Raw genomic sequence first — 467890 nt, forward strand, 5'->3', positions numbered from 1 at the left:
ACAATTACTCGTTGAGTGAATGAACAAATGAATTGCTGGCTTTTTTTTATTTGTGCTAGGTCTACTGAGAAAGGAGAATCGGCGTTTCAAATAAGTTCTCAGGTGATATTGATGCTTGTCTAAGGACCACACTTTGAAGTGCAAGGTTAAAGAGGTCTTTTAAATAAGTCAAATTATGGGGAGATTGTTACCGGTAAACAAGGCACAATAATCTACCCCTAACTTTGGGGATTCCTGTACATAGCAAATAAAGATACTCAAGTCTAAGGACATGAACATAATGGAGCTCTGTTGTCTTGGGCCAATCAGGTAACATTGCAGCAGTGAAACCACACCAGGAGCACTGGAAGCAGCTGTATTTAAGAATTCTGCCGAAGAAGAAGCTTTTGTTCCAAGAGTTGAGGCCTCTGTCTCCATGGTACAAGAACTCACCCAGGAGTATACTCCATGAGCCTAGTAGTCCCTAAAGGGCAGATTGGCAAAGTTGGGATGGGGTCAAGCTGGGTGAGGAGAAGTTGGCAACATTTCAGAGTCATCATTCCAGCGGAGTACACAAACTACTGAGATACCCAGGGAGAGGTTCTCTGGGTACCTTGGGAATCTGGGATCCTGCCCTCTGAGACTATGATGCTACAGACTATGCTAGGACAACTATGCTATGATGTGGCGCGTGCACACACACATACACACACACACACACACACACACACACACACACACACTCTTGAAACCCCAAAGATACAGATGAAATTAGAACTGACCTAAATGGACAATAACGTAGGAGCGCTTAGATTATTTATGGCATGATATGGTAGGCTGGACAAGCCATAAAAATGATGATACAGAGATATATTTATCAACATGGAAGACATAAGTCAAGCAAAAAAATTAAAGAATGTGAGAATTACCCAATTATTAAAATATTTGAGTGGCTATGTAGAGAAAAATACTCAGAAAAATATATACCAAAAGATTGATGATCTAAATCATGAGATTATGGATGATATTTTTATTTTCTTCATCATGTTATTCTATCTTTTTCAGGTTCCCTACCATAAATAGAGTAGATTGGGTGGATGTGTGAATGGATAAGAAACACTTGAGTTGAACAGTTTTTTGATTTGGTAACAAGGCTGCTTGAGTTGGCCAACATCTTGGAAAGTATGTCTTTAACAATGAGAATTTTCTATACCTTCAGTAAACAAAGGATTCTCTTTTTGCCTATAGAGATCCTTGATAGCATTATTATGCTATAGAACATTGGAAGATATGTTTGTTTTACTTTAAAGAAAATCTAATAAAAATATTGGAGGCTTGAGTCAAGTTAAATAATGTCAATATTTGGTCCAGCTCCCAACCCTAATTGGTACAGTACAAAAAAATTGAGTAGATACAAAGCAAGCAAGCCAGTAATGCAGGCCATGCAGATATTCTCTATCTCTGGTTCTGTCTCATGTGTCAAATGGGGCTAAATCATACCTATGCCTGGCTGCTCGGCTTTCAAGTCTCCTGATTGTGCCCCACAGGAAGAGTGCTACTATGGGTAAGTCTCAAGCAGAAACAATTATTTGAACACAAATGGTACTAGGTAAGTGCTTTCTTTGACATTCATTTTTCTGGAAGTCTCTTTGTGACTGTTCTTGCTTGACAACAGCTGTACCCTGAGAATATCTAGAAAGGGCCCAATAAACAAGCTATCTGCTCTAGACTTCAAAGTGAAACTTACTTTTGCTTCCTTTGAATTTTTTCCCTTGGCAAACACCTTTCCTAGAGAGAAAGTAGGCCAAGAGGATAAGGAAAAAGGTACATGCTCAGGTGTCCCTGCTTTGGGCCTCTAGGCAGAGAGAGACCTCCATACATACTAGTTTCGCTTATATGCTGTGTGGGGCAAACATCTTATGGTAATGAAGAGTATTCATTTGGCTAAATCTGTCCTCATCTTTATCCATGCTCTGCCAAATAACTTTGATTTATAATTAATTTTATGCATCTATCTTTTACATCATGTAGGAAATAAAAAGTGGTATTACAAGCAAAAATATAATTATGTTTCATTTTCACCCAAGTGATTATATTGCGATTCAATGCTGACACTAACTACCCAGAATTAACACAGACCCCACAGGTTAAGGTCAGGGTCCTCCACAAGATTCCCCCCACTTCAAGTGCCAGTCACAAGTCTCAGGTGTGACGCACATTTCTGACTGGCTATAAATTCAGGAATTCCCACTACACCTTCAGGTTTTGTTAGAACAACTCACAGAATTCACTGAAAGCATTACACTTGCTATAACAGCTTTATTATAAAGGATGCAGATCAGAAACAGCAAAATGAAGATATATACAGGGCAAGGTCTGGGGAAGTAGGGGTAGAACACAGAGCTTTCATACCCACTCTTTGTTGAATCTGGGCAAGCCACCATCTGCACATCACTGTGTTTACGAACCAGAAAGCCTGTGTCCAGAGATTTTATTGGGATTGCATTATGTAGGCATAATTGATTAAATCAATTGAAGTCAATCTGCAGACCCCCCTCTCCTTCTCGGAGGTCAGGCTGGCCCAAATTTCCAACCATCTAATCACTGGGTTCTTATTTCTGTTGACCAGCCCCCATCCTGAAGCAGTCTAGAGACCCGCAATGAGTTACTTTATTAGTGATAGGCATAAAAAACCACTCCTATCACTTAGGAAATTCCAAGGATTTTTAAAGCTCTATTCCAGGAGCCAGAGACAAAAGCCAGATATTTTCTCCATTATACTACATGATAATACTCAATTTTATATTTGCCCGAGTACTTTTAATGGCGACCTTTATTTCTTCATACAGTATTGTTACTGTCTAGTGTCCTTTCATCTCAACTTAAGAACTTCTTTTAGCATTTCTTGCAGGGCAAGTCTATTGGTAATAAATGCCTCAAGATTTTATCTGGGAATGTCTTAATTTTCTCTCATTTTCGAAGGACACTTTTACCAGATGTAGAATTCTTGGTTGATAGGTTTTTTTCTTTCAGCTCTTTAAATAGGTCATCCCACTGCTTCTGGCTTCCATGGTTTCTAAGGAAGAAAATGACTGTTAATCTTACTGAAGCTTCCCTATACATCATAGTCCCTTCTCTCTTGCTTCTGTCAAGATTTTCTCTTAAGTCTTTATCTTTCGACAGTTAGATTACAATGTGTCTCAATATGCATCTCACTGAGTTTATCCTACTTGAAGTTTGTTGAGCTTCATGAACGTGTAGAAACAAACTCCACAGATGATTTTGCAAAATCAGAATATCACTGCAATACTCCAGACAAGAGAAATAATGATAGTTTAGCCTAAGGGAAGAAAGTGGTCAAATTCTCAAATCTTGAGAGTAGAACCACAAGATTTTGTTTATGGATTGGATGTGTGTTAGAGAAAGAGAAGAAATAAAAAGGATACCACAATTTGGGAGCCCAAATAACTGGGAGAAAGGAGTTACATTACTGAGCTATAAAAGACAGGAGAGTAAGTTTTGGATGGGAAGAATTTCAGAAGCTCAGAGCTGGACATAATATATTTGAGATGACTTTAGACATCCAAGTGGAAAGAGGGAATAGGTGTTAGAAATCTAGGCCTACAATTCAGGAGGGAAGTCTAGACAGAGCTTTAAATCTCGGCATCATCAGCATAGAGATGATAAAGGGGACCCAAAAGGAGTGGTCAGAAACTTAGGAAGAATATCAGGAGCTGCGGTGTCCTGGATGCCAAATGATGAAAGTGCTTCAAGGTGGACCAACTGTGCTCAATGCAGCTGATAGGTAAGGAAAGCCAAGAACAAGGAATTGACACATTACATGTATAAATTAACTCAAACACATTTGAAGACTCTCTTTGCTATTCATAATTTCTGTTTTTAATAAAATTTGAAGGAACACTGAGTAGAAATTCATTTCCTATTCCTCTCAGGGCCTTGGGGGAATTGTTGTGCAGCATAATAACCCACAGGGTTGACTCTGAATCCCATCTCCATACTCCCTGAGGCCAGCTCCCTTCCTTCATTCCCACTTAGGGACATCAACCCACAAAGATGACACTGACAACTTATGTATTGTGATTGGCACAATAACTTGATAATGACCCTATTGACTCTTCAAAATGGCACTTTTTAATGAATATGGTATACTAATTGTTATTTTTGGAAAAGGAGCCTTTCTTTTATTGATGTTAGAATGTCATTTGCCTCAGTTATATTTCAGAGGAAGAAAGAGAAAAATAAAACTCTCCCCAGCTCTCTGGATATGTGAAAATAAAGTTTAAAAAACATCTCTCCCATCATATGGCAACGTGTGTTTGTTTGCCATTATCTATTGGTTGCTTTGAAAGCTAAATTTAAGGAAACAATACATGTAAAGCACCTAGCAACGTTCCTGAACATGAAGGAAGCTCACCTTATGTCAGTTCCTTTTCTTTTCTCCCCTGTGAAGTTTACGATCCTCATTCATAAAATGGGAGCACTAGTTTCGTTTTCAGAAAACTCACGCAAAAATAAATTTAACTTAAAAACAAATATAAGGAAATCTATTCAACCCCATTAACAATGAAAGACTAGAAATTAAAATATGGTTATACAGGGAGATTTAGTGATCCTATAACCACTAAAATCTGAGACCCTCCAGCCAGCTTTCCCCACTAGCACACAGAACTGGGGCAGCTGAGCATTTACTATTGAGATAAAAGATGAAAAAGTACTCTTCGGGGAATCTGACTAACACCTGCCTCCCCACACCCCACACACCACATCCCTAACTCCTACCCCCCCCCCCAAAAAAAAGCCCTAAAAATATTGGCATGGGGCCAAACAGAGCACCCTACAGAAAAGCTCAGATGTTAAGACTACCAATCAACTATTTATACCCCTACTCTTACATATGAGCAGATGACCAAAGATAACCACACATTTGAGAAAAGCTTTTAACATGAGTGATAGAGACCAAATCAAAGAGAAAAAATAGCACCTTAGAGGAACTATGCCCAGGATATGGTAACACTGGCCGCTAAAACAAATCAAACCCATATAGAATAATGGCTGTGTAGAGCATAAAGTCCAAAAGAGAAATTCCTGATAAGTAGGCTCTTCTCTAAACAATGATTTAGAGATCCGGGCTCCTTCCACCTTTTGAAAATTTGTAATTTGTATTGTTTCACAGTGGGTTCCCAAAATTGTATAATGTTTATGCCAACAAAACCTGGACCTATTCCTGCTTGTACCTAGAAAGAATTAAAAGGAAAAACAAGAAAATCATTAATAACCAAGTTAAGAAAAGAAAAAGTGATCATAGTACACCATATAGCTCAGCTTTGAGTCTCACCTCCAAATAGCATACATAAAACAATAATATAAGTACAGAGTACTATTCAACCAAAACCACACATATATCTATATTGGAAGCTAGGCAATGGGTTGTCAACATATACAGGGTAGAGGAGGAGCGCTAACTTCTCATCTTCCAAAATGAGGAATCCATAGATTATTGCCTAAAACTTTTTTTAAAAGACATGGATGTGGTGACGTCTTGCTCTCCCCTGCGGGGCCTATGCCACGCCAAAGGAGGAACAGATATTCATGGTAAATGGGACCGCTCTTCTGCTCTGCCCCTGGTCCCCTCGCCTCTCCTCCCCATTGGGTGGCAGTAGGTGGAAGGCAGGGGCGCAGAATCCCGCACACCTGGATCTCCGGCCTGGTCCTCACGGAGTCGGCGGGTGAGAGTCTTCTGACCGTGGAAACTCTCGCCCGCCTGTTTGTGTCTCGCGAGAGGCGCTCCCAGCGCGGGGGCTGCCGTCCCAGTGCACGCGCCCCAGCCCTGGGTGCACGAGCTTTGTCGGTATGCCGTCTGCGGTGCCCTTGGAGCGCTCCCGGCGCTCCCCCGAGGTGCCCGAAGGCCAGCGGCGACGTCGTTTCCCAGTCCCAGCGACTCCGTGGTGGTGTGTCCGAGGGGCAGAAGTGCAGTCGGTAAGAGAGGCGCCCCGGTTGAGGGAGAGGGTGCCTCGGCGTCCTTCTGGGGGCCCGGTAGGGGGACTGACGACTGACTGCAGGCGCAGGCCCTACGTTGCCCTTGACGGAATGTGTTTGCGGTTTGCGTTATGTCGGATGAGCCCAGTGAGGCAATCGGAGGAGCCTGAGGCCGCACAGGCCTTTATGGCCCCGACCGCCAACGCTCAGTTCTCTCCGTGCTCACCCCAGTCCTGGCCACTCAAAACTCCTTTGCAGGCCCATGGAGGAGTGGTGGGAACCTCGTGCCCTCGGTGAGAAAGCCTGCTCTAGCGAACCTAGAGGGTTCCAGCCACTGCACCATCTACCTGGGTAGTAGCCACCGATGCGACAACCATTCCATGTCGGCAGATCCCCTCTCTGCGTTGAGGGGTCTGCAGGAGGTAGGGCTGAGCACCAGCCTTTGCAAAATAATAAAAATTATAATAATAATAAGTAAAATAAAAACAAGATATGCAAAGATGTTATTTACTGGTAAATACTAAATGAATAAACTAAAACAGTAGTTGTTTCCGAGAAAGGGAATTTAGGGAAAGTAATTTATTTTAGATTGTGTGAGCATTCTGATTTTTAAAAAGAAAAATGGTAGAACATGTGTTACTAGGAATTGTCTTTGGATGATGGGTTTGGGGATATATTTTTAAAATATTCTTTCTTCCATTTGTATTTTATACATAATCTAAAATTAATATGAATTATTTGTATGATTGAAATATTAGATAAAGTTTTGGAATTTTATGTTTTTTCTGCCTCAAAAGTTATAAGAAGTGGATGTGAAATTTTAAAATAACTGGCATTTTTAATTATTTAGCTATTTTTAAGTAATAGAAAAAATGTTTTAATTATTTAGCTATTTTTTTACTTTAACAGGAGATGAGTTTTCATGAGATTAAATTACTCTTCTCATTGATAGAAAACTGGCATATTTTTGATCCTTTTGAAAAAACATACCAGATATGGCCTTACTCCACTCATTTTCTTACTTTATTTTTTTCTTAACAACAAAATAAATGTCTCTCTAGAAAAAAATATAATTTTTAGGGCCACTTCAAGGCATGCTTAACTAGTAATTAAAATATTCAGCTAGGCCTTAACTACATGTGTGAAGTTCCTCTTTTTCCAGTACCATTTCAGGTCATTTGTTCTGCTTCTCAATCACAAACTTATAAGCATCTCAAGATCAAAAATGCATAACCCTCCCCTTTCTTTTCCTCCTCTTCCCCTTCTTCCCTTTTTCTTTTCTTTCCTCCAAAAATCCAAATATTGGGGGAAAAAAATTAACATTTGGGTAATCCTTTACAACTTTCACAAAACCTACTTGATTTACATTTAATCCTCATAATACCCATTTTAGGAGTACTTAGTCATCCAGAAGTATAACATAGGAAATTGTTTTGTTGGAAAAAAAAAAAAAAAAATCCGCAGACAAGGCTGAAATGGGAAGAAGACCAAACATGCCATCAAACAAGAAACAGAAGAGAAAACACAAGAAATTTCCCACTTCTGAGAAGATGGTATGCTTCTGGGAGGAGTTTCAGGAAGCAAGTTTCTCCCTTTATCCAGGGCTAAGTGAACTCCAACATACCCTTCTAGGTATGGAATCAGCCAGCAATAAGATCCATCCAAAGAGTTGTGCTCAGTTTCTTGGCTTCGGTTTAATTCTTGCTGCTGTTTTCTAGTCACCCTAGCAACACATATTAAACTTTGAGAATTTTTTGTTTTACACATTATTTGAGCTAGTAAAGGAGAACTGGGAGGCTATGGAAAGGTAAAAAGAGATTTCCAGGACCAATTTTTTTCTTAGACATCAGACCCTGAAGCAAGGCTTTGATGTACACCAAGAAGAACCTACTGCTCAAAACATTCCCCTCAGACTTCATTGGCATAAATCAGGAGTAATGGGGCAGGTCTGGTTGTAGAACATGAGAGAAGCCAAGGGTAAGAACCTGTTCCCTGGTTCATAGCCGATTTGGGAACAACAATCCTGTGAAGACAAAATCCAATTTATTGCTTTTTTTAAAAGCTGCCTTTGAGTGGTTAGTATATAAAAAGATAAATATTTCCCCTCTATTGCAAAGAGATCCAAGAAGCCTTCTTGATGAAGAGAGATTCAAATATTATAACAATAAGATTATAATTTCACTAGAAAACCTAAACCAAGGCCAAGAAAAGATACTGAAAACTTTGTAAAACTTAGCTTCCTGGCTCTCACTGTTCCTTACGAACAAGCATACTTAATCAACAGCAGAAACATGTTTTTCCAGCTATTGTGAAGATCTCTGTCTTATGAGCATTGAGTGTTTTAAAGGACAATCTGTAATTTTTTTTTTCTAAGAAAGCACCAAGTCATTCTTCTTATGACCATTTAGCGTAATGCTAAATTACAAGTCTGCGATGGCGATTAATGTTAAGCTAACAGGGTTTATTCCAGTACTGTCGCTTTGTTTTGGCTGAGCCTGATAAAGGGACAAAGCTTTATAAATAATTGTATGTTTACTTATCTGCCTTACCAGAGTAAAAGCCCATGGTGAGTAGGGGTTGCCCTTATTTAGAACGTCGCCTAACCCAATGCCTGGTGCAAAGTGGTTGAGCAATAATTATAGAAGAAATGAAGGAGGACACACCATTCTTCAGACTACTCTTCTAAATATCAGTAGTCGCAGCCAGTATTTTTAATCAAATAGATGAAGCTTTGGAATAGATGAAAGTCTATTTGGAATAGACTCCACTAAGCACTGGAAGTGGGAGGTTGAGGAGGCCACCATGTCCTCCAAAGCTAGGTGGAAGTGAAGCTTGTTTTAACCAGTGGAGACACTGATTTTGTATTCTAACCTCCCGACTGCAAAAACACCTGATAACAGAACCAGCACTTTTCTCAAAAAGTGATTCAGGAGGTTGCCTGAGACTTACCCAGTTTTAGCACTGAAAGCCCAGAGTCCTGGGAAATGCCCCAATCCTGATAAAATCACCGTGGTTGGTCACCCCAAAAGGCAAGCAAAGATACCCACAAGCACTCAGGCAAGTAACACATCTCAGGTGAATTCTGCATCATAAAGCAAGGAAGATATTACTCTAGTGTGGAACATTTGGAGAACAGAAAACGTTTATTCTACTATGAATGTATCTTTTAAAACAGAAGTTTAACTTTTATTAGTACCATATTCTGATGTCCTGCCAGTATGATATTAGCTGCAGAATTCACTTTGGCTAGTATCTAAAATGAGATAACCTGTGCACAAGAATTGTTTAAACATCCAGATACTAGAGAGACTGCAAAAAATCAAGTTGAATTTTGGCATTGCTGACATTGAGCTTTTTAAAAACAAAATAGTGATTAACTATGAGAATTTATTCTTGAAGCTACCTCAGAAATTTGACTAGACCATTAACTTGTTTTCACATTTCTTTGAAGAGAGGACATCATTCAGTTCATCTAAGAGTAGAATCAAATTCTTTGGATATGAGTTCAGAGAGAGGGAGCTAAGATTCAGGCCTATATTACCACTTCATTGTTCTGTCCAGCGCCCTTTCTTATCCACTATAATCTCCATGGGGTGTTTGTTGGACAGACTCTGGAAGGAAACATGTAAGCTTGGACTCTCTTAAGGGAACATACAACCTGTCCCTTAGAGATTTTTTTTATTTATTGAATCAGATACATTCTGTAAAGGCTTGTGTTCTCAATTAAGCAAAAAATAGTACCACCTAGATATTTCTGAAATAACTGCTATGTTATAGTGGGATGTATATATGACATTATAGAATGCCTCATCCTGTAATTTCTGGAGAAAACTTGTTCTAACACTTTATTTTCAATTTTCTAAATAATTTGAGGTTTGAAATACATAATAAGCAAATTCTGATAACCCAGCAAAACTGTAGAACACACCACAGATTACCTAAAAGTTCTTTAAGACTTCCTAGGTAAGATGCTTCAGCAGTCACCTAAAGAATTCACTTTTGAATAAACTTTCATCCCTTCCTGTAGTTGATTACTCATTCAGTTCAATAGTAACTGTCAATAAAGAAATTTTTGGCCGAAGATTTAGACAGGTATAAATCAGTCTTAACATTAGTTTTACTCAGTTTTATGTTCCAAATAGGGTGTATTCCTTGAATACAAAAGTAAATAAATAGTCTTAATATTTTATATTAGAGGCAATATTTTCCTGATACATATCTCAATGCATACCCATTTATTATAGTAAAAAAGGCCATTGTAATCACACTGCTGACAGGACACCCACAGTTTTTCTTGTTTATAAGTCATCAACAAACAGCCTTTTGGAGTTTTCTGTTTTAATTCTACTTTTTCTGGCTAAAAGGTAATTTACAAATACAAGCAGGAGGGCTTGTTTATATTTGGACACTAGCTATTAGAAAATATTACTAGGATCTGTAAATTACACACAAATTGTCACAGGAACTTTTGCATTGGGAAGGAGGGCAAATATGTGATACCTTCTCCCTGTCTATAAGTATTTAAGAAAGTTTGAATTGAAACATGAGAAATGCTGAGAGAAAGGAAAAACTATTTTGGAATAATGTTTATTTTCTCTAAAGAGGTACATGCACCCCTGGTGAATTGTTTGTAGCTGTAACTAAATCTTTATATTTCCCACAAGTCAGCATTTACCAAACAAATGTAAGAGTATAAATGATTACCATTCCCTCTCTAGGAACATCTGTTTCCAAAGGAATTTTGGCAGAGTTTACAAGTGATGTCAGACTGCCAGGCACAAAGATTACAATCTGGTTAATTCTTGCCCTGGCATTGCTGCCTCCAGGGTCTGAATCCATACAAGCCAGAGTTTGAAATGGATTACTGTACTTTCACATTGGAAAACAAACAAAAGGAAATGCTCGGAACTAGGGTTTTATTGAGTCTCTTAAACATTCATATTCAACATTCCACAAAATGTACCATTGTAAAGATATTTGAGAAAATAAAATAAAATTCAAAGAGAAACATTTCCAGTCATATTATTCACCATCAACAAATATTTATTGAATAGCTAACTCCTTCGAGATGTAAGCAGCCACCAGGCCCTTTACTGACTAAGGCAGGTCCATATTATTCACAGAACAGTTATACTTCAGACATCTAGTTGGCTAATTGGAATTGCACAGGATCCTATAGTTATTTTCTGTTCATTAGCTTTCATTGGGTCATCATAAATTTGATTAAGAAAGGATTTTGAGTGGGTTACCTTGCTAGGCACTCCAACAACCACTTTTAATTGAGATGATTCTTTATTGTGAACATTTTTAATATAGATCGAAGGAGATGGCATTCGGGTTTGGTTATAACCTATGAAACAATGGTTCAAGGAAAGGCAACATCTTTGAAATTTAAGAGTTGATGGATAAGAGAGATTTTGCCTTAAATTAATTCAAAACACAATTAAGTGAAAGGCTTCAGTGAAGTCAAGTGAAAATCAGTTTTAATGCCAAAAAAAGCAGGGCACCCAGGGGCTAGGGTTAGGGGGAGAGGCAGGATAGAGAGGAATGTACCGTGTGTCATTGCTTGAGCCCACAGGAAGCAGTAATGACTCCCCATCGTTAGTTCTTCCAGGTCAGAACTGGGTGAATTGAAAAACCAGGATGTACCTTAGAGATTTTTTTTTATGGGATCACATGTAATTATTTTATTATATTTCAGCTGTTAAATTATTATGTATCGGCTATTGGTCAACATTTCCTGAAGTCAGATGATACACTGAAAAATAACATGGCTCTAGGAATCAAGAGACCTGGTTTATTTGACCGTAGGCAAATCAGTTAACTTCTTATTCTCAACAGACTTCTAAGAGTATGAATGCCTATTTTAAATTCTTTACAGATTTATTATGATGATCAAAAAAGTGATATCATGAAATATAAATATAGTCATATAATAATTTATAGTCATATGAATAAAAAGCATATGAAGATATCCATCTTTCAAATATAAAGTATTGTTATCACACATATTCTAGCAATTTATCTTAATTAATTTTATGTTCAGACAATTTACTGTGATCAGTTTTCACCATGTCTTCTAAGAAATCAAGGGCATTGGTTCATTTCAATGAATAACAATATTCTTAAATTGATTCCCATAGAAAAATGGGTCTGTTCTGCAGATACCAATTAACATGGTAGTGACCCTTGCTTATTACCAAGTGACCAGCACCACTCCATCACCCTCCCAGTTCTCATTCAATCAAACAATTAGGGTAAAAGTTACATAATTGCAGAAGTTTCCTCTTAACATTCAAGAGTTGGTTAGCTTTGTTTTCCATAAACCAGAGGCCCAATATAACTGTTAACCAAGAAGTTGAAACATACTGCACAATGATCACATTTCCCCTCCTCCTGCTATTAGACAGGTACTGCCCAACTAAAACCACACACATACACACACACATGCACACGCACACACGCACAATGTGATAGCAAAGAAAATCTGACTCAATTGCGAAAGAATGTTGTCCCCTCCTCCAAGTAAATGCAAATGTGTCTCTCATTATAAAAGAACTGTCCAGGAGGGTTAGTAGGCTCTGTTGTTAAGGAGCCTGCTGACCTGTCATTCACTGCCCCAAAGATTTAGATAGGAACTCAAAGGACATGTGAGTAGAAATGATAGAGGGTTTTTGTTTTTGTTTTTTAAAGAGAGATATTGAGAGCTGGCTTCCATTCCATGGCTCTGGACCTTCTTTAAATATAAACAACGACAAGAGCTGAGTATGACTACCATACTTGAATGCCAAATAAACACAAAATGACAAGCACAGATTTTTGGCTTTCTTTTAAAGCTTGGTTTTTCAACAACCCCTTTTGTTGCCTCTAAAGACAATGGTCTCAGTGTTTCTGAGCCAGATCCCCAGGACTCAGGGCCTTCCTTGCCACACCCCACCCCAGTTCACTCTCCAAGCGAGACTAGTATCCTCTTTGGGTTTTAGAGAAAGCCATCCCTCCCTTCCTGGCCCACTGCTATAGAAGCATTTGTTTATTGAAACTAAAGAGTAGTGACATATGAAACTTGCAATTTGCTGACCAAGCTCCGGGGTAGTTTCATGAGGGATGTGCTCAGTGGTGTCTACTTGGTTGGGAAACAGTAGCTTAATCATGAGGTCTGCAGTGGCCTCAGTTGGAGTGAGAATTTACCCATTTCATTAGTTCCTTGTAGATTTCATTTTTTTTAATTGGTCTTTATCATTTCGGCTTCATGTCACTTAGGGATAGCAATAATTGACTAGATGGAATGAATGGACTTTTTACCCTCCTTCCTGTCTAGCAGTTAAAACAGCTCCCAAATTCTCTTTCATGGCTTAGTAAATATCTTAGGTATTTCTAAACCTAAGTATCTTAGTACAGCCATATGAGCCACCCAAATAAGAAACTGTCTGGTCGTGGATATCACTTTTTCCCCAGACATTGCCTTTTTTGAGATTCCACATCAGGGTTGCAAAGTTCTATTGCAGAAGCAATTTAAATACTCAGGGTAATTATTTCTTACTCTTTCCTTATAATTACACAGAAGATGTCTTTGCTGATTTTTTAACCTCAAGGAGGAGAATTGTATTCAAAATTATACACTAATATTTTAATTATTATTTCTATAACATAATTTTTAAGTTTAATTATTTGTTAGATAAGTATAGTAAGTTATTAAGAGAAATGAGTTGAGCATAAATACAGTGGCATTCATTACCAGGTTTCTATCACTTCCAAATTAGTGACAGTGATAACCTAATGGACTTAATGCCACTCAGTGGCACCTTTGCATTTTGTCTGTGTAAAAAAAAGTGATGGTTACAACACCAGACAATTCCTCTTTTTTCTATAGCTCTTTGCAGTTCACAGTGTACGTTAGTAACCATTGTTAGGCTTGATCACCGAAACCATCTTTATGAACATATTATTATCATCTCGGTTTTATAAATGAGAACAGAGTCTTAGAAAAATGGGGCAATTTATTAATGGTCATGCTAATTGGAAAAATTGTGATTAAAGTCCAAATCTTATCTTGAATCTAATGTTTATTTGGGTGAAGTATGCTATAAGAGTAACAGGAAAAATAATATGTTTGTAAACCACCTGGTGGAGATGAACATAGTATTGCCTTATTGAGGCTTAAAAAAGAACACATTTATTCAAGTTTAAACAGCTATCTTGTGCCAAAGAATAGCTCCTTACACATTCACAGTATGAGGATTTGGTCACTGTGAGAATTATTGAAGAGGTCATTCACAGCCTACAGGCTATTTCTTCATTCATTCATTCACTCAGTTTCCTATTTGCTTACTTATTCACTTATTTATATTAGGAACAATTTTTCTCTCTTATTTGCACTGTCATCCCTGGTAAACTTGATAAAATAGTCTGATATTTAAAATATAAGAAACAATAATGCCAACCATTTCTCAAGTGTGTCTTGAAGGCTAACAAACAAAAATTAACATGACACTTAGCAACTACATTGTCCTAAGCAATTTTACAGACATTAGTAGCTGGTTTCAACAGAATATTTTTGTCCTTTTTGTATTACTATTTCCAACTCAAATTTCACTACCTGTAAAGAAGCCAGATGCACTCTAAAGAAGACATTTTTTATAATTCTACCACTTACTTCAGCATTCATGGTAGAATGATAATTCATTTTACAAATGTAAAGCATCAAAATTACATTGAAATTTTAAAAAAGCCAGCATTTCTAATGAAATAAAAAATTTTAAAAAGCCAGCATTGGTTCACTATATCCTCAAATGGAGGATTTCGTTATTACCACCACTGGGGTGATGTGAAATCCGTTGTCGCCCCAGTGGCGTGGGGAGGAGGAGGTGGAGTACAGTGGACGGTGGTGGTGTGTGTGGTTCCTAGGTTCCCTCCCTCTGCCCCCGCCCCATGCAGTAAAGAATTATAGGTTGGCAAGATTGAAGAGAAGTAAGATTTATTGAAAGTACTGTTTAGAAGGAGACCGGCTGCACTAAGGAAGGCTGCAGCCCTGTGGAATTTGGGAGGTTAAGAGATAAGATAGCACACCCCAAAGGGAGGGGCAGGTTTCCAGCCAGGTGCTGTAACACTGCAGAGATGGGAAGGGCTGTTTATATTTGAGCCATGATGGGAGGGCCTAGATACTCCACACATGCAGTCGTCTTGACTGAGGGCTGCTATATAACACTTTGCCTAGTGTTCCTGTGCTTACCCAGAATTTAGTCTGTGACAGATTCATGAAGTTCTAGGCATAGTCATGATATTATAATGATGGTATAATGAGGATGAAGTTATGGGCAGTACTTTCTGCGCATGTATTTGTAGCTGGTTTAGCCAGCAGCTTTTATGGCCTTTGTGCTCTAGGATTTGGGCTAATTTATAACCCTAAAAGCGAGGTATTTCTGGGAGCTTCTTACGGAAGGTCTTCAAGGGAAGTTTCTATGGTTACAGAGCTGGGCCTTTGCTCCTGTTGTTCGTGCCTGACTAGCTACCTAACATCATGGAAGATCATTTACTATCAGAAGTTTTTAATATCCATACTTAAAACTTATGAAGAAAAAGAGAGAAAATAAAAGCTGATGGTATTAAAATATACAGATTCTCTGCTTATACATTCTCTACAATTGCTGTGCAAACTCAAACTAAACTCTGAATCTGTTGGAATTAAAGAGAAGCTGAAGTTTCTACATAAATCCAATGAACTGTGGACCAGAAGCTTCAACAGCCAAATTCTTCTGTGTACATTTTTAAAGTTCTCCATTTATTGTTCCCCAGCCAGTATTTTCTGAACAAAAGAAAACAGCTGGAGCAGGCCCAAACCATAGCCTTGAGCTAGGATTCCTCAGATTAATTGTATTTAAAGGCCTGAACAAGGGCAAGTGAGCACTTGAAGGTAAACTTCACATTGGATAAAGCTTCAGTTTGAAAAACAAAATGTCAAGAGGATAAAAGGGAAAAAATCTGAATGTTTGCTATACTTGTCATCATTGGTGATATAGGTTTAATACATCTTGGGGCCTAGTAAACTTTAATAAGGCAACAAAATTTTTCTCAGGTGTGGCCTATAATTAACGGGGTGGGGTGACAACTCACAATTCAGGCAATGACATCAATAACCTGAAGAAGGAGGAAACTGATGAGATTCTCACTTTCTTTTTTTTATTAGATTTCTTCTTCTAAATACTGTCTTTCAGACTCAGCCTCATTTTGTTCACTTCTGAGACTATGAATTTTGCCCTTACTAAAGAAAATATAAAAGTATAAGCAAAGACTAAAGGGTAAATCTTGAGAACAACATTCACTTAGGAGATGCTAGGAGTATCATTTTGAAGTTAAAAAGGTACCCTAGAGAATTAACATGTACCTTTTCTAAAATTCTTCTCACAGATTTACTGTTTAAATCCAGGTTACTTGTGTTGTTTGTATTAATAATGTTCACTCAGAAAAGTAAAACCAGAGTCCTATACATCTAACCTTTTTTTCCCTAAAGTAAAATTGAATTAAACTTGACTGAATAGTTTAAAAAAAAAAAAAAAACCAAGGGAGGGGAAGGTGATTAGATAGGAACTCAAATTACCCAAGTTCCCTACAGGGCTCTTGTATTTGATCCTTTGCCTCCAGCAGTTTCCTATTAATCTCTCTTTTCTTAGAAATTCTCTTCAGAAATTCCTGCATATCCCATCCCCCTTCCTTCGCTTATGAGCCCAACCTGTCATGTCAGTATCATCATCTTCAAAGTCGGCCTATGTTTATGCTCTGAGCTGCTCTTTCAAGTAATTGATTAATGAAATTTTAGGCAAAAAAAAAAAAAAACTAGAAGAAACTGACAGATTTTGTGTGGGGGGATGGGGGTGCAGTTCTTTTAGTTAAATAAAATAAAATTTTTCTCTCTTGGTATCCATATAGGGATGAGAATTAAACTGATTAAGACTGTGATCCTTTAATTGAATTTCCTTTCCTAGACACCACCCCCAGCAAAGCAATCTCAGATCTTAATCTCAAAATCTCTTATGTTACCTGACCTAGTATGTATTCTTTCTATTGTAGAGGGCTTCTTCCACCCATTTCCTAGGGCTTCTTTGACTGCAAAAAGCATTCCTTTGATTAGGATTTCAGGTCAGCTACCAGCTGGATCCACATTCCAAAATCCCTGGTGGTTGCTTTACAGCTAGTTGCCCAAGTTGATCCCACTCAAGAAGCAAGGATGTTAGAGCAAATCCTGACCCTGCTAGCCACAGAGCGGGCTTTCTGGTATCTCAGTCTGGAACCTGAAAGAGCCCCCTGTGGGGGAGGAAAAAATAATTTTCCTTCAATCTTTCTAAATTCTTCTGGCTGGTCTAATAATCAAATTGAAATAAGACAGATTAACAGGGGAAAATAAGCCAAATTTACTACGTATATACATCGTGGGGATTGTTTGACAATATGGGACTTGAGGACAAATTGAAGTTTATGTGCCATCTTGAGGTAAGGAGCGGGGGTGGGTAGGTAGTGTTTTGGAACTTCAAAGGGCAGGAAGGCAGTTCACATGGGGATGACAAAACAAAAGTTTGGTAAATAAATGTTTTCTGGGCCATCTTTAACAATGGGACACAGAGAGGACTTTGATCACATGGGCCTTGGTAGGTTCCTCCTTGTCTACCACACACAAGTTCATATTAAATTATAGTTATGATGATCGCTCCCTTCCTGGGACAGGTCTTCTATCACCCATACACACCAGGGTCCAATAGGTTCTGCCTCAGTCTCCCCTGCCCCTTGGCAGGGGGCAGTAAATACATATTGCTCATCACCATGACCCTTCTGGATGCAAAGGGAAGACTTTGCCTCATACAACCAAGAGAAGATGTAATTTTGCACTTCAAAGATTCTATAACCACAGAGGAGCAAGGAGTCTAGGAGGAACCACCAGCATGTCTCTGTGTAGGAGTGGACAAGAGCACATCTGGAAGTTGTCCCAAGGCACTATATTTGCTTTTCTGCTGCACTTTATGCACGCAGCCATTCTCTGTGTTTTGTGGAGAGCTCCCCAAGTCACCAAGTTAAAAGGAAAAGTTTTTCAGATTAAAAGGAATATCTCCAACTTCATTTCCTGGGATCAGATTCAAGATAGCAATAGTTTTCTGCTATGTACAAGAGAGAGAGAGCTGCAAACTGTTGATATAGACAGAGAGTAGCCAACAGGGAAAGTATTTTTCAAAATGACAAGCCACTTGTGGAAGTTTTGGCATCATTTCCTTCAATGACTGATAATTATTTAAAAAGAAAATATTAGAAATTGCACTAACCAAAATAGTACTAACCAAAAGCCTGGTAACAATAAATTCTTGATCATTATCCATGAATAAGATCATCAGCCTTGAATAATGAAATCTAATGCTTTTGTTAGAATGGAGACTTTTTTTTTAGACAAGGCTCATTTATCTTTAATCTAGAATGATCCTAGCCTTATAATACAGCTCTCTTCTCAGAGAAAAACACATGAGTGTTTTGTTATGAGAGGAGAACTTTGACCTGGGAAGAGTATTTAGGCATTCTTTCAGACAAGCTGTTGATTTCCACATAAAATTGGCAAAAGAGAGAGCCATCTGGGATAAAATGTTATGCACATTGTTGATGTCTCACTGTTAGAAGTGCATTTCAGTTTTGTACCACAAAAAAACACATGATATTATGCAGCTAATAGAAACTATTTCTCAATAAAATCACAGATGTATAAGAAACCCAGGAATGATGTATTAATTTTACCCATTTTAAAAATCTAGAACATTATTTTTTAAATGAACATTTGGTGCAACTATTTACTTACTTTTAGACTTTTTTATAAAATGAGTCCCCTGTTCCCAGATTCCCTGGTACCTTATGCAGTGGAGACCATCAGAACACTTAAGAAGGAGTTAAGGGGTTTGGGTTCTAGTCGTCACTCTACCATTAACTTACTATGGGATATTGTGCAAGACATTTAATATTCCCAGATATATTAGTCAAGATAACAAACACCAAAATTTCATTGGTGATAATAGATTGTTTCTTGCTCATAGGACAGTTCAATGCAGGTATTCCTGGTCAGCAGATTGCTTTCTTCCCCATTCTGTCACCTTCCTATTTTAAAACCCCTCTATTCACGTTGGCATTAAGTCCTCTACTTCTTCCTAGTGGAAATGGAAAGAGAATATAGAAAAGTCCCAGCCACTTTGTAATAGTCTGGCCTACAATTTACACATCTCACTTCCACCCTCACTGCAATGTCAAGAACTAGACATATGCCCATGCCTGATTGCAAGGATAGGAGCTAGATACTAAAAAATATGGTCCAGCCAGGGAGAGCATGAATTTTGAGTTCACAGCTATAAACATTTCTGCCACACCAAACCTCTACTTATTCACCTGTGCAATAGGAATAATACCTGGCCTGCCACTCCACAGAGACATTGTGGAGAAAACAATAAATAAATGTGCTTTGAAAATGGTTCCAGAGAAGCACAGCCGCACAAGATAGTATTTTCCCTACTATCTGCCAACTTACTTATGCTTTCCAGTATTTCAAGATTCAAATCCACCCACAACTGATAGAGTTGTAAGAGCACACATCTCCAAGTCTCTGTGTCCATCATCCATACCCTCCAGCATCTTTCGACAAAATCCACCCCTGAATCCGTGAAGCAGTCTGCTTTCTTAGCTTCCACATCATGGCTTTCTCCTGGTCTCCCCACTTACACTCCTCCTCAGCCCACTTTGCTGAGGATCTGCCCACATGTTTTTTAGTACAACACCTTAGCACTATTCTGGGTCTTATCTCTCACCCACTTATTCTCTAAATAATTTTGTCTTTTTCTGATGGCTGTATGCTGAGAATCCTCAAATTGTATTTTGAGTCCAAGCTGCTCTTCTGAGCTCCAGACTCCCATATACCACAGCCTCAATGACAGCTTCATCTAGAGACTTCCTAGGGAGCTCAAATTTCACATGGCCAAAACAGAACTCCTGATTTTCCCTCCTGAACCTGTTTCTTTGCTAATCTTCCCAGATATAATCTTGCCCATCTCAGCAAATGGCATCCGTTTCTCAAATCCAAAAACTTGGAATCATTTTTCACTCCTCTCTTTTACTTCCTATTGGAAAATCCTACCATCTCTACCAAGCCTCCCCTTGAAAGTCTTCTCTCTGTCCACTTCTATCTATCTGCTCTCTCCCTAATACCAACCACTGTTTCATCTCATTCAGATTGCTACAGAAGTTTTTAACTAGTTTAGCTAATTCCACACTTGTCCCTTATAACCCATATCCCCAGATCAGCAAGAGTTAGCTACAGATCTCTAAAGTCCTCACTTATAAAATACAACTGATATACAAAAGGAAAAAAAAAATACCATTTAGACTGACACAATGCTTTCTCATTAAATCAATTTTAAAATACGTCTTAATATCAGAGATGTTAAAATTTGAGAAAAATAGCTAATAGTGACTGGCTGATTCTGAGTCTACCCACTCAACCTCCACCCCTGGGGAAAAAAACATAAAGCCAACAAAGAGAGCAAATAAAATCATACATAATCAACTTTTTTAATAGTACTATGAGACAAAGTGTCATGACACTTAAATTACCTGTAAGTTGAGAAAATTCCAGCTGAGCTGCTGCTGCCACCCCCACACTGCAAGCCTGTGGATGCTGAGTAGAGGAGGGGGTCTTCAGAGACTCCATGAAAATATTAAAGGGGTACAGAAGACATACAGATATATACAAAATCATCCCCAGAAAGAGAAAATCTAACAGAAACCACTGACCATTAGAACATGGTAGTTAGTAGCACTAGCTACAGGGAAGGAGTTTGGGGATGGTGGGACCAGAATCAGCAGTCTCTTAAAAGCGTTACTCAGGAAAATATCAGTTGTACAGAGAAGGAGATACAACCCTTGAGAACAGAGCAGTGGAGGAAAATAAGGAAATAAACAAAAAACATAATTAAGGAAACAATAGATAAACAAAACACACCCACCTTGCTGACATCATCAATACCACCAGCAATAAAGCAGCACAAAAAAAGGCAGAACTGTCAGAACAGAGAATTATCAGGAGCGATAACCACAAAATGAATAGAACAGAAATAGCAGACCACATCCACGCAAAACGATTACAAAAATTCAGAAATTAAATGTCTAAGCTGATAAAAAAAACTCTAATCCCCCAACCAACCACGAAGCTGAAGAATTGTGATACAGCCCTCCAAACTGAAATAAATATTTTCACACAACCATTTGTAAATATGAAACGTCTTGAATCAGAAATACAAAAGCTAAGGTCAGAAATGAAGGGGAAGAGGATGAAATAAATGAGAATTGATTGAACTCAGGAAAGAAAAAGAAGAAAAAACAAAATCATATCGGAAATGAAGACTAAATCACAAGTTCTGAAAGATTATGTTCCATAGAAAATTTAAAAAGAAAAGTAGTTTCCATTTTTTGCAATTACAAATATTGCTACGATAAATAACCTCTTATGCACATGTATTTCCATATTATTGGTCGTTAGAGTCAATCCCTAGATGCAGAATTGCCGGATAAATGGGTAAATGCATATGTAGTTTTATTAGATATTTCCAGTTATTTTTACTTTGAGTTAGCATTCTCAAATGTCCCATACCCTCTGCCTAGAATGCTCCTCCCCTCTCTATAACACTAACTCCTTTCACCCCCTAGGTCTCAGTTTAAATGTCAAGTCCTCTGAGATGGCTTTCCTGAACATCCTACTTAAAGGTTTCCTGTTCAAATCTGTTTTTTGACTCATTACACTTAACACTTGCATTATTTCATTTATATTTACATTTACTTATTTTTAAATTATTTCCCCATTTGAGTAAAGGCAATGGATAAGGTGGTCTCAGGCTCCATTGCACCCACAGGGCCTGGGATGTTGCTGATCACATAGTAGCTACCTACTATTTATTAAATAAATGAATACATCTTTTTTCATAGTTACACTAAGACTTTGAATACTGAATAATCTATATTGCTTAAGAGAGGAAAAATATCAGTTTGCATATAATTTTGAGACCTGGAAACTATTTTAGTAGTTTAAAAACTTCTTAAGAAATGTTTCATTGCAGTTTCATTTTCTGCTCACCCCAAGTATCCTGCATACCCTACCCATAACATGTGTATAATAATGTGACTTTTTTCCTCCCAATTATAATGCCAATAAGTCAGCAAAGGAGCCAGGCAATACCAAACTGACAATACTATATCTGAAGCTGTAATTCCTTCTTTCATAATTTACTCTGAGAATCTAAATGGGGCCAGGTTGGCATTGGGGGAAGAAAATTTTCCAGGCAAGTGGATTGGAGAACTGTAAATATTTACTGAATGAATCATAAGTCTCTGTTACTAAACAAATTCCACAAAGTAAGAGTCAGAAAGAGAGAGAAAATCTAAAACCCTCAATCTGAGCCAGATGAGTAGAACTAGTCAACAACCATACCGTAAACTGTGATGTCAGTTCTGCCTCTGGCTCTTGAATGTTTCCAGGTCCCATGAGTTAACTATCAATTATTTATGAAAACATTACTTAGTCGCCTTCTCTTTTTCCCATTCTCCTCCATCTTCTAATGAAGCTGACCACAGAGCTGGGTCACATGGGGGCAGGAAGGTCAATTGCTAAAATGCTGCAACTATAAGATTTAAGTCAGAGTGTAAAATATGACACCCCAGCTGTCTTGGTCAAGTCATGTTCTAATGAGAGTATGTTTCCTCATCCATAATGTAAGAATAAGAACACCTACTCTATGTACCTCAAAAACTGTTTCTAGAAATCAAATAACATACTTTAAAAGTACTTTAGAAATTGTATAAATATCAAAATTCAGTTACAAAACAATCTTATTTTTTTTATTGATACAGATTTGTACTCGGATAGTTTATAAAGCTCTCTAATTACTTACATTTACCACAAAGATGAAATCTCTATAATTACATAGTTCTTTATAAACACCTAAGAGCTGTTGAAAAAAAAATATATGATCCAACCATATGTGATGAAAGCACTTTTGGAATAGTTCCAGATATTCACTAAACCTAAATAGAAATCCAGATTCTGGCTATTCCTCTCTCTCTCTCTCTCTCTCTCTCTCTCTCTCTCTCTCTCTCTCTCTCTCTCTCTCTCTTTCTCTGTCCTCCCTCCTCCCTTCCTCCCTCCCTCTCTTTCTCTCTTTCTTTTTCATGTTAACTTCAAAACATGGTCTCTTTAAAATGCGATCACACAAAGAATCATGAAAAAAACTGATGTATGAGATATCTGGCAATGCAGCTCAACTTCTCCCTTTGACTGTTAGGGAGATTATGTAGTTTGTGTGAAGTCCCCACTTCCCAGTCTTAGGCCACAACACAAATTGGAGTTGTGGTTGTAAAAGATTCTCAGAAAAAGGTATACTCTCCGACCTCTTGACCTATCATAGTAGATTAAGGAGAAAAAAATTTTTGGAGGAAAAATGCTAAAAGGAATCAGCCCTGCACCAATGCAGCTTGACTTCTAACCTCAGAAACAGTGAGAAAAACTAGAAGGACCACGTTTCCATCCATGAGGAGCCTGTGCAGTGTACAGGTTAAATAATGGGCTTTATGGTCAATAACTGTGCATGTGCACTTGGCAATTGACTTAACCACACTGTGCCTTAGTTTCCTCACCTGTAAAATGGAGGTGATGGAAAAACTCTCAAAAGAATGCTGGAAGGAGTTAAAAAATTAAAGTGTATACTGAGTTAGCTTACCTGCCACATGGCAGGGACTCAGTAAATGCCTGTTACAACTAATATTACTAAACATAGCAATAAAAAATTGTTTTTTATTTTCCTTTTAGGCCTTAGGGTCACAAAGCTTTACTACTGCTCAAGTTAACAAGACAGTAAGAGATGTTCAAGAGTTGTTTTCCTGAGATATTCCTTTTACCTAAAAGTCTGCATACCCATTAATGACCCTGAATTTGACCGGTTGCAGTAAAAATTAAGTCAAAGTTCCAGTGGACTCATTTATTGGAATGCTTTAACATTCTTTCTTTTTTCATTAAGTTTATTGGGGTAACATTGGTTAATATTATATATTACATTATATTAAATTATATAATTTTCAGGTGTACATTATCATTTGACATCTGTATATGTTATTGTATATTTACCACCCAAAGTCCAGATTCCTTCAGCTGCCATATATTTGATCCCCTTTACCCTCTTCACCCTCCACCTTCCCCCCTATATTTGACCCCCTTTAACTCGTCTACCTCTGCACTCCTTCCCCACCCCACTAATAACCACTACTCTATAGTCCTCCGGTAACCACTAGTCTATAGTCCATGTCCATGAGTCTCTGTTTGTCCTGCTCATTTGTTGCTTTTAGGTTTATATCCCACATATAAGTGATACCATATGATTTTCAACTTTTTCTGTCTGGCTTATTTCACTTAGCATGATTATTTCAAGGTCCGCCCGTGTTGTCACAAATGGCAGTATTTCATCTGTTCTAATGGCTGAGTATATTCCATTGTACATATGCACCACAGCTTCTTTAGCCAGTCATCTATTGTAGGACATTTCGGTTGCTCCCATGTCCTGGCCACTGTGAATAATGCTGCTATGAACATCGGTGTGCAAATATCTTTTCGGATATAGGGTTTCAAGTCTTTGGAGTAAATACCCGGTAGAGAGATTGCTGGATCAAATGATAGATCAATTCTTTGTTTTTTGAGGAACCTCCATACTGTTTTCCATAGTGGCTATACTAATTTGCAGTCCCACCAGCAGTGGATGAGGGTTCCTTTTCCTCCGCATCCTCTCCAACATTTGTTATTATTTGTCCTGTTGATTATAGCTATTCTAACAGTTGTGAGATGGTTTTGATTTGCATTCCCCTAATAGCTAGCAATGTTGAGCATCTTTTCATATGGTCGTTGGCCATTTGTATGTCCTCTAAGGAGAAGTGTCTGTTCAGGTCCTCTGCCCATTTCTTGATTGGATCATTTGTTTTTTTGTTGTTATTCTGTTGTATGAGTTCTTTGTATTTTTTGGATATTAAGCCTTTATTGGAGGTGTTGCTTGCAAACGTATTTTCTCATTCAGATGGTTCTCTCTTTACCTTGTTGACGATTTCTTTTGCCAAGCAGAAGCTTTTTAGTTTGATGTGGTCTCATTCATTTATTTTTGCTTTTACTTCCTTTGCTTTTGAAGCCAAATTCACAAAATTTCCTTTAAGTCCAAGGTCCTTGAGGTTAGTTCCTGTGTTTTCTTCTATGCATTTTATTGTTTCAGGTCTTATATTTAGGTCCTTAATCCATTTTGAGATAATTTTGATGTCTGGTGATAGACAACAGTTTAGTTTCATTCTTTTGCAGGCGGCTTTCCAGTTTTCCCAGTTTGAGGAGGCTTTCCTTTCTCCATTGTATGTTTTTGGCTTTTTTGTCAAAAATTATTTACCCATACAGATATGAGTTTACTTCTGGACTCTTAATTCTGTTCCATTGGTTGTGTGTCTGTTTTGCTGCCAATACCATGCTGTTTTGATTACTGCTGCTTTGTAGTATAATTTGAGGTTGGGCAGAATGATGCCACCAGCCTCGTTCTTTTTTTCTCGGGATGGCCTTGGCAATTTGGTGTCTTTTGTGCTTCCATACAAATCTGATGATTTTTTGTTCTTCTTTAAAAAATGCTGATAGGATTTTGATGGGGATTGCATTAAATATGTATAATGCTTTAGGTAATCAAGTCATTTTAAATATGTTGATTCTTCCAATCCAAGAACGTGGAATATCTTTCCATTTCTTTGTATCTTCTCCGATTTCATTTAATAGGGTCTTATAGTTTTCATTATATAGGTCTTTCATACGTTTTATTAAATTTATTCCTAGGTATTTCATTCTTTTTGTTGCAATTGCAAAAGGAATTATTTTTTCCACTTCTTTTTCTGAACGCTTCATTATTAGAGTATAGGAAAGCTATGAATTTTTAAATGTTGATTTTGTATCCAGAAACTTTACTGTATTTGCTTATTATTTCTAGTAGTATTCTTGTTGAGTCTTTAGGGTTTTCTATATAGAGAATCACGTCATCTTCAAATAGTGACAGTTTGACTTCTTTGTTTCCTATTTGGATGCCTTTTATATCTTTCTCTTGTCTGATTGCACTCACTTCCAATGTTTTATTGAATAACAGTGGCGATAGTGGACAGCCTTGCCTTGTTCCTGATCTTGGAAGGTTTTTAGTTTTTCACTATTAAGTATAATGTTGGCTGAGAGTTTGTCATAGATGGCCTTTATTCTGTTAAAGTACTCTCCTTCTATACCAATTTTGTTAAGTGTTTTCATCATAAATCGATGCTGTATCTTGTTGAAGGCTTTTTCTGCATCTATTGATATGATCATATGATTCTTATTTTTTTGTTGTTTATGTGGTGTATCACATTAATCGATTTGCATATGTAGAACCATCCCCGTGTCTCTGGAATGAAGCCCACTTGATTGTGGTGTATAATCTTTTTAATATTGCTGTATTCGGTTCGCTAGTATCTTATTTAGGATTTTTGCATCTGTTTTCATGAGAGATATTGGTCTGTGGTTTTCTTTTTTTGTGTTATCTTTCCTAGGTTTTGGTATCAGTAATATTGGCCTCATAAAATGAGTTGGGAAGTATTGCCTCCTCTTCGATTTTTTGAAAGAGTTTGAGGAGAATAGGTTTTAAATCTTCTTTGAATGTTTGATAGAATTCACTGGTGAAGCCATCTGGTCCTGGACTTTTCCTTTTTTGGTAGATTTTTGATGATCGATTCAATTTCCATACTGCTGATCGATCTATGTAGATTTTCCAGATCTTCTTGATTCAGTCTGGGAAGGCAGTATCTTTCTAAGTACTGGTCAATTTCTTCTAGGTTATTAAATTTGCTATTATATACTTTTTCATAGTATTTTTGTATGATTCTTTATATTTCTATGATATCAGTCTTAATTTCCCCTCTTTCATCCCTGATTTTATTTGTGTCCTTTCTCATTTTTCTTTAGTGAGTCTAGCCAGGGGTTTGTCAATTTTATTAACCTTCTCAAAGAACAAGCCCTTTGAGAAGGTTATAATAAATCCAAAGAGCTCTTTGCATTAATTTTTTTCTATCATCTTTTTTGTTTTCAATTTCATTTATTGCTGCTCTAATTTTGATGATTTCTTTCCTTATGCTGACTTTGGGCTTCATTTGTTCTTCCTTTTCTTGTTTTTTAAGATGAAGTGTTAGGTTATTTGGGCTTGTCTTTGTTTTTGGAAATAGGCCTGTAATGTTATGAACTTTCCTCTTATGACTGCTTTTGCCATGTCCCAAAAATTTTGATATGTTGTACTATCCTTATTATTCATTTCTACGTGTCTCTTGATCTCTCTTTTTATGTCTTCTCTGACCCAGTTATTCTTCAGTAGCATGTTGTTTAATCTCCATGTATTTGTGGTTCTTGCTGATTTTTTTTTGCAGTTGATCTCTAGTTTTAAAGCATTATGATCAGAGAATATGGTTGGTATGATTTCAACCCTCTTATATTTGTTGAGACTATCTCTGTGTCCCAGTATGTGGTCGATTCTTGAGAATGTTCCATGTGCACTAGAGAAGAATGTGTCAGCAGCTGTTTTGGAATGGAAGGCTCTGTATATATCAATTATGTCCTGTTGGATAATTTAAGGATGTTACTTCCTTATCGATTTTCTGTTTGGATGATCTGTCCATATCCAACAGTGGGGTATTTACTACAATAGTGTTTTGGTCTGTTTCTCCCTTTAGTTCTGTTAGTAATTGCTTGACATATTTTGGGGCTCCCTGATTGGGAGCATAGATATTAATAAGTGTTATATCTTCTTGATGCATGATTCCCTTTATCATTATGAAGTGTTTCTCAGTATCTATCTTTACTTTTTTTATTTCGAAGTCTGTTTCATCTGATATTATTACTGCTCTTCTCACTTTTCTCTGAATGCCATTTGCTCGAAATATCGTTGTCCACCCTTTCACTTTGAGTCTATATTTATCTTTGGAGCGGAGATGTGTCTCCTGAAGGCAGTATATAGTTGGGTTTTGTTTTGGGATCCATTCTGCAACTCTGTGCCTCTTTATCGGTGAGTTCGGTCCATTTACATTTAGGGTGATTACTGAAATATGAGGTCTTCTTATAGCCATTTTATCCTTTGCTTTCTGGTATCTCAGTGTTTGCTTTCTTGTCCTTGTGTTTCCGATTTCTTTATTGTGGTTAGCTTTTGTAGGTTTTGTCTCTGGTTCTTCTTGTTTTATGTTATATACTTCAATTCTGATTCTTTGGTATGTGGTTACCATTATGAATATGAAAAGGATAGTTATATATATACAGTCATCCATTTTCTTCTGCATGTGCTTTATCTCCAACCCCCTTTGCAAATTTGGATCTTTAATCCCCCCCCTTTTCAGTCATTGTTGTTTCAATTTGTTCCTATGTATGCTAAATGTTCATTATTATCTTGTTATAACAATTCTCTTCTTATTATTTAATCTTATAATGCCCTGTTCTTCATAAGGGTTGTACTCATCTGCTTCTGTTTGCCTGATAGTCACTTTACTCCTAATTATGTATTTTTTGTTGTTGTTATTTTGTTTTAGGTGAACTGACCCCTTTCAGTATTTCCTTTAGTGCAGGCCTTATAGTGGAGAATTCCCTCAGATTTTGTATGTCTAGAAAAGTCTTAATTTCTCCTTCATAGCTAAAGGAGAGCTTAGCTGGATACATTATTCTAGGCTAGTAGTTCCTTTCACTTTGTAATTTAAATATTTGATTCCATTCCTTTCTGGCTTGTAAAGTTTGCTCTGAGAAGTCCAAGGATAATCTAAAGGGTTTACCTTTATAAGTTACTGTTATTTTCAACCCTGGCTCCCTTGAGAATTCTATCTTTGTCGTTGATTTTTATAACTTTAATACAATGTGTCTTGGTGAAGGCCTTTTTGGGTTGAGATAATTGGGTGATCTGTTGACTAGTTGAATTCCAAGCTCCAGCTCATTTCTTAGATTTGAGAAATTCTCATTCACTATTTGTCTGAAAATGCTTTCTAGTCCCTGTTCCTTTTCTTCACCTTTGATAATACACATTATTATGTTTCCTCTCCTGATGGTATCAGCTAGTTCTTGAATTTCTCTTTCATTATTTTTCATTCTTCAGTTTCTTTCTTCTTCCTTCTGATTTATTTCTGTATTTCTGTCTTCGATATCACTGGTCCTTTCCTCCATTTGGTCGACTCTATTTCCCAAGCTTTCTTTTTCATTTTTCAACTCCTGCAGTGTGTTTTTTATCTCCAGAAGATCTATTCTGTTCTTTTTGAGGGTTTCAATCTCCATGCTCTGCTCATCTAGTCGTTTGTTTTTTTAAATTGTTGATATAACTCGTTTCGGAACTCATTGAGTTTTTTTCAGAAGTACCATCCTGAAGTCTCTGTCATTTAAGTTGTATATCTCTATGTCTGTAAACTTATTTTCTGGAGATTTTTCTCTTTCTTTCTGAGATGCCTTGTCACTTTGGTTGTTTATGGTGTTTAATGGACTGTTTCTCTGCTTAGGCATTAATAAAAGTGTATTCTGCTGTTTTTCCAGAGAGAAGATTTATTATATAGAGGTCTCTCTTTAGCCTGTTGCAAAGAAGGCGCTTTTCTTTTGGTTTCCAGTAGGTGGCATCTAAGCCTCTTGGATCCCTGCTTTATATAAAGCCTTAAAATGCCTTTTTAAAAATTTTTCTTGCAGATATTTTATCACGCTCGCTACCCTCAGTTTTAGTCCCTGTCAGTGTCAGTGACAGTCTCGGCAGTGTTTGCTAAGATTCCCCTGGGGCTCCACAGTGATCGGTCTCAGAGGGTATGCGGGGAGGGGCCCTCTGAGTTGGGAGTTGGGGGCTGCCACTCAGCCTTGGTTTTGAAACTGGGGCTGGTAAAAATCAACTGTTGTTTCTCTGCAGTCCCATCCCGCTTCTGTGTCTTCTGCCCTGATGACTGGGCCCTTCCGCCCAGCACAGGTTGCTCACAGCACTCTCAGGTAGGGCTATTCAGGGAAGTTCCCGCACCTTCACCCCTCTCCCTCCTGCAGGGAGCTCCAGCAGCTGTGAGAGGCAGCTTCTTTGTTTCTCTCAGTCCACCGCCTGACACCCAGGGTTCTGACTTGTGGTAGCTCTTATGCTCAGATCCCATACTCAGATGTGCTGGTGTGCAGTTTGAGTGTTTTATGTTGCATTTTGGATGTTCAGCTTATTGTTTCAAGGGGAAAGATCTGGGGATGTCTCTCACTCCACCATGTTTCCACCAAGTTAACTTTCAAAGAAAACCTTCAGTTGCGTTGTTTCTCTCTGATTAAATAATAAATAATAATAATGTCCCTCAGAGTCTGAAATAGCACTTTCTAGGCACAAAGGGGAATCAGCCTTGAAAATAAATCCTTCTAAATGTCCTTGTTTCACTGGTCCCCTTGTGTCACATCTGTATATCCAGGCCAAAGAAGACAATTGATAAAAGTTGCTTTGAAGATGAAACCTAGAATTATTATTTTTTTTAATTTCAGGGTTATTCTAAAGCTGTAAAAATCTTTTATGTTTTAACTGTAAAAAATTTTTCTAGTTTCTTATTCAGCAGTTCTCTCTTGATCATAAGATACAAAAATTTCATGCAATTTCAATCATTTATTTACTCATTTGGTCATTTATTTGGTTATTCATCATACATTTATTGATGATACAATGTACAAGCTTTGGGATTATAAAATTAAATAAGAAACAGCCCTTATGAAGTATACGATGATCCAGATACATCAACAAGTAATTGCAATATAATGTTATAAGTGCTTTAATAAAGATATATACCAAGTGGTAAGGGAGCTCAAAAGAAGGAGCTACAATTTTTAAAGGAGTCGGGAAAGGTTTCACAAAGTAGTGAATGAAGGAGATAGTCACAAGTAGAAGATAAGTAGAAATTAGAAAATTATTAATTATAAATTAGATAATTAAGTGAGTAAATATATAGAAAAGATTCAGACCATTGATTGGTACACAGTAAGTACCATAGATATATGTTAGCTGACTTTAGCAGTACCATCACCATCATCATCATCTAGACAATAAGAGTTATCAAAGTGCTTATCAGCTCTGGCATCTCTTAGATGGTGATTGCCTATGCTGACATTACCATTAGCTTTAAGTTTCAAAGGTTCTATTAAATAAAAATCCAGCAACACCAAGGTAAAGCATGAATAATGACCACCAGCTTACTCCAGCTAGCACACTTTCTTTATCCAGCTAAAATATTGGGCCATAAAGAAAAACTTTGTAGTAAGAGAAGGATATAGATAGATGAGACATAGGTTAAAACCCTGTATTTAATTTATAAGCTAAAGAATTGAAGAATGGAGGGCAAAAGTTAGGGCACTGTTTTCCTAGAACAAAGTCAACATGTTTTGGAGTTTTGTCCCAGGATATCTGAAGGCAATGGCAATGAAATGTCAGACATTGGCTCTTTATAAATCAGCATAGGGTAAACTATGCTTCAAAACCAACAATGATGATTTCTCAGTGGATTAATACATAGCAAATCTGCTTGAGTCTAGATGCTCTTCAGGCAGCTCCCTTCAAAAGGGCAGTTTGGGGACATAGCCTAATTCCCCCTTATAACTATGCCATCTAGAACACATGGCTTCTGGGTCACCACAATAGAAAAGAGAGAACTAGAGAGTCACTTTTAATAAATGCTTTGGCCTAGAAGTGACCCACATCAATTCTACTTCTGCTTACAACTCATTGACCACAATTAGTCATATGACCTTATTTCACTATCTGGGTATTTGGGAATTTGTGGAAGTACGTGGCTATTTGGAGAGCACAGTGTCTCTGCACAACTAGTCACATAGATTCAGCTATATTATATTCATATATCTATATCTTTACACACACACAGTTTTAATTTTAAAATTTTTTGCAGGGGCAAAAATCGGGGAGAATGCTATTGCTATTTTTTTTCTTTCTGAATGGTTTCTACTAGTTATATTCACTCTTCTTAAACTGAAAAATCTTTTGAGTTTTTAAATTGTGCTCCCTATAACTTAATACCACTGCTGATAATAATGACTTGAATACCTAAATAAGTGTGTGAATGGACTCTTTATATAGAAACAGATTATCTACATTGTTGCAAGACAAGTCAGAAGTTGCAACCAGAACTTTATTATGGTGATTACATTGATTTTATTCTTAGAAAAACAGATGCATTTATTTTATTATTTGAAGTATTACCTGAGGGTACAGTAATCGAATTGACTCGATTTTTTCATTGTTTACAAAAATGAGTCACTACTGCATGTCCCTACATGGTACACTAAACTACCTAACATATGACTTACCATTTTATCTACAAAGGGTTTTCCTCTATGATTTTTAGTGCCTCACTAAAAAAGTCTTTTTTACTAAATATGTTTATAAGAAAAAAAAAGAAAGCTCACATTATTTTTTTCACATATTATTACCTTGGTTTGTTGTTCTCTGCTTCTGTAAAATTTTAATTCATATTATAGGAAAATATTTAATTCAACTCTCCTTAAGAAAAAAATAACATTCATTCACTTTTAATTATTTTTTGTCAAAAAAATTCTTTAAATGATTTTTGTTTTTTAATTTCTTATTTCTTCCCTGGAAAAAAAAACTTGAGAGCCACTGTTCTCTATGTCTTTACCTTCCCCATTTTGCAGATCTTGTAATTCATGGTAGTGCATGTAATTAAATTACACCTTTACAACCTTTAAACAGCATATTAGTTGCCAAAGAAAAACAGTCCTTCTCTTTTTTCTAACAAAAAACGTACATAGCCTGCCCAAGCACAATACCTGGCATATGGTATTTATTCAAATATGTCCAGGTTCTAATTCTCCAAACTCTCCAGAAAGGATAGCCAACCAGAGATTCTGAAAAATCCTAAATAATATAAATGAAGTCCATTTATTATTCTTATCCATAATTCATCAAATTATATGCCCAGATGGGTTATCATAACCTCCATAAAAATGACAAATGATTTAAACTCCTAATGGAAATAGATGTATTGATTTCAAAATTTCATCATACATAGCATTTCTCTTGAAAATATAATCAATAGTACTGTTGGTGAACAGCTCACTTCAATAAAATTAGTATGTTGCAATTAATTCAGGTCCTTAATTTCACTTCCCAACAGTAATAGTGAAATCTTGATAACTCATAATGCTTGGGTGTTCTCCATAGCCAGGATTCTGTAGGCTAGCAGTCATCAAACATACTGTCAGAACAGACTAGTGTGCAACAATCAAGCATGAGGCATGCTATAGTGTATTTGCTGCAAACAATAAGATATCAACATTTTTTCAATATGATATACTTGGTCTCTCATTCATTTACTTTGAATATATGACAACTATGTATAAACACAGCTTATCCTGAATAGCAGTTCACAGTTTGCCACGATGCCAGTAAACATTAATTGCTGTACAAATTATATACTATGATGTGTGATAAAATACTGAGGGTTTCTTCGACATCTGGTTATTTCCATGGGACTCAATCACACATGTGAATACCATAGATAGCACAACAGAGAAAACATTGGAAATCATGGCTCTGGGTAAGCTGTGGAGAACATTCCTTAAACTCATTTTCTGCTACATTTGGTCTAAAGCAAATATAATTTTTCTCTTTGCTATAATTCTGTGCTATAAACTTTCCATATTCAGCCACTTAATAATTCACATCTGAAATATACAGTTAATAATTTGGTAGTTTTTCTTTCTCCTCTACTGAAACCATTTTTTAAAAAATAATTTAAGTTCTTTCACTAATAGTACATTTCCATTCACCCCCTTTAAACTAAGTAACCTAATGCCTTCTACCAACAATTCAAACATTTGCAGCCACTTCAAATAGTAAACAGAAAAAGAGACAGCATTTCAGTTCAAATATATCAATTGAATGACTTCAAGAAATATTTTCCCAGGTGCTCACTTATAACTGTTGTATCATTTAATTGAAACCACAGCGGCATTGTGAAAATACACTGACATAAATAACGCATTTCTCATGAAGTATGATACTTTTATACAGAAGTTCTAAGAATTCAAAGAGCTTATCTTTTTTATAAAATAAAAACTCAACGAAGATATTCCTTAAATCAACAATATTATGTAATTAATTGATTCCTTAGCAGATTCATGTAACTGGCAAATGAAGTTTAACTATATATTTAAAATACTGTTCTCCATTTGTTTACAGAAACACACTTCCAGGCCACAGGTTAGGCAAAATGGCTAATGTAATATGAAATATATGACCATGTAACTCATGTGTGTTTCTCTAGAAAGCTTCAGCTGCTCTCAGAAAAATGTCTGTGTGTAAAAAGAAACACTCAGGCAGTTTTAAATTGTCCTAAAGCAAAAAAAAAAAAAAAAAGACTGTAGTTGCAAATAAGTGTTCTATAGAGATGATATATAAGTAAAAGTCAGCTGAAGAATAAAAAGATCCCAACACATCTGAAACCACCTGTATCTCCTATTCTAGAGACAGAAGACAGCTAAACCAATGTACAATTTATGTAAGTTAAAATGAAGAACACTTCTAAGATGGGTATTCATCTAGAGTGTATATTTATTGAAAGGCTCTGTTCAAAAAGTAATATGTTTATAATATCAAACTTTGCCAGAATCCTTAAGTTTAAGGCTATTACATGAGAGTTTTCTAAGAATTTTGCTTGGGAGAAAAGTATTGACTTATAAAAAAAATGCCAAAGAATTATTAAAAACCACTTTAGAAACGCTAGTAAAGATGTTAAATGAAAAATTTACTACAAATCCTTTCCCTCTGACAAAATATGTTCTTAAGTTACCTTTTTGAGATTTCTCAAATATTTTAATAATAGATGAATTTTAATGACAATTATGCTAATTGTGCCATAAAACTTTACACAGGATAAATAGAAAAGCAGTCATCCCAACCACTGATCTTAAAAGCAACATAGAATAGAATAGATATTTCTATATTAATTTTAGCAAGCAATTTTATGTAATTTGTATCTATGGGCCTTTCTACCACCAAGAAGCCCCTTCCCTGCCAGCTGCTAGGTTGATGCAGCCAAGTTCTCTTATCCATGAAACCACCAGGGTTGGATGTGAGGCTTCCTGACTGCTCTCGAGCGGCTTGTGCTTATCCCATTGCAGCATTCATCACACTAAAACAATATCTGCTTCACTTGTCACTATATTCCACTAGCTGAAAGATTCTTCATGTCAGTGCCCATGTTTCATTTACTATGTTTTTCATGCTCCTATCACCTAATAGGAGCTCCATAAATAATTGTCAGTTGAGGGGCTGAGTTAAAAAGGTAAAGGGATGAAGAAGTACAAATTAGTAGTTATAAAACAGTCACGTGGACATGGAGTACAACATAGGGAATATAGTCAATATTATTGTAATGGCTATGTATAGAGCCAGATGGATGCTAGAGTAATCAGTAATCAGGGGAATCACTTCATAAATTATATAAATGTCTAACCATTGTACTGTAAACCTGAAACTAATATAAAATTTTAAAAATATTTTTTAAATTGTCAATTACTGCTAAGGGGATGATTCTAAAAATACAGTATAAGGACTGGTACTTGAAATTATAAAAAAAAAACAATTTGTTTTAGTATAAAGAACACATTTTCTCGAAAATAATAGTTCTGCCAGTATACATTTAATTTAGATGCTGGGCTAAGGGCTTGGGGAAACTTATTTTGAGACTATTCGGCCTTTCTAAATAAGCCGTATAATAGTACCAATGAAATATGCTTATAAGCCCCCCTTTTCTATGTTACCTTAGTTAAAAAACTAAAATTATTGGGCCTGTTCTTCCACTGTAAATACCATTTTGTTTTTCAGCTTGAGTTCCTCTCAGTAGCTTTCTAAAGCTCTGTCACTCTTCTTGAGTTCTCTTCTAAACCCCCACATCATCATGAGTGATGACCTCAACTCCTTCTTGGATTTGGTCTTTGTCAACTCTGCCCATCCCCATCCTCCTCCCACATTTCCTCATCTGATGACTCCCTTATTGTCTATAGGCATACTACCCTGAATGTGCCTGTTCTCATCTCATTACTACCTTATATCCTTTCCTCCATTCTAAGATGAAAAGACATCCCATCTCTTATATTTGTTTCAGGATACCAGGTTAATATACAAAAGTCAATGTCTTTCCTATATACCAGCAATGAATATATAAAATTAAAAACAGTACCACTTATATTATCACCTCCAAAATTTAAATACTTAGGTATAAATTTAACAAAATATACTCAAGATATATATGAGGAAAACTATGACACTGATGTAAAAAAACCAAAGAACTTAGTAAATGGACGATGTTCCATGTTCATTGACATGAAGGCTAAATATTGTCAAGATGTCAGTTCTTTCTAACTTGATCTATAGATTCAATGAAATCCCAGTCAAAATTCTGGTACATTATTTTGTGAACATCAGCAAACTGATTCTAAAGTTTATATGGAGAAGCAAAAGACACTGAATAGCCAACACAATATTGAAGAAGAGCAAAGTTGGAGGACTAACACTACTTGACTTCAAAACTTACTGTAATACTACAGTTATCAAGTCAGGGTGGTATTTGTGGAAGAATAGACAAATAGATCAATGGTATAGAATTGAGAGCCCAAATAAAGTCAGCTGATCTTTGACAAAGGAATAAAGGTAATACAGTCTTTCCAGTTGGTGAAACAACTGGATATCCGCATGCAAAAAAAAAAAATAAGGATCTAGACACAGTCCTTGCATCCTTCATAAAAATTAACTCAAAATATATTGTAGACATAAATGTAAAGTGCAAAACTATAAAACAACTAGGAGAAAACGTAGATGACCTTGGGTATAGTGATGACTTTTTAGATACAACACCAATGACATAATCTATGAAAGAAATCATTGATAGGCTAGAGTCCATTAAAATTAAAAACTTCCACTCTGTAAAAGACAATATCTAGAAAATGAGAAGACAGGCCACAGAATGGAAGAAAATATTTGAAAAATACACATATGATAGAGGACTGTTATCCAAAATATACATAGAACTCTTAAAACTCAACAATAAAAAACCTAACAACCCAATTAAAAATTGGGTGAAAGACCTTGATGCCTTACCCAAAAAATGTATACAGATGACAAGCATATGAAAAGATGCTCTACATCATATGTCATCAGGGAAATGCAAGTTAAAACAGATTTTACTACATACCTATTCAAATGGCCAAAATCTGGAACACTGGCAACACCAAATCCTAGAGAAGATGTGCAGCGATGGGAATGTTTATTTCATTGCTGGTGGGAATGCAAAATGGCACAGCCACCAGTTTGATATTTTCTTACAAAACTAAACATACTATTACCATATGATCCAGCAATTGCACTCCTCAATATTTACTCAAAGAAGTTGAAAATTTACGTGCACACAAAAACCTCCACATGGACATTTATAGCAGTTTTATTCATAATTGCTAAAACTTGGAAGCAACCAAGATGTCCTTCAGTTGGTAAATAGTACATCCAGACAATGGACCAGTATTCAGTACTAAAAAGAAATGGGCTGTCAAGCCATGAAAAGACATAAAGGATACTTCAATGCATATTACTAACTGAAAGAAGCCAATCTGAAAAGGCTACATAGTGTATATAATTCAACTATATGACATTCTAGAAAAGGCAAAATTATGCAGTTAGTAAAAAGATCAGTGGTAGCAGGGTTGGGTGTAAAGAAGAGGGAGGGATAAATAGGCAGCACACAGGATTTTTAGAGCAGTGACAATAGTCTGTATGATACTATAATGTTGGATATATGTTATTGTACATTTGTCCAAACCCGTAGAATGTGTAACACCAAGAGTGAACCCTAATGTAAACTGTGGTCTCTGGGCGATTATGTTGTGTCAGTGTAGGCTCATCAATTTTAACAAATATACCACTCTGGTGAGGGATGTTGATAATGGGGGAGACTGCATGTGTGGAGGCAGGGGGTTTATGGGAAATCTCTGTACATTCCCCTCGATTTTGCTGTGAACTTAACTGCTCTAAGGAAAAAAAAAATCTTTATTTAAAAAAAGGGAGGTGTAGGGGGTCTTGTCAGGGTTCTTATTAAAAGCACAAAAATAAAAGGTAGCTTAAAGTTCATGAAGTCCAAATCCTACATTTTAGAGACAATGAAAGGGAGACCCAGAGAAAAAGAGTCTTGTCCAAGGTGATAAAAATTCCAACTTTAGGAAAAGTTTCCAAGCAAAAGTATTGTTCTCATTTTTACAAAGGGAATAAAAGCATATGTGTGTAAGTGTGTGTTAGGTTACAGATAAACAAGTCCAGTTTGACATAATCTGCTTATGTCTGTGCAAAATGAAATAACTATATGAATATTTTATATCAAAAATAGATCTTCCCTGGACTGTCTAGGTAATTGGAGCCTTGTAAAAAATATTTTATTGAATCATTTAAATTATTGCCCTAATTCTGTGTTACACTTTAATACATGGACACCAATATAAAGTACAAATTTAAAATGCTATACCGTTTAGACAGACCCTCTATCTTTAGAGCCTATTAATATTTATACTTCAATATTAAGTCTACAGAGCCTAATTAGGTAACAGGGGCTAACATATCTGGGAAAGGAACATATTAAATATAACTGACCCATCAGCAAACTAAACCTAGAAAACTTTCTATAAAATTTGTGACTTGACTCTGAAGGGCAATTCTGACCTGCTGAGCTAATAGCTTCCTGTCAGTTCACTTGCCTGCTCTTATTATCTTAACACACTGGGAAATTTTCCACAATTGCCATACAGGTCATTTATTCTTTCTGTCACATGTAACAAGGAATAGCATGCCTATAAAGAGACCTAGGGAAAATATTGCTCATCTCCCATCCATCACCTCCCCCAAACATTCAGGATAGATTATACTCTCTCCTATTTTTTATGTCATTTAAAAGCACTGGTGCATTTTAAACAGCAAAGAGCATCATTCGGCCATCTCTGGGATGGTGGGAACATTCTGCCTCTGACTGCCCAGTTCAGTATAATTTAATAATAAAGATTATAAATGTTTAGTGTCTTTTCATCTGAAAGTAAATGCATTGAGGGCTTTTATTAATTTCCATTTTATTTTTGAAACATTTCCAACCTACAGATCAAAACAGAAAAAATACAGACTCCCATGTCCTTACCACCAAGATTAAACATGTTAACTGTTTACCATATTTGCTTCAACTTCTATATCCATCTATCTATCTATCCAAGCCACTCTCTCATGTTCCCCCTTTTTCCTCGTAAGTAGACCATCATTGTAAAATCTATGTATATCATTCCCATGAACAAAGAGAAGGTGCAAGAGAAGGAGACAATGCAAGGGGAGAATAAGAAAATGCAGATGTTTTAGTATTTTCCAAATTTATTATGATGAACATATATTACTTTTGTAATAAAAAAAGCCATTTTTAAAATAAAAAATTTAAACTATAATATTATCTTCTTATTACAAGGAGTGCAGATGGAAAATATTCTTGAAAGATTCTTTTCTGTCACAGTTTGGAATAGGCAAAAAGATAAAAAGGACTTTGACCTAAACTTCGCACCTTAATAAAAATTTAACTTAAAATAGCTCATGGAGGAGTATCCCTTTGTAAGTTACATAAATGTCTAACCACTATGTGTACACCTAAAACTAATGTAATATTGAATGTCTACTGTAATTGAGAAAAATTAAATTAAAAAAATTAATATCAAAAAATAGCTCATAGATCTAATAAAATGCAAAACATAAAAGAAAAACTTCATGTCCTGGAGTTGGCTAAGAGTTCTTAGACATGACACCAAAGACATTATTTCTAAAAGAAAAAAAAAATGATAAATTGGACTTCATTAAATTAAAAACTTTTTCTCTGAGTCTCAGGAGGATGAAAAGACAAACCACAGACTGGGCGAAAATACTTGTAAATCATATGTCTGAGAAAAGACTTATATCCAAAATATATAAAGAAGCCTCTAAACTCAGCAGTAAATAAACAGTCCAATTAGAAATTAGACAAATGACTTAAATAGATATTTTATCAGACAGTATATGAATGGCAAGCAAGCACATAAAAAGATCCTCAATATCTTTAGTCATAAGGGAAATGTAATGAAAACAACAAGGAGATACCATTACATACCTGTTAGGGTGGCTAAAATAAAAATACTGATAATATCAAGTGCTGAGGAAGATATAAAGCAGCTCTGTCTTACTGTTGCTACTTCTTGCAAGTCTTAAACTATTTCAAAATAAAAAAGTTATTTTATAAAAAGTGGTGAGAGCAGAAGCCCAATTGTAGGATTGATCAGGGAAGGGGAGAAGAGAAAGTGAAGTCAACGAGTAAAAATTGCTCTGGAAAATTACCTGAATAGTTATTTTCATAGAACACAGCCCTCAACAGTGGAACATGGTCAGGCAAACCCCAAGAGAGGGAGCAGCAGCGTGTGCCAGCATAGCCAAGTGCCAAAGAACATGAACTCCAATTTCTTAAGTTTGACACTAACTCAAAGACTTAAAAGTTGTATGCTTCAGTTTCCTGATCTGAAAATGGGAGAACCATAACATCCACTTCAAGGGGTCATTTTGAGGACTAAATAGAAAACATTGCTCATATAATATTATAAACATGCAATCCATTTTAACTTTTTAATTGTTATTATAGTTCACCTGGATTTTGCCTAGAATTTAAAGTATCAAAGTATCTTAATTTCTACTACTCATTTTCAAAACCTTTCTCTCATTATATATTGATCCCCACTCCCATCTGCCTTTTCTGTGTAGACTGCTATTCTATATATTTTATACTTTTTAATGAATTTTGTTTTTTACTGTAAATTTAAATATTTTTAATTTTTTCAAATGTACTTATCTAAAACTGATCTTTAAGAAATAAGTACATTTTAAAATAAAATTTAAACATTATATTATTTATTATATATCTGTGGATGAATCCACATAAAATTGGTTCAATTAAAAACACCAAACAGAACATCACTAGCTATTAAGGAAGTGCAAATCAAAACCACAATGAGATACCATCTCACACCTATTAGAATTAGCTATAATTAACAGGACAAGTAATAAAAAATATTGGAGAGGATATGGAAAAAAAGGAACCCTCATACACTGCTGGTGGGACTGCAAATTGGTACAGCCACTATGGAAAACAGTATAGAGGTTCCTCAAAAAACTAAGACGTGATCTACCATATGATCCAGCAATCCCTCCACTGGGTATTTACCCTAAAGACCTGAAAACCCATATCCGAAAAGATATTTGCACACCGATGTTCATAGCAGCATTATTCACAGTGGCCAGGACATGGAAGCAACCTAAATGTCCTATGATAGATAATTGGATAAAGAAGCTGTGGTTCATATATACAATGGAATATTACTCAGCCATAAGAAGAGATGAAATACTGCCATTTGCGACAACATGGGTGGACCTAGAAATAATCATACTAAGCGAAATAAACCAGAGAGAAAAAGTTGAAAATCACATGATATCACTTATATGTGGGATATAAACCTAAAAGCAACAAATGAACAGGACAAACAAACAGAGACTCATGGACATGGGCTATAGACTAGTGGATACCAGAGTGTAGGGGAGAGGGGGACGGGGGAGGTAGACAGGGTAAAGGGGGTCAAATATGTGGTGACAGAAAGAAATCTAAGTATGGGAGGTAAACACACAGTGTAAATATATAAAAATACAAAACATTGAAAGAGGAAATGTTTACCCCAAATAATTAAACCATAAGATAATAGATTAGATGATCATGTGCTTATTTTTTTCTGTAGCAGGTGAAATTATTTTCTCGGTCCTTTGAGGAGTCGTTCTTCTTATTAACAAAGAGCATACCTGTTTTCCCCTAAAGCTCCATACTCTTAGGAACTAGTAAGCATGATTTAAGTTGTTAGTGGATTAATTCAGACTTTTCACCAATAAATTATTCACATTTTTTCCTGCAGTAATGACTAATGGAATATGTTGGAAGTTTGGAGTGTATTCACATTTTGACAGTCATTTTTATCAGAATAGCAAAAGCACATGTTCTTAAATATTTATCACTGGATTACATTAAAGTTGGTAGCAGACAAAAGAAACAAGAGGAGAATCATTATTTAAAATCCCAAAGTATAGAATGATGTGATTATGACCTTCAATTAATATACTGCTTTATACACAGGAACGTGCAATACACATGCTTGATATTGTGCAAATGCAGTTATGTGTTTATTAGATCAACATTAAAAGCCTAAGTACATAATAACGTGGTAAGTCACACATATTTAAATATTTGATCTTTGACCTGGGGAAGACCACATTCCGAATGACAGATGCGCTGAAATATGCGTAGAATACGAAAAGGCAGCAGTATTTTACTCTTCCTCATACTTCATTGAGGCTATGAGCACATTCTTCTAAGAGGTAAATGAACGGTTAATTACAGCAATGTGGCAGTGCAGCCATAGGAATATGTACATTGTGAGTGAGAAGAAGGTGATACCTGTCCAGCATGGCCTAGAAACTGCCAGTGGTAGACCACATAGTGTCTATCTAGCCCAATGTGTACCAGCTTGAGGCAAATGCACATGATGCAGAAGACTATTTGGAGACCACCCATATCAAACTTGTGGACCCACATCAGTTGATTTGAAGATGTAAATGGGGCCCAGGGTTTCATTCTAAGTGAAAATTAAAATATATTGGTGCTACTTTTTCAATAAGACACTCATCGATGTCATGGTTTGGCTCTCTCCTGCCCTGAATGTGCTAACCAACTGGCCCATTTTCATCTAACAGTCAATGCACAAATACTGATTATGGTGTGCATTTTGTTTTGCCTTTAAAAAAATTACAGCCAGAAAGGGAACTAACTGAAAGAAGTGTTAGCTTTTCCTTAGAATCAGATTGAGCTTTGTTTATTGCTCTTTTGAAAGCCTGTTAAACAGGACTCATTTGATCTGTGCTTTCTGAGCATTCTATGGGGGATAACAGAGAGAGTAAGCCTCAGACCTGGATTCCATTCAGGAGTGGGTTTCTAGGAGGCTGTGATGACCATACAAAGAAATTCCTCCAGGCTTACTGCCCACCTAATTAACACCATGACACACACAGCTGGAGCGGGAATACTGACTCCCCAATAATTTTATTGATCTGAGAAAGAGGATAAGGAGGCAGACCGGTTCACTTATGACCATACAACTGAGTTGAAACAATCAACTGTAACTAATGGCTCATATAAATTGGCTTCATGCAAACCAAAGATCTAGCAGAGACTGCACTCATTTCACAGAGTTTATATTTGCAAAAATATACTTAGTGTTACAGAGTATTCTTAGGGATTTCCATCCTACATCCGCAGCCAATTCAAGATGCTGCATAGGGCGTCTTTCTAAATTAGAAGCATTGACTGCCCAAGAAGATTCCATTTGGGATATAGCTATCTTTCAGCCTTCATATTTTACAAGACCACCTGGAAACTCTTCTCAGGGGTTCCCATTCACTTTTCTAACCATACATGGCCAATTGTTTCTTTTAGCAGCCAGTAAAGTTTTGTTCAGCACCTGATTTTATGGTGGCGTCACTAGCTCCATCTTTGAAGACAGACAACATTTCTCCTCTATAAAAGTCTGAAGAGTCCTCATTGTGTTGTAACTCACTGAGTTGGAGTGTTCTTTCATACTGGCCCATAAGCAATCTGTAGGCAGCAACTGTGGAACCTGACTTGTATTATCCATAGTGCCCAATAGAACGCTTTACACATAATGGATTCCAAATGACAGCATAAATTTCAGTAAATGGAAAACCTAATGCTTGACATACATGTGATAATGAAAATTGCCACGTGAGTTTGGCAATCAGAAGAACTGATTCGGCTTTTTCTGTAAATACAAAGAAGTATTTATCTTGTTACTGCTATTTATTTAGATTACCTTATCACAATTAATTGTGCTTCCTTAGTGTGTCTTCAGAATATATATGTAATTAGAAAGTAACTCAGACATAAAATTTTGTATTAAGAAGTTTTATTGACAACTGATATCATGTTCCTCACTTTAGACTTTGGTGTTTACAAAATTGTAGATAGGCAGAAGTTGTAATATGGTCATCATATTTACACAAGACTGTGGTTCATGTATTACCAGTGATAATTTCCTTAACTCTCTAGCAAATGTATTCTTTAAAAAAAATTCATCATGTTAAATATTAAAATAAAACTTTTCTATTTTCATTATTACTATTTCATGGTACCAGAAGGGTCCCAACCCTCAATGCCAGATCATTTACTTACGCTAAAATAGGCATATTAATGCCCACAGTGCTAATTTCTCTAAACAAATCCCCATCTAACTATATGCACATGACTCATATTCTTTTCTTTCTCTAGTGATTCAAGAAACATGTTTATTCTATTCCATCACATCTACATCTTGGAGATTAAAAATGAATAATTTTAGCTTAAATAGCTCAGTTTAGCAAATCTGTCTTACCCTGCAAATTCACACTTATTATCCAGCACTCTGAAAATGCCTTGTACTTAGTTAAAAGGCTTTGGCAATTTTGAAAATTTTAATATTCTTATTTTATATAACACCAGAAATTTATAGCCTAATAAAGAGGAGGGTGTGGGAAAAAATTAATTAAAATAAAACATAGTAAATGCAGTTGAATGAGATGAGACCATAATTCACAAGGTGAGTGGAGCTTTTATTGAAGCAAGTGTAAGCAAAAGATGTAGTTGCCTGGGGCCTATCCCCTGTCCATTGTCTTAACTTTCTACCTAATACAATTTAGGAAAATGTAAATGTGGGATACATTCCAAACCATTTTAAAATTCAGAACAAGCTAAGAAATTATAGTCCTTAAGTTCTCAGTGCCTGGGTAGTTCATTGTTGAATTATTTACAGCATAATGTGAGATAGCACAAAATAAATAAGACTCTTTAAAAACTAGTTTATCACAATGGCTTCAGTTTACCAATGACCATTTTTAGTGACAGGAATACATATGTGAAGAGAAAAATGGTATTGAATAGATGACCATAGCCTTGAACCAGGGTTCAAAAATTCTATCTTTGCTAATGACACAGATTATAGCTTCATGCAATAAAACTTCATTTATCAGCCCTTTCTTTCTAGTCCACTGGAAATTCCACCTCTACCACTAACCACTCCATGACAGCAAGCAAGTCTTTTGAACACTAAATCATCATAATTTGCTTAATTCACATAAATAGGAGAATAAAATCACATAATAAATCTAAAAATATATTGGAAAGTTTTTAAAAATTCTTTATATAGACAAAATATATTGTTAATATATTATTAATGTAATACTCGTGGGTGCAAGAGCCTTTAATAGCATAATTGGAGGAGTTGGTTTTGAAGCCATTTGAAACTAAAAGTAATACAACATTATAGGAATCCAAGAAAAAGAAAGTAGACATTGAAAACTCATCAATTGCTAAGCCATTATAAGTAGTGATCTACAGATTCTTTAAAAAGAAAAATTTGCTCCCATTTCCAACATGGAGAACTAAGTGTACTATATCAGTCTAGTTTATATCAGTTTTAAATAGTACAGCAAAGCCAAGTTCTAGATTATTGATTTCTTCTTGGACCATTCCAAAAACATAGGAGCATCCAAGTCATATGGTCCTAGGAGTATATGCCACATCCTTCCAAGGGTCCTGGGCATTAATATTACATCTTTCTTAAAATTAACTTTGATAAAAACTAAGACATCATGTTTTTCATCAAGTCTAAATGTTATTGAATATAAGATACACCATTTTTATATACACTGCAAAAGAAAGTTCTGTTAAACTATGACATGCCATGACACATCCCGATTTCAGAGATTTTAAAATGCAGTAAAAAAAGTTTGTCTTAGAATCATAAATACAATAATTGCTTTCTTATAAAAGTAATCCCTACTTGTCGAAAAACTGGAAAAGACTTATTAGAAGAAACATGGTTATAAAATAGAGTGCGTAACCGCAAATCCAGGGGAAGGACAGAAGTTAAGGTTGATTAATTTGAGGACTGAAGGCTATCTCAACGGCATTTTTTCCCCATCTGTCTGTTCTACCTTCCATGATGTCGGCCTTCCTGAGACAAGCTTCTTTCACGATTTCTGTTCCAGGTTTCCCATCTGTACCACACTCTACACTGGAGATAGCACTTCTATCCTAGCACTCTGGGCAAGAATTCTAAAATTCACCTCCACTACTAAGGTCATCTAGGTCATCTCACCTCACCTGAGCTGTCACTGTTGCTGAGAAAAAGAAAATATACCTGAAAAATTACATGGACTGCACAGAAAAGGGAGTAATAATACCCAACTGTAAAATCTGCCTTTTACTAGAAATAAAAGGAAGGAAGGGGAATTGCTTGAAAGCTGTAATGGTTAATTTTTGTGTCGATTTGTCTAGGCTATGATGCCCAGTTGCTTGGTTAAACACTAGTCTACATGTTGCTCTGAGGGTATTTTTTAGATGTGATTAAAGTAGATTACCCTCCATAATGTATGTGGGCCTCATCCAATGAGTTGAAGGCTTTAAGAGAAATGACTGAAGTTTCCAAAAGAAGAGGGAATTCTCAAGACTGCAACAGCAGCTCTTCAGCCTTCAATCTTTTGGCTTGCCCTTTAGACTTCAGACTTGTCAGCCCCTACAATCATCCTACAATAGTGAGGTTCAACTCCTTAAAATTGCGCTCGCTCTCGCGCGCGCGCGCACGCGCTCTCTCTCTCTCTCTCTCTCTCTTTCTCTCTTCCTACCCTCTCCCTCGCTCTCATTCTCTCTGTCTCTATCTCTATCTCTCTCAATCTCTCCTAGTATAGAGATTGAGGTAGAGGTAGAGACAGAGACAGAAATATATATTACAAACTGAAAAGTATAAAAGAGAATAGGAATTCCCTATAGTCCAAGAGTACCACCATTTTAAAATATTTTCTCCAAAGTTATTTATTTATTTACTTATTTTTCTATGTATAGAAACATATGGAAACATTTTGCTCAAATGACATCATCCTGGATCTATAAGATTCAAAACTTTTTAATTTCTTCTTTGTCCTTTAATATATTATGATCATTTTTCCATAGCCCTAAATATTTTTAAGTGATTTTTTTTTAGCAGTTACCAAAATTTCATCACATAACTGAACCATAATCTGTTTAACTATTTGGCTATTTCCGGTCTTTTTAATGATTGCATTTTTTTTTTTTTTTTTAATACACAGCCCTCTCCCTTAATGTGAAAAGCCAGTAAATCGCTGCCTCTGGAATCTCAGGTCTCTATAGCACAGGGTCAAAAGTGTGACACTTGGCAGATGTACACTTATCTCCAAACTCAACAAGTCGTGTACATTAAACATGTACAGTTTTTTGTAAATTTCACTTAGTTCCACATGATGTAGCCTAGCAATCATCATGAATAAACAGCATGTTGCCAATTCAGCCTTTAGCCAAAGTGAGTCTGATCTGGCATCAAAAAATATCCCTGTTCTGAAGAGAACCACGAAGATCTGTATCCACCATAAAGGTCTTTGTGGCAGTGATGGGGACTCCTGACCCTTCTCCTAGATCATCATCACTGTTGAGAGCACGCATTTGTTTTCAAGTAACTTGAAATATTTGTGCCTTGTCCAAATTTGTTTAATCTTATAAGATCCTCCTAAGGCGGGGGAGGGGGAGAACAGCAAAGAAAATGAAAGGAAAGAGAAGCTTTATGAAGGGGTCTGTGTGGAATCTTAATAGGAAAATATTCTGCATTTTATATTTATTCATTTACTCTCCTAATTATGAGAAAAAAAACTAAATGTTCACTCATGAGTGGTGAACAGAATGGATGTTCTTGGAGAACAAAGAAACACATGGCAGCATGGCAAACCGTGTTAGCATTTCTCCAAAGCACAATTGACTGGAGAGTTTCGAGGCCTGACTCTTCCACCACTGCAGAGTTCACTCTCCATCCATTATCTTCATTTAAGGTCTGATCCAAGTCCCCAGAGCCAGCATATGCTCCCAGCAGCTGGATTTCTCTGAGATGGTTAAGGGACATTTTTCCCAGTTACCCTTCTTAGATTTTAAATGAGGTTGGGGGAAATATATTGTAAAATGGTGATAATAATGGCAAGAATTAATATGTAGATTTGGTTAATGCTATTTGTGCAAAGCTTTGAAATGTAGCATATAATTAGTGCTTCAAGAAATTGATTTTTAGGTCTCCTGTTCTATTATTTTAACATTTTATATTTTTTAATTTATTTACCTATTTGCCATATTCTGGAGAGAACTTTTGCTTAGCAATGCTAGGTTTTATTTTTTAAGACTGAACTTAATCTTCCTACCTAAATATTGCTGGAGATTCACATAAGGTATGTTTGTAGTCTTTATCTGTAAGCTAAAAGAAAATTGAAAGGACTTTTTCTACTAGATGCAGAAAGATTAAAACTTATTATATATATGAAAATAACTGTTGTACAATAAACTTATATTAAACTGAGTCTTTAAAAATAGAGTTGTTAAATTATAGAGAAATAATACAATATGGTAAAGAAGATTTAGATTTTAAAAATAGGAAAGGAGATAATTCAAATCAAGACATTTGTGAGTCTGTTCTGTTACTTTATATATTCATTCAGAGATATTTTTTTGTCATCCACAATGGAGCTAGAACAGTAAACAAAATGAACAAAAGTTCTTTCCCTCATGAGGATTCCATTCTAGTGCAGAAGGAGACATCTCTGCACTAAAATTAATTCTGTTTTAATAAAGAAGACAGTGAACAAGTGCTTGAGATATTAAATAATAAAGTGCCACAAAACCATGATATAAGAAATTTCAAATTTTAAATAAATATCTGTTTGGCATTATTTAATTGCAAACTCTTACTTATGAGACAAGTAGTTAGAAATAGAATTGTATGAAACCTGAAAATTAACTGGTAAATTATCTGCAAATTCTTAGTAAGTATAAGGTAAGGAATTGGGGGAAATGGCACAGTGCGAAAGGCATCCTAACTTAGCAAGAACATGCTTTGGCAGGTTGTTCAATAAACAGCATGGAGAGGATGGAGGACATCACATTGTGATTTTACAATGCCCATGATTCCTAAAGAAGGGACATGTGTACAGCAGAATTAGAAACCATTCACAATTTCTAGAGTATAATAAAAGAAAATAAATGGCTGGCTCAAACGACATGGTTTTAGGTGTGAAAAGACAGCGTATAGTATGAGAGAGTGACTATCTTACAATAATGATAGCCTAGATAACACTTGAGAAATAACAAAATAGTAAATACAGAAAACCAGCAAAAGGACAATATATTTTTTAAGAGGTCAAGTAGAAGGCAAAACTAGCCTAAATGTCCAATTAAAATTCTAAGATTGTCTGTTTAGTGATGATGTCTTACCATTATGCAATAGTAAGCTGATTCTTAATCATTTTTATTAAATCGTAAATAATTATAAATGTTAAACTATTGTGTTAATCTGTCTTTAAATGAAGAGATATTTTTTAAGACCAGCAGTTGTAAAAAGAGCTGCAGATTGAGAAATAAACTACTATAAAATCTGTATCTCCAAGCTCTCCTGAGCTTCAGATTTATATTTAACACACTCACTAGTCATCTCCCAGGAATCTCCTGGGCACCTCCGCCTTAATGTGTCCTAAACTGAACTCTGTATCTTGTTCAGTATCCTGTGTCCTCATCTCAAGTAACAATTCCACCATCCACTCAGACTGGCAAGCTCTGAACTTGAGACCCACCCACTCCCTTCTCCCTCTCCCCCTCCCGTCCTTTTTCCCCTCTCCTCCCCTCTCCTTCTCCCCCCCCCCCCCAACTTCCCTCTCCCTCTTTCTAAACCACATGTTTTGGTGATCTCTCCATCACCGGTCCTCATCAGCTTTCCTCTGAATCAGGATAGTAGCCTCCTGGATGATTTCTGGTCTCACACCTTCCACTCCACACGGTGTTGTTTAAATCATCTTCTAAAAACACCTTTGTTCTAATACCCTTTTTGGCTTTCTTCTGCTTACATTCCTGTAAGTAAAATATTTCTTATCTCATACATATACATTCATTTATAAATAATATAGATATATACCTACCACATTAATATATTGTATACATAAAAACATGCCATAAAATTGAAATTTTAAAGAGTGAGATAAAGATGAAATAAACTATTTTATGTTCTGTTTCTTAATGATAGACAAAATCCTTTGCTATCACTAAAATGCTATTTAGTGAGAATAATGTGGTTTAATATGCTTTATAATTTTTGGAAACTGTTTGCCTTGTGATGAAGCAATTTAAAATCTGATTCTAAGTGCAGTTTATTTCGATGTTTGGTTTGATGGCTGTCAGAACTACAGAACACATCTCGCAGAGAACCACATATACAAACAGGAAGGCTATTACTGGATAAGCTTATGAAATTATGATATTCATTTTTCAAAGTTATCTATGAATTTTACAAGGACTTTGTGAAAATTCATAATGTTTGTATTACTCATGTTATCTCCAATATTTTTAAGTTATTTATTTATTTTATGAAGCTTAGATTAGTCAACCTAGATAATATACATAAATTCATTTAACCAGGTATGCATAAGCTAGTAAGTGGTAGTTTGCTTTAAGAATGAGTAAGGGGGTTAGGGACATGCTCTCTTGTGGATCTCAGCCCTTGCATGAGAATTTGATGCACCTGGCAAGTCCCTCTGTCTGTCTGACATACAGACCAAGTAAAAGCACCAATATCAGTCCATATGTTACTTATTAGTCTAGCCTAAATATTTTATCGTCTTTTCAGATTGATATCCAAGCTTTCATACTTTCCTCCCACACCCTAATGTATCATCACATAAAACACTAGAGTGTTCTCACGCCACTTGCCAATGTATTACATCCAAATGTCTGAGCTGGACACACCAGGCCTTTCTTAGTCTACTCCCACTGACCTCTCCATTCCACATACCCTGTCCTTCAGCCACATTGAACTTTTCTTCATTCTCAAATGCCTGATCATATCTTTGCTTTTGCATTCCCTCTGAGGAACACTCTGCCCACACACTCTGCCTCACCCCGAACCATGCTTACCTGGTACATGCTTCTTCACAAAAGAGAGCCCTTCTCTGATGTTCTCCCTTACTGTACAATGTTCTCTTAGCATTTTGCTCATACCTTTTAATACCTCTCAAACCACACTGTGCACACATTCACCTTTCCCTGTGCTGTAAGCCCCTTGAGACCAAACACCATTTGGGTAACTGCAGCATGTAACAAAGTGACTGTCCAGTAGAAGGAATCACAAAACTGTTTGTGGAATAAATTAAAACTTAGAAAGACTGAAGCAATTTTAAAATTAGAAATACCAAAGAAGAACAAATTTCTGTTGAAGAATCAGACCATTAGAAGATTCTGAAGAGTTGCAAGGAATTGATTAACTATTATTCTCACATTGGTTGACCAACTCAGGGACAGGATATAGGAGAACTACAAAGAAAATGCAAGGTAATGTTTAAGAAATCAAGAATACCTTTCGATTCAACAAAAATTGGCTGCATTGTCTCCCAGGAGACCCAAGGTGAGATGATAGTGATCCCATAGCTTTTTGGTCCCTAAAAAGCTATTTGAGCTTTGGGCTCCATGGAGTTGAACTAGAAAACCTTAACGGAGTTTATTGCTTTGCCTCAGACAGAGACTGAGGAGGTAAACTTGGAGATAGCTTCATCCTTTAAGAAATAATTACTAATCAACAATATATTTAATTAAGTAAATCTGTTGCCTTCAAAATTTACTGTGATAAAAATACTGAAAACAGAAAGGATTGATTCTTCTATGACTGTTCTATATCTGTTCTAAGCAGCATATATAATAATATACATGTCTAACTTATTTCATTGTATGTGAGTTTTTTTCCAACATGGTATAAAATCATGGACACTTAGACCCCCACAGTGGCTTTGCATGAGCCACAATAACATTTTGCTGCTTTTTACCATAAGTAAGCACAGCCTATGATGTACTATATTATATAGTAAGTATATTCTTGTCCTGCTATTGTTTCTTTACAGAGGAAGCAGTTTTTGCTAGTGGACATAGCTAGAAAATAGGACTTGGGTGAGTCATTTAAGCTCTTCATCTATAAAAAAAAAAAAAAATTGTACTTTCTAGCTAAATCACAAATATTTACTCAGAACTCAAACAATGCTTTGAAGGCAGTATTGTTTTTTATTTCAGCACTTATTCCATAACAAGACACTTGAGTCATACAAGGCAGTGATCCCTGTGAAGTTGTCGTCTTATGCCACCATTAATATTTATCTTAATAAATGCTATCATACCTTGGTAATGAACATTTTCATCTCAGTCTTACATGGTATTACCAATACGTTTATAAGTGGTTCACTGTACCATACCTCTTGAGGTTATGATTTATACTTAAGCAGCATTACAGCTTAGCAAGGACTCAGAGCTAAAAATAAATCAGATAAAATGAAAAGTATTTGAGCAATGGTTTACATATTAATTGATAAACTCCCTCTCCTTTTTAATCCCTCATATTAGATATTTGTGGAAATGTGTGATTGAAGCTCTCAGAATATTAGCTTTAGAAAGATGCTGATGTTATGTAAAAATACTTATTTATAAGAGGTAAATGTTTTGAAAAGGATGTCAATGATGGAAGTGGACAGAGATAACATAAAATTGTTGTGATCAAAAGCACTGCTCAGTGGCTGGCAATACATTACAATATCCTATATGTAGCATTTTAGAGGAAATAGCATTCATTAATCTTTATCTCTTTAAAGTACATGATGTGTAGAAGCAAGTTTAATTGGCAGACTCTTTGCTCTTTGGAGAAAGAAGCCAAAAAGCTTATTAAAAACCATGATTTTACTTTTTTTCACATTAATATTAGTGATTTTTTTCTTCTTGTTTATGGAATGAGTTTTCCCCTTGTTCATGGACTGATTTTTACTCATTAGGCTACATTTCAACATTCCCTTGAACACAAGAAAATTCTTTGTCAAAAGCATAATTCGGACAATTGTAGGGGAAAACATGGGACGATTTGATCCCACTATTTTATTCTTCATAGATACACATTCACTCAAGTGCAGAATGACCATCAATGTCAGCAAAACTGGCAAATTTTCTTGTGTTGATGAACCTTATTTATTAATGGTTGGTGTAAAGTTATAATCAAGATGGAAGATATTTCCTGGCTTCTGTGTCACAGAAGAGTTTAAATAATCAATGCCTGGAGTAGCCGACCTGGCTAGATCATAAAGTGAGCCTGACCGGCAGAGAAACAGGATTTTTCACTTAGAAATGTCTATCTACATGATAACATTGTAAAATAACAACAATAATGCTTCTCCAAAAAGTCTACATGTAGCTGGCACCTTCCTCCATCTAGTAATCTATGCTCACTCCCTACTATAACTAGACTTTTCAGTTTTTATCCATTGCCCCACCCCCTCAAATGGATCCTTATGGTAGATAGATATTACTCCAGGAGTTCTACATTTCCATTCCTTCTGAGTACTTACCCCTTAAAGTTAGGTAATGACCATGTGACTTTCTTTGACCAGTACAATGTCAGAATTGATCTCTGTCACTTCTGGGGAAAGCATATAAGTTTTGGTGTGCAGTTTTTCTTACTCTCCCTTGCCATGACGCTCATGGAGAGGTCACAGGCATGAAGCAGACTAGCATGGTGAGTCACCATGAATGCTGCCCTGGAGACTTGGAGATTTTGTATGAGCAGAAAATTAGCTTCTGTTGTATTTAGCCACTGAGATTTTGGTGGTGTTTGTTACAGCAGCACCATCTAGCTTACCCTAACACAGTCTCTCACAAGCTCAGTTCACACTGTTCACCATTTGTGCAGCAGCCCACAGCTGCATATGTGTGTGCTATACCAGTAAGTTGTGTTTACACTTGAGTTGGCCTCAGTCACCATTGAGGCAAAGTCTCACAGAAATATCTGGGAACAGCAGAAAGGTAGCTAGGATAATCATAATGTGTTTCTCATATCCTTTCTAGGTCCCTGAATTAGCACTGAAGACTGCTCCATGCAAATAACTATCTTGATTTATTACCAAGAGGTTTCAGTTTTATAGGAGGAGGGAGGAGTTTAATTTAGAGCACACTGAAACTCCTAAACTAGGGAAATTCAGTGGAAATGCCTAGTAATTGGTAATGCAGGGCTCGGAAACAGGTTAAGAATATAGGTGTAGATTTAGAGGTAATCTTCGGACATGTGAAAATGAAATATAAGACATGAAAAAGATTTCCAAAGAAAATGGCAGAAAGTAAGAAAAATAAAAAACCAAGAAACATATTTAGAGGGCAGAGAGAGGAAAAGCAAGGAAGAGAGATGTGAGAACTGTAATGACAATACCCATTCATTTTGAGAGCTAAGAATACCACATCTTCATTAATAAATTCATTGAAATTTCAATTTCAAGGTTTTTAATGAGGATAAAAAATGTATTACTCCTTAACAATCCATTTGCACTCTCAGATATTAAAATAGATTATCCATCCAACAGGCAGCTGGACATTATCTGTAATAAAAAGCAAAATGATTTTTTAATTCACTGCCCCAGAACTAATTTATCAAGATTTAAAGTTTTGCAGAAGAAACAGAACTTTTTTTTAGATATTTCAAATCTCCATTAAACGTATTTTGGGACTTATTTTCTTTGCAGTTTGTTTTGTAGGATTTTCTGGTTAAACTTGAAAATTACCTGTAGTTGTTTTACAGATCCAGTGCTATATGCTGACAGGACAACTGACAAAAAGAATAGATAAAAAAAAATTCTAAAAAATGTTCAAATGAAAATAGCTTTTACATGGCTCTGAGAAAGAAAACATAGGTACTTCTGTTTCAGGAAGTTTTCACATTTTGATCACGGATTGCTTTTTCAAGCCACTTTCACTACTGGAAATTCCCTGATGGTATAAACTATCTAGTTCACTGGAAACAGTGTTCTCACAAACATCGTTTGGTGCATTAATCTTTTTTTCATAAAATTGTCTCCACTGATGCAGAGATCAAGTTCTCCTAGTATTGAGAGCAGTCAGAGCAGCCCTCTGCCTATTAACACTTCTGAATGCAGATCCACAATCTTCCATCAAGCAAAGTTCCTGCTCAAAACAGAACTGTTAAACATGCATGATTCGCTCTGCATTAGTCGTTCAATTGTTCAACAAACTTTTTCTACGTATCTGTCCCAGGCTAGGCACAATGAGGGTGCAGTTGTCATTCTTGGGCTGTCTGCATTAACCCCTGTGCCCATTTCACACACTACTCCCCCTGCGGGTATGTTGGACTTTGTGCCAGCTTTCTTCCTGCAAGGATGACCCGAAAATTAATTCGTTAATATTTTCTAAACCCTGCATATATGTGCTAGGAACCACACTAGGTGCTTCAGATGGGTTTTCCAATTTAATTTTCAAGATTGAGGTTGGGAGGCTTAAATGTTAAACTTGCTTAGAAAGATCCTCTATGGCAGAAGGAAAAGAGCTCTGAAGACTTTCACATGGGTGAAGATGACATTTCACTTCCGTTCATAACTCACGGACCAGAAACAGTCATATGGTTTTACCCAATGCCAAGATTGCCAAAAATGCATGCCAACCTTATACCTGGAAAGGGGGAGATGGGAAATATTTGGTGAACTGTATCATTGATTTTTTTACAATACATTTTAACCTTTATTGAATGGCACATACCAAATTTGAAATAAAAGTATGTATGACCTTTTTGTAGGTTTAAAAAATAAATAAATAAATAAATAAATAAATAAATAAATAAATAAATAAATATTCTCAAATAAAAAAAGAAACTTGCTTAGGATCATTAAGTGGTGCAGTCAGGACTCAAAATATGTTAGCCAATGCAAAATTGGGTATTCTATGACTGGGTGCTCTACGCCTAGCTGCTCAAAATGTGGTCCTCAGACCATTAGCACTGACATCATATGGGATTTTGCTAGACATACAGAATCTCAGGTCCAATCCCTGAAGCACTCAATCACAATTTGGTTTTAACAAGGCCTTCTGATGATCCCTCTGCACATTAAAGTTTTGGAAGCACTGTGCTAAATCACTCTGATACGCAGACTTCACTTAAATGGGGAGATGGAAACAGTCTTTCTTCTGAATTACAATATGGGGACAGGTCAAGAGAGGGTGGGTATGTATGTATGTGTTCTTCCAGTGCAAAAGGAAGAGTTCAGACTATAGGTTCTTGCAGTTTCCAGCACTGGTGATCAGCAAGGTTTGGGACCACTTCCAAAAGGAGCAGAGATTAAGCAGCATCTTGTAGCCAGAACATTTTCTCAATTCATTTCATTCAAAATAGGTTCTGTTCCAAGTGGACACATGCCCACATCAATACTCTGGAGTTAGCTTATCCAGCCTGGATTCCATTTTCCAAATAGAATCCAAATATCAACAGCACCAAAAAGCAGATTTGAAACCTCAATAAAACTTGCTATCATAACCCTGTTAATCGTTGTTCGGTTTAGAATTGCCCAGTTTAATAATGTTCATGACAAAACTAGTTTGCCTCTCCATTATCAATTGTTCCCCGGTATGAGTACAAACAATCGGTGTAAAAAGCAGACGCGCGTCGCTTGATGTGCAGGCCTCCCAGTAACAGGTATTTAATTCATTGTGCGGCGTCTCCTTTACGAGACCCTTCTCCAAGCCGCGCCGGCCACCTCCCTCTCGGACGGGGCCTAACAGCCCAGCTCATTTACCGAGCTAGCACTTCATCCCATGTTACAAACTCACCCTGGCTTCCTAGGGTCCTAAACAACGAGCCACCTTCCAACTGACCCGCTGGTGGGTCACCCCTGGCCTGCCCGGGCTTCCCCTCGGCTGGGGTGCCCACCCCGCATCCCTGGAAAGGGGTGGTGGCGCTGGCCCGACTCTCTTGGGTGGACTAGCCCAGCCGCGGTTGTGGCAGACGGCGAGTCACGTGTGGCAGTGGGGGCGGAGCACAACCCGCCGGGTGGGTGGAGAAAACAAAGCCCCCAGCTGTCAGTAGAGGAAGGAGGCGACAGCGCCGGAGCAGGTGAGTCAAGTGCATTTAAAGCGGTACCGCCCTGGCGCACCCCGACACCCCCAGCCTTGGCGTGGCCCCTTCTAGGCCAGGCTCTGGCCTCGCCTCCTCTTGCCGCTGTGTGGCCGCAGTCCGCTGGTGGCGGAGCCTGCGGGACCGGGGGTCTCCAAGCCCGGCAAGAAGTTGTGCAAGGGTCGGCACCACGGCCCCTGGTGTGCACCCGCCGCTCCCCCGCGGCCCGCAGCTCTCCTTGGGACCCCAAAGCTGCGCACCTCGGGAAAGGGGAGGGAGTCGGGGCTGCCACGCTGGCAGAAGCAAAGTGGCCCGGCTCTGGTGAGGGCCGGAGCTGTCCAGGTCAGGGACACTTGGCGCTGGTGAAGAAGAGGGTCTTGCGGGTGCGCGTCCGCAGCACACGGACCTAAAGGCGTCAAAGTTGGGGCGCCGGGACTGAGAACGGGTGGGCACTAGCCAGAGCTGCGCGCTTCGGGGCAGACCAGGAAGTGCAGCACAGCACACTGGCGCCAGCCAGAGGGGGAGCAAATCCTGAACCCCCAGCCCTGCTGACACCCCCGGCGTTTCCCCTCGGGCGGAGACCAGCCCTGCCACTGCCCACTGACTCCAGCTCCCTCTCGTGCTCCAGGCTCCTGAGACTCGGGAGCTGGGCTGGTGGGAAAGAGAGGGAGTTATTATTTTGAGCCTAAGTGGTTCTTCTGCAAGGAGCACCCTGCGCGCAGAGCGAGGGCCACTCAGCGACTCCCGACTCTGCTTTGGTAGGAAACTCTTCAGTCCACGCTTAGAAATACTGTACCGGGGCCAGAAATCCCACAAAGGGCTGAAGGAGGAGTGGGCACAGAAGGGCCCTCCCCTTTGAACCCGGAGCGCTCAGAAATTCAGACTTTCAAACCCCCAAAAAGCCAGTTGAATTGGTCATCCCTTGAGTCATTTTGCCAGTCCTGTGCCAAAGGCCGCCCAGCGCAGAGGGCAGGGCTTTAAACTCGGAGGAAGGGGCGCTGCAGCCATTTGATCAGGAGGAGCCTTTGTCTTAACCCCCAGTCCCCTTCTGCTAGTCCTCGCCAGGTCAGTAGCGCGTGGAGTAATTAATATTCCGAATATTAGCTGTCCCTTCATCTCTGCACCAGCCAACACTGCTGTCCCCTCCTTGTGGGTATTCTCCATCACTTGCTCACGTCCTCTTTTCAAAAAACAAAACAAACAAACAAAAAGGAACATGGTCCAGACCCGCTAGGCCAGAGGTCACTAAACGCACTATAGTGCAGTCATGTAAAATCAAGGGTTAAGTATTCAAACCTGCACCCGCCCGCCCCGAGAAGTCGGAAGAACTTTCTGGATTAGCATAGTATCTGCCCTGGGGCTGCGCTGCGAGGCGGCGGTTGCGTCCCAGCCGAAGTGAAGCGTGCAGTCTCGTCTTGAGTTTTGGACGCAGCACCTGCTTTTAATCTGAGAGGACCCAAGGTTTACCACTTTGCGGAACAAGACACTGTGGAATGAAACAGAACAGAGATCAAAAGGTAATCAAAAGAACAGCAACGTTTAAGATGTTTCTCTGGAACGCTAAATCTAGCTATGTTTTTAGCAAGCAAAAGGGGACGGGTCCTTGTCTAGCCAGTGTCCCTACTGCAAACGTCCCATTGCTTTACTAATTAAGATAACGGGCTATGGGTCAGTAGCTCTCCAAGACAAGAGGTCTGGGAGCCCACCAGTTTAGGTTAAGCTTAACCGGAAGGTTTCCCTTGCGTGGGAAGAGCGTTGCTTCTCCAAAGCACAGGTTCCCAAACTCTGCTGCCTAGTAGAATCACCTGAGGAGCTTTGACAATTCCTGATGTCCATCTCTCATCCCCATCCACTTAAATCAGCCTGTTTGGAGATAAGAGCCAGGCAGCAGTATATATTTTTTAAATCTCTGAGTGATTCCACTGTGCAGCAGCGTTTGAGAATCACTGACTCAAAGGAAGAGCTCAGTGGCCAGCAGCCGCAAGCGTTGCAAGACAAGATGCCACTTTAACTACTTGGATGGGTGGGGGTAAAGACGCTGAAGCTGGGGTGCCGCTGAAGAACGCCCTATTGCGGGAGACCGTCTTCCCGAAGCTTGGCTGGTAATGGTATCTGCCACGTCGTTTTTCACCCTCTCTGCCTAGAGTCTGGTTCTTAGTGGAAAGATCAAAGTTCACTGTCAGTGGCTCGTTGCTGCACGATGGTTAAGGAGACAGGTAGAAACTTTCATTCCCGTGATGACTCACGTGTAGCAGGCAGTGGGGAGACCCGGCAGAAACTAACTCGCCGGAGTCTGGTGAGTCAGCAGCAGGCTGCACTCCAAGGCGGAGCCCAGGAATAGGAAGTAATTATAAGGAGTAGCTTATTGACACGCACAGACGCCACTCCTTTGAAAACATTTGAATATCTATCTGATCGGGATCTCTTTGCTCGTAGGAGTCGCTTGCTCCCTTTTCCAGCTCCCATTTTACCTTCGAATAATGCTCTCCTGTTAAAGGGGGAAATATAAAGCCAACTAGGCATCGTGTAATTTCCTTGATGTTGAGGCATATAAAAAAAAACTTCGAAAGTGTGAACTAGTTTGGGCTCTTTCAATTATGTGAAGTAGAGAGGATAAATTTGCAATATATAAATTTTGAATACAAAAAGTCAAATGCTGTTTGATTACACATTCAAGGGTGGATTAAAGGATCTGTTTAAATAGAAATGATTACAGCTAACATTTTATATGAAATTTTATGTTTGCTATTAACCAAAGGTTTCCTGTTTAAAAAAAAAAATTATTCGCATGGGATGAACCTAAATAAGATGATCTGTTTAAAAATGTACACAAAATTTATTAAATAAACTTAATTTTCTTATTTTTATTGCTTTTCCCTTTAGTTGTTAGACCTTTCCTTTCTTCATTATTCTTTATATCAGCATGACTCTCTCTGCCATTGCCTAAATGCTTTCTTCCCCATTTTCAGTTTCTTTAAGAAGCAACAGTGACTGACACATAGCAAACTTTCAATATTGTCAGCTACTGAACTTTGACCCTCTCATAGCACTTATTTACCCTGCTTGATACTCCATTCTCTCTTAGGGGCCTGTGTGTCTGCAGCTCCGTAGCACAGAGCACAGGGCCTTTCATGTTATCAACGTTGCTTGTTTGTGCTGAACATTATCAGGCGGTGGGGTGACCATTTGTAAGCAAAGCTTCCTGAGTACAGTTTTGTTATTTTCACAGACAGATATTCTGAATGTGTAGGAGCCAAAGTCTGTTACAATTCTTAAGGGCTGTAAAATGGCAGCTCCTTTGTTCACTTACATTTTTACACAAAACAATGTAGCATTCTGCGCATAACCAACAATTGTTATAGTACTTTAACCACACTCTCCATGGACCAAAGATTCACATAAGGAAAGTTTACTCCCTCTACCCATTATTATGGAAAACAACACATATCTAACTATGTAGATGTCTAAAGGAATTTATTAAGCTAGGAGAGTTATTTCAGAGCAGGACAAACAGCAAGTTAATAATTAAACAGCTTTTATTGTCATCTGTCTACTGCTTTCATTAAGATAGCACAAATACATTTAATAGCCATCATATTTAGGAGTGAAAAGTTGGATGTATTCTTTGACAGACAATACCAAAAATATATATATTAATAAGAATGTCCAGAGGCCAAAATTTCTGTGTAGCTTAGGAGAGGGACAGGGCGTGCACTTCTGAAATTCCAATCACTTTTTTGGGAGGTATAAGATACCGAAAGGCTGAAATGTAGACTGGAAGAATAGAATCAGAAACTATTCCTCTGAGAATGGTATGTACTTAGCTCTGTAATGTTTACAAGTAGGACAAAAGGGTAAGGTGGAAAGAAATGGTGTCATCTCAATTTTAGGAGCTCTGAAGTTTTTGAGAACAGATGAGAACCACCCAGTCTTATTACCTTAAATTTATACAACCCTTTGGTTTTATGAACATATCAGGGCCTAAACATAATTCCCATGTGTCAAAGAGCACAAGAAAGCCCCCAAATTCTGTGATCTTCTAAAGTGGCAATGCCAAGGCAAGGAACCTGGGGTTGTGACTCTTTTTCCAGTGTCTATTATTTCATACTACTTGTTTCTTGAATAGGTTGTGATGTAATCTTGCCTGGAGGCATGAGCAAGACAAGCTCAGGTCTAATTATCTCCTCCCTCCTTAACATAGGAGAAACTATTCACATACATCATGCTCTCACTGACTTTATTCTTAAATAACCTTTGGACTAGGCCGACCGCAAACATTCTGAACCACGGTTAGCTTCTTATTTAGATAAGTAAAAAGTTCCTAAATCTTTGCCCAAGTCATAGATGTATAAGCTCTCTTGCTTTAAGGGCCCTTAAAGGTTAATGCCACCAGCCAACAAAAGCTTAAACACCTTGTCCAGCATCTCTACTAAATATTCCTCTGAGTTATGCCTCCCCGTCTCTCTCACAGTACATTCCATCCATCAGAGGCTTTCTGTGGCAGCCACCCGCTAGAGACCACAAAGATTAAATTCAACTCTTTCACATATTCACCTGCAACCATCCTAAACATTTAAAGTGAATCTATTCTCAGTTGGAAAAAAAAATCTGGCTATAGTCTTTCAGATCTGTTCATTGCACAAAATTTTTTTCTGAACTTGCACCCATAAATTTCCAGAAAGGTATTCAAAATTGTGGTTTGTTACACCAGAGCTTTCTATAATAGAATCACTGGGAAATTTGCTTCCAAAAGACCTAATCCAATAATCTTTACACTTCAAAACTGACTGCTGACAAACTTTGTACAATGACATTCAGCTCAGGATGAGTGGAAACCCACAGCTCCAAGTATTTCGGGGATCAGCAAACAATGGCCTCCCCTCTGTTTTTGTATGGCCCACGAAATAAGATTGGTTTTTATATATTTTTAATGGTTGAAAGCATTAAAAGAAAAAAAACTATTTGGGGACACTTAAAAATTACATAAAATTTAAATTTCACTGTACAAAATAAAGTTAATTGAACACACATACTTATTTTCTTACTTCTTGTCTAGGGCTACCTTTGCGCTACCTACCTCAGCGAGGTGGAATAGTTGTACCAAAGACCAAATGGGCCACAAAGCCTAAAATACCGACTTACTGTTTACAGACAAGGTTTGCAGACCCTTGATCTATACCAATTTGACATGTTTCAGTTTGTTTCTATCTATCTGGCTGGCTGTTTGTTTGTTTGCTTCTTTGTTTATTTTAGGTAAGGCAACCCTTGGTTGACCTCAGAGATTGCAAGGACCTTGTCAGTTTACAATCCTTTATTTTTTATTTTTTACGCCTGTAGCACCTGGTCTTCCTAGGTGGTCTCCCATCCAAGTATTAACCAGGCCTGACCCTGTTTAGCTTCTGAGATCAGACGGGATCCAGTTTGTCTGGGGTGACATGACCATAGACCATATTTCAGTTTTAAATGAAAATTTGTTCACTTAAAGCCTTAGTCTTTTTTCAGTTTTTTTTTCCCCTTTAGACAAGGGGGGAATAAATTGTTTCTGAACTAATCACTAAGGATAATTTAGTCTCATAGTCCCCTTTTGTGTGTATTTACTTTGCGAAAGCAGTACCTTTCTAAATAATATATGAATTTTAGTGATACGGTTGACCGTAAAACTTCTGTACCTGAACAAGCCCAAACAGTGCAATACTTACATTGAGCTATGTCACTGTTTCCAGAGCTTTAGAAAATGGGGTAACACACCCTTGACAGCAAGCCCAGGATGACACTCGCCTTAACTCTTTAGCAATAGCAACTTCCTTTTTCTCCAACCTGTGAGGGCATTTGCATGCTTCTTTGTTTCATATATGAAGGCATGATTTGAAAATTCATTCAGATTTAGGAAATTTTCACTGACTGTCACTTCATACTGCTGCTTTCAGAAATACCGTTACTCTTCTAAAGTATATATTTAAGGTAGATTGCTGACTACTACTTAAAAAGGCAGTGGTCATTAAATAATAAGCAGATATACATATAATCAGTTATATCACTAAAGTCTGACATTATGCCATGGACAATTCGTTTGAAATTTCCGAATTCAAAAATAGATCAGATTATGATCCAGAAATTCAAATTCTTTGCCTTCTGCCCAAGGCTGGACAGATTATTTTTAAGAGTTTAGAACAAATATTTGAAAGAACAGTAACTTCATTGATAGGAACTGGTCTTAATTTTTTCTTGTGAGAGTTGCCTCTTAAAATTTCCTTCGGTTAAGAGAACTTCCTCTTTTTGATGATGTGTTAATGCCACAGAATATTTGCAAATGAGTTTCACTTAGATTTACGGAGCAACTTTAAAGGTTATATTTAACTGGTGTCCTCTGCATCCCTTCCAGAATCAGCGCACCTGCAATTTAGAGAGCCTCCCACCAAAAAGAGTTCCTTTTTCACTAAATCAAACAATGCACTAAAAAAAAAATGCAACGCTTGAGGTATGAGAGAGCAACTAAATGATTTCAAGAAACAAACAAACAAAAAGTATTTGAGCCCTTCCTAGTACTGTTGGTAGTAATGGCATGTGGATAACTAACTCCCAAGGTAACTTAACCCTCTAGTGTTCCTGATGGAGTAAGTGGGGGACAAGGAGGAAGCAGAACAACTAGGACTGGACTGTATAACCCTGTACCGACCGGGTCAGGAACCAGTTCAAGTGAAATTAACTTTCCTCCCTTGTCATAATTTCGAGTTCACATTTTAACTAAATACATTTTTATTTGATATACCTTTTGTCATATATACGAATATCATTTGTAGTTCTCTCCAAAGTAGTTCCTAAATTAGGAACTAAGTGGATTTACTATATTTTTAATTGAGTAGGAAATTCATAATTGTCAATTGCTGAAACAGGGGCAAAACACTTAAAAGAATTTTACTAACAGGCACATTTGGGTTCTAAATTAGAATTAATTATAAACACCAGAATAGGAATGACTTGGTATTTGAAATTGGTAGAAGGAAAAATAAGCAAAAAAAGGCAGCTGGAAAATAAGGCAGTTTCTTTTAGCTTTACTAAAGTATCTGAAATGTTTTTATTGGATGTATACATAAAAGTTAAATCAGAGGACTAGATTACCTTCTTTAAAGTCTGGTAAAGTCTGTTTTCAACTGATAAGCAAGAGATAGAGAAGCTGGCAATCACCTTACACTTTCCTTCCTTCTTTCAAAGATAATCTTAAATCCAATCAACTTGCCAAAATTTAATATATTAAGAACCTTTCATGATTCTACCCAAGAATCCACTATCTGCATTTCCCCACTAAGCTTCTTCAGCCCTCCAAAGGTGGAAAAGAGAGGGAACTCAAAGAAACACCTTCCTGCTTTGCCCAATCCCGTCCTTCCCAGCAAAGGAAACTATCCATGTAACACTTTTGTTAGCCTAACTTCCAGGTTGGCCTCTATCATGATTCTTTTTAACGTGTGGTCTTTGGGTACAAATCTCCCAAAAGGAGTTTCCACAAATCAAGAGCAGTAATAACTGAGTGCTCTATGTGCTACTGGCAAGTCAAGAAAGCAATTTTCTGTGCAGCTGGAATATTTAAACAAGATTACTATTGAGTCTGTTAATTTTCTCCCCAAGCAAGCACACCTCCATCTCTCAGCACAAGATCAGTTAGAATTTGAAATGTGCTTTTATCTAGGGTTACTAGGTAAAATACAGGACACCAGTTAAATCTAAATTTCAAAAAACATTGATTTTTTTTTACTGTAAGTATGATAATTTTTTTTTAGTATAAGTATGTCCCATATATTGCATAGGCTAGACTAATACCGAAAATTTTAATCTTTTAATCTGAATTTAATCTGATTTAATCTTTAAATCTGAATTTCAGATAAACAACGATTTTTTAAGTATAAGTATATCCCATATATTGAATGGGATATACTTATAATAAAAAATTTAATCTTTTTTCAAATTTAACTGGGCATCCCATTTTTGGTGGTTGTTAGTCTGGAGTTTTGTTTTTGTTTTCTCTTTTTATTCTTGCTAAATTCTGTAACCCTACACTTATCCCATAATAAATTTCAAAATAACTAGCTTTCCTCATTTATAAAATATCTAGGCTGAGACTATTTCTGGGATAATAAATTAAAATGTCTGAGATGCCTTCATCTATTAGAGAAAAAAATCAAGGCACTATCTGAAATTTTCTGCACAATTTGCTTAGTTAAGAGGAAAAATAAAAGGCTAGAACTAGAAAATTAGCAATCTTTTTACTTTGTAAGATATTTTAAGGTATTTTCTATTCTTTTGATAGATGTGTCAACAGGTAAGTTGTTAACTCAAGTGGAGCAGCTTGAGACATCCATCAACCACGTGGAGGTTGCTAGTCGAAGTTCACCTAATCTTAGGTGATTCCACTGACGTTAATTCCCAAAATAGTTCTGATGATGACTCATTAGTCAAGTGTGGTCACAGGACCTGCAGCATCAGCACCGCCTTTGAGTGCCTTAAAATCAGAATTTCATACTGCACCCCAGAACCTCTCAGTCAGAATTTTCACTTTAACAAGATCCATAGGTGATTCATATGCACATTAAAGTTTGAGAAACCCTGAACTAGAAAATTCAGTTTCTCACACTGAAATCAGTCTTTTTGATTAATACTGTGTTGAAATAATCTTTAACAAATTCTTTTAATACCTAAGAAGGAATAGTTTCTTTTAATCAAATATCTTCAGGATATGCAGCTATTGTATTTCTATTTTATTCATATGAAAATCCTAAGCGACCATTTCTAATATTGTTTTACAATGAGCATATATAACAAGACAAATGTAAGTTTGAAAAAAGCTCTCATATGGACTAATGACAGTCTCTTATCAATAAGAGTTTGGGTTGTCCTTGATTAATAACCTATAAATTAAGGTGGCACACATCTCCTGTCTCTCAGATCACCAGCAAAATCTCCTTCATACTTCTTCATTTCATGTATTATAACTTACATGAGAATATTCATATGCCAACACCACACATTCATATATTTGTATCTGTAGGGTCCTCTTAAACTGAATAGAAGGCATGCAGATTGAGCTTATGGCAAATTCCAAACTACTTTTGTGAAATTCTAGGTTTTAAAAAGTTATTTAAAAGGTTCCATAGATTTTAATTCCTTTTGAGTTCACAAACCTCACTTCTTTATGCCAGCCTGCCTGTGTTTTAGAGGTTATGATGTTGTATCATGGAAAGAATTCTGGAATTGGAGCAAGAACATCAAAAGGCCTAATGTTTAAAATGTTTTGCTGCTGACTGGCTGGGTGACTTTGTAGATGTTACTTAACATCATCCATCAACATCCCTCAAAACAAGTTTGCTCATCTGTCAGATGGAGACAATGGAGGCTGGCATTGTCTTACCAGATTCTTGTAGAGATCAAATTGGATAATGTGTCTGGCGGAGTCTTCCTGATGACTATTACATACAGTGATGATTTGTTTCGTGATCTGCTTCAGATAGTGCTGGCAGTTGACTAATTATATGGCATGGTTTCCTGCGACATGATCAATTTGGAAGAAAGGTGATGTTAATTTTAACAGTTCCATCTATGTACTGGGAATGCAACCAGCGGGCCCATATCTTATCTACATACAGTTCGTGTCTACATGTCCCCATGTCCCTGGCAACCACAACTCCCCCTTCTGCTCCTTAGAAATGTAAAGTTTTTTCCTGGCTGTTGGAACAATGACTTGCTCCAGGACACCAAGCAACATATTCCTCATCAGGGTTGCCACTTATTGCTCTGCGAAGCCAAAAGACACAAGAGTTGTTTTTTCCTGCCAGTATTCTACACAATTCCTCCTGCATTTTTCCCCCAAGAAAAAATTATTAACAGATTATAAAACATGCTTCAATATTTTTAATTACTCAACTCTTCTAATAAAATTATTCCAGTGATGCCTTGGAATAATATTTCTTCAGTTATTCCGTTAATAACACATGCTTTCATGTAGCCATCATAACTACATCATTACATAATTATAATAAGTTAGCAAGTAGCCTTGTATTTTATCCAATCACATAATTCCAAATTGGATGAAGCTGCATGGTCATTTTGTTAAAAGACACCTTAGCACAAATTCCCCCCATTGGAACATGGAGAAGAAACTTACTCACCTTTTGGTTATTGTTTTAATAAATAAAACAAATTCATTCGTGATAATCTGAAAAAGATGAGGGTGGGGCATGAGGGGACACACTCCTAAACCTACCACTTCCATGCAACAGTTACAAAAACTGTTTTCGTGTAGAGCTCTTACTGTCTGTATTCATGTTCAATGATTCACACAAAACTTCTCCTTAGCATGTTGAAAATTGTTTCCCACATCCAACAATGTTTCTAGCTTCATTGTCTTTGTACATTCTTCCGCCTAGGATATCTGGTTATCAAGCTCAACCACAATTTTATCTCAGGTGTTAGTTCCTCTATGTCCTTGCTGCTCAAAGTAGGCTCCGTGGACTGGTGGCATTAGCATCACCTGGGAACATCTTACAAATGGTGAGGCTCCAGCCCCACCTCAGACATTCCCAATCAATCTGTAGTTTAATGAGATCCACAGGTGTCACTGTTATAGGGTAACACTTGAGACACACTGTTCTGGAAAGCCTTTTCTAGCCCTCTAACCATTCCCTCCACCTACCTCCCGTTGGCCCACGCATCCAGGAGAGGTCAGGTGGTTCATTGTGATTTGCCTTTAATTCCCCACACATGGGCCTTCCCAGCACATAAATTGGTTGGAGACCTGGATGGACTCAGTTGTCTTCACATCTCTCAATCCTAGCATAGCGCTTGACCTGGAAGAGTTTGCTTTTTGTAGGATTGTTTCATCATTTTCTGACACCACTGCTTTATAGATGAAGAAATACAGATGATGGTTTTCTACCGTGCTGGGAAATGGGGTCCTCAGGTAGGGCTCTCTTTGTCGTTGGTCTGCAGTTGCCTTTTGTTGCTGTCCTTATTGCAAAATATCCCAGCGGTGGAGTGAGTATGCTTCTCTCTCTGCAAATAATTTCTGAAAGTCCAGTGCCAGAATTTTGTCCCTTTTGCTTAAAATGTTAATATCTGTTAAACATCAATAACCCTTGGAAGAATTGCACTCAATACGTGATGTGAAGGTTGAGCAGCTGGCAGGTTTTGGTAAGTATTTGGGGAGACAGAGATAATGGTTGTTTGACAAGAGAAGAAAAGGAATATAAATATGTTTCCAAAAAAAAAAGTGGAATGTTGCAGAACAACTTCTAATTCTGATGATGTTACAATATTGTTTATTTTGACTCGTACAACAGATCACTTTTTTATTTGAAAAAATCACCTCTTATTATCTATGAAATCTCAGGGTGGGAATTTTTCCCCTATTCTACCTTTCATCTTGCTTTCAAAACAAACCACTGATACCCTGGGTTTTTGTTTTTTGTTTTCTGACATTTGTTTTAAAGATGTAGACAAAGTTCAGGTATTTACACTCGTGTTTCTAAACTGATATTACAACTACACTGACAACTGTGGGGAGCTTTCATTGTATTCAGGAACCACTTGGTCTTTTCATCGTGCAAGGAATGTTTTGAGAGCTTGGAGTCGGACAAGCTGGTGGGGGTAGGGGGAGGCTCAGCCCTGAGTCTGCTATTTTGAAGTAGCAGGAGACTGGTGAGGGCTTTGGAATCAAATTGTACCCAGAAACAAGACACGTCTGTCCTGCAGGGCTATTGTTTGTCTTATGCGAGAGGAACCAGAGGCTCCTGGTACTGCTTACCAACAACTCGCACAATTAGCCACACAGATCACAAGGAATATAATTATATTCAAGAATGTGTGGCTTTTTTCCCCATTTCAAGTCTTCTGCTGTACTTAACCATCACCATGGACACCAACTTCTGTGGAATTGTGATTGAGTTAGTCAGGTTGATCTCTTGTGGAAGCGTGTATTAGGTTGTCTTTCTGTCCTGAACTGTTTACCTGAGTGTCTGTGATGATGCTATTCATGGTAATTTGCCCAGACCTGGGACCTTGGGTGCGGTTTTGTAAGAGTGAGTTGACATCTTCAGAGTGTGCTTTGTTGAGCAATCTGATGGAGGTGAGCAGTGCGGGATGGGTAGAACGATTGTTGTGTTCTCCACAATGTAACATCAAGCCTAAGTCTATTGAGTCATTTTCCCATGGGGCTTGTGGCCCATCCCAATGGAAAGAGATTTTTAACAACATATTCTTGTGAGGCTTAGTGGCGTTTTAAGGGTTGCACTTAGAATCTGAAAGCCATGTGCATTTTTTTTCTCATTTGTGGGGTTTGTTTTAAAATGTTACTTACTCATCTTGGGCTTTCTTACTATTTTATATGACTATAGTCAAGAGAGTTTTATATTTTCGATTTCTCTGAAAAACTATGCAGATATTTGTTACCAATGATCATTAATAGAAGCTATAGAGATTAAAAAATTAAAGGAGCAAGTTAAAATTATTCCAGATACTAAGAGTTAGAGAAATGATAGTCAAAAAGGAAGCAGTAACTTTTACCAAAATATTCAAAAGAAAAATAAGCATGAGTAAAGACAAAGAACGGTTGTCTCTAACTAGCCCCCTTATTCAAACAACCATCTTCTCTTAAAATTTTTGCAAATTAGGCAAACATTCTTATTTTTATTATCTTCTTATTCTCAATATTAACAGTAAGTCAATTTAAACGGATTGTCAAGGGACCTGGTTCTCATCTCGGTTCTGCTTAAAGCACAATCCAAAACACCTCAATTCACCTGTGGCCTCTAGCCTCATTAATAAAGAAGGTATCTTATCTTTACCTATCCTTTCCCCACAGGATATCCCAGCACTCTGAAAGGTGGTGGTTAACCCCTATTTCTTAGAATAAAATATAAAAGAAAATGCAGTGGGAACTATATTTTTTCTTTGGAGAATCCATAAATTTTCAAAAAATGAGAAAAATAAAATTTCAATACTCCATTAGCACATGGAGTTATTTAGTTAAATTGGAATAGGCATTGGTGATAAAATTCAAACTTCCATTTAACATGTGGACTGTGCCACTGTAACTCCTCAAAATATAAAAGCAGTGTGATTTCCAGCAGAATTTTTTTAAAGCATTTACTCAGAAACCCTCCTGAGTTCGCTTCTCTCTGTGCATGTGGTTGTTAGTGTTGGGTCATCTCTCCATCAGGTGGCCTGGGCTGAGACATAAAGAGGTATCTTATCCTGTTTGGCATAAAAAAAGACATGGAAAAAGCAGAACTGCTAACACAGTCTAGCGGTAAGTTATATTGTGCTGCTCCAAAAACAAAAACAAGAAGGCCTGCATCCCGTGGTTTCATGTAGCTACACCATTATTGGACACTAGTATGAAGGAAAATAGATTTAAAACTCAGGGATTGGACAGTGGTTATCCATCTTTTGAGGCAGGTCAGAGCAACCCTCCCTACCCAGTGTCCTAGCAATCCTCTGACCACTGTCAGTCATACTCAGATCTCACATGTTACCCTTTCGACATTTTTAATATGTTACTGCATCACTCTGGATGGTCAAGGGAATAACACTGTAAAGACAGAAGGCATGTAAAGCATGGTTTTCACTACAGCTCAAATGCTAAATCTGAACCCCGGGCGTTCAAGGTGAATCTGATAGCACTTTCTCTACTGCTTTCCTGTTTCAGGAACATTCTGCTACATTTCATTATCAATCACTTATGAGGAAAGGAGTCATTCTGTTCCAACTACTTTATTTTCAAGGATATCTGATTAAAAATGGATAAAAGCATCAGTGAAAATAATTATCAAAAACTTAAAGAATTAAAATGCATGTGGTATTTCTCATGTATGTAATTTGTCTCATGTTTTTTTTCTTTTTTTTTTTTAAGAATTTTACTTTTGTACATTTAGCATTATGAATATTCTATTTTAGAATAGAAAGGGCAGTCTACGCCTGCTATGGGAAGTAGCAGATGGATAAAGGAGGATTCTAAGATGGGAGGGTTAGCCTCAATTTGTATGAGAAGAACTGCCTTTCTATTTTATTATAGCTATCACATTAGATAGTTTCTGGGGATTATCTCTTTATAGAAGTCCAAATCACGTGACCATAAGAAGTTTATAACATTACTGTTCTTAACATATACCACCAAAATCCCATTATTAGCCAGCTATGATTTTTCAAAAGCCCTTAAACACGCAATATGGTTCATTTGGTCATTCGCCTTTCTTAAGGAGACAAATGTTTTGTACCATAATACCCAAGATTCGGTGTAATTGGACCGTTACTTGCCAGATAATGTCATTTGGTTTTGGTTTCCCTGGCGTGTGCTTCCCAGCAGGCGTGCCTCTAGTCCCCTGGGGGAGTGGAACTGGGCAGGCTCTTGGCCCCCCTCTGCTCCCCCCGGGAAGGTCCTGAGACCACTAATTGAGGAGGAGCTGGTGAAGGCGGAGCTCTCTGGAAGGCTGTTATCAAGTCGTATCAGCCTAAGGATTAATAGCCTGTGACCTTCTGTTAATGCTTACAAGCTGCTTTATTCCTAGAAAGCTGTGGACCTCCCACACTAAAGAATGTGATATACAACTGGAGTGATTCAATCAATACCTCTTAGTAGCCAAGGGGAATTCGGAATTTAAGCTGTAGCTCATTCTGAACATCTAGAGATAGCTTAGTCAGCTCCTAAGAGGAAAACCTGGGTTCAGGTCCCAGTGGTGTTGTCTTCTTGGAAACGCTGGCTGGGAGCAGCTGGGGAGGCAGTAATTCCTGTCTCTTTGTGGGGAGAATGTTTTAACCTTGCGTTGATCAGAAGCCTCATTGGCTAAATACATAGCACTAATGAAAGAGAGCACTTTTTCAATGGCATGGCATGACTAAATATTTTTACAGCCCTTTTTTTCATTCTGATATCTCTCTCGTGCCTGTGGCTCTCTGGTCAGACAAGAAAGCAGTCTCTGGTGCGGGGTGGGGGTGTATTATCTAGCTAGCCCTGACGTTCTCCTGTGCCTCACACACGAGATGCTAGAATCCCAAGCTCGTTTAAAGAAAGAGGATTTGAAATTTCTAGAGAATGAGGGAAAATGGACTTTTGTAGAAGCAGAGAATGTGCTTTGTTAAAGAGTTTAACCACGTCATGATTCTTGTCCTAATAAAGATATTCGGTCTTTTCAATGAAAACAAAACCAACAACCCCAAGGAAAGCATCTGGCTTACAGCTGCTTATTTCTGAGAAGCTGCCTCGTGCTCAGAGTGAGAACAGTCAAGGTCAATATGGTGTCTTCTAGCATGAAGGGAGATGCTACAAGCCCCTCTTTATGTGGGGGTGATTCAAGTTATGCCTGTACTCAGCATGTGGCCCAGGTTGGAATACAGAACACCCGCCTTGTCATCCAAAAATTCCAAGGATGAAACTCTGTTCTGGTATAAATAAGATGTGGGAATTTTGGAAATTCGTGGCTAGCATGAATTGGAAGTTATGAGAGGTCATTTCCAAAATGCAGAGGTATCAAACTAGTACTTAGAAGTCACTTTTGTTTTTGAGTGTGTGTATTTGTATCAATATTTTGAATTTTAATCAAGGGTTGAAAAGGTAAATCTAGGAGAAAGAGGGGATAACAGCAGAAAAAATTCCAAGATAGGCAAGCTCAAACAGCAGAATATTGGCGGTGGTTTCTGAAAGCTAAAGTCATGCTTAGGATTTTTCCCTTGGGCCTGTGCAGTGTGGAGCAAATTCCCCACCCTGTCTTGGCCACTGCTTTGGGGCTTTGTTCTTCTCTGGAGAAGTAAGAAAATAGAAGGGAGTAATCTTGTTCAATCCTAGTTGCTGTTCCATCTCATGGTTTTTTAAATTAAACTCTTTATTTTGAGACAATTGTACATTGGCATGTAGTTATAAGAAACGATACAGAGATGTCACATGTATCCTTTACTCAGCTTCCTCCTCAAGGGTAACATCTTGAAAATTTATAGGACAGCGTCACAACCGGGATATTGACACTGATATATGTTCAAGATACAGAACATTTCATCACCACGAGGACCTCTTACATTGCCCTTTCAATACCAAACCACTTTCCTCCAGCCCTCACTCCCTCCTTGACCCCTGGCAAACCCTAATCTGTCCCATTTCTACAGTTTGCTCATTTCAAGAATGTTAGATAAATGGAATCATACAGTATATAACCTATCGGATTGGCTCTTTTCACTTAGCATAATTCTCTGGAAATTCACTTAGGTTTTGCATATATCGATAATTGATTCTTTAATTGCTGAGTAGTATTCCATGGTATATGGATGTACCACAGTTGTTGACCATTAACCTTAGGTTACCTGGGTTGTCTCCAATTTTTGGCCACTGTGAATAAATCTGATATAAACATGTTTTTTCTCCTTTGGAAAAATACCTGAGAGTATAATTGGTAAGTTGTGTGGTAGTTGTATGTTTAGTTTAAAAAAAAAAAAAAAAAGGCCAAATGTTTTCTGGGGTAGCTGAGCCATTGTACATTCTCACAAGCAATATATGAATGATTTGGTTTTTCATCAGCATTTCATGTTGTCACCGTTAATTTTAGCCATTCTGATAAGTGTGTAGTGATACCTCACATGGCTCTTAATTTTCACTTACATAGTGGCTAATGATGTTGAATATCATTATCAGGTGCTTATTTGCTAACTGTATATCCTCAGTTACATGTCTGCTTGTGTCTTTTGCCCATTTTCTAATCGTTTGGTTTTTTTACTGTTGATTTTTGAGATTTCCAAATTCTAGATACTAGTCTTTTGGCAGATAGGTGGTTTGAAAATATTTTCTCCTAGTTTATGCCTTATATTTATATCCACTTCATATGGGCAAAAGTTCTTAATTTTAGTGAAGTCCAGTTTATCAGTATCTTCTTTTGTGGATTGTGTTTTTCATATTAAGGCTAAGAAGCCTTTGCCAGGCCTTAGATTCCAAAGATTTTCTACTTTTTTTTACTAAATGTTTCATAATTTTACATTTTACATTTATGTAGCAATCCATTTGAGTTAATCTTTCTGTAGTGTGAAACTCATAGACAATAACTGCTCTACATCTGCCAAACACCACAGAAAAGTATTGCCTCTCCTGCCACTCCCACTAAGGGGAGCCTACACCGCCCCCTCGCAAGACTGTCTTATTGAGCACCTTCTCTGTCCCAGAGCAAGAGCTGTCCAGGTGTCCAAATCAACGGCAAAGGCCTGGCTTTCAAGGTTGCATGATATGGATGAGATCAAGATGATAGTCTGTCAGACTCAATTAGAATCTAGATGCGTGATATTGGGCACACTGCTCCACTACTCTAAGCCTTGTTTTTTTCATTTGTACGGAGATGGTTTTGAGGATTAACTTAGATAAAATATGTGAAATAACTTGTGCAGGGGTGTTCAATAAATGATCTCATTCTTCTCCAAACGGATCCATAACAGCTGCCAAAAAATTAGCAATAGTTTTCTGTCTGAGATCAGAAAAAGGCCAATTGTGTAAAGCCATTCCCACATTTTCTAAGGGCTAATTATCTGGTTTATAGATAAACTAGGAACCTTATGCTCTTGCTTCCCAGCTTGGTGGCCATTGCTTTGGTACCGAGTAGCTATGTTACTAGGCAAAGAGCAAATGAAAATGTTATTCTGATTCAGTTACTATTTCTAGAAGGTTGGAAAACTTAGGAAAAGAAGCCGATATGCATGGGAACAGATTTTCTTTAAACCTGATTTTTTAGTTTTATCAACTTGTTTAAATTATAGAAAAATGTGAAATACCCATAAAATTGAATTCTGCTATAAAACAGGTAAAGAAATCCTACTTGTTCTATCTGAAGAAAAAATTGTCAGGTTACCTGAATGCAGTTCTTGAAACCATGTTAAATTTTCTGATTTTTTAAAACAAACCAAATTTTACAAATTACTTTTGCACTTCCTTATAAAAGAGTGTTACATTGAAAAATCAGCTATCACCTTCACTTTTATTCTCTCATCACTTAGCATTTTCCTTTTTCTTTAACTATCTCCTCTTTCCCCTATAGGAAAAATATAAAATGCCTCCTCCTTTCTTAAAATCCTTCTCCCAGTGACATCTCCAGACTATGTCTGGGATTAATTATAGTGTTGGCGCTGCCACAGATATTTTATTTCTATACAATTGATTTTAAGCTAAATAATTTCGTGTTTTCTGTGTATATGGCCATTTCAGGCATTCCTGAAATGGCCATATACACAGAAAACACGAAAGAGCCATGTGCAGGGGGAGAGCTGAGGTAGAAGTTGGGAAGGGATCATTTCGAATTCGTTTCTCAGGGTGGTGGGAATTCCAATAAGACTCATGCGCATCTTATGTCCATTTTCACAGCATCTGCCCCAGCTGCCATCCTCCCCACTCCTCACACTGAACCCTCAAAAATCTGAAGCTCAGATGCATTTCTCAGCCTCTAGAATTGGATCTGTCCTTCATCAGTTTACTCATCACTTAGCCAATGCATGTTGTGAAGAGAAATAGTTAATTCACATAAAGAAAGTAAATGATTGCTTGTTGGTGTATATATTTTTAAGTTTGATCCTGGAATTGCTTCTAATACTTAACCTGTTAAAATTAAACACCAGTCTTCCGACTAGAAGACCAAGCCTATGATGATACTAGATATAAAGCATGCAAATTAATCTGAGTTTGGGGAAGTCTATATTTTAATTGATGGCATTTGATATCCCGGGGTTATCTGCTGACACATGCTTCTCATCACATCAAACTATCAGGGAAAAAAAATTTTTTTTAATCTCTTTATAGGACTGATATTATACTAAATATTCACAAACTGTAATAAATCAAAGGAACAAATAGATTGAGAACTCTTTTGTTTGGCTGACTTAATCTCTCATAGTAAAATCGACTGGATTTTATGTGCATGTTTTAATTTCCTTTTCCATTGCTGGCCATACCCGATAAACGGAATTATAATTCTTTGCTCCTATGTGTTTATTGTATTAAGTGCTCTCTCTTTATTTATTTTTTTCATTTTTACTATTCCAGCTTCCCATTTCTCAGAGAAACAGTTCATCTCGACAGCCAGGGAGAGAGCCTGGATGCCCAAGGTAAGATTTAAATGTAAATTATATTGTGTGACTTATAGATTAAATTGTTTACAGATTAAATTGGAGTATTATTAATGCCTTTATAATATATTTTGTTTTCAAAATTTCCTTATACAATGAGAGTAAATATCTGCATAAATATACTTCGTTAAAACTATCTTTCAAACTACATTTTATTTCCCACATACGCTTAGCGCTAATTAACTGCTATAAGCAATTCTTCTAAAAATGGTCAAGCTGATTAAAGTTTAATTTTGGAGATCTTATTAATAATAAGTGAAGGGAGAGAATATCTAGATACAATCAAAGACCTCATGACATTTCTAATTGAATTAGTGATTGATCTTGTTAAAAATCAAGGCAACTGCTCAGTTGAATTTACTATAAAGAGAGCTGGGTATCTTGAAAGGAGATGAAGATCCAGAAATCCTCATTTTTTCGTTTGGGATTTGTGTTGAAACACAACCATTTGACCTTCAGTTATTTCCCTCTGGTACTCCGAGCTGTCTAATAATGCCTCCAAGGTTCACTTCTAAGGAGCTCCCTAGAACAAAGAAACAATTAACTAAAGTTCCACCAGATGGCAATATTTGGAAAGCCATCCAGAGGTTTCAAAGCTATGAGCTACTGTTGTTCAGTGAGATTAGCCTCACAAAGTGTAACATTTTAGATTTCATCAAAGGTACTCTAAACATCTTTTGTTTTACTTCTTTTTTTCTCCATAGAATCAAAAATTTTTACTAGGGGGAAATAAAAGGTGTGTGTCGGGGCAGGGGGGGTATGTATTGTTTTCTCTTGTTTTTCATTCTGGAATGATAAAATTAGAGCTTTATTCTTATATAATTCTCCGAACTGTAGTGCTGAGTATTAAAAACTCAAAACAATGCCATATTTGCCTTGGGGTTTTTTTGGTAATAAATGCTATGGTTGATCATTTTTAAATGATTTATTTTAGAAGAGAAACCTAAAATTCTTAAGAATAGAATTTTAAGGAGTTGCCTTCATATTAAACCAAATGAAATTTGTAGGTACAAAAGTATTTGTATTGTATTGAAATAATTAAGGTTTATTTAAATGGGATGGGTAAACTTTTCCCCTTTCGTTCTAATGAAAGTGGAGATACTGCCCCCTGAGTTGTGTGCGAATAGCTGGACTTCAAGGACCAGAGCTGCCTCTAAGGCAGAGCTGGGACAGAGGGAGTAGAAAGGTGTCTGAGGGTAATTGAAATAGGAAGCACCAAAAAGTAGTTCCTGAATAGATGTTGAGAGCCTTTTGCAACCTGTTTATGTGCTGCCAGCCCTTTCCGTATGGGGCCCATATGTCTAGTGTCTGGGACAGTCGTGGTTTACTTCTGTTGTCATAGAATATAGTCTATTTAGCACCCCCTTTACCTTCAAAAGTGTCTTAATTTAGATGATAAGCTCTACAATCACCCTATCTTCCAGGTTGGCATGTTTGAAGAAAAAGTAATAGAAAAAGGGGGCTCAATATCTAAATCGAGTGTCAGTTTATAAACTTCCTTATATATCTGAAGCTATAGGACAAATGCTTCTTTTTCTGTAAAGAGCCACATAGTAAATATTTTCTACTTCATGGACCATATAGTCTCTGTGACAACTGTTCAACTCATTGTCGTGTGAAAACAGCCATAGACAATACAAAAGTGAATGAGCTTGGCTGTGTTCCAATAAAACTTTATTAGCAAAAACAAGCCATAGTTTCCAGACCCTTGAGAGACAATAGATGGTAAGGGGATATGAGATGATGGAGAACCAAGACAGCCATCCTAATTCCTCTTCTCTTCATATCCCTTCCAGTTGCAGCCTCCTTATTTAACTCTCTCAGGAACTAGTATTAATTTCTTTGAAGGAGCAAACTGATCATTAGTCATATATGGTTTCCTGAGATTCCTTTGCTGGGTCTAGCTGCTGGCTTCTCACTCAAATCTGTTTCTGCACCAGGTACAATATGCCTGTGCTTCATACGCCATGGCATAGACTAGCATTCCTATCAGGCATCACCTGAGTTCTGGAATTAAGTACTGGAGCAATAGCTTTTTAGTAGACAACTTAATTTTATGTTTTGGTCCTTGCTAAATAACTGTCATGGGAAATAGAGCCACATTAAAGAAAGGTTAATGTTGACCATATTTTTTATTATAAAAACAATACATTTAAAGGAAACTTTAGAAAGAAGAAATCTTTCATAACACCATCCCAAATAACTATTTTTCTATTTTTGCATATTTGCTTTTCCCATGAGTATTCCTATTTTCTAACAGTGGACATTATAGTGCATGTGAACCTCGTATTTTACTTAGCAATAGTCACAGGCATCCTTCCCGTGTCCCCAGAACTATCACTCAAATGGAATAGCATTATGTTATATAAATGTGCCATAATACTTTCCAGTTTTATAGCACTTTAAAAATGCTATACTAATTTTTTTTTTGCAGATATTGTAGTTGATTTGGTTGTTTTGGTTTGGTTCAGCTTAACTTGTATTTTTGGTTTTGTTGTCCATCTATTTCCGTAGGACAAAATCCCAGAAATGGGATTATTATTCAAGAATATGGCCATTTTTATGACTTTTAATCCAGTTTACCATTTTTTCCCAAGAGGTTTGGAGTACTTTGCAGACATTTACAGCACAACTTTATCAGAAATAACATTTCAATAATATTTACCAAATGTATGTAAAGAACTGTACTAGTTGCTTAGGTATATAAAGATGAATAATGTGCTTTTTCCACAAATATGTATTGAGAGCCTACTACGAAGTAGGTATTGCAGGGTTTCAGTGGTGAGCCAGAGAGATCTCTTAGTTTGACCTTATCAGGGAGTAAAGATACATATATAAATAACTATCATCAGATATATGAAAAGATGTGCTGCAGGAGAAATACAGTTAAAATATTATGAAAGTTTGAGAGGGGCAGGGAAGCCAAGCCTTGAGGGTAAGTTGGATTAGGATGTTCAGAGGTGATGAAATTTCCCATTCATTCCATAAACATTCATTAATTGCCAAATATATGCCAGGTTCTACACTAAAATCTAGGGCTATGAAGGTGAACAAGACAGAGCTCTTTCTATCTAGTGGAGTAGAGAACCTTCAGAAATTGTTATAAGTGTGATAAGTAGGATCGCTTCTCCAGCACAGGGTGCATGGGGATAGGGATGAAACGGGGGTTTCCTTTGAGGAGGTTTTCATGGCTCTTTTGACACGGTCTTCATCAGTTACTGTCAAAACCTGTGGGCAATCTGCTTCTGGAACTTTGAAGGTTATTCTAGTTGTATTGACCAACATTCCAATTAAAATTGGCCTACATTTACAGGTAGTTTCCCCAGTAAATACATTTACTGAGAATACACAGAGCAGAGGGCCAGGATCAGCAAGACCCCTAGCCTGACCGTCACTAGCTAATGATTGAAACAAATCACTAAGAACTATGGGGTTTTATTTGTTTTGTTTTTTAAAATGGCTGGAAGGAAACTCAGTAATCGTCTAATCCAACTCACTCATTTTACAGATGAGCATTCTTGTGTGAGGAGAGTTGACGACTAACCTGTCATCAATTTGGTGACAAAGCCATGACACCAGAACCGTGGCTTCTGATTGTCACATGCTCATTGTTCTATACTTCCCTTATTTTTCCCAACCTGAGCTATATTTAGGGGTAAAAAGAACTAAAGAGAGAATTAGCCTAAGCATTCCTTGTGCACATATAAACAGTAATATGTTAAAATAAAAAAAAAAACTTTTAAATTTTTTAGTAATGAATAGATGAGTGGAAGGAAAAGAAAACTTGGAATAAATTCCTACATCTGCCACTTACTTCCTTTAGGATCCTGGCAAATAAGTTGACCTGACTGAGTTTTTACATCTTGAGTTTGTCGTGAGAATAATTTGAGGTAACGTAAGTGTTGGGTACATCACGGGCGCTCAGCAAATGTTTATTTTCTTTCTCCTTCCCGCCTCGAGCGACAGGTTTTTCACAGGTTTCCCTTTGTTGAATGAGGTTACCTTGCAGGGGATGGCGTGAGAGTACATTTATAAAAGTATCTGGTGCAGAGCTTAATGTTCTCATTTCTGAATTTCACTTAACTATGCTGAAGCAGAAGTTTAGAGGTTTTTATTCCTGGTTCTTATTTTCTTCAGCACAACTTGTTTTGCATGGTCTGTGGACACGTCGGTGGGACTTAAGAATGTATTTTATCTGTGATTTACTTTAAAGTGACTTGTCAAATATAGAAAGATGATAAAAAATATGGCTAGAGAAACTATGGTAAAATGTAATTACTGAATATAGCTGGTGAGTATGAGTGTATCTTATACTGTTATACTATTTTTTATACATTACTGGGTGTTTGAAATATCACAGTACAAACTTCTTTCTGAAGAATTATGTATTAAATATTAAGCCTCTACCATGGCCCCATCACTGTGTAAGGTGCAAAGGATACATTTTGGGCAGCAAATTCAAGATCTCACCCCGATGGACCTAAGAGCCACTGCAGGGATGTTAATGAAACAGGCAGTTCTACTACAGGATGCTGTGAGGCCCCAGGCAGTGACAGCGAAGGCAGAAGTAGTGCGGAGGTCAGACGAGGCTTCCGAGAGGTGGTGATACATGATCGGAGACCTGAAGGAAAAGGAGAAGCTAGCAGGTATTTGGTTTGGGGGTAGGGCTATAGAGAAGGAGGGATTATTTGGGTAGAAGAAGTATTATCTTCAAGGACCTGGAGAGAAAAATAAGAAGTATATGGCATCTTAGTGCAACTGAAAGAAATTCAGTAGTGAGCTCCAGCATCAAGGGAGTAGTGAAAGACAGGGCTGGAGAGACAGACAGGTCTGGAAGGGCCTTATGAAGCCGGTGAAGAACTTTGGGTTGTATCCTGTAAGTGGTGGTTAAAGTGTTTTAAGTAGAGAAGTAAAACATGTTTTATACTGTCTTGGAATGGTCACTCTGGCAGCTGCCTGGAAAACGATCAGGAGTGGATAAGTAGAGAGACAAAGCAAAAGATGATGAGAATCTGACTAAGGCGGTAACAGCTGGCGTAGAGATAAGTAGGTGGATTTGAGGAGACTAGAAGACAAAATAGGCTTGGGTAAGGAAGAAGTCAAGGATTAATTCATTCCTTTGACACATGCACTGAGTGTTTGCTCTGTGGTGAGTATTATGTGAGGGCTGAGAAGAAGAAGAAGGTAAGGTAAGGGCTACAGGGAATGCAGGGCAAGGTGTTGCTATTTTATGTAGAGGGGAGTAATGGACAGGGGTCTTTCACGGGAGCACACATCGATCCTTAAGGATGCCTGTCAGGGATGCCAAAGTGAGAACTAGTCACCTTGTGACCGTGGAGTCCATTGGGCTTCCTAGGAGCGCTGCCATGCTGTGATTGGCAGAGGATGATGCACAGGTTCCTGGTAGAGGGGATTCAGGATTTTGGTGGCGTTGACTGAGATAGGAAACATACGGTGAGGGAACATCGCAAGTGGGAGGGTAACAATCGGAAGCTCGATGTCGTACACATTGAGTGAGGGAGCCGGCGACGTCCTGGAGGATAATATGTAGAGGGACTTGGGATCTGAACCCCAAAAGAGAAGACATGAGCCACAAGTATAGTTTTGGGAGTCACTGGCAAGTAAGCAGGAAGCGTACTGCTCATATAGGTAAAATGGTCCGAGGAGAATGAGAAAGGGAGTCCAGAGCAGAACCTTGAAGCTTGCCAATATTTAAGAGAGATTAAGAAAGAGTACGCCGATGTTCATAGCGGCAGCGTTCATAATAGCCAAAAGGGGGAAGCAACCCAGGTGCCCAGATGAATAAACAAAATATGGTATATATACACACAATAGAATATTCAGCTTTAAAAAGAAAGGAAATTCTGTTACATGCTACAACGTGGGTGAACCATGAGGGCATTATGTTAATGAAATGTCAGTCACAAACAAATATTGTATGATTCCACTTAGGTACCTAGAGCACTGAAAATTCATAGAGACAAAGCGAGGTCATGGTTGTCAAACCTGGAAAGGGGGAGATATGGAAAGTTATTGTGTTATATAAGGTGAAGAGTTCTGGAGATGGATGCTGATGATAGTTGCACAACAATTTGAAATGTGAATGTAGTTAATACCACTGAACTGTACACCTCAGTAGTTAAAATGATAAATTTTATGTAATGTGTATTTTACTAAGGGAGGTAGTTCAGAATCTTGATGGATAATTTCAATGGCATGGTCAAGGTGGAACCCATCATGCAAGAAGTTAAGTGAGGGAGAAATGGAGAAGTGGAAAAGGTAGGTGTAGATAAACCTTAATATATTTGGGTATAAAGATAAGAAGAAAAAGAAGGACCTGAGGAGAAGAACTGACTTAAAGTGGAAAAGACTTGATCCATTCAAATGGTACTGGGAAGGAGCCGGCAGAAGGGGTGTGTAAAGTTCTGGTTGAAAGTTACGGGGCAGATCTTTGAGAAGGCAAGAGGCAACTGGCCAGGGTATACCTCTTCATTGCAACAAGCAAGAAGCAGAATAGGATGGCTAGCTACCTTTCAGGTAAATGTGAAGATTAGGGGCAGGAAACTTAAATTCTTGTTTAATGGCTTCAATAACCTTCTTCTGTGAAGTAAGAGGCAAGGCTTTTTGCTAAATGGGAGCTGAAAGCAGAAGGGTCAGATAAAAAAAAAATGGAGAAAGTATTAAAATGTCTGCTTTATAAATAATGACAGCGTGCTGACTAGGGACACAGAAAGATGCTCTGGGGGCATTGACACCCACTTGGGTTCGGAAGCCATGACTTTATAGCCATGCTGGTCTTCTAGATAGAATGCCTTTTTTTCCAAGCAGAGCTCTGCAGAAACACAAGTGCCTGGGAACATCTTTACAAGAGTTCCTTTTTGGGGAAACATGAAAATTAATTACGAGGACAATACCTTTATTTTAAAGTGGGCTAATGATTTATTCCTTCTAAAATGTTGTAGGAGCCACGTGACTGAGTTAAGAGCGGCTGACTGGCTTATAATGAGTTTGAGGTTTGTACAGGGATTATAACTAACTCAGGAAGGCTCCCTGTTGACAGAACAGATTATTGGGAACCAGCCTTAATTAGTTAATTCAATTGATTCACAGTGAAACTAAATGGCTTATTGAGTAGTTCAGTGTCACATCCCCCATTCACAAACCTGGATTGCCTGGGTATTTGTGGCATCTATTTGAGGCAACTGCTTCGTGGCATCCTGAAATAAGACTGCCAACTGCTCAGCAAAGCTAAGTATGTTCCTATAGGAGATTTCTGCCTCTTGCGTAGATACCAGGATCTGGTTTAGTAGTTTCATTTTTGCCAGTAAAAAATTTCACTTAAATTACTCTGAGGTTGGCATACCTTATCAAAGTTTTCTTTGCAAGTGGGCCGTGGTATGCGGAAAGAATGCTATTGATGTCTCCAAGGCTGGTTCCTGGAATGCTTGTATATATTGAGGCTCCCTAATCAAGAAATGTGTTTGTTCTACACCCTTCACTATCTGAGCTTATTTTTTCCCATCTGAACATCATTAAAAATAAAAGAATTAATGAACAAAGATGATGGGCACTAACTGTATGACATTACTTATCCCACTGATAGCCCCAGAACTTTAGAGCTGACCCCTAAATGTTTTGCAGCATGCTCTCTACCTGTGCCACCTAATTTGGTAGCCACTAGCCACACGTACCCATTGAGTATTTGAAATGTAGCTATGTGATTGAGGAATATTTATATGCATTTTAAATTTAACTTTAATTAATTCAGTGTAGCCACATGTTACCAGTAGCTATTGTGTTGGACAGCTAGCTCCACAAGCCAGATTAGACAGAACTGAAGTTCTAAATAACAGCTTACAAATAGAGCCACCCCAGGAAACTCAATCTGGTTTTTGATGTCCAAACAAGTCTGGCCTGGCCTCATCCTGCCATCAAGTTGATCATAGCCTAGAGTTTCTGGTCTGATCATAGCCTAAGGTTAAGCATGGGGGAGGAAGCAAGATCTGAAAACCTGCAGCCAAGCTGGATTCACCTTCATCTATCTCTTCCTAAACCATCTCTCCAGTACCTGAACACAAGAGTCCTGTGTACAAGGGGAAAAAATGTGGGGAAGAGAAGAAACTCTGTACAAGGACTCTGCTAGCAACTTCATATCCCTATCTCAGTCTTTTTATGTCTTATGTGAAACTTGTTTATGCTTTTTACAAATGAGGAAATTGAGTTTTAGAGAGATTACTAACTTGTTGAAGGCACATAGCTAGTAAGTGGTAGTGGCAAGATCAGAACCCAAGCAGGACTCACAGCTGGGTATACATGTTTGGAACTACCCATGAGGAAGAAAACCTTCAGGGTAAGACTGGTGGTAGAGTTGGGGCAATAGGGGACAAGTGACTTTAATTCTGTGTGTGTGTGTGTGTGTGTGTGTGTGTGTGTGTGCGTGTGTGTGTGCGTGCGTGCGCGTGCGCACGCATGTGCGTTGTGTATGTGTTTAATCCTGATTACCTTAGATATTGTACCTGAATTCCCTCCTCCCCGCTCCCCTCCCCCCACCCGCCCTCCCCACTTCAGTTATGTTGATTATAGGTTACCCCTTCATGGAAATACTACTATTAGTGTCATATAAGATGTATAGTTGCTCATCTGGCCTAAAACTACTCAAGAAACAAAGACATATTTCAGCCTCTTAGTTACCATCTAGGTAAAATTCTTAAGCCACTTGGCACTTAGGTATACTTACGATTTATGTTAGATTATCAACAATCACTTAAGCAAACATCACGTGGAGTTCAGCTGCTGCCTACCTTCCTTTTCAAGAATCTCTTACATGTATATTTTCTTCTATTTCTCTAGTAGTTCCTAAATTTTCACTATTGAAAATAACAGTGGAAATCATAAAAGCAAATCACCTATGTCACCCCAATCAATCATAAGTATTTTTTTCTAGTCCTCCAAATAATTTTACGTAGTTGTGACCATACCCTGTGTATACTGCTTTATAACTTTGCGCAGCAGTTTTCCTTGCTGCCACATGTATTCATGATTGTAGTGTTAGTCTGTAGAATAGTCTACAGAGTTGGCATATTATTATTCCAACCTCCATTGTTTGATGCGTGGAGTTTTTTTTCCACGCTCACTTTGGTAGGCTTTTAAACTGATAGGTTGTAACTGGTTAAACAGTACCCTGGTTAAACTGGCTGGCAGTCTTACACCTGTGTGTTCCCACAATCCCTGTGGTTGCAGTTGTTATACTATGGAATTTCCAATTGGATATCACCTTGGATTTCAATTTTTTCCACATATATAATTTTTAACTCCCAAAACATAATATTCTCAAGAGCAATATTTGGTGATACATTCTATTTTAATTCTCAACCTCCCCCAGACATTAGGCACTTAATATATGCTTTTTGAGTTCTGTGTAAGTCTATAAAACTGGCTTGGCTTCAGGTTGCCTAGCAACTAGTACTGTGGATGACACAGATCTTCAGCATCCCTTACCTCAAATATCATTCTGCTTAAAATGCATGCACTGACGTGTTTGTCTCTGTTCTAAAGTTAGTCATGTTTCAGTCTTCAAGAAAGCAATTCAAATGAACCAGATTATCAGGTTAATATCAAACTACATTAGGAAATATGAACAGTAAAGGTCAAGATATGCCTCAGTGCCTCCCTAGTGGACTGAATTTTAGGCCATCAGGTTTTTGTATTTGCCAATATTTCATACTCCTGCTTTGGAGTATGGTATTAAGCCTTTACTGCACCATGATGTTTCAAAAGACTGATGTGTTATTCTGTTATGTTTCAAGGCAATGACCAGGCTATATAATATGTGCTATGTAGAGTTTCTCCCACAGGATTCTAGTCTCTAACTTTATTTTTGCTCTTGGGGAGTGATATGTTTCAGACCTGTGTGAGGTAATGCCGCTCATGCAATATTACTTTGGCTTATGAGCTGGACTGAACCATTAGGATCCTTTTCTGGTGACTGGCTTAGAGAAAAAACTGGGTTTTGTTTGTCAAAAATACAAATCGAGTGCTTGGAATGTTGCGTAATGACATCATTGCCGCCAACCAGGGATAACAATTCTATAGTGCTGTCTCGAAATAAGAATATCCAACTGCTCTTGACTCCTGCTCAAGAAAATGTATAACAATAATTGCCTAACTCAGGCACACTACTTAATTTTTTTAAAGCTGCATCTTATTAAAACTTTGATATTTTTATTATATGCTAAGATAATAAAATGTGAAGCAATTGGTTTTCAGGGTGAAAGGGTAAAGGAGAAAATTTTGGTTAGAAAATCGACATCGCTGGCACAAAGAACAGAATTGTTTACCTGGATGGGACTCAAATGTTTTTAAATAATACAGAATTTTGGCTATCCTAAGATTGTCATCAGAGTTTCAGAAGAGATGGACTTTGAGCTAAGCCTACTTTTGAAAATATGGGTAGGTGAAAAGGAGGAAAAAAGACATTCCAGGTGCCAGTCAGAAGGTACACAGAACAGAGTATAAACTATCTTAAGGGGGCCGGGGAGTGTGTGTGTTACTGATTTTTTTTTAATGTGAATCATGGAGGATTAGAGGGGGAAGATAAGCTGGGTCAAACTATGCAGTCCCAAATACCAGACTAAGTAATGTAAACTTTATATTTTAGGTAGTAGGAAGTACTGAACATGATGCGAATACTCTAGGAAAATGAGTTTTATTTTAAGATGGTAATTAAACAGTTTTGCTTCCCTTCTCTCCTGAACTTAAATTGAAATAGTAAGTATTTAATAAGAAAAAAATAAATGCAAATCTGGAAACATGAATGGGACTAGAAACTGATAAACTTCAAGAAGAAGGAAAGAGGGCAGGATTGTATTTCTAGCTAAAGACAAAGAAAAAAAAATGAAGTAATTCAAAGAACAGAAGAAAACCAAAAAAATCTAATTATTATCCTTAGATAGTACAAAAAAGTGTTGACATCCATTAAATTCCACTACCCCTTCCCCCCCCCAAAAAAAAGTTGCTATACCTAAGAAGCAAATAGAAAACACAAGAATTCTTACAAATTAAAATTTTAATTATCAAATTACAAGTCAAGATAAGTCTTTACTGAGTGTGGCTTGGGTATTTCAGAATAAAGCAAAAGATAAGATGGAAAACATGAGAAAAATGTTAGAGATATGAAAAGATAGCCTAGAACAGGGGTCCCCAACCCCTGGGCTGGGACCGTACAGGTCAGAGGCCAGTTAGGAGTGGGGGGGGTGAGGGGTGCGCACAGCAGGAGGTGAGCAGCAGGCAAGTGAGCAAAGCTTCATCTGTATTTACAGCCAGCCACCACTCAGTGCTAGCATCAATGCCTCAGCTCCACCTCAGATCATCAGGCATTAGACCTTCATAGGAGCCCTGGTCCCTGGTGCCAAAATATTGGGGACTGCTGAGAAAGTCTAACATTAAGAGTATCTTGAAAGGGGGGTAAAAAAGACATTGAAGAAAAACAAAGTCAAAAAGATTCAAACTAAATGAGGCCACTTTCAGGATAAAAGAGGTCTTAGAGGTTCTGGGGTAAAAAGACGGAAGACTTTCCGCAGAAGAGATCACCTGAGTGTCATAAGCTTTGATAAGCAATACTGGAGACTGAGACACAGTGCAAACATGCTTTCAAAGTTCTGAGAGAAGTGATTTTGGAGCTATAGAAGTGAGTTTGGAGCTATAGTTCTCAACCTAACTATCAACGTATGAGAGCAAACAGGCATTTTTTGACATGTAAAGCTTTAAAAAAAAATTTACCCCTCTTCTTAAAAACTTAAGACGTAGTCCAGAACAGTGTAAATGAGAAACATATAAAGGTAACATAGCACCTAAAATTCTGTGGAGTTAATGGAAGAGTCCAATTATTAGAAATATAAGAAACACAAGGAGGCTAGGAGTAATATCAAAGTTATTGGTCCAAATTAGGTAATGGGTTCCCTGAAGAATGTCTCGAAAAAAGTCAGATTCTGTTATATAAATTTAGACCTGGTATCTGAGTAGTCTTATCACAATGGTGGTATCTTTCTTCTGCCCCCCTCCCCAAAAGTAGTAAAAAGCTCTAGGAAAAAACAAAACAAAACTATATAGATATAGAGGTAGATACAGATATGTCAAATATATAGATATGTTAAGATTCAAGTTTAATCTTAAAACAGGGCATGCTTTTGAACAACTAATGCCATGTGAAAAAAGAATTCATTTGACCTCGGTGCTTTTATTAGTCTATTCTGATTGCAAGGTTTAGAGAAGGTATTTCCTTCTCTATGGAAACTAAAGCACTTGATTTTGCAGAGAACAAGAAATTATAAATGCTGTTTACTAGACTTCAGGTTTAGAAGCAATCTATAGGCAAAACAAGGAAGATTTAACTCAGGAATATAATGTAAATATAAAGGATAAAGGAGACATAATGGGAAAACCATGCAAATTTAAAGCTGAGAAGGTTGAGAAGAAACATAATGGAAAGTCAATAGATAATGTTCTTTGGAATGAGCCAAGAATTATAATTTTAAGAATGTTAAAGTTATAAAGGTAAGTACTAGAATAATTTAAAAATATTACCAATAATTGAGAGGGAAGGTAAAAAGTAATTAAAGTATGTTGCATTTCTTAGTAGAAAATAGATGTTACTTCTATCTAGATTTTCATATTATGTGGATAAATCAGTAGAATATATCTGAATCTCTAGAGATACAATCGTAACCCCAGAAGAACTAAAAACAAATAGTTAAATATATATATTAATTATTGAAAATGGGACTAGGGTAAAGAAAAGTAGTAAGGTGATGTTTGCTCTTGCTATTAAACATTTTGTAGTCCTCAAATTCTTAACACATGCATTTTCTATAAATTACAAACAAATTATTCACATATATAGAATAAATTGGAAGGAAAGGAGAGCAGGAAAGACAGGCTCTTGGAAGTTACTGCATTTGTCTACACTTTAGGTCATATGAATTTGGTGGAAACAAAGAAAAATTGAGGGAGGCAACTGGAAAGTAATTGATAGGATTTGGTGGTTGGGTAGATATTTGAGCAGGACAGGTTTTAAAGGCTGCATAAAGATGTATATTGTTTCAGATTCATTGATTAGGGAGTCTAAACTGAAGCTACTGACAAAATGATACCCAGGATAATGCACTCGTTCTTAAATTTACTGATGCCTTTATATATCTTACCCAGTAGTATTTCTCCGGGCTGGTTGAAAAGTGAAAATACAGCCATTTATTGGATGATGTTTGTAATCCGATCAAATATTTGTCATCATAAAAATGTGATCATTTAAATATTCATTTAATCATAAGGGTCGAATATATTACAGTAAGGAACAACTAAAGACCACAGTAAAGAATAAGTTAAGTTTTTTTTGGTCAAAACCTTTATATAAAAATGAAGAGCTGATGCTTCAGATTAACAGTGTGTGCTGGCTCTATCAGACATCTTCCAATGATGTGATTTATGGCGAGGCAAGTGCCCAGGTTTTATTGCATTAGAAGCACTCAGAGTTCCAGGGCTATGAATATTTGTTAAGTTTTCAGTGAGCTTCTACTCCTGCTCTGTTATTATGAGCTGGGATTTTAGCAAATTTCCCCATCCTCTTTAGTAAAGGTTTTTAAATTTCTAACTTGAACCTAGGAAGAATAGAGATTTTTTTTCAAACCTTTTTGCAAATTATGAATTCCCTGGGTTCCTCTTTCTTTTATTCACGCACTGACACCATCCCTCACTCATGGAGTATCTATTGCAATTATTTGCTGAAAGCCTTTTGACTGCAAATGCTACTCTTTTTCAGACTGCAGTAGGACGAAGCATTTTGTATAAATAAACATATTTCGATTCTACTGATAACTATAAAGCGTGCTTTTCTTTAGCAAATAGAAACAAGCATGCCAAGATTAATAAAATTTATCAAGATCTGTGGAACAGGATCCAAAAGTTCACTTAACTTCCATATCCCATTTTGGAGAGAATTATAATCATGCAGAAATCATGCAGAAAGCTTGGCTCTCACATTTGCCTGACTGATATTTGAGGAGAATCAGAAAGAGATCTTTTCAGTATTTAGTATCTTCCTTTCTACAACAGACAAGGTTATGGATAGCGACATCTCTCATCACTCTAGGGCATTGGGCATTGTCTTTTGCCAGGTAAAATTAGTGTGAAGAAGCTGTGAAATGTTGGACAGATGTTTTGTTTTGGTCTGTGGTTGGCTTTCTCCCTCCATGTTGTGAATGGCTAGAGTGATGAATATAAGGAATGGAGATAAATGATACTTTTGCTTGAAGGAAGGCAGGTGGAGAAAATAAAATAGAAGTAACACAGGTTAATTATACATTTTAGAATTGTATCATTCAGAAACATAAGTGGGTTATTCTTAAGTTTCTTTAGTGAAATCTAACTTCTCACCTTGATTAGCACTGCTAACAAAGCCATATTTCTTCTCTTGATCTGAATGTGGCCTTTATATAGTATTTGTATAGTGCGTGTCATAAGCATGGATTTGCAGCTGTTTCCTAACTGCTGCAAAGTTCCTTGGCTCTGCTCCACAGCCCTGTGTCCAAACTTCAGGAACTCTTCTCAAGTATTATGCACGTGGGAGGAAGCCACTTGTGGAATGATTTACTTTACCCAGAGACCAGTGTTTTGCGTGCAGAATGTGAGGCTGCTGTGCAGCAGGTTGTGTTCAAGAGTAAGTGACCACCAGCCAGAGAAGCTTTTGGGGGAGAGGGGGTTGTCATCCGGCCTCACAACTTAACCCTTCAAGGAACTGTGTTCTAACTAGCCACGGGAAATTACAGCAACCCTGTGATTCTTTATTTATTCCAAGCAGTAATCATCTATGAATTTTCAATCTGATAATTTAGTTAACTGAAAACATACCAATTCTGACTTTAATGATGTAATCTGATCGGTCAGATTGCAGTTGTGAAGATGAGGTGGCAGTGGCTGAATGTCCCTGGCTCTCTCTCCTGGTCCTGGATGGACAGGGATCCTAAGGAGAGGATAACTCAGATGCTGTTACATTTATATCATAATTCATTTGAGTAAGTTGCTATCTTCTTCCTAGCTTTATAATGAGGCCAGCTGAAGATGTTGTCAAATGGTAGCTTAGAGGTCTAGCAATCCCACTAAACATAATACTGTACAATAACCAGATAAAAGAATCTCTTTCTACAAGAGCACATGTGAAGGATTCAAAATAGGAACACTTTCAGGCTCTTTTTTTCTGCTTATTACACATGTAGAAGTCTTTCTTTGTGTTGGTACCAGGGGACAGAACTAGCATTCCAGGTTAAGAGGTAACTGGGTTAAATCTCATCTTTACTATCTGTGGTGGGAGATGTGTTTCTGAAAGTAGTTAGATTGTATAAGGCTTTAAATGCCAAAAGAAGAACTTGAAATTTATATACCAAATCTGATAGGGAACCACTGAAGACTTTTTAAAAAGAAGGGAGGAGAGATCAATTTCATGGTGATATGTCATAAGCATTGAGAAGTAAGTCAGGAAGCAAGAAAACCTCTCCAGAGAGTCGCACAGGGGGTGTGAGGCAGGTGTTAGGAGTGAGAGAGGAAAGGGAAGGACCTACATGTTGTATTGTGAAATGAACAGGTATGATGACCAAACTGGAGAGATAGGAGAGGGCAGGCAACAATTCCAAAGATTCAAAACTGAGCGCTGAATGTGCGTGGGTCTAGTTCAAGCAGGAGATGTAGAAAGTGGGGGAGCCTTAGAAGAGAAGAGACTTCCTTAGCAAGTGCATTTTGTATCGTCCCAACCAATAGTGCTAACCTAATTTCCACTACTGCCTCTGGTCTGCTTTTACTTAGAAAAATGAGAGAATGCAGTGATGTCTATAGTCATCATACCACAGTTTTACAAGGTGCTTCTAGAAACAATGGAGATGTGATTTTGTGAGTTGCTCTCATGGCAATTCTCCCTCAGGAAAATCAACTGGGTCGCCAAAAGAGTCCTTCTTTCTGCTGATGTTTCTGTTACTACCACGTGGGGTCAAGTGTGCCCCCCCCAGCTCCCAGAAATATTTGGCAGCTCTGCAGAAAAATCGGTGTCACACTAAACCCTCCACCTGTACCTGGCCCCTCCTGTCCCTGTGCTGCGATGAGTTGGGAACCTTTGTGAATCTTTGCCAGCCCTCAAGATTCCAGATATAAAGTGAAGGACAGGTTCCTTCTACTCAAATTCCCAAGCCTGCATGTGATGTGGCTAGGGATAGGGGAGAGGGCAGGATCCCTTCTCAGGGACCCTCACCAGCCCCCTGCCTCAACAGTCTCCAACTAGTCACATAGTTTTATGGCTCACAGAATGACATTTAAGTTCTGAGTCACTCAACCATCGTGAGCTTTCGATACTTGAAAATCACATAAGCTTTTGCGACTTGAAAATCAGAATTTTTAGGCACACAAACTTTTCTTTAGGTTATTCTCTCTGCCATGTGCTTAAAAGTCTATTTCAAAATTTAATACCTGAGCACTGGTTCATTTCTTCTCTCAAATTCCTGCTTTAACAACTACATGCTAAGGAAATAGGGAGTAAGAAGGTAATGCAAGGTATGTATAACAGAATTTATTTTCCAAAGATGGCTACCACACTAGCATATCACATGTCTCTTCCATTTGATGTTGACATTCTTCCATTTAGCATATCAAAGGAGTCAATATTTCTTCCTCTCTAGCATCTGGGGGACTTTTGCAGGTGCCTTGACCAGCAAAGTATGACAGAAGTTATGATCTGTGACTTCAAAGGCTAGACTTTAAAACCGCCATGCCCTTTAGGGAAGTTAATGCCGGGAGCCTAGCAGCCATGCTGTGAGGGAGCCCAGGCCACATAGAGAGGTCCACGGAGGTGTTCTACCAGAGCCCCAGCTGAGGTCCCAACCAAAAGGCAACATCGACCACCAGTTATGAGCCTGAGGAAGCCATTAAGATGACTTCGGTAGTCAGCCACCTTCCGATTACAACAGCATAAGAGTTCATAAGTAACAATCATCTAGCTGAGCCTAGTTAACCTCCAGAATAATCAGAAGTAATAAAATGATTGCTGTAGTTTTAGCCCATTAAGTTTTGGGGTGACACATTATGCAGCAATGGAGAAGTAACAGGGTGCTGCTCTTATCGATTACTAACAGACTACTCCAAAACTTATTAACTTAAAATAACCATTTTATTATAGCTAATGGTTTCATGGATCAGGAATTCAGGAAGGTTTTGGCTAGGCAATTTGTCTCTGATCCGCCTAACAGATCACCATCAGCTGTGATGGCTGGGTCCATAGGATGCTTCTTCAGTCACATGTTTGGAGCCTCAGAACTCTGTGGGTTCACTGTCTCTGTCACCCCCTCTCTTCCCCTCCTCCCTACAGCAGCATCTTCCAGGGCCTCTCCACATGGCTTCTGCTTCCCACAGCATTACAGTCCCAGAATAGTTGAGCTTCTTACAAGGTACCTGGCTTCCACGAGATTGAGGCAGAAGCTGCCAGTCATTGTAAGGTCTAGACGAGGAAATGGTTGGCATGACTTTTACCAAAATCTGTTGTTCAAAGCTACCACAGGCCTGTGCAGATTCAAGGTGGGAAGAAATAGATCCAACCCCTAGAATGTCAAAAATTAGTGTCAAAAATTATTGCCCCAGTGGACAAAGCAGGAACCTAGCTTTATATCTCAAAATCTTACCTTGTAAGTCCTGGATGAAGAAGCTGAGGCTAGGAGAAGTAATTGGCCAACATTACTCAAATCGTAAATACCAGCATCTGGCTTCAAATCTATTAGTCCAGACCATGATCTCTTTCTAATTCTCTTCTGTGCAAAATACAGTAAATATACAATTTATACTGTATTTTCTTTTTTAATTGAGATGTAATTGACCTTAGTTTCAGGTATACGGCATAATGATTCAATATTTTTATATATTGGAACAAGATGACCACAGTACATGCATCACCACACATAGGTATAATTTTTTTCTTGTGATGAGAACTTTTAATATCTATACTTACAGCAACTTTCAAATACACAGTACAGTATTAACTATAGGTACCATGCCGTACATTACATCCCCAGGACTTATTTATTTTCTAACTGGAAGTTTGTACCTTTTGGCTCCCTTCACCAATTTCTCCCATCCCTCACCTCTGGCAACCACCAGTCTGTTCTCTGTATCTATGAGTTCAAGATTCTACACATAAATAAGATCATAAGGCATTTGTCTTTCTCTGTCTGACTTATTTCACTTAATATAAGGTCCATCTCTGTTGTTGCAAAAGGCAAGATTTCATTTTATGGCTGAATAATATTCCATTGTGTGTGTGTGTATCACATTTTTTTTATCCATTTATCTGTCAATGGACACTTAGATTGCTTCTATGTCTTGGCTATTGTAAATAATCCTACAATGAACATAGGGGTATGTATATTTTTTCATGTTAGCATTTTTCTTTCCTTCATATAAATACACAGAAGTGGAATTGCTGAATCATATGGTAGTTCTATTTTTTATTTTTAAAGAAAACTTCACACTGTTTTCCATAGTGGCTGCACCAATTTACATTTTCACTAACAGTACACAAGTGTTCCCTTTTCTCCACATTTCACCAACACTTCTTGTTTTTTTGATGATAGCCATTCCGACAGATGTGAGGTGATCTCTCATATATCACTGTGGTTTTGATTGCATTTTCCTGATGATTAGTGATGTTGAACATCTTTTCATGTACCTGTTGGCCATTTGTATGGCTTCTTCAGAGAGATGTCTGTTCAGATCCTCTGCCTATTTTTAATTCAAATTGTCGGGGTTTTTTGCTGTTGAGTTGTATGAGTTCTTTATATATTTTGGATATTAACCATTTATCAGATAAACGATTTGCAAATATTTTCTCTCATTTGGTATGTTGCCTTTTCACTTCGGTGATGGTTTCCTTTGCTGTGCAGAAGCTTTATAGTTTGATGCAGTCTCACTTGTTTATTTGTGCTTTTGGTGCCTTTACTTTTGATGTCAGATCCAAAAAATCATCGCTAAGACTGATGTTAAGGAGCTTACCACCTATGGTTCCTTCTAGGAGTTTTATGATTTCGAGTCTTACATTCAATCCATTTAATCCATTTTGAATTAATTTTTGTGTATAGATATGGCAGTGATCCACTTTTGTTATTTTCCATGTGACCGTCCAGTTTTCTCAGCACCATTTATTGAAGAGACTGAGCCTTCTCCATTGTATATTCTTGGCTCCTTCGACATAAATTAATTGACCATATATGTGTGGGTTTATTTCTGGATGCTCTATTCTGTTCATTGATCTATGAGTTTGTTTTGATGCCAATACCATATTGTCTTGATTACTACAGTTTCATAGAATAATTCGAAATTGAAAAATGTGTGATGCCTCCAGCTTTGTTGTTCTTTCTCAAGATTGCTTTGGTAATTCAGGGTCTTTTGCAGTTCCATACAAATTTTAAGATTATTTTATTTATGCCATTGGAATTTTTATAAGAATTGTATTGAATCTATAGACTACTTTGAGTAGTATAGACATTTTAACAATATTCTTCTAATCCATGAGCATGGAATGTACTTCCATTTATTTGTGTCTTCAGATTTTTTCATCAATGTCTCATAGTTTTTAATGTACACATCGTTCACTTCTTTGGCTAAATTTATTACTAGGTATTTTATGCTTTTTGATTTGATTGTAGTGGAATTGTATTCTTGTTTCTGATAGTTCCTTATTAGTGTATAGAAATGCACCAGATTTTTGTATCCTGCAACTCTACTGAATTTATTAGTTCTAACACTTTTTGGGTGGAGTCTTAGGGTTTTCTATACACAATATCATGTCATCTGCAAACAGTGGTAGTTTTACTTATTCCTTTCTGATCTGGATGCTTTTTATTTCTTTTTCTTGCCTAGGAATTTGTACTATATTTTCTTCTAAAGTGCTATCTTTAATAAGGAAAATACCACCTCCCTCCCCACCCCCCCCCCACACACACGTTGCAGCTCTAATTTTTAAAAATCCTAGAGAAATATTCTAAGTGGCTTGGCTTGGATCACAGGCCTAACTCTAAGGCAGTCTCTAGTGCCAGGAGAGTGGAATATTATAATTGGCAAGCTCTGCTTGAACCACATGGTTTGAAGGAATAGTTTCCAGAAGAAGGAGGGGAAAACAAAAAATAATAAAAATTCACTAGACATGCCCTTTGCACTACATGCCATTCATTACTTCTCAATGATCCCATTGAATCCTTGAAGGCTGATAGCATCCTCCTTGAAGAGACTAGAATTGGGGATTTGGAGGAGGGTATGAAAGGCAGGCTTGGGGAGTTAATCCCAAGAATTGATTTAGCTCTATCAGCTGACTATTAACTCATTGCAGCTCCGTAAATGTTGTTAAGACTAAGATCCCGTTGATTTCCTAAAGGTCTGATTCTTTCATATAGAAATTAAATGGGAGCTGCTTTAAGGTGACCCTTTATGTTTTCATGCTCTATTGTCGATCTCTTACATTTTATAGATAGTCAATGAATGTGAACTGAGATCATGAAGATACTTGACATTATAAGCTCTTGAGTAAACAAGATATAAGCACTAATTAAAGCATTTCTAATGGAAACTTAGTCCTTATGATTTCCATTTGTATTCTTTTTCTTTTTTAATGAAGTAAGCTTCTTTAATTTTCTTTTTAAAAATTTTATTTGGATGAGGTCAGAAATTGGGGGATTTCTCTTCCATTACTCACACTGCTTTCCAGATGCCGGCCTCATGTTCCCTTGACACGCTGTGGAGGAGCCGTCCCTGGTCCCTGAGCCCTGAGCCGTAGCTCTGCTGTCGTGCACACCAGACTCGACAGAGAAGCTCCAGGCTTAGGAAGACCCTCCCCCTCAATGTCCCTGGTTGCCATTGGTGGCCTGGGTTCCGAGGGGCTTTGAACTCTGGAGGCCACTGATAACTTAGAACTATTGCCCTCCATCTCCACCCCCACTGACTTTGCATTTATATCCAGAAATCTCTTCTCTCAGTTTAGACATTTTAATATCAAAGTCAGAAATAAAGCCCTGTGGATTAGCTGACTTTTGAGAGCCCTAAGGAAATCATCGCATGGAAGTTTTTGAGCCTTCTGGAAGATTATTTATTTGTTAATGGTACCTAGGGTCTCCTTGCCACCAACTGAGCCCGAGGCTTTATTTATCCTTTTTCAATTGTCCTATCCAGTCATTTCAACACGATGTGTTTTATTTAAACACGGAAATAAAATAGGGAGAAGAAATAAAGAATTTAATGAACTCAGACATGGATACATTTCAATGAGAGCCTTCAAATAGGCATGTCTGGAGCTGGATGGTTGAATTATAACAGTCTTGGCATAGTGAAAATGAAAGCAGATTTTAGCTTTGAAAACAAATACCAAAAAAAATGTCTGTGGCCTCCTCTCCCCTCCAAAAAATATCAAAGAAATGGACACTGATAGTCGAGGATTACTCAGAAAAAAAAAAATCACTATAAAGATAAAAAAATTATTTTTCTCTATTAATCACAGATACTGCTAACCCCAAATCCTGGTATCTCTTCCTCGTTCCCCCTTCTTTTTCTTAACCATAATTTACAACTCTTATCCTTCTATTTATTCTAATCTCTTACTCCCACAAATCCTGCTCTCCTGTCCAGTCTCCTGTCCCCTCTTCATTCTCTCGGCCTCCAGCCCTTCTGGCTTTCCCTCCTTGCTCCCTAGACTGAATTGCCTTCAGCACAGCAACCTACATTATCTTGCTTTTATGTCCTTCTGCTCTTTCATCCCTGCTAGTCCCCAACCCTAGATTCTGCCTATTTACACCCAGTTTTCATCAGACTCTAGTGAATAAGAATGATGGCTTTGATACCTGGTAGGTATGTTCACACCCAGCTTTGCCACTTCCTGACCTGTGATCAGGTGAAGTTATTCAATTGGTTACCTCCTCTGACAAAAAGGATTCAAAATTGCCCCTTCCTCATAAGTTTCCGTGAGGATTAGAATAACTACTCAGTTAAAGCATAATACTTGGCCCATAAAAAGTACTCAATAAATATTTGGTATTGCTATTATTGTCATTGTTATTAGAATTCCACATCTATGCTAACAGACACTGTTAACACTGCTACAGATTAATGGTTTCTAACTTTGGTTTTAAGCCAAATTCTTTACAATGGCTGTTCAAAGCCCTGTGCATTCTATTGCCTCTGTGATCTTTCTGACCTCATCTCCATGACTAACCCTCCTAGCTCCTAACACCCACACATACACTCAAGTATAAGTTCCACAGGGGAAAGGAATTTTATATATTTTATTAATTTCTGTATTTTCAGCACCTAGAATTATTCCTAGAACATAGTAGATGCTCAATAAATATTTGTTGAATGAATGATTGAGCCCTAATACAAATAAATATTACTGCCTTGGTGAAGCTTTTCCTACTTTCCCAAACATGGTTATTTTCTTTTTTGTATTCCTATGATACTTAATACATTCTTCAATTATAACATTTATCACGTTGTATTTTTATGGAAAACATATTTAAAGCTCTTAAATTTAACCAGATGGTATAATTCAAAAGCACATTTTTATTTAATAGACTGAAACCTCACATTGCATACATTGCATAGATTTGATTGAATGATTACAGAAATCATAATATTCTGTGAGTGTTTTTAAATTACATTCCCATCATGTTCTATGAATTATTCCACAAAATTAAGTCCAAGCTTGAGAAAATCCAAAAAAAAAAAGCAAATTAGAAAATAAATTCCAACACTGAGAAATCTTATACTATGGTGCATTCTGTGTTTTGACATTACAGAAAACTTGCTATTTTACTAGCAAATAGAGAGGAGGCTTGCAAGATGCTACCTTGTGAACATATCAGCATAGCTATAAATGTGGCTGATAAGTAATCTGCAAAGACAGGTAATCTCAAAAGTCAATCTTGGAGGAACATACCCGTTAAAGTTGGCTTTCAAGAGAGTTTCTTCATCTGGGGGAAAATATAATTCACCAGCGTTTCTCAAGGAAAATTCTATTACTAAAAGCCGGGAGGCATATTACATATCATAGAATTCTCCTCTAAAGGAAGAATTAATAAAATCTTCTATGCTTCAGGGTTTAGGTAGTGAGAAAGGACCAATCTCAGATACATTTCTGTGATGTAAGGTGATTTCAAGGCCAGTGCTCCTGGCTGGCCAATCACATATTTATTCATTGCTATCATTTTGGGTGTGAAGCATATTTTAAGTCATTGATTGCAAAGCTGTTCTTACCATTTCCTACTGGAAAATATCCTGCGACATACACATGGGAGAAATTATTTGTCCCAGGACAGCAATAGTGACCGCTAAGTGAAATCTTTTGCCTGCATTCGGAAGGAGGTGATAATAATCTGAGGAAGCCCCCATCTAAGGTGGTGTGACAGCTGTGAATGCCTTTGACTGTAGCATTTATCAGCTCCACTCAACACATTTTAACCTAGAAAAGGCACTTGTGATGAATAGATCCTTCTGGGATGGAATCAGGATTAACATCCATTTTGGCTAATGATTTCATATCAGTGGCTTCATGTCTTCTCTGCTATTGTATTTTGGATTTTTCATATCCAAGACATTGTGAAATCCCTGTTTTAGATGAACCTCACATGTTGGAAAAGTACAGAGACAATGACTTTTGCTAATACACAATTATCAGTGCTCACTGGCCCAAATCTCAAAAGAAATGGGATTGTGCTATAACCTAGGAACTCTGAAAATTAAAATCTGGGTTGGCGTTCAGTTCTGTCTTCTCGATTGGATCTGTGCTGCTGGCTTCCTTTTATGCTTGTTCTCATGGCTCTGGCTCTGTATCCTCTGGGTCCACCTTAGTTATCTTGTTCCCCAAACATGTTTTTTAAATATCTGTTTAATTTTTTTTTGGGGGGGGAGGGGTGGGTAGTGCAGGTGGTTCTCAATTCCTCTAGAATGAGGGCTCAGGTAGGATCAGTTTGTCTGGTGCCTAATGGGTTCCTGTTATTTAACATATTGGTCCCTCTGGTATTGTTGGGAGCTTTTTAGTGTAAATACTTGATTTTAGTTAGTTGCTGATATTATATGTATGACCCTTGATTGAATATCTCCTCCTTCAGTATTTTTGCTAGGTCAGAATATTAGTAACTTTGCAAAGAACTGTAGCTTTCCCTATGATCTGAAATCCAACCTTTTAAAAATATCTTTGAGAGCAAAGATATCAAATGTAGTGAATACTTCTCTGCCTTATCTAATTCAAACTTTCTGTGACATTTGGCCCTAGAGACTTCTCCCTACTCCTTCCTCCCCTGAGCCCAGTGAAACCACTCCCTCTTGTGATTTGCTCCACCACAAAAAAATCCTTGGCAGTCTCTTTCTGCAGGCTTCCCTTTTATCACTCAGCTTCTAAAGAGTTCCATCCCAGGCCTTCTCTTTCTCCCTGAGTGAGGGTGTCAACACCCACAGCTTCAATTATCACCTATGAGATAATTTCCTCCAAATCTCCAAGTCAAACATGTCTCATAAGTTCAAAAACCCACATATTCCCTTATTCAACAAATACTTAATGAACACCCACTATGTGTGAACTCAGGTGACCACTCATTGTTCCTACTAGGAAGTTTATAGGTACTTCTCTAAATATCCGAAACATTGTGAGAACCTTTCTTCCAGAAGGGCGATTCAATCTGTATTTCCTAGCTTGAGAAGTGAGACCATTATCCACTTGGTCACCCAATCCATGATCTTGGGATTCATTTGAAATGTCCCCTTCTCCTTCACTACATACATTTAAACTCCATTCAGTGTCCATGCCCACATCCAGTTAGATAGCAAATCCCAACAGTTTTACCCTCTGAAAACCTCTAATCTGTGCTTTCTTCTTCAACCTCCTGTGCTTCTGTTTTAGTTTAGATCTTTATCACTGTTTGACTCATTTTAATCTTCTTCGATATATCCTCCACACTACTGCCAGCATCAGACCTTCTTGGTGTGAATTTCCCCATTAACTTCCTTCCCTAAAGCACTTCAAGTTCCAAAACACCTTCAGAATTACAGTCGACCCCTTAGCTTGGCCCTCCCACCTTTCTGGTCCTGGTCCTTGCCTACCCTCTGCCATCATGTACTCTGTTCTGGATCCATGCTAAACAACTTGCTGTCTCTCAGAGACATCACATTTTTTCCTACCTTCGTACCTAAGTGTATCTGCTTGAGAAACCCTGTATCTTCCTACTACACTAACCATTCCTCTTATAAATGGCACTACAGCCTCGTGGATGAGCTTGTGAACTTTGGGGCTGAGAAAACCTGATATTCAATCCCAGACGACTTACTTTTCCTCTTTGAGCCTCAATGTTGTCATTAGAGTTGGTTTGAAAATCAGATCAGGTATTTGTTGAATAAATTACATATTTATTTAGTGCCTACTTCCTGCCAGGCCCTGTTCTGGGAACTGCAGACATATCAATGAACAAAACAGTCGAAGCCCCTGCTCTGAGGGGCTTACAGTCTGGCTGGCGCATAGGAAGTCGACAAAAAAGTTATTATTCATCCTAGGCTTAGGTGATAGTTCCTTGGGGAAACTTTTTCACACCTACTTCCCAATTTTCATTCTGAATTAGGTGCTCATCCTCTACGGTCCCATATCGTCTATGTGGTACAATTATTACAGCATTATGTCGTATCATAATTGCCAAATAATTTTATCTTAACCCACAATGAGTTCTTCAAGGACAGATGCTGGGAATTTTGTCTTGTTTTGCCAGCTTTCAGTACACAAGAGATCCAGTTATAAGTGTCAAGTGAATGAATGAACATTTTAGGATATGCCTAACATTGTTTAAAAATAACAACACATACCACTAAGAATTTGCTGTATGCCAGACGCTGTGTTGACTGTTTAAATATATTATGTAATTTAATCTTCACAGCAACACCGTGAAACCAGTATTATTACATCTACTTCATAAATGAGGAAACTAAATCTTAGAGATGCAAAGTAACTTGCTGGAGTTACACAGCCATCAGGTGGTAAAACCAAGTCAGGGACCCAGGTTGGTCCAACCCCAGAGACCCAACTTTAATCATGATGTTTGATGAGAGCAGCCATTTCTCCATTGGGCACTTGAAGATATAGGACTATGGTCTACATGTACTTTGTTTTCGATACGCCTATCTACATAAGACAACTTTAATCTACAGTCGATTTATACAGACATTTTAGCTTAGTTATATTTTTCTGTAACGTTCTATGTGATTCTGCTTACCCTGCTGAGGGATAGGGAAACGGAAACAGTTTTAAACTTGCCAGTTCACAGTATTAGAGCCTCTTCCAGTTTAGACTGTCTTTGACTAACTCTATTTCTTAAGGGAATGTTTAGTCTTTAGATGTCATTCCTCCTCCCCTAGCTCCTCTGTCTAATGATACCAAGCCACTGATTTTCATCTTTATTGTGATGAGGCTGTACCTGTTTAGGGAGTAAGACATCAGGGTAATATTCTTTAAGGCGGACTTTTCCTAGAGTGTCAAATGGGAAATGAGACAAAAGAAAGTCCTTTAGGGTGAGCACGAAGCCAATACCACTCTATTGCCTATCTCCCTTTGAGGACCTGGAGATGGGCGAGCCTGCCTTTTCTACTTTCATCCCCTTCTTTCTACACTCAGTTGGGGTTGGGAAGGGAGGCTCTCCCCTTCCTCTTCCTGCCCTTTGTCCATTTTCCCTATATCCTACCATCCTCCTTTCTGAAGTAGAATTTGTCCTCCCCTTCTTCCTAGGGTTAAACTGAGGAATGGCTGCCAGGTCACCTGATTTATGGGAGGAGGAATGAAAACATCTGTTCAATACTTTCGGATTATTACCTTTGTTACCCCTGCATCTCAGAGGGTATTCTCGGGTCTCCCAAGCTCTCTGGATCCCTTTATAGTAATGTGGCTCAGAGCAGTTCTAGAGGAAGATTTACAAGGGCTCTTAGACACCTCCTTTACCTGATTCACTACCTTCCCCCTTTCAGCCCATATTCTCCATTGGGCACTTGAAGATATAGGACTATGGTCTATATGTACTTTGTTTTCGATACGCCCAAATTCTTGGCCTTAGTCTTGTCCTTTACAAGTAGCCTAGAAACAGTGGGAGTATTCCCTCCACAAAATTAGTCTATATAATCAAGGAGCTATACATTCAAATTCTGACAATTTCATCCCTATGACAACACCAATGATGTCTAACCTATTACTTAAATATGGGATCATGGAAAAGTAAGCTGCACTAAAGAACCCAAAATGAGAGGGCATACTCTGAAAACATTAAATATTTGATTTGTAGACTATCTCTCTCAGCTTCAGACTGTCCCTAAAGAAAGGGGAAGCGTTTGTGAAAGGGAACAAATTAGTAAGGAAATTGACAACCGTGGTGGGTCTAGTGACAGAAATAGCAAGAGGAAGCATAGATCCTTGTAGCAATGACTATACTCTCAAGCCTCTTCAGCTCATTATACAATGTGAGGCTTGGTGCGTATCTCTTAGATATAACTATATACCTTGTAAGTTTTAGGTCAGAATTGGAGCTTTACTGTATGAGAAAAAATTCTCATGGAAGCCGAAATATGGATGAAATCAACTTGAACACTGTGAATTCACTGGAGAAGCAGAAAATAAGATTATTAAAATATAGCCTAAAATATATAAGAAAAAAATGCCCCTTGTTTGAGAATATCATTACCATCTGGGTTGTAAACCATTTGATTCTAATTCTAGTAGCTTGTTGCCAGAAATAACTTATTACCAGGGAGATATGCTGGAGAATTGTCAGGAATGACAACGTTTTTACTTGTTTTTAATATCTGTATCATAAAATGATAAAGCTAATGAACCATACAATGATGTGACAGGATGAGCCATATAGCCTAATATTTTCTGCTGCATATATTAATGTTGTTTTTATATCCCAATCCTTCCCTTCCCATCCCACAATAGGTCAGAAAGCACTTTTGATAAACAGAGAATCCTTCAAACTCTCTTCCCTCTGGAGGAAAGCATTGGACACATCTGGGGTCTGTTAAGACTTTATAATCTAATCCATAGACTGCACAATAATAGCAATTTATATTCACAGCTTTCTTTTCAGTGGTCATGTTGAGAGTGTACATAAAATACTTGATTCTTACCTGATCTACAATATTCGAGTTCACAGTAAATACAGTTCACTACTGTCCAATCACATTGATGTCATTTTGAAGGTCCAGTTCACACTTTTCTAGCCATGTGACCTTGAGCAAGTTACTTAATCTTACTAGTTCACTCATCATTGAAGTTGGGATAATAATAGTTCTTGTTCATAGCCAGTGTATTTGAAAACTGCTTTGCAATGAAATAGAACAGCTTAAATGTTGAGAGCTTCCAAATCCTAACTTGGGTGTTCGCTTTAATTAAAATGAAAATGAAATAAATGACAAGGAGTTAATTATTTGTATCATGAGGCAGTATAAGAATTTGAATTAGGGGGTCTTGAATAACCATGATGTTCTAAAAATGGTAGTTTTCTTTTTCACAAACCTTCTTTGGGGATTCTTTTGTGCAGAAGATCTCTTAATTTGCAAGCCTTAATCGTTATTAAAGTCTACATTGGTTAGAAGGATATGCAGCTCCTCTTAGGTTTTCAGGTCTGGGGCTTCTTTGGAAGAGAAGGCTGATGCTGTTTGGAGAATGGAGCAGGAAGCTGGAAATTTGAAACCCTTGTCTGATACATTTTCTAGAAGCAGGCCACCGGGTCTTACTACATTTTTCTGAAACCAGACTGCGTTTAAATTTAATGGTATAAGGACTTGGTATTGAAGGAGTTAAAGGGTCTCCCACACCCCTCTGCCTGAATCGTTCTTTTGTGTACACAGCTGCAGTTGGAGCACGGGTTGGAAAGGAAATGGTTAGAGGAAGAGTTGGTTTTCAGACCAGGCGAGTCTGCGAGGGGGGCAGGGGGTGGCCTGGGGTTTTACATGCCAGATGTAGGCCTGCCCCGGTGCCTCCCTGGAGCTGCTGGCGTGGTCACGTCGCGGCCCTGTGCGAATTGAACCGAGGTGATGAGTTAGCGAGTTGCTATGGTGACGAGCCTGGCCACGTGACCAGGCTGCTGCTGCCGGCGCTTTGACGTCAGCAGCCGGGAGGGCGGGACCCAGGAGGGCGGGGCGGGGCGGGAGCCTGAGCTTGGAGAAGCCAGCAGGCACGGTCTGCGCGAGGAGCAGGCGAGCGGGAAGGAGAGACACAGCCACCTTCCTCACCAGCCGGCCCGCAGCTGTTTGTTCCCTATCTCGGGAGTGCGCCAATGCCTGGTCCGACCCAAACCCTGTCCCCAAATGGCGAGAACAACAACGACATCATCCAGGATAACGGGACCATCATTCCTTTCCGGAAGCACACCGTGCGCGGGGAGCGTTCCTACAGGTAATGGGGCTGGCACCGGGAGCGGCGCCGGGCGGGGAACCTCCGCGGGGGCGCGCGGAAATCCGGCCCGTTATATAATGGAGCAGACGCTGCCCCTGGACTGGGCTGCAGACGTGCGTTTTTAAAGGCGATTGTGATTCTTTGCTATCCGTTTCCATGTGTCATGTTGGGTATGCCTTGAGGCTTCACGATTGCAGATGGAAAGCATTTTGTGAATAGGTTTGCTGCCTGCAAGGGATCTCCCTCCATCTCTTTCCTTCCACATTGATAAAAATGCAAGCAATTTTCCCCTCTCTGCAAAGAGAGACAGGCTGTAGCACTTCCTTTTCTCCTTTTCTTTTAGATTTTAAAGGAGCCATTAGGTACGCTGAGCCTAAAGACAGGAGGATGGCTAGAAAAAATGTTTGCGTCTGCCCTGATGTGTGTGTGTGTGTGTGTGTGTGCAAGAAAGATGGAATCCTCTAGATTAGGCTGCAGTCTGTGATGTTAAACCGCCAGATTGATGGAGCTTTGTAAGAATTCTGCTCGCTGATTGGTGCAGGGATTGACAGCAGAGGTCATGGTGTCAGGCATTCACCAAAATTTTCTCCATAGATTCCAAGGTTTATTAGAAAGCGACTAGACTGCAATGAACTTGAAGAAAACTAGGTGCAGTTATGCCTATTCTTAGGAGTTTATGGCCTCCGCATGGGTGGGGGAGCCCGCCCTCCTTATATTTACAATAGGAAGGTAATTCCTGGTATCTTGCTGAGGTCTGATTTGAGGATGGAGCTGATCTTGGTCATTGTATTGTGAGCCTTTTGATTAATGAGTCGGCCTGTAAGGTTGGCATCATTTTTACATTAGCATATCTGGCAATATGTTCTTGTAGATAAGCTCATTAAAATTGTTTGCATTGTTTGATAAGGATAACAATGTAATGGAGAATGCAGCTAGAGCCTAATGCAGCTCAAGGCCAGACTTGAAGGGAGACTGATAGCTTCACTCATATTTCCTCTGGAGTTCTTTTGTACCAAGTAGTTATTTTTAAATGTTACCTTGATAACCACTAACAATGCTTTTGCTTTGAGGGAGAGCACACATACCTCTAAAGCGCATCCTCTCAGCTAGTGAGCAACAGGAAATAACTTTTTTTTTTAATGCTTTCATCTAAACATTCAGATGGCATTATGGGTAGAATATTCATTGTATATAAATGTAGCATGTTTATAAAATGGTAGTAAAAGTACCCCACTTCCTCTCTCTTTGACTGAAGAAACACTGTTGACTCAAAAAAAAAAAAAATGATAAGCAGCATTTGCCCCATCATCTCTGGCAGTTATGTAAATACTTGGAGTTAATTTTGGCTGTGCCCCTGAGGTCACCAAAATCTCATGCCTTATGGTTCCAAGTAATATGTTGACATGGCATCCTTACAGATTCCAAGTGCTTGTTATTCTCTTAATATAAACCAAAATTGGTCCACAACCTCTGAGAATCCTTTTGGAGACCCCTGTGATTGGAAGGTTGGGTTCCTTCTCTCCTTCACCCTTCACCTTTCTCTGTGAACATTCTGAAACCTAAAATTAACAAAAACAAAAACCCCGAGTTGCTTTTAAACCTCACTTATTCAAACTGTTCTTACAGGTAATACATTTAAAGCCCTCATTTCTTAAATGATTTATTCTCTGCTATGTAGGTAGTAGTTGCTTTTAAGATGGAGTTCAGATTTTATCACACGGGCCAAAGGATGTGGCCCAGTTGGGTTTTATTAGTCATATAAACTAACTTAAAATGGCAATGGAAAAATCACTTGGCGGAAAGCTCAAATGCTACCTTTTGGTGATACATTATTGCTTTAAAATAAAATTTTACCTTTTTAATTCAAGTTATTTCCAATTCCTATAGTATTTCCAGTTTGCTTTCTGAATCCCTTTAATGGTACCCGGAATTATGTGAAGAACAACCGAATTTGAATAAAGATCTGTCTGAGCGAATTCTTAAGTCACTATGAGCATTATTGCATTTGTATGTTACGTAATAGGATTACTGAACACTGTAGTGAGACATGTCATAGGTTAAATGAAGAGGGAAGCCTCCAAAACTGCATTTGTGTTGTATTATGTGAAGGGCGCGCATGGAGACAGACACAGCTGATGTTGTCCTTGGTCTGCTTTTCTTCCAAAGTAGATGACCAGTGTGTCATAACTACCACTTATTTTTTGGTAGGAACATAGGGGAAGGAAAAATGTGACACATTTTTCTATGCAGGAACTATTCTGTAATTATTTTGGCATCCTAGGCCGGAATAATATTGCAGTTTAATTGCTAAGAAAACTTGGAAGGCAGTTTGAAAGCCAGAATAGAGGTGTAACCACATAAGTTTTACTTTGTAAGTTCAGTATAGCCCCCACGAATGAGATATTCTTGAGAGTTCTGTTTGAGCCCCTACGGAGGGCCTGTGTAAGCCCAGAGCCCCGGGATGATCAAAGGCAGTTCCCTTTCTGGTTCCTTACTGACTTCTAGATAGGCCCCTGCAGGTCCTTTATCTTTTTAGAAGTACCTGCATTTGCTCATTACATATATCTCACTGCATTCTTATAAAGTTTTTGTGAGAATAACTTCACACATTTAAGACAAAGACTTACTTAAAAGAAAAAAATCTACATGAATATAAGAAGAATGCTGTGCTTAAGAAAGGGGACTCTTAGGAACTCCAGGACAAGAACACCCCTCACCTGGTGAGAGGTGGAGGAGACAGCTAGAGAACAAGACAAGTGCTTCTCAGCGCTGTCAGTGAGCAAGTGGTCACTCTTCCCAACAGGAGACATTATTACCATAACATTTGCACTAGAGCGTTTATAAATAAGGGTCAAATATGGTTCATGGCCCAGACACATTGACCCAGGTATCTCTTAGTGTAAACAGAGCCCGTTTTTCCAGCCTGGACGAGAGTGGGTAGTAAATCATTATTGAAACCTGTATGCACTTTGGTGAGAAGAGCAATGTTCCTTTAGAAGATTACCCTCCCATTAGTCACATCAGTTGAAAGAGCAAATGCAAAAGTGGCTCAGCAGAGCCCTGCGGACTCGTTTCCATGGCCCATGTCCAGTAATGTGCGATGGCCTCCTCGGCCCCACCTTCCTCATTGCAGGTATGGACGGACACTAGAAATGCATGTGTGTTAAGAGGTGCTTCAAATGATATGAATGTGGTGTGGGGCATATGAGGTGACACTTTAATTCACAGGGCGAGTCCTGCTCTGGCTCTCCCTAGAGAGGCCACTCCGTATAGCTGTTTCTTGCAGATGCTAGTAGGAAATGAGATTTATTAGCTGGCCCTCTGCCCACCAAATCTTTGTTTGCATACTCCAAACTTTTAAGAATGAATGTATAAGTCCAGAGGACTATTTCCACGTGGGTGTTTGAACATGCAACTACAGTAGCGTATGTTCCTGAATACTTAAAAAAAATTACTTGGCCCCAGGAAATGGACTATAAAGAAAAACAAAATGAAAACTTAAGCCTAAAACATTGACTCTGACATCCAACTTTGCCAACTTTGAAAAATGAACTCATGTTAAGAAAAACAAAAAGAAAAATCGTGTGTGTGTGTATAAAAAATAGAGTTGTGAAAGCATGTTCCATTTAATAGAAGCTGTTGTAACATGGCTCACTTCAACCAGAATGTACATTTCAGATCATACTCCCCCAAAGGGCACAGCTGCAGACAGCAAAAGTATAGTTTTATTCACCTCCATTACATATGTATTAGTATCGTCTGGGTTTACTACCGTCGTAGGAGGTTTTTGAAAATAATGATTTTTGTCCTTAATTTTTCTTAGTATTTGTAAAAATCACAGGATTACTTGATGCTTTGATTACTAGGTGCCCAATTTTTTAACTTTTTTTCAGGGTTCTTTGTCAGAGTTTCTGTTACAGGACTGGCCTTCTGGGTGCCCTTGGTGACAGCTCACCCCTGCTCAGCGGTGGTTGTTACCACTGGTATCTGTTTACAGTACATTATCTTAGCAGAACAGTGGTTTGAGATGGTCCTCTGAATTTAGGATGTTGAGTTCCATATGCAATATCTTTTCTGTATTTACAGGGTCCTCTTGAAGCTGCAGTGATATTCCCGTAGATTAAAGGAGGGGGAAACATTGAGACTAATCCAAAGATCTGTTTTGGAGAACTAATTCGACAAAAACTTAAGGATCTCCTCTGGGCAAGCTCTCTGCTAGATACCTAGAGTTCTAGCAAAATCAATGGCCTAGAGTTCTAGCAAAATCAGAGGTGTGAGCAGCTCATTTTGTAATAGATTTATTTACCTTTTGAATATTTGGCTTGATTACAAAAGTTTCCTGAGCCCACAGTGACAAAGTAGAAAACGGTACCCTCCAGGACAGTATGCTGTGAGAAGTTAAATGACGCTGTGGGAGACCAAACATTTGGGTGAAAAGAGTGTGGGCTTTAGAATTAGAATTTTCTTTGGCCTGGCAAGGTGCACATTAGGCAGTAATGGAATATAAGGCAGGAACATTGAAAGCCAGGCAGGGTGGCCAGAACTTGAACATGGAAAGCCACGGAAAACTCATTCATTGAAAAACAGCATAATGTAAACGGGAGTGTGCATGCCGGAATTGATCTCCTGTTTTGAAATGAGAGTTAAAAGGAAAATGAAGTTCCAACAGTGCCCCGTGGAGCAGAGTCCAGAAGCACTAGGAATCCTTAATTCTCCATGAGAGCACTCTCTCAACCCTCAGTGTAGCAGTCAGGACAAGGTGGACTGGCTCAAAGCATCTTCTCCCAAGTAGGAGTGGTACTTGGGTCTGGCAGTGGCTTCTGTACTTGCTGAAGCCCACTTCCTAGTTAGCAACCTGACTTTAAGAGGTGGCTAATCTACATTTATACTGTTGTCCCAAACTCAAAAGCAGGGTGTCTGGTACTTCACTGCAAAGGATTCTCCTGAGTCATTTAATGCCATAAATGTTGCAGACATGACTCTGATGAAACCGTTGAGGGTGCTCCATGCAGCCCCCATGCCAGTTCCTCTGACAGCTGGAAGGTGGTCGCCCCGATGGCAGGCTCCAGTAGACTGAGAGTTTAACTTGGTTTGTGCAGATTTGTTTACTTTTGAATTTTGTTAGTTTCACTTTAAAGGAAAAATTGATTTGTTCCTCTCCTGAGAAAAGTATCCTTTCCCACAATGAAATATGTTGGAATAGTTTCATTTTCCTGACTTTAGGTTGTCTTTCAGCTATCACCTCTGTAATACCAAACCAGATATGTCACACTTATCTAGTCCCGTAAACACTATGCCAGCAGCCTTTTTTCCACACACATCCCGTTTGTATCATATGAACATTGTTTTAGTTCATTTTAAAATTCCGATTGTTTATCTTGGTCTTTTTGGCCCTCAGAATTTATATTATGTTCAGAGAATTCTTTCAAAATGGAAACTTAACAGTTTACATAGGCCAAAACCGAAATTATAAAACTTTTGCCTTCTAGCATGAATCAATTTCTCCTAAATACATTTTTGTTAAATGCGTTCCCAAATGCTCATTTATTTTAATGAAAATAAATCAACAGTGATGTAAAGATTAAACAGTTTTATAGGTCACCAAGAAATTTCTTAGTAGGTTACTAAAAAAATTCTTGTGCATTTTCAGTGTTAACTCTCCCCAGGCTAATTAGGATATTACTCCCCTAAACCAGGACAAACTTTCTTACTTAAAGCACTATTTTGTTTTTTTTCTGAAGGAACAGAAAGAAGATGGTGCTGTATCTGTAGGATGGTCAGCTGTTTAAGTGATGGTGTCCTTTTGTGTAGTTTATCTAGTAAAGAAAATATGGTTAGAGCTCAGTCTTCCTGTTTATAGACCTCATTTGGTTTATGCAGGTAAAATGTGCCAAAAGGACCAGATTTGGGCCATGACGTGCAAGAGAAGAAGACTAGGGCAAGAGCTCTGAAAGCACGTGTCAAATAACACAGCTTGCACTGGTGGGAGTCCATAAAATGGTGATCTCGCATACAGAATTGGTCCTGAGGATTATGGCCAGTGTTTGTCATTGCATAATCCTAAAAGGACAGTGCTCTTCGGATGAGGGACACCTTAGATTTTTGTGATCCTGTTTTACTTTTCCTAGAAGTAGCATTTGGTTTTAAGACATTATTAATTCCTTTTTCTTTACAGTCAGCCTACCTGGCAAGGTCCTGAGAGGTAATTTATCCAAAATGCCAGAGGCATTGACATCTCAGGGAGGTGTTCTTCTGTTCAGTTGTACTTCGATTGTAAACAGTAAATCCCTTCATTTACGAGCCCTCCATCATTCCCTGCAAGGTTTGCGTTTGATGCTTAACAAACCAGGAGAAATTGAAGCTACTAAAATGGGCTCCTCTCCCTCACCTAGTCTACTTCCTTTTTATCATTTTGGAATGCCAAAACATGTTTTCAGGCTGCTAACAACAAAAAATTTTAATTCCTACTCTTTAAAAAATCACACAATTGTTATATTCAAATGATAAGTCAAAATTCTGACAGTCTCTTAAGAATCTAGTCTTTCATCAAACTTAGTTCCTTCTGTATGCTAAATTCCATGCTGGGCACATAGAATATAAATAAAAATAACACACAGCCTTTCCTTGAAAAGCATTTAGTATCAGGGACAATAGGCAGAGAGGAGGCAGTGCTTGATGGGAGGAACCTGAGATGGAAAGGTATCCACATCTGACTCCAGTAAAGTAATTGTGTGATTATTGTGCTGATACCTGGCAGAGGCAAAATTATTGTTTCTGTAATTTTAAAAAGCTTTCAGAAAATTAGCACGTAAATAAAAACCATTTGAATGTGTGTGTCCTCTACTGTGATCACTGTGTGTAAGTTTTCATACAGCCTGGAGGCACAAGTTTGAGCCTTGTCGAGTGACTGACATAGTGGGAAGGTTACTTCTTTCATACAAAAAACCACTTGAGAAAAAGTAAAAAGCTCCTCTCTTTTGATCCCCCAATTTTTGGATATTTATATTGGCCATCACTAGGCTAAAATAATACAGTATACTTTTATGTAAAAAGCAAAGAAAATGAGAGTATATATTCGTATTTACTTGATGTGCCTGGAGAAACTGAAAGTGTATAAACTAATAACGGTAGGAACTGTACAGATAATTCCCCATGTACCTTTTTTATAGTCTTAATTTTAATGAGTTTTACATGCTGAGATATACTGGGAAGCATCTCAAGATATTCATGAACTTAACTGAAGTCACATGAATGATATTAAAACTTTGCCTGATGCAAGTACCACACTTACATTAAAACATCACAGATCACAAATGAAATGTGCTCCTGCAGCATCTGCCCATTGAGGTTTCACACATCACAGTCCGTGGTCCATATTTTGTTTCATTTTTCTCTAGAGTACATGGAAGCTGCCTCCTGTGGGTTTTCGTTTTGTTTTGTTTTTGTGATGTGTGTAGCCTGCTTAGTATGCACCATGAATCTTGCACTAACTGCGAAATAATCCTCTGTGAGGATTCTTATTCAGTAAACTCTGAATTTTTGTTATTTTTTGAGTTCTGTCTGTGTGTCAGGTACTGTGTGGGGCCCTAAAACAGTGAGATTACACGTTATTGCTTTTTTTGAGCCATGTTCCTGCAGTCCTCTGACCTCCCCCAACTCTTAGTCTAACCTCCACTTTATGGAAATTATTGAGCAATATCTGGCCTTCATGTGACCCCTTCAGATAGTGGTAGTGCAGCCCTGGCCAGGAAACAAGCCATCTGCATTCACCATACCCTCCTGCTCCAGCCCCTGACCTATTGGTCTGGGTGAAGGCTGAGTGAATCCCCGTGGAGACTGACCAATTAAGAATTAACAAAAGGAGACCGTTGAATTCATCATCCCAGCTGTAGAGACCTGCTCACCATCAGTAACCATGAAATAGAAAGCTTGTGGAGCTTGTGAGCTGACAAGCTCTGCTAGAAAAGTAGGGAGCCGAAGAGGGGGTATTTGGTGGGTGCAGGACAGAGGTGGGTGAGGGCTTCTTGTGTGGATGTGCGGGGCCTCTGCTTCTCCCTCCTCTTTCCCTTTCTGTTTCTGGGGTCAGGGTAAATCTGCCCCAACTACACTTGTTCTCCAGGGGAAAGGAGGAAGAAATGAGTCATCAGCCACCTGGGGGCGGGGAGTGCCGATGACAGGGAATGGGGACCTGTAAGTCTTTCCACAATCCCTTAGTGAGGCTAGCAACACACAATAAATTGAAAAGCAGATTTGGTGTTTGAGAAGCCAATTTTTCTCTCCCTGGAATTTCTGACAAGCAGCATTGTCGTACCACTGACTTTAAGATGTCAACATGAATAACAGTGAAAATGTTTCTACCCGTGTGATGAGTATGTCACTGCTACCTCAACTCCAGTTCGAAACTTGGCCTGGGCCAAAAAGATGGCCTGAAACCCTCTGTCCCTACCCCACATTGAGGCCCACTGGGGTTCTTCAGCTTGCTACTTGGAGAGGGAGTGAGGGGTAGTGGCAAAGCTCAGGCTCTGGCGTGAGACTTCTCTGTCCCAGTTCCGCCCCTTTCTAACTGTATGTTCTGGAACAAATTTGTTAGCCTCTTTAAGTATCATTTTCCTAATTTGCAAATGAGGATAATAACAGCATCAACCTCACAGAGTTCTTAATGAAGATTTAAATGAGACAGACGATAAAGTATACCTGTCACATAGTTGATATTCATTAAAAGTCCAAATTAAATGTGGAAAAAAATTCAAACAAATTGTACTTTAGTCTTTAACCCCATTATCAACTTTAATAAAAATTCGTGTATGGTAAACTACATCCATTTAAAGTGTATGATTCAGTGAAGTTTGGCAGTGTATGTGCCCTTGAAGCCATCACTCCCAGAAGATTCTTGGTACCCTTTGGAGTTCGTATGTCCTCTGTCTACAGCCCCAGGCAGCCACTGCTCTGTTTCTGTCACTGTCGTCTGGGTTACATTTGTTGTAAGTAGAATCATACAGATTATACTCTTTAGTGTCTAACTCCTTTGACTCGGTGTTATGGTTTTGAGATTCATAGGGTTTATTGACAGTTCAGTACTCTTCTGAGTAGTAGTCCACTGTGTGGCTTTACAGTATTTTGTCATTCACCAGTTGATGAACATTTGGGTTATTTCAAGTTCCCAGCAATTATGAATGAAGTCTGTGAGTAGCAATGTACAAGTCTTTGTGGGAACATGTTTTCATTTTTCTGGGGTAAATACCCAGGAATGGAATGATTGGGTCATATAGTTCGTATCTGTTTATTTTTGAATTTTAAAAAATTAAAAGAGAAACTTAGGAAACTGCAGATAATCGTCCAAGCTGGCTGTACCATTTTACGTTCCTACCAGCGGAATATCAGAGTCCCGGCTGTTTCGCATCCTCGGCAACACTTGGTATTGTCGGTCTTTTAAATTTTGGTTATCCTTACAGATGTGTAACAGTATCTCATTTAGATTTTAATTTATGTTTCCCTGATGATTAGTAATGTTGGGTATCTTTTCTTGTGCTTTTGGTCCTTTGTGTATCTTTAGTGACGTGTATTCAAATTTTTGGCCCATTTTTTTAAAATTAGGTGTTTTATTGTTATAAAATGATTGTAAAAATATATTCTGAATACTATAAGATGGTCTTGACTTAGATTTTATTGGATATGAGTCTTATGTTCTTAACCTATATAAACTTTTTAAGAAAAAAAAAAATAGTTGTTTCTCCCTTGTCTTTGTCCGCAATGCCTCTGACAATTAGGTCCAGCTCTCAGCAAGTACAAATGATTATATTCAAAGAGACTGCAAAGTAATAACAGGATTATTATTTTAGCTTTGGAGGGGGGGACACTAAACCCACTCTAAAAGTCTAATGTGAAACAGTTAAATTTAGCAGCTAGGTTTTCTTTAGGGTCTTGATAGATAGTAGATGGATGTTCTTTTGATTCTGTGGAGAATAGTCCTGTAATCGTGTAGATATTGTTTTCTTTGTGTTGTGTCCCCTCAACACTAGATCAGATTTTCCACTATTAAATTTAAGACAAAAATGTGCATAGAAATGCTTTATTTTTTCAAAGACAACAAGGAACCATTCTCGTATTTTTAAAATTTTGCCCATGATAATTAAAGCATTGGATGCCTTTCCCTTTTTTAAAAAAAAATTTTAAAATTCTTAGTCAGACTCTTCCCTACTCTTCCTTGCTCCGTTTTCATTCTTTCTATTTGGCAGTTTTGTTATTGCCAGTTTGACTCCTGACAATTTCTCCCTTAGAGAAATAAAAGAAATTGCCTTAAATAGAATTTAGAAACTGGGAAGCAAAAACCAGGTACTATCTTGGGTTTTATCTTAAAGCAGGGGTCCCCAACCCCCAGGCCTCAGGCTGGTACCAGTCTAGGGCATATTAGGAACCGGACCACACAGCAATAGGTGAGCAGTGTGGTTGAGTGAGCGAAGCTTCATCTGTATTTGCAGCTGCTCCCCAGAGCTAGCATCACCACCTCAGCCTCACCTCAGATCATCAGGCATTAGAATCTCATAGGAGCACCATTCGGTCCCTAGTGCCAGAAAGGTTGGGGACCACTGCCTTAAAGGATCTACTGAGAGACTCTGTGATTTTTTGAGATGGTGGGGATGCTCGGCTTCCAGAACCTTTGCAGCTAATAGCCAAATTTCTTAGCCATATGTTTCAAAATCCATAGATATTATAAAATATAAGGTCACTTATGATTTTACAAATGCCCTAGGCCTACTAGTAGATTTTTATTATTTTTTGCATTCTGATTGGGACTGAGCAGATCACAGCCACCCAATTATCAGTTGAGAGTTGAGAGTGTTCTTTTTGCATTAATTGAAGTTGTTCCATGAAAGGAAGCCAAATACCATTAGACAGGACATCCTGTGATTCCCTTAGTTTACCATGGCCAAGGACGTGGCTTTTTTTTTAATAAGATGATTGCTTGCTTCCTTTACTGTTAACAGGAGAGCCCAGAACTGACGATGTCCATTTGGCTTCAATGACTCCAACTAGCAAACAGCTAACTTCCTCCCTTCCCCAACTCCGCCCCCGAAAAATCACCTAAAGAATAATAAGAAACTTCTAGTCTTTACTCTTTCCCAAACTCCAAGGGTCTTACCATGTATCTACCTCTCTGTTATTTGTGTACCTGATTAAATTTGAGCAGGGCTCAATTCTTACCCACTTTTTACTCAAATGCTCAGTTTCTGCACTTCCTTTTGAAAATTACAGTGTTATTGCACCGATAGTAATGTTTTAACTTTTGATATATAACAAGGCAGTAGATAAGAGACCAGAGAGGTACTACAAATTGTGTGTGTGTATGAATGTGCACATACTGGTTTTGGTCAAGGGTTGTTGAGTACTTCTGATGCAAAAGTCTGTCCCTTCTTTATTCTTCATTCCAGTAAATAAATGGTAGGTGAGGCTGTAGGTTTAAAAAAGAAAAGAACTCTTCTTCCAATCCAATATACAAGGTTGCCCAGATAAGAGTAGTAGAAAATTAGGGAAGGGGAAGAAGGATGAACTCCACTGTGGGGTGGAATTATAGAAAGATAGAGGGAAATTCATTTGCTGGCCAAAATGAATCATTTCAGCTGGGAAAGGAAGTTTTGGGGACAATGGCCTGGAGAACTGGTGATGAAATAGTGCTCCAAGTTTGCATAGCATTTCCCTAGTTTGGAGAGCTACACCAATTTGGCTGAACGTTACTAATCTTAGTTCAGCTACAGCAACAACCGAAATTTCCATTTCCTGTTCTCATAATGTGCAGCCATCTTGTATGTAATTTGCAGTATGTTCTCTGGGGTTGGGGTATGGGTTTATGTGGAAGCTGATCAGTACCTTGTCCTAATATTTAAGAAGTTTAATGTTACAATTACACTGTTACATTTTGAAATTGGCCATTTTGTGTTTTGTGGCAGAGTCCATTATGGAAAGAATTAAGAGCAAATGGCACCAAGAAGTAGAGTCAAATTAACAAATTTTAACACTAACCTGCACTTCACTCATCCTTTAGGCTTAATTTTATTTTCATTTCCATTTCAAAATGTTCTCATGAGTTTAAAAATGAATTTTGCCATAGTGAAAATACCTTTAGATAGGCAGCAGTCTCTAAGAGTGAGATACCAGGAGATTTATTTTTAAAGTAATATCAATCTGAAGTCTTTTATTAGTGTTGAAAAAAGTTATAAGAGTAATTAACTTGATCTCTTTTCATTTTGACTAAACTACCACAAAAGCAAACTGAGTAACTTAGTAGTAACTGGAAGTGTAAAATATGGTGATTCCTAAAATATTAGCATGGCTTATATGTTACAGCTGGCAGGTTTTTGAGCCAAAAATCATTCCCAGTAGTAAACTGAGTTTACAAGTCACCCAAATCTCTACATTTCAGGCTCTTCTTCAGAGAGAATGCTAGCAATGACCAAATCATCTTGGTTAAAGTGAAAATGTAAAATGAGGCCTTGGTAGAACTAAAAAAGGAAAAGGATTTTACCAAGACCACAGTTGTGTCCTCTATTGGAGTTCCTTTCTCTTCCTACTTACTGTTATCACATAATAAAGACCGAGAACAGAAGGGGACTTGATTGAGAGCAACAATCCTCGAATCAGCCCTAGGTCAAAATCTCAGCTCTTCCACTTAATAATTGTGACTGGGCAGGTGTCTTTGTCCTTTCCCACATAATGGCATAAAAGCAGTAACCATCACATAGCTTTGTTGTGAAGACCAAATGAGAAAAATGCATGTTAACTACTTTTTCCCATGAAGTAAAGGAGATGCAGAGAGGCGAGTCACATGTGCCCAGGTTTATCTAGTGGGTTGATGGTAACTGTGGAAGCCATCGCCCCTAACTCCTACATCAGTGCTCTCGTGAAGCTGAAATACAGCTGGTGAGCTTTTCCTACAGTGTTGGAGACATGGCGAATGGCACATGTTCCTACCTCTGGTTTTTAGACGTAAAGCACAAAGTTCTTTAATTCACTCAACCCTAACTTATCCCCTCCTAACCATCTCACATAGCACTAAAGACACACATCAGCAATTGCTTACAGGGTATAATTTCAGAGACCCTGTGAATTTCCCTCCCCACAAAATTCTCCCACATATGCATTCATTTGGCCTTTATTTACTGTGCACCCACTAATGTGCCGAGCACCATGGTCGACCCAGGAGGTACAGCAGTAAACAAAATATATTCTGTAAAGTACCTGCTCCCATACAGCTGATGTTAGAGGGACAGGAGGTAGTAGACAGACAATAAACAAATGAGATAATTCCAGACCGTGTTAGTATCACCAGCGGTGCGACGTGTGAGTAACTGGAGGAGACCACTTCAGAGGGTGGTCAGGGAGCACTTGCTGAGGACTTGACATTTGAGCCCATCCTGAAGCATGAGAGGCAGTCAGCAGTGCCAAGTGCCTAGTGCTGGGAACAACCTCTTCCTTTGCATGAGGCTTTGAGCCCCGATTATCCCTAAGAATTAACCTTGAAATTGTCATCCTTCTTCTTCTTCTTCTTCTTCTTCTTCTTTTTTTTTTTTTTATTATGAGAAGGTTTTTTTCCCCTCCAACGGATTTCTTTTTGGAAAGGAATGGATTTTCAGGAGAAAAAAAAAATGGGGCAGAGAGGTACAGAATAGAAAATAAATACAAATGTAAGCTGTTTTGCTAATTATTTTATAACCACAACAAACGAATACAGAGAATGCCCCATACAAAACAACACAAGGGTTTAAGATCAGAGTGTTCCTTTAGGCAAGGCTGAAGATTTCAGTCTCTGGTATTAGGAATTTAGGCTGCAGTCCTTGTTTTTGGATGGATCACTCGGTGTGTAGCATAGTCCGTGCTTTTAACCAGATTTGAACAGAAAAATGGCCACTTGGCCCAGGAGGAAGTAGACGAAGTGTTTGGTTTCATGTGTCACATAAATACCAAAGTCCCTCCCCACAGTGCAGTGCCGGGTGGGGTTGTACTTCTTGTCAAACTCCTTAATATGGGACGCAGTGTCCTTCTCTGTTATATTTCTCCAATGCCCGAGTAGCACGTCCACTGAGTCCTGGTGCATTTCCTCCAATATATCGGCATTTTTGATCACCGCCTTTCAGTCACACGTGGTTGCAGTGGGGCAGCGGGTGGCCACTACAACCGTCTCCTAGGGGAGGGGCTGTTGCTACTGAAGCCGTGGTGCATCTCATGGGAAGGTTCAGAGAACGTAAACAACCGAAGATGCTAAGTTCCTAAGGAACCAGCACCACCAAGAGCACAAGATAACCCAGAATCAGGAGGTGGGGAGCGCTCCCAACAAAATTTGCCCACCACAGAACTTCGCCTACTGGTGGCATGTGCATTCAGTTGCTACACTTATGCTATATTTTATGCACACCCAGTTTTATGCAGGGTGGACTAACAACTGAGCATGACCACTCTTCATGGTGGCAGCAGCACTCAGGCCCTGAAAGGTTGACCTGGGGTCTTGTGGGTCCAGGGGCAGGGTTAGGGCCTCACTAGAAATGAGTTGGGATCATGGGAGAGAGCTAAGGTCAGGGTGAGAGGGACCAGGGCCAAGTAGGGCTGGGAAAGTAAACAGAAGGCATATGGTCAAGAAAGAGCCAAGTCGTGGGGGGGCACGTGGTGCCCAAGGAGACCAGCCAAGCCCTGTGGCATGGGAATGAGCTCTGGGTCATTGAAATTATTTTCAGAGCATGGATACCAAGCCACTCACTGTTTGAAACAGATGGACATTTAGGCAAATATAATCAACTATAATCAGCTGCATTTCTGACCATATGAAAAAACGTATGCCCTTTGTGTGTGTGTGTGTTTGTGTTTATGACCTTAGCCTTTTACTCTTTCATTATATGCAGCAAAGTTTTAGTCAAATTAGTGAATATTATGAATGCCACAAAGAACTTTTTTAGAATTCCAAAATTTCTTCATTTCTTGGACAAGAGCCAAGTTTCCAAGTCATTTCAGGACCATCATTACATCGTTGTTAATTTTAAATTTTAAAAAACCAAAACCTCTATGCTGTTTTGAAAGTTGCGTTTCTGTTGCATTTACTCACAATGTTCTGGGTAGTCCAGTTAAGCCACCTACTGATAATACCTGATGGGGTTAATACAGATAATGACAAAGCTATTAAAATGGAAGTAGATTTTCAAGCCTACTTATGGAATCTCCTTTTGCAGGCAGTTGAAGAAATTTGTATTTTAGTCATATTCTATTTTTTTTTAAGTAGTTCTTGGAATACTTGGTGATATGTCAAAAAAAAATGTGCCATATTTCTGTTTTAAAGAGTAAGTTAATGGTAAAATTGACGGGCACTCTGAAAAAGAGTAGTATCTTCTGTTCATTGTTTCTGAGAGGTAGCAGTTAGTTATTAGCTGGATTTGAGACTTCTGGTTGTCACATTTAAATAGAACTTTGTGCTCATATTAAAAGCATGATCATTAAGCAGTGAATGACAATGAAGAGCACATTAATAATTGCAATGTAGGCTGCCTAGAAAACGCCTGGAATAAAGAGCAGGCAACTCTGCCCTCTGATGAAACTCATGTTTTATCCAATGTTTGTTTAACCAGCTTGGTATTAAAGTTCTTTACACTGGTTTTCTTCACTAGCTCTAACCTGTGAATAACCTAATTTTGAGAAAATAAGTTATAGTAGTTCAATATCTGTGCCTTAAAATATATGTATTTCATAATTGTGGACATGTCTTGCTGTTTCTGCACCATCCTTGTCTAAGTCAGTACTGCATTCAGACCCCTAGGAGGGCCTTCAACTCATTCTTGGCAGCTCTCCAGGGAGGGTCATGCCTGGAGGAGTTAAGTCAGTCTTGATTGTCTGTCTAATCCCATAACAGGGTCATAGAGCCCTACAAAAGTAAAACAGATGCACATCTACCCACGGAGGCTCAAGTGCATTGTTATTAACTAAAAACAATAAATGACTTCTTAAATTCCCATCACAGCCAAAAATCCATGCATGCATCAGTTTTTTCCACAAATTCAATGGAAGCTTTAAAACCCAATTTTAAATGAAACTCAGTATAGCTTCTGTAATGTCTCTCTAGAGAGATTTCATCTCGTCAAGGTTTGTCTTTCAAAGATACCCTCTCTGACTCCCACTTCACTCCATCCTGGTCCTTCTCCTCAGACAAATACAGTCTCCCTGCCCCCACATTTCAGGTCACCAATAAAGAGAAAGTGATGAACCAAGAATTATCTGGTGATATTCTTTCCTTGGTGAAATGTTTAAATGCTACCCTTTGAGGTATTGAATCTAGAGAATGAATTATGCACAGCTGAAAAGCGGGGAAGTTTCTGGTTCAGGGGGCACATTGACACTTGATGCCCAGTTCATTATTAGGGTCTGCCACAGCAGACTGCACATCAGCTTTTTGTTAGGAGGGAGACCAGACTGGGCGGCACTCAGGCAGAATCTATTGGCGGTGGTGTGAGGTTTTTCAGAGGAAAACACAGTTAAATGAATGTCTGCTGTGGGACGGAACCTCTTCATCCCTCCTCAAGTTGATGACATATGTTCTAGTGCAGAAATGGTCTTTGAAAACAACTTTTGAGATTTCTTCCTTTGGCTCCGTATTTGAGATGTGGGATGTAAATGTAAAAATATTTTTCTTCAAAATATTTACAGGTGATTTCAGAAAGATGTTGCTTATAAGAGGACATATTGTTATATCAGTGATTGGCTAAATCTGTTTTTAAACTCTATCATAATGTTTTTGGATACTTAGAAATATTTGCAAAATGGCTATTTCCGATAAAATGACAAAATTCTTCTGACTAAAAAGCCATGTTTACAACTGTGTTTTAAACAATGCATCTCCCTTTACCTGGTATGTAGGAACAGGCCAACCTTGAGAATCCTGAAAACTTGAACCAAAGATCACCCTATGAGATGGGGGTTAAAGGTGAGGCCTTGACCGGAACCAAGCGTACATCCAATGATTGGTAAACGGAGGTGCTCTTGTGGCTCACAGGCATTGCTCCCACCTTGGCCTGTGTGGAGACGTGATAGCTTGAAAGGAACTAACACCTAGTCAGTGAGACAGGGCTTCCTATGAAGCACTGATATCTTTAAACATTACTTTAAAAACCACTCGGGCTATAGCGTATTCTTAAAAGGATTTCAGAAATTTGTATGTGCCAAAGTTCAAAGAAATAAGTTCCTGAGGTAAAAAGAAAAATACCATATTCTTTGTACCTCTTTTCTAGTCTGTTCTTTGTTTTCGTCCATGTGAAACTGTATGAAGGATGGATTGCATGTATTTATCTATCTTAGACTACTGGAAATGGAGTACTTCTCCCAGTAATGGGGGAACATGTCGAATATAGAAATTGTTACAAGAGAGAAGAAAAACAGTCGTCATCACTCTAGGTATAGTTGTTAGTTGTCAGTGCAAAATGTGTGAATGAGTATATTTGCATGGGGCAGGTAGAATTTTAAGAATATTTTATACTGCAAGTGAAATTTCCAGTTGCATATGACTCCTTAGGGAGTGTTAAAGCAGGTAACAAATCAGAAGGGGCTTTTAAAGGTTCCACTTCAAAATGGGTTTGAGGTGAATGTAAGCCAAATGAAGCCTCCTTACAGAGCTGCAGACAATAGTCAGCCACTCACAGAGAGCTGTTCTTCTGCAGATGGTCGTATCTAAACTTGGGAAGCCTGGCAAACTCAGACGTTAGTTGCGAAAAAATCAAAATCAAAATAGGTTCCACATGCCTCATTCCCAAAATTAAGTTCTCAAACCCCGCTCACATCCACACACCCAAAACAAGACCAGAGACAGTATCCTAGGACACCTGGCCTGTCGTGAGCCTTGCCAGGAAGGGAGAAAAACACTGCATTTTCCTTCAAAAGGAGTGATCAAAGTGTAAAGGGAGAAAGTAAGGAAAAGTGGCCTCCTCACCCACGCCAAACACACACACTTTCTCTCTCTCCTTCCCTTCCTCCCCCTCCCCCCCTCTCTGTGAGTCTCTGTCTCTGTCTGTCTCTGTCTCTGTCTCTCTCTTTCCCTCTGTCTCTGTCTCTCTGTCTCTCGCCTGTGATCTATTTGTAAAGGTTAAAGTGGAGCAGACAGACAAAATTAATTACATAAATAATTTCATTTAATGGCCACACATAATGCTAGCTATGACATTTTATATATTTGTCTAATTTTGAAGAGACACTTTTCTGGAATAATTCACACAACTTGCCAAATCTGTTCTTAGGGAAAATTGTAGAATATTTTGTAATTGGTTTTGGAGCTAGTAAGGTGATAGAATTCGTGTTTTCGTTTCCACAATTCAGGACTTACCAAGCCTTTCACATTGCCTTGCTCAGTAGGCTAACTCAGGGTCTCACATAGTCACATAAAATTCCTTTTGTTTCAGTAAGCAGGCATGCAGTTTCTAATCTTTATGGCTGAGTCACTGCTGCAAAGCCTAAACTTGCCAGACCTCTCTCCTTACCACTACCACCAAATGTTGAAGACAGGGTGAAATGGGGGCAAAATCAACACGTTGGCCCTCAGGCCGAGGCCGTCCTTTTTGTGAAGTCATGTGTGTCAGTGGTCACTATCCACCGACAAGCCAGAAACGTGACTTTGCCTGTGGGAGGTATGAAGGGATTTTTGTTTGTGTCTTTTTCTTTCTCCTGTTTGCAAAAAGTGTATTGCCAGCTTCCCGGAAAGGCGTTCAGACATTCACAAAAACAGTGTGTAAATATATTGTGATTATTGCTTTATTTTCAAATAGAAGTAATGAATACAAATGCATTTCAAAGTAAATTTGAAATGCCATATCACAGTATGGTAACCCAGAGACTCTAATACTAGGTTTTAGTGCCTTGCTTATCTACTGCTGTCAGAGCAGTTTTTCTTACCAGGCTTTAAACACGTGGCGATCTGGTTAAGATGCTGACTGAAAGCCACAAATTGAGGGACAGTGCTTCGGCTTCCTTATTTTGCAAGAATGGCGCAGAGAGAAAAGCTTATGTCCCAGGGACCAGATGGCAGGTCATGTAAGAATAAACTGTTGTTTCCGTGTGAAAGACATGCTGAAAATCTAAACAGGAGCATAAACGCTGCACACTACACTGGCTCATCACTCTGTAGCATATGATGTTACTTTACCTTTCTTAACCATTTATTTTTCTTAACTGAATCTTGGGAAATTATTCAAATTAAATCCTTCAAAAGGACAAGAAATTCACATTTGTCAGGGAAGAATATAATCCCCGCCATGCTTCCTTCACAAGATTCTTTCAAGGATCAAAATGGGAGTATGAAATCACTTCAAAATGATAGAGAATTTCCTTGATACACACACAGCATTTCTGAAGAATAGGCAGGAGCAGGTACTTTTGCTTTTATACTGCAAGATAAGTTGACATTCAAGAAAATAGAATGAAATCTTAGGATTTTAGTGGGTGTCCACAGAAGAGCTAAGACTATTAAATACTGTCTTATCAGCTCTGAGTGTAATATTTGGACAAATATAAAGTTTCTCCTGTAACCGTTTAGCCACCTGGATAACTTAAGTTTGAATATATTGGAGTTGCACCTGTAGAAAAAGTGGAAGCTGAAGAAATTGGGAAGAGAACAATGGCTGGCAGAGCAGGAACAGAATTGTTTTTTCCACTTTGGCTGCCCCCTGATTCCTAGAGGTTAGGAAGAACACTATCCTTCTGCAGAGAGGGAATCTGGACCCAGAGCGCTCTCACCTAAAATCCGAAGGCATCATCAACAAAAGGGGTAAAAGACAACCACAGGTGATGTGAATTTATGGTATCTCGGCGAAATTTGGAGTTGGAAGATAGCGTGGTGAGCCTAGTAACTAACTGGAATTTTTCCAAAGCAAAAATCAGGTGCTATTTTACTGTTCAACACGGTCATCTCATTGAGCTCCTTGAAGACAGATAGTGAGCTACAGGCCCATTCAGATATGGAAAGATTGCTGTCCTTAGGCAAACATTTTCAGTAAAGACCCGGAGGAGAGTGATTCATTGACAGAACCTGCAGCAAATGACTTGCTTCCTTGTACTCTTGGATTTTTAAAAGCTATCACAGCTCTTCTACCTGTCCTTTTTTTGTTCCCTTCTTTCTATTATGTAACCAGAGAATATTTTTACTCACTTAGAGATGATTTATCTTTTTAAAGCACATATCTGATTGTGTCTCCTGCATTATGTTTAGTTTTCTTTTTAAATCATCTGGAGCAAAAATTTTATCCCAATTTGGTTTGGTGCCATCTAGCATAATTCTGGCTTCACACCTCATCCTTCATTGATTGGTTGCCTGGTGAAGCTTTTCTGTACTGCCTGAAAAAGAAACCGTTAGAAAAGTGTATCAGCTGCTGTAGGTTATGCCTGTATATGAAAATTACATCAGTCCACAATATTTTAAATGTTGAATTACTTATCTTTTAAGATTTTATATAATTTGTATGGTTGATTTAAAAATTTGGGCATTAAAAGTCAATGGTTTTGTTTAATAAATGCTAGACTAAAGACAACAGAAGTTAGCAACTGAAATGTCCATCAACAGATGATTGGATAAAGAAGTTATGGTTCATATATACAATGGAATGTAACTCGGCCATAAGAAAAAATGAATGAAAAATCCTACCATTTGCAACATTATGGATGGACCTAGAGGTTATAGTGCTGAGCTAAATAAGTCAGAGAAAGATAAATACCACATGATTTCACTTATATGTGGAATCTACGGAACAAACTATACAGAGGATAGTAATGGTGTCTGCAAGAGGGGAGGAGGGTTGGGAGACTGGGAGAAAAAGGTGAAGGGATGAAGCATAAATTAGTAGTTACAAAATAGTACAGCATAGGGAATATATAGTCAATAGTATTGTAATGGCTATGTGTAGAGCCAATATGGGTGCTAGGGTAATCGAGGGAATCACTTCATAAACTATATAAATGTCTAACCAATGTACTATATACCTGAAACTAACAATAAATTTAAAAAAATAAAAAATAATAAAAATAAATAAATAATTAAAGTTAATAAGTCATAAAATGACAGTATGTCATTTAGATTGATGGAGGTAACATCTAAGAAAAAGAGGAAAAGTTCTTAAAAAGGCAAGGACAAAGGATTTATTTATTATAATTTTTTTCTGTTCTTTTTTTACTATTTTATATTAATAAAATAAAAATTGATGTAAAAAAAAAAAACAGAAGTCATTAACCAACAAATAAACAGCCTGCGATAATGTAGAAAAGCAGTAATTATGGTCACATTATGAGATGCCAGTACAGTGACTTTTTTCAGATCTTCCGTGAAGATAATTTAGAGATGAGGGTGTTTTCAAGGATAGATTAATGGATAGTTATAAATAAATAAAATTTTCTTTTAACACTATAAGTAGAAAGCCGATTTTTGTTGCCTTCTTTAGACTTAATAGGGACCCTAAATACAGCTATTCCAGAAATACATAGATGTTTGTGTAAAACCTGTAAATCTATGAAACCTGTAAATCTATGAAACCATAGACTTTTTTCTGTCATATATAGTCATGCTTAAAAATATTATCTCTAAATATCATTTGCCACCAAAAGGATTAAAGAACGCTTGGAGAAATAAATGACTAGTTTTAGGTCTAAAGCAGAAAATGTACAAGCTGAGCCTGGAACACATTGTCATACCAGAAAGCAAGGGCGTTGTTGAAGACCAGGACCTTGTCAAAAGAACTCAGAGCCCATCTTAAGTGAGCTCTCTGCAACCTTATATCAATAAGGATATAAATTGCAATGGATTCAGTTCATAATTATACTTCAAAAATAAAACTCTGTTGGTCATGTTTGGAAAATATTAGAGAACTACCTCTTATTTTGAAAACTGGTAAAAGGGAAAGAGTCAAGCATCTATCCTGCCTTTCTTATATGATTGGTGCCTCAGAAGGGGAAATTTCTCTTTAAAGACTTATCCCAGCTAACAAATCAAGAACAAATAATAGAATATCACTTTGAAGTCTCTAAAGAATTGTTAGATCTAGGCAAATACCACCAAGGACTAACAAACGGCAAAGGGAGTCAATCAAATATATCGTGCCTCGTGATGGATGCTCAAACACCACATGAAGTGGCCTTGCCTGCCACCCGCAATTAGAACTTGATTGGATCAAGCCTCTAGCTCGAATTACCAGTGTGAATACAAGGGACAGAGGAATATGTCAGATCACACCAGTGGGATGCAGTGAGCAAAATCCAGACTGTGGAAACTCTACAAGATAACCCAGTTCCTTTAACAGTAATACAAAAATTGCAAGGGAAATTTTAGAAATGGAGAAGGAACAAAGATGAAATAACTTAAAAGTACATACCAAAGAATCAACGCACATGAACCTTATTTGAATCCAGATTCAAACAAACAAACAAAATTATAAAATGTTATATATTTGATGATATTAAGAAGTTTTTATTTTTAGGTATGGTAATATTTTTATAGTTTTTTTTTCTGTCCTTTTAGAAACATACGGAAATATAGGTGAAATGATGTGATGCCTGGCATTTATTTCAAAATAAAATGGCTTGGGGGGAGGGAGTGTTCATGAGTGTATAAAAATGAAACAAGATTGGCCAAGTATTGATAAGCGTTGAAGCCAAGGAGTAAACACAACCAATTTGTTGCTTTCTTCTCTCTCATTTTGCATGTATCAGAAAATTTCCAAAAAGAAAGTGTGTGTGTGTGTGTGTACACATACATACACACACATGCATATATCCATACATATACACAGTGATGTATATATCATGTACATGATAAATGGAATGATATATATACACCATACATAGCAATGATAGAGTGGAGTGAAGGGGGCGGGGTAGTAGAAGAAGATGTCAAGGAGTGGAATACATGAGGCTTTTCTCATGGAGCTTGGTGAGGTGAACAGCCTTTGGGGGGTTTTGAACTAAGGAGGAAAGGGTCCGATTTGTGCCAATAGGATCACTGTTCCTCTTGTGTTGAGACCAGGGGTTGGGGGTGAAGATGCAAGATGGGAGAGCATGAAGAGACCAGGTGAGAACCGATGGAAGTTTGGATCAGAGTAGCAGCCTCTGAAAATATTTTGTGAAGGTAAAGCAAATAAGATTTGCTGATGGATTGGATATAGTGGTGAGGGAAATTAAAGAGACAAGAATAATAGTGTTTTAGCCTGAGTAACTGGATACAGTGGAGCTGCCATTTACATATCCAAAGCTGAACAAATTGCTACTTACAAGTAATGAAAGTTCTGTGAAATCATGTATAAAGCTAAAAGATTACTCTAGTGTGACTGTTAGAGACCCGATAATGTGTTAAAACGACACATAGACTTAAAGACAAAAGTGAGAGTAAATTGCAGGATAAATTAGGAATTCAGAAACTGAAGAACATTTGAGCCCATTTGAGGGAGGTGTGAAATGATACTGCATGAACAATATATGAAATTTAATCATATCATGGCAAATGTGTAGAACAGAAAGAGAAAAAAAAGGAAGAGGGCTTACACAAGAGGACTTTTGAAAAAATCCTGAATTCTGCCTGGGATCCTGACCTTGAATAGGTATCTTTTGTTTCTGAGTTATTTTTTTCCCTGTTGGTAAATAAACCTGTTTGTTTGTTTTCTAGCTGGGGAATGGCAGTCAATGTGTATTCTACCTCGATAACCCAAGAGACTATGAGCAGACATGACATCATTGCATGGGTTAATGACATAGTATCTTTAAACTACACAAAAGTGGAACAGCTTTGTTCAGGTAAGAGATTATCTTTTAAGTATTTACCTAAATGTTTGCTGTCTACAGTGTGGAATGTGATTTTATGAAGCACAGATGGTATATTTGGGGTAGGAAAAAATATGTATCAGTATCAATATATAATTAAAGGGGGAAAGCTCAGGTATAACTGAAGAATTGTGGGGGGAGTCCTTATGAGCATCTAAGAGCATAGAGCCATCTCGACATGTATTATGAACAGCCTCGCTTGAGCTCTCGAGCTCTGCAATGCCTCCTAACAGGTCTTCCAGCCTCTACTCTATCATCCTGTCAGCCACCATACTTCTCTTGCTAAAATACAGATCGAGTCTTTCAACTCTTATCCTTAAACCTTCAGGGCTCCACGTTGTTCTTCCTATAGGATAAAATTCAAACTCTTCTACATCTCTAGTAAGGTCGTTTCTGTTCTAGCTCCAACCCATCCCCTCAAATTCATTGTCCTCATCACTCTCCCCTGTATCTCAGCCCCATAAAACACTCTTTTTCCTTCCCTTTTGCATCCCATAGCTTTTTCCGTGCCCTCTTTGTTGAGCAGGACTTTCCTTTTCATTTATGGTAAAGCCCCATTGACTTCAAAATCTGACTCAGTTGTTGCTCCCTCTGTGAAGAGTTCCCCAGCCTCCCAGGATCCTTTTTCCCCAAAACAATGTCCCCACCCTTGCAGAATAAGTTGCAACACTGCGTTACAAGGTCTAACTTCCCTGAAATCACCAAGCGTCCTTGAAGATAGGACTGTATTTTTTTTTAATGCCCACAATGACACCATGCCTGGTACAAAGTAGGTCTGTAAGGAATGCATATTGAGTTAAACTTGTTTAAAAAGTAGAAAGTTTCGACTTCTATAATAGAGACATGTTATAAAAATGTGCCACTAGTAAAGTAATTCATTCATAGGTTAGTGTATTTATCAAAGAAATAAATAGTCTTCCTTTGAAACCATGAAGTGTTTTCTTCTTGTGAACAAATAGGTAAGGGATTTTTTTTCTGGCTCTCACATGAAAATGTGTTAGAAAATAGAAAATATTACTGAAATGTATTCATGTGAATTTCCATGAGGCGTAATAGATACAAAGGAGTCATCAGGCTTCTCCGGTGCCGTGGTTTTAGGTGTTCTGCTGTCTTTCCCAGTGAGTTACGTGTAAGAAGATTTCAGGAGTGCACTCGGAATTTGGAAGGCCCCCAGCAGTCACTCGGATATGCCTGACTGCAGTGCCCACCAGTGAATGAATATGCTCTCCCTTTGCCAGGTCTGGATTTTATCAGAGCAGACTCGAGAACTAACTTACAATACTACTGACCCCTCTTCTCTCATGATCATTTTTCCCAGGAGGAAAGACAGTGAGGTTGGCCAGAACCTAGGCATTGCTTCACCCACCCTCTCTGTGCCCAGGCCTCAAACATGAAATCCTCTGGTTTGTGAGGTCAGCAGTGGGTGCTGACTAACCAGTTCTTTGCTCTTCACTACAGGCTAGAGAAAAGCTGATAAACTATGATAATATAAACTGCGAGGTCTACATTGTTAACCTATAGGAATGGCTTTAACAGTTAGTGTCAGAAACAACCCTTGTTGCAGCTTATTCAACTTCAAATCTCCACTCGATCAAATTTTAATTGTGCTGTCCTTGCTGTGTGTTCTGGAGCTTTCTAATATTTTACTTTTAATTTGCTCCCACCAAAACCCTAAAAACAAGTTTCTCTGTTAATTAGCAATCCCTTTATTAATAGCACATGCCACTTTGTATTGTAGTTAATGTATATCTTACCCACAAAGTGGATGTATGCACATGTGGATAAGGAGGATGGATTTGGTTATCAAGAAAAAGAGACACAGGATGGAAGAGGCTAAGGAAAAGAGTCATAGGAAAAATTCCCAGTCACGGTTCTTAAAAGCAAAAGGAATCTGTGGAGATTCCTATGTAATACACTTGAAGAGTTTTTGCTAGCAAATAATATGAGAGCAAATCAGAGCTCTTTTAGATGCAGTAATAAATTTTTATGAATCATATACATAATTCCTTTGCATATCTTTTATATTTCTCACAAAATTTTAAGCAGCATTTGTAAAAGATTCTTGTGCAGTTGTCTTAAAGAAAGCATTGGTGTGCATGTTACAACCATTCATAGCTGCCTCACTCTCAGTGTGGCTTGATGACACCTGTGGAAACAGTTTTGCTCACTGCCAAACAGATCGTTTCCATCAGGATAATTAACTGACTATCATCTAAGGTTATGAGGTTCAGGAGAATAAAGGTAAAATTCCTTCCTTTCTGCTCTAAAACACGTGTTTTTGCTGGGATAAAAAACATGTTAATCTCCATAGTAGAAAGGGGGTCTTTTGTTTTAGGCAAAGGTTTCTTCAAAGTATGAACTGTGGACCATATGTATTTATAATCTCCCAGAGAGCTGCTTGAAAATGCAGATTCTAAGGCTCCTTGACCTTTTAAATCAATATCTGGGGGTATAAAGCCCAAAATCTGCATAACAAGCACCCCAACTGTTTTTTTTGTTGTTGCTGTTTTTTTGTTTTTGCTGCTGCCAGGTTTGCAGTCCATTTTCAGGAAACCCCAAACCACTGAAAGTATAGTTAAATTATCCAAAAACCTTTCTGGAACAGTTTCCTTACTCATAATTTAGTCTGTGACTTTTCTCTTGTCTTTAGCAGTGGCATTTAGCCGGGGAATGCTATCTTTCTGTTTGTTTATTTATGAATTTATTTATTTATACCTTTCATTGTTCCAGAAGGCATTTAAGGCAGCCAGGACAGTGCCGTTAGAATAAGAACAGAACTGAACATTGTTGTCCTAAGTGAATTACCCTCATTATACTTATAAACAGTCAAATTTCTTGGATATTTTCAACTTTCATTTTAATCCTTTTAGATTAAAATGTGTATAATTTTATTTTAGTAGTATGCTGTGGAAACCCATACACAAAATATCTTCATATAATTAAACTTATTTTCTTGTTCAGTAAAATTATTTCTTACCCTCTTTCCTAAAGACTTATGCTCTATTCTGGCATTCTCCTTTTGGTGTTTCTTCTCCCCCCCCCCCCCCCATTTGCATTATGTCCTTTTTTTTTTATTTCCAGCTAAGGGATCTCCCTCCAGTTAATATAAAAACTAATTCAGCTTTTATTTAGCTCATAAAAGGCTGAAATACGGTTTGACATTTGTGTTCCATTTTCTTCAGGATTTTTTGCCTTTAAATAACATCTCATTTGTTTTTATGTGAGCATTTTAAAAGCTCTTTAAAGCAAAAATGGTGTGAGAAGGTATAACACTTGGAAATACATTGCAGTAAATTATAAAACAACGAAGTGACTCACTCTTAACTCCTTTGATTTTATTCCAAGGATGTAACCTTATGAAAATTTTCTTTGAATAGTAAATGTGGGTCATGTAATCATGTGTGTATTTGGTTTGCGTTCATTTCATTTCTTGTGAAAAGCAAATTCAAGCAAGAAAAAAATGGGCTGTATAAATGCAGAGTGGGTTATCAGTCGATCTGAATACTATCTTATAATATGACAGTATATTGCTTACCTAAATCTCTCTTGAAAATGAATAATATTTGTAGATTTCCCATAGTGGAATGGGGAGATTGAACCACATGAAATATCAGATTGGTTCTGCTTAAAAATGTTTTATATTTTAGTTCAATTGTTTATAAAATTTTCAGGACTTTTTGCAGAGTGAGGAGATGTTTTGTGTTTACTTTAGTACCAGCTCAAACCAGTTTCCTAGGTATTTTATAAGATATTCAAGAGGGGGAATGGGCAGCTAGGTGGCAAAAATTCCTAAATTCAGGTTAAGCAACTTGAAATACTGTTTTGGAGATGATAGAAAAGAGTGGGTTAGATGAAGATAAAGAACAAAAAGAAATAGAGTAAGAGAAGTTTGATGGGAGTAGAAGAAAAGTATCAACTCCCTTTTCTTCTTCACCCCTCATCCCTGCCCCAACATAGCAAATCTCCTTTGAAACTTTTCCTGATTTCCATTTTTCTGAGTCCCAGCACTCTCTCTTAGGCTGGGATCTAAACAGCAAAGCCATTGGGCCCACTGCTAGGTCACTGCAAGCACTTGGCCAGCTGAGCACCTAACCTTCATACCTCAAAAGGCAACTGCAGCCTCTCTCCTCCTCACTCACTCCACAGGCCAAGCAAACAGCTGACTTCTTACAGATGCTGAGATAAAATCTATGTCAGGTGCTCACTATGCTGATCAACAGCTCAGTTGTTTTCCTGAGCATTTTAGTATTTTAATGGAATGTCATTCAAATGAAGCCATTTTTTTGGATGGGAAGTTTAGATATTTTGTTGACTCTCTTTAAAAAAAAAAAAAAAGACAAAATGATCAGGATTTGATTCCATTTCAATTTGTGCTTTTCAAAATTGTTTCAAGCTTTGTGTTAGATCAAGTTTCTGGTATTTTCTTCTTCCAGGAAAACTTCTGAATCCCCCTGATCATATGGTAGTCACTGTAGTCACAGTTACAATTGCGGGTCCTTGATGGCTCCCTGAAAGTGTCTAGGCCTTACAGTAATTAAGGTCCACAAAGGTGTGGCTGTCAGCCTTACTGGGGACCTGTAGTTAGTTACAAGGGCACCGAGCCCAGCAGCGCCGTCTCGTCACCATTTTTTATTGCAATTTGGGCCTGTTAAATAGGCCACTCCCATCCTAGTGTGGTGTCCTTATCCCTTCTTTCTTCTGTCTGCAGAGACCTCTGTCAGGAGGGCAGGTTAGTGATGAAATCAGCTCAGTCTAAATTTAGTAGACCTTCTCTTGTTGGCTCTCTTGAACTGAAACCAAGTAAGGATATTTCATCAGTATCTGTGAGCTCAAGAGCTTACATACTTAGCTTTATGAAATCGTAGACTATTATTTGCTATAAAAAAAAAATTCGGTCATCTTGGATTGTGTTACTGTTGTTAGAGATGTAATTGTATTATAATAGAATATTTGTGATGTATTATGGAGAGAGTGTTTTTGTGTTTCTTGCTGACAGTTTTTCTAATTTTGAAATCAGTTTACGTGATCTCAGCATACCAACTAATTGCAGAACAAGGAGACAGAAAATGAGTTGGATAATGGGGGAAGGAAGGGGTCCAGCCTCAAGTTCAGTTGGCTGTAGTGGGCAATATACTTCTGATGTTTCAACTAATGTGCTAATTGAAGGGGAGTTTGTTTTTTGAGCAGAATATAGAATACAGTCATTTTTCCTTCTAAATGTATTTATTTACATATATTTTGATACTTTGTTGCTGAAAATAAATGTAAATTGGTGTTTTTGTTTTTACCGCATTTTGTAATGCTAAATACCATTGAGAAAAAGTGTGTATGCATTCGCCCTCATTTATCAACGTATATCGATGATATATCTTTGAAAGCAGTCAGTCACATCATCTATCTCATTACTGTAGTCAGTTCTGATAATCAATTTAGTTTTTTTTTAACATACATGTTTTGAGGTCTTCTTTGAGCTAGGTCCTGAGGACCCAGATAAATAAGACTTGTCATTGTCTTCTAAGAGCTCAATACAGCAGAGTACTGTCCTACAAAAGACTAGAGACCCCACTGTGGTTAGTGCTATTTAGCAAAAACTTTGAGCATACAAAGGAGGGAGGGGGTGGGGCATGGGGAGCTTGTGGAGAAAGACCTTCATTCATATTCCTTGGGAGTGGCTGAGTACTGGCTGGATTACTTAGAATTGCCATAGTTTGGAAAACACCCCAGAATGCTCCCTCTTGATCAAAGATCTGAATATAAGACTTGAAACAATGAATTGCATAGAAAAAACATAAGTACTAAACTCAGTGACCTTGGACTTAGAGAGGATATTATGAATTTGACTTCAAAGGCAAGGGAAGTAAAAGCAAAAATAAATGTATGGGGACTATATCAAATTAAAAAGTTCTGCACAGCAAAAAACGCCATCAACTAGACAAAGAGGCAGCCATCTGAATGGGAGAAGATATTTGCAAACAACACCTCTGATAAGGCCTAATATCCAAAATATACAAAGAACTCATACAACTCAACAACAACAAAAATAATAATCCAATTAATAAATGGGCAGAAGACCTGAACAGACCCTTCTTCCAAGAAGACATACAAATGGCCAACAGACATGAAAAAATGCTCAACCTCACTAGCTATTAGGGAAATGCAAATCAAAACCACCATGAGATACCACCTCACACCTGTTAGAATGGCTATCATCAATAAGACAATAACAAGTGTTAGAGAGGAACCCTTATACACTGGAATGTAAATTTGTACCGCCACTATGGAAAAGAGTATGGAGGTTCCTCAAAAAATTAAAAATAGAAATACTATATGACCCAGCAATCCCTCTTCTGAGTATCTACCCAAAAAACTTAAAAACATTTATCTGCAAAGATATGTGCACCCCGATGTTCATAGCAATGTTATTCACAGTGGCCAAGACATGGAAATAACCCAAGTGTCCTTTGATAATGAGATAAAGCAGCAATTCCTTATACAATGGAATATTACTCGGCCATGAGAAAAGATGAAATACTATCATTTGCAACAATGGGGATGGATCTTGAGATGATTGTGCTAAGCGAAATAAGTCAGACAGAAAAAATTGAAAGCCATGTGATTTCACTCATAAGTGAGATATAAAACTGAGAGCAACATCATATGACAGGCAGAGACTTGTGGACATGGACAATAATTTAGTGGTTACCAGGGGGAAGGAGAACGGGAAGTAGATAGAGGAGTTACATATACGGTGATGGAAGGAAATGTAACTTTAGGCAGTGAATACGCAATGCAATACACATATGATGTATTATTGAATTGCACATTTGAAACCTATATGCTTTTGTTAACCAATGTCACCCCTATAAATTTAATTTTTTAAATGTCAAAATGTAGAAAAAAAATTCTCACTCTTGAGTCAGATGGGATGACATGTTTTATTAGATATAGCCCTTAAATATATGAAGCTTGTTGTCTTCTCTAAGAAAAATGTAAAGAGTTTTTCCTGGTGATCTCATCATACAAGTATGTGAAAATCGTTTTTACTCTTTGAAGCAACTATATACATGTAAGGTATTCTTTGGAATCTATAGAATTGTTCATTTCTTTGGGAGAAATGCAACAGATGATGACATATTATTAGAAACTTAAACTAATGATTGTCTTTGAGAATTTTCAAAAAGATGCCCAAAATTTAGAAATGGTAGGAATTTGTACAAAGCAATGCCCTTAGTTAAATCCTATACTTTCATCTATTGTTATTTTCCCTTGGCTGGGACAATTCCAGTCTTCAGGGTTCTTAGTAAGTATATCATATCACTAATTCACAAACTCTGTCACACAATTTCCCCTTGGGTTCAGGTTCTTTTTCTTTTAATCTACTATAGTAAGACCCTGCTGAGTTTTATATACTCAAACACCATGAACGGGTTTGTGGTTGTGAATCTGTGAGAACTGTTTGGTACCATGGGTAGGTCATCAGAACAAGTACAGGTGGGTCTAAGGGATGAGGGTGATACTGAGGAGAGTATAGGGCTTAGGCCAATGAATGAACCTCTGAAGCCCCAGCATTGAGACTTGATTAGCTTTACTGCCTGGATCCATGACTCCTTGTCCCCAGGAATCTTAATGAAGGGTGTAGGAAACAGGGCTGGAGCCCAAGGATGCAGTGGATTTAAGACTCATTTGTAATTCATAATTCTAATTTCAGAAACCTTTAGAGCCCCCTCTCCTGATTTTGTCTTTGTTTTATAATAAGATGCTTCCTTTTAAAGCATATGATATGTTTATTTCCAAGTCATTCACCACGTCCAAGAAAAAAACAGTATCTTAACCAGAAAAAAAAGTATGTTGCAACATATTGTAAGTTATTTTTATTTTTCTAAAGATGTCAGTTACTTTATATGATGAATATGTTTTTGTGTTCTTGTTGCTGTTTTTTTCTTTTCTCCTTATCAGTTTTAATCATCTGAAGACTTTAACAGGAAGACTATAAAATTGGGGAGAAATAGTCATTTCCTTTTATAAATGAATTTATGATTACTTAAGCACCTCGTATATTTATCTGGGGAAAGACTTAAGGACTGGAAAAACCCTCAAATGTTTTTCAACAGATAAACTGGAGGATCTTAGGAATGTGTTCCTACCCCCTTTTTTTGCTGGTGGGAGGCCAAGGACCTCATTTTGTTCTTTGGTTCTTTGTCATTTGAATCTAAAACGCACATTTTGGAAATTCATATTTTATATCTGAAACAATCCAATTAAATCCAGTTCATTTTTATAGCTCTGATTATTTTAACCAAGCAAATAATACATAGTTTTATACTTTAGAGGCATAGTGATGTCATAATGCCTCAACTTTTATTTATCTCTCCTTACTGTTTTCAGTGTGCTTTTATATATGTTATTTATTTTAATTCTTATGACAACCCTGTGTGGAAGAATCGGATTTTTTAATTCCTATTTTATATAAGAGGATAAAAGCTCAGAGACGCAAGTGTTCGTAGCTGTTTCTAGGTTGGGGTCTCCTTGTACATCCTTGTGCTCCCCTTGCTATATGTATGGTAGCCGTGGATGTGATAGAGGAGACACTGTGTGTGTACGTCTGTTTCTTTTTTTTCCGACATTTATCAGGAATCCAATTGAACATCTCTTCTAGAAATGGGCATTAGAAAAGAAATCCATATCACCATCCTATAAATTACATTCTATAAAAAAATGGGACACACCTGATAATTATTCTGTGCATGACAAGGGCACAACTCAATGGTACCATCAAGAACTTTCTTAACAAAGATAATGAGACACTAGTAGAAACACACAGGCATTCGTTTCCAGTCTTGTAAAATTCTTCCTTGTTCTACCTACCCAGGGTGGGCTGGGAGAGCCTCATCTCTCTGCCTGTTCCCCTTGTTCCCTCCCTTCTCTGAACTTTTTCCCTCTAAGCAAGATGAGGTGGTTCTGAGATTTCACCACCTCCCTTGGAAGAGTGATTCAATTTATCAGAGTAATTTCTGGTGAGTGAAACAATAACTAGGATAATGATTCCTTATAATAGACACACACCTGTACATGTGTGCGTGATCCACCATTTGAAGCCCAAGAATGCGGCCCTTTTCTTTACGTTGAAACAAGGCCTACTTTAAAACACTTGAACCTGGCAGGATTTCACATTCTCATTTCCTTCTTCCTGTGCTATTGTGAAAAATAGAACAACTTCTAGGATAGTTTTGTTATAAGCCTGGTCCCACAAAAGATTTATACCTCAAGGTATTAACTGTTTTCCATGTATTTAAATGAGTTCAGTGAACCTGTACTGCAGTAGCTATGCTAAAAACCTCCATCAGTACTCCTCCAGCTCCTTTAATATGAGAAGTTGATGTTTTCTTAATCACACGACAGGACTAAATGCTAATGCAACAGTTGAGAATAGTCATCCATTTCCCATCCACTTCTATCCCCTTATTCCCGTATGTTTCCCAACTCCAGCCAGGTGGCAGTTCCTGAACCTTTTCCACGTAGAAATTCTAGAGCACCAATGCTTCACAGCCATAAGCTGGGCTAGCACAGTAGAAAGATGACTTGGTCACCAACCCCAGTCTTGAAGAGTTACTCACCGATCAACTAAGAGGGATAACTAATTAAAATGCAAGTCATACTGCTTTGGGGGCTCCCATAGACATTGCAGTGAAACAGTTAATTCTGCACTAGGAACCAAAAAACTTCTTAGAGGTGTTGATGTTTAGGCTAACCTTTGAAGAGTGAGAAATTTCTATTCATGTGTAAAAGGTGACGAAAGGACATTTTTAGCAGAAAATGTTTGAGCAGAGCAGGGAGAGGGTGCAGTGTTTTATAGGTGTACATGCATGCATAAGACTCAAACATTAAGATGCAAGACAGCAGGACAGTAATGTTTCATCTAATAACTACTGTAGCATTCAAAGAAAGGAAAGATTATTTTAGTCAAGAAAAGCTTCTTATGTTAGCCTTGTTTGGGTCTTTGGCCAAGAAGCCATGCATGGGCAATAAATTTTACTAATGAAATGGAATTCAATTAAAATGTTCAAACTAGAATAGGATTGGAGCCAAGAAAAGGAAGATGGAGATTTTGAGTAAAGTTACCATTTAGATATCGATTTGATGTTCTATCTAGCATATTGTTTTATATATTCCTGAAGTCAGCGGATATTGACTGAGTGCCTACTATATGTCAGGCAATAGGCTAGGATCTGGGGATATAGCTATATACAAAAAAATAATACAGATTATACCCAGTTAGGACCCATTCTTTTACTACCAAAGTTCTCCTTGACATTTGTATCCAAAGCATTCAGGTTTTTTTTTTTTTTCTCTCAGCTTCCCCAAGTACAAAAAAAAGGTGGAACGAGGTCCCTAGACAAAAGTAGATGTGTAACTAGTATCACCATCAGACAGCATATAACTAATAGGTGGCCATGCGTGGGACTATCTGAAACATTAGTAGGCCATCCAGTTCCTGCACAACTAAGAGGGTCAAGTTCTGCTGTTCTTTAAGGGAAAACATTTTTTCTAGCCTACTTTTTTTCTGAATTGGTTTTTTTTTTTTGAAATTTACAGTTTATCAGCCATGTAGACACCATTAAAAAAAAAAAAGAGTGTCAAAAGTCATTGTCAAATGTTTGGGCATGTTAGAATTGCATACCTAGAAATAATAATTGAATTGCTTGGCAATTCTTAAAATAACCATCCCTCTGCAGATTGGTTTTTTTCTACCCTGTCACCATTACGTAATTCTGGCAGATGGCAAGTTACCTCTTTTTATTCTTTCTCTTCCCAGGGTTTGTTATTACCCAAGTGTTAACACTCATAAGCGTTTATGATCAAGTTATTTGACAATAAGAACTGTGTAAATGTGAAACTCACGCCATCACAATACCCTGCAGCATTCTCCTTAAGGAGGGTCATTCTCCACTTTCATTTCTTCTGGATTATATTTGTATGGCAATTCATGGAAGAACTTTAGAAAACTGAAGAAAGAGCCAAATTTTAATGAAAATGAGTATGTCAGTTTCAAAAGTACACATAATTGTGTTTAAGTCCACTTTTAAAAAAGAAAACCAATTCCTGTCCTTCTTTTTCTTTTTAACTAAAATTAAATTTCATTCTCCTTTTATTTCTCTTGCACTCATATGATTGAATCCCTGAGAGAAATACTTGTACATTTCTCATACTAATTTGGCTTCCTCCTAATACTAGAACTGTGCTTAGAAAAGCAAAGTGTTCTGGGATTAACCTGTGAAATATAAAGAAGGCAATTATTTATAGAAAAATACTCTTAGGTTTCACAGTCTGCATGATGTTGTTATGTGGTGTTTCTCTGTAATAGCACGAAGCTTCCTTTGGTACTACCCCTGGCCTTCTGGGCTTTCTCTGGCCAGTAGGCCTCTTCTCCGAGAGCTGTGGGCAGAGAGTACTTACTTTTGGAAAGTAGAGGATGTTATTGGTATTGTAAGTGCTGGTGGACTGGATTTAGGTAGAGAGTGGCAGTAAGTAAGGAGCCCTCACCTGCAGGCCTTGGAGAGCAGGTGAGGTAGCTTAGATCTGGGAAGAACTCTGGAACTTCCAGTCCCAGAGACAGTGACCTCTGCCACAAAAAAAGAGCAAGCTGAAAAAGTGGTTCATTGTGTAGAAATGGACTACAGGTTTGTGCTGGTCAAACTATGCTATTACATCTTACGTTATACTAAAAGCCTCTTCATCAGCTATGACGCTTGGAGTTTACTTAATGGCCTAGCATATAGAACTGTTGATAGAATGATATAGGCAGTGATTCAGTAGAAATTCCCTGAAAAACTGGAACAAGTATGAGCTTTAGGTGTCTTACCTTTAATCACATTTGTCCTTAAAATAGATATGTTCTTAAAATTGGAGCATTAAAGGGTCATATTTTAGGCACTCTCTCTCTAAAGACAGTGTGCCCAGAAATAACCTTTGGTTTCTTACTACCTATCAAATTAAATAAAACTTTTTTCCTGGTTTTTTAAGTCATTAGCAATCTCATGTTAACGCACCTTTCCAACATCTCTCCCCATTACCCCATCACCACCCACAGCCTACATTTGCTCAAACTCATCTTTCACCAGATGTTCTAAGTCTCTATCTTTGCGTGGAATGCCGCCTCTGAGGGCCATCTCCAGGGCCACCTTCCAGCCTGTTCTCCCTCATCACCTTCAACAAGATGTGAGCTCTCCCTCTTTTCAGTTTTCGGAGCTCTGCAAAGTCTTAGGATCATTGAATACCTGTAACCTTAACAGTAAAGGTTAAGCTCCTCAAAAACCGGACGTAACAATACAAGTTTGACTTGACTTTATCTGTTTGATAATATTGATTACTCTTTTTTGGGTTTTTAATTGGGCAAAATTTTTGAACCGACTCCATTAGTAAATGCTATGTGTCTTTGCCATAGAGTTTGTCACCGATAGTTGTTTTTCTCTCTCGTTGGTTTTCCCATGTGTCTTTCTTGTTTCTCATAACTAAATTCCTGGGTTCTTTAAGAGTAAAATTATATTCCTCAGTAAGTATTTGCATATTGGTTTTTCAATGATTAATATGCAAAATGATGTCCCTCTATAACACCTACAGATGGGCATTTCGTAGCAGTGACCCGTAAACACAAAAATTACATAGCCAATCTCCCGTCTTTTCAGATTCTTCTGTCCTCCTCAAGTTTTTCTTAAATCTTCCCTTTTTACAAAGTCAATCATGTAATTTCAACACTTCAAAAAAATATTTATCCATTAAAGTAGAGGAAGGTAATACAAACAACTGTGTGAAAATATGAGTGTACACAGAGAATCTTTATCTCCTGATATTACAATTTTCCAGAACTTTTTATTTTGATGACCCTAATAAGAAAACTGACCCTTCAGAATGGGTTTCATATGTACCTTTCTAACTTGTTTTTCATTTGTAATAAGGGCTTTTTGTGCCTCCCTTTTCTCCCCTATCTGGAATGCCAAATTCTAACCTGAGCCCTATTCTCGAACTTCAGCCTTTGGGACGTCTTGCTGCCAGTTCCAGCATCAGACACCCTGGAAGCCAGTGACATTTTGTCCTGCACACTATTCCTACCTGTGTGCCAAGAGCCTCTCCCAAGTCCTTTATTCTCAATTCCCATGTAGAAACCAAATCTTATACAAAGCTGGGCATATCAGACAGCTGGTTTTGGTAAAATTTGATGAGCACATTACCCTAAAGGAAATCACTGTCGTTAGAAACTAGAAGTGAAACCGAGCACCCAACTCTTCGTCATCAATTAGTAGATGAAACCTTCCAAACTAACAAGATAATTCTTCACCTGCCATTTCTTTATTCTTTCAGTTGGCTGAATCTTTTTCTGTATTAACAGGCAGATTTGAGGTTTTGTTTTTCTTCCTAAAGTATTAAAATGCAAGATGACAAGTTGCAGGGTAATTATGATTTAGTTGAATAAAACAACTGTAAATAGTTTATTTATACTTTGGTGTTCTTTATGTCCTAGGTTTCAACTCAGTTATACTTAATTTCTATGTCAATTATCTTCACAAATACAACTCTTAATATATCAGCCCGCCTGAGAATTATGCATTTTTATCATAATCTAGTTATTTCTCTAAAATTTACTTTTTAATAAGCATTAATACCTAAAACTTAATCGAGGGCTATTTGTATGCAGATTTTTACTATGTTGGAATTTCCTTTAGAAAGATAGAGGAAAATAGTCTTCATTCTTTCATGATCTTTTGAAGAAGAAGCATGTTTAAATCAAGTCAGTACACTGATCTTACAATCTGATCATTTTTCTCTACAGCAGTTCTCACTTTTAACATTGTTCTGCAAGTTTCTTAATAAAAATGTTTAAAGGCAACATTACTTTATAAAAAGTATTCTTGGTTCTTGAAAGCAGGTTGTAAACAGAGACTGTTGGTACCTTTAACTGCAATTTACTGCAGCCTTCTAAGATTCTTAAAAAGGTTTTATATCATATGAATTAGTAAGAACTTGAGCACATATCAGATGAAAGCCCAACCACATGGTATGACAAGGCCTTTTAATATTTCTGCTGATACTCTTAAAAATCTGTCTGCTTGAATAATGATTGCTGGCTTATTTCTTTTTCTATAAAGGAAAGGAGATGAAAATGTTTTTTGACAGCTCACTCTAGGGCAAGGATGGGGTGCTTTTCAGCACTGCACAATTCACATCAGCCTTCTCCGTCTGTGTCTGCGGGAGCTAAAATCTTCCTGCTGGTTATTACTCCTTTTGCTCCTCATGGAATCAGTTTGAAAGCTACTTGTCTTTGGGTCTTATTTAAAATCTGAATTAAAAGTTTCTGACATAACTCCAAGCTCAGTTGAGGACCGTGGGAATTGCCTAGAACAAGCTCATTCGAAACCAGATTTCTGAAATCTAGATCTTTCGTTTTGCTTTTGTGACTCGGGACAGGTGAAGTAGACAGTGTCCTAAGTCCACTTTAACGGAGTTAAATAATACTGTGGTAACCGAAGCTATCAAGCTGCTCTTCATGCCAGGGATGTGAAAGATGCCTATAAAAACAACATACAGCTACTACCGTTTCATCATATTTTTGTTGGATTAGAAAAATGCAGTCAAAGTTTAGGATTTTAAATTCCTTTAAAATATTGCTGTTTCAAAGCATTACTTCCCAATTGCTTTTAAGCCGTTCGAGCCTTCTGTCTCTGTAGATGGGGAGATTTCTGCTGATGTATTAGCAATAGGTAACCCAGTGTTTTGCCGTCTCACTTTCCTTGTTAGGAAGCCCTGATTTCCCAAAGGGGAATGCTGCCTTCAGCGTGAGGTTTGGGCCTTGGTAACAGATGCATTTCTGCAGTGAGATCAGTTCAAGGAAAGACAGGGCTGAAAGCAAAAATAGAGCTGGAATGCTTTTGTGATTAATTTGAAAGCTATTTAATATTCAGTTAAATTCTAATTCTAATATGAAAGGAATTTCTAATATGAAAGTTAATATTCAACTACTGAAGATGACAGAAAATATGGTTATATTGCTGAGTATATAAATATTAAGAGCTCCAAGAGGCATATATGGAAGATAGGATCACCAGATCTGTAATCTGGAAAGGGCGTGGAGTCACACTTCAGGTACTGCCATGTTCTTGAGTCTCTGATAGCAAGTAGGATAAAAGATGGTCAAGGCTAGAAGCAAGAGCACTGGCAAAAAGTTCTAGTCATATGAGGCTGAAGCATTATCTTCTCATTAGCAGAAATATCAAGTATCCCTTAAAAGAGAAGTTGGTGACAGACTGAGAATTAGAGAATCATCTAATTTTAGCTCAGAGATCTCTCCAAACCTGATGTTTTGCAGATAGGAATACTGCTGGCTTAGAAGGGTCTGATAACATGGCACAGTTCATTCAAGATGATTAAGGCTGAGATCCAAAGGACCAACAGTCTGGCTCTCCTTCCCCACCCCTCTTTCTGGTCTACATTGATATTAGTCGAGAGAACAGCTTTTTTACAAATCATTTACCTGTAATGAGATTCCTGTAATGAAAGTAATAATTGCATAGATGTGTCCAGTAAATTAAGTTTGTCTTCCCTTTTTTCTGACCCTTCATCAGTACCAGATAAGGTTGTGGAAAGTTGTAACTAAGTCCTTCAATGATATAGGCAGATCTGTATAATAACTCCTTAGCCTGTGAAAAATTCAGATGGGCAGTTTGAGTAACTGGCAGAACCCAGTGTAGTTTCATGTCTTTCTCCACAGGTTATGTCACTTTTCTGGGAAAATACTGTGAGATTTTGACAGCAATAATATCTATCTATCTATCTATCTATCTATCTATCTATCTATCTATCTATCTATAGAGAGAGAGAGAGAGAGAGAGAGAGAGAGAGAGAGAGAGAGAGAGTGTGTGTGTGTGTGTGTGTGTGTGTGTGTGTGTGTGTGTGGAGAGAGAAGGGGGAGGGGAAATAAAATGCATATTTTATATATATACATCATATACATGTGTAAAATGAAATTCTCATAAGTATATATACTAAAATATAAAATCATGACTTTGGAGCAGATCAACTATCTATCTATTCCAAGATTCTACTGTGAGTAGGAAAGGTAAAGCCAATGCCTCTGACATCAGTTTGCAAGATTTATATGTTCTCTTGCAGTTTCCTTTGTAACTCCTTATAATCTAGAAAATTTTCTCACCTTTCTTTGAAACTTTGACTTTTCAACTCATTATCTCCTAGAAGCAGCATACAGGAAAGGAAAATTTTTAAAAAATTGAAGTTCATATCTGAGTTTAAATTTCGCTTCTGCTACGTGTTTAGCTGAGGCTTGTTCCCAAATCTGTAAAATAGGGTGATGATAATAAAAATACTTAACTCTGTGAAGTTCAGAATTTAAAAACATATGAAAGCTTTCACAGATCTTACACAAATGTGTCTTCATTTCTTATATCTTTTGGTATAATATATTCTGTAAATTTGTTATTACTAGTATTTCCTTTTTGTTACATGAAAATTTCCTTTTAAAAATGTCCATTTATCCTGATATTATTCTGTTGCATTCCTGAGATCTGGTAAAAAATGAGATTGTCTTATCCTTCTCATGATTTCATAGACTTAAATCATAAATCCCTGAATAGTTTGAGTATGGATATTCATTTTAGAGTTCCGCCTTCATACAGTGCCCTACCTATTTGGTTTAGATTTCTTTCCCCCAGACTTTTCAGTTCCATTATGTCACTTTTGACGTATAACAACTGCAGGCATTCTTGGGGCAGTAAATGTGCACATAGCATGGCACTGTGCACAGACAGAATATTTTCCTTTCTTATACTTATTGCCTGATCATGTCCAGAATTCTGTTGACCTTCATAACTGCAGTAGCACCTGGAATTGATGAGCTCAGAGCATAGCCCATCGTAATTAATCTCTTGGTGGCACAGCATTGTACATTTGGATTGCTGTTATTTAAGTGTGTTATATTTAGCCTTTTGAAGCTTATCTGTTTTCTGCAGACTTGGTTTCTGGAGTGGTTCTTGTTTTCATTAGGGTGTGTATGTGTGTGTGTGTGAGAATTTATTTATACTCCATCAATTCTTAAAAGAATATATAGCAACTCTTTAATACCTATTATCTGGGACTTTGATAACATTAGAATTTTATTATTTACTACCCTTTGTTGTGGTTCAGCTGCTCCACCCTACAGGGCTTCATTCATTATAGCAGATATTTATTGAAGCCCACGCTTTGCCAGGTTCAAAGCTTGGATACAGAGGGGGGACCAAGACAGATAAGTTAAAGCTTTCTTAAAATCTACATTCCACTGAGGGAAGCTAAACCACAAATCAGCATAAGAATTAACAATAAAATACCAGACATAAAACAGGATGAGGTGATGAAGAGTGACTATAGAACCACTTCAGATGGCATGGTAAGGGAGGGCCAGTGGAGGTGACATCCAGGCTTTGATCTGAATGGCAAGAAGAATGTGAAGCCTGAGAGGAAACAGCCTGTGTGAATGTCCTAAGGCAGGAACAAACCTAAAGTGTTCTAGGAACAACAAGGAAGCCAGTGTGAAGGGAGCTTCCCAAAGTGAAGTTAGGCAAGGGAGAGGTGGACGGAGGACTGAGGGCCAGGGAAAGAGTTTAGACTTTGTGCTCTTTTCGTAGGAAACCACTGCAGTATCTTTAGCAAGGGGTGGTCCATGATCTGAAAAATGGCAACCTTGGCATAATCTGATGAAAGTGGGATTGGTATAAACTATTGGCCACATTCTTGCAAGGTTAATGAAATGACACAAAATTCTGCATACCTATCAGTGAGGAACATTCTTATTTTTGGCTGTCTAGAAATCCAGGACAATGGCAGTGATTTCTGAACTTTCCAGTTGGTGCCCAGTTTATCTGAGTACAGAAGAAAATATAGATTTTAAAGGAGGAAGTGAGTAAAGGAGCTAAAAACTATTCAGAGGTTGAGTTGGATAAAGAAAGAAAAGTGACTGTTAGATTCTGTAACAGAGAACTATCGATGGCTTGACCAGAACATCGTAAGGTTGGAAGACAGTTGAATTGGTTTGAATTGTAGATGAAACAATGAAAATAGGGACAGTTTTCTCAAGTTTTGCTGTGTATAGGAGGAGTTAAATAGTCAGTAGCTAAAGGATGAAATGGAATTAAGGAAGGTTTTTTCCTTTCATCAAAGCCAGATTATACTAGAGCATGTTTGCATGCTTTCAGAATAACCAATTCAGAGAAAAATTGGCATTGCAGAAGTGAACGAGGATAGTTGCAGGAGTGAACGAGGATAGTTGCAGGAGTGACATTGATGAGAAGGTGAGAGGAGACGTGACCCCTAGTACAAACATAAGGTTGACCTTTGATAGGAATCGGAAGACAACAGCCTTGTTCTGGCGATGCCTTAGTATGGTTTCCTGCCCCAACAAGAATCCTCGATGATGTTCTGAGTAGCAGAAATTAATTTCAGGTTACCCTTTTCATGATGTCTCTCAATTACTAGAGATTAGAGAAGCAGAGTTGAAAATGCTCAAATGGGCATGCCCCAGGGGCAAGAGTAATAAGTGTTCAGCAAAGTCAATAAGGTATTTCTTAAAAATTCTCAAGGATTCCTTTGACTCTAGAAAATATGACATATGATATTATATCTAAAGGACCATGTAAGATACCATTTATTGGAAAATGCTAATATGATCTACCCTTTCTACCTTGTTTATTGAAAAAGAATACTTTCTTTCTTATATGATGTTCATTTGATTCTGAAATGTATAGAGAAGGTGTGAAAAGCCCAGAGTTTATAGGTAGTAAATTATGCAGTTAGAATTTTATACAAAAAAAAAAAAAAGCTTGCTTACTTTAGTGTAAAAGCTTTTAGACCCTTAAAAAATATGGAAAGTATCCCAATTTATTTTTTAAACTTAACCATGATAAGAAAATAAGACAAACAGTTGTGGACAATCTCAAAAGTATAGGTGCAAAAATCACCAACTATTTGTGAATCTAAACCAGTACCATAGTGAAAACTTAGTAAACATCACCAAGTAGGACTTACTTCAGGAATGCAAAGATGATACAACATTAGGAAATCAGTGAGCATGATTGATCATATTAATAGCTCGAAGAAAGAAACTTTTTTAAATCTCCAAGGTGGTTGAAAAGGTAGTTGATAAAACTCAGTGTCCCTTCCTGATAAAAACTCCTGATAAACCTTAAAATACAAGAGTATTTTCTTAGTATCATAAATCAGTGGCCAATAACAGACTTAGAGGACAAACATATTAAAAATATATATAGATATATATAAATATATATACATATATAGTACAAATATATCATTTTATGCATTATGTTTCTAGGAAACCAAAAAAAACTGAAAATTTGTTATAACTCATGAGCTATGAAATCAGTGTTTAAAAATCAATAATTTTCAACAACCTAGATGAAATGGATAACCACCTAGAAAGACATAAAATACTGAAATTTAAGAAAAGGTAGAAATTCCGAATAGACCTATATAACAAGAGATTGAATTAGTAGTTTTTTTTTTTAATTCCCACAAGAAAAGCCCAGGCCCAGATGATTTCAATGGTGAAATCTACCAAATGCTTAAATTTGGTAGATTAACGCTAGTCCTTCATATACTTTTCCAAAATATAAAAGGAGAGAATACTTGCAGCTCTTTCTGAGGCCAGTATTTCCTAGATACCAAAACCAAATAAAAATATATGAAAACTACAGACTAATATCTCTTCTGATATTTTCACACCTTCTCTATACATTTCAGAATCAAATGAACATCATCCTCAACAAAATACAGCAGAATAAATCTGGCAACATAGAAGGATTATATATCATGATCAAATGGAATTAATGCAATGTTGGTTTAACATATGAAGAGCAATCAAGATAATACACCATAATAACAGAATAAAGGACAAAAGCCATATGTTAATCTCAGTAGATGCAGAGAAAGCATTTGATAAAATTCAGTACGCTTTCATGATAACACTAAACAAACTAGAAAGAGAAGGAAACCTCCTCAATCTGATAATGCTGTCTGAAAAATCCACAGCTAACATCATCCTAGGCAGTGAAAAAGTAGATCCCCCTAAGACCTGGAATGAGGCATGAATGTCCACTCTAAGCACTTATTTCAACATTGTACTAGAGGTTCTAGCCAAAACTATTAGACAAGAGGAAGAAATTAGAGGCATTCAATTTGGAAAGGAAGATGTAAAACTATTTGTCATGATCTTGTATGTGGAAAATCTTAGGAACCCTCCCAAAAAAACCATTATAACTAGTAAATGAAAAATGAAATGAGGTTGCAGGATATAAGATGAATATCTAAAAATCAATCATATTTCTGTGCTTTCACAGTAAACAATCCAAAAATAAAATTAGGAATACAATTCCACTTACGTTAGTATTAAAGAGAATAATATAGTAATAAATTAGAAGAAATGCGAGACATATGTACTGAAAACTTTAAAACATCATTGAAAGAAATAAGTCGAAAGAGAACCCATGGATTGGAAGATTTAATATTGATAAGATGACAACACTCCCCTAAAAAAAACTGCCTTTTTGATATAAATTGACAATCTAATCCTAATATTAATGTTGAAATGCAAGAGACCTAAGATAGCTGAAACAATCATGAAAAGGAAGGACAAACTGGAAGACTTCTACTTTTGAATTCAAAACTGGCTCCAGAGTAATCAAGACAGTATGCTACTAGCATAAGGATAGACATATAGATGGAATAGAATTAATGAACCCATACATTTGTAGTTAATCGATTTTCAACAACAAGACAATTAATAGTGGAAAGAGTTGTCTTTTTAACATTGTGCTGGGACAAATGAATAGTCAAATGCAAAATAATGAAGTTGGACCCAAACCTCATGCCATTTATAAAAATTAATTTAAAATGGATTATGACCTAAATTAAGAACTAAAACTACAACTTTTAGAAGAAAATGTAGCTGTAAATCCTAACCTTGGATTAGGCAATGGCTTTTTAGATGTGACAAAAGAAAAAATTGATAAATTTTACTTCATCAAAATTTAAAACTTTTGTGCTTCACAGGATAAAGAAGTAAAAAGACAATCTACAAAACAGAAGAAAATACTTGCAAATCACATATCTGATAAGAGGCATATCTAGAATGTAGAAAGGATTCTTACAACTTACCAAGAAAATGATAACCCAATTTAAAACTGGGTGAGGGATTTACATAAACATTTCTCCAAAGAGCATACACAATGGCTAAAAAACATATGAAAAGGATATTAAATATTATTAGTCACTAGGGATGTCAAATCAAAACCAAATTGGTACCACTTTATGCTTGCTAGGATGACTAGAGTCGAAGAGCTAGACGGTAAATGTTAGTGGAGATATGGAGAAATTGGAACCCTCATGTACTGCTGGTGGGCATATAAAATGGTGCCTAACCTTTGGAAAACAATTTGGCGGTTCCTCAAAATAGAATTGCTATACTCCTAGGTATGTCCCATGAGAATTAAAAACTTATGTTCATGCAAAACTTTGTACACAAATGTTCACAGAAGTATTGTTCACCATAGCCCAAAAGTGAAAACAACCCGGTATCTGTCACCTGATGAATGGATCAATAAAATGTGATATAGTCGTACAATGGAATATTATTCAACCATAAAAAGGATTATGAAGTTCTGATACACACCACAACATAGGTGAAATTTGAAAGATTTTGCTAAGTGAAAGAAAACAGACACAGGCCACATACTTCATAAGTCCATTTACCTTAAATGTCCAGAGTGGGCAAATACAGAGAGAGAGAAAATAGATTAGTGATTACCAGGTCCTGCAGGGAGGAGAGAATAGAGAATGGCTGCTAATAGGTCTGGAGTTTCTCTTGCGGGTAATTAAAATCCTCTGGGATTAGATACTGGTGATGCATGCACAATTCTGTGACTATATTAAAAACCACTAACTATACTTTAAAAGATTGAACTTTGTGATATGTGAATTACCTTAATAAAGTTCTTTTATTAAATAGTAAATGACTAATTTTTAAAGAAAATCTATTTTCTATATGCCATGAATGACAAATTTAAAAAAAAAATACAACGGGAAGAATAAATGCAGAATAAAATTTAAGGAATTTTTGAGAAAAAGGAGAGGGAAAATTATTCTACAGATAGTAATACATATTAATTGTATTTAAATAATGAGACAGACAAAAAAAATAAAGTCTAGAAAGAGACCTTAAAGCATGTATTAGGAAGGTAGTACATAGTAAAGATACTGCTTCTCAGTGGTAAAAGTATAGATCATTGGTGAAATATGGTGTTCAACCTCTAGCCAACTTTATCAGTTGGTATTTCAAGTTAAAAATAGCAGAAAATAATCCTGGAAAGCTTGGTAGAAGATGAATTTTAAGGAAGGATATTGGGTTACCCAGCATCAATGGGAAACCAAACTCAGAAGATGACAGCAACCAAAAGATGCTAAGGAGATGGGAACAGAGCCTGCCTTATGCCACTGAGCTAAGATGGTTAGGATGCCACTTTGTTACTATCACTGCTTCAGGATTCCAGACCTTACCACCGCCACCATGACTAAATTCTTATGGTCCCTCCATGTTTCTGTCACTCCCTCAAGACTCTGAGACCAAGGCAGGAACATCCAAATGCAGAGCCTCGGTCACAAGGCAGCATTTTACTACTGGGGATAAGGAAAGGGGTGTCTGCCCACTTTCACTCCTGTGGTGGAAGGCAGGGAACTGTAGCATCAACTCAGATAGGAGGGTGTCCAAATGCGAGGGAGCCAAAAATGACAGATTTCCGCTAACATTTGGAATAACTAAAATTAGAACCATCCTGTATGTCATAGACCAAAATAAATTCCACATGGATTCAGAATATAAATGTAAAACTTGAAACCATAAAAGTATTTGAAGAAAATACACGTGAATATTTATGTAATCTTGGTTGGGGAAAGTTGCTAAGCATGATATAGAAATCAGGAAGCCATCAAAAATGTCAGTAAAGAAAAGTACATGACTCAGAAAGGGAATCATGGTCCATTAAATTAAAAAAAAAAAAAACATACCAGAACATAAACAGTGGTTTTCTCTGGATGGTGACTAGAGACGAGCCAGCCTGCCTTCTTTCCTTGTTCCCTCCTTGCCATCCTCCCTCCATTGAAGTTTGGTGGGTTTCTTTTTTTTTTCCCCAAAAGCTGTTATTTTTAAATTCAGAAAGTAAGTGATTTGGTTGGTTGCTTTGTAAGAATGCATGGATATCTGGGCCTCCATAGGTAAATTTTATGCTAAACTCTACAAAAGTGAAAGTAACTCTTGAAAGAGCAAATAATGAGACAGTTGTATTTAGACATCCCCATTTCTGTAAAAATAATATTAAAATGGCTATTAGAATTTACTCCATCTGTTGGTACTTCAGAAGGAAGAACTGAGTAATCGGACAGTGACCATAAGAACGCGCCCCCAAGATCATGATGTTTCTTTTACCTCCTCTGATAGCTTTTTGCGGGGGAAGTCGGGGGGAGGTCCTCATTTTTAAGAGAACCCTTCTGCTTGACTAGAGACTGGCTAGTTAGCATTCAAGGTACTCACATCTAAGGGGAAGCATCGCAGATGTAAAGATTCTGCAAGACATACTTATCGTGGCCTGTGTTTCATCAGTTTATGCTCTTGCCTATAAGTAAGTTGCCCCGCCATGTCCTGTTCTAGCAGAGCTTAGATCCCTGATACTTGGTTCCCTCTTATCTTGGATTCCCATCTCAGTAAAGGGTGTTCGGCGTCTATCTGACATGAGACCAAGTGGGTTCTTCCCATGTAAAGTCAAGTCGCCTGAGTGGAATGAAAGGTTTCTCACAGAAACCTTGATACCACAGGGTGAAAGGAGCCCATCGTGTTCCAGAAGGCCTGTCATTGGTGAATTATAGACACAGACCACGAGATCTTTAGGGGCTAAAAAGGAAAAGAGAACACAGAAATGGCCACATATTCCCCTTCTTGGCACCCAATTGCTTTTCCTCTGGCTTTCCTCTGGCTTTGAATTTCTTCTTCTGAATGCCTTTAGCCTTTAAAGATACGAATCAGTGAAGGATCTGGCTAGGATTTTCTAGTTGAAATTGTCATGACTAAGAGTTCTTCATTAAAATAATTGAAGACTTGCTAATAAACTCTTTTCTATGACCATTTCCTCAGGGGACTCGTTGAACATTTCTGTTATTTTTATTTCTCGGCCATAAACAGCATGACTCTAAACTTCTATAAGTTTCAGAGTCTCCATGTCTTCATCCTTCATGTTAATATAGGAACCCCATTGCTCTGGACTAGAATAAAATTGGTTTACAACTGTTTTTTGGAATTAGATGGCTTAGTTAGAGTTTCACCTAAACCATTTTATAAGACGGGGGAAAATAGCATATGTGCATTTTTTGAGCTACACATTTCATGAGAACTTTAGTAGCTTCCTCATGTATAAATTTTCTGCTATTTTTGTCTTACGTTTGATGACTTGGAGCAAGTAGCAGCTAAATGGAAGGCAAAAAAAAATACATTCTTTTTTTTTTTTTTCCTGATAGAACCTAAGAAGAGTTGGTTTACCCTAATTTCCATGTCATTAAAATGTAAGGTTGTGTTCATTGTTCGTGGAACCTGGCGATGCTCTTGTGCACACATCAGTAGCACAAAGGTGAGGAAGGGGCAGTGGGAGAAGCTGCTGCCTTGAGGCTCTGCCCCTTCCCTCCCACACCAGCCCCGGTGGGCAAGGAGGTTGTGAGGAGCGGGGCACACGTGGCCATGGGGGCTCGGAGTGATGACGGCTGCTTCCTGCCTAGCAGTCCTCCTTCGTACCTGAGGACAGACTCACGCTCGTACTTTTCTTGTCTCTTTCCAGGAGCAGCCTATTGTCAGTTCATGGACATGCTCTTTCCAGGCTGCATTAGTTTGAAGAAAGTAAAATTTCAAGCAAAATTGGAGCATGAGTATATTCACAATTTTAAACTTCTGCAAGCATCATTTAAGCGAATGAATGTCGATAAGGTAGGACACTAACTTATACCTCCATAAAATGCATTTTCTTTCTTTAAAATTGTTTTTGTGCAGGAATGCAAAAATCCAAAAGAATAATGTCAATGGGATATGTCTTGGTATCTCAACAGTAGGTTGGGGTCTGCACATAGCATAAGGCATCAAGCTAAACTTCCCGTATTTGTGTGAGGTTTTTATTTAAGGAGATTCCTAACTGTAACCATTAGACTAAAAACCCTGTAAGAAGAATTACAAATGTTAAAACATTATTCTGTTTTAGCATTGCAAATGACAAATTTTTATGTTTGCCAGATGCCACTTTGGTTCTTTGTATACTTCGTTCTCTTAGAGGAACAGCATGTTACAGTGAAAGTACAATGGGTTTGAATCTCAGTAAGTTATTTAAATTCTTTGAGTCCGAGTTTTCCCATCTGTAAAATAGAACTAAAACCCCCTTCCCTGTGGTTATGAAGTTAAAGTGAGAAATGCATGTAAAAATAAATGTCCAGCACAGTCCATACACTCAGATTCTGTCAGTGTCTATCAATTGTCCTTTTTATCCCTTTGAATTTTATAATTTTGTCTTAGAGTGATACAAGTGGAATTAGACTGGAGTCCTTTCCATCCCCCTCCTCCATAAAGTACTGTTGCTAAAGTCCATTCAATTTTCATGTTTCCTGCTGTTCAAATACATATTTAATTCATATTATTTCTTTAGGATCTATCTCTTATAGGGAGTAGGTTTGGAAAAAAATATTTTGAATAAAGGGAAGAAATAAACTAGAAGGGGAGAAATGGAAAACTTTTCTTTGCATGAATAGCAATAAACAGGCTATGGAAATAAATCTTGGGTTATTAAGAGTGAGGGGTTAAAGAAAAAAAATTGGTAAGCTGTATATGTTTTTAATGCAATTAATATCTTCCTAAGTCAAAATGTTCTTATCAAAATAGTATTAAATTCTTGGTTTCTTGTTTTCTCAGAATTTTTTTTTGAAAACATATTCTATTTACCATCATAAACTTTCAAATTATTTTCAACTTTATGTCCTTTGCTGTAGTGACTTTCCAGTTAGCCACTTCAAAACCAGAGCTGTACAAGTTCTCCTTGCTTATTAGCAGCCTCGCTTATGTCTTTTTCATTCATTTCTCAATGCATGCTTCTGGACTGAAAAGAAACGCCCATTCATATGTTTATTGATGGAATTTTGCTTCTATAACAAAACAGGGGGCTCCATATCTCTCCAGAAGTATCCATACACACAGTGGATGAGCCTTTGTGAAGAATATTGCAGATAAAATTCTTGTAGTGGAGGGAGATGGGCCTTGATGACCTTTGTTGGCCTCTCTCACTTAATATGCTATGGTCCTACCCAAAGGTCTTTGGATAGAGACAGTGGTCCCTGTTCATGTTTATCACGGCCTGACAGCACGTGGGAAGCTTCTGTACGAAGACTTGCTTGCCACCTCACATTTTGAATTTATGCCCTTAGAACTTTCATTTTGATAGGAATGCAAAATTAAATCAGAAGACATGAAAATATTTAAGTAGTACAGTGAAGAGTCGGGTAAGTGCACATGCGGAAGGAATTCAGTTGGCCAGCCTTCCCTGAAGCTCGGGAGGAGCAAGAGGAGAAGAGGTTTCAGCACCCCAGTCTCCACTGCTGGCAGAGTCTTCACGAAAGATGTGGTCTCCTCCAAAAGTTTGCTTCTCTTTTATTTTGTTCCGTACTTGACTTAGTTTCAATTGTAGCTGCATAAAAAACATTTTAGGAATTGTACTGCTAATGTTATGTTTTCATGGATGACCTAAAATGCTTTGGTTGCTTTTTTTCTTTCGAGTTGTCATTGGTATTTGAGGTCTGTCTTCTTTTTTTAAGTGGTCCCAATGACCCATTTTAGGATATCAATGGTACGTAGCGCGTGAAGTGGCAACACCTTGATGAAAATTTAATTTATAGTTTCCATTTATATCATTATATAGTGAAGCCACAGTTTTTGAGCACTGAGTTTCTGTCTGAATCTCACGCTCATACACACATATACACACTCGCATACACGTGATCTGACTGACTGACTCCCTCACGATAGCTCTCGTGGCTCACATTCGTGTAAGCATTCCAACCCAAAGATGAAGAGGTAAGGATCTGATGATGGTGCTTTTTGGGTAGCTAGGTACCATTCCATTTTCCTTCCAAAATAGCTGCCCACTAAATTAAAGCTAAGCAGTCACACCACATATTTTTCTGTCCTAATTCTGAAGAGTCCTGTAAGACTTCTAAAAGGAATACTGACTGGCCCTTTAGGTTGCCAATACAAAAGAAAAAGCTGAGGTTCATCTCAGAAGTTGAGGTGAACACCGTGTACCTCCTCCTCCAGAGTACCTCCCGTGACTCCCCTAATCAGCCTCCATTTCTCTTCCTCTCCCCACCCCAGCACATTAGCTGTGCTTCTGTGTAGCCCATGAGTTACTGGGCCCTGTATTGTGGTTAGTTGTTTTGGTTCTCTCTACATTGTACATAAGCTCTATGAAAGCTCATTTTGTTTCATAAGAACCATTGGGTTGGTACATGTTTTCATTGATTTGAGTCATTCATTCTCACTTTGTGGTAGCAAGTGTTACAAAGAAATAAGGAAAACCCAGCAATCTTGAAACAGACAACCCAGGCCCATGTTTTTTGGGAAGATGCTTTGGTAATAAACATACAATAGAGAGGTTCAGCCCTCTATTGACAGCTAAGGGTATTCCTTGTTTTGTCTGGCTTGTTCAGAAGTATCAAATATTTTAAAAGAACCAGCTACATTTTCATTCTTATTTAATATAATGAAAAATTATATGAATTCTAGAATACAGCTGGCTAAGAACCTGGGGGAGAGACCAGTAGTCATGAATTGCAGACATGCAGGAAATAGTTATATTTAGGGAACACTTCAGTTGTATTAAATCCAAACAAACCTGAGGTTCGTGACTCTCACGGCAACTTTATATTGCAGGTAATTCCAGTGGAGAAGCTAGTGAAAGGGCGTTTCCAGGACAACCTGGATTTTATTCAGTGGTTTAAGAAGTTCTATGATGCTAACTACGATGGAAAGGAGTATGATCCTGTAGAAGCACGACAAGGGCAAGATGCAATCCCTCCCCCCGACCCCGGCGAACAGATCTTCAACCTGCCCAAAAAGTCGCACCATGCAAACTCTCCCACAGCAGGTATTGTAACAGTGAAATCAGAGTCACTTTCATTTCAGAAGATGACTCAGGCCTTCCTGTGCTTAATCGATTCTTCCCAGCAGTCAGCATTTTAATGCCTCTGGATGATTTTTATTCTTTGACCACAGTTATCTTCCTAGCAATGACCTTTCTATGATAAGTCTAACAATCCTTATTTAACTATTTAATAAAACAGGGCTATTCACTTTAAGTAAGTCACAGAAGCAATATGTTAAAATAATACTTCAAGGGCATATTTCGTTTTCCTTGTATTTTTTCCTGAGAAATTTAAAGTATGTTTAGATTTTGACTAAAATATTTTTACTGCTTAATTGCTGGCAGTAAAGAATGCATTTACATGTGGATCATCATCTATAAACCTTCAAAGGAAACTCATGAACTCTATATTCTCTCTCTTACAAGAAGCAGTGCCAATTTTTGTGATGATATTCAGTAAGACTTCATTTATTCAGCTTTGTCCAAAAGAGAAGTCATAGAGGATAAAGTTGTCTAAACTTTCATAGATAAAAACCTTTCTAAAATATACTATGAATATCTTTGCCATAAAAAAAAAACAGACTTCACCAAATAGAGGGTATTCTTATAAAATTAAGGTCACTATTATAAACAGCAGTTGTAGTACTGGACAGTTAAAAAAGGAAATCCTCAGAAACCATTTGTTTCTATCCCAAAAACCAGTGTTCACACTTGTTAAATCAGCAACCTTAAATTTGTAAATAATACAAATTCCTTATTTATGCCCAACCTCCAATAAGAATGGCTAGAAATGGTTATGAGAGTACTAATATTAAACAATGCATGCACATGTTCAGAATCCAAAGAAATGTAGCCTAGAGGTAGACATTGTGGGTCTTCCATATACCCATGTAATTGAAGCTGGAGGTGAGTCCCGAGTGAGAAGGGGAGAGAGAGTGCCTGGAGGAACTCCGAACACTAATATTTGGGTAGAAGAGGCAGGGCTTGCATAGGAGCAGGGAAGATGCCAGAAAGATGGAAGAAAATGAGGGAATGACGAGTCAGGGAAGCGGAAGGGAGCAGAATGGTCAACAGCATCTAAATCTACCAAGGAATCAAGTAAAAGGAGGACTGGGAGAGTCTGTTGGGGTGCTCATTCTGGGGGTCACTCAGTGGAATGATGATGGGATCAGGAGTGGGTTGAGGAATTGGAGGAAGGAAATGGAGACAGCATAAAAATCCAACTTTGAAGCAATAGTGTGAATGAACTTTTGTAAAATAAACTAAGTACAGATCTTTGAGAATATATACAATTAAGGGGCAAGAGGACAAAGAGGAAGCAGAGAAAAAAATGAACATCGGGGGAAAACCAGGAAAGCTCAGCATCAGCGAACAAACAGTAGGAAATTTCTAGAGCGAGGAATCACCAACAGTGCTGAATATTAATTGTGTAGAGATCAAAGAGGATGAGGCTTGAAAATAGGCCAAAGAAATATGACTCCTAGGAGGTGATTAATAATCCTTCAGAGAATTGGTCTGTTAAAATGCTGAGTGTATACACCAATATTGCAGTGACTTAACAAGGACATGACATGACAAGTGTGAAAATGATTTGGTAATAATAGATTCCTCCTTCACCATACATGTCAGGAACATTGAGAAAAATAAAAAAGTTTTGTTGATATTGGAAAAGAGCTGACTACTAGTAGCTTTAGGAAGTAAGAGTGGAAGGAGAATGGTATTGTCCTTGATCTGTTTTTGTTTGCTTTTAGGACAAGGCACAACAGGCAGGTCTGTAAGATGAGAGAAAGGTCCATGGAGAAGGAATAATAGATAATAGGAAAAGGTGGGAAAATTGGTGGTGCATGACCCTGAAGCTATAAGGGAAAAATAAGGTAAATGGAAGAGATGCATAGAGGAGAGGGAATATTTACCTTTTCAGAACAGAAGCACTGGAGAGAGGTTGGGTAAAAATTAAGCCACAAGGAGTTGGGGGAACAGAAATTTATGGTGATTCAAATTGGCCTTCAACTTTTGTTAGAAACTTTTATTAGTCTAGGAGCTCGGAAAGAGAAAATCCCCAGAGTTGGGGATTTGGCAGACAGCCGGGAGTGGGAGGACAAGCAGGTGAGAAAACCAAGGCTGCCTAGTGTTTCTCATCCTCAGATTCTTTTTCTATAGCTGTTAATGATGTAGAGGTTCATCTTAAGACTCAGCTGCCACTTTTTCAGGTTTTTAATAGTGGAATTGGACAGGCCTCAGAATATTTTTCTTCCCCAATCATAATGTGTCCTTAAATTGGCACCAACCCTTCCACTCCCTCAAACAGAGCTGTCATTACACTGCCTTGGCCTCGTTTTCTAGGAGTTCCCTCATCTGTCTCTCACAAAAGCTACGGAGAAACTTGTACCATTTTAATAGGAAGAATGTCCAAGAACCTGAAAGAGAAACTCTCGGGTGACAAAGCTCAGAAAACACAGTAAAGTCAACAGATGATAAATTTAGTTTTTAATGTTCCAGAAGGTAGTAATTCCTGAGATGTTTGTTTCCAGTACTTTGACCATGTTTACCTAATTGGTCTTAATCAGGGAGAAAGGATATTTTCAGAAGTCAAGCCAGTCGTACCTTTTTACAAAAAATATGTTCTGACTCTTGGACATTCTGGAGTAGACAAACTACAATGTGGAAAAAATTACAGCAAGTATACATAACATGCAGAACATTGTTTTAAAAACTATAATGGGAGAGAGGCTTCTTTAAGTTTAGTAAGATCTCATTTTTCTAGAGGTTATATATATCCAACTCTTGGGAATACAGTCAAGAAAATGCAAGCCAGAATGTCTCCTCAGTCAGAATAGGTGTTGTAAAACCTGAGCTATAAATTCATATACTTTACGTGTGAGAGTTCCTAGGATATCATCCAAAGGGTCTCTTTGCTCTTCTTAATTTAAACATAATTATAACAAACATGGGGATAAAGTACATTATGTTTTGGAGAAAGGAGTACACTAATATCAATAGAAAGTACAAGCATCAGTAAAAGAAGAGCCAAAAAACTTAACCAAAACCTTACTGAACAGCCCGGACGCCTGAGACTTTTATTACAGAATCTAATAGCTCCACCCTGCTCAGTAGCCCTCACAGTCTGTATGACACCAGCATGCGCTCATTGATACCCTCAGGAGTTTCCTTCCAATTCTTAAGCTTCTGTTTAATTTTCTATATTATCATCTCCCCCATGAACTTCCTTATATCCTCTAAATGATGCTCCCTTCCTCTGCTCTGAAAGCATTCAAGGCCATCCTCTTCATACCAAGTCTGACTTTGTCCATCCAAAATTTAAGAGAAATGAAAGTGTTTGGTGAGGTGAGGGTCAGCTGACTGGGAAGTTCACTTCTCTACATCGCAGTTATCTCACAGTGATGCCGAGTCAGTAGCATTCAGGGTTGATTTCTGTTCCCACCTCTAGGCTCGGTTATTTCTTCATCTGCATTAGTGGAAATAAGCAATGTCTGGTGTAATCAAAAACAGGAAATGAGATGGTCTTTGTTTTTCGCTTTAGCTTTGGAATACTTGATTCATTTTGCAGTGGATTTTTCTCTTCCCAAATATTTCCTTAGACTAATATTAAAATTAACTTGCATGTCCAGACAACAATAAGAGGAGTAAGTAGACGCTCCAGAGCATCTTGTGGCAAAGGGGCCATGTTAGAGTGGGAAAACTGACCACGGAATGGATTATCCATATGTTGATAATTAAGAAAGGACTGTCTGGCAAGAAAAAAATTGTTTGCTTGTGAATAAAATGGATGCACTTCACATATTTGGTGCATTCCTTTTTTGTGAGAATGTGCTGGATTTTTTTTTTTTTTTGCCATTTCAGTACAAACACAAAATGTTTTCCTGTGGATTCAGAGAAACTGTAGAGCCCATTGGAGTCTGTGTGTAGTTGGGTGACTTACCTGGACTATAGCAGGCTTCACCATTAGCAGAGGTTGTCACCTAAGGGTGGATGGCTGTCTGGCAAGTCATCTTATCTTCTCTCTACATTTTGAAGAATTATATCTTGAGTTACTTTTGATCTACTAATGAGGAGTGTGTATTAAAATACACATTTTCATAATGATAGATATCTATTAAGTGCATATATCATCATGAGTCATGATGTTTGTAAATTTATTGCTATGAGCCATATCTGCAATTCGAGATAGCTGTTTTGTATGTATGAGCACTTTCTAAACTTAAAAGGAAATTTGAAGTTGAAGTTCCTATAGCAACCACAGCTTAGATACATTATGAATTCACATATATTAATGTATTTAAATCAAACTCCCATATACAAATATAGTGTGATGAATTTAGAGTTGCTATGGAAATTGAGTCTAAGCGTTCTCTTTTCCTTAGAGACTTCAGTGTTCTAGACTTAAAATCAAATTAATAGAAATACCAGAAAAATGGTTACAAAAAAGCAATCAAAGGAATATAATAGATTAAGGTATTTGAACAATCATAATTAAATCCCTAAATGTAAATTTAAAGAATCCTAAAAGTGTTTTTCAAAAACAATATTGAATGTGTGAATACTCTCTCTCGCTCGATTATCTTTAATTTGGGGTACTCTAAGGCTGTTCTTACAATCTTAATGAAGTGACTTTATCGATTTATTCGTTTAGCAGTATGCAATTTGTTGAGCTCCTGTAATCAAAGTAAGCATCGCCTGTCACCTGCTATGGGGAAAGAAGTGTTGCTTTTACTTCCCCAAAACAATTGTTTTACTTCTTAGGAGAGGCAGTGAAATGTTACAGTTTATAGTGGTTTTTATCCTTGTTCTGATCTTGATAGTTATGACCCAGAATATGGTCTTTCTTGATCGATGTACTACATGTTCTTGAAAACAATATGTATTCTGCAATTGTTGGTTATATAGTGTTTTAGTAATTTCAATTAAATCTAGGTAATGGATAGTGTCATTCATGTCCTCTGTGTTTTTACTAATTTTTTTGTTCTGACAATTGCTGCGAAAAAGGTATTAGATTGTGGAATTGTCTGTTTCTTCCATAATTCTCTCAATTTTCATTTCCTGCATTTAGGGCTCTCTTATTAGGTTTATATGTATTTGTAATTGTTATGTCATCTTGATGAAACAACCTTTGTATTTGATGATGTTTTTCTCTTTATCATTGGTAATACTCTTTGTCTTGAAATTTATTTTATCTGATTTAATATAGCCACTCCAACTTTCTTATGCTCACTGCTATGATAGGTTAAATTTTCACCTATCTTTGTCTTTATATTTCAAGTATGTCTCTTATACACAGCATATAATTGAGTCTTGCATTTTTATTCATTCTGATAATCTCTGAACACTGGAATATCTAGTCCATTACAACTTAGCATAATTATTGATTTGGTTGGATTTAGATCAACGATATTATCATTTGTTTTCTGCTTATCCCTTCTTATTTTTTTGTTTCTCCGTTTCTCCTTTCCTGTTGTCTTTTGAATTTAAAAATATTTTTAGCACTCCATATTAATTTATCTGTTGCCTTTTTAAGTGTACCTCTGCATTAATTTTTTTAGTGGCCGCTATAAGGATTACAATATATTTTTTAACTTTTCACAGTGTACTTAAAAGTAATATGTTGCTTCATATAAAATGTAGGACCCTGGCAGCCATTCCCCCATCCTTTGTTATAGTTGGCATATATATTACATCTACATACATTATAAACTCCACAAGAAAATGTTAAAACTTTTGTTTTAAACCGATACTGTCCAATACAATGGCTCTTGAGCACTTGAAATGTGCTTATTCTACATTAAAATGTCTGTATATATAATGTATGTTGACTTTAGAAGACTTGGTGTGAAAAAAGAACATAAAACAATAATTTTTATATTGATTATATGTAGAAAATATGCTTTGTGTATATTTTGCATATATTAAAGTTAATGTCTTAAAAAAAATTTTTCATGTTGCTACTAGAAAATTTTAAATTCCATGGTTTACATTATGTTTCTACTAGGCAGTGCTGCTTTAAACAGTCATAAGTATTTTTTACAGAAAGAGAAAAAATGATTTTTCATATTTCTATCATTTCCAGTGTTCTTTATTCATTCCTGAACATCTGCGTTCCCTGCTGGTTTCATTTGTCTTCAGACTGAAGAATATTGTTTAGCATTTCTTGTAGAGCAGGTTCAATGGCAACAAATTCTTTGAGTTTTTTTCCCCCACTGTAAATGTCTTTATTTCACCTTCATTCGTAAAGAATATTTCCCCAGATAAAGAATTCAAGCTGATCTTTTCTTTCTTTCTTTAAGCACTTTGAAAATGTTATTCCACTGTCTGTGGCCTCCAAAAATAAGAAGTGTGTGTTCATTCTAACCATTCTTCCCCTGTATGTAATATATTGTTTTTCTCTGGGAGCAGTCAAGGTTCTCTCTTTATCTTTTGTTTTTAGCAGAGTAGCTATGATATGCCTAATCATGGTTCTTTCTCTTCAAATGTATCTTGTTTTGGAGTTTATTGAATGTCTTAAATCTGTAGTTTATGTCACTTACCATATTTAGGAGGTTTTCAGCCATTATCTTTTCAAATATTTTTTCACTTCCATTCTCTATTTTATCCTTCTGGGACTCCATTTATCCATATGTTAGAGCTTTTGAAATTATCCCATAGTCCCCTGAGGTACTTTTCTAGTATTCTCTCTCTTCTTTAGATTAATATATTTATTAATATATCTTCAAGTTTACCCTCCTTTTCCTCCATCATCTCCATGCTACTATTGAGCTTTTTTTAAAACTTCAACTATCGTATTTTTTTCAGTATAAAATTTCCATTTTTTTGTCTGCCGAGAGTGCCGACCTTTTCATTTATTATGAGCATACTTTACTTCACTGAACATAGTTATGATAGCTGCTTTAAAATTGTCTGCTAATTCTACCATTCTGACCATCTCAGAGTTGTCATCTGTTGATTATCTTTTCCTTTGAGAGTATATCACATTTTCTTGGCGCTTCATATGTTGAGTAATTTTGGATTGTATCCCAGACATTGTGATGTCATGTTGTGGAGACTGGATTTTGTTATATTGCTCTTAAGAGTGTTGACGTTCATGATTTAACAGGCACTTAACTCAATTAGGGTCCAAGTAAAAAGTATGAAAGAAGTTAAATTCCACTCATGGGGCCCTAATCTTGGCCTCAGGCCTGTGTCTTTATGTAGGACTTCCTTTTCCTTGTTATTGTCAAGATGTAAGTTTTCATTCGCTTTTCAAGAAACTCTACTCTTTAAACACAAATGTTAGTCTCACCCCAAAGTCATTATTTATTCTAAGAAATGCATTTTCCCACATCTTCTCTTTAGAATAGTACAGTCCGTAATGGCGTCTGACTTCCTAGAGCCCTGTTGTCCCCCTTCATGGTCTCCCTATCAAGATGTGTCATGCCTGTTTATTCTTAAAACTTTCCAGTGTGTACCTGCTTGATACTGCTATCTCACAGTCCCCAGCCACCTAACCACATCCTGCACTATCCTCATGCCTACTTAGTTCAAGGACCAAATGTTAATTTTAAGAGATCATGCAGTATCAACTCAAAACAAGAAAGAGATGCATTTTTCTTATCAGTCCCAAAGTTAGTAAGACTTCTTTTCAAATAGATGTTAGCACTTCTCATTATTATGTGAACAGTGGTATGTATCTTTTACCCAATTCCTGCCCTATATCTACATTGCATCCCCTTGGTCTGTTTATATTAAGAAATCACCTCATTGCTAAGGTGCATACACCAGTTAATGGCTGCTCTCTTAGCTACATTTAGAACTGCAAAAAATAGAGAGAAACACTTATAATGTCACAATTAAATCCTTAGAGGACATCCTCTACTTCCTGGAAGGAGAGGGATATTGGTGGTTTTGTTCCTCCAGTTACATTGCTAGATATTGGGATACTTTTCTCCTTAAAGAATGATTAAAGCTGCATTTCTCTACTTTTAATAAAAAAAAAATAAAAAAAAAAAAAAACAGCATGAAATACGAGAAGTGCTCCACCTTGCCAGGATGCTGAATATCTTCGAGTCTGGAATATTGGTCACAGACAGAAGCACCGAGTCATGGAGAATTCAGAGGCTTCAGCAGGACTCTGTTGGCAATGTCTGTGGACGAGCCCTGCATTTTTCATTTCCATCCTAATTCGTTCGCTTATTGAGACAGCATCCTTGACAAATTATTTACTAATTCAATTTGTAATTTTTAATGATTTTGCCTTTTTAAAATGAAGTATGTCATAGTTTTCTTTAAAACTAGGATGTTTTCAAAGCTTAAGAGAGTAAAACCTCAAAACTGTTGTGGCGCTAGGACCATTTAACTCTTTAAATCTAGTATGAATAGAATTTTTCATGAACGTTAAGGAAAAGGAAAACATTTAAAATGTAGGACTCATCAAATATAGAGGGAGTTAGCAAATATTTACTGAGAACATACTAAGTGCCAGCTGTCATTCTGAGCACTAATATGTGCGACTGCAGTTTAGCCTCACAGCAATCCTAAATGGTAGATAGTATCATTACCCCTATTTTAGACTTGAGGAAACTGAGGCACAGAGAGGTTCAGTAACTTGCCAGGGTCACACCTTAGAAGTAGGGGACACAAGATTTGAAGCTGTGATTCCAGAGTTCATACTCTTTCGAACTCTACCCTTAACCATGGTATTAGATTGCCTCTCTCAAATATCATGGAAATGGTCTTGTTTTACATTCTTATCTCCTCCCCACACTATACTGAACCACAGTAAATTTTCACAAACCAAATTCAAATTGCATAGTGTACGGGGGACATAAAAGGCTCTGCAGTGTATAAAGGCTTAAAACAGAACACATGCTGTTCTCTTTGGATAGCATTTATTTTTTTTAAATAGTAATAATTTTCAAGAGTTCAAAAACATCCCCATTCATCCTTGCAACAGGCTCTTGGGTGAGAGTTACTGTTTTATCCACATTCATAAATGCAGGAACTGTAAAGCCACTGGTACCAGGCCTCTTATCAGCTCCAGAGCAGAAATGTGTATAAAGCCCAGAATACTGAGCCCTAGGTTAGCAGGGTTACTAATCTTTAATTTCCTAATCCTTCAATTAAAATAATTCTCTGAGTAGATGGTCTTCAGAGTGAAGAATAAGCCCCTCTGACAAAACTGGCAAGTATTCAAGCTTGCCTTCCTCTGTCCCCTCACACAGGACTTTGCGGAAGAGGGTCGGTGGCCTTCACCATTGTCCCACCTGCACCTGGGAAGCAAACCATTCTTGCCCTTGTTTAAACAGTATTGGGTCCTTTCATAACCAGCACTTGGTCATTCTTATACAGCTGCTCCCTTTATATGTTGAAATATTAATTAGCTAAATCCCACATGTTGTTCTGATGAATGATTGTTTCTCTTTCCATAGGTACAATAATTTGGTGTTTGACTTCTCAGCCTCACAATAAAACTTGTCTCCCTCAAAGGCAGTGACTTAGCATGTATTCTGTTTCCATAAGCAGAATATCACAGATCACCAGTGAACCTATTTTTCTTTATTGTTAGTGACTTTCTTGTCACTTGGTATGCTGGGTGGGAATAGAAAACAGTTTTGACTTGAATTTTCTAGACTCCCTTTGAATTGGGTGAACTGAACTATCAACCAGTTCTGTCTTGTTCAGTCAGTCATTGTTTCCCCATTGCCTGATACATAGGCATTTCCTGTTTAGTATTTGTTGAATTGATTTAAATTGAATCACCGTGGTGTCCATTTGGATCAAGGGAAATGTAGTACTTTAGCCAACACATGGCTGGTTTTGAAGTTCTCACCAATCATCTCCATCACCTGAGGAGCCGCTTATACTGTAACTTAGAAAATAGCATGGTGCACTACAGGATCTCAGAAAGTATTTTTTAAACGATTCCTATTTATTAGATTCCTTACCCTTTTTGTGAGAGCTTTACTTGAATTCTCATTTAGTCTTTCAACAAATGTTTTTAAGGTTTTATAGAAACAGGGTGATTCAAGAAAGTTACAGCCTAGTGAGGAAACCCAAAAATAAATTAGACAATAACAATAAAGTGAGGTGAGGGCTGTCAGAGTGTGTAGGAAGACCACCTGAGTTGATCTCGTGTCTTCTAGAAAGGTTTCTTGGGGAAAAAAATGAGGTGTGACCAAGACATAAAGAATGAGTAGAAGTTAGCCAGGCAAAGGGTATGGAAAAGAGCACTGCAAGAAGAAAGAACAGAGTGTGGAAGTCGGGAGAGAATGTGCTGTATTAAGTGAAGTGCATTTTGTTCTGCACGAACAATGGTAAGAGTGGCTGCAGAGGTGAGCAGGGCCCTCGCATAACGGGTTAAGAGGTTGTATTCACGTTCTGTTGCTGCAAAAACAATTACTACAAATTTAGCAGCTTAAAACATCACAGATGTATTGTCGACAGCTTCTAAAGTCCAGGCACAGCTTAGCTATTTTCTCACCGGGATGCAATCCAGGTATCTGCTGGAGCTGCGGTCTAATCAGAGGCTCACCTAGGGAAAGCTCCCTTGGGTTGTTGGCAGTTTTCTTGAGGCTGCAGGATTGAGGCTTCCGTTTCTTACTGGCAGCTGCTCTCTGTTTCTAGAAGCTGCCTGCAGTTCTTTGCCATGTGCATTTTTCCAGCATGGGGGCTTACTACACGGGAGCTTCTTCAAGGCTAGTAGGGGAGAGTCCCTCCAGTGTGTCTGCAAGCAAAACAGCCATATTTATAGTACCGTAATTATAGATGTGCCATCCCATCACCTTTGTCATATTCTGTTGGTCGAAAGCAAGTCACAGGTCCCACCCACACTCTTGGGGAGGGGACCACACAAATATGGGAGCACCAGGAGGTAGAGATCATTATATGTGTGTGGGGACACACTGGATCTGTCAGTCACAGAGGTTGACACTTTAAAATGGGGGGACTATGGGAAGTCATTGAAAGGTGTTAAGCACAGGTCTGTTCTGTGGTGCAGTGAACACGTAGAAGGGGTACAGTTATAATCCAGAGGACTAGCTAAGAAGCTGCTGCAGCAAACCATGTGGGAGAGGAGGGTGGCCTAAACAAAGATCGTGGCCATGTGGGATTTTAGAGACTTTAAGGAGACACAATCAACAGAATGTGATGATTGGATATGAGAAGTGAAGGAGAGAGTGGAAGCTTAGGATAAATGATTAATAAACAGATTTCTGGCTTGGTGGTTGGTCAGTGGAAGCAGAGAACTCTGAAGCAGGAGCCAAATCAAGTAGGGCAGAGTGGATGATTCCAGTGGGGCTTTGCTCCGGTTCTCACTTGCCTCAGGTCCAACCTGCTCTGTGGCCTCAGACCAGGTCTCTCTGCAGAGGAGTCTGGGTAAGAGAGTGTTAATGGGAGACAACAGACTTACGCCATCAGAAAAACAACCTAAAGCACTAAGCTTGCCAGTGGTAAGTCAATAGGGACTTTGACTGAACATTGTAAAGTAATTAAGTACTTGTGTTCCCCCAAAATGGCCATCAAAGCTTATAAGCTCTGGGCCTGGATGACTGCTTATGCTAGGAGTGGCACCCACCTTGCCACTGTCACGGTTCTCTCTCCCTGTCTTTATTATCATTGCTCTGGCTCAGTTTGTTGGGTTCATCCAACCACCAACTTTCTTCATTGCTGCAGTAAACAGACAAGGGGGTCCACCCTGAATTATTGTTGGGATTCTGCTGGTGCGTATTGTTTTCATGGGGGTGAGGGGTCCTCACCATTCCTAGAGAGAACAATTGCTCTGAGAACAATTTAAAAACAGGAATTTTGAACTAAGATGGTGATTAGTTGGCACCTAATGTGTTTCAGACACACTTAATTTTCTAACAAGACATGAGACATATGAAAAGTCAGAAGTTTATTGAAAGATATATATACCATGTTCAAATAACTATTTAAAAGTTGGAATTTTTAATACTTGAGCCATTTAAAGATGAAAAGTTCTTTCCTGCATTTTTTTTCCCCCTAAGAAAAATTCTCTGAAACCAGAGTGACTCAAGCAGAGCTTGGAAAATACTGGAGAATCACATGATGGCTAAAAATAAGCACATCATCTCTAGCAGGGACAGTAACCAGGGCAGAAGTAACTCAGTCTGTGAATGCTCACACTGGCCAGGCATGCTCAGTGGAGTCCGGCCCCCGTGCCCATGGCAGGGGCAGGCTTTGCGACGCTGGTCAGGAAGGGGCGCCCTCAGGTACCACTAGCTCTCAGTGCAGCAGCAGCCGCACCCTCGCTAGGCCCCTGACTTCCGGTGTAGCTCATTGCCTTGCCCTCCCGGGCAGAGCAGTTATCATACTGTGTAATAACCCTTCAGCAGTGGATTGGGTGGGACATCAGCTGACTCATCACTCTTGTCACTGCCTACTTTTCCTTCAGCACTCTCCTTAGGATCAGCAGCTGATGCCATGGATCACAGAATGCCTTTGTTGCTGTTAATGTTACAAAAGGTAGCTTGTGTAAAATGGCTGGACTTGTGTAAAATGCCTGCTCTATGGGGTATATAACAGGGTTTTCTAAACTATACCGTTGCATATGCTTTGCCAACAACAAGCCAGAACTCATCTTCAGCATTCAGTACTCATCCCCAGGGGAATAACTGCAATAGCTTCCCAACTGGCCGTTGTGCATCTGTCCTCACCCTCCCTACAGTCTGTTCTGCACACAGCCGCAGAGTGAGCCTTTTAAAACCGAAGTGAGGTCCTGTCACTCCTCTGGTCAATTTCCTGTTTCCCTCAGAATGAAAGCCGACTTCCTGACAGTAGCCTGTGTGGTCCGACGTGACCTGCCTCCTCCAGTACCTCTCACACCTCTGTCCTTCTGCAGTGCCAGGCTCACTCTGCCCAGCTCTGGCCTGGTTCCCGAGCAGGCAAGGCAGGGCCTTCGCACTGGCAGTAGGCCTCTCCTCTGCTTGGAATACTCTGCTCCTGCTGTCCCTGAAGGCCAGCTTCCTCACCTCCCTCGGGTGTTTGCTCAGATCTTTCTCAGTGAGGCCTTGAAGAGGTAAGGGTTACTCCTGCAACTGGCTTGTCCCTCGTGGAGATCCTGAAAGTTGTAGCTATGGAGTTGTTGCAAGAGACGTTGGCTTCTGGGAGGAATGAGCCTTCTGAGCCAGGGAGGCGGCCCCCGCCATGTATCTGGTGTGGATCTTGCTCCTTGCATCTGTGCTGGACTCCTACCAAGAGAACTTAATGTTCCTAACCCTGTCTCTCCGAGTGGCCTCAGGCTACATGTGGCCCCTATGGGTCTGAGTGAAGAAGTAAGACTGGAGAAGACCCGTGGTGGGCACTCAGGCCTTCCCCGAAGTTCTATTAAAAACTGCCGCCTACTCCCCCACCACCCCCCCCCAGCTGGCACGCCTTACCCCTGCCTACTCTTCTCTATTCCACAGCATGTATCTTCTAGTTTACTAGGCCACTTACTAATGTATTACGTTATTTCTTATTATTTAATGTCCCCCATTAGAACAAATTCCACAAGGACAGGCATGTTCTGTGTTTCATTCACTGTTTTATCCAAGTGCCTGTAGCTTGCAAGGTATACAGCAGGGGTTCAATAAATATGTGCTGTATGAGTGAATGAATCAGAGTAATTTTAGAAGCAGCACAGAGACTTGAGCTACAGCCGACTGAATTTCAAGAGAGTACATGGAATGGGGCGAACCTTGTGGGAGGAAGACATAGTATAGAGTTGCATATCCTTCACTTTGACCCTAAGGAAGCAGTGGTTAAGAGTGAGGGCCCATTAATAGGTTGTTAATAAATTTTCGTAGAGATTTTCATTAAGTGAGTCTCATTTCCTTATTTTGGCAGTTTTTTACGTTGCTGGTGTTTAGGAATGGGAAACCTGTGTATGTTTTCATCATCAGTTGAGTCCGGTCTCATTTGCTGAGTAGCAATAATGGAAGCTAATATTTATTGAGCACTTACTATGCGTAAGAGCTTTTCATCTATTCATCTATTTGTCTCAACTCTGGGAAGCGGGCACTGCCATTCCTATCTAAAACATAAGAAAATCCCGGTAGCAGCAGAAATCGCACCACCCAACAGGTAGCAGAGTCGGGATTCCTATGAAGGCCACCTAGCTGCAGGTCCCCCACCCAAACCGCTGCCTTCCTAGGGGCAAGGTGAAGGATCCTCAACTTCATTCCAGGTCTTCCTTCCCACAAGATTAATATGCTTCATGCTTGGCTCTACGGAGTGCCCCAAGCTGCTCGAAAGAGGAGCCCGCCTGCTTTTATGAGCTGACACTGAAGTAGCAAAAGGGAAGACCCAGACTTTGCCACTGGCTGCACTAGCTGGACAGAACCCTAAGGGCTATGAACTAATTTCAGAATAAAAGAACCAACCTCTTGATGTTCTCATGAATCAGGGCATCCTGGACCCCTGTTACACGTTTCATTTGGGCTGAACTCTGACCACCAAGGCGCTTTTTTTTTTTTTTTTCCCTCAGAACAGATTGTAAAGTATATACAATAAAGGAATGGAGCCACTCTTGATGGAAAGAATTGGATCTTGAACTCGCAGTGATAAGAATTGTGTGGGAGAAGTCATGTTGCAGCGTGATAGCTCTCGTGTCAGTGTAGTCACTTAGAAGACCCTCTTTCTGTGGGAGTTCTCTCTGCTCATCAGTCCAGCCCCATTCTCTTTCCCCCAGCACTGGCCCTACTTACTTAACAGAGCTCATTACCTCAGTTAAAAATTAAAGTCTATTTGCCAGGTAAAGGGGACAAGGAAGTAATGTCAGATCCATCCACAAATAACTAATCAAAGTAGATGAGATGTATCTTCTGCCATGTTTCAGTCATTCTGTGGGATTTTGTTTTGTTTTTATTGAGCTATAATTGACATATAAATATATTTAGGTGTATAGCTCTGGGAGGAATGAGCCTTCTGAGCCAGGGTGACACCCCCCTCCATGTGTCTGGTATGGATCTAACCACACATAGTTAAACAGTTTTTTCTTGTGATGAGAACTTTTAAGATCTCTCTTTACAATTTTCAAATATACAATACAGTATCATTAACTATAATCACCATGCTGTACAATACATCCCAGGACATTCATTTTATAACTGGAAGTTTGTACCTTTGGCCACCTTTCACCCATTTTGCCCACGCCCCACCTCTGCAGGATTTTTAACTGAGTGAGGCCCAGGGGTAAAGGGAATATTCTCTCAGAGCAGGGGATGATCAGAAGAGTGGTTGCTTCCTGAGCATGTGTGTGTGTGTGCGTGCATGCATGTGCGTGTGTGCATGCACATGTTTTTAATGTCTCTGTGGTTCTTGTCAACAGCATTAATGTCATATTTTTAGCTCTTCTGTTTATGATTTTGGCACACAGAATACGGCAGATTATGTGAGAAGAATTTCTAAATTCCATCAGAGCCCTGGCCATGAAGGATAAGCCAAGTACAATGCTTTTATTTGCTACATCATTCTGAATTCATTGGGCCTCATATGCCCAGAATGTTGCATTTTCCATAGACTTTACACAAGCTAGTAATTATTGACATTAGATACAGTGATGCTTGGGCTTCGCTAAGGCAATGAATCAAGCCACTCTTTGTTTTTTACAAGTATGGTTCAAATGTCTGAGAATCATATTTATACCCCAAATCTTTAAGGCATTAAGACCCAACTGCTCAAAGACTAGCATTATAAATTATGTCCGTATCTAGTGGGTAAAGTCAGAGAATTACAGGGACTTGTACAAAATTTATGTCTATTTTCCTCTGCTTCTGTAACTCCTTTTTATTTTGAAAGGGAAAATTAGGGAGGGAGAGAAAAGCTTGAGGGAAAATGATTCTTGTAAAACAGTGCTACTGCTAATTATGTTTTCAGGACATCATCAAATGCAGCTTGAAAAAAAACTTGAAATGTTTGATAGCTGCAAGAAAAAAAATCTGTATTTATATTATAGCCAAAGTCGATGCTCTTTGAAAGCCATTATGTAAATGTTTTTCACATAAGTATCATTGAGCCAGGAGTCATGGGAAGGCAGAGCACTATCACCAGTGGACTTGCAGGGGGGTCTAGGAAGCAGGAAGGCAGTTGTTGAAGACCTCACTGTCCAACACCAGGATTGGATGCTGTCAAGGACATTATTGAGTCAGTTTACAAAATTGGAATAAAAATGGTAGCTTACATCAAGTATCATATCAATGTTAAATTTACCGACATTGATAACTATACAGTTTTCTGATAACATCCTTATTATAGCAACCCAGGCAAGTGGGAAAAGAGTATTAGGCACCCCCAAAGGCTGGGTACACTTTAGAGAATGGTTTTTTGAAGGAGACAGTAAGACTTTTTAAAGCAAAAAAAATATAGTTCTTAACTGTCTAATGAGGGTGATATACTGTAGGATATTGTCTACTATTACTTATTCTAAAAAGTAAACCATGAAATCATTAAACATAATGAACAAACGATTTCATTTTCATTTTAGTATTTGGCATTTTTTGGTGTCTATTAATCAGGTGATAGCTGTGAGAGGTAAATTACTTCCATATCAAATTACAGCTTGTGATGATTTGAAGAGCTCACTTTACATTCTTTTGAAAATAAGCGTTTTAGTTTAACCCTTAATTGCATGTTTTTTCAAACCCTAAACTTCTAAAGATGCTAAGAACTACCTCCTGCTTTTCCTGTTGTTCTCTTTGCATTCATTCATTAGAAGGTGTAAGAGTACAGTTAACTAGTGCTCATCTCTCATATCATCATTCATCAGATATTTATTTCCATTATGTTCCTTTCGAAACAATCAAAGTTTCAAAACCCCTAGTATTTAAATTTCAAATACTAGTTACTTATGGATCTATTACTAAAATTCGCAGATTCGTTTTCCATTCTTTCCATTCTCCAGCCTGCACTGCACTCCCAGTTAGGGGCTGCCAAGGCCAAGACAGAAGCTGTTCTGTCCTCCCTCCTGTAGCAAGCACTGGTTACGGTGTGGACCAAACCGCCTCTCCACCATCCCCAGAGGATGCCCAGCCTGATTTCAATGCCTTCATCTTTCTCACCTCAAATTAACCCACACGCTCCCTGCATGCGTGCCAAGGTGAAAGGCCTGGGGCTCTGAGCCCCAGCTGACCTTCACATTATCCGTGAAACACACATGCCACTTTAAGGCTGAGACTGACCGCAGTTTGGTGAGACAGACTCCCACAAGTATATTTAAGTAGCAAGGGATGTGTTTTCTCAAGGAAAAAAACAGGTTTTCCTGTGAGGCTCTGCGCAGCTGGAAATGGGACAGCAGCAACTGCTGTCAGCAGCGACTGCAGCAGTTCTGGCCTCGGCCATGAGCCACATAGAGCGTGTCTCCCTCCCAGCCAGCTTCCTCCGCTCATTTCTAGTTTTCTTCCCCTGATAACTTGGCCTCACATCGGGCTTTGGTTTGCCGTGCGACCTTTTCTACTTTTACTTTGTACTGAACATTTCAGGTCTTTTTGCAGCTGCGTTTGTTGATGTCCTGAAAATATAATTAGTGGAAGCCCTGTTTTACAAGCAATCAGCTTCTGTTTCTTTCATGTTTTTCTTTTACAAGTTACATGAGACTGGATGACGCAGAACGTATTAGAACGTTGAGTGTATGTGATGAACCTCCTCAGTTGTTATACCCCGCCGCGTCATAGTTGCTGTCCTGCTTAGGGAGGACTGCCTGGAGTTGGGGTGAGGGTGGGTCACACGTTCCCCAGGGAAGTCTCTTCTGCAGGGCTGTCTCTTTCAGAGGAGACCAGTGAACCTGGCAGAGACTTGGACAGCCCAGGCACAAACGACCTTCCTCCTCCCTACTCAGAGTTAACCGTTTACTGACTGAATTTACCCACTGTGATTGGTGTGGGAACATAAAGTGGTAAACGAAACAGAAGCACTGCTACCTGTGGAGTTTGTCTAACAGGAGAAGTAGGCATTAATAACTACAGCGGTCCCTTAAATCCACAGGGGATACTTCCAAGACCCCTAGCGGATGCCTGAAACCCTGGATATACTGAATCTTATATATACTATGTTTTTTCCTATACATACAGACATAAGATAGTTTAATTTATAAATCAGGCACAGTAAGGGTTTAACAACAATAATAAAATAGGACAGTGATAACAGTATACTGTAATAAAGTTATGTGAATGTGGCATTATTAAGTAAAATAAGGGCTACTTGAACACAAACACTGTGATACTTTGATAGTCAATCAGATAACCAAGGTGGCTACTTAGTGACTAACGGGCTGGCAGCATATACAGTATGAATACGCTGGACAAAGGAATGGTACCAATCCCGGTGGGACAGAGCAGGATGGCACAAGGTTTCATCATGCTACTCAGTCCTTATGCAGTTTCAAACTTACGAATTGTTCATTTCTTGAATTTTCCATTTAATATTTCAGACAGCGGCTGACCACAGGTTGAAACTGCAATGAGCAAAACCATGGATCGGTTAAGGGGGAGAGTACTGTGCACCATTACAGCTGGTGGGTGCTATGCTATGGCTTCTCAGAGCAGTTAACATCCAAGCTGAGACCTGGAGGATGGTAGACTTAGTCACTCAGAGGAGGAGGAGTGTTTTAGGTAGAGGGAATACAGCCCAAATCATACTCTGTGGTCATGTAGTCTAGAATACTGTGAATGCTGGATGTGGCCATGCCTGGGGATTCTTAGATGACTGTCACTCCCACGAGACCGTCAGCTCCCAGAGAGAAGGGATTACTACCTGGCTCATCGTAGGCACTCTGTTAATATGTTTTTAGTAAAGAAGACGTTGACCATAGACAGTCTTTGATCTGCTTTCTGTTAGGCTTTGTTTATATTGAAGTATGATGTATCACTTATTAAAAGGTCCAGAGTAACTTAATTTTTCAAGAGCTGCTTCCCCAGCCAGGCTGACTGGTGACTGCCCTTAGAGAAGGCTCTTTGCCAGGTCAGCATATTCTCACCCTTCCTCTCCTGCTGTTCTCCCTGTTGGTGTGGCCTTTAATTAGGGAACCTGGCCAATGGGACATGGACATAGTGTTCCAGGAGTGTTTCGCATGGGCTTCTACAGAGACGAAGGATCACAAATAAAGCAGACTGTCAGCTCTCTAGAATCTTTGGGAAGTTCTACAGAGATGCGATTTCTGGGTCACTGAAGAGTTACCCTTTGAATAAGAGAAATGCCTAATATATTTTAAGTCGATCAATTTCATTTCAATATTTTAGGCATTTCTCTTATTTTAAGGGTATGATGGTGTCAGTGCCTCTCAAGGATATATATGACTTTGCATCTAAAACTAATGACTTCAGGCACCTCAAACATATAAGTCTAAATTTTATAGTCCTCCTGTTTGTTACTTTATAATTAGGAGAGTGTTTGAAATTTGTAACTGCTGTCAGCACACTTAGCCTTCATAACCCCTTGCCTCTTCTTTCTAATCTGTCGGTACTGATAAACTGTAAAGTTAGAAATAACTGTAAAATTGAACGAATTGTTCTTTCAGGTTTTATTTGCTTGTTCATGTATTTATTTAAACATTTTTTCCTTTAATACATATATATTCAGTCAAGCACTGTGCTAAGCACTGGTGTTGCAAAGCGAAATGTAACATGCTCCTTGCCCTCCGAGAGCCTTGTAGAGGAGCGGAGTATGGGGCATTTTGGTGGAGAATGGGGCCAATAGGAGCACACAGGAGGAGCATCTACACCGGACTGAGCTGCCGTAATCAGAACCACATTCAGAGTAAAAAGGAATGGGTGGGCCCCAGTAACAACCCTGAATTTCTTAATCCGTGAAGTGTATAAACTTCATTGCATATACCTTGTACCTTCTGTTTTGGCTGCTGAGGCCATTTCCTATATCTGTGCCATGTTCTAGACAGTGAGAGAGCCTATCATGAGCCAAGCTCCTTGTAGGTGAGGTCTTACCAGAAATCACTGGTTTTTTTTTTTTTAATTTATATCCTTATTAGTGATGCCGTTGAATCATTTGGTTAAGGTGCTGATCCCCAGACCTCTCCATTATGTAAAAGTTTATCTTTTCCCTGTGTAATAAGTAATTATAGGGTAATACATTGACACATGTGAATTTCTTATTTCCCAAAAACCTTATTTAATGTTTTAGTCTATAAATGAACCTTTCCTGAACTAGTTCAGAGTGTTGCTAAGGTGTGATTTTTCTAGTTCTAACATGTCTTCTACCATCAGTGTTCTAGAAAGATTTTTATATTCCTCCCTTCCACCCCACCCCCAGTAGTATGGACTAGACTTTTATTTAACCGATGCATTACAGTGCACTGCTGCCTGTATTTTTTGGCGCGCACTGTCTCCCAAGTGTGGCTAGTTGGGCGCCCCATCGAGCTGGCCCCTGTAGCCTTCAACACTGACCCTTGAGCACAGCCTTCCTTTTGACACAAGGTGTTCCAGCTCGCCTTGCACTCTCCCTGCCCCCACTACTGGAGTCAGACGTTTCTCCAGTAGCCCTTTAATTGCAGAATAAAAATTTAAAACCAGCACTTGGGCACCAGGAAGGTTCACTGCTGTGCAGATGTCACTGTGCCCAGGCTCTTTCAGTAGCTAAGGCCAGGAAATATATTTAAAGAGGAAAAAAAATACATTTGTATTGATATTTCTTCTAAAATATTAATCTCCGATAAGGTCTTTTTCTTTTTAGAAATGCAGCTTGTAGGGATGCTTTGGGTTTAAGAACCTTTCCTCTTAAAAAAAAAAAAAAAAAAAAAAAAAAAACTTAAACCCTCTTCTGTAACTCTTATCTCTCTGGAAGGAGAAAGGACAAATGCATTAATCTCATGTTGCTTGAGGAAAAAAAAAAAACAGGAATTTAAATTAATTGCCCAAAATGACACTGTCATTTTATCTCGTGTGCTCTTTCTATGTGTATTTGTGCTACTTCTGTTTGGGAGGGGATCACTGGCAGTATCTCTTATACATTTTAATAAATGTTTTTATATCATACATTTGCTATATTTCTAAAAAGCATTTTTAATGTTGCCAATATTTATAATTTATTCCGGCTACTTTCAGGTGCAGCTAGATCAAGTCCAGCATCTAAACCAGGATCCACACCTTCTCGTCCCTCATCAGCCAAAAGGGCTTCATCCAGCGGCTCAGCATCCAAATCTGATAAAGATTTGGAAACACAGGTCATACAGCTTAATGAACAGGTAAGTCATCATCCCTGACCCTGTCTCTGGGCACAGTGACAGGTGTAAGGGGAGAGGAAGCAAACACTCTAGGCCTGGGATAAGGCGGGGAAGGTGAGGCAAAATCAGTGATTGCAAGTAAGAATAAAAGGAATTGTTCGGGCAGATAAAATCAGTGGCCCATTATGAATAAAAGATGCTAGTCACAAACCTCAAAGCTGTACATTGAGACAGAAGGACAGATGACTCAGCCCCAGGTAAATGCAGACTTGCAGGCCAACCTCCCCCTCCCCATAGCTCAGTGCTGGTCATGAGCTCCAGGCTAGCCATAGCCTACCTCTACTTCTTGCCCATCTAGGTGGAGTTAAAGGCTTTAGGTTGGTCCCCCTTCCTCCTTTCTTCCCTTCAGCAACTATTTGCTAAGCCTGTTCTATGTGACACACTGTGCTTGATGCTAATAATATATAATGGTAGCAAGATAGAGCCCTTCCCTCCCCTCGTAGAATTTACAGTGATTGTGCAGGTTAATCAGTTACACACGCCAAACCTGACACTTCCCACAACAGCCAAAGCTTCTTGTTACCACAGAAACATTGAACCCAATTTTGAGGTGATCAGAAAGTTGTATTTTAAGTAGAACTTTTTATCTAATATTTTTCATGATTATAATAAACCTGTTGCCTTTGAGATTTTCTATATATAAAAGCTTAGGTATGCTTTCTAGCTAAAGATTTTGCAAAAGATTATACATAGTTTTCAAAGTAATAAACCAAGTGATAGGGAAGGGCTCCTAGCAAAAGCCACCTACCCTGGCCCTGAGTTAGGAAGGGAGGGTCTTTTATCCTAGCTCCTCCCATCACGGGGAGAGGAGTCTTTATGTGAGGTCCCCAGGTCCTTGCTGGACTGGCTGGGCCATTCCCCGTGATTAATCTGATCTTGATGAGCCAGCAAGAGTGTGGAAACCATTTTTGAAATAATTGTATATTTGCAGTCAAGAACCTAGTTTAAAAGCAGGCAGTTGTTTAGTGAGGGTGTTTCTTTATAATTCTGATCACTTTAATGAAAAAGGTAAAATGTTAAGTCATCCAGTGGGTGGGACTTTGATTTAGAAACTGTGGAATGTTCTCATTACCTGCTGAGTCTCAGTGTGAGCCCATACAGCATTTCTAGTAATGAGTTCTCAAATGAAAGGCAGTTAGACAGCCTTAACAAGCCTTGAGCCACATGCCTCAGGCTGCAAGCAAATGGGGTCAACATAAAAAGCATCAGGCATGGGTCCCTGATACTTTAGATTTATAACTCTTTTCTCTTTAGGTATTCTGATTCTGCTACCTTTATTATCTCATGTTTCTTCACGATTTGGCTCTTCCCTGTCATCCTCCTCTACCACACCCAGGTTTCCGACCCTTCAGCCCAAAGTGTGACCACATGGGGACCCCGAGGTGCTTCCTGCCCCTCTCTCCCTTACAGCCTTAACCAGCCAGCCCCACTTTTCCTTGAGGTGGGCTCTAGCTTCCATTAGCTCTGCAGTCACACAAAGAACCCCATGCCCTCAAGGCACTCAGACCTTGTCCTACCATCCAGATGCCACTTTGGAGAGGAGAGAGTGAGAAGCGAGGAACATTCCGTGTTCCAGTGGTCTTCCGCCTCCTTGTTATAATTCCCTCATTACTTCGAAAAGGCTTCACTTCCCTGCCTGCCCCCTGAGGCATTCACTTAGAGCAGTGCGCCTGCCCCCTGCCTCCCTTTGGTCGGAGGGAAGGTCATACACACCCTAAATTGCGAGCCTCCATTCAACTAACTAGGGAGCTCTTACTCCAGATCCATTTCCATGGTTCTCTGTTACTGCTCCCTCCATTTTCTGTCCTTGAATCCTGCAGTGCAGGGTGTCCCCTGAAGCTGACAGGGAGCCACACAGGCATCACTATGTTAGATCTGAGGACAGTAATACAAGGAATGGCTGACTGAAAGTGCCTAGGCTGAAGAGTGACTTACAGTAGCAATAGAGAAAGTGACAAGTGCCATAAATTTTAAGAATCTCATTTACTCGGCCTCGTGCCTTTATTCAGGCAGTCTCCCATGACGTACTATGGAAGTACCACTGTGCCAGATGATTCCAATGAGAAAAATGAATCGAAAGACAGGGAGAAAAAGACATCACTAAAATTAGGGACAGTTTCGAGAAAGCAGGTTAGCAAACAGGCAGTGGGGTGGAGTCACAGCTGTGCTCAGGGACCCGGGGGCGGGGGTGGGCAGGCGGCGTGCAGAGAATGGGCATAGGTTAGCCCAGGCAGACACTGTGACTCGGACTGTGAGGCTGGGAGGACCTGCAGTGTGCACACTGAGAGCGGAGAATTGGGAACGTGTCCCTTACCCAGCATCCCCTCCAGTGCGTAGGCTCCCGCTGTGACTTAGGAGGGGGCAGGGAGGCATTGGGCTTTATGAGGGGGACTATGAAGATGGAATTGCAGTTGCCAGTTGATCTTTCATCATATAATTTAGCTCCTGTTGGTTTTTACTAGGGAATGTTTATAGCTGTGCATCTATTACCTAATGCATCTGGAATACCACCAAAGGCTGACTTGGGCTGGGTATTTCTACGAAGGCTCAGCTCTCTGCTCATCATGCAGACCAAAGCACTCTTTAGAGGCAGACAGATCTAGTTTTTGTGACTCAAATGTGTCCAGAGACCCTCCTTGCCTGTGCAGGGGGAGCTGGCAGACACGTAAACTGACACAGATCCATCAGCTGGCACCAATTCAGGCTTTGGATGGACTCTGTGGTCAAGCCTGGGGAGGGCCTTGATCTGTGTCAAAGCAGTGTAGGCTTTCTAGATTAAAGGGAGTTCTCTTTTTCCTGGAATTCAGGCTGCTGGTTCCTTTGGGTTTTACCAATGTCCAAGCAATTATATTATCAGAAATAAAAGTTAAATGTTAGCTAATGAATGTTCTACTGCTTGGTGAGCAGCCACGTGAGGTCTTCAGTGAGGTGAACTCTGAGGAAACAGCATCTCTGAGTCTGACAGGATGGATTCAAGTCTGCCAGGTGCACAGGAAGGCCTGGACACTACACGTGCTTAGTACATTTGAATAAATCACTGATTCCACACAGATAAATAGTGTGTACAAAAGCCCAGAGTTATTAGAGAAAGAAGAAAAATTTCCATTCCAAAAGTAATTCTTAGAAATTCTGTTAAGAGCGATTTTAACATAAAGATTTCACCGGAAGAGAACCATTAAAGACCTAATTTACCTTCTAAAGAATATTGTCTGCATAAATAAAAAATGCATAAAGGATAAAAAAAGTTGAGGGACTTTCAGAGAGCTAGAATGGGTGATAGTTTCAGCTGCCTGGGGTTTGAGCCCCCGTCTGTTTACACCCCCTTCATTGTTTCTGCAGCTTGGGTGACAGCTCTCTGGGGCTCTGCCTCACCGTTGCCTCCTGCCCTTCACTGGCACTATCTCTGTTGCCACTGTGAGAGGCTGCACGACCCTGGATGGTCCTTGAATCAGCATCGAGGGGGAGAAGAAAGGGAATAAGGGCTGCGTTGCTAGAAGATGGAGCTCCCATTTCTCCCCACTTTTCCAGTGAAAATCTTCCGCAAAGCCAGACCTAGAGAAATTAAGACAGATTCAGCCAGGTTCTTAGTCTCCCCGTTTTCCTTGTGTAGCCAGGACCCAATTTCTTAGTAGAGAAAATATGTCTAGTTGGGCTCAGGAATGTTTATGAAGGGTCCAGAACTAAGGGTGACCATTAATGCAAGTGATGCGAAGCCAGGAGTGTCCTGAGAATACATCTAAAGTGGTCACAATGACAGCCTCTCCTTTCCCTCTTCCCCCTCCTCCTGTTCTCTCATCTCCCCTCCCTGCAGAGGATGGGCAAGTTAGGAGTAAGATGTGCTCTGGCCCAGGTTAGCAAGAGAGGAAAGCTTAGAGCCTGGATAGAACCGTATCAAACGGAACAGTCCTTCTCACCCGGGCTAATGAACACCGAGCTGACTGAGGGGAATGACAAGTGTGCTGTTGAGGCTGGACATTTTGGCCCATGCTCAAGCCGCAAACAGCAGCTCCCTTGTTTCTCCCTCAAACTTGCACATTGGTTATTTTTGTGTCTGGTTTTTCATGTTTTGGGTCTTTCTACATAGGCAGAGTTCATCACTTATTTCTTACACTGTATTTGGGGCTTTTTCTTCTCCACCCTCACCCCCTTGCAGGTACATTCATTAAAACTTGCCCTTGAAGGTGTGGAAAAGGAAAGGGATTTCTACTTTGGAAAGTTGAGAGAGATTGAGCTACTCTGCCAAGAACACGGGCAGGAAAACGACAACCTCGTGCAGCGACTAATGGAAGTCCTCTATGCTTCAGACGAGCACGTAAGTGTGACGGGCCCTGGACACTTGTGTTCTAAGTGACACTTGTGGTCACAGTGCCATCATCCTTGTGCCTTAGGATACTGCCTTGGGACCTCAGTGAGAATTACAAATCAGCCAGAGCATGTAAGATTCCCGAAGGAATAGACAGCACTGTCATCTGGTCCACTGACCCATGTCTATGGGACATGCATCCACAAATTCATCTGGGAAGAGATGGGTGGATGTAGGGTGGGGGGATGCAGGGGGACATTGAGAAAAATAGGCTTATGCAGCCAAATCTCAAGTGATTTTCAGCTGTCTGAGCAAATGAACAGTAACTATGTAAGGATTTTTTTTTCTCTTCGTGAAAGATCAGAGTATGGTTAAAGGAGAAATTGATCTAGATGCTTTCTTCATACTCGTAAGCCCCACGACTGTTTTTATTTCATAGCTGGTTGTCTTGGTTACCCACTGCCAGTATAGACCATCACTGTAGGACAACCCTTTGTTGAAAAAAATACTTCTAGAAAGCCTCCTCTGTGGGGAGGACTTGCCCAGCAGGGTTGCTATTCATGAGTGACTGTGCAGGAGACCCAGAGTGTGGCTCCAGCCAGTGATGGAAAGCAGATGTGAGGAGCAGTGGAGGAACAAGAGAAGCAAGGAGGGGCTGGGATGGATAAATGGCAGACACCAAGGCAGGTCACTCCCAGCCTACCCATGCCGGGAGGGAAAGGCCCCAGCAGCTGGCAGCAGGAACGGCAGCCTGATGGGGCTTTACCTTCCTCAGGGCCCTGCTGTGGAAGGCGAGAGAGGACGGACTGGGGCTTCGAGCTTCTCGTGCCAGGTTGAAGCTGGGAGAAGTGTTTGTGACTGTTTGTCCAGGCAGCCTGCGGATGCTCTGAGGGCTCTGTGGCTGAGTTGTATGGATGTTAGTATTTCCACAGGATGTAACAAGCCACTAGTAAGTTTACTTTGTCTTATTCCAGCTGAATACCAGGCAAATGTTTATTCCGTGTAAGATTAAAATCCTGGCTATAAAAGTTTCCTGAAATATAAGAACCTGTCTGGGGTTTGGGGACACTCCACTACTTTTTCATTTTCCCTAGTTTTTAAGCTTCTTTCTTGGTTCTCATTAGGTCAAACTGTAGATTTTGAAGCCCTAAGAATCTTCCTGATCGGGTCTTAGAGACAGTGATGGCCTCACAAAATACGGTTTGTAATGTGTCCGCACCACCCAAAGTGGAATGGACGTAATATTTTGTATGTAGAGAGTGCTTTGCAGTCTGTCAAGCACTGGATAAATTATGGTTATTCTCTCCACAAGCATATTTGAGGCTAAATCCAATGAGGTCTATGCACCACTGTGAGCCTGAGTGAACAGTGCTGGTGTTTATCCGTGATTGTGTCCGTTAACTGGGTGGGAGAAAGGCGGCATGCAGGATTAAATATTCCCAGCCCTGCACTTCCAATGAGAGGAAGAGCCTTAGTCTAACTTTGAGCTAGATCTTATCCTAGAGAAAGTCCTTGTGTAGGAATGCTATCAGGTGAACTCCAAATTAAGGGTTGACATGCGCCACTGAATTCCTGGCTAATGACAGGCAGGACCAGACTTAGGCATGAGCGCTTGCCTCCTTAGTGTGATTTCAAGGGAGTCTGCCTCGATCACTGCACTCAGTTTCCCTTCTTATCACCACCACCCCATACACATACCCCCAGCTGGCTGCAGTCTGGATCCAGAGAGCCATTCTTTCAATGTCTGGGCAATGAAGGCAGACACCCCAAGCAGAAGTAATACTTTAAAGCATCATGGGTTTAGCAAGTCCATTCCTCAAACTCTTGGTTAGTATCCTCTCCATACCTTACCACTCTGACAAGTTGCTCCTCCAGCATGGAAACCTGTACCAGAGAAGTAATAGATTATAACAAAGGGTCTGCTTCAGGCAGACATGCTGCCAGGTGAGAAGAATGACAGTAGAGCAGGAAACAGGAAGCAGGTCCACATCATGGGCTGTTAGTGTCAGGGTAACCATCTGACGCCCTGGAGGGGCCTGGGGCTCTGTCACAGCAGATTCACTCGATGTTCTTCAGTCGTTGTGTTTGGTTTACTATTTCACAGTAGGAAAATATGAAATAGGTTCTGTGACAATTTCCCTCGGAAACAAAAAGTCTGGTAAAGCCTGATGCCCGCGCTAGGGCGATCTGTTCTTTGATGGAGAACAGCAGAGGCATCCGTGTGTGTCCACTCGCTCCTGACAGTAGGGCGGTACTTGCCTGGCGTGTCGTTTCTAAGCTGGTATTTGCCACGGCCTGTGCTGAGCAGTGGGGATGGGGCTGGGGACAGTGCGGCCGCTGACACAATAAGTTGTTTCAGCTAGAGCTTCTCCCCCTGCCCCACAGGAGGGCCACCCAGAAGAACCGGAGGCAGAGGAGCAGGTCCACGAACAGCAGCCCCAGCAGCAGGAAGAGTACTGAACCGTCTTGGCAGCTCTCGACGCTTCCATTTTGCGTGGGAACTTTTCTTCTGGAAAATTGGAACACGTGTGGCCTCAAGCTCAACAGAAACCAGTTGTTCCCAGTCTGCCGGTAACATCAACGCACTGTCGCATATGCCAGCCACCGCGCTCAGTTCCCGTTTCCTTTGCCAAGACACGTTAGCAGCCAGTCATTTGGCGGCCTACCTGAGAGATCATGGGGTCACATACCTTCAACTTCACCACTTGGCTGCGTGAAATTGGTTCTGCTCTTTTCATTTCTTTCCAGAACAACTCTCCCCACCCCACTACCACCACCAACACCCTCTTTTTATCCTGGTGTGAAACAATGGTAATTTGATATGGTATTTATATTGGCATTTCTCAACCCAGTGTCACTAGATGTCACACACATTTGTGGTGCTTTGATGTTTGCAAGTCTAACCTCTGAACGTAAATTTGGTTAAATAATAAATTGGAACAAAGGGAAAGAGATACTTGATATGAAAGCCATAATGACAGTGACTCGTTTCATAGGGAAAAACAGTTTCTCCCTCAACTCACAACACTAAAGGGAAAAAAAAAAATGGAATGAAAACTAGGACTGCAGGGCCCAGCAGTGTTCATACAGCAAGCAGCACGTTAGGCAGCCACACCGTGTGTTGTTAGTTTCTAAAGACATTCACTCAAGGAAAACACCATCTCAACTTGGCCCTCTAACCGCTTGCCCCGCCCCCCCCCACCCCCCAGGTTCTCATGCTGTTTTCTCTCTCAGGGTCCTCTTTGGTGGGCAGCCACTCTCCCCAAGCAGCTATCATCCGTTATCTGCAGTCCAGAGGGGGTCTGCATAGGTACAGGTCCTCCTGCTCCTGCCTCTTGGTGTGGGTTTCAGCACTAATCCTGTCACCCACGCTAGGGGACTCCAATGCAAGAATGACTTCAGGGTGTGCAGCCCACTGCACGCTTGCTAGAGGTGAAGGCCTGCTTAGGAGGAGAACAATTGCAAGGGAGAATCATGGTTCTGAAGTCTAGTGTTGACACTGGAATGACAGCACACAATAATCTATGACTCCCCGGTACCTTCTGAAATCAGGAATTTCCCCTCTTTAATACTGCAGCCCTCTTTGTCATTGACCTTTGCTATACCGTGGCAATTCACAAATTGAGGAAACAATTAAAAGCATTCCTTATTTTTTAACTAATATTTGCACATTTTCTTAGTATCTTTCCAAATCTTTGCCTCTATTTTTTTTCTTTGACAGATGGTATTCCTTCCTGGATCATTCATTTCATTTGGTCTCTAACTTTACCTTCGCTTGTTATTGGACTTAGCAGGTGCAACAAAGCAAACAATGTGCCCACCCCACTTTTCCTCTTAACTGAAAAGCTTAAAATAAATTTCTGAATTATGTATCATAAAGCTTTGACATTTCTTTATTGGTAAAATACTAAATTCTAGCATTGAAGCTTTCCAGCAAAAGAAGTCTTCTCAATAAATCTTTTGCAGCAAAGTGGTATTTATTGAGTTATATGTGAAAAAGATTGCTTGTATTTTTGAGGTTATTACAACATGCTGTGCAGAATTGGACAGATGTTCTGTGGTGTTTGGTTTCCCTTTCTTCTCTCTCCTGCTTTCTCTGCACTACAGTGGCAGCTCATTTCTCTCAGGCTGAAAAGCCTGGCTCTCAGCAGTGACATCCTCCCACACCTGGTTACAGGTAGTGGTTGTGCTATACGCAGCATCCTGCTTAACGGTGTTCCACCCCCCCCATCCCCCACCCCAGGCTGTTGCAGAGTTGCCTTTTTAAAAGTTTCTATAAAGAGGCACAATAGATACATACAGATTATACTTCAGTGGTTCCTACACAGCTTTTTGCCTGCCCTGGACAGCTCAGCAATACCACTGCCAGTTGCGCATTATTTCTGTGCCATTTGCATAAGCCTTACCAATGCCATCCACTCAGCCACTCCATTTCGTCCCAGTTTCTCCACCTTCTCAGCTATAAACATACTGGCCAGATAGCTTGCAAAGATAACTTTCCCCAGTCATCATACTTCGTTCTCCTTCCCAGAGTCTTGGGGCAATCCCTTTATTCAGAGACCTATAAATTCCTCTTTCTGTCCCCATCTGAAACATCCTCCATTGCTGCATCACGTGTGACAGCACTGATACCTTGGGGAATCTTTAACAACCAAGTTTCTCGGTCCTCTTTGGCTGCACCCCTTCCGTGCAGACCGCCTCTCATTTGCCAGGCCTGCTCCTTCCTCCCTGATGGCCGTGTGCCATCATCCCCTCCCTCATCTCGGCATCCAGAGCACGCCTTCCTCAATGCCCTCCCCGCATCATCATGCTGGGCCAAGAAGTTGTCCCTTGGTGTGTGCCCTGCTCCGCCCTCTCAGAAGCCGGACTTCATTCTTAGTCTCCCGTCACACCCACTGTGGCTGGTTATAGCACTTCCACTGCTCGTGTCAGATAGGAAGTGATCGAAGCAGGGGGCAAAGGCAGCCCGCCTTCTAAGCAGAAAAGCAGAAAAAGAAAAGACAGACACCCTGTTGACCCGAGAGAAGTAAACTCCAGAAGGAAACCAAGAACTTCTCCCTTCCCTGGTGAGTATTTCCATTATTCCGTTAAGGTTTAATACGCATTCAAATTACTTTTACTAAATAGTACACCATAAAGCTTTTGTTATATATTAAATGTAAACTGAAAGGAATGTAAACATGTATTGTTAATTATAAATATAGATAAGTAATGACATAATAGATGAAAAGGTCTTATCCAGAATGTATCACATTCATTTCACATTACCCGCCTATTGTCGCATGGTAGAATAGCTTTTTGTCTCTGAATATGTGAATAACTTGACTTGCGGTTATCTTTTTACATATTTAATAAAAAAAAAAAGTATATGTTAAAATCGGCTTGGATCTATAGATTCTTAAATTTTTAAACTAAAGGTTTCCTTTTGAGTGAGCAAATATAGATGAGTAGGCTACTCATGCAGATTCACACACCTACCCACATTTTGATTTACACTGGGGAGGGGCAGTTTTGTGGGGGTTTTTTTAATGGCAAATGTTTTAACAGGAATTATAGATTAGTATTTGGTAGCAAATGTAGCAGCTGTGATACCTTTTTTAAAATTTTTACCAAAAATAAAGATAAACCATTCCCTTTGGAAACAGTCTACTTGCAAGCAAAGCAAAGCCAAGCTCCCGCGGGTGTGGCCTGCTCCATCTGGATGAGACAAGACTGGGCAAATAGGAAACAGGAGAAGCAGACAAATGTTTTGAAGTAAAGCTTTGTGGCAAAATGACCTATGATTAGCAAAAGCTCTTTGATTAAGTGTATTTCTCTCCTCTGGCTTATTGACTTTAAATAATTTAGGAAGAATTTACAGACATGAACAGAATACAGAATTTAAACAAAAGTTCCCATAAATGTATTCGGAATTTTAATCTGATCCAAGTTCACAGCTTACTACGAGGACACTCTTCCAATCTGATATATTGCATGGATAAAATGAGATCTCTTACCAATGAAACATTATTTTTTACTAGCTTGAAAGTTTTTTCAAGGCAGAGGAATAGGTGAAAAAAAGAAATGCTTTAGAACTGGCACAGTGGGCCACCTACAGAGACTGTAGAACCAGTGACAACAGTCCGTTGAAGACTCCCCGGGGGCCTGCAGGTTGCAGAGGTTCAGCCAATACCCCTTTCACCCCAAAGGATGTCGGCCTTCCCTAAACTGCTTTCAAGCTCCACCTAGAGGCCAGTGTTGTTTCTGTACTATCCTTTGGCACCTTTTCTCCACTCACTTCCCTTAGGCCCTCTTCTTTTAAGAGAAGTGGGAAAATAACAAGACAAATATTACCACTGTTCTCCACCTACACTCGTTTCTCCACAGGGTGCACTTGTGACAGATTCTGTGAGCCATTACCTGCCTGTGAAATCGCATGGCCAAAGCACACATGTTTGCATTTAATTCACCAAGCCTGGGATTTTGAACACTGGACTTTCCACTTAGACATTTGTGTGTGCTCAAGAATACATGCGATTCATTTCACTTAAAAGGCTCACTGGCAGACTCTCGTAAACACATTGCTAATGGTTCAAAAGTGGTGAAATACCATGTTTGCTTCAATTTATTAAATCTGAGATCATCTCTAAAAATTGAATGTGTTCCTACTGGTATTATGGGTAGGCCCATGACTTGGGAATGGGAGGAGAATGTGATTCCATTAAATTTGGATTATAAAATGACATTTCTCTAAAACTGAAACACTACTTCATTTCTGACCTTTCTTATTTTCTTTCTCTTAACTGCTAGAACACAGCTACTGCGATCGTTACGGCCGCTTTCACTAGGTAAACTTTCACTGACTCAGCTTGCCAAACAGCACAAGTGTGAGCAGAGCATCTTCCAGGGTGTCTTAAAACTCCTGTTTTGCTGAACTGGGAACTCAGACATTCTCCATTCATTGGAAAAGCTCTGGCTTTGTTGCCTAATGAATGGCAAAGCTTAAAATCCATTGAGCCCTAGAGAATCCTCAGATAACACCAGGACATGGGATCACAAGACTGCCCCACGGCAGACCCCCCTCTCCCAAGCTCCCACCTGGACCCCACGCCTGATGTGCTTAAGGTTTATGTAGTAAGTGTACTTGCTAAAGCCTTGCCTCCTCCTGTGTTGGGTTTAGGATTGTAACAGGGAAGGCCCAACTAAAACTAACTTGTTGAATGCCTTTTTCTCTTTCCACTGACAGAAAATGTTGAACCTTTTTAGCTCCCAATTTCTTAAACAGGCTTCTTGTAGTATTTTATAACTATTTTGTCAAGACTGGGTATAAATTATTTTTAAAGGATTATAATATATTAAATAACATACATTTGAATTTATGATATTCAGTAGGAACTAGCCCAGTACCTAAAGGTGTTCTTTTTTCAAAGAATAAAAGTTAAGTACACATTTCCTTCTGTGCAGCAAACATCTCTCATTTTTTTTACACTGGCATTTCTTTAGATCTTGACAGTTATCTGTATAACTTTTTTTAAGTTGTTTTAAGTTATATTTATCTTATTCACAAAAATATTTTAGTCAAATCTGGCTGTTCTAACATCTTAATTTCTAACCTTTAGAAGTCATAAGTAATGAAAAGTTCTCATAAATGTCTCCAGAACTTTGATCCAAATCCACAGCTTACTGCTAGGACATTCTCTATAACTTTTTTAATTTTTTTAAACCAGCTTGAAAGTTTCTTCAGAGAAGGATCACAGAAAATCACTTTAAATGTTAGTCTCTTATAGGCTAAGCTGTCTCAAAAATAGGTTCAGGGACCTTCCTGTCGTTAGACACCAACACTGTCCAGTCATCTGAGCTTAAAAGAAATAAAGGGGTATAGAGCAGAGAACCAAAGTGTGAATTTTACCCTAGAACATTTTCATTTTTTCTTTAGAGAATGGTTTTGAATTTAATATCACAAGATGCTGACGAGTCATAGCTTATCTAATTCTCCTTTTTTAAAATTTGGTACCATTTACTTAGGGATGGAAAATATATTCCTTTTAAAGATTTAATAGGCACAGAGTGAATGGTTGTGTGTGTCACACCTACAGTAGATCGAAAAGGGCTTGAATGTAATGCTTTTCCTCTTCTTAGAATATAACGTCAGAAATTGACAGACATGGTTGTATCTCTACCATTTTTCCTAAGCAAATACAGTATAACTAGTCCCTAGTTAGAACACACAGTTGTGTTCACCACTGAATATTTAAAAGAAGCCCCAAACATCTCTGATTTGAAAACATTCATAATAGCCACTTTCCATACACCTTAAAAATGGTACCTTGGACAATCACAGCTATACGCTCATTACATAACACTATGAAATACCCTCATTTACTCCTTAACAATCTACCTGAGAGTAATTCGCATAACCTAGCAAACTTCCCCATGATATTCTGGTTTCCAGGCTGCTATGAAATGCCTCCCCTATTTTCTTATGTGACTATGCTAAATTCAACAAAGAAAAAACAAGTGGTGAATTTATGTGTAGAAATGACCCCAAACCTAATACAGGCGTGCTTTTGAGCTAAACATAATGTAGGTTTTTGAAAGCCTAAAAGGAAGGCTCCTGAACAGTTGTACCTGTCAAAACTGTGCCCAGAGGGTTTTCAGCTCCCTCACAGCACCCCTAGTTCTTCCTCCTCTGTGGGAGTCCCCTTATATCATCTTCCTACTGAAGGTCCAAGGGAACACTAGAAAAGGGAGCAATGGTATAAGAAGTGATGTGAGCCCTCTTGCTTTCTAAGACATCTTAAGAAGAATCCTGTGTTCTTCAAGTCACTTGTTCCTGTTTTGAAAATAGCATGGTAGAGGACTTGATCATGTCATCAGCCCAGAAGTGACCCAAAAAGAACAGATTAGCTGGAGGCAGGAGCTGTGTGCTTGGTTCACAGGACAAGTAAGCTAAGACTCCAGGCCCTGGGGTGGAAAGAGGAGTGGGGCCAGCAGAGGGGGCAAGAGGATTCTACCTAGGCCGCAGCTTCAGTGCAAGAGAGGCGCCAAGTATCTTGCCCAGGGGAGGGCTTTGGTCATCTGGCCCATTAATGTTGCCCCACTGGAGGAACCATGGCCTAGAAATCAGAGAAGGAACTGGCTGCTGCTTCACAGAAAGTGTGTTTATTCCTGGTCATGTTTCTTTACTTAAAAAAAAAAAAAATGTGTGTGTGCAAGTGTCTACTCAGCTGCCCCCAAGAAGAAATGGAAATGACCAAATGTAGCTGCTCCTGAAATTTAAAACATATAACCAAGAAAGCTGCTAATACTTAGACCCAAAAGAAATGTTTAAGTTAAAAAAAAAAAAAAAAAGGCAGTGGGAAGGGGAGAATGTTTTTGTTTTCTCCTCTTAATTATTTTCGAAAGCTAGGCACCAACCATGGGCAAAACACAATAGTCAAGAGTGACATTTTACTCCTAAAATATCATGTCACTATCCCTCAGTTATTTTAATGGAATGCTAAAGAAAGACATTTTGAATCCATACCTGCCACGGCCCCCCAAAAGTAAAGCAGTTTGCATATTTTTGAAGATGTATATTACATACAAGTGAAGAAATCAGAGTGAAGGGAAAGTAAGAAAGTGGGGGAGGGAAATGAAGCCAGAAGTAGGGTCATTAACCTCACATATGCCCTCTCTAGACTTTACTAGAACCACAGGGGAAAAATTACCTTTGAGTGTTCTAGTCGTCAACAGAGAGAGGGAGGTAACCATTACTCAATTTAAAATAACCATAAGCTGAAAACATCAATTGCTTAGGAATACAGATACTTAAGCCTATGAAATTTTTCTGTGGCTCCTCCTGGGAAGAAATTAAATGACACAGGGAGACTTCATAGCATCTTACAGCGAATACAGCAACAGTCCAACAGGCCCGTCTCTAATAGTCATCAGGACTAATCCTTTTGACCTAATGCCTAGACGTAGTTCAGTAAAAATCCAATCTACCAAGGACCAACATTGCGTGGAAATAGCTCCCAGAGTTTCAGGCCTCATCCCAGGATGAAACGAAGTACCTAGCGGAGTGGTGGGGGCCTCTACAGGCACCACTCCTTGCAGCATGGGTTAAGGTCAACACCGAAGGGCAGAGAGTGTGACTTTCTACTCCCTGATTGGTACCAGGGGGTGGATACTGAAAGCTGCTGATCAAGACCCAGTCCTTTCCTAACAGCACATGAGGGTGTGAGGCTGCTTTCACACCGAAGGCAGAGGAGCCTGGCTGGAACATGCACCACACACCTCATGGAGATGGGAGGAGACCCACGGGCAGGGTCACAGTTTTCCCCAGCAGCTCTTGTGTTAGAGTCTGATCTGTTTTTGTTTTTAAATTATCCTTGGCATTTTACTGACAGGGCAATTTTCAGTGTAGATGAAACTACTGGCTATTATGCACTACCATAGCCGTCAAAATTATCCCAGAGATAGGAAACATACTATGTTAGTGAACTAAATTCAAACATAAATCCATAAGGTAAAAAGGGAGCATATTTTAATAAAAACCTTACTACATCTATAAAACACTTTACAGATTGCAAAATGGTTTCACAAATAACCATGTAGAGGAAAAAGAATAGGCTTTGAAAGTGCTCTTCCCAGAAGTCAAATCCCAAGCTCCCAACTTGTAGAAGTGTGATTATGAGCAAATTACACATCATTTCTTAGCCTCCATTTCTTCATCTGAATATGTAGATCAAACCTTCCTTGCAACATTGAATAAGTAATATCTGTATAGTACCTTGCACATAGTAGATATTTAATAAATGGTAGCTCATTGTATGAATTTTGGCTTTGATAGTCCTGTGAGGGAGGTGATATAGACGTTTTAATAACCTTTTAACTGCTACCGCCACCCCTGCAGAAATAGAAACCCTGTGTCCTACCGCAGAATCTTGGCCCCTTCCTGCTTCAGCTGAGTCCAGAGTAGACATCTATACCAGGGGTCATAATAATAAATCTAGGGTTGCCAATGACCACATGGCCTGATTTCATGAGCCAGGTCAACCAGATCTTCCTCTCTCCTCCCTTTTTATTTGTACTGAGGATCGAGGACCTTAGTGGTGGGAGTTAGAGTCTGAAAGCATGCAGAGTACAGGGAGCTGTGCGGAAGGACCATGGTGAGCTGATGTGGTACATAAACAATTGCTCTGAAACAGACGATGGAAGGAACAAAAGGAGAAGTGAGCGTTCAGGAAAGAAGCGGGGAACATTTTAGCTAAGATCCACAAATGTCTGCTGCTTCCTTGAATCCAGAACCACCCACCAGTTTTCTTTTTTCTGATATCTAATTGATCGGTTTTACTGATGTCACGTATATATGTGTAATCTTAAAATAAGTCCGCTAACTTAAATGAATTGCTTCCTTGCAACCTAAGACATTCTCATGAGGTGAGGCTCTTAAGAGGGAATAAGTTGCACATATTTGCAGAAGACCCTTTCAAGACAATCCAATCCCAAGACTGTCTCAGCTCCCAGGTGACAGCAGCATCACCTGGAAGTCTGTGTGAAGCAGCTGTCCTGGACACCCAGTCCCCTTGACCCTTCAGATGCCTCTGAGCTTCTGTGCATCTGACAGTGACCACAGGAAAGATCTCAAGTAAGAAATGCCCAGCTAACCCCTGGAACCACAGGAACAGTAATAAACTGCTTTAAGTCACTGTTAGGTGGCTTGTTACACATCAACAGATGACTGGAGCAATGTCGATGACAGTGAAGGACAAATCTTATTGTTACTTTGTGCAGGCATCATGAAGAGAGAATGTGATTTTAGTCACGTTTCATGTGAAACTAGATATAGAAAATGAAAAAGTAAGAGTGGAAGAGTCAAAAGTTTTTATGCTAGGCAACTGGGAAGAGTAGTGCCTCTGTCAGTTCAGAATAGCCAGGTTGGAACTGGGGGAGAAGGTGCTGAACCCAATGCTAGGTGGCAGGCCCTGAAAAGAAGACCTCTGCACTGTCTCCATCTCTATTCAGAGACAAATTGCAGGGGAGGCAAGCACTCAGAACCAATGATAAGGACTTGAGGATTAGCCCTCTCTAGTGACAGGTGGCATCCCAAGGGTGAACAATCCCACCAAAGAAGTGAAATGTGGAACACAGAGCTTTTCAAGGCAGAACCTGGGGCAAGGGGCTGCATTTCAGAGTAGAAGTTAAAAAAGAGCCTAGGAGAAGCTGAGAAGGTCCACTCAGAGACCAGAAGAGTGCAGGGCCCTGAATGGTACCTTGGCATGACATAGCCGTGGGCGGGTGGGAAGATGGAAGGTCAAAAAAGTGAAAGGAAACCAGAGGGAACAGCTTCAAGGAGGACTGACTGGTCAACAATATCAAAGCCACAGAAAAGACACAAATGGTAAATTCTGACAAGCCGATGAAGTTGACAAGAATCGGGTGATTGTCGGCTTCAAATGAAAATTTTCAGTAGTATAGTGGGCTCAAAACAGTACATGAAAACTACATGGAAAAAAATCTAAAAGCAGAAAGAAATAAAAAGGATGGGAGAAAGAAAAAGGGAAAAATCCAGAAAAGACTTTTGGTATTTAAGACAGGACCACCTGTGTACCACCATGTTGGAAATACCCAATCGCCTCCGAGCCACTGACAATGCTAAAAGCAAACAGGAGAATGGTGGCTACCAGGACTCGGTTTCATTATCTTCACAACCCCACTCATGAGACAATTTCCTGGTTCATCAAAACAGAATCCTAAGAACTCCTATAATTCAGAGGTCAAAAGGCATTAGAATAATGAAGTGAAGGTTAAAAGACGTATCCTGGTCAGATATTTTAAAGGAGATACTTATATTTGACTAGGTCTTGACTTGCTATGAGGTAGAAAAAAAATCCAAGTATCAGAGTTTCTATATAGAAAAGAATTACTATGACAACCACAATTTAGCCTGCACAGAAAATATAAATAGGAGCCAGAATGAGAAAATTATAGAGAAATGTGACTTTCTGATTAGGAAACAATTTCACCTACTATTCTTTAGTGTTTTGTTCATTTGGCTCTGATATGAGAACATGAAAATATTCCTCCATTTCAATAGCTTCTTTGTATTAAAATGAGCAGACCACCATTTAACAAAAGGAAACTGGAAACTGAGACCATCTAACGACTTAGTCCACTCAGATGCCCCTGACCCTTCTAATATTTAAAGGACCACATCGAAAGAGTAGACATGCATTAAATGCATCATATTGCAGGCCAAATAGTATAAGCACATAATAGAGAGTGTGGAATTAATACATCTTTAGCTGCCAGACTGTGAATCTTCAAACCAATTGCAAAGGACCAAAGTTTCCTACCACTTTTCCAGCATTTTCCTTTACCCATGACAATTCCTGAGACCCACTCTGAGGTTTGCTGTGTATTTGACTGGTGAGGCAATGTAGACTAGAGCATAGTCAGATATCACCAGCTTCTCTTGGGATAACCTACTAATTTCGGGAGCTCATTCTCCTAAAACCAGGACAGTCAGATCTGCAAGTCCAGGGACCCTAATGATTCACATTATGGTATTCAGCAATTTGATTTTTGCACAGTGCATTTGCCTTAAGAAATTTTTATTGCAACATAAATGAGCTAGTTACATATAACTCCCCAATTAGCTAGGCTGTCCAATTCTGCCCAGGCTCCTGTAGCGTTCCGCTTCCTGCCTAGCCTTGTATTCTCACTTTGCTGGTCTAGTGTTTTCAGATACCTTGCCAGAGGCTCATGTTCAGTTTCTCTCTCTCTGATCTGGTGTGCTCTTTCATCTAGTTTGGCATACACTCAAGCTTTTGCCTGGATGCTGCCATTCAGTCTCTGTGCTCTGCAGCCCAAGGGCCGGGCCAGGCCAGCCCTGCCCTTCCCCTGAACTTATCTCCGGCTTCAGGAACCCCAATTTGTTGCAACTTGTTGCAACTCTGAGCCACTTGCCTGTCAAGTGGAGTGGCTTGGACATGGATCAGTTCTAACTACAGGGTGTTCTCCAAGAGCACTGAGCTTCCTCCCTTGTCACCCAAGTTCACATCTTTCCAAAAAGAAGACAAGCAGTTCAATGATTCAATGAGCCTGACAAAAACAATCACATATACGGGAGTCTTTCTGATGCTGCTGTTGAACTACAAGGCTTATTATCCCCTGTTTTAACCAAGCTAATTAAAATGTCAGTCATACTGATAGATTATAAATTAGATCATTAATGTCACCATATTCAGAGTATAGTTCACTAGATCATCCATAAGTAAACTCACACAACAATTTGTAATTGTTAGCAGGTACAAATGTCAAAACATAAGTCATCTGATTAAAATTCAAGTTCTTTGCATCTAGGAGCTTTAGTTTTAAGAATCTTCTATACACGACTCCATATGAACTTCAAGTCTTTATATAAGATCAACAAATATGGGAAGGACATCCTGAAATAACTTGCTAGATCCAGCACATGAAGGCCTGAAGCTCTCTTTTCAAAAGCTAGTCACTAAATGTGCAGTGTATATACTGGCTGGATTTATCAAAAGCAAGCTTAGTTCAGGGACTTACACCTCCACATTGGAAGAGCCTTTGGGGCTGCGGAGGATGGGTCTGGGTTAGGTGATGGCCTATTTTTTTCTAACCCTATTTGAGAAGGGCGTAGGCACCGTGCCTTTGCTCCCCGCTCGCTGTTTTTCCCGCTGCCACTATCCAATCTAGAGCAAACAAAAAATATCAGCGGCTGGCCAGGTCACCCTTCCCAGGAACCTGTGGAACCCACCTGCCCAGCCTCCGCACTCCGCCAGGAGGCCACGGTCGCCCAGGGCTTCTCCAGAAGAGCCTTTGAATAGCACTAGTGATGCCTTGAGATCCTCCAGGCACACTGGAGAAGGCAACACAGTTGTGAATATAAACAATCTGAGCTGCCTACTCAACACGTCACGTGGAGTAAGGCTGCCCAGAGAGTAAAGGGGAAAAACAAGCCAGGAAACACCAAGGGGAGGAAAGCTTCATAAAATCTGTAGATTTTCTTTAGCAATTCCCTGTAAAGAACAACATGCAAATACCTATTACAAGACTTTCTAGGTGTCACGATAATTCTCAGAAGTCTAATGTGCTTTCATCTTGAGCACACAGAAGTATTTGAGATAAATACTACATTAAGAGCATCAAGATCCTCACTGTTGAGTATACTCTGCCTCACTATGCTTTGCCTTCTACCTTTGATCTCCTACCAACCACTGAACAGGGTACAAGCCAATAATATAGAAGAGAAAATGACGTGAGAAGTGCAAACGTTTCCTTTCATTTTCTACTCTGCTCCTAGTCCCACTAATGCTCCAAGCCCAGCTGGGAACAATGGTACCTCTTATGAAAGATCCCTCTCTCTGGACATGGGACCTGCATTGAACAGAATTTTGTGAAGCCCAGGGTCTTTTTCCAAAGAAGCTAAAGCAAAGTGGGAAACTGTGACATCGTTAGTTTCACAGCTGAGTTTTGAACCCAAGTCAATCGAAAATCAGAACCGACAGCTACTTAATCTCCTTACTCTTTCTTTTTGGGCCTTCTGGTTTACCTTTTTAGGTTTAAACTTACTTATAAATGTTAAGCAAAGTCTTCAATAAGCAAGAACCACATAGCAGGATGGGGAGGTGGGAACAGACATTTATAAATGAAAGTTTGTTACACTTCCACAATGATTAGGTGTACCACAGTGATAACAATAAATACTTTACTATCTTAGAAAATAATATAGTTCTTGACCACATACACTAAATTGCTGCCTGCCACAGTAGTCATATCTCTAACATAATAATTGGTGGTGTAATTATGGGCTTTTATATATATTATTTTAGAAGTACCGGCTAGCACAGGTTGTTTGGGTTTTTTTAAACCAGATGCCCAGCATTCTTAATTAACACATGATAGAAATTTAAATTTCAAAGAAGATGTCAATGCCAAAACAATAAATGATTTTAAATGTTCCTCCCACGGAATGCTGATTCCACACACCATGGCCAAGTGTACACATGTAATTATTAGCAGGTTCACTGGCACACAATGGACCAGATGTGAACATGACTCTAAGCTGCTCACTTAATAACCAGGCTCTCCAGACACTGTCAGTCCTGAAAGCACTGAATCAAATGCACAGATCAAAGCATCTAGGAGTGAGAAGGGGCTATGGAAGTCATTATACCAACTGCTCATTGAGTACATGAGTCTCCTTCTAAGATCTCAACCATGTAGTCACCTGGCTGCATGCCACAGTTATCTATCACACCTGGCTACACTGACTGAGAACTCACTACATCCCAGGAAAGGTCACCATTCCATCACTGGACAGCTCTATTTTATGATTAGTTGTAACTATAAGAGTGAAGAAATCAGTGATTCACCTGAGGACCTGGATGCATGTTTATTTTCCTCTGTAACACAAGTCAACAAGAAAGTCTATAACCAAGTAAATCAGAAGTGGATACAAACATAATTGTGACATATATGTTTAGACTAGTTGAAGCAGATTGGGTCACTAGGCCAGTGATACCTAAACCACATGAATAAGCTCACATTATATATCCACATTATGTAGTGTTTTTTAATTCAAATAAATTTGCCACCGACTTGAAAATTTTTCAGATTGTTGGTTCAGTACTGATAGGTAAATGCAGAATTTTGGTCAAAGGACCCAGGTTTCATTGTTTGTATCAAAGAGTCACTGGACAAGTTGAGTCCTTCCCTGGCCAGCTTACCTAGAGAGACTATATTGCAGCCTAGAGCTGAAACAGCAATCTCAAAGTTGCTGAAATATTCAGATGGTGTGTACAAGTCTAGGTAATAACACAATTTAGAACTAGCTTTCTAGTCAGGAAATATAAGCATTGTAAACTTAGAATGTGGAATGTTAAAAAGTGACATCTCACCCATATTGCAGACTGCCAGGTAATACACACATGTTCTAGTCAAAAAACAGCATTTCGGAGGGCCACTTTCAGTTCTTAAACTAATACTTTTTAAATATTTAATATTTTGGAAGGTTTTTGTTGTGGTGGTGGTTTTTTGTTTTGTTGTTATTGTTGTTTTTATTTTAGTTTTTCAGTATCCTTTTCTTACATGAAAGGTTTTTACCTCAAGTAATGAAATAGTGTAATGGCTTGTAATCTAAGTAAATAGCCTAAATATATCTTTTCTCTATGTACATTCTCAAGATTATAACTTGGATTCTCTGAGTTTAATGAGGACTAGAATTAGACTGTTTCCCATTAAAAAGAGAAAAGAGTAAGGCAGAAATTCAATAAGTGTTCAAGAAAAATATAGCCATCCTAACATCTGTATTATATTAGAGGAGACACAAGACAAAACATTGACTCTTGAGGTTAAAACGAAATTTTCTGCTGCAGTTCTGAAAGAGTTTGAGAGTTTAGATCAACAAGGCAACAAAGAAAACAGGACCAAAAATGTCTTAAAGCAACTTTCAAAGGCAATTAAATGCCAACACTTGGTTATTTCTTCCAAGTACCAATATAGTGGGCAATTACCCAATAGCCACAAATGAGAGTCAGTGAAAATTCTGCACCGTCTCGTCTTTTTCTAAGTTAGGGATGATACACCTGGGATCTGTGTGTCATAGGAGGTGCCAAGTCATCGCCTCTGATTCTTCATCTCTCTTATGGGATGTTGTTGAATTTCCACATCTTCCTCTCAGTGTAGTCTTACATCACGCTTGAATTTCCAAAGATATTATTTCAGTCTCCTTTGGAATCTACTGTTCTTTAATTACATACTGCAAAAAGAAAACTCAAACTCCCAAGTCAAAGGTCAACAAGCAAGACAAATTACCTCAGGGAAAAAAACTGAAGAACACAAAGCCAGAACCACGATTCTTAAAATCTTGAAGTCTGGCTTGTGAGCCTGAATCCTTCCCTTTATCAAGCTAGTGTGTAAAAGTAAGTCGTAAGAAAATAATGCTGACCTATTAGCTTTGGTGGCTCTGTGGAGGCATCTCCAAAATGCCATTGATCAGACACACACATACATATACACACACATAGATGAAGAATGTTATTCTGAACAACTCAGAATGAAACAGCCTCTCATACCAAATTCTATCATAGAGTGAGGTGCATTATCTCTAAACTAGAACGTTAGAGAATTTTTCTCAACCACAAAGATTCTGTCTGAATCAATGAACTGGAATTAGGAGAAATTTATCATGAAGTCATTTTAAACAACTCTTATGTCAACTTATGCCTCAGTTTCAGCATCTAAGAAGTATAGATTCTAGGCTTTGTCTTCAAGACCTTTTACCAATTTATCCCTGGTCCTGCCTCAATGGATTGTTAATCCTCTTCTATAGCCAAACAAATCCTATTGCTATTTTTCTATGTCACTGTTACTCTTTCCCAGTCTCTCTCATTTCTCCCCTTAATGTTGGAAGGTTCCAGAGTTCAGTCCTTGGTTCTCTTTTCTATCATTACTTACACCTTTGGAGAGTTCATCCAATCTACGTATGTCAGTAGCTCTCAAATTTATATTTTCAGTTCAAACCTCTCTGCTGAACTCCAGACATATATATGACAGCCTTTTTAATATCTCCATTTGGATTTCTAATAGACAGCTCAAACTTATATGTCCCAAATTGAATTCCCAGTTTTGCCCTACTGCATCCCACAAACACATTGCCCCTACAAGGCTTCCTGTTCTCAGCTGCTGACAACTCCATCCTTCCAGTTGCTCAAGACAAGTCTTAGTGTCACACTTGACTCTTACTCTCCACATTCAATCTTTCAGAAAATCCTGTTGGCTACAAGCTATTGAGAAAACAGTATATTCAGAATTCAGTCCATTCTCTCATCACTTTCATAGCTATTACCCTGATGCATGCTCCATTATTTCTTATTTGGGTTACCCTAATGACCTAAGTGGTCTCTCTCATTCTAACCCTGCCTCCCAGAGAGCCAAGGAGATCCTCTTTAAACATCAGTTATGTCATTTCATTTCTCTGATTCAGCTCTACAGTGACTACCCATTCCCATTTCTTTCACATAAAAACCAAAAGTTCATAATGGACTTATTTCCTACTTCTCCCCCTTGTTCAACCTCCTCCAATCACATTGGACACCTGGCTATTCCTTAAACAGCTCAGGTATTCCTTTCTTAGGTCCCTTGCACTGGTGCTTCCCTCTTTCTAAGATGCTGTTCCCTCGCCTTCTTCAAATCTTCACTCATAAGTTCCTTCTTAGTGAGGCCTGCACTGAACACCTGTTTAAAAGTGCAACCACCCTCCCTCTTGTGCTCTCAACCCTCTTTCCCCCATCATATGCTTTCTTCATTAAAGTACTGATCACTTTCTAATGTTCACTTATTTATTTTCTGTTTCCTCCCACCACACATACATCAAGAACGTAAGCTCCATGAAAGCAGTGATTTTTATGTTTTGTTCACTGAGATATTCCCATTGCCTATAATGTAGGCACACAGTTCACCACTCCACGAACTTGCTCATTCCACTCTCTGAAGTGTTATTTGTGTCATGTTTCCCTTTTTTGGACTGACTTTCCCTAACCTCTCTAGCAATATAAATACCACTTTTCTTTCCTTCAATCTCCAATTTTAAACCGTCTCCTCGGAAATCTTTTCTATGTTAGCTCTGCTATATTGACCATGGACTTTAATGCACTTGGGTAAAAAAAAAAAAAAATTGCATTAGCACCTTTGCTTGTGGACTCTGTAAATCTTAAGTCATGCATGCATACAACTAAACTCTAATTTCTTTGTCTTACAATAAATTTTGTTTTTCAATGGTTTGATGCCTTTAAAAACATGACAATATCATTTAAATAATGGTACCTGTTCAGTTACTTCTCTCTACAGATTATAAAACAAACAAAATAAATACATTCTGAGACTTAGAACTATAGCCACTGGAATTCGTGAATGTTTCATGTCTTTAAGAGATGCATCTGATGAGGAAAAAGAGAGATTATCAGAGACTTCCTTGGATACAGGGTAAATACTGAAAAGTTCACAAGCTTTATTTGATGAGAAACCCAAACCCATCATTATGAGTTGAATTGTGTCTCCCAAGGAAGATATGTTGAAGTCCTAACCTCTCAGTACTTCAGAATGTAACATTTCTTAGTAATAGGATCTTCCAAGGATAATCAAGTTAAAGCAAAGTCATTAGGGTGGGCCCTAATCCAATGTGAATGGTGTCCTTATAAAAAGCGGGAAATTCTGACACAGAAAGAGACATAAACAGAAGGAAGATGTTGTGAAGACACACAGAAAAAAACACCATGTGAAGAAAGAAATAATGGATCTATGAGCCAAGAAATGCCTGAGGCTACCAGAAGCTAGGGGAGAGGCCTGGAATAAATCCTTCCCTAGCACCTTCAGAAAGAGGAGCATCCTGCCAGCACTTCGATTTTAGACTTCTGGCCTCCAGAACTGTGAGCCAATAAATTTCTATTGTCTGAAGCCACCCATTTTGTGGTACATTGTTACAGCAGCCCCAGGAAACCAATATACCATTATTTGGGTGCAGTAGATTGAGCTGAGACCCAGTTAGATATCCACATTTTCAAATGATTCAGGTCACAACATGAACTATCTCAATTCCAGAGTAACTTTTTAATTATTACTTTACAATCATTTCACTGATAAAAATGCTTAATTGAGGATAAGAGAATTGTCTTCTACTGTAGTAACGAAAACATCCTGTCCTGTGAGTACAAACTTCTTCAAATGAGGATCACTCAATGCACTTATTTCTACAGGCAAGCTGGCCTACAAAGCTGAAAGTCAGAAAACATTCTGCACTATTAATTGGCAATTATATATTTGAATTAGATCAACACAAGAGAGAAACAGTTTGGAAAATCGATCGAATGATATAACTACATTTAATTTCACTGTTTTTGATTTTAGAAAAATGTCTGGTTTGAGCTGCTTGGACCAACTACCTATAGTGCCATGCTTTCCGGCTCAATATATAATGTTTTAGTGGCAGGTTCCAAACCATATTCTAAAAGGGAAAAATTAAGAGCCTCTCTTTTAAAGTTTATACTTCAGATATATACCCAGCTCATTTCCCTTGCAGGTTGAGAGACTCAGGTTCTTAAACCTCTCCTAGGTACAAGGGTGAGAACTGAGCCCACTGTCGCATGTGAGCCTGAAGGACTGATTGTTTCCTCCGTACTGTGCCTTCAGAGCAGAGGACAGCTGTCCAGCCTCATTTCTTCCTTGAGCTAAATATCAAGAATTCACTTTTTCCATCTCTGTAATGCTTGCGGGTCTAGAAAGAATAATTAAAGTTTAAACATTCCTGTCAGTTATTGGATGTTTTCCAGTAAATGAAGACTCACAATTAGCAAATCAGACACACAAATGATTTAATACTGCAAATCACTGAAGTGCCAGATGTTTTCTATACATTATCTCTAATCATCACAAAAAGTATTCAAGGAAGATGTTATCCTTCATTTTACTGAGGGGAAATGAAGCTAAAAAGCACTAAGTGGTAAAATTAGTGTTTAAACCCAAATATTCCTGGCTGCAAACTCAACCACTGAACAAGTAGCACTACAAAGGGAGTTCCCACTACTTTCCAGAACTTTACTTGTATTATCTTTAATTTTCATAATAACCCTCATAGCCGGGTATTGCTGTGATCCCCATGTCACATCTGATTAGACTTGTACTCAGAAAGGTTAAGTGGCTTGCCCACAGTTAGTGGGCTGTGGAACTGGATTCGACTTTGAAAGCTTTTCCTCCTAGTAATAAAAAAAAAAAAAAATTACTTTCCTGTGTTGAATACTGTCCTAAGCTATTTATAACCATTATAAACCATCCTAAAAGGCAGAGGGGTGTTAACCTCATTTTCCACACGAGAACGGTAAGGTTCAGAGCAATGACTTGATTTTGCATGTCACAAAGCTGTGGTAGAGCTGGGATTCAAAGCCCAGGCTCCAGATACTATACCGGGCTCCCTTTCCCCAGGTCCTTTTAGTAATTAAGCTAGTGTGTTATAGGATATTTGATCCTGTCGAAAATGTGCCCAGAGACATCTGGTCCATGATTCATTACAGAATACAAATTGTATGGGCATTATTTTTCTTGTAATTCACAAGGAACCTTGGATTTGACATTGATTCTTGTTCTCTCTCGTACTGAAGTTTGGCAGGGTTACTCTGAAGTTGATGAGCAATTGCTCTTGAGTATATATCACCTGATTATAGGCTTTCTATTCCTTTTATGAACAGTTTCAGTGATACAGATCTGCTTCTATTGGTATCATCGTGAAGTTGGCAGATATATTTGAGTGTGACTACTAAGAACCTTGGTGATAAGTTGTTCATGGCTCAGCTGTTTGTCTTTTCACACTTCGAGAACCTTTCAGTGTGAAACAAATGTCTCTGTGGACATTTTGGGACATGATCAAATATCAAGAACCTTTCGGCATAGACCAAATGTCTCCATGGACGTTTTGGATAGGACCAAATGTCCAATAAGCCAGCCAGTGTCCCTGAAACACTAGGCTAACTTTCAAGGGTCTGTTATATAGCAAAAAAGAGCATTTGGGATAGCATAAAGGATCAAAGTAAAATGACAACATAGGAAAAGGAAGAAAAAAATATGATCTGGGGTTGCAACAGCCAAGTTTGCCTTGTCAATGTACAGAGCACCAAGCATTCTCTATTTTCCAAGTAATTATACTATTAATTTGATTACAAAATGGAAATAAAAGAAATTTACATAAAGAATACACCAACAGGAGGAGGAAAGTATACGTTGCCAGGTATGAGCAAGGTATAAAATGGAAAAAGACCAAAATAGAGAATTTCTATGTGTTTTATTCATTTTACTTATTTTTAAAGACTCATCCCTGCCTATGTTCTCCCCACTTTCAGTGGTAGTATTTCTCTGCCTCTAACCAAAACGTTGGTTTGACAGGATATGAGGAAGAGGTTCATTTTGAATTCAGACTATTCCCCTATGATTAACTCTTGGATCAGTACCATAGTTTACAAAACAATATCATTTCCATGACAGATTACAGTGTTACAAAATGCTTCTTCCTACATTCTCTCATTTGATCTTCACGTCAAACATAGGAGGTAGAGGAAGTTTACATCAAATTCCACATTTTACTGACAATGAAACTAAAATCTAATTAAGTGACCTGTTCAAGATCATACAACCAGTAAAACCCAGGCTGGAAGCTGGTATTCTATTACTAAATTTTAGGTTCTTTCCACAACAGCATCATGTTCTACATTACTTGAGAAATATCTATTTTACTGTAAAATGCTGAACATCTCTACAGCTGTTATTGCAGTTATTACATCAGAATTTATTATTTTTTGATAGCAATGTCAGTTATTTTTAGAGCAGTTTTGGATTCACAGCAAAATTGAGCAGAAAGTACAGAGAATTCCCATATACCATCTGTCCCCACACATATAGCCTTTCCCATTATCAACATCCCTCACCAAAATAATGCAATTAGAATTCATCATTTTTTAACTATTAAGAATCTTCATGCTCTTATTAAATAAACATTTAGAAGATGCACATAGATAATGTATAACTTTATGGAGCACATGCTATGTTTGCATGTTTTGGGACATTTAACTCTCACTACTCTAAGGAAGCTATTATTTTTATCTTTATATCTCATGAAACTGAGTCTCAGAAAGGCCAGCTGACTTGCCCACACCTACAAATGGGGAGCCAGCATTCAAAATACTTCAAAGTCTATGATATTTCTGAAGCACTGGGCATCAGGGGAAAGACTTTGTAAACAATCTCACTCTCCAATTAAGGCAGAATCATTCCTAGAACAATTCTTGGTCTACTGGCTTCCTTAGGAATCTACCCCAACCTTTAACAACTATCAAGTCAGTCAGCTGCTCATTACCTAAAAACAAAACAAAACAAAAAACAAGGTTCTGCTCAACAAGTGAATGACCAAAATGTAACTGAAAAACTGTGTTATAACATTAATATGAAGAAGCAGTTTGAGTCATACCTTGCACAGTACAGCCAATAATGCACTCTTCACATCTCATAGAATCAAGAATCGGGCTTCCACCACCCACTTATAAACCTCAGTCTCTAGCTCCAGGTTTAAGTAATTTTCTTTTGCTCATGAGATAACAGTCATAAGATTGAGTACCAAAAAACAAGGAGGAGGAGAAGTAGAAAAAAAAAAGGACGGGAAGGAAGGAAGACAGCGAGGATGGGGAGGGAAAAGGCAGTTCCCTGTATTTTGGGAACCAGTGCTACCTAGGACTCCACCCACCACCACTACCAGGTACAAGTATCACGAGCCTCTCCACCTCGCCCCTCAGTGAACACATGAAACACCTCAGAAGGTGAGCTTCCCAGTCCCTTTATTTCTAAACTCTCCCTAAAACATCATCCTTAATTGCAACCGGGCCTGAGTGATCAGGAAAATGGAGGAACGTTTCTAACAGGCCTTTAACTTTTATAGTCTGGCAATAATCACTATTACTACATTACTGCAGCATTATACTGACCATAGTACTGATGCAATGAATAACAATGGTAATAACAATTTATTGAGTTCCTATTACCTTTCAGGTGTTTTAATCCTCTCTAAAACCTTATGATAAACAGTCCTCAAGCCTTATCCACAATTCTAAAATACAAAAGTTCTGAAAACTCAAATGTTTTTTCCTAAGGAAACTCTTTTGGTGGCAAAACCTAATCTGAAACAACACTGATTTTTTTTTTATAGTCTTTATTTATCCCCTTAATGTGAACATTCATACATTTTGCTGAAAAAAGGGTTAATGTGCTAGATTCTGGGGCACTGCCCTAGGGTCTACTGGGATGTAACATAATACATAATACAGAACATATGTACCTTTTTCTTTCTAAAATCCAAAAATAACCTAATTCCAAACCACACCTAACCATAAAGACTTCAGGTATCTCCACTTTCCTAATGCAAAACCGAGATTCACAAAGAATGCGATTGTATTACATATTTCCTCTAGGTCGTCAGAGCCCTTTGACTAATTTAATAGTCAATGCTCAATTTTTCTAATTCAGAAAAATATGGCTATTCTGTCTACATACAATCTAATAGTCATATTTAAGTGGATCATGTCTCTGTACACCCCTATCCAAACTGTTATAAATGCTATTGTTTGTGGCTGATCTGAGAGGGCTAGAGCTTGCATTTATCATCTCTTATTAGCCTGCCCAGTCTCCAGTGGGGGAAACTCAGTAACATCTCTAAGAACGATGATTTACTATGTACCAAGCACCATTCTAAGTGCTTTACCTAACACCACATTTAATCTTCACAACACACTAAGATGGGCACTATTATTCTCACTTGATAAATGATGAGTCTGAGGCACAGAGAGGTTAAGTATATTGTCTACCTAGTTAAAATGGCAAAGCCAGGATCTGAATCTCAGCAAAAATCAGACAGAAGTCCTTATCTTCACAGAGCCTATGGGGAGAAGGAGGGATAGAAGGTAAATAAATAAAATAACCAAGTATATAAGAAGGTTGATGAGTCCCATAATGAGGAATAAAATCTGAGCTTTTAACTACTATACTATATTGTCTCTTTATGAAAGCAATGCCAGGCCTGGTGTCTGAAAGGTAAAAGAGAAATTTTAAGATAAGTAAACTGAATAGTAAACTCCACAGTCAAAGCATTACCTATAAATGATTTTTTTTACAGAATACATAAGAACCTCTATTTCCAAGCATCATGGAGTAAGAAGGATTAGATTTACCCTTCTGAAAGGTTCAAAAACAAAAGCAAAATACAGACTAAATATATAAAACAATGGTTTTCAAGATCCTAAATGTCAGACAATGGAGTACAGTGATCCCTGAAAAACAAGAAATAAGTGAGGTGAGCCCTATGGTTTACCTAGCTTACTGACTTAAGAGAATCCCAGACTGTGGTGCAGGGAGAAGGAACTGAGGTAGAACCCCTTTGTGAGATGCCCCTAAATTAATATTTAAAGGGAAATGTATAGCTCTGCCTCTAATAGAAAAAGTTCTCAAATCAATGACTTCAGCTTCCAACCTAAGAAACTAAAAAGAAAAAACAAATTAACTCCAAAGCAAGCTGAATAAAGGAAATCTTAAAGATCAGAAAATGGAACAATAATAAATAAAAATGGAACAATAGTAAAGAAAAATCAGTGAAACCTGGTTCTTTGAAATCAATAACATTGATAAATCTCTAACGAGGCTAATAAGAAAAAAAAAAAAAACAAAGAGGACTCAAATTACCAATATCGGGAATGAGAGAGAAGACATCACTACAGAGTCTACATGTATTTATAGAATAAGGGAATGTTATGAACTTTGTGCCAATAAATTTAATAACTTAGATGAATTAGACATACGACTTGAAAAGCAAACTACCAAAACTCACTAAAAATATATAGATAGATAGATAGATAACCTCAATAGCTCTATAACTACTAAAGACATTGAATTATAGTTTAAAACCACTGTGAAAAACAACAATGACAACAAACCTCCAAGCCCAGATAGCTTCACTAATGAATTCTATCAAACATTTAAGGAAGAAATGGTACACGATTCTATGCAAAGTCTTCCAGAAAATTGAAGAGGAAGGGATATTTTCCAACTCATTGTACGAGACTACCATTACCATGATATAAAAAACAGACAGAGCCAATAAAAGAAAAATACAGAATGAATATTCCTCATGACCAGATGTGCAAAATTTCCTTTAAAAAAAAAATTAGCGAATTAAATCCAATAACATATTAAAAGGATAATACATCATGACCAAGTGTGAACTATTCCAGACTGCTAGGTTGGTTTAATACCAAAAAATTAATCAATGTAATGCACCATATTAGCGAACAAAAAAAAAACCCATAAAATCATCTCAACAGACACAGAAAAAGCATTTGACAAAATCTAACACTAACTCCTGATAAAAACTCTCAGCAAACTAAGAGTAGACAGGAACTTTCTCATCCCAATCAAGGGCACCTATAAAAACTCTACAGCTAACCTTATACTTAAAAATATACTTAAAGACTGAACACTTTCCCCGGAAAATCAAGACTAAGACAAGGATTCCCACTTTCGCCATTTCTATTCAATATCATGCAGGAGATTCTGGCCAGTTTAATAAGGTAAGAAAAGGAATAAAAGCATCTGGATCAAAAAACAATACATAAAACTCTTAATTTGTCTATGACATAATTTAATTGTCTATGTAAAAAAATCCTACAGAATATTTTTTAAAGCTGCTAGAACTGATAAGTGAATTTAACAAGCTTTCAGGATACAAGCAATATACAAAATGTACTATATACTATATACAAGTGATGAATAATTGGAAATTGAAACAAAATGTTATTTATAATAGCATCAAAAATATTATGAATCCGACAAAAGATTATGAAAATGTACACTGAAACTAACATACACTTGAAAAAAATTAAAGACCATTTAAAAAATTGGAGATCTACTCATTGTTTATGGGTCAAAGACCCAATAGTGTTAAGATGGCAGTTTTCCACAAACTGATCTATAGAGTCGGTATAACTCCTATCAAAATCCCAGCTGGCTTTTTGTAGACAAGGACAAGCTGATTCAAAAATTCATATGTAACTGCAAAGGACCTAGAATAACAAAAAAGAAACATTTTTAAAAGAACAAAATTAAAGGACTAACACTACTTGATTTTAAGATGTATTATAAAGCTATAGTAATCAAGACAGTGTGCTATCAACATAAAGATAGACAAATGCACCGATAGGAATGACTAAAGAGTTTATAAATAGACCCACAAATATATGGACAACTTTTTCAACAAAGATGCAAAGGCAATTCAGTGAAGAAAGGATGATCTTTTCAACAAATGATGCTAAAATATGCATAAGTGAACTTAGATCAATATTCACACAATACAAAGATTAATTTTAAATGTATCATAGAGCAAAATGTAAAGCCTAAAACTATAAACTTCTGGAACAATATATAGATGAAAATCTTTATGACCTTTCATTAGGCAAAGATTTCTTAACTACAACATCAAAAGCATGATCCATAAAAGAACAAATTGATAAATGAGACTTCATGAAAACTAAAAACTGTTAAGAAATTAAAGACAAGCCAGATTGAGAGAAAATATCTGAAAAGAACATATCTTATGAAAGATTTGTATCCAAAATATGTAAAGAATTCTCAAAATTCTAAAATGAAAACATCAACAATCCAATAAATACATGGGCAAAAGATGCGAACAGATACTATAAAAAAGATATATGAGTGGCAAATAAGCACAGGGAAGGATGCTCAACATCATTAGTAATTAAGGAAATGCAAATTAAAATAACAATGAGATATTACTACACACCAATTAGAATGGCTAAAATTACAAAGATTCACAGGAGCAAGTGCTGGTGATGGTAGTGAGCAACTTTAGCACCCATACAATGGCTGGTGAGAATGTAAAATGGTACACCCACTTTGGAAAAGTTTCTTAAAAAGTAAAATATACACCTGCCACATGATCCAGCCATTCCACACAAAGATTTGTTCACAAATGTTCATAGCAGTTCTATTTTTAATAACAAAAAACTGAAACAACCCAGATGGCCATTAACAGGTGAATGGTTAAACAAATTGCGACACAGCCACACGACGGAATATTCCTGAGCAATAAAAAAAAGAATGAAGGTATGATACACATAACAAGGAGGAATCTTAAAATGATTATACTGAGTGGGGAAAATGAGAATAAATATACATGATTCCATTTATTTGAAACCCTAGAAATGCAAACTAACCTATAGTGACAGAAAGCAGGTCACCGTGTTTGCCTCAGGATGGGTGGAGGTGCAAGAGTGGGGAAGGAGAGATCACAAAGGGGCACAAGGAAACTTTTCGGTGGCAATGGACATGTTCATTATCTAGATTGTATCAACTCTGTCTGCTCATATTTTAAACATGTGTTGTTTACTGTGTGTCACTTATACCTTAATAAAGCTATTTAAAAAAAATACATAAGAAACTAGAGACTGACCTGCTCAAATATATGAATATATTGCTTTTACATATAGGCACATCTAACTGCAATTAAACAAGTTAGTCCTGCACAAAAACTGATGTAGTTCCTCAAAAGGATATTGCAAATGAGTCTGATTCATAGATGATCAACCAATTCTAATCCAAAAGGTACACTTTTGCTATCTTTCTTTGCATTCCTTATGCAAAATCAAGGTTTCAAATGTCTTAAATGCAAATTTAACATAATCAGTAATTTTATTATGTGTTCTGATGATCTATTGCTATATCAAAAATTACTGCAGAAGGTCATGTCTTAAATGCAGTTTGGGCAGAACTCTGTGGGAACAGCTCATCTCTGCTTCCCTCAGAGCCATCTCAGCGCAAAGTCTGCGAGCACAAGTTCTGTGGTTGAGGTTGGCTGTCCACTGGGACCTCAGCTGGGCCAGAGCCACAAAACAAAGCCTCTCCATGTGGTTAGGCTTCCTTACAACACAGTACCTGAGTCCCACATGCTGATATCCCAGAGAGAGCCACCAGAAGCTGTGTCACCTCTTCTAACCTAGTCTTTTAAGTCTAACACTATCCTACCACATTCTGTTCTCTAAAAATCAAATAACAAAGGACAGTTTGTATTCAAAGGATGGGGAGGAAGGGCTGGAGTCCACCTTTTGATGAAAGAAATGTGAAAGAATTTGCAGATGTGTTTAAAAATCACCATATGCTATGCTTATCAAAAATGCAGATTCCTCACCATTTCTTTCAAATACATGGCCAGGAGCTTTTGTAAAAGGAGCACAGCATTGTGACTCTGGGACACTGGATTCAAATTCTGATACAGACTAGGAACAGATAAGGTCAAAGTGGAACAGCAGAGGACAGGGAGGGGAGAGAGGCAGGCTTAAGTATTTAGTTCAAGTATTTAGCAGAGAAAGGCAATGGAGGCACCAGGCAAAACACAGCATATGGACTCCGAAAACAACACTTAGAGCCACTTGATGAGTCAATCCTATAAAAACCGAGTGGAGAGTAATGGTGGACAAGCCAGCAGTCACCAACAGGGAAATCTTACAGCAGGTATCAGGTGGCTTTGAGGCCAGGATTGGGTTTTGGTATCCCTGTTTCTTGGGCAGCAAACATTCTGCTGTTATTGCATCGAATCATAAAGAACCATCATTGCATGCTTATATGACCAGCCCTCCTACTAAACTAATGTGCTCCATAAGGTCAGGGAACATATTTAATGCATTGTTGAACCTCAGCATCTAGCATGGTACCTTTGGTGCCAGGAACTCAATAAGTGCTAATGAATAAATAGAACTGAATGATCAAGGTCAAAACAGGGAACCAGTCTAAAAGAAAGTAAGGGTCTAGGGCAGGGTATCAGAAGAGGATTTAAAACCCAGAAAAGTTAAAACTTAGTTATTAAATTATATAGTGGTGTAGGTCCTAGGCAGATGGTCAGCACTGGGGTTCTAAGCATAATTGGCCACAAGGCTGACCTGCCTGAGCTCTTAAACAAGGGTTCCTTAGTTTCCCCCCAAAGATTATCCTAAAACCTGTGGTAAAGCCCACAAGAATAAAGGGCAGAGACAGAAAGATCCATGGCTGTCCCTTGTAGAAGACAACTCCAGACAGTCTGTGAGACTGCTTTCTGCTTCTAAATCATTGTGCTTACAGAAAGGGGCTGCCTATGAGCCTAACACACTCTGGACAACATGCCCAGGCATCTGACTGCACCATGTGGCTTCTCCAGGACAGAACCCTCTGCTGTGAGTTCATCTGTCCAACTGCTCCAGGTTTCCACAGTTATCAAACAGAGCTCATCACCATGCCCAAAGCATCGTGTTCCTTCTGCATTCCCTAACTCCATGCAACAGAATCACCACCACCCAGCCGGGCATGCAAGAGCTAGGCCTGTCCTAGAGACGCCTCCGTCATTCCCAACTTGCCAGAAATGTCCTGCCAATTACAATTCTTTATTATCACTTGGCAGTGTCTCCTTTTCCAAGAAGCCCTTTCCTGATCCTAAAAAGTTGAAATGTTCCTCTCCCATCTTCCCATGGCACACCTCAGTCAGACCCTGCCAGACCCCACTAGGGTCTGTCCTATTAGACCTTAAGAAACCAGAACCTGGACTGTATCTTACTACAGTGCCCAGATGACATGGTTGTTTAACAAATGTTTGATGAACAAAGAAATTAAATACATCCATTGTAAACTGTGCCCCCACCCAGCACTTCCTAACCCCTTCCCCTCCTTTGTTTCTTCCTCCATAGCACTTATCACCTCTAACATGCTATAAATGTATTTATTTATCTCTTTGTCCTTAACAATCCCTCCCCACCACTGAATGTAAGCTTTATGACAAAAACGATTTTGACTATTGGTTTACCTTTACATCTCGAGTAGATTTGCACCTGGCTGTCAGTAGGCACTTAATAAATACAAACAAAACACCAGCCTCCACAGCTTAGCTGGGTTCAGATGGCCATGGCCTTTCTTAGCCAATGACCCTCCTAGGTTCCCCGGCAATCACGCCTCGCTGATGTACCACCCTCTCCCCACACTTTCCTCACTTGCCTCGACAACAGCTTACTGTAGGGCAGCTGCTGCTGCAGCAGAGCCTGCTACCAAAGGAAACATGTTCCATCCCAACATCTGGAAACTCACTCAGAGGTTTCAACCCTCATGTGCCAGGAAAAGTAACTTTTTCGCTTTTTACAGAGTAGCCAAGAGATTATAAAATATTATTTTCAAAATACATTTAAGGAGGAACTAGCTGGTGCTTAAAAATTCAAAAGCCTGTGGAAATTTAACAGTTTAAAAACTTAGTTTCAGAAAATATTAAATTTGGGGTTACTCTTCTAAGTCAGTGGTAGAGAATATCTTTATTTTTATAATAATAAAATTGAGTTTAGGGGTTACCTATAGTCCAAAAAACTATTCTGTTATCTTTTTTTAAAAAAATCAAATATGTGGTAAAAGAAAGAAATCTAACTATGGACGGTGAACTCACAATGCAATATATGATTGCCTTACTGTAAAACTGTACACCTGAAACTTACTGAATTTTGGTAACCAATGTCACCATAATAAAAATAAATTTTAAAAATAAACAATCATATAAAGTTTTTAAAAGGCCACTGAAGTGATTTATTCATGATTGTCTGCATAAGAAAGCTGTTTTTAAGCACTTACCATATGGTAAACACTTTCGATATGTGATACTGTTTAATTCTCATGACTTTGGGACACAGATATGATTAGACCCATTTCAGAGTAGAAGCAGCTCCAAATCAGAGCAATTAAGCAATTGCTAAAACATTTTATTTCTTAACAAAAAGAGACCTAAAATTAATATGGCAAAATAAGATTTAACAAAGTTAAATCATGGGTTAACAGTTATTGTATATACTTCTTTGTGAACTTGATAGTCCATAATAAAAATAAATCAATAAATGATGCCAACAATTCACCCATATTACAGCGCTAATTAAGAGCACAGCCCGGATTTAAATTTATATCTGTTTAACACAAAAGTCCATGTTTTTCCCCACAATATTGTGCTGCCTCTCCAAAATGGAAACTATTACATTTGCTTGAAGTATATAACCAAGTTGGAAGACCTGAGGTAAATTCAACTCATCATTAAATAGAGTTATTATGAGCAGGTTTTTTCAAATGTCTTTGAGATGGTTTGGTAACCCTAGACCAGAAAATGTGAAAATTATCCCCTATTCCCAAATTTTAGGTTGTAACCCACAAGCTCAGAACCAACCTTTTTTACAGGTCAAGACATAATTAATAAGAAGGGTTAAACTCAAGAAATATTACCAAAAAAAAAAATGAGTAAACTAAACAGAATAGGTGGGTAGGAGGTAACTGCAAATGAGTTTTAGAAGAGGAATCCTGAGACTCAAAGGATAAGAAAGTAGAAATTATTATGTAAAGTACAAAAAGAGGCAGGAGATGAAAGGAAACCTAGAGTTGGAGAAAGACTAAAGTTAGAGAAAATAAAAGGAGTATAGAACAAGAAAAATTTGAAATTAGAGAAAAGGGAGACAAAGAAATAGTGGAGTAAAATGAATGAAATAAAAAAGGCAGATGTAGCCTTCCGGTGATTTCATAAATTAGTTCCATGTCCCGCCATGTATTTTCCCCTCCTGGCATTAACAGGATCAGCAACTTTGAGTGATATTTTGCAATAGCAGGGTAATAAATTGAAAGCATCAGTGAGTAAACAGACCCTTTGCAATGAAAATGAAGCAACGAGGAATGCAAATTAAATTCCGACATGACATAATACTTAGAAAAATGGCGCGTGGCACAGAAACGTGATGTTGTTATGGAACCATTTTCAATTCTGCAGCAAGTCTCCAGACCACAGGCTGCTGTTACAGATTTTATTTCTTGCCCCTTTAGTCCACCAGGCTGTGGACTGGAATCTGACTCCATCTTCACTACTGAACGAACAGGAGGAACCTTCATGAACACATCCAAAGACCCCCACCCACACCTGCCAACACCATTAACCAGCATGATGATGGGCTGAGCAGCAAACGGCAGTAACACAAACCAGGGATAAGGTGGATTCCGAATTTTTTCTCTTTCTCCCTTCCAGGGAATTTTTAAAATCACATTCACAGTGTGCAAACAATGTCAGAGCCTTTTTAAACCTACAGCTGTAATCAATTTTTCTCCCAGATTCAGAAGGTTCCTTTTTGTGGATAAACATTTCCTTCTAAAAAAGTAAAGATTAAAATACATAAAGATGTAGCAAGAAAATCAGTAAAATTGTTAGCTTATATTGCCCAATTAGGCACTTGTTCTTCAGCTGAAGTTTTTTTTTAAATGATATTGTGTAGTCATTCATCTGTCTGCAAAGAAGTTTTAGGTTAATTCCAGTTAGGTTAATTCAATAAGGGCTTAGGTTCAATCTTTAACAAATACCTACTTATACCAAGTTGCTAGATCTAATCCACACATTATAATTAAAACATCGACCATATGCTATGATCTATTAACCCATTTCTCATTCAGGAAAAAAGTGCAGCTTGCTTCCAATGTTAATTTAATTTTACATAAACACACTGAGGCTGAAGCAAATCTGACTGGTTTTCAATGTGAAAATAAAATATGAAAACTGTTCTTAGAGTTGTTTCTAAGCAGAACTTGTCTCTAATCCTAATGTAACAGAAATGTGTACATAAATCAGATTCATCAAATGAATCTTCAGCTAACTGAGAATGATGTTAACATCACGCATAGGAATGCTACATTTTCTAGAATTTGACATTTTTAGTGATCAAGAATTACTATATTTCATAAATGGAAGTACTACTAACAACGGAATGCTATATATAGAATGATGTTATTTGTTTCCAAAGGCTACCAATATACTAGAGTGATGAGAAAATAATAATTTAAGCAAGATTTTGTGCCAAACTTCGGGGGTAAGGTTAGAACTCTAATCTGCAGGTTATCTCTGGGCAAACGCTGCAGCCACAAATGCTTCTCCAATGCTTCTCCGGGCAAACAGGAAATGGATTCAAGGTCACCTTTACATATGCGCAGTTCCTAAAGAAGGGACCTGAACATATCAACAGCAAGCACAACTCACCTATTCTGCCATTATTTCAAACTCCTACCAGGAAGACCACCAACCACCAACCTCCTGTCATGGCTGGAAACTACCCTAAGCTGTACTATCACCAGAGCCCTTGACCTCCCCTTCCCATCTCCTTCCCTCATCTCTGCTGCCCCATCAGCATTGCAGTCTCCTTCACAGGTCTCACCCACCTTAAGTCCCCGAGGACTTACCCAGCCTCCTGCCTGTATAGCCTCTGCTCTCTGAGCCCTGCATGGAACACTTTGAGGGCTGCATTATGGCTGTGAAGTCAGAGGAGGAGCAGAAAGTGGTCTCAGACTGAGAAGAGCTGGGTTTGAGTCTCAAGTCCTCCGCTTACTAATTGTGTGGTATGGACAATTTATTTAACCTCTTGGAGCTTTCATATCTTCGTCCTTAAAATCGGGAGAGGATCTGCACTACCATATTTATAGGATTGCCCTAAAGACTTCCTCCCATGTAGAAAAACATTTTCTAAGTACTATCATGATACATACTTATTCAGAAGTAAACTTTTTAGAGATATGAGGTGGTAAACGGTCATCCAATTTTATAAATTACAGTACACTGGAAAGTCACAGCCTAAAATTTAGGAAATGTGGATCCAATCCTGACTCTGCTGGATAACCCTAAACAAGTCACTTAACTGCTCCAATCCTTTGTATGATTTAACGCTTTTACCAAGCTTGAAGATCTCTGAAGACCCTTAGGTACTAACAGTCTGAGTCTAGAGCAGCATTGTTCAATTGCACATGTGTTAAATAAGCTTTTCTGGGCCAGTGTGGGAATGTAACTAACACTATAACGTTGCTCATATGGAAAATGAGTGATGAAAATTGGCTTACAAGTGAACTTCTGGAACAAAATCAATTCACAATTTGGAGATTGTTTGAATCACTACTACAGATTTCCATTACAAAAACATCTTTGGTTAAGTTAGGAAATAATCTCCCACGCTCTTCTGGAGTTGATTTTCCACAACATTTGTGCTTTGACACGATGGAATCTGGGGTGTACTCAGATTCATGGTTAACTAAACTACCACCATTTCAAGGGTCAACAGTTGATTTCCTTTTTGGTACATGGTGCGTGTGTGCATGCGTGCGTGTGTTTGAGGGGTAAGAAAAAAGAATGACATGGATTTTACTTGAAATCTGATATATGAAATTATTATACATTATGAAAAGTGTTTTGAATTCTTAGAAAAAGAAATCTATAATATCAACACTCACTTTCATTCTTAACCTTTATTTCCTCACATCGTTCTAATATTAACTGTGTAAGGTGAAAAAGGACAGTGTATCCCTTAAGCAGCCCTAATAAAGGCAGTGGGATCACTAGTACTTTCCAAAATAAAATTAAATAGAAAAGAATAAAATGAAAAGACTTTCTTTTTAATTGCCTGCCCCAAAGCAGGAAATTCGTGGACACAAGTTAATCCTGAGAGCTGCATGTTATAGTAACCTTTTGATGATATGAAGGAGTATAAAGAGACCACGGGATATTATTGCCACAGAAGTTTGGGGTTATATAACAAGAACTTTACTGGCCAGCCTCTGAATGGAGAACAGCCTAGACAGAGGCAGAAGTAACAGACCCAGAAAATTCACATTAAAACCTGACCTAGTATATTCACTGGCTCATTTCACAAGTTGCAAGACTGAGGTTTCAGTATATGGTTGGTACAATAAAAACAATACTATATGAGAGATCATAAAGATTTTTACTCTAAGAAATTCTCTCACACATCTTCCTTCTAAGATGAATTAAGCTGTATACACTGTCAAGAAGGTGATGTCTTTCCATTCAATAAAATTTCATGTTCTATTTAATGTTTTATTATGAGATTCACACATGCCTTTTCCAAAAATATTTTTAAAACATCACACTGTTACATAAAAACAAAATGAACTTCCCATAGTTACCTTCCAGAAAAGTCCAATTTTTCAGAAACTTTTCCAAAGACTTTGAAGTTAATGCGTTAAAATGATTGCCCTTTTCCCTACTATGGTGGCATTGTAGGTCTCATGGCCTTTCTAGAGTTTTTACCAGACAGTAGACATTATGGCACACTGGCAACATAATGCCTGTGTAAAACAAAAAATTAAAAACCAAACAAAAAGTGAACGGGGTCAAAGGTATGAATTTCCAGTTATAAAATAACAGGAATGTGATATATAACATGGTGACTACAGTTAATAATACTGTACTGCATATGTGAAAGTTGCTGAGAGAGATCATAAAAGTTCTCATCACAAGAAAAACATTCTGTAATTAAAATATCAGGTCATTTCTACAGTAAATCTGTTTCCCTGGTTTGAGGGGAAATAAAAATTTTATCTGTAAGCATTTTATATATTATGCCAGGATTGTTAGAAAGCATAATTCTCTTTTTTCTAATCATTTTTTTAAAAGGTGAGAATTATCATTTTGTGATAGGATCATTATGATAGGAATCAAATTGAGGGTTCTAAGATCTTGGGAATGAGACAATTCTGGGGCAAGCAACAACATGAGATGCTCCTTCCCCTCATCAGAGGATCAAAACAACCCTTAGGGGATCCTTGTCTCAGTCAATAGATCCTTGCAAGATCAGCCCAGGGTAGGCATACATTAAAAACCTGATGTTTGGAGGAAGAGGAGAAGGATATGGTGATGATGATAAAATATTAGCATTTATTTTTTATTTCTACTAGTGAAGCATTACATCAAGGATTTTCTCCAAATTAGCTCATTTAATCCTTACTACAACTCTCTGGGATAGTATTAACCCCACTGTATTTTTAAAACATCACACTGTTAAACAAAAATAAAATAAACTACCCACAGTTATGCTCTACAAAAGTCCAGTTTTTCAGAAACTATTCCAAAGACCTTGAAGTTAATGTGTTAAAAATGACTGTCCTTTTCTCTATTATGGTGGCATCATGGAAATAAGCTTATAACTGAATAACTTGCCCAAAGTTACATGGCTAAGAAATAGCACGGCTATGTGACTTAAGTTCACGATGAGCCTGTGTGTTGGACCTCTCCATTAGCCCCTTAATTTCTGCCCCAATTTTATAAATTGTGCCGACTTTAAAACCAGGTGGGGGACCTCTATGAATTGCACCAATGGGCTTCCTTGCCTTCTGGACTGCAGCTGTTTCCACCAGTGGGAGCCAAGGCAGGAGGTCAGAGGACAAAAGGATACTAAAGCTGGGGTGCTTACTCCCAGGGGTCCATCCATGTGGAGTCACTTCAAGGTTCTGTGTCCCTCCAGTGAAGATCACTGATCTCAAGATGATGCTCTCCACACGACTCTCCCTCAGCGTTCCTGGAACCAGTCACCCCCAGCCCTTCATCCCTTCACACCAGTGACAGTAACAGCTACGTTGTTACTAGCTCTGAGGTATACACTGTCCAGTGTGATTTCTCTCTATCCTTGTAAATCATCCCTAAATTAAACCCCCCAGAAATTAAACTAATTTGAATGTATCATTTGCTTTCTATGTGGACTCTGTTACAACCTGACTTCAGAAATCATGCTCTCAACTACCATGTTAAACCACCTACGAAACTACTTAAGAATCTCCGACACTCTCTAGGATAAATGTTAAACAGACTCCAGTATTAGAATAATTCTGAACTCTGTGAGTCCCCCTGGAATCCAAATGTCTGTTAAATAATTTTCTTACACTTTCCCTTTACTACTTTATTCCTTTCTATATCATATCACATTATGTTATAGTATGGAATTATCAGTTTAAATATTAATACTTATGAAATTAATCATTTCCAGTGAAATTTGATCTCAAAAAACCCCACACTCTTTCTCTCCAGGTCTCAGCTGCCTAAGACTTAGTCTTTCTTCTATGAGAATCTAAGCAGTAAAAGACTGCTGTGAATGTTTCTGTTCAAGTTCTTTAGAATACTGAAAGGCAAAAACATTGGAGATAAAAGGCCACCTTTATTTCTGAAATCACCATACCTAGAGTACTGTTTCCCAAACAATGCTCTGGAATGCTCTGGTACATCGCAACGGTCCTGGGATTTCATGAGACCCAACGGCCAACTTCCGACTAGGACTATTAGTGTGTAGCTCGCTATATTCTGCTGGACAAAGGGAGCCTGTAGTGCGTGTATTTGTGTGTGTATTTATACCAGCAAGCAGTACTGGTGCCTGTATCTCTGCAAGAAGTACTGTCGCTACACTCAAGGGACTGTAATGTGACTCCAACACTGCAGCTTGGAATGTAATTTCCCTTGAAAATAATCTTACAGAATCACAATGTTACAGCTAGAAAAGACTTTAGAGATAAAACGTAAAGATGTTCAACCCCTTCATTTTTCAAATGAGTCAAAGCACAGGTCAAGAACTCTCAGTCCTGGGGGGCCTTCTCTATTCCTCCGCGATTTCATTTAGTCCTCAAAACCACTGAGAGATTGACAGATTACATAATGACCCAAAGTACAGCCACGTGCCACATAATGTTTTGGTCAACAGTGGATCATGTATACGACAGTGGTCCCATGAGGTTACAATGGAGCTGAAAAGTTCCTATCGCTAAGGGACACCCTGTCCTAAGGTCAGAGAACAACACAGGGCTCACACGTTTGTGGCGATGCTGGTGTAAACAAACCTACTACGCTGCCAATCGTATGAAGGTATAATACAAACAATGATGCACAGTACGAAGTACTTAATATTGATAATAAATGACTGTTATTTGTTTATATAGTCATTATACTGTACTTATTTTAGAGTGTATTCCTTCTACTTTCAGAAAAGTTTGCTGTAGACCAGTATGCCACGTCACAGCAGCAGCGGCCTCACACATCTCATGTTTACCGGGTCTCTTGATAGCTTCATTTTCTCTTGTGCCTAATGTAAGCTCATGTTGTTTTATAGTGACATACTGTGCAGGCTTGTAGCCAAGCAGCAATAGGCTGTACCATATAGCCTAGGTGTGTAGTAGGCTACACCGTTTAGGTTTGTGTAAGTGTACTCTGTGATGTTCACACAACGACAAAATTGCCGAACGATGCATTTCTCAAAACATATCCAGGTCATTAAGGCAGTGCATAACTGTAAACACTTATTAAGCCTAATACATTGTAATCAATTTCACATGTTATTAAATATTTTACAAGATTTTTCGGACTGCATAGCTTTTTGGCTTTTGGGCAAACTAATTTAATTCACTAATGCACTGTGTTTTACTCATCTCTTCATCCCATTGGTGAGGAAGAAATTTCTGCTAGGATTAGGCGGGAGGTTGGATCCATGACACCCAACACTGGACAGATTAGGCTGGCAGCAGTTTATTAGTCACGCGTACCCACAGTCCGAGGAAGGACAGTGCATGCCATACAGGGCCACATGGGCGTTGCACTTGAGAACAGAGTGAATAAGCAGGGTCTATGGGTGGCAGACTTGTAGTAACAAGAGAGTGAGGTGCCCCCTGGTGCCTGCAGGAGGATGTGATGGGCTTGTTTGAATAATACCGCAGGCTGGCAGGGAACAGAAGCCCACTACTCAGGGATAAGCAGCCACTGTGTCATGAGGAGGATTTTGGGCTACAGTATCTTGTCCACAGGAGCAGATGGAGAAGGGAACTTACAGTTAGGACATTCGAGCCCCCTCCCCATACTTGGTTTTAGACGTCAAGGCAGCACATAATGTTGAACCTTAATTCTAGGTCTTTACACTATGCCCTGTTGTTTAAATTCCCAACACTTCATTCTCAAAACAAAGCTGCAATAGGCATCTTCAAACATCTATCCTTTTACGTCTCTTGTCATTTTCTTAGGATAAATTCCTCAGTGCTGAACTTAAATGGGAAAAAGCAACAATAAAACACTTATCTACGAGATACATTGGTGGGGGCTTAATTCCACCCCATTCCTGTCAAATAATATTTATATTCTAGGCAGAATGCTATATGCCTTTATTTTAACTACATGCTTTATCATTAGAAAACCTATAAATTCTTATGAAAACATTCAAACAGTACAAAATCATATATAATGAAAAATAAAAATAATTCTCCCTCACCTACTTCTAAGCCCCACTACCAGGCCTCTCCCCCAAATCAACCATAAAATGTTTATGGATATAGAAGCATACCATAGTATACCTTTAAAAAAATTTTTTTAATCCAATAAATGGGAGGATACTGTATCTTCTGCTGAAACGACATAGATGGTTGCTGTATTAGTTCACTAGTACTGCCACAACAAAATATCACAGACTGGAGGCCTAAACAACAGAAGCTAATTTTCTCACAGTTCGAAAAGCTGGAAGTCCAAGATCAGGATGCCAGCAGGTTTGGTTTCTCCTGAGGCCCCTCTCCTTGGTTTGCAAACAGCCGCCTTCTCACTTGGTTCTCAGATGGCCTTGTCTCTTTGTGTGTGCCCCGTGGTGTCTCTTTCACTTCTTGTAAGAACACCAGTCATATTGGCTTAGGGCCCCACCCTTAAGACCTCATTTGTACTAAATCACTTCCTTAAGGCTCTATCTCTAACTACACTCCCATTCTAAGGTTAGGGCTTCAACATAGGGATTGGAGGGGTACAATACAGTCCAAAACAAATGCATTACAGATTTTGCCGTTTCCGGATTTTTGCTATTATAACAATGCTGTGATGAACATCATTGTTTCTTTGTACATGTGGGAGTATATCCATAGAATGAACTCCTAGAAGTAAAACTGCTAAGTCAAAGGAATAACTTTTCATATATATGGTCAAATTGCCCTACAAAAAGTTTTGTCAATTTTAAACTTCCACTGATACTGTATGAGAATAATCATTTTCTCTCATGCACCATGACATGTTACTAAACTTTCTTCTTTGCTAATCTGCAAGTAAAGAATACTATCTTATTTTGGTCTGCTTTTTTCAATGATCGGTGAGGTTTTAAACAGTATGCATTTTTTTATATGACTACTGTTCTTTTTTCATACATGCTATTGTATCTACGGTGGTTAAATGCTTATATTATATACAGTATTTTCGGAAATAGAAATTGCTAAAATGTCTTTATTCAAATCTACAGTCAGGTCATTGGAACATTGGTTCCAATATATCTAATCCAATTTAAAGAAGTATGGCCACATGTGTTCTGCATAGACTCTGTTCCAAGTAAGTACTTGCTGAATGAAATTGATCACTGATGGCATCTGTTATCCATCATCAACAGTGATAAAACCAGCCCTTAATTATCAGTGCATTGCTGAGTGGTTGTGTATCTCTCAATAACTTTGAATTAATTTGAAGATATTTTCCTCTACCAATTTTTTTTCCAGTTGAAATGTATGCTGATGTTTCCAAACTGCACTGAAAGATAAAGGTTGTTTTTAATTTTAAAATTACTTGAAAACATTTGGCAAATGAATTTAATTTTTAACCTGGAACTAGTGCAGACTTGACTTTTGTTGTACACCACTATGCTTTTGGGACCTCTGCAAGACATGAGACCAGGGCAGACTTAAGATAGGAATTCCTACCAGAATGATCAGGCAGTGTGAAGGAAGGCAGGTTCAAATGAATAGGCAAGATGCTGGGAAAAGATGAGGATGCTTGCTATGGAACATTAAATTTCTAAAAGAAAAGCTGCCTGCAGGACTTCAATATGAGTGTATTTATTGGGAGAGGGCCCCAGAGTGAGGAAGGAAATCATTTTCATATTCAATGGAACAGTCTAGGTTCCCTAAGTGCCTCATAATAGCAGCAAGAATATTTACGAACAGCTACACTAGTCAATTCTGTTTGCCACATGTAAATCTAAAAGTGCACATTAAGTTTGCCATGTTTCAGGATTTCATCATGTTTTTGGCAAGAGTGTTTACACATAAGGAGACCTTTTGTTAAACCACATAACTCTGATCTTGTTTATGAGCTCTAAAATTAAATTATCTCACATAACTACTCAGAAGGTAATTTTCATATTAGTCTCAATGGTCCACAGTACCACCACAAAAGATCCAGTCACAATTCATTCTGTGACATAGGCGGCCTGTCGGCTTGGTACAATGTGCTGCTTCGTGGGAGTTTCATGACCTACAGACTCTCACGCACTTGGAGAGGCAAAGAGTAGCTGGAAGCACTTTTGCTGTATCTGTGGCAAAAGCATTTACTATTGAGTAAAGGAAATATACCAGTGCAAAATAGTAGAGACTGTAGTTCAGAATCTGTATACTTTCTCAGAAAAGGGCCAAAAAAATAAAGATTTTAGGTTTTGTAGACCATTATTAGGTCTCTGTCATGACTACTAAACTCTGCTGTTGTGTCATGAAAACAGCGTGGACAATATATAAATGAATAGGTGTAGCAGTGTGCCAATTAAACTTTATTTTCAAAAAAAAAAAAACATGTGGCAGGCCAGTTTTAGCCTATGAGCCATAGTCTACCAACCCCTTCTCTAGACTATATTGAGCTTCCCCTTCTCTGGTATTTTCTTTTTCAAACATACACACTTTACTATGCATCAGGCCCTATTCAGCTTTTTAAAAATTAACTTATTTTTTCCTTAAAACAACTCTACTATTATCTTCCCATTTTATAGATGAGAAAACTAAGGCACAAAAAGATTATATAATTTCCCAGGATTGTGTAACCAGTAAATGGCAGAACTAGAACTTGAATCCAGGTAATCTGACCACAGAGACCGCAGCGTGCTACTCCTGTGTGGTTTTAAATGTGCTAAGAACTCTCAAAAATTCATCTACCCTTCCAAGGACTCCTGAAGCTCTCCAAGTCTGGCTTGTACCCACAGCAGATTATTTTTGCTGCTGTTCATCCAAGTGGATTCCCAGGTTAATTCCAGTTTCATGTTAGACTTCTAGCAAGAGAAACAAAAGGACATCCTGAAGCTCCCAAATCCACCCTAGCATTTGAAGGTTCTCAAATGCCTTAAGGCATCTAGAGCTTTATCCAACACTTTTACCCCAATTTTCCATAAACCTAGAAGTAACTGTGTCCTCTGGAAAATAATTTGGAACAATACTGTGTTACTAAAATACACTACTTAAGAAATAAGAGAAGACATTAGAAAATTGCCTTATTTCATGCAAAAATTAATGACCACAGAAAAATTTAGCCCCAAGTTCTCCTACAACACAAAATTATGGGTTATCTGAATGAAAAGAAATGATGATTGCCACTGTAAGTAATGGAATGCTGTCATGAGGTTTATAATTTTTCTCTGGTAAGTCTGAATAAAGTAAACAAATCCTGACTCTTGATGTTCTGGTGGTACTGAGGACAGGAGTTCAAATTTAATTTTCTGCTTGCCTAACATTCTTCGTGATTTGACCTTCCCTCCCCATCCCATCATACTATCTAGATTTTTCTTCCAATCAAAACTTACCTCTTTCAATAGGGTTAAAACCACCATCCCATCTAATTAAAGAAGAAAGTAAACTGAACATTCCATTTTGGAACATGGAAACTTCCTATGGTTGCCAAAAAGAACTAGAAATACTTTCAGGTTGAGATTATACATTCAGTCAAATCAGCAATTATAATTTAATAGCTTTGTGCAAGGATTTAGAATGTGAGTAGAATGAGAAAAGAGGTCAGTCTCTGAAACAGCCCCTGGGAAAAGGAAGTGGGTGTTTTCAGGTCCCATTCATAAAAGCCAAGGATGAGTCCATCAACTTTTGTATGGCCTTTACTACAGAGAAAAAAAGAAAAACCACTGTTGCTATTTGTTAAAAGACTTCAGCTTTCATATCCTGGGAGTACAGAGACTGTTTAACTCTAAAGAGGAAGGATATTTTTGTAAGTTATTTAAAAAAGGATATTTTATATGTAAATGTGTTTTGTCACTCATTAGGAATCACCACTGTGGAATTGTGACCTGGGTCCCTAATGTGCTCAGTAGTTTTCATTGAATAAGACAGACATGAAAAGGCAGGGGAGGAAAAAAACATGTGAGGCCTACTATGTGCCAGGCTCCATGCTAGGAAACTTAACATAGTTACATTAAAGAACTAGCAAGTTTAAAATGTCAATTTCTATCTTCAAGTTTTGAAGACTGCTGATTATCATTTAAAATATTTCATCTTATTTGAAATTATGTGTGGCGATGAATGTTAACTGGACTTATCATGGCAATCGTCCTGTAATATCGTTGACCTCTGAATAACATGGGTTTGAACTGCACAGGTTATATAAGTGGTTATGTGTGGACTTTTTCAATAAATATAGTCAGTCTTCTGTGCCCCTGGGTTTCATATCTGCAGATTCAACCAACCACAGGTCAAAAACCATTTGAGATAAAAACAGACTCACAGATATAGAGAACAAACTGGTGATTGCCAGAGGGGAGTGGGGTTGGGAGCTAGGTGAAAAAATAATTTAAAAAAAAAAAAAAAACACTTCCCTTTCCCAGGGGCTGTTTCAGAGACTGACCTCCTTTCTCATTCTACTCAAATTCTAAATCCTTGCACAAAGCTATTAAATTATAACTGCTGATTTGACTGAATGTATAATCTCAACCTGAAAGCATTTCTAGTTCTTTTTGGCAACCATGATTCATGGCTGGAAATCCAAGGACGCAGAGAACCACCTGTATGCATTGTTCTATACCATTTTATACTAGGCACTTAAGCATCCCAGAGTTTGGTATCTGCAGGGCAGCATCCTGGAACTGATCCCCCACAGATATAGAGATACCTAGAGTTAAGTTTTAGAGGAGTCAAAAGTTATATGCATAATCTTCAACTGCATGGGGGTCAGCTCCCCTAACCCCAGCATTTTTCAGGGTCAACCGTATATACAAATATCAAATCATTATGTTGTACACTTGAAATGTCAATAGAAAAAATATATTTTTTTCCTGTTTCAATTGCTGTTTGGAAATTTTTTATTTTATTACAAAAACACCTCTTTCTTTTACACTAACACCTTCATTTAAAGCAGGCCAAGGATGATTTACCTGTAAAGAAGTCACTGTCTTGCTTGTGGTGAAGGATTGTGCCTGCCCATCTTATTAATTGTCACAAGAGCAATGGAACCTATGGAGCACTTTTAGTTATCAAGCGCTTCCTTTCCATCTCCCACCCCCCATTATAAATAATTATGAGGACTCTTGTGTGATCATGACTGTAATAAATGAGGCATGGCTTTGCAAGCAGCTAGAGTATCCCCTGGAGAAGTCGTTTACATAATTAAACACTGGAGCATCTGAACATGGCACAGTGTGGGACCCATTCTTGCATCTGAGATAACTTCAAAGCAGCATCACACACTTTCTGCAGTTGTACACTTAGAACACTCCTAAATCCTTGCGCCTCCACCAAGCCTTCCTATGGTAACCTGGAGAGCAGCTTCGAACACAACAAACAAGCTCTCTTCTCACACTTCCTGCTTCAATTTTGCTGAAAACTCACTTTCCTCAACTTAAACTTAGTTTTTGTTGTTGTTGTTGTTGTTTTCTGTGTCCTGGGAATCTTAGATGTTTTAAGTTTTAAAACAAAGGCCATGGGGCTCTGCCTATAATCATTTACTGAGTACCTATAAACCCAGTGTCATACTGTGTGCTCTATTTAGATATCTATATGTTCTTTTCACAGATAATTCGAATTTCCTCATTTAAGCTTCATAACAACCCAGGGAGGAATATATTACTATCCTCATTTTATAAAAGAAGTTAGAAATGGGCAGGACGGTGATAATGATTCAAACCCAATTACTGACTTCCAAAACCTGCTGTTCCTTACCATCAGTCAATACTGCCCATAGAGTGGTTAACATAAACCGCATATAACTACAACCTCAGAAATTATCTTCAACTACATCTTTAAAGTATTTCTTTAAAAATGATTTTTGTACGGTTACATTTAGAAGAGCTTGTTCTTAACATTATTTTAGTTGTGGATGCCATAGAGAATTTGACAATGCTGTGGGCCCTCTGCCCAGAAGAAAAGCACACACCACACATACAACAGTCCAGGAGGCTTCCAACTTGAAGGGCGACTCCACTAACCAGTTAGCATCCTTCTTAGTCAGGCTAATTTTACCAGGTCCTCGCTCGTAGACATTACCAGCAAGCCCTTCCATTCCTTGCTTTTATTTTCTATTGAAGTGAAATGTACCACTTCCATTACTACATTCTGGCCATGATGTTCGGAAATGACTCACAATGGACTTTTCACATGACTGAATGCCTATGTCTTCGACAATGATATTAAAGATTGTGTGAACTCTCTACCCCATCGACCTCAGAAATGTGTTTTGCTACTGTCAGTACATTTTCTCTCTGGTTAAAATAGTCTTGACTTATATTTTAGAACACACATAATAAGGCACAATTCATTCTCCTAGCATGGAACCATTCAGAGAGAAAGGGTTTAACCACAGGGCATAAGAAAAGCACTTAGGAGAAGTTAGATATAAAAGGCAGTCTAGAATTGTATGGAGGTTAAGAACCCAAGTTTTAGAGGTAAGGCAGCTAAGTAAGACAGCTGTTGGTTCCACTCTGGATTCTGCCACTTAACTTCCTGTGTGACCTTGAGCAATTTACTTAACCTCTTTAACTTCCTTTTTTTCAATATGGGTAGAATATATATTTTATTTTCTTAAATTTCTTGGAGGGTAGCATTGGTTAATAAAATTATTTAGGTTTCAAGTGCACAGTTCTATAACACATCATCTGTACTTTGCTTTGACTTTGCACCACCCAAAGTCAAATCTCCTTCCGCTCTCTGACTTTATTAATCCACAGAATAGGGATAATATTACAAATCCTGCATGGTTCAACTTAATGTTAAGATATAGATGTTGACATTAGATGAGAAACACAGAGTCTGGCACATAGTAAGCACTGAATAATGGGTGGTATTGTATTATTCTTAGTAATTATTAATGGACTGGTTATCTAGTATGATTATAAAAAATGATATTCTGGTCAATTAACAGTTTCCATATATATAATCACTGTTAAAAAGTAACATGTGGGATTAAACTATGGACTTTTTGCCTGTACCCAAAAGGAAACTCAATAAATTGGATTACTGATTTTTAAAGAATTAGAACATAATTAAAATGCTTAAAGATGAAATCGCATGAATTACCCTATCTTTAATTATTCAAAAGGATCCTCTAGGCTCAGGGTTACACTAATAGATATTAATCGTTATTATTATATAATTGATACACAAAAATACAGAGTAAGGGAGGTTTCCAGATAATAAACTACCAATTATTCTTTTACTGCAGTACAATATTCTGTGATGTATCCTTTGTTAAGAAGTCATCTAGAAGATTTATTTTTAAAAGATACTGAGCATGTAGTGAGTACTCAATGAATGTTTATTCGAATAAAGGCCAAATTGAAAACCATAGGTGCCAGACCTATAAGTATTCTCTCTTATTATGTCTCACATTTCCCTAGTAAGACAAAGATTTTATATACCTACTTTGTTTGAAGCAATTGTGTTAGAAAGCTTAATCTCCCAATGTACACATTAGGTTGTGTAAAGTAGTAATTAGCATATCAGCACTTCAACCCTGGCTTGACTTCAAAACCCATGTTGTTTTTATCATATTCTACTATCATATTTTACAATGAAAAATTTAATTTTCAAACCAGTCAGGAACTCTTCTTATAAAATATCTCCCCTCTCCATTATCAATCTGATAACCAGGGAAGGGGGAAGGATAGCAAAATTAACAGAATATACAGCATGTGCTGTCCTTGAATAGAGAATCAAACCTCAAAAAATAGAAGGTAAAAAATATAGAACTCTGATATGAGACAACAGTTCAATTCAAAACTATAATGCCCTTGTTCTGGCTTATTATGTGGGTTCACATGAATGAGCTGCCACTGGAAATTAATTAGAACATCGGTTGCAAGCATAACTTGGCAATCTGATTACTTACTAATTTGAATGAAGAATTGTAAAGGGCACATGTAAACTGTATGCATAAATAAAGAAAATTGTTCCAGTTTTAATGAATCATATCTTTTAGGAGATAAGTCACAATTAAAAGTTAGTTTATATGCCAATTAAAGAAGCTATAATCATAAACAATTTGTCTGTGCCTAGAATAAAATTTAATCAATCTAGAATCATTTCCTTGTCATCTGTGAAAAAAAAAAGTAGTAACTTATTTAATTATTACCAAGAATTTTTTAAAACTGTTAGAATTCAAGGACTAGGGGAGAAATTCAGCATCGACTGGCAATCTAACATAGACTAATAATTCAGGCACTTCCATAGGTGCTGCTCATAAGAAATAAGTATGAGCTTTGCCCTTGAAATATCACTTGTATAGCCAAACAGGCCAATGAAAGAGACTTATGAGTTTGATAAGTTTTGTACAACACAGAGAATGAAGAAATTCAGTAGATCATTAATGTTATCACCTTACCATCCCAGGCTTTTCAAAATCATATCATTTTGTTGTATTAGTTATCTGCCTTAATTTTTCTACTAAAATAAAATTGTTATCAAGAGTTGGAAGTGTAGGTACAAAAGGAAGCACAATGTGTAAAGGTAAAATACTGCAAGTTAAGGCTCAGTTAGAAAAGCCAAAAAAAAAGCATCCAGGTGCCTTGTTTTATTCATGAGACTGTACCAAAAATCATTAACAGAAACTACCAGTTAGGAAATCTCAGCCAAAGACAAAGATTTCTCTAGAATTCAGCTTTCCCTCAAGTGTAGCTATATCATGCAACCCAATAATGAAATTCAGAAACCATATTTTCTATCATTTTATAAGGCACAGATATGCTCAGTGTTAAAATGAGTATATTAATAAAAACCAAATCATAGCACTCTGTCTCTGAACATAACAGGGGCGATAAAGACTTGTGATATGGACAAGTGTGCTTAAATGTAAGTAGCACCAGAATTTAGTGGCATAGGAAAAAGTGACTAGAAGTCATGAAACCACCTCTCATGGCTACTTAGGCACATTTATTTGTCCTTAATCTTCCTTTGAAGTTACCTAAGTACTAAAGTACATGGAAAATAAAGAAAAATCATCCATATCCCTGCCACCTTAAACTATCATTTATAATATTCTCCTCTTGTCTTTTCATGTACACAAAATCCTTTATGTTACATCAGTAGGAATATATTATATGCACCTTGCTTTTTTTCGCTTAAAATATTTAAGATGCTTTTATATTGGTATTTAGAGCTGTCTTATTCTTTAATACACCTTGTTCTGATAGGATACCAAATAACTCAATTGCAATTTTTTGTTATTATAAACAATACCACAACAAGCATTCTGGTATTCATATCTTTATGCAGATATGCAGGTAAATTGGTGAGATAAATTCCTAAAAGTGGATCTTCCTTAGTCGATGTTTTATGTCATTAAAGTCAGAGTTCATTCAATTTCTTTGCATTTTATTTATTTATTATGGTGACATTGGTTAATGAAATTCAATAAGTTTCAAGTGTACAATTCAATAGTAAGGCACATATATATATACACATGTATGCATATATGTGTATGTGTATATATACGTACATATATATATACGTATATATATAATCATTGAGTGTTTATAGTTAGATTTCTTTCCGTCACCATATATGTGACCCCTTTTACCCCATCCACCTCCCCCTATGTTCATTCAGTTTTGCAGCCTGGATATTTCACAATGAATATTCCACAGAGAGAACATTTTAGATGTTGTTATATAACCTCCAAGATTAAAGTTTTAGTGGTTCATAGTTTCTTATTAAGGAAATATACTCAACCTTTCCTCTAGCGTTAGGCAGTACTAACATTTCTAATTACTTGCTTCAGTGAATAATGCAACATCCATCCTCATGCACTGTATCTTGCCTGGGTCCCCACTCTGATCTTTTCTTCACACAAAGGCATCCCCATTCTAGAACATTCTCCAGGTCCCATGACCCTGGAATTCCTTCCCTAAGTGGCATGATATATGCTACAACATGGATGGACCTTGAAAACATTATGCTTAGTGAAATAAACATTCAATTGTTTGGGAATTATATTTTTAAAAATTCTCAAACTGGTTATGATCAGAAAGTTTAAAGTTTTAATGTAGTTCAAATCTAACTCTATTAAGAAGTTCCCCTCCCTCATTCCCACATTCTACCACAGTATAGAAATAGTCTCCTATGGCTTTATTTGCTACATTCCGATCTTTAGTTTGTCCCATATGTGTGTATTTGTACAAACATAGCAAAAGAATGCATACCAAACTATTAGCACTGGTTATCTAAACTTGGCCTTTACACTATATAACTGGATCTTCTACTATATATACTTTACAAAGAAAGAAACAACAATACTGCCTAGTTCCAAAAACAAAACAAAAATGGTAATGTAAACATTGCCATCTTCACTGTTAAGCTGAGAAAATAAAACAATTCATTTGGGAGTATTCAAATGTACTCAGCAAAAGCCAAATACCAACCCAGCTGCTAAATAATGTCTTTTAAACTTTAGAACAAATTTTTTATACGTTTTTCTCTCAAATGGTGTATTCAGTGGAAGAGTAAATAAACCCATATGCCACTCAAGATAAAATGAACCTGGAATTCACCTAAAGATTGAGCTTAGGCTAATTAATGAGAGGTCAGTCCAGATGATGATAACCAATCTGAAGGAAAAAAGCAGCACATGAGTAGGCAAGCAGATAGTCCCTTGCAATTTCACAAACATTTTTGATTTGGATGGATGGCCCAACTAGCGGAGGTCTTTAGCTTAAGCTCTTCCCTTGAGAGTCCTGGATGACTAGACTCCAATGATTTGTTCAGTTTAGAGGGCTTCTCCTCCCAGAAGTGGCTCCCATTATTCATAACAAGCCTAATGTTTATATCAAGCAAGCACAAACCAAGAGTCCACACTCCTTCAAGATCGCCTTCTAATTCTACTTCCAGTCTCAGACAGGCAGACTGGAAGAGGAAAAGCATGTTTTTATCTTCCAAAGATCCCGTTTAAAAAGCATAAAGATTGGAAGGAACCATACATACCTTACTTAAATCATTTTTTTATGTACTTGAAGCTAATGCTAGCAAAAATTTGTTGTCATGGGAAAGTAGAATCAGGCCTCAGGACAGGGCCCAAGGGTAGAAATGGGTAAACTCAGTGAAGAGAAACAGGAAGGAGCCAAAAGCATGCTTCCATGTATTTCTCAATTTTGCTCAGAACAAGCACACCCTGTACCACTCATGATCAGCTCAAAAGGACCATAATGTGAACCACCCATCCAAATCAAAGTGTTTAATAAATTGCAAATGGCTATCATACAAAATAGAAAGATCCCAGACAAAACCATAGATATTTCTGACAGGTAGAATAAATACATCTAAGTATTTTCTTTTTCATGTAAAAATCTATAAAAACAAGGTGAAGAAACAGATATAGACAGAGAGAATTATGGCTCAGTCTAGCTTTGAATTTTTCAAGGAGTTGCAGCTCAAAAAATAAATAAAAATTAGTAGTTTTGAATTTCAGTCTGAGGTTACTGCCATTATCTCTTGGGTTTTGTTTTTATCTTTTTCTAGCTATTATTATATATAACAAAATATATTATTATAGATAATATATAATTACAATAATCATAGGTTTCAGAAGTTAGTAATTGGGTTTGAATCATTATCACTGTCCTGCCCATTTCTAACTTCTTTTGTAAAATGAGGATAGTAATACATTCCTCCCTGGGTCGGAATTATATATTATCTATAATAATATATATGATAGATATGTTATTTAAAATACTTAATATTTTATATTAAAATTATATTTACATACTTCTCTGTATTAATCCCCTTACAAACAAGAATTTTCCAATTACTATATCTCCCAGATTCAGTACCCTTTTCATTAGGAGAAAATTACTTTGCATTAAATTGAAGATTTATAACTCGTATTTTTTTTCCCAAATAACTTCATAAGCATGTTAAACAGGAAAAGGAAGTTGGAGTTAGGAATTGGGAGGCTCTAAGAATTTTTCGTTTCTAAAGGATTGGCTGTGACTGCCAACAATTTTGTGGTTTTAACTGCTTTCAAAAGGAGGAATGTGATAATAGCTCCTGGGTGGAATAATTTTGGCTGGACTTGATTAAATCTATGCTTAAAACTTACAGAGAACAGCTTGGACTGCTTTTTAAAAAAGAAAGAAAGAAACAGCTATGCATTTCATCTTACCATGGCCTTGCCAGATTCAGAGCCTTCTGGGAGTCTGGCACTAGATTTGACACTCACAAAGCAAGCTATAATACCCTGGGTGATACAAGTTACATAACCCCAATCAACACTAATATGCCTCTCACTAAAACCTTGCAGGTGTAATTTTGGAAAGGAATCCTAAATGATTCTAAGGTCTTCTCCTTTTATAAAGGGCAAGGTCATTAAGCTCTCGGAAAGTAATCAGTCCGAAAAAGAATTATAGAACACTGGACACATTCAGCTGGCATACTGCTTTTCTTTTGGTAAATAGTTTCACATTCCCTAAAAATGCATCTAGATTTTGCAATATCTTTTGTTCTTGACATCATTATTTGATAACTTTAGGACATATGATTTTAATACCACTGATGGTAATTCTAGAATACTTGAAAAAAATCAACTATATGTTGGAGAACTCCTGAAGTCTCCATTTTCCAAATGTGAATACAAATAATATTAAATAGTAAAAACGGTTCCATGGGTTTCTGGTTCCAGGACAAGATGGCGTAACTGCACTTCTGCTTATTTCTCCTAAGTACAGCTAAAATCCCTGGATGTTACACAGATGACCCAGAATATTTTTAATTGCTGAAAAAAAAAGAATTCTATATCCTGTGAAAATATTCTTCAAGAATGAAAGAAATCAGACATTCTCAGATTAAAAAAAAAGAAGAAGAATTTTTGTTGCTAGCAGACTTGCCCAAAGAGAATGACTAAAAGATGTCCCTGAATCAGAAAAGAAATGATAAAAGAAGAAATCTTGGAAGAACAGGAAGGAAGAAAGAACAAAAAGAGTAAAAATTTAGGTAAATACAGTAGATGTTCCTTTACCTCTGAGTTTTCTAAACTGATGGTTGAAGCAAAAAACTACAACATTATTTGATGTGGTTCTTCAGGTATATAGAGGAGATGTTTAAAACAATTAAATTACAAATGAGGGGGCAAAGGGACTTAAAAAGAGGTAAGGCTTCTTCTGTACTTTATTTGAACTGGTAAATGTCAACACTAGCAGACTGCGACATTATGAACACGTGACACAATGTCTAGAGCAACCACTAAGAAAGCTGTAGAAAGACATGCACTGAAAACAGCATAGATAAGTCAGAATGGAATTCTAAAAACGGTTTTCGTGATCTTCAGAAAGGCAAAATGAAGAAACGGAAGAACGAAAAATAAAAATGAAATACTCAAAGCCCTAATATATCAATAATTACATTAAGTGAAAACAGTCTAAATTTACCAACCAGAGATTGGCTGAGTAGATAAAAATCATGACCTACCTGTATTCTATCTATAGCAAAATGTACACAACTTTGATAGCACTCAAAGGGCATGATGCTGGATGGAAAAAAAAAAAATCCCTCTTATAAGGTTACATAGTGTATTATTCCATTTATATAACATTCTCAAAATGTCAAAATTATAAATATAGAGCAGACTAGTGCTTGCGAGGGGTTCGGGATAATGGGGGTGGCGGGCATAAAGAGAGAGCACGGGGGAGATCTTTGAGGTGAAGGGAAAGGTCTGAATCTTAATTGCAGTGGTGTTTACACAAATCTACACATGACACAGAATGGTATAGAACTACACATACATTGTACCAGTGTCAATTTTCTAGTTTTAATACTGTACTATAGTTATATAAGATATAACCCTCTACCCAGTCTCCTCAGTGATTATGCTGCATCTTATGTAACCGCTGTGGAAAACTGGGTAAAGGGTACACAGTACCTCTTTGTTCTATTTTTGCAGCTTCCTGTAAATCTGTAGTTATCTCAAAAACAAAATAAAAACCCTGCCTAAATTCAAATACAAACTTTACCACACTCTACTTGGGCTCATTTAATCAATCTCTGCCTTGGTTTTTTGTTTTTAAAATGAAATAATCACCTCTACCAAGTTATGGTAAGAAATAACTGTAATAATACATTAAAACTGTTTTGTGAGTAATAAGATATTATGCTCATATTTCTGATTGTTCTGTGTCATAGAGCTAGGCAAGATTAAGTCCTCTTTTTATCTTTGATCACTATTCAGCGGTCCCCAACCTTTTTGGCACTAGGGACGGGTGCTCTTATGAGAATCTAATGCCTGATGATCTGAGGTAGAGCTGAGGTGGTGATGCTAGGTCCAGGGAACGGCTGCAAATACAGATGAAGCTCTGCTCACTCCTGCCACTCACCTCCTGCTGTGTGGCCTGGTTCCTAACAGGCTGGTACTGTTTTGCGTTGGGGAGTTGGGGACCCAAGTCATGATCTATTTTGTGTTCATTTTGTACAATTACCTGAGACCCTACATGGCTAATAAGTGTTTTAAGCATCTAATACATCTAAGAAAACCTTGGCCTTCAAGATAAGCCCAAAAGGACTAGACACTAAGCATATCGAGGTGGTACCATGGGCAGCTCTACCTTCTGACTTTATTCACATTTTACCTTGAGAATCAAAATGTCTCCCAAAGCACAGGATGTTTACAATCCCATGTTATTCACTGAACAAAAACAAATAAGCGTATTAATGTTTAATAAACCAAAAGCCAATTAGGAAAACCAACACATGTATTGCCAGACAAATCCAGAGGAACAGAATAGGAAGCCAAGAAATAAATCAAATACATATGGGGATTTAGTATATGAAAAGAATATCATCTGAAATTAGTCAGTGAAAGATGGACTATTCAATAAATTGTGTGGTAACAATGCGACAGCCACCTGGGGGGAAAAAAAAGACTACATCAGGACAAATTCTAAATGGATCAAAGACTTAGATATAAAAACAAAGCAATAAAAGTACTAGAAGAAAATAGAAATTTCTTCTATAACCTGGTAGTAAGGAAGGCTTTTCTAACTATGATTTAAAAAAAAAAAATGATGAAACCATAGAAGAAACAATTAACAAAATTGACAATATAAAAATAAAAAAGTTCCAGATAGAAGACACACACACACACACACCAAAAAAATAAAAAATAAAAATAAATAAGGGAAAATCATTCACAGAAAACAATAAGGTCAATCACCTATTTTTAAATGTATACAGTTATTCTTGGTCTATACATTGTTTAGAACAGAAGACTGAAAACAACCTAAAGGAATGAATATCAAGAGGAGGCTAATATTATGGTTTAATAAATTTTACATGACAGAATATTATACAGAGAAAGCTCTTTAAGAATATGGAAAGATCTCTAGGTATGTTATTTAAAAAAAAAATCAAAGTGAAAACAGTACATGTGCTACCTTTTGAGTAAAAAGGGTAAAATAAGAAAATGTATTAGACTTGCTTTTATGTGCACAAAGAAACTCTGGAATGATACCTAACAGGCACTTGCAATGGCTAACCAGAGGATAGGTGGGTAGGTAGAACTAAGATAATTTTTCATTTAATATCAATTTTTTTAAAGCACGAATTATCTTTTTGAGATATAATTCACGTAACATTCAAGTTAAACTGTGCAATCCAGTGGATTTTAATATACTCACAAGACTGTACCACCATCATCACTAATTCCAGAACATTTTCATCACCCCAAAGAGAAACTCCATGTATACCTATTTTTTTGAAATTTTCAAAAATTTATGTTAAAAAGCTTGTGTTAAAAACAAATTTTAAGCATATTAGGAAAAGATTATTTTATTCATTTTAATCTCTATTAAAAGGCATCCCCAGGCAATTCTTTTTAGACTGAAAATATTATGGTAAATACTTTTTAATCAGAAACGAAGGATTTTAAGATGCTACAAAGAGCCCAAGTCAAAATGCTAAAAGATGACTTCCCAGTCAACAATCTAAGAAGTTATTTAAAATTTACCTTAATATAGGAAAAATGATCAAATATTTTAGCAAATTTGAAAGGCATTAAGAACAGAACCTTATGATTTTCTGATATAGAAATGCCACTTTTTAAAGACACATAAAATATAAGAAAATCATAATGAAAGTGAACAATTAGCAGGGGAGAGAAAGTGGCTTTTGCAATACAAAGGTGACAAGTAGAAAATATCAGAGGTCTACAGTTTATTCAGTGGTAACCTAAAGCTTGAGGGAAATATTCCAGAAGCTCATTGTCTGAGTATATATATACTCTGTTTATTTATTCACTTATACATTTATTTACTTATTTTATTCATTCATTCATTCCAGGCTGGCAACTTGTCCTTTCACTTTAAACAAAATAAATTTAAAAGTAGAGAATTATAGTACCAAAATTTACAGACCTAAAAAAATGAAAATCAATTTTAAAAAGCAGTCCTTTACAGAACATTAACCTAAATTACAAGAGGAGAGACAGCACATTTATGGCATTGGTAAGCGATCAGGAAAAGCAAAAGTGGTAATTCCTAAAACACTGAATATTAAATCCAGAAAAATTATATACACTTTCACAGCTTCTAGTCATTTCTAAGCTTCCGTTATTAAATTATTTACATCTTAACTATGGAAATAGTAAACAATTTTTCTAAATTTAAGTCTTTTTCCTTGGGAGAAAGAAAAAGGAGGAAAATTTACAATGAATAATATACATTTTAGAGGGAAATCTAACAATATAAAACTATAGTTTAAATATTTGTTATGGGAGACATAAATTTAAGTCTGTATTTGTCGGCTATAAACTAGTGCACCTATTAAACAATATTTACGTTAATCTGCTTTGTCGTTTATTTCCCATAATCCAGTTGGGGTTTGGAGTTCCTCCTCCATGTTCTTAAAGCACGCTGCGTATATCATACCTTATTCTGTTGTTCTAGATTTCTGTTGCTGTCTCCGTGTCACCCTCTCAACAGATTGCCAGGAGGCAAGACCCTGTGTCTTTTAGTCAATGTGGTGGTCACAGGACCTAGCAGTGTGCTTGGCTCAGTGCTGCTTAATAAACATTGTTTGTTTAATTAAATATCAAAAAAAATTAGGCATTGTAGCACACATTTTATATATTATCGACATTTTAAAAATCCAATTTTTTCATTTAGGCCAAAGTCATTGAGTTTTCATGTATATCATCACTTTTATAAAGCTATGACAAATTTGCAAGATTGGATAAGTCTAAGAGAAACTGAACCTTAGCAGTTTCTCTATAAAACTCTCCAAAGCTAATTTTCTATTTACACAACTCTAACAGAGTTTACTCTTTTACAGTACCTTTGTCTTCATGTAACTCTGTGCAAAGTATTCCAGACTATTTGATTACTTAGACTGTCATATGATTTTTTCCTTATAATTCAAGTATTTAATTAAATGTTGAAAATCTCAATTTTTTATGTTCAGAAAGTGTTAAATATTAGCCGGAATGAGTAATTGTACTGCTAGCTAAACTGGGATCCTACTGCAGCTGCCTTGCTTTATCTGGCCAATAGGTGGCAGCATGCCCCAGGGAAACATCTCAAGAATCCTGTGACTGTTTTTCCTTAGAGGTATTCAGAACTGCCAAAGAACTGTTGGACTGTGAAATGCAGGGTAAACAAAATCTGTTTACTCTATTTATTCTAGCCAAACTATTTCCAAAGCAGTAGAAGTCATTGTATGATTTCAACCATTTTACAGAGATCTGGTGTCAGCACTGTTGCTAATTATTACCTTTTTGTTAATTCACAACAGTATATAACACCACAAACTAGCAAGGTCCCTGAGCAGCCAGAGAGGAGAGAGGTAAAGGACCAAAGGAAACTTGGGAAAATAAGAAATTGAAAAATGCTTGAAAGATCTGGAACATCTCTCATATGCACATTTGATAACCTTTCCATTTAATAAACATGATATTGATATATTTTTACTATTTATAATACTAACCCTTTCATATAACTATACCATTAACAGATACTAACAATAATTATACAATTACAAAAACTAATGAGGATTTTAAGGTCGATTGATTTATTCATTCTTTGTATAAGTAAATGCTTCAGTAAAAATGGAAGAATTTATCCCACGGCATGGATACTTCTGTTTAGACCAACATTCAACATCTTCATACATTTTATTATACCTGTAGGATGTTACTAGCATGTGATCCTTTTATAGACTAATTAAATTACAGTAAAATGTTGTGCAATTTAGATTTAACAAGTAAACAATTACTTTGAGTTTTTTATTTTGTTTGTTTAGATTCAGTCATTAGCAGAATGCATTCACTTGTGTTTTCTCGGTTTTATTTTATTCTGCTATGTCACCATGCTTACCTACACAAATAGTTAATTATATATATCTTTGATTTTAATATTTTATCTTGACATTCTGTCTAAAAGGTTATTATTTGTATGCCTAGTTTCCATGAAGTTTCCTAGGAAACTGAGAAATCAGTTGCTCTTTAGGCAGACTATCCATGTTTAACTGCAAATCATTGACATGAGACTTGCTTAAATTATATAGGAAAGTAGCCAGTAAACCTAGAAATGTGTCAAGTATTAGTCAGATTATGACCTTGAATTTCAAATGAAACTTGTAGACTTTTGTAGCATATCATGTTCTCGTGCACAGTCTCAGCTGGGACTCTGTTGGCTCTGGCCACACGGCACCAGAAGTAGAACCACTTATCACTCCAGTTCTACAATATAGTTCTTGAGTTGGTGAGTACAGGACCAATTGTTAGATCTTTCCACACCCCAGAGGTATGCAACCAGTCTAGACTTTTGTTAAATATGTCAAAGTGATTATGACAATAATGATATTAGTTTGGTTTGCTAAGAAACTGAACATAGGAAATTCACCAGATAAAGAACTAAATGATAAATAAAAGTATGTTTTAAGGATAATTTCTAAAAACAAGTACTTTTAATTTTAGAAAGAAATGAATAGTATGCTCAATAGTTAGCTAGGTCCAAGGAATATTAACATGAACAAGTCATAACAGAGCCCTTCCTAGCTAAGGAAGGCATCCCGGGGAATACAACATAAAATGGCCTTGAAGGATGCTGCAGATTTCAATCAAAAGCAAAATGGTCATTAAAGACAATGATCAGAGCAAAGACAGGAAGTTGTACAGAGTAGGAAGAGAGAAATGGTGCATCGGCTTTTGAGCCTAAGCACACAGTGGGGGTGGGGGGGATAAGGCGACAACAGCTTTAAGTCAGAAGGGGAAAGATGCTGAATGGAATGGTAAGGGTGTGCACCTTATATTCTGAAGATATATCAAGGCAGCAAAGACATATAAATAATTACATTATATAATCGGATTCATGTTAAGACTCTGGGAGTAATCTGAAAGATGCATAAGGATAAGAGGGCAGATAAAAGGCAAGATCCATTAAGATATTGCAAGAAAGACCCCTCAAAAAAAGGCCTAAATAGTAGAAAAGATAAATTTGAGCTATTTCAGACGATTACTCCAAAGGACCAGAGTTTTTAAATGACCAATTCTTCCCGGTCTCTTACACTCACACTAAAATTTATTAATCATGACAGAGGCCAAAAAAAAAAAAAAAAAAGGCAAGCTAATACAGTGAGACAATTATTCTTTAATTGTTTCATAATAACAATTCATTATAAGATTAAAAATGGAGAAAAGTAGTCAAATTGGATTGGGCTATGCAAATGTTGAAACATTGGTGGGCTCTCCAGGTTAGATGTTCACACGGATTGGAAATTAAGATTTGGGACTTGGTAGATGTACTGTTGTGATATAATAAGAAATACGTATTTGGTCTCCATCCCAAGTTCCTGGCACAGACTGAGCCCTTAAACTGTGGGTTCTGCGCTAACTCTTGGTAGTTAATGTCAAAATTGAATTAAATTGTAGGACACCCCGTTGGTGTCTATGGAGAACTAGAGAAGCGGTTGGTGTGGAAAACCCACACATCTGACATCAGAAGTGTTATGAGTAGAGAAAGAATTTTCCTTTAGTAGGCAAGTCAGGAATAGAAATACGAATTTGGAAATCATTTATGTATGAATAGCAGAAATCACTCCCTAGAGAAGGCATATACATGGAGAAGAGTGTTGATTAGCTTGGCAGAAGCCTGTGTAAGTAGGCAGCAAAGAGGAGCTAGCTGGGCAAAGTGTAGATGGAGTGGTAGAGAAAAAACAGTGCCGTAGAAACTAATTTTTTTTTAATGGATAGGTTGTGAACAGTGACAAATGCTAGAGTTCACAAAATGGGAAGAGGCCATCAGGTTTAGCAACAAGGTCCCTATTTTCAAAGGTTCAACTTCAGTGGAATGGTAAGAGGAAACTAAATTGCATCAGGTTGAGTAATAAGAGTATGTATCCTTATCACCATACTTCAATAATTTCTGAAAACTATACTTCGGTATAAAAGTAAATTATAGCTTAAAATTTTTTTCATTATACTTTTAAAGGAAGTGGTAATGTGTGACATACTTAGAATGTGCAAAATGTGGTAACTTTGACTCTTAAAGGGGCAAACATCGGTTGTCTAAAATGTCACTGAGAAGAACACCTCGTTTCCCCAACAGCAATTTTGAAAACAATATCTTTATCTTTAACATGTATTTTTTCAGAAGTAAAATGTCATTCCTACATTAATCTAAGCCGTAGTGTTCTTTAAATCATTCACTAAAAACAAAAAAATTAGAGTTGCCACTCCTGCTTTGACCCTCGAAGTAGATAGGACATTGGTCATATTAAATTGAACTCCAATTCAAACCATTGTCAAATACTTCTTAGTACCCTGATGAGAAACAAAACCATTTGCAAAAGGAAATTTTCCTTTTTCACATCCACAAAGCGAAGCCATCAACAAAGTGAAAGTATTCCTGTATTTGATCTCTCTTTCTGAGAAAAGAGAAAACAAATTCAGCTGCCATAACTTGCCTTTCAAAACCTATTAGGCTTGGCAACTAGCCAATCAGACAAATACAGAAATGCAAAACCCAAGGAAACGAAATCTGGTCATATTTGATTTTCTGTGGCCAAGTGGCTCAATTTCCCATTTCAAGGTAAAACCATAGGACATCTTCACCACCACCAAACCACCAACTCCATCATTTTTTTTTCAATTCTAAATTATTTCACTTCATATGAACATCAGGCCTTTAGGCACTGAGGATTCCCCTCTTCAACATGAGGGCTGTGGCTTATAGTTTATTTTTTCTTTAATAAACTCGTAATGCTTTTTTGACACGAAAGAAAAAGCTTTTTTTGTCGTTTAAATAGTTCATTCAAGTCACTCAGGGAGGTGTCTTACAGTAGGAATCTCACTAAGGTCTGTAAGTACAAAAATGAGATTTTTTCAGTTTTATTCTCTGCTGTATGCCCAGCATTTAAAACAGTCTTTGGTACATGTAGACATCTGGACGTAATTGTTTGAAGAATGGATCAGAACCCACATGTCAGATTCTGAAGTGTACACTATTTACACATCACAGTTTCCAAAACTAATTTGATAAGAATAATTTGGGGTAATTGCCAAAAATATTAATTCCTAGAATCCTTCCTAGGTATTCTAATTGAAAGGCCTAGAAATGTGTATTTTTAACAAAGACCCTAAAAAATTCTTACCAGGCAAATCCAGACCTGCAAAAATGTTCCTTCTTCCAGCCTCCACACTCACCAACTCAATCCCACCTCCCCCAAATACTAACAATTTACAATCACGGAGCACTGTTCTAAATGGATTAACTCACTTGATGCTCAAAGATCTTCCACTAGTAGGTACCATAACTATCTCTATTTTTCAGAAAAGGAGACTGAGGCGTAAAAAATTTAAGATGAACAAGGTTACAGAGCTAATAATTGAGAGAGAAGGGATTTGAATGCAGTCTTTTCTCAGAACCTGAACTTGAAACCGTTACATTACATTATTCTGCCTGTACCCACTTGTCCCATTTTTCCCCAAAGCGCTGGCCCCAAATGTTCCCTTTGAGAACTCATTTCCACTTCTATCAATGAGAGTCAATCAGTAGTCTCTGTATACGTAATTGTGAATTTCAAACTGGTAGAATATATATAAAGTTCCACCAAAAGGGGATTCAACTGGATCTTTTTAATATAATCAAAGTAGCCATTTTTAAGGAATGTGCTATTACCTGCAGAGATAATCCCAGGCATAAAAACATAATATAAAATAGTGATTTTTAAAAACAGGACAAATATAGAAAAGCTAAGTGAGTTAGGTTGTACCTCCTGAAAAATATTTAAAATTATATTTGGCATTCAGGCAGTCCATAGGTAATATTGGATAGTGTATAAATTAATCATTTACCACCATGCTGCCTAACATGATTAAAAGAAATTAATTTCTCATTAGGAACTGTCAAACAGAAATCCAGTGAGTGTTCAATACATTCACTATTCTGTAAAAAAAATCATTTGAAACCTAATCTTCTAGATTGCTACAACAGAATTTATTTTTTTATAACAGAATTTAGACAAATAATGCAAGCTTAAAGCAACCAAACGAAATTTTTAAACATGTCCAGTTTATCACAAACAATAGACATAATGAAATAAGATGAGTGTCTTCAAGCATTCAAGGCTTTTTTTTTTTTAGGTTTTTCTCCAGACTCATGTTTCCTAACCACAAAACCATTAGAAAATGTTTAACTCAGCTTCTTTACCTGAGTAGTTCTTTCCATTATTCATACACCATGCACTGAGAAAGGCATTGCCTTTTCTCTAATCTTAGAATGTATCACCCTTCAGGCAGAACACAATTCTAGTTCCTAGAGGAAGATCTTTCTGAAGCAGCTGACAGGATTAAGGGCTAGGATAGGATTTGTCTTTGTGGTTAACCTGAAAAGGGAGGGGAAAAGTGGAAGAATAATAAGAGCCTACGGTAGCTTTAACTCTGCTCAGCAAGACAAATGCAAGAATGCGCCTCTTGAGCAACCTCAAGGGCTTTCATTGACATTGAAGCAAAGAGAAACCACCTCTTAGTAAATAAGGCCTTTGTTTACTGTCTTGGATACTACAAATGCCCATTGTCTCATTCTCTTAATACGACTATTATCTGTCTAAAAAAATTCAAAGCTAAATTGGTAACATCATGGTAATAGTAATGGAATATAATAGAGTAATAACAATTCTGGATATTCTGTAATTGGTCACTTGGCATCTGAAGTCACTGGGCCATTCTAATGGCCCAAGAATTTTTGTTTGTATGTTTATTTACAAACACCTCTACCATTAGGCCCTGGGAAATCTATCACAAACCCTCCAACCACAAGCTTCAGCTATGTTTTGCTTCCTGCTCAGTAGAGGACATCCCCACCTACTTATTTCCTGGCACTATAAATAAAGGTTTAGTCCCAGTTTTCTCTCTCTCTCCACTCACCCCCATGTGACCCAGTGAGAGAGACACACAGTGCTTCCCACCCTCTGCGGAGCTTCTTTGAAAGGCAGTTGTGTCTATTATCTTATTACACCTGATTAAAATAATTCCCAGGTTCAAATAAACAGTCTAAGTACATTATTAAAAACATTTCTTGCTCAAATACTAGCACTTCCTTCAAATACTAGCACTGCTAAAAGTTAAACTGAGCCATTTTCATGGCTACAGCCACTCCACGGCAAGAGCTAAGGGAAAAGCTTTATACAGCAGCGGCATTCTTTGATTGACTGTAGCTTAAGTAGTTGCTTTATTTGAGAAGCCTAGTTGGCTATTTATGATTAGTTGTTCTTAAGTTTTGATTTAACCTTGAGTCATTTACAGGTATCAACTCTGGCTTAGGTTTGGTTTGCTTAATAGACTGCCGAGGCATTAGAGCCACTTTAGTCTAATGGCCGGTGTTTTAAATTACTGTAATAGCACTGTGGTGGCTGAAAAAATGACTTACTGGAAATTACTACTTGGCTATGCCCATGGGAACATAGGCTGTCACCCATAGGAACATAACATTCTAACAATAAGCTTTCTGCTTCTGTACCCCTGCTTGCACACCCAACCTGTGGGTTGACAGGTAGTGAATAGAAGAAAAATAGACCTTTGTGTTCAGACAGAATGAAGAATGGAGTTTTGGGCTTAAAAACCCTGTACCTCTACATTTCGGGACTGCTTAATTTGGGATCTGCGTACCCCTGGCAGACCCAGCTGGCTGAATAAAGAGTGTGTTCCCTATAACTCACTGAGTTCTGGTGGTCCGTGTGTCTTTCGGGGGCTGGCGGCTACAACAGCACCAGTACTCTCTCTTGTGTATAGGTATGCTAAGACATACTGGAGAGATGACTGTGGAAAAACAAAACCCCTGCTCTTGGGAATTTACACTCTAGAAGTTAGTTATAAGTGGGAAAGTGGCTCAATACCTAAGATGGCCGACAGCTCACAACCAAAGCTACAGCAGAGGCTTCCCCGGGCGGCGGGATCAGCCAAACAGAAAAGTCCCCGCCCTGTAACCCTTCCAACACCCTGAGATCAGCCAAACAGAAAAGTCCCCGCCCTGTAACCCCACCGACGGCCTGGCCCAAAACCTTTAAAAACCGCACCTATACCCCAGACACGTGCGACTTCCCTGGCCCCTTTGCTGGACCAGTGAATCTCACCTGCAGATCCTAATAAAGCCTGTTTCATACCTCGCTTTGGCTCAATTTCACCCTCATTCTCATCTCCTCTGGCCGATCAGACATGAAGTGAGGAAGCCATCTTTTATTTCATTTGAATACTCTCACTTTTCTTACCAGTATTTCACATACACTAATGTTCACTAACATTTGCTAAATGAAGAAATAACCCATTTCCCTTAAACATCAGAAGCCATTTTCTCTATCCTTTATTACTGAATTGTGGTATATAATTGAGACTGTCGATAAGTTTATCTCACTAGATGAACACCATGAAGTAAAGCACTGTTGAATGATACAGTAATTCAAGCAGTTGAACTTCACTGAATGAACAGCTGTACTCACCAATCACGTTTATGAACCAGGAGGTGGACCCTCACCAGACGCTAAATCTGCTGGCACCTTGCACAAACTTTTCAGCCTCCAAAACTGTAAGAAATAAATGTTCATTGTTTATAAACCACTGAGTCTAAGGTATTTTTGCTTTTAAAGCCCAGAAGGACTAAGACACTGTATTAGTGGAAATTGGTAGTCAAAACTCTTAAAAGATCAGTTGCTAGCCTTCTAGGAATATAAATCAAGTCCTAGAAATCAGCTATAAGTTTTTACCTACATTTCTTGCAATTGAGTAATTGCTTTGTATTTTAAATATATGAACCATCTTATAAGGAATGAGAGGAATTTCAATTTTTTTCCTAGTGGGTCACTTTTTTACGTAATGAGATTACCTACTGAGGCAAATGCTACTACTGCACAGTCAACATTCATCTATCCATCCCTTTTTTCTGTCTTTAATATTTCTGCCTTTTAAACATAACCCTATGCTGGGAAAACTTCCCAAGGTGTATTGAAACCGACCTCCAAAGAGCCAATAGACTGAAGAAAGGCTGACAGCTCCAGAAGTAAACTAAAAGCTTATTAAAGGAACTTACCAACAGAAGCAGAGAGCCAAGCAGCAACAAACCAACAACTCTCCACACCCAAAATGCCCTGCGGTTTCTTATATATAGCGTACAAGAACACAGGTGACTTGCAGCCTGTGTTTAACAAGCTGCAAGCAAGTGGCACGTGCTTGTTAAACAGGTGGTTTGTAGCCAGGTACTTGCTAAGCACGTGCTTGTTAAGGCTATGTATTTCAAAGGAGTGAATAAATGGGCCCACTTTCCTTTGTAAGAACATTCTTTTCAGGTGACAAGGGACCACCCCTGGTGAGTGGAAGGTGAAGCAATCACTGAGAGCGACTTGTTTCTTAAGATGACATAGATCAGGTCAAGCTGTGCTGGCTAGAAAATTACCGCTTGGTTATGTCTATGGGAACACAGGCTGTCGCACATAGGAACATAACATTCTAACAATAAGCTTTCTGCTTCTGTAACCCCGCTTACACACCTGACCTGACAGTTGACAGGTAGTGAATAGAAGAAAAATAGACCTTTGTGTTCAGACAGAATGAAGAATGGAATTTTGGGCTTAAAAACCCTGTACCTCTACATTTTGGGGCTGCTTAATTTGGGATCTGCGTACCCCTGGCAGACCCAGCTGGCTGAATAAAGAGTGTTTCCTATAACTCACTCACTGAGTTCTGGTGGTCCGTGTATCTTTCAGGGGCTGGCAGCTACAACAAAGCACTAGATCCCAATTTTACTAACCCCCTAATTTTGTCCACCTTCTCCAGATTGTGTCTTTCAGGAGAGGCTAGCCTCTCCTCATTTCTGGGATATGAATCTCAACTGGCCTAAGTCCATCATGGAAGCCTCACTCCACACGCCCCCTTGTTGGTGATAGGCATAGACAGTTGAAGCAATTCAACCTAATGAGACATGAGAGAAAATCCAATGGACGAAGAGATTTTCTTTAGTCTTAAAAAGGAGCAGGAGATTAAGGTGTTCCCTTTTTCTCATTCTAAATATCATCTGTAAACTGAATGAAGGCAGCTATCTTATGATCACAAGAGAAGCCAGACTGGAGAATAAGCCAAGACACTAAAAGATGGCATGGCAAAAAGAAGGAACCTGGTTCCTTGACAATATCATCAAGACATTGAAATTAACCAACCCTGGGAATGGCCTTACCTACACACATCTAGGTATGTGAGATAATATAAAAACTTAAACAATAAGGACATTTAGTAAGATTTTCTATTGACGTAGTTGAAAGTATTCCTTTTTTCTTTAAACAGTTCTATTCCTAAGTAGTAGGCTTCTCAATATAACAAAAGGTATGGTAGATTGGATACAAAGATAACTGCCAAGTTTTTCTATATTTAAGTTGTTCCTATTAAAAATTGGACTCTATTTCTCCTTCCCATGAATCTAGTCCTTCTGCCAATAGAATACAACAGAGTAACATAATGCCAATTCAAGACACTTCACATACTTGGAAGCCAGCTACCAAAAAAAAGCTTAGGCTAAACTCCTGAATAATGAGAGGTAACCACCCAAAGGCAGCACCAAGACCAAAACAATGGGAGCAAAGCCACACTATCTGACAACCTCATAGAGTATACACTAGCTGACACCTCATAAAGCAGACAATAGCCATCTCTACTAAGTCCTGACCAAATTCCTGACCACAGAATCAGGAGCAATAAAACACCTGCTGTTTTTGGTCACTAAGTCTTCCAATTTGGTCACTATGCAACAATAGATAATGGAAACACAAGGTAATATTTATTCTCTTGCTTTGTAAAATTTCTGTAGTCATTTCACTATGATTAAGAATTATTTAATACATCACTAATGTGAGAGATGCCTGCAGTCTTGGCAGGATGCCTGGTGCTTGGAGCAACAAGGTCATCAGAAGCAGGTGTGGACTTGCACACAAGGACACATTGCAGGGAGGGCGCACACGCCTGACCTATTCTAGGACTTCTTGCTCTAGGGACAGGGATAAGAAAAAAGAGAAGAAATAGCTAACATGGTGGGGGCCTTGAGGTTGAATCTGGGAGTTGGCTGTAGTTTGTAATTACTAACCTGATAGTAACTAATAATAACAACAAAGCCAGCTTTGTGAGAGAGAATAAAAAGCCATGGAGACAGGGGTGTGGGGTGCTAGCATTGCCATTCATCCCCTCTCCCTTATCCATGTTAGTTAATGCATTTCCACACTCCAACTCTTCTTCCTAACCGTCTCTGCAACAACTAATAGCTCTGCAAGCTAATTAATTTTTTTTCCAAATATGTGGTTTGTCTTAGCTCACAAAGGAGACTTTTTCTATGTTTATATCACCCTGTACTAACATTTTTAAAATAATGAAATGCAAATAAAAGGAGAAATATTTGTAACAAATGAGTTGATATCCTTAGCAAGTAAAAAACTTTCACAAATATAAAAAGAAAGTGACCCCCCCCTCACCTGCTAAAATGGGAAAAGCCATTTCTTTGAAGAACTACAGTCAATAAACAAGAAGGAAATACCTTAACCTCAAGGCAACTATGTTAAAACAAAACATGACACATCATTTTCACCTGTTAAGTAGCCAAAGAAAAATTCAAATACTAAGACTTCATGCCACCTAGGTTCCAGTGAGACGATTGGAAAACCCCAAGTTAGAAGGGGAGAGTGAAGGGTGCCAGTGTCCTTGAACTACAGGCACTTTGGCATCTCTGATCGCAAGCTGCTTGACTTTGGACGTTGTCTATGGTGGTGACATGGAGATAACATAGCTATTGCACAGAGCTGTTGCTCGGAAGAGCAATATAAGTGGTTACATTTTGTTCAGCTTGTTTAGCCATGTGTTAACTTTTGCCAAGGATACTGGAAATACATGAAAATCTGAATACTTTTCTAAAACATTGGCGATGGAAGGAAACCAGAAGTGACATGACACCAAGCATGGTGGGTGGCGGTGGGAGGCCAGCGTAGAAGGGGGGGCTGAGGGGGAGAGCGGTGCCCTCGTGGGAGGGGCGGCCTCTCACAAGTACCTCAGTCTCTCAGCAGTTCCCGGCCTGGGTTTGGAGCTCCGCGGGGTCCGCGGCCACAGGGGGAAGGCGGTAGGAAAAGCAGGACCCACGGCGCTGATTGGCTGTCTGTGAACAAGGGGCGGAGCGGACGGAGGCTCAGGAGTAATCGCGAACGGAAAGCCGTGGGCGTGCACTTCCGGTCTTTGTGGCACGGTGTTGTGGGTCTGCCGCTTGCTTCCTGGCTTCTCCTGGGCTTCCCGGTGAGGGACGCGGGCCCCGAGGTGGAGGGAGGGCAGGGAGGGCGTGCGACCTGGGCGGCGGGCGCCGGATGGAAATTCTCCGCTCCGAACCCCGGGTCGTTTGTTGGGGCGGTGTCGGCGTGCGCCCTCGGGACGCAGAAGAGGCCAGCACTCAAGCCTCTGCTTTGCAGCAGAAAGGGCAGTTAGTTCCCCCATCCCCCTGATTTCCCATAAGCCATGGTTTAACTGGGATATAAATAATAGGCTCGTGCGGTCAGGCTAGTTAATAAACCATAAACTTGTAGCCTGAATATTCGAATCTCTAAAGTTAATGGTAGTTATGGTTCATTTTACTGATCTGTCCTGTTAATTCAAGAGCATATTCTCTCACTCTGAAATCAGATCATGTTTGATCAGCATCATAAAATTAAATACATAATTGTTGACGTACCTCACTTTTTTAAAAAGCGTACTTCAATATATTATAAGATTTTTGAGAGCTGAGATAGATAGACCTTTCCGTTTCTTTCGTATCTCTGATATCTGACATGTTTTTTGAGCACATGGTAAACACTTAACTACTTCTTGGTGAATTCCTTAGTAAATTGATTCACGAGCAAAAACCTTTGTATCCTAATACCTGGCTCACGACGAAGCCCATACTAAGTGTCACAGTGTTTGTTGAAATTGAATGAATACCAAAATTGATCAAATGGCAAATATTCAATATTTTTACTTAAATCAACTCGTTTAATATGCATTTCCAAAAATGTTTTGTTACTACCTTAAATGAAAGTCAGTATTTGCTACAGGTCACTAAAAATAAATTTTTTAAATCAACATTATTAAATTCTAGCTAGATACTGTCACCCTTGGAAGTCTGAGGCTTATCACTTTATTAAAGAGGGAGTTCTGCAAGATTTACAGACACGTTAAAGACATATCTTTCTCCTTGATAAATTAGGATTGAAAGAATTAAAAACGAAATTTTTCAGTATGTGAATCATGTTAATATTGTATTCTTTTGCTACTAAAATAATTTCTTATAGCATTAGTGATGGGAATTCTGAAAAGCAGGAGACACAATGACATGAGTGATTTTTAGTTTGTCACCTAATTATTTATTTAATTACAGTATATTACTCGGATGAGCGATGCCTATTATAAGTTCTCAGAGAATTTTTTCACTGCTAGAAGTTAACAATGCTTTTATTTCCTTCAGGAAAGAAAGATTATTCAAAGAAACTCTGAAGTACAGTACCCAGTTGTAGTGAGCTTTTTGATAAGCTGTTTCAGCCCAGAATGGCTGTGGAATCCACTGCAGTTTCAACCCTGGCACCTCGGAATCCTCAGGAACAAGAACTGATACTAGTGAAAGTAGAAGAGAGCCTTTCCTGGGGTCAGAAATTAAAGCAAAATGAGAGTACCCAATCTTGCCAAGAACTGTTTCGCCAGCAATTCAGAAGGTTTTGCTACCAGGAGACACCTGGGCCCCGGGAGGCTCTGGGCCGACTCCAGGAGCTTTGCTATCAGTGGCTCATGCCAGAGTTGCACACGAAGGAGCAGATCCTGGAACTGCTGGTGCTGGAGCAGTTCCTGAGCATCCTGCCTGAGGAGCTGCAGATCTGGGTTCAGCAACATAGTCCAAAAAGTGGCGAAGAAGCTGTGACTCTATTGGAGGATTTGGAGAGGGAATTTGATGATCCAGGGCAGCAGGTGGGAACAGGGAGATGAAGTATGTTGTGGGAAAAGAATTTACAAACTGGAGCGTGTGGTGTCATCATAACAGTCGGATGAAAGTCTCTCTACTGAACCATAACGCTAAAGTGACCACTAGGGCCAAGCCCGTCTCTATCCTTAAGTAGTTCTTTCTTCCCTGTCCCTTATCTCTGGAGATCTCTCTGTTGACCTCTGAGATTTTTACTAAGCATTTTCCTAGGGATTTTCTCACACAGCTAACCATATTTTACTGATTTCAGGTCCCAGCTAGTCCACAAGGACCAGGAGTACCATGGAAGGATTCAACATATCTTGGAGCATCCCAAGAGTTAAACATACAACTCCAGCCCTTAAAGACACAGTTGAAACCCTGGGAACCTTGCCTTTCCCCCCAAAGTGGTAAGAAATAAGAACTCATCTGAGAACTATTATCCAGGCTTCTGGTTTTGAGGATACAGGATTAATTGCATTTTACAAATGTGTCACATGTAAGCTTCACCTTTATTCTAGATGAGGATAAACTGAAAGATGCTCACATTAGCAGCTTTGTATTCAGCAGCCCTCACAAATTGCAGTAATGCTACCTGTGTCAGATTCCCTGTCATTTATTCACTTACTCCATTATATATCTTATTAGGGTACTAATACATGTCTGGTATGATGATAGGCACTGGGCCTCTGTTTTCAAGGAACTTTCTGATCTAGGTCGGGTGGTACACAAGCAAAAATATAGTAAATTATAGACTAAAAGTAGGCAGTGGATACTATGGGGACACATAAAGGCACCTAACCCAACCTTAGAGGTTCAAGGAATACTACTTAAAGGAAGAGGCATCTAAGCTAAGACTTGAACCATGACTAGGAAAATGCCAGGTAAATAGGTGGGAGGAGGAGTGTCCCAAACTAAAGGGAAAAACTTTCTCAACACTTCTGACATCAGACGTGTGGGGTTTTGCTTCACATTAAGCAATTCTGACAGATGCCACCGGTTAAGGTTTCAGTCCTACAAGACTGGCCCCCCACTTCCCATGCCATTTTCATGTAATAAGTCCCCAGGTTAGCCATACTTCTGATTTGCCGCAAATTGGCAGTTCCACAACCCCCTTCTCAGGTTTCCTATTTGCTATGATAGTGCACAGAACTCAGGGAAACACTGTACTTGTAAAGGGTGCAAAAAAATGAACAGTGGTATATAGGGTGAGGTTCAGAAGGGGCCTGAGTGGAGGAGCTTCTGTTGCTATGGAGTTCGGGGTGTGGCACTAGGATGTAGTCACCATCCCAGAAGTTCTCTGAACTCCTTTGTGTGAAGTTTTAAGGCGGTTTCATTATGTGGGTATAATGAATTATTAATAATTAAATTATTGGCTGTTGGTGATTAGCTGATTCAGTCTCTAGCCCTTCTCCATGGAGGTCAGAGCATGGGGCTGAAAGTTCTAACCCACTAATCACTTGGTTGTTCCTTTGGCAATAAGCCCCATTCTCCAAGAGTCACCTCATTAGCAGAAATCCAAGTATGGATGGTAGGGGCTCATTATAAATAATAAAAGATACTCCTCTTCTGCCACTTAGGAAATTTCAGGAAATAACGAGGGTTTTAAAAGCTCTGTGCCAGGAACTAGGGATGAAGGCCAAATATATATACATATATCCTATATTACAATATCATATAACCAAAGGCCACAGAGTCGTAAAGGTGAGGAATTACATCCCATTCTGGGAATTGCAGATAATTCAGTTTCACTTGAATAAAGGATTCATAGGGAAGAAATGGTGAAGAAAATGGGGTATAGATTGTGAAAACTTGTATGTCATCCTAATTAGTTTGTACTGTGTAGTAGGGTACTGTTGAAGGGTTTTAGACAAGGGAGTGACATGATTAGATACCTATTGTAGAATTTAGTTGCAGAGTTGAGAATACATTTGAGGAAGGCAAGACTAGAATGCTGTTAGAGACTTGTAATCCAGGTGGCCACGGTGAATAGATCAAGATGTGTCAAGGTGAAAGGTGGGGAAGACAAAGCTGGCTCCTGCTTACTGGCATTTAAATTGCACTGCAATATCAGTCCTTCAAAGTAGAGCATTTGGAGAGGTATTGTGAATGATATTCAGGTTTCAGTTTTGAACAGCTTGGTTCTTGGTAGTGCTATTCATATAAACGGAAAACAAGGAAAAATATATCTAATGATGTGTTTAGTTTGCGACATTTGGTTGCTTGTGAAATATTCACAGGTAATATGCAAAATTAGCATTGGCTTTGAGAGTTTAGAGCCTAACAGAGAGAGCTGGGATAGAATTGGGGGTCTGATTAACTTATAATATCTGTATGTTACTCATTGACTCCTATGAGTGTTTCTAGAGTGAGGATACACAAGAGCCCAGAACAATCTGAAGGAACTCAGGTTTGGCCATGAATCTAAGAACAGCCACAGAAATCAGGCTAATATAGATGGAAAAGAATGTTTCTAGAAGGAGGATATTGTCCCTAATGTCTGCACTACAGAGAACCCAACTAAATAAGATCTAGAAGTTATCCATTAGATTAAAGAGCTATGAAGTTGATGACCTTGATGAGAGTAGTACGGGGATGGGGGAGGGGTGCAGCTAAGTCAGAAATCAGATTAAAGAATAGAAATGAGTACAGACAGTCCTTTCATGAAGCTTTACTCTGATGGAAATAAGGTTGCATGAGGGAGATGTGTAAACAACAAGCTTGATTTTAAACGATGAGAGAGAAGCTTATTTAAATTCTGATGAACAGGAAGGAGTCGGTGGAGGAAGAGGTTGAAAATAATAGGAAAGGAATAATAGGTAATCGGTCAATTGAAGTCTCAGAGGAGGCAGGAGGGGATAAACTGCAAAGTGTAGGTGAGGCCTTAGTATTAGAAAGGAGGTCCTTAAGACCAGTTAAAGAAAAGATAGATGTGGACAGTGACGTCTTTCATGGGTAGAAGCATTTGTTTTCTCTCCCATAGAAAGTGAGTAAGTATTAAGAGTGACTGGAGAAATAAAACATCTGTTTTTTGCTATTATTTCAGATTGTGAGAACAGTGAATCGGCGACAAAGAAGGATATTTTGGGAGAAAAATCAGGACTTCCCCAGGAACCTTCATCTGGAGGAGTTAGTGAACACGAAAGCAATTTAGAGTGGCAGCAAGGAAGTGCTACAGGGGAGAAATTAGGAAGATCCGTTTCCCAAGGAGGCAGTTTTAGTCAAATAATCTTCACACACACATCTCTAGGAAAGAGAGACCATCATGAGCCTCAAAGAAGCTTGATTCTAAGTACAAACTCTGTAACATACCAGAAAGTTCCTACAGAAGAGAGACCTTATAGATGTGATGTATGTGGACACAGCTTCAAACAACATTCCTCTCTAACACAACATCAGAGAATCCATACCGGAGAAAAGCCCTATAAATGTAACCAGTGTGGGAAGGCCTTTAGTTTGAGGTCCTATCTTATTATTCATCAGAGAATTCATAGTGGTGAGAAAGCATATGAATGTAGTGAATGTGGGAAAGCCTTCAATCAGAGCTCAGCCCTCATTAGACATCGGAAAATTCATACTGGTGAGAAAGCTTGTAAGTGTAATGAGTGTGGCAAAGCATTCAGTCAAAGTTCATATCTCATTATCCATCAAAGAATTCACACTGGTGAGAAACCCTATGAGTGTAATGAGTGCGGAAAAACCTTTAGCCAAAGCTCAAAGCTTATTAGACACCAGCGAATTCATACAGGAGAGAGACCCTATGAATGTAATGAATGTGGAAAAGCTTTCAGGCAGAGCTCAGAGCTGATAACCCATCAGAGAATACATAGTGGGGAGAAGCCCTATGAATGTAATGAGTGTGGGAAAGCCTTCAGTTTGAGCTCAAACCTCATCAGGCATCAGAGAATTCATAGTGGAGAGGAACCTTATCAGTGTAATGAATGTGGCAAAACGTTCAAAAGGAGCTCAGCCCTTGTTCAACATCAGAGGATCCATTCTGGGGATGAAGCTTACATATGTAATGAATGTGGGAAGGCTTTCAGGCATAGGTCAGTCCTTATGCGCCATCAGAGAGTCCATACTGTAAAGTAACTTGTGAATACAATGAACATTGTAAATAGTTCAGTCAGATGTATATCTTTGTTAATCAAAAGGGTTTATTTACTTTGGAGCAATCAAGACTCCTTGAAGGTTGTAAACTACTAGGTCTTGAGTTTAACTTTATGCAACACTTTCCAGTGCTCATGCAAATTGTTCCTCGAAAGCTTTTCCTGTGACTAGAATAACAGATGGAAGAATCCTTGCTCCTAGCTTTTTTCTTACCTTAGAAATACTCAGGAAATATGAAAAATGGGACTATACCAATGATACCTCACTTTCCATGAGAATGCCATGAAGAGGGGACAGCAACCCAGGCTCTGTCACTGCATCTGATGATTGGTGTGCCAGGTTTGGGGGATGGTGTGGCTAGTATGAGGGACAGTTTGGGAATTAAAAGAATTTTACTGACCAAGTAAGAAAGTGACAGGACAGCAAGACAGCTGAGGAGACAGTTTCATCAATGATTTATTGAGCCTTCAGAAGGCCAAAGTGAGAGGGAAGAATAAAATTTATTCAGCAGTTATTTTTTGAGTACCTGCCCTGTGTCAGGAGCGAGGGATACAATGAAAGACAATCTACAGTTCAATGGACAGGACAAACAGGCAATGACACTGGTATGATCAGTGCTATGTAACATTAAGAGTACCTGGCCCTGTATGCCAACTATAATTGAAGAAAAAAAATCATTGTACAATGTAAATATGAGCGACTAATTACTATATTTCAACAAAAAGAATACCTGACAACACCTTAGGTCAAGGAAGACTTATGAGAAAAATGATAAGAATGCATAGGAGGTAGGCAAGTCAGGGAACAGTTATTTCCAGTAGGGGGAACAATAGACAAAGGCCAGGAACAAAGTCCAGCAGTGGAGAAGTTTCTGTTAATAGACAAAACCTAGAGTCCTTAGACCACAGTGTGGCGAGAAGTTTTGTCTTTATCTGATGTTACCTCAAAGAATATGTAGTTTTCTTGCCTAACCTGTACTCTAAGCTAGACCTTCCATGGGATGGGGGAAGAAGGGAGTCCGAGCTCAGCTAAATGATTTAAGAGTCTGTTAGAGTTCCAAATTCTCTTTTCCAGACAAAGAACTCCTTTGGTTCTTCAAACTGTATCAGAGCTGCTGTCAGCTTCCTCCTGACTCCCATAGCTGGGTCAGAAGTTGCTGTGGTTGCCATACGACTTGTTTCTGGGGCTTACCCCACAGTTCCTAGTGCACTCCCCTGGGTTCAGGTGCTGAAAAATATTCCTCAGTTGCTTGGCCTGTGACTTATTCAGGTACTTGTACATGTTCACTTTTGTCTCCTATCAGTATTGCATTCACTGCCTTGTGAATTTTATTAAAGACGGTGCTAAAGGGAAGTGACAACAGAAAGTAACGATCATGGTCCATCCAGAGACTCCCTCTTCTGAGGGACTCGGCAGGAAAAGTATCTCTGGACTGGTGCTGCTCAGTGCAATGTGGAAAGGTGTGTAGGTCAGTCAGCAACAGGAACACGTTATTCACAATCCTAGTAGATCAGCGTTATAACACACTTTACCAAAAGTGTAAATCTGGAAATCTAGAATCTGCATAGGAAAAAGTTTTCATGTGATAAATAGTGAAGTATTGCTCCTATTGGGGCATACAAAGATGAGCATGTACTAAACAGGAATTGATAAGAGAGCTAAATGTCCATGTTTGGAGAGGGAATGTGAAAAAAAGGGATAGGATTATTTGGAAAAGATGATAACATGTAACCAAATGGTAAGAGCTAGTCAACTCATTTTCCTCTTTCAGAGAAAAGACCTAAACTGAAAAGAGGACAAACATTAAGAATTGATAAAACATATTACAAAAGGGAGAGACTCTATATAAAAGATTTCCTACATGTAGTGATAAGAATCATAATAGGTACTTGTTAGGGCTTTATATGTGTGTATTGGTTATTTCTCAGCCCATATCTTGCAGATGAGGAAATGAAGCCTTAGGATCATGGCTTACTTGGTGTCATACAGCTAAAAAGTAATGAGATTAAACTTTGACCCCAGGCAGTAGGAATCAGGAACCCTTCTGTGGAGCCACTTACTATACTGTCTCCCCATGAAAAAGTCCCAACAGAAAAAAATGGTTCTTAAATAGACAAATTACAGAAGAAGAAATGTCAATAGTAAGTGTTCAGCCTTACTAAAGTTAATGTATATTGAAGCAAAAGAGCATTTTTCCCTCATAAAACTAACAAAAATTCAGGGAAATTGGGACTCAAATGTTGCCAGTGAGATGTGAACATATACTATTTCTGGCAATACCAGAAGCCTTAAGTATTGCCTTTTGACTTAAAATTCTACCTGGAAATATGTGCTTCAGAAATCATCATGACAGTATACAAAGTCTTAAAAAGCTGTTCAAAGTGATGTTGATTGTTACATGACAAAGCATTCAAATCTTAAGTAAAAATATAAGATGTACAATATAATTCCATGTAAAACATATTTATGCAATAAAAATACTGGAAATGTATAGTCAAAATGCTGTACTGGTTATCTTTGGATGATTAGGCAATTGTGTGTGTGTGTGTGTGTGTGTGTGTGTGTGTATTTGTGCGCACGCACTTTTCTGTGTCTCCCAAATTTTCTTACAATAAATATCTGAAACTTCTAAAATTAGAGCAAAAAAGTTTAAAAGGGATTAGAAGCCCAGGATAATTGAGAAAAATTAAGAGAAGCACATGCTTCCCATGGCATCTCTGTCCTTGACTTCCTCATTGGCAAGTGGCAGACACATACCCATCTCAACTAGTGTACAGTCTCTTCTGCAAATATAAGCAATTTGCATGAAGGAGATTTATAGTTGAAAAAAGCAGTACCTTGAAATGGAGACTTTTGTTCTTGATAGTTCCTTCCCATGATTTCTGCAGCTACAAGCAAATCACCTCACAGTTCTGGACCCTCAGTTTAAAGGGGCTGAAGTAGGTGATCTCTTAGAACTTCAACATTGTGTTTATGAAATGGGGAGACGCGGGGGGCATTAATACAGGTAGTAATTCTTTTTTCCTTCACTAGCCTTGCTGGAGGAAATGAAATTAGTTTCTTTCCCTTCTGCATAGGGCCCTCTTATTTCTCTTGGCATAGAGGCAGTCTGGGGGGTGGGGAGGGGGTGCGTGACAATGTTCACCTTAAATGGATTTTGCACAGATTAACAGATTTTTAAAAAGATAATGTGCGATTTAGACAAGGTGCTTAATATCAGTTTCCTACCACTCCTCTTCTCTGTCATTTCCATAGGCTGCAGTTAACACTGTCCAGCAGAGATTGGAAATCGACCTTGGTCTCTCTCAGCTCCTCTGTGAACTCCTTGCCCCATAAAGTGAATCCTCAGAGCAAGGGGGAGTGCCAGTTAGGAAAACTTCCCATGCAGAAGGAACTGACCTGGAGAGAATTTCTGCAAAGTCGAGGAACAGTGGGCATTCTGGGCAGACCCAACTTACACCCACCCACCTTTTGATGGGCCAGAACCAGACACCGCTGCTACTCAGTAACTTTACCATTGGCAGCTGGCTTGTTAGCTAGCACAATGATCACAGATATAAAGGGTCATGGGTTTTTTTTACACAAGTTTTTCTGCTGAGGACCTGCTGAGAGAGGAGGGGAAGGCCATAGCATTCTCCCAGGCTCTTGCTCCCAAAGGTGGAGAAGTGTCCTGATGCTGGTGAACACAGATGTGTGTAAAGGAGCTACTTGTTCTCATTACCATGGTCTTCTCACCACAATGCAGCCCCAGATGTCTCCCAATTTTGTGACTTCACCTGGTGAACTAGCTTTCAATTTCTAGGCACTTTTTGGCCCTGGAAATAAAAGCTAAGAATACCAATTCCCTGACTTCTTACCACGACTCCTTCCCCCATTCTCCATTCATGTTGTGCTCCCTACTCCTGAATGAATAATTTCAAAGCAAAACTTAAAACTCAGATTTTATTACAACTTGCATTATAATCTAATATTAAACAGTTGAAGTATATACTCAAAGAATAAATGTTAGAATCAATTACAAAAAGTTATTTACCAAACAAGATTTTTACCAAAAAATATTAGGGATGGGGGAAAAAAAACTAATAGAGAGTACTCCAAAATGTTAATGTTTCTATGAATAGTAGGATTTATACTTTCTCATTTTCTGTATTATCAACACTGACAATTCACAGTCAAGGAGAAACTACTAAATGATATTAAAAACATGAAATCATCTGATTGTCACCTATAGGAAAAGGCAACTCTATCCATTGGAAAGGTCTCTTTAGACATCTGATTGACCTCAATGATAATCCCACAATTTATGGACACAAAGACTCTCCCCTCCACAATTTGACCTCCCCTCTTACCCACAACAGCTTTGATCACCAAGTCGTCTTCAGAAGTGACAGTATCTGGAAGGGAAATCACGACATCTTAGAAGAGGAACCAAACTTTCAGGTAGTGACTGCCTTCAGTAATTAATTAAAACTGCTAAAATAAAAACTAGCAGAGAAGTGTTTTAAGGAATCTGAGGGGGTGGGAAGGGAGTGTAATTCGACAAATATTCATTGTACTCAAGCAGCTTAGCATTCGGAAGCGAGGGAAAGAATAAGGAGTAGTGAAGCCTGAGAAGGCAGAGTTCCCATGCTTGTGTTGTTAGCTCCCCATTTCCTGGGCCCCAGGGTCAAGGGACACAAACACTCCAGCCCTGAATGTCCCTCTAGCCTCCAATATGTATTATTTCTTGGCATAAACACATGCCTTTTTTCATATAATTCACCAGTCTTTCATCACACAAATTCTCCTGAGTACTTCAGGGTCTCTTAGGTCACTCTGGGTCTAGGGTAGGCTACCCAAATCAGTGATCATAAATAGGAAGAGAAGAACCAACACATGCTCTGGCTTCTGATCCAGGGTCTATAAGAACCAACCCATGCCAGAGAGGAGTCGTGATGAAGGGATGTCTCCATATCCTCTCCACGCCACTGTATGTCCTATAACTTATGCCTACAATGTTCTTCTCCTCCCTCTTGCCTTGATCTGGCTAACTTCTACCCATCTTTTATGTCTCAACTGAGATTTCATCACATCCGGGAAACCACAGACCAGGTTAGGTACCCCTGCCCTGTATTTTGACAGAATCTTGCATATATCCTACCAAACCACTTATCACACTTTTCTCTTTAATAAATAAGTATATCCCATTAGCCCTTAACTCTGGGAGTGGTAATGGCCATGTCTTCCCCTGATGGCTGGCACACAGCAGGTGATCAGTAAATAAGTAGACCTCAATTGACCTTAGCAAGAAGCTCGGCTGAGGAGAGAGCTGGTGAGGGGGTGGAATGAGTTACCATTCCCAGATGCTACTAAACTGATCCAGGGTAAAATTCAACATTTCACAATCACACAATTTAACATTTCAGATAACAGAATAACTCAGCACATTCCTCCAACTGTCAAGTGCACCAATGCTCTTGCTGGGAAGAGATCCTTGACATTGGAGACTTCACCTCTTAGTCCATCTTATAAGAAGCTCTTTCAGAATCTCTGCCCCAGCCCTGGAGTTAATGAGAAGGTGCCCATTCAACACTTTAACATACACCTTTGTGTACTGAACTGGACTGGAAGGGCAGGAACTCTCAGGAAACCTCTATCTTCCATAGAGTCTCATATCAAAGTGAATTCCCTGTATTTCACAATTGTACAACTCTTACTCACAGAGTTAAACTCTAGTGTGAGTTCTTCGATGCTGCATAAGGCCTGACCTATGCCTAAATGTTTTCCTACATTCACTACATTCATAAGGCTTCTCCCCAGTGTGGATTCTCTGGTGCTGGGTGAGGGCTGAGCTCTGATTGAAGGATTTTCCACATTCATTACACTGATAAGGTTTCTCTCCAGTGTGAATTCTTTGATGTTCAATAAGGATAGAGCTTCTACCAAAAGCCTTACCACATTCAGTACATTCATAGCCTTTGTCTCCGGTGTGAATTTTCTTATGCTGAATAAGGGCTGAGCTCCGGCTGAAAGCTTTCCCACATTCGCCACACTCATAAGGTTTCTCTCCAGTGTGAATTCTCCGATGTCTGATTAGCTCTGAGCTGCCCCTGAAAGCTTTTCCACATTCACAGCATTCATAGGGTTTTTCTCCACTATGAATTCTCTGATGTCTAACAAGGTCTGAGCTCAAATTAAAGGCTTTGCCACATTCTTCACATGCATAAGGTCTCTCTCCAGTATGAATCCTCTGGTGTCTAATCAGCTTTGAGCTCTGGCAAAAGGCTTTCCCACAGTCAAAACACTCATAGAATTTTCCTGCAGTGTGAATTCTCTGTTGTGTTGTAACATTTGAATTCAGACTGAGACTTCCTTCACTTTCATCACACTCAAGGACATTCTCTTCTGTGGAGCTTTTCTTGTTAAACGTTGCCAAACTAAAATGTCTTTTCTGGGAAGGGGGCTGACTCATTTTGTTCTTTGTAGCATTTTCTTTTGGCTTCTTAATGTTTTCCAGACCTCCTAAAGCTTCTTCAACTATCTGTCCTGAAGGAGTTTCCCTAGGGATTCTTCCTGGCGATATCATTGCTGTTGATGCTACACATTCAATAATTTCTTGCTTTGCTGTCAATACTTTGTTAGCCACCAGCTTTCCACCTAAAAAATGTGAATAGAAAATGCAAGTGTCATTTGCTCCCCATGTTGGAAGAAAGGAATCTATTATAAACAAGAACAGAAAATAAACCAAGTGAAATAGGTATTTACTTATTATGAGGAAAAGTCTTTAAAACTTGCTTCCTGATCTAGAATTTAGAGAAGTGGCTTAGGATAATGAAAGGTGGCACACTCAGAGAGTAAGGCAGACACAGAATGGGAGTCATCACTGATGAAGAGGGGTGGTAAAAGGGAAAGACATTAGAGGAAATGGTGATACATAGGAGTAGCAGTAAGATTGCGAGCTAAGAGACAACCCTGGGTTAGAGGAGAGGATGTATTTTTAGGTAATGAGGATAAAAAGAAGTGATAGAAAGTAATTATGATAAAGAAAGATGTCTAAGAGTCTTCAATCAGTAAACAAAAAAGGTAGAATGAAAGGTACAATTAGAAAATGCTTTTGGGGTTAGGACTGGACAGAAGTAGGTGGAGAGGAACTAAAACACAAGGCAATTGCGGATTCTGGCAGGTTCTCAGTTGATCAAATGATTATGAGAAAATAGAATAAGATACGCAGACCATGAGAAAAGGGATTCTGTAGGCTCCTAGCTCATTCTGGGGTCAATGGTCAAAGAAGGTTCATGGAAACAAGAGGCCGATGTGACATCCTGAAGCCAAACCTTCAGCTCTCATACAACATGCACCTCTTGTTTCTAGATTTCTAGTAACTCAGAACAGAAGACTACTAGATGATGGCTGAGGTAACCTGATTATTTTGAGGTGGGAAAATCTAAAAAACTGTGAAGTTACTTCCATCTTCCCCAAAGTCCTCTAAACTCGCATGCATTTTACAGATCAGGAAACTAAGGCTCAGAACAGGTGACATCACCTATGTAAGGCCACAAAATTTATAACTGGTAGTCTAAATTCAAACAAAGATGCATCAAGGCCTGCATTATTCCTGTATGTCATCTGCCTTCCCTATTTGTAGGATACAGGACTATAGTCGCACTTAAACAAAAAATAATTTTTAAATAATTTTTATTTGGTTTTGGGAAAGGCTTATGTTTTTATATGGAAAAAAAATCTGATACTCTTTGAGTTCACAACAATAAAGTCTCGTAGCAATTACCTGACCAAAGCAGGTATCTATCCAGCTTTCTTTTTCCTCATTCCTTACCAGAAATTACAGATTTGGACAGAGTACTAAAATTCAAACTGTCTTTGGATAGAAATTTTAATTACTTAAGGTTATGCTTGTTCATAAAGGGAAATTTTATGAAAAAAACATATTAGCATATAATAAAGGCAGGAGAATAATAAGCACCAAATTGGTTAAAGTCAACCTAATAAGGATCTAATGAGAAACTTTCTGAAAGTAGTAAATATGTAAAATTATAGAGTATAAATTACAAATGGTATAAAGTGGCAATAAAATTGTGTAGGGACATAGTTAGAGCTGTGAAAATTAGAACAGTAATGTAACATAGGATTTAAAATACCTCTTCAAATTCTGTTACTACGAGAAGTCAATTTATAAGAAGGAGACCAGAGAAAAAGCTTGACCTTAGATGTATAGATCAGGAAAACAAGATTTTTATTTTTTCAACTATATATTTATATTGTACAAAAATATTAAACAAGTAACTGGAGTAATTCCTAGGAATGACAAATAAAAATTGAAAGTAGACTAAGAAATGATCACTTGAATATTTAAAAATACTGAAATAATCCAAATAACCTAATTAATGTCTTCCAAAAATGAATGTTCATTCATAATCAAACTTAAAGTCTGGAGGCTGAGAGTGAGAGGCACATATTATAGAAGGCACTTAGAAGGAGAAATAATCTATAAGTTTCTCTATAACATCTCTCCCCCAGCTATTTTCCTACCTGTTGTTCACTGACCTGTATGGTCTAAAATCCTTTTAACTAGTGACATGCTCTTTAACTGCACATTGACAAATATGTTTTAGCCTTAATACTATGTAGATGATGCTCCACTGCCCATCCCACCTCCTTTACCAATATGGTGCCTTCTTCCCCCAGCTGCTGTAAGTGTTGGTTCCCAACTAGCCACAATTGCCCCCTTCTCTGGAGAGTGGCCCTGGCTGATGAAAGCCGCCTAGCACAGAAAGTTACTTTCACCTTCACCGTCTCCTCCACCCCCTGCCTCAAGAAGGGACAACTCAGCAATGCAGTTATGCTCCAGGGGGTTCCCCAACCCCATGAATTAGGCTAAAGCTAGATTTACTCAAAACCACATACTGCTTGATCTTTTCCCTTCCTAACCCTACTTCTCCATGACAGATTTCTCCTGAAGAGCATGCCCTCAATAAATCACCTGCACTCAAATCTTCATCTCAGGCTCTTCTAGCAAGACATACTGTTCAGCTAGTGTAGAACCTACAGTAAAATTACAACCAAGGATGTAAGGTTGTAAAAATGACATGGTGACTTTTATAAGTCTACCAAGGTGGATTTCTACAATGACTTAAACCTCATGATCTAGGTGAAAGATGCATAATGATCAATATTAATTCTTCAGAGCTAGGGCTAAAACCCTCAAGACTAAAAACAGACCAGCATAATGAGATTTATCAGGAACAGTCAAGACCCTTCAAGATCATACACTTGGGGATTAGGCATAAATGGAGAATGAGGAAATTTTGCTAAGGCCAAGAAAGGCTGAAAGTTGGAATCACTGTTGCCATAAGTGGACAGGGTCAACAACATAATGACACTGTGAAAGAACAAACAAATAAAAGATACAGTGCACAACAGATTCAAGTTGGAGAGTGAATCTACCTTGTATTTTAAATTAATCAGATTCTCATTACAGTATTGTTTATCCCTGTCCTTCAGGTGATTGTGGAGAAACTGAAGGATGTCCAGAGAAATGTGTTAAGATGATGGAAAGATGGAACATAGATAGAATCAGAGGTGGCGAAATGCTTAGTTAAAACAAGGTCAAAGATCACTGTACTCATTACCTTCAGGTACAGGTTATGTGTTATAGAAGCTCTGCTACACAAATAAAAGGAAACAGAATTAAATTAAAGTGGGGAATATTTCATAAGGACATAGAACTTTAAAACTGTATTAGTTTGCTAGAGCTGCCATAACAAAATACTACAGACCAGGTGGCTTAAACAACAGAAATTTATCTTCTCACAATTCCAGAGTCTAGAAGTCCAAGATCAAGGTGTTAGCAGGTTGAGTTTCTTTCTGAGGCCTGTCTCTCCTTGGCCTGCAGGTGGCCATCTTCTCGCTGTGTCCGTATATTGGCTGTCCCTTGGTCTATGCTGTTTGTGTCCCAATCTCCTCTTCTTATAAAGACACCAGTCATACTGGATTAAGGCTTACCCTGACAATCCCATTTTAATTTACCCCTTTAAAGCCCCTATTTCCAAATACAGTCAGATTCTGAGGTACTGGGTTTTAGTGCTTCAACATATAAATTTGGGGAGACATGGTTCAGCCCATAACAATTATTAATTTGAAAAAGCCCAATAAAGATTTAAGAAATTACAGCACAGTCTCTGTTCCTTAAGACCTCTTTTAAGGAAACAGAAGTAACTCACCCTAAGTAATTTAGACATATACTTGCTTTAAGGCAAGGGACTTGAAGAAATGATTTTTTAAAATTCATTTTACTGTAGCTCCTGCTTGATGCAGAAAGTACTTAGGCAAGCTCACTTGGCTAATGATGCAATGGGGAAGGCTGGGAGGGAGTTTCCCAGGAGGCCTCAGTGTATAGATGTACAGATTCCTTTGGTGAATTGCCAAGGTCTAGGGTCTGGACCTGAACCTTGTCACCTCATCAACCTAATTTTTATCATCATAATGAACACATTTACCTCTTAGGGTGGACTCTCATTAGCCAAGTTCATGAAACTGAGCAATAAAATCAGATTGAGAATTAATAAGTAATTTGACCATCACAGACCAGACTAAACTAATGTATTTTCTTACTATAGCTAAGCCGTAGAAAGTTAATAAGATTGCTTGGTGAAGATGAAACCAGAAGGGTAGCTGGATGTCACAAGAGTTTAATGAGAACAAGTTAATAAGCCTGATGTATCTGCCACCTATAGGAATGATTTGCCAATAACAGAATCAAAGTGCTTTTGGTCCTAATCCTTGACATCTGTGCTAGCTATTTATTGACTCTCAACTTCAACTTTATTGCCTCTCAGCTTCAAATCCACCCTTCAATGCCCTACCTGTGATACCAAAACATTCCTGCTGGCCAGCTAGCATGACATAAGCTTTAACAACAGAGGGAGGCAGAAGGGTCACTGAAGGAGGAAGGGTGTTTTATTCCTGGTTCTGGTGTGCTCTGTTTGTTACTGAAGCACATGGGGCACCCAGAGGTGCTCACCTCCAAATAGTTCAGAGGCTCCATCCCCACTGGTGGCTTCCCAGCAAGTTCTATGTTACAGCATCTCTCCCCAGGGGGTGCTTGACACCCCAGAGGGTAACTTCTCAGTGAGTTCTGCACCACCACACTCACACCCTCCCCCTGCACCCTGGGAATGGCTTCCCTTGGTACTCTGAAGAGCAGCTTCCCAGCCAGTTCTACCAACATAGCGCTTTAGTGAACATCTCCATCCAGTGGACCACAACTGTGCTCTCTGCAACAAGATCTGGATCTCAGCTCTGGCAGGGGAAGGGGAGGATGTGGCACCCTCTTACAGATTTGCTCTTTCCTTAGAGACATCCTATATGTGTTATTCCTGTATTCCTTAGAGTGCGTTTTTACTACTTCATAATTAATGCCCTAATATTAAGCTTTCCTTGTTCAAGTTACTATGATCCATTATTCATCTCCATCTTAGGGACTGCTTTGCCAGTGGGACCATAATAATAAAAAACCATAATATTGGTCTTTGGATATTTTGGATATAATAGAGAATTTTATTAGAGACCTTAATTCTTAACCCAAAGTTAGAAATTATAACAGAATTTCAGATTCTAAGTAAAGCCAATAGAATATTTTCAGTCGAGGCGGTCTTTTCACAATGCTTAATAACAGACACAAGGGAATGTCATTAAGAAAATGAATCATGCTGCAGACGAGAGCCCTCACCTCCATGCAAATCCCCAAATGGACTGTGGCTCCTCACCTCTCTCATGGAAAGCCTGGAGCTCCTGAGTCCCACTCTTGCACTGATTCTTCAAAGGCTGGAGCTGGATACTCAGAGACTTCAGTGCTCCCATGGATGTCATTTCCTTCCAGATCATTCCTTGGCTATGAGCTGTGTCCTAGGAGTAGCCAAGCACCAGCACTATGATTTATGACTCAAAGGATATATAAGAGGAAACCCCCTACAATTACAGGGCAGGGCAGCTGGAGTCAGGAACTCATTCAGATGATTAGAAAGTAAACAACAGGACTAAAGGCCCTAATGACTTGATCCCAGAGGGCAAATAATAACCCAAAATATAAAAATTGCATCATTCTTTGATACTCAAGTCAAGGCCACTCACAATGGTTTCCCCATTAACTTACAACAGGTAAAACAAGTAAACAAAAACACCTACTTCTTACCTGTTGCACTGGTTCATCAGGCTCTTTCTCCAGCTCCTCCAGCATAGTCACAGCTTCCTCTCCATTCTCTGGCCGGTGCTCTCTCAACCAGGCCTGTAGCTCCTCAGGCAGGATGCTCAGGAACTGCTCCAGCACCAGCAGCTCCAGGATCTGCTCTTTGGTATACATCTCTGGCTTCAACCACTGATGGCAAAGCTCCCGGAGCCGGCTCAGAGCCTCCCGGGGCCCAGTGGAGTCAGAGTAACCAAACTGCCTGAACTGCTGGCGGTAGGTCTCCTGACTACAGGCATTTCCCTGAAGGCCAAAGCCCTGCCCCCAAACATAATTCTCTTCTTCAACCTTCACCAGTCCTTCTTGTTCTTTTGCAGCATGGTAGGCCAAAGCTGTGGCCTTTCCTGACATCCTGGATGGAGACAGTCTGAAAAGGCTGCCCGTTTTAAGGCTGGGAGGGGATGGAGGTCTGTGTCTGAAAGATTCTCTCTGAATTCCAGGTCTTTAGGGAGCTCCTGAGGTAGATACTAATATTACACAGGGAAAAAATGTGCTCAGGATATAAATACAGGTTTTTGAAGATTGGTTGCCAGGGAGTGTAACATTAAAGGAAACTGATTGAAAGGAAGCTTCTGTATAAACAATATATTTATAGATCATTCATAAATATATAAATATATTTATAGATTTTTCGGGATGTGAAATAGAAAATTTAAGTATCATTGAAATCAATTCAACCTTAAGTAATAATGTTAGGAACAACAATAGGGATAATAAGTAATGTTGATAGATCATGGAAAGCAGGAAAAACACTGTAGTATATTATTACTTTTTAAAAATATTATTTTATTGAGCACCTACTAGATGCCAAGCACTAGCTGGGTAGTTAATAAAAATTTTACATAATTTCCCTAACAATTCTGTAAGAGTAATCATAATTATGCCCATTTTCTAGATGAGGCAACTGAGAACCATAAGGTGACCAAAGACACGAGGCAATAAGTAGCAAAACTAGGCTCTGCAACCAGAGTATTCAGCTCTATTATGCCATGAAATCTCCCCCAAAGAAGGGAATTTGCACTTAATAAACACCTAGGATGATCCAGGCACTTAACAAATATTATTTTATTGGGGATCGACAATAACAATATAAGGTAAGTAATATCATCCCCATTTTACAGATGAAGAAACTAAAGTCCTTGAAAGTTAAGTAATTTACCCAAGGCCCCAAACTGGTATATAGCAAAGTCAAGCCATGAACCTACAGTTGCCCAGCTCTAAAGCACTTGCTTTATTATTATTATTATTATTATTATTATTATTATTATTATTACAGAAGGGTTAATACCCAGGCAATATTAATTGATATTATAAATTAAGAATGATGGTGAAAATGTTAGGAAATGTCATGGAGAATGGCCAGGGGGAATGTACGAATAAGACTTATTCTTGACTTTAAGTCACAAGGTTCTGAAACAGCACAAAATAAAGAGGAATGGAATCCTTCATCCATTATTCCAACAAATACTTGTGCTATGTGCTAAGCAGTGACCTAAACAGGACCCTCAGGATTAAAAGGTTTGCCCTCACGCACTCCTAGTTTAGTATGGGAAAGAGACAAGTAACAGGCAACACATTGTGATAAATCAAAGATGGAGGGAAGCAGACATGGTAGCACAGGGAAAGACAACTAAGACCAGGGAGAGTTGCCTTCCTGGGGAAGACATTTTGGCAGTCTGAGTGAGCTGGGTGAATATGTGGAGGAAGGTCTTCAGGCAAAGAGAAGAGTGGGTGTATTAAAGGATGAGGAAACTGCAGGTAGTTTAAGGAGGCCTGACTAGTGGTTGTTCCCTCTGCCTATGGCTCTGAATCATCCATGGAGCATGGATACCACAACAGACTTACTGAGGCAGACTCTCCATGAATGGGGCTTCAGTAAATGCCACAAATGCTTCTCATGTGCAGCCAGGATAAAGAAAAAAAAAGAAAAGAAAAAAGAAAAAAAGAAAAGAAAAACAAACAAACAAAAACAGAAACAAAAAGCCTGGGCCAGAGCTGGGGACAGAATTAAAGAATAGTGTGAGGAGGCACCTATAGAAGAAGAGCCAGGCGACCAAGGTTCTGAGACCTTGTAATACAGAGTTTGCATTTGATACCCAAGGCCACAAGGATGGCTGAAAGTTCTGCACACTGGATAAGGATTTGGAAGAGAGAACATGATTCAGGTTTCTGGCTGACTCTGGTGGCTGAAAGGATGATGGTATTATTTACTGAACTACTTATGAAGAAAGTTAGGTCTGAGATGCACACGTAATAGCATTTCCTAAACTGTGCTTTGCCAGATTTAAGAGATGTGCCATACACTTACCTAAATACAAAGAAACTTGGGGCTATTTTCTTCTTAATGTTTTAGTATAAGAAAAATACTAAATACATATCTTTTGTTCTTATGAGACAACTGACATTTAAGAAATGCCCTGACAAGTTATCATCTGTGCTTTGATGGGTATGTAGAATTTACCAAAGCCTGCATCACACTGATGTATGTCTTTTATTTGGAAATCACTGGTTTATGTCATGTATCATGCCTTTTAATTTCAATAGGTTTGTGGTATTATTCAATTTTTATTTTAAATATTATGCCTCACCAACTTGGCCAACATGGTGTGTGTGGCTGAAAGGGAAGATTTTCATTACAAAGCACTGTCTGTTCATTCTTCATCTCCTTCACTGATCTACAAAGTACCATAGGTTAGTCCTAAATCCACCACCAAGCTTATCAGTGGGGGCATAAGTTGACAGCTTTGGACCAGAAGTCTGGATTTGTGTCGGCTGTTTATGGAGTTGTCTGGGGCACCCAGATGCCCAAGAAGTTAAGGGGTTGAAGGCACTGAGCTTGGATACAGCCCTTCCTAGTTCCAGCTAACTCTTAGTCCAAGCAACCCAGAAGGTACCTCCGGGGTAGCCCTGGCTGCTGAAACACAGCTGTTATTATCATGTATCTGCACTGTTTCCTTACTTAATTATAACAGAAAACACTAATTGAGTTTTCCTTATAGAATCAAGCAATCACTGTCTACTTGTTTTAAGTGTCTTCATTTCACCTCTGAAGAGAAACAGAGGAGTTATGTAATTTGCTCCAGGTCATATGGCTTGTAAGTGATGTAGTCTGGACTGTTTTGAAATCAAAAGATCTGACTCCAGAGTCCACACTCTTAGAGATGTGTACTCTGCTGAACTGCCTTTTCACAGCTGTCTTCCCAACCAACCAGAGGATCCTTTCGTAAAAGGCTTGTCACACATTTCCTACTTTGTGCAGGCACTGTGCTAAGCACTGAGCAGAGAGTTATGAATAAGACTGTTCTAGAGAGAGGCAAACGTCAAAGAGAAAGCACACATAATGACCTAATTTAATGGTGATAAGAACTACAAAGGGGAAAGTAGCAAGTGCTCTGAGAGTGATTGGTAAATAATCTAACCGCGTAAGTCAAGACGGAGGGGTGAAACCTGACTCAACAGCGAGCTTTGGCTGCGTGAGATTTCACCTGTGCATCTCTGATGCCTCCACCAGCAGCCTGGTACACAAAAGGCGCAAGTAAGTGCTTGCAGAGCCAAAGGACGCAAGGGCGGGTGGATGAGAGAGCAAACGGACAAATGCAAGAAAGGATGGACCGACGGATGGATAGGCGGGCGGACGGGCATTACCGTCGAGGAGAGATGGCCACCTGGTGCAGCTGCAGGCTCTGCCTGTGACACAGGCAGGCCAAGAAGGCCGCGGCAAGGCGGCAGGGAGGAGGGTGAAGCAGGACAGACGTGATTTGGGAAGCACCCGCGGCCGCACTGTCGGACCGCCTCACTCACCCTTTGCTCTGCGGGCGCTGGGGCAGACCCCGAGAAGGGAGCAGGAGGGCTCGGGCCGCTCGCGCCGGAAGTGGGGGTGGGGGGGGCGTGCCCCTCTAGGAAGCCTGGAGGACTGAAGCTCTGTAGCAGGCGCGCTGCGGGCCGAGGGGCTAGGAAAGAGGGGTGCAGAGTCTGGGAGAACCGACGTGTCTCTGAGTGGGACTTGGTGGGTACAGCCGCTAGTCATAATGGTTGACAAGCGACTACAAGAGGGGGAGGGGGGAAATTAAGAAATATAAATGGACAGAGAGAGCGCGCGCGCGGTTGAGCTTGCATCAAAGAGATAGAACCTACGGTCTAAAAATTTTGGTGAGAGGGGGACCAGAGCACATTCACACACCGTGAACACGTTGTCTGCAATGACAGCCCTAGAAATTACGGGGAGGAGCGTAGGGGTAGGGATCCTGTCCAGGAATGGCGAGAGTGTAAGGCGGAGAATCGACCCAGCAATGGAGTGCAAGAGCGTGCGGGGCGGGGCGGAACAGGTGATCAGAATAATTTGGTCACTGAATGCGCTACTCAAGCTGAGCCCTGTCGAATGACTAAAATGTCGATTTAAAGAAGTGAAATATATCCCATGCAGGGAGCAGCAGGAACTAGAGTACAGCATTGGCAAGTCCAGGGCATGTTCTGGAATTAGCCCAGCATCTTGGTTGGCTGGAACCTAGTCTACGGCAAAGGCTGGGGTCAGATTTGGAGAGTTTCAAATACTAGGCTCAAGAGTTAGAAATGTATTTAGTAATCAGAGCAGATCATTTATATATGACATGCCCAGAAGTGTAAACTTCAGAGTATTATCTGACGGTGTTGGATAGAGCAAATTAAAAAATAGAGAATTGAGAAATATTGATGTTTGGGATGTGACGAGGAAGAGCAGATAAAGATGAGTAGCTGCTGAGAGAGGGAGATCCCAGATGGATCAAACATCATAAAAGTCAAGAAAGCATTTCAGGAGAGGGAGCGACTAGTAGATGCGGCAGAGAGCTGGAGAAAGATGAGAACTGAGGTGAAGCTGCAATTAGGGGGAGGGGCAGAAGGAGGGCCAGACAGATGTTATGTGTGGAATGTCCTTGCCAGGGATTAATTCAGTGTATATAGTAAGACACTGAGAATACGTAATAATTCCTCTTGAGAAAATGTGATAATGCAGGAAGGAGGGGGGGGGCACTGGTTGTACTAGGCAATAGGATTAAAAGGTGTTTGGGTTTTTTTAATGGACACCTAATTATATTTGTAGAAAAGGATAAAGTGAGTGGAGAGAGAAATTGAAGATAGAAAAGAATAGTTGATGGACAGAGAATGAGATGGGATAGGCAAGTGGAATTGTCTCAGAAAGGTGAAACATTGTAATAAAAATTTGTATTTTGGCCTGAATGCAGAACAGCCAAATATTGGTTAGTAATGCTGATTTTATAAGTAAATAAGTGCACATATAGTTTGTCGAATATTCACACACTTATGTTCCTAGTCTTTAGATGAAGGAACAATATTATCAGTCTTCAGAAGTACCCCTTGTGCTCTCTTCAATTAACTACCCTCCTCTAGCCCTGAAAGGTAGTCATTACCCTGAACTTTGATAATGATAGGTTGATCTTGCCTGTTTTTGTTCTTTATATAAACGGAATTCAGTATTTACTCTTTAAGCCTGACTTCATTCAACATTGTGAATTCCATTCATATTGTTTTGTGTTGTACACTGTACATTCTCATTTCTAATAACATTATTTTGTGATGATGCCAGTATTCATTCTATTATTGGCAAACATTATTGAAAGTGAGGTATTTAAATCTATAAATATATTAACTTATTTTTGGATGTTAAATCAACCTATATTACTAGAACAAATTCCATTTGGTCATGATGTATAGTCCTTTTTATATATTAATGAATTTAATTTGCTAATATTTTATCGAAGATTTTGTTTGTATTGTTATAGATATTTGTTTTATTTTCCTGTGATGTCTTTGGCTTTGGTATCAGAGTAATTACTGGCCCCCTCTATATTCTGGAAGAAATTTAGAAGTTTTATCAAATTTAAACTGTTTGATAAAACTCATTAGTGAAGTCATCTAGGCTTGTGCCTTTCTTTGTTAGAAAAAATTACCTGATTTCTTTATTTTTTTATACATTTATTCAGTTTCTGTTTCTTTTTCAGGCAGTTTTAGTAATTTGTATATTCCTAGTTATTTGTGCCTTTCACTTATGCTGTGTAATGTGTTGGCATAAAGTTGTTCACAGTATTTCCTTATATTCTTAAATTTCTGTAATGTTGGTAGTGATATCCCTATTCTCTGCTTTTTTTTTTTCTTGGTTAGTCTATAAATGTTCGCCAATTCTTGGCATTTTCAAAGAGCCAATTTTTTTTTGTTTGATATTTCTCTAATGTTTTTCTACTTTATATTGCATTAATTATTACTCTAATCATTATTACTTACTCTGCTTTGTTGTTGTTGTTAAGTTTGCTCTCCTTTTTCAAGTTTCTTAAGGTGGACGCTCAGGTTACCAATATTTTCTTTTGTAATATAGGCATTTTAAAGCTATAAATCTTCTAAGCACTGCTTTTGCTGCATTCCATAGTTTTATTTTTCATTTCATTTTCATTCTGTTTAAAATATTTTCTAATTTCCCTCATGATTTCTTCTTTAAACTGTAAATTATTTAGACGTGTGTTGTTCAATCTCCAAATGTTTGTAAAGTTCCCAAATTACGCCACGGCTCAATCTGCCCTCTGGGCCAATGGAAGCCCCATCAGCTCCAACTTCTGGGTCCACAGAGACCCCATCAACTCTAGTCTCTGGGCCACATGAGCCCCACTCGTCCTTGAGCCACTGTCAGCTGAGGTGGCCCTGGTCTCCCAGCCCTCAGTAGTGGTCCTGTACTCTGGACACCACATTTCTAGCATGTAGAACCCCAGAAATCTGACAGCCATCCTTCATTTCTTCCTGTCTCTATCCAATTCAGTCTGAGCTGGTAATGTTTCTAGTAATATAACATTCTCAAGAATCATGTCGGTCTTCCATAGATATCAAGGGGATCCACACAATTAGTTGCAAGGGTTCTCCACAGACCGTTCCTGGATAACCCCATTTCTATTCCTGGTTTCTACAGAGGTAGTTGATTAGATCTATGAATCACACATCTAATCTCTTCACCAAAGGGTTATCCAGATACCCTCATGGGCTTGTCTCCATGCTATTTGGATAGTCTGCAAATTTCCAAATCAAGTGCTGATTCCTTTTTGCTTAAGAATTCCTTCTTTAATTTATCTCTTTTCTTTCATACTTTACTATGATCAGCAAGGGAAAGCCAGGCCATACCTCCACACTTTGCTTGGAAATCTCAGCTAAATATCCAAGTACATCACTTAACATTTGTATTTTCCAACCAAAAGCAAAACATGATTCAGGCAGTTTCTGCTACTCTATAACAAGGATCACCTTTGCTTGTTTCCAATAGTTTTCCTTGTTCTGTCTGAGTCTTCACCAGAAATACCTTTAAATGTTCATTATTTCTAGCAACATTCTGTTCATGAAAATATGTGTATTCTCTAAGATGACAGGACATTTCTCTATTATCCTTTTCGCTTCTTTCTGAGCCCTTGCCAGAATCACCTTTAATGTCCATGTTTTTACCAACAGTATCTTCAAGGCATCCTAGGCTTTTTCTATCATGAGTCTCAAAACTCTTCTACTACAGCCATACGACCCTGAACACACTCAATCTCATCTGATCTTGGAAGCTAAGCAGGGTCAGGCCTGGTTAACACTTGGATGGGAGACCACCTAGGAAGACCAGGTGCTGTAGGTGTTAAAAAAAAAAAAAAAAAAAAAAAGCCTCTAGCCATCAACCAATTCCAAATCTACATCTGCATTTTTAGATATTTGTTATAGCAGCACCCCACTTCTGTTACCATAGCATGGCTTACTATAACAGAAACTTATTCTATCACAGATCTGGGGATTAGAGGTCCAAAACCAAGGTGCTGGCAGGGCCATGCTCCCTTTAAAGGCTCTAAAGAAGGATTTGTTCCATGCCTGCCTCCTGATCTCTGGTGGTTGCTGGCAATCTTTGGCATTCTTTGCCTTATAGATATACCACTTCAGCCTCCACCTCCACATTCACATATCACTTCTATGAGTCTCCTCTGTGTCTGAATTTACCTCTTCTCGTAAGGAGATCAGCCATTAGATTAAGGCCTACCTGGACCTCATCTTAACTTGATTACATCTGCAAAGATCCTATTTCCAAATAAAGTCACATTCACAGGTACCAAAGGTTAGAATTTGAACATATCTTTTGAGGGGACACAATTATCCCACAACATTGTGGTAAGTACAAACCAAGAGTTGTTTAAACTGCTATGACCTGATTTTCAGTTACTTAGAATTGAAGACTTTTCAGACTAATGTCAAAGACCTTATTTAGTGAAGATAAAGGAAATTATCTAATCTGAATTCAATCTAAAAGCCTTGTGGAAGTCTAGTGTTTCTTGATACAAGCCTACCTATCTCTGCCAAAGTGAATGTTTGGAACTCTGATTATATTGGCCATTATTTCCCTTTCCGAATCTGATTTTTCAACGCTGGTTCTGTTTTCAAGAAATCAAAGTCAATTGGACATGCATATAAAGATGTCATATTGTCTATGATTTAGATGTCTTTCAAAACAAACAGCAGCAATCGACTTGTTAAAATTTATTGATCAAAAGGAAAGGTATGTGGCTTTGCAATTTGTATTTACATCTCCTTTTTACTTGGAACTAAAAATTGATATTTACATTGAAATTCATTCTTTATGAAGATTGCTATATAGTTTAAGTATAAAATGAAATTTATTTCTAATACTACATAAGCAAAAGTTCACATGTGAGACTTTATGTTCAACTTTCTGAGGATGAGATCCATAGTTTTCATCATATTCTCAAAGGAGTACATTATCTTAAAAAGATTAAGAATCACTGCTCTAGAATCTATGCCTAAATCGGACATATGTTAGTTTGGCCTAGTCTCCCTCAAGAGGAAATGGAACAGGAAATAGAAATAAGGTAGAATATTGGTAGATGGCCTCTTGGTTTCATTCTTGAGAATCTCATATCATTTCCCATGCCTGTATCTCTGTATCTGCTGATCTCTCTGGAAACCTCTGAGTTACTTTACCTTACTGAGAAGAACCTCTTCAGTGTTAGCTCATGTGGACTATAGCTGGGTCTAGGTTTATTTTGGCCGATTCAGCAAACTGTTAAACTCCAAACTGGCTTCTCAGACTCACATAGTATAACATCTCTGGTAAGCCTCCCCAAAGCAACAAATCTAGTGTAATCTCAAAGAATGGTTTGGTTTCCTTGGTTAAACACTCAGATGTATATTCATATCACTTCTGGATAAAAGTACTCTTAGCCTTTGTACATGAGAATTAACTTTTGATTAACTCTCATTGTTTTACTGGAAACCTGTTAAAAGTAATATGCCAGCGATGGCATTCTCATATACTGCTGCAATGCAGAATGATTCAGCCACTCTGAAAACAGCGTAGCAGTTTCCGAAAATGTTAAACATATACCTACTATGTAAGAAAAAAAGCATATGTTCACATAAAGACTGCACATGAATGTTCCCATGTTTGTAGCAGCTTTATTTGTAATAGTAAAAAACTGAATATAACCCAAATGCCCATTGACTGGTGAACAGATAAACAAATTGTGGTATATACATCCAATAGAATATTATTCAGCAACAAAAAGAAATGGACTATTGATACACATAGCAATATAATCTCAAAATAAGTGAAAGAAGTCTGACTAAAAAAGAGTGCATCCTGTGTGATGCCATTTAAATAAATCTCTAGAAAATTAAAAATAATTTATAGTAACAGAAAACAGAACAGTGGTTAGGGGCTGTGAGAGGAGAAAAAGGGATTGGAAAGAGGAAACTTTTGGAGTTACTGAATGTGTTCACTATTTTGATTGTGATGATGGTTTCACAGTTATATACATATGACAAAACTTATCAAATTGTATACTTTAAATATTTGCTGATTATTGTATGTCTTTTATACCTCAGTACAACCGTTTTTTCAAAAAGTATCTGCAGTTGCTACTTGTGAGGTCTTGATCTAAAAAAGTTCCTTACAGGTATGTCTGGGTCTCATTCATACATCCTGAACATTTCATATATTGGAAGAGGGTCTTGGGTTAGGACAGAAAGCCCTCTTCCTCTCTTTCAACCATCACTTCAGCCAGCCACCATTTTCTCAAACCTGTACCTTTTCTTCCAAGCATCTTAACCCAGGTCACATGTCTCACCTGTCTAAATCCTTCTTTTAAATCCCCCATTATTTCCCAAGATATTTCCAAGAACACAGGAATATCCTTCCCTATCCTGATGCCTTGCCCTCCCCCACCCTTCTCCCCGATTTTAGATCCTTCTTCTCACCCTGATTCTTTAGTCACAACGAAGAGTGTATTGGCAAGCAAACTATTTAAAAAGAGACCCCGTGCCCTTTCTTGATGGCAGAGTAGATGAAAAACCAGCTTCCCAGCAATTCAGGGATTAACTACTGAGCATTTCTTATTTTTTCGGCAGCGGTTCTCGAAGCGTGGTCCCAGGACCAACAACATCAGGATCACATGAAAACTTGGGCTCCCAAACCTACCGAGTCGGTGGGGCCCAACGATCAGTATTTTTACAAGGCCTCCAGGGGATTCGGAGGCACGCCACTCTTCTGGGAGAAAAACCAGAGAGGACGGAAAGAAAATTAGAACGGAAGCACACCAGCGAATCTGAGAGATGGAGGGTTGGGAGGTGGAAAAAAAAGAGATAACTAAGGAAGAACCCACTAAGTAGTCAGAAAACCTACCCTGCCCCACAAAGCTTTCCCGAAAGCTGTTTTCCGACATTCAGAACAAGCACCACAGTTAGGGCAGCAAGGGATCTGTCACCTGGCAACCAAGTCCCTCGCTACCGCTCGGCGGCGTACTGCAGCGCGGACGTTCGGAGGTTAAATCGCAGCCTCCCTCCGCTCACGCCCACCCACGCCCCCGCCCCCGGCGCCGTCCGCGCGTGCGCACGTGCGAGGCCACGCGCCATAGAGCAGAGCAATTCTCCCAGATTCCTAGAGCGGACCCGGTGATGGCGGGTTTGCGGTGAGTGAGGCTTGACAGCGCTCTGGAGAGCGCGTGGAGGTATGAATGATGTTGGCTCTGGAGAGGCGGAGGCGCTAGGGTGATCTCGCCTCTCTAGCATCCTCTCAGCGCTGCTGGGCAACCAACCGTATGTGGTTTCTTGAAGCCGTGGAGAGTCGAGGACGCTGGGGTCGCTGCTGGGCGCGGCTCCTGAAATGGCGCGTTAGTAGGTCCTTGGCCTAGTGTGCTGTTAGTGGCCGGTCAGTCCTTGCTGGGCCTTGGGTTCAACTGAATGGACGCTGGGAACTTTGAGAGCGGGTGGAATCAGGAGCGTGGATGTATCCCCGCAAATCAGTTGACCCTGCCGGGAAAGAGCTACCTGAATGTGAGTGTTGGAAGAAGGGGAAGAGGGAAAGACATCGTGATGACGGATCGAGTAGTATCATTTTGGTATAGGAAGGGAAACGAATGACACAGTGTTAACCACAGGGACAAAATTCTAAGATTCCCTCCTCTGCCGTATCTTTCCAGTTTTATCCTTATTTTGGTAGCATTAATCCTCAATAATGTTTGAAGATCTCTAGATTTGGAATGGAAAATATATGTCCAAGAGGGGTAATGCCTGACTCCTGGATGTTGAGAGAGGAAGGTTAATAAATTCTGGGAGAAAAGCACTTCGAAATTAAATGAGATCTTGTTTTCTTCTATACTTCTTTTATATCTAGAGGCCGTTTCTGGTGGATGATTCCCTTCTAAACCCAGTGGAGCCTAGTTGGTTATTGAGGAAATGGTAATTCGCCAGTTTCTCCCTGAGGTGTCACGTGTCCATTTGCAGCCCATGGAGATCCAGCTCAATTACGAATCTCAAGAACACCACTTTCTGACAGGTGAGCAGCAGTGTATTATAGCTTTCTTGGTGGTTTTGGGGAGGGAGGCTATGTTACCATAGCTATGTTAGTGTCTTCAAGTGCTATTCCTCATTGCCTACCCTCACTATTAGGCAGTGACATCTCTGCACTGCTGAAAGCACAGTCACATGACTTTACTGTGAATTCTGGCAATCAAATTCTCATGGATTCCTTCCTCTCCTTGAATTCCCCCAAATCACCCGTGTTTCCCATTATAATCACCTTATCATCAATCTGTCAGTGTTTGATAGTTCCACTTTTAAAATCTTTTCAAGTCATCTTTCTCATTAACTGTAAGGGAGTAGTTGAAAGTTTTGGGGTCTGACAACCTGGATTCAGTTACTAGCTTTGTCATTTACTAGCTTCAGTAAGTTACGTTTTTTTATGATTCTGTTTTCTCACTTTATAAGTGTATAATAATTCATATTTTTGAGGTTATTTTGAGGATTATGTCTTTTCCTCAATAATAAAGGACCCCCAAACTTACTGACCTAAAACAGTAGACATTTTTAAACCGTGTTATTTTCTTATGGTTCTGTAGGTCATCAGCTTGGACTGGGTTCAGCTGGGCATTTTTTTTCTCCCAGTCTTGTTTGGGATCACTCATGCTGTCATCTAGTGCAGTGGTCCCCAACCTTCCTGGCACCAGGGACTGGTGCCCCTATGAGAATCTAATGCCTGATGATCTCAGATGGAGCTGAGGTGGTGATGCTAGTGCTGGGGAGTGGCTGCAAATACAGATGAAGCTTTGCTTGCTCGCCAGCCACTGTGCAGCCCGGTTCCTAATAGGCCACAGACTGGTGACTCCTAATTTAGTGGCTCAACTACGGCAGGGTCTAAGGTGGTATCAATCACATATGTCTGACTTTTGGTGCTGGCTATGGCTCGGATCACATATCTTCAGCAGTCTAGCCCAGACTCTTTCACAGGGCAGCTAGTTTCCAAAATCAGAGACGGGGCAAGCTGTTGGATGCATAGCACTTTTCTAACCTGTTTTTGTGTTACATTTGTTAATATGTTATTGACCAAAGCAAGTCACGTGATCAATTCCAGACTCATTGTTAGTGAGAACTACACAAGGATGTATTGGGAGATAGGGTTCATTGGGCTCTATTACTACTATAAAAAACACTACAAGCATCAAATGAGACCCTTCATGTAAAACTACGAGAATAGACCTGGCTAGTAGCAAATTTTTTATAAATGGTAGCCACCATTATTCTTTAGTAAGCTGGTTTTGATCCCAACTTTGTTCAGATGTTCTGCAAGATTTCATTTCCACATCATATTTTGTTGCTTTTTGATTTTGGTCCTCCTATTGTTGCTGTTTTGCCTATGAAATTCAACTTCTATTATCCCTTTTTTTACTTTAGATATTCTACCTCCTTTTAGTTTTGGAGCAATTTTGTTTAATTTTGTTTAGTTTTTCACACCTGTATTTAGAATGTATCTTTCCTTAAGAATCTATTCTAAGGCATCTAGCTCTCATCTTTCCTGAGCATCTCTGCAGGAATTGCGCCTCCTTCTCTGCAGTTTTATATAAATCAATATACATATTGTGCATCTGTTTGTCTCTCTTAGAGAGTATATAACATTTTTTATTATACTAAAGTACATTTATAAAATGTAGAAAGGCACAAAACAGAAGGTCTAAATAACGTACAACTCTACCATCTAAAGATAATCGCTGCTAACATTAATGTATCCTTCAAATTACTTAACCGACTGTTAAACAAACACTTATTGTTAATAAATATTAGTTAAGATAATAGCTTATTATTATTATTAACCATATAATATTTTTTTAGTTACTGAAGGCTTACTCTATGCCAGGCACTGCCCTAAGGGGATATAGTAGTGAACTGAACAGATAAGGCTTTGCCCTCAAGGAACTTACATTCCCTGGGGGAAATAGGAAATAAATAGATATACACTATAGTATCAGATAATGATGATGGTTATGGAGAAAATAAACCAGGATATATCTGTCAGTCAGGATTCTAGCAGAAAACAGTTGGCTCATTCAAATGGTGTAATTCAAAAGTTTCATGAAGAAGATGGGAAGGATTATAGAAGTCAACAAGGAATGGACAACAGCCTTGGAGAAAACAACGATGAGAAGCAGTTACTACCTTTATGCCTTAAGTTACAAGGGGAGAGATTGATTACCAGATCCAGGAGAATGTAACTGTAGGATAGAGCTGCCTGACCGTAACTTTGGCCTTTGCTAAAAAAACACAATTACTTCCAACTCCTGGCCCAGCAAGAAGGGAACCAGGATGCAGAATGACCAACCTATCCCAGTTTGCCTGGGCTTTAGCATTGAAAGTTCCATATCCCAAGAGCTCCCTCTGTTTTGGGCAAACCAGGACAATTGGTTACTCTGTGATTCTCCCACGACTTTTGGCCAAATCTAATTTCAAGCCAGAGGGGATGGAACCCCAGGTGATGCAGTCCATAAACTGATATCAGCCTCCTGGGGCACAGAGCAGGGTGAACAGAAGATCTAAAGGGGAGAAAGGAGGACATCCATTACAATCCACCCCTTTTAACCTGTGATATCCACTTCTGTCCTTTGGATTGCTGTGTTCCCAGCACAGCAGGAAAATAAGTCTCTTAAGCTACCATTAGGTTGCATGTTGACATATAATTAAAGCAGACTCCCACCTGAACCTAAAACTTCACTACCACCAGTGCTCTTCATATAAGGTAGTGAGGAGAGAGGGGGAAAAGACATAATTAACAAAATATAACTGTTGTTACACTTTTTGCTGTCCACAAGCCTAAGTTGAGAATCATAACTATCTTCTGTCATCCATTCCATATTGCCCTTACCCTGCCAAAATCTCAGTGACACAGAGTTCTTTACCTAGCTAAGTAACATAAACCTTTCCTGGGTGATTTGAGCCCTTAGTGATTATTTCTCTTTCAGGTTATACTTCAGTGTACCATGACTGGGCTTATTAGACATGAAACAACCAAGAGGCACACCTGAGTGAGTCTTCTGAGTTCCAGACATACTCTTCTTGCCTTTATTACATATCAGTAACTAAGTCTCCATTAGTAATTAATATCAGTCATCCTGGCAAGTAGAGTGACCTTTCTCTACCTGTTAGTTCAGCGCATAAGGAGCCCAAAATGGCCAACAGGCAGACTAAGCTTCAGTTTTAACAAAATCATGACATTTTTCCATGGTAGAAATGTTTCTCCTTTGAGAACCAGAACCCCAAACCCACCAAGCCTAAGATTATGGGAATAGGAAGCAAAAATCATGTAAGTGGATTATTAGGTATATAGTAAGAGGAGACATTCTTACTATTTCTCCATCCTTAGCTCCTAAACCCACGTAGGAGACAATGCTCTTTGTTATCCTCTGTACGACAGCACCCGTACAACAGCACTCCAAACTCACCAGGTGTTGTTGCCGAGCAGGTACCAAAACTGAACCTTCAGCAAATCATTCCACCATTATCACAGTCCACTTCTGAGTGATGGGACATGTGGCAAGACCCATGAATTACATGGGTATGGGCTTATTGCTATACTTCCTTCCCTATAAAATGAGTCTTTCAGAGGCAATATTGAGCAGAATACCATGGTAATAAATATAGCATTCTCTTAAGTCAATGCAAATTTGTATCTGAACTATGTATTTAGTCCTTTGAAAACAATTGCTGTCCTCTCCATGATAGAAGAGGTCTAGTCTAATGAATCTGCTCCCCAATGGCTGGCTAGTTCCTCTTCAGGGAATAGTATCTTATTAGAAGCTCAGTGTTTGCTTTTGTGGTTAGATGTTTGGACACATAGCAGTAATTATAGGCATACTATCCTTGATAAGTGAAGGTCCATATTGTTGAGCCCACGCATAGCCTCTATCCTTGCTGCTGTGATCACTTTGTATATGAGTCCATTGGGCAAGCATTGGTAAAATGGCTGATTGACACTGATAGTATGGATCATCATCTCCATCTGACTGAGAGGCTTCTCCACAGTGGATACCCTTTGGGGAGGATTCACATGAGGCACAAATTTATTCATTCTTGGCCCATTCTGGATGGTTCATCCTTGTATTTTTCCTCCAGAATCCTTGTTTTTAATCTTCAAGTCTTATTCTTTCTGAGTACCTAACTAATCAAGGTAACCGATTAGTCACTACCCATGAATCAATATCGAGATGTCGCCTTCCATGAAAAGTCGACATCCAAGTGTATATCTGAAATTCTGCCCACTGTGAAAATTTGCTTTCACTGTTGTTTTAGGCCACACCTTGGTATAAGTAAAATCTGTTCACTTTCGGCTGCACCCACGCACTGGGCAGGCCTATCTGTAAACCAATTCTGTACTTCCTATTCCTCTGTTAATTGATAATAAGGAATTTTCATGAGGCCCTGAATGTAGGTTGAGAAATAGAGATGGTGGAAACAGGAACAAGTCCTAAGAATCCAAGTCACTAGCACATGGAATTCACTTGTCTTCTAGACTTGCTTTCACAGTGGAATACTGGTTTGCACATCCAATTTATGATGTGGTGGCTCAAAAAACAACTAGTACACAATGATCAGTTTGTAAGAGTTTCGTGGTACTCTGTGGTCAAGCATTAAGTCTCTGTTAGTGCCCAAGAGCAACCTAGGATATGCTTTTCACATAGAAAATTGTTATTGGCTGAAGAAAGTATGGCCTTACTTCGCTGTGATTCTCTTAGAGGGTTACAGGAGGCTGTAGACAACATCCCTGACTGCTGCAGATATTTCCAGTACCATTGATTATCATGGTTTATAAGGTTATGTGAAGGACAGCTTGCATTGCAACTGGACCTACTGCAGAACCTTTTTTACTCTGAGTCTCACTCAAAAATAGCAATCTTACTCAAATCGGTCATTTCAGCATATTCAGCTGTGCCTTAAAAATGAAGGCACCTACCACCTAGCATTGTGCCTCTCTTAAGTTGGTAAAAAAAAAAAAAAAAAAAATGGTTGGACATACAAATGAAGTGAAAGAACAAGTCATATGACTATTGGAGAGAAAAATGTTTCAGGTAGAAGGAATAGCAAATGCGAGAGGTCCCTAAATATAACAGGAATAGAGTGAACCTGGGGTAGACAAGTAATCGGGATAGTGGAATGAAAAGAGGACAGAGAGAAGGGGGCTAGATCATATGGAACCATCTAAGCCATAGTAAGGGTTTGGAATTTATTCCCAGTGTAATGGGAAACCAGTGGAGATCTTTACATAGGATAATAACATAGAAGATCTCTCCAACTGTTGAATGGAGAATAGGAGAAAAGTAAGTTAGCAAGAAGGAAACAAAGGCTTTAAGAAGAGAGTAATCAACTATGTCTAATAAATCAAGAATAAGATTGAGAATTGACCATTGGATTTGTCAACATGAGCTTACTAGGGACTTGAATAAGTGTAGTTTCGATGAAGGTATAGAGATAAAAGCTCGATTACAGTGGGTTAAAAAAAGAGAATAGACTCAATGTTGGCTAGAATACAGAGCAATGTGAACTCTTATGTACTCTTGCTGGAAGTGTGAATTGGTTTAACTACTTTGGAAATATCTAGTTTAAGACCCAACAATTCTGATCCTAAGTTTTTATAACCTAGAGAAATACTCGGATATGTGCATTGAGATAGATGTACCAGCATATTCATATTGGCATGGTTTGTAATACCAAAATGTTATTGTCCATTAAAGGAGAATGGGTAAATTTGGTGTTTGTCACACTATAGTAGTGAACACAAATGGACTATAGCTATACATATTAATAAGGATGAATCTTCCAAACGTAATGTTGAGCAAAAAAAACATGTTGCAGAATATATGGTATAATTCCATGAATGTGTAAAGTTTGAAAACATGCTGTGTTTTTCTGCTTGGGCTGCCATAACAAAATATCACAGACTAGGTGGCTTAAACTACACAAATTATTTTCTCACAGTTCTGTGTATTAATTTTAGTCATCTGCTTTCTTCTAGAACTTTTACAATTTCAGCTTTTATGTTTAGGTTTATGTTACATTTCTAGTTAATTTTTGTGTATAGCATAAGGAAAGAATTGGGATTAATTTTTGTCGTTATGATATTCAGTTCTGACATTTTTTGTTGAAAAGACTGCCTTTTCATTGCTGAATTATCTTGGCAACTTTGTTGAAGATATATCTACATATGTTTGGATCTATTTATGGATTACCTGTTCTATTCCATTAATTAATGTCTATCATTATGCCAGTATCACACTGCCTTGATTACTGTAGCTTTACAGTAGAGCTTGAAATCATATGTAACTTCTCCAATTTTGTTCTTTTTAAAATTGTTTAGTCCCTTCTGCGCCTTTCTATATAAAGTTTAGAATCAGTTCATCAATTTTCCACAAGAAAGCCTTTTGAGATTTTGGTTGGGGTTGCATTGAATCTATAGATCAATTTGGGGGGAATTCCACCATCTTAACAATATTAAATCTGCCTATCCATAAATGATGGCATATATTTCTATTAGTCCATCTTTAATTTCCCTCAGCAACATTCTATAGTTTTTGTTATACAAACATTGCACATTTTATTGAATTTGTTCCTAAAGATTTCATTTTTTTGGCACAATTAATAAAAATGTTTAAAATTTTCATTCTAATTGTTCATTGCTAGTATACAGAAATAAAAATTGCTTTTGTATATTGCTCTAATATACTTATTAAAAGTTCTAATAACTTTGAGACACTGGGATTTTCTGTGATCTTATAGTCTATGAGTAAAGACGGTTTGACTTTTTGCTTTCTTATTTGTATGTGTCAGTTATTTTTCATGTCTTACAGTATTGGCTTGAAATATTGAAGTTGTACAATGTAGAACACAAGTAGTAAAAGAGGAGATCCTTGCTTTGCTCCCTTATTCCTAGAAGAAAAACATTCATTATTTAACCATTAAGTATGATGTTAGCTATTGGTCTTTCTTTGCTTTTTATTGAAGTAGTTAATTTATATATAACAAAGTCAGTGTTTGGATTTAAATATACCGTGTTCTTAATTTTTTTTATTTATTCCTTTTTTTCCTCCTTTTTAGCCTATTTTTACATTATCAGGGTTTTTGTTTTTCCTGTTTTTTTTCTATTAGCTTATTGTTTGTGCATTATTTTATTATTCTTTAATATTACCTTAGGGCAGCCTTTCTCAAATGTGATTCTTGTAAGAGAATTAAGCCCAAGTGCTCTAAGGCATCAACTATAAGTAATGTGTTAATGTCTCTCCTGTATATCTATTTTGGTACTATGTACCATCTTTGGTAGAATTAAGAAAATAAACACTCAAATTATTTTATATTTTATTTTCTTATGGAACCCTGGTTGGAAAAGACTGCCTTAGAAATTACATATTTGATTTCTTATAGTTTATCGTAATTTACTACTTCTAGGATAATCCAAAGACATTGTAATATTTTAGTTCTATTTACCTCCCTCCCATGGTGCTATTTTTGCCATCTATTTTAATTTTATATATTTCGTGAACTCTGTAAGTTATACATATTTCTTAAATCAGTCAGTATACATTTAGATTTACCTAGATACTTTACTTTTTCCAGTTCCCTCTGCCTCTGGCAAAAGGAAGATGCCTCCACTTGGAGACTTGGGATCTTGGACTTTTGTCCTTGAAACTAATCTGTTTCATGTTCTCAGCTCTCTAGACCATTTGCAGTCTGACAGTGGTGTGCCTTTTATAGTAAACACCATGTAATAGTGAGCTGACAATCAAGAAATTCTCAATAGAGCTGTCACATTCCCTATCCTCACAGGTTTTAGGTATTGTTGAGCATAGGAATGGCCTCCTCAAAAATCAGCTCAGAGTTCTCACCCCATCTTTCTTTTTTTCTGCTTTACACACTTTGTTAAGGAAGTTTAATCAATGAATTGGGGTATTTCCAAAAAGGAATCATGTATTCTCAGCCACTTCTTTGGTAATAATCAGGACAAAAGAGGTGGAGGATTATATAGATCTGTTTTTGAAATTTTAGGATTCTGTATCAACTCTAATTTAGTCATACTTTCCTAACCACTGTGATTAGGTTTCAGTATTCCCAGATCTCCTGTGACAAACATACGGAACATATCTGGTAAACCATTCTGTAAATGGTTATTAAGTAAATAGTGATCTGTTTCACCTGCATCTTTCTTAACAGTATGGACAACACATTCCATTTGGATTTTTTTGTTGTTTTAGATGGTGAGACTAAGACCAAAATTGGAGATCTGGCTTCAGAGGAGGAGTTTACAGCAAAACCATTGACTGAAGAGTCTGGCAATCCCAAAGATAGTGTTCTCCAGGATTCTGAATGCAGAGAATTCCATGAATTGGGGGATAAATTAAATGAAAAGGATCAGAACCTCTCTAAAAGAAGACAACATAACTGTGATGAATGTGGACAAAGCTTTGCTTGGAGTACAGGCCTTATTAGACATCAGAGAACCCATTGGGCAAAACCCTATGAATGTGATAAGTGTGGAAAGGCATTCAGTGTGAGCTCAGCTCTGGTTCTGCATCAGAGAATCCATACTGGGGAGAAACCCTATCCTTGTAATTGGTGTATTAAAAGTTTCAGTCGGAGCTCAGACCTTATTAAACATCAAAGAGTCCACACTGGTGAAAAACCTTATAAATGTGATGAATGTGGAAAAGCCTTCAGTCAGAGCTCCGACCTTATTATACATCAGAGGATCCACACAGGAGAAAAACCTTACCAGTGCAATCATTGTAGTAAAAGTTTTAGCCAGCGCTCAGACCTGGTTAAACATCAAAGAATACATACTGGAGAGAAGCCTTATACATGTAACCAGTGTAACAAACATTTTAGTCAGAGTTCTGATGTTATAAAACATCAAAGAATCCACACTGGTGAGAAACCATATAAATGTGATGTGTGTGGAAAAGCCTTCAGTCAGAGTTCAGATCTTATTCTACATCAGAGAATCCACACTGGGGAGAAACCATATCCATGTAATCAATGTAGCAAAAGTTTCAGTCAGAACTCAGACCTTATTAAACATCGACGAATCCACACTGGAGAGAAACCCTATAAATGTGATGAATGTGGGAAAGCTTTCAATCAGAGCTCAGTCCTTATTCTGCACCAGAGAATTCACACTGGAGAGAAACCCTATCCATGTAATCAGTGTAGCAAAACTTTCAGTAGACTTTCAGATCTTATTAATCATCAGCGAATTCACACTGGAGAGAAGCCTTTCCCATGTAACCAGTGCAATAAAATGTTTAGTCGAAGATCAGATCTTGTTAAACATCATAGGATTCATACAGGCGAGAAACCCTATGAATGTGATGAATGTGGGAAAACATTTAGTCAGAGCTCCAACCTTATTCTACATCAGAGAATCCACACTGGAGAGAAACCCTACCCGTGTAGTGACTGTGCTAAAAATTTTAGTCGTCGTTCAGACCTTATTAAACATCAAAGAATACACACTGGAGAGAAACCGTATGCTTGTAATCAGTGCAATAAAAGTTTTAGCCAAAGCTCAGATCTCACTAAACATCAGAGAGTACACTCTGGGGAAAAGCCCTATCACTGTGATAGTTGTGAGAAAGCCTTCAGTCAGAGTTCTGACCTTATTCTTCATCAGAGAATTCACACTGGAGAAAAACCATACCCATGCACACAGTGCAGCAAAAGTTTCAGTCAGAACTCAGACCGTACCAAACACCAGAGAATCCACACTGGGGAAAAACCATATAAGTGTAATGAGTGTGGGAAGGCTTTCAGTCAGTGCTCAGCTCTTATCCTACATCAGAGGACCCACACTGGGGAGAAACCATATCCATGTGATCAATGTGTCAAAAGCTTTAGTCGGCGCTCTGATCTCATTAACCATCAAAGAATCCACATTGGTGAAAAGCCTTATAAATGTGATACATGTGAGAAAGCCTTCAGCACATGCACTGATCTTACTGAACATCAGAAAATTCACACTGGGGAGAAACTTTACAGGTGTGTTCAGTGCAGCAGAAATTTTACCCAGCTCTCTGATCTAATCGATCATGAGAAAGTCCATTCTACCCAAGACAGTCTAAACGTGATGAATGTGGAACAACCTTTAGGGTATAGACCAACTTTATTCAGTACCAGAGACACTATGCCAGAGAAAAATCTTATGAGTGCTATCGATGATTATGAAAAAGCTTTTAATCAATGTTCAACTCTTGTGCTACATTAAAAAAAAAACTGGAAAGAAAACTATTCAATTTTTATAATGAAAGTTTAACTCAGAGCTCATTACCGAACTTAAGAAAATTTCTGAGGATGAAATCCTGTGAGTTGTGGGAAAACACCAAATACGAATAAAATTTGTACTAAATAGCAACAATGGAAATTTGTATCTGCTGTAATGTAGAAAAAACTCTAGTCTTATTCAAATACAATCCACAAGATGACAGTATTATCACTATAAGAAATGTATAACAATGTTAATGCAGAACCTTATCAGATATTGTACAAATCTGTTTTGGGTGTGCAGTCAGACTCAGAAATATTAGTGCTATAAGTTCAAACCTTTAGTGAGTCCAAATTACCTATGATGTCAGAGAAGTTATTTCAGATAATGTAAAGAAAACTTAAATCCCATATTTAATTGGCATTCACTCTGATATCACACATCTCTTAACAGCCAGAGAATCCTACCTATGCTAATGCTAGTTATCTGTCATTAAATTCCCTATGTGTGAACATACTATACTATTTTGGTATTAAATTCATTAACTACAGACAGAACTCTGGTGACCTATTTTCTCAGACTTTTTTTTTTCTTGGCCAAGTTTCAGTTGTCCTAGTGAAACTGAGTTTTCAAGTTCCTGTGATATTCACAGAAAATATGGACATATTTTACTCTCAGTAATGAGCCCATAAACTTTAGTGGTTTGAAATCACTTTTTCAAAACTCCCACAGCATCTAAATAAGTAAACAATTTCTTAAAAGAATTCCATGTCAAGGTAAAGATTTCTCTATTATATTTATCTTGTCTATAGAATGAACAAAATGATAGCCTAATGATAGTCATGTAATACCCACGTGACCAATGTGTACAGCATATTATATCTAAAAATAAAAAGACCTACCTACTGATTTTTAAAAGTAGAACCATTCATCAGACTTTGCTTGTTAATCTCTGACATTGATAATGGGCTATATATATGCAAAGTTTTCAAATGAAAAATAGAAAGTTTTTTAAAAAATAAAAAATTCAAAATTTCTTTCTGGTATTAACTGTTTGTTAAAATTCTGGTACTGTCATTTATTTTGACTAGCCCCCATAATTATCCAGTTAATATTTCAATTTAACAGGCATTGTTACTATGTACAAGGCCATTTTTTTTTTATGTTTTGTAGTGTACATGATGAATATATGTTGTCCTCATAAAGTATGTATTGTATAGTGATAAAGAACAATGCATACAGAAAACATATAGCTCAATGTAATCATAAAGGTAGACAAGATCCTTATAAGAGCTCAGAGGTATGGTTTAATTCTGATAGGAAAGAAAAGAGAAATCTTAGAGCTCCTGAGATTTGAGTTTTGAAGGATGGGTAGAGGCATAAAAACAGGGAAGGAATGAAGAGTCAACAAAGGACAGAAGCAAGGGAGTATAAGAAATAATGTGGAGTGTGTTGCTTAAGTTATTAATTTATTCAATAAATAATTCAGTGTCAGGTACTGTACTAAGTATTATTGAAGGGGGGAAAAAGTTTCCTGCCCTTAAGTTTAAGTGTCATGAAAATAATGACTGAAATGTGTGCTTAAATTAAGAATAAGGTGGAAATAAAAATGAAGTAGATGTTAAGGAGCATGATAGTAAACAAGCAGCACTTAAACTTTCTGGGGTTTAGTGTCATCTATAAAACAAAAGTACTAGGTATAGTTAGAGAAGATACATTTATGCATTTACTCTCAAGCTAATGGAAAGCCATGAGAGTTTTTGAACCAGGGAATGGCATGATCATTGCCCTGCTTTAAGAGTCTAAGATTAAAAGGAGGAAAGATACAGCAGAAAGGAAAACTGTAAGTCTGGAAATAAAATCATGAGGTCCAGAAGTAGAGGAGTTTGAAAGCATTGAAATGATGATAGGTTGAAAAGCGAGTAGGGAGAAAAGCGTACAATCAAGTATTGTCTGTTCTTTGGGGACCTGAAAAGTGAAAAAGAAAAATAGGATAATTAAACTTAAATTTGAAATTCAGCCATCTCTCAGAATAAATTTTAAGAGCCAACTGCTTACTACACATGATAGAAGTGTCCTACAAGTAAACTCAATTCATGGACATTAACACACACAACCATGATGTCTTCTTCCTAAATTCCCTATCTTGACAGATTACACTATTAAACACCTTGCTATCCAGATAAAATAACATGGCTATCCTACACTCCTCATTCTCCCCGTTTTCTAAATCCAGTTGCTCACTAGGTCTAAGAAATTACTTATAAGTAATACTACTTACTGTAAAAATTCACACAATAATGAAGTATACTGAGTAAAAAAGGAAGAAAAATGCAGAGTATTAGGCCTGACATTTTATGTCAGTCGATTTCCCCAAGCACTTGCTGAGTCTTTAACTGGTAGGACCAAAGGCCAGGATACCCAGCCGAAAGACACTGGAAGGTTAAGTGGAATCCTCAGCAAACTCACTATGATAGGGAGTAAAATTTTGAGTACAGAGCATGCCAAGAAGAAGGTTCTCTTGTTAATATCCCACAATCTCAGTGTAAATATTGAGGCAATACCCTAGAAGTGAGAGTGAAACCTGTGTGCACCAAGTCTTAAAAAAAGTCTGAAACAATCTCAACTCAAGTCAACTTTTTAGTGAACTTTCTGCTCCTAATCCAGCTGCCAGTTAGGTGAAACCTCCCTAGAAGATGACAACACTATAACTTCATGTGTAATATCCAGTGTTCATTAGTCATAGACATCAATATGCGCATGCGCGCGCAGAGAAGTAAATATAGAACGTGTATAAGTGGGTTAGTATATGTACATCTATTACCTGTGTTCTCTGAGAATACCTAGAAGTAATGACACTTCAGTATTAACGAGCATATTCAGATTGTGGTTTGTAAATACCATTCTACAAATAAAAGGAACCGGGGCTCCTTTGAGAAATGACTGATCTTAAGGATAGGGCAGGGAAAATACAAGAGTCTGAAGTATCTTATAGTACCAGAAAGTAGAAGCTCAAAAACAAAAACAATGCATGGTGTGTCAAAGAAACATAAAAGTCAACCTGAAAGAGCTACCAAGAACAAATGTACATGAGTCCATGCTGATAGAAATATGGGAGAACTGACACATCTTCCTTATGGAAGGATTCCAACTATTATGTGTACGTTTATCCTTCAGGATGTGACGCTTAATCCCAACTTTCAATCCCTAGAGGAGGCTGGACCTGTTGACTCACTCCCAAGAAATAGCATATGGAAATGGAAAAAAATAATTACAGTGGATAAACCTGGCAAATACTACTTTAACCTAAGGTTTCTCAACCTCAGCACTGTTGACATTTTTGGCCAGATACCTGGCGACCTACTTATATATATTTGACATATATATGCCACTTTTTCTGAATTAAGTTGCAGACACAATGCCCTTTGACATTTAAATGGACTTAATAGGAAGAGGATTTTGAACAGAGAAGTGACACAGTCTGATTTATATGATCTGGTTGCTGTGTTGAGAACTGAGTGAAGTAAGGAAATCAAGAAGGCAGGGAGGTTATTGGCCTGAGCAACTGGAAAGAAAATTGCTACTTTCTAAGATGAGGAAGACTCTAAGAACATGTTTAAGGAGAAATTAAGTTTGTTTTGGGACGTTAGGTTTAAGATGCTCATCTAGGGATTATGTCGAGCCCAGTTTACAAGCCTCCTGTTTACAGGGCCAGGGTTTCTGCTCTATGATAATGATGACCCTCTAAGAAGAGGGCCTGCACTGCCTACCCCTAAGGTTGCAGGCCCACAAGGCTGTGGGTAGAGGGAGCAACTGACTCCCACTCCTGGGTAGTTGTGTCGTCTTCGAGCCTGACTTTCCCAGTGGTTGCTGCTGGAGAGGTTGCACGGTGACACATAGAAGTGTGGAGGAGCTGATGCTATGTGGAGGAAACTGACCAGAAGGAGGTGGAGAGTCCGAAGTCTTCTCCCTTCACCTACCCCATAGTGAGGTGAAGGTGAGATAATTCAGACCATTTGCACTCTAAAGATGGTCAGTGAGACTAAGCAAACAGCTGTACTTAAGAAGCTGTAGGTGGCTCAGTCACAACTATTTGTATTTGTTCTCTCTCCTTCCACCTCAACTCCTTTTTATCCTCAGTCATCCTCTTCTGGGATTCCGTCACCCCAATAAAGTTTTAGCAATAATGTTTTATTTTAGGATGTTTCTTAGGAACCCAGACTAAAGCAGGCATCAAAGTAGAGATCTCTGGTAGGCAAAGACGTTGATGAGCCTGTAGTTCAAAGAAATCTAGGCTGAGACATAGATTTTGGAATTGGAGATCGTAAAGACATGAGACCAGAAGAGATCACCTAGAAGTGAATATAGGTAGAAAATAGAAGAGATCTGAACACTGACCTCTCAAGCAGTTTAATATATAAACGTCCAGAAAGATGAGGAAATACCAGCATCAAGACTGAGAAGCATCCCACAAGGGAGTGTTGTTCTTGAAGCCAAATTGTCAATTACATAAACTACTGCTGATGGCTCAAGGAATATGTCTAATAAACGAATATTCAAATCAGCTGTATAGAGGCTGGCAAACTTGAACTCTTTGTCAAGAAAAAATTGTATCGTGCAATGTCACACCTCTCATTCCTGATGTTTATCTTTTCTTTTTTTCCTTATCAGTCTGGCTAGAAGTTCACTAATTTTATTAATCTAAAAGTTCACTTTTCTAGTTTCTCCTGTTACCTTCAAAAGGAAAATACATTAAAAAATTGCTTTAAGAATTCAAAGAAATATAGCTGGACGCTGTATGTATCACACTCTTTCCTATCTCAAAGTCATAGTCCTACCAATGGCTTACAGTATTTGGCTCTGCCTTCCACCCTCACCCCATTTAACCTCTCTGGCTTCATCCACTACTTCCCTCCACATTCATTCTGTTCCAGCCACACTGGCCTTTTTGCTATTTTGGGATCAGGCGTTGGTCTCACATCAAGTCCTTTGTACTTGCTGTTCACATGCCTAGAACATCTTTCCTCTGGTCTCAGCTTGCTTCTTTACACTCGTTATCTTTCATCAAATTTCATGCAGTGAAACCTTCCCTGGACTATCAAAATTGCAATGCCTGTCTTCCTTGATGTTTCGTATCCCTTCTCTCCTGACTTATGTTCTCTTTACCACTCATATGACATACAATAATGTTTTTCCACCACGTGTAGTTTCCACACACAGAAGGCAACAGATGTAAACCCCAGAATGGTCTTGGGCTCATTCCACAGGCGAGAGTAAAATGAGGGACCCTGAGAACTCACCATGGAAAGAGAATGCAGGTCATGGCTAAGGGCTCCAAAGGTCACATACAGGAGTTGTTTGAGGGGAATGCCCCAAGACGATGGTTGGTGAGTGCAGCACAGACTTAGCAGTGCCATCTCGTGTCAGTCTCAGGTTAAGGAAGGAAGATAGGAGAGAGATGCCAAAGGCTGTGTGAAAAGCTTTTCATCCACAGACATTCCCAACACCAATGATCAGTTATTGTTGGATTGTAAAGTATTATGTGTGCAGTATAGAGTGCAGTAACAAATGGCAGAGGTTGACAGAGGCCAATGGAAGGCCATGCTAATTTTATTAACCTATATAGTGCATAAAGTATAAGTCTGGAATTTAATATTACAAAGGTTTTCTACAAATCAATAAGAAAATACAAATAACCTATTTTAATCAGGACAGAAACCCAATTCAATTATCTTAAACAAGAAAGGGACTTTATTGGCTCACAAAACTTTAAAGTCCGGAGGTAGGGCAGGCTTTAGGCACAGCTGGATCTAGGGCCTCCAGAAAAATGACATCACAACTTAGTTCTCTTTCCTTTCTGCTAGCCTCTGAGTTTCTCCTCAGACTCTCCACATGGTACAACTTCATGCTTACATTGCCGTTAGTTTGTGGGATATCCGTAGAGCCTTCTTTCCAATAGTTCCAGAAGTTCTGTTGAGGGCTCTCTTTAGCCTGGCTTGAGTTACATGCCCATTCTTTAATCACTGTGGCTAACGAGCTGCAGGACTCAGGAAGGCCAGACCTGGTCATGTACTCACCTAAGCCACAGGGAATGGGTTCCCCACAATAAATAAGGGTTCTGTTACCAAAAAATGGGGAAAGAGATGTTGAACAAACAGAAACATATATCCACACATGACCCAATAGGAAAACAGGCAAAAGATATGAACAAACAATCCATAGTAAAACTATAAATGGCCAATAAACATGAAAGTAACCTCAACCACACCATTAATCAGGGAAATGCAATTAAGGATTCTTTTTCTCTTTTTCTTTCTTTTTTTTTTTTTGCCCATCACATAAAAACCATCAATTGTAGGTAAGGCTATATGGGGGAAATGAGCATTTTTCATACAGGTGGTAAAAATATAAAGGTATGAAAGCCTTTTGGAAGGCTAAAGTGGGTCTATCAGAGAACATACCCTTTGATACAAAAATCCACCTTATACAACTCCATCCTAGTCACACAAATGCACAAAGATATATGGAAAAAGACTGACTTTGACAATGTAATAGCAAGAGACAAAATAAGGGAGTAGTTCAATAATGGTATTTTCATAGTATTGAATCCTATTCAACCATTAAATAAATTTAAAGACTTAAGAATAAGTATTTGAGACATAAAAAAAAGGCAAGCTGCAGAACAATTCATACATATGATCCTATTTTTGAAAAAATAGCTTTTATGTTTATGTATAATCATATGGAAATGCATGGATAGGGACTAGATAGATGTATAACTAAACTATGGACAGTGGAATGTGAGTAGAGAGAGGTGCTGGAGAAAAGGGTCTCTTTGCTCTTATACCTGTGTACTATTTAAGTTTTGTACAGTGAGCTGATAGGCGTTTATACTTCATAATTAAAAAAAGAAAAATGAGTAAATGCACTTCACAACAGGAAATGCAAATGGCCGATAAAAGTATGAAGAGATGTTCCTCCTTATTAATAATCATTACCTATTATTAATAAATATTACCTATTAGATTGGCAAAAATATCTAAAGATTCAGGCCTGGTGGGAGTGTAGGCAAATAGGCACTTTTACTATTGATGGAGCTGAAAATTGGGACAACCTTTTGGGTGGCATTTCTTTAAATGTTGAATGTTAAATGTGCACATTCTCTGACCCAAAATGTCCATTTCTATTTATCCTGCAAAAATACCAACACAGGCATCAAAATATATGTACAAAGATGTTAACTATACGTTTATCTACAATTAAAAACTGGAAAGAACCAAATTATCCAATAAGGGGTTTGTTAAATAAATTAAGAGTATATTCATGCAATGTAGTAGTATGTAGCCATGAAAAACAATGTCTGTATCAAAGTAGAGGGGTGGCAAGATTCAGTGCAGTACATGTAAAATGGGGACATGTATCTACCTCATATGGTTGCTGTGAGGATTAAGAGTTAACTCATGATAAAGAACTTCAAACCATGCCTGCATACAGCAACCAAAAGTGTCAGCTATTAACACATTTTTGCATAAATCTGTATATGCCAGGATTAAGAGTTAACTCATGGCAAAGAACTTCAAACCATGCCTGCATACAGCAACCAAAAGTGTCAGCTATTAACACATTTTTGCATAAATCTGTATATGCCTAGGTCTGGAAGAATGACTAATTGAGTAAGACTATGAGAAGGAATGTCTGTTTTCATTTTACATTTCTGTACTAAAGAAAATTCGATCAAGCATATTTAATAGCTTTCATATTTGTTAACCATAAGATAAAACCTAAAATCAAGGTTTAACAGCCATTAATCATGGCACTGTGGAGGAACATATGTCCTGGAGTTCACAGAACTAGATCTGAGCTTTAGCTCTACTTGGTCACATGCAAATTACACAATCTTTGAATTTTTTCTAGTCTACAAACAAATCTAAATGAGATATGTATAGTCTAATCCAATGCCTGGCATGCAGATTATTTCTATACGTATAACCCTCCCCTCGACTTACTTAAATGTGATAGACATAGTACTTAATGATCAAGTGCCAACTGCGCGTCAACGTAGGGAATTTTACCTCAAGGAAAACAGAAAATCTAGCAGTAAGCAGCAAATGCTCGCTGGCTATTTGACCGGTATCAGCAGTCTGCATGCCATTAACACTGACTACTTGTATGCTAACCAACGAGATGACAACGTTTGGCAAAAGCCACTTGATCAGAGGCTGGGTCCCCAGAACTGCTATTATCTGTGTAGATATAAATGAATGTATAGATGAAATCATAAAGCACTAGCTATTTTAAATCGATTTGTCTACTGGGGACTTAGCCTAATCAGAGACCACTACTTCCTTTACACCTGGGTATCATCACCCAGTTTTTTTGGATGCAGACATTTTCCCCATAGAGCCTTGCCTTAGCTTCAGAATTCTTTCTAAACAGGTTTCAGAGTTGGAGAGATACACACATATTTGCCAACTCTAATATTACTTTTCTAAGCTCTCACATTATACCAAACATCTTTGGCATTTATGACGAATTTACTACATGGAAGCTACTTTGTATATAGGAAAGACATAAAATCTAAAAAAGCATGAAATTTCAGCCACTGAGAGCTTGATCCCTTCTTACCTACTCTAATAACTGTCATCCTAGAATTCCAAATATGCCACCTCAAAGCCTACTTGGAAAGCCAGTTATAAATAAATAAATCAACTCAAGATCATTTTATCTTAGAGTGGAGGAGTTTACGCCTTTATTGGAGATTGACTTATTTCCTCTCAGCCACAGAGAAAAGACCCAAACAGAAGTCCCTACACTTTCTTGTATAACTTAAAATACATTATATCATTACTACATATTTATACTTCAATAAATCTTAATCTATAAAGCACATTTCTTATAATTATCAAAAATCTATAAACAGGCTCCATTCTGCCTCACTTCTCCAACAGCTGGCCTTGCATTTATTATTATGCTTTTTAAAAGGCTCATGCAAATCTCACTTTCCATTTTTAAAATTTGTTCCAAGCACCAGATGTAACCAAAATCTCTGGAACTATGAAATATTTTTATTCGCATGGGTTGTTTTTCACACAATGGTACCCACTATATAAAAAAAAAAAAAAAAAAAAAAAAGCCTTTTCTCATATTCTATTTTAAATTCCAGAGTTTTCCACTAAACAGTAGAACCACAGTACTTGGGATTCTCAGCCAAGGAGTATATAATCCTACTACTACAATGTATTACTTTCATACATTTTTAGAAATGTGTTAAGACTTAAAATTAAAAAAAATAATTCAATCCTGTTAATAAACTAGTTGTTTAATAACCTAGTTATTTTTTTAAATAGATCAATCCATTCAAATTAACATGTAAGTACAACCTCAATGCAACTAGAGATTGATTAGTATTTTAAGAAAACCCACAAACCTCCACACTGTGATAGCGAGTATTTTGGACTCACCTCTGAAGAATCCTGGAGAGATGGCTAGCTCTTTGAGCTGAGTCTTTCCTTCCCCCAAATACAACACCCTGGTAAGATAACTATGGCTCTGGGAATTTCAGAGGTGACCTCCCCTAGGACTGCTTAGGACAGGGAGAAAGAGGCTAACTCACATGAAGCAGCTTTGTACCAAACCCTCAATAATTTACAGTGGAAGAAATACCTACCTACTTATGGTAGGGTTACAGTACCTAGCACAGTGTCTTATCGGTAGAAAATGTTTTAATAAATGAATGTGTGGCTGCTTGGTTAGCTTGGTGTTCAAACCTTTTTACCAAAGGAATAAAACAGCAAACCTGATTACTTGTTGCCTGTCAGGGGATTTTCTGTCCTTAATAAAAATGAAGGCAAAATAATAATGAATTGGATCTTCAAGTCTTTTTTGTTTTCTAAAAGCCAAGACAGACCATTACTCTTTTACATTTGCCCTTCAACACTGCCATTCACTGCAATTTCTCTTCTAGTGTTATTTCTATTCATAGTTTACGATCATTGTTTAGACTGTTCACTTTCTAATGATACATGGGAGAACATTATTTCCATTTAGCGGGATGCCTCCGAATTACAGACAGGATGTGCCATTTTTGAGTTTTCCTGCAGGCAGATAATTACGTTTAAATTCTTGATACACTTCAATTCTTAGATCAAGGTATTTTTGTTATCTTCTCCGATCTAGGTGTCCCATTCACATTTTGTTTCATCACTATCACTTCTAATTTTACTTTGAAGCTTTTAGTCATCCTTCATCTTCTATTTTCTGAAATGCATATCCGAATTGGGTAGAAGGAAACAAAAGAGTAAATTTGGAAAAGATTGTTTCAGTTTTCAGACTTTATAATTCCAAGGTTGCCTTTTAATGTAGAAGGGAATGTAACATTTCAACCATCAACAAAGAACAATGTATCCATCTAAAAAAGAAACTTTTAAGAAAGGGACAAAGAATTAGATCATTATTTGGAAAAAATAGTTAAGAATATAAACATCACATGGAAGATTTAGGCATTAACACCTGAATTAAGTTCAAAATTTCAGTTTCTAGGCAGGTATGACACCATTTCTTTCAAGATAAAATAATAATGGTGGGTGATGATATCCTACATTTCCCAGTGGATTTTCTAACAGTCTATAGGGAAATAAAATTATTATGTATCATTCCATGTGTTTAATTTTGTCTTCATTTCTGAAGAAAAAGACCTGAGTGTTGACTTCTTTTTTAAATTTCTTAAACTTTCACAACATTCAGAAGTTTTTCTGCATTGTGTCGTCGCTGATGTCTAAAAAGATTTGAGCTTTGACTATAGGATTTCCCACACTGAACGCATTCATAAGGTTTCTCTCCAGTATGGATTCTCTGATGATTAATAAGCCCAGAATTCTGGCTAAAAGCTTTTCCACATTCAAGACATTTGTAAGGTTTTTCTCCAGTATGGACTCTCTGGTGTTGCACAAGGATAGAACTTCTACTGAATGCCTTCCCACATTCAACACATCCGTACGGTTTCTCTCCACTATGGATTCTTTGATGAAGAATAAGGGCTGAGCCCTGACTGAAGTGTTTTCCACATTCATCACAAATATGCTGTTTCTTTCGGGAAGGATTTCTCTTTCTTTCAAACCTGCCCTTAGGGAAACAGGCTTCTCCATATTTAAAAATCTGAGGAACACCTATATTGAGAGTGCCAGGAACTTCATGAGATTCTACTGCTGAAGGAATCTCCTGCTTTGGAGCTAGCGCTCCATTTTCAGTCCTAGCATCATCATCTGGAACAAACAGAGAATGTGAATAACATTTGTTTCCTATTCTGGGAGAAAGGAAGCTGAAGAAAAAAAAATTATTTAATGAACTAAAAGTAAATAGCTTGCATCCATCTATAAACAGCACTCTGAAAACTGGTGTTAAGGCTGTCAACTTTCAAAAGAGAAACAAATGAAATGACTGATCATGAGGCTAATGAGGTAATGGCATGATAACATAATGAGGGATAAAACAGTTATACCTGAATAAAAGTAGAAATGTAGGCGAATGGGTTATAAATGGTAATCAGAAAATAAAGAACAGAAAGATGGTAAATTTTAAGACTGTTAGGGAGACAGTAAGGACGATGAAGCTAGATCTGGATGAAACTTTTATAAGAAGAAAAATAAGGCTGGTCATTAGGAAATCATTTTTTTTTTTTTTTTTTTTGCTTTGAAAAAGGGAGAAATTACATCAAAATACAATGGTGTAAAAAATAAGCAGTCAGAAAGTAACTATTTCTGAAATGAGCAAGACAAGGCAGATCACAGCCAAGATCAGACTAAAAGCAGAACACTGGAGGAGTCTTGACAAGAAAGGGCTTAAGATAAACTGGGAGCATCCTGTGTTAACTCAGGACACCACTTTCTTGTCATGGTACCTAGCAGAGTTATTTCTAAGCCTCGGTTAGATTTGTCTAGTGAAAGGAAAGCCTGAATTACCAACACAAGGTACCATTATCCCTCTGCAAGCAAGATTCATTTAAGACTTTTCTGAAATTTCACGCCTTGAAGAGTTAAGACAGTTTCTACAGGGTGAGCAGCAGTCAGAAAGTGGTAAATAGTGAACGGGTAGAAAATAAATGATTAAGAAACGGATAAAGTCAGGAATGAAAGCTGACAAAAAGAGACCGAAGGGCTGGAAGAGAGTAGTGAGGTCTAGAGACTTGAAGAACAAAGAAGTTAGTGTAAAGATTAAGTGAAGACAAATAGTACAGAAATAAGTGAGTTATTGAGTGTGATAGAGACTAGACTGCTGAAATGAGGTATTTAAAAACAGGTGAAAAGCATTCTAAAATTCAGGCTGGGGAGAAGTTTTCTACCCAAGAAAATGCCACCTCATAAAACCAAGGATAGTGGTGCTCAAACTTTATTGCACAGGAGAATGTCCTATGAAACATGTAAAACTGCAGCTTCTCAGCAGACTTCAGCCGCATCTCAGGAGTTCTGGTTCACCAGATGGGAAGGAAACCTGCTCAGACCTCATTCAATGACACTCCAGCATGACCTCTGACTGCCCCAAAGCAGTCTCAAACGAAATTTCATTTCAGTTCACATAAATATGAAAGAGAAATCTAGTAGTTTTAGGAATATACTGGGTTGTATCAAAGTATACAAATAAGCATGTGGCATTAACTGCCAATATATTGGGAAAAATCAGTCTAAGTGAATTATTAGAATTATGTGCTATTTAACTTTCCTATATTTAAAGCTTATTATAGCTAAGGAGCCCATTTTTGCATAAATGCTTAGAAAAGGTGAAGAGCTTTACCCAAATATCATTTCTACAAAAGAACCTTCTCTGGAAAAAAAAAAAAAAATGACTCTAAATGTTGAAAAAACGAACATAGCTAAAAATTTAGAAAGAATTCAATGATAAATAAAAAGAATAGATTTGAAAAGGCTTCAGGTAAGCTTACTATACCAATAACCTTAGGCAAGAGACTACAAGGGCGTGGAACAGATAACAAATAAGCAATATTGCATGCAAAACAGAAGGACCTGTTCTACAGGTTGATGCTGGCTCAGTAAGGCAAATGCCAGCCTCAAATGGGTAGGTCTTCAAGAAAGAAGTAAAAGGGAAGAAAAGGTTGATGTCTGAGGAAAAAAAAATTGAGGTCAACAACTGTTATAAGAATCAAGCTCCTACAGTGTGTATAGAAATTGGGGAAGGTAATAATTCCCGCCCCCACCCCCCGCCTCCCCCAACATACCACAAAAGAATAAACAAAGAATCTGGGACAAAAGGCCTACACTCTCTTTCACTCTCTAGTCCATAGGGAATTCTGGTCCTCACCACAGTGCCTTAGGGAATGGAGCTCCCAGGATGCCCATTTGAGCTGGTTTTCCACAGCATCAAGCTCAGAACTTGGTAATCCCTGAGCTTCTTCTTGAGATACAATCTCCTCAACTAGCACCTCCCGTTTTCTTCTACGGAGAGAAACCTGAAAATAATAAGATTTGATTCAGTTGATAAGAAATTGGATGAGAATTAGAATTAGATGCACGTAAGAGAAACCATACAAAACATATACTGTAGTTGGGTAGTTAATTCAGCAGCTTTGCCTACTGCTTGCTATGTCAGTGCATCTGACCCAGCAAAGTGACACAAACAGGCTCACCGGCTGTCCAGGGTCATCTAGTTCACTCTCTAAATCCTCCAGCACTGTCACTGCCTCCTCTCCATTCTCTGGATGATGCTCTCGAACCCAAGTCTGCAGCTCCTTAGGCAGGATGGCAACAAACTGCTCCAGCACTACCAGCTCCAAGATTTGTTCTTTAGTGTGCGTCTCTGGCCTGAGCCATAGACGGCAAAGTTCTCGAAGCCGGCTCACAGCTTCACGGGGCCCAGGTGAATCCTGGTATCCAAACTGCCTGAATCGCTGCCGGAAAACCTCTGGATCAGGCAGATGGTTCCAAGGGATACTTGATCCCTCTTCACCATCAGGATCCTCCTCCAACTTCACTCTCAGAATTTTTTCCTCTTCATCTGGAGTTGGGATGATAAGTATTGAATCTTCTTCCACTGACTGTGCAGACATCCTGATTTATAATACTTCAAGAAAAGACAAGGCAGGATACAGACCTCAGGGAAATACCTCTTTTTCTTCACAGGCACTCCTAAGGCACAAAAAAATAATAATAATTTTTATATATACATCCAAATATCCTAAGAATCTGGACACATGCTAATAGAGGAAGTAAAAATATTTCTTCTTTTGCTGGATTAAAAATTCCAATCAATAACCTATACCAGAAGTTGGCAAACAATTGCTCACGGCCAAATCTGGCCTGCTGCTCATTTTTGTACAACGCTTGTATTAATAGTTTTCACATTTTCCCATGATTGAAAAGAATATATCATGAATGTGAAAACCAAATGAAATTAAAATGTGTCCACAAAAAATTTTCATCTGTTCATAGTTAATGCAACAATGGCAGAGTAGTTGCGACAGAGACTATATGGCCTGAAAAGTCCTGATATTTACTCCCTGGCCCTTTAAAGTCTGACTTACAAAACCAAAAAACCCTATTTCAGTAATCAAAAGAATCCAAGTAAAAACCAGCCCACCTCCGTGTTTTCTAAATGCATCTGACCCCTGACCACATTATTCACAATTCGAGACTGGTGTTCCCTGACAAACTTAGGTCAACTAAAAAGCAAGGACCTTATTTACTTCAGAAAAAAATTTAAGACAAAATGTGTTATTTTAAGTTAAAAAATATTTTTTAAATGTTTAAGAACTTCTCAGACTTAAAATATATGTAAAAAATTATTCACTTACTCAGGAACAGATAATGTAATATTGAAAAAAATTAGCCTCTCCGGGCTATACAATGCAAGTATTATTCGGTCACACACCACACCATAACTACATTTAAATTTATGACAGGCATCAATGACGGCAAATTTTTAAGAAAAGACATTCTCATAACTACCTTAACTTCTTGCAGTGGGCCACAACCTAGTCCTTAGACTAGATGAATCAAAGTTTCCTTAGCTTTTACCTTCAGGGAAACCTTATGCTATTTCTGATCCCTTCCTTAGTATCTGTACAGTCATGCCTGTGCCATTGTTTATAATACATATTAGGAATGAGCCACGCAGCTACTCAATTTATCTACTCAGGGCCCAGAATCTGAAAACCAGTAATTTCAAAACATTTATTGTAACTCTATCAAGATGAAGACTAGATATCAGAAAAGACTTTATTAGGCAGGTACAAGTACAAGTTTAAGTACTCCGGAGTGTGATGACCTTATAAATAGGATTCTGCCAATTGATTTGGTCTTCTTATATATCAGGGTCCTAGCTTATAAATGGCTCAAGTATTCTATATAAAGCCATTTGCTTCTATGTTCTTATCTGGCACCCTGCTTGTGAGACATGACGGAGGTACCAGGAGGGCAAGCCCGTGGTCCCGAGCGTCTGGGTAGGCAGCCTCGTTCCAGACGCTCTCCCCACCTCACCCCTGCAGAGTGCCACCACGAATTCAGTCCCCGGGCAGATGTCCTCCGTATTCTCTTCTCCGCACTCACGGCGGCGGATTTCAGATGACCAAAGGCCACCTTGCCACAACGTCGAGGACACGGCATTTCCGCCCGCGGCTCTCGCAACTACAGGTCCCGGCAGCTCCCGCGCCAAGGTCCGCCCTCTCCCACCTCCGCCCGAAACGAATCCCAGAACTCTCCGCGAGACGCCAGGGCCTCGAAATAGAACAAAACCGGCTAATGGGGGAGGGGGAAGGCGGGGGGTCGCAGAGGACAGCCGGGATGGAGAACTCTCCGAGGGTGCCGAAAGTCCAAACTGGCCTTTCATCTACCCCTCAGCACCCGCAACTTCTGGGCGCGGAAACCTCGGCCTATGCCCCGCGCCTCCAGGGGGCCCGAGGAAGGTCCCTGCTAGGTTTCTTCGCTGGCTCCTGCCAGCGATCCGCAGCCCCAAGCCCAGTGTCCCTCTCGCGCCCTTTCCCCAACTCTGGCGCAAACCTCCGTCTCAGGAACCTCGGCAGCTTCGCTGTCCACGGCAGACGCAGAAACACAGCTCACAAGCCGTTTCCCAGAAGCCCCCGGCGCGGACTGCTTCCGGTCTGCGGGCCCAGGAGGCGGGGAGAGGCGAAGCCCCGCGTTGCCATGGAGATGCGCTGGGGACGGGGGAGGGGCGGCCCTACGACAATGACCGCTTTGAGGCCGGTCTTGGCCTTGCTCGTTTCTCCTCGGATAGCCCAACGTTCTCTGTTCCAGTTAAATGACAAGGAAAAGAAAGAATTCTGCCATTAAGATAGTGTTTACGATTTCACAAATCCTTTCACATGCATTTTCTCATGAGATCGTCATAGTAATCCTCTGACCTAACAAAAGCTAGTATCCATGAATGCTTACTACATTGTGCCAGGTACCATCATCATGCTTTACATGTATTGTCATTAATTTTCACAACAATCCTATGATGCAGCAACTTTTATTATCCCCATTTTACAGCAGAGATAACCAAGGCAGAAGTAAATAACTTACCAAGAGCTCATAACTAATAAATGGGAAATAGGATTTGAAACCTAGACATGACTCCAACCTTTGGCTCCCACTGGCTGTTACAGAGCTTTATTTTGACCAAATTATCTATTATGGAAACAAGATGAGACAGGTTAGAGCTTTGTCAATGACCTCACATTGAATTTGCAGAATGCATGCTCATCATCTGCCTTTAGGCTAGGCATTTTATACCACAAAACAGCAGCTGAAGTATTCATCTAATAACTCAAATCAGACTATTTCATTCCCTATTTAAAGGCCTTCAATGGATCCCCACTGCATTAAGTATAACATAAAAATTCCTTACATTGGCCTGAAGCCCCCTGTGGTTTGTTCCCTACCCTCCCAGTCTGTCCTCAGCTTATGCTGACTATGATTGAGGATTCCCAGTCTCAATGACTGCCTTCCTCCTGGAAAATCTTTGTAGCACTATCAAAAGTAATCTCTCTTATTCATTTCCCTGTTTTTTGTTTTGTCTTGTTTTGATCCGTAAGTCTCATAAGGACAGGGACTGTTCTTTACCACGGTATCCCTGCCTAGTCCTAGGATGCTGACTGCCCAGTACCTAAAGAACTCAACAAACATCTGTTGAATAAATGAATGAATTGTGGGCTGGCTACATTGCTGCTTTTGCTAGGTCATATTTCAGGTATCAGAAACCACACAAAAGAGCCCTGTTGTTTAAGGTCTATATTAGAAGTATAGATCCAGCTTTCCAGAAGCATTGTAAAATTTGCAGGCTTTGGCTTTCTGTCTCATTCAGGAAACTGTCCTCTGCAAAGTGCACTCAGAGGGCCTCTGATAAATTTGTGGATGAGAAAACAAGTTAGCTAACAGTTGATGGTAAAGCACTATTTTATACTCTGACTGGAATTTCCTCTCCCTAGGACCCTTGATAACTATAATCCTCTTCTTTCTTTCATCATTTAGGAGGCTTCAGAAATCCAGGTTTCTCTGTTCTCTCTGGCTCCTGCCATTAACTGGGTTGGGTGCTCTTCCTACCTTCCCCTCTTTTGTGACCCTAAATGCTAGCCCAAGGCATTTTTGTTTTGTTTTCTTTTACTCTAAGAGTTTTTACATCTAATGTTAGAAAAGATAAAAGATTAAAAAAAAATACTTAAAGAAATTTAAAATGTTGCAAAATTTTACAAAACCCTCTGCTGGAATTTCTTTTTACTATTCCTAATTTTTTCTAGCAGAGTAAATGGAAACCACAATGAGGTTTTTTCCTCTCTAATTTACTCTTATGAGGGCAGAGACCAACACCCACTTTGAAACATCGCTCTGAGCCTCACTATGTAGGCTCTTTCATGACTGGTGGTACTTACTGCCATCTTAAAGATCTAGTCAAGATAGAGCATCTTGTTTCTTTCTCTGGGCAACCTGAGTGTAGGAAATAGCTTCATGCTATTATCTATATAGATAACATAGGCAAGGCTTGAACTGCAGCTGATCTGAGCCTTGGCAGAACATCTTGTGACCCTTCCTAAACATGAGAGCATGAGGGGCTTATAAGGAGTTGCTATAAGGCCATTTGCCACTCAGTTACTTGCCTCCTGAGAAGGTTGTCATGAGACAGTTTCTCATTGTTTCCTGGGACGTGGTAAGGCTTTCTGTTTCACCGCCCCCTACAGTACAGCTGCAGACTATAAAAAGGCTTAGATGCAGCATAACATCAGTCCCTCGGGACCAAGGTGTTCCACAACTCATGTTGCAGTCATCTGGCTTCTTTTGTTTGGGTGTCATCCTTTCGGTGTGTGAGACAAAAGCTCATGAGGAGTTGGTACTTTGGGCTACTCTTGCTTTCACTGTCTGTGTAAGGAATAATCTTTCTAAATCTAAAAAGGACTCATTGTTTCTTTACCAGGCAAAATTTTTAACCTTGCTTTAAAAGTATCTCATTCATTAATGGGAAAAAATTAAACAAACAAAAACAGATAATCCATAGGTTCCAGGGAACTAAAGGTGACTAAAATGAAGTTATGATTCCTTCTTTTAGCATCACCGTCTCATCAAGGACATAGATAGACAGGAAATAAGCATTTACAAGGCAGTGGAGAAATGCTATAGTAGAGAAGAATAGAGTACCAGCAGGAGCACCTAAATGAGATAGAATGCTGGGGATAATGGGAGGCAACCTGAGGCAGAGGAAGAGAAGTTTTTACTTTGGAAGAGATCAGACCTTCAGATTTGGAGTGATCAGATTTCATCCAAGAATTATCTTTTCCAGGCTTTTCTCTAAGGATTATTTTGGCGCTCTCAGTCACTCCCCTCCCCTGGGCACTTTAAGTACACTGTTAAAGATTTCATTTTAGCTGATAAATGCACTGCAGCAGGAGAATTTTGATTGCAAGTTACTAAAAGCCTAACTGTGGTAAGCGTTGTTAGCTTCCTATATAAAGCACTGCCCTTACTTCTTATGTGCTCCTGATGTTTCGAATTTGCAGGGGTGGAGGTGGGAGGGGGGTAAAACTGTGCCCAGCAATAAATAGGTTGTTAAGTTGTAATTGAACCAAGCTATCCATGACCATTACGTTTCCCTTTGGCAGATAATCACTCTTCCTTCTTGGTAGCTAGGAATGGCTGTGTGATTTAGTTCTGGCCAATGAGATGTAAGAGGAAGTAGTTTGTGTCTTTCAAGAAATATATCTAATTCACGTACATTGTCAAACTGGTTGGCATAAAGTTATTCATAATATTTCCTTAATACCCTTTTAATGTTGGTAGGATCAGTAGTGATATCCCCTCTTTCATTTCTGAAATTAATAGTTTCTGATTGTCTGTTTTTTTTTTCTTATCAAATTTGCTTAAAGTTTATCAATTTCATTAACCTTGCAGAGAATAAACTTTTTGCTTTGTTTATTTGCTCTATTATTTGTTCTCTATTTTGTGGAGTTTTCCTTTAAAAAGGTAATATACAGTAAAATTGACTCTTTTTTTGGCGTGTACTCTATGAGTTTTAACACATATATTGATTTGTGAAACTACTACCAAGATCATGATACATAATAGTTTCATCACTCTATAAAATTGCTTCAAGTTGTACTCACAACTTTCCTACATCCCTAACTCATGGCAACTACTGATTTGTTATCCATCAAAATAGTTTTGACTTTTCCAGATTACTATAAATCATAAAGTATGTAACTTTTTACATACTTTTTACATACATTTAGTTCAGCATACTGCCTTTAACTTTTCATTCAGCATGACTTTGAGATTCATCTAGGTTATCGCATGTCTCAATAGTTAATCCTCCTTAACTTATTTTCATGGGAAACTGCCAGACTGTTTTTCAGAGTAGCCGTACCATTTTGCATTCCCATCAGCCATATACAAGTGTTCCAGATGCTCCACATATTCACCAGCACTTTGTATTATCTTTAGAATTTTGTCAAATACTTTACTGCATCGATTGGTATGACTATGTGGTTTTTCCTTTTGAAACTACGAATCTGGTAGGTTACTTTGATTTTGAATACTGAGCCAACCTTATAGTCCTGGATAAACCCCACTTGGTGCAGGTGTTTCACTCTTTTTATGCATTGCTGGATTCAATTTGGTAATATTCTGTTGATTTTTATGCCTATGTTCATTAAGGATTTTGGGTTATAGTTTTCTTATACAGTGCTTTTTCTGTTTTTCAATATTTTATTCTCTGTGCTGTTTAAACAGGATAATTTCTATTGATCCATTTCCTTTGTCATCTGCATTCTTCCATTGAACTCAAACAGTGCATATTTTATTTTGATTGTTGTAATTTTCTGCTCTAAAATTTTTATTTAGTTCTTGTTTATGTCTCCTATTTCTTATCTGAGGTTTTCTCTCTTTCCATTTATTCACTCTTACTTCATAAGCATGGTTATAATACCAATTGTTTTCTGATAATCCTAACATCTTTATCATCTAGGTATTAGTATAGTTCGATTTTCTTTGCCCTTGCAAATTGAGATACTCCAGATTCTTCCTATGACTAGTAATTTTGCATTGTATCCTACACATTTTGAATGTTATCAGATTCTGGGTATCATCTAAACCCTAAAAAGAAGATTGGTTTGTTTGTTTTATCAGGCAACTGTCCCAGTTAGGGTTAGGCCACAAATTCTGATCTGCATTTGGAAGACTACATACAGTTCCATGTCAGTTTAGTTTTCAAATACTTTTAGTACAATTTGAATATGTCCTTTGCATATGCTGCCCAGTGGCCACTCTGGATCCTGGGTGGCAGTCTACTCCAGCTCACTTCTAATGCCTATTGTCTGCCATTCAGAGTCAGATCCACACATGCACAGTTTAGAGATAAGCAGAGTAGTTCATATACAACTTTTGGGGATCGCACTTGATTACCTTCCTTTTTGCAATAAACCCAACACTTTCTGGCCCCATGAGGCCCCCCCCTTACTAGTCTACTAGCTAGAAAGCTGGGGTTTTAGTTTCCTTGCTCTGCTGTTTACTTCTCTCAACTATCCTGTATATGGTCCAAGGAGAGGACACAGAGAGAATAAAAGCAATGGGGATCAGAGCAAAGTGTTCCCCTCCCTAAGAGTTTAAGTTTCTTCCCTATGACCTCTGTCATTGCTGTGCTACTGTCATAGCATTGCCTGAAGGGTATACCAGAGAGGAGCAACCCTTCTTGCATTCTGAAAGTATGGAGAAGAAATTACAGGTGAGATGTGGATAAGTTGGACGGTTTGCTGTTAAAAGATAGTTAGAGTTGTAATCTCTTTTTCCCTAATGCAGGAGGCAAAATCATAATCATCTGCCTGTGATGAGTTAGGTGGCCAAGGAGCATGGCAAACACTGTTGGCTGATCCAATGTTGTTCCCAATCTCCTTCTACCCTGATGCTTTTCTTCTAGAAGTGGGAAATGCTTGCTTTACCAGATATGCAACAAGGAAACATAAGCAGAATTTTGCTGATGTTTCTTGGAAAGCTTTTACTTTTCCTAATAAAGAAGACAGCGATACTTGTGCCATTCTTCCTTTCTCTCTGACTTGACCACAGATGTCATCATCCCTGGAGATGGGTGCAGCTGTCTTGCATATCTGAGAAAATAAGCATGAGGGAAAAGCCAAAAGAAGGGCAGATTCACCAGCTAGGCCAGTCACTGTTCAGTTGCTGATTGAGAGTCAGTGGCAACTTGGCCTCCAGATTTCTGGTCGCAAAGTCTTATTTGCTTAAGCCATAAAAGGTGGATTTTGCATCCACAAGCATTCCTGATATAGGACAGTGACATACATGTTTCAAAGAGAATGGGAGTGAGGCAAAGAAGGAACATTAGATTATCAATATAATATTAAAGGCCCAGATGAAGTGAAATTCATTAAAAAGAATACCAATTTCATTTTGGAGAATTTATTATCTGTGGAAATTAAACAATCTAATAGTGGTAGTTATATGTTACTTTTTATCAAGGTCAGCTCAAGTCATAGTAATTGTTTAGATAAACTAGCATCTTCTACATTAGAAGACCTATGTTAAGTGCAAGATAACTCAAAGTACACAGCAACACCCTTTAAATGTTCATCATGTATTTAGATAATATGATTCATATCACTTTCTGGTAAAGAAATGCAGATTATTCACAATGAAGAGAATGAAATCTTACAAAGTTGATGGCAGCACCAAGTGAAGACAGACAATTCCATCAGAATACTTGATTTAGATTCTATAATTTTATTCACGTAGTACCTAAGAAACTGTCTTTCCAAGACCAAGCAGTAATTCACAATACATATAACTCTGAAGCATCTGCTGCTTTAATAGATGGCTTATTCCTCACTTTAGCTACAGAGAATGAACCCTAAATAAGGACTTTTACAATTTTAGTAACAGAAAATATACAAAACCCAATATATATTCATATTTCATAGAACTATAACATATAATCACCATCAGAAAATTCTATAGCTAAAATTTACATTTACTTTCCCTACTCTTACATTTATCAACATACTAACTAAGCAGAGCACAGTAATCCTCCATTTTTTTTGGAGTTACTCTAAACACTAGATATGGTTAGGTTTTCTGATAATGAAATGTTTACACTTCATGAGGAACCCACTCAGACAAAGTTCACAATAAGCTCCTTCTTCTTTTCTCCTTCCAAGGACTTTCACTTCTGTGTCTGTCTCCATGTTGGGTAACTGTGGCACCATGGGAAACACACAATAACACATGTATTCTTATAATATATACAGTCTTACCAAGAATCCCTGGAAAAGGAAACATTATGTTGTACATTGTCAGAATTTTAATAACATACAAATCAGTCATTTTATATTTAAGCAGGGGATCTGACTGAATTAATATGGAAAAAACTTTGGTGGACTCTAAATTGACTTTAGCGATTTCCTCTTTAGTACAAGAGCATCAAAACCTAGGGTCTTACTTCTTGACAGCTTTGTCAAAAAACTAATCTTATTAAGAATGTATAAGGCCCATAAAAGACTGTCTTGTGATGCCCGAAACATGTTCACAGCTGAGTTATGCCAGAAAAGGGGCCAGGAAGAACCCTGAAGGGTAGTCATCAGCGGTTAAGGGTTTCCCTTTCCATCTAAGCTATGGTACGCTTCTCTGTTACATGCTGTACTTGCCAACATTTGTTTCATCAGTCTTGTTTGCACAGTCTTTTCTTCATCTCCTTTTTATTAAGATAGTTATTAACCTTATATAAGCACTCATAGACAGCCCTGTTTATTATTAGAGCATTCCTCATGCTTAGGCCACTGATGTAACCTTAATGTCTTCACTGAGTTATTTCCAAATCACATTGTAAAGGAGGTTTTATTTTTCCTATACAGGAGTAATGTGTAGGCTCATGTGACTTTTCATAAGAGATTAAGTTCCTTTACTCACCTGCCTCTGAACAATGACCCTTGACATTTCAGTCTATGTCTTAAGGTACATATTCTCTTGGGTCTCTTCAATCCTATTCTCATATTTTGAATCTGATAACAGAAAACCAAGTGGGGAATTTTTTTTTTTTTTGAGTGCTTAATCTTCTTTAGTCTGACAACTCTAATACTCAAGGTATATAATGGAAGAGAATATCCATTTTTATACTGAGTAACTCACACATTTCTTCTTAACAGGGAAAATGTACTTGTCTAAAAAGGAATATACAGTCATCTCTCAGTATCTGAAGGGGATTGGTTCCAGGAACACTCCCAACCCCTGCAGATAACCCAAATCCACAGATGGTCAAGTCCCTTATATACAATGGCACAGAACAACACATATAGGTGATTCTCCACATCTGCAAATCAAAAATACTGCTTTCAACCTGCAGCTGGTTAAATCTGCAAATGTAAAACCCAGGTATACAGAGGGCCTACTATATGTTGAAAAACATCCACATATAAGTGGACCTGTGCAGTTCAAATCTGTGTTGTTCAAGGGCCAATTGGACTATTTTATTATTTGTGTTCATAATGGAAATAGCAGAACATGTCTGAGAATGTCTTTTCAAGAGCTACCTAAAGATGGAAATCTGAATTGAGCTTTAGAATCTCAAACACTGACAAATGTATTGATAAGCAGAAAAGCAAAGAACGCTCACATAAGACAGTCCATATTCTCTCCAGTGGCTTTTATAACATCTGAAAGGAAACTGGTGTCCATCAAAACCACTGATCTATACTAAGAAGGTGTTTGTGCTTTGTGTTTTCTTCCTCTGTTGGAAAAGTTCTGAGTAAATGCTTTGATTCCCTCACAATACCAATGGGACTTTTCCCTCTAGTGTGACTTTTTCTATGTCTGAAAAGATTTGAGCTCTGACTAAAGGCTTTCCCACACTCATGACATTTGTAGGGTTTTTCCCCAGTGTGGATCCTTCGATGCTGAATCAGGACCGCACTTCGGCTAAAAGCCTTTGCACACACGTCACAGGCATAAGGTTTCTCTCCACTATGGATTCGCTGATGTAGGATAAGGGCTGAGCTCTGACTAAAGGTTTTGCCACATTCATCACATTTGTGTTGTTTTTTTTGAGAAGGATTTCTATGTCTTCTTTCAAACCTGCCACCTTGTTCACAGGTTCCTCTAGATGTAAAACCCTGGGAAGTATTCATGTGAACAATGTTAGAAACATTGTAATGCAGTTCTGTGTCTGAAGAAGTCTTTTGCTTGGAAGCTGATTTCATATTTATAGTTCTGGTGTCTTTATCTGAAATAATACATAGAAAAGCAAATGTCACCGGTTCTCTGTTCAGAAAGAAAGGAAAATAATCCAAACGAAATATATATGGATAATTTATTAGCTAGTTTGTTTGTAAAACAGCATCACAATGTGGAAGATGAAGAGAATAAAGCAGAAAACACTGAAAAGATTATAAGAACATAGAGAAATGTTTATAGTCTGAGGAGGCAGTCAATCAGAAAGATGAAAAACTCTATGCAAAAGGTAGAATGCTGAGTAGAGTAAAAAGATATAAGAGGCTGAGAAAAAATCTGGAAGAAAAGAAAGGGCCTAAAAGAGAAATTATTATTCCTTATCAAAATCCCCTAGAAGAAATGAACCTGCTTCGCTGATCAGCCATCCCTAAAATATAGAACCAGTGATGGGGGAGAGGAGGAGATTTCCCCAAATAAGGTTTTCCTTTTCAAATCAGGATCTCATTTTATCCAGGATGATGACCTAGATGGAGGGTCTGCTCAAATGTCACTTCATTAAAGAGGCCTTCTCCACCACCCTATTTAATAAGACCTTGTCTCCATTTCATGTATCCCCCTTGTTCTGCTTTGTTCTCATAGCACTTAGTAATAGTAGTAGCAATAGTAGTAGTAGTAGTAGTAGTAGTAAGTAGTATGTGCAATAGAACAGATTGCTATGCGAGCCATTTTGGAACGCTTTTGTAAAAAGTGATGCAAAGAGCAACAGAGGCCAGTTTAGAATGAGAGGGAGTAGAGAAACATATTCAAAGCATTGCAAGAGAGCAAAGTCATCTCAGCAGCAATAGAGCGATTCTGATACTAGATCCCACCAGTACTGAACAGGAAGTTACACAGAAAATGATGATGTAGACCAGTGGTCTTTAGACTGTGACCTTAGGGTCCCTCAGAAGGGCCTCAGGGGATCTTGAAGATAAGAGGTGGGAACAAAGCCAAGTTGGAGCTCTTGTGGGCTGAGACTACTTCAGAGTAGCTACATTTTCATGTTTTATAAATTGAAACTCCACATAAAATTTCATTTGAGAAAAGGGTTGTGCTGCTTTAAAAAGGTTTGAAAATCCTGATGATGTCAAAATTTTTAAAAATCTGCAGACTTTATAAGACTCTATGAGAAAGAAACAATAATAAAATACTGAGAATGTTCATTAGCATGACAGAATGGTGGAAGTTTTCAATGAAGAGGAGGCAAGGATATTTGAGACCTCTTGCAGAAGGCAGCTGAGATGTATGCAGTGGGCTGAGGGGCCATCTTTGCCCCAGACCATGAACTAAATCCTGCCCCTCACCATTTTGTCTGGAGGAGTGAAGCTCTCGTGAGGAACACTGCAGCTGCTTCTTCTCAGGTTTGAGCCGGGTGCTTGATGACTCCTGCGTGATTTCCCAAGGTGCTAGCTTCTCTGTAGGCATGTCCTCGTTTCGTCCAAAGACCTGGGAAACAAGATATTGGAGGCTGAAGAAAGGAATCAGGTTGGGACTTCAGGATAAAGTAAAAGAGAAGAAGCTATGCAGAAAATATCTTGGGGCACAGAAAAAGGGAAGAAAATAAAAGAGCAACATTCTGTTTTTTAGCACAGCTAGGAGTGCATTCACCCAGCTATACATCCAGTTGTGGCAAGTGCGAGTACAATCTGAGAGCTCTATCCCCAATGATGCTCCAGAGGTCCTGACTCAGCCTGGTCTTTCATCCCCTCAGACGCCTTCTTACCTGTTCAGTAGGCCCATCAAGCTCTTTCTCTAGCTCCTCCAGCATAGTCACAGCTTCCTCTCCGTTCTCTGGCTGGTGTTCTTGTAGCCAGGCCTGCAGCTCTTCTGGCAGGATGGCCAAGAACTGCTCCAGCACCAGCAGCTCCAGGATCTGCTTCTTGGTGTATACCTCTGGCCTCAGCCACTGACAGCAAAGCTTCCGGAGTTGGTTCAGAGCCTCCCGGGGCCCAGGTGCCTCCTGGTAGCCAAACTGCCTGAAGCGTTGGCGGAAAGTCTCTGGGCTGTAGCAGCTTCTCCAGTTAAGGCTGGAGTCCAGATTACAGGCCTCCTCTTCTTCCATCTTCACTACCAGAATGCTGTTGGGCTCTTCTAAAGTTTGTGGAAGGAGTGTTGATGAATCTCTCAATTTTGCAGACATATGGATTGGGAATAGCTTAGGAGTGTCAGGCTTTAATTTTCAAGGGGGTAAAGTACTCCTTATGAATACTCCTTAAATATGATTAAAGAAACAAGTGGAAACAAGACAAAGACAAATGCTTCTTAGAACAATAAAACTAAGATTGGAAACAAGGCTGTACAGAAAGTACAGCTCTTAATCTTAATATAAACCAGGCTTTCAAAGAATACTTCCTTCTTTAAGAGAATCAAAGAGCCAAGATTAATTTATATGCATGAGTAATTCTGAAAATCATGCCCATAAGGCTAAAGAGCACAATGACAAACAAGACGGGATTGCATAGGAGCTCCTGGAACATAGAAATCAAGAAGCCAATTAATTTTTTTCTAGCCTGCTGGTAAGAGCTCTAGGAAATAGTCTCATGAGAGAAGTACTATTGTGTGGATTTTTTTTCAATGTTTACTAATTTTAAAAACAATATCATTTTGACATTAAAGGAACCATTAAAAAAGTAATCGCAAATATTTCCATCTTATTGTATTTCCATTTTTTCATATTTACTTCAACTTCCTGCTCATAACGTCTATATTATTTACTTAACTATATCTCTATTGTAGACTACTCAGTAATCTCTAATTTTTACTATTATCAATAATACTGGCTGGCACAACTTCACGAATATACTATTTTTTTTTTTCCTTCCAGATTATTTTCTTCAAGCATGTCCTGAGGCCTTACCTTACGGAGGTCAAAGGAGAGTGGCAAATTCTGTCTTGCTGTGTATTATCAAGTAAACTACAGAAAAGACTATGAATTCACAATGCTACCAGCAACACGATGTAAAAGAGCAGCAATTTCTCCAAGTATCTTTAACTTGTTAGCAGGAAGGGGGTGGGAAGACTCTTTTCTTAGTATAACTTTACTGAGTACCATTTTACTTAGTACCATTTTAATTGGTCAGCAGTTTTCTGACTAAATAGAAACTCTTATATGTGTCTCTATTTTTCCTTTATGTGGCCTGCCATTTTTCCCCCACCTCACCACGCAGTGTTCGAGGCATCAAAGATACAGTGGGGACCTAAGCAAAGCCTGTGGCTTCATAAGGCTTAGACTCTAGCAAAAGAGGCAAAAATGTTACCAAATACTTTATATAGTAATGTGATACCCTGCAAACAACAGCTGACACCGTGGTCCAGAGGCCGGAGGCAGAAGTCTCTGTTTAGAGAAGCAGCAGACTCTGTGCAGGAAAAGGGTCTGCGGGAAGGGTTGAGGTCAAGGGTCTGGAGCTGTCTGTGGGCGTTGCGTTGAGGGTCCCTAAACTAAAGCAGCCTCTGTAAGTCGCAGGAGATAGTACCGTCGAACCTATGCCATCTCCACAGTCGCGCCTCAGCTTTACACAAGAGATGGCGAAACCAACAGCCCCCCAAACACGCACGAGGGCCTGTAACGAACCGGGTTTCTGGAACCGGGTTCCAGCGCCCCAAGTCCGGGGTCTCTGCGGAGAAGATCGACTCTCACTTCGAAACCCTCCCTCTAGTGTACCGCCTCCGGGAGGACGGGCGGCCTAAGGTCCCGGGACGGTGCCTCCCCACGCCCGGCCCCACTACCGCGGCGCTCCCTCCCGGGCAGGGGCCGCGAGGCGCGCGGGCGTCACGGAGGGTGCGCGCCCAGCGGGTAGGCGCGCACGGGCGTGGGGGTTGGGAGGGGGTTCAACTGAGGGGTCAGGCGCCGCGGGAGAGGACAAGGGAGGCGCTGTGCGGACGTGCGGTGAGAGGCAGAGAAGCAGGGGCCAGGTGGGAGGCCGCAGAGAAGAGCCGCGGGACGTAGGAGGGAGGTGCGGGAGGTGTGGAGTGGGGTACAAAGACGGGATGCGCGGAAGAAGGGAAGGGCTGCCACCAAGCGGCGTCGCGCCCCCCGCGTGACGGACGCTTCTCCCCGCGACGTAGCGGCGGAGAAGAGGCCTCGGCTCTCACCTCCGGGCTGGGAAGGACAACCCGCAGTACCGGGGAGAAGCAGGATAAGCGCCAGGCTGGAAGCAGCTTCCGGTCCTCGCGGTGGGTTGGGGGCGGGGCCAGGATAACGGAGCGGTTGCCATGGAGACGAGCCACCGTCGCCTGGGGCTTCCTGAGAGGCCACGCCTGAGCTAGAAGGGGATAAATAACCTATGAGTGGGCATTCAGCTGCTCTGCATACCGGTTCAAATAAACCAGCGTTGCTATTTATCTGAGTACTTTTACTTACATTAATCTTATTCTTTCAGTCACCCAGCAAGGTTATTTAGATTTTACAAGGAATAAAAGTTAGGGTTACGTGACTTGCCCATGGTCATAGAGAGGGGAGACTCCTATGCTTGCAACCGCTCAGCACGTTACTGTAGTAGTACCCTCCGCTACTGAGGTTGGTACGCTCCGAGTATTTATGTTTTAAGGAGAAGGTTTGAGACCTCCGCATCCATGTTTTCACAGGAGAAACTAATGGCCCTTTAAAAAGGTGAGAACCTGCTCACGCGTATTTTGGGACACACACACACACATATTTGGGCTATATATATATATGCGTGTGTATATATATATACACGCATATGTATATATATATTTCCTCAGAATCTTAAGGAAATTTAAAAATAAATTTGAGCTACAAGAGCTACAAAGCCACAGTCCCGCATATGGGCTTCCTCCTCCACCCACTTTACCCAGGGACTTTTGGAAATATACTTGTAAAGGAAACGAATTAGACTGGGAGAGGACAAAGATGCTTTGAAAATCACTTGCTAATTAATATATAACAATAACAAGAAAAAACTCTTGGTGTGACCAAAAAAAAAAAAGTATGTTAGTACTGGAGTCTGAAGTGTTGAGAGAAAAGGCTGGGTTAGTCAGTCTCAACCAGAATTAGGAAGTTAAGGGAGATATTTGAATCTTAATTAACTTACAATTACATTAAATTTGAAGAGATTCTTGCTTCAACAGGGGGCTATCACTAGATAACGTTTGTTGCTGAGGCAATTGCTAACACAAATTGCAGAAGGAAATGTGTTTATGTCATGGTGGGTGCGTTAAATGACTCCAGGCAATAAAGAATCTGAAACAATTCTTCAAGGGTAATTCTGGCAACCATGTTAAATCTTAGAAGGTGGTTTAAGGAGAAAATGAACACCAGTCAAAAACGGCAAGGAGAATAAGGAATTGTGAAAAGCCATAGGATTTGGCAAGAGGTCAGGGGTGAATTTATGGGTTCTGATTCCACCACATAACCAGAACTAAGAAGCTAAACTTAAAAAAAAAAAAAAAAAAAAAAAAGCAAATTAAAAGATTGCTTATGAAAGTTTCACAGTGAAATAAAGGACAGGTTTTTGTTTGTTTGCTTTTTATTAATGTTTGAAGATAGATTAGAAAGAAGGTCCCAGTAGCGGTAGCATGGTAAACACTGGGAATTCAAATGTAAGATACAGATTCTTGCTCTTTAGGAACTGATAAATTAGTTAAGAAGAAGGGTGTATAAATTGACTATTCCAATCAAAGTGACATGTTCTGATGGAGCTGTCTACAGATGCTATTAAAGCCCAAAGAAGGGAAAGTATTAGGGTTAGGGGTGGATAGACTGGGATTGGAGGTGATGGGGAAAACTGTGTTGATACATTTCTGATTGAAGGACCAGCGTGGAATGTTTAGAATTACTGGATTGAGAGACAGCAGGCCATGAATGGCCGAGGATGAAGATGAAGAAGTAAGAATCTAATTTTAAAAGATTTGGCAGGCCAGGTAAAAGGCTATGTATGGACTAAAATTTTAAGCAGAATCTTAAGTAAGTGGCACAAGCATATCTGCAATTCATATAGAATTCTCTTCTGGCAACAAGAAAGATGGATTTGATGGGAGACAAAATTCAAGGCAGGGTGACCAGCTCTGAAGCTATTGCAAGAACCCGAGCTGCAACTGATGGAGGTCTGAACCAGTGCAGAGGGAGCGAGGATAGAGGCAGATTCGGGAAACACATGGGAGGCTGGTGCTCGTTTGGATAGTAGACTTATAATGGATTGTGAGATAGTGTGTCTTTCAAAGAAGTATGAAAAAACATTGAGTAGGTTTGATAGTGGCTTATATGGACATTTGAGGGGATATTTTATAGACTGAGTCTGATAGACTGAGGCTGAATGAGATGCTACAATCAATACTTGTACATAATTAAACATTTTGTGAGATTATGTGAAAACAAATTAAATGTGCTCTATATCTGAATGCTTTTCCTATGTAAGAATATTAAATTTCCTATGAATTTCATAAACCACTTATAAACACAGTGAAAGAGGAGGAGGAGGGCAATCATTCTATATTGACATCACAAAGTCGTTTGCTCCTTGACCTTCTATTCTTCTTCATCACTATATTTCTTTACCTGGCCATTAGCTTTTAGGGATGTGGATGCAGTCCTGGGGAGCTGTACTTGGTGGTGGGATGAGGGGAAGGACCGCCCTTTTCCATTCTAGGGCCATCGACTTTTAAATTATGTGTATTATAACATCATTTATAGAGAATAAACTGTAATTTTACCTTCTATTCCCCTTTAAGCCTTCTATATTGAGGCTTCTACCCTCACTCCTTCACTTGTCTTCCCTATTACTAAATTAAATTCACTTATTTTAGTCCTCATCTTCTCAGCATTTCACATTAATTATAGTACTTCCACTTTGAACTCTCTGTCCATTTTTATTACTATACTATCTTCGGGTTCTTCTTCTGAACATTCCTTATGGTGGTTCCTCTGGTCTGCAACCCTGCGTATTATTAGCGTTCTCCATTGTTCTGTCTTTGGTGCTCGTACTTTTCATGCTACAGACTATCTGTGGGCTAGCTCATCTATCTTCTTCTATAAGGCTTCAACTACCATCTCTAACTAATGAGTTCCAATTTATATCTTGAGTTTGATCTTTTCTGAGCCTCCTCACCATAGAGCCAACTGCTTACCAAACATCTCTGTTCGTTTCACAGGTATGTTAAACTAATTATGAGTTATTCCTCACTTTCCCTACACACATCTCTTTTTCCTCCGTATTTCCTGGACTAGTACTACCCTCCACCCATTCCCCCAGGAGAAATCTGAGATCTTCCAAGACATTTATGTTTGACTCATGTGCAAGTCAGGCAGGGTCTATATCGCGTTCATTCTGTGCTCTTTGTGTCCTTTGTTCCCTTTATGGTGGCTGGCACATTGATCTCTACTTAATTCATGCTTTATAAATACATGAATTAAAAAAGAAGAGGATCAAGTTGATTAGAGGGTCAGTTTCTCACTAGTAATGGGATTATGGGAGTGGACTGGAAACAAAAGGATACGAAATTTGATTGTTTTTGGTAATGAGAGCTCAGGGTAAGGACTGAAGGAGATCAAGTATGAAACCGTGATGTTAAATATGGAATTTAGCAAAAGACTTAAGCCAGATTTAAAGGCATAGTTACCAGAGAAGGCAGATAATCCACAAGGAGGAATGCCCACAGAGCTGTAGCAGGTAGATAGATCGAAATAAAAGCATAATGATTTGATGACATTTTAAGGTGAAGAGATTGAAATAATAAATTTCATGTAATACTGAAAATCCATGTCTGGGAAGACAGTAAAGCCTATTGAGAGGGAGATCTATGGTAGAGTTTCAAAGTCTGCTATAACCTTGGGTGTTTAGCACACTATCAACAGGGGTCTTGCTACTCATCTCTCTCCTAAGAGATGGAGTTGCATGTATTCATTGATGAGTTGGTTCTCCTCCACACACTGGAACTAAACATTTGGTAATACCTGATTTAGTACTGTATTAGTTTCTAGGGCTGCCATAACAAATTACCGCAAACCTGATGGCTTAAAATAGCAGAAATTTATCTCATGGTTCTGGAGGCTGGAAATCTGAAATCAAGGCATCAGCAGGGCCATGTTCCCTCTGGAGGCTCTAGAGAAGAATCTTTCCTTGCCTCTTCCTAACTTCTGATGTTTGCTGGCAATCCTGCATCACTCCAGTCTCTGCTTCCTTCTTCTCTCTGTATCTAAATGTGGCTCTGTGTCTCATCTCCTTTTAAAAGGACACCAGTCATTAGATTTAGGGCCTACCCTAATCTAATATGACCTCATCTTAATTAATTACATCTGTTAAAAAAATATGCATTTCTAAATAAGATCTCATTCTGAGCTGTCAGGTGGATGTGAATTTGAGGGGAACACTACTCAACTCATTACAATGTCTTTACCAGCTACCAATTTATTGAAATTCACCCTTTTTTGCCTGTTCTGTAAACATTAAATGGGCCTCATAAGTATTTTCCCTTTATCAATGAGCACAGTGTTGTGATTTGTCAGTAAGCGGCTGTAGAGAGACATTGCGGGAGGAAGGGCTTCCCTTCCTGGCTCTGGTCTGCTGGCTATGCAAGCTGTGTGTGCAGCTTTTCCAGTACCCGGCAGCAGCTTTTTCTGGCTGCTGTTTCCTTCTGCACCCTCCTGGTCAGTTTCTAGCAACCTGCCTCAAGCGAGACTCTTCCCCGTGAATGGCTTTCCCTTGTAATCTAAAGGGAAGATTTCAGCAAGTTCCACTACGATGGCATAATAGTGACTTCTCTGCTATCCAATGAGCCATGTATGTGCACTGTAGAGGAGGCTCCTAACAATCAGATGGGAAAATTGACACACTCATTGGATATAAGTCAGTCTTATCCTAGTCACCTCAGTGCTTGCTCAATGGGCCATAAACAAGGTGGCCACAGAATGGCAGGGATGGAGGCTATATATGGGTTCAGGAGCATAGACTGCCTCTACCCAAGCCTGACTTGGCTAACATTACTGCTGAGCACCTAAACTGTCAACAACAGAGACCAACACTCAGTCCCTCATATAGCACCACTCCCCTTGCGGACCAGCCAGCCACCTGGTGGCAGGTTGATTACATTGGACCTTTTCATAGAGGAGGCAGAGATTCATCCTCATTGGAATATACATCTATTCTGAATATGGATTTCCCTTCATGATACTTCAGCCAGGCCTACCATCTTTGTGCATATGAATGCTTTCTCTATTATCCTGGGATTCTGTACAGCATTGCTTCTCATCAAGAAGCTCATTTCACAGCAAAGAAAATACAGCAGTTGGCTTATGCCTGTGGAATCAACTGGTCTTACCACATGCTCCATCACCCAGGAGCAGTTGGCCTAATTGAAAGTTGGAATGGCTTAATGAAGACTCAGTTGTAGTACCAGTTGGGAGGCAACATCCCAAAACAATGAGATTATGTCTTACAGGGTACACTACATGTTTTGGAACAGAGTCTGTTATATGATGTTCTCTTCTAGAGCCAGAACACGTGAATCTGGGTATCATGGGGTGGAAGCAGAAGTGGATTCTCCCACTCTTAAACTCAATAACTCTTTTACAGAACTTTTCTTTCTGTCTCAGTAATTTTGAGCAATGCTTGTTTGGAAGTCATTGTCCCCGAGGGAGGAATGCCTCCACCAGCAGATACAATGGTTCAATTGAATAGGAAAGTGAGACTGCCTCCTTGATATTTTAGACTTCTTATGCCATTAGACCAAATGGTTAAAAAAAAAAAAAAGTTATTCTAGGTGAGGTACTTGAAGTTGGGTTGCTACCACACAATGTGGGAAAGGAGGACTATGTCTGAACCCCAGGGAGTTATCTGGGGGTGCCTCTTAGTACTTCCTTGTCCAATATAAAAATTACCTGGAAACCTACAGAAACCAAAAAAGGCAGGATTGAGGACTAAAACCCTTTGGGAGTGAAGGTCTGGGTCACTCTAGTAGGCAATGAAACGTGATCAGCTTAATTTCTGCCTGAGGATGGGGGAAATGTGAACTGGGTAGTGGAAGAAGGAAAACACAGATATCACTGACAGCCTCACAACACATCAAAAAAAAAAAAAAAAAGACAGTCACTTTGTATATTTTCTATTTACTACTTATATGTATGTGTGTTTATTTTATATGCTAACCATTTCTTCTCCTTCACATTTTATTTTATGTACATGTAGTTGAAAGTTAACAATTTATTCCTTAGGTAACAGAATATTCAGTGGGACTCCGCCTGAATGTGAGCAGTAATTAACATAACAGTGACGGATACAATGACTGTTGGGACAGTGTATCTCTACATTTTGAGGAAAAGGTGAGAACCTTTTCCTTTAAGACAGACAGTTGTATTTTGTTACGGGAGGAATTAGAGTTGGTTTATTGATGTACAGAAGGGTATAGGAGAGTGCACATGAAAACTAAGAGGCCGAAGGATACTCATTTGTATCTCTGTGCTTTTGCTGAAACTATTCTTTGAATTTTAAATAGCTCTTATCCTCTCAATTTTGTTACCTTTTCCCTCTCATGTCTCTGAAGAACTTGAAAATATCACACATTAAGCAGCTAACCATATACTGAATGTAATTTGCCTCTAATTATTTGATGTATTACACTGCCCCTCCACCAGCCCCAGTCTACTAGATCCTAAGCTCTTTTAGAACTATGTCTCATTCCTTTTTGTATTATCCATCCAAAACACACATACAACAAGTCAGTGCTTAATGAATACCTCTTAATTAAATAGTTGTCCTTACTTGCTGTACCAATTAATCTTTTTCTTGCTACAAATTCGGTGTTTTAGCTAATATCGTGTTTCCCAACCTAATTTGACTAGAGAGCACCTTTAACATTAATATGTAATTTCTCAAAACGAGTTAGAAATTTAAAAAATAACTCCAATTTTTGCTTGATATGGAGCAGTGATTTATATAAGATATATTATTTTGGATTAACACGTTGTACCATAAAATTATTTTAAAAATATACTTGATAATATTTGTAATATGGCTTTTCTTCATTATTTAAAAATAATTCTATAAAATGAATTAAAATGACATACTAACATTCTTCAAAAAATTAAAAATAGAATTACTATGTGATCCAGTAATTCCAATTCTGGGTATATACACAAAAGAATTGAAAGCAGAGTCTCAAAGTGATATTTGTACATCCAAGTCCATAGCAACATTACTTACAATAGACAAAAGATGGAAGCCACACAAGTGTCTATCAGCAGATGAATGGAAATAAGATGTGCCATATATACAGTAGAATATTGTTCAGCCTTAAAAAGGAAGGAAATTTTGACATATGCTTACAACATGGATGAATCTTAAGGATATTATGCTAAGTGAATAAGCCAGTCACAAAAAATAAAATACTGCAGGATTTCACTTATATGAGTGAAATCAATAGAGCAGTCAAATTCATAGACAGAAATTAGAATGGTGGTTGCTGGGGGCCGAGGAAGGGGGAATGAGGGATTATTTAATAGGTACAGAGTTTCAGTTTTGCAAGATGGAAAGAGTTCTGGAAAATGGTTGCACAATAACATGAATATACTTAACACTGCCGAACTAACTGTACACTTAAAAATGGTTAAGATGGTAAATTTTACATTATGTATATTTTACTACAATTAAAAAAAATCCAACAGAGTCTATAAAATCAGATATAGAGACAATTATTCAGGAATGAATAAAAAGATTATTGAGAAAAATTAAAGACCTAAATAAATGGAGTGATATCCTATGTTTACAGATTAGAAAAATTAGAGTTGGTTTATTGACGTACAGAAGGGTACAGGAGGGTGCACATGGAAACTGAGAGGCCAAAGGATACTCATCTGTATCTCTGTGCTTTTGCTGAAACTATTCTTTGAACTTTAAATAGCTCTTATCCTCTCAATTCTGGTATTATAAAACCGACAGTTCTTTCTAAAATTATGCAGATTTAATGCAATCCCAATAAAAATTTCAACACTTTTTCTGGAAATTGAAAAGTTTACACTAACATTTATATGGAAATGCAAAGAGTTAAGAAGAGCCAAGACACTCTTAAAGGAGAAGAATTAGGTGGTAGGACTTCCTCTGTTGGCTATTAAGATGTAGTAAAAGTCTGTAGTAACTGAAACGGTGTGATAGTAAAGAAAGGATAAATAAAAATATCAGTGGAAGAGATGAAAGATTCCAGGAATAGAGCCACACATACATGGTTACTTGATGCGTGACACAAATAACACTGCAAAATAGAGGGTGCAAGGTGGTCTTTCAATAAATGATGTTAGATCAATTAAATATATAAAAACACATAAAGAAAAATAAAATTTTATCCCTACCTCACACCATACACAAAAATCGCTTCCAAGTCAATTGTAGACCTAAATGTGCAAAGCAAAACAACCAAGATTTTGGAATATAATGTAGGAAAACATCTTCAAGATATTGGAATAGGGAAAGATTTTTTTAAAATAAGGTACTAAAAGCACTAACCACAAAGGAGAAAAAAATGATAAATTTCACTTTTTAAATTCACAATTTTTATTCATCAAATGACTGAAAATGCAGGAAAATGTGGGATCCCAGGATGATAGCTAAGCAACAAATAAGAAGGTAAATAATGGGCTCATTTTGAGCAGTAGCACTGAAGATAGCTCTGCCGATTTTTAAAAGTAGTATTGTTGAAGGTTCTAGATTTGTTTAACAATATTGAGAGGATCTTATAGCTTCAGTGGAGAATTTGGGCATTAATTTTGATAAGTATCCATAAAACTAAGCAAATAAAAAGTTAAGCAATGTGATAATTTTCTAGGAAAAAGACACAAGGATGTTACCAAAAAGAAAACATAATTATACAATACTTCCTGGTTCCTCTGTGAACAATACTTACAAAATCATAATATGGTAAAAGTGATTTATTAATATTGTATTATAACTATATTTAGAAGGGGGGGAGGAGGTAAGGGAAGAAAGAAATCCCCATCTCCCAAGATAGTAATGTAGTGTTCTGTGCTCTCTTCTCCACAAGAGGGCACAAGCTGCATAAGATTTTTGAGTGGATTGTTCCAGTGCTAGCCTTTGGTTACTAACAACGGACTTAACAACTACTTCCATTTTGGTAGAGTTGACAAACTGTTACTGTTACAATCCAGACAACTATCTCTGAGGTCCAAGGCACTTTACAAGATGAATAAGACATAATTCAAAGCACTTACAATCTAGTGGTATCACAGAGGGATCAAGAATGATATATTTGAAGGACATCCTAAGTACCCAAGACATCTGTAGATAGCTAGCTGGAGGTGTTCCTGCTGGAAGGTTGAAATGGGGGGCACTGTGTGGGGGCACTATGTGCAGGTGGCAGCACACCAGCAGCAGTATCAATGACACATTTGGGTGAGGCAGGGGGGATAGGATAGAATGCACATAGGGAGATCAACTGTGGGAGCACTGAGGGCCCAGGGGGGCTGTGGAAATTTAGGAAATAGTATACCAGAAGACTTGGGGGCAGTGATGAAAGAGGAGAGTATTTCTTAGCCAGTACTCTACCTGCAAACACTGGACAGACTCAGAGGTCTCTCTCTTTAAGTTTCTGAATATCCCTTTCAGATTCACACAGCAGTTCTGTTCTTCTCTGTACCCCACCCACTTGCAGCTTGCTCTGTTCTCTCAAGGCTCATGATCTTCACCCACCTCATCCCCATGACCTCTCCTCACGAAAGCCATTTTCCTTGTCCAGGGCCCTTTCCTCTAAAAGACTGGTATTTTGCTTTAGACCTTTCCCCCTTATCTGAGAGTTTGTTCTCACGTGTCAAACCCAGGCTGCCTTCTTGTCCGGGACCTCTAAATTCCTCTGACTTCTCTCCCTGGTCTTAGCCTGTTTCATCTATTAATGTTGTAGCCGCCAGCCCCCGAAAGAATCATGGACCACCAGAAGTCAGTGAGTTATAGGGAATACACTCTTTATTCAGACAGTTGGGTCTGCCAGGGGTACGCAGACCCCAAATTAAGCAGCCTCAAAATGTAGAGGTACCAGGTTTTTAAGCCCAAAACTCCATTCTTCATTCTGTCTGCACACAAAGGTCTATTTTTCTTCTATTCATTACCTGTCAACTCACAGGTCAGGTGCGTAAACGGGGTTACAGAAGCAGAAAGCTTGTTTAGAATGTTATGTTCCTATAATCAAAGGCCTATGTTTCTATAGCGATAGTCAAACAGTAATTTCCAGTAAGAGTCATTTTTTTTCAGCCACTACATTAAGCCTCCCTGGTTTCCAGGTATCTTTTCTTCACCCGGACCCATCCTCTTCCAATAAAGATAGAAAGATGGGATTGCCATCTTTCTTCCACATCTGCTGCCTGATCAGCTTGCCTCTGTCAGAACCTGAGAGAGGCACTGGCTCTCAGAACCCATGAAGCTCGCACGAATATGGCTGACACTGTTTTCACGGCTTCTGTTTTTCCGTTTGTGGCCTGCTCTTTACGTTCTATCCTTGGCATTTCAATTTAATACCACAAGTATTTTCAAAGCAATGGTTGTGCTCTTGGGCTCTGAACTTGAAAAGTGGAAAAGGTAAGCACAATACTTTTAAATCTCAAACCTGGTTCTCTAAGAGCATTTCTGATTGAGCTTATCTGCTGTGCAGTATAATGTAATGGAAATCACACCGGACCAGGGGCCATAACACACAGGCCCTTCTCTTGGTGCTGCCCTTCTTGGTCAGGACACCTGGGGCAGGAGAATTTACCTTGTGAGCCTCAGTTTTCTTATCTGTGAAATGAAGGTAATGATACTAATTACCTAATAGGATTGTCCTAAGGAATAAGTGAGGTAATAAATAAATTAGGTAGTTGCTTGTGTCTAGGAAATCCTTTACACTAAAAGGAAACACTAAAGAAACAAAGCTGCTATTATTATTACTACTGCTATTATTTCTTCATCTGTGAAACTCAAGTGGGATTGCCAAGAGAGGACTTAAAGATCTCAAAGAGGCCCCTTCAGGTTCTTTCCTCTGGCTTTGTCAAATACGATTTGTCATACGTGCTTGTCATGTTTCGTATATAACTCAATCCTTATAGCTTCCCTTATCTGTTTTTCTCCTCTGGCAACCCCTACCTGACCCCAGCCCTTGCAACACCTTAGTAAACAGCCCCCCTCTGCTTGAAAGAACAACTTGTTTCCTTTCTGGATGCAGTGGCTTCACCATCTGGGGAGTCAGCGCCGGACAAGTGGGGCACACAGGCCAAACCAGAGGCGTCTCACCACCTCTACTCACACTCAGGTTTCTAGATAAATATGGGTCAAAAGACACCCTATGGTTGCCACGACAAACCAGCTGGTGTATAAAAATGTATTTATTTCTATTTTGGTGGAAAGTCTCAAACCAGTAAGGTTGCCTTTCTGGGCCTGAAGGGAGCGCTGAAACTTCACTGATATGTTAAGCTGATCTGGTTGCCTGGTCCGTTTTAGGACACCTCTGTTTCCTGGCTTTTTGCTGCCTTCCTGCTTTGGAATAACAGCAGCCATGACTAACTCTCCATTAATTGCACAAGCAACCAAGCACAGCAGAATTTGAAAAAGGGGCTATTGTTGCCTCAGTTCAGGCTAAATGGTAGGTGCTGCGTCCCCAAGTGATCATAAAGACTACCTTAAAGAGGAGGTTTCCAAAACTGGTTCTGAGACCCCATCTGACCTCCTCCTTTTGGCTAGAAAAGAAATTTTAAAAGGCTGAAAAGATGCTGGGAATGAGAAGGGATTTTGGAGAGAGCTGCCTGTGCACTGGTCTTAAGCTGTGCTGCAGAGGGAGGCAGCGGGGGGGGGGGGTGGGGGGGGAGGGGGGTGGTGGTCGTAGAACCAGTTTTGGGATTTCCATCTCCTATGGCTCCCGCATAGCAGGGGCCCGTGTTCACACAGTTTGCCGGGACAGAGGGAACCTGCGAGTATTTCTCAAGGACCAGACTTGGGCCACTCAAATGAGAAAGCTGGCACAGGGTTGTTTTCTATCCCAACCAAGGAGGCTACCTGACAGCAGAACCCCACAGCAGAGTAAGTTCTGAGGCTCCGTCAGGTACATAAAGGCTGAGGAAGTTGTCTTGAGTGACTGAGAGGTCCGCACAGACTAGGGGGTCTCCGAAAAGCCCACAAAAGCACCTCAGGGAGGAAAGTACTTGTTTCACAGAGGGAGTTGATGCCAGATCATCATGGAATTCCAAGTAGTAGAAGAATTTTCCTGCCCACCTTCACCACCTCCACCCTGGGTGGAGTCAGAAACGACTGCAAAAGGAGGAGTGAAAGTCAGGGAGGTTTAGAGGGAAAAGAAATGATTCAGGACCTTTCCCCCTGCAAGTGTCATGGCAGAGGAGGGGAAACCTGGCCCAAACGTGACGTTTAAAGTTTATTATTATTATTATTATGCTGTATACCACACTTGAACTTAAGTGACCAGAGATCCTTTTGTAACTCATAAGTAACCAGAAAAATCTTAGGAGCTGCCCGAGTGTTTCTCCATGGGGCAGGGAAGAACTAGACCCACCACAGGGGAAATAAATGATGTTCTCTGTTCCCATCTCCAAGAAGCCCATTGGTCCATGTAGCGATCGGGCCAGCAATCCGTGCCAGAGTTAGGAGTTCAATGAAGTGGCATGAGAAGTGGCAGCAGCTGTGGGCTTTATTCTGGAGCAGGATCCTGAGCCCAGGAGAGTTCCTGCCCCATCCCTAGGAGCAGAGGGTTGTCACTTCTCCCAGAAGCAATGGGTCTCTGCAGAGCTTGAGGTGCGATGGGGAGGAGAGGGGAGAAGGGAAAGTGTAAAACAGACTGTTTAGAGGGAGGGGGCGTGAATTCGTCCAAGGATGCAGTGACCTGGCTGGCAGGGCCTATGCTCATTTGATATTTGTGAAAGAATCTTCCTAGCTGTGACATTCTTGTTCCTTTGGCTCTGGTTACTCAGATCTGATGTCTGGGTGGTTCTGGTTAACCAGTACTGGAGGTTTGCCCCAGTAGAGAGAAAAGGTTACAAGACAGTTAAGGGTATCAGAAGGCAAGTGGTGATGTGCCAGACCACAGATAGTCTGAGATGCATAAGGATGAAAGTGAAATGCTGGTCCCGATGACCATGCTCTGGGGGTCCAAGTGTTGGAGCTGGGATTCTGTAGAGAGTGAGAACCATAGGAGATGGAAGTGCTAAGCGTGCTTTTGAAGGAGGACGATTTATTTGTGCAAGTAAGAGCTGGAGTTAGGCTGTGGGCAGCTGAGGTGTTGTAGAGGCAGAGGGTAGTTGCTGAGATAATGAAGGACTAAAGCTAGAATGTGGTGGCTCATCCTTGGTACAGAAGTGATGTACAGGTTGGACAGGACCAGGCCAGTCAGGTGCTAAAGTCTCGTAGAGTGGGGAGATAAGTATAAGTCAGCCACAAGCAGGGTCATGGGTGGTGTAGTCCTTGGGGCATGAACTTTAAGTGTAAGGGAGGACAAATGGATTAGAAATAGATGTGATTGGTAGGAATGACTGGAATGCTGCAATGTAATATCCAGTTAGTAAGCCCTAGTCCTTTCACCATACACACACTACACAGCCTGAGCTGACGGAGGCTGAGCATTACTTGGCCCCAGTTCAGGACAGACTGACCCCCACGTTCCCATCACTGATTCACCCCTAGGCCTCCCGGGATGAGATGTGCTACAGAGTGAGAGAAGCAGAGATGGCCTGAGGTGTTTTCCCTCTGCCTTTCTTTTTCATTTGGAAGAGAGAATTATTTGCCTTGGTACATAGGCTGGCCAGGAGCCAGCCATATCAGTGCTCTCCAGTGGCTCTCCACAGCTCATTGGGGTGGCTGAGGCTGGGGTGAGCAGCCAAAGCTTTACCAGTGCCTCCCTTCTGCAGGAATCCCCACCCTCCTGCAGGAATTTACAGATAACCTTCAATTCACAAATACCAAGTGCTCAGGGCGGGTGGGGTGCTTTGATGGATGTGTTGAAGGACAATCCCTGCCTTCAAAAAGCCTACAGATTGGCAGAAGAAAAAAGGCTTATATGAGCCAGACAGAAGGAAGTGTGAATAACCAAAAGTTCATGTGCAAGAGGCAAGCACGAGGGGGTGGAAGACATCCTGGGTAAGGCAGCTGCAAGCTAGGCTGGAAAGGAAGGCTGAATCATAGCAGGAAGGTTGAAACTGGCAGTTGGACACAATCATGGTTAATAGTTCCTGGTGTTTGAACCAGCAGCCATAGAAGGGTAGTGCCTTTTGTCACTCCTCTGTGTATGTTCAGATGTGTGTGTAAAGCAAACTGGAACAAACACATCTGAATGGTTCTTTTTCTCAGGGGGTAAGTTTCAACATATGAATTGTACTGCTCATATCACTGCAAGAAAGCAAAGCCATGCTCAGGTTGATACACATTCTGTGTTTGCATGAAGTATCAGATTATAATGATTTATCTGTGGGAACAACTTGCCTCATATACTTTACATTTCTCCTACTCTAGATCTACAAGCGATACTGACTCGTAAGTGTTTAGACACCAAACCTGGAAGCAGCAGGCATATCCTTAGCATCCCCAATGTCTTCCAGTGGCCTTAATTTTCCTCCCCAGAAATCTGCTCAGAGTCTAATCCAAGGCCTGGCACACTCTCCTGATTGACAGTCTTCTTTCTTCATCCCTAGCTCTCCCTCACAAGCAGGGTCATTAGAGCCACAGGAGCTCATGAGTTCTCCTGGAGGAAGAGAGGGGGTGGGGACAAAGGCCCCAGAAAAAAACTGGAACAGATGAAAAGAGAGAGCAGAAAGAGAGTGGAGGGGTGGCAGAGAAGCAGGGGGGTGGGTCTGCAGTATCAGATGCTGTCCCTCCCTGTAAGCAGGACTGAGCTGAGGGGCTGAGGGGCGATTGCAGGAGCTGGTGAAAGATGCTGAGGAAGGCTGGGGGTGGGGTGTAGAAACCAGATTGCAATCAGGCCAGGTGTGAGAAAATGGAAGAAGCAAGTGCTGACAGTTCTTTCAAGAAGTCTAGCTGAGAAAGGGCAGGGAGAGATGACGCAATAACTGCAGAGAAAGTGTTTTTATGATGGGTGAGGTTTGGGCATGGCAAAAACTCTGCTTTTTATTTAAATGCTCCTTGGTTGTAGGATGTTAAAGCCAGCGTGATAACTAGTCAGCCTGTAGGTAGGGACACTCACAGAGCTCTGCCTCTGACAAGACCATGATTGTACATGGTCACATGTATATCACAGCGCCAGTGGCTCTCAGACAAAGTTCCACTCAGGACCGCCTGGGCTGGGGAGTGGACAGCATCTAGATTACTTAGAATCACTACAGGCTTATGGCAAAAATTTAAAATACACACACACACACACACACACACACAAGGAAAGAGGAGAAAATAACTCAGAAAAATATTCATAGAAATGGAAATGATTTTTAAAAATTTACCAACCTCTAAAAGTTAACTATGTTGGATTTAAAAACATTGCACCCCCCTAAAGCTCTAAGAGGCTTGCATAAAAGCAGGGGTTCTATGCACATCCTAGGCGGTGGTGGGTATGATGATCCGCATTTTAGTAGAAAGGCCAGCTATACTCAGAGTGTATCTGATGACTAGGGACACCTTCAGTGGTTCATAAACACTTGCCATTAACATCAGCTCAAGGAGAAAAGAGGACCTGGAGGCCAGCATTTGCTGGTTACAGGCAAAGGAGGTTAACTTGGAAGGAATTAGCATATTTATATAATACGAGCTCCCAGGGAAGGATTTCAGGATGGTGAATGTCTTAATTAAATGACACCATGCTTCAAAAAAACTATAATTAAAACCAAAGTAATTAAAATTAAATAGAATGAATTTAACTGCTAAACTAAAGCATATTAATTATATCTTAGAGGGGCAGCAAAAATCTGCTCCTCACCAATGTGGAGTAACAGAGACCATATTTACCTCCTACCTGAAACAACCAAGAAAAACAAAAGAAGAAAAAGAAAAGTGGACCAAAATATATGAAACAATGGTTTTTAAAAGACTGGACGTCTGACAACAAAGGACAGCAATCCTGAGATAAGGGAAACAAATGATTGCCCCAGCTTATTGCTTTGAGTGTTTTCAGTACAGGGAAGGGGACCCAAACAAAGCAATACCCAACTACGTGCTACCTGCAAGAAACCTATTTAAATATAAGAATGGAAATAGAGACAGAAAGCAAATTGGTAGTTGCCAGGGGTTGGGGAGGGAAAATGGGAAGCGACTCCTTAATGGGGTACAAGGTTTTCTTTTGGGATGATGAAAACATTTTGGGACTAAATAGAGGTAGTGATTGCACAACATTGTGAATGTACTAAATGACACTGAATCGCACACTTTTAAAATGGTTATTTTGATGTCACGTGAATTTTACCCGGCCCCCCCCCAAAAAAAATTAGGCATACAGGGGAACAAAACAATATAAATAACTGGAAGAACCAGAGACCCACAAAAGATCTAGGGAATGAAGTTACAAAATTGACTTTAAAATAATTATGTTTTCTGTTTTCACTGAAAGATGAAAGTTGTATTTTGAAAGAAATATAAACTATAAAAAAAGGAAACTCTGAAACTGTAAACATGGCAATCAAAATTAGTAACTCAGTGGGTTTAACAGCAGAATAGATAGCTGAAGAGGGAATTAATGAAATTTTGATGGATTACAAAACAATGAAAAGATGAAAAACATAAGTGAAGGTAAGAGACAAAGAAATTGCAGAAAGAAGTCCCATGAGAGAGGAGAGGACGAATGGGACAGAAGCACTATTAGAAAAGTTAATAGTAGATAATTTAAAAAAATTGATTAAAGATATTTAGCCATAAATTTATAGCTGACTTTCAAGCAGAAACAATGGAAATAGGAAGACAGTGGAATGATATCTTCAAGATGCTAAAAGAAAACTATCAGCTAATAGATGGCATAGACAACAAGTGCTCCAGCAGTTCATAAGTGGGACATTCACTTAGGACAAGAGAAAGATGACGAGATCGCAGGAGATGGGCAAGGACTGAGAAGTCCACTAAAGAGGCATTAGCAAGGGATATTCCCCAGGCAGATGGTCAGGAAAGCTCAAGGTCTACTGCTGGGACAATGAGCCAATCTGTTTGGGTGATGCCGAGAAACAATTACTAGGGGTGGTTTGGACACTGAGGCCGGAAAGGGTCAGTAGGAGAAAGACGGTGAAAGATCTCATCCTATAGATGATGGGAAATACTGAAGGTGTTTTTGTAGCATCCCTAACTTTTTTCTTGGTAGGGAGCTACTACTAAAAGTCTTGCTCACATTTTTCTGATATAGATATAAATCATGCTGTCTCTTGCTACTTTACTATGAGTGAAATGAAATTTAGATAAGTGCCAGCTTCAGCGGGCACTGTACTTTCAATCCCTTGAGAGGAAATAGTATTGAATTACCACTTTCTAGGAATCCAATTGCCATAAATCTTATTTCATCTTTGATTTGTTACTCTGGAGCCAGTGAGACAGTAAATTAGGGAGGGAGGGAAAATAAAGAAGTTTCCTTTCAAAGTCATTTCCGTATGGCTGAACTTTTAAATTATTTTCTAAGAACCAACTTCTTAAAATATTGTCATTACATCCATGTGTATTTATGTAAATCTTCCTGTATTTCATGTATAATAGCTTTATAGAAATAGAATTGCCATATAAGATTCTGCATATATTTAAAGCGTACAAATTAGTAGACTTTGACATACGGATGAATCCATGAAGTCATCACCAATATCAAAATAGTGAACAAAGTCTTCATCCCCCCAAATTTCTTTGTGCCCCTTCATAATCCTTTTTTCCTATCCCTCCCTACACACCTTCTTTCAACCAGTGATTGCTTTCTATCACTATAGATAGATTGGTTTGCGTTTTCTACAATTTTTAATAAATGGAATCACACAGTAGGTACATTTATTTGGTCTGGCTTTTTTCACTCAGTATACTAATTTTGAGGTTCATTCATCTTGTAGTATGAATCAATAGTTCATTCTTTTATTTATTTTTTTAATGGGCCCCTCTCTCAGGCAAACCCATTCCAGGGCGTCCTGCCCTCCACAAAGAAAAAAGAACTCTCTCTGGGGCTCCTGCCGGCTCCTCCAGGATGGGTCGCATTACTGCACTGGTAGTTCATTCCTTGTTATTGCTGAGTCGTATATCATCATGTGGCTATATCATAAGTTGTTTATTCATTCACCTGTCGGCAAACATTTTGGTTGTTTTCAGTTTGGGGTTATTGCAAATAAACATTTGTGTAAAAATCTTTGCATGTGAATGTTTTCTTTACTGTTGGGTTAATACGTAGTAGTGAAATGGTTGGGTAATATTAGCAGGTGTATCTTTAACTTTTTAAGAAACTGCCAAACTGTTTTTCAAAGTGTTTGTACCATTCTATTTATTTATTTATGATGACATTGGTTAATGAAATCCAATAAGTTTCAGCTGTACACTCTAACAATAAGGCATGTGTGTGTGTATGTGTGTGTGTGTTAGATTTCTTTCTGTCATCACATATTTGACCCTCTTTACCCCATCTGCCTCCTCCCTCCTCCTCCCCTCTGGTAGTGTTTGGACCATTTTACATTCCCATAAGCAGTGTATGAGAGTTCTAGTTTCTCCACATCCTCACCAACAATTGGTATGGTCAGTCTTTGTAATTGGAGCTATTCTAATAGGTGTGTAGAGGTATCTTGTGATTTTAATTTGCATTTCCTTAATTAATTTGCCAAAGATGTTGCATATCTTTTCATTTGCTATCTATATATTCTCTCAGTGAACTGAATTTGTATGTTCACATCTTTTCCCTGTTTTAGAAATTGGACTTTTTTTTTTTATTATGCATTGAGAGTTCTTTATATATTCTAAGTAGTGGTCTTTTATTAGATATATGATTTACGAATATTTTCTACCTGTCTTTCACTTGTCTTTTCATTGTCATAACAGAATCTTTTGAAGAGCAGAGGTTTTATTGATGAGGTTGTTATTTTATGGATGGTATTTTTACATAAAGAAATTGTATATAAAAAACTGTTTTATACATGCTGAATGTATGAAACCTTTGCCTGATTTATTAAAAATGATTTTTTTATGTTTTTTTCTAGAAGTTAAAGTGTTTATATTTAGTTTTTTATTGCTACATAATAAATTACTACAAACGTGGTGGCTTAAAACAACACATTTTTTCTTACAATGTCTGTAAGTTAGAAGTCCAGCACGGTATGACTGGATTCTCTAGGGTAAAATCAAAATATTGGCCAGGCCTCAGTTCTCATCTGGGGCTTAGGGTCCTCTTCCAAGTAAACTAATGTTTGGGGCAGATTTCAGTTACTTACGGTTATATGACTGAGGTCCCTGTTCCTTGCTGGCCCTTGGTCCGGGGTGTTTCTCTTAGCAGTTTAACGTTGCCTATATTTCTTCTCCCATGGTCCCCTCCATCTTCAAACCAGCATTGGCACATTGATTACTTCTCATGCTTCGAATCTCTCTGACGTCCCCTTCTGCCTTTCTCTTGTGCTTTTAAGGACCTGCGATCACACTGGGCCCACATGGATAATCCAGAATAACCTTTCAATTTTAAGTTCAAGTGATTAATAATCTTAATTATATATGTAAAAGTCCCTTTTGCTTTTTAACGTATACACACTCCTGGTGTTTAGTGCATGGGATCTGCTTGGAGGACATAATTTTCCCTACCACAGTCAAGGATCCATTTTGAGTTTGTATTTGTATATAGTGTGGGGTATGGGTAGAGCACATTTGTTTTCATGTGGCTATCCAATTGCTCCAGCACCATTTTTTGAAAAGTCTATCCTCTCTCTACTGAATTACCTTTATACCTTTGTCAAAAATTCATTTTGTGGGTGGGGGGATGAATAGGTAGAGCACAGAATTTTTAGGGCGGTGAAAATGCTCTGTATGATACTATGATGATGGATACATGTCATTATATATTTATCCAAACTCATAGAATATACACTACCAGAGTGAACCATAATGTAAACTATGAGCTGTGGGTAATTATGATGTGTCAATACAATGTTGGTTCATCAATTTTTAATCAATGTACCACTCTGGGAGGCTGTGCATATGTGGAGGAAGATTTTACTGTTAACCTTAAACTACTCTAAAAAATACAAAATATATCTTTCAAAAAATCCATTGTCTGCATATGGGTGGGTCTATATTTGGTCTCTTTGTTCCATTGATCCAATTTGTGCTGCTGTGCCAATATGACACTGTCTTGATTACTGTAGCATTGTGTTGTCTAGAAGTCTGGTAGGGTTAGCTCTGAATTTTTCTCTTCTTTTTCAAGATTATTTCAGGTCTTTGCATTTCTATATCAATTTTAAAGTCAGCTTGCCAATTTTTATAAAAATAACACTGGAATTTTGATCGCAGCTGCACCGAATCTATAGATCAATTTGGGGAGAATCAACATTCCTGGGATAAACTTCAATTGCCATCACCTAGGAATATGGTTGGGGGCAGGAGCTAGGAGAAGCAAAATAATAACAGGATCTGGAAAACCATGAGAGAAGGGATTCGAGTTCTACATAAGAAGCTTCAGGAAAAGGCTTCTAGGGTCCCTATCATGAGGAAAACAGATATGGAAGCCTCATGAGAAAGATGCAAGAAAAACTGAGAAACTCCTTTACATAAGCTCCTAGGCTGTATTCAGTGTTTGTTCAGAGAAGAAGGGCGGATGTAAGGCCCTTCTTTTTTCTCTCTAAACAAGGATTTAGTCATAATAGGAAAAGTCACTGTGGAACTTGTTGATTTATGTTACATTGAATTTGAGTAAGACATTTGAGTGAAGCACCGATTAGAACAAGGAAAACATTGGAGCATGCCCGTAACCATTTTATCTGAATTTCAGTTTAAAATAAAACTGTGGCTACAACATGGATTGTGCTCCTTATATTTATCTGCTCAGCTTTAAAAGAAAGACGAGTACTACCTTGGTCCCTTGCTGGCTGTGTTCAATGAGCTACCAGCTATTTATGGGGCCAGTGTCAGAGGACTGGCATAGGGACCTCAGATACCCGGCAGGCTCCTCTCCCAGGGACTTAGGAGCAGAACTCTCTTGGAGGCTGCATGGGTACCTCATACCCTGCCCTCAGCACTTACTTTGGTCTTGCCAGCTTTTCTTCCGCCTCTGCCAAGAATGTCTTTGCGTCAGAGACGATGAAAAGAGAGTGAGTGGGAAATAGCTCAAATGAGGTTTAACTCTAGGGGTTTCACAGCGTTGTTCGTGCTCTTTGATTTGAGACTATCCTTCATTTTCAAGCATTGCTTAGTACTGTTCCTGAATCTGTGACTCTAGAAAGTTTGGATAACCCCTCTGAGCAGATAGGAGAAACAAAAGGAAGCCCTGTAAGCCTGAACCCTGCTGTCATTAATCACAAAAGGCTTCCTTCTCTCTCCTATGTTTTGTAGGGGGAAGGGTTGGCAAAATCTGAAAGATCTCTCTTTGTTTCAAAAGAGAAAATAGGAGACAGGAAGAGAGAGAGAAGGAAGGATCAGTTGTCTTTGTTTGGGGAAAACTTTAGGTCTGTAACAACAAATATCAATTGTAGCTGAGAGGCCTCAGCCTTCCTGAAGGAAATCCAGGCCACATTAAAATCCAGGGAATTTGCAATGGCGGCAGTTGTGGTGGCTTGCAGATTTCCACTGATGATTTCTTTAAAGCCAAAGAATTATAATTAAAATAGAAATGGATCCAATTATATCTACCCCCGTCTGAAAGCGTGTAGCTGGTAACTAGAATCACATGTCTTAACTGCAGTTTCTTCTATTTCCAAGCAAGTCGTCCCATGAGAGAAATTCCTTCTTTTCAGCAAAGCTCAGTAAACCACATTTCTCCCTCCTCCTTGGCTACTGTGGTTTTGCACTAATTTTAAAGAGTCCTAGCATTGGAGTACAGTCATAGTAAATGCTGTCATTTCTCTCTCCTTTCTTCTCTTTAAGATATGCGAGGGTGATACAACTTTTTGTTTGTTTGTTTGTTTCAAAGAGACAGAGATCAGAAGAGTAGAAGTGCTCAGTCTTAACCAGCCAAGATGCACCCTATCAGCAATGACAGCTTAGGTAGCTCAACCTGGATATTGATAGGTAATGAGGAGACAAAGAAGTGGCTAGGTGACCCAGGGGAAGTGAGGAGGAAATTAGGTGGCCAGGGGAGACTAGTCTTGGGGAAAATTTTACACAATGGGTGAGTGAGACTCAAACATGATGGTCATCAATATGCTTTGAAAATCGCAGAAAATCCCCTGTTACTGGGGCAGAGTGCATGGTTGCCAGGAATAGATTACATAAGACTGTTGCTCTTATCATTGTTACTACAACTACTCAGTATAACTTTGGTCTGTGTGACGCAGATCCATTCAAGCATGCCAGGGCATCCCAACACTCCCTTTCTTACAGAAAGCCCTAGAAGCAAGAATAGTTACAGAGCCTGCCGCCAGTGACCAGTGGTTGTAAACATTCACAGACAAGTTTTTGTGTAAACATGTTTTTGTATCCTTATTAGTCTCTTTAGTGAAATATTTATTAAAATCTTTTGTCCATTTTTAATTGAGTTATTTGACATTAAACTGAAAGAGTTCTCTGTATATTCTAAATACAAACCCTTCATCAGACATAGATTTACAAATATTTTCTCACAGACTGTAGTTTGTCTTTTTATTTTCTTAATGGTATCTTCTGAAGAGCAAAAATTTTTAATTTTGATGCAGTGCAATTCATTACCTCTTTGGGTATCATACTATGCTTTATAGGCCATATCTAAGAACTTTTTACCTAACCCAAGGTCTCAAAGATTTTGTGAAGTAAGTTTATTTTTCTGCATATAGATTCCAAACTGTCCCAGTAACATTTGTAGAAGACTATTCTTTTTCAACTGGTATCTTGTTGAAAATCAATTGACCATTAATCTATATGTCTATCTTTATGCCAATGCCACAATATCTTCATTACTGTCAGTTTGTAGTAAGTTTTAAAAGTGTGAGTCCTCCAACTTTGTTCTTTTAGAAAATTGTTTTGACTATTCTAGGCCTTTCATATTTTCACATACATTTTAGAATTGGCTTGTCAATTACTACAAAAAATTCTGCTGGGATTTTGATAGGGATTCTGGCGGTCTATTTGGGAAGCACTTCCATCTTAATACTATTGTTTCTTTCAATCCATGAAGATAGAATATATCTACATTTATTCAGACCTTTAATTTCTCTTGTAATGTTGTATTTTTTTAATGTACAAGGCTTGCACTTACAAGTTTACTTCTAAGTACTTTATCCTTTTGGATGCTATTGGGATGTTCTTAATTGCGTTTTTCGACTGTTCTTTGCAATTACATAGGAAAATTGATATTTTCTTTATTGATCTTTTATTCTGAGTTTTTCTACATATTGGATCATGCTGTCTGTGAATTAGAAGTTTTAATTTCTATTTTCCAATTTGCATATAACACATTTGGTTGACCCTTGTTTTATTGTACTGGCTAGAACCTCTCCAGTATTATGCGGAATGAGAATGGTGAGAGTGTGTGTCCTTTCGCTTTCAACCTATTTGCGTTTTTGAATCGAAAGTGTGTCTTGGACACAGCATATAGTTGGATTTGCTTTTTATCCAGTCCGACAATCTCTGATTTTTGACTGGAATATTTATTCCATTCATAGTTAATGTAACTATTAACATGCTTGGATTTACATGTGTCATTTGCCATTTGTTTTTTTATTTGCTTCATGTCCTTTCATTATTTCCTTTTTCCCTTCTTTTACGTTAAACAAGTAATTTTGTACAGTATTTTACTTCCTTGGTTGATTTTTAAGCTATATTTTTGAGTGATTGTCTTAGTATTGGCTCTAGGAATCACAATATGCATTTTAACATATCACAACCTACCTCAGGTTAATACTAATGTAATCCAGTAACATATAGCAACTTTGTTCTAACATAGCTTCATTTACTCCCTACCCCACCCTTACTTTTGTGCTGTTAGTGCTGTATATATTACTACTTATATATCTAGATATGACATATGTATATGTTATAAGCTCCCAAATACATTTGCTTCTTATAATCTTCTGCCATTTAAATAATAGAAGTAATGATAAAAATACATATGGTTTGTTAAGTATTTTATAATTACCCACATATCTTTACTTTGCTTTCGTTTTTTGAAAGATAGTTTTGCTGAGTATAGAATTCTTGGCTGACAATTGCTTCTTATGTCATTTCATTTCACCTCTTTCTGACCTCCATTGTTTCTGAAGAGATTTAGCAATTATTCGGATTGTTGTTCTGTATATGATACGTTTTCCTCTTGCTACTTTCAAGATTTCCTTTTATTTTATTTTATTTTTTGCCATCGAGAGTTTGATGTGACTAAGAAAAGATCTCTTTGTGTTTTTTTCTACTTGGGATTCATTGGGATTCTTGGATTTATAAATTAATGCTTTCATCAGATTTGAGAGGGTTTCAGCCATTATTTCCTCAAAAAATTTTCTGCCCTTTTTATATCTTCTCTTATTTTGGGACTCCCATTATGTAGTTGGTATACTTGATGTTGTTCCACAGGTGTCTGAAAATTTGTTTATTTTTTTTCATAACTTTTTCTCTTTGTTCTTCAGGGTGGGTAACATTCTACTTGATCCATCTTCAAATTCACTGATTCCTTCTAATATCTCAAATCTACTGTTGATCCCATAACATAAAGTTTTCATTTTGTTATTGTATTTTTCAAATCTAGAATTTCCATTTGGCCCTTTAACAAATTCTGTTGTTTTTATTGCTATTCCTACTTGTTGAGTCATTTTCATAATATTTTTCTCAAATTCTTTAACCATGGTTTCCTTTAATTTTCTGAACATATTTCTAATAGCAGCTTTGAAGCCTTTGTCTGTTAAATCCAACATCTGGGTCACTCAGACAGTTTCCATTTACTTTTTCTCCCAACTATGGATCACACTTTTTTTATTTTTATTTTTTGCATGACTTATAAATTTTTGTTAAAAATTGGATATTTTACATACTATATTCTAGCGAATGTAGATTCTGTTTGTTGTTGTTGTTGTTGTTGTTGTTTTATCCTCTGATACTTTGCTTTTAACTTGCCTGGACTTGATCTTTAGAATCTGTAACCTTGCAGTTTGCATCTGCTGATGACTCTGCTCAGTTTTTTTAAATTTCAATTTTAATATTTTCTTTGGGAGTCACTTCTTCTGGGTCACCTCTGTGTTTGCATAGTTTAATGACCACTCAGTGATTGGTTGGAGGTTGTGCTCAAACACCACCCTCTGCTGGTGGATCTGGGTATGAATTGGGGGATGTATTTAAATTTGACGGTTTTCAACTCTGTGCCAGCTGTTACTTTAACACCGGGCTCTCTTGGGTCTCCACTGTGCATGTGCACAGGTTCCCAGACAGCCAAGTTTGTGTGGAATGCTTATCAAGACTTCAATAGCTATCTCATCTCCAAGGTCTCTCTGGTAAATTTCTGGCTATTTGTATATCCCTCATCCTAACCTGGATTACAACTTTAGACTAGGAGATCTGCAGGCTTTTCCCATTTGCTACTGGCTGTGTATTTCTACTCTTACTCCAAATCAAGTGAAGGCCAGTTTTGTCCTGATAGAACAACCAGGCTGACGAGGCAGGGATAGGGAAGGGTGGAGGCAGTCCCAGGCAAGAATGCTGCATACCCCCACTGTTTTTACCTGAGTCGCCACAGTTTGCGAACGCGCGCGCGCGCGTGCGATTATATGTTTCTCAATTTGTTGTTTGTCTGTGGTTAATTTACAGAGCCCTGAAAAGATTGTTTTTTTACAATTATGTCCAGTTTTATAGTTGTTTTTAGGAGAGAGAATTTGTTGACCTCTTCACTCCTTTATAGATGGAAATTCCACCTACATACAACATATTTCTAAAGAAATGCATTTTATTATTTTATTATTTTAAAGTCTGACATTTTATCATTTTGGCTATGAATGAGTACTAATGAATAAAGTTAAGTTTAGAAAAAATGAATTGCTTTTTGGCCTTTGTGCTCAGATCAAGTTTAGAAATACTGCAGTTCACGATAATGTGACTTTGATATTTTATGATCAGAAACAAAGCTTTTCAGGAGGTATTTTGAAATAATTCCTAAGATTTCAAGTCTTTGAAAAATCTATTTATCTGAACAGCAAGACTCTCATATTTTATAGCAGGATATTATTTCAAGCTTTTTATTTAGCAACAAGCCTATAAATGAACTAGGGTGTAAATGAAAGAATTCCAAGTTTATTCTTGACCTTGGCTGTTATTGAGGCATAATATAAATATTTCCCTGGTATTCTGTGAGAGGTTGAGGGAATTAGGGGGAGGTGTCATGATTTATATATTTCCCATCCTCTTTTTAAATGGGTTCAGCTGTAATGTTATGGCACCAGGAGAACATGGACTTCTGCCCACAAACCAGGACTGCAGCTATTTCAGGTCATCCAGACTCCCTCTCCTGGGTCCCTTCCAGCTCACGTCTCATTTTCAGCCTTTTCCTTTTACCTCTGGCTCTGATGAAGACATTGGAAGAGGGGCTATAGGATCTGGAGGACATCCAGCTCTGGTGTCCGAGGCCACATGGTCACTTGGGGAGAATGAGATATCTAGGACCCTGGAGCCATCCTTGAAGAGGATGAAGGGACTTCTGGAAAGGAAGGACTTCCTACTAGAACCACCACAAACTTATCTCTGAAGTTTTAAGCCATTGACCTTCCCCTTCTACTTAAAACTCTCCTTCCTCATTTTTCCTAAAAGCTCTTATTTTCATCACTGACCCATCCATCTTTCTTTAAGTCTCACTCTCTCTTAATGAGGAGCTCCAAGGTTTATCTTTGTCTCCCCGAGGCTGAGAGCATAAGATAATCTGTTTGCACCATTTTCTTGATGATTCCCAATTCTTGACCTTTTCAATCCAGATACCTCTTGATCTGTCCCTTTCATCCTGCCCTGCTCAACCCTAGAAGACTCTGTATTTCTCATATCACTTTCCTGCTCAGGACTGGGAGGCTCCATACTGCCTACCCAAGCCAGTCCAGGTCCTGCTGGCTTCCTGGGACTCCTATGATCTGACCTGACCTTACCTACCTTACTTATTTCCCAACAGGAAAGTGTAATGGCCATGGGGTGAGGGAGGGGGAGAAGAACAGTCATTCAGGCCCATATGATCATAAATGACCACAGCATTAATACAAATGTCTTAGCTTTAGGAGTATAAAAAATACTTTTTACATGAAATCAATAATAGAAGCATTCAGAATAAAGAATGTTTTAAAAGGTATTAGTGGGAGTGATTCAGAGTTAGTAGATCCAGGGTGTGGACATGAGCTCAGAACAGCTTCTCTGGTGCAATATCTGAAACTCAATCCCACAGTTTCCCAGTCCTTTCCAATCGCTGTTTCTTTCCTCTCATGGCATTGCATTTCTGGGTTGAATTACGTTCCCCAAAAATATATATTGAAGTCCTAACCCCAAGTACCTCAGAATGTGACCTTATTTGGAAATAGGTTCACAGATGTTAGTTACGATGGCATCATGAGGGTAGCCCCAAATCCGGTATGACTGGTGTCCTTATAAGAAGAGAGAAGACAATGTGAAGATAGGCACAGAGAAAGTATTGTATGAAGACACAGGGACACTTAGACGTAGAGGGAACACAGCCATGTGGAGATGGAGGCACAGGTTGGAGTGATGTTGCCATAAACCAAGGAATTCCTGGTGCTATCAGGATCTGGGAGAAGCAAGGAAGGATCCATCTCCAGAGACCTTAGAGAGAATATGCCCCTGCCAACACCTTGATTCCAGATTTTTGTACTCAAGAACTCTGAGAGAATACCTTTTTGTTGTTTTAAGCCACTTAGCTTGTGATTCTTTTTTACAGAAGTCCTGAGAAACCAGTAAACATCATATGCACGTTTTGTCAAAACTGGTTCACTCCATCTTCACTGTTCCCATGCCCATTCCCAACCTGGGACACCAGCCTGTCTTCCATGTCCTCCTCTGGGCCACATGGTCATGTCATGTACAGATCAGTAGCTTTGGGAAGCAGGCACATTTTATGGATTTAGGTGGAAAAAAACCCCTAAAAACCTGACCTTTTTACATTTCCCATTTCTCACACTTATCAGCATGTGCTATGTTATAAAGTATCTTTCATGTTCACTGTGAAATCACAGCTTTTTTGTGACCACTACTGAAGAACCAGCCAAGCCTGACTCTGCGACTCCATGAGTAAGAGAAATGGCGAGAGTGTGAGGCCGGTGCCCTGGATAAAAAGTGCTGCCCTTGGCAGAGACCCAGTGGGGAGTTGGCTGAATGCTGTGATGGTGGCACATAACTGTGTCCCTGGCACCTGTCTCATCTCCTTCCCAATTCAAGGCCTTTGCACGGCCTTCTCCGCTGGGGACTCTCTAACCCTGCTCATTCTTCCACTAGGTTTCAACCTAAGTGTCACCTTTTTACCTAAAGGAGCACTATGCACTATCGTCCCCCTCCCCATAAACACCCCCCACCCCCAGCCCATTCTTTGCTTGCTTCATAACCTTCATTATGATCTCTCACTATTTTATTTATTAGTGTGCTGTTTTTTTGCCATGGTGAGCTCTTTGAGTTTCCAACTGGTAACATCTTGCAACCCTATAGTACAACCAGCACATTGGCACTGATACGTCAAGATACAGAACATTTTCATCCCCATAGGGATCCCTCATTCTGCTCTTTTCTAGCCACACCCAAATCCCTCTAGCCCCACCCACTCCATAACCCTGGCAACCACCCATCTGTGTTCTATTTCTATATCTTTTTTATTTCAAGAATATTAAATAAAAGGAATCATATAGTATGCAACCTTTTGGGATTGATTTATTTTACTCAGAATAATTCTCTGACAATTCCTCCAAGTTGCTGGACGTATTAATATTTCTTTCCTTTTCATTGCTGAGTAGTGTTCCAAAGTAAGGAGGTGCCAGTTTGTGTAATCATTCACCTGATGAAGGACAGATTGTTTCCAATCTGTGCAATTACAAGCAGAGTTGCTATGGAAATTTATGTTTAGGTTTTTGTGTGAACACAGGTTTTCATTTCTGTAGAATAAGACCCTAGAGTACAATTGCTAGGTCAAATATTAATTGCATGTTGAAATTTTAAAGAAACACTGGCCATTGTAGTTTGATCTATAAACTCCCCCCACATGCTCAGAAACATCTAACACCTTTTACCCTACTCTATTTCTATCTTTTCCACAGCCATTTCACCTTTTAATATACTGAGTAATGGGCTTATTTATTAGGTGTATTGTGTTTGATCTGTCTTCCACATCCATCCCACTGTCAATCGGACCAGAGCAGGCCCATGGAGAACTGACTCAGGCACCAGACCTGAAGTCAGACCTCTGATTGGTGCCCTCCATTAAGGGAGAGCTTTCTGGGACCATGAGATCACACAAAAGCTTATGTGCCCACGAACTGCGTAATGTGGTTGTAATGATGAGACAGACCTTGTGCACAAATTCCCAAGATGAAGTAGTCTGCAAGGGACACGAGCAAACCACACTGAGCTCCAAAATCAAATTACTGCTATCCCTAAATAAAAGTTAACGGTGCAGGAAAGTTTTAACTCAGAAACTGTTGATTTATGACCTGGCTGAGCAGAGCTGCAGTACATAGAGACTCCCACACCCCACCCCCTCAGCGGTGTTTCCAGGCACCCGCCAGTCCCAGGGGAGGGAGTCTTTTTGCAAAAGAGCAGAAAGGATTCTAGTTAGAAACATTTAGAAACATTCAGAGAGCCCCAGAGGCAGGAGAATCAAGACAAGACTGTATTTCATGCTGAAAAGTGAAAACCAAATAAACAAAGCTGCCTGTCATGGCACCTGGCCAGCTCAGCTGTGTAAGTGAACAGCAAAAACATTCCCCCCTCTGTGGAAGCCCCTGGAAGAAATCCAGAATCTTGTGTATGTAGCCTGACAGGAGGGTTGTTGTTATTATTATCATTACCATACATTCATTTATTTCTTAATATAATGGTTTCTTTCATTTTGAACATTTGTTTGACATTTGTGTTGACTAGGTGAATGCTGAAAGAAATGATGAAATAATATTGTAAAATAATGCTCTGGCCTGACTCAAAGTGGAAATGTTTATAGTGTTCCCGTTAACACCAGATGATGTCAGACTGACTATTGTGCTGCTTTTTCAAAAACACTCAGGGCTGAAAAAAAAACCTTCACAAACAATCCAAAATGAGTCAAGGTTCTAAAAGACTTTTCCTCCATAAACACCCCTCTTGGAGTTTTGGCCCCGGCAGCAAAACCCATAAGGATGTCGGGAGTGTGGTGGCTCTGAATGTTGGGAACTCACATGCCCTGTCATTTCTAAGCGTCATCCAGAGAGAGGAGTTGGGTGTCACTGTGGACAAGCACCACCCGTGTTTCCTCCCAGGCTGGCTCTGCTGCATCTGATGTCTCTTTGCTTTGATTCCCTGCTTTCTTTCTGACCCTTTTTCTTCTCCACTTTACCCTTCCTTTTCTCCCCTCTTCACCCCTCACCCTAACTAAAACAACTAAAACTAGACTTCGGTATCCACAATGGAGATATAGCTTCAGTCTTGGTGCCATAAACAATCATCCTCAGCCAGGAACCACGACTCCCCAGTGCACAGGCCCTTAGGCCTGGGCAACTGGAAGCTAAGAGAGGGGACAGTGCCAAGGGCAGTCCTCAGTGTTCTTCTCCACGCAGAGACAAGCCTGCCCCTGCCCAGACCCACTCCATACAAGCTTCACCGAGATTCTCTTCTGCCTGCCCTGGGCTTCCTGAGTGCCCCGGAGGTCCATGGGAACCACTGGAGGCAGTCTCCATGGTGTCCTTGTTGCAGAAATGTTGCAAAAATCAGACCGATAAGAAACCTAGCAGCACTTGGAGAGTTGGAGAAATTGGGTCTGAGGTCCTAAGAGGAGCTAGTGCTCTGAAGATCTGGTCCCTGATCTCAGGGGCAACTTTGCTTTTATAGGGCTTAGTTGGCATTGTCCAATTGGTTAATTTGTCCTCAGACAGTAACAAAGAGCGAGAGTTGCTGTGGGTTGCAGGCAGTTACATTTGTTGTTTAGACAGAACACGCAAAAGGGAGGATGAGTCTTTAGTAAATTTAGAGGTCATCCTGCCCCATGGCCTATGTGGCAAGCATATTTACAAGAGCAGAGCAAAGAGCTAATTATAAGGTTAGCCTTTCAAGTGACAATTCCTCTTCATCCTCACAGTTTCCTGGAGTGGAGGATGGAAGTCGAAGGAAGGAAGTTCCATTGCAAGCTTCAGTGTGACCTCTGGTTCAACTCATGAGATAAAAGAAGAGATTCTTAAAAAACTAAATGCTCATTTGGCACTGAAGGCCACAGAAGAGAGGATAGGTAGGTGCTTGCCCAGGCCAAGGAACCAGAGTAGGAACCACTGTCCTCAGAATCAGTGGCCATGGAGCCTGAATCCATGGGCCAGGCCACACTGAGCCAATCTCACAGTTCTGGAGGCTAGAAGTCCAAGATCAAGATTCAGCAGGGTTGGTTTTTGGTGAGGGCTCTCTTTCTGACTTGCAGACAGTGGCCTTTTCACCATGTCTTCACAAGGCCTTTCCTTAGTGTATGCACAGAGATAGAGAGAGATAGAGATAGAGACAGACAGACAGACAGACAGACAGAGACACAGAAGGAGAGGGGGGAAGGGAGAGAGGAAGGGAGAGGGGAGGGAAGGCGTACATGCATGCTTTCTGTTGTTTGGGGGTTTTTTTTGTATAAGGTCATTAATTCTATGGGATCAAGAACCTACCCTTATGACTTCATGTAACCTTAATTACCTCTTATAGGCCCCATCTCCAAACAGGCCCCATTTCCAAATATAGGCACATAAGTGGATTAGGGCTTCAACATATGAATTGGCGGGGGGAGAGGGGGATGTGGCACAATTTAATCAATAGCAGCTCCCCAAGAACTGGTGTTCCAATTCCCTAATTGGAAAAAGTCCAGGGGTTCCCCAGCATCAGTTTGGTTCATGAAGTATGTCTGTTCATGAAGTATGTCTGCTGCTCTGGATGCAGCTGGGGCAATTTAGGGGTTCCCCTTCCTTGGCACAAGAAGTTCAGCTGAGAATGGGGAACATTATGCTATATGAGTTCCTTCCCAATCGAGCTGATGTAAAAATGCAGGAGGTGGGTGCTAGTGCTCAGTTTCAAGAGCTGGATGGGAAAGAATTATAGGCCGTGGTACATTTTAGGCAGCTCACTGGCCTGCATGTGAGAAGGCCAGACATCCTCTCCCCACTTTCCTCACTTGGGCAGTGGAGATAATACAGTGAACACAGTACATGGTTAGGGTTATGTGGCATTGTGTGAGCTCTGTATATAGGTCCTGAGAAGTGGAGGAAGAAACTCTCAGGAGGGAGAAGCAGGAGAAGATTAGTCTCCTCATTTCTTAATGGTGCCGTTGGAAGCTGGCTTATTCTTCAGGATTAGGATGAAGAAGGATGCAAAAAGCCTTCACTACCATGGTAATAGCAAGATAAGTCTAATGAACTAAGAATCATACTTTTCTATTTGATGATGAGTTGCAGATGTACAGAAGCCCCAATTAACTGAATTTCAGGTAGAGATGAGCCCATTGTGGTTGAACCAAAAGTTCCAGCTGAGGAAACACCTAGTCTGGTGTAGGTAGGTGTAAGAGCAGGCCTGCTATAGAGGAAGACAATGTGGGCAGAAGGCAGCCAAGCTTTAAATGACAAATTTTAATTAAGCAAAAGAAAACAAGTTTAAACTCACAAACCCAAGAAGTTGAGCAAGTAAGTCACACTCAGATACTTTGTAATTAAAATGCTAATAGTGAAGTTAAAGAAAAAAATCTTAAAAGGAGCCAGAGGGAAAATGTTATATATATACAAAATTAAATCTGACATTTCATCAGAAACAATGAAGGCAGAAGACAATGGAACAAGATCTTTTAAATGTCAAAAGAAAAACACCTGCAATTTAGAATCTATAAACTACAAAAATATCTTATACAAATTAAGGCAAAACAAAATTTTTGGATAAACAAAAGCTGAGAGTCATATCTAGCAAATCCATACTACAAGAAATATTTTTTTAAAAAAGTCCTTAAGGCTAACAGAAAATGATGTCAGATTAAGTTAATGAGAGAAAAATGCAATTTCAAACATCAGTAATAAAGGGGGATTATTAATAACAATCTTAAAGACATAAAGGATTAATAAAGGTTAATAAAGCATTTTTTAACAATTTTGTTAAATATATTGACATGTTAGATAAAATGAACAAATTCCTTGAAAAACGCAAATTACTAAAACTGACCCAGGAAGAAATAGAAAATCTGAAGACCCCTATATTGATTTTAAAACTTGAATGTGCAGTTGAAAACTTCAGTTACAGATGGTTTCACCAAAAATTCTATCAAACTTGCAAGGAAGAAATTATACCAATTGTACAAAACTGTTTCAAAGAATGGAAGAAGAAATCATTTCCCAATTTTTAATTTTTTTGTCCAGTCCAACGCTAATTCCAAAACCAGGTAAAGACATTACGAGAAAAGAAAACCACAGACCAATATCCTTTATGAACATAGACATAAACATCCTTAACAAAATATTAGCAAATTGAACCCAGCATTTTTTAAAGAAAGGATAATACAACATGACCAAAACCTGGGACATTTTCCCAGGAACGTAAGATTGTTTTATTTTTTAAATATCAATATATTTCATCACATTATCAGAATAAAAGGGGAAAGTTCTATGACTATCTTAATAGATACAAAATTCAACACCTCTTCGTAATACTCTCAGCAAACTAAGAATGAAAGGAAACTTTCTCAACATAATAGGACTTCAAAAAAAAAAAAACCCTATAGCCTAACATCATACATAATAATTAAATATTGGAAGTTTTGCCTTAAGATGGAGAGCAAGGCAAGGCTGCTTGCTCTCACCAGTTCTATTGTGCTGGAGATCACTATTTACTGGGACCATAAGGTAAAAAAGAAATAATAGACATAAAAATTGGAAAGAAGAAATGATTTAGAACTAATAAGTGAATTTAGCAAAGTCTCAGAATTCAAGATCAATATGCCAAGATAAATTGTATTTTTATATACTACAGCAAATGATTGCAAAATTAAATTAAACATACTATTTGACAAAAAGAGTCGACTGAGGAAACACTTTTGGGTCAGGTAATCATGTTTTTGGTGGTGGTAATGGAGAGTCTGACAATAAAATCGAGAAAGCAATTCCATTACTATAGTATAAAAAAGAGTAACATACTTAGAAATAAATTTAACAAAGGAGGCAAAAGACTTGTACACTGAAAACTACAAAACCTTTCTGAAGGAAATTAAAGATTTAAATAAGTGGAAAGATATCGCATTTTAGTGGAGTGGAAGACTTAATATTGTTAAGATGACAGCACTACCAAAAAGCAATATACTGATTTAATGAAATCCCTGTGAAAATCCCAATGGCATTTTTTTTTTACAGAAATAGAAAAATGTATCCTAAAATTCAGATGGAATCTTAAGGGATTCCAAATTACCAAAATAATCTTGAAAAGGACAAAGTTGAAGAATACTTCCTGATATCAAAACTTACTAAAAAGCTGCTGTAATCAAAACAATGTGTTACTGGCATAAGAACAAATGTATAGACCAGTGGAATAGAATAGAAGGCTCAGAAATAAACCCTCACATATTATGGTCATTCAATATTCAACAAGGATCATTTAATGTGGAAAGGACAGGCTTTTCAACAAATGGTGATATAAAAACTGGAAATCCATATGCAAGGGAATGAACTGGGGTCCTTACTTTACACCATATACAAAAATTATCTTAAAATGAATTATAGATCTAAATATAAGAACTAAAGCTGTAAACATTTTAGAAGACAATGTACAAAAAAAACTTCGTGACGTTGGATTTGACAATGATTTCTTGGATATGACACCAAAAGCACAGGCAACAGAAACAAAAGATAAACTGGACTTCATCAAAATTTTAAAGGTTTCATGCATTAAAAGACAAGCTACAGAATGGGAGAAAATTTTGCAAATCATATATCTCATAAGGGTCTAGCATCCAGAATATCTAAGGAACTTTATAACTCAACAACGAAAAGATAAGAACTCTATTAGGAAATGGGCAAAGGACTCGAACAGTCATTTCCCCAACAAAGATATACAATGGCCAATAAGCACATGAAAAGATGCTTAACATAATTAGTCATTAAAGAAGTGCAAATCAAAACCACAAGGAGATATTACTTCATACTCACTAGGATATGGCTATAATAGTTTTTTAAAAAACAAAAAATAAGTGTTGGAGAGGATATGATAAAATTGCACCCTTAGTACATTGCTTGTGGGAATATAAATATATAATTACTGTGGAAAACAGTTTGAGGATTCCTGAAAAAGTTAAACATAGAATTACCAAATGATTCAGCGATTCTACTTGTAGATACATACCCCAAAGAATCGAAAACACGTATTCAAACAAATACTTGTATATGAGTGTTCATAGCAGCCCTGTTCACAGTAGCCAAAAGATGAAACAACCCAAATATCTATCAGCTGACGAGTGATTAAACAAAATGTGGTTTGTTGATACAACAGATTAATATTCAGCCATAGAAAGAATGGAAATACTGATACATGCTACTACATGGATGCTAAGTTGAAAGAAGCTAGATGCAAAAGGTCACATATGACATGATTCCACTTATATAAAACATCCAGAATAGTTAAGTCCATAGAGACAGCAGGATAGTAGTAGTTGCCAGGGGCTGGGGAAAGGAGATAAAGACTGCTAATGGATACAGATTTCTTTTGGAGGATCTGGAAATGTTCTAAAATTAGATAATGGTGATAGAGTATACGAAAAACTACTGAATGATAAACTTTAAAAAGGTTTTTAATATACGTAAATTATAACTTGGTTTAAAAAATTCTGTGCAACCTAGAACTATACACCAAAACCAAAAACGATTTCTACCACTGCAAACCTATTAGAATCACCAAAACCCAGAACACTGACACCACCAAATACTAGCAAGGATGGGGACAGACAAGAACTCTCATTGCTGGTGGGAAATCAAAATGGAATTTTGGGGAAAAAATTTTTGAAACTTCAGAAGACAGTTTGTTGGTTTTTTACAAAATTAAACATACTCTTACTATATTATCCAGCAATCACGCTCCTTGGTATTTACCCAAAGGAGTCAAGAACTTTTGTCCACATGAAAAACATGCACATGGGTGTTTACAATAGCTTTATTCATAATTGACAAAGCTGGGAAGCAACCAAGATGTCCAATAGGTGAATGGATGAATAAATTGTGGTACATTCAGACAATGGAATATTATTCAGCATTAAAAAGAAATGAGCTGTCAATTCATGAAAAGACATAGAGGAACTGTAAATGCATATTACTAAATGAAGAAGCCAATTTGAAAAGGCTACCTAATGTATATGATTCAACTAGATGACATTCTAGAAAAGGCAAAACTATAGAGACAGTAAAAAGCCCAGTGGGTGCCAGCTGTGGGGGAGGGGAGGGATAAATAGGCAGAACACAGGATTTTTAGGGCTTCGAAAATACTCTGTATGATACTATGATGATGGATAAAGGTAATTATACATATCAAAACCCTGGCATTATACTCAAAATAATTAATTCAAGATAGATAACAAACCTAAATAGAAAAAAGGAAATATAATGCTTCTAGAAGAGAGGATAGGAGAATATCTTCGTGACCTTAAGGTAGGCAAAGATTTCTTAGAACACAAAAACACTAACTGTACAGGAAAAATAATGATTTCTTTAAAAGGGCATCAAAATGAAAACTCAGCTTATCAAAAGATATCATTTAGAGAATTAAAAAAAATGAACAGTCCCTATGACTTCCACAGCCTGATTAGTAAGTAGCAGTGGGCCCCAGCAACCTGTACTGGCTTCCCACTCTCCTGCTACGAAGGCTTAGGCCATTTAAAAGACCTTGTCAACTCCTGGCCATCTTTTCTCTCACACATGGTAATAGATTGAAAGGTTGCAAAAGATGTATCTGGTCCTGACCAATTCAAGAGCTTTCCTGTCTATCAACAAAGCCTACACCTCTAATATCGTTTCTGCAAATCCCAATCGGCCATGGTTTTCTCACCCTTTTTCGTATGTATTCAATTGGTAGCCAAGTTCCAGGCACAAAAAGCCTTAATAATCACATTTTGAATACCATGATGAAATTGACAGTTCTGAAACTGTCTGCATAAGACCTCAGCTTGCTCAAGAAGCATCTTCTGTAATATTTTATAATCTAACTGGTAGGGCACTTCATATCTGTAGCACCTCACAAAGCACATTTTCATGAAATTTCACTGAAGCTCCACAACATGTGGGGATTATTACCTTGATTTTCAGATGAGCACATTAAGATTTCTAAGCATTCTTTTAACCTACCCTTTAAAGGTCTGGAGCTAAAACTGAGATCCTTAGCCTCCAAATCTAGCATTCTCCACCTCATTGTCAGGCCTGGCTGTGAGACAATGGTGGAAATAGTACCAGTCACTAACTCTGCTTCATCAGCATGGGGATGAATCCATGTGCAAACAGTATTTAGCAGAATTTACAGAATGAGGATGGAACCAGTCAGACATTTTGCCTATCCCAGCATGACCTTGTGTAGTGAGAGCAGCCAACATGGGGCCACTGAAAGTTCTGGGAGACCTAAGGTTTTATTTCATGGAAGTAAGCTGCACTAGGACCTCCAAGTATGAGCAGACCAGATTTTGCTTAAACTGGGGATCCTTTGATCACAAGTTACCAGTGGAGGGGAAGTGACCAAACTATCTAGAAAGGTGAATCTCGTCAGGCTATTGCTCTGGTGTGGGCCATGTCAGAAATGAGCTTTCAGATGTTGAAATCATTCAGTTGCTCTGCAGCTTTTAGACTGGCCGATTGTTTTGTGAGCTTTCTAATCCTCGTTTCATTTTAAAATCCTTATTTCATTTAAAATCCCAATCATTGCTATCTAAATGAGACAAATTGCAAGAAGCACTTGATGAAATGCCAGTCTCCTGTGCTGGCCCTTATTTTTGTCATGATTCACACAGGGGTGAAGGGTATGTGGTATGTACTGGACAGGGAAGAACATGAAACCAAGAAGGAGGGGGCAAGTGGTAGAAAACAGGGGACAAAGGACTTAGGTGTGAAGAAGCACAAGAGACAAGAGAGCCAGAGAGATGGCCGGTAAAACAACACAATGAGATGTTAGGATTTCGGCGGTGGAGGTGGGGTGGAGGGGGCAGGTCTGCGTGACAGGGTTCATGGTGCCTATCTCAGTTTTTCAAAGGCATTTGCTAGTCCACTTATTTTCCATTCAACAGAAAGTCTTCCATAACTTGATTCCATGATGGTATCATGATATGTTATGTGCCACAAATAGGTAATTCAATGCACTGATATTATATTCGAGATATTCCTACTGAGGACAAGAAAAACTTCTCCCCAACTTTCCCCTTTATAACATCTCTCCCTTTCTCAAATCCTCCCATTCTCCTAAAACAACACGAGAAACACATGCTGAATGAAATCAGAGTAACATATTTATAGCCTCACAAATTACTCCAAGAAAGAATGGGCCAGACTTCTTGCACATGCACAATAAGATACAGACTCTATTTGTTTTGAATTTGTTTCACCCAGCTATTATGGGAAATTACTGCTTAGTTATCACAGTTTCTACAAGGTAGAATGTGGTAGAGTCAGAGAGCATTCTGAGTCATTTCTAAAAATGCTTTTGAGGGAAGTTCTACAGATACTACTGTTTCTTAAAGGAAGAAAGAATTTCTTCTTTTTAAGTCATACTAAGTAACATTATTTTTTGAATCAGAAATAAGTCAAACTAGAATATTTATAGTACATACTAATAATAGTTCTTGTGGATTGTATAATATTTAAAACAGCAGTAAAGAAGATTAAAGCAGATGCATTTTCACTTAGTAACTAGTTGTTACTTAATCATGCCTATAACTTGAAAGGCAGGATTTAGGACCTTTGAGTAATTTTTTTTTTCTGTCGTATGTGATCCAGCAGCTGGAAGTTGTAGGGTAACTTTTTTAAAAAGCCTTAATATTTCTAATAAACTTTTTTTTATTTTAGAACGGTTTTAGGATGCAGGGAGAGGGGCCTGAACTCCAGATGCTATTATAGAATGAAAACAAAACAAAACAAAACCAGAGAAACCTGACGAGGCAGGGACCTGCGCCTCCTAGAAACCACAGTGATTTACACTGCTGAGTGACAGGATTGCTTCCGAGGAGGAAAAGGGTGACTTTTGCCCAGTTCTACTAACGCCTGATGAGTGGATGCCCAGGAAGAGTTTTGACCATGCTCCAAGGAAGCCCAGGGATCCTGGGGGTAGGGGGTGGGGAGTGTGGTTGGCTCAGGTGGGAGTAATTTATGAAGGCAAATATTTGTTTAGTGGCAGAGGCTATGTTTAAAATGTGAGCCTGCTTTGATAGATGGTCACAAGGATGGGGAGCATGGCATAGGGAATGCAGTTAGCATTAATATGTTGGCTAGGTGGAGGGTCAGGGGAGGGAGGGAACAATGGGGGGAATTATTTTATGAACTATAGAAATGTCTAACCAATGTATTGTATACTTGAAACTGATTATAATTTTTTAAAAATGTGAGCCTGTTTAAGGGAGTCTCCTAAGTAAAGTAAGGCAAAGGCATTACACAGATATGGCATGAAATGGGCTGGTAGGAGAAATGTGCCTGAGGTTTAAATCCATGAGTTAACAGCTGTAGAGTATGGGATGCTCCAGGCTAGTCTGAAAAGGGTTTGGCACAGCTCACGGGCTGCAGGGCTCCGGAAGGTAGGAGCCAGCCGGGTCTGTGGTGAAGCTGGACCTCAGCCATGGTTCCCTCCCAATGTCCACTGCACCCTGGTGATGGAGAGTTCGCAGCTCCACTCTCCTCTCCTTGCTCACATTTGAGGACTCCGCCTGGCGTGCAGGCCAGAATCCTCTCGGACTATGGGTTTCCATAGATGCTTCTACATGGAAAGTCCCAGGGCTGATCCAGGATGTCCTCAACAGTGCCCCATCCTGTCCTCCTTATCGCAGATGCAGGCAGCATGAGCCACATTCCTCCTGCCCGAGTCACTGCTCCAGGCCGCAGGCTGCCTTTCCTTCAGCTTGGCCTAGGGACCAGCCACTGTCCATTCCATCTTCTTGTTTGTCCCTTTATTTTTTTTCAAAAATACTACAGATTTATTTTTATTGCCTATATGGAATGGCTATTTATCATCCAAAGAAAAATTTCCATACTTTTCCTTTTCTTTATCCTTCTCAAGATCTAGCTTATCCTATCCCTACTGGGTCCCTCTTACAGTCGCATTATTTGTATATTTCTTTTTACTTAGTTTTCCTTGACTTTTACAACACCATTTTGACAGAAGTCAACTGTCCTTTTAGATTTGGTCCCCATCCACCAATTGTTACACTATCAATTTTCTTGTTTATCAATGTCTTATCTCCTTGACCAGCTTACTAACCCTCCTATGGCAGGAAGCTTCCATTCCTCACATGAATGGATAAATGAATGTAAAATGAACAAAGATGGTGATGCCAAATGTCTAAACCCGGTGATTTTGAATTTGTTCAGTTGACCAGAAATTTTGAGACTGGGTGAATCTTATTTATCTTAAATAATTGGCAGGTTCCTGGATTCATGTCATATTGAATTTCAAGTTTAAAATACCCACAACTCATAATTTGGGGCTACAGTTTGTGCTGATTACTAGATTCTAGATAAACAACAAGGAATGCCAGTGGTTTTAGAAAACTTATGAGAGGAAAACTTAAAATTGAAAACATTCTCTTCATGGCCATTGACATTTTTTTTTTACCCCACAATGACAGTGGCACTGCCTAGTAGCCCCACAGTACAACTTAGGTCATGGGATATCCTGAGCACAACCCTCTCACTTTTAAGAATTATTCTATAAGCTTTGAATACCCATATGTATCAGGCAAAAAAATTAGTAATTTCTAGTCATTTTCCCCTATAAAAAAAGAAATATCCTCTAACTTATTCAATTCTACTATCTCCTTGGTTTAGTCAATACATGTTTACTAAGCTCTACCATGTGCCAGACACTGCCCTGTGTCAGGCTTCCTGCCATGAGAAGCTCAGCCTGATGACTATGTAAGGCAACAAACGTGGAGCCCGTGGACTGTCAGGGCTCTACAGGAGCGATGGGGAGTTCAGGGGCAGGGAAGGGGACAGGTAAGCTTTCTGGAGGAGGTAACTGCTAAGCCAAGTGCTGAGGGATAAGGGAACTCTCTCAGTGATCGTGGACAGGGAATGAGCTTGCCACATACTGGGAAATGAAATGTTGTGTTAGATACAAGTTACATAAAAAAGAGATGTTAGGTCAAAATTTTTAATGGGAATTAAGAAGCAGTCTTCCATATCCAGAATATAACCCTGAGGATGGTGAATCCAGGATACAAAGTCTCAATCTCTTGATCTGGATCTGCTCCTCAAGAGGTGGTGAGGCTCGGTGAATAGGGATTCCAGAGAAGCCAGGGCATATCCTCCCAGACACCTTTCTTCTTCCCAGCAGCCTCATGACCAGTTCAGATCATGATCCCTGTGCAGCCCTGAGCAGACTGCCCAATATCCCTGAGCCTCAGTTTTCCTTCACGGTTAAAATGGAAGCAGTGATACTCTCTATTGGGAACTGTTTCTTTGGGTTCCCAATGGAAATAGTGCAAGACAAAACACCTAAATACATTCATGCTGGTCTCAGCATTGTGCATATGGTAACAAGGGAGTATTTGTCTGCGGTAAGGGGGGTATGTGGACAGAACAGGACTTGCACAGCGAGAGGTCCAGGGCACCTGGAGTGCGGATGAGAGGCAATAGTGTCCTCTTAGAGCTCTTCTTCAGGCCTTGTCTGTCCCCATTTACTTTGATTTAAAAGATAAAACAAAACTTACGCTTTCTAGAATGATGAGTCATGGAATCTTCAGAATTGGAAGGCGCCTCATCTCTTAATGCTCTCACTTTTCCTCCCCTGATTTAGTCAATACAATTTCTGTTCCTTTTCATTAGATTCAACGACGCATTAGAGCAGTGGTCCCCATCCTTTTTGGCATCAGAGACCGGTGGTCCTATGAGAATCTAATGCCTGATGATCTGAGACAGAGCTGAGGCGGTGATGCTAGTGCTGGGGAGAGTCTACAAATACAGATGAAGCTTTGCTTGCTAGCTTGCTGCTCACTTCCTGCTGTGCAGCCCGGTTCCTAATAGGCCACTGACCAGTACCAGTCTGCAGCCCGGGGGTTAGGGACCCCTGCATTAGGGAACAAACACTAGTTTAAATAAATATCACATCTGGCAAAGCCAGTTTTACCTTAGGTGATAGTTTTCAATCAGATATTTATGAAACATGTAAGATGTACAAGCCTCACCACCAGGCGAATGCCAGTGAAAGATAGTTTAAAATAAATATGCCCACCCAATCTTTTCCTTTAGAGAAAGTGAATATTGGTCAGGGTTCTCCAGAGACATAAAACCAATAGAAAGAGAGAGAAGGAGAGGGGGAGAGGGGGAGAGAGAGAGACAGAGAGACAGAGAAAGTGTGTGTGTGTGTGTGTGTGTGTGTGTGTGTGTGCGCGCGTGTGTGTGTGTGTACATCGGGGGAGAGAGGGAGAAAGATTTATTTTGAGGAATTGGCTCATGTGATTATGGGGCTGGCAGTGTGAAACCTGAAGAGCAGGCCAACAGGCTGGAGATCCAGGAAAGAGCTGATATTGCAGCTTAAGTCCAAAGACAGCCTGGAGGCAGAATTCCCTCCTGTTCCAGGACCTCAGTTCTTTCTCTCTTAAGGCCTTCAGCTGATTGCATGGGGCCCAATCATATTATGGAGAGTAATCTGCTTCATCTAAAGTCTACTGGTTTAGATGTTAATCTCATCTAAAAAATACCCTCTCGGCAACATCTAGACTGGTGTTTGACTATGTATCTGGGTACTGTGGCCTAGCCAAGTTGCACACAAAGTTAACCACTGCAGAATGCCCCATGGGAATATGCACTTGCATGGTAATTTCAGCATTCTCATGTTACATCCAGGCAGAGTCCCTGTGCTCCTACTCACCCTTCTCAGGTAGTTCCAAGCCAACTCTCTCCTGCCAAAGGAAGCAGGGGCTGAAAGGAAACTTGCATGTGGATGGAGGGTTCCTGCCTCACTGCTCTCCCTGCCTCCTTGTAGGTGTGTATTTTAGGCCCTTGAACTTCAGTTTCCATAGGTGTAAAGTGGACATGCTGCTATAGCTGTCTCACAGGATTGTAGTGAGTATTAAATGGAAAGAATGTAGTGGAGGAAGGGGAGACGATGCTTTGCATTCCTTTAGTTGCAGTCATTGGTCTGTCAGGAAGAGCTAGAATTCTCTGACACAGAGCAGGGCAGAGAGGGTCCCCTGTCCTGATTGACAGGGTGGGGTGGCGAGGCTTTCCCGATGGACTGAGGGAACTGCGAAGGAGGCTCCAACCTCAAGGACAAGCCTGAGTTCCATGGGAAAGTATGTACTCCCAACCCGGAGCTCCTAAAATGAGTTTTTTGCTTTTCAAAAATTACTATGTGCTCTTCCCAAAAATTCCAAATTTCAGAGTAAAAAGTATAAGTTCCCTTCTTAATCATACCTACCCCAAATCCATTCCCTTCTCCAAAGGAGACAACTATTAACTCTTTGGTATGATTTATTTCACATCCTTTCTTATCGATTTTTTATTACTATAACAAAATTTTACCTCTGGTTTTGTGATTTTTTAAATTCACTTAGCAATATACCCTCATGTGTTTATTCATGTCTAAATCTGACTTTTTGTGTAGTGAGGTTCCCCACCACCACCACCACCACCACCACTTGCTTAAATTAGAGAAAAAAGATAAATAAGGAAAACAAATAAAAGCTTTCTTACAAATAAAAGATAAACTTCACTATAGGCCTGGCAAATCAGCTTTTTGAGAGAGTATCTACATAGTTCAGCCTCCATTTCTCTGCAAAGGGTCTGGGCCCAGGCAGTGCTACCATGAAGGCTTGCTTATGCTCTCCCGGACCCAACATGTACCCCAAAGTCCCCACCTACACATTCCAGTCCTAGAATGTTCCATCTTACCTTTCTCCTTTGCTCCTGTAGCCATGTTTGCTTCAAGACAAAAGCTACTGGCCCTCTTGCCACTCCTAAGCAAAGAAATGGCAGCGTGGAATTTCAGAGAAATTGGTAACAAGTGGACACAAATACTTAGGTTCTTGTTTCCTTACAAAATCTTCCAGAGAGGTAAGCAAGAAGTTTGGAGGAATTACACTGATGTATGTACTTTCTGTATCTCTCATTTTCAAGGTCTGATGTTGTCTCTGAAGGGACTTTTTCTTTGAAAAGACCAGAAACGCTCTCATCTTTATCTCTGTTAACAGTTTCCTCCCTAGTTGTTATGAGGGGAGCTATCAGTCACCAAGGCCTCAGTTCGATTCCTAAAAAAAGCCTTTGCAAAAGTTCACATTGTAAAATCCAGGCTGTGCCCTTCTGCATCCACACTGGAAAGATCTGAGGTTTTGAGGCACCTGGGCCAGTGGAGGTGACTCATCTTCCTGACACTGAGTGGAGCAGAGCTGCGTGTTCGGTGGACACCATGTGCCTGTCAGCAGTCAGCATCCTGTTGGCCAGGAAAACACTGCCTCTTCCCGGGAAAGGCTTTATCTGCAGCGGGACAGAAGCACCTGTGGTCAGAGGCCACCGAGTCATGGAAGAAAACCAGGCTGAATCCAGGGGTTCTATATTTGCAGTAAGAGGAAAGGGGCCCCATTTTCACACTCAACTCTGTCACTAAAACAAATAGGCAGCTTCTCTCCACCTTTTATGAAGAGTTTTATAGCCTGTTATTACAGGGAAACAAACAATGGTAGCATACATAATGATTACCAAAGAAGGCATAAAACCATAATGATTTTGAAGAGGTCCAGCGGGTGGTTGCTGTCGGCCCTCCTCTCCCTCTTATTCTAGAGGAGCTCATTTATCGGAGCTGTCTGCTCTCCACCCCGTGACTCTTCTCTTCCCCTGGCCTTAGTCACAGATCGCTTATTTATTTAGCTAGTTATTTACTCCTTTCCTTGCTCCATAAAATCGTTGAGCCAGCTTATAAAAATACTCAGAATAAAGGATGGAATAAATGACCAAAGTAAGCAATGAAGAAGACAAGGGGAGGTTGATAGAGCCAGTAATGAGATGAGTGCATGGAAATGTCGACCATATGATCTTAGTTACTATAAGTAGCCTGCAAATTTGCATCTGAGACTCCCAGGAGCCACAGAAAAGAGAAAAAACAACAAGGCGGAAGGTGCGCGTCTTCTGTCAAAAAAAGATCCACTATTCTAATGCAGGGTGTCTCCACTCCCATTCCTAACCCTACACAGGAGATACTCAACAGAATGCACATGAAGGCCTCTGTTAAGAACATCTAGGGGACAACATCACCTGCCTTGTGTCTTTTATCTTTCAACCTATTCTTTGTGAGATGCTTTAGGAATTGGATATCCCCTCTATTAAAGATCTGATCCCGCTCAGGCAGCATTTCTCAAACTTTCAGCATCCACAAGCCACTTCAAACTAACGCAGACCACCAATTTTAGGTAAAAATTCATCATAATTTTTAGTAATGACATAACAGGCTAGACTTTAAAAAAAAATTTATTATGGAGAAATTCAAACATATAAAAGTAGAATAGTTATAAAGAACCTCTACGTACCTATCACTCAGCTTCAACAATTATTAACTTACAGCCAATCTTGTTCAACACTACTCTCGTCCACTTCCTTTCTCCCGTATTATTGTGAAGCAAATCCCAGATATTATCATTCCATCCATAAATATTTCATTATGTGCCTCTAAAAGATACGAATCCTTTCCTTTCACATTACAAGACCATTATCACAACTAAAAACACTCACAAGGGCTCCTAAATGTCATCGGATATCAAATTTCCAATTGTCTCAAAAATCATTTTTTAAGTTTTTTTGTTTGTTTGAATCAAGATCCAAATAGGGCCCACACATGTCTATTGGACAGAATGTTATTTTAAATAACACTAATCATTTCATGAATTTGTAAGAGGACATCATTTTCAATCTCTTCCCAAGGTGTCTGTCCCATTGGTTCTGTCTATTTGGTCAAGTTTCCTTACTACGTACCCCATCAGTTTCTTTCCTTACCCTTTATTTTTACTAAGTTAAGCACTGCCAACTCATAGTTGTGAGTCACTAAAGACGGACTCAAATGTCTGATGTCTGTTTCCAGTGGCCAGGGATTCAGAAATGAGAGATTTCTCATTGAAAATATTTTGGGCCCTATCATAATATATGTTTAAAATCTGGATTGATGCATGCTCTAACTTGGCGGATGGGGGCAAAATGGGTCCCTCTCAACCACATGGACTATCTAGTTCAGGAAAGCATTTGTCCAACATTACAGGTAGTTCTAAACTATACCTGATAACAGACTGATTTCTTAAAGTGAAGACAAGTATCGGATGTTGGGAAAGAGTCCAACTCCACTCAGAGCAGACTGGACCTCAGTTTAGTCTTTAGAAAACAATCTGATTTCTCAGCTAATTGTTTTCTCTTTTTAAGAGGCTGACTTTATCCTTTAGATCCTACAGGCCAATGCTAGAATTAACAAGGTAACTGAGACAAATCACCCGTGGACATGCCATGACGGACAGTCAAGTTCTTATCCAAAGTTGTGGGAAGGCCTTCTGATGGAAGAGGGGAAAATGGAGGGGCTGGGATCAGCCTGTCGGAAAGAGCAGTTAGGAGAACTCTGAAATGTCCAGGCAAGAAGCGATGCGCTCCTGAAGTTGAGTAGGAAGAGAGCAGGCAGAAGAGGAGTGTGAGAAAAGAACTGAGGAATGTGAGAGGGAAGAGGGGATTTAGGGGATGCTTGAACGTGGGGGTAAAGATGGAAGAGGAAGGAGTCATTAGCGACATTCATGTTTCCTCCAGTGCTGGGAGGCTGTGTGAAAAGGATTCCTAAACACACACTCATGCACACACGCATGCATGCACACATGCACACATAGAGAAACCCCTTCCAGATTGCCCATGCTCCTGGGATGGAAACAGCTAGCTGATCTATAAAGAGAACAAGAAAACATACCTATGTGAAATACTCTGTAGTTACAGCAAGAGTTCTCAACACTCACTGCACAGGAGAATCACCTGGGGAGTTCAAAACATAGTATGCCCAGGCCCCAGCTCGGGCCAGCTGAATCAGAATCCCTGGTATTTTTTACATCTCCTGCCTCCTTCCGCCTAACACAATTATCAGCCTGTTCCAAAACTCGTAGGAGGACTCATTGTTGAACTGTTCACAGCTTAGTTTGCCTGACCTTCCGAACTCAGTTCTCTAACAAAAAGAGACTGGCAGGACGGCCTGGCAGGGGAACAGGAAAGAAGGGAGCCAGGTGTCCGGCACACGCGCTTCCCCTCTGCCTGCGGAAGGTGGCGGTTCTTACACTTCTGCGAGTCACATTCATGCTAGGATATTTGTCAAATGCAGATGCCTGGGCCCCACTCCCTGTGTAGGTCAGGTTTACCATGCATGGTTCAGGAATCTGCATTTTAAAGGGTCCCAGGTGACTCTGAAAGAGGATTCATGGCATACACAGTCCCAGAAACCCTGAGAGGCCTGCAGGGGCAATAGTCTCTGAGGCGCCGTGTCCCCATGGTGGACATATACAGGGCAGGGCTTTTCTTTCATCTTGAATCCCATCCCAGGAGACTGAAGAAGCAGGTCTGAGGTGGCCTCCAACAATCAGTGTTAGAATAGTGTTAGTGGGGCTCTATCCAATTTGGGGGGCTTTATAGGGAAAAAAGTACACCTGCCCCAAGTTTTCATTGTATAACAGAAAGTGGAAGCGAAGCAGGAAGGTCTCTTGGCTCACTCACTCCATTTCACCAGAAGGGAAACTGAGGGGTTTTCCCAGGCTGACTGCTGGCAGGAAGTGCAGGAGCACAAGGAACCCAAGCAGCAGCCTCTGGTCTTTCAGTGAACTTCATTCTTAGCAGTGGGTTTCAATGTGAGGTCCCTGGACCAGCAACATCAGCATCACTTGCTAGAAATGCAAATTCCGGGGCCCTACCCAATACCTATTAGATTAGACCCTAGGGGTTGGGCCCCCAATATGTGACAACAAGGCCTCGGGTGATTCTGATGTTGTTCAGGTTTGAGGACCCTGCATCAGGGGCTCCAATGCTTTAGTGCTCATGGGCTTCGAGATGGTTCCCCACCCCTCCTGGCCATCGCCTAAGTCCCTTTGGGTGGGAAGAGAAGAAAGTCACACGCCACCCATACCACTCTCTCCACTAGTTATCGAGAAGGTGCTGAATGATACAGGGGCTGCTCCATCCAGAGAAAAGCAAGCCAGGTTCCAGGCAGCTGCCACCTGCCCAGCTGGCTGCTCTCCCAGCTGACTCTCGGCTTTGTTTTTCTTCTCTCCAAGCCTGAAGAGGGGTGCAGGAGGGACATTCCCTCAGAAAGAAAAGGCACCTCGGTGCCTAACCCCCACAAGAGAGGCAGCTCTGGCTCAGTTCTGGTTCCACTATTCTCCCTAGAGAAATATAGGAGTAGGGCTCAGGGCACGTCACCACACTCTTCTTCTGGCCCAGGAGTACTTCCTCTTCTTGTAGGATGGGGAAGCAAACACTGCTTCTGGAGCAGGCTTTTTGAGTCAGTGGGGCAGCATCCTGGACCAGGACAAAAGCCCTTCTTGGAAGGGGTGTCAATGTTCATATCCACACCTCCAGAAATGAGTTTTAGTCAGCTCAGGCTGCTACACTGAAATGCCACAGACCGGGTGGCTTAAATAACAGACATGTATCTTTCTCAATTCTGGAGGCTGGGAAGAGAGGCTGATTAAGAGGCTGAGGCACAGGGTGAGGACTGGCTCAGTGTAACAGGGCGAGCTACTCAGCCCTTTCTTTTCCAGTCCCAGGTTTGGACTTCTTCCAAGCATTCTGATCAAAGAGAAAGACTAACATGCTCTAAAAAAGGAGTCATTGGGATCAAGAATAATCCAGCTCCATTGTCAGGATTCATTATAGTCTTTAAATACGTTGTTGTAAGAGAGTTCACAGCTTTGAAGCCAAAATTCTGGAACGTATTTGGGTTATATTAAAAGCACAATTTTATATTTTCTTGTCAAACAACTTTACTTGAGACAACAAATGAAGTATAATTTAACTCAACAGGAAATATCACACTTGGAGGAAAAACATAGAAAAAAAAACCCCTTAAATTAAAGCCAAATATTCTTTCCAAGGCACAGCGTTGACATTTACAGATTGACAGCAAAATGAGTTTGTTTCCATGAAACAAAATCATGAGTCCAAAGTCTGCCTTTGAAACAGTTTTCCACTTCATCTTCACCTCTCAATGCTCAGGGAACGATGCTTGTGGCCTTTCTCAGGGCCAGGTAGCCAGTGACGACATCGGATGGCAGCCTCCGAATATAGGAAAACTCTTCGATGGTGCTGAACCTCAGCTTGCTCTGGGGGTCAGTGTAGTTGGCCTGCATGGGAGATAGGCACAGAGAAGGGCAGGAGGGGTGGTGGTAGTGGGGGTGAAGATTTTAAATTCGAGTTCAAATTTTTTTTCTATTTTACAGAAAGTGAAATATGTCTTCATTATGTCTTAACTTTGTCACCAAGAACACTAAATTTCTCACTTGGGCAAAAACTTGTTACTCTTCCCAGACTTCATTCCCTGAAATACCTCAGGGTATGGATGGAAGAGGGATAACCACATCGGTCACTAGGATTCTTCTGGTTGGTGCCTGAACGGCTGCGACCAACAGGTCCAAAATTGAATTCATGATGATCACCCCTCCTGGATCTCTGCCTTCAGTCTAACCACCTGCTTCAGAAGAATGTTCCAGATCTGTTCCGCAAGGTAGGGAGCAGCACGCCCACCCCTCCTTGCCACCCTCCATCTATTCTAGGGCGCTCCTCTCCCATTCTTCCGCCCCCTCTCCATGCCACTCCCACAGCTCCCTGGGCCCCACTGCAGTGTTGGACTGGCCACCCACACCCACTCTTCCACTGGAAGACACGGCCATCCTACAACTGCAGCCAGGGTCATCGTTGCTACTTGCAATTCTGATCATGTCATTCTTCGTGAAACCTCTCAGTGGCTCTTCTGTGTTCTCGGGACAAAGAAACAAGTCCTCAGCATGTCCTTAGTCTCTCCTCCTTCTCATACCTTTTCCTCAGCTACCTGTTGTTACTCACTGGTTCCATCTACCCTGCCCCTAAGTCTCTCTCTCCTGTCATGCCCCATTTGCCCTTTCCTCAGGAGGGGCTCCCATCTTGACCTACTTTGCTCAGCAATCACCTGCTCATCCTGTAGGACTCAAACACCAAAGTCACATCAGGGAAGCCTTATCTGTCCCCACAAGGTCAGGACCCCACCCTCACTCTTACCTCACCACTGTTCTCCTGTGGAATGCTTATCTCTGATGTTTTTACATTTATTACCTGCATGACTCTTTGACTACGGTCTAGGCCATGAGGTTCCCTCCCTGAGGCAGGAAGCCTGTGGTGTGCTCATCACTGAACCCCAGCTCCAAGTGCAATGCAGAGGCACAGTGGGCCTTCAGCCAGTGTTTGTACAGCAACAATAAATAAATGAATGAACGAAAAATGGACAATCAGGACCATCACAGAAAAGAAAACTTGTTTCTCAATTGACATATCAAAATTCTCTTTTGGTCTGTTTTTTCCATGTGCAGAGTGGAGAAGATAACTCATCCCTATATACCTCGAGGCACACGGCTCCTGCAGATTTTGAAACAGAAACCACGAGGGTGAGTCATTTGGAGCTCCTTTAAAAAAATTATAAAGGATGCCATTAAAGTCTAGACAGATAACATCCAATTACTCAAGTGTGGCTTGTCTTGCTCCACGGTTGATCATCTCCTTGGAAGAGGAGGCAGCAACCTTAAGATTGAGCAGGGAGGGGAGCGAAGAAGCAACAAGCCGAGGGGAACTGAGTCATGGGTTTCTCATACTCTAAAAAGTCTTCAATTCTGCCACTGGAGATCTCCTTAGGCTTTTTTAACATCTATGCGTCAGGAAAATGAGATTATTTCTAAAAAACTAAGATTAATTGAAGTTCTCAATAAAATAAAACTTTGATCCTTTGGCCTGACCTAAATAGTGCCTTTCTTTACCACATTCCCTTCAGTGACAGTAATAGAAAGGAAAGCTTAACTAGAAAAACAGCAACGGCCCCTTTTGAGGCTCCTGGCCAGGAGGCAGTTAGATTGACTAACTGGCAGGGGGAGGCTGCCCCACAGTTCCGAGCAGGGGCGCAGGCATGTGCATCTGGCTTTGATCATCTAGCCTCAGTATACGAACCAGCCCCAGCCTGGCTCCATTCCTGTGGCTGCCTCACTCCCACCACCAAACTGTCCTGAGCCGCCCAAGTTCAGACCTCACTGCCAAGAAGACTTCTGAATACATAACGCAGAATACAGAGATACTGTGGCACCAACAAAAAGGTCATCAACAAGAACTTGCACAGACCGGACTTGACCTAGTATTCTAAACAGAGGGGAGGATGCCAAGTGACGCTTGTACAAGAGTTGAACAAGTTAAGAACTGCACTCCTACAGTCAGAAGCTCCTCCGGATTCCATCCCTGGGGCCTGAATGAAACAAAGGCTGCCTTCTGGGAGAGCAGGCAGCAAACAGCTTTCAGGCCTTCCTCGCTGCAGGGGCACAGGGAGTGTACACTGCTCCCCATCTTTCCCGAGCCACAGTACTTTCTGCGGCTTTGTAACAAGGGCTAAACAGCTGTGACCCTGCTCGCCTCCCTGCCACGCCCGCGCACATGGGAAAGTCACTTGGCTGGCTGCGAAGGGGTGGGTCAGTGGAAACGTGAGCTGGGCTTTATTTTTTAATTAAATAACTTTCATATACACAAGTAACAGATGAATATATTTTGCTCTAAAAAAAGAAAAAGAAACCACGAGTAAGACCGACGTCTCCTTCTACCACCCCCTACCATCCAAAGTCCCTTGCCTTCCCCTGAGGAAGCCGTTGCTGTGTGGGCGCCCTTCCAGACCTTGTTTATATATATCCTTACACATCTATACACACACGCCAGAGAAATTACCCTGCATTTTTTTTTTGCAAGTGTGTGTTGATTTTTACTTAGGTGGTACCATGCTGCCTATACTGTTTTGCACCTTTCAGTAAACAACATATCTTGGAATTCTATCCATGTTGTTACATATACATCAAGCTCACAGCGTGGTATGAAAACACCCCTCTCCTCCCATCGATTGACTTTTATGTTGTTTCCAATATTTCACTGACACATTTTCTCATAAGCATTTTGGTATGAAGCTCTCTGTACACACTATTCCTCTAGGGACATTGCTGGGTCATTGGCTTTTGCTTTTATATTTTGTCACAGTAGGTAGTGCCAAATTGTCCTCCAAAGAATCCATACCAATGTAGATTCCCACCTCAAAACAGCAATGTATGAGGATATCCATTTCTCCACGTTGGTGACAGTGTATATAATCAAACATCTTCATTTATTCCCTACCTGACTAATCTTTTTCCTAATTATCAGTGAGACTGAATGTCTACTTACTGGTCATCTGTATTTCCTCCCTGTAATTATCTATTCACAGCCAATTCTTCCATGGGATTGTCTTTCAATGATTTGGTAGAATTCTTTATATATTCAGAATTTCTTAATTCTAACATACAGTGGAGCATGAGGCTTTAGGTTATATATAACATGTCAGGTCATTTGCCAGTGGCATAAAGGGGCCTGGAACGATGCTTCTCACAATGACTCTCATGCCTCCTAACGTCTGAAAACCATTGCACTAGCAGATGAGCTGCCGGATAATGGTAAGGGTAAAAAGCTACATTCTACGGGACCACTCTCCAAGTCTGACCATAAACCATGGCTTCTACAAGCCTAGCGGAAAATGGTATAGGGAGAAATTTCCACTTTGGGTCATGACAGAATAACTGGCATCATCAACTGGTACCAAGCTAGCTTTTCTGCTATAAACAACTATTTTTTTTGCCCTCTTCCCCCGCCCCCCCCACTTCCACCCCTGACCTATGGATGTTGCCGTTTCGATAAACAACTATTAAGAAGAGTCAAATATATGAGGTAACTATTTTCACGTAGTAGACAACAGATAGCATAAGGCTACCTTTCTCTAAAGGCGAAGTTCCCACAGGGGAACTTGAGGAGGAGATACAGCCATGAATGGATGCGAAAAGAAGCCACCACACACACACACGATTTTACAGTGCTTCTACTCTTTTTTTCATTTTTTAGCATCCTCGTGTGTAAGGATCTACGTTAAAAGTTTGTAGTACACTGAGGAGTGTGTGTTCTCTGAAGGAAATAAAACATATGACTAATTCAGCATATAACTAACATTATTTTCAAAAATAACAATAACAACTCAAATCCTTCCAATATAAAACATGTATCATTAATTTAGTTTGTTACAGAAGCTGGAGTCATACATTTTCATAAAAATGTAAAGCATTTAAATGATGTGAATGAGTTTTAAAAAGTGAAGTGACTCATTACTTCTGCAGTTATGAAAAAAAGCCTATCTTCCAAATTGAATAGCGATGAAGAAGGTGAGCTGAAAGTTCTACCCTTCATCTACATTCTGAAAAGAAGGAAACGAGACTCTTGGAGGTTCCTGAGGTTCAGTCACTTGCACAAGTCCCACTTCTTCGACTATTCTGCTAGTTTTCAAACCATGTTCCCCAGAAGGGGTCACTGTGGTGGGAGTGGGAAGGAGAACAGAGGGCCAGATCCACACGGGGCCACAGTGGGTAGGTGGGCTCCAGGGAATTCTTTAAAAGATTCCATTTGGAAAAGGAGTTCTGGTGCTTAAAAATATGTTTGAAAATCACTACTTTTACCATAGTGCCCCTTTAGAGAAATTTCAATATTTAAAAAAATCATCTCTAAAATGCAAGAAGTTTTTTAAACTTGAGCAGTAAAAAAAGATAAATGTTTTCTGTGTGTAATTAACATATATATGAAACGTGTGTGTGTGTGTGTGTGTGTGTGTGTGTGTGTGTGTGTGTGTTTCATATAGTTAAGCAGAAGAAGGGAAAGTGAAACTTGGGTCTGCTGCTTTTCAGAGCAATCCTCTCTCCAGGCTGCCCACATGGATGCCCCAGGTGGCAGCCACTCCAAAATAAATGTGTGAACGCTTCAGCACAAACTCCATTACCTATTCAAAGTTTATGGGCTCCAGGCAGGACCAGAGGTGGTCAATATTCAACACTGCTATGTAGACAACACTGTGAAATCTTCCTTTCAATTCAATGTTATAAGACACAGAGATGTAATTATACTCACAAGAAGACCTGAAACATCAGAATACTTCTTAGCTGGTTTGAAAGATGGAGGAGCATCAATACTGAAATCTGGAGGTGGGGGGAGGGGGGAAAGAAAGAAAGAAAAAGAAGATAACTAAGCTGGCTTTAAAACATTTAGATCCCTTTTTTAATCTAACATACTGTTTGATAATATTTCTGAATTTTTTACTTTGCAATTAAGTACTCAGAATTCTCTGGGGAAATAATGCAGTAAGTCACAGACCAAGTGCAGACTCCGGATCTAGCTTTGCCCTGTTCCCAGGAACACTCTACTCTAGCAGAACCACCAAAAAGTTCATCTGCCCATAAGCCACTTTCACTGTCTCAGGCTACCCTGGCTGATGGTGATGAGATGCCAAACACCCCACTGTTTGGATGCGAGCATCCAAACACTGGAATGTCCACACCCGGACAACTGACTAGCTCCCTTGTCACCAGTCTGAGTCACCCCCATGAAAGACGTGCAGTGGGGCGGGAGATGGAGGAAACTTTTACCTGGACTTTCCAATGAAGTTGTACAGCACATATGATAGTGCTTTCAAAAGATTTAGAAAAACTGCAGCATAAAGCATTTACTCTGAAAAATTTACTCTGTTTACCAGCTCAGAGGGTAAAACAGAGTGGGTCTTTAAGCTGGTTGTTAGAAAACCTTATAAATCTTGGGCAACCTTGTTCTTAGTAACAAATTTTAAGAGCAGACTTCTAAATAAGAAGTTTGTCAAATAGAAACACAGATATTATCATATCAGGACCTATTTCACCAGATTGAAATGTTAACAGTGACACTAAAAACCACACATCCAAGACAATACAAACAGATTTGACAGATACAGTTATGAGGAAATATATACATACTTTCCCTACACTGATGCCACTATAAATTTCCTAAGCTAAAAACTGTTTCCTACATTAGTACAAACACAATAATGTAGGTTTGTTATAAGAAAGTTTCTAGTCTAAACATCATGAACTCATAGAAGGCTCTAGACAGCTCACAGTTAGGATCGTTCAGTTGCCACGGCAATGCCCTTTCAGAAGCGAGAATTTGTTTCAGGTTCTTCCAGGTTCTATTCTTCTTGCCAGCTACTGCACCACCATGGCCAGAGTGCTGGAATTAAAAGCATGGGTTAGATGAAACAGAAGTCATTGGAAAGTACCATTTCAGAATCTGTCATTTATTCTTATTCATAACAGTAATATACACCTCATTCTGTCAGCAATCATTTATACCCCTAAGGCTTTTTAAAAAAGTATCACACTGTATATTTTAATCTTACATATAAAAAACAATGCTTTTGAATTGTCGAAATCTGAGTGATTTAATGATAGAGTAGAAATAAAATGTTATTTTTTTTCATACACATAGAAAATCACATCCTTTATTAGGTCTAACTTTGAATTCATTCATGAATTTCCCATTACTTTAAAATAAATCTACTACAAAGTTAGATTTAAATTCATGATCACCTCTCTAAATCCTTCTGAGGGCAAGTCTTTGCCTTGTAAAGTACTGGTGATCCTGGAAAACCCAAATAAGGTTCAATCATGGCATGGTAAGCCTTCTGGAATTTTTTTTCCTTTTGTCCTATGAAGATGACAAAATAAAATGGAAAAGAATGCCAAAATCTGTTGCAGGCACTGGCAATACTGTATTTTCAAAACTAATTAATGAAAAATAAACTTTTAATCGTGTAACCTAAATCACTATAATTTCTTATATCCTTCGAGAACAAAAGGAAGAGCGGCTTATTTCTACTTCACAATAGCTTAGATGTACTTAAAGGAAATGCCTGTCTTCTCCTGCCCCCACCCCTCCCACAACAGCCCATGACAGAGCAGTGGTGACTTGCATGGAGAAGGGGAACATCAGGCTACCTGGGCTGCAGGCCCAGCATGATCAGAAGCCATGGTATGGTTGTTTGATTTTTTATCTATAAAGTATCTTAGATGCTTACCACAAAGTTGGGATCCTTAAATGGCAACAGTTTAGCAGTTTTTTCCATAGGTCCTGTGCTAAAATCAGAGGGCACCATTTTATTCTCAGCCATGGCTTCCATGCCGATACCCTTAAAACATAGTAAGAGTAGTAGAAGGTCAGTTTCTTTTAGTTGAGTTCCCTCACTCAGCTCTCAACAATAAAAGATGATACCACAGGACATCTGAGAGAATACGGTGTGCCCAGAGCCCTTGCAGGTGGACTGCACCAGAGGAGGGCATGCCAGACTGGTAGCTGCACCTGCAGTGCAGAGGCCACAGGACAGTCAGCCAGGATCCCGGCTGTCATACTTTCTGGCCTCTCTATGTGCCAAGCACAAGAATGGGTGTCCTAGCTGAGCTGGCTCATTTAACCCTGACAACCATTACAAGGTAGTGCTATCATCCCCAGGTTACAGAAAAACAAACGAACAAACAAAACAGTCTTTCCATGACACCACATGGCCCCTTACTCCTGCTGATCTTGTCAAATTATGTCTGGAAACATTAAAACAAAAAAAAGTCCAGCCCCTTTAAGGGTCACATCAGCCAGACAACCCAGGCTTGAGCTGGTATGCATAAGGGGCACAGCAGGATGTGGGCATTCTAAGGAGAATAGAGGGAGAGGAGGCTAGAGGGTCAGCTGGCTGTGGCCAGAATGGCCTGACAAGAAGGATAATATGCTTTAAAACAAAAAAACCTTTTAAGCTGCAATTACAAAGGAGAAAGACAAAGTAAAAAATCACTCTTGATTTATAATGCAATTTCCAATCTTCCCAGACTGCAATAAACTTTTTAAACTGACACATAATTTACATACAGAGAAATGCACAGATCTTAGGTATCATGAGTTTTGCTAATGTTTACACTTGTGCAACCCAGGTTCCTATCAAGATACAGGACATTTACATCATCCCAGAATGTTCCCTTCTGCCTCTTCCTAGTCAATCCCTTCTACCCTCGGCCAACCACTGTTCAGATTTCTACCACATCACCTTTGCCTCACATGAGTGGAATCTGGCAGTATATACTGTTGTGTTAGGCTTCTTTAGCTCAGCATAAAGTTTCTGAGATCTATCCATGATGTTGCATGGATCAGTAGTTTGTTTTGCTGAATTTGTATACTACTCAGCAGAGTAGTATTCTCATGTATGGGATGTACCACAATTTGTTTACCCATTTTCCTATTAACGAAATTAAGTCATTTTCTGTCTTTAGCTTTTGTAAGTAAAGCTGCTGTGAACTATCTATACAAGCCTTTGTGTGGACATGTGTTTTTACTTCTCCTGAGTAAATACCTAGGAGTGGAATGGTTGGCTTAATAGGGTATGTGTATGTTCCATTTTATAAGAAAATGCCCAGTCATTTTCTTAAATGGTTATACTCTTATACTCCCCGCAGCAGTGTAAGAAAGTTCTGGATGGATACACACACACACAAAATCTTCCACTTCACCTCCCCCACCATCTCTACCACGCCTGCAATGGCATCCATGTGGGGGGAAGGGGAACAGGGGAGACTGAGAGCACTCATTCTGTTGCAATAGTTCTCTGAACGGTTTCTTCTCAAACACCTGCCCAGACTCCTCTAGGGTCTCTCCATGTAGGCCTGTGCTCCTCCTTCTCTGTTCATACCATCTCTTCCTGTCTCGACTGTTCCTCACCTCATCCTCCCTGCATTCATGGTCCTTCCTAACTTCTCTCCCCTCTAAGGCGCAGCTCAAATGTCAACTAACCAAGAACTAAGAGGCTTCCAATTTCTCATCCTTTTCCTACTGTCTGTAGCCACAAGTGATGTCTCTCTTCTCTCCTTTCCTTCATTCCCTCCCTCCTACCCCCCTCTGTCTGCCTACCCTTCTTTGCCACAATTCTTTGTCCTTATCCGGCACCTTCCTCAGATACAAGCTTTAGAGGAGTGACTGTGTACTACGCATCTTGCCTACTCCATTCCCTACAGCACAGTCGGTGTCACAGTTTTAAATGTGAGTGTGATGTCAATCCTCTACTTACAACTGGCGAGGGGTTCCCACCGCCCTGGGATTAGGAACAAATTTTGCTCCCTCTCCAGCCTTGTCTCTTGCTCCCCCTCCTTCCTGTATTTTGTATTTTCTGTTGCAAAATCCAGTTAAGTCATTTTCTATACAGCACAAATAGTTTCCAATTTTTCCATTTTTATTTATGCTTCACCAAAATTATTTTCATCAGGATTAGTCCATGCCAGATTTAATTTTATAACAAAGATTAGATTTCGCATTTTGTACTAACTCTTTTTACCTTTGTGATTTTTCTCTCATGGTTATAGCATTTCTGCCAGGTACATGTGTCCTGGGAGACACAATCTGATGAAGAAGATTTGATTTTCCCATTACATTTAATCATTCACTGACGTTACCTGTGTAACCAGTTGTCAATGTTATTTTGTGCTGTTTGTTAGAGTAACATCTATTATAGTTTGGATACATGATTGATAGTTTGTGTTTATGTCTTAGTCAATGAAAAAACAGCAGGTTTTGAAACAGGGAACAAACCAGGAGAGAAAAGAAGAGAGGTAAGCGGACTAGGAAAGGAGTCAGAGAGTGAGAATTCACAGAGGGGTCAAAACATCCTGCTTCATCCTATGGCTCAGTCTTCTGTCCCCTGCATCTAACCCAATGCCTGGCACAGAGTAAGTACCAAATCACTGCTGACCGGTTGACTGACTGGAGTTAAGGAACAAGTCAGCATGGCATAACTAAATTCCAGCATCAATATGTATATGCTCAGGAGTTCATTGTAAGGAATTGTTCCTGGGTGGGATGCAGTGGCCGAACACAAAGAAACACAAGAAGGATAATTCAGAAACCTGCAGGGCACAAAGAACAGAGTGGAAAGGACGGGGAGATGGGAAGAGAGAGGAGTAAAACTTCTCTAAGTACAGCTTTTTGTAGAGTTTTGACCTTTTGAAGCATGTTAAAGTTTTACACGCTACTACTACCACTACTGATAAAACCAACAAGGATGGGGCAGTGGGCAGAGAAGATGGAATACAAACACAACCAAATTGGCCTAGCGATATTTGGAATGCATAACGACCACACTGAAAGAGAGGAATGGAGACATAACGTTGGTGACTGTGAAAACAGTATTTTGACAATATAACCTTAAGGTTAAAGGGCAAAAAGTACATAAACAATTTGTAGGGTTGTTTCTCACAAGGGTACAGGTTAGTAATTCTGCCCAATATATGTGTTCTAAGATGAAGCGAATAGGAATGGGGAAGGCTAAAATGAACCTTGCATAGTAGATTAGAATCAGAAATAATCGATATGAACTCATGGTTTTTAACATATACACAGTTAGATAAACACAGAAATAGATATGGAGGTGTGGGGGGGGGGCGGGGGATGTTACGTACACAGATACCTATATTTCCGAGTTCTCTCCACCCAGAGGGCTAGAAACAGCGAACATCGGGCACGCCATTGTCCAGATCCTAGTTTCTAAATATATTTCCCAGGAACTAGTGATCATTGAAGAACTGGCTGATTCCAGGGCTGGGACGGGAAAGTAGAACATGAACCTTGTGGTACCAGAAAGTAAGAAAACTACTGCAGCAGTTTGCTAGAGATGCCATAACAAAATACCACAGACTGAGTGGTCTGAACAACAGAAATTTATCTTCTCACAGTTCTGGAGACCAGAGCCCAAGATCCAGGTGCCAGCAGGGTTGATTCTCCTGAGGCCCCTCTCCTTGCTTTGCAGATGGCCATCTTCTCACTCCGTTTTCACATGGCCTTTCCTCTGTACATGTGCCTCCCTGGTGTCTCTCCCTCTTCTTATAAGGACACCGATCTGACTGGATGAGAGCCCCATCCATGTGGCCTCAGTTAGCCTTAATTACGTCTGTAATGGTTCTATCTCTAAATACAGTAACAATCTGAAGTGTAGTAACGGTTAGGACTACAATAGATGAATCTTGGGGGGACATAATTCAGTGCATAACAGCACTCGAAAAATGGTAGAGGTATATTAAAGGTTACAGGAGCCAGTTTGAAGAATTCCCACCAGCCAAATCTGGGCAATCTGAGCAACAAAATAAATAATGCTAATCCAGAATATATAAAGAACTCTTATGATTCAATGACAAAAAGACAAGTGATTCCAATTTAAAGGCAAAGACTTCAATTAAAATGTCTTCAAAAAAGATACACAAATGGCCAGCAAGCCTGTGAAAAGATGTGCAACATCATTAGTCATTAGGGAAATGTAAATCAAAACCAGTGAGATATTATTTCACACCCACTGAAATGGCTATAATCGAAAACATAATAGCATGTGTTGGCGAGGATGTGGAGAAACTTGTGAAAACTGCTTGTGAACATGTAAAAGGTGCAGTCACTTTGAAAAACAGTTTGGTTACCTGTTTTTACAGGCTAACCTGACAGAGAATGAGCCAGGAATTCCACGAAACCTGAAGAGGAAGCCTTAACCGGCATGCAAGTTGAGAAGAGTGACAGTCATCCGCTCTTTTAAGAGGTGGCCATAAGGGGGAAGGAGGGCGTTTGGCCCACTGGCTGGAAGGCACAGGAAGTAAGCAGGTCACCTGCTAGTGTTAGAATGAAACAAGCCATTCTCCCGAGGAATTTAACAATTCGTTAAGGGTGCATCATAAGACCACTCAGGGAGGAAAGGCCAATGGTTGTGGGCTGTCAGGAGGCTGGGCATACAGGGTGGCCTGATTTAAGTAAGAGAGAGAAAAATAACCCTAAGAACTATGCAGTGAGCTCCCATCAGCAAGAAACCACGATAGCTAGGGACAACTCAGGGAAAGCAGGCAGAATATGAGAGCTTTCCTGGGGCCAAATATACTTTATTTCAACTTTATTGAGTTTTTCATAAAGAAAATGACTACTTATATAATATTGCATCTATTCGGGAGAAAATAAACAAACATAACTGCTACAGAAGCAAAAAGGAGATACTAAAGGGAAATGAGGAACTGGGCCCCAAAGCCTCCAATGGTGATTATGGAACCAGCCACAGAACATGCCCAGCTCAGTGCTGCCAGCCTCATGCACTGGTGTTAGCTTTATCTCCTTCGCCAGAACTGCTGGAAGACCACATTTTCCCCTTTCTGTTCATCCCTCTTCTCTGATTCCTAGTGGGGAAGGTCAAAGTCACAGTGAAATTTTGGGAAGAAATATATGGCATTCTTTTAATGGAGGCTGTTCCAGGCCCAGGGAGACCCAGGAGAACACCATCAGGCAGAAATGCTTCACAGAGACCTGGGCAGGTAGTGCTGCCACGGCAGCCACTATTCAGGGACCTCAGCAAGTCCTTGTGAGTTGGAAGATCTGGGAGCTTGGCCAAGGGCGAGGATACACCATTGGACAGGTGCGTCTGCTGAGAGGAAGGGGAAGGTGAGAAGAGAGGGCCAGGAGTTGGCATCACATTCTGGGTGGCATGCCTGAGCAGAGTCAAGAAGATGATGTACTCATGCACTAATTTCCAAAACTCACCCCTCCGGCTCGTGTGGCCACTCCATCCTTTTCTCTTCCCTTGTCAGCAGGCCAAACCCCCACTAAGGAGTCAAGCCAAAGACAAGGCTGAGAAAGGAAGCCATCCTGAGGTGAACTGAGCTGCATCATTCCAGAGCTGCATCCTCTGAAACAGTAAGCACCCTTTTCCCAGGCTCCAAAAGAATACCCAACTCTGGGACCAGAACTGGGTTTTCTGCATTTCTTTTCACTTTAACTCCGCCTTCCACATTACTGTTCCCTCATTCTTTCCTTCCCCTGGGCTACAGCCAAGCTGAGACTCTTGAGTCTATTAGTTACAGAATGAGAGGGGGAGACCTTCAGTCAAAGGGAGGATCAAGTCAGTGAAGTAGGGATGCAATAAAATAAAATTTAATATAATGTACAGTTTTCATATTACTAAACTACTATAATACTTAGAGACTTTACGAGATGAACTGTCCCGCCCCAAGACACGAACACCCTAACAAGAGGAAAGAAGTGACACCTAGCACTAAAAGGGCTGATGTAAGTTCCAGGGAAGAGAAACCTGGCCTGCTATCAAAGAAGGACATGCCTGCCCCAGACTGAGACGAGTCAGTGAGGCCTCAGCTCTGTCCAATGGTAGAGCCCAAATAAATGGCTTCATCTCTCCAGACAGCAGCCTGCATGGCTGACTCAGACACAAGGATAACGTGGGCATTCTGTCTGTGGTTACTAAGCAGAGAAACAAATGTCCTTTGTCTTATCACTGAAAAATCAAATCTCCACTTACACCTAATTAATAGTTTTCTAGATTCAAAAGCTGACCCTAGTCTAAAACTATAGGCTTAAAATAGGGTTACTTGAAAGAGCAAACCTGTGAGATGCTGCCTAAATATTCAATAAGTCAATTAAATAGAGCACCTAATCCCTTAAGAAGTCTATCGACATAGAGAAAGGTTCATGAAATAATGCTAAGTCAAAAGAAGGGCACACAATGTTATACACCATATAAAACGATAAAAAACTATATCTACACACAGAGAACACCAATTATTATAGTTGTTGGGGAAGAAGACTGGGTGGTTTTTTATGTCCACTTTAAAAATAAAAAAAATTTCTTAAACTTACGAATTTTTTAAAGTTAAGGTAGAATGATTATTTTTTTAGATGAATAAATCAAATCAGTCCAACATTCTCTGGCTGCCTCCAATTATAGAAGAGTCTGTAATCACATGCACTCTGCATTAACCTTCAAAAGAAGCAACTGCTGCCTCCCAATTTATTTAGATGGGTTATTAACTTTTTTCCCGTTTAGAAAAAAAAAGTGCAGCTTGGATAGGAATGCTAGGTTTTTCTAGGATTTGACATTTTCAGTGATGCAACTATTAAAAAGCGAATGTTATAATAGAATGATGCCATTTGTTTCCAAAGACAATTGATATACTAGAGTGATGCAAAAGTAATAATAAAAGCGAGACATTTCATGGCAAACCTTGGGGGTAAGGTTAGGCCTGTAATCCACGAGCTATCTTGGGGAAAACAGAAAAAGGGTTCCATCACAAACTAGTTTTATTATATAACAGTCAGGCTATAGGCCAGTTGGGTTTCTCTGTAGATTTTACCAACTTGAATAGGCATTTGGAAAATGTAAAGTACCTTATATTCACCTAATAAAACTCCCTCGAAAAGCATTTCTCTGCACCATGGATTTGGTTACATCGGAGGTGTAATTACACCTTCTAAGGTAGAGCAACAAAGGTGATATTAAGAGAGGCAGTCAAGAAAAAAGTATGTAGGCTCTGGACGGTCAGCCTGGGTTCCAGTCTTTACGCTACCACTTGTTAGCTGTGTGACCTTGGAAAAGATACTTAACCTCTCTTTGCTCCTTTTTATGTTTTTTTTATTCGTAGAATAACAATTCACAGAGGGTTGTTTTGAGGCTTAAATGAGATAGAATTTAGAAAGTGCTTAGAAGAGTGCCTGGTATGTAGTAAATGCCCAATAAATGTTAATTATCATTACTTATTATGATTTCTTTCACTTTAGCACAGTGTATCTGTTCTCCAACCCAAGTCAGCACTCATCATTTTCATAGTATTATAACCAGAATGGATGGGAGATGGCAATCTCCGGATTATGATATTATTGATCAATAACTACATTAGTTACACTAAAATATAAATCCAAACACAGAATTGTAATTCTGTGACAATTTGTACAACTTAGCAAGCATAAACATTTAATAATTTCTGTTGATTCCTAAGGACTTCTGAGCATAAAACCCTTTAAATTTCATCTGTTCACTCAATTTTACTTTAGAAACAGCATGCACATTCTGGAAATTAAAATCTGTCTTCGGACTTCATGAAGTTATTTCACATTTCAAAAAGCACTCTAATGTCTATGTAAATGTCATTTGTAAATTTTTAAATCCTACAAAAGTTTTATAGGCATTTCTTTTTTTATAAGAAACAAAATAGTAACAAAAAAAAGAAAAAAAAATAGCTGAACTACTGAAGCACAGAAATTGAGATATTGAAAGATCTGTAAAGTCTCTATTAACTAAAAAAATTCAATGATTTATATAAAGATCACTCATTTCCCACTGATGAAACCCTGAGCAATCTGATACCTGTTCACAGCTCCAACCCTGGAAGGCCTTCCCCATCCAAACCCACCACCCCTCAAAGTCCACCTCAAGTCCCTCTTCCTCCCCACCGCTCCTCTAGTACTGCCTACATGAATCCATATCTGTCAGTGTCCCACCACACTAGGACACCAACACCAGAGAATACCTACAATCAACTTCAGTACATAGTTAGAAATCACTGTGTTTTCCTGCTTGTTTCACATATGTGATAGGCAGAATTCTACGATGGCCCTCAGGAATCCCAGCCACTGGTGTACACATGCCTTCTCTCAGTTATTCAAGCAAAAAGTAATGTGGGTGCTGCTGCGAAGGGGTTTTGAAGATATATAATATAAGGTATCAAGTTAGCTGGCCTTAAACAAAGGAGATTTACAAGGCGGGTATATAAACCCGTTAACTCAAGGAAAGTAAAAGTCAAAGATATTTGAGGCGTGAGAGGGATTTGATACAAGAGATTCTCCATAGTTGGCTTCAAAGATGGAGGAAGCCATGTGGCAAAGAATGTGAACAGTGGCTAACTGCCAGCAAGGAGACAGGAACCATAGTCCTGCCACTGCAAAGAACTGAATTCTGCCAACAATCTGAATGAGCCTGAAAAAAAGATTTCCCCCCAGAGCCTGCAGGCAAGAAACCAGCCCAGCCAAAATACCAATTTCAGCTTTGTGATACCCTGAGCAGAGAACTAAACTAGTCATGTTGTACCAGGACTTCTGACCGACAGAACAAGGAATAAATGTATTATTTAAGTCCCTAATTTGTGGTAATTTGTTACAACAACAATAGAAAACTAAAACACTATACAAATGTCATTTTCTCCTCCTTGGAGATTTTTGGGAGGACAGGGACAAGCTATAACCTTTTGAAATGTCTTAAGTATACTGCTAGGGACATAACAGAAATACAATATAATAAATTCTTGCTGATTGAACTGAACTGAAACAGAACAGAAAGGCTAAGCAAAGGACATAGGTAAAGGTCACCTAGGTAAATTCCAAACATCCAGACAACCCTCAGGGCAGCACTGTACTAATCCTGCAGATGCTGTGGAGCCGAGAACTAGGCTGGAAGGCTATGTTAGAGCAGGAAAAACATCTTAAGACTCCTTTCTGGAGACATAGCCAACTTTTTTACTTCTTCATGGGATGCTGAGGGTAGGAGTAGGGTAACTGGCTATATACTTCATTAATTAAACGCCAGTTAGGGAGAGGACAGCAAAGATAAAAGAATTCACTATGCCAAGGAATGCCATACTCTTTCCTGCCTGAGAGTTTGTTGAAGCAGCTGAGATGAAGAAGATCCACAGGGAGCCCTTCTCCTCAGCGAGAGCTCTAGGGCCAGAGATTTGTGATTTCTACCAAGTCGGTTACCGGGAATGTCCATCATCCTGCAGGCATTTGGCCACTCTCTGAAGCTTGTTCTGGTGGGAGTTGATCAGTGCTATTTTTAGGGTCAAAACACTCATTTCTCCCAATACGTAATGACTGCATTCCTCAGTCTTGGCACAGTTGGATACCCACACACATACTGGGAGAAGTACTCACAATGCATATTTTTGTGGCAAAGAACTCCAATCAAGAGTATATTAACTCCTAAACATTAATTTTTTAAAAAAACAACCCAACTATAAAAAATCAGGTACTTCACAAAAGATATAGGAATGGTCAATAAGCATATAAAGAGGTGATAGATACCATTAGTAATCAGTAATCAGAGAAACAAAAATTAGAACAAAAATGAGATACAACTACATAGCCATCAGAACGACTAAAATTAAAAGTGGACAATGCCAAGTATTGCTGAGGATGTAGAGCAATCGGAACGCTCCCATTTTGCTGGTGAAAATGCAAACTAGTGCAACTACTTTGGGAAATACTATTTTAACAACTTCTGAGTTAAATGTTTGTGTCTACTTTATAATCCAGTGATTCCACTACTATCCATATACCCAAGAGAAATGAAAGCCTATGTCTACACTGACTTGTACAGGAATGTTCAGAGCAGCTTATGTATAAAAGCCAAAAATTGTAAACAAAATTCAAATATCCATCAGTTGTGCTATATTTACACAGTGTACCAAACATACTGAAATAGGTAATAACATGAATGAACAACTCTCAAAAACACTGTTTCACAGAGAAATCCAAACAGATACAAAAGAGCATGTTCTGTATGATTCCATTTATATTGTTCAAAAACACAAAGCCAAGGTATGGTGAGAGATATCAAAATAATAGTTACCTCTGACAGGGAGGGAAGACAGTAATGCTTAGAAAGGGTCACCAGGGACTTTTCTGGAGCTCTTAAAAATGCTCTCTATTTTGATCTGGGTGGTGGCGACGTAAGCCTATACATATGTAAAAAGTCCTTGATCTGTACTATTAAGATTTGTGCATTTTACTGTATGTAAATCATACCTCAATAAAGTATTTTTAAAAGGGGGGTGGTGGAGCACTATTAATTACCAATGGAAAGAATGACAGACAGTTAACATCTCTAGAACATTGTTCTGCGTGAACAATGCCACCGCATGTTCTGGAGAGGACACAGTATAATATTCCATTTTTGCTCTCGTATTGTTTTAAAATAAAATACAGAAGCCAAGACAAATCTAACCAAGCCGGCCACTCCTCCACTGAAAATTCTTTGCTAGAATTTTGGAGCTTAGATTGTCCAGATGCCGAGAAGTCTGTACCAGGTACTGTGCTCAGGGCTTTATGACCATGATCTCATTGAATCCTTACAACAACCCTATATGGTAATAACAAACCCACTAGGGACGGGGAAACTGAGGGTCAAAAGAGCACTTTTCTAAGGATGAGGGAAAACATCCATATCAATACATCTTGGTATTCCTCCATGTAGGCCCTTAGGGAGCTCTGCACCTTACAGACACTCGGTCAATGTCTGTCGAAGGAACGAAGGTGAGACACGTTAACTTCTGCTTCACTGAAACTAACAGTAAGAGAGGTCCTGAGCCTAGCTCTGAATTGCAACCTTGATGAGAAGAGACCGTCCTTCCACTAAATCAGTAATAACCTGCCCACCTTGCCTCAAGGACAGTGCAACGCGGGTGACTCCTGACCCAATTCCTACATGTCCAAACTAGGGAGAAAATGTTTCATCTGCTCTAGGGGTCAAAGGAGAGGCCACAAGCGCGGCGCACACACCCTGACTCGCCTGTCCTGCGTACCTACTCTCCGCCGCGCAGTCCTTCGCTCCGCCCTGCAGGGCCCGCGCATGAGCCCTCGCCCCGCCCCCGCTCGGGCACTGCGCACGCGCAGGCTAGTCGAGCTACAGCGTACCTGTGCAAAGCTAGAGGTGGACGCTTTTTTCTTCTTACTGGTGCTGTATCCCCCGGCGCTGCTGCCGTTGTGGGAAGGACTGGCTGGCCTCTTCTTGCTGTTCCGGGCTATCCCTGGAGTGGTGGTGGTAGCCACAATTGGAATTTGAGCCGCCATCCCTGCCCTCAGTTTTCCTCCTTCCCCCTCCCCACTTCTTTCTCTGTGCTGGCCTTGCGACTTCCGGCTCGCTGTTACTTCCGTCTTAATGCAAGAAAACCCGGCCTGGACTCTCAAAGCATTCATTGACCTCTTTCTCTCGGCCGTATCTAAAAAGCGGAGCTCGGGGCAGCCAATTCCGTCAGGGCGGGAAAGTGTCTGAGGGATGGTGTCCTGCTACTCTGGCTCTCCCGACCTGGGCACATGCTTAGAAATCTCCAGTGATTGAGGAATAGAACATAGGCCGATTTTTTTTTTTTTTTAAACTGGGCTTAAAAAGAACAAACATGTTTTTTTTTTCCCCACATTAAGTCAAAAGATGGATCACTTTTGATAACTGAGAAGAGTAGGGTCATACTCGGTGGATTAGACAGGCCCGCCACGCTGCTAGCTTTCCCTGTGGTCGTTGCCTTTTGGCAAGGAAGAAGTTAGTGTATCCGTAGTGCCCAAATAGGATAGAGTGGTTCTTAACCTTTTAGGGGTTTCAGCCTCTTTGAACATGTAAACAATGCTATCCTCCCTCTCCCACCCCAACCAAAGGTATATAGGCATGGGCAAAATTTTACAGAGATTTCAGGGAGTTCACAGGTCTGCTAAAACCTATTTATGAACTTTGGTGGGACACGCTTTCCGCCTTGTTATTTGTACGTACTGCTCTGCGCTTTAGAACATTTATGACCTAAACCGTGTGGTTTATAATTGGTTGGTTAGTGTCTTTTGGCTTCTGCTAGAATGTAAACTCTGTGAGGGGAAGGTGGCTTATGTTTTGTTCGTTTATCTTTCCCAGGTCGCAGTACCTTGCAAGTCGTTCGTACATTATAAATATTTTAAAATAAAGTCATTAATGAATGAACGAACCCCCTGCAGTAATTAGTTGAAGCTACTGTGTTCTAATACAGGAAAGTGGCATATACGAATCTGGATTACTTGAAAGAAATAGGCTGCAGAGTGACTTAGAGGTAAGAGAAATCAGGGAAACTGGCAATAATGTTACTGACAACTTTTCTCCAATGCAGAACCTTCCAATGGTAAAATGTTCTCTCCCATACCCCAACCTCCACTCCCATCCTCAAGTAAATCTAGGCTTCCTTATTCTTTATCTCAGTAACTACAACTCTAACCTACTAGTCACCTAAGCCAGAAGCTAGATGTTGACCCTGGCTTCCTGGGCCCACCCTCTCTAGTAACACACCCATATCCCATTCCAGTCAGCCACCCTCTCAGCTCACTCCTTCAACACTCCAGCTCTCAATAGCCTCCTGATGGAAGTTTGGGCCTCCATTTTTTTTCTAATCCTCCCTGACCCCAGGCCATCCTTCACACCAGCTGCCAGAATGGGCTATCTAAATCACAAATTTAGCCATACCACTTACTTTCTTATATTGTTCAAGGCCCTTTTACTTTGGCATATAAGGTCCTTAATAACTGGCTTTGCCTCCTTCTCTTGCTTTATTCCCAGCACTTAATTTCCTCTGCTTCAGCCAGGGACTAACTTTACTTCCGAGAATGTACATTGTTCCCTTAACTCATCATGCTTTTGTTCCATTAATTCCTCTTCTAGGAATGCTTAACTCCTTTGCCTCGGTTTAGATGCTACTTCCAGTGAAAAGCTTTCTGCCATCTGATGCACCCTTCTTTTCCCGTATTCCCACCCTGTTCATGCCTCTCTGAGGGCATTGAGTATACATGGTGCTCTGCTGAACAGCTTCCTGTAATCCCTCAGTAAATATTTATTGAGTTCAAACATCAATTCCCTACTTTTAAGGAATCAGATAAGTGGTTATACCACCATCTGGCTTCCCATCGCTAAATTCAGTCCTGACCTATCTGATCCCCTTTCTTCCCGAAATCCTTCTCCTGGGGTCTGGAACACCACTGTTTTCTTCTCTTGCAACCATTTGTCCTCTTTTTGTCAGTTGTCTTTTACAAAATGGTTTCTAATCCTACTACAGGTTTGTTTGTTTGTTTGTTTTTTAAATATAGGTTATATAGTCACATTTCCCCAGCAGATGTATATTTTTTAAGTTTCCCAGATGATTTAAATGATAAGCCAGATTTGGAACCAGGCTTTTTCTGCTTAGTCGTTACACATTGAGAGCTCGTTGGTGCTTGGGCAAAAGCCCTCTGCCCTTCTCAGTCTATACTCTTTCCAACAATTTTACCAACTCTGGGGCTTTAGGTACCATCTAAATGTAGATCACTTTCTGATTTGCATTTCTTATCTGAGTCTTTCTCCAAAGATGCATATCTAGATATAAAATTCCCCTTCCAGATATAAGCTCAAATGCTTATAGGCATCTCACATGACATGGCAAAAACAGAATTTATCATCCTCCTTGCTTCCTTGCTTCTCTAAAACATGTTCCTCCTTCAGTGTTTCCTATCTCAGTTAATATCATCATCAATCTAACAGTTGTTCAAGCCAAAAACCTGAGAGTTATCCTCGACTCCTCCCCTATACCTACCTCTACACCATAACTTTATTCCAGCCACCCCCATCTCTCTCTGGGACTCACACATTGTCTTATTTGTCTCCCTGCTTCCACCTTTGATCCTTCCAAACCAGTCACCACATGTAAAATTCTATATGACCTCTTTAACAATGCAAATGTACATATTCAGATCATACCCTCTACTTGAAACACTTTGGTTGCTTCCAGTTGGCTCTAGAATGAAGTCCAATGTCCATAACATGGTTTCACAGGCATTCAGACACCTGTGCATCTCTCCAAATTTGCCTCTTACCCAGCTCTCTGCACTCCAGTTTTTACTTTTGTCAGTTCCACCAACCAGCTGTGCTCCCTCTTCTCTCAGGGCTTGATGCATATTCCTTCTCCTGCGTGAAAGCTACTTTTCTCCCAACACCACCCTGCTCCGGTCTCATTTACTTCCACTTACCCTTCCTGTTTTGGCTGACGTGCTAATTTTTTAGCCTTCCCTATTCCTCCGGTTTGGTTAAAACCGATCTTTCCATGTTCCCATCATTCTCAGTCATCCAGTATATATTGATTGTCTGCTCTATGCCAAGCCCTAAGGACAGAGAGCCATTTGGGCAGGTGATTATGGGGTCCCCAGTACACAGAGCATGTTCTAGAGAGGGGAATCATGACCCAGGTGGGCACGTGTCCCTGTCTTCAGAGACCCGTTGCTCAGTGCAGAAGGGCATGAACAGAAGAGGGCCCTCTTGTGCAAGTCAGGGACCTGCTTGTTACCGGGTCTAGTCCTGAGAAGGCATCAAATGAGGAGTGTGAATGAAGGGCAGGGAGTTCCTGTTTCTCTGGAAGGACAGGGAAAGAAGTGTCAAGGTATAGACCCATTCTGGGGTGAGGTAATGAGAAGTTTATGTGATTTCCATGTCTGAGCCCAGGTTTTCAGTGAAGATGGAGGTAGCATCACCCACTTGGTGGAGGGAGATGGGCAGAAGCTTGGGAAAGACCATAGACAAGTTTGGAAAAGGCAATATTTAACAGTATCACAAGAGAAGCCTGAAAAGGAACCTGTGAGAAACATAGTGGCAGTGCTGAGGGCCTGCCACGGCTGCCCATGAATACCTGGGCAGGTTGGGCATTGCTCAACTCCAAGGTGCAGTGTTTTACATCAATTACAACGTGATAGCAGCCCCTTGAGTTGGGCATCGTGACTCTTACACAGCCATACCTGGTGAACCCGGGCTCATGCCATCTTCTCTCTGAATTTTGACTTCAACAGTTAATATTGCTTTGCAAATTCTGAACAAGAGAAACTAGTTTTAAGGACCCTGGAGTCCTTAAATTGCTGGAATTACTTCTTAAATCCATGCCTGTTATGTAAACACCAATTTAACATTACACATATGTCCCCAAAAATGTTGACAAAGGTTTTCCCAAATAATGGGGTACCTACCTTTAATTCTGAGAGTCAGAATCTTGCTCCTAGGATGGTATTTTCCTCATCCTTGTTACCTACCCAGAAAACCCCGCTCTAGCACTGTCCTTCCCTCCTCTCTTACCAGAGGCCCCACCCATTACTTAAAATGAATTATTGTTTTAACACTTACTCATCATGCATACCATAGAGAAAGAAAATAATTGTAATTACTATAATTCTCCCTTCTCTGAGCTTCCCTCCCTATTTCGCTGTCCCCAAACTTCAAATTTGCTAATCCCCAGGCTGTGAGGACACCTGCCTTCCTAAATTGTCAGCCTGCTTTGATTCCCTACTCTTCCCCACAACCCCATTATGGTTCCTAACTCAGCTGCTACGTTGTTGATTTGTTTGTTTATATTGACACTTGACATTTTGTTTCCACAAGCTATACTTGCCCTTGGAGATAGTACTTTGAGAGAGTCAGTCCAAAAGCTTTGAGGTCAGTTGGTTGTGGAATAAAACAGAGATGATTTAGAGGCACAGAACTGTTCTGCATTGCTGCTCCTGCCCTGAGGTGGGCCAGCTAACCAGTTATCTCCCAGAGTATGCCCCAGCCCTGGGTACAGGAGCAGGGCCAAAAGAGGGTTTGGTGGTAGGGGGAGGGAGACCCATTCTGAGCAAAGGGATAGTGTCAGTCAACTTCTTCCTCAGTAAGACACTGGAGAGGCCCAGAGGCCTGTGGGACACAGAAGTCCCTACCCACTGCCTTGTCCAAGGAAGCTGGCCTGCCATTGTTTGGAAGAGCAAGAAATGGAACGTGTGATTGTACTTACAGTTTTTTTTTTTTTAGAAATCTATTCTATAGTCTCAAACTGGTTATGATTCGCTTTATCTTTCCATTTTAACTCTCAGAACCCATGTTGAATGGGTTCTGACCAAGTCCACCTGCCTAGCCCTCCATTCCCACTTCCCTCAGGGCTCCCAGCGGGCCATGCCCCACCCCAGCCTGGCTTAGCTCTCCGACCTGTGTGTGGAGCAGCTTCTGGCCCTCTTGCCTTGGCCCGTGTTCACTTTTGCAACTCCCTGATCTTACTGTGGATCTTCTTTTCAGAAATGACTCATTTGGTTCCCTACCTACTTATACTAAGGAACTGAACTTTTAGTTAGGCCTGAGAAACATCAGTGTGAATTGAACGTCTGAACATTTGTGCTCTGCTCTAATACAAGGAGGTTCTCATGAGCTATAGCCAGTGCCTAAGGCATTTTCCCTTCTACTTAAGGACCTTGCACCAGTATATAGTTTCAGTTCTTGCCTTCTGATTTTCATTTTTGTCATTAAAGAGTTGGCTTTAGACATCTCTCTCAGCACATGTACTTACTGGATTTTCTGTTTTTAATATGGCGTGGACAAAAGTGACAGATCCCCAAAAGTATTAAAAGTATGCTGAAATCATCAGAGATGCCCATGAGTGAAGCCCTGGTGGGGACAGGGAGGGCGTCCAGGGACCAAGGTATGTGCTTCAGCGTTTGGGCTTTGGGAGATTTAGTTTGGTAAATCAAGGACCTTTTTTTTTTTTAAGTCTTGTAACTTTTTTTGGCCCTGGTTTTATTATCTGTAAAATAAGCTAACCATCTTGCTTATATGATTTTCAGAGATTTTTTAAAACATAAATGCTTTTTTAAAAGCATAACTCACATACAAAAAGTACATAAATCATAAGTGTACAGTAAAGCGAATTTGTACAAAGTAAGCACACTGGTAATCCGGGCCAAGAGACAGAACATTATCGGCACCTTCGAAGCCCATTTTCTGCCCGTTGCCAATCTCTTTTCCTCCTAAGAGGTTACCACAGTCCTGGCTTTCAACACTAGAGATTTTGTCTGAACTTTTTATAAGTACAATCATATACACTGTATTTTTTGTGTGTCTCCTTTGGTGAAATTCATCTTTGTGTCATGTAGTAGTGCTTCATTTTCATTGCTGTATAGTTTTCCATTGTGACAATATACCATAATATTCTTCTGTTGGACATTTAGGTTGTTTTCAGGGTCTTTTGGCTCCGTTGAATTAAGCTACATTGAACATTTTACGTATCTTTTGGTGTACTTATATGCACATTTGTTGAGTGAAACTAAGAATGGAATTACTGGGTCATAGGCTATGGCTTACCAGATACTACCAAAATTTTGATAAGTAATTGTACCAATTCACCATCCCACCAGCAGCAAATGAAGGTTCAAAATATTTTAAATGATCAGGGAATTTTTCATTGAACTTTATAATGAATAACTGCGTTTGACAGATAAATACCCCTAGCAAGAGAAGAGGCATGGAATATGGAAAAAATCACACTAAAATGAAACCTCAAATGAAGCATACAATTGTTCTGGACCATGAAGTCCTCACTATAGAAGCAGTGCTGATCTCTAAGACCATCTTCATCTAAAAAAAGTCTTGGATCATTTCGTGATTTTCATGAGAAGTGCTCCATTCTTTCTGGCTTCTCCCTGTGCCAGACACAGGACCAGCTCTGCGTGGACACTGAACCCCAGACATATGCATGTGTGCCATAGATGCACTGCTCCGAGTGCAGAGATTGGTGGGAGTAAGCACTCTGACCAGCTAAAGGCTTAAGAAGGTGGCATGGGAAATAAATGAGAGAAATTTGCAAGAAGAGTTCTTGGCCCAGAGTGGTGGTATTATGTTCCAGGTAGCAAGGCTGAGCTGGCAGAATGGCCCACGTCCAAAAGAAGCCAAGGGCAAGGCAGTGCTTGGGCCAGTGCTGTGGGTAAGCCACCTCGCTGCTTAGCAACACACACTTACCTCCTTTATGCCTGGACAAGACAGGTGGCTGCCACCGCCTCTGCCAGCCTCCTGCCTGTGGTGCTCTACTGCCTCAGAGTCTGGGCTGGGCCTTCGTGTGGTTGGAGCCTGTGGTCTGTGCTCAGGCCCAGGCTGCAAGAGAGACTTGGAGAATGCAGATCTGGTGTTTTCACCTCTTTTTGAGGGAAGGTGACCACAAAACCCAGGAAGAGTTTCAAGTATTGGACTACTAGGGCTATCATTACTGATGATAACAAGAGCAAGACAATTTCCATTTGTTCATCCTTCCTGGCTTTTTTTTTTTTTTAAACATAACTAAAGAACACCAAAACATCTTTTTATTCCTCATTGTTTTCTATAATTAAAGCTACTAGGATCCATGCCTTAGATCTACCCCAACCCCCAAGGACACATCTGTCATATGTTCAGAAGTGACGTACCTTCTCAAAACCATCCAAGGTACGAAGGAGGACTGGCCAAACTGGGCAGTGGATGAAACCAGCCACTGCAGTTCCCCATTATCTGAAGCAGCTAACAGGGCAAGTGTTTGTTCCCAGACCTGGAATATAATGGTTTGTCTCCTTCAGACAAGGACCTGATCAGGTGGTCATTCTGAGAACAATGGAAATCTGCTTCCTCCCACCTGCCCAGATACACAGCTGTGCACTAACAAATACACACATGCCATAAACATACCTATGTCATCATCTTCCTTACCCCCCAGCCCTCCTGGACACTCCCCTGTGGCTGCACAGAGCAGCTGGCTTTTCTGTATTGCTGAGTCTTCTTCATGGGGCCAGTTATGGGCAGACTGTGAAACAGCCACATATGCCCTTCCTCTGCCCATCACTACCTTTCTCCTTTGTGCTTCCTCTAGCTAAATTGCCCCATTCTCTCATGAAATGTCTTCCCCTACCCCTGCTACAGGACAAGTAACCAATCCACTCAGTCTGAGAGGAGGGGACTTGGTATAGAAGAATATGACCTAAAATAACTCATGGGTAGGAGCCCCAGAGTCTCTCCGAACTCCTGGAAGAACCATTGCAGACACTGCCTTCACCCTGGACCTTTTATAAAAGGCAGTCCCAGAAGAAGTCAAGTGTTGAGTCACTCACCCCCAGTGTCCCACTATGGGTTATTTTTGTCAGATCACTTTCCTCTGACCATGGAGTCTTTAGGGGTGGGGAGAGCTTCTAAGAGTCAGCAAAGGGAGTCAGAAAGGAGACCTGCTAACCGATCTGATCCAGGGCTCTTGAGCCCCGTTCCTTCTTCTAACTAGCTACTATGCTCTCCTTTGCCCACCCTCAGCCCCCAGGAGGAAAAAAGGCACAGCTCAAGCTGGCTGCCCATACAGCGCACTCTGGGCTCAGTTCTCCTACAACTTAGCAAGTGCTGGTCCACATCTCCTATCTGTAGCCCCCCTCCCCACTCTATACCTTGCTTCTCAAATCCCAAAACCATTACACCTCCTGGCTGCATTCTCAGCAGATCACATTGCTCCCCTTGCTACTCAGCACAAATGTAACAAAAGTAGATGCTGGAACGACTCTTGGCAGTTTACACATAGACTTATTCATTTAGTCTTTACAATAAATCCACAGTGAATCACATTGAGTAAGCTCCATCTCTCAACTGAAGGATCTAGTTCCTCACAAGGATGCCCTTCTACTAGGCCTTCTACTTCCAAGTACCCATAACAGCTATACCCAGGGATATTTAAAGGTTACTCTACTCACCTACCTACTGCATCCTTCCTGAGGGGGAATGAGAACAGGGCCAACCCCAGCTCCGGCAAGAAGCTGAAAAAAGGAATACACAGGAAGGGAAAAAATGTGTAGAGATTACTCTTGCAAAACCCTAGCCCAGACACACAGGTCAAAAACAAGAAAATCAGAGATCAGAATGGTAAAAAAGAGGGCTGCTGGCGCAAAGAGGCCTCTTTAGCTTCCTCATATCCTTAGATGAATAGGAGTCAGACAGCTCCCTCAGCTCACACATGCCTTTGGCCTTTAGACCAGGCAGGAAATCTCTATTTAGGGCCTGGGTTTTCCTGACTGCCAAAATAGGTACCAATAGCTGGTTCCAGCAACCTCACACAAGTGGCATGAAGTCAAATATGATTGCATGGCCTGAAATGAAAAAGAAACTCTGAAAACTCTGCATAAAGCCACTCTGTACCCAAAATTTCTCGAGTCGTCATCATTGCCAATTACCGAGGTCCTTATGGAGACTAGTTACCTATGTAATTCTCCGAAGGATATATTTAGGCCATTCTTGTTTTGTAACTCTCTTTGGGACTTTGCAAAAACAGTATTCTACTAATTTTAAACATGCACAGCTTACCAACAAGTTGTGTTCCAAAAGTAGATCTGCAGGTTGGTTAGTTGGCTTTTAAAATTCAGTTTCACATGAACACCACGCTAAAAAGAATCCATGATACATGTGGGAACTCGTAGAATATAATACTGTTATAAAGCACGACGCCAAACAGGAAAAAATGTATATTAAAAGAGACCAAGCGATAGTACATTCACTAGCTTTAATCCAGGTACTTTAAAATTCTCCATTAATGCTTGAATGCTGCTATTTCCTGCATCTCGAAGGCTTATGCTGGGCATAAAGCAAGTGTAACAAGGAGGGATGTGGAAAATCATGATGGAATTCCTGGCAAGTCAGAGCAACCCACCCATTTCTCCTCTAGGACTTCCCAGAGCCAGTTTCTTCCACTGCCTCTGTCCACAGCCCACTTCCTGACTCCACACCACCCTTAACACATCCCCCCATCTTTTCCCCCCAACTCTAGCATAGATGAGAGCCACACACAAGGTATTACCATTTAGGGAAAGTAAGGACTGACGTTTCTATTTTAAAATTTAGTAGGATAATTTAATTGCAAAAAAAGAAAGTTGCAAGTCCTCATTTGCTAGGTTCTCAGCTAGCCTGATCTGAAGTGGCCAGGTGTGCTTTGACGGCACCGTATCTGGACCGAGGGGCCATGTGGTCCATTCTAACTCAGTCTCTTTGTCTATGTCTAACATGGCTTTTCCATGTGGCTTCCAGATCACATGGCCAGGACAGACTACATAATTTGTGGGACCTAGTACAAAATGAAAATGCAGGACCCCTTGTTCAAATACACTAATAATTTCAAGATAGTAACAGCAGAGCATTAAATCAAACATTGGACTCTGTGTTACCGCACAGATCATAGACCACTGAATCCAGCCCTGAATGTGGCACAACCTGATTGGACAACCTTGACCTTCCTGGATCATGGCCCAATTCCTGTCCAGATTTCCCAAGTGACTTCCTTTAGCCTCATTTTATTGCGTGGACAGTGCAAAGGTGCCTCTTGTATTTGCCCTCACAGACTCCCTTTGCCCCGAGGCTCCATGTATCTCTGGCCAAGAAGAGAGTGCTTTAAACCACCACTTAATTCCACCTCTTACTATGGTCCTGTACAAAACCTCCCCCATCAAGAATTTTCAGAAATAAAAACAGTGCTCAGGGCAAAGGCAACAGACATCTTCAGTGGTCACGCTGGGGCCTTCCTGTTTCGACATCTGCTTTTTCACTGGTCTCCACTTTCAGCATGTTGGCTGCATCCTGGCCTTTCTTTAGGTCTTTGAGTCAACATTAAACCCCAGTGTGATGATTAATTTTATGTGTCGATTTGACTGGCCCATATGATGCCCAGATATTTGATTAAACATTCTGGCTGTGTCTTTGAGGGTGTTTCCGGATGAAATTAACATTTAAATCAGATTGCTCCTCACTCCCCCACCCCTTCCCCATCAGTGGGTGTGGGCATCATCCAATCAGTTGAAGGCCTGAATAAAGCAAAAAGGTTGGTCCTTCTGTGAATAAGGGTGAAAAAACACCTGGGTTGTTGGTCTTTTTCTGCCTTTGGACTCAAAATGACATTGGCTCTCCTGAATCTCCAGCTTGCTGACTGCTGATCTTGGGACTTCTCAGCCTCCATAATCTCAGAAGCCAATTCCTATAGTCCATCTCTATCTATCTATCTATCTATCATCTATCTATCTATCATCTTTCTAAAATAAATGTTTGTTTTTATATGTCACTAGGATATATGTATATATCTTATTCTGTTTCTCTGGACTTTTGTCCATGAAATTCCCTTCTTTTACAGAACAACTTAGCTGTGCACTAACTTAGCAAACACGTGCTATATTCAGCTGAAGGAGTGACAGGAAGGGGCTACTTGGTGAGAGAGATGCAGCCAATGAAGGTGAGCTCTCACACATTTAACCATTTCTTTATCCATTTATAGAACATTTATTGAACACCTACCACATGCCTGGTGCCGTGCTGGAGACTAGGAGTAAGAAAATGAGCAAGTCCTGATCCTGGGCTCAAAGGGCTCTAGGTCTGGAGGAGAGACAAGAGTCAGAACATGGCTCACCATCTCCTGGCTTAAGTTTAGCAAGAAGAGAGGTTAGGGTGCCTTAGTTCTGAGACACATGCCTTAGGGTTCATTTTCCTGAACAATTTCACCAAGTTACTATTTGACCTCTTCCACTTGCAAGAATTTACAATTTTCTGAGATTATAAGTATGTATTTTCTTAACCAGATTGAACTTTTGTTAAGAAAATGAGCAAATATAAATAATCCTTAATGGTGTAATTATCTAACTCCTTCAGAGGTAACAAAACGATGTGCAGCTGGGTCCTGGGTACCATGTACTCCACTATGGACATATCAGCCTCTGTGGTTGAAGAACAAAAGGAAGCAATGCCTGCTGTCCTCTATAGGCTCAGTGACATCCTGCCTGATTGCCAAGGGTCTGACTGTGGCTTCTCAGATGGATTGTAGTAACAGCGTACCCAATCATGGATCATCGGATATTGAGTACTTATTGTATGCTAATAGGTTAAAAGACACTTTATTCTTTTTAATCCTCTCAGTAACTCTGTAAGATAGGAACAACTACTATTTCCTTTTATAGATGAGAAAACTGAAGCACTAAGTAACTTGCCTAAGGTCACACAGAGCTAGCAAGTAGCAGATCTGGGGCTTCAACTCAAACCTGTACCACTTTAGACCTGGCCTATCAATAAATAGCACTCTTAAGAGACTGTTTTGTCTTTTTTCCTTTCCTCCTTCTCCAAAACTTTAATGTCCCTGCAGCCCATCGGTTATATGGGTGGTAATTGACCTTAATGCTATTTTTGCTCTTAGAGAATTGGAAATGCTTTTTACACATATCTTTACTTCTTGTTTGGTTTATCTTTTCTAAAACTCAAAACACTCAAGAGAGAGCCTGAGATGCTCCCTCCAGGTAGCTTCTGGAGAGCTTTCCAGAACCATGGGCCAGCACTTAGCTGACACCAGCCCAGCTTCAGGCTTCCTGTAACTTGAGGGAGAATTTGAGAGACTCACGGGTGCTCCTGTCCCAGTACCTGGTAGCAGCCCTGGCAGGCCACTACTGGCTCAGTGAGTGAATTACTAAATCTATAAGACGTAGAAAACAACCTCATCTGCCAGTCCAGTACCCGTCTTTTCTACTTTTAGTTACAGAATTTTAAAAAAGAAGAAGAGAAAAACCTAGAGAGAGCTCTTCTTACCTAGCGAGGTATGGTGTCCAACACCTCCCTCCTCTTCCTTCCTTTCTTCCTCCCTTTGTGAGGAGCCCCTCCTCCTCAGCCCTACATTCCCAGCCCCCCCCACCCCCACCCCCCCACCGCTCTTTCTTTCCTCCTTTCCATTCACACACAAGATCTCCTTTCCTTCTGGTAAGGTCCAACCTGTAGTGACTTCTTCCTAATTCAGATCAGTTTTCCTGTGTTACCATGGCAACCCACTGCTACTAAGGCTTTTCAGCAAAATCACTTCTCCGCTGTATTCTTGATAGGAAATCTGCATTCCAGATCTTGTCCTTCCCAACTTGCTACTGCCAATTTGAGCAAAACTCCAGCTCTAGACACTCTAATGTCTTTAAATGATTTTAAACATTCATATCTCTTTTAAACGATTTTGATGTATTTTGAATAATTTTAGCTATAAGGTCATCAGTTTAGTTAATTCCAAATATATTTGTAGTACAGTTTTCTCTGTGGAGTGTACCTGGCTTACTTAGTGAGGTGTGGACAGTTTGAATTTGTTCTTACGCAGAGAGGCGTTGACAGGAGCTGAACTATAAATACTGATAGGGAAATGGTTCAGGTGGGACTATCAGTGCCTCAGAGGGAAGGCAGAAACAAACGGAAACCTGCCTTAAGGAAATTGTCCAACCCACACAGGTCAGGCATGAGCTTGCGAAAACTGCAGCCGCAAATACACCCAGAACTCAGCATCACCTCCAGGCCCTTGCTGAGCAGAAGGTAACAAATCTTATGTGTCATCTTGGGGTTGGTGTCTGTTGATTGTCTTTATCCTTGTGAGCTGTTGAGATTTTTCTGGTTCTTCATTTGGGACATTTTGGACATCGTTTTGTGACTCTTGGTCCTGTTCGATTCATATAGGGAGTATTGATTTTTTGTTTGTCTCAGCAGGCAATGGACTTGGTTAGGCCACAAGTTCTGACCTTTCTTGAATGGGCTGTGGTTATAGTGTCAGTTTAGTTTTCCAGTGTTTGCAGTGCTATCCAGATATCTTTCCTGTATCTATTTTCCACTGGCTAGTCTAGGATCTGAGTGGTTGTACAGCCCATAGTCCATTTCTCAAAGCTCTTGGTATGCTGTCTAGGGTCAGAACTTTGAATTCGTAGCTCAGGAATGGACTGAGGTATTTATACACAACTTTATGGTATTGCTTTTTGAGTTTCTTTTCCCCCATGATCACTGTGACATTTCTAGGCCCCGGGGGCCTCTTCTGGTCATCTGGCTAGAAAGCTGAAGTTGTCGTTTCCCTACTCTGTGGCATACTGCTATGTCTATCTCCTAACCTGAGCGGTGGGAGGTTGGACAGAGATAAATGGCAATGCAAGTTCTCCCTAGGCTCTTGGTCGGAGAGAGGGTCAGAGAGAACGGTTCCCCTTCAGGTGCCTGTTCAGCTTCTGTTGCCATTGCTGTCACTACTACCACAAGGCTGCCTGGAAGGTTAGGTAGAGATAATGAAAATAACTAAAAATAAGGGGAATTTCCGCCATTATCGCAGATGTTTATGGTTCCCCTTCCCATTGTCAGACCAGAAGGAGAGAGCTTCTCTTGAAGTTCTTTCTCCCCACCACAGGTGCACAATTCTGTGTTTCAGGCTGCTTTGGATTGTACAGCAGGTGACATTGGAGGGAAAACACATCAGGAAACTCATCCATAAATCGGCCTTATTTGAAGTTTTGGTTTTCCTCTCCAATCTTCCTGCTACCATTTTTTTTTCCTCCGAAGTCCTTAATTGCTCCTCCATATATTTCCTCTGTCATTTTTAGTTACATTCAAAGGGAGTCAAGGTAGAGTGTGCTGGAGCCATTTTAACTGAAACCAGAAGGGATAATGACTTTTGACATATAGTAATTTACTTACAAAGATATTATGATAGGTGAAAAAAGACAGTCTCATAATGTATGATTCCATTTTTATGGCATCTAGAAAAGGAAAAACTATAAGAAGGTGTATTTGTTTTCTGCTGCTTCATAACAAATTCCCATGGATTTAGTGTCTTAAAACGACACACATTTATTATCTCCCAGTTTCTATGGGTCAGAGGTCAGAGCTCAGCTTGACTGGGTTCTTTACTCAAGGTCTCACAAGGCTACCGTCAATGTATCATCCAGGCTATATTCTCATCTGAAGGCTCAACTAGGGAAGAATCTATTTCTGAACTCATTTAGGTTGTTGACAGAATTTATTTGCAGCTCTCTGACTGAGTACCCTGCCTTCCTACTGGCTGTTGGTTGGAGGCTAGCCTCAGTTTTAGAGGTTGCCCACAGTTTCCTGCCACATGGCCTCCTCTTAGGCAATTACGCATGATTATTTTCTTCTTCAAGGCCCACAGGAAAGTGGCTCTTACACCAGTCTGCTAAGATTGAGTCTTATATAATATAGTGTAATTATGGGAGTGACCTTTGCTATATAACACAATCTGACTGAGAAAGTAACACCCTATAACCTTGGTCATATTCTGTTGGCTAGAAGTAAGTCACAAGTCAAGCCCACACCCAAAATGGGGGAGATTATATAGGGTGTAATACCAGGGGGTGAAGGTCATGGGGATGATGTAAGAATTATACTTACACAGGAAGAGAAGAAAGAAGTGGTTGCAAGAAGTTAGGGGTCAGGGAAAGATTTAATTACAAAGAAGCAGCAGAGCGAGTTTTCAGAGGTGATTGAACTGTTTGTATCCTGACTATTTTGGTGGTTACATGAATCCATACGTGTGTTAAAACTCTAGAACTGTAGACACACATGCCAATTTATTAGATATAAAGAATGAATGTTTATTTTCTCGTAGTTCTGGAAGCTGAAAGATCAAGACCAAGGTATCAGCAGGGTTCATTCCTCCTAAAGAAGGATCCATTCCTGGCCCCTCTTTTGTTTTCTGTATGTGGTCGTCTCTCCCATTGTCTTCACGTCATCTTCCCTCTGTTGGTGTTGATATCCAGATCTTTCTTTTGTTATAAGGACACCAGTCATATTGGATTAGGTCCCACCCTAATGACTTCTATTAACTTAATTACCTCCATTAAGTAATTTTTATTCTAAACAGTCAAATTCTGAGGTACTGGGAGTTAGGACTTCAGTATATGAATTTTGGGGGACATGATTCAGCCCATGACACTAACCTAACCCCAGTACCTGGTACAGTACCTGGAAACTAGAGGGGCTCAATAACTGTTGAACGTATCATACATAGACTGCTAGAAGACAGCAGCTGGGCAGCCAGACTGTGTCGCCTGAATCCACCACTCCCCTTAATGTCTTCTTGCTGCAGTTTTAACGATGGGAGTCCTTTCCCTCTAGCTTCTTGGCCTGAGTTTGTGGCCACTGGCGAATAGTTAGTTAGCAGGAAAACAGTGCAGGGCAGGTCAGAGTTGGGTTTTATGGCCACCATAGGTCTGACAGGCTCTGTTGTATGCCCTGATTTACTGGGAAGATGGTTTTAGTAAGAAGGCAGTCAGACAAAACCGAGTGCATTGCCCTAGGCAGGGTCCAGTGGGGCCTGACAGGCCCCCCACATTCCCCAGACTGGTGCTTTCTCCAACCACAATTGCCTACTAATCTTAAAATAATGAGTACTCAGAACCCAGCTCCTCAAATGTGAGGGAAAGACACAAGGTATCATTAACAGATGGGGTTCCATTGAAATGTTTAAAAGTCAAGAAGGCCTCTTTAATTTAGCCTTACGCATTAACAACCAAAACGAAACAAGCACATGTCTATAATAAAAAAATACACAATAAAATCCTTTCAGTCTCGAATACATTTAACTACTTAACTATAGATCCATTTATTCCTGTGATTTTTGCCTATGACATAAAAGATTTAGAGAAAATTAACCAATTCAAAGTTATCGAATGTATAACCTATTTTAAATTATGTTTAAAGCCTCAAAATGAGGCAATTACAGCAATATTAAACATTTAGGATAAATGCTGCTTTGCCAGGCTATTTCTTTTCTTTCAATTTCTGACTTGCAAACTTTAAAAAGGCATTTTAATTTTTAAGATAACTTTTCCTAATTATAAAGGTAATACATGCTCATTGAAGAAAATTTTGAAGACATAGAAAAGCATAAAGAAAACAGTTAGTCCCACCTTCAGAGAGCCTTTGTTAGCCTTTCGGTGTATTTTTTCCCAGTCTTTCATTAAATATTTAAGGTAATGTGATTATTCTCTATACAGTATTTTAATTCTAACTCAGTGTCATACCAGATCTTTTACCCATGGCATTAGAATTCCTTGTAAACAACATTTTTTTCTTTTTATTTATTTCTTTATTGAGCTATTTCTTATATTCGATAAGTATATAAATCTTAAGTATGCAGATTGATGAACTTCAGCATATGTATATTCCCACATAACCATCATTCAGATATATATATATATATATATATATATATATATATATATATATATATAATGTTTTCAACACTTCAGGCTCCCTTTTGTCCCCTCAAATTTTGCCTATTCTTGAGCTAGATATAAGTGGAGTATATCATAAGTACTTTTCCTTAGCTGACTTCTTTCACTAAATATTAGCTCTATGAGACTTACCCATGTTTTGGAATGTTCCAGCATGCTCTAGTGTTCCTAATATGTTGTATGAGCATATCGATGTTTTATTTTTATATTTTGTTATGAATAGACATAGGTGTCTTTTTTTTTAATTTGGAGCTATTACGAGTTAAGCTACTGTGAACACCGTTTTAACTGTCCCTTCATACGTAAGCACCCATTTCTCTTGGGTATACATCCAAACGTAGAATTGCTTTAATATATGATAAATAGATGCTTAGCCTTGGTGGATGTCACCAAAGCATTTTGCAAAGTGGTCTGTCAGTTTGCCATCTCACCAGTATCATATGAGAGTTCCAGTTGTTCCTATTCTCACCAATACTTGGTGTAGTCAGTCTTTTTAATTTGAATCATTCTCCTGGGTATGTAATGGTTTCTCATTGTGGTTTTAATTTGCATTTTCCTGGTAACTAAAGATGTTGAGCACCTTTTCAATTTAGATATCCTATTTGTGAAGTGCCTGTTCATATCTTTTGACTATTTTTCTATTGAGTTGTCTGCTTTTTAAAATTTATTTGTAGAAATTCTTCATGTTATATCCTGGATACAAGTCTCCCACTCTGTAGTTTGCCTTTTCACTCTTAATGGTGTCTTTTAATGAAATGAGAGTTCTTAGTTTAAATGAAGTTCAATATGTCCATCTTTTCTGGTTTGAGTTTTTTCTGTCCTGTTTTAAAAATCTTTGTCTATAACAAGGTCATGAAGATATTCTCCTAAAAAAATCACTTTTAATGAAATAAATTCACCATTTTCTATTTAGGTCATACCCTATTTTCCACTACTGTAATAAAAGTGCTAATACTTATGGACTTCTGTGGGTCAGTGTTAAGTTTTTACATACATTCTCTTAAGAACTATCCAGCAGGTACTATTTTCATGCCCAGGATAAAGGGAGGCCGACAGAGTTGTTCAAGTAACCCAAAGTCGTATGACTATTTAGTGACAGAGTGGAATTTCAGTCTAGATCTCTCTGCATAACCAAGGTTATAAGCCACTTCATTATTTACTTTTCCAGTGATTCTTTCCTCAAGATAAATCCCCAGAAGTGGAATTCACTGGGTTAAATGGTAGGACCACGTTAATACTCTTGGTAGATGCTCCGAGTATCCCTCCCATTTTAACCTCACCATTCACTTACACTGCAGGGTACCTATCTTTCTGGCATCTCCACAGAAAGAGATTGATGTTTTCATGTGATAACAGTTTTACTTAGAGTAATGATTGCTATAATTTTTTTTTAAAGTTTCCAGTTATTGGAAACTAATCGTGGGCCAGGCACTTTACATACATGCTTTATCTCATTTAAAATCCACTATCGTCCTGCAAGGAAGGCAATGCTCTTAGCATTTATAAATGCACAAACAGGATGAGCTAAAAAAAGGAGTTTTCCCAAAGACAAGTATTTAATAAGAAGCAGACTCAGGACTCAAAACACCATCTAATTCCTGTGCTTTTTGGCTGTTCCCCACCTACCAGCTCGGTAGGTGCAATAGGTAGCTTCTGCTGACTCCTCTCTCCAACCTGTTTCCCCTTGCCCCCATGTTGTGTGCCCCAGGAGACAGCCTGTGCCAACCAGCTCTCTGGCTCTCTGGGTTCAAACAGTAAAGAGGGGCCAGCAGAGATTAGTGAGAGAAAGGAAGGGAGTGAATTCCAGGTATTTTTTTCCTCCCTATGGGGTCTCAGCTGGCTGCATCTCCTGACAGTCTGTGTCCCTGTCAAGCACTCTCTCCTCCCAGCTAGACCACCTCCTTCCATCTCCAGGTTCTGGCAACAGAGCCCTCCTCTTGTCCCTTCAATGCAGTGACCGTGCCCGCTGTTTCTAGTCTCAGAGTTCTAGCCCATTCTTTGTAGTTTAATTGGGACTTTGAAAGAATCAGCTGCATGATAGGAAGCTTCAACACTGTGTCACTAACTCACACTTGGCCCTTCACCGATACATTAACTATTCCAGCTGAACTCTTCGTTCAGCTGTCTACTTGTCACATCCACCCCAGGTAAGGGAGTGGCCGAGTCTCCTCTCTCCCTGCAAGTGCTTTTCTCTCCTGAGATGTTGTGTCACTTGGTTATCATGTAACTTTGTCTCTCTAATAGGCTTGAAAAAAGTAGTGAATTTGAAATTAGTTTCTCTCTTCTTGTTTTAAGGCTAAGGGTGATGCTCCTTTTAGCCCTCTATACAGCCCTTGAGTGGAACGAAATGATTCTTCTAAAAAACTTTTCTTTCTAACATAACTTCAGATTTTCAGAAATGTTGCAATTATATGATGCAGAAAACCCTTTTATACTTTAACTCACCTATTCTTAACATTTTTCCATATATGTTTTGTGGTACTCTATCTAGCTATCCATATCTATCTACTCTGAATTATTTGGGAGTAGGCTACATGCCTCATTTACTTATTAATACTTTGGTGTAGATTTCCTAAGAATAGGATTATTTTCTTATAGAACTTTACTATAATTATTGACTTCAGGATATTTAATATTGACACAATATCTTTATCTAATCTATAGTACATATCACAACTCCGTCCATTGACCTAATAATGTTCTTTATAGCAGCCCTTTTGAGGGAGGCAAGGAACTTGGTATAGATCTCTCTTCTTTCAATCTCTCAAATAGAGCAAAAGCCTCGATTTCTCTGTGTGTTGGGGGCACGCAGAGGAGAGGGCAACAAGCACTGCTTCCTTGGGGCATTAGTGAAAACTCACTGCAGCTAGGAACAGGGGGGAAAAAAATTGCTGTGAGACAGGCAGGACTGTGCAGGGCCCACAGCTGCAGCTGGGACAGGGATGGGAGAACTGGGAAAACCCCTCCCTTCTTTCCCAGTACCAGGGACATGGTGCATGCCTAAATCTGAGGTTCACTCACACCAACATAAAATACATTCCCTCTATGCCCCACCCCACCTCCCTGCACTGCCTAGCTAACAAGTTTTAAATAATAAGTAGCAGAATACTGGGACAGGAACTGGAGAGAAACAAGTGTTCAAACAGACCCCCTTAGATCAAAAGCACAAAGGGAAGAACTAGAGCTCAGGATTGAACAGATATTGCTCTGATAAACCAACTCTCGGCCGAACTACAAAGTATCCCTACTGATATTTACAGCTTATGGTACACCACAGGCTACAGTTCACCCCAAACCCGGTCTAATGCCTATGTACATTATTTCAAAACCTGATAACAAATGCTTAGAAAAAGGAAAGACATGTCAATTTCCAGGAATAAAAATGATGACCTCATTCTTTTTGTCCTACACTAGATGTCTAGCTTACAATAAAAATTATAAGGCATATACAAAGGTATGAACAAAGGTATTGAAAAAAGGTACTCCAGGGAGACAGAGCAATAAACAGAACCAGAGTCAGATATGACACGGAAGTTGGAACCGACGGGATATTCAAAATAAGTCTGACTAATATATGATTAATGGAAAATATTGACAGCATGCGAAGTGAGATGAGTAATTTCAGCAAAGAGATATAAACTATTAGAATCAGATGGAAGTGCCAGAAAGGAGAAGCACAGCACAGCTGGCCCATCAGTAGACTCAGCACCGCTGAGGAAATAATCAGTGCATTTGAAGATGGTTAATAGAAATTTCAAAAACTGAAACACAAAGAGAACAAAAAGAGTGCGTATGCATGTGGGGGAACTAGAATATTCAAGGAGCTGTGGGACAATATCAAAACTCTAACATAAGCACAAGAAAAGAGGGAACAAAAGGTCCAGGAAAATATATATGAAGAAATAGTGGCTGAGAATTTTCTAAAATTAATAACTAATACTAGATCACAGATCCAACAAGCTCAGAGAATGCTAAACTGGATAAATACCAAAACAAATGAACAACACACACACACTTAGTTATATTATACTCAAATTATTAAAAACAAAAACAAAGATGAAATCTTAATGTCAGCCAGAGAGAAAAATAACATTACAGATAGAAGAACAAAAATAAGAGTTAAAGCAGATTTATCATAAGAAAATAAGGCAACAGAGTGACGTCTTTAAACTACTGACGGGAAAAGCTTTCGACATGGAATCCTGTACTCAGCAGGAGTATCTTTTTTTAGAAAGAAAAAAAGGGGAAATAGTTTCTCAGACAACATACACTGCAGAAATTCATTGCCAACAGATCTACTCTACAAGAAATATTAAAAGAAGTTCTTCCATCCACGAAAAAGAAAAAATTAGACTGATACCTGGATCTCCACAAAAAAGAGAACTAGAAATAGAATAAAGCAAAATTCTTTTTTCCTTGTTTTTAATTACTCTAAGACATAATTTACTACCTAAAGCAGAATAGTAGTAATGTATTACATGTTTAAAGTATATGTAAAAGTGAAAGACGTGACAATAGCACAAAGGATGGGATGGAAAAACTGAGAATGTATGGTTTTAAAGTCATTATATTAAACACAAAGTGCTAGATTACTATTTCAAGGTAGATTCTGATTCCGAGATATATATTTTATTTTATTCTGAGATATATATTTTCATATATATACATATATACATACATATATATGTGTGTGGTGTATATATATATGTATATGTGTGTGTGTGTGTAGAGAGAGAGAGAGAGAGAGGAGGCAAAATGAAATCATAAAAATTGTTCAAATTACCCAAAAGAAGGCAGAAGGAAAAAAAGGAAAAAGGAAACAAGAAACAGGTAGAAAAGAGATCAGCCGGCAATATCGATAATCACATTCAATGTGCTTAAATAAAGATATAACTATATAAACACTAACCAAAAGGAAACTGGAATGGCTAATTTAATATCATAAAATAGACTCCAGAACAAGAAATATTATTAGTAATAAAGAGAGACATCACATAATGATAAAGAGATAAATTCTCCAAGGATAGGTAACAATCCCAAATGGGTGTGCACCTAACGACAGAAGTCCACACTCCATGAGACCAAAGCTGATAGAGCTGAAGGGAGAAGTAGTCCAATTCACAGTTGTAGTGGAGACTTCGACGCTCCTTTCTCAGTAATTGATAGAACAAGTAGACAGAATATGGTAAAGATAAAAAGGATGTCCGCAACGCAATCCACAAAATGATTTCCCCTCTGCTTCCAGTGGTAACATCTAGTTCCATTTCCTCACTCTTTCTGTGTGACTTTCTCCTCTCTGGAAGCATTTAGGATCTCTCTCTCACGTTCTGGGATTTCATGCTCCTGTTTCTCAGAGTGGATCTTTTTCATTTGTTGAGGTGATGTTTGCATGTTGGCCTGTATAATCTGGAGATTCTGTATTCTTTGATAATTTCTTTTTTTCTGTTTCCCTTATCTACTTTCGTGGGATTTTTATTAGAAGATGTTAGATTCTTATATTAAGCTTTCAATTTCCTCATATTACTTCTCCAATTTTTCTAATTTCCATATCTTTTCTTTTTTAATTTACCTTCTTGAAGATTTTTTCAACTTCATCTTCTATGAAGTCTATTAAAGTTTTATATCACATTTATACCATATTTTAAATTTCCAAATGTTGTTTCTTGTTCCCTGATTTTTTGTCTTTTTTTCATAGACTCCCGTTTTTATTTCAGAGTGTCTCCTTTTAACTTTCTGAGGTTGTTATTTTTGTTTAAGCTTCCTACTACTTCCTTTACTGTCTGCTTTTTCAGGTTCCTTTTTTCCCCCTTCCTATTTGTTTTGCAACCTGACTTTTATGTCGAATGAAATGTTCCTTAAATGTCTGATGATCTTGACTGGAAGGGACTATTTATATTTAAGAGCTAACTAAAACTTAAGAGTATATGGAAAGATGGGCTTTATTATAGAGTGATGGGGGCCTTTCTGTGGGTTACTTACAAAGATTTCTAGAAATTTCTGGAAGACTTTTCTTTGGGCCATTCAGCCTGTTCAGAAGAGACTCCATCAATAAACACGAAGGAGGAGTTGTGGTTAAAAATTCAACCAAAAAAAAATGTACAAAAAGAATGGGGGAAAACAGGCAGTAAAGGGATTATTGGAATCAAAGAACGTGGTGAAATAAACAGTGAAGGATTGGGACTTCCTTCAACCCAAATAAAGTAATAAAAGTTGGAAAATGTTAGTATAAAAATTGGTACGGAGAAGTATTAAATATGTGGGTTATTTGTGTTGTGAAAACAGGGCAGGGGAAAGGATGAAGGATCTGGAGTTCAGCCTTTGATATTCACTTCATTTTCCCTGTTTACTGGCTTGTACTTCACTTCCAGCCCCAACTGCACTCCACGCCTCTGCATCTGAGCCTCATAAGACCAACTACATAATTCGTGCAAAGCTCTTTGTTCAAAATTATTAAGAATTTCATAGGGAAAATGGAGAGGTATCGGTCAAAGGGTATAAACTTTCAGTTATAAGATGAATATGTTGTACAGAATCTAATGTACAGCCTGTTGACTATATTTAATGATACCGTCTTGTATCCTAGAAAGTTGCTGTTGGAGTAGAGCTTTAATGCCTCACCATAATAACAACAGCGAAATAGTAATTATGTGAAGTAAAGGATGTGTTAACTAACCTTATTGTGGTAAGCATTTTGCAATACATTTGTGCATCAAATTATCATATTATACACCCTAAACTTATATAAAGTTATATGTCAATTATTTCTCAATAAACCTGGAGGGAAAAAGGAAGTAGCTGTGGTTGTAATAATGAACCAAATCACATAAAGGTTAATGTAATAATAACAAATCTGATCTTTAAACCTTTATATCCAAATTCCTACTGGCAAGAAATACAGCCACCAAAAAGACAGGCTTTAAAACTTATTTAAAGTATCTAGGCAAGGGAGAAACCTTTCTGTCTGAACTTAACAGTTAACAGAGTGAGTGAACATTTTATTCAATTTTGTTGAATGAGTGGATTTACTTAGCATGCAAAAAAAAAAAAAAAAAAAGGGAATTTCAACTTGGTGACAGCCGAGGATTAACCCACAAGTTGTGGGGATGTGAAGCAAGCCCTTCCAGTACAGTTTCTCAGAAGAATAACCTTCCCATGTCCCAGTTTTGAGGGAGGTGGTATGGAATGGAGTTTTCTTACCTATACAACTGGGGGTATAATAATAGTACCCACCTCATAGCGTTGTTATACAAAAAATGAGTTAGTACATGACAAGCCCCCCCAAAGTTTACTGTTGAGATGGAGAGGGGAAGGTGAGTCTCTGATGGTAGAAGCACATAGCACATCTGTCCCCTTGAAATGGAAACAGACAATGGGCTTTGGATAGAAGGGTAGAGAGTCTTCTTAAAACTTGACAGCTGTTTCCATTTTGCTTTACGTAGATGCTGATCGCTTGGTTTACCAGGTTGACCTTGGCCCAGAGTCTGGAGGAACAAACCACTACTTCTACGTCTGAACTGTTTGTTGAGCTACCCTCATTTCTCCCCTCCCGTTTAGTCTGCATGTCTGGAGTCTCCAGATCTGGCACTGTCTTCCCAGAAGTCCAGTTACTAGCAAAGGCTGTCAGGGACTCTGATCCCACTAGTATGAAGGGCACACATACAGTTCAAGGCTTTTTTGGATACTCATGACAGAAACCCAGATAATATAAAGTTAAGCAAGAAAGTTTTGGCTAAAGCAAATAATGCATAACAAGGCAGGTAGAGCAGACATCAGAGACAATAACACCGCATTTTCTTCATTTACATCTTGGTTTTTGCCTGTATGCACCTCTCATTATCTCATGCTAGTGCATGTGCCATGGCCATTAGAACTTCAGGATTCAAGCCAGATAGCTAGCTACTCCACTGTCTTCTACATTAGTATGTTCATAGATTTGCGAAGTTATTAAAGATGTCGTTCACACACTTAGAGGCATATACACGTATGAGGGTTATTAGTGTTCCATTTTAAAATAAAAAAGCTAGCTCTGTAACACTTCTGAGAGAGTTTTTATCTCCTTGGAACTTGAGTGATAGTAAGCAAAAAATGAATGACATCAGGAAGGAAAACCAAAGTACAGTAGAATGCTGCCTGCCCGGACCTTTGGTCTTAGTCTACCTGGGCTAGCTTTGAAATGAGCTGTGTAACCCACAAGTACTGCAAATATTCTGGAGCAGAGGCAATTCGCTGTACTGCACCTGAATAAACAAAGAGTCATGGGATTGCTTCCTCACTTCCCCTTCATCAGAAGCCGATTTCCTTCTTAAAAGGGATACTCATATTTCTGAATTCATATTTTCCCTGCCAAAAGAGTGATTTAATATTATTTTGATGCCACTTGAGAAAAGAGGTACAATTCCTAGATCCATTGGAAGAAATAATATAAATTCCAGAAGGAAAAGAAACTAGGAATTGTAAGATTCTGAGGAAGTGATTCAAAAGAATGACTTAGTATTAAGCAATAAATAGGTAAAGGAATATGGACACTTATGAGAAAAGTTTTAAAAATACCTGAGAAATGTTTAAAAGTACCTGAAGGTGGAGGGAGAAAAAACAAATATGGCATGGAAAGAATAAGAGGGCAGGAGGTTCCCAATGATTCTCATGAGGAAAATAGTTGAGAAACAAACTGCTTATAGCCTCAGTTTCCCCAATGTGCAAAGAAAGACCAATAAGGTAAATTCACCATTTTAATGACTAAGACTAGTATGCTAAAATTCAAAAGTAGAATATGATGAAAAACTTGCTTTATTCAAAAGAAACATATGTTAGGTAGCATATCAAGAAAATGCGCAGCGACTTTATGAAGTGAATCTATTTATCTAGCACATTCAATGTGCCAGGAACACTTATAGATTTTGGAATCCAACATGTGCTGTCAAGGAGCTTATAGCGTACAATCTCAAATTGCTTTTCAAATTCAAGTAGGTATAGTTGGTGGGGCTTGATTTTTTTTCTAATAAATATTGTTTAACTACAGCATACGTACCGCAAAGAACAGCAATCTCAATTGTATTGCACAATTCACTTTCACAAACTGAACACACCCACATAACTAGAGCCCAGATTAAAAACAAAACAAAACAAAACAAAACAAAACAAAAAACTGCCAGCATCTCCAGAAATCTCACGGCTACTTCTAATCTTTGCAGACCCCAAACCCCACTCCTGGCCATGGCTAATCACAGTCTTGACTTCTGCCAAAAGCAGTTCACTTTCTTAAAACTACTTTGCTAAAGTATAACCTGTACATATTTAAGTATAAAATTAAGCACCACCAAGTTAAGATACTGAACATTTATTTTCATAACCCCTTTGTAATCCATCCTTCCCTTCTACCTTTTTCCCTAGATGACCTCTGTTTCTGTCACTATATGTTAGTTTGCATTTTCCAGAATTTTATACAAATGAGATCATATGCTTTCTTTGGTCTGGCTTTTACTCAGTGTAATAATTTTGAGATTTATCTATGTTACTTTTTAAGTCTGTAGTTTGTTCTTTTGTGTTGATGAGGAACATCCTATTGTATGAATATACCACAACTTGTTTACCCATTCATCAGTTGACAGACACTATGAGTTGTTTACAGGCCTATAGGTATGACAAATAACATTGCTATGAATATTTGTGCTCAAGTCCTTGTAGAAACATAAGCTTTCATTTTTCTTGGGTAAATGCCTAGCAGTGGAATGGCTGGGTCATATTGTAAGTGTGGGTTTAACTGTTTAAGATACTGCCAAACTGTCTTCCAAAGTGGTTTATAGTTTTATACCTCACCAGCAGTATATGAGAGTGCCAGTTGTGCCACATTCTCACCACTACTTGCTATTATCAGTCTTTTAAAAGTTTACTCTAATGGAGGTATAGTGGGTTTAATTAGCATTTTCCTGATTTCTAGTGATGTTAATCATCTTTTCAAAGTGCTTCATGGTTTCATTTTTCTATATTTTTTTTCCAAATTGTCTGAGTTACATTTTTTAAAATGCCAAGATGAGCAAAGGACTTAAATCAATGTTTATAGGCAAGGGAAGGGGGAGTGGATAGCAGATACAGTGTTGACAGATAATAAGGACAATGCGAACTCTTTAACATTTGCTTTAGCCCTTTATTTCAAAGAGAAAAGTCTTCGGGATAAAAGGAAGAAAGGTCATCTCACCTATAGGGAGAAATAGTAGATCCATAAGGCAAATTGAACAGTGAGGAAGAGAGCTAGTCGCTCACCAATAACCATTTCCATGTTTGTTTTTTTTTAGAACCTCAAATTTTTAGCTAGATATAGGGTGATCAACCTCCTTGTTTGCTTAGGACTGAGGGACTTCCCAAAATGAAGGACTTTCAGTGCTAGAGCTGGAAAAGACCTAAGTGAACCAAAACGAGTTGGTCACCATAGGTAGGTCCTTGGCTATCCAAAATGAAGATGATTATTGCCCAGCTAGATGTGGTCATGTGATTAAGTTATGACCAATGAGATAAAAGTAAAAGTGATGTCCGAACTTTCTGGGTTGTTCACATTAAAAGAAAGAGCATGCTGTCCCCTTCTTTCCTTTCTGTCTTCGCATTGGCTCAAATGAAGAAATCAGAGAAGGAGCAGGCATGGCCACCCTAAACTGTGAGCTAGAAGCTGCCTGTTAAGAATGCCAGAGCATTAGGAGAGAAGTATGTGGAATCCTCGATTATTATGAAGCTGCCATAACAACCAGAGGTGCTTACTCAGTTTTTATTTGAGAGAAATATACTTTTATTTTGTGTAAGTCCCTGTATTTTAAACCTCCTTGTACAGCTGCCTACTTAATATGATATGTAAGATCTCAATCAGGTAGGCTACAAGGAAGAGGAAAGAAGGCATGGTCCATAAACTCCAAACTAGTGTGTATGATAATAATCTTGGGTCATTTTTGGAAGCAGATTAACAAAAAGATGTTAATGTGTCACTTAAAAAGGCAGCAGAGATTGCTAGGCTCTAAAATGGTGGCAACAAGAATAAGTTTTATTAAGCTTGTTCAGTTTCACTCTTTCGAGATGGTTGCTATACTGGTAAGTCAACAAAACATGTCTTTGCAACAAGGCTACTACTGACAAGAACATACATGACATTTGCAGACTTTTTTTTGTTACAAGTACAATGGGTAGATTAATAACTGATTGAACAATTATACCTAAAGGATATTAAGTAATTTATCAACATCAGCTTGGAAAGAAATTTCAAGAGGTAAGCGTTGATCTAGTTTAATATTTTATCAGTGATTTAGAAGACTAGATAGTGAAGTACTCATCAAGTTGGCAAATAACAAGAAAAACAGTAAAATTAATGAAGACAGAATCAGGACTAAAATCTCTTGCTAGCTAGAATGGCAGGATGAAACTAATAAAGTGAAGTGATAAATGTGTGTTTATGCACTTAGATTTTTTTAAAAAATACCTATCCAGTAAGATAAGAAATGGAGAAGATATGAATTAGTTTTAGATGTGGAAAAAAATTGGGATGTTTTAGATGACGGCTCAAAATAAGTCAACAGGCAAGTATTTAAAATTTTTATTCAGCAATATTTATTGTTTCTTTGGGAAGATTATTTAAAGTATAAAGTAAATTATACTGCCCATATTACTCATTAGCTCTCAGAAGGACAGCAACTTCTACAATTCAGAGAAAAGAACATATTAAAGAGTTACTACTTTTGACAACCTTCTTAATGCATCTCACAATCTGAAGACATCTTTTTAAGAGAAAGTATTCAGGGAACAACAACTCCTGCTTACTCTTAGCTCCTCCATTCTTGTGTCCACTTGCTGTCTTTGACATCAAGGTCTTGGGTCAGAAAGACCGTGTTCCCAAAGTGGAACAACAAGAAGAACCAATATGCGAGCATAAGCAACAGGAACAGAGTGCAGAAGGTCATGATGAAGGTTAGGAACAGGTAAACAGATAAAAGAGAGGAATAAAATGTGAGCATCGGAGTAAGGGACAGGGCCATGACTGTGTAGAGTTAGAAAGACACAGATTAGCCCTCCAATATTTGAGATCAGTTGCATGTCTTCCCCACTCCTTCAAGCTGTGCCTTTATATCTTTCACATAGCAGCATGAGAACTGCCACTGTGAATATTGCTAGCAGAGCTATACCTCCCATGGCAGACACTGTCACTCCATAATTTTAAAAGACCAAAAAGTTTTAGAAATGAAAAATATAATAATATTTCAAGAATTAGACAAAAGGTGATTTAAACTACACTATAAACTTGTTAGACCTAAAAAGAACATATGCCAGGGCATAAAGCAAGCCTCAGTAAATTTCGAAATCAATGTTAAAACCATGCAAAATATATTAACTGACCACAACGGAATAAGATCAGAATTTAATAACTGAATAAATTTAGGATATTCACAAATATATGAAATTAAACACTATGCTCCCAAATAACCAAAGGGTTAAAAAGAAATCACAAAAGGAAATAGAAAATACTTTGAAATGAATCAAGAAGAAACACAACACTCCCAAACTTATGGGATGCAGTGAAAGCAGGGCTTAGAGGGAAATTTATACTTGCAAATGCCTATATTTAAAAAAAAAAAAAAGAAGAATCCCAAAACAAAAGTCTAATCTTCTACCTTAATAAACTAGAAGAGAAAGAACTAATTAACCACAAAACAAACAGAAGAACAAAATCATAAAGACTAGAGAGGAAATAAGGAAAATAGAGAATAGAAAAACAATAGAGAAAATCAACAGAACCAAAAATTTGATGATTTGAAAAGATCAACAAAATTGACAGAATTTTAGCTAGACTAACAGAGAACAAGAGAGAAGATTCAAATTGTTAAAATCGGAAATGAAGGCAGGGATATCACTTCCGACCTTTCAGAAACAAAAACAATTATAAGGGAAAACTATGAACAATTGTATACCAACAAATTAGATAAACTAAACGAAATGGAAAAAATTACTAGAAACACACAAGCTACCAAAATTGATTCAAAAAGAAAAAGAAAAATCTAAATAGAGCTATAAGAAGTAAAAACTTTCCACGAAGAATAACCCAGGCCCACATGGCTTCACTAGTGAATTCTACCAAACTTTTAAGGAAGATTTAAGAGCAAGCTTTCACAAACTGTCCCCAAAATTAGAACAGATGGTACACTTTCCAACTTATTCTATGAGGCCAGTATTATCCTGATACCAAAATTAGACAAAGACATCACAAGAAAGCTATAAACCAGTATCTCTTACGAATACAGACTTAAATATCCTCATCAAAATACCAGCAAACCGAATTCAGCAGCATATAAAAACAATTGTGCACCATGGCCAAATGGGATTTAATCATAGGAATACACTCTTAATTTTACCTGCTTATTGAGTTTGTAATACGAATTATTATTCTTATAGTGACTTTAGTATGCTATAACTCACAAACCAAAAAGTTCACCCTTTTTCTGCTTGAACTTAATGTTTTTAGTATAGCTCCAGAGTTGTGCATCTACCAGCATTATCAGTGTCCAGAACATTGTGATCATCCCGGAAAGAAACTCCATATCCATCAGCTTTCCCCTTTCCTCCCAATCCCTGGAAACTACCAAGATACTTTCTGTCTCCATGGATTTGCCTGTTAGGAAATTTCATATGAATGGAATCCTTCAATATGTGGCCTTCATGTCTGGCTTTTTTTCATTTAGCATAATTTTTTTCAAAGTTCCTCTATATCGTTTCCTACTTTATTCCATTTCACTTCAAAATAATATTCCATTGTACATACTATGTTCCATATCATCTTTTGTTAAGCATATTTCAGTTGATAGACATTTGGGCTGTTTTCCACTTTTTGGCTGTTGTGAATAATGTAGCTATAAAAATTTATGTACAAGTTTTTGTGTAGACATATGCTTTTGATTCTCTTGGGTTACTGGGTTATGTGGTAACTCTTTGTTATTCATTTAAGGAACTATTGAACTGTTTCCCAAAGTGGCTGCATAATTTTACATTCCCACCAGCAACCTATGAGAGTTTCGATTTTCCTACATCCTTGCCAATACTTATTATTTCCATCTTTTTTATTATGGCTATCCTAGAGGGTGTAGAGTGCTATACCTCATTATGGTTTTGATTAACAATTTCCTAATGACTAATGATGCTAAATATCTTTTCATGTGCTGATTGGTACATATCTTCTTTGGAGAAATCTCTAGTCAAATTTTTTGCCCATTTAAAAAAATTGGGTTATTCATCTTTTTATTGTGGGTTATAAGAGATTTTTGTATTTTCTGAATACAAGTCCTTTATCAGATAAATGACTTACAGATATTTTTTTTCCCCATTCTGTGGGTTCTCTTTTCCCTTCCTTGATGGTGTCTGTTAAAGAACAAGTTTTTTAGTTTTGGTGATGTCCAATTTTTCTACCTTTTCTATTGTTGCTTGTGCTTTTCATGTCATATATAATAAACCATTGTCTAACCCAAGGTCTTATGTTTTCTTTTAAGAGTTTTATACTTTTAATTCTTACATAGGTCTTAGATTCATTCTGATTTATCTTATGTATATGATATAAAATAAGAGTCCAACTTCATCCTTTTGTATGTGGATTCCAGTCTTCCCAGAAGCGTTTTCCGAAAAGATTATTCTTTCACCCATTGATTTGTCTTGGTGCCTATTATATACTGAATATTTGTGCTCCACCTTTCACATGTTGAAACCCTAAACTCCAATGTGTTGGAGGTGGGGCCTTTGGAAGGTGTTTAGGTCATGAAGTGGAGCCTTCATAAATGGGATTAGTGCCCTTACAGAAGAGACTCCAGAAACTTCTCTCACCTGCAAGCAAAAGACATTTCCCTGGTGTCTCTTATAAGGACATTAATTCTATTAGATTAGGGGCCCACCCTCATGACCTCATTTAAACTTAATTACCTCTTAAGGGTCCTGTTTACAAATTCAGTCACATTGAGAGTTAGGGCTTCAACATACCAGGGGATATGATTCACTCCATAGCATAGGATATGATTCCATTTACATAACATTTTCAAAAATAAAAAATTATAGAGATGGAGAACAGATTAATGGTTGCCAGAAGTTAGAGACGTAGGGGGCTTGGGTATAACTATAAGGAAGAGCATGAGGGCGATCTTAGTCATGATGGAACAATTCTGCATCTTGAAATGTGTAGTGCTTGTTAAAATCTACACATATGATAAAATAGCATGGAACTATGCATAAACATTGTATCAATATCAATTTCCTCATTTTGATATTGTTCTATAGTTATGTAAGCTGTAACAATTGGGGAAGACTAGGGGAAAGTTTAAAGGGCCTCTCTGTATTATTTATTGCATATTCCTGTGAATCTGTAATTCTTTCAAACTGAAAAGTTTTTTTAAAAATCAGCCAGGAACAAAAGACAAATTATTATTAATTAGAAATTTGACTTAAAGCTAATTTCTCAATAATGACAATGGAAGCCAGGAAACAGTGGAATAGTGTCTTCAATGTGCTGAAACAACTATTAATCAAGAATTGTTTTCCCATTGAAACTCTGTCAAGAATCAAGGTGAAATAAAGATATGTTCTGACAAACAGAAACAGTTTATTACCAACAGACTCTTTTACTAAATACTAAATACTATTACTAAATGTTGTATTTAGGGCAGTAGCAAAAGATCTCAAGAGAAGAGCTAAGATATAAGAACAAAGGATTAGCAAAGAAATCAATAAAATTATCAGTAAATCTAAATATTTTTAATCTTTCTAGAGGAAGTAGAAATAGTGTATATCATCTACAAACTACTAGAGAGTGAAAATAAAGTGAATGGGAAGCAGAATACATTTTTTAAAAAATTAGAAAAGACAAAAGACAAAAACAGAAAGATATGACAAATAGAAAGCATAAAATAAGTAGTAGAAATAAATTCAAATATAATTCTAAATAGAGTAAACTCAAGTTTCAAAGACAAACTGTTGCACAGAGTTTTAAATCTAGTTATATGCCTTTTTCAGAGACATACCTAAAACGTAAGGCACAGAAAGTTGAAAATGAAGGGATAGGAAAAAAAATACCAAAAACAAAAAAAAATGGTGGCGTAGCTGTTTTGATGTCAGACAAAATAGATGTTAAGGTTAAACTAAAAGACATCCACTTCCTGTCAATGTAAGAAAGAAATTTCTCAGGGATGAGTAATCTCTGGAGTCAGTGAATTCGCCATCCCTTGAGAAACACAAATCTGAGGTGATGACCAATCTGTTGGTATCAGGGAGGACATTAAAACACAACAGAAAGGATAGGACTTAATGACCATACAGTTTCTTCCTATCCTAAAATCCTAATATTTTATCTCGTTTTCCCATGATCTTTCAGATTATCCATCCTCTCATGGCTAGAAGATTTTCTTATTAGTCATGTATCGGAAGGAAAGCTCTGACATTCCCATCTTATTATGACTCTCATCTCTAAAGTCCGGTGCACATGTATATGTATTTGTAAGAATGTATGTATGGTGTAGAGTGCATATGTACACATACACGTGCATTGTTAGGACTTCAATTTCCTTTGCTATAAAATTTGTCTTCCAATCATTTGTCTGAGAAAGTATGTTGAGAAAACTCCCAAGGGAAATTATAATATCCTATCTCATCTAACTTAGTCAATAACAGTCAGTTATCTGGGTTACTAACAGATATGCAAAGTAAAGTAAACATTGCAAGGCCTTCAGAATATGGCAACTCTTTTTGAGGGTGGGGTGGGTGGCAACTGTTTAGTAATAGCATTCGGCTGTTCTTTTGCAATACAGATCCTCAGGTTTTTAACTGATAGATCAAGATCTCTTTAGAAATCTGCAAAGATTTCCTGGAATTTCTCTGGCACTGGGACTGGATAGAGCCAGCTCTACCTGCTCCAGGATATTCCAAGGGCGAGGCCCAGAGAGTCATATCTCTAATGAGCAACTCCAGAGGATTCTGAATCATACTAAGGATTGAGAAACGTGAATATAAGGCATCTCAAGGTTTCAGTATGAAAGAAGTGAGCTTTTTCCCCATGTTTAAAAATATCAATTTCTCTAGAGTATTCCTTGATTGTTTTATTTTATTAGAGATACAGAGCTTATAAAGACATTTAGAAGTGGTATTTTCACTTCATTCATTTTTGGGGTAGGGAGAGAGGAGAACCATTTTGGGTCTTTATTTCCAATCACATCTTTTTTATTCTTGTCTACTTTGAAAGGAGATCATATCATTTCTCACTGTGATAACAGGAATCTGGCCTTAGTGGTCCAGGTGATCTAGGAGTGTACGTACAAGAAAAAGACAAAAATGGTCATGGTGTTATTTTATTTGCTGGTATGGATGCCTGGATTAGGGGATGTGAGTCCTTTGATTCTAAATGCAAGTCTAGGAATGGTTTCAGGAGGACAAACCAAGCCAGCAAGTAGCTTGTTGGAAATGTGATCAAGTTGCAGGACAGCTGAAAGAGAAAATGAAAATAATTAATTTCATCTTCTATAGTCATTTACTAAATAAATGGCCTACTATAATATAATTTAAAATATTTATTTAAAATTTGTTTTTAAATGACAGTAATGAAGAAGAGTTAATATAAAAGGTAACTTTAAAGAGGCAACAGAGCAAAAGAATGGTTGACTTTGTTCCCTCCTCATAGTTATAGAACTTAATATGTTTACAAATATGTACAAAAATAAATAACCTCTACTATACATAATCTCATCAGACACAGAACAAATGACTGAATCCAATCTGGTTTATTAAGAATTCATTACATAAGAGCCATTTAAGAATTCATTCTTTAGCTAGACTGCAAATGTCCTATAGATTGAAGCTCTCTGAGAAATAATTGTGCTCCTTTTGTATGAACCCCATATGTCTTCAACACTATTGCCCATGGACTAGAATATTAAAAATGCCTGTTAAGTAATTGACTGTTTTTTTAAAAGTATTCATAAACTCACACATGCTTATGAAATTTCAACATACTGAGTTCTTAGAGGATATTCTTAAAAGCTTCCTGAGAGTAAAAACAATTCATTTGCAGAGGGATGAAAATTATATTAGCTTTCAGATTTCCCATCTTTAGGCTAGAATACAATGGAAAAATGCCTTCAAAATGCTAACAGAAAGTGGCTTGGAACGTAGAAGTCTATACCTAGCCAATTTATCAGTCTGTAAGTCATACCGAAAGAGATCAACATTTGCCTTCTTTTCTGGAAAAAAAATTCACTTGAGTGTATGCTTTAAGGAAATGAAAATGGAAGTCAAAAAAGATGAAGATATGGAAGCCAAGAAATAATGACCAAAATTCAGAATAGCAATAAAAAGAATCCCTAGGATATTGGCTGGGCAGCAGTGATAGGGGGAGTTGGTTCAAAGTAAAACACATAGAAGACTTGCAGACAAATGTATTTGATAAGAAAATGGATTCACCTCAACAAATAAGAAAAAGGCAAGGCAAACAGAAACTCGTGAAAACTACAAAGCTCCACAGCAAAATCATGGCCTATATAAAACAAATTACATGTAACATGGTTCTGAATAACATATGGAGTGTAATGAATGATAAAACATTCAATCTTGGTTTTTTAAATATTCGTTTTGGAGCTATACCTATTTAGGAAAAGGGTTTAATTTCTGTCTCTGCAAGTCCGACTACGTTTCTTGATTCTGCAGAAAATAATATGCAACACAATTATAGTATTTATGTATCCTTTATCGGATTTAGTTTTTTGAGTCAACTTACATTCAAAGCATAGAAGACTTAATTATAGTTCCAAAACAGAAGGAAGATGTTATAAACCTTCATAATGTATGAGTTGTGAGATAGAAAGAGAAGAGTGAGTATGAAAGTATAACGGTGTACATACCCTCATTTTTTTTTATTATGAAGTCTTGAGAGTTACTATTTGAAATTGAATGATCAAGAAAGTACTCTCTCTGCATAACTTAAAGTTATAAAGTAAGCACCAGAACTATTTATAATACAACTAACAAAACTTTGAGAACAGGCAGGAGATATAATGTTAATAGACTCAATTCCTTATTTTTTAAAAAAATTTATTTAAATTAATTACAAGTGTACAGTACATTGGTCAGACATCTGTATAGTTCATAAAATGATCCCGCTAATTGCTCCTCCCTCCCCTGACCCTCCATCTAGCCAATGTATTAATGCTAATTGCATTTCCTCTGCCATGCTCTCCATCCCCACGACCATTATCAACTACTAATTTGTACTTCTTTAACCCTTCACCCCATTCTCCCAGCTCCCTAATCTTCCTTCGCTCTGTCCATCACCAAATTGTCCACTATATTTGTGAGTCTGTTTTTGATTAGTTCTTTCTTTTTGTTCCTTAGATTCCACATATAAGTAAAATCATATGGTATTTATCTTTCTCTGTCTGACTTATTTCATTCTGCATAATAATCTCTAGGTCCATCCATGTCATTGCAAATGGTAGGATTTCATTTTTTTTTTAATGGCTAATATGCTACTGTATATATGAACCATACTTTCTTTATCTAATCATCTGCTGATGGGCATTTAGGTTGCTTCCATATCTTGGCTATTATAACTTGTACTGCCATAAATATTGAGTTGCATAGATCTTTAGAAATTATTATTTTGATTTTCTTTGGATAAATACCCAGAAGTGCAATTGCTGGGTCAAAAGGTATATCCATTTTTAATTTTTTGAGAAACTTCCAGACTGTTTTCCATAGTAGTTGTACCAATTTGCAATCCTACCAACAATATATGAGGGTTCCCTTTTCTCTGCATCCTCGACAATACTTGTTGTTATTTGATTTATTGATGATAGCCATTCTGACAGGTGTGAGGTGATATCTCATTGTGGTTTCAATTTGCATTTCTCTGATGATTAGCAACCTTGAGCATCTTTTCATATATCTATTAGCCATCTGTATTTCCTCTTTGGAGAAGTATCTGTTCAGGTCTTCTGCTCATTTTTTTAATTGGATTGTTTTTTGTTGTTGTTGGGTTGTATGAGTTCTTTATATATTTTAGATATTAACCCCTTATCAGATGTATCATTAGAGAATATCTTCCCCAAACAGTTGGTTGTCTTTTTGTTTCGTTGATGATTTCCTTTGCTGTACAAAAACTTTTTACTTTGATGTAGTCCCATTTGTTTATTTTTTCTTTTGTTTCCCTTGCCCAAGGAGAAATATCTGAAAAGAAATTCCTGTTAGTAATATCAGAGAGATTACTGCTTATGTTTTTTCTTCTAGAAGTTTTATGGTTTTGGGTCTTACATTTAAGGCTTTAATCCATTTTGAGTCTATTCTTGTATACGGTGTAAGAGGGTGGTCCAGCTTCCTTTTTTTTTTTTTTTTTTTTTGCATGTATCTGTCCAATATTCCCAACACCATTTATTGAGGAGACTGTCTTTATCTCATTGTATATTCTTACCTTCTTTGTCATATATTAAGTGAACATATAGGTGGGGATTTATTTCTGGGCTCTCTATTCTGTTTCATTGATCAATGTATCTGTTTTTATGCTAGTACTATGCCATTTTAATTACTGTAGCCATGTAGTATAGTTTGATATCAGGTAGTGTGATACCTCCAACTTTGTTCTTTTTCAAGATTGCTGTTGCTTCAATTCCTTATTTTTGATAAGTGAAAATCATCAGAAACTTACATGTGGTAGATTGAATCATTGTTCCCAACTATTTGCTCCCTTTCTGTAATAGATTATACATTCACACTCTTTGTCATATGTTTTTTGCCGTGCCTCCTGGTAGGGCGTATTAGTGTCATTCCTATCCTAGTGATTCTGAGTTTGGCTGTGTACAATTTTGGACAGTGGAATGTGGGTAGAAGTAACAGTGGCTAGTTCTGAACAGAGGCTTTCAGAAGTATCATGTGTTCCTATTGCTTCTCTTCAGCTATTGCCCTCTATCATGGGAAGAGCACATCCCAATGGACACCTCTCTAGCACAAGTCCCAAAATGAGAAGACACATGAGCCACACCTAGCCAAAGTTATATAGTGGCTGCTAATGATTTGTGAGCTTGCAATAAATATTGTCGTAAACCAGTTTGGGGATTGTTTCATGCAGTGAAAGTTGATAAACACCCTGTCTAAAGTTGACAATTCAAGAATTGGAACAATAAGTATATTATTTAGAATTAGGGGATCTATCTATCAGGAGAAGTAGAAGTGGCAACCTCCAAATAGAATTAATTAAAGGTAGTTACCTTTGGCGATGTCGTTAGGTAAAAGAACTTAAGTTTTTTGTTTGATATCTTCCTGTCCTATTTGAATTTTTATCATGAGCATGTATTAATTTTGTATTTAAAATGCACGAAGTACAGTGTATGTGATCCAGGAGGTGATAAAAGCCTAAAATACATAAAACATTATAGCAACAATATGATGAGGCAGCTTATTTGTGTTGTAAAATAAAACACTACACAGAATAAAATTATAGAAATTCAGAAAAAAAGAAAAGATCAACTTGACAGAAGAAGATGTACAAGGTAGAGATAATTGCACTAGACCAGAAACCTTGGGGATTAAGAGAGGTGGAAGAAAGTAGGACAAGAGGAAACAAATAGCATAACATGGAGAGTGGGGAGTAGCGGAGCGGTGGCATGACTGGAGCAGAGAATTCTTCCAGGCAAGCGAGAGATCGGTGACTGGTGGGAAAGGGACCAGGTTGAGAAGGGCCTGGAATGGTCGACTAAGTTTCTGTGTTATAGACAGAGAGTAGCTTCACGAACTGGGTGTGTCAAGAAGCCCAATATAACAGATTGTATAGGATGGATTGCATCATGTAAAAACAGATTCCTCCAGGCTAAAGGAGACACTATCTCATGGGTCATTTAGGCATGTGTTGTGGCATATATCAAATATTGCTCTTAGTCAGGTAACCTCTTACCATATCCTTTGGGCCTCAATTGATAAAAAAAAAAAAAGTGATATCTCACTCCTTTGCTAGAAATATGTAGATCATTATTCACATAAACAGATGCTCTATAAGAATGGAAAGATATGGCTCGGGGTAAGCAGAGACCAAGAAAACATATTTTATAAATCTCTAAAAGCTGCTCTTAGCTGGAAAAGACCTTGAGTCTTTTACACCACCCCGTGCTACTTAGAATTTTTGTTTCGTTGAGTCTTTCTACATGCCATCCAACAGCAGCATTAATTCATGTGCACTCATAGTTAAAATCTTGGTCATCTTATTCTACAGTACTTCTTTTGAACCAACACCTATCATCTCTCCATTTCTCTTTATATCACGTTTATGCCATTTGATTTCCTTTGAAGTAATGACAACACAAATATACTGACAACCATTACTTGCTTCCATTGTTCTTGATAATTTTTGGACCTTACTTAGGTTTTCCTTTTATTCTGTCTCCTACTTTCCTTAAAAAAAAAAAAAAAATTCATATTGATGACTTGTCTTTTTTATTTTTAGTTTCTTAGGTTCATTTCTGCCCACTATCTTCTTCATTCATTGGCTGTATGTCCCAATAATATATCTGGGGCCTTATCAGTGTAAGGCCTATGCCACCTGCACTGCCTCGGGCTTGCTCTTCTCACTGACTGTCTCAAATTTTTAAGTCCTCCATATTTGCTGATTAAGATTCCACTTAGTCTCTGATCTAGCAGTTCCCAGTATTTCTCTAATTTTTTTCCCATATGATAAACAGTATAACCCATATAAATATTCAGAGCGCATATGTGAAATGCCCAGGAAACCATAAGTAAATTTTTCCTTTCCTCTCTGACTCAAGAACGCCTATTGGAATGCAAGAAACTGGCAGTGACATTGTTAAAGGAATAATCTGCGACCTGCTCTGGTTTCTTTTTGCCTCATATATTCTGAACTGAGTGCTGGAGAAGCTGGCAACCTGAAAGCACCAGGGGAACTTGGGAATTTTTAGAAAATCCCTAAGAAAGGATTACTTTCCCAAGCCAAAGGGTTAGGAAAGGGTCAATCTAGAAAACTTTTAGATAGTTACTTCCTTATTCTAGCTAAACACCACGGAAAAAGAAAAAGGCAACGTCATCCCTGTCCTAGTCAGAAAAGGTTGAGTAGAGAGCCTAGATTTCCACCTTCACCCTAGTGTTACAAGGTACCCCTGGGGACTGCTCTAATCCCTGTTGGAGTGGTGTCAGGAAAAGCCAAGTAGGGACAGAGTGATTAGCACAAACAAAATAAAACAAAACAAAACAAAACAAAAATGACCTAACTATGTGCAAGGGTATTATGCTGAGTGAAAAAGAGCCAGTCTGAAAAGGTCACATACTATATGGTTCCATTAAATAACGTTCTTGGAATGACAAAATTATAGAGATGAATCGATAGTGGTTTCTGTGGTTTGAGGGGGTGAGGGTGTGTTTATGGTGGAGTAGTGTGAGGGAGGTCTTTGTGGTGATGGAATAGTTTTGTATTTTGAGTGGTGGTGGTTACAGGAATCTGCACATGTGATAAAATGACAGAACTATACACACACATCATACCAATGTCAATGTCCTGATTTTGATATTATACTATAGTTATAAGTTTATAGCTTTTTGATGAGTTATAGTTATAAGATGTAACCGTGGGGATACAAAAAATAAGTTCTCCTGGCAGGTCATATTAATGTGAGAGACATAAGGAGAAAATGTCCAAATGTATTACATATATACATATGAGTGTTCCACAAGAATAGGAGAACTGAGGACAGATTGGGCAATTGAGGCTTATATGCCATTCTAGACTAAAGAGAAGAGGGCAGGAGACTAGGTTTCAAATGGAAAGTAGGAAATTCATAAGTGAATGAAAAGCACAAACATAGGTTAAATGAATTCTTGCTGGGCCACCCCAAAACAATGAGACACAAAGGGGTGTCCAACAAACAGGCTTTGCTAGATTTCTTCCTGTCTATCACATTTAATTCATAAATGTGAATAGCTGAAGTGAATAGCTCCCTTTCTTTAAGCAGGATTTTCTATTTTAATTCTTTTAGGCAGGTAAGTGGGAAGGTCAAAGGTTCTTTCTGAGCCTTGTGTTTCTTAATAACCAGCTTAAAATCAATATCCCCAAAGGCATATTTTGGGGTGGCAAACTCTGGGTCCCCATCATAACCACTGAGGGGAATGAGTGAAGGGTACAAAGGACCTCTATGTACAATTTTTACAACTTCCTCTGAATATAATTATTTCAAAATAAAGAGTTATTGTCTAATTTTGTTACTTCTGATAGCCATTAATATTATAATCCAAATATTGAAGCGCTCTGTTTTCTGGGGACAATGCTGGGATAGATTGCCTTTCTCTGCTTCTTTAGAAGTTAGGTATGGCACATGGTTTGATTTGGGCATTGAAATGCATACATAAAAGAGACACTTTGGAAGGAAGTGTTAAGAGACCATGTGCAATCTGGCTTGTGCCTTCCTACTGTCCTTGCCAAGGGGGAACTACGTACTACTCTGGATTCTTCAGCCTGGGCTGAAGCCCCCATTCACCATCCAAGAACATGGAGTGTGGGCCAAAAAGGAACTTGTGTAGTTTTAAGCCACCAGGATTTGGGACTTTTGGATATAGCCATCCAGTATAATTCTACAACTATTAGTCACCATTACCTGCCTACCCCTCACAAATGCCTATAGTGTAGTGCTCTCATCAGCAGATCCAAAGCAAGGCACCCTCCTGACTGTTTATCATGCACTCTCATCCTCCACCCCATGGACTGCCCTCACCGTGAGGACATACCCTCACGCCTCACCCATGATCACCACCTGATGGATGAGTGGACCGAGAACCCTGCTTCCATCCAGTTTGCCCTTCTCGTTCCTGAGTGTTAGAGCAGTGCAGTGGTCATGACAGTGATCTTATGCTATGAGCAGGATTGCTAGGAGAGGAGGAAGGGCACTCATGTTCCTGAGGCTTCAGTCACAAGGCAGGGCTGTCAGGCTTTTGGTTGGCAAAAGCAAAAACAAGGAGTAAAAAAGCGTAAAATCATAGCGTTTATGCGTTCTGCACCAGTACCACCTGCCTCATTTTATTTGAAATGCTGAGTGGGCTTGTTTGCTTTTTCCTCGTTCAATGTCACCCTCTTCTGTTCTTTCCCATCCAGTCAGGAAGTCTCATGCACAATTCTCTACTCCTGCCACTGCGAGTCAATTATTCTTGGGCAGTTTATCCTGCTTTAGGCAATCTCCCACATCCCCCCTTTACAATGAATCCATCCCAGGTGCTATTCTCCTGCTTTCTAGCTAACTAGGGACAAACAACCAGTCCTTATTCACATGTTAAAGAATATTAGTAGTTTTCAGGTAACAATTATTGTAAAGAGGGTCTGATAGAAACAATGAAAGCAGTTAATCATTCATTTAAAAGAGCAGCTCCCCGTGTGTGTGCTTCTCAGAGGCTGTGGTGAGGAAATGTCAGGGCAGGCAGACTGCTTCCTGTGGGATAGTCCACTTTCAATGTGTCTCCACTAATTAATCTTCAAGGGACTAAATTCTTCTATGGTAAAAATCATAGAAATCATAAAAAATTCATAAAATAATGAATAAAAATTCTAAGTCACACCTTTATCCAGCCCAAGGTAGTACTTTTGCTAAAGCACAACATCTGCACAACTGGAGGAAGCCGGTGAGTCCAGGGCACAGGGCCAACTGGAAACAAGAATAACTTTGAGAAGGATTATATGTTATTGTCTTTACTTTGGATTCCCAATCTGAGCCCTTACACCTCCTTGTTGTTAGGCATCTAGCTCTTTCCTGCTCTCACACGTGCTTACAATTTCTACACTATGTCCAATTCTTTTAGTAAGGTGAAGATACATTTTTAATAAACAGGATTAAGTAGATTGGAGATATGGAAGGGTAATTGTGCTTGGTTATGCAACAAATGTAGGGAGGAGGCAAGATAACTAAAAGCTATACTCAGAGTCTGCAATATGCTGATCAGCTTGCAGCCATACCATGAGGAAACTTGCAGAACAAAGGAAGATTTCTGCTGGGATTGCTGACAACCCATTTCCCAACACTGTGAAGGGAACAATAGAGTCTTTAAGTGGTGCCCTACACAAAATAAAATCATTCATTCCCTATGGCTAAAAACCACAGGGAATCTATGGATTAAAGGCTACGAACTGAACTGCCGGCAGGCCTTTCATGCTACTTAGCTTTTCAGCTATGCCCTTTTATTCTTTCTCACTGTACATCCATATCAAAGGAAAATGGGAAACAAAGTCTTTAAACTGTAACTCATAGTAGCTAAAGAATAATATATAATCTGAATTTCCCTAACACTGGGGTCCCTCTCAGTGTCTTTGCTCTGTCTTTCTCACTGTTCTCATCTCTCTGTTGTCTCTGTCCTTCTGAGTCTCTCTTAGGATCTCTTACTCTGCCTCTGAGAGGAGACCACATTTTATGGAGCGTTACCCCTTCTCTAATAAACTTTCCTTTAGACTCTAACTTTGGCATGTGTTTGAATGCTTTCTTACACTCTGCCAAGAACCCTTTTGTCTCTGTGCAGAGCTTGAATCTCCCCCAGCTTGCGGAAATTTGCCTTGTCTTGCATCATAACCAGTTGCAAAGAGTGCATTTTATTACCACGTACTATGCAAACAGCGCACACTTTTCCATTTATTTAAAAAAAATTTTTTTTTTATTGCAAAGAATTGTTGCGACTCGATAAGGTACTATTTTCCTAGGCTACTTAATTGTACAGATTTTTTAAAAAATGTTTTATTGAGGTAAAATTTATTTACCATAAAATTTACTAGTTTCAAGTGCACAATTTAATGATTTACAGTAATTCTATGCAGTCGTGTAGCCATGACCACAATCCAATTGTAAACATTTCCATCATTCCAAAAAGATCTCTGTGCCCCTCTGCAGTCACTCTTCATTCCCACCCTCGGCCCGAGGCAACCACTAAATCAACTGTATAGATTTGCTTTTTCTAGACATTTCATATAAATAGAATCATACAATAAGTGCTTTTTTGCATCTGGCCTTTTTCGCTTGGCTTAATGTTTTTTAGGTTCTCTATGTTGTGCCTTCTATGAATATTTCATTCCATTTTACTGCCGAATAACATTCCATTGTATGGATATACCACATTTTGTTTATCCATTCATCCATCAGTTGCTGAACATTTGGATTGTTTCCGCTTTTCACATATTATAAATAATGATGCTACGAATATACATGTACAACTTGTTATATGGATGTTTTCAGTTTTCTTGGATATATACCTAGGAGTGGAATTGTTGGTTGTATGGTACTTTTATGTATAACTTTTTAAAGAATCTAACATTTTTCCAAAGTGGTTGCCCCATTTTACATTTCCCTCATTAATGTATGAGGGTTCCAATTTCTCTGTTTCTTCACCAACTGTTGCTTTTGTCAGTTTTTTAGGACAGCCATTGTAGTGGATGTGAAAAGCTTTCTCATTGTGCTTGTGATTTGCATTTTCCTATACTATAACTATAGTGACAACACGTTATAGTGACTATAACATGTTGAGCATCTTCTCATGCTATTGTTGACCATTTGTAGTTAATTCTTTTGCTCATTTTAAATTGGATTATTAGTCTTATTCTTGAGGTCTTTATGTATTCTGAATGCAAGTCCTTTATCAAATGTATGATTTGCAAATCTTTCCCCCTGAGATACAGTATTTCTTTTTTGATAGGTGTTTTTAAAGGAGATACTAACTTCAGAGTGGTTTCCTTGTGGCACATTAACAGGCCAACGATTCACTTTGTTTCAAAATATTATGTAAGTACTTTTAAAAAGCAACTTTTTAGTATATTTAGAGAATGTATTAAACACAAAAGAGCATAGTAAAATTCCAGAGATAATCTTCGATTTTTTTTTTTTTTTTTTGCTTACAGCCAGGCTTTTGGTTTTGAATATACATAGCATTTATTAAAAAATAAGACAATTTAAATAACATTACAAACACTAGTGTCATATCATTTTATCTCTTGGCTGGCAAGCAAGACACGTAAACCTCTAAACGATTTAAGTGGAAAATTTATTTATTAAAAGAATGGTTGGTGATTCCTAGTGTGAGTGATAGAGGAACATGGTTGTGCATTCTCTTCAGGTGGCTAGGTATTGGAATCAGGGCCAAGGGGGAGTGTTTTCCAAGGGGGCACAGTGGAGGGTCCCCTCTCCTAGCAGGAGACACTTCCCTAAAAAGTCCTCACGCTGCAGAAGACCGGGCGTTTTAGTCTCCCGAGGACTGGCTGCCTCTTCCGGCGGTGCTGGTCGGTGGCCTCCCCTCTCACCGCCCACCCTGGGTCCTGGACCTCCTGCATCTCTGCTGCCTGGCGCAAGGCTTAGCAGGGCCAGACGGAAGGGCCGAGTCTTCCAGCTCCAAGTCCGCCTCGGCCGCTGCGGGCGGCCCCACCCGGGTCAGGAGCAGCCCTGTGCTCGGTCCCCGGGTCTATCCGAGGATCTCCTCGGCGCGGTGAGGGCACCCGTATATCCTCCCACCCCGTGGTCTGGTCGACGTGAAAACGGCTCGAGTTTGATTTCTCTTGGTGCGGCAGTCTCTTTGTTCGTACAGGGGTTCAGGTGGAGACCACCCGGCCGGACTGCACGGCCGAGGTCGTCGCGGACCGAGCCTCCCGCCCGGGGGGGCCCTCGCCCGGTGTCCTTCCCCGCGGGTCAGGGAGGCAGCGGCAGAGGCGCGGAGACGCCGGAACCTCCCGGGCCCGGAGGGAAGCGCCGCGGCCCCGCGGTGGGCTCGCCGCAGGGGCGGGGGCAGCGCATCCGGGTGAGCGCGCGGCGCCCCCGCCTCCCCCGCGCAGCCGCACGGGCCGCCGCCGAGCCCGCCGCGCGCTGTGAGGACCGCGCCCGAGCGGCCTGCGCGGGCGGCCCTGCGGCCCCGGCCCGCCGCGCGGAGGCGGCCCCAGCGAGCTGCAGCGGCGGCGACGACGGCGGCAGCATGCGGGGCAGCCCGGAGTAGTGCCGCCGAGCCCGCGAGGCCGGGCGCGGAGGCGGGGGCGGGCGCGGCGGAGGCGGGGCCCGCGGCGGGCCCGCCCGCCCGCCAGGGGAGCCGCCGGCAGTGGCCGAGGAGGCGGCGCGGCGGACGGCGGCCCGAGAGGAGCGCCCGCGCTGCGGCCCGCGGGATCGCTCCGCGACCGCCCGGGCCGGCCCCGAGGAGCGCCCGCCGCCGCCGCCGCCCGGAGCGAGGTGAGTGTGCCCCGCGTGCCGGCGGGCCCGCGGCCGCGGCCGCTCGCGCGAGTTCGCAGGAGGCGGCGGAGGCCCGTCGGCGCCTGCCCGTCCCTTTGTGGCCGGCGCGGCCGGGGCCGGGGCGCGGGAGCGCCGCGCACGGGGTCCGGGTCTGGGACTCCGGGGCTGCCGGACACGCGGCGTCTGTGGTTGGCAGCTGCGGCGAGCAGCGAGTTTCCGTCCGAGTTTGACATTGAGTTAGAAACCGTTTTTCCTTAAAAGACGGAAGTTTGCTTTATTCACCAAAAATACAGCTAAACATGGCTCCTCGGTTCAGCCCCGCCGTGTGGTACTTGGAGCCCCGGTGCCAGGCTGACCCTCGCTGGGCTGGTGCGACGGGGGAGGGGAGGACACGCGGGCAGCCAGGGTAGGGGCTTCCCGGCCCACTGCGCGCGAAGAGGTCCCGGCTCGGAATTAGTAGATGTCTATGTATGGGAAGTAGCGGGCTTTAGGTTATGTGGCAGTTCTTCCTGGAAGAATGAATGAATGAAATGTCATTTGCCCATCCATAATCAATACAGTGTCCATTTGAAGATTTGCCAGGAAGTATGATGACTTGCATTGTCATTGCTGCTCTTACCTGGTCAACTCTGCTAAGTGAGGGTTCCCCTTCCTCCAAACTTATGACCTTGGCCTGATTCTCAACGCCACTGAGCAAACCAAACTTACCGAACGCGCTTTGCATTTCCTGGCAAGTGTGGGCGGTAGGTAAAGTAGTCTTTGTGATTGTGAACTGTTTTTGGAAGGCAAGAGAACGTTACCTTTAGTCCTACCTTATGCTTAATACATTCATTTATAAGACTTCCTGTCAAGAACCCTGAGATGGGTGTGTGTTGGGGGGGCGGGGAGTCTTGTCCTCATTTCGCTGATGAAGTTGGGGCCCTAAGAAGTTGTAACTTTACAGGTCACAAACTAAGCAACGGAGAGCTGGGATTTAAACCTAGGCCTTATTAATCCAGCCCTCTTTACATCACATCTTTGTCTAGACCTGGATTGTTCGTTGTGGTGAGCACTAAGCACATGTGACTTTTTAAATTACTTTAAATTAAATTTAAAGAAATTCAGCTCTTCAATTGCATTAGCCACATTTCAATTGTTCAGTAGATAAATGTGATCAGTGGCTACTATTGAACTGTTCTTGTCTAGACCACACAGCCATTTATTTGGTAACTAAATATTTATTGAGTGTCATCTGTCTGTGAGGCGCAGTTTTAAGTCCTGGGTATACTATGATGAGTATTGTATATATAGAGAAAATGTTCTTGCTTTTATGGAGCTTACATTTTACATGATAGTTTAAGGGATGTTTCCACAGTACTTCAGAGCCTTGCTAATTCCAAGTGTGGTTTGTGAACCAGCATCAGCATACCTGTCATCTGGGATTTCGGAAGAAATGTAGCAGCTCAGGTCCCAAACCACATGAACTGAATTAGTATCTGTTAAAGTGATTTAACGGATCACAAGTAATAGATCACAGACCTATCTCAGCTGATTTGTGTTTGCATTGAAAGCCTTATTCCAAACACCAGAGATAACGGTTTAATGAATGATCTGATGGCTTTTAAGAAGCAGGCTGTAAAACTCTTGGGAGCATTCACCATTTATGCAAATACTTGTTAAATGCCTGGCGTCTCCCACAGAGTATAAGCTTTATGAGAGGAGAGATTGTATCTTCCTTTTAGAGCCCTGTTTCTCCAGAGACTTCAAAGTGCTTGTTAAGCAGTAGGCACTCAATAAATGCTTGTTGAATACAGTCACTTGTGGCATGATGTTTTAGTCAACAGTGGACCGCATATATGACAGTGGTCCCATAAGACTATAATGGAATCGAAAAATTCCTCTCTCTTAGTGATGTCATAGCCCTCGTAAGTCACAATGCAACACATTGCTTGTGTATTTGTGAGGATGCTGGTACAAGGAAGCCTGTGCTGCCAGTTGTATAAAAGTATACAATTATGTGCAGTACATAATACTTGATAATAAACGATTGTTACTGGTTTATATATTCACTATACTAGACTTTCAATCATTATTTTAGAGTGTTCCTATAAAAAAAAGTTTGCTCTAAAACAGCATGCCATTTTCCACAGGCAGCAGCTTCATACATCTCATGTTTACAGAGTCTTTTCATTGCATCATTTTCTCTTGTGCTTAATTTAATTTCCTGTTGTTTTGTACATGCTGTAGAGACTTGTAGCCTAGGAGCGGTAGGCTGTACCATATAGCCGAGGTGTGTGGTAGGCTATACCATTTAGGTTTGTCTAAGTACACTCTATGGTGTTCACACAACAATGAAATTGCCAAGGACACATTTCTCAGTATGTAACTCCGTTCTTAATCAATGTGTGACTGTATGAAAGAGAACGCTGGCAAGTCAAACGTGGTGGTTAATCTCAAGCAATTGCAGGTGAAGGTAATTCTCATGGCATTTGGTAAGAGCACGGGACCAAAGGCAAAATGAAGGCGGTTCTATATGTAGCTTTTTAGCTTCAAGCCCTGGCTACTCCGGCCTGAGTTTCACTCTTGGCTCACTTGCATGTACCATCTCTTTCTCTTTTTAATGACATAAAATAATATTAATAAATTTGAATCTTAATCATGTTAGTGCTATATTTTTTTAAACTAAATTCCAGACTATTTGAATTTTACTGCTTTTTCTATTATCTTTATGTTCCAGGATCCAATATAAGGGACCACACCGCATTTAGTCATTGTGTCTCCGTAGTCTTTGGTCTGTGACAGTTTCTCAGTCTTTCCTGTTTTTCATAACTTTGGTACCCTTGAGGAGTACTATCCTGGCCGTCTTTGATGGACAACTTTCTATAGACCAGATAGGATTCTCCAGTGATGGTAAAAGGCTCTCATATTCAGGAAAGCAAGGCAACTGGAATAACTATTTCTGCTCTTATTTGTTCATGTAATATATACATCAATTATGCTTATGTAATAAGATACAATTTTAGTTCTTGTTTTTGTTACCAGTTTTCTTGGGATACAGTTCCTAATTGGTTGAGAATCAGAAGAGTATTATAACATTGTAATTGTAAACCACTGTTTTAAAATAAACTTGAGTTTTTAATTTTTATGATGGGTAAAGAGTTGGGCTTAAGGTGGAGGAGCAAGGAAAGAGATTAGCAAAAAGAGGTAGATCAGAAAGAGGGACCAAGGTGAATGAAGTGACAGAAAATGGAGGAAAAGGAATGGAGAAGCTGCATAGAAGAGAGATAGGAGTGAATATTTATCCATTGTTCATATATTAATACTTATTGAGTGCTTATGGTGTGCAAGAGCCAATGAGAAATACTCAAGATAAATGGGGGTGGGACAGCACTAAATACATGAACATAGAGAAAAATACATAATAATTTGTTAAGGATTTTTTGCATTTATATTCATTGAGGGTATTTAGCACTATAAATTTCCTCCTCAGTGTTGTTCCACTTCTGTCTCACGAATTTTGATATGCTGTATTTTTTATTTTCAGTCACTTCAATGTGTATTTTTCCCTTGAGACTTTTTTGACCCTCAGATTATTTAGAAGTGTGTTGTTTAGTTTCTAAGTGTTTAGAAATTTTCATATTTTTCTGTTTTTGGTTTCCAGTTTGATTCCATTGTGATTGGAGGACACACTGTTTGATTTCGGTTATTTTAAGTTTGTTGAGCCTTGTTTTATGGCTCAGTATGTCATCTGTCTTGGTATGTGTTCTGTGGACACTTGAATAGAATGTATTTTCTACTGTTGTTGAGTGAGTGGTCTGTAAATGTCAGTGAGATCCTGTTGGTTGATCATGTTGAGTTCTGTACCTTTGCTGGTTTTCTGTCTAGGTAGTCTATCAGCTGTTGAGGAGGGTGGTTGAAGTTTCCAGCTACATTTATGCATTTGTCTAGTTCTTTTAAGTTGTATCCATTTTTAGCTTTACATATTTTGCAGCTTTCTATTTGGTGCATACACAATTAGGATTGCTGTGTTTTCTTGGTAAATTGACTCTTCCTATCATTATATAATGTCCTTCTCTGTCTGAGGTAATTCTCTTTGTTTTGAATTCTACTTTATCTGATATTAACAGAGCTACTACTTTTCTTTTTCCTTTGATTGCTCTTTTAATTGGATGATATATCTTTTTCATCCTTTTACTTTCAACCTGCCTATATTGTTATATTTGAAGTAAGTTTCTTGTAGATAGCATGTTTTTTAATCGATTCTGCCAATCTGATGCATTTAGAACATTTACATTTAATGTAATTATTGATCTATTGGGGCTTAAGTCTGCCATTTTCCTTTTTAAAAAAAATTTTTTCCCTTTATTCTTTGTTTCTCTTGTCCCCCTCCCCTTCAATTTCCTATGAGTTATTTGAAAATTTTTTTAGAATGCCATTTCAATTTCTTTATACTGTTTTTGAGTATATTTCTTTATATAGTTTCTTAAAATTAAATTTATTTTACTGATTGGTCCAGATACTACATTATATGTGTATTATATATTTTAATATATAATTATCTTATTGTCTACTGGTGTCATTTTACCTGTTCATTAGAAACCATGCTTCCCTTTATGTCCCTTTACCCTCCCCATTTTAATACAATTGTAAATATTTTTTCTACATACATTTAGAAGCACTTTAGACAGTGTTCTAGTTGTTCGCCTCCACAATCAGACATAAATGAGGATACTCCAGGGGAGAAGGAAAGCCCTATTTACCTGTATTTTTGCTTTCTATATCTTTTTTTTTTGATTTCTCAAGATTCCTTCTTTTATCATTTCTTTTTTAAGAACTTCCTGTAGTCATTCATTCAGGTAGGTCTGCTGATGACACATTAGCTTAGTTTTCCTTCTTTTGAGAATATCTTGATTTCCTCTTCATTCCTGAGAGATATTTTCTCTGTTTCACTTTTCTTTCAGCACTTGAAAAGTATTGTACCACTGCCTTCTGGCCTCTATGGTTTCTGATGAGAAATCTGTTATTCAAAAATTTTTTCCTCTGTAGTTAAGGTGTCATTTTTTTCTCACTGTTCTCAGGATTTTTTCTCTGTCTTTGTTTTTCAGAATTTTAATGATGATACATCTTCATGTAGATTTCTTTGAGTTTATCCTGTTTGGAATTTATTAAGCTTCTTGAATCTGTAGGTAATGTCTCTTGCCAAATTTGGGACGTTTTCACTATTATTTCTTTGATTATTTTTCAGCCCACTTTCTTCTCTCTATTCAAGACTCCGATGACTTGAATGTTAGCTCTTTTGTATGGTCCGCAGGTTCCTAAGGCTGTTGATTTTTCTTTAGTTTATTTCCCTCTGTTCTTCAGGTTGGGTAATTTATATTGCTTTATCTTCCATTCTCTTTTCTCTGACCCTCCTATTCTGTTGAGTACATCTACTTAGCTTTTTATCTTGGTAATTTTCAGCTCTGAAGTTTTCATTTTGTTTTTCTTTATATCTTCTATTTCTTCGCTGAGGATATTTATGCTTGAAATTATTTGTTGAAGCACTTCTGTCACAGCTTCTTTCTAATCATGGTCAGCTAATTCTGACATCTCTGTCATTTTGGTGTTGGTGTCTACTGATATTTTTTCATTCATTTGGAGTTCACCTTGGCTTTTGGTATGATGAATGATTTTTAAAAATAAAAACTGGATATTTTCATATTATAGTATGAAATTCTGGATCTTATTTAAAGCCTCTGCTTCAGCTAGCTTTTTTTGACACCACCCCAGCAGGGGAAGGGGGTGACATACAGCACTGCCTTATTATTGCTAGGACACATTAGAAGAACAGACTCCCACTTGGCCTCCCTTAACCCAAGAGGTATAGTATTTTGTTACTGCCAGGTAGGGGTACAGGTTCAGGATCCCCAGGAGAGATGGTGTGGAAGGGTGCCTCGAATGAATGCTGGGTTCCCTACATGGCCGCCTAAGCATCACTAGTGTGAAGAGGTGCCTTGTTACAGCCTGGCATACATGTAGAAGTCTAGGCTACTCACCTGACCCTTGCTGGCATGGGCAGAGCCACAGTTTTTTCTGTGGTATTTGTCTGGAGTAGAGAGGTTTTTTTCCTAAGAGTTTTCTCTCTTTCTAGGATGCTCCTTTTCTGGTCCTTTGGCTAAAGAGAGCAGACTTTGGGACTCTTTTTCCCTGTCTGTGCCTGTAAGCATTTCTAGGTTGCTATCTTCTTCAGCAACAAGTCTGCAATATATGAGGCAAACATAAAACTCAGGGAACTCACCGTTACGTTGTTCCTTGGGGCCTGAGAACCCTAGCCAGTCTGCCTGCTTCTTTCCATACTTGTCTTTTTATGTTTGTTTTATTTGTAATGTCCAGAATTTTTAGTAGTACTTCATGGAGGTGATAGGGAAAAGTGCATCTAGTCCATCTTCCCAGAAGCAGATGTCCCTGGGAGGACTAGTTTTTAACATTTCCCCTTTGTCTTTGGCTGATTATTTTCTAAAATATGTAAAAATTGAATTAAAAGAAAAATGAAATAAAAAACCTACAATATAAAACTCCCAGTTTTTTACTATTTTCAGTAGTTGGAGACTTTCTGTCAGATTATTTATCCTAGTTTCCAAATGCTTGCTCTCAGTCTCTGTACGCTCATGGAGTAGGTATGAGTGGTTTGCTATGTGGGGACTGTACTTTGACTAGTACTGCCTAGAGTATTACTACCTGATTTCTTTTTGAAATTATAAATTAGTAATTAGCTATTTAGTTTAGTTTCTCCTCTGCTATTTTTTTCCTTGTAATTTTTTAGAGACGTTCTCAATATGAGATCCTTTAAGTCCTTAAAGAGAAGGAATTGTTTGAGATTAATTTTAGGACAGCTGTAGCCACAGTGATGAGATTGCATTTCTAATTTGGTGTAATTTATTTCTCCTTTAACTGTTAGAATTTCTGTAAATCGTTGTGAATTTTAGAATTCTTAAAAGTTTTTATAAGAGTCCTTTGTACTCTTTGTAATTTGTGACTTCTAATGTTACACAAAGAAGCTGCAACTGCTTTTGATTCTGTAAAGATGTCTAAGTACATAGACTTCTGGTATGTTATCCTTTGGTTGACAGCCTCAGCTATTGGAATAAATGCTGAGGGACACTAGGTAAAGCCTTCTGGAGAGCCAGGAGGTGATTTGAACATAGTTCTTTAGGTTTAGGTGTTATGGTTTTTGCTAGATTTTTGTCTTTGGTGGTTATGACATCTTGCCCATTATTTTTTTTTAAAGTATCAGGTCAGTTATAAAAATGAATGGAATTTGCATTGCATTTGTAGAGGCACATGCTAAGTTGTTGGATTGTTCTTTGGAAATTATAGTTTACATTTTATAATTATTTTCCTTAAGGTTAAAGAGTGAGATAAAATTTCTGGGAATGTTGTAATTTATTCTAACCCTAGGAATTAGCATATTTATAAATAAATACTTTACTAATATTGACAATTCCTGTGCATAGCAGGGCCTTTAGAGATTAAGAAGGTAGCACTGTCATTGTGTGAGGCCTGGCTGCTTCAGAGATTGAAGTCATATTTTGCTCATAATAAGACTGCAGAATTAATTTTAATTATTTTAAGTGTTTCCATGCAAAGAGAGTACCGTCTGAATAGGACTATTGTAAGAAGAGTAGCCATGAGAGGTTCAGTGTTTACACAGTTTAGGGACATAAGAGAACGAGAACAGTTTTGTCATTTGGCATGGAAAATGATGATAAGAAGGTCTCATCTGAAACTTGGGAGGAGAATGAGAAAGTAGAGGGAAGAAGATGGTCAATTGAAGACTAAGAGTCTTTGAACAGGGCTGTAAATCCTGTGATGAGCAACCTTTGGGTCATTTCAGTGTATGTGATATAAAGATACGCCCCTGGAGAGAGAGGAGCTTTGTGGCAGAGCTTTTGATTGGCAATACCCTTGAGTTGGATGAGGGAGTACAATACTGGCAGTTATCAGGTGGTGTTTCCCCTGTTGTAGGCTCTTGTCACAGAAGGGAAAGTTTGAGGAACATTAGGGGAAGTTGGTTCAAATAGGCTAGAAGGTAGGCTGTTGATAATCGGACACAACTTAGAACACAACACAAATATAATAGTATGTGTAGCAATGACCAGTGTCAGGTACTATTCTAAGTGTTCTACTTATATTAGTTAATTTAGTCTTTATAACAATACACTCTTATTATTATCCTCATTGTACAGATGAAGGTTAAATGGTGAAGCTAGGATCTGCACCTGTCCCTGTTTCTGTGCATTTAACATGGCAGTCTGGTCTTAACCACCAAACTGGATGGACTTGCTAGGATGGTTTGGGCAAGATTGCTAGGGTCCTTGAATAGCAAACAGAAGATTATGGATGTCATTTGGAAGGCATTAGGGAGCTCGCGAAGGATTTCGATGAGAATATTGATTGTCATGATCAGAATTAAACTTTAATGTACATGTAGGTGGATGGTGTTATTTTAAAAGCCTAGACATAGGAAATGAAGCTAATGTATTACTTTAGTTGACTGTGTGTACAGGAACATATAGGTGTTCCTTTCAGTGGGTAAAAGAAAGAAGGGAAGTAAATATGCCACCATTAACAGCAGTGGCGGGGGAACAGTTTATTTGAGGATAGTTAATGAATGTGCCTGGAGACCTGTCCAGCTGCAGGTGTCAGAGAGAAACTGCACGTGAAACTAACCAGCAGGCATCATAGTTGTGGAACTTGATATTGGGAGGAAAGGTCAGCTCTGGAGGTACAGATAAGCACTATTAGCAGTGAGATGATGAAAATAGGGGTGGTAGAAAGGGCTGAGAAATAAACCCGAGGAGAAGCTTACAGTTAGGACCTTAGAGAAGGAAAGAATCTTTTACATCCTCATTGAGCAAATATTTATTGAGTGTCTGCTGTGATTACAAAGTGAACAAGAGAGACATGCTTCCTGTCCTTGTTGATTATACAATTTAATGGGATACATAAAAATAGAGACAGTTAAGTAAATAATGAGGGGAATGACTTTCACCTGAGACTCAGGTCAAAAGGATTTTAATACAGAGAGCGGGGGCAAGAGAATTCCAGGCAAAAAGAATGGCAGATGCAGAGGCCATGTAGCATAAGAGAACTCATTCTGTTTAAGGAATTAAGAGATCAATATGGCTAAAGGGCCACTGGTGTGAGGGAAAGTTGGATGATATGAACAGAAAAGTTGGCATGTGACAGATGATGCAGGACCTTATTCTCAGTACTGTTGAAAGGTTTGGCCACAAAAGAGCTCTGTTTTGAATTTTAAGCTGATCGCTTCTGCTGCAACATGGAGAATGGATTTGGGTGAGAGGATAGGATGAGTAAAAAAAAGTCAAAACCAGTGAGGAGACTCTGTAGGAAGCCTGGACTTAAATAGTGGCATTGAATCTGTTTGAGGCTGAAGACTGGCTCCAGTGTTTCAGTAAGCTGCTCTGGCCTTCCCTGGCCTTCCCCCTTGGTGCTTTTTCCCTCTATCAAATCATGTATCATGTTGACACTCTAAGCCTATCTACTATGTCCCTTGTAGACTGTGAATTCCTCTGGAAAGAGTAGGGACCTTCTCTTACTGATCTCTTAAGCACCAATGCCTACCACCTGAGAAGTGATCAGTAAGTGTTGAATAAATAAGTGTACTTACCTTCACAGGTGCAAGACTCTGGTCAGGTTTTAGAATGAGTCTTTTTCTCGTTTTTTTTTTTTTTTCCTAGGAGAAACTCCCCAGATGTGAGCTGGCTGGCGGAAGTGTTACAGGGGAGGAATGTGCTGACTATTTGGGTTCTATATAGGATTCAGTGGTGTTTTCAGATGTGTAACCTTTGGAAGGTCTACACAATTTCCTCAGCAGGAGAATTAGAAGAGGGCAAAGTCAGGAAATTCAAAAGCAGGGTTCTCCATCTGCCAGGCTGTGGACCAGTACTGGTCCAGTCCATGGCCTGTTCGGAATCTGGCTGCACAGCAGGAGGTGAGTAGTGGGTGATTGAGCAAAGCTTCATCTGTGTTTGCAGCTGCTCCCCAGCGCTAGCATCACTGCCTCAGTTCCACTTCAGATCATCAGGCATTAGATTCTCATAGTAGTACTGGTCTCTAGTACCAAAAAGGTTGGGGGCTATCATATAAAGAATGACAGGCACTGACATCCAGTGTTGCTGAGCAGGCAAGAGTGTAAAAAAAGAATTCTTCCTCTTTCTTGCTTTCTTGTTCTCTGTAGTTTCAGCAGAGCGCTAATTGCAGAAATCATATTACAAGGGAGTAGGAGTGAGTGCATGGTGATAAATGATGACAGCAAATGTAGACTAATTCCTTGAATTATTATGGAGAGGAGGAAGGAGATAGGTGTAGCTTGGCGTTGGGAGTAGTTGAGGGAAATGTCTTTTCAGATGGGAAGGAGCAGAGTCTGTTATTTGTAAGAAGTAAGGTATGACCTATGAGAACCAAGGAAATAAGGTGGATGAGAGTCAGTGTGGGTTTGACAGAGGACAAGGAAAGGGTGTCTTGGTGCCCTGGAGACAATGCAAATGCCCCATTGAAAGATGGTGGCCAGAAATCACCTCCTAGGATTTTGCTGTTTGGGTGTGCTCACTTCCTGGTGGCAGAGGATTCTGTTTTATCAGAGCAGCCAGCAATCCTGATTATTCAAGTGAGATGTCCTGATTTTTAAAATGTTGGTGAGTCATTTTCCAAGAATCGTTGTGTGTGTGTGTGAGAGAGAGAGAGAGTGTGTGTGTGCGCGCGCGTACGGGAGAGGTGTGGGGGGAGAGGGGAGAGGGGAGGAAAAACCCTTATCTCTAGGTTCAGTTTGGCCTGAAAGTTACCTTGGGAGAAAAGTCTGGTGGAGTCAGTTGGTAAGTGAATGAGAGGAGTATTGTGGAACAAAAGTTCCAAAGCTATAGGAAGGGATGCAATTAAGTGTACAAATGGAGAGCATTCTCCGTGAAAAGGAGAAGGACTCCGTGAGGGAGGAACAAAGGTAATGTGAGGTGAAAGTGACTTGGAGGGAACTTGAGTCTGAGGAGGTGAGACTTTGTAGAGTCAGAGGGCAGGACTGGGTCAGGTGGTCTGTGAGAGTAAACACACATGAACTGAGGTGTGTGAGGGTGGAGTGCAGGAGAAGAATAGTAGGGAACAATAAGGGCTTCATCTGGCTAGCTAGCATCTGTTTACAGTGGACTCTGCCAGGTTCATTTCAGAATTTTCTTTGTAATGTTAATGTCCTGGAAGTTGAAGCAGAAAGAGTGAATAGTGAGATTTGTCTAGGGTTAGGGATTGAAAGGATGAAAGGTCCAATAGGTGAGGGATTTCTTTGTGTGTCTAAAAGGGCATGATTAACAAAGGTCCTGTGGCTTCTAGGTTGGTAGCTGAGCACGTGAAACCAGAAGCCTAGTTAGGTAGGAGAACAGGAGATGATGTCAAGGCAGATGGAGAAGAGCAGGTTTGGAAAGATGAGAAAGCTTAAGTACCATATGGTTAGGAGATCATGGTTGTGTTTGCATTTGGGTTTGATTTGGACTGAAGTGTTAGTTTAAGGTATTGATAGGCAAATTGATGTTGGACCTTAAGAGAGAAGACAATGGTTCTAGGCTGCTGAGGACAATGACAGTGTCAGAAGGTATCTCTGAGATTTGCAGCCAACAGAGGATTGAGAGGATTTGAAAATGGGGAGGAAGATAGTACAGTGCTGATGTGAATTCATTGGGGAAGGTTGGAGGGTACCTTGAAGATCAGTCTCAGAATATAAGGATAAATCTTTTGGGGGTGGCTTAAATGAAGTAGCAGATTTGGACGAATCCATAATTCAAATTTAACTATTACAATACTCTATTGTAATATCATGGAAAATTTCTAATGTAAAATACTCGTGTAACAAAAATAATAAAATAATATGTAACAAGATTTGGACTAATCCATTTTGCTTAGGGCAGACAAGGTGGGGGTCTCTCTGGGATTCACTTCACCCACACCACAGAGGTGCTCAATTGCAGCCATGACCAGTTCTGCTCTGATTTACCAGCAACTCCCAGACCTGTGAGAAGGGGTAGTGACTAACCTAGTCATGGCATCACTTGGGAACCTAGATACAGTATCGCTTTCTGAGAGGTCAATGGGTTAAAAAAGGTCTTCAGATTTCTCTCAAACTTTTAGCAATAGAAGAGCATCGGTTTGTGTGGCAAGCAGACCATAAACCTGCTGCCTGTCCACTTGCCAAACAAAACTAAACAAAAATGATTATGAATTTAGGGATGCTTTCATCTCATCTGCTATCCACATGTTTCTGCATAAAAATACTATTTGGAGAATGAGTAGAGTAAGGTAACTTTTTTTTGCATTATTAAATAATAGGAATTTTTTTTCATAGAAAAAGTAATGTGTGTGTGGTAAAATATTCTGCTAGTACCAAAAGGTGTACAGTGAAAAGTAATTCTTCCACCCCAGTATTTATTTTTTTAATGTAAATTGAAGTCATAGATATTTCCGGGCCAGATGAGAGTTGCCTCAAAAATTTGTGTGTGTGTGTGTGTGTGTGTGTGTGTGTGTGTGTGTGTGAATTAGAATATTATAAGGAATATGATAACTAAGCTACAGGGGAAAGAAACCGCCAGTTGATGAGTTGCTGGTAGGCATTTTTAAAAAGTTAGATTTGGGGTGCATTTTGAGAAATGGAAGAAGCTAGGGAATGTATTTTGGAGAGAGAGAATGCTGTGAAGACCAAGGAAAACAGGAGAGAGTTTAGGGAGAACTTGGTACGCTAGGTATTAGATATAAAGGTTAGGGTAGATGATGTCGGAGCAGAGGAAAGCATGAAGTCAGGTGGTATGGGTTTATCTGAGCCCTAAATTGGAAAAACATTTTTTCTCCAGAGACTCAAAATGGGATCTAAAAACTGTGGCTTGATTCAGATTGGATGGGAAGGTACAAATAGATAGACAAGTCAAAGCAGACTAGGGTCTAGTGACCTAGACTAGGGTAGTAAAAATAGAGTTCCTGGAAAAAATTGTTGAGAACTTTAAACCTGAACCAGCTGGTTAACTTTTTTACTGTTCTCTCACCTCTGAACAACCTCTGCCCTTAAATACTAATGAGCTGTAGTAGAGTTTCTTTATGAACTTGAAACTTCTGTATGCTGAAGTGTGCTGAACTAGGGAAAAGGATTTCGACCAGAGTGGGGAGAGTAAGATGGGGAAAGCCTACCACTTTGTATACTTGTATAGATAGCAGCAGTGAACCTGAGGTTGAGCTCTTTGAAAGAGATCGCATAATAACACCCTAGAATTTCACCAGACAGAAAGTTTCAGTAAGAAGTAAGTAGGCTCTCATCCTCCTATGAAAATTGCCCCTCACACTGTGGTTTTCCAGATCTCTGGGTCAGTCCTTCACATCTGTACACTGGAGTGAACCATATCCCATTGCTCATCACATCTTAGCCTTCTGGTTTTTCCCTGTACTTCTTAAAACATCTTTCTAAGACTTACCTTTCTCATCTTCACAGAAACCCAGTGCTATTCTTGAGTTGCAGCAGAGCACCTTCATGGTACACACCAGTCGCTGATCTTAGTCGGCTTCTCTTTTGGGTTCTTTGGTTACAGGCAATAGAATCCAGCTCTATTTAACTTTAAGCAGGTGGTAATTTATTGGAAAGGAATTGGAAACTTACAGAACTTTTGGACTGCTAGGGAACAAAGCTTGGAAACTTAAGGTCGCTTTGGGGAGCTGGAAGGCAGAATTATAGGAATGATCTGGTCAGGATGTCATCACTGGAATGAATGAACTCCACCTGTTTCTTTTATCTTTGCATATTACTTGCTCATTAGTTCATACTCCTAAAGAGCACATCTCATTGGCTGAGTGTAAGTCATGGTAGGTACACCAGTGGTGAGAAGAGGGATTTAGGTGCCGGAACCTTCAGAAATCCCTTGGCCTCCACAGTGGGACAGTAGACATGTGGGTAGACATGTGGATTTACAGTCTCAGCAAGATTATACAAGGCAGGGAACAGGTAATTCTCCAAAAGGAAATTAGGAAGGGAGAATAGATAGATGCTGGACAGCTAAAAAGATACTTCTCCTTTCCAATATAAAATTTTATGATTCCTCACTTCATAGTAATTTAGTTGTGAGACGAATAATCGCTAGACTTGTTTAGCACTTTACTCAGTACAATTTATGCTGCGTCTAATCTCATTCCTTTACGTGCTGCCTGTTTGTCACAACAGTCTTGTGATGTAGGTAACCACTTGGTGTCAGAGCCAGGCACAAACCCAGTACTGCATTGCCCTATGCTGTTTAAAAAATTATGAATGTAATGAAGTTAATACTTTTAAATTTGGATTTTATTAATTTTAGAGTATCTGTGCATATTTTTAATGGTACTCCTCTCTCCCTGTCTCTTGATAAATTATTACTATATAGCAGGACCAAGACCTCAACATTAAATAATGGGTGCTTCTGAAGGTTATAATTTTTTTCTACCTTTAAATATTTAGGCATATTTAGTCAGTGTAATTCAAAATTACTATTAGTTATTCCTAGTAGTCATAAAAATAATGGCATGGGTAGTTGAAATAATCCTAAAGAATTTTATCCTGAATTATTTTCCAGTTCTTCAATAAGGTTTTTTTTTTTTTTTTTTTTTTTAAATCTTTGTTATAGTTTCTGCCCTGTGGCAAAATTTACTAGGTCACATTTAAATTTCTTTATTTTCCTATAAGTTCTCAGCTCTAGTGGGCCTTGAAAGGACTCACAGGATGGGGAATGAAGAGAAGTAATGGGCTTTTATAATCTACAATGTAGGTAATAAGCCCTTTACAATTGGAAATTATGCCTGTGTAAGTCTGGTGATAAGATTCTTGCTCGCAGGACACATGGAAAGATAAGCAGCATGTAATTGTTGTTGAAAACCTCCCATATATCATACCCCATCACTATAATTTTTTAAATTAATTTCATTTTATTAGCTAATAATCAAATAGTTTTTATTTTGTTTTTCCAAAATCACTTTAATTATTATTACTGATAGAAATAAATGGGAGCAGCTAGCTACCTCATCATGATTCCTGGTTAAATCACTTTAAAACTTGAGTGTTGACCCGATAGCTACTGTGGGGGCGTTTTTATGTATCTTGTTTCATTAGCTTACCAGTTTCGTTTGGTGTTTTAACTCAGACAATATAATGCAGATTAGACCTGCTCTTCTAGCATTCTAAAATAGACTGGATAGCCAACTGAGAGGATTACTAGAAAAGTTTATGAGAGTAAACAAACTGTTGATAGCATGTGAAAATTAAGAACATGATGGAATTGTTTACAATGTAAACAGCTACTGTATATTTGAGCCACCTCTCACATAACAGAAATGAGCTCAGTTGATGAGAAGTAATAAGAACTAACACTCTTCATAAATTAAATAACTTTGGGCGGGGGGGGGGGCGCAGTCACCTTTTACTATTTTGCCTGTTTGTCCACTTGTCAGCCAGAATGCTGAATCCACTTTACTTGTAGTGTTTGGCTTTTACTACAGCCCAATGTCTAACAAGGAGCCTTTGCTTTCCCTTAATCACTGACCTGGGAGCTAAGGATCGTGATGTGGATACGGCCACCTCTAGCACATTAGGGTAGAAACAGAACGGGATATTCTTGTTTGAGAATGTTGGCCTTTACAAAATGGCCCTTTATAAAGTGCTTTACAGATTTACAGATGAAATTCAGTTCAGTAATCTGAAGAACATTTATGGAGAATGTGGGATGTATAAGGCCCAGTGTTAAACTAAGTCCTGACTTTAAGAGATTAAATGTAGAAATAATTATAGTTAAATTAAGAAAGTGATTTAATGGTTTAGTCATTTGTCTGATAGTTTTTAAGCACTTGCCGAAATGAACCAGGCACTGTACTCAGCTCTGTGAATTCAGAAATGCCTTCCAGGACTCACAGTCAAATGGGTGAGCTTGGCATACAAAAATATAGCTGTGCGATTGTCACTAGTAGAGGTGGTGGGTATAGAGGGGGGCATCTGAGAAGATGAGGAGAGGTTCCTTGAGTGCCAGTAATGTGTCAGCAGGCACAGCCTCAGGTCTTGGGAATACAAAATGTCTGCCTTCACAGAGCTTTGAAAGGCCTGAGTTGTGTATGAGTTTGGCAGATGGACAAGCAGAGGCCATTTCAGACAGAGAAAATAACAACACATGGAGACACGGAAACAAGAGATAGCATGGCATATTGGAAACTAGGAGTGGTTGGATGCGACTGATGAGCAGGGCACCTGAAGGAAGTGTGGAGTGGAAGCTGAATGTGGTTGGGGTTATGTTGGGCAGAGGCTCAAAGGCTCTGTCTGGGATGCTCTTCCACAGGATCTTCCTGTGGTTGGCTCCCGCCTCAGAGAAGCCTTTCCCGCTCACCCAGTGTAAAGGAACTGTCCAGTCCTCTGCCAACACACCACTTCTCCTTTTTATTTATTTATGGAGTGCTCTTTAATAGCTGATCCTTTATTTTTGTTTATTGTCTATATCCCAACACTTAACTACAGTTTCATGAGAGTAGGAACCAGGTCTGTCATGTTTATTGCTGTATTCCCAGCACCTAGAACATATCTGACAATGTTTGTGGAATGAATGTAAGCATGGATTTTATTCTGTAGACCAGTGGTTCTTAATTTTGTTATTTTCTAGACCCCTTTATACATAAAAAATATTGAAGAAAAAAAGTTTTTGTTTTGTGGGTTATGTTTATTGATAGTTGTCATATTAAAGATAAACATGTAGACATTTTAAAAAACATTAATGCATTTAAATTAAAAATAAGCCTATTACATGTTAATATAAATCTATCTTTTGTGAAAAATAACTTTCTAAAAAAATTAGTAAGAAGTGTGGCATTGTTTTATATCTGTACAGATGTCATTAATGTCTGGCTTTTCATAGCTGGATTCTGAAATCTTTTGTATTCACATCACGTAGCCTTTGGAACTCAGCTATATACTCATGACAGAATGAAAGTAAAAAGGCATAATGGACTTAGTGTAAAATAGTTCTGACCTTGCAGACTGATTAAAAGGACCCTCTGGGATTTTCAGGATCCTTTTAAGGGTGTCTCGGTGCTACCATTATAAGATCTGCTGCTATAGGTGGATGGTTTTCAGCTTTTTAGTATCAGAACTAGAGTTTCAAATCTACCAAGCTCTAGTATAAAGAACAGATAAAGGCAGATCTGTTTAGGTAAAGTGCATATGTGTTACGGTTTAGGGAGGAGGGGGAGTTCCCTGGAGCCTTGCTTTTACCCTTCTTTCTCATTCCTTGGCTAAGATGCTAAATTGGCTACAGGACTGTTACCTTTAGGGTGGGACTAGGGTGTGTAAGTGAGGCAGGTGAGCATACAATGGGGATTCTCCACTCTGTACCATAGTTTAACTGTATTTTATTTAATGGCTTATTTATTTATTTTTACTTAATGGCTTTTTAATCTATGAAAGCTTACTGCATTTTAAGTATTGAAATACTAGTGTTAATATTTTATAAAGGCTATTTTTTCCATAAGTACCCATTGGTTTGCTTTCATTAAAAAGATAAAAAGAAAAAGATTTAATTGCAACCAGAGACCTAATTTTGTTTCTGAGGTTTACTTTTCCAATTTTGTATAAATAAGTAAGAAGATTTACTGATATTTTCAGCAATGTTATAGAAATACTTTGGTCATAAAACAGGTGTTTTAAAGATAGTTTGCTATTTTTGCACATTTGAGAGTATGTAAAATAAAATTCAGTCAAGGCCCAGGTATGTAATCAGACAGAGGTAAGGAGGAGAAGTCTAATTTTGCTTGTCAAATAGAGTGGAGGAGAATGGCAGCTGGCAAGAGTAAGACTAGAGCTTAGAAAGTGCTTTTAAGTATTATTACCACTAGTCGATTTTAGTGTGTTTCTGTGTTAAAATAGTTATTTGTCTGCCTCAGGAAACATTCTCAAGTTAGTTAATTTTGTTACTATGTAGAACTGTTTCTAATTTTTTTTTTGCCTTGAAAAAAAGGATCACAAGTTTCCTGTAAATAAAGCTTCTGTTTTTGCAAGTAAATCCTGTCTCTAAATTTTGTAGGCCCTGTCCTTTGAGACTTTTATTTGACAGATATTAAGTGGCTATGCTGCAACTTTAATTCATTATCATCATTATTTATTGCCTGTATCATTAAAAAACAAGATCATCTGTTGTGTATAATTATGACACAGTGTTTATGTAGACTATAAACTTAGCTTCATTGTCTGCCTTTTAAGTGTTGGAAGGAAAAATTGAGGGATACAGAGAAAAGCAGTGAAAATAATTATAGGACTGAAAAGTATTGTCTTGAATTTGGAGGTACATATTTTAAGGTCTGATTCAATAACTCAACTTCATATATGATTCTTATGAAAAGAGAAAAACCTGTTTTAAAGAGCACATCTCCATAAAAGAGTGAGTATAATTGGACAAATTTCTTTCTAGATGAGGTTTAACATTCAGAACTGCCTGATACTGATAGCAGTTAATTTTTAATTATTTTTAGAAATATGAAAGAATTGTCATTTAGCCATTCTTTGAGTAAATATTTAAGTGCCTACTTTGATCCCCTCATGAATTTATTTTCATATTTTTTATGTTTTATTTGTTTCTAAATGAAATTTTTTGAATAGGGAGCATCTTAACTTTTTGAGCATCTCCAATTATTAAAGTGTGCCCCTGTTTCTTTTAAGTGAATGGAATTATGTATTAACATTTCCTTAGGCTGCCCACCATTCTACTTTACATCAAAAAATGTGGAAAATACTTTGTTTCTTAAAATTTTACATTTAATAAAAATTAATTGGTGAGATGTTGTGGGGAAATACTTAATGTTTTAGTAATAGCTACCTTTTTCTAAGATTGCAGTCCCCCCATTCTTGATCCTTCTACCTGATTATTTCTTCTTTCTTTCTCTCACTTTACTACCTTCTATGATATAATTCAAATTATTTATGTTTATTGTTTGCTGTCTACATCTCTCTTCCCATATAGGGTCTTTGAATGCATTAGTCTTTGTTTGGTTTACTGATAAATGCCAAGTGCCTAGAACAGCGTTTGGCATATATTTGTTAATCAAATGAATCATTTATTTCTTTGTTTGTTTGTTTGTTTAGGCTTTTAGAAGTGGAAGTCCATTTCTTTGGGAGTAAAATAGCTAGCAGACTTCAGAATATTTAGAGGCTTCAGTTTATGGCAGTGTGGCAGATCAGATTTTTAAAAAAGTTCTCTCTTATGTAACATTAACAGTACTGGACCAAATAGTCAAAATATCTTTTACATGCATAGTTGAGCTGATAAATAAGGAAGCTTCTCAGAGGTCAAAACCAAGAAATCTTGGATTCAGAGAGGTAAGCTAATGGTAATACTGGCTGCTGTGCTGCAAGTACTGGTATTCCTGGAAGCTTAGAGCTTTGGATTTTGCAAGGTGACTGTGGGGTGCTAGACAGTCTAGGAATCAAGGTGAGAAGTAAAATCCAGAGATCCTATATAAAGTGAAACTCCCTGAAAGGGGTCAGTATGTAAACTAGGAAAAAAATTAAAAGTCTGTTCCACAGTGCATCAGTGGAGAGAAATGTGCGGGTTGGGTTTAGTAGGAGTGAGGTAAGGAGGGTTGACTGTCTCATCTTGACAGCTTGTCTTCATTGGAAAGGTAAAATGGTCTTCCTTGAGAAATTATAACTGGGATTCCATTCTCGCCAAGAGTTTAGTGAAAAGTCTCAGGTTGTTAGGACTGAGAAACCAAATTCTCCTGGAGAAAAACAAATACCAATCTTAGAGAATTGACACAGGTAAAGTTTCTAGGAACGTGAACTCACAATTAAAAAAAAAAACAATACTTTCAGAAAGCCACAGTGAATTAATCAGCACTAGGTCAGACATTCAGAAGCTACGGATATTCTAGTTGTCACATACAGAATGTAAATAAATGTTTAATATGTTCAGAGTATAAAAATATGTCTATGGAACAAGAGGCTATCAAAAATAATTAATTAGGGAAACTGATATTGACTATCAATTGTAATTGAAAAAAATTAGACAAACTGAATTCAGTATATAAAGGAAATACTACATATTGAACAAAGAGTTTATTCTAGGCAGGCAAGCGTGGTTCTGCATTAGGAAATCCATTGATGTAATAATCCACAGTTTAAAACTAAAAACCCCATATCACTCGAAAATGTGCAGAAAAAGCATTTATTAAAATTCGACATTCTTTTAGGATACAAACTCATACCAGACTAAGGATAGGAGAGAAATTCTGTAACTAGACAAAGGGCATCTACAAAAAACCTACAGCAAACATCATACTCAATAAAGACACATTAGGAATATTTCTTTAAAAATCAGCAACAACTTGAAACTAATTTAAATAAATAAAAATCAGCAATGTAAGGATGCCTCTTGTTACCCCATCTCTTCAGCATTGTACTGGTCAATATGTCAAGAAAAGCTACGAGGCTATAAGAAGTGAACAAAATGGTTAACCTTAGAGTCAGTGTGAACATTTTCATAGAAAATTCAAGTCCACAGATACATTTTTAGGATTTATAATAGTTAGCAAGTTGCTAAACATAAGATCAATATAGTAAAATCAGTTCTATTCTCTAACATAGTGGCTCACAATAAGAAAAAGTAATAAAATTATTTCGCAACAAAAAAAAGATACTTAGGAATAATTATCAAAAGATGTGCCAAGATCTTTATTTAGAAAGTTATACAAACGTATTGAAAGACATTAAAGAAGACCTAAGTAAATATAGGGACAGTCCATGTTTATAGGGAGAAAGACTATATCTTGTAAATCTATCAACATGTCATTAATAAATTCATCACTGTTTCAATAAAAACCCTGCAGGATATTGTTTTGTTTGTTTTTGTGGAACTTGATAAGTTAATTCTAAAATTTATTTGGAAAAGCAGAGAGCCAAATATAGCCAAGATATTTCTGAAGACTGCTTGTCCTCCTCAATTTTAAGTTAATGTAAAACTTTAATACTTGAGTTAGTGTATTATTAGGGCAAGTATAGACAAATAATAATGGAAGAAAACTGAGGCAAAAACAACTGTATATACATGGAAATCTGATATATGACAGAGCTACTGTTATAAATCAAATAAGGAAATGGAATACTCTGTAGAGGGTGTTGAGATTATTATTTAGCCACTTTGAAAAAAATGGTTTCTTACCTCACACCATATAGATAAAAATTCCAGATGGATTAAAAACTTAATTGTGAAAGGGAAAACGCAAGCTTTGAGAATTCAATTTTAGAGAGTTTTTTTTATGACATCAGGCTTTTTAAAACTTATGCCAAAAGCACAGTTGTCAAAGGAAAAAGTTAATAAATTTGTCTATATTTAAATAAAAATATTTTTTTGTTTACAACCAAAAGAGAGTGTAGAGGCTAGTCAGGAGTACACGAACAGAAGATATTTCTAACACATAAAATCGGCAAAGGATTTTTTAATTGGAATAATATACACACGTATATATGTCAATATATATATTTATCAATGTGAAAGAGATAAATGGGCAATAGCCATTTCATAGAAGAAAAATGAATAGCCACTAAATATTTGGCAACAGAGAAATGCTAATCAAAACTACATTGACAAAATTATAAAATTGGACAGTATCAAGTATCTCATTGCAATGCTCTATGGCAGAGATCAGCAAACTTTCTGTAAAAGACCAGTAAATAGTAAATATTTTAGGCTTTGCAGGCCATACAGTCTGTTGCAGTTATTAAGCTTTGCTTTTGAAGTGTAAAAGCAGCCCTAAAGCATATGTAAACAGTTGGAATGGGTGTGGCTATGTTAACATAAAATTTTATTTATAAAAAGCAATTTGACAACCCCTACTCTGTAGCACCAAAGTTAATGAATTAGTAGTACATCAACATGGACAAATCTTAAATGCTGGATTAAAAGATAGAAAAAGGGTATAAAGGGTACATATTTATGGGTTTTACTATAGTTAGTGGGACTTGAGTGATTTTGAATTCTGGCCTTGACAAAGTCTTGTGTGAGTTCAGCCAAATTACCTAACTTGTTAAAGTGTCAGTCTTCTTATCTGTAAGATGATAAGCATAATGTTATGTAGCTTATTGGTTTGTTTAAAAGTGCTTAGCACATGTATATGCTTCATAATTGTTGCTGTGCTTTCATTCTACAACTTCAACTTATATCTCTATTTAAACCAAAAAAAAAAAAAAAAAGATATCCTTTCTTGCTTTGGGAACTCTAGGTATTTTTAATCTGGGCTTGCACTGCATTTGGCTAATGTGGCTAATAGTCAGGTTTGAAATGTCCTCAACCTGAAGTTTTGAGTATTGTTTCTTTTACTTAGCGCAGTTTGTGAGATCTTATGTTTTAGTGTCATGTTGAAATCACCAAACTCACTGTGGCTTATGAAATACTTGTTGACAGCTTCGGGTGTCACTTAACCTTCCTCTGTTGGCTTTAGCATTGTGGAGAACTCCTTTCTCAAAACTATCTTCTTTTGGGTTTATGTGCCAGTCTCTAGATTATTCTCTAACCTCTCAGACCTTTCATTTCTTGAAATGTGTACATTTTTGCAACCATTAAAACTTAGAGCTCTTCAGTTTCCTCAGCTGAAAATGGAAGATAAAATTCATTTGAAAAGAATTATTGTTAGGGTAAATTTTCCAAATATATAATCATCCGTAGAGGAATGCTATACCCATAGATTCTGATTTATTTATGCTGGGGTGTGGTCTGGATGAAAAAAAACCAAACCACAAGACTTCCTCTTTCATATGAGCAGCAGTGACATATGAATGTAATGCATATGGCACATTGCAGGCATTCATAGTTTCCTCCTCAATCTGTCTGCGCCTGCTGTGCTTTATACCTTTCTGTCAGACCACCTAGGATCCTTTATCACAAGTGTTCATATTGACTCTCCTTCCTAAGGATGGTGATGTTGTCTAAGTCATCTTTGTTTTCCTAAGGTCTAGTGAAATGGCTTGGTATATAGTAAATAGGTACCTATAAAGTTGAAGTTAAGTGAATGAATGTATTCCTTGATTTTGTTGACAAAAAAACCAGTGTTAGCAGTATTTGGCCTGCTAAAGTAGGATGTTTAATCCATTTGAATTCTAACATAGCTTTTCTAATATAGCTTTCCGTGCTCTGAAACTTAAAAGTTTTTTGTTTTAGCTTTGTATTTCAAAAAATTCAAATATATGTAAAAGAAGAAATAGTAAAATGAACTCCCTTAAACATGTACTCATCTTCCAGCCTCAACAAAGGTTAAGATTTGCAACACAAGCCAAAGTATTTTAAAACAATAAGAGAACCATATCATTTTACCACTAACACTTTTTACTATGAGTTTTTTTTAAAAATGGGAACGTTTTCGAATACAGCCACAATGCTGTTGTCATTCCTGATAAGACTAACCATAATTCCTTAGTACCATCTAATACGCAGTCTGTAGTCAGATTTCTCCAGTGATTCCCAAAATGTCTTTTTGGGTTGGTTTGTAGATTCATAAGTCACACACATCAAAAAAAAAAAAAAAAAAGTCAAACACATCTACATACTGCATTTGATTTCTTTGAAAAAACTCTTCTTATTAAGAAATAAAACAAGAACTAGTTTTTATTTCTCCCTTTTCCCCTTTCTATTTTTTTAAAAAATAATTCCCTCAAGATTAGGGTTTTTTATAATAAAGCTATAAACTTTGCTATATGAGATAAAGTTTTCATCTCCTTTAAGACTGCTTTGCTGTTCTTTTTTAGTAATTAAGCACATAAGTATGTAGAGCAGTACTTCAGTTAACAGCATAGCAAAATGCAAAACCGAAACTTGCAGTTAAATTTTACTGTGTACCCTCAGTACTGTTAGACTTTTCAGGAAAGCCATAAAATTATTTTATATTCATTAAAATATATGCTCTTTGATAATGTTTAAATGTAGTATCTTAAATATTTTATAGTTATTCTTCTTGAATTTATGGTGATAAGAAGGAAGCTAAATCTAGGCTGTCACATAGTGTGTGTGTTTAGAAAGTTTTGCTCATAGATGAACTTAAATTCTCTAAAGCCAAAGTGTAGAAAAGTCATTTGCAAAAATTTATCTTTTAATTATATTTTTCTTGGTAATAAAGACAAATGTGCAGCTGTTTAGTATGTGTAAGAAGGAAAGGAAGCTAACCCAAGGGTTTAGAGTTTGGGAACTAAGTGAAATTTTAAAAATAATGCAGGAAAATGTTTTGAGTTATTTCAGAGACTTTTCAACAATTTACTTGTTAACTTTTTATTACATTTTTAATTTTGTCATGCAGTTTTTTTTTTTTGTTTTTTTTTTTTTTTATTCTGAGAGCAGGAAACAAATCCTATAATCTTTCCCCAAAAAGCTGAAAAATATTCCAAGAAAAGGCACTTGGGATGTTATCTCCTAGTATGGATCTTAACTAGTATCTATGTAAAGCAGTCTGATTAAAGGAGAAGACTGAATTAAGGGAGTGAAGCCTAGAATAGCCATTCACAGAAACAAAAGGCAAGGAGCCAGAAAGTGGAGTAAGAACATCAGGAGAGAATGCAGAACAATCACTCAAGTTATAAGCTAAGATGTTAAGTGACATTAGGATGAAAACAAATATGAGAGAAACCAAATTAGTAAAAAAAGAAAAAAAAGAAAAAGAAAAAAAGAAAAACACAAAACAAAAACGACATACCAAATTGCTGACTAGTTAAGGGAAGAAAATGAAGAATATGTGTGTTTTGCAGTGTTTTATCTGTGATAAATCTATAAAGTAGAATTTATGGCTAACTAGAGCATTGTCTTTCTGTAACATATTAATAAATGAAAAAGCATTTTTCCCCCACATGGTAACTAAACATTACAGGTTATTGGGCCAAGATCTACCTTCATCCCAAATTTCTGTTTTTATTGGTCTTTCAAGCAAAATTTATAAGTTGTTAGATTTCAAAATGTCACTTTAATATCAGGTAACATCAGGCAGTGTTTTAAGTGAAGTAGTTCTCAAAAGAACCTTCATTTTGCAGTTGTAAAAGAAAATTTCATCTTAGGCTGCTAGTATTCTTTGATATTTTTCTTCCTTTTCTCTTCCCAGATGATCCAGTTGTGGAAGAGGAAAAGTATGGCAGTGAACTTTGGGGAATGCAAGGAGTAGGAAAAATAGGAAAAGGAAATTTCCATTTAGTCTGCAAATTGTTTTTGGTCTTTCTCATCCCTAGCCCAGAGCCAAGAGACTGGTATCTTCCACTCTTGTTTATTACCCAGACTGGCAGTAGTAGTGCTGGTAGTATTGTAACTGTTCTTTCAGAGTGTGGTTGGCCAGTTTTTAGTGTGGGGTGGAAAAACAAATTTTACTCCCACCTTTCTAAATTCTGCTGGCAGGACTAATCAAATTAACAAGAGAAAATGTCCAAATTTACTACATATCATATGTGGGCTCCGTAAGAATATGAGAGCTGAGGACAGGTTGAGCAGTTGCATTTCTGTGCAATTCTGGACAAAGAAGAGCGTTCAGAGGCATCTAGGATTTCAAAGGGGAAGCAGGCAATTCACAGGATGGAAAGGACAAAAATCCTTGCTGGGCCTCCTGAACAGTGGGACACAGAGAGGAGTCCAAAAAATAGGCTTCACTGGAGTTCTCCACGTCTGCTGCATTTATGTGATGCTCCCTCCCTTTAAGTAGGTTTTTTGTTGTTGTTTTTTGTTTTTGTTTTGTTTTAGAAATCTGAATTCCTTCAGGCAGGTAAGGGAGAGGATAAAAAGTTCTTTCTGAGTCTTTTGTTTTTTAATAGCCAGTTTAAAATTAGTATCCCAAAAGGCACATTTGGGGGTGACAAACTCTGGTCCGCCTTGCTCTTTATCTACTCTGGCCACCTCATAAAGTATACAAGTTGCCTTTGCATTTTGGCTTGATGTGTTGGCTAACAGTTGTCTATGGGTAACATTTGAGAATCTGTTTAAAATCTGAGATATAAAAGGTATTTTTTCACATAAGGAAATTTAAATACACATAAACAGTATAGAAGCAGAAGAAAAGGAACAAACATGAATCTGTCTTTCCCCATGTCTTAACATTTTTCTGTATTTGCTTCTGTGTCAGTTAACATCTAAAAGACCCCTGTACCCCTACTTCCTCCAAAAAAAGTTCGTTAAAGAGAGCTTTTTCCTCTTGGGATATGGCCGCTGTGTGGTCATCAAGGACCCTCTTCTTTTACCTTTCTGCTTTGCAGTCCTTAGCTTGTGGCTATGTTTCTCAGGTGATCTATGGTCACAAAGAAAGTCCTTGCAACTCCACCCTTGTGTTCACATTCCGGGCAGCAGAATAAAGGAAAAGTAAGGCAAAGGGGCCCATGTCTCATTGTAGCCAGTCCCCTTTCAGTACTTTTCCGTAGTCCCACCCAATGATTTCTGATTTTAACTTACTGGCCACCTTACTCTACAAGACAGGCCAGGATATGTAAATTACCAGTCTTAGTAATATGGCAGTTTGATTCATAAGAAGAAGAAAGTAGATAGTAGGTGAGCAACTTGTAGTCTGCCATGATTTTAGATCTTTCATATACTAAAGTTCCAATATAGTTGAAGCTCTTCCCTCCCACCTGAGAAATAACCATGGTATGGGTTTGGTATATTATTCTCATGAATATTTTTCTATCTTTATAATATATGTTTGTGTCCATGCACATGTCTGAAATTTATATGCTTTAAAACTTTGTATAATGGATTATACTGCACATATACTTCATATTGTTTTTTTGCATTCAACATTGTTTACCCATATTGATGCATATAGTTCTAGTTTAATTTTAACTGCAATATAGTATTCTGTTATATAGTTCATTTACCATTTTCCTTTTAATGTACATTTAATAGGAGATAGTACTTCCCAACTCATTTTATGAGGCCAGTATCACCCTGATACCAAAACCTGGTAAAGATAACACAAAAAAGAAAACTACGGACCAATATCTCTCATGAACACAGATGCAGAAATTCTAAATAAGATACTAGCAAACTGAATATAGCAACATATTAAAAAGATTATACACCACGATCAAGTGGGCTTCATCCCAGGGGCACAGGTTCAACATAGGCAAATCGATTAATGTGATACACTACATAAATTAAAAAATAAGAATCATATGATCATATCAGTAGATGCAGAAAAGCCTTCAATGAGATACGTCACTCATTTGTAATCAAAACACTTAACAAAGGCCATATATGACAAACCCTCAGCCAACATTATGCTTAATGGTGAAAAACTAAAAATCTTCTCTCTAAGATCAGGAACAAGGCAAGGCTGTCCACTATTGCCACTCTTGTTCAATATAACATTGGAGGTCCTAGTGAGTACAGTCAGGCAAGAGAAAGATAGAAAAGGCATCCAAATAGGAAACGAAGAAGTCAAACTGTCACTATATATGGATGACATGATTCTCTGTATAGAAAACCCTACAGACTCCACAAGAACACTACTAGAAACAATAAGCAAATACAGTAAAGTCTCTGGATACAAAATCAACATTCAAAAATCCATAGCATTCCTATACTCTAATAATGAAGCATCAGAAAAAGAGGTGGGGAAAATAATTCCTTTTGCAATTGCAACAAAATAAAATAAAATACCTACAAATAAATTTAACAAAATATGTGAGGGACCTATATAATGAAAACTATAAGACTCTTAAAAGAAATTGAAGAAGATACAAAGAAATGCAAAGATATTTCGTGTTCTTGGATTGGAAGAATCAACATTAAAATGATTATATTACCTAAAGCATTATACAAATTTAGTGCAATCTCCATCAAAATCCCATCGGCATTTTTTAAAGAAATGGAACAAAAAATCATCAGATTTGTATGAAAGCACAGAAGACCCTGAAATGCCAAAGCCATCCTGAGAAAAAAGAACAAGGCTGGAGGCATCACTCTGCCCAACAGTAATCAAAACGGCATGGTATTGGCAGCAAAGCAGACACATGGACCAGTGGAACAGAATCGAGAGTCCAGAAGAAAAACAATATTCATATGGGGAAATAATTTTTAACAAGCCAAAAACATATAGTGGATAAAGGAAAGCCTCTTCAATAAATGGTACTGGGAAAACTGGAAAGCCACCTGCAATAGAATGAAACTAGACTGTTGTCTATCTCCACATGCCAAAATTAACTCAAAATGGATTAAGGACCTAAATATAAGACCTGAAACAATAAAATGCATAGAAGAAAACATAGGAACTAAACTGAAGACCTTGGACTTAAAGAGGATTTTATGAATTCGACCTCAGAGGCAAGGAAGGTAAAAGCAAAAATAAATGAATGGGACTACCTCATACTAAAAGGCTTCTGCTCAGCAAAAGAAATCATCAACAAGGTAAAGAGAGAACCATCTGAATGGGAAAATATATTTGCAAGCAGTGCCTCTGATGGGGCCTAATATCCAAAATATACAAAGAACTCATATGACTCAATAACAACAAAAAGACAAACGATCCATTCAAAAAATGGGCAGAGGACCTGAACAGACACTTCTCCCTGGATGACATACAAATTGCCAACAAATATTTGAAAAGATGCTCAACATTGCCAGCTATTAGGGAAATGCAGATCAAAACCACAATGTGATATCATCTCATACCTTTTAGAATAGCTACAATCAACAGGACAAGTAATAACAAATGTTGGAGAGGATGTGGAGAAATAGGAACCCTCATACACTGCTGGTGGGACGGCAAATTGGTACAGCCACTATGGAAAATAGTATGGAGGTTCCTCAAAAAACTAAGAATTGATCTCCCTGTATGATCCAGCAGTCCCTCTACTGGATATTTACCCTAAAGACTTGAAAACCCATATTCGAAAAGATATTTGCACGCCGATGTTCATAGTAGCATTATTCACAGTGGCCAGGACATGGAAGCAACCGAAGTGTCCTATGATAGATGATTAGCTAAAGAAGCTGTGGTACATATATATACAACGGAATATTACTCAACCCTAATAAGAGATGAAATACTGCCATTTGCGACAACATGGATGGACCTTGAGATAATCATGCTAAGTGAAATAAGCCAGACAGAAAAAGTAAAAAATCACATGATATCACATATAGGTGGATATAAACCTTAAAGCAACAAAAGAGCGGGACAAACAAACAGAGACCCTTGGACATGGACAATGGACTAGTGGTTACCAGAGGGGAGGAGAGAGGGGGGAGGTAGACAGGGGTAAAAAATTTAAGTCATTTCTTCAATTAAAAAGATTAAAGAAAAAGAAAAGAAAAAGAAGAAATTGATACCTTTTTGACCATTGGAAACAGTGCTGCAGTCTTTGCACTGATATCTCTCTCTCTATATATATATGTGCAAGAGAGTTTTCCCAGGATATCTCCCATATTTACTTTTATTAAGACTTTTTTTTTTTAGAGGAGTTTTAGGTTTACAATAAAATTGAAAGTACTGAGATTTCCCATGTATTCCTTGCCCCAACGCCTACATAGTCTCCCCCAGTTATCAGCATCACTCATCAGTTATACTTTCTTTTAAAATCAAGGATAAACCTATAATGACACATCATAATCAAAGTTCATAGTTTACCTAAGGGTACATCTTGGTGTTGTACATTCAGTCGTTGATCCAATGTATAATATCATATCCATCATTATAATATCACACAGAGTATTTTCATTGTTCTAAAAATCCTGTGCTCTGCCTGTTTATCCTGACTCCCACCCCCGGCTGCCACTGATCTTTTTAATGTCACCATAATTTTGCCTTTTCTAGAATGTCACGTAGGTGGGATCAGACAATATATCACCTTCTCAAATTGGCTTCTTTTACCTAGTAATATGTATTTCTAGTTCCTCCGTGCTTTTTATGGCTCAGTATCTCATTTTGCTGAAAAATATTCCATTGTCTGGATGTACCACAGTTTATTCATTTGTAACCTAATCTTCATATATTGAAGGACATCCTGGTTAATTTCAAGTTTTGACAATGAATGAAGCTACTGTAAATATCCGTGTGCAGGTTTTTATGTGGACAAAAGTTTTCAGTTCCTTTGAGTAAATACCAAGAAGCATGATTGTTGGATGGTATGTTTAGATTTGTAAGGAGCTGTCAAACTGTCTTCCAAAGTGGCTTTACCATTTTGCATTCTCAACAACAATGGATGAGAGTTCTTGTTGGATAAGAGAGAGTTTCTCACTAGCACTTGGTATTGTCAGTGTTCCAGATTTTGGCCATTCTAATAGGTGTGTAGTGGTATCTCATTTTAATTTGCATTTCTCTGATGACATGATATGGAGCATCTTGTCATATTCTTATTTGCCATCTGTATATTTTCTAGTGAGGTTGCTTTCACTTTTAACTTTTCTGAATCCTTATGGTTTTAGTGTTTGTTTCATAAATAGCATATAGCTTTCTGTAAAAAAAAATTTCCAGACAATTTATCTTTTAATGGATACATTTAGTCTTTTTATTTTCATTTAAATTATTTACGTTTTGAGATTTATTCCTATAATTTCATTTTATGCTTTCTGTATTTGTGTTTTTTTCTCATTTTAAATTTCCTTGCAATTTTCTTTTGAATTTATTGATTTTCTAATTCCTCCTTTTTTTCAACTTTTGGTTTTTAAGTTTTACATGTTGTTTTTACTTAATTAGTTGATACCTTTTAATTTTCAATAATATTTGATCCTAAGAAGTCTAAAGTAAATTAAATATTTCTACCCTAAACACAACCTTAAAATGCTTTCATTTCAATTACCTTTATTTCTTCTTGCATGGTATTGTTTTCTGGTATTTTCCCTCATTTAAAAATAATTTTTGAACTCATACTATTTCAGATGCTGTAGTAATAACATTAAACAAAATAAAGTCTCTGCCCTCAAGGAGCTTACAATGTAATTCACAAACTGACATATATATGTGTATGTATGTGTATATATATACATTATGGTGTAAATTACTGTTTGGTGCTAGAATGGAAGGTATGGCATTAGAAAGGGATGACTGATGGGGTGGAGATGCTGTTTTGTATGAGTTTCTGCTGTCTTTAGACATTTCATGTGATTTTTAGGGCTCGAGTATGAAAAACGTAATTCTTATCCTGGAGGAGCTTGTAGTCTAACCAGAAAGTTCCAGGATACAGACATGGGAGCCATTGGCACATGGTGGGTGAAGCTTTCAAACTGCTGAATTTCCAGGGAGGGTGTGTAGAGTATCAAGCAACCTGAGGGCAGATCCAGGGCAGAGGGGTTGAGCCAGGAAAGATGACTGCGAAGCATGATCAGAAGAGTCGAAGGACAAGAAATCTCCCTGGGAGCCAAGGAAACAAGAGGTTATATTTTATTTATAGCCTGCCTTTCCTAAAATAATTTAAGAGTCTGAGATATCAAGTAGACTGAAGTCTGAAGGTTAGTCGTGGTAGTTAGGGCATTAGAGAATCTTGATCAACAAATAATTTCTTTGAAGTGAAACCAGATTACACTGTGTCGAGGGGCTGAGAAATTAGAAATAGGAAATAAAGACTACTTGTTCAGAAGGTGGAAAAGAAAGAAGAGTGATCATTTGAGAAGAGGGCAACATTAGCACTCAGGGCTAAGGTTGGTGTTTTGGCAAAAATATAGACCAAAACCTTGGAGACTTTGAAGGTTCTATGGCCAGAAAATAGCATAGACCCCTGGCTTGTTGGAAGTTCTTACCTGATCCTTTATTTGTCTGAAACTGCTCCCCAGGATCCCTGGGGTTTTACATCATTGATGATGGTAGTGAATTTCCTAGTGTCAGAGTTCATGGTTGAGAGGAAAGATTTAAATTTTCTGAAACCACAGTGTTCTATTGTAATAATTTGGCATTTATATTCAAGAGATAAAAGTAAAAACATGGGAAGGCTTCCCCTGACCATTGCTCTTCAAACTCCTTAGCATGATAGTTAAGATTTGCCATGTTCTGAACTCAACTCTCTCAGCTATATCTCCCAGTTTGCAGTCCACAAGACACTCCCTGCATTTCCCTACTTCCCTATTTTAGCTCATAGTTTTGTTCACCTGAAAGATAATTTTGCCTTTTTCTAACTTAGATCAATTCCCCAGTCATCCTCCTG

The 467890-nt window shown here is 38.8% G+C and overlaps 7 protein-coding genes, 1 long non-coding RNA gene and 3 pseudogenes across 27 annotated transcripts; 4 read left to right on the plus strand and 7 right to left on the minus strand.

Annotated features, from left to right (window-relative positions):
• The first annotated feature begins 57154 nt into the window (after positions 1-57154).
• MAPRE2 (microtubule associated protein RP/EB family member 2) lies at positions 57155-187414 on the plus strand. 7 transcript variants are annotated; one of them, XM_016153963.2, is made up of 8 exons: positions 57155-57238; positions 76284-76345; positions 129505-129632; positions 154589-154734; positions 157714-157927; positions 178963-179102; positions 183295-183453; positions 185830-187414. In XM_016153963.2, exons 3-8 carry the CDS (start codon positions 129512-129514, stop codon positions 185902-185904), a joined length of 855 nt encoding a protein of 284 aa, XP_016009449.1. In that variant the 5' UTR covers positions 57155-57238; positions 76284-76345; positions 129505-129511; the 3' UTR covers positions 185905-187414. The 7 variants fall into 7 exon arrangements, with proteins under 7 accessions (XP_016009449.1, XP_016009446.1, XP_016009445.1 ...); XM_016153960.2 differs by lacking the exon at positions 185830-187414 and adding an exon at positions 184220-185788; XM_016153959.2 differs by lacking the exons at positions 57155-57238; positions 185830-187414 and adding exons at positions 57309-58755; positions 184220-185788.
• On the minus strand, positions 62567-62685 carry LOC118610626 (annotated as a pseudogene).
• On the minus strand, positions 119619-122875 carry LOC107515304 (annotated as a pseudogene).
• LOC107515295 lies at positions 160399-252708 on the minus strand. 2 transcript variants are annotated; one of them, XR_004953707.1, is made up of 4 exons: positions 252621-252708; positions 249043-249126; positions 168444-168635; positions 160399-161946 (listed from the first exon to the last, which is right to left on the minus strand). It is a non-coding gene; the product is annotated as an uncharacterized LOC107515295 (long non-coding RNA). The 2 variants fall into 2 exon arrangements; XR_001597982.2 differs by lacking the exon at positions 160399-161946 and having other exon boundaries at positions 166834-168635.
• A 67-nt stretch (positions 252709-252775) lies between these two features.
• On the plus strand, positions 252776-261156 carry ZNF397 (zinc finger protein 397). Its single transcript, XM_036229957.1, has 4 exons — positions 252776-252859; positions 254061-254554; positions 254818-254956; positions 257593-261156. The coding sequence occupies exons 2-4, from the start codon at positions 254141-254143 to the stop codon at positions 258636-258638; spliced, it is 1599 nt and encodes a 532-aa protein (XP_036085850.1). The 5' UTR covers positions 252776-252859; positions 254061-254140; the 3' UTR covers positions 258639-261156.
• Positions 261157-262584: 1428 nt separating this feature from the next.
• ZSCAN30 (zinc finger and SCAN domain containing 30) lies at positions 262585-281718 on the minus strand. 5 transcript variants are annotated; one of them, XM_016153970.2, is made up of 4 exons: positions 270844-274523; positions 270419-270557; positions 264591-265292; positions 262585-263050 (listed from the first exon to the last, which is right to left on the minus strand). In XM_016153970.2, the coding sequence occupies exons 1-4, from the start codon at positions 271243-271245 to the stop codon at positions 262878-262880; spliced, it is 1416 nt and encodes a 471-aa protein (XP_016009456.2). In that variant the 5' UTR covers positions 271246-274523; the 3' UTR covers positions 262585-262877. The 5 variants fall into 5 exon arrangements, with proteins under 5 accessions (XP_016009456.2, XP_016009452.2, XP_016009451.2 ...); XM_016153966.2 differs by adding an exon at positions 281167-281718 and having other exon boundaries at positions 262933-265292; positions 270844-271361; XM_016153965.2 differs by adding an exon at positions 274696-274770 and having other exon boundaries at positions 262933-265292; positions 270844-271349.
• Positions 278424-278542, plus strand: LOC118610225 (annotated as a pseudogene).
• Positions 281719-281796: 78 nt separating the features above from the next.
• LOC118610034 (zinc finger protein 271) lies at positions 281797-294011 on the plus strand. 3 transcript variants are annotated; one of them, XM_036229956.1, is made up of 3 exons: positions 281797-281876; positions 282581-282742; positions 290973-294011. In XM_036229956.1, the coding sequence occupies exons 2-3, from the start codon at positions 282643-282645 to the stop codon at positions 292976-292978; spliced, it is 2106 nt and encodes a 701-aa protein (XP_036085849.1). In that variant the 5' UTR covers positions 281797-281876; positions 282581-282642; the 3' UTR covers positions 292979-294011. The 3 variants fall into 3 exon arrangements, with proteins under 3 accessions (XP_036085849.1, XP_036085848.1, XP_036085847.1); XM_036229955.1 differs by having other exon boundaries at positions 281827-281915; XM_036229954.1 differs by having other exon boundaries at positions 281857-282240.
• A 4542-nt stretch (positions 294012-298553) lies between these two features.
• Positions 298554-309075, minus strand: ZNF24 (zinc finger protein 24). 2 transcript variants are annotated; one of them, XM_016153971.2, is made up of 4 exons: positions 308980-309075; positions 306612-307110; positions 306287-306434; positions 298554-304236 (listed from the first exon to the last, which is right to left on the minus strand). In XM_016153971.2, exons 2-4 carry the CDS (start codon positions 307029-307031, stop codon positions 303698-303700), a joined length of 1107 nt encoding a protein of 368 aa, XP_016009457.1. In that variant the 5' UTR covers positions 307032-307110; positions 308980-309075; the 3' UTR covers positions 298554-303697. The 2 variants fall into 2 exon arrangements, with proteins under 2 accessions (XP_016009457.1, XP_016009460.1); XM_016153974.2 differs by having other exon boundaries at positions 298554-303395; positions 308980-309070.
• A 5786-nt stretch (positions 309076-314861) lies between these two features.
• Positions 314862-366147, minus strand: LOC107515298 (zinc finger protein 396). Of its 5 annotated transcripts, XM_016153975.2 has the most exons (5): positions 365915-366147; positions 321769-321938; positions 319400-319887; positions 318981-319122; positions 314862-317689 (listed from the first exon to the last, which is right to left on the minus strand). In XM_016153975.2, the coding sequence occupies exons 3-5, from the start codon at positions 319814-319816 to the stop codon at positions 317145-317147; spliced, it is 1104 nt and encodes a 367-aa protein (XP_016009461.2). In that variant the 5' UTR covers positions 319817-319887; positions 321769-321938; positions 365915-366147; the 3' UTR covers positions 314862-317144. The 5 variants fall into 5 exon arrangements, with proteins under 5 accessions (XP_016009461.2, XP_036085856.1, XP_036085855.1 ...); XM_036229963.1 differs by lacking the exons at positions 321769-321938; positions 365915-366147 and adding an exon at positions 320961-321757; XM_036229962.1 differs by lacking the exons at positions 321769-321938; positions 365915-366147 and adding an exon at positions 320534-321757.
• A 1318-nt stretch (positions 366148-367465) lies between these two features.
• On the minus strand, positions 367466-389876 carry INO80C (INO80 complex subunit C). 2 transcript variants are annotated; one of them, XM_016153983.2, is made up of 5 exons: positions 389636-389876; positions 378186-378296; positions 377227-377338; positions 376211-376278; positions 367466-371361 (listed from the first exon to the last, which is right to left on the minus strand). In XM_016153983.2, the coding sequence occupies exons 1-5, from the start codon at positions 389789-389791 to the stop codon at positions 371230-371232; spliced, it is 579 nt and encodes a 192-aa protein (XP_016009469.1). In that variant the 5' UTR covers positions 389792-389876; the 3' UTR covers positions 367466-371229. The 2 variants fall into 2 exon arrangements, with proteins under 2 accessions (XP_016009469.1, XP_016009470.1); XM_016153984.2 differs by lacking the exon at positions 389636-389876 and adding an exon at positions 389524-389544.
• Between the last annotated feature and the right edge of the window lie 78014 nt (positions 389877-467890).

Source organism: Rousettus aegyptiacus, unplaced genomic scaffold (assembly GCF_014176215.1).
Source record: "Rousettus aegyptiacus isolate mRouAeg1 unplaced genomic scaffold, mRouAeg1.p scaffold_m13_p_12, whole genome shotgun sequence".
NCBI lineage: Eukaryota > Metazoa > Chordata > Mammalia > Chiroptera > Pteropodidae > Rousettus > Rousettus aegyptiacus.

Bases quoted from the DNA above. Each gene is read 5' to 3' on its own strand.
- ZNF24 (XM_016153971.2), bottom strand. From the start codon at position 307,031: ATGTCTGCACAGTCAGTGGAAGAAGATTCAATACTTATCATCCCAACT. The intron at 306,435-306,611 runs GTGAGCCTGTTT...TATTATTTTCAG, and splicing joins TAGATGACCCTGGACAGCCG to GTTTCTCTCCGTAGAAGAAA. The intron at 304,237-306,286 runs GTGAGGACCAGA...TGTTTGTTCCAG, and splicing joins CCATTCCCTAAGGCACTGTG to ATGATGATGCTAGGACTGAA.
- MAPRE2 (XM_016153956.2), top strand. From the start codon at position 105,730: ATGCCTGGTCCGACCCAAACCCTGTCCCCAAATGGCGAGAACAACAAC. The intron at 154,735-157,713 runs GTAGGACACTAA...TTTATATTGCAG, and splicing joins AGCGAATGAATGTCGATAAG to GTAATTCCAGTGGAGAAGCT. The intron at 183,454-184,219 runs GTAAGTGTGACG...TACCTTCCTCAG, and splicing joins TCTATGCTTCAGACGAGCAC to GGCCCTGCTGTGGAAGGCGA.
- INO80C (XM_016153983.2), bottom strand. From the start codon at position 389,791: ATGGCGGCTCAAATTCCAATTGTGGCTACCACCACCACTCCAGGGATA. The intron at 377,339-378,185 runs GTAAGCATCTAA...TTTTAATTCCAG, and splicing joins TTAAGGATCCCAACTTTGTG to CACTCTGGCCATGGTGGTGC. The intron at 371,362-376,210 runs GTGAGTATAATT...TCTCCCATGCAG, and splicing joins CTGATGTTTCAGGTCTTCTT to GCCAACTACACTGACCCCCA.
- ZNF397 (XM_036229957.1), top strand. From the start codon at position 254,141: ATGGCTGTGGAATCCACTGCAGTTTCAACCCTGGCACCTCGGAATCCT. The intron at 254,555-254,817 runs GTGGGAACAGGG...TACTGATTTCAG, and splicing joins TTGATGATCCAGGGCAGCAG to GTCCCAGCTAGTCCACAAGG. The intron at 254,957-257,592 runs GTAAGAAATAAG...CTATTATTTCAG, and splicing joins TTGCCTTTCCCCCCAAAGTG to ATTGTGAGAACAGTGAATCG.
- LOC118610034 (XM_036229956.1), top strand. From the start codon at position 282,643: ATGGTAATTCGCCAGTTTCTCCCTGAGGTGTCACGTGTCCATTTGCAG. The intron at 282,743-290,972 runs GTGAGCAGCAGT...TTGTTGTTTTAG, and splicing joins AGAACACCACTTTCTGACAG to ATGGTGAGACTAAGACCAAA.
- ZSCAN30 (XM_016153966.2), bottom strand. From the start codon at position 271,245: ATGTCAGGAAAGGCCACAGCTTTGGCCTACCATGCTGCAAAAGAACAA. The intron at 270,558-270,843 runs GTAAGAAGTAGG...GGCTACTCCTAG, and splicing joins CTGATGAACCAGTGCAACAG to GACACAGCTCATAGCCAAGG. The intron at 265,293-270,418 runs GTGAGGAGCCAC...CACATTTTTTAG, and splicing joins CCAGGCTTTCCATGAGAGAG to GTGGAAAGCTGGTGGCTAAC.
- LOC107515298 (XM_016153975.2), bottom strand. From the start codon at position 319,816: ATGTCTGCAAAATTGAGAGATTCATCAACACTCCTTCCACAAACTTTA. The intron at 319,123-319,399 runs GTAAGAAGGCGT...CTTGTTTCCCAG, and splicing joins TTGATGGGCCTACTGAACAG to GTCTTTGGACGAAACGAGGA. The intron at 317,690-318,980 runs GTGAGGGGCAGG...GTATTATTTCAG, and splicing joins TCACTCCTCCAGACAAAATG to ATAAAGACACCAGAACTATA.